The following is a 576,716-nucleotide window of genomic DNA, read 5'->3' as shown; positions in this document are numbered from 1 at the left end:
AACTTGGGGAAGAGCACTAAATGGAATTTAAAACGTTGTTCCCTGACATTTTTATTCATGACTCTATAGGGGGCTAATTATTTTCCTCAATCCTGTGACAAAAAAAAAAAATTTGGAGGAGACAGGAAGAGGAAGAACAATTTGGCTCTCAGTGAATTCTCGATAAATGATTGTTGAACTGCCAAAGAACATATATATATGTGCATTCTTTTGGTTCTGTTTCCCTGGAGAGCCCTACTACTATGATACTTTCCCAGACATAGAAGAAAAGAGTCACCCCATCCCATGCTGCCCGTATCACGTGTCCTTTGATTCAGGAAGGTCTAGTCCCAGTGAGAGCGTCCATCCACTCAATAAAAAATGCAAGTGAAAGAGATCTACAAACTAGAAAAGCACCATGCACATGTATGCAACATAATAACAATCATTATCACCATCACTATCCTCACTTTAGACATTCCGTTTGAAATACTAGATACAACTAGGTACGCTCAGTACTCTATAATGTGAAAGGCTGGACTCTCTAAGAGAAGCTAGGCCACACAGGGCAGGGTAATATTGTGCTCTGCTTCCACAACCCACCAGCCCAGCCACACATCAGATTATTAAAACCACTCCTGGGAAAGAACAGAATTCATTGATTATGCATTCATCCCACATAGCTCTTGGCTCTAGCAATTCTCTACACCTCCAGAGACCTCTCATCTTCCCCTTCATCTACATTATCCAGAAAAGAAAAAAAGCCAGCTGTCAGAGGGAGTGATCTTTTTAGCACTTTTCCAATGAAAACCAGCCTTTGCTGATTTCCTAGAATAAACCCTGCCCCGGTCTCCAAAATGTCTATGATGGCTTTTTAGTGCACTGGCTCCACCTAGTGACGGAGGGAGAGAATGCACCCAAACGTTTGGATCAAGTTGACAGACACGACGGCTAAAAATCAGAAAACGTATTCACAACTGCCAGACCTCAATTTCAGTTGCAGAGATTTCCAGGGAATGTTGTACATTGCTCATTTTAGGAGTACCTATCATAAAGTTAAGAGTATGGACATTGAGTTCAGACACCTTTTAGTTCAAATCCCTGTTCTGCTTCGTACAGCTTTTTGCCTGTGTGACTTTGGACAAGTCATTTACCTTACTTAAGCTTTATTTTTTTGGTAAAGATTGTAGTAATTCTTATTTAAGCTTTATTTTTTAATTAGGTTAATTTATAATGCCTAACAGGAATTTTCCAATATAGCTAGAGTGCTTAGTTGATTTACTTAGCTTTTAATAAACAATAATAAATCATAGTTATTTCTATTATTAGCTACTTGGAGGACTTCCATAGAAGATCCATTTCTCTATGGGCTGCGACTCCCTGCTCTTCTAACTGAACTAAAGAGGAGATGATGATCAATGTTAAATGCTTACATTAGCACAGTTTGGGTCTGATAGATGCAGATTTCCCTGCAGGAATTATACATTCTTTATTATGCTGCTGCCTAGAATAAATAGTCTAATGATTCAAAAAAGGCACTAAATTTTTGTATTAAGTGTGTGTCCCATCTGTTTCCTTCTTTGGTACTTGAATGGAAGTTTGAAGTTCGTTCTTAGATCTATGCCCTTGGGAATGTAACCTTTTCCATTATCTCTAATATCTACGTTCAGAATAAATCTTCAACAGCATAATTTTGAGTCTGTCTTGAATGCAAAAAAAAAAAAAAACCCGCTTCTTAATGAATGAGGAGGATTTTTTTAAAGCACAACTATTTATAGTTAGTTGGCCATAACGTACTTTTGTTCAATTTCATAACCAAGTCTTACTTCCAGAATCCCTTAGTTTGCAATACCATTGTTAAGCAGAACTCAGCCTTGCTCCCAGCCCTGTTCTTCCTTTTCTTTGGTTCCTTAGAAATGTGTTTTTTATATCTAGTCTCATCTTTCTCTATTCTTGGTTCTGGATATGTTTTTTCCCACAGACCTCTTTGTGATGTAGAGAAAAAAAGCACTGAACTAAGAGACATGGAATATGCAAGCTCATCTCAATGGAATCAATTAAACTCATTGAGACCATATACAAGTCATAGCCGAAGTCTTAGTTTCTACAACTGAAAAATGAGGATATCCTCATCTTACCCAGAGTTATGATGAATATAATATATTAGTGTAAGGAAAAGATCTTTATACATTATAAGGTACTGTACAAATATAAAATTAGTGCTTCCAGCCCAGGATGAGAACTGCTAGTTCATCAAGATGCACTTCCAATATTTTAAGAATGGAAACCCTCATATACCAGTAATTGTATTTTTACTATCTATTCATTGAGACAATACAAGTTTTCATTTGGATTTCAAGTCCTTTACAGTAATTCCAAGGCCTCCCAGAGGGTCATGGTCATATGTTTAGAGCCACTGCCTAAATCAATATGGAGATCAACCAAGGGCAACCTCAACTCATTGGGCTTCTTTCTTCTTATTTTCAGGGTCCTCTAAACCAACTACTTTCATTTCCTAAATGTCCTCTAACACTTGCTCTGACTCCTGGTCACTCTTCCTCTCTGCTGGTTCCCAGGAGCCTAAACCCATCTGTCATTTCTTCCATAACTAATAATTATAAGTTCTTAACAGTTACTCACAGTTAAACCTATATGAGCAGACACTTCACCAGAAGAAAGTAAAATTGTTATCACACATGAGATTGGAAAGATTTCAGTCCAAAGTACTGGTAAAAAGTACAAAAATACCCCTTCCCCCAAACCTTGAGTTATTAATCATCTTGAGGTTGCAGTACTCAGACATTTGTTGGATAAAAGAACAGATTAGAGGGAGGCAAGGAAAGCTGCCAAGACCTGAGGCAGATGCTTCCTCTTAGATTTGGACCTAGTAGCAATGCTACATGTTCCGACTCTTTCCCACAGATTTAAGTTTTAACATCACATTTCTCTAATGTATTAAAACAACTCCAGTAGAGGTAGAACTTGAGCATAAGGAGACTCAGGCATTATTGGACCACTTCACTCATTCACTCAGAAGCATTAGTTGAGACCCTACTCAATTCATTATTCTAGGGCTGGAGGTTTAGAGATAAAGGCATAGTTCCTGCTCTCAAATTGTTCACTGTCTACTTAGGGAGTCAGTTTACAGCATGGCGGCCTCAAGTCAATAGTACAGGAATCCAAGGTGTCCTGAGCACATGGGTCAGCACCTAAACCAGGGGTGACAGGGTGAATCCAAAGCGACCTCCAGGGAAGGTGAGGCCTGAAGTAAGATTTTAAATGTAAACATAAGTTCATCAGGTGAAAAATAGGTAATTTATTCCAGGTTAACCAGCAAGATTCAGAGACTTGAAAAGAGCTAGAACATAAGATGCAAATTGGGAGAGCTGGGAGATAGGAGAAAGGGTAGCTGAAGGCCCTTTAAGGAAGGGCTTGCTATGCCCAGCTGATGAGCTTATATTGTGTCTGCAGGCAATGGGAACTACTAAAGGATTTTAAGTGGGAGGAGCAGCATGATGAGATTTGCCTAAAAGAGTCAAGTTCAATCATTCTGTGACCCACATTCCCCTTCTACCTCTTTACTCCCATCAGGATGTTACTGTGGTCTCCTACTTCTCATCCTAGCCTTTGCCAGTCCTCAGCCTCCAGCGCATCCAATCCACCCCCCACACTTTCCAGAGCGGTCTTTCCAAAATACAACCCGTCACATTATTCCCCTGCTCTAAGCCCTAAAATGGAATCCATGTCTAATTCTTTACACTCATTTTGCACTAGTCACCCTCCTCATATCTTAATCTCTGGCCAATCTGACTACTTCCACTTCCCCAACACACTGTGCTGTTTCATGTCTCTGCTATAATCATGCCTCTATCCTCAATGCCTGGAACACCTTTCCTCCACTGTCTTGCTGATGGATTTTTGCTTATCTTTCGAAACCCAGATCAATGTTTCCTCTTATGTAAAGTCTGCCCCCATCTGCCTAGGCTACCTTGGCTTTGTGCCAACTTCCTATCTTGCACAAGCTTCTATTAGTTCATTTACATTCAATGGGAGTAGGCTCTGCTAGCTTGTTAGGCCAAACTCCCCGCTTTTGGCCCATAAGCAACTTGAGGGAAGGATGGCACCTTTTAATCTTTGTATCCCCAGTGCTTGGGGCTTAGTTAAGTGCTTAATATAGAATTAGAAAAGGAATGAATCAATAAATGAATGTTCCTTCTTAGAGATAGAAGAAAGATGACTCCAGCCTGTTATGGAAGAATAATTTCCTGAATTCTAAGAAGGTAGCCATATACTTGAAAAAGTCCAAAGTTACGTTTGTTACTATGGCAGAATACTGTGGTCAAATTTCTTTGTATTCTACCTCCCAATTTCTCTTTTATCAAGATTGTACAGTCTTGGAAATGCATGGATACACATAGGCTATGTAGTAATATTCTCCTCATACACTGAGAAATTTGCCTAGTATATAGATATGTATATATCCAGAGAAACTTATAATAACTTACTTTCTTTTTCTACAATTCTATTTGAATATTTTGCAGCAATAAAACTACTTAACATACCTTGTTGCAGTAATGAAAAAAGGAGCCCAAGTATATAGAGATATTTCCTTTTCTGCAAAACATGTCCCAAAAGATTCAGCTTTTGCTAACTCACATTTAAGTAATATCAAGGCATTTGTAGAAAGAGTTGCTGTTATTGGAGATTGAACCTGAAGCACAGGGTCCAAGCTTTGCCAAGGAGTCCTGTGACATGGAAATAGTAGTGTCACAGGTCCTAAAAAGATTATGTCCTCTGGACCCTGCCTCTATGGTAACCAGTAGAGATCAATAACGGTGATTCAGAGGGGCTTCTCTGATATTTGACCTGCATTTGATCGTGCTGCCAGGGCACCACACTGGGGCTAGGATAAGTCGCAGTAACGGGGAGTGAATTCCCATGATCTTGGTGGAACAGGAGTTCAGAGTTGGAATTAATTTAAAGTACATAAAGAAGCAAAGGGTAAAAACAAATTAAATGTCCATCAATAGAGAGCTGGTAAAATAAAGCAGAATTTATGGTAGATTAAACTATTGGTCCCAGTACACCCATGACCTTGCCATGGCCTCAAAGCGAGGGAGGTATATGTCCTCACTTCTTCACTATGGGCTTGACCACGTAAACTGCTTTGGCCAATGAGATGCTAGCAGATATGATGTGAGCAGAGGCTTGAAATGAGCTTAAATGATTAACGTTATTTACTTGTGCATCTGTCATCACCATGAGAACAACATAGCCTGGTTACCCACTGCCCCTCCAAATGGAGCAACACTGCCTCAGCTCTCTGCAGACCTGCAATCTAAAGCAGAGCCACCCTAGTCCACCCATGCGTGGACTGAAATAAATGCATGATGAGATGCATGAGAGAGAAATAAATGCTTATTGTTATATGCTGCTGATATTTTCTGATTGTTTGTTACCTAGCAAAAGCTGACTGATACATTACTCATCCATGTAATGGAATATTCTCTAGCTATCTTGATGAATTGATATAGAAGGATCTCTACAATATTCTAAGTAAAAATTACAAGGTGCAGAGCAGTATGTATAATATGTTATCATTTGTGGGGAAGAAAAAGAACATATATTTCTATGTTTGTTTGAATAATTCTAGAACTTCTTTAGAACTGTGATTGTTCCCAGGGAAGAGAACTGGCGGGGGGGGGGGGGGGGTGTGGAGGGTGGAGGGACAGAAGTGAGAGTGCCTAACCAGTAGGGAAGTATTTCAGTATTTAATAACCAGTACAGCTGCACTGGTGCACACCAGCTGAGTATTCATCCTGGATAGACACATTCTAGAAATAACTCAGATCCTCTTTTCACAGTTTTCAGTATGGTCTATCCAGAAATTGAAGTGATTTCAAGATTTAAAGAGAGTTGGATTTAGTTGAGTTGATGGGGATCAGAGTGGGGAAATGCAGGGGGTAAAAAAGAAAGGAAATGTGTGCTGAAATGAGTTTGCCATGTATATATTTTTAACAACCCACCTCCCTTATTCTCTCTTATTCTTTTCTCCCTTGCCACCCCCAAAAGCATTCCTAAATTTGACCTCATTATGGTCCACAGTATGTAGATCATTGATTCAACTACTTAGAATAAACACATTTAGAAAGGAGATAAGGTGGATAGAAAAAACAAAAGATTTTCTCACAATGTGAGGAGAAGTGCATATTTTTTTTAAATTTCACATAGCCCAAGAAACACTGTAAGGATAAGTACATGTTGCCATGGAAACTAGATGTCATCATTAGCATCATCAACATTCACTAAATGCCTGTTAGGTATTGTTCTGAGTTACTTCCTACTTACACTAGAAAAGAAAGATATGATGTTTGCTATGAAGGAATTTCTAATTCAAAGGACTTCTGGAATAACACATGCTTGGTAAGAAAGGGGTGAACCTTTTGTCATTCATCACTGCTAGGTGCTAAGGATACAGAGATTAATAAGACTCAGTTCCTATCCACAAAGAGTTCAGTCTGATGCGGGGACAGATGCATAAATGATTATTAGACAATGTGGAAATGCAGTGATAGCAATGTACACGGGGTATTATGCATAACCCCCAAAACAATCAAATGCTGACACTAGAAGAAGCATATGCTTACACAAGAGAAAACAATCTGTTTATGTATCTATTTCTTGCCTCATTGTTTATCCCTGAACATAATGTTTTAAGTTTTATAATGCATAAGGGAGAAGACTCTCTTTGTCCTCTCTGTAAATTCCCCGCACTGTTCCTAGTTTTAATCTTAATCATTTGAATTTCCTCATTCAAATGCAGAGCTCCTATAAAGACTGTAAAGACTGGAACTGTGGTTTCTACAAGCTGTTAAGTCAAAGAATGTATGAATAATTTAGACTCCACCAACTGCCAAAGATCCTGTGTTCCAAAACTCAGGATCCAAGAAGCCAATGATAGGCAGGGCACCTAGGATAGATAATATGGTGCCCAGGAGAGTGATTAATCTTTATTTCTTCTATGCTGTCAGCAAGCCCTGATGCAGGCAGCTCCATGCCTGTCTGGATCTGCAACACTCTTGGACTGTCCTCTGGGGCCCCACTTGTTGCCAATGCTCCACTTGTTACTTCGTGTTGGACCTCCATGGCGTGGCCAATTGCCCATCCTTCTATACCCCATCTGCACCATACTCCAAAGACTATGCTTTGCCTATCAGCCTTTTTTTTTTTTTCTTTTCTGCAATAGAATCTGCCCTGAAGTGCCTGCTCTGCCAGAGGGATATAGAGTTCTAATCCAGTATAAAAGCAGGATTCTCTAGAGAAATCAAAGGAAGAGGAATCAGGCTTGCCAAATACAGTAGCCGAGGACATGGAGTGTGGCATCCTAATCAATTCCAGAGGGTCCAGGAGTTCTTAAAGGAGCTTCAATCCTAAGTGGACCAGGGCCCTCTGAAACCTTAACACTGTCTTCCTCCTAGGCAATAACATAGTGTTGTTTAAGGGGCTTCTAACAGTCCCTCTCAGTTTCAGAGGAGAAAAAGTGATTAAAGGGAGACACTTAGTTCACAAATTGCCTGGAGCGAATTTAGGAACAAAATCATTATTGGGCTGGCAGAAGGATTGCTTGTACGTCAGCCTGTGCAGCCAGCATTATGCTCAATACATGTTCATTTCTCTTCCTTAATCCAGCTTCTAATTATTTTCCTCCTTCTAGAAGGTTTTTACACCTGATCCAACCTCCGTCCCCCAAATAACTATCCCTCAACCTTGCAACCCCAACCGCCACTGTTCTATATCTCTCTGATGCCTGCATGTCCCACCCATCCTCATAGCCTCTGCCACACAACTCTCCCAACTTTATCTGAGTGTCAACATTGCTACCTGTACACCAAGAATCTTCAGTTTCCAGGCTGCAGCATGTGTGTGTGGGGTGGGGGGATGGCAAACAGAGCCTGGTAGTGTCCCTGAGTTGGGGAGATGGTGCTCAGCGTCCAAAAAGGCTAAGGCAGCTAGAGTTCACAGGACAGAGTCCTGAAGAGAGCCAGCTATAGTGTGAGAGAACTCTGGATATCTGTAGAAGGTCCCAGCAAGTATTCAGCCAAGTTTTGAAAGGTTCATGCATGTGAGGAAACTACCCAAGACCAAGGAAAGAACCACAAGGAAGGATTAGAGGATTAAAGGTATAATTCACCTTATTAACAGGCTATAAAAGAAAACATGATCATCTCAACAGGGATAGGCTGGGGAAGAAGGAAAGATCAGAAAGGGGCATAAGAAAACTTTTGGGGGTGATGAATATGTTCCTTATCTAATTGTGGTATTGATTTCACAGTTATATGCTTATGTCAAAAACTTAGTAAATTTTACTCTTTAAATATGGGTATTTTATTTTATGTCAATTATATTTCAGTAAAGTTGTTAAAAAAGGATAATTGACTATAGTAATATATTTATATTTATACAGTAAGAATATAAATATGTTAAATATTCAATATATTTTATAGAGTAAGAATAATAATTTTATTATTCTTGGATTATATAGCATATGTAGAAGTAAAACATAAAAATAGCACAAAGGAAAGGAAAAGAGAAAGGTAAATATACTATTGTAACATTTTTGTACTACATGTGAAATGGTATGATAGTATTTGTAAGTAGACTGCAAAAGTTTAAAAAGTATATTATACATTGTAGAGCAATCAATAAAATAAAAAAACAATTAAGTGCTATAAGCCTAGTGGAGATAAAATAAAATCAGAAAAGAATATTCAATCCAAAAGAAGTCAGGAAAAGAAAAAAAGGAAAAAAGCAGTTGAGACAAATAGAAAATAATGAGCAGGATGGTACTTTTAACATAACCACATAGACAATTACATTAGATACAAACGGTATAAAAAATTAAAAAGCAGAGATCGCCAGGTTGAATTTTTAAAAGGGCTCAACCATGTACTATCTACAAGAGGAAACCCACTTTAAATATAAAGACACTGATGGTTAAAACAAAAAGGAGGAAAAAGATATAACGTGCAAATGCTAATCAAAAGAAAGCTGAAGTACCCATATTAATATCAGATTAAGTAGATTTTAGAACAAGAAGTATTACCAGGATAAAGAGGAACATTTCTTAAAGAGCCCAATTCATTAAGAAAATATAACAATTTTAAATGGATATTAACCTAGTTATAAAGCCCAAAAATACATAAATCAAGAACTAATATAATTGATAAGAAAAATAGAAAAACCTACAAACATATTAGAAATTTAAACACTCCTCTTTTAGTGAGTAGTAGCACAGACAGAAATAGACATAGAACACTTAAATAATACTATCAACCAATTTGATCTAATTGACATCTATAGAACACTACACCCAACAACAGCAGAATACACATTCCTTTTTAGCACAAATGGAACATTGACAAAGATGGACTATACTTTTGGCTATAAAACAAATTTTAATAAATTTAGAATTTAAATTATATACAGTATGTTCTCTGACCACAACCTAATAAAACTATAAATCAATAACAGAATGGTATCTGGAAAATCTCTAAATATTTGGAAATTAAACAACATATTCTAAATAATCCAAGGGTCAAAGAATAAAACGAGATAAATTAGAAAATATGTTTGAAGTAAATAAAAATGAAAACACAACATATCAAAATTGTGGGATGCAGCTAAAACAGCCCTTAGAGAGAAATGTACATAATATTAAATGCTTATATTAGAAAAGAAGGGGGGCCGGCCCCGTGGCTTAGCGGTTAAGTGCGCGTGCTCCGCTGCTGCCGGCGATCCCGGGCGCGCATGGACGCACCGCTTGTCCAGCCATGCTGAGGCTGCATCCCACATACAGCAACTAGAAGGATGTGCAGCTATGACATGCAACTATCTACTGGGGCTTTGGGGGGAAAAATAAATAAATAAATAGAAAAGAAGGGTATAAATCAATGATCTAAAATTCTACCATAAGAAACCAGAAAAAGAAGAGCAAATTAAACCCAATGCAAAGTGAAGAAAGTAAATAATAGAAGTGTAGAAATCAATGAAATACAAAATTTAAAAAAAAATACAGAAAACCAATAAAACGAGAAACTGTTTCTTTCAAAAGTGTAATAAAATTGATAAGCCTCTAGCCAGACTTAAGAGAGGAAAAAATTACACAACTTACAAATATCAGGAATGAAAGAGGGAGATATCACCATAGAGTCTAGAGATATAATAAGGAAACATCATAAATAACTTTATGCCAATAAATTTAATAACTTACATGAAATGGACAAATTCCTTTAAAAACTAAAACTATCAAAGCTCATTCAAGATGCTGATAAACTGAATATCCCTATATCCATTAAAGATATCAAATTTGTAGCTACAAATCTTCCCACAGAAAAATGTTTAGGCACAGCTGGTTTCAATGATGAAAGCTACGAAACTTTTAAATAAAAATAATACCAATTCTACACAAATTCATAGAAAGTAGAAGATGAAGTAACAGATCCCAACTGATTTTATCAGACCTTCATTACCCTGATAGCAAAACCAGATAAAGATATTACAAGAAAAGTATATATCATTATCCCTCGTGAACATAGATGCAAAAATTCTTAACAATATATTTAAAATCAAATCCGGGGGGCCGGCCTGGTGGCGCAAGCGGTTAAGTGCGCTCACTCCACTGCCCTGGCTCGGGGTTCGCCGGCTCAGATCCCGGGCGTGCACCCATGCACCGCTTGTTGGGCCATGCTGTGGCGGCATCCCATATAAAGTAGAGGAAGATGGGCATGGATGTTAGCCCAGGGCCAGTCTTCCTCATCAAAAAGAGGAGGATTGGCAGATGTTAGCTCAGGGCAGATCTTCCTCACCAAAAAAAAAAAAAAAAAAAAAAATCAAATCTGGTGTATATACATATATATATATATAACGTAGTTTATCTTAGAATCCAAGGTTAGTTCAACATTTGAAAATCAACGCATATAAAAAATAAAACCATATGATTATCTTAATAGTGGCAGGAAAAGCATTTGGAAAAATTCAACACTCATTCATGATAAACAAAACTTTCAACAAACTAAGAATAGAACAGAATTTTCTCAACCTGACAAAGGGTATCTATGAAAAGTATACAGCTAACATCACTTAAAGGTGAAAGATTGAATCCTTTCTCCCTAAGATCAGAAAGGATGTCTACTCTCTCCACCTTGAACACTGTACTGAAGATTCTAGCTAGAACAATAAAGCAAGATAAAGAAGGGAAATGCATACACATTGGCAAGGAAGAAGTAGAATTGTCTTTATTTGCAGACAACATGATTATTTATATGGAAAATCCCATGGAATCTTTGAAAAAGCTAATAGAAATAAAAGTGGGTTTAACAATGTCTCAGAATAGAAGGCCAATATACATAAATTAATTATATTTCTATATGTCAACAACAAACAATTGAAAATTTAAAAAAATTTTAAGTACCATTTATTATAACATTTAAAAATATGAAATACTTAGGGACAAATTTAACAAAACATATAAGTATGTGCAAGACCCACACACTGAAAACTACAAAACATTACTGAGAAGAAGTAAAGAAGACTCAAATAAAAGGCAAGAAATACCATGTTTATAGATTGGAAGGCTCAATATTGTTTAAGATGTCAATTTTACCCAGATTGAACTATAGATTGAATTCAATCTCAAAAATCCTCATAGGCTTTTTTTTTAGAAATTAACAAGCTGATCCTAAAATGTATATGGAAATGCAAAGAACCTAGAAGAGCCAAAATAATTTTCAAGAACAAGTCTGTAAGTCTTATGCTACCTGATTGCAGGATTTAAAATAAAGTTATAGTAATCAAGACCATATGGTATTCGACATAACAATAGTCACCCAGACCAATGGACCAGAACAGAGATACAGAAAAAGACCCACACTTATGGTCAATTAATTTTCAACAAACTACCAAGATAATCCAATGGGGAATAATGATCTTTTCAACAAATGGTGCTGGAACAATTGGATATCCACATGCAAAAAGTGAACCTTGAAGTGGTTCCTCAAAAAGTTAAACATAGAATTATCTTATTATGCTCATATGGTAATACGGTACAGCAATTCCACTTCTACACATATATCCAAAAGAATTGAAAGCAAAAACTAAAATGGATACTTATATACCAATGTTCATAGCAGCATTATTCACAATAGTCAAAAGGTGGAAACAGCGTGTCTATCAACAAATAAATGGATAAACAAAATGTGGTGTATAAATACAATGAAATATTATTCACCCTTAAAGGAATAAAATTCTGATGCATGCTACAACATAGAGGAACCTTGAAAACATATGCTAAATGAAAGAAACCATGCACAAAAGGACAAATACGGTATGAATCCATTTATATGAGGCACCTAGAATAGATAAATTCATAGAGACAGAAAGTAGAATAAAGGAGGGGAGGGAAATGGGGAGTTATTGTTTAACGGGTATAGAGTTACTGTTTGGGATGGTGAAAAGTTCTGGAAATTAAGAACTAAATTCTTGAAATCTTAGAATTCTTGGAATCAAGAGTTGAAACAGGAGACTAATAAATAAGCTATCACAATAGACCAGGCAAAAGATGATAATGGTAGCAGTAGAGACGGAAAGAAGTAGATGAATTTGCAATATGTTTTAGCAGTAGAACCAAACGAATTTACTGCTACAGCAGTAAGCAAGATGGAAAAAGAGGAATCAAGAACATACATAGGTCTTTGAATTGAACATTTGGGTGGAATGTGGTACTATCTGTAATTATATGGAAAAATCAGGAGTTTAATTTCAGCCTTATTCAAGTTTAAGATGCTAATAAGACATCTAATTGAAGACGTTGAAGGCAGCTGCATATATAGATCTGGAGGTCCCTGCTTCCATGGTGCTTATAGTTTGTGATGGTTAATTTTAAGTGTCAACTTGACTGGGCCGCAGAGTGCCTAGACATTTGGTCAAAGATTATTCTGTTCTATGTCTGTGAGAATGTTTCTGTATAAGATTAACCTTTGAATCTGTAGACAGAGTAAAGCAGATCACTCTCCCTAATATGGGTAGGCCTCATCCAATCAACTGAACACTTGAACAGAACAAAAAGGCTGAGTAAGAAGGAACTCCTCCTGCTTAACTACCTTGAGCTGAGACATTGGTCTTTTTCTTGCCTTCAGACTCTTCTTGGATCTCCAGCCTGGTGGCTTTTGGATTAGAATTTATACCTTTGCCTCTCCTGGTTTTCAGGCCTTCAGACTAGAACTACACTATCAGCTCTCCTGAGTCTCCAGCTTGCCGACTACAGATCTTGGAACTTCTCAGCCTCCATAATCACATGAGCCAATTCCTAACAAATAATATAAAAGTGATGCATATAATTATGATTGTGATAAATGCTACAAAGCGTTATGTGTATGTCCTTTTGGAGCATGTATCAGGAGAAGAGTCTAATTTAGGCTGGGAAAGGAGGAACGACCCTCCGAAATTAAGAATAATTTATTCCAAACTTGGAAATAAGGCAAAATGATGATTGCTTAATAATTTCATATAATACCAGAGTATATTTTTAATAAGCCTGCTTGACTTTCACGTGACTCTCTCAGAAAATGTCACTTAAAAAAAAAATAATCCACCACTGACAAAGGACATTTTACAGACCTGGAAGAATAGGAATTAACCTGGTAAGGTGTTATGGTTTTATAGTAAATAAGAAGGAGCAGGTGTGGTTTTGTTGCCCTGTAGGACATTAACCGCTCTTGCATGTAACTCAACATCATTACTTTGGCATTCATTTCTTATCAGAATATATAAACCCCTGTTCTTCAGTACATCTTGGAACCAGCATTATTCCTGCTGATTCCTTCATCAGTGAGTTAAATATAGCTTAAACTCTTGGTCACATATAACTCTTTGATAATTGTGTTAGGGAAAAAATATTTAAGCTAAGATCAGAAGAGTAAAGAGTTTTAATAGGTAAAGAGTTAATAGTTAACAAGCAAAGGCTCCATATTGCCTATTGGGTGCATTGGGAAGCAGGAAGCACATAGGGATGTGTTCTAGACAATGCGAAACAGCAGTGCAAACACATAACGTTTAAAAAAAAAGCATGGTAAGTTCTAGGAACTGGAAAAAATAGAGGAAAATCTTAAGTGTTGAGAGGAAGGGAGACAGTGTATAATAAGTGAAGGCTAAGGAGAAAGGTGATGTTTTTTGAACAAAGGAACAATGGAAGGAGCCATTGAAAAGTTTAATCTGGGGGAGGGACTTGATTGAGATCATGCTGACTGCAATGTGAAAAGTAAAAGAGAAGAAATCAAATTCAATCTGGAATAAACTCTCAAGAGGCCCTTGCAATCATTTAGGCAAAAAGATGATAGCTTGGTCTCGGGCAAAGGAGAAGGAGAAAAGCAAAACATAGTCAAGAGACAGTTTGGAGATGGAATCAATGTAATTGTCTGGACAAATGTGGAAGGGAAGGAAGAGAGACCAGGGTTGCTCCCAGATTTCTGGCTGCAGCAGTGAATGGTGGTGCCCTGCAGAGTAGCAGCTGTGCTGGCTTGAGTCTCCGGCTCACAAAATACCCCAGGGAAAGAACAGGTGTCATCTTTAGCTGTGACCATAAAGTGGCATGCTGTCAAGAGAGTGGCAGCCTGCCTGGGCCAGTTTACCCTGGAATGTGGCACTTACTGGGTCCTGCACTCCAGCCACTGCCGTGGGCACTGGCATGATGCTCATTTGCAGCAATCATTTCCCTTGATCATTTGCCCAGACTCCTCCTGGGCCACAAAAATAATCCTCAAAGTAGGCAACAGACAATAGAGACTGTGAGGACCTCTGAGTCATGACCATTTTCCCTTCCCCTTTCTTCTCTCAGGGTCCCATTAGTTCTCTTTGTGTGTTTTCAAGCACAGAAGGGTGACTCATCTCAGCCTTGGAAGAAGGAACTATCTGCTATAACAACCCTACCCCTCATCCTTTGGCTACCTGAATTCTCTCGGGGAACCCCCACCACCTATCAGCTTCTCCTTTTATGAAACTCGAACACCAAGCTGAAACTTGCCCTCCTTCTTGAACAGCAAAATGCAATCTCCTCTATAGGACTTCCAAATACAAAAAGTCCAGAGGGAGGGATGCTGCAATACCATCCACACCTCAATAGGGATTCACCATCTCAGAGCCCACAAGGGGCTTTCTAGAGCCTTTTCGCTTATTCAACAAAGATTTAAAAAACACCTGCTATGTGCCAGCCACTATGCTGGGCATTGGGACGCCATAATGAATAAAAGTAGAAGGTTCCTGGCCTCGTGGATCTTACATTTCTATAGGGAAGACAATTAGTAAGTAAACAAATAAATAATCAACATACTACATTGTGACAAAAGTTATGAATAAAATAAACAGAGTGATGAGATAGAAACTAACAGGAAGGACACTCATCAGGAAAGGTGTTTCTGAGGAGGCGGCATTTAGGCTGAGACTTGAAGGGTGAGAATGAGTCTGCCTTGTGTTCACTACAAGTGATGCAAAACAAATAATCGTGCTGTATACTGAGAGCTCTTTATGTTATTAGGGTGCTATTTGGGGTCAGCGGTGGCTAGGTGAGGGCAGAAGTGATGCTGTTGCCATAACTTCATTTACAATGCTGTGCAAGAGGAGACAATATTTTGGAAAAAAAAACCACAAATGTGATTTTTCTTTCTTGCCTTTTTGGAAACATGACTTTCTCCCTGATAAACCCAAAGTATCCTGGGGAAGAAGGAGGTACAGATTGGATCAGGATTGTCAAAGAAGGAATGAAAAGAGCAGGGGTTATTATTCAACTTGTAACATTCAAGAGGATTTTGTAGCATGACGATAGACTAGAAAACAGGCACAGTTGAGAAAGAAAGGATTCTTTAAACATTAACACGCATTCAATATCAAGAGCTAGACCTGGTGGACTATACCATATTTAGGTAGAGTGGAGGTTAGAGAAACATCCTTTCTTGACCCAAGGGACTGTGGGACCAGAGGCAGAGAGGAAGAGAGCAGGCCCTCGTGGACGGCAGTACCCCGATGTGATCCAGTTCCCCAGAAGTGTGTTGGATAGGCTGAGGGGGAACACCAGGGACTGAAGGGTCCTTGCTCCATTCCTTATTTGGGAATCTGGGAGGAGACCTCTGTGCAGGGCAGCCCTGCATCCACATGGAGAGGAGAGGGTAGGCGCCAGCATGACTCAGAGTATCGCTCCTCAAAATGCCAGTGGACCAGTTGTTTTCTATCGTCACTTGTTTTTCTCATACAGCCCTGGTACTTTTATAAAATAAACTAAAAATAAGTCAATAGGAAAAGGAAATGAAAAATAAAATAAATTAAGACACAGGGAATACAAGCCCAAGTTTTTTATTAGATTCAACAGACATAAAATTACTGTTAAATTGATTTAAAAGTTTCTACATGCTTCAACCAGACCCTGTTGGATGATGGAGAAGAGACTTTAAACTCAGCTTTTAAAAGGCACGTGAGTTCCACAGATTGCCTGCCCTTTCAAAGGTAGCTGTCTGGTGCCTAGATATTTTGCTTGTCCAGGCAAGTGATCTTCACGTGTCATCATCTAAAAGTATTTCTTTATGAAAACACTGGGTGGGACCTCAGGAGAGACTGGGGTGAGAGGAAGAAGGGAAAAGAAGGGCAGATAAGAGCCCCCAAGGAGGGTGGAATTGCTTTTCACTTTGGGAAGAGCCCTGCACTCGGGCAGCCTCCCTAAATCACCCTGTGGGATTACGTTATTAGCAGACACCTTCTGGATCCCCGCTAGCACCCTAACAGTGGTCCTGCAAATAATCACTTGGCCATGTGCACAGAACCAGCAGCAAAAACGGGCTTTTATTATTTTATTTCCTGGTAGTATACAGGCTTTCTGGCCTGAAGGAAGAGGCAGTGAGCAAGAAAAATATGTATAATAGAACGGGGAAACTTTCAGCTCTCCTGAGGCTACAACTAGACCTGGCTCAACGCGAAGTTAGCCTTGTTATTTTTTGGGAAAAAAGAAAAGAGAGAGAAAAATGAAGAAGGTGTACTGGCATCAGGAAACCCAGCACGAAGCTAACCATTACTTCCCTCCTTTCAAGCTGGCTCGTTCCACTTCTTTCCTTTTTTTCTTTGCCATAGACACTGGGGTTCTGGATTCTTCCTCCACCTCACAGCTGCCAACGCTTGGAATTTCCACACCTACCAAGCTTGGCTGTAGAGGAGGACACAGCTACCCCACACATCCCTTATCTGCCCACAAGGACAAGCAGCAGACCTTTTGTGAATGAGGGAGACAAATAGCAAACATAAGGCAGTCATGAAGATAACAGCGTCTATGAACCTTGATCTCGTTCAGCTGTTGCTGGTTAATGTGCTCTCCTTCAGTTAAAATAAGGTTCACCGGAGATTGTCTCACCTCCCCTGAAAACCAGGGGAGCCTCAGTCTGAGTCTGAAGACCCAAAAGCCAGGAGTGCCAGTGTCCAAGGGCAGAAGGTGGACGTCCCGTCTCTGGCAAGAGAGCAAATTTGCCCTTCCTCTGCCTTGTTGTCAATCAAGAACCAACCAAGAGCCAATCAAATAAAGCAATAGTGTCCCTTTGGTCCTAAAAGGATTGCTTACATACCTGAGGACTTTTAGTCTAGGTAATGATGAATCAAATAGGCCACTAACAAGTCCAGGATTTAGTGCCTCTGGTCTTACCAACACTATCTCGACCCCGTGCTGCTTCCCAGGAGTTCTGAGCGAGGATGACCTAAAGTCTGGAAGAACGTCCCCTACTTTAAACTGCCCTCCAGAGGCTTTTGCAGAAATAAATTGGGCCCTGGGACTTGGGCTACAGATACGTGTTTTGGAGGGGGGCATCACACCAAGTGAGTAGTTTATTCTTAAAAATCTGCCTTTTGTGATTTCCCTCTACTAAACCATTTTGCCTTATTCATTTAGATAGACCAGGCCGGACTGGGAATTACTGACTAAATCAAAAGTCATGTGTTGGGAAAAGAAAGAAAGAAAGGAAAAAATAATACAAGGAAAATGAAGTAAATTCAGATTGTGTGTTGACCACCAAAATCATTCCTACTTCTTTTCATACTGTCTATATAATGGAGAACAAATTTTCAAGGCGTCCTGTTATTAGAATGGAAGGCCAGGGAGATAACATATGGAAAAAAAAAACGTAAATATTGTTTGATCTCATGAAGAAAGTTACACCCTCTTCCAAGCTGGAAAAAAATTGTAAACTAAGGATGGTTGTGATTTATTCAAAGCCCTAACCTATGGCTTTTCATTCTTGGTACTCAAGACAATAAACACAGGAGAACGTTAAAATTAAGAATATATCCCCTTTTCATATTACCAAATATATTTAAGACTAAGGATATTTAGATCTGGCAAGCTGAAATATTCATTTTAAAACAAAATATTTTTATTAAAAATGGTGTTAGTGGAAGAGGAAGGAAGACCTTTTGCTCTCAGCATGATAAACTTTTTCCTTCCAAAATGCATTCCAAATTAGGTAGCACTTTCTACTTCACTTAGTAGAATTGTTCTATCTGAGGAGATCAAGGAAGGTCTAGCTTGAATATATAAATTAAAAAGAACCAGTGCTTCAGGCCAGCCCCAATGGCCTAGTGGTTAAAGTTTGGTGCACTCTGCTTCAGCGGCCCAGGTTCAGTTCCCGGGCATGGAACCAAACCACTCCTCTGTCAGTGGCCATGCTGTGGTGGCGGCTCACATAAAAAAAGAGGAAGCTTGGCAACAGATGTTGGCTCAGAGTGAATCTTCCGCAGCAAAAAGGGGGGTAACAAAAGAACCAGTGCTTCAACTATTGAAAAGTCCTGTCCTAAGGAAAATTTCTGCCCAACTTTTTAAGCCTAGGCTGTTAGACCTCCACATCAAAGAATAAAAAAATGTTGGGTGTTTATTTGAATAATTCAACAACAATTTCCGTAACCTAAATATAAGACGTGGGTATTTTGCTTTGCTTCTTCCTCTTGCAAATTGGGTATTGAAATAGGAGGAAGGAAAAAAAGAAGAAAGAAAAAGAAACTTGAGAAATACATTTGTTCAGTGCAAAGCAACATAAAAGGAATAGGGAAAAGTACTTCCAACTCAACCATATTGGTTGTGTGATTTTGGACAATTTACTTTGTTTCTCTAATCTCAGTTTCCTTATCAATAATATGAGGAAAATTGGGTTTTGCTAACATCACAGATGAACTTGACCCAGTTTATTTCCTGTACCAAATTTGCTTGGCTCAGCGTGCCCTACCCACTCAGCTACTTGCTCAAGTGAGAACTGCTGGCCAGCCACTGCCGTTACTTCCTCTCTTCACACTATCTCTCAGCCTCCCTGAAGGGTGAGGGCTGGGCTCCCACACGGCCTCCATCTTGTCTGCCCCAGTAGGAGCCACAGCACCAAAGCTCTACACAACCAGACCTACCATGGCTCTGGCTTCCCCAACAGCTGCCCAGAAGGGCCAGGTAACACAATCTGGAAGTCAGGGAAATTTTAAAATAATTGGGTGGATTTTGGCCAAGAAGAAGCAAGAAATAAGAAGCCACTGACAAATAAATTGCTTACTCTCCATACTTCCCGAACCTAACAGAATGTTCCGAGGCATAGTTGAAATAATGAAATTTTCATTCATTGCTAGTGGGAATGCAAAATGGTACAGCCACTTTGGAAGACAGTTTAGCAGTTTCTTACAAAACTAAACATACTCTTAACGTATCATCCAGCAATCACACTCCTTGGTATTGACGCAAATGAGTTGGAAACTTATGTCCACACATAAACATGCACATGGATGTCAAACCAGCTTTACTCATACCTGCAAAAACTTGGAAGCAACCAAGATGTCCTCCAGTAGGTGAATGGATAAATAAATTGTTCCATCCAGATAATGGAATATTATTCAGTGCTAAAACGAAATGAGCTATGAAGGCATGAAAAGATGTAGAGGAACTTTAAATGCATATTACTAGGTGAAAGAAGCCAATTTGAAGACTACATACTGTCTGATTCCAACTATATGACATTCTGGAAAAGGCAAAACTATGGAGACAGTGAAAATGTCAGTGGTTGCTAGGAGTTAGGGAGAGGGAAAGGAGGAATAGGCAGAGCACAGAAGATTTTTAGGGCAATGAAACTATTATGTATAATACTATAATGGTGGATACATGTTAATACACATATGTCAAAACAAATGTTTATTAGAATGTACAATAACAAGAATGAACCCTATAGTAAATATGGACTTTGGTAATAATCAAGTGTTAATATAGGTTCATTGATTATAACAAATGTACCAGTGTGAGATTTCGATAGTGAGAGAGGCTGTGCTGTGGGCAGTTGGGCAGGGGGTATGTGCCCTTTTGCCCAGTTTCACTGTGAACCTAAAATGCTCTATAAAGTAAACTCTATTTTTTTAAAAAAGAGTAAATAGGAGATGATAAGGGGGAGATAGTGGACATATGTGGATAATAAGAAATTTGGGTGTTAAAAGTTGGAAATCTCTCAATTGATCTACACATCCACAGGTTTCCACATCTGAGGATGGAAAAGGCCTACGATGATTACATCTGTACTGACCACGTACACTCTTTTTCTTGTCATTTTCCCCTAAACAATACAGTATAACAACTATTTACATAGCATTTACATTGTATTAGGTATTATAAGCAATCTAGAAACGATATAAAGTATATGGGAGGATGTGCATAGATTATACGCCAATACTACACCATTTTATATAAGGGACTTGAGCATACTCAAGTTTTGGTATTGAGAGGGAGTTTTGGCACCAATACGCCAAAGATACTGAGGGATGACTGTATACATAAAGAAACTCTAGAAGGAAACAAAAACTAGTAACAGGAATTATCTGTGGGAGATTGCAGAGAGGTAGATGAGGATAATGGGGCAGGGGAAGAGGAAGGAGACTTTTCATTGTAAATCTTTTCATAACTTTTAGTTTCTGAACAATGTGAATTTTTTAATTATTCAAAAATTAAATAAAACTTCTACTGTGTGCCAGATATATTTCTTGATGTCTTGAGGAAGGTTGGCAACCTCCTAAGGAACCAAGAGAAAGCGGATCTGAGATTATGATTTAAAAATTGCAGATAGCTTTGAGAGCTGACGGGACTGGCCTCATAAACACCAAAGGTCTTGTGAAAAAAATAACAGACAGGAGAATTATCATAATTTCTGGAATTCCAGGGAGCTGGGGTAGAATGAATGAGAAATAACAGAGCTTAGAAACACTCTCTATTAGTTAAGATTTAGCTAATAAAGTAGAAGTTAAGAAAGCATTATTGTTTTCTAAGCAAAAAATTTTGTTACTAAGCAGCATAGTTTAGTTGACTCTCTTTAAAAATGCAAATCAATTTCACTATGAAAAACCTAGAATTATTTCATTGACCAACCCATATTGGCAAGAGATTGAAATCAATCATTGGAACTTGATTATAAAGATTTTTAAATCAGTTAAGTTTTGTTGTCCTCAAGCTACTGGACTTTGATACATTTCTATGACCTGTTACCCTCTTACTTATCTATTCATCATGGGTGGCTCTCAGAATATCCCACTAAGTAAAGAGAAGTAGCCCAAAGAATTCCTCCTACTGAACTCAAAGTGTTTTCATGGCGAAAAATCTGCTTATTAATATTGTTATTTTAATAAAAACAATGGAATTACCAAATCCAGCACAACCAAATTCACCAAGCAAAGAAACAAAAATAAAACAAATACGAAAAATTCCAGCTCTCCCTCAAAAAACTTCATAACAAAGAAATGAGCCAGTACAATATCCCTAGGAACACACAAATAGATATTCTGTTTGCAAGTCATATCTAAGGAAAATTAAAATTAAATATTAACCTCACACAAAGCAATCTTCGATCCTTGCTGCCAAATACTGATAATTATTGGAGGTCTTCATCAAAAAAGCGGTGTGGGTAAGTAAATTTTAGAGATGGAGATAAATTAACTCTATTTGGGGCTCTCCATATTTCCTCACATATTTTTTCCTCTCCTTATCTCTTCCCTCAATCTTCTGAGGGAAGGAAGAGATTTTTTTTCTGCCTAATTTTCCTTTGATGAATTGCAGTGGCATTGAAACTTGGAAAAAAGGATAACTATAATTGATACCGAACCTCGTAATCTCAAGTTCGTGTGCCCGATGCCCAGCAAGCCAAACACCGAGACATCGGTGCTTGGAGATGAGAAAGGTTTATTCAAATTGGCCAAAACGAGTAGGTGGGAGCCTGAGTTCACTCAAATCCACCTCCCCTAGAACATAAAGCAGGGGGTTTTATAGAGCTAAGGGGTTTGGCAGGAGGGGCTTCAGGGAAACAAATGGGTCACTCCCGATAAGCCTCTGGGCAACCTGACTTCTGGGCTTCAACAGCTGTTGAGGGCCAGCCATCCAGTGATCGCAACCTTCCCGAAGGCATTCTCTTTCTCCTGCAAAACAAGCTCACAAATCCTCGAGACCCCTGAGTCGCTCCTAAAGTTAAACATGAAAAAGCAGCAAATTGGTTTAATATCTACAGTACCCCTCAGATACCTGGCTTCATAATTGCAACCTAAATGTGGGATTATTACCACGCTATACTTGGTATAATTAACTACACTATTTGTTTTATTTAGGTATTTACCTTTTTTGTTGTTTGGAGAGAAAAAAAATCAGATCTTTAGCTGACAGGATTCACATTAATAATGTTTGTCCATTTTTTTTTTTTGTGAGGAAGATCAGCCCTGTGCTAACATCTGCCAATCCTCCTTTTTTTTTTTTTTTGCTGAGGAAGACCGGCCCTTGGCTAACATCCGTGCCCATCTTCCTCCACTTTATATGGGACGCCGCCACAGCATGGCTTGACAAGTAGTGCATTGGTGCACACCCGGGATCCGAACCGGCGAACCCCAGGCCACCACAACAGAGCATGCGCACTTCACTGCTTGCGCCACCGGGCCAGCCCCTGTCCATTTTTTAAGAGACAGCATGTAGCAAAAATTCTGTGAGTGTTTCTGGCACAATTTAAAGTTTAAGACCAAGGGATTGTAGGGGAAGAGGGAGAATCTCCCTCTGCCCTTTCCCTTAAGGTTCTTATGGCTGGCCAAATAATTAAAAGACAGGTTAGCAGGAGAAAATAATACCAAGTTTAATAACATGTATACATGGGAGAAACCAGGGAAACTGAGTTTCTCAACACAATGGCAGAGATTCTCATCTTAAATACTATCTTCAGCTAAAGACAAAGGAGGATGTTGGGGGTGGGTGGAGTCAGTTACAGGAGATTACCAGAAAAGCACAGTAAACAAGAGTAAGGTTATTATGCAGATTTATGGCCTCATCTTTCACATTGATAAGTTTTTAGAGATGAGGTCATCCCCCTTCTTCCCAGTACAGAGAAGAAGATACCTTTACAAATGGAGATTTCCCTTATAAATGTAAATGTTTGTCTGGCAACTCCTAGCAGGGCCACCTAGAGAATGTGGCCAGGAAGAGACAGAATTTTTGATAAGAGGGGCTTGGTGCCTTTCCTATTGTAACATCTATTTTACATTATATTACAGCCATCATGATAGTAACTCCTTCCTGAAACAGGTCTTCTATGTTAAATTCTTTAGGCAGTTTGGGAGGGGAAACTCAAACGTTCTTCCTGAGTTTTCTGAGTCTTTATTGTCTTCAGCTCGAAATAATCTGCTTAGCAGAGTGGTGCATCGTGGGGCCGCCTGCCCTCAGCACCGTCAGGATACTTTCTGTGTAATGTAGGGGCAGTGGGGAAGGCCAGACTGACACAAAGAACTTTCTTGTCTCCTACTTGTAAGTATTCTATTTGATCTCTTTTCTGAAGAAAGGAAAATTGAATCTTAACCACCCTGGCTCTCTAACTAACTCTGAGAGTTACTGGAGGAGATAAATATCCTTTATGCCTCCACCCAGGTATAATCCCATTGCATTTAAATGTTTATGTTCCCTTTGAAATCCTGATTAGCTAAAGATTGCTTGTGCTGATAGCTGTATAGCCAGCCTGCCTTAGAGGAAATACTGTTCCAATGTTGCCTGTACCTAGTTCTGGGAACAATGTAATTACATGACACCTACCTCCTTATTAGTGAATTATTTGAATATGGGTGTGGGATTTGCAAACAGGATATCATGCCAACATATATACTCAACTGTACTGCAAAGTTTCCAGCCAAATGTCACAAATCCTATCTATCAGGCTGTAAAGTCCGTAGCAGATTTTGTTCACTACTGTATTTCCAGGTCATAGTTCAGTGTCTGACACAATGTACTCAGGAAATTTTTGATGAATGAATGAGTGAATGTATTTATAATCTTAGTCAACAAACTCTGGTAGACAAGAAATATCTTATTTCTTTATATTCTATTCATCATTTTAATTTTAACTCTCAACTTCAATTCTGATGGACTGGGGGGGAATTCAGCCTCAATCATATTTGTTACTTTTACACAGCCCAGAGTGCTAGAGCCTTATATAGCACCACTCTGCTGGAGGAGGGTGTGTGTGCTCAGAGTGGCTAAGGACTAAGTCAGCCCTCAAGTATTCAATCATTTTTCTGCACAGAGTACAGCTCAGATGTACACTGCTACTGTCACCTTGGTCCCACAGCCCCAATCCAGCCCTACAGTCTCACTCCCTGGAAGCATGATGCATCCATTCCCTCTGAGACCCTGCTGCCTCTCAGGAGGCTATCAGGGAGGCTGGCATGCCCCAATACTCCCAGGGCCCAGAGACCTCTCTCCTCTCCCCAGTCCTACTGTCTGTTGAGGGGAAGCCCTCAAATAATCCTCAAATCCTATTTCCCCAGTCTATTTTCCTCTGTGGCTTTTGGCTATACCTCCTAGGAGATCCTTCCTCGTCCATTATCCTTCTTGCACATATCCAAAGAGGGCAATGGAGAATATGCTCTCTTTGGCAGATGAGCTCCTTTCTCAGCCTGCTTCTGTCTATGGAAATCTGTGGCCCCAAAAATCTTTTCTACCCTAAATAGTCCCAGTCCCTTTTAATGCAAGCTCATGGCACTTCCGGCAATAAATCTCTTTCCAAAATATGTGTTCATTTTTTTATGACTCTAGTCAACTCCATATGTGACTCCAAAAGTTACATCACACCAACAATTCTTTTTGAGATATGCCTTTCCCTCTAGATTTAATTACAGGTCCTGAGGTTATCAGGCTTCCATAAGACCTTGCTCTTAGTCTCTTTTCTGTAAGCCATTTTGTTGAGCTAAAATGGGTTAGTATGGTCCACCATAATCCAATCAGAGGTTTTAACAAATCTTCTGATAGCTACATTGTTGATTTGGTCTTGTCCTGAGGCTGCATTGGCCTTTCTAGATGAAATAATTTCTCATCTTATCTTTTACTAATTGGAGGGGGAGGAAGAGTAGTATCTTTCAACATAGTCTGAAATGTTTGGACTCTCGCTTTTCCTTTCTTAGCTCTGCTTGCAAGCAGGTTAATTTTTTTCTGAGCTCATTTCTTTCTTGCTTATCAAATGCAGCTAGTATTAGTCAACCTATACTATTAATATACTGCTTTGGAACCTCTTCCCCAAAAGCTATACATTTATTATATAAAAGATGAGTGCAAAACAGCAGGTTGTGAATAAATGACATATTTAATACTATTCCGTAAAGGAAATATTTGAAGATACATTAATTTAAAAAAAAGCTAGCAATCTGCAGAACAGTGTTTAACATATGCAACAGTGTATATAAGGGAGAAAAGTGTGTGTGTGTGTGTGTGTATGTGTATAATAATACATAGAATATTAATAGCCATAGTTGCTTCTGGGAAGGGAACTGGGGAACTAGAAGACAGGAGTGGCAGGGAATTTTTCTTTTATATATATATATATATATATTCCTTTGTACCTTTTGAGTTCTGTACCATGTACATGTATTATATATTCAAAAATAATTACAGTCATGTGCCACATAACAACATTTCAGTCAATGACGAACCGCATATATGACGGTGGTCCTATAAGATTCGTACCTTATAGCGTAGGTGTGTAGTAGGCTATACCATCTAGATTTGTGTAAGTAAGCTCTATGATGTTGGCACAACAAAATCACCTAATGACGCCTTTCTCAGAACATATCCCTATTGTTAGGCAACACGTGACCATGTTTTACAAGTTGAAACATATGCACAATATGGAAAAGAGAAACTTTCTTCTGGAGTCTGCCCAAAAATGATATGAGCTGGCACCACAAGTTAATACACTGTCAAAGATGTATAAAATTTAGTATATAACACATTTACATTTCTGTGTTCATGGTTTTTAAATAGTTTTTATTGTTTATTGTTGGTTTTAGTGCTTTTTAGTGGTTAAAATCGTCTTTTATGAATGAAATTCAAATCAAATATTTGTAGTGAAGCACTTCCACTGAAGGGGTTCCTTGAAATACTATTTGAAAACTATTGCAGTTTTACATCAAGAGTAAGAGGGAAATTACAGGCTTCTTGGGGACTAGACCAGTCTTGGAAAGATGCATTCAGATGGTTACGGATTGGGTTCTCTGAAAAGCAAACTCTGAGACAGAGATTGAGTACAGAATGTTTAGTAGGGAGCACTCTCAAGAACAAAACCTATGGGGTGGGAGAGAAGTAAAATTGAGCAGAGAGAAAAGTTGAACTGTGATGCAGTCATAACAAAGGCCTCTCAGCTAATCCTAAAGGGAAGTCTAGGGACAGGATGACACTCCAGAGTTACTCCAAATTGGGACAAGAGAGTGAGGCTTTTCTACCCTCACATCCAGATATTGGATGTGAGCTACTCCTGGGAAGGGGCAAGACCTTGGGCAAGGTGGCTCTCTTCAACCAAAGCCAAGTCCTGGAGAAAGCCTCAGCTGAGAACTATTGGCTGACAACACTCTCAGCAGCTGGGGGAACGAGAGCTTCAGTCCTGCAGTTGCGGGGATCTGGGTAGTGCAGTACAGCATCCATAGTCCATCCCTGGGCTTCTTGGATCCACTTGCTTCATATAAGTTCTAAGAGCAGCTCCTCTAGGGTTTTAAAAGAGCTTTTAGGGGCAGGGAGTTAGGGAAGGACGTATAAGAGAAAAGTTAGTGAAATGAACTCCAGCACCCACTAAGCAGCTTATCTCAAGACCATAACTAATACTCATCATCATTCTCCTCTACCACCACCTTGATTACCTTTACTCCTGGCCTAGGTGATTTACCTAGGTGGGGTGACCCAGAACCTCATCCCTGAGGGGTCTAAGACCCTGGTCATCATCCCCTTCTCAGGATGTGCTTATTTTATTTGTTTATTTACAGTCAAAATGGGGCAAGGGAGTATCAAGAAGCCAAGTGGATCACATGGTTGCCAAACATATTCTTTCCTGATGATTAGAGTTAATTACTTCTCCCAGGATGATGAATCCTTTCCTTGACTGCTAGTCTTAAGGCACGATGAGTCTGAAGTAACTGAGTGACAGCTGTAGCTTGAGGTTTAATGAAACACTTACTGTGTCCCCTAGTGTTTCCTCTTTCTCAGAGGATCTCTATTTCTGCAGAGTTTCAGAGACAGTGAACACAACTTTCCCAGTGAGTTACTGGGGAGTGATGGTTAGTGGAGCCAGTCCTGCCTTCATCTATTGGTTCCCGGACCCATATATTTTACTGCAAAGATTTCCCAAGTTCAGATATTTGAAAGGACTTAGCAGACTCACTTAAGGCTTTTATTTAAAGGCAAATAACATGTTGCAGCAAGAGATGGAGAGTACGAGCATGCCTTGGAAGTCTCAGAGATATTGCATACATAACTTGCCCAGGGTCCTTATTTGAACACAATTGCAGCCTGAATCTGGGTCAAACCACCAAATATCTGTGCAAAGAATCTTACCTTTGGAAAAGCTAAATGCAGAAGTTCCCAGTGGAGTTCTGATGTACCCTTGGCCAGGCTTGTCAAACCAGTTAAGCCGGTTGAAGACTATCAGTAAAGAAATTGGGCTTGGCTGTCGCCAAGGTAGTTTCAGGCTTTTAACAGCACATCATAAATCCCACTGCCCTTATCTTGGCTAAGAGTCAAAAACCAGACATCTCCAGGGACAAAGAGACAGTTTTTCCAGTCCAGCTGTAAATGACTCTATCACATCTGCTTATTGGAGACTCAACATTATACAATGTTAGTTGATTTAAGATATATACTTATCCTGGAGAATGGGGCCCATGTCCTCTCTGAGTTCTCTGCAAGCTGGCACCTCAACAGGTTTCATTAGATCTGTTTTCAATCAAAGCTGTTCCATCACTTTATCAAACCAGCAGCCCCTATGTAGAATGGTATGTGATAGGACCAGTGGATCTTAAGATCATGTATGAACTGCTATATCTCCTATACTATTAAGTGGATCCCCTAGTCCAATGAGATATCATCCAGAATCCCATGTCAGTAATGAAACACTTTGTATGCTCTCAGATAATGATGCTGGATGAGGCCCTATAGGCAGGAAAGGTACCCAGCATGTGTGTCAATTCCAGTGAAGATGAATTGCTGAAATGGATCCAGTGTAGTTAACTTGCCACCAAGTAGCATATGAGGGGCCTAGGGTTGGTCTCAGCAGCATTTGGCAGCAACAATAGCTGGATCAGTCCTGGTGCATGGTAACCCATTCTATGGGACCAGTGCGTGGGCTCTCTCCTTGCTACCATGGCTACTCTGTTCGTGCACCCAGTAAGCCAGCACTACGATGACTGATGACAGAGCCTAGCTGACATCAACTGGCCCAGTCATTGTCTACTTGCTTATTTAGGAAGAGTATTTTCTACTTACCTGAAGGGAGAGACTTAATTTTTAACAAAGAATGAACCACTTCTGCAGAGGAATCTGAGGATTTAAGATTTAAGAGTGTATCAACCCAGATGTCTCCATCCCCTATCTCAGGATCCCACTCCTCCCCAATCAGATCCCTGACTGTAGCAGAGCAGACTTGCTGTGGTTGAGAATTTAACTGTCTTTCGAGCTATGCTACTCTTGTCACCCTCAGCTTGTTGGGGGCCTACAGCTATAGGAGATAAAAGTCTCTTTTATGCTACCAAGGAGGCACTTTTGTACTTAGCCTTTAATTGATAATTAATTACCCTTTCATTGTCTATCTTCAGAGCTTCCATGGCCCTCAGCAATAGCCATCCAATTTTGTAGTCCTTATATTTACTATTTCCTCTGTTGTTCTCAAATGAGTGATACACTGAATCCACCAGTGCATTCCTTCCACTGATACACAATCCAAGTTCACCACCAGTGAAAGTTTTAAAATTGTACTGCTCCTACATGCCATGGACTATCTGCTATTTCTACCACCATTGACGGGGCTCTCAGTGATATTTGGCTTGTGAGTGATCCATTTCCAAAGCCCTCTCTTAGAGTCTGCTATCTCAGATACTCATGGAACCAATTGTTGCAAGCTGAATTCACCATGAACCAAATTCTGAGACAGTGATTTGCATGTAGGAGCTTTATCGGGGATTCCTCTTAGTATCAACTCCTGTGGGGAAATAAAGAAACAAGATTGTGCAAAGAGAAAAGCTGAACTGTGATTCAGTCAAAACAAAGGCCACAGGCCATCCTATCAGGAGCTCTGGGGTCAGGATGAGTCCTCCAGAGTTGCCCAAGTTGAAACAACAAGGCTAGGACTTTACACCCCTGCATTGACCAATTTTTGGATGTGAATTGCCTCCAGGAAGGAGGCCTGACCTCGGACTAGGCAGCTTTCTTTAGCCAAGGAAAATTCTCAGAGAGACTCAGCTGAAACATGTCAGCTGCTAGTACTCCCCCAGCCCCAGCGGCTGGAGGAATGAGTTCTTCAGGCTTGGGTTGGGAAAAGGTATCCGGACTACAAACCACACCATCCACTACACAGACAAAGAAAAATCTGTGTCTCTTTCACTAAACAAAGATGGATTCAATATTTTTCTGAAATTGCCCATCTTTTATTCCTTAGTTTAAGTCACATTTACTCAGATCCCTCATATGTGCTAGGGACCAGGAATATAATGATAAATAAGATTTCTATATTCAAAATGCCAATTATTTCCTGCCTGTCTCCATACGTCTTATAAGAGAACATGCCCATTCTCCTTCTCTAAGAGTCTACTCCCATAATCCCCTTCAGCTGCTGTATGTCTCCTGTCCTCTTGGCCTCAGCTTATTGGTCCAAGGGTACTAATTGGATCCAAGCTGTACCAATCTGATTTTCAATTCTGACATTTTGGAATTAGCACATATGGACCCAAATATGTCTTTTTTATTTATTTCACTAGAAACCCCATATAAAGCCAAGGATGCAACAGAAATAACTGGCTTCTGTGCCCTGAGAAATAGAGAAAATAAATGAGAAAGCAGCATAGAGTAGACTTGCAGAAAGCTGCAGGGAAAGAGACCATGAATATCCCATGTCAAGATGATTCTGCCTGCAAGTAATAGAAAATCTCAACTCAATCTTTCTTAAACAGTGAGAAAATGCATTACCTTATATATTAGTCTGCTGGGGCTGCCACAAAAAAATAACCACAAACTGGATGGCGAAAGCAACAGAAATTTATTTCTCAGAGTTCTGGAGGCTGGAAGTCCAAGATCAAGGTGTCAGCAGGGTTGGTTTCTCCTGAGGCCTCTCTCCTTGGCTTGCAGATGGTCATCTTCTCACTGTGTCCTCACGTGGCCTTTCCTCCGTGCTCACATAACCCTGGTGTCTCTCTCTCTTCTTATAAGGACACAAATCATCTTGGATTAAGGCTCACCCTATGACTTCATTTAACCTTAATTATCTTCAAATACAGTCACATTCTAAGGTACTAGGGATGAGGACTTCAACATATGAATTTTGGGTGAACACAATTCAGTCCATAACACCCTATATAACAGGAAGTCCTCCTAATGTAGGATCCAGGTTCAGCTCAATGACATAATCAACGCCTCAGGTGTCTGTTCCTCTTGGCATAAGGTTCATCCTAAGACTGGTTCCCCCTGTAGTTGAAAGATGACTGCCAAGGGCAATTGGGATTGTAGGCTTCCTTTTTAAGTCTGGCAATAGAGAAAGATAACTTCTCCACCAAATATGGAATATAAGTCCCTCCCTTCAATCTGTATGGGCAAACTTAGTTCACCATGCTTACCTCTTGACCAATAGTAGCCAGAGGAATATCATCCATTGATTGGCTTAAACTAATGAAGACCTACCCCCAGAAGCGAAGAAGTGGTTGTCTTCTCCTGGAGTTAGAAGGAGAAAGGATGGTTATCTGAGCATAATCAAGAATCTGTTAGGAAGGAAGAGGGGGGAATGGATGCTAGGTAGCTTTGCTGTGGCCATGAAAGAGAATCCCCTGTGGGGAATTCTCTTTGGACAGGAAAGGCAGGGAGAATCTTGGGTTACACCATTACCTGCCAGCACTATCTCTCTTCCCCTTCATCTCTCTCCATCTACACATCTCAGAATAAATAAACATGGAGGGGAAAAAAATCAAATTACACTTTCCAACCCTGTTTCCTTTCCCTCTCCTTCCCCACTCCTCTCCCTACTGACTTGCCAATGGTCTACAGAGTACCCCAAGGAAATACAAAGTAACCTTCTCTCCCCATCCACAATAGAATTCAGTTTCACCTTGTGGTGTAGAAAACAAACTTGATGTTCCAGAACACATGTTCATCAGGACTTTTCAAAGTTCTTGCCCCAAATCATAATAAACAACAGGGAAAGCCAGGTTTTGGATCACTGATCCTCAGTTCTTCTGAGGGTTGTTTCAGTTCTCTCTTTCCACTTAACCACACTCCTGCTCATCATTGGTTGTACGTAGACCAGACTCTTGATTTTAAGAAAGAGTCAAAATAAACCCAGCTTTTTCTCTCCCTTAAAGAGGCAGCTGTTCAACAATTAGCAGTATGTTTACACTGAAAATATTAACATATAAAATTAGGTTCCCCATCTGAGGTCACATATATTTAGATTTAGAAATTTTTTCTCTTTCTTTCTGAGTGAAAATTTCAATAATCCATGATTTTGTGTATATGTGAGGACTTTCCTACATTGTTTCCAGGTATTGGCTAAAGATTAATTTTTCAGATTACTTTTGAGTCAAGACAGACTAAAGGGCTTTGTCTTTTCTAAGCATTTGTGGCAATAAAATGTGTACTTTATGTATTTAATAGGGTGTGAATGAAAGGGGAGCTCTACTGCAGGTGTGAATTTGCAGATATCTGAGATGACACTGCTTTGTGCTGGGAGCATGGGTGTGGGTTTGTGGGGAACTAACATGGATATGAATTTGGATGTGAGTGGAAAAATCAGGGTAGGTGGCTTTAAACTTGGTCAGTACGTGTCTTCATTCTTAAGAAGGAGGCAAGTTGCTTTTCAGTTTCCCAGTGACCTCAATACAGCCTGTTGAAAGGCTATTTGGCTTCTCATACAGCAGCCTCTGATTTCTATCCCAGGAACTCTTTTCTTTCAGCTTCCCTTGCCTGAGAATTCCCTGCCTATTCCTTTTACTTCCACCTCAGTGAGGCTAAAACCCTGCCCTGCTTCCTACATGGCCCCAGAGCAGGCTTTGCTATTTAGAAAATAGTGGGAACAACAGGAAAGGGGAGGGAGGCGGGACGTGTGACCAATACTGTCCTCCCTGCTCCTGACCCACATCTACCACGAACTAAGTCCCCATGACATTTCCCAACCACGACACACTCCGTAGTAGCACCAAATGCATGGCTCTGAAATGCCCAGGGGAATGCCTAGGTCTGGCTCTCCTCTAAATGCAAATGAATCTTATCATAGTCCTTTCTTTACCCAAAGATTCACTCTTAAAATTCCCCTACTCAACCTAAGTAAAAAAGAAGGAAGTGAGAACACAGGAGAAAATGTGTGTGGGGGGGTGCGGGTTAACTATTTGTTTTTCATTGTTATCAGCCTTAAAACAAAATAAAAATAATAAAAAATGAAAATGAAAGTGAAAAATCCCCACAGAGCTTCAGGATCAGGTAAGTAGGGAAAAGTTTTTAGATTTTTGGTTTTGGTTCTGTACCTTTCTGTGCAGCAGTGAGCAAGTGAAAGATGCAAAACCATCGGAAGAGGAAGCAGGAGAGCCAGTCCTGAGGCCTCAGAAGAAAGTTATAGATTGAAAGTTATCACCGCTTACAACAGCAACTGGCCTAAATTCTGCTTTGGGATTGACTCCCCAGCAGCCATTATCTACCAGGTTATAATATGATAAATTATGGTAATTCTGTCTTCTTGGCTACTGCTTGGTTTGGAAATGGACTAATGACCAAATTCTCATCAATGAGACATGAGGGGAAGTTTGCTGTGGGAAATCTTTCCTTTGTCTTGCTACCAGCTTGGAAATGAAGTCAATACCTGGAACAGCAGAGCATAGAAATTGAGTGTCTCAGTCCTTGTTAAATTAATTAAGCCACTGGAAGAGCCCTTTCCTGGACTTACTGCTATGTGAGTTAATAAAATACACTATTATTTAATAAGGAATTCTGAAGGCATCCTAACAGATATATGCTCCTTTCTCATAATCCCCTGGAACTCTCACCACACCCACCTCCTGCCCTGCTACAGCCATGAGAGCTCCCACCAGTGAGTTAGAATTGGAGAGTGTCTCTTTACTAAATTCCCAAAGATAAAGCAGAGGATAAAAGGGAGTCCTAGGGCTACATCAGGGGACAAAGTGTTGCACATAAAAGCCGAGTTCAGCTGTAGCAGCAACAGTGCAAGACTATATGTCAAGTACAATATTAACAAAACAAACTTTTTTTTATTAGTATTATATGACATGGTTTCCATGGAAAATGAATTTTCAGTTTGAAACAACTGATTTAGAGAATGGTAAACTCACTGTAAATTTGAGATTGTATTTGCGTTCTAGCTTTAATTGAAATCCTTAAGTGAAGAATAACCTGGCCTGACCTAGATGTTTGGAGATTGTTATCCTAACAATAGGGATTTGAGGAAACACAGATTTGACTCCATGCCACTCCCTAGGCAGAGCTTCGCTTGGCCCAGTGTGCGCATGTGTGTGCATGTGAGGGGAGGTGCTGGAAAGAAGGGGAAGCAGAGGCCAACCTCATAGTGTCCCCCGAACCTTCACTGTTGTTATTCAAGCAAAATAAGGTTAAAAGGAACCTTGAGAGCTGTCTTGAATATTAAAGAGTCACAAAAGACCAGTTGTACCCTGTTCAGGTCCATTTCCTAGCAGTGATGTGATAAAAGAGATGTATATCGGCTAATTACATGTGTATGAATCTTAGACATATCTTTAGAACCAGGTAGAAAATCCTTCCCTTCTTTGCCTGTCCCATCTCTACCCTAGGATAGCAGTGCCTATGAGCAGGAGGGACAGTTTGTGTGGCTGACTCAACCAGTTACCAGTCTACAAAGAGTGGACCAAGTGGGAAATAACCTAATTTTCCCACAGTCCTCATCACAAGGATTTCCCCCCTGACTAAATTACTAGTCAGTGGAGAATATATCTTAATAATCTTTGTATTCCTACACCCCTTACCCCAACGTGATAATAATAGCTACCTTTAACTAAACACATGCCAGGCACATTTCTTATATTACCTCATTTAATCCTCACACCAACACTGAAATATAGATGTTATTATGCTAGTTTTAATTATACAGAAATAGAGGATAAATTTGGTTGACTAACTTGATCAAGATTCACACAGCAGTGTTAAAGTTGATTTTGAAACCCATGCAAACAATCTCAAAGTCCATGCCTTTTCTAAGCAGCTGTGACAGGAGTCCTCAAGACCACCCTCAGATGATTCTCTAGAAGGACTCATATAACTCAGAAAAGCTGTTATACTCATGGTTACTGTTTATTACAGTGAAAGGATACAGATTAAAACCAGCAAAGATAAAAGTCCTATAGGGTGGAGTCAGGGGAGACGTGGAATAAGCTTCTAGTTTTCCTTTCCGATTGGAGTCACATGGACAACACTTAAAGACATTTGCTTCTCCCAGCAGCAATGTGTGACAGCAAGTGTGGAATACTGCCAACCAGGAAAGCTCACTGGAGCCTTGGTGTCCAGGGTTTCTACTAGAGATTAGTCACGTCAGCATAGAGTGCCCACTGACTGACTTTACTCAGTCTCCTGTCCCTCCAGAGGTCAAACTAATTCAGCATGGACCAAGGCCCCCCATAAATCACATTGTTAGCATAAACTATCTGGTGTGGCTCAAATGTTTGATGAATTGACTTGAATATCAATTTGAGATCAGTTTTCATTCCCAGGGCCATAGTCAACAGGCTGGACAATTATATTTCAGGGTCATTGCAATTCTTTGTCATTTACGAGTCAGAAGGCATAAGTGAATTTTAAAGGAATATTAGAGTCTTCTGAGTTGCAAGTAATTGAGAAGGAAATGAGACATTAGATCAAGAACAATAAGAATATTTTAATACATGGATAATACAAAAGAGAAAAGGAAATGTATTTAAATATCCATAAAAACAAATGTGCTTTTTAAAAATTGTAAGGTACTCTGGACCTACAAGTGGTATGACTTTGGACTTAAATGAGCTTCAGTTTCCTCATTTATTAAAAAATAATAATAATAAAAATAATACACATATACATTCACACACCTTGCTGAGTTTTGCTGATTAGATCATGCAGTGTTTACTGGCCACCTACTATGATCCAATCACTGAACTAGGTTATGAGAATTCAGTAACAAGCTTCCTGCTTTCATGGAACTTAGTCCTGTGCGAAAGACAGAGAGCAATTAATTGATCACACTGATGCTTAATTACAAATTTAGATGAGTGGTCCAAAGGAACATGGTTGTACGAGATTGTATACCAATGATTTAAACTGGGAGGAAGGGAGGCAGGTCAGAGAAGGCTTTCCTGGGCTGAGATCTAAAGGATGAGAAGGAGCGCACTAACCAAGTGGAAGGGATGGGCAGGAATGGAACATTCCAGGCAGTGGGAGCAGCAGAGAGACATCACAAATACATGAGTGGCTGGAAGAAGGTAAAAGAGGCTGTAGTAGAGAGAACGGAGGAAAGCGGTCTTATAAGAGATGAATCTGGAGAGATAAACGGGGCCAGAAGATTCAGGTTCTTAGAGGCCGAGGTAAGAATTTTGGTCTTTATCATAAGAGCAATAAGAAATCTTAGGATTTTAAGCAGAGAAGAAACCAATCAGATTTTCATTTTAAAAAGATCATTTTGACTATAGTTTAGAACTTGTGGTTGGGGAAAGGAAGAAAAGTTGCTGGGAAGAATGGATGCAAGGAGATGCGATAATATTATCAAGGTGCCAGTAGAATTAATACAACATAATACAAAAAAGAAAATTAAACTATCATTAAGTATTTGCCATGTGCTAGGTGTTTTATATATATTAGATGGACATTAATCCTCAGTCTGACTCTAATACTCCCATTCTTTCTATTCTATCATGCACCCTCAGGAAGTATTATATGAATCCAATTTTTTAAAAATAGAAGGATCAAGTGCTTAGCATCCTCATCAATAAACTTTTATAACATACTAAATTTTGACATAACATAGGGAAGGGACAGAAGAAAAAGGAAAAATTTTCTAGATGGAGTTTCCTAACGTAAATGATTCTTAACCCACTTTTATTCAAGTGAGGTAATACATCAAAAATACTTTGTGGATTTTTTTTTTAAAAACAATTTTTTTTTTTAAGATTTCATTTATTTATTTTATTTCCCCCCAAAGCTCCAGTAGATAGTTGTATGTCACAGCTGCATGTCCCATATAAAGTAGAGGAAGATGGGCATGGATGTTAGCTCAGGGCCAGTCTTCCTCAGAAAAAAGAGGAGGATTGGCATCAGATGTTAGCTCAGGGCTGATCTTCCTCACAAAAAAAAAAAAAAAAGCACTTTTCAGAGATTTTGTGTAGAATTTCTCAACTTCTTAAGAATTAAGGATACTTTAAAAATACACAGATATTAAAAAATCAAAGAAATAGAGTTCTATGAAATAGTTTGAGAAATGGAGAATATCTGTAAGAAAATTTAAAAACCTCGGAAGGAAACTCACTTCCTGCAGAAATTATGCAGATTTAAAATATTAACAAAAGCTGCAAAGGTTTGACAGATGGCAGGTATATTGTAGGTGCCAAAGTTCTGGACTCAAATTCTAAACTTCAGCCTAAGCAAACTTTCAGAAATCAGGCTAAGCTAGAGAAGGCTGAACCAGAAATCTTTACTCATTATCCATGTTTTATGAGAATCAGGAAATTAGCCAACCTTTTTTTTTTTTTAATTTTTTATTTATTTATTTTTTCCCCCCAAAGCCCCAGTAGATAGTTGTATGTCATAGTTGCACAGCCTTCTAGTTGCTGTATGTGGGACGCGGCCTCAGCATGGCAGGTGAAGCGGTGCGTCGGTGCGTGCCCGGGATCTGAACCCAGGCCGCCAGCAGCGGAGCGCGCGCACTTAACTGCTAAGCCATGGGGCCGGCCCCTACTTCCTGGATTAGTTAGAATTATCTATAAATTTTTAAAGAATTGCATCCATTTTAAAAAGACAGAAAAATTAAATCAAAAATCCTAGCACAGTTTCTCGAATGGAAGTTAAAATGGCCTGTCGGAGCTGTCCCATACTGGATTAAAAAGGCCAAGCCTTTATACCCCTTGACCCTTTATACTCCAGCGACCTTGACCAGTCACTGGAAGTGGGCTGCCCTGGGAAGGGTATGATCTTTGCTGAGGCAGCTCTTTACAGCTGAAGTGATCCCTGAAGACACTGCCAGCTGAAGCTGTCCACTGACACCCCTCCCAGTAGTTGGGGCAACCAGTCCTTCACTGAAGGGGGATCTAGACAACACAACACCACACCCACTATGTTCCCACAAAATATTAGCAGATCCTCTCAGATCTCCTTCATGTTATTCCTCTCTTTGGAGGAGAAGGAAATACCTTAAAGAGTTTAAGAAGATTTCAGGATAAATTTGAACGAGAAAGATGATAGACTTATTCAACAAGCATTCATTGACCATCTACTTGCTACAGTGTCAGAACCAGATACAAAGGTGTAGAAGATACAGAGCCAGAGTCAAGTCAAATACATAAACATTTACAATAGAAGGCAGTATAACAATGCTTTGTGAGTGGTACAAGCTGAGTACTACAGGAATGCACAGGCAGAATCGGGGGGAATCATGGAGGAAGAGGCATACTGGGGAAAGATGAAAGGAACAGATTTTTAAAGCCCTTAATGGTACAATACACTAAATGTATCCTGCCACCCCCTCCTTCCCCTATACCAATCCCCTTTCAGAAGCTGCTTGCAGAAATACTAGAAATAAGGACTCTGCTGAAGTAAGCTTTGCATAAATAGGATCTCAAAAAAGCTCTTTCCAGTCCAAATGCCCCTAGGGTCTATTTTCCTAAATCTGTAGCAATAATCTTATTCTATAGAGACCACGCTACCAATTATTGCCACTAAAGGCATATTAGAGTGAAAGGAGCCTGCGTTATGAAGTTAAGAGAAACCTAGGGTTCATATTCAGAGTTGGTCACTTGCTGAGGCAAATTACACACTCGACATGCTATAAAATTGCCATAATTATACCTCTATCACATCTTAGACATATTGAACAAAAATATTCAATGGCTAAATGTAGGAGGCTCAAAAGATATTTGTTCCCCGTCTTCTTCTTATCCCAATTACACACACTACTCAAGAAAATCGAGCCTATGACTAGAGTTCCCACAGACCACAGTCTTTACAAATTGATCATTTATATAGATTGTGTTTTAACATGCCCTGCCCACGCCACTTTTTGGATGCTAGGAATACAAAGTTGAATAAGACATGGTCCTGACCTCAAGCAGCTTACAGTTTGATGAGCAGGCAGGGAGGTGAGGTGCAAGTGACAACCAGGATATCAGTAATCAGAACACAGTATGGTTAGTGTTAGAGAGAGGTAAGTCCAGGGTGCCAGAGAATAGAGATGCTAAAATGTCCTAGAAAGTATATAATTCATCACATCTTTTGAACATAGAAACACTGAGACAAAAAGAAGTTAAGTGATAACACATCTATTTATTAGTAGAGTCTGACTAAAACCAAGAACTCCTAACCCCAGCCCAGTGCTCCCTTCCTGTTTCTACACACTTTCTCCTCCAAACATAAGGGGTTGTGGAAGAGTTTTCTCACCTCAGATAACTTGTCTAATGGTCTAAGGCCCTGTCATTTGCAGGTCGTCAAAGTCCTTCCCTGAATTTATCTTCTCCGACCACCTCACTTTCATCCCCACGATGAGCACCAGTCAGCATACCCACTTGAGAAAAGCCTAGAAAGGCACTCTTGAAGAAAGCACATACTGGAAGTCTTTATACTTTTAGCTTTATATTTATTATGCTAACCAGCAATAAAATTGCTAGGACTCCAGGAATGAGCTATAATTTCCAAGCCTAGAATTTTAAAGCCTCAGGAGATAGAGGAAAACTCAAGGAAACTATAAAGAAGACAAATATTCGTGACCTTTTTTTCCTCTTTCTCCGATTACCTCTAAATAGTGGTAGTGCTAAGAGGGGTGTCTAGGTCTGCAGTGGTGACTGAGCATTCACACACACTCCATCTCACTACAGCAAGACAGTGACAAACCATCTTCATGTACAGCACAGCAGTTGAACACGGCATTACTGAATTGTCTGGTTAGTTTAGCGTCACATATTTCACACATCATTAATACTAGTTTGGGAAGCATTTACAAATAGGTTCCACTAATTAATATTCTTTTACTTGGAAGTTAGAGCTTTTAGAATTCTCTTTGCAAATATATGTATAATAATAAAGACTGGATGTATATTAATTCAAATATTTAAATAACAAAATAAGAATAATTAGCTATTTGAAATTGGTACAGTGATTAGGACTCAAATATTTACATGCTGAGGTTAGCTCTGGTATCAACTATTCTCAGGATTAAGTTCATATGCCTCATCCAGATAAATTTAGTATTCTGACTTTAACAGAGATCTTTACAAAAATAAATTAGATTTTTTCTGACTGTAAGAGAATATATTTCCACTGTAAGTAATGGAAAATATTAAAAAGTACAAAGTAAAAAACTACCCATAATCACACAACCAAGTAATAACCATATCAATAGTGTAACATATATTTGTATGTATATTATATACATATAAACATATATATTTAAATTATTATTGTACTATACATAATCATTTCTAACTAATTGTTTTTCTTATTATATTTTGAAATACCCTGGGGGAATATTAGAGATTAGTGCTACCATCAAGTGCTACTTGAAAGGCTCTAGGGTAATGATTCCTATCACATTACCATTTAACTTGCCTTTATGGTGTATTCAGAAGACCGAAGTATCTTGGAGAATGACTATGGATTATCATAAAATTAATTAGGTGGTGACTTCAATTGCAGCTACTGTTTCAGATTTGGCTTCTTTAATGGAGTGAATCAATATAGCCCCTGCCATCCAGAATGTAGCTATTGACATGTCATTTGCTTATTGCTGTATAACAATGTACATGGGTAGCCAGGAGCAGTTTGCTTTCACCTAGTAGGGTCAGCAATATACTTTCATGGTTTTGCCTCAGTTGTCTATGTCAATTTTCTTGCTCTCTGCCGTAATTCAATCCAGCTGTCAGCAAATGGCAACCCACAGGCCAAATCCAGCCTGCCACTTATTTTTGTATGGCCCAAAAGCTAAGAATGGTTTTTATATTTTTAAATGGTTGACAAAAATCCAAAGATGAATAACATTTCATGACACATGAAAATTATATGAAATTCAGATTTCAGTGTTTACAAAAAAAGTGTTATTGAAACATAGTCACACTCCTGTGCTCTCTGTGTGTTATCTACGGCTGTTTTCACGCTACAACTTCATAGTTGAATAGTTGCAACAAAGATCATATGACTCAAAGCCTAAAATATCCACTATCTGGCTCTTACAGAAAATATCAACCTCTGATCTAGTTCACAGAGACCTCGATTGTCTTGAAATACCACAGAAGATCACGCCAGTCACCACGTGGATGACATCACACTGAGTCAACCTGATAAGCAAGAAATAGTAAGTATCCTATTTGCCAGGGTGACACACATATGTGGCATGGAATGGGAGATAAACCCCACTGAATTCAAGGCCCTGCCACCTTAGCGAAGATTCTAGGGATTGAATGGTCTGGGTCATGTTAGGATAGCTCCTTTAAAATAAAGGACAAGTTGCTGAACATAGCACTGCTCACCAAGAAAAAGGATATACTTTTGGGGTCTCTCTTGATTTGGAGGGCAATAAATACATATTTGAGTGTGCTGCCAGTTTGAAGGAGCCCACAAGCAAAAAAACTCTGCAACAGGTCCTGGATGTAATGAAGAAGCTGTTCTCCCACTTTGTCCTTACCGTCTAGCAGATCCAATGATATTCAGCTTTTGCAGCAGATTGAATATTATTCACATTGAATGCTAGAAAGTGGCAATAGGAGAATTACAGTGTGGCAATCTAAAATGGTGGAGAAAAGCCATGTTTTCTTCTGCAGATAATATCTCTTTGGAGAAACATGTCCTGGAGTTCTACTGAGCCTTGGTAAAGATTAAATTCCTGATCATCGGCCCTCAAATGACCGAAGAAACTGAGCTGCTCATCACAAATATTGTGTTGAGCAGACACAACAGTCATCATAGTATATATAATATCGTCTCAAAAACATACCTAATGAATAAGTTGGTTGCTTGAACAGGTGGTGGCAGATTTTCAAGACACCTACTCCTGCTTCATTGCCTTTATCTTCACATATCTTCCCTCTGCACAGGCCTGTGTCCAAATTTCCTCTTCTTGTAAGGACACCAGTCATGTTAGATTGGGATGCACCCTAAGAACTTCATTTTAACTTAATTACCCCTTTAAAGACCCTGTCTCCAAACACACTCATATTCTGAAGTACTAGGACTAGGACTTTAACACATGAATTTGAGTGGTGGGGGACACAATTCAGCCCATAACAGCTGGCTATAATTTTGTGTGTGTATTCCTATTTATTTGGGCCCATATTAACATATTACATAATGGACATGTCTGGGCGTAAACAAGCAGGGGTAAAAACACACCATGTAAACTTTTGGGTTTTTTATCACAACCAAGGATGATGTCCCTGACAAATGGTACAAGTCTCTGAAGGTTGAAATATGGGGGTGTATGCCTTCAAATACATGGTTTAGTTTACAAATTACAACCATTGTGTCATTTTACCAGGTATTTTCTAAAAACATGTTTATAATTTGTTTAATAGATAAGCTTCTACCATTATGGTAAAATATTCATTGATGACCACAGATAAAAGTAAGACTCCCTTGGGAATGACTATTGTGAAATACAATATTCTAAAAATAGGCATCTTTTAATCAAGGAATTCCCTGACACTAAGGAAAGCTGCCATATTTGGTTATAATTTTGTGTCATCATTCCCTTAGAATTTTGTAGACCTTGATATCTTCTGGAATTAAATATTAGTATAAAGCTAATCTTTTATTTTTCCTCCTCTTAGGGGGCTTTTTTTAGGGGAAGCTGGTTGCTTAAAGAATTATTTCTTTTTCTCATATCTTATTGTTGATCATCCTATAGCTGTTTTTCCTGTATAGTGTGAACTTTTTTTGTGTGTGTGAGGAAGATCAGCCCTGAGCTAACATCTAAGCTAATCCTCCTCTTTTTGCTGAGGAAGACCAGCTCTGAGCTAACATCTATTGCCAATCTTCCTCCTTTTTTTCCCCCAAAGCCCCAGTAGATAGTTGTATGTCATAGTTGCACATCCTTCTAGTTGCTGTATGTGGGACGAGGCCTCAGCACAGCCAGAGAAGCAGTGCGTCAGTGCACGCCCGGGATCCGAACCCAGGCCGCCAGTAGCAGAGCGCTCGCACTTAACCGCTAAGCCACTGGGCTGGCCCTAGTGTGAACTTCTGATCTGCTGATTCAGCTACTCCCTTATATCAGGAAAGTTTTCTTCTTTTATATTTCTGAATCTTTTCTATAAAGATATTTCAATGTAAGTATTACATTTTGGGGGGCTTCTAACCACTAAAGGATAGCAATTATCTTAGTATTGCAACATCTTTTTCCTCCATCACTATCATTTTCTTTCCAATTGCTTTCATCTTACCTCTTTTCTCAGCCATTGTTTAAGCACTAGTCAGGTCTTAATTCATTTAACCCTTATGACACACCTATGAACTAACTACTATTATTATTTCCATTGTTTTGGTCAGTGTCCCAGCAGGAAATATACTCAAGCTGGGTGATTTAAGGAATATTCAACAAAAGGATCATTTACAAAGGCATGAGCAGAATGTAGGGTAACCACAGAGGACAGTGAAGTGCTCTAGGTTTCATAACAGCCCTGAAGGATACAAGGAGGAAGTGATTGCTACTTCCGTAAAACAGACTGACCTATTTTGGTAAGGGCCCTTGCCAGGAAATATGACCTTGAGTTAAGGGATAGAGCCCTGTGACCTCATATGAGGGAGCTGGGAGAATAAAGACTCCAGCTCTACTCCCTTCTCTCTCATTGATTTCCTTTGAATCCCTGCTATTGCCCAGATCCAATTAGAAGTTAAAAGTCACGGAGGGGCCAGCCCGGTGGTGTAGTAGTTAAGTTCGAGCTCCTCTTCAGCGGCCCACAGTTCGCAGGTTCAGATCCTGGGTGCGGACCTACACACTGCTCATCAAGCCATGCTGTGGCGGTGTCTCATACACAAAAAATAGAAGAATATTGGCAACAGATGTTAGCTCAGGGCCAATCTTCCTCACCAAAAAAAAAAAAAAAAAAAAGTCAAGGCAGCTTGTTGATATAGTCCATATAGGTCAGCCTCTGCCTCCTAGGACACAAACCAGAGTAGAGAAGGGTGGATAATAGATCTAGAGGGGCAAAATTAAGATATTTAGCATATCCATTTTACACCCTAGCACTACTATACCATTCTGACTTCAGCAGTAGGTGGTTAGGAAGGTAGGTAGTCAAGTATTTTATAAGGGAAATCGAAGAAATATGTATATCCAGGCATTTTTCAAACTAAACAAACAAAAAAAAAGAAAATGAAAGCTTTTTTATAACCCCATATCACATTACTTTTGGAAACCACTACGAACTGTAAGCTTCTTTGATTGTTACAGTGCTTAATAGCATCCAGGAGATGGCAGCATTGGCAAAGGATAGCACTATTTAGAAATGTTCAAAATATTTTTTACAGTTATCACTGATAGATAACAAACTTCCTAAATAGAAATAACTTTGTTAAGCATGGTTGGTCCTAAACAACAAAATGCAGAAATACCAGATTATTGTCAAATAGTAGTATGGCTCTGGGAAGATGGTTATTCAAAAGTACATGTACCCCAGTACTTTCCTGATAAAATCTTCAAATTCAAAAGGCACACATATCTACAAATATACATAGTATTATATAGTGTCTTTATAAGATTTGTATAAATTGTTAAGTTTTAAAAGCTTGGGTTGTAGACATGCAAGACATAATCTATAAATTGTATTCAAAAGCAAGTTTAATAATTAGAGGCAACTATTCACGAAATATATACAAAGTATCATATTTCAGATGCAGTGACAAATTAAAACCTGGATATCACAAACATCACATCAGCTATGAGAAAAAAAATTAATTTGCCTTTAAATGTCATTTCTAAATTGCTTTAATCTTACCCAACATTCAAACTTGTAAAGTTTTAAAGATGCACATAGATGTTGTCAATATTTTGGGCTGGGTACTTATTAGTTAGGTACAGAGGACAAAACCTCAAAAACAGTCTCGTCCTCCTAACGCTCAGTCTGATATGGAGACAGGCAAACCCAATGAATTAGAATACAATTGGATCTTGCTCTAATAAAGCAAGGTGCTATGTAACTGGAAGGGCCAGCTCACCCAACTCCACCTTGGGATTCATGGAAGACTTCAGCAAGGAAGGAGGACTGAGTGGAGATGTTGAGAGATGAGCAGGTGCTTGCCAAGATGATCACAGGGAGAAGGTCACTCCATGCAGAGAGAATGGAAAGGGAGGGCAGACATGACACAACACACTTCATCTCAGTGTTTAACCACACGTGAGCCTGTCCCCCAGGGAATATTTAGCAATGTCTGGAAGTATTCTTGGTTATCACAACTGGGTAGTTGCCGCCAGTATCTAGTTGGTACAGGTCAGGTATGTAGCTAAACATCCTACAATGCACAAGACAGCCTCCCACAACAAATAAATTATCTGACCCAAAATAGTGCCGCTGCTGAGAAACTCTGCTCTGACCACCAATTGCATCTCTTGGAATGGCCAGATTGCAGGGAGGGACAGGAAAGAGGCAAGAGATGGGGCCAAAATGATAAAGAGGGCACAAAATTAGGGAAGCCTCATTGGTCAAAAAAAAGAAATTTAGATTTTATCCTAAATGTGAGAGCAAGCCAAACAGGATCAGACTTGCATAGTAGAAAAATTGCTGTGGCTGCAGGAGAATAGATTGGAGATGGCTGGATTGAGAAAGGACAAAGAAAATGGAATTTTAACAAATTCACTTCTAATTTCTTTATCAATGGGAATATCTTCAGAGTGAAAAAAATGGAAGACTGGTCAAAGGAAATTGAAACCCAAGACGGATGCCAAGATTGTGAGCAAGTAAGTAGCTGCTCTAAATGATTTCAAGATTTCTGACTCAGATAAACTAAACTGCCCACATCTGCACCTCATTTCCTGAATCCTTCCCTCCAGCTGGCTGGCACTGCTGCCCCTTCCTCCCTCTTGCCGGGCAGGGCCTCAAAGCCCTTCCCTTGGCTTCATGTCTTGGCTTCCTTTTCTTTATTTATCCTACCAGACGGGCAACCCAGATCTCACTTGTTCTTCCAGTTTTAACTTGGAAACTACGCACTTAATCCTTTGTGCCACCAATGAAGGTTAGAGATACTCTACCCTTCAGCCTCAAGTATAGCAAGACTACCTCGTAAGGGTGGTGGAGAGAGGGAAGGAGAGGATTTGACAAGTTACCTCCCAAGTGATAAGAGAATTTGCAGATGAGATTAGCAAAGTGATTTTGTCAGTTCAGAGATCAAAGTAAGAGCCAAAATCTTTTCAATTTCTTAGTGTCCCACTTCACCCATCCTACCCTTACCTCTCACCTCTGCTTCTATTACCCTGCCCCTCAGTCACTCAGCTCCAGCCACACTGGCCTCCTTCCACCTCAAAGAGTTTGCATTGGCTGCTCCGTCTAGATGAGAAACAGAATTCCCTTTGGAGCTTTAACAAAATGCCCAGATCCAACCGTTAGATCTTTTTTTAAAAGGCAGATATATTTTTCCTTCTGAGTTTGGTTCCTCTTCCTTCTTTCTTTCCCTTTCACCTGTATCAGCACCTCCACCCCACCCCACCTCCATCATAACCCATGTCAACCACCTGCTCTGCATCTACCATATCTTCTCCATGCTTATGTAGAATATTTAAGTAAATAAGAAAACAATAGAAATATGAGGATGCCGTCCGAGCCTTACTCTTTTCCTGCCCTCTGATCTCCTTTGGATGCTCCCCACTGGCCGGACCCAATTGGAAGCCAGAGAGCAAGGAAGCTCATTGATGCAGTTCATATAGGTCAGCCTCTGCCTCTTGGGGCACACAGCAGGCTAGAGAAGGGGACCTTGAATCCACAGAGAAAAAAATAAAGATATTCAGCACAAGCTTTTTTCAGACCACTATATCTGTGCTCCACCACACAACTTAAGAAATCAAGCATTACAGATATCATTGAAGCTCCCAACAGACTCTGCTCAGATCTCATTTCCCTTCCTCTCTCTCCAAAGGCAACTACTATCTTGAAGTATGTGCTTCTCATTCCCAAAATATTTTTGTATTTCTACTACAAATGCACATATCTAGACCTTTACATGGTGGTGTTTTTATATGTTTGGAAACTTTATATACATGGTTGTGTACAGTATGAGTTTCTCTGCTGCTACTTGTTTTGCTCCACTGTATAACTTTGATAACTAGCCATGCATGTTATAATTACACATGCAGCTCCACTTCCTTTATTTTCAGTGAAGTATATTATCCCTTTGCACAAATCACCACAGTAATAGCTAATTATAAATTTTTACTATTACAAACAAGGCTATAATTAATATTCTTACAGATGTCTGCTTATGCACATATGTAAGAGTCTCTATGGTTTGGAACTAGGAGTAGAATTGCAAGTATCTTAGCTTGAGTCCTGAGAAAACAGAGCCTGAGGTAAGGATTAAGGTACTGCCACTTTATTTAGAAGGTACAAGCTCAGGGCAGTGAGAAAAGGAAAAAGGGAAGGGAAGCAAGAAAAGATACAAAGCAATACAATGCAATTCATTACCATGCTCACCCCTGCATCACAAGAAGTCACAAAAAGATAGTGGATCACCTGGCAGATGTGTTCACATAGCATATGATTCTTTCTCCAGAATGTTTGAAAGAGAAAGTGCATCACAGCATAATCTATAGAATCTACCCATTTCTCTCCCCCTCTCCCTCTTCCCATAGGTCAGGGTTCACCCCACAAGAAGCTGACTACCTTTCCTACCCCTGTATTTCAGGGTTGCGTCATCTGGCTTCCTGGAAGCCCCTCAGAAAGCCAAATCCTATAACCCGTGTGTAGCATTATATCCAAGCCTGGAAGTGGAGAGATGACTCATTGTGAATAGCGCTTGGCATAAGCAGTATGAGGGCTATGAAAGTCAGGCTTTCAACTCAGACTCTAGCCAGCTCAGGGAGCTTGGCAAGGTCATCAGCAAAGAAAGCAATAGCAGTGAAAACTAGGAGGCAGACAGTGCCTTGAGAAAGAAGGATGTGGTCACAAGAATCTGAGGAACTGCACAAGGTTTGTGTCCCATATGGTATGCATATTTTCAGCTTTAGCTGATGTTGCAAAATCGCGTTCCAAAGTGACTGTACCAAATTTACTCCCACCAGCAGTCTATAAAAATTCCAGTTGGTGGCCAGCCCAGTGCCATAATGGTTAAGTTCATGTGCTCTGCTTTGGCGGCCCAGGGTTCACAGGTTCAGATCCTGGGTGCAGACCAACACACCGCTTATCAAGCCATGCTGTGGCAGGCGTCTGACATATAAAGTAGAGCAAGATAGGCACGGATAAGAGCCCAGGGCCAATCTTCCTCAGCAAAAAGAGGAGGCTTGGCAACAGATGTTAGCTCAGGTCTAACTTTCCTCACCAAAAAAAAAAAAAAAAATTCCAGTTGTTCTACATCCTTGCCAACACTTAGTATTGTCATGCTTCAGAAATTTCGCTAATCTGATGGATATGTAATGGTATATAATACTGTTTTAATTTGCATCTAATTTATTAATAGTGACACTAAGCATCTTTTTACTCAGTGAATTATCTATTCAAATCTTTTTCCAATTTTGCTTTCAGGTTCTTTTTCTTTTACATATTGATTTGTAGAAGTTCTTTAGATCTTCCAAATAAGAATTCTTTTCCAGGGGCCAGCCTGGTGGCATAGCAGTTGGGTTCCCACACTCCCCTTTGGCGGCCCAGGGTTCACAGGTTTGGATCCCGGGCATGGGTCTATGCACTGCTTATCAAGCCATGCTGTGGTGGCATCCCATATAAATTAGAGGAATATGGGCACAGATGTTAGCCCAGGGCCAATCTTCCTCAGCAAAAAGAGGAGAATTGGCAACAGATGTTAGTTCAGGGCTAATCTTTCTCACAAAAAAAAGAAAAGCTTTTCCATATTGCAAACTTTTTCTCCCAGTCTGTAGATTATATTTTCACTTTGCATGTGCTATCCTTCGATGAAGAGAAGTTTTCATTTTAATATAGTCAAATGTATAAATTCTTTTCTTTACTTCAGAGTTTTATTAGGAATGGCTACTGAAATTTATCAACTACCCCTTCAAAATCTATTGATATGACATGATTTCTTAAACCTTATTAATATAATTACTTATATTGATAGTTTTCCTGATATTGAACTATCCTTGCATTCCTACAATAAACCCTAATTGGGCATTCTTTATTATTAATAGGATATATTGCTGGATTATATTTATTAATATTTTTGTACAATTTTTGCATCTATATTCATAAGTGATAATCTTCTCTAATTTTGTTTTTTATAGTATCCTTATCAGGTATTGGTATTAAAATCAGCTGAATTTATAAAAATAATCAGAGAGATTTCCAACTTTTCCATGTCTGCCTGATGCGAAAGGCTTTAGTTAAGTGTAACTATATAAACCTATCCTCCTAAAATTCTGTCTCTTTCCTGCAAATTTTCTTTTTCTTTCTTCAAATTCCTCAGCTCCAAAAAGTACTCTGTCCAGAACACACTTTAAAAATATCTCTTCTTGGGGCCCCTAGCAAAACATACCTTTCACTCTAATAAGAAGACATCCCTTCAACAGTAACCTAAGCAATGGTGTATGGCTATACATTTACCTGGCTCTCAAAAACAAAAATCAAAAAAGCACGATTTGTAGCATTTGCCAATAAGCTGCCATGGCAAATTTCAGGCTACCAGAGTGACATCACTGAATGTGGAATTGAGAAGAAAGGCCCAGAGTTGGCTCTCGGGAGCCAGTGAGAACTATCTCCAGCATACCACTGAATCAAGATCCTTCCTCCACACCTGTTAGAGAACGATGCCAGACTGTGGAAGAATTAAAACATTAAACAAAGAAAGTTGGACTTTACCCTGTAGATAACAGGAAGACCAGTACCGCCGTTTAACCTCAGCAAGTCAAGCTCCTTTCCTGGGTCCTAAGCCTTAGGGCCTCTCTTCCCCACCCTCCATGCTTTGAAGTGCCTTCTCAAATTTTTCCAAGTCCCCATCCAGTTCCTGGAACCAGCCAAGGTTACAGTGCCCCATGCCCATTTCTTCCCTTGAGGGCACTTTCCAATACCCTACCTGTAATGATCCCTGTCTTTTCCCCTACCCTAAGTTGGGTTGCCCAGACGTCTAAAGGAGTTCCTGGACTCAGGCATATGGGATTAGACAGGAGGCCTCATGGCTGTACCTATAGCCAGCTCAGTTCCCAAAAGGTGCCTGGTAAGAGTGGTATTATTTTGTGGGATCCCACAAGACTGAGCTGCCAGAATAAGGTGAACATGCTGATTTGGGGTAACTCAAATTGTTTACCTGGACAGGGACTCTCACATAAAAAAATTTTGCCTTTCACAATTAAGCCAGGTATAAATCCATAGAATTAATGCTAGAATAGTTTAAAAGAAAGGAAAGATGACTAAAATGAAATGGAGGGCTTAAATAATGACTAATAGATGAGTGTTAGAGTGGGGTGGGGAAGAGACATTGATTTAAATCATCTATCTAGAAGTAACATGAGAAGCTCTCACAGAAATAATTCTCTAAAGAAGCTAGTGTAGAAAAAGAAAAGCAACAGAGGTTAAGGCTCAACCTTAAAGTTTAAACACATTTGGGAAGTGGAAGAACAAGAGAAACTGGGAAAGGATATGAAGAATGGATAGTCAAAAGGTTAAGAATTGTTAAGGATATTGAGCAATCCTCATCAATTATTGCTCGTTTTGTTTTATTTTGTTTCAACTAAGTCATGTTTGTGGTAAAAAAAAAAATTAGTATAAAAGTTTATAAGATAAAATGATGAAAAACTTTTCCTAGCATATATTATTATTAGCATTGCTTATAAAAACTAAAAACTGAAAACAATGAAAAAATAAATTGTGGTTACAATACAAAACTATACAGCAATGAATATGTGAGCACATACAACAAAATACATCTATTCTCACCAATAGAATGTTGAGTGAAAAATACCAGACACAAGGAATAAAATTCACACAAAGTTCCCAAACACACAAATTAATCTATACAGTACTTTTAATATTCAAGATAGTTGTTTACTTTGGGGGAGGAGGGAGCATGACTGGGAGGAGCACAAGGAGATCTTGGGGTGTTGTTAATGTCGTAATTCCTGGCTTGGGGATGGTCAGAAGAGTGTGTTCTTCTTGTGAAAATTCATAAAATCGGTGTTCTGTATACTTAAAAATGTGTGTACTTTTGTGAATATAAATTATATTTTAATATAAAAGTTAATTTTTTAATGTGAAAGATACCACCAACTTTCTAGGCCACCCTAACCTATTCTTAATCACCAGAGGGAAACAATATTAGCAGTAAATTGTCCATTTCTGTTCACAGATTATTAAGACAAAGTATTAGTTAAGGTGCCATGCCAAATTTCATTTCTGTTCAGTTGAAGTTAGCCATCTTGTTAGTATAGATGGAGAAAGAAAATAAGAAAAAAATAATTCCTAAAATAATGTTAATTAGTTCCCTAAAATTTAACCAGGGGTGCATCTCTTGGTGGAATACATTTTGCTCAAGAGATATAGCTCTTGGGCCAGCCCCGTGGCTTAGCGGTTAAGTGCTCACGCTCCACTACTGACAGCCCGGGTTTGGATCCCGGGCACACACTGACGCACCGCTTCTCCAGCCATGCTGAGGCTGCGTCCCACATACAGCAACTAGAAGGATGTGCAACTATGACATACAACTATCTAGTGGGGCTTTGGGGAAAAAAAAGGAGGAGGATTGGCAATAGATGTTAGCTCAGAGTTGGTCCTCCTCAGCAAAAAGAGGAGGATTGGCATGGATGTTAGCTCAGGGCTGATCTTCCTCACAAAAAAAAAAAAGAGATATACTTCTTTTCTTTGGTTACATAGAGAAGAGAAAGGCAGTGACCACACAGAAGTAATGATAAGAGATTAAATTCACAGCTAAGGAAAAGGAGATAATGCATGAAACTAACAGCTCACACCAGAGATAAGAGTGGAGCAGCCTACATTTATAAACTTTTGCCAAAACGTGGAACCTTCCATATAACCTATAGTCCTCAGGACAATTCCACCTCTATCTAATAGCTTACCCTAGGGACAACATAACTGGTAAAATGAATAACTATATCCTAATGGGACAGTTTCTGGATTTTGATGAACATCGGGAATAACAGAAGGAAAACAAAAGCATCACGTGAGAGGGAACAGTTTTGCAAAACAAAGAATTAGAATAACATATATCCACAGAATTTGTAACCAGAAGCTAGAGCGAAAAAGAAAATAATAGATTAATATTTACCTGTACAAATGAGCACAAAGGTTTTTCAGAAAAACAGAGAAATAATTATTAACAGCCTATCTCTGAATATAGAAAATATCAACATCAATATATTCTAATTAGTAAAAAAGTTCATTATTCTTCTTTATGTGAAGATTAGTGTTCTATTTAGGCATCCATTTGCATGTTTATAGAATTCTATTTTTATGGCTACCAGCAAAGGATCATCTTAGAAAACAATCCTCTCAGAATGAGGATTCTTTACAGTGAAGTTCAATTTTGTATTTCTTAAACTGACAGCTGCTGCATGGTTCCTCTGAGGGCCCAATTTAGCATTTTTAGTAGAGGAAGGTACTTCAGTACACTTCTGTACTTCAAAATTAAGCACATGTTTCCTTTACTCTTCCAAGAATTATGGAAAGAACTCTGAATTTTATAAACAATGCCAGCACTGTCCTATAAAACAAATGGGTCAGCATGGTTCAAAAAACTCAGTGACTCAGGATTAAGTCATAGCATATTGGCATTAGAAGAAAATTTAGATGTCATGGCATAGTATTTGCTGGATTTTGCCTGCCATCATCTGTTCCCCATTCTCATGATAGCAACATCTTAATTTTCTTTTGGAGAAATACCTTCTTCCCTATTCCGAGTTCTTGTGGTTTGAGTTGGGGCACTTCACCCTGATCCTGGGTCCAGGGGTGGGCATATGACCCAGGACTGGACAATCAACATATCCTATCTCCCTGGCTCTAGTGATTGTTCCAAGGATATGCACATGTTCCTTTCCAGGCCAATAGGAAGCAACCACAGAATTTTTTACTGGAATCATTAAGAAAAAGAGGTTATCTTTCCACCGGAGTTATTAAATCATAAGAGCATAATCTAGAGTTGTCAAAGGGTCAGCACACAAAGGCCTGCTTGAACATAAAACTAGCAGAGAAGAAAGTACAGAGAAGAATTAGAGAATCCTGAGGACCTCATTTTGGCCCTCAATCCAAAGGCATGTGAAAATAGTACTGTTATAGACTAAACCCTGTGTCACCAAAATTCATATGTTGAAGACTTAACCCCCAATGAGATTGTATTGAAGAAAGGCCCTTTAAAAAGGTAGTTAAGGTTAAATGAGTTCATAAGGGTGGGCCCTCATCCAATGTAACTGATGTTCTTTTAAGAAGAGGAAAAGACACCAGGGATACACGCACACAGAGAAAAGGCCACGTGAGGACACAGCGAGAAGATGACCATCTGTAAGCCAAGGAGAGAGGCCTCAGGAGAAACCAAACCTGCTGACACCTTGATCTTGGACTTCCAGCCTCCACAACTGTGAGAAATAAATTTCTGTTTTTTACGCTGTCTATTCGGTGGTATTTTGTTACAGTAGCCCTAGGAGACTAAGACAAATGCTATCCCTAGACTTTTCACTTACAAGAGTCAATATAAAACCTTTTTTGTTTAATACAATTTGAGTTGGAGTTCTGACTCTTATAATGGATACATAATTGCTTCAAATAGCATCAGGAATATGGTATTAAAAATAACAGAACCTAAAGTGTGGAATTTGTTAATTGAGGTAAGGTGCAGGGTTAGTGAGGATTCTGCCATTCCCCAGATAGGAATGATTATGAATTCTTACTTTTTGATAGGAAATTAACTGGTTAAATTACTGCCCATTTTATTTTAGGACCCTCCATGTATCAAACAAAGAAGGCTGGATGGTAAGAGACTTGATAGAAAATATGTTTAGAGGACCTGACAGAAAATTCATTATGTTGGAATGTTTACTTTTTGGTAAGGACCAAAAAGGAAGAGCCAAGCTTTGTTTGCAGCTGGATTGTCTAAAAACCGAAAAGATAGAAAATACAACTTTTCCTATGGTTAATAATCCAAAATGGCTGAGAGTCAGAAAGTCTTGGCCTTCCAGGATTAGAATTCAAATTCTATACTCCAAGCTAAAGTGAACACAAATGAAGCCAGGATACTGATACCCACAGATCACTCCCAGTCACTTCCTGTTATTCATTCCCTGCCTGACAAAGGGGACAATTGTTCTAATTGTAAAGATCTAGTTACTGGAAAGTAGCCAGAAAAGAAGGGGTTGATTAGCTCTGTCACCGCACCTCAGATAGGGCCGTAATAGAGGTCAACAAGCTATGAGCTAGTGGGTGGCCAAGCACCAATGTTTGTTTCTAAGAGAGAAGAAAAAAAGAATTCTGGTTTTGGTCACAGGCTCAGGGAATGTGAATAGAAAAAAATGTACCAATATTATAAGGGAGTTGTATTGCCTTAGAAACTCCAGGCCTGGCAAACAAAACCCCATGATTACTCAACTCCCAAGGCACTTAATACTCAAGTCCCTCAAACCTTCCCCAAAGGAATTTGACTGCTAAAAAAAAGGAATCTTCCCTAATGACCACCTTAGTTGTTGCCAAATAGGGCAATGGAGACGTGAAGGCTTTTCAGATAGTAGAGCCCCAAGACAGACAGACTAGCTGACCAAGGAACTCATGCCACTGTTAGGGCAAGGATTTCTGCTCTTCCTGGTCTTCAAGATATTATATATGTCACAGACCAGCAGCCATTATATATGTCTCCCTTTCTCCTCCTTTGAAAATGGTAGTTTTTAATTATAATAATCCTCTTTTCCTTTCATAATTGTGCAATACATGTGTCAAGATGGTCAACTATATTAACTATAGATTCCAAAATCACAAGGAGATACCTCTAAGCCCAAACAAGAGGAATTTGTGACACCTAGATATCGTGAACTCTGAGCTGAATAAGGTTACTAAATGACAATTTGAGTCATTGTCCCTTAGAAATGAGTTTGCTTTTATCTACGTGAATGGTAGCATTGTGGAGGAGAACTCCACAGGAGAACTAGGGTATGCATGATGTTGAGCAGCCAAAAGGTTGACTGTTGCGAGCACCTGGTTCTTATTTGCCCATCTGGAACGCATTTCCCCCATCCCACTTTCAGTTCATGTACTTCAAGTGAGGCTGTCTGCACTTCCAAATGTCCTAGCTCCACACCAGGCATTTGACCTAAATCTGGCCAAGCATATATTCCATCCTCTCAGTCACAATCAGTTCAATTGTGAGAGATGCCTGGACTGGACTTTTGCTAAAACCATATGGAAAGTAAGGCTCTCCTTCTGCTGTGGTTGTTTAAGCTGTTAGAATGTAAGTCTAGAACTCAGCTGCAAGGGGCCAACACATGGAAATAACCTGCTTCAGAATGAAGCCACAAGAAGGAAAGCAGAGCCAAGTGTTGGAAGGAGAACTTGAGTCCCAGTGAAGTCATTTCAGCTCAAAAACCCAGCTGTGCTTGAGGCAATTCTACTCTTGAACTTTTCAGCTTTATTAACCAACATATTCTCTTTTTAAGGCAGTTTGAGGAGTTTCTGATACTTATACCTAAAAAGAGTTTTGATTAATACAGCCATTTAGGTAAAGCTCCCACCCAAGGCAGAATACCTTGTTCTTGTTATATTCTTGTCAGAGCTGCTAATGTGAGGTAGGTCTGATTTTGTTTCTCAGAAGAAAAGACCAATAAGAAAAAGCGGATAAAACCAATACAATCTCAAGTTTGCTTTTCACCATTCTAGTGCATTTCTGACCCTAAAAAAATTACTATAGTTCTAGTTTCTAACAATATTAAAGCCCTCAGAACTGATTTGAAATAAAATGTTGAATTTATTCAAATATACATTCTGTATTTAGCGGAATTTTGTACCATAACACAAGTGAAGTGAGATCATAATATTAGAGGAAAAAGAATCAGAAAGTCTGGTTCAAAAATGTACTTTATCCAGATACAAGGAAAGTGACATAGTTATACTGTTTTCAAAATTTGGAGCAATTCTTTATGAAAAAGAGATTTTGTAAGGACGTGAGAAGTTGCTGTTAGCTGCTTCTCTATTTCCTCAGAGTAATCTGCTTATAACTCAGAGCTATTAGATACAGTAAGGACAATGGTGTAGATGAATTAGGAGGAAAGCTGTGAAGATGTGATTTATGGATCCAGCTTCGTTAAAAACCTAATTATAGAGATGAAGTACACATCTGAACAGATGTGAAGCTAAAAAGAGAAAGAGTTTTGATGGTCTTCATATCCTTTGTTCTACCGCACCTTGAGGCCATCTTCATTCCTGCACTTCCTGCGATTGGGTTATGTGAACCAATAAAAATCCATTTTTCTCTTAAGTTGCTTTGATTTGTATTTCTGTTCCTTACAACCAGAGAATCTTAACTCTTAAAAATGGGTTTCCATTACTCCGGGGATAAATTCCAGCATCCTTGACTGACCACAAAGCTTTCTCCTCCAGTTTCGTTTCAGGTCACGCTCTCTCACTTACCACATTCCAAGCGCTCAGGCATCTTGCAGTTCCCTGAACACCTGGGACTCTTCTCTACCTCAGTGCCAATTCATGTTATTCCTTTTTCTTAAAATGATCTTCTTGGGCCGGCCCGGTGCTGTAGCGGTTAAGTGTGCACGCTCCGCTGCAGCAGCCTGGGGTTCGGATCCTGGGCGCACACTGATGCACCACTCGGCAAGCCATGCAGTAGCGGCGTCCCATATAAAGTGGAGGAAGATGGGCACGGATGTTAGCCCAGGGCCAGTCTTTCTCAGCAAAAAAGAGGAGGCTTGGCAGATGTTAGCTCAGGGCTGATCTTCCTCACACACACACACAAAAAAAATGATCTTCTTAAGTCCTACTTATCCTTCAGATTTCAGCTTAAATATCACATCATAGAAAATGCTTCCTTGATCTCCAATCTGAACTATATCCCTTCTGTGTTGATCTCAGTATTTTGTTGTCATTTGGGGGGGGGCTGTTTTGTATTTTTGCCTTCAGAGCATTCATACCATTTGTAATATATATTTATTATTCCCTTTTTAGTCATCTATCTCTCTTTCTAGACTATAGTCTCTTATCCATATCAGTTTTGTTCATCACTATGTTCTTTGAATCAAGCACAGGCACACAACAGAGGCTCAGGAAATATTTATCATATGACTGCTACACTTTTCCAGAGAGGAATTTACACTTGCTGCCTCCTTTTTTCACATCTCTCGCTGTATCAGTCAGAGTTCAACCAAAGAAGTAGAACCACAAGATACAGATATATACAAATATCTATAGATACATATATGACACACACAAAACATGCATCTTATGAAATTGTGAGATCTAGGTAAACAGTCTCCGTACGGCTGTTGGTTTTATATCTGATGCCGGTGTGTGACAAGTGCAGGTCAAGCAACTGGAAAGAGAAGATGGATATAAAGTGAGGGAGAGCAAGGACAAGCTGGAACCCATAAGCACAAACTGGAACCCTTGTCAGTTCTCACCGTCTTCAATCTTGGTGGTGTGGGTATCCTGCAGGAGAAGCTGGTACTCTTCATTATGGAGTTAAATATACCAGTGGCCCAGGAGTCAGAGAAGCTGCAGGAGGATTCCAGGGAAGATAGAGCAGTTGCAGGTCCGGCTGGTGCCCCACGCCAATGAGGTGAGCCAGCAGCTAAGAGATAATTTATGTGAGCTACAAAAGAGCCTGTTCCCATCTTCTGAAATAAAAAACAAAATGGCTGCTGTTTCACTTCAGCCATCAAAATCTTCCCGATGACTATCTCTTCTGGCCCACCCTTAAAGGGAAGCACACAGAGAAGGAAAGTCTGAGAAACATACTTCAGCCTAGCCAATTGACAACACTACAAAGCCACCACACTCACTTAGTCAGAAGTGGCTTCTGCCTGAAACAGTTCATTAACAACCTCCTAATGCTAATTCCACTCATCCTTCCACAGTCCTCCTTGTCCTCAGCTTCTACCATATTTGATACTAGGGATCATCTTTTCCTTTAGGAAAGCACCTCCCCATTTCCTTTGATCAAATTACACTCTCCTGGCTTCTCTCCCTCCCCTTGCATCATATGGGATATGGTTCCTTTTTCTCTTCCCATCCCTAAATGTAGATATTCACCACTATTCTGTGTTTTCTCTCTCTTCTTCCCCTACATTTCATTCACCCTATCATTTTTATAGTTTTAAGTAGTAGTCTCTCTCTGCCTCCAGGGACCTCCCCTTGGACATAATGAATAGGGCTTGGGGCATTGGATTCAAACAGCCCTGGATCCAAATCCCAGTGATACCACTTATTGCTGCATGACCTTGGACAAATTAAACTTTCTGAGTTTCAGTTTCTGTCTTAGTAAAATAAGATAAACAATGCCCAGCTATAATATACATGGAGGGAATGGAGCACCCCTCTGGGACATAATATTACCCAATGACTGTTAGGTCCCTTGCATTTCTTCCCTTTGCTTCCCCATTCTGTCCTCCAGACTGCTACTAGAGTCATTTTCACGCTAGATGTTACATTCCTGCCTAAAACTAGAGTGACTAACTCATCCAGGTTATAAAACTGAAAGTTCCTCATCCAGGGACTCCCCCTCAGTCCTGGGCAAACCTAGAAATCTCCAGTGGCTCCACTTTGCCTACTATAATTATAACACTATGTTAATCAAACCTCTAGGGTACTGTGAGGATGTTTCAGTGGCTTCTGTAAATGAATGTATTGGAATTCTACAAAATGTCCATTTTTTAGAAGAAGTGTTCTACCAAAAACCCCAGGCCTAGAGGAATGGGTTTAAACGTCATTGCGTGGCATCCAAGGCCTTGGCTGCTCTCCAGCCTTGCTTCCCATTGCTCTCCCCTTTTTACTCTGTACTCCACTCACATGGCTTCTTATATTCCCCAGGTACACCATTCTATTTCACATCTCTATGTCTTTAATATTCCATTCCCTCTGACCAACATGTCCCTCCCCACCTTGTCATTAGTGCAAACTCCTACTTCTCCTTCAATACCCAGCTCTAGCAACACTTAATGTTCCTCAAGATTGCCTTTGCCCTTCTGCCTTCTTAGCTCCTCACCCAAGATAATCATTCCCTGCATTGTGACACTGTAGTTTGAAATTATCTCTTTTATCACCCTTAGAACAATGAGTTACAATTTGGGGTCTCTGTCTGTCTCTCTTTGTAGACTATAAATTCCTAGAAACGAATTTTGCCTTTCCTGTGAGGGTTCAGGCAATTTGCCTAAGTCTGTTTCCCCATCTTTCAAGTTATGTATGATGATTATATTATACAGCATATGCAAAAAAAAAAATCTGGTACCTTGTAGAAATTCAATGATTTTTTTCAAGTACTGTTAAAATCAGGAACTTCCACCGTCTGGACCTAACCTGTATTTCCAACTTATTTCTCACTATTACTCATCATCATCAAGTAGTCCAGTCAGAAGCTTCCTTTATTGTTCTCTTCACTTCTCCAAGGTCCAATGAAAAGAAAAATGCTAAAAGGAGGAAGGAGAAGGAGAAGGAGAAGGAGAAGAAGAAGAAGAAGAAGAAAGAACTCAATTTCCTCTTCTGTGATAGTAAAAGCATAAATTTCCTTTGAAATTATATCTTCTGTGTTTACAGCATAACACTACATATTGTGGCCTTTTAGAATAGTGCTGTTCAAAGACTGTAAAGCTGTGTTGCACTTCTGCAACCACACACATATACAGTCACGCATCGCTTAATGACAGGGATACGTTCTGGGAAATGTGTCATTAGGCAACTTCGTCGTTGTGTGCACATGATAGAGTGTACTTACACAAACCTAGATGGTATAGCCTACTGCATGCCTAGGCTATATGGTACTGATTTTATGGGACCACCATCATATATGCGGTCCATTGTTAACCGAAACATCATTATGTGGCTCATGACTGTATGTGATACTTCTTAGAATTTTTATTTTAAGCCAAAGAAAACACTGTAGTCTCTTGAGCTTTGTCACAGTACTTCTTCATGGCCAACCCAAAATTCCTTGTGATTCTCAGGAAACATAATATTTCATATAGAGGTGAGAAAATTATGGGTAGCACAGGTTAACTAAATTATGCAAAGGCATATATTGAGATAACGGCACAATGAAGACAGGAATTCAGGGCTTTCTCCACTGTTCTCAACCAGGGGGGGGAAAGCCTAGGCAGCTCCGGACAACCTAGCTTACTACTCCTATCTCTGTTCAGGGTTGAATTTTTATTAGGGTGGACACCAGTACTGCTAATCCAGGGAAGGGAGCAGGGAGCTGGAACCAGAAACAAGTAGGGAAGAGATCAAGAGGGAAAAGAGCGAGAGAAAATAAAGGCATGCTGACTAATTTTCCCCTCTCCTGGCTTCGCCAGTGGCAAACTCCAGCTCACTCCCTGTGTGCTCTGGCAGAGAAGCAGCACATTCCATTTCCTTAAGTCCCTGCTAGAGCAGCATGTGTTATTGAATTGCAGAAAACAAAGTAGGGGTAGGAGTGAGAGTCATAAAAGGGATTTTTTTTCCTTTCTTTTCAGAAATGGTAAGAGGAGGGAAATAAATAGCACACATCAATATGGAGAACCTAGATTAGTCAGGAGAGCTAAGATCTAGTCCCATCCAACCACACAGTACAAATGGTTCAAGGTCTTTGGACTTCCATTTCCTCATCTGAACCAGCAGAGGATTGTGTTGGTTCTAAATTTCTATGGTTTTGTATAAAGATACCTTGAGGAGGTAATGACTGTTTTCATGGAAATAAAGGAGGAGATAAGAAACTAACATTTAGCAACATCCATCTCGTGCCAGATAAATGGGACTAGGGTTTCAAAAGCATAGTCTTGAAACCCAAAAAGCCTAGGTTTGTGTATGTGTTCTGCCATCTACTAGCTGTGTTACATTGGGCAACTTACCTAACCTCTCTGTGCCTCCATGTCCTCAGCAGTAAAACAAGGACAATAATACCTACCCCAAAGGGTGGCTGGAATTAAATATATATAAATTTATATAGACATATATATATATAATCATATATTTTATATATGTGTATATGACAGTAGTATCATATATAGAAAACAGTAACTAGCATAAAGTAATTGCTGTATAAATGCTATTATAACAATTATTACAACTCTGTAAAGTGGCATCCCCTTTTTGTAGATGAAAAACAAAATGGATGAGAAAACCAAGACCTCAGAGCTTTGAGCTTTTCTGACTTCCATGTTTAGTCTCTTAACTATTACCCTATATCAGTTAAAAGGAGTGAAAGTCACAGCATTTTGTAGGCAGCTAGGGAAATTCTACCAGTTACATAACCATCAGTCAATCAAAATCTTTCAATGAATACAGAAAAAGTCATATGTCACAAAAGTCCTCCAACCCCTAGCACAACTTTTGGAAGAGTAATAATAGCTAATTTGCCTAGGTAAAGAAATGCCCCAAAAGGATTACTCTTGTGTTGGGCTTGAAGTCCAATGAAATGACCGACATCTAGTCTAAAGGTTCTCAGAGATGCAAACTGCCTACTTGAAATTCCAGGGAATTTAAATCTCTTCATGGGGGAGTCCGTCTCTGGACAGGAGGAAGTGTCTTCTTTGAAGACGGAATTGGTAGACATTTTGTGGAGGGAGGGGTGGGCCGTAGGTAAGGTTTTGGTCAGAGCGGAGGGGAGCACCATGTGGACGACTTCAGATGAGAAAATACAGACTGTAAGAATTACAAGATTAGTCTATTTCTCTCTTTTTAGGGGGATAAAATTCAAGGAACTGCGAAGATTCCATTACACTCAGCATCTCTCACATGATGAGAAGAGGAACCCTAAAATAAATCGGTTGTTACTGAGAGATCACAAGAGAAAAAGAACACAGGCTAAGTCTTGAAAAACTACAAGGTATGAAAGAAGAATCCAGAAAATAGTGAACTGGGGTTACAGATGTATTTGAATTTAACTTACCTGTTCAACAAATATTTATTCCTTGTTACTTTTTGCCAAGTACTATTCCAAAAGCTGGTTATACAGTTCTGATCAGACAGATACGACCCTTAGGGGATTTAGAAAGCTAGTGAGAGTAAAAGAGAATATAGAAGAAAAGAAATCTATATAACTATAAGTTATAGTGGCACTATAACAGTAAAAGAGAATGCCATATGAAAAGATAACAGGATGTAAAGAATCTACTTTTGACCAAGTGTTCAGGAAGGCTTCTCTGAGGAGGTGATATGTAAGGAGAGGCTTGACCAGTGAGTAGGAGGAGCTGGGAAAGGGAGAAGCATTTTAAGCACATGAAACAATAGGTGTGAACATCCTAAATAAGAGTTGATCTAACCATCAAAAGGCAGATCCAGATTACTTGACCTCCAGTATAGCATATACCATTTTTCTTTCCACAATAATTACTTAAGATTTTTAAATGTCACAAAAACGAATTCAACTGATGGATTCACCTTTTTACAAACATTTCAAAGTTTATCTTAGCCCAAACCTGAGTGTTTCACAGATTACTCACTAGACAAAGCCAGCCCTTCCCCTCTTGAGTATAAAAATAGCTTTTTCAGATCTACTGTTATAATTGGCTTTTTTCCAGGGCTTTGTGCTCTCCTGAAACTAGACACTTAAATGAGCAATTTAACTCTGGTTTTTAACCTAGGAGAAATGACAACATTTTTGGTTCTGCTTTGAGATTTAGGGGTGAATTTTAAATCGTTAATTTATAATTAATCCCTTGTAACACCATAAAAGCAGAACATCTGTGATCCTCTTTCAGTAAAATAGCCCTGTACCATGCACATGAGTAAAACAAATAAAATGTACTGGAAACAAGGTATTGAGGATGGTTCCTAGTAAAGCAGCCTGGTATTTGTGTTTCCACATATACCTGAGACATGCTCTAAAGGCCTTCGGACATGGTGACACGTTGCTACATTTCGCCAGCAGAGGGAGACTAGCGAGTCGTCAGGCACCAAATGGAGCCACACCCAGATTATGGTTGCTTATTGTCTAAGTGTCTCTTCTCTGATTTTTCAAAAACACAAAAAGAAAATGAGAAATTCTTGTTAAGAAACACAACTTGTTACAATTGAGGTAAAAGTCACATAACATAAAATTAACCATTTTAAAGTGTACAATTTAGTACATCCACAGTGTTGTGCAACCACCCCTCTATCTAGTTCCAAAACATAAGGAATGCTTAAATTGTATAGAAAGAGAACTCACAAAAGCCCAGCCCTGTTCTATCCTTATTCTCTCACATGCCCGGTTTCGCCTCCACCTGCATCATGTTAGGAATGGTTCCCGCGCATTCCCCAAACAGCCTTCTTCACTATACAATTTCCAGAATCTGATCCAAGGTTAAAATTACATGTTCGAAAACCAAAACCATCTCAATTCTTCCGTTCTTTCTCTAGGAATCGTGCAGTTGCAATAGACAGCCAGTACGGGTGACTGTTTAAAAATTTTATACATATTACTGTGTTTGTCAATTCTCAGCAAAAAAAAAAAAAGAATAAATTAATTTAAATATAGCTACAAAACGGAAATTAACTGCACCAACACTCTTGTGTGAACCATCCAGAATGAAAATTTAAAATATTTCTAGGTTAGAATGAGAGCCAAAATTTTAAGGGCACCACGTCAATTGGTTAGATAACCAATTTGAGAAAAGCAGAACTAAATAGTTAATATAATAAAAGCTGAAGGTTTACAACCTAAATCAACTATTTTATTAAAGAATTTAATCGACTTCATGGGGCCTTCGCCCAGAGAAGAGTAAAAAAATGCCAAACTGGAGCGGCAGGGGGAGGGGAATTGCTGTTGGTGACTGGGAAAACAGGGGGAGGGGAACAGAAGAGCGAATGAGGCCGGATCTGCCCGAACAAAGAGGCAGAAACTGTGTCTCAACAGCCACCAAATCCAGTTCAGGGCGGTTTGAGCCAGTTTCTGAGCTGGATTGAGAACAACAGCCTCGGCTGAGACTTGACTAGGGTGAAATAGAAAATACAAAATGGACTTCGCAGAAAGATGTGGATTTGGCCTGGACTGCAGGAGCCTAAAGCTGTTTCCTGGAGTAGCAAAGTCAGATAAAATATAAGGCCTGGAACCGGAACAGTGGCCTGTCACGGAAGGAAAAATTACAGAACACTGCCGCTGTGCTGTGATCCAGTCCACATTTTCCCTCTTACTGCCCCTAATTGTGGCTGGTAAGGGAAAAGGGCCTCAGGGTATCAGTTTTCAGAGAAAGCTGGCTGCGGTGTTGGGGGAGGGGAGGATTATGTGTCTTCGGTAGTTTAATGTGTGTGTGAGGTGGGGGGGACTGTGTGAGAGGGTCTAAAGGAGAAGGAACAACACTTCACACCCTGCAGTTCACACCACCTTTCCGCACCTTTGCTGCATTATTGCACAACCTCAAAATACACTGCACATAGGTGTTGTGGGAGCGGCCTACGTACAACTGGCACTTGTACGTGTAATTACCAGGCTTCTTCAGCCCTATGCATTGACAATAAATGTACTCAATACTGTCAACATGGTTTTTTCATTCGTGTCCTAAAATACATACAAGCTGTACATACCTTCTCAACCAGGAGACGCAGCAGTATTAGGTAACACTGGAATGATAATCCTGTCCTCGCCTCCCCTCCCCCCAGGGATGCCAGAACCTCCTGACATCTGATCACTCCCACCGTCAAGTGGCTCCTCTGAGTTTCATAGTCTGAGCTGTGGTCTGCAGCTGTTGAGGGTGTGCACATCCTGCGGCCAGGTTCGGCTCAGAACCTTCCAGGACCAGTTACATCTCCTGACCCCCCAAAACCCCAAAAGCTCCATAGGAATTCTAGACAAAGTCAGGGCCTGCTTGGTGGTGGGGGAGGGTGCAGAGCAAATTTGGGGTGGGGAGTGCTAAATTCCCTCTCCCCTGGGTGTCAAAGATGTTTAGAATCTTCCAGAGGCACCAGGTAAGTGCTGGCAGACCCCAGGGCTCCTGACTTGGAAGGCAGCCCCTGGTGTGGGGAGGCCTGTGGGGCCTGTCTGGAACTTGTACAGCTCACCTACACACACTCAATTACAACTGGGTCTGTAGTTTTCAGAAATTCCCTAAAAGACTGGGGGAGGGGAGGGGGAAAAGTCAAGCTGAAAGAGGTCACGGTGCTATTTTAATCTCTTTACCATAGATACATGGGTGGACAATTGGAACACACCCACTTTGCATTATTTATGTGTGACAGTCTATCATAAATGAAGCTTGTTACTGGCATGTTCTATTTGACACTCATTACACAAATAAATAACTTAATGCAGCACTTCTGTATTCCTTCCAACTATTAGAGGTGGGCTGCTATAGACTCTGCTAGAAGGTTTTTTGTTGTTTAGGGTTTTGTTTGTTTTCCAGTAGGGGACAATGTTTCTCCCCACATGAACGTGCAGGAGACTACAGAAGAGAGGACGATAACAGTAGTAATCATAATCAATACTGAGAGCTCGCTATAAGTCAGACAAAGAACCAAGTGTTTTATGTATTAAACTATCTAATTCAATACTCATTGTATTTCTCTGAGTTAGGTATTATTGTCCCCATTTTAGAGATGAGGAAAATGAACCTTGGAAAGATTAGGTATTTTATCTATTTAAGCAGCAGACCAAGATTCTGGCTCCAGAGTCCATGCTTTTAACTTGCTGCTAAACTGCTGCCTCACTGGCAAGTGGTTATAAGCCTTTTTCCAGATCCTACTATGTGTTGGCCTACTTAGGGCTGGGAGGAAGATGGTCATAGTGAGAGGGGAGGAATTGGTTCAGTGATGAGAACATGGTTCCTGCCTTCAACAAGCTTTCAATCTAATCGCTGTTTTTCAAGGACAATTCAGGACTGTCTGACAAGGGATTATTTTTTTCTGCCTCTGGGCCTCAGAGGCCATCTGGGAAATATAGTTTGGAATTTCCCTGCCATTTCCGTGCTGTGCGGGAAGAATATTTGAAGTCAGGACTGCCCTGGTACTAGCAAGCAGCACAGGCAGGCGGGGTGGAAAGGGGCAGGGCAAGGCCGCTGGGGAATGGTAGCCATGGCAACCCAGCTGCCTTCCAGAACAAAGTCTCTAACCAGGAAAACAGCTCCAGAGAGCTTTCTCTTCATAATCTCCACGGCCAGTGGGGCCAGGGAATGCACAAAGGGGATTCTTTCTTTGTAGAGAAATGACTCTTTACAAGGCCCAAACAAAGGAAAACATTTGTTGTATAGGGTCTCTCTTTGTATTTGGCTGGAATAAAATCAACAAAGCACAGTTACTTAGTTCCTCTCCACTATTCACAGGAAATGAACACAGCTTTGTTACGCAAGCTTCCTATTTTTAGATAATATTTGTTTAGTTTTTATTTTATCCCCATTTTACAGATGAGAGATTACTAAGCATGAATGGTCTTCCTCTCCGTAAAACTATAGTTAAAACACCAGGGCATCCTTTCTGAAGGCTTTGTGAAGCTGGCCCTGCCTTTTGCCTATTTTATGATAATCCTACCAGATATGTGAAGAGGGTTCATCTGCACGTGCTCTGGGGCTTGGGAGCTACCAGGGCTCCTTCTACTCTGATCCTCCCACTCTCTGCTTCCAGCCACTTGCCCCTCCCCCGCACCAGCATCCGCAGCCTGAAGGAGGAAGAGGGAGGAGGAGGGGGGAGGAGGGGGAAGAGGAGGAAGAAGGTGAGGGAGGAGGGGAAAGAGGAGGATGAGGAGGAGGGGAAGGGGGAGGGGAGTGGGAGGAGGAGGAATGCGGAAGGCATTCCAGCCCCACCCCTGCAAGTCTCCCTCCAGTGAGTTCAGAAACTCCTGCTAAGAGGGCTAAAAGAAAACAGTGTGCTGAGAGGGTGACTACAACTCCAGGCTTTTAAGTGATCTACAGCCAGACTACACACCCTGTGCATTGAAGATTGTCCCTAGCTATGCTGAGCCAGCGTGTGACCTCCCTAGAGGTGACAACAGGGCCAAGGTTGTCAATCCCCACCCACCAGTCCAAGAACAAAAGCAGTTAGTCTAAGCTTAATAACAATCTTCCATAAATGCCCATACCTATAAATAATGTAATTTTTCAACAGTTACATGAACCAGAGGGAGTAAGAGCTCAGCCACCTCCTGGTAATAAAAGCGCTGCTCCCTGAGTCTGGGGGCCCCTGTGGAGCCTAATCCATTGTAGTATCTCCAAGATCAAAATCAAATTGGCCTACACCTCAATATTAGTCCCTTTGTGCAGTGATAAGGCAGGAAGGAAAATGGGTCACATTCGCCTGGGGGGAATTTATAGGAACTGCCTGAGGGACTTCTTCAAACTACACATTCCACCCCATCCCTAGAGATTCTGTAGGACTACTTAATAATAGAAAGTATCACCCCCTCACCCCAACGAAGTTGAGAAACACTGCCAGTGTCACCCTTATAAGGAGTTAATTAGATGAACTGTTGATATTAAATTAAGGCCTAAATTTGTTGTACTTCCCACAGTTACTCATATTGCAGTAGATACAGTTAGCTTACCCTGCTTTAGGAAGTAAAAACAATGGGTCTTTGTAGTGAATTTTTAAAGATGCTGTTAGCGTATTGGAAATTTCTAGAATGTAGGGACATATAATCCCCCTCCTCAGAGTTTGATCCTTGTCATATTCAATATTCATTCAACATTCATTGAACACTTCCTAACAAGCAGGGACTGTGGTACTATTCACTATGCTAGACCAGTGAATTTTAAAAATCAGTTATTGCAGAGTAGTATGATATATGCTTTATAAAGAAAGGAACAAGAAGCTGTGCTATGGGAGAAGGAGGGACATGAAAAACAATAAGACTGGGTGAAGCAGTGAGATAGCTTGGAAAGAGCTGAAAAATGAGGTGGAGTTAGCTAGAATGAGACTAGAGCTAGGAGTCAGAAAAACTGAGCTTTAGTTCCAGATTTATAATAGGTCAGCTATCAGGCAGACATAAAATAACTCGAAAGATAAAGACAAAGCAGAGAACCTGAAGTCGACTAGGTCAGGAGCTTTGCAGCACTAAAACAGGAGGACTAGCCTAGTAGAATTGACCTGTTTCCTTGGCCAGGAGGCTTCCATGCATCTAATTAGGGTAATAGCCACACCACAGGCATGAAGAATCCTGAGAAAAGCTGAGCTATTGACCTGCAGACTTCAACATCGAAGGGCTTTACAATTTCAACATGTTGTTTACAAATTTAGGATGATTAGCAAAATTACACATTATTGGACCTGATATCATGGCTGCAATTAAATACCTGATGTTGAGTCAATACTGATTTCACTGAAATTTACACGTAGCCTGCTAAGACCTGTTCACAAATGCTAGGCTAAGATCTAGCGCCAGCAATTAAGCTAGGATCTCTCCCTGTGCCATACGCTAACATCTGATATAGTTAACCACTTCAGCTCTTAAAGGATAAGGAGAGAAGAGAGAGATTCCTTAAGAGGTTTGGGGAATTGTCAGGGGTGGAGTATGGAAAGTCTTTTTTCATACTACAGCCCCAATTTCAGGTCCCTCAGCAAGCAGCTTTTGCAAACACTGCTTTTCTCCTGCTGGTCCTCATCAGTGATGTTCACCAAATATTTCTGTGTCTCCAGTTTCTGTCACAACATAAGATTGCATTGCCTGACCTCTTTGAAAGTAGGTATACAGACAGTCCCTAACTTATGATGGTTCAGTTTATGATTTTTTGACTTTACTATGGTGCGAAAGCAGTACACAATCAGTAGAAACCATACTTTTTTGAATTTTGATCTTTTCCTGGGCTAACAATATGTGGTATGATATTCTATCATGGTTCAGGCAGTGGCAGTGAGCCACAGCTCGCAGTCGAGCCACGTGATCATGAGGGTAAACAACCAATACCCTTACAACCATTCTGTACCTATACATTCATTCTGTTTTTCACTTTCAGTACAGTATTCAATAAATTACATGAGATATTCAACACTTTATTATAAAATAGGCTTTGTGTTAGATGATTTTGCCCAACTGTAGGCTAATGTAAGTGTTCTGAGCACGTTTAATGTAGGCTAGGCTAAACTATGATGATTGGTAGGGTAGGTGCATTAAATACATTTTTGACTTACATCATTTTCAACTTGACGATGGGTTTATTGGGACAAAACCCCATTGTAAGTTGAGGGAGATCTGTATTCACTTTCGTCAATAAGATAGGAGAGGAAGTGACATACATCACTTCCAGGAAAATGGTTTAGGACCCAGTAAACAATTTGCCACTTTCCCATCCCACCTTTGAGGAGATCATAGAAGCAAGTGTTGAGCTGAAGCCTCTTTCAATTGGGGTGTCCATGCCAAACCACATTAGACAGAAAGTATAAGAGAAAAGTGAACTTCTGGTTTGTTACGCCAATGAGAATTGGTGGATATTTGTTACACAGGAAGATCTAGATATCTTGATTAAGCCACCTCAATATCCATTCTTCTACCCTACTTCCTTCCTAACAGAGGTCACCATTCCCTACACAGTCTTGTATTTCAGAGGACACTGCCTCCAGCTCTAGCTCCAGGAGGTGGATCTGATTCAGCATGAGCCAGTCATGGGTAATATTCTCTTACTAGTCACTGGTTAAGAAATTGGAATGTGACCCAAGTCTGCCCAGTAAAATGTGAAAAGAAGTCTGCTGGGTAGCCTCAGAAAAAAGAGAGACAGAGGGAGAAAGAGAGAGGAATTGCTTCTTTCTTCCTCTTGATGTTGTCATATATAAATATTGCCCTAGTTATCTAGTGCCATGTTGCAATTTACATTTGTTACCTGAACAAACATTTATTATCTCACAGTTTCTGTGAGTCAGGAATTCAGGAGTAGCTTAGCTGGGTGGTTCAGGCTCAGAGTCTTTCATGAGGTTTCAGGCAAGACATCTGCTAGGGCTGCAGTCATCTGAAGGCTTGACCAGGGCTAGAGGGTTTACTTCCAAGATGGCTCCCTCACATGGCTGTTGGCAGAAGGTCTCGGTTCATTGCTGGCTCTTGGTAGGAGGCTTCAGTTACTTGCCATGTGAACCTCTCCATAGGGTTAATTGAGTGTCCTCAAGACATGGTAACTGGCTTTCCCTAGAGTGATCCAAGAGAAAGACTAAGGAGGAAACTCAATGCCTTCGTGTCTTAATTTCAGAAGTAACACACTGTCATTTCCACCACATTCTAATCATTAAAAGTGAATCACTAGGGGCCGGCTAGGTGGTGTAGCGGTTAAGTGCATGGGCTTCACTTTGGCGGCCCAGGCTTCGCAGGTTCGGATCCTGGACGTACACCGATGCACCACTTGTCAAGCCCTACTGTGGCAGCGTCCCATATAAAGTAGAGGAAGATGGGCACAGATGTTAGCCCAGGGCCAATCTTCCTCGGCAAAAAAGGGGAGGATTGGCAATAGATGTTAGCTCAGGGCTGACCTTCCTCACCACAAAAAAAAAAAAAAGTGAATCACTAAATACAGCCCACATTTAAGAGGAGGGAAATTAGGCTCCACTTTTGCAAGGAGGAGTATGAAAAAATTTGTGGGCATATTTTACACCAACACAGATGTGACAGCAGGAAGTCCTGTGGCCGTATTGAGATTATGAGGGGCTCCAGCCTAAGGGTAAACGCTCACACTAAGGAAAACAGAATAGATATGGAAAGGACCTGGATGACACATTACTAAGCCTTCATCCTACTCTGGACTACTAGTTATGGGAGAAAATACAAATTTCTTTCCTTACCAGTTCAGCTTCTTTGAGGTGGGATTGGCTGATATTTGCAGCCAAGGATGATATTCAACATATTTGGTCATCAATATATATTATAAATTAATCTATATATCAATATATAAATGTGAAATTTTTTAAATATATTTTCCTTCATTTCTAAATTATGAATATATATATGTATAAAACTGTTTATTCAATTACATATGTAGGTATGTATATATGTGTATAAAACTGCTTACCATATGATAAAAGCTTGGTGCAAATTGTTCTTCAAATTATATTAATAATTTCTAAATAATTTGTTCATTTTTAGAAATATTTCATGTTACCTTTCTATGCACTCTAACTGGCTAAATGATGCTCCAGGATGAGCCATGATTTCATGGAAAGAACTGCATAAAACTCTTCCAATAACATTTCAGTTGAATAGATAGTCATTAAGTGGCTTGTAATCTAAGTTTTCAATTGTCTTAACACCAGCAATTTTATTCATGGTGCTGATTTCTCAGTTTCCACTGGACTAAAGCAATTCCATTCAAAATTTTTCGAGTAAAATTTTTTTATAATAATTAGATTTTTATATAATCAATATACATATTATTGACAATCAAATAGAAAATACCATTTAAAAATAATCAAAGATAATGCTTCAGGCAAGATGAAAGGTGGCAATTAATGTGTCCTCATGTGCCAGGTTGCCTGGGTTCAAATCCTGGCTTTCCAGATAAATTTTAAATAATTTTCTGTACCTCAGTTTTCTCATTTGTAAAATATGGTTGATGATGATTTCTTAAATGAGTTAATACACTTTCAGAATAGAACCTGACACAGAGAAAATGCAATGTATTAGTTAACATTTTTATTAATAAAATTAATGTTAATGTTCTTGATCAATGGGCATTCAGTGAGTTTTAATGAATTCATCACATTCAGTGGAGGTGAAATTCAACAAGGATATTGAAAAGTGGTACCTATACTTCAGATCACCATTGGCTCCAAACTTCCCCAAGAGCCTTGTCTTTTCCTGCATCCTCCCTCCTGTTATGGGAGCGTCTGCAATGCCAGCAGAGAGTACAGAGCTCTATCTATCCATGGTTGCATTTGCCTCTACTGTAACCTGCCCAACTGCATTTGCTCTCCTTGTTTTGCTCAAAGCCAAAATTCTACAGAGACTGCAGCTCCTGTAAACAGTCATGTGAGGGTCACTCAGTGGGATCGTCAGCAAGGGGTCCATAGATGGACCATAAGTCTTTGACCGCTGGAGTGCCCGCAGTGGTCAAAGGCCCAAATCAGAGGCCCTGTCTTCCTCACTGGGCTTAGGATCTAACTCTCACTAAGGCAGGGGCCCTGTAGGAGATGTGGTATAGACAATGGGTGCCAGAGCCGGCCCAGTAGTGACTGGCATGGACATGAACCAATCAGAAAGGACACTGATCACAATTCTGCAGCAGGTTCATTAACCTGTTAGTTGCTTGACCACAGGAAGGTCTGAGAGGTTCCAGGGAAGGGGCCAGAATGGTCAGAGATGCAAGGTTGAGGAGAGACTCATAGGCTTAGTGCAGTGGTTCTTTACTTATTGCCGAAGAAGTTGTTTTTTTTTTTTTTAAACAACCAGTGCTTCCACACCAGTGCATCACTGGGCTTCATACAGAGGGAAATTTGTGTTTAAGGATGACAAATATTAATTTACCTTCACAACTCTTCACCATACCTCAGACTGCTGATTGGGAAAACCTGTATTATGGAAGATATTCTGGAAGATCTCCACATGGGGCTTAGCAAATGATTTCTTTTTAATATTTATTATTTTATTGTTTATGTTTTTTAAATTTATAAACAAAGGGTACTAAAATATCATAACTGTTATTCTTAAGCAAAGTAGCTCAAGGTCACAGAGTCCTTTCTTAGAATATATTTGCATATTTGCACTAAGAGAGAATGAATAATCTATGCAAATCCACCGCCTGAGGCTCTTTCCCTAAGGCAAATATCTTCCCAAAGAAATAGACAGACACTTATCCCTTTGTACCCCAAATAGAACAAAAGAAAGATGCACTGAGATTTCCCTATGGGTAGAATTCTAATTGGATGTCACCACTGAGGATCTTTATCGTTCAGTATGCAATTAGGAAAACAAAAACCACTGTAGTTATTTTCACCAGAAGAGATTTAAATAAAGGAATTGGTTAAGCTTATTGAGAAGTCTGGAGAAGAAGGGAAGGTTACTCAGTAAGTAGTAACAACTACCATTCCTAGGTTGGGGGTGCAAAATCATTAAGCAGAGGCCAAGGGTATGTGCAGCTAAGGCTTCTGTTACTGGAATCCAGCTATCTGAGCTGCAGCCCAGGATCCTGCGAGTCTTTGTTGTTTCAACTGCTGTTTGAAACTAAAAGAAGAGAGTACATCTCCCCTCCTCTTGTCTTTTAATCTCCCTCCATCGGCAGAATCTGACCAAAAACCAGCTAGTAAATGTAGATTACAGAATCTAAGCACCTTACAATGTACAGGAGAGCACATAAGTGTGAGAATGAGGGCTGAGAACAAATAAGTAAATAACCAGTCTGGGAGGTTGTAAGGCAGTTACACCACATGGACCCTAACAGGGGTGAGACTTTCCCTCACCTCCCCTGGAAGGTTCTCTAAAGATACTCAACAGCAAAGCTGCAGGCAGCCACGCAAGTCTTCAGCCCTGGGTGCAGGACCATATGAGGGACCTAGGAAACTTCAGACAATCGAAGATCCCACCTCTAGCAAAGGATAAGGGATGAATGCGATACTGGTAATATCTAAATATTGTTTTTGTGAGTGAATTTGATAGGGGGAAAAGGACATGTGAAATCCTGTGGCCTTTTTCTCCTTGTGTCCTAAAATTTCAGTCTCACTGAGATTAAAATAAAGTGCAATCTTATCCAGGGATGAAAACCATCATTGTATTTGGAACTCTAAAATAGCATGACGATGTAGATGGAGAGAATAAAGAATAATTTCAAATACTACCCCAAATAGAAAATTACAAGGGTGGACACTCTGTGGAAATAAATAAAGACCAACCAAATGAGAACAAGTGAAGGCTATTTATTCAGAGCTTGCTATAGCAAGGGGGTCAGCCACCATTGCTGTGTTTTGCCAGTGATGAATAAATGACAAGCAATAGGATACATGGGAATATATGAGGAAGCCATTTGGTTTAGGACTAATTTGGCCTGACCTTGTTTTTCCAGAAAGGCCTGACAAGGCCTGTTGAGCATGCATTATACATCTACTTTAAACATTTACAATGTTCCAAAGCCAAGAACAATGCCCTTAAAGATAGGGATGTTGCCTCCCCTATATCAGCATTTCTTTAAGGATAAGCGTTTTTTCTCAGAAACTAAGGATTAATTACTGACCTGCTTTAACTCATCTCGTGACCACTGACCTGCTGACCGCTGGCTGTGCTCACCTTGTGACCACTGACCTACTGTGCCAGCAAGGCATCTCGTGACTGTTGTAAAAGGGATATTCCTGTCATATGTGATGTATGCTCTTTTTTTCCAAGACAGTATATAACCACTCTGTACACCCCGCTTGTTTGGAGTGCTTCCTTCCTTGGGGAGGGTCATTTCTCCCAGGCTATAGTCTTTAAATTGGCTCATATAATAAACTCACCCCAATTTTGATTTATAGACTGATTATGGATTATCTGCATCAACAGCAGAGACTCAAAGGCAGACAAACTAGTGGGAAAGCTTCATAGTGAAAAAAAGGGAAGATTTCAAATATGCCCTGAATAAAGGCTGTTGCATGGGGAAACTGTAGGCGGGCTAATTGGAAGTGGGGCATCCTATGTAACTGATTAGGGGTGCATATATGGTTTACTCTGGATGGTCCTAAGTTAGAAGTAGGGACAAAACTTAGGGAAGCTATCAGTTATTAATCAAGTCCTGACCATTTGAGGCTGGTTGTCACAGGATTATTGTTTGGTTTCCTGAACTATCACTAGAGATAGCAGTCTGATTTCCTACAAGTCTAACTTATAGCATGCTGGCTTTCTGAGCTGGTTATTGTAAATAACAGATTGGTTCCCTGCGCAGGTTGCTAGCGGTTGTGGGTGTAGAGGAGGAAAAACTTTTCCCCTACCCTCTTATGTTCAGTGACTGGGCCCTGAGAATTAAGCTGGCAAAAGACCAGGAGGAGAAAAGCATACAAATTTTACTTGATGTTAATATTTTTACATGGGATGGGGGGCTTCATAGAGAAGAAGTGAATACCCCAAAAAAGTGGTTAGACTCGAGGCTGATATACTCTTTTAACCAAGGGCTATAAAGTATAGGTAAATGACTAGACGAAGAAAAGGGGTTTAGGTTTCTATGGGTAGTAAATTGTGGGACAGTGACTCTCTGGCTCTGGTGATAAGAATGTTCTCTTCTTCCTGGTACCAGGAGGCACCCTTATCATGGGAAATTTGTGACCTGCTTTTAGGCAGAAAGAGAGAGGGCAGAGAGTTCTTCCTGCATCTGCTCTCTCTCAGTCGCCTTCAGCTCAAAATTATCTATATACCAAACAGCATATTTTGGGTAGCATGTTCTGATCCCTTTCATGGGTCAGAGGTCTATTTTTATATATGACCTGGCCATTGTCCATTTGTATATTCAGTCTCTCAACTCCAAATTGCAGATGTAGAGTTGAAATCATACTCCTTAAGAGACAACTCTATTAAGCCTGCTCCAGAATGAGGCAGTAGAAATTTACTTCATGATGGTTAATGATTCTTCTGAGCAATACTGAGGCCAGGTTGAATATTAATAAAAGGAAAGCAATGTAACCAACTAATTTTCCATAAGATATGAAAAAATATAATAGCCACTTTTTAATCCTGTAAGGGATATTTGAATTTCCCAAGTTAATACCTGACACCCCATATGCATTTCTAATGGGTAGAATTTCAAGCTTGATAAATGGAGAAATTTAGCCAATTGTTTTGGGACAGCCTTGTAACTGAGCTGTCTTAGGGGAGATTCTTTAAAAGCAGATGCTAAGCAAAAGATTTCAAAGCAAGTAGTTTGAGATGTGATCCTAGGAAGCATTGATAGGGGAGCGGGGAAGTAAGATAGGCAAGGGAGGAAGCCTAGACCAGTTACATTAATTATCAAGCTCTCACCAGGACAACTGAGGCTCAATCATGCTGGGAGCCTCTGGGATTTGTCCCATCAGGAGGAGAGAAAGCTGGGGTATTTATCCTCTAATTCTTATCAGTCATTAGCTGAGAGTTGCTCCCAGGGGTAACTCAGCACTTAGAACCTGCTTTGCACCTGGGCTGCAAGAAAGCCATCAGACAGAGTCATGCCTTAGTGGTAGCACATTGTCTGTATGTATAGAAACGTTGTGTGTGGGGGGAAGTGTTGTGGGGATATGAGCATGGTACTGACAGTATCTTCCACACTGGCCAAGAAAATGAGGTCTCAGACTCCCTGCAAAGTACAGATCTAAAAGAATTCAAAAGTACTTTATAGCAACTGTCCATGTTGCCTATCTTCTTTTGCTCTTCCCTGTGGGTATGTGTATATAGTATATCCCAAAAATGTCTCATAGGCCTGACAATTTTCATTTACATCCCAATATCAGGCTCTGACCCTCTCTTTTGTTCTTTCAGAATTGATTGTGGCTGGGGTTGAGGAAAGAAAATTATATGGACCACAATAGAAAACAATGAAAATAAAACTAAGTATTAGGTAGTATTCCCAGCAGATCTGATATCCTGAGGAGGACTCATTACTTTTGTTTTGTTTCAGTCAGGAATGCATAAACTGAATCAAATCATGAGGAAACATAAGACAAACCCAAACTGAGAAACATTCTATAAAATAGAATGGATTCTTCCAAAATGTTGGTATTGAGCCAGCCCTGGTGCCCTACTGGTTAAGTTCGGTGTACTCTGCTTTGGCAGCCCGGGTTCGGTTTGTGGGCAAAGGCCTACACCACTTGCCTGTCAGTGACCATGGTGTTGCAGCAGCTCACATAGAAAAAGAGGAAGATTGGTAATAGATGTTAGCTCAGGACGAATCTTCCTTAGCAAAAAAAAAAAAAGTTGATGTTATGACAAGCAAAGAAAGACTAAGGAACTTTTCTAGATTGAAGGAGACTACAGAAACATGACAACTAAATGTAATATGTGATCCTGGACCCTATCCTCAAAGAAAAAAAGTACCATAAATGACATTACTGGACAAAATCAGAACATGATTCATAGAATATGGTATCAATGTTAAATTTTTTAATTGGATTAACTGTGCAATGGTTACATAAGAGAGTATTCTTGCTCTTAGGAAATACACACTAAAATGTTAAGAGACAAAGGGCTATGATGTATGCAAATGTATCTGTTCTCAAGTGTATCTTCTTTTTTTTTCTTGAGGAAGATTGTCCCTGTGCTAATATCTGTTGCCCATCTTCCTCCTTTTTGCATTTTTTCTCCCCAAAGTCCCAGTAGATAGTTGTATGTCATAGTTGTACATCTTTCTAGTTGCTCTATGTGGGACGCCACCTCAGCATGGCTTGATGAGCAGTGCGTAGGTCCGCGCCCAGGATCTGAACCAGCGAACCCCGGCCACTGAAGCAGAGTGCACAAACTTAACTGCTACGCCACCGGCCTGGCTCGTCAAGTGTATCTTCTTTAAAGAGTTGTTTTGAAACTCTTGAATTCAGAATGATTTAATAAAAATTATGAGAATTAATGCCTCTTTTGGTACACACACAAAAAGACACACAAGAATTGATTGTGACAACTTAGCTTGAAGTCTCTGCTTCAGGAGGCAAAATGCCAAAGATGTGGCATTAATCTTTCCTTAGCTTTTAAATATTAAACAAAACCAAAAAATGGACCCTAGCTCTTGCCTGGAGTGGAGTTCTACCTAACCAGGGGTTTGCTTTTGGGAAGCTGAAGTGGAAATAGATGAACAGACTGTCAATAAAATTGATTCTTTCCCAAGCTATTAACTAAACCCTGGAGACATATTGGCAATCTTCTTCGATTGTTGCTCATACAATACGGTTGTCTGGTCAGGTAGCATGATCGACTTTCAACATAAAAGCACGAAAGCAAGAAGGGATAAGAATCAGAGTAGAACTCCTGGACAGTAGGTGTATATGTATCAAGGTGTAGTGGTTAAGCCCTCGGGCTCTAGCAGGTAGATTGAGTTACAAACGTGGCTTCACCACTTACTTGCTGCATGACAGTGAGAATGTTACTTAACTTCTCTAAACCTGTTTCCACATCTGTAAAATGGAGATAATAACCGTGCCACCTTCGTATGTTCTTAGGAAGATTTAACAGGATAATGTATGTGACTTGGTTGGGATAAAAGTGGTCTACATATGTTTTAAAACCTAATTTATTAGTCAGAATTCAGTGAGGGAATAGAGCCACTAGGCATATTAGACAAAGGACTTACTACAGGAGTTACAGCTTACACAACTGTGGGAGGAGCTGAGGAAGTAAAGATCCGGAAGGGGAAGTTGAAGGAATAGTAACTAAGCAATCCTCCCAAAGCTCTGGGGTGGGTGGACAAGTTGAAGCTTGAAAGGAAATCTGTGTAGCCAAGCACATCTGTCAGCTAAAGCGGGACTGCGAGTGGGGAGCTCATCCAGCACTCTGGGAAGCTACGCCTCTCCAAAGCTACCATCTCTGTGTGTCCATTGCTAAGAATCTGGTGAGAATTGATCAGCAAGGCTAGCCATTGGGAAAAAGAACCTGGTACAGAACAGAGGAGAACAGACAAGCTGAACTTACTGAGCACATTGACATGTGTCCATCACCACATGCAACAATGAAGACCTTCAGAGAGGGGGGGCTACTGTTTCACTTCCGCCTCCCAAATCACGAGCAAATTCCTCTTGTGGTCCACTCTAACCTAGAATCATAGAGGGAAGGGGATTCTGGGAAACATACTTCCCAAATTAGCCAAATTGACAATAGAACAATCCAGCAGACCCCAAATAATACTGGCTTTAAAAGTATAGTTTATTTCGGCCTCATGTAAAAGAAGCCTAGAGGTAGTTATTCTGTCGTGATAGGGATCTTGCTCTTTAGATCTTTTTGCTCTGCTATCCACAGCAGACAGCTTTACTCTATAGTCTAAGATGAGTAATGAAGCTCCAAAAATCAGGTCCTCATTCCAGCCAGCAGTAAGGAGAAAAAGTAAAGTAGGGTTTGTCCATTCTATTAAAAACACTTCCTGGAAAAGTTACACAGCTGCAAGGAATGCTGGGAAATGCAGTCTTTATTTCAAGAAATCTTATGTCCAGCTAAAACTTGAAAGAGGGAGAAAGAAAATATCAGGGGACAAGCAGCAGGGCTTGTCACAGTCCACTCATCCACACATGCTCCGTCTTCCTACATATAGACCCCCTCTCTTTGAGACATAACTCAGAAGTGGCAACTGGTTGCTACATTAAACTCAAAGTCCAGAAACTCTGGGTGATAATTCAGTCATCTCCATCATGGCAAGATGTAGCCGCTCACAGGCCAGAAACCCATAAACTAAAAGTTATTGGCCCTACCCCTTCCCTCATATTCAATAAATAATGGTGATCAGGAATAGGATAACCTTAATTAAAATTCCAGTTGGATAAGGGGAAAATAGGAAACTTTCACACAACACTCACTGGCACTGGTCCATAGAAATTATCAAACTCTGCTGGCCAGGAACTACAAAGCCTCCCTGGCCTGGGAGTGGAGTTCCTTGATTAGCATACCAGGCAGCCCTTGGTTCTGCCCTCTGTGATGAACTCCTTCAGTTACTGTCCTTGTTATGGACTGAATTGTGTACCCCCAAAATTCATATGTTGAAGCCCTAACTCTCCAATGTGACTGTATTTGGAGACAGGGCCTTTAAGGAAGTAATTAAGGTTAAATGAGGTCAAAATGGTGGTGCCCTAATCCAATATGACTGTTGTCCTTGAAAGAAGAGAAAGAGAGACATCAGAGGGAAGACCATGTGAAGACACAGTGAGAAAGTCGCTATCTACACTCCAAGGGGAAATGCCTCAGGAGAAGCCAAATGTGCCAACATCTTGATCCTGAACTTCTAGCTTCCCGAACTATGGGAAAATAAATTTCTGTTGTTTAAGCCACCCAGTCAGTGGCAGCCCTAGAAGACTAACATAGGCCTCACGGTCCCTAGCTTTGCTATGTCAGAAGTTCTTCCTTGCAGGCAATATAATTCTTTCAAATAGGAAGTCCTTATTATTTACTTTCAGTCAATTCTCTGTCCTTGTAATCATAGCCAAAGAGCTTGTCAAGACAATGTGGGGTATTTTTGTTTTTATTTTTGTTTTTTTTAAGCCTGAAGACTGGTCTTTTATTTCTTGGTTGTAGTATTCTGCCCAACCATTTCTCTCTCATCTCAATGGCAGCTACCTTGAAGTTGTTTAAAACAGACTTGGGTGGGAAGAAAGAACCTTTAATCTACTCTTTGCCAGCCGGTTGATGCTTTTGCATGATGAGGCAGTAGGTTTTTTGTTTTTTGTGTGAGGAGGACTAGTCCTGAGCTAACATCCTATGCCAATCCTCCTCTTTTTGCTGAGGAAGACTGGCCCTGGGCTAACATCCATGCCCATCTTCCTCCACTTTATATGGGACACCAGCACAGCATGGCCTGACAAGCAGTGCGTCAGTGCGCGCCTGGGATCTGAACCGGCGAACCCTGGGCCGCGGAAGCGGAGTGCGCACACTTAACCGCTTGCGCCACCGGGCCGGCCCTGAGGCAGTAGTTGTATCTCCTGCTGAAGCTGCAGATTTTTAGTCACTGCTTACAACTGGTTCAGTTTGGGGTGCAGAAGTATGTGCCCTTTTCATCCCTGCAAGGGCCCAAATTATCAACTTAGATTGCAGGCCTCAGATAGATCACTGCTCTTTTAGCAAAACTGTAGTCCCTTCCATCTCTGTTTCTATACTGCTTGTCTCCAGCCTGTAAGGCTTTGCTGAAAGTGTCAAGAAGCAGCCAATACAAACAAAAATCATTAATCTTTCCTATCCTTTCCCCTAAAGCTACAGCCTCAGTCAGCACACCATCTCCTTTCCAAGCTAAAGCAGGGAAATGCTTACCACCAAATCAGCCAGCCACATTGAGTCTATACCACCTGCCACCCAACTTCTAAGTCATTTACCGTGTTTTCAGTTTTTGTTAGGTGCAGTATCCCACTTCTAAGTGCTTAATCCTATGTCTATTGGGAATCCATTTAGTATGAAACACAGAAGCCTAAAAACGATAGATAATTCAATCAGATACAAGTTTTTTCTCTTTCACGTATACTATGTTGGAAGTAAATGGGGCAGGGCCTGAAAGCAATGCCAGTCCTCAAGGACTCAGTCTTCTATCTTGTTGCTCTTCCGTCCTCAAAATCTTCCTCAAAATCTGCTGAAGCTTCTAGCTAGTAGAAAGAATAAAGGTGTAAAGAAGACCATGCCTCCACCCTTTAAAGACAATTTTCCAGAAGTGTACATGATACTACTTTTTTACACCTATTGGTTAGAACTTAGTTCTATGGCAACACCTGGCTGAAAGGGATGCTTTCAGCTAGATATGGGAATTCAGCTGAATTGCCAAGCTGTTAGACAGAAGAAGCAAAAAAAAAAAAAAAAAGGTATGCTCTCTCCCTTTGGGTAAACACTGCCCAGAAAAAGTACTCACCAATTGCAGTTGTGCCCTATGGGTAGAAATTTAGTTATTTGGCACACCCATCTGCAAAGGCAGCTAGGGAATAAAGCCTTTACTCTAGGGAGCCAAATGCCCTGCTAAAATCTGAAAATGTTATTAAAGGGGAAGACAAGAACAGATATCTGGTGACAAATAGTCTTGGCTATGGCATGTGGCACAGTGTCTATCTTAGTTAAAAACTCAATAAATGTTAACTATTATTCATGTCAAAATGTGACCCAGGGAAGACCCTACACAGGTGTTTTTTTCACTCCCACTCGGATAACTTGATTTTTTTTTAACAGATTTTTTTTTTAGAGCAGTTTTAGGCTTACAGCAAAATTGAGTGGAAAGTACAGAGAGTTCCCACGTACCGCCTGCCCCCACACATGTATAGCCTCCCCCACTGTCAGTGAATAATCTTTTGTGTTCACTATATAGAAGTGAAACCTAACCTTCCATTTCTTAATATTCTTCTATTGTCATCACCAGCACAAAAAACTCAGCTGATAGTTTGAGTATGAAGCTACTTCACTACAACTTGAAGAAATCTTAGGGTACAAACTATTATATACATAAAGAAAACTGGAATGGAATTTTAAGGAATAAAATCAATGTTCTCTATACTTTCTTAAGTTTATATTATTAGCCTATTTCGTGAATGTTAAAGAATGAAAGCAAAGCACAGATCAATAGTATATTGATTGTACCTCTGAGGATAGTACAGTGTGAATAGGTATATATATTTTTTGTGTGTGAGGAAGATCAGCCCTGAGCTGACGTCCAATGCCAATCCTCCTCTTTTTTGCTGAGGAAGATTGGCCCTGGGCTAACATCTGTGCCCATCTTCCCCTACTTTATATGAGTTGCCACCACAGCATGGCTAGACAAGCGGTGTGTCGGTGCGCACCTGGGATCCAAACCTGCGAACCCTGGGCCACCATAGCGAGTGCGCGCACTTTACTGCTGTGCCACCAGGCCAGCCCCTGAATAAGTATTCTTTATATTATAATTTTCTATTTGAAGAGCAAGTAAAAATTAATATTGCTTTAATAACACAAAGAACAGGATGTTAAACTTGACCAAATTGTTGCTCATGGTAAAACAGAAGATTTAGTGATTCTCTACTGGGTCTTCTCATGGCTAATGGGAAGGTTACCATACTCACTACCCTACTCCTCAAAAATTCTTCTCTCTCTCCCTTGACATCTGAAATTCTTTCGAAAAGAGATAAAGCCTTTTATTTCACAAAAGTTTTAAAAAAATAAATAAATATTATTAGAAACTAAAGATTGAGAGCTTAGTGAAAAAGTGTTAATGCCAAGCAGGGAACCCATTTGGACACTCTAAGTATGCTCTTGGAAATGAGGCTTGAGGGAGGAAAAATGGAGTAGTCTTCTAAGTCAAAAGATCCTAAACTATATCTGGCCACATTAGAAAAGCAAATTCTCTGAGAAATATCACTGGCTACTGATTCACTGATTTCTGGGCTTGTCAGTTGCATAAGCACTGAGCCGGTTGGAAGTGATCTACTGTGCATTTGGAGCCCATCTCAGGATTATGGCATCCAACTGCCTCTGCTGAATACATGGGTCCTCCTTTGGGATTACAGTATCTAACTTTCATTTGACATGAATCAGGATTATTTTACTCAGTCAAGTCTGCATCAGGGTCACAGGTTAGGTGTCCAGGTCTGTTAGGTGAAGGTATATCAAAAGTGAAAAATAAATGCAATTAAGTCTGGGAGTGGCAGAATAATGTAAATAGGCTTCAGTCAAGGTATAAATAACTGATGATAGATCCTATCATATTTTATTTGGAAGAGAAGAAAGGAAAACAAGAACTTAACAAAATTCTAATACTTTAAATAGTAAGTGAGCCAATAGCAACTGTAGATGTGTGGCGCTGAGTAAGCATACCTAAGAAGAAACAAGAAGCAGAAAGGAGGATCATTCACATATTAGAATATGAAGCATTCAGACAGCCCTCTCTCCTGCAGGTTGCCATGTTGCCTGAATTCCACCACTGGTCTTTCCTTTACCTCTTTGTTTTCATGTTTAAGAATCCACTTTTAAATTACAGTCATGTGCTGTATAACAACGTTTCAATCAACAACAGATCATATATACGACTGTGGTCCCATAAGATTAGTACCATATAGCCTAGGTGGGTAGTAGGCTATACCATCTAGGTTTGTGTAAGTACCCTTTATGATGTTTGTACAAGGATGAATTCTAATGATGCATTTCTCAGAATGTGTACCCATCACTAAGTAACACATGACTAATTAATAACTTAGAAAGGAATAACATTACTAGAAGTTAGCTAACTGAGAAGGATAGGAAAATAAAAGATGTTGGACAGTAAAGAAACTTGAAAGGGATGAAAGAATTAGAAGGGGAAAGACGCCAAACATAAGCTTCACCTACTTCATGATTCAATCCACAGCTCTCCTGGTAGTTAAGTTGCAGTCTTGAATAACTAAATTTACTTTGTTACAGAATCATACAAAACATGTTGTACAAGTATCAGGTAGTACTCCTACTTTAATATCTGGAGTAATTTCTTTAGTCACAGAACAAGGTCTTTTCCTGACTCCAACCCAAGGAGATCCCTTTGTCCCAAAGGCAACTGCTTTTCTGCTGAGGTGCTAAGAACTCAACTTCATCTCAGTTTGTGAAGAATTTCCTAAACTAAATTCTCATATTATTAGGCAAAATCTTCCAAAATCAGCATTTTTTAGCTTCTCTTAATTTTAAAGATTTTTTTTCTTTCAAAATTTGCACTCCAAATTTTAAGTACAACTGAGATTTTCTCTTCCACTCTTTCCAAAAGGAGATAACTAACTCACTTCAGGTTATATTGGTCTCCATTTTACAAAAGGATTCTGCCCAGGGAAGGAAAAGTTCCTGGGGTTCTAAAAGATGTAAACTGCAGCTTGTACCAAAGAGATATCTGCTCTTGCACCAGGATTTTATCTTCAGGTTTCATTTACATCTAAATGTGGAGTAAGAGGGCAGGGCAGGAAGAAAACTCCACCCTTGCACTCCATTTGAGAAATAAAAGTAGAGATGAGAAATCCTAAAATTATTTTCCACTTGTCATTTACCAAGTCGGAAACTAGTCTGCCGTAAGAACATTGTAGCTTCCCTTTTTTCTGTCATGGTTTTTCATGCTAATTTAGTTCCTGGTAGTAATTAACAACAAAACTTCTGAAGAGGAAAATCCCCCGTAGTAGGTTTGTCTTTAGAGCCTGAGAGAACAGTGAGAGATGGCAGCACTTGAAGGTGAGAAAGAAGGCCACAGCCTACACAGCAAGGAAGAAGGGAGAATACGGGCTGGCACTGAGACAGGGCCCTGTGGCTGAGCAGTCCTAAGGCCCATGTGTGGGCTCTCATCTGGCTGTCATATACATCCTGAATTTATTATCTATGATCATTCGTCTTACATTTATCTCTCAGAGCATGCCTAAGCATTCGTGCAGCTGTTGGAGATGAGAGATCCGTGGTCAGTGATTGGTCTCCTAACTCAAACTGGACCAGCAGGGCTGGCCCCGTGGCTTAGCAGTTAAGTGCGCGTGCTCTGCTACTGGCAGCCCGGGATTCGGATCCTGGGCGCGCACCGACACACTGCTTCTCCGGCCATGCTGAGGCGGCGTCCCACATACAGCAACTAGAAGGATGTGCAACTATGACATGCCACTATCTACTGGGGCTTTGGGGGAAAAAAAAAAAACTGGACCAGCTAATCTCTGTGGAGGACATGCTTTCCCAACTCCCACACCCAACTCCCAGGAAGAACTTGCTCTTTTTTCACTGTCTCATTATTAATTGTATTTAGGTGGGTTCTTAGCAGCCTCCACTATCACATCTCTTTTATACTTTATCCTTTCATGTTAACAGTAGCTTCCTGGGGCTGGGGGGAGGGATGGAGAAAAGAAAAAATACAATAGAATCAGCCCATTTTTCCCTAGTATTTTGTACATGCAAATTCTCATATTTTTTTACAGGCTTCTTTCTTTTATATATATAAAATACAACATAAGTGATATTTATATTATAGTTGTTCATATGTTTTATAGAGATTTTTAAATGTTACTGAAATATTATAATAGCAAAGCCTCAAAGGTTTGATAGTTGAGTTCATTGGCACTCATTTATTAGATCACAAGAATCTTCAGTTTCTGATTATTCCTGATGGCAGGCTATGAAGAGTGTTTTTAGTTTATGTTGTTCTTTTGTCATTGTTTTAAATCTTCCAACAGAGTCACAAATTTCTTATTTCACTTTGCTAACTTCAAGCAATCAATTAGCATATACTGATTTGCTCTAACCTACTTTTTACAACACACTTTGTGAAGGTCACCTAGGCATAAGGCAAGTTGCCTGTGCTTGAGTGGCCAAAATCTGGTTGGGGAGATTGGATACAATGGGCTCTGTTATCCTCTGGTCACTAGGGTTGATTCAGCCTTTGTAGCAGCAGGAGTGCTCTTGTCTCTGCACAACTGCGGATCTTTCACAAAGAAGCTAACTTTCTCACACAGAGATATGAGAAACACTCTCCTTAACATAGGAATCACTTGTTTACTAATATGAGGAAACACTTAAGATGTTGGAATAAGCAAAAGAGATTACTGGACAGACTTTCAATGAAATAAATAATCAAAAGAAATTACTGGATATATTTTCAATGAAATGCTATAATGCTAAGATTATCTGATCATATAGAGATATTCACTTTTGTCTTTGACTAGGCTATTTTAAAACTCTTTAGAGATTAAAATTAACTTGTAGAAAACAAGTAGCTATGCAAATAATTCTTGTCCAGAGCCATACACATAAGTTCTGTCCAGTGGGGTGACAACTCTCCCTCTCTCTCAAAAACCAGTTTTGCCTCCATTTGCAACTTCATTTCAATATTCCTGATCAATAAATATGTCTGTTGTTTGGATTCTCCTTTGAACCTATTGTAACATCTTACTGGTTTCCTCATTTAACTAAAGAGTTAGTAAAATCTTTGATACATGCTATTTTTATATTTCTATGAGAATTACGATTTTATCATTAAAAAATTATTCTTTAACACTAGTAACAAAAATCTACTCACACATTTGGGCAAATGGAGAAATGTAATAAGAATACACAAGCCCATTTCAAGGAAAACCAAAGCAGAATGCATTAGGGCCTCACTAGGTCTGGAACAGGAAAATCTTCAGGAGCGCAAAGTGGTTATCTCACCATCTTTCCCAATCCGTGTGATCTTTTGTCTCTGCTTTTCACCTCTTTCAGCAGACTGATTTTCTCTGTTTTTCTATGTACATGGGGAAATGGCCCTCTCAAGCCCTAAAGTTATAGAAACTTTTCATTTATTCATTCAACAAAAATCTATTGAGTACTTCCTATTCTAGATATCTCCTACTCCAGCACCACCAACCAACAGATTAACATTTTAGCATTCCCCTGCACATTCCTGGACAACAGAATCTTACTGGCTCGGCTGGGTCATATATCCACTCTGATTGGCTGTACCCAGAGGGCAAAAATCACATAGTCCACTGCCATAGGAGAGAATTCCTGAGAAGATGGCCAGAGAAAGCAGACAAATGGAATAACATGCTTTCTCCATACATGAAATGTAAACTATTAATGTAATACAGTGTTAGATATACACTCTGTTGCAATCCCAACTGGAGTATACTGCAATATAATTCTGACACTAACCACCTGGAGTTAGTACAGACACCACATGTTAAGAGCTCAGTCCTCCACAGAGTGTCCTTACTTCAGTTGCCAGCCACACGTTCCAGAGGTCCTCAGCCCACCTGCACTTCTGACTGACTTGGCTATATATTCAGGGATTCCCATAACCTCCTCAGTTTGATAATTCACTAGAACAACTTAGGAAAGTGCTCTACTTATGATTAGTTTTATTATAAAGGATACAACTCAGGAACAGTCAAATGAAGACATGTATAGGGTGAAGTCTGGGAGGGAACACAGAGCTTCTGTGCCCTCTCCTCACGGAATCCAGGTGAGTCACCCACCCAGCACATCAATGTGTTCACCAACCAGGAAAATCCACTGAGCTTTTGTGTCCAGAGTTTTTATTGGGGTTTCATTATGTAACCCATGATTGATTGGGCAAATCATTGGCCACATGATTAAACTCAATCTCTAGCTCCCTCTTGCTTTGCTGGAGGTCAGGCTGGCTCAAAGACCCAAACATCTAATCCTCTAATCTCATGGTTGGTCTTTCTGGTGACCAGTCCCCATCCTGAGGATATCTAGGGGCCCACTGTAAGTCAGCCATTAGTATAACAAAGACCCTTCTCTCAGGAAGTTCTAAATTCTAAGGGTTTTTGAAGCTTTGTACTAGGAACCAGGGACAAAAACCAGATATATCTTTATTATACAACAATGTATCTTTATTGATGTTGTATTAAATGCTATAAGAGTTCAGGCATTCACTTCCCATGGGGGGTTACTGGCTAAGATAAAATGAGCTGGCTTGCAGGCATAGAAATTTCAAGAGGGGAAGAGAACAGATAAAGCAATTCAGATGAGATTTTTTAATCTCATTGTTTTAATATGACTTATTGGTTAAAAAAAAAAGTACTTTATTTTTATTTGCCTAAAATGAGAGTTTGTATAGAAGATAAGGTGCTAACGGCACCTAGAGTTCAAAAGTGAAGGATTGTGAATACGAGGCTAATGACTTTAGGAAAATTATCCTGTTGATAGGATATTTCATCAAGGAGGGAAGGTATATCATAAATAGTGTTTTAGGTAATCAGATTGAGAACAGTATGTAGTTTGAATTAGAATAGGCAAATCAGAGAAGCTATTAGGGAGTGCCAAAATATAATTTTAAAACAGTATAATTTTTTAAAACATGATTTTTTTAGAAATACAGAATGAACATGTGTCAATGATTATTATTTAACTCATTAATGAGTTAGGTGGTAAGTTAGTTCAAAGGAGAATTAGAGGAATGGAGGATATATTATAGTCCATCTGAAAAGCATATAGAAACACATTTGCTAGGTTTGAGATAAAACTTTGGAATTATTTTTTTCTATGGGAAAGAAATCATTTTCATCTCTCCCTGAAAAAATTTACAACTTAATCTGCAACTTTACAAAGTCTGGGCTCTAATCAATAGTAAATATTAAATCACACAAAAGTATATTCCCTAGAAAATTAAATAATCCTGGGCAGGGGGGTGGAATTTGTTAGACATTAAAGGAACATGCAGTCATTTTTTTGTCTTGTTTCTGAGTTTTGGATAATTTTTCTTAATAGTCCCCCTTACGGAGGCCGGCCCCATTGCTTAGCTGTTAAGTGCACACGCTCCATTATGGGCAGCCCAGGTTCGGCTCCCGGGTGCGCGCTGATGCACCGCTTGTCTGGCCATGCTGTGGCGGCGTCCCACATACAGCAACTAGCAGGATGTGCAACTATGACATACAACTATCTACTGGGGCTTTGGGGAGAAAAAGGAGGAGGGTTGGCAATAGATGCTAGCTCAGGGCCAGTCTTCCTCAGCAAAAAGAGGAGGATTGGCATGGATGTTAGCTCAGGGCTGATCTTCCTCACACACACACACAAAAAAGTAGTCCCCCTTAAGATCATAAAAAGTTTCTAAAGATTAGTCTTGATAACATATATTTTTAAAAGCTGGGCTCATTGTATTTCAACCTGATTCATTTATGTGTGTGGTTTCCACAGATTAAGAACCATACCAGTTGCTTCATGATAAGCTTGTCATTCCTGATGAAATGAGATTCATTGTCTAATATGACACTCCAATACAGCCCTGAAAGAACAATTGATTTGTTTAAGTGTATCTTGATAGAAAGTAGGAAAGATTCTTATTGAATGTATGAATATTACTATATTGGCATGAAAAACAAAGAGACTCGGCAGAAGTATTTGTTCTTGAACGCTGAGGGGTCAGGGAGAACAAAATATCATTTAAAGAGTGTTTCAGTGCAGTTTGCAAAAGCATAGTCTACTACATTCAGGATTGGAGATAGAATTTGAAGAGAAAGGGCTTCCTGATATACTCATCAGAAAATAGAACATCATGAATAATACAACAATATTCCCCCAAAATAAAATATTAGGTTTTTCTCATCAGTTCACTCATTTCTATGTAGATCTTGTTCCACAGGATCTTGGGTTAGTAGGTTTTCACAAAGTCATGGCTTCTGATCTAAAAATAATTTGGAAATTACAGTTCAGCCCTCTGGTACAGTCTGACAGGGTATAAACAGTGCTGGCTCAGAAGCCTGTGCCAATGAGTCTATTCATTGCAGTATTAATAATTAGAGTACCTGGTACAGTCCTGCTCATGAGGCTCTGAGGCTGTCCTTCTTTGCTAGAGATCCAATTTATGCTTGTAGCATATGGCAAAGCCCTTAGGCAAGCAGGAGAGGAAAACAGAAACCACATGTTGATGATAAGACTGAATGGCTCTGATTAATTAATAACACTAGCCAATAATACCAGAATGGAGAATAAAATTCTTTATAGGATAAAATATATAACAATTTCATTAAACACTGATCAATGTTTTCCTGAAGATAAGAACATATTAGGGGCAGTGAGAACATTGGCAAATCTTCCGGATAAAGTGTACACAGTATCTGAAACACGTTTATATTAATAACATTTTACCTCTTCAAAATTCATCAAGGGAAAAGTACTCATCACTAATCATCAGGGAAAAGCAAATCAAAACCACAATGAGATATCACCTCACATCTGTTCGGATGGCTATTATCAAAAAGACAAAAGACAACAAATGTTGGCAAGGATGTGGAGAAAGGAAACCCTTGTACAATGTTGGTGGGAATGTAAATTGGTACAGCCATATTATGGAAAACAGTATGCAGGTTCCTCAGAAAATTAAAAATATAACTACCATATGATCCAGCAATCGTCCTTCTAGGTATATACAAAAAGGAAATGAAATCAGTATCCCAAAGAGATATCTGTGCTTTCATGTTTATTGCAGTATTATTCACAATAGCCAAGATACAGAAACAACAGAAATGTCCATCAACAGATGAACAGATAAAGAAATTGTCGTATATATATACAATAGACTATTATTCAGCCTTAAAAAAGAGGGAAATCCTGGGCCAGCCCCGTGGCATAGTGCTTAAGTGCGCGTGTTGGCGGCCCGGGTTCGGATCCCAGGCGCACACCGACGCACTGCTTGTCAGGCCATGCTGTGGCGGCATCCCATATAAACTGGAGGAAGATCGGCACGGATGTTAGCTCAGGGCCAGTCTTCCTCAGCAAAAAGAGGAGGATCGGCACAGATGTTAGCTCAGGGCTGATCTTCCTCACAATAAACAAAAAAGAAGGAAATCCTGCCATTTCAACAGGATTGTGACAATGTGGATGAACCAGGAGGACATTATGTGAAGACATAGAAAGAAGCCAGACACAGAAAGAAAAATACTGCATGATCTCACTGATATGTGAAATCTAAAAAAGTCAGATTCATAGAAGCAAAGAATGGGATGGTGGTTACCAAGGGCACGGAGGTGGGGGAAATGGGGAGATGTTGGTCAAAGGGTACAACATTTTAGTTATGTAGAACGAATTAGTTCTAGAGATATAATGTACTACATGGTGACTATAGTTGATAATACTATATTGTGCACTTGAAATTTGCTAAGAAAGTAGATCTCAGGTATTCTTAACACACACATACACACAAAGGTAACTATTTGAGGACATGGATATGTTAATTACCTTGACTGTTGTTATCGTTTTATTATGTGTATATATATATCAGAACATAACGTTGCACACCTTAAATATATACAATTTTTCTTTTAAAATTTAAAAAAACAATAAAATTAACCACGAGAAAGTTATGCTTCTGTATTGATCAGGAAGTTCTTCCTATGCACTTCTTTAAATAGCGTGGAAATATAGAAAATATAGATCATACCAAATAAACTTCATTTTTAGCTTTCCCTTTCAATAAGATAAAAGAACAAATCATCGTGATTGCCAAGGGACCCTCGGGGAAACCCCTAACACAGTGTAAATATAAAAAACATCTTGAGTTTTTTTCCTGAATTTAGGCTCTAATCTTCAAAGGAAAAAAATAAAAAATTATCAGAGGAGATGTGGTCACTTGATTAAATAGGAGCATATGTGCCTTAGAACAATAAACGGTTATAGCTTGGCTGCATATTAATCGAAGTGTCAATAAGGCAATTTAAAATAAGCAAAGCAGAAGGTAACACAACTGCAAGGAAGTGAGACACTAAAAAACAATTAAGTACAGCAGAAAGCACAGAATATTATTTTACTGAGATATATCTTACCCCCTTTAGGATGGTTGCTATCAAAAACAAATGAAAAACAGAAAATAACCAGTCTTGGCAAGGATGTGGAGAAATTGGGAAGCTTGTATACTAATAGTGGGGATGTAAAAAGGTGCAGCTGCTATGGAAAACAGTATGGTAGTTCCTGAAAAAATTAAAAATAGAGTTACCATATGATCCAGCAATACCACTTCTGGGTATATAGCCAAAAGAATTGAAAGCAGGGTCTTGAGGAGACATTTGTACAACCATGTTCATAGCAGCATTATTCACAATAGCCAAAAGGCGGAAGCAACATAAATGTTTGGGGTTTTTTTGTTGCTTTTTTTTTTTTTTTTTTGGGAGGAAGATCAGTTCTGAGCTAACATCCATGCCAATCCTCCTCTTTTTGCTGAGGAAGACTGGCCCTGGGCTAATATCCGTGCCCATCTTCCTCTACTTTATATGAGATGCCGCCACAGCATGGCCTGACAAGCGGTGCATCAGTTCACGCCCAGGATCCGAACCCAGGCTGCCAGCAGCAGAGTGCGCACACTTAACCGCTACGCCACGGGGCTGGCCCCCATAAATCTTTGTTAAAAGAGAAATTGATAAGCAAAATGTGGTATATACATACAATGAAATATTATTCAGCCTGAAAAAGAAAGGGAATCCTGATACATGCTACGACATGGATGAAAAACTTGAGAATATTATGCTAAGTGAAATAAGCCAGTCACAAAAGACAAATACTGTATGATTTCACTTATAGGAGGTATCTAGAGTAGTCAAACTCATAAAAACAGTAACTAGGATGGTGATTGCCAGGAGCCGGGGAGAGGAGAGAATGGGGGATTTTTTAATGGGTATAGAGTTTCAGTTTTGCATAATGAAAAATTCTGAAGATTGGTTACACAAAAATGTGAATATATTTAAAACTACTGAACTGCATGCTTAAACATGGTTAAGATGGTAAATTTTATTTATATGTATTTTTTCACAATTAAAATTTTTTTTTATTTTTATTTTTTTTATTTTTTATTTTAATTTTTTTTTAAAGATTTTATTTATTTTATTTTTTCCCCCCAAAGCCCCAGTGGATAGTTGTGTGTCGTAGCTGCACATCCTTCTAGTTGCTGTATGTGGGACTCGGCCTCAGGATGAACGGAGAAGTGGTGCCTCGATGCGCACCCGGGATCCGAACCCGGGCCGCCAGCATCGCAGCAGGCGCACTTAACCACCAAGCCACAGGGCCGGCCCAAAATTTTTTTTTTTAATTTAAATAACATTTTACTACCTCTAAATCTGCCAAGACTAAACGTTGTCATTTTAGTAGAAAGAAAACCAAATTCTACTTTTCATTAATATTTGGCAGGAAATGACTAACAAGCTCCTTATAAAATTTTGATTTTGAGTAAGTCAATCAAAACTGAGCAAACTTTGGGGCCAGCCCAGTGGTGTAGAAGTTAAGTCCTGCGGCCTGGGGTTCGCAGGTTTGGATCCCGGGCGCGAACCTACGCACCGCTTATCAAGCCATGGTGTGGCAGGCGTCCCACATATAAAGTAGAGGAAGTTGGGCACGAATGTTAGCCCAGGGCCAATCTTCCTCAGCAAAAAGAGGAGGATTGGCAACAGATGATAGCTCATGGCTAATCTTCCTCACCAAAAAAAGACTGGGCAAACTTCACAGAACTTTTTTTTAAACACATTCATTACTGTTTTTCAGATTCATTCCTTCTTTTCAGATATTGCAGGTATTAGAAACCATTGCAAATAAAGTTTACATTCTGCATACCATTTACAATTTTCTGTAACCATTTAAGTTTCATCATTAGATTTCTTTTCACATTCTCCATCAACCAGGGAAATTAGGACAAAACTAATCTCAATTTCCCTTGATAAATAAAACAAAGCCCATTACCTTGCATACCTGGTTCTATTTCTCTGCCACTAATGCTTCTAGAATAGTGTACAGTTATTAAGTGATTGTCTTCTAGCTCCAAACCCACCTTTCTATATTTAGCTTTGTGATGCTACAGCTAGGATTCTTCAAACAACATCTCTGCATGCCAGATGGCTCCATTTTAGGCTCTGTCAATAGAAGATGTTAGAGGGAGGCTGCAAGGCTAGAGGAAGAAGAAAGGACTTGCCACTTCCTGTCTGCTTCCTGTCTCCTTGTGGTTCCTATAAGCATCACGCCAGCGATGCTTCTTCACTCTGGTGGCAGCAGTTCCTTCTTGTAGCAGCAGTTGAATCTAGTTTGCAGTTTTTCCGACAGTAGCAAAATGAACTTAATTTGCCTTCAATACCCTCAGAGACACCAGGAGCAACTGACTGGGGCCCCCCAGGCACATATTCCTCAGAAGTCTAGATTTTAGCTCCACAGGACCTTTTCTCTAAATTTCTAAGTTTTAATAATTCCAACCTTTTCCCTTGGTTGCTTTAGTACTAAGGGTGTTAGCTGCTTATTGCAATGCTACTTCCATGATATGCAGTGATCCGTCACCGACAGACTTTGAAAGAAGTGACATGATGGGTCACTGATCATGATGTACGTCTATTCTTTACATAGTGATTTTTGTACTGAAGACTGTTAAAAGATAAACTGAGGTATACTAAAATTTTTAAGAGTTTATTTGAGCAAAAATCAATGTGAATCGGGCAGCATCCAATCTAACAGATAGAAAGGAGCTCAGAGGAGCTGTTCAAAATGAAAGACTTTTATAGGCAGAAGGGAGCAGGAACAAGGAAGTTATACTAGGCAAAAAAGTAAGTTGGTTATAGCAAGGTTACTTTCCTTTAGGAGATGGCAGAGGTCTATCAGGCAGATTACTAACTAGTGCTTTCAGCTGATTCCTGACTGACTGGTTTAAGATTCCATTTCTGGGAGAGCTGAACTTTAATTAAGTCAAGTCTTGGCTTGGTGACCTGGGGGCTCAGAATAAGCAACTCCATTTGGGGCCTGTTCCCTTGTTTTTAACAAAATCTATCAGCAAAGTTTCTATTTTATGCAACTACTCACAGCTAATATACCATGGTAACTGAAATTTGAAACATGGTGTTGGGAGACTGGTGTTATTTAGCTAAACCTTGGTACTATGAGTTGAATGGTGACCCTGAAAAATAATTTGAAGTCCTAAGCCCTCGTACTTTAGAATGTGAACTTATTTTATTTGGAAATAGAGTTCTCATAGATGTAATTAGTTAAGATGAAGTCATACTTGAATAGGATCCAGTATGATTCATGTCCTTATAAGAAGATAATGTGAAGATAGGCGGGAAAAACATCATGTGAAGATGGAGGCAGAGGTTGGAGTCATGCAGCTATTAACCAAGGAACACCTGGGGCTACTAGAAGCTGTAAGAGGCAAGGAATGAGGGCCCTGCCAACACCAGGCTTCTAGCCTCCAGAAAATCTCTAGGAGAATAAATTTCTGTTGTTTTAAGCCACTCAGTTTGTGGTACTTTGTTATAGCAGCCCTAGGAAACGAATACACATGGTAACTGTATAGGAAAAACCTACAGTTCTCCTCCTGTGTCTTTCTCCTTTACTTTCACACAGAACACTTCACTTCTGACACTTCTGGTCACCAACCATGTGGGGTTTTTTCCCCATACTAAGCAATTCTGTGACACCTGCTGAGTGTTGTCCTACTACTGAATTCTGACACGCTCTACCTGGAGATAACATCACATCCCATAGGTTAATGGCTCAGTCCCACAAGACTGCCCCCCACTTCAGATGCCAGTCGCAAGTAGTGGGACCCCAGGTTATCCACAACTTCTGTCTGACTTGGCTACAAATCAAGTTTCCCATGAACTCCTCCCCCATGGATTCGATTATTTGCTAGAACAGCTCACAAGAACTCAGGGAAATACTTACTTACATTTACCAGCTTATTAAAAGATCAGATGAACAGCCAGATGAAGAGATACATAAGGTGAGGTCTAGGAGGGTCTGGAGCACAGGAGCTTCCGTCCCAGTGGAGTTGGGGTGCATCACCCTCCTCGTACATGCATGTGTTCGCCGACCTGGAAGCTCTCCAAACCCCATACTATTAGGATTTTTATGGAGGCTTCATCACGTAGGAATGATTGAATGATTGTTAACTTCATTTTCTGCCCCTCCTTCCTTCTCAAGAGAATGGGAGGAGGGGCTGAAAATTCCAAGCTTCTAATCATGGCTTATTCTTTTTGGTGACCAGCCCTCATCCAGGAGCCCACCCAGAGTTCCCACCCAGAACAAAAGACACTCCTATCACTCAGGAAATTACAATGGTTTCAGGAGCCCTGTGCCAGGAACTGGGTGGCAGAGATCAACATATATGTTCTATTATCTCACAGTAACTAAAATTATAAAAATGTTACGTGGTAAAATAAAATGTGGTAACTAAAATTCATGCATGTCAGAACTATGCAAAGGAAGGACTACCTGTAGTCTTAATTATCGATATTATATATACATTTTAAACACATATATCTAATTGCTATTTCACAGAGAGAACCAGGAGGTAGAATATTAATACCTGTCACATGTGAGCATTTTAGCACATCAATGGAGCATTTCTATGATGACCCTCATGGCCACATACACACACCATTTAAACACTTTCTTCAGGTGGCAAAAATGAACACCTCCAGCTGTTTAATAACATATAAACGTGAGAAGCAAGATTATATTTTATATATATATATAAATATACATTATATATAATAACCAATATTCAATATTCTATCATATTCAGAAATTATCTAGGTAATCAAAGATGAACCATTAATTAACTAATATTAGTGTCTTAAAGTTAAGTAAGGATCTTGGAGATTTTGTTTAAGTTGATATGCTATGGAACACAATTACTATTGATAAGATAAATTTTGTTAGAGCTATAATTCAATTTAGTTGAATACATACTTTTACATATTTCATAATCTTAAATTCTTGCACTATATTCTCTACTTATTAAGAAAACATATAACTCTTTTTAAACAAAAACTATCAAACTAGTCTCATTTGTCCAAGGATTCAACATTGTCCCGTGAACTTGGATTCTTATATAAAAATACATCTGAGCTAGGAGTTTTTATGAGAAGATTTGCTTCTTCTTAAAAGGCAGCATATTTAGAGTATTAGAAATTCAGGAGTTTTCCCTGGAATTCTTGTGTTTCTTTATAGATGGTAAGGTTTTTAGTCTCCATAAACCAACCAAATTGGAGCTTCTTTAACTTTAGAGACTTTATAATCTAATTCATTAATATATTCCAAAGGTAGGATAGTATTTCATGCTCATGCAATGGAATGTATATGCTATTTTTTTGTGTGTGTGTGAGGAAGATCAGCCCTGAGCTAACATCCATGCTAATCCTCTTCTTTTTTTTTTTTTGCTGAGGAAGACCAGCTCTGAGCTAACATTTATTGCCAATTTTCCTCCTTTTTTCCCCCAAGCCCCAGCAGATAGTTGTATGTCATAGTTGCACATCCTTCTAGTTGCTGTATGTGGGACGCGGCCTCAGCATGGCCAGAGAAGCAGTGCGTCGGTGTGCGCCTGGGATCTGAACCCGGGCCACCAGCAGTGGAGCACGCGCACTGAACCGCTAAGCCATGGGGCCGGCCCCTGTATATACTATTTTTAATTACAGACACAAAGGCACACTGAGAGCTTGCAGATTCAGTTCTACAACCTTACCCATGAGTAAAAAGTAAACCTAGAACACAAACACTCACCAGTCCAGACACCCAAAGACAATTCTTTCCAGTGGGCACAAAACGTTTGTTTAATTCAAAAATTGTTAGATAGGTGAACAAAAAGAAGAATAAATCAAATTCTCTTCCATATCCCATTCAACAGAGAATAGATTCCCACCAAGTCGATAGAGATGGCCAGTCAGATCATAAAACCAGATTTCCAATCATTGCTGCTACCAATGGGAAATAATTTATCAGCTATGTGCAAACCAGAACTGGAACCAAACTTGGCCAAGAACCAGAAACAAAAACAAAACATAGAGTCAGAAAAAAAGAGGGAGATACAGGACAGTCAGTGAAGGTAAAATTATATTGCTGCTTGGAATTCACTCCAACGATCAAAAAGAGAAAGGCCTTAAATAACCCATGAGGTACACTTCTTGAGCAAAGCAGTTTCACTGGCTCTAGTGGGTGAGTGAGTCTACTTTGGCATCTCGGTGGAACAACTTCAATAACTGTCAAAGTATAATTTTATTTCTTTTTTTTTCAATTTTATTTATTTATTTATTTTCCCCCAAAGCCCCAGTAGATAGTTGTATGTCATAGCTGCACATCTTTCTAGTTGCTGTATGTGGGACACGGCCTCAGCATGGCCGGAGAAGCGGTGCGTCGGTGCGTGCCCAGGATCTGAACCCGGGTCGCCAGCAGTGGAGTGCATGCACTTAACTGCTAAGCCACGGGGCCGGCCCATAATTTTATTTCTAAAAAGTTAAAAATGACTCAAACGCACATAGAATGAGACCACCAAGAGTTTATTTATTTCATTAATGAGAGAAATAGCAGGATTGTAAAGTGGATTTAAAGGAGAATTAGAGAAATTAAGGATTATATAATAAATCATTGGGAAAGACATATTGAAATAAATTTGTTAAGTTTGAGACAAAAGTGGTTAAAATCCTATTGGTCAATAATACCATAACCTATAATGGTATCTTTTCTACAGAACATTAATTATTTGCATCTCTGCCAGAAAAAAAATCTAAAGGGTGATATGTACCTTCACAGTCTTAAACTATAGTAACTAAATAATCCTAGAACTAGAGACATCCTCTTAACAGGATGAAGTATAACATTGAAAGGATATGCAACCATCTTTTGCTTCAGTTCCAAGTTTTGGATAATTTTTCTTAACAAGAAAGAAAACCACAGTAAAGCATGAAGAAAAATAGTTCAAATTTATTTCTTGTCTGGACTTTCATTTATTTCCTAGCTACTTTTGCCACGTTTTTGCAGATTGCTAGGATCCCAAGCCAGGTGGAGCTTATCGGTCATCCAAAATTGCTTTCACTGAGAATTTTCCCTTAATTTATTAGCAAAGGCAAGAATTCTAACACCTTTAATTTCCTTTTAAGTGGATAAATGCTAATATTTCTTCAATGGGAACACTTTTAGCTGAGTTTCTAAAAATGGAGAAATGGAGTTTGAAGCCAATCAGGTTCTAATTAACTCCCACACTCCATCCCTCCCCACAAATAAATCTGAATAATTTTTTACATTTATTTATGCCTATATCATATGCAAAACTTACTCTTGGTTGTTCCACTCAATTACAACTTAGTTATACGTTTTGAGATATTCAGTCTCTGGTCTACCACAAGACCCTATGTTTTTCAGCACAGAACAGTAGTTAAGAGGGCAGCACAACTCCTTCTAGCTCTGTGATCTAGATCTGCTAATCTGTGATTAACCGTTTTTTGCCTCACTTTCTTTATCTGGTTTTACATTGAAAAGGAATACAAAGACTTCCCCAAGCAGGAATGTTATACTGGTTCTTCACTGCCCCAACAAATTCATCAATCAGCGTTCAATTATTTACCCATCTCTCTAGCCATTTGGAGTCAATTGACAAGATACGGTCATCCACTGTGGTTCTTATAGTACATAAGAGTTACTAAGACACTTAAAATGAAGATTCTTGGCCTTTACTCAGATGCTCTGATTCTATAGAACTGAGATTAGCTCAGGAGTCTGCATTTTTACCCAGACCTCCCAGAGAATTCTTATGCACGTGGTCCTTAGAACACATTTGAGAATAGGAATTGAAAGCTACTTTTCTATACCAACTGATGTGGAGGCAGAAACCAAAATAGAATTATTGGTAATTATAGTATGGGAGGATTTGAGGTTGGCCTGGCCCAAGTGGCAACGTTAAGAAAATAAAATGGGTGTAGTGAGTCAGGCACAGCAGTTGCAGAGATTAAAAGGAAAGCAGCAGATAATTAGGCACTGTAATATGAGTGTGCCAAGAGAGGCCTCACTCCAGATATCAATGATTTTAGCTTCAGAACAATGGGATTTGTGAGAAAAATTTGACAACCAGCTTACTAAGATGCTGCTTAATGTGTATTTTAGAAAAACACTGGACCTAACAAAGAATGGTTTAAATCACCATAATAGAATGACAGGCACTTAGGCAGTTCTCTGACTTAAGTTTATGAAAGTAGAATATCTGAATGAATGGGAGATGAGGATCCACACAGAAAGGATGATATAATACCACACACTGGGAGAAGGCAAATAGCAAACCTTTTGTGAACTATTTGATACTGACTATGACTCAACATAGTAAGTCCTTAGGACCCAGGACATCACTAATTCCACTGGTCAGAATATGGGCTTAGAGATATCATATGAGAGTTGAAACTCTAGTATGAATTTGTTGTACAGTTGGCCCAATCAGACTCTGAACTCATCCTGAGGTTTCAAATAGTCTTTGCTTAAAACATGATAGCTGGTTATTTAGTTAGATGGTATGACCCATATTGTAGCTGTCAATCATCCTTGGCCTTGTTCTTGCTTAATGGGCTCATGAGCAAAGCAGCAATGGTGGCAGTGAAGGAGGCCATCATAAGTTTATCATCTGGACTTCACTTCACCAAGGCTAACTCATCTGCTAGCACTGCTAAAGTTCTAATTGGCAAGCCACAACAGCAATCATTGAACAATTAGAAGGAAAATAGAGAGAGAATCCATCCATATTTTAAGGGGAAATCGATCAATGTGATTGTAGGTCAACCTCACTGGGCTCTCCCTGACATGTAGAAGACAACGTTTTGTTGTCACCTAGAATCCCTCTGGTGTGTGTTCATTTCCATGGTTATAGTGCCATCATCTATAAATTTATTGGATGCATTATGCACCACTATGACATTCTACCCACATTACCTCAGACCATTCTTCACAGCAAAAGAAATGAGGCTGAAGCCCAGAGTATTTATCATTATCACACTTTCTTGTGCCCACAAATTGGCCTTATAAGAAAGTGGAACATTTTATTGAAAATCCAACCAGGGTATCAGACTGGGAAGCTCATTTTGAAAGTTAGAGTCCTACACTGCAGAATGTGATATATGTTCTGAAACAGTGACCAAAAACAATATTTTCTCTCCCATAGTAAGGAATAAGAATCTAGGAAACTAGCAGTGTACTTGAGAGTGGCTGCTCATGATGATGTCTAGTGATCCAGTTTCAGAATTTTTGTTTCATGAACTTGAAACAATGGACTTTTCAGCTCTCAAGTCTTAGTAACCAAAGAGAAGATGGGATGTGGTAATAGTGGAAATAAGTTTGAAGAAGAAACTGCCATTTGCTCCTTTACGCCACCAAAGCAAGAGGCAGAAAAGGAGGTGATGACCTTAGCCAGATGATGGATCATGATTATAAAGGAGAAATGAAGAGTACAGCAAGATTCCTAGGGAACTCCTGGGGTCATCTCCTTTTACTATTATCTAGCGGTACCAGAGTATCAGAGACATGTACAGGCAGGATCACAAATGATTCATTGCCCTCGGAATTGAAGGTTTGAGTCACTCCACTGGGGGTGGGGTGAGTAGGTAAGAGAGGAAAGGGAAGAGTAGAATCCTACAAGCTTAACTGCTGCCAGAAGGCAGGGAACACACAGTCTAGCTAAAGGAAGAGATAAGTTATAAACCATAAACACTAGCTACTGTCTCATGACCAGTTACAGACATGCTATTTTGGTTTTTTACTAATTGTAATAGAAATTACTAGTTGTCCTACACCATCTCTTTGTCTCCTCCTTTCTTTGTAACAGAACACCCAGTTTTTATCTAGGCACGTCGCTACTCAAAATAAAGACTGCTTTTCCTTATCTCTCGTTAAGCTAGGTATGTCCATGTGACTTAGTTCTGACCAGTGGAATATAAGCAGAAATGTTTGTAAAAGTCCTGAAGTGGGGGTAGGGGGACATACCATTTTCACTTCCTTCTTTTTCTTGCTGACTGAAATAATATATGTTTGCTGTATTATTTGAGAATATTCAATTCTTCCATACAGGATAAGACAAACAAATGAGACATTTGAAGCTCATAATAAATATTAAGTCTAGATAATAGTTAAGCTAGTAACTTATGAGATACAGGTGAAACTTGTAGAATGTGTTAATTATAGATAATATGTAAGCAAGTAGCTTGTAAGACAGGCAGAATTTACCAAAAGTGTTAAATATAGATTTTAAGTAAGTTAGTAACTTGTAAGACATGTTAAAGTTACGTATAATAAATGGAGTGTGTGACAGGACAATCAAGAATGCTATTTAATGTTAGCTCAGAGCCGGTCTTCCTCAGCAAAAAGAGGAGGATTAGCATGGATGTTAGCTCAGTGCTGATCTTCCTCACAAAAAAAATAAATAAACAAAATAAAAAGAATGCTATTTATAGGTAGAAAGGAGTGGAAAGATCAGGTCACGAGGTATAGATACATCTCTAGGCTGACAGCTATGCCATCCCTAAGTTGGCTACTGTGGTAGAAAGAATTATAAAATGGTCCTCCAAATTTCTGGCTCCTGGTGTATATATATCTTCTCTTAGTTATTCATCAAACACTGATTTAGGTGGTGTTGTGAAGGGATTTTGCAGACATTATTTAAGGTCCCAAATCAGTTGACCTTAAAATAGGGAGACTATCCAGGTGGGCCTGACCTAACTACAAGAGCCCTTTAAATCTGGGTCTAGACATCAGAGACAGAAAACCAGAGATTCAAAGCAGGAGGAGTTGATGCACCATTCCTGCCTTGAAGATGGAGCGGGCCACATGGCAAGGAATGTGAGCAGCCTCTAGGAGCCAAGAGCAGCCCCTTGTTGACAGGGAGGAAACGGGGACCTCAATCCTGCAGCTTCGATGAACTGAATTCTGTCAACAAGAAGAATGAGCCTGAAAGTGGATTTTTCCACAGAGCCTCAGACAAGAACTCAGCCCAGCTGAATCTTGATTTCAGCCTTGTGATACCTTGAGCAGAGAACCTAGTCATATAGTGCCAGACTTCTAACCTACAGAACTATGACTAGCAGATGGACATTGTTTTAAGCTGCCAAATTTGTGGTAATTTGTTACACAGTAATAGGAAACTAATACAGCTACTCATTATTGATATTCATCAGGGTCCCATTCTGGCCTCACATGAGCTCTGCCCTACAAACGTGGATCACACCCATAGTTGTTCAGCAAGCTAACTAGGGAGCTACAATTGTAGCCAGGCATAGTCACCCTTGCCTCTTGCTGATAGAGAAAAGGAGTGTGTTGGTTCCAGTCACCTTCTGTCTGCCAAGCTCCCTTGCTCAAATTCCGGTTCTGTTCTCATAATCACACCATCTAACGGGAAGACTGATGTGGTAGAGAGAAAGAGAGGATATATGAACATTGTGTAACCCAGGATACAGGTAGTGTGGTCCTTCCACCCCACTTGTATCCTATGATAAGTATGTTAACCTATTATCCCATTTCTCTTTCCTTCTCATTCGTGTTTTAAGTTCATATACTAAACCACATAATTTGAGCAACTTTATTTGGTCAGCAGGCCTTTTTTGTTCTATGACCTCTATGATAGCTTGCATGGTGGTGTACTTAGAGGCTACTGTTGTATCAAGATAATTTCCCACAAGACAAATGTGGACAGAATGGCTGTCACTCAAGCAGCCATCTTGGACCCACAAGGTGAAAGGTCCACACTGAGGATGGAGTAGCCGTAAGATAGAAGGAGAAACAATTTAGAAGGAGCCTGAATTCCTTACATAATGGAGGGCTGTGACAGCCCTGGATTGCCTACCTCTGACTACAGTAGTCCCCCATTATCCACGGGGGATGTGCTCCAAGACCCAGTGGATGCCTGAAACTGCAGAGAGTACCAAACCCTACATATACTATGTTTTTTTCCTATACATACATACCTATGATAAAGTTTAATTTATAAATTAGGCACAGTAAGAGATTATCAACAATAACTAATAATAGAACAATTATAACAATATACTGTAATAAAAGTTACCGTAGATCTTAGCAAACTCAGCATATGACTTTTTTCTTTCCTTATTAAGTTGAGAACTTTTACCTTTTCACTTAAAGGAAGCACTTTAAGGCTTCTCTTTGGCATATCTGAATGCCTTACTACTCTTGCGCTTTGGGGCCATTATTAAATAAGGGTTACTTGAACATAAGCACTGCAATACTATGACAGTCCATCTGATAACCGAGACAGCTACTAAGTGACTAACGGAAGGGTAGCATATACAGCGTGGATACACTGGACAAAGGGATGATTTATGTTCCAAGTGGGACAGAGTAGGATGGTGTGAGATTTCATCATGTTACTCGGAGTGCAATTTAAAACTTATGAATTATTTCTGGAATTTTCCACTTAATATTTTCAGACCACAGTTGAATGCAGATAATTGAAACTGTGGAAAGCAAAACTGTGGATAAGGGGGGGGCTACTGTATATTATATATGTGAGAGAAATAAATTTCTATCTTTTAAAAGTCAGCATTATTGATTTTCTGTCATTCACAGCTGAACCTAACTCTACTTGCACTAATGTTTCATGTTTCCTCCACTATTTCAAATAATTGGTTTTCAAAATGTGGTCCAAGGCCCAACAAAATGATCTGAGCTACTTGTCAAAAATTTAGTTTCTTAGATGCTACCCTAAGGTCTAGGTGGGGCCCAAGCATCTGCACCAGTGATGAGCTTCCTTGGATATTCTTATGCCACTAATATTGGGAAACTACTGCTCAATAGGGAATGTTTGTGGTGTTTACATTTAGAATTTAGTCCAAAGACTAAAGAATAGCAAGGAGTAAAACCTGGATAGGTCCCCAAAGGAATTAGAGGGCTAATATAAAATACCTGGAGATTTTGAATTGAAGGGAAAAAACAACTGAAAATTACTCCTTGTATTAGTTTAGTGCGACTGCCATAACAAATCACCACAATTTTGGTGGCTTAAAACAACATACATTAATTCTCTCACAGTTCTGGAGACCAGAAGTGCAAACCAAGGTGTCAGCAAGGCCACACTTCCTCCAGAGGCTCTGGGGATAATTGATCCCTTGCCTCTTTTAGCTGCCAGTGGCTGCTTGCCATTCCTTGGCTGGCGGCCACATCACTCCAAACCCTGCCTCTGTCTTCACATTGCCTTTTCTTCTGTGTATCTTTCTAATCTCCCTCTGCCTCGTTCTTATAGGGATACATGTGATCATATTTACGGCTCACCCAGATAATCCAGGATAAACATTTGCTCTGAAGATCCTTAACTCAATCACATCTTTTGCCATATAAGGTAATATTTGCTCTTTGACCATGTAAGGTAGTATTCACAGGTTCTCGGGATTAGGAAGTAAACATATCTTTTTTCCGGGGAAGGGGGGACATTTTTTCTCCTTTAATGTCACTTTTGGATAGGGTAGTGATTCCTGTGTATTAAGGATGGTTTGAATACATTTATAGTTTTTCATGTGCTAAATCATCTTTGAATTATAAGGAGACATTCCATGCATTACAACCAAGAAGTGAAATATATTGGACATAAATGCATACTAGTCGCCCCACCCACTGTCCTTGTGTAACTCAAGCCCCGCTCAGGGAAGCTGCTTTGAACTGTACTCCAATTATTACTGATTAGATTAGAGTAGATACATGATTCAAGGGAAGCTAGCTTACAACCTATCAGATTACCTGTAGAAGTGATTGTAAATATCTAAGACAAACACACTTGCTTCCTCTGCAATTTGGACTACGGAGTTTGAAATACAGAGAAGAGAGATTTAGATTTAGTGGGACCTAAATTTAGGGTGGGACCTAAATTTAGGGTGGGACCTGAGTTCTCTCTCTCTTTTTTTAACCAGCTTTCCACTAGTTCTTATGCATTCCATAACTGGAGATCTCTGTTGTATTGAAAGGATTATGGCACACTGAGTCAAGCATTTATATCTTGTCTCTGGCACTTAGTAGCTCTGTGATTAACACTTGATCTCTCTGATCTTTAATTTTGTCCACTATGAAGATTACATTTACCTGTCAGAGTTGTGAAGATTACATAACACAATATATTTAAAATTCCTAGCACAGTACTAGGCACACTGGAAACCCTGAGTAAATGGAATATAGTAAGGGCTTTACAGCATTTCTAAGGAGACACAGGGTGCACAGGGTGCATAAAACAACAAACATGGTAAAGTCACAAAGAAATTTGACAAAGTTCTTACAGTTCTTTGTACCTCTTTTTATGAAATGTTATCAAGAACCCACTGGATTCCTGTTTTTCAGATTCAGTCTAGTTATTTTGCATGTAATTTTGCTAAAATTTCTCTTCCTACCACGTGTAATTATACCATAATAATAAGGAATAACTAATTTTTGTTCAGGAACCTTGTCTCTGGTTAGAAATTTGCATTTCTGACCATCTGTAGATTGCAAGCCCTATGTGACTACGTCCTGGTCTACTGGGGCATTTCTTGGTTATATATGGTAGTGATATTATATTTCAGCCCTAACTGACATTAACAAGAATGTTTTCATCTAGTGGGAAAGGTATTAACAGGAGTCCAGCACCACAGAACTCTTCAAAGATAGGCAGAACTAAATCTGGACCAGGAAGCTCTGGATTAGTCTTTATTGCCTCACTAATACTATACTTGTATTTCTGCTATAACTAGATACATCCATTCTTGAAAAACTTCTCATTTTGCAAAATTATGCACTAAAAATACTCACTCAAAGCTCATGCAACATTTTAACAAGAGCAGTAGCAAAATGCTAATAATAGCATAGTTAAAAAGATATGTTAAATTTCTAATAAATAAATACTAGAGAAAGTACAGGGAAAAAACAAAACAATGAGAAGGTAGCATGAAGGAAGAAGCTAAAAAGAAGGATCTTAAGGGTTTAAATTATGAGGACATGGGCAGAGCTATAATATCAGAATTTCTGAGTGGAGAAGATGTTGCAGACATTGCATAGAATGTAGTGATGCCAGAGACTGGCTCATTTTATTGTCTTTGTTTGCACAGACCCTGGGGAGAACTGCACATTAAGCACTTTCAAGATGGAGTCTGGTTCAAACAGAGCTAAACAGAAGAAATTGTGAGGTATGGACATCTCGCACTCTAATCTTCCCTTGTGGCTTGCTGTGTTCCACTAAGTTAGTGATTATGCATTCAGCTCTTGTTACCTGGTGGCCCAAACAAAGTTGGGGTTGAATCAACCTCTATTTGTAGAAATGCCTACAAATGCCTCCCTCACCTCCAAACACAAGTACTAATTGAAGTGAAATATAAATAGGAAGTAATAACAGTTCTACCAACATTTACAGAGAAATCACTTTTAAAACTATCCCTTCCATTAGCTACACAGAACTTCATTCCAGTACCTTAAACCTAACATTTTTAACCCTAATTTCTCTTTTATGAACCTCTTTAGATCTCTTTTCATCTTTTTGTCCTCAAAGCCTTTTTCCTTAAGTAATCTAGCACCTCAGGTCTGTCTAAGTGTATCTAATGATAGACATTCATTTTTTTACACACAGTGACATATATTTTATACAAATATGGTTTATGAAATAAAATGAATGTCCATATGCACACCACTTTCTTTATATTTGATACAGCTGAACTGTGATAAAAATCTCATATATAATCTCTTTACTTTAAACTCTCAGCCTAGGGGTAGTCTTGGTATTTATGCCGGCTAGCAACTTTTTCTTTTTTTATTTTATTTTATTTATTTATTTGTGTGTGTGTGTGTGTGTGTGTGTGTGTGTGTGAGGAAGATCAGCCCTGAGCTAACATCCATGCCAATCCTCTTCTTTTTGCTGAGGAAGATTGGCCCTGAGCTAACATCCATGCCCATCTTCCTCCACTTTATATGGGACACCACCACAGCATGGCCTGAGAAGTGGTGCATTGTTGCATGCCTGGGATCCGAACCCAGACCGCCAACAGTGGAGTGTGCGCACTTAACTGCTACACCACGGGCCGGCCCCCAGCTAGCAACTTTTATCTCATTTAATTTCCTTCTCTCTAGATAACTGACATAAGGTATAGTGATTGAAGGGCTGTTTTGCTAATATATCCATTCTTTAATTAACTATTTGGTTAGGTACCAGGAGAAAGTAATTAAATATACTTAAATGAAAATAATTTTCTTATAGGAAAATGCAAAAGATACATTTATTACATTGAAAAATGTTTGCATCTGTTTTTTTAATCATCTCAAGACACTTTAAAAAGCTTTATAGAAATAAGTAAATATATAAAGTTTTTCATTTACCAAACCAATAAGCACTAATAATGTTAGTTAAGGCTCTAAAAAATTAGGCTATAAGTGCTGTCTATATTATTTTCCCTTTTTCTCTGTTATTGTAATATTTGGAGAAAATTGACTCCAATGGAAAGAATAGCTGATTTCTTTATCTGTGAACCTCTCTTTAATATTAATTGAATTTTTCAGCTTTTATTTCACTTAATACACACACACACAGTACTCCAGAAACATGAGTTCTGAAAAATAAACTCAGACACACAGTAACTAGGAAGATGAATGGTTCTATCAAGTTCCTTTTAGTAGGAGACCAAAAAATTTGGTTGGAAATCTCAAACCTTTTACAAATCAATAGTTTCTATATATTTCTAAGGGTTGTATTACTCTTATTTTATTTATTTGTTTGTTTATTTATGATAAAAAAAAAACAGAACATAAAATTTACCATTTTAACCATTTTTAAGTGTACAGTAGTGTGAAGTATATTCACATTGTTGTGCAACTGATCTCCAGAACTTTTCATCCTGCAAAACTGAAACTCTATACTTATTGAACACTAATTTCTCTTCTTCCCTCCTCCCAGCCCTTGGTAACCACCTTTCTATTTTCAGTTTCTATGATTTTGACTACTTTAGATACCTCATTATAAGTGAGATCATACAGTGTTTGTCTTTTTGTGACTGGTTTATTTCACTTAGCCTAATGTTCTCAAGGTTCATCCATGTTGTAGCATCTAACAAGATTTCCTCCTTTTTTAAAGGCCAAATAGCATTCCATTATATAGACCACATTTTCTTTATCCATGCATCTGTCAATGGACATTTGGGTTGCTTCTACCTCTTGGCTATTGTGAATAATGCTGCAATGAACATGGGTGTGCAAATATCTCTTTGAGATCTTCTTTTCAATTCTTTTGGATATATACCCAGAAAGTGGGATTGCTGGATCATGTGGTAATTCTATTTTTAATTTTTTGAGGAACCTCCATACTGTTTTCTCTGGCAGACATACCATTTTACATTCCCACCAATAGTGCCCAAGTGTTCCGATTTCTCCAAGTCCTTGCCAACACTTGTTTATTTTCTACTTTTTGCATACTGGCCATCTTAATGGGTATGAGGTGATATCTCACTGTGGTTTTGATTTACATTTCTCTAAGGAGTAGTGATGTTGCACATCTTTCCATATGTTTGACTATTCATTATCTTATTTTAAAAATCAGTAAAATATGTGTCAGAAAGTGGGTGTACCCTAACTTCTTTTGTCCTCATCTTCTTGTGAACTCACTTGGCAAAAACCTGCAAAAACTTCCTATCCCATTCTTTGTGTTTGCAAGTTGGACAGCTGATTGCTGGAGAATGAGCACCTATTGTATCTTCAAAGAAGGGTAAATCTTATCTGGAGGAAACAATATCATATGGAGATTTTTTAACTTCTATACACGATATCTAGCATCTGATCGAAAATTACTAGGTATGCCAAAAAACAAGACCATAAGATATATAAGTGAAAACAAAATAGGGACAGAAATAGATCCACAGTTAATCCAGACATTGAAAACACAGGACAACAACAACTTTAAAATAATATATTCAAGACTATCAAGGTAGAGATGGACAAAATTGATGAAAGAATGGAGAATTTAATCAGAAAACTGGAATCTATATAAAGGAATCAAATGGAATTTCTAATTCTATACTGTAAAATACAATAACTGACTTTAACAACTCAATAGAAGGGTCCAACAGCAGATTAGTACAGAAGAGATCACTAGTGAACTGAAAATAGAAAATTCTCTCTGAAGAGAGAGAAAGAAAATGAAGAATGAAAAAAGGAATGCAAAATACAGAAAAGAATATAACAGAAAGGTTTGCACAATTAAAAAGTCTAATATATATCTAAATGGTGTTCCAGAAGAAGAGGAGAAAGACTATGTGGCAGAAAAAATATTTGAAGAGATAATTGCAAAGAATTTTCCAAAATTCTCTCAATTGCTCTCTTCTCCTTCTCCTATTCTCCCATCTCTTTTTTCTTCTTCTTTTCCCTGTGTTTCAGTTTGAATAATATATATTTGCTTTTCTTCAAGTTCTCTGATCTTTTATCTTATGTCCAGTTTGCTGTTAAGCCTGTACAATGAATTCTTAATTTCAGTTCTTGTACCTTCCAGTTCTAGAATGTCTATTTCCTTTTTTGTAGAGATTCATTTTTATTATTTAAGCTATATATATTTGTTTTATATAACTTTCTTCTTTTTTTTTTTATCTTTTTTTGTATATTCAAAGATACTTTGAAGTATCTATGTTTTACATATCTTTCCTTCTGTTTTGCTTAATAATTTAGAAGTCCTTGACTACCAATTTCAACACCTGGGTCACTCTGTGAGTCTGCTTCTAATGGCTATATTTTCTCTTGATTACAAGTCACATTTCTTCATATTTGCATGTCCTGTATTTTATTATTGTATGTTAAAAATTGTATATCCAAAAATTTATGGGAATTAAAATATTATTTTGTTCCAGAGAGTGCACATCTTTTCCACTGTCAGGAAGCTAGAATGAGAGACACTGCTTTGATCTAATCAGGCATTTTGCTCTGCTTGGGTTTGAATTGCAGGTTTATTTTGTTTGAGTTCGCCTCAGGTTTCAAAAACCTTGATGGTGAGACTTGGAGTTCTCTCCTGTGTATATAACATACCCATTCCTCTAGCAGAACTAGTTGAGACTAGTCATTGTGAGACTAACAACATCTTACCTGGAAGCAGAACTCCTACAATTAACAAATTTATAACCTGTTCATGAAAGACAATTTGAAAAACATCCCAAAGAAACAACAATCAAACAAAATGCCAAAAGTTCAATAAAGCATCATTATTTTGATGTATTTTTTATAGAAGTTGTCTTGGGACTAGATAGTTTATAATTATTTTATTATTTAATTGAGATTCTGAAATTAAATTCATACTTTGATTAAGGGTGAGGCTACCTAAGAAACATTTGTTTTGCCAGATCCTGTAGGATAATAATATTCGTAATGAGATTGCTTGCTTTTAAATTTTGTCCAAATTTCACTGAGAAGGAGGCATCCATACTTTCACATTCTTGCAAAATCATTAGCGTGGCAGTTAATCTGGTGTGGCTTCTTGAATTATTATTCTCAGAATTCTTGTTGGGAGTTATGTGCTGGGCCTATCAATAGTTCTTTTAAACAAGTCTTTTTAATTAATACCCAGGTTTTCTAATTCTGGAGGTAATAATTTTGGTTAATCTCTTAGGTAAATAGGTCTATAGCTATCAGTAGTTTTTCTAAAAGGGTAGATAGGTCATATATTTTCTGAACCTTTGAGTATCTAAGAATAAATTTGTTACTTTTCAATATAAAAGACAATTTAAACATAAATTCTAATGTCCCATCCTTTCTCCATCGAAAATCTTATGATATTGCTCTATTAAGTATTTGGTATTTAATATAACAGAGGAGAAGTCTGATGTCAATGCGATTTTTGTTTCTTCAAAGCATGTCGGGTCTCCATCCTTCACCCACCCACTAAATACTCACCCATGGCATAATACATTCTTTTAACCCCATCCCCAGCTAAAACTCATAGGATATTTCCTTATCTTGCCTATTATTCAAACATGCTGCCAACGTATTCTAAGATATAGGTCTCTTTTTTTATTGATATCATTTGAAATGTACTTTAGAACGGCAAAGTGAAGCACTAGCCATTACTCTCTGAAGGTCATCCTAGTCAGATGTGGTGACAAACAGACAAAGAGGTTCTTGGCAAGTTCCAGATTGTCCTCACTCTCCTTCACTTCACCTCCAGCTTGTCTTCCTATTTGCCAAACCTGTTGATGAGCAACAGACACTTGGTTTGGACCCACAGAGGCAATAACATACAGAGGCAATAGGCTTCCCCTTGCCGTCCCCCTCAGACAGCTATATATGCTTGACTTTTCACATTAATTATTTGGTTACTCCTTCTCTGTTCCTCCAACTAGCCTTCCTTGATTGTTACTTCCTCAGCTTCTACTACAGGTGTAGAAGGTTTAAATCCTATAATAAATCTCTTATTGTGTAAGATTCATTAGGGTCTCCACTTCTCTTACTAAAGCCCAGCTAATACTGTTATTGGTACTGGAAATTGGTCCAGGGGAACAGAAATGTGACGATGGGATTTTAGAACCAATTCTCTGATTTGCCTAAATTTAGAATTAATGACACAATTGTCAGTAGTAAAATGTAATGTAGCCCATTACATGAAGTGGCAAAGCAGTTACTTAAATTACAATGCATGGTCACCAGCAATCAAGTGCCTATAGAAATAGCTGTTGCATAGATTATGATAGGGGAAAAATAATAGTGTTAGTGGGTTCCTTCTAGGTGCACTGTAGAACCTGAAGAAAGAAAATAATGAGTTCAGAGCTTTAAATTCCTAGCCTTAGATCCAGACAAGGAACCAGACAGCTTCTATGACTGCCCTAAAATAAATCCTTATCTCTTTCAGCTGCAGAGTATCAAGGTTTCTGACCAAGCCCAAAGGCTGTGATAGTGTCCTCCAATTTGCAGTATATGCTCTGATTCAGTAACAAAACTAAGATTCATGAGTTTTAAAATCAAGGGCTGGAAATGAGAGTGCCTCCTTTTGCAATTACACTTAATGTTCCACAAGTGAATTTTCTGTTTCCTATCCCACAATTTTGGGCTCTGCTGGTCTGGAGGTATTGGTTCCCAAGGGAAGAATATTCCACTAGTGGACACACTGATTCCATTAAACTGGAAATTACATGGCTTTTTGGGCAACTCATGCCAACGAGCCAAGAGGTAAAAGGAAATCACTGTACTGTTTGTGGTAATTGATACTAACGAAGGAAAATTAGGTTATTGCTACAAAATGGACATAAAGAGAGGTATGTCTGGAACACAACAGAGGTTCTGGAGGTGCCTCTTAGTACTCCCACATCCTATTATAAAAATTAATGGAACACTACAAGAAACCAGTCAAGTCAGGACCATTAATGGCACAGACCCTTCAAAAATAAAAGTTTGGACCATCCCATCAGGTAAGGAAACACAACCAGTTGAGGGCAATGGCAACATGCAATGAGCAGTAGAAGAAGGCAGTTATAAATACCGTTTACAACCATGTGATCAATTGCTATAAATACCATTTACAAGAATGTGACCAATTGTTATCCTATCCTAAGACTTATTAGTGATTCTTCTCCCTTCACTGAACCCCAAATGATGCACTTCTCTTACCAGAAGGAGGAGGAATGACTGTGGATAAACAAAAACAACTATCATGAACTACAGAAACTTTCATTAGAAGGGATTATTGACTAGCTGGCTTTGTGCTTAATATCTGTAATTTAACCTTCTAGTCATAAAGACAGAATCAGATTACCACTCTTATGCTTAGGATATTTTACCTCAGAAACTGAATGATCTTTATTTTAAACTAGGGATAATATCTTCCATGTACTATTAGTTATAATTTTTAAAAGCACCCCAAATAGGGCCTAGCATACAGTATATTAGTTTTCTTTGTTCCTTCCTCTTCTAAAACTGCTTCCTTGCTGACTACGTATATATACTATCCTCTTTAACATCCTGAAAAACCTTGTCTTTTTCTCTGGTTTGTTCCTTTCTTCCCCAATAAACTTTAAATACACGTCTTCCTTTTCTTAGCAAAAAATATTAATTTGGGTCTTGTAGACTAGAGCTTCCCAAGTGATGTACTAAGGTACAATGATGAGGTAAGGCTCATTGATGTGCCATGTATAGGTTACAGGGGTGCAGATGCACTGACCCTCTCAGCTATCAGTGCAGTCAGCTTGGGTCTGGGGCAGCTGGAATCCCAGTTATTTTTGTTCTCCTCAGACCACGAGCAACCTCTTTTATTTACCACAGTGTTCCATACAAAAGCAGTATTGTCAATTTTTAACTTGTACTATGACTGAAAATACTGTAATTCTACAAAGGGAAATTAGGGAGATTGATTTTTGGAATTAATTTAACTTCATCAAAAGCGATTTTATCAATACAGATTGGATGAGAGCTGGGATATGAAAATTAGGTACAAGATGCTTTGATGCCATTTGGACATAGCTCTTTTATTGAGGCCATTTTCGTGCTGTGAATATTTGGACTCTGCACTTTTATTCCAGATACTTTATACCTTATCCAATTATTCTGTATTCTTCAGCTCAATACACAGCTGTTAAGCAAAAACATTGCCTAACGTGTAAAAGGAAAGAACTAGAAAGGCTCTGCTTTAAGAAATTCCTCCAACCAAAAGGGTATGTGCTGCATACATAATTTAGTGCAGTGCTCTCATTTTACTAGTGATTGTAGAAGCTCCATATTTGTTCATAGCTGAACATTTAATAGTTTGATTCTTTTCTTATACTTTTATTTGCTGAAATTATTTTTAATTTTTATTTATTTATTTTTAAGATTTTATTTATTTATTTTTTCCCCCCAAAGCTGACAGTAGATAGTTGTATGTCATAGCTGCACATCTTCTAGTTGCTGTATGTGGGATGCGGCCTCAGCATGGCCGGAGAAGTGGTGCGTCGGTGCGCACCCAGGATCCGAACCCAGGCTGCCAGCAGCGGAGCATGTGCACTTAACCGCTAAGCCACGGGGCTGGCCCTGAAATTATTTTTTAAAATTAGTCATTTTTATTTTTACCAAACTAATACATGCACATAGTTTGAAAAATCTTAGTGTTAAAAGTCTTATAATCAAAATAGCACTCCACTTTCCCTCCCCTCCCTACTCTATCTCTTATTCCAAAAAACAACCACTTATAATTTTGAAGTTTTATTTTTCTGTTATTTGGCTAAATATTTCTAAGTGACATTCGTATGTCACTATCTCTTTGTTTACCTATTTACTTATTAACTTACTGGTATGGTAGATTACGATTCTTCTAACTTATACTCCATTTCTCCAAACCACCCAAATCTTTATTCCCTGAATATAGCTAGAGCATTATGAATTCAATATCCAGTATTTACATCATTAAGACTAGGTAAATATTCGCTGTTGAACCCAACAGTATCTTATGATTATATCTCCTTTGTTCTCTAAATTAATTTTTTTTATGGATAGTAATTGCCCTGTTTTTCATTTGTTTGCTGTCCTTTTTATTGAGGATTATCTTCCCATATCCTCAATCATTCTCTGAAGATAGTCTTTCACATGGTCCAATGTATCAGATTATCTAATATTTCCATTATTTCCTTCTGAAGGTGTCTCTCAAGCAGTCTCCTGTCTTGCTCCAATTATGACTTGTTCTTTTCCTTTTTATTCATGCTCCGAATTTTCTTTGTCTCTCTACTATATGGGATCTCTTCGCTGGAACCTACTTTCTCATTTTTGGTTAATGTCCTCATTTTGGTAGTTGGCATCCTTGTTTAAGATTCCTGTGAAACTGCATATGAGAGATAAAGTTTTGAGATTTTGCATGTCTGAAAATGTCTCTATCCTAGCTTCATATTTTATTGATAGTTCAGTTATAAAATTAAATATTGAGAAGAATTTTCATTCAGAAATTTGAAGATAGTACTTCAAAATTTCCTATATCTTCCAAAATTATAACTGAGAAGTCTAATATCATTTTTATTTTTGATACTATGTATATGCTGCCTATTATTCCCCATACCCACCCTGCCATAAACTTTTAGGTTGTTTCCTATACTCCCAAGACCTTGAAATTTTAAAGTGAAGGGTGTAGGTACATGTCTTATGTTTTGCACTGAATTTCAATGGACGCTTTGAGTTTGGCCTCTCGAGTCCTTCAGTTCTGGGAAATTCTGTTTTCACACATCTTGAAAATTTCCTCCCATCTCTTGCAACTTTTCTCTCTTTTTTGAACTATTAGTTGGATACTGGACCTCCTGGATTGATCCTCTTTTAAGAATTCTTTCCCTCCTATTTTCTACTCTTTGTCTTTCTTGAATTTGACAACTTACCATTCCAAAAATACCTTAATTTTCAAAATTTTGATGATGATATTTATAATATCCAAGATCTTCTCTCTTCTTTTTTTTAATCATGGGAAAATATACATAATGAAATTTACCATTTTAACCTTTTTTTTTTAAATAATTTTATTTATTTATTTTTCCCCCCAAAGCCCCAGTAGATAGTTGTATGTCATAGCTGCACATCCTTCTAGTTGCTGTATGTGGGACGCGGCCTCAGCATGGCCGGAGAAGCGGTGCGTCGGTGCGCACCCGGGATCCAAACCCAGGCCACCAGCAGCAGAGCGCATGCACTTAACCCCTAAGCCACGGGGCCGGCCCTAACCATTTTTAAGTGTACAATTCAGTGGCATTAAGTACATCCAAAATTTTGTGCAACCATCACCACTGTCCATTTCCAGAACATTTTCATCATCCCAAAACAAACTCTGCACTCATTAAACACTAACTCTCCATTATCCACTTCCCCAAGCCCCTGGTAACATTTATTCTACTTTCTGTCTCCATGAATTTGACTAGTTCAGGTACTTCATATAAGTGGAATCATACAATATTTGTCCTTTTGTGTCTGGCTTATTTTACTTAGCATAATGTTTTCAAGGTTTATCCATGTTGTAGCATGTATCAGAGTTTCATTCCTTTTTGTGGGTGAATAATATTCCATTGTATGTATATACCATGTTTTGTTTATCCATTCACCTGTTGATGGACACTTGGGTTTTTTCCACCTTTTGGCTATTGTGACTAATGCTACTATGAACATTGGTACACAAGTACCTCTTTGAGATCCTGCTATCAATTCTTTTGGGTATATACCCTAGGAATGGAATTGCTGAATCCTATGGTAATTCTATGTTTAACTTTTTGAGGAAATGCCAAACTGTTTTCGACAGAGGCTGTACCATTTTATATACCCACCAGCAATGCATGAGACTTTCAATTTCTTCACATTCTTGTCAACACTTGTCATTTTCCTTTTTTTGTTAATGATACCCCTCCTAATTGGTATGATGTGATATGACATTGTGGTTTTGATTTGCATTTTCCTAATAACTAATTGTGTCGAATATCTTTTCGTGTGCTTATTGGCCATTTGTATATTTTTTTGGAGATGTATCTATCTATTCAAATCCTTTGCCCATTTTTGAATTGGGTTTTGTTGTTATTGTTATTGTTGAGATGTAGGAATTCTTTATATATTCTGGATATTAATTCAGATTTGCAAAGATTTTTGTCCCATTAGGTGGGTTGACTTTTTGCTCTCCTGATACTGTCCTTTGAAGCACAAAAGTTTTTAATTTTTTTAATTGAGATATAATTGACATATAACATTATATTAGTTTCAGGTGTGCAACATAATGCTTCAAGATTTGTATATATTGCAAAATGATCACCACAGTAAGTCTAGTTAACATCCAGCACCACATATAGTTACAAATATTTTTTTCTTGTGATAAGAACTTTTAAGATTTACTCGATTAGCAACTTTCTAATATACATTAACTATAGTCACCATGCTGTACATTACATCCCCATGACTTACTTATTTTATAAATGGAAGTTTGTACCTTTTGAGCCCCTTCACCCATTTTGCCCACCCCACACACACCCCACACCTCTGGCAACCACCTATCTGTTCTCTGTATATATGACCTTGGTTTTTATTTTGTTTGTTTGTTTATTTGTTTTAGATTTCACATATAAGTGGGTTCATACAATATTTGTCTTTCTCTGTCTCCCTTATTTCACTTAGCAAATTGCCCTTAAGGTCCACCTGTTGTTGCCAATGGCAAGATTTCATTATTTTTTATGGCTGAATAATATTCTTATATATATATATATTCATATATATATGTATATATACACACACACATATATATATACCACAGTTTGTTTATCCATTCATCCACTGATGGACACTTATGTTGCTTCTGTGTTGGCTATAGTAAATAATGCTGAAATGAACATAAGGTGCAGGTATCTTTTTGAGTTAGTGTTTTCGCTTCCTTCAGACAAATACCCAGAAGTGGAATTGCTGGGTCATATGGTAGTTCTATTTTTAATTTTTTGAGGAAATTCCGTACTGTTTTCCATAGTAGTTGCACCAATTTACACTCCCACCAACAGTGCACAAGGGTTTCCTTTTCTCCACATCCTTGCCAACACTTGTTATTTCTTATCTTTTTGATGATAGCCATTCTAACAGGTATGAGGTGATATCTTATTGTGGTTTTGAGTGGCATTTCCCTGATGATTAGTGATGTTGAGCACCTTTTCATGTACCTGTTGGCCATCTGTATGTCTTCTTTGGAAAAATGTCTATTCAGATCCTCTGCCCATTTTTTAATTGGATTATTTGGTTTTTTTGCTATTGAGTTGTATGAGTTCTTTATATATTTTGGATATCAACCTCTTATCAAATATATGATTTGCAAATATTTTCTCCCATTCTGTAGGTTGCATTTTCATTTGGTTGATGATTTCCTTTGCTGTGCAGAGGCTTTTTAGTTTGATGTAGTCCCATTTGTTTGTTGTTGCTTTTGCTTTTGGTGTCAAACTCAAAAAATCATCACTAAGATCAATGTCAAACAGCTTACTGCCTATGTTTTCTTCTGAAAGTTTCATAGTTTCAGGCCTTATGTTCAAGTCTCTAATCCATTTTGAGTTAATTTTTGTGTATGGTGTGAGATAGTGGTCCAGTTTCATTCATTTGCATGTGGCTGTGCAGATTTTCCACCGCCATTTATTGATAAGACTGTCCTTTTCCCTTTGTATGTTCTTGGCTTCTTTGTCATAAATTAATTGACCATATATGTGTGAGTTTATTTCTGGGCTATCTAGTCTGTTCCGTTGTTCTATGTGTCTGTTTTCATGCCAATATCATACTATTTTGATTACGATAGCTTTGTAATATAGTTTGAAATCAGGGAATGTGATTCCTCCAGCTTTGTTCTTCTTTCTCAAGATTGGTTTGGCTATTTGGGTTTTTTTTTGTTTCTATACAAATTTTAGGATTGTTTGTTCTATTTCTGTGAAAAATGTCATTGGAAGTTTCTTAGGGATTGCATTGAATCTGTAGATTGCTTTGGGTAGTATCGATATTTTAAAAATATAAATTCTTCCAATCCATGGATGTGGAACATCTTTCCATTTATTTATGTCTTGTTCAATTTCTTTCATTCGATGTCTTATAGTTTTCAGTGTACAGATCTTTCACTTCCTTGGTTAAAGTTTTTCTTAGGTGTTTTATTCTTTTTGATGCAATTTTAAATATTCTTTTCTTAATATCTCTTTCTGATACTTTGTTATTAGTGTATACAAATGCAACAGATTTTTGCATACTGATTTTGTTTCCAGCAACTTTACTGAATTTGTGTATTAGTTCTAACAGTCTTCTGGTAGAGTTTAAGCTTTTCAGTATATAATATCATGTCATCCACAAATAGTGACAGTTTTACTTCTTGTTTTCTGATTGGGATGCCTTTTATTTCATTTTCTTACTTAATTGCTCTGGCTAGGACTTCCAATACTATGTTGAATAAAAGTGGTGAAAGTGGCCATCCTTTTCTTGTTCCTGATCTTACACAAAAAGCTTTCAACTTTTTACCATTAAGGATGATATTAACTGTGGTCTTGTCATATATGGCTTTTATTATGTTGAGGTATGTTCCCTGTATAACCACTTTGTTGAGTGTTTTTATCATAAATTGATGTTGAATTTTGTCAAATGCTTTTTCTGCATCTATTGAGATGATCGTACAATTTTTCTCTTTCATTTTGTTAATGTAGTGTTGCACATTGATTGATTTACAGATGTTGAACCATCCTTGCATTCTTGGAATAAATCTTACTTGATCATGGTGTATGATCCTTTTATTGTATTGTTGAATTTGGTTTGCTAATATTTGGTTGAGGATTTTTGCATTTATGTTCATCAGGGATATTAGCATGTAATTTTCTTTTCTTGTGGCATCCTTGTCTGATTTTGGTATCAGGGTAATGCTGGCCTCCTAAAATGAGTTTGGAAGTGTTTCCCCCTCTTCTATTTTTTGGAAGATTTTGAGAAGGATTGGTATTAATTCATCTTTAAATGTTTGTTAGAATCCACCAGTGAAGCTATCTGGCCCTGAACTTTTGTGGTTTGGAGGTTTTTGATTACTAATTCAATCTCCTTACTAGTAATCAGTGTGTTCAGATTTTCTGTTTCTTCATGCTTTAGTCTTGGTAGGTTGTATGTTTCTGGAAATTTATACATTTCTTCTAGGTTGTGTAACTTGTTGGTTTATAACTGTTCATAGCAATGTCTTATGATCCTTTATATTTCTATGGTATCAGTTGTAATGTCTCCTCTTTCATTTTTTATTTTATTTATTTGAGTCCTTTCTCTTTGTTGGTGAATCTAGCTAAAGGTTCACCAATTTTGTTCATCTTTCTAAAAAACCAGCTTTTAGTTTCATCGATGTTTTCCATTGTCTTTTTAGTCTCCATTTCCTTTATTTCTGCTCTGATATTTATTTCCTTCCTTCTGCTAACTTTGGGCTTCATTTGTTCATCTCTTTCTAGTTCCTTGAGGTGTAAAGTTAGGTTGTTTGAGATTTTTCTTATTTCTTGATGTAGGCATTTATTGCTATGAACTTCCCTCTTAAAACTACTTTTGTTGCATCCCCCAAATTTTGATATGTCATATTTCCATTTTCATTTGTCTCAGGTATTTTTAAATTTCTCTTTTGATTTCTTCTTTGACCCATTTGTTGTTCAGAAATGAAATATTTTTATTAAAATGAAATCAGTTACAATTCTAGAACTCAATATAATTTAGTTGCTAGTTTAAAAATTGAACATCATGTTTCATTTATGTTATTCAACATCTACATGTATGGCATATAAATATAAGAATAATATGGATTATTTAATATTTCAAACATTTTTCCAGAAGCTATGTCCAAATGTTGGGAATGCTGCAATAAGTTCTGAGTACCTACAGAACCACAAACTAGAATATGCAAAAAAGCAAGAAAATGGAGGCATGACACTACTGGCAAATGACTGTGTTATGCAAAAATCTATTGAATCTGTACTAGTAGAGAGAAAGGATTTAAGCAGTTAATTTAAGTTTTTTCTTACCTAAGTTATTTTGCTGCTCAAATTTTTACCTACTTTGAAGCTGTGTGTATGTCTCAACCCACTGACTTGCACAGCATTCTGATAGGTGCCTTTTTTTTTTTTTCTTTTGAGGACACAATGCAAGAAATACAGAGAAGCATTCCCCTGAGGCCTTGAATAATATCAGGAGGGCAGATGTTTAAGGTTACAGTTTCCATTATAGTAGTGCTGTCAGATTCTGAGTGACAAATGCATCCATGTGTTCTTTAATCGTACATGTATGTTATGATATATATGGGCCATCTAAAATATGGGGATGAGGACTGAGGCCCCTCTTACCCAGGTATAATTACAGTATTGGTTCTATCCTTTCTACTGAGTGACAGTTAAATATCTTCTACTAGGACCAATTTAGGTCACCTATCTACTTTGGAAGATGGTTTAGATAACTTTTCCCTTCAATAACTTGCATTTGTTTTCTATCACCAAGTAACAAATTACCACAAATTTAATAACTTAAAACCACACATTTATTATCTCAGTTTCTGTGGGTCAGGAGTTTGGGCCTGGCTTAGCTGGATTCTCTGCTCAGAGTCTCACAGGGCTACAATCAAGTTCTTACTTGAACTGCATTTTCATCTGAGAGCTTGATTGGTAAAAAATCTGCTTCCAAGTTCAGTTGGTTTATTGGTAGAATTATTGAGGGTCCTGGCTTTTTTGCTGGGTACTGGCTGAAGCCCACCCTCAGGTCCTAGAATCTACTCACGGATTCCACAGGCCACTTGTAGTAACTTTCCACATGGGCTTCTTCAACATAGCTGCTTACTTCATCAAGCTAGCAAGGAGAATCTCTATCCTTAGGGAAGGCCCAGTTCCTTTTTAAAGGGCTTGTTTCAGATCAAATCAGTCCCACCCAAAATATTCCCTCTTTTGGTTAACTCGAAATCAATTTATTTTGGACTTTAGTTACATCTTCAAAATTCATTCACCTTTACAATATTCTATGGGCTAGAAGCAAGTCATGGGTTCTGCCCACACTCTAGGGGAGAGGATTATACAGGGTGTGAACACAAAGGGGTGGAAATTATCTTAGAGTTCTGTTTACCACACCTCCTATTTTTGACAGTTGTTTCTTGAGTTTTAACAGGTTTATCTACTTAACACCATGGCAAACTTCTCTGCAAATTGGAGGACAATAATAAAAATTATCAGGTTGTAGTTAATTCATATTCTTTCTTAATGACAGTGTAGAACATGCAGATAGAAACTGCTCAAGCTGAGCTATGTCTGTACAATTGCTACTCTGACAAGTACTACTACTATTACTACTATGATTACTATTGGCTAACACTTAGTGAGATATTACTACAGGCATACCTCAGAGGTATTGTGGGTTCCATTGCAGATCACTGTGATAAAGCAAATATTGCAATAAAGTGAGTTACATAAAATTTTTGGTTTCCCAGTGCATACAGAAGTTATTTTTGCAATATGCTGTAGTCTATTAAGTGTGCAATAGCATTATGTCTAAAAAAATGTACAATACCTTAATTTAAAAATGTTGCTGAGAAATGCTAACCATCATCTGAACTTTCTGCAAGTCATAATATTTTTGCCAGTGGAGGGTCTTGTAAAAAATGCAATATCTGCAAATTGCAATAAAGCAAAGTAAAATAAAATGAGCTATGCCTGTATATACCCAGTATTGCCTGAAGTGTTTTACCAGCATTTAATCTTCATAAAAACCTCACCAGAAAGGGGCTATTTTTATCATCTCCATTTTATATTTCAGGAACATTTGCATACAGAAGATTAGAACACGCAGCAAGTAAGAAGTAGAGATAAGATTCCAACTTAGATAGTAAGCCTTCATAGCCCATTTTTATAAGCACTACATTAGGCTGTCTCTTACAGTACATAGAAACTTCAGTTTTCCTCTTCAGCGGTTCCTTTTTCACGTTTATGCTGTTTTTCAAAAGTTCCACTTTCCTTGTTCAATTGCTGCTCAATTGCACAACTGAAATTCATTCATTTATGTTTATTATTTTAGTTTTTTTTTGCTTTTTGGATTTTTTTTCTTCTGTGAGAAGTTCTGTGATCTTGCTTTGCTCTAGTATTTTTTTCTAGAAGAATGTTCAGTCTGTATGTAAAATAAGGCCATAATGGTGGATAAAATATAGAAATCCTTCAGTATTGATTAGTAAGTAGCTGCCCCACTCCTGAATACTTCTCCTACGACCCAGTCTGCCTCAGTCCCTAGCTGAAGAACCCCTGGACCTCTCCACAGTTCTACAACTAAAGGATTAACATCTGACAAAGTAAGGAATCTTCAAGCCTGCTCCCATTCTAATTGGTCAGTGCTTGGTGCCACAGGGATTGGTAAATATTTTGAATATCATCCTACCTAGAAGTTGAAGCCACATCTTTTTCATTTTTCACTGTCTTTGCATTTTTGTTTTATCTAACTTGAATTCTCTTTATTTTGTACCTATTTTGACAGCCCCTTTAACATCTACACTATGAGTCAGGTCAAGTATCATCGCTTCTTGAAAATTTTTCCCATATTCTATGAGGAAGATTTAGGTCCTCTTTTTTTCTATTTCTTTTATACTTAGTATATACTTCCATGATAGTAATGATCTCATAATTTTATCTGTATATATGACTCTTTCCCTATTAGGAGAAGTGTCATTTCCTTTGGGCATTTCCAGTGCCTAGAATAGTGTGTGAGTACATAATAAATACTGTACTTGTTGAATGAAATAATGAATGATTGGGTAGATCAACTAGTAGGTAGAATGGCTGAAGAGGCTGTAAACGTGTGGTTGAGGATATTCGGGGAGATTCAGATACAATGAAACTGTCTAGTTGGAGTCTTAGGGAGGAAAGTCTAGAACATAAACACATCTAAGAAAACTGATCAGTTGGTGAGTTAATGCTGAATTATTTTTCCCTTTGCCATTAGCCTAGACAATTGAGAGTGAACTATTATAAAAATGATTCCTTTTTATTTGCTTATAGAAGACATACAAAGAGAAACCAGTGGACCCTATTATTCCAATCTCATTTCTCTTGTTATTAGAGGGTAAAACTTTTAATATTGATATTAATATTGATAATTTACTGAGCATCTATTTTATAATTGAGCACCTATGTACTAAAATTTTTTAATCTGTTATTATTGAGCACCTATATACTATGTTCTGTGCTAAGTACTTTCCAAAGCTTAGCAATTAAGCAATGCAAATCTAATTGTGTTATTTCTTGACTTAAAATCTTTTAAGTGAGTCTTCATTGCTCTCACAATAAAGTCCAGCTTTTAGGCAAGAAAACTATTAAATCAGTTATCATATTAGAGATCACTTCTTCTAAGAGGGCATTATTGATTCTCCAGGTCTGGATTAGGTGATCCTCCTGAAAGCCACCCAGCATTTCAACCAAGTTGAAAGGCTCAAATTATAAAAATAAATATTAACCACCCTGTACTAATTTCTCATTACTTACAAAAATTTCCCGTTTAGTTTTCTGTCTCCTCCACTGTAGTACAGATTTCTTGAGGACAGGCCCCTAATATAAGTCTGGGACACAGTGAGTTGCTAAATAATACTGAATGAATAGATTAATTCAAGAGAGGAATTACATGTAACAACAACAATAACCAAACCTAGGACCTATTTGTCAGGCTTTTCTTGCTTTGCAAAACACATTTACATTTATCCTATCATTTAGCCCTCTAAACCAATTTGAACTACAGGCATTAACACCATTTTAGAGATGAGAAAACTGAGTAACACACTTATTCCAAGGAACAGGCAAGCAAGCAGGAGCACTTGGATGTGAGGCCAGATCTCCCAACAAACGGAGTGGCACCTTCTCCACTATATCCCGTGGCCTCATTAAGGGTTGGCTCCCAATATAAAATTGAATAACAGGGATACAAGTTCCGGTGGAAGGGTATGACTGGAAGTGCTTGCTCTGGCACAGAACTGCAAAAAAAGATGTTTTCGCCATTTCCTCCTTACTTATACAATTTAAAGTATACTTTGTACATTTTTTATAAACTATAAATAAATCAACCTACTCCCGCCTCAGCTCTTGAACTCTCACCTGCCTATTTCCTTCCTTCTTTCCTAAGACTCATAGAGGGCGCTCACAAAGTGCTACTCACTGGTTGAGCGAAGTTCCACCCATCAACACACCTCACACTGCAACTGAAAGGCGCAGCGCCACCACCTCAGACTTCCTTCTCTTTTCCACGGCAGGAGGCGGGGCCAATTTACCTCATTCAAATAAAAAACCAGGAGATTTGCATGGAGAACGGCCATTCCGTGAGCCTATTGGCTGACAGCACAGCGGGCGTGGCCAATGTTACGACCACTGAGCCCCGCCTACATTAATTTGCATAACGGCCCCGGCGCGTGCAAGGCAGAAGCGGGTTTGTTTTTGAATCTGCGGAGGCGGCGGCGGCGGCAGCGGCGGTGGGGTGACTGAAGCGCGCGAGACTGACGCGGAAGCGTTGGGGACGGCTGCGTGGAACAGCTCTGTAGGAAGGAACTTGGTTCCCCCTCCCTCCTCTCCCGCCCCAAAAGGTATATGTGAATCCCAGGGGCTGCAATAAGCACATTTTCTTAAATTACTATTGTATTTCTGAAGAGTCAAGACCGCATTATGGCGGCTGCGGGAGTTGTATTTGCGCCTGCGCGGTTGCGGAGCTGCGGGCGGGCGCTGCATGGGAGCACGTGATCTTGCGGGGTCGGGCTTTAGCTGCAGTTGTGCAGCTGGCGGGGCGGTGGCTGCGCAAGCGCAATATTCATTTTCAAGATCTAATGTTCTTGTTGGACGCCATTTGGGTTCTAGATTTAATTTTCCTCCTTCTTGAGGGGTTTCATTTTGTTACCCTCACATTCCCACATTTTTCAAGGAAAACGTTGTTCTTATGTTGTACTCCTGTACCGAACTGAAACTCTTTTCTGATATTTCTCCGGTTCTCTGAGAAGCTGTGACTTCATTTTCTGTAAAAATGTCACTTGTGGTTCTCGATTATAATTTCACTTTTAGGGTATTGCTGGATTCAGATTTATGTTTAGGGAGATGAAGATCAGCACCTAGTGGTGTTCTCACGGGAAGTGCATTTATTTGAACTGCATTTTTGCAAATACATTTTTAACCCTATTTTTACCGGTTCTGCTTTTATGGATGTGTGGAATGTTTACAAAATAGAAGCAATTTGAGTTTTGGAAATATGGAAAGGAAGGGACATTCGCAGAATCTGTATGATGTTGTTTTAAAAAGAAATTTCTATCTCCTTGGGTATTTATGTTTTAAAATACTTGCTCCCAAGTCAGTGAAGTTTTAAATTTAATCAGTTTGTGTGCCTCTGATCGTACTTGCATTTGTTTTACGTTTTTTCAGTCTTTGATCACTTGTTCATTACTGCTTCAGTTAGATAATTTTTGTTACTGTGACTTTTTAAATTAAGTCATTTTCTTGGCATTTGTTTGCTATGATATGTAAAATATAACACTCACCTGGCAAGTTTTTCTGATAAAGAATTCTACAGAGAACTCCCAACTCACTGAGGGGTTTTTGAGGAAATCGAGTTAACTATCAATAAAAAATAAGTTGATTTTTTAAAAAAACTGCCCCATATATATGTCAATAAGATACAGTTTTTGTGTTTGTTTTTTTTAATTGTGTGTTCCTGGTTTTAGTTTCTTGAAGAAGGTAGTTATAAGTATGCTACTGATTATTTTAGTTTAAAATGACAGTGTCACTATATTTAAATCTTATATAACACCCCTGGGAGAAGTTTTATACGATTTAATATAATTTTCCCATTGTGCAAATTATTTCTTACTGGGCTAAAAAGTTCTAAGTGGTCTTCGTAGACTTCATCTGTGGTTTGTATATACAACGATTGGTTTCATAACTCAGTTTAAATCAGTCACCTGTCAAATGAAGAAGCAGCTCTTTTTAATCTTGGTTGGTTTAGGGACGTTTTTATTGCCTAAAGCAAGTACTCTGTAAGTATTAGGTAGATGTAATTGAAAGGAATTCCTTTGGTTGGTGGATTTTTTTAAAATGACATCACCTATGAGATAGAATGGAATGATAGGAAAAATTCTTTGGTTTTTCTCAACAGAAAATTTGTCATTGATATAATTCCTGGACCTCTGAAGTCTTCTACCCAGAAATATATTTAGTTGTGTAATCTCTTCCCTTTTATGCTTCTGGGGTGATTACCCAGCACACCCCTCCCCTACCCCCTAAGACATTATTTCAGGTGTTATAGAGTCGAAAATATGTTGTATTTTCTGTGTGTGTGTGTGTATATACACATACATATTTAGGTTAAGAACTTTGATCTTAGGGCATGGTACACTTTGCATTTCCAGAAAAGTGAAATATTTTGGTTTCTATATTTAAGTTTATATTTTCATTTGAATATACAAATGATTGCCTTTTAGTTTAATGTTGAAGATCGTAAGAGGTATTTGAAAACACTGGAGACTAATGTACAATGTAAATATTTATTGGTAGGACAATTTTGCTGTCATGTTTTTTAGAAAGGCAAATATAGTTCTGTAAACTTAAAACTACAATTAATGAATTGTCTGAACATCCACTATTTGTTCATTGGTATTCTGTCAATGACAAGCATGTTTTGAAATTTTAGTTTGTTAGTTATGATGGCACAAGATTTTGACACATATGCAGCATATAGAAATATTAAGACTAGGTTACTCCAGGAATGAATACTAAGTTACTGGGGTCATTTAAATTCTTTTTAGTTTTGTGAATTTTAGACATCATAAAATTAAGTTTAGAAGAAAAAGGTTGGAATGATTAAAACATAAATCATTAAAATTGTCTTTTTTTCTTTAAATTATGATTTGAATACGTGATAAATATATTTAAGTTTTTTTAACTTATTTATTATAGCACATTTGGAAAATGTTGAAAATTAGCAACATTTAGAAATAACATTTGGTGATTTTTGTGACTTTTCAGTGATTGATCAACAATCAATATTTATTGATAAATAAACAGTGATTAATGATCAGTATTTATTGATCAATTTATCAGTTAGTTTTTCATTTGGATCATAATTTCATTCCTGTTCTTTTCACTTAGTAGTTTATTGTGGATGTTTTCCCACTTCATTATTCTTTTAAAATGTTTTTTAATGGTTACATAATATTTTGTGAAACTATCCACAATTATCAAATATTCTTCCAATGTGTTTTTAAATGTCTACATAATATTATCTCTAATGAGAATGTACTGTGACTTCTTATTAAACGTTTCTTTTCTTGTTGACTATTTTGTTGGTTGCCTGTTTGTTATAAATAACGCTACCATGAACATCCTTGTACATGAGTCGTGATCTGCATCTCATAATATTTCTTTGAAATTACTGTTTCAAAGGATTTTTAAAGTAATTTACAAAATTGAAAAAAACTTAGTTTTACACCATCAATTTGGTAGTTGAAAAATAGTAGCTCATTAACTTTTCTTTTTGATAACTAGTGAAGTTGAACTTTTTATGTTTAGTATATATGCAGTTTTCTCATTTTTTGTGAATTAGCTGTTTGAGGTTTATTTGCATATTTTTCTATGGTGGATGTTAATGTTTTTGTTTTTTTGTAACAAGTATTTTGCATTAGCACTTTACATTTCATATTTTTTGCAGTAAATTTTTTTAGTTTATTTTTTAATTTCTTACAGTTTTTTATAATCAGAAGTTTTAAATTTTTATGTAGTCAAATGCACTGCTTTTTTCGTTTGTGATTTCTTCTAGGACTTCTCTGCCTAAAAAATATTACCTGTTGTGAGATGAACTAATCGTTCATTTATTTCATTTATTTTTTCTAGATGTTTTAATGATGTTAAAAAGAAGTATGCTTTAATCTACATGGAGTTTATTTTGACATATTGTGTGAAGATGGGTTGCTAGTTTTCATTTTTTCCAAATATCTAGTTTTTTCAAAATTTTTTGTTGGTGATCCATCTCTTTTCTTATTGCTTTGAATTGCTTCTTTTGATCATAACTTGTGTACCAGGTTTAAGCTATCAAATCTGCTTCATTTACTAGGGATATTTAACCTGAGGTCCATTGGCCTCTGTAGGTTCTATAGATAGGCCCTAAGAGTTCCATGGATTCCTTAATGTACACAATTTGATGTGAGTGTGCATATATGCATTTTTCTGGGGGAAGAGTTATAGTTTTCATCATCTTCTCACAGGAATATGTAATAGAAAATCTAAAAACAGGTTAACAACCACTGTACCTAGGCCTTATTCATGTAGCAGTACTGCATAGTTTTATTTGCTATAGTGCTGTAGACTGTGTACACGTATGGAGGGGTGATACTCATAATTCCTTTTCACATTTTTCTTAGTTGGTCTTCCCTGCTTTTGCAGATGAACTTTAGATTCATTTGGTTAAATTTTTAAAAAGCCAACTATTTGAAGTTTTGTGTAGAGCCGTATCAAACCTAAATTGGGGTGAGTTTCTATCTTTATACTATTTGTTTTTCTTTATTAATGACTATGATACACTTCCTTTAGATCCTACAAAAATGTACTGTTTTTAGGAACTCGGGGAAAATTTGTGATTGCTGTTACTTTTCATTAAGATGTTATTTTACTGGTTTCCTAGTGCTAACATAAAGTTAATAAGGATGAGTTGGTAGAGGATATAGGACTACATTTCTATATTTAATCTGCTTTAGGACATGGTGACATGAAAATAGTGTAAGTATGAAGTTAGAACTGGGAAAAATAGGTTGCCAAAATCAAGTGTTCTACAATATTTGAAACCAAAATTTTTCTTCCTTGTTTAACGTAGACTTTTTTTTTAATGGAGGAAGTTTGAAAAGTTATATAATTCATATTCTGGCCAGGATGAAGCCTAATACCATAATAAAGGTAAAAATTTTTTGTTTTTAGTCTCTTTGGTGACATTAAATTATTATATTCTCTCATAAGGATGTTTCCCTAATTATTAGTATACATTCATTTTTCATTAAATCTGTTCTTTGTGCTGATTGCTGTGAAAAGCATTATCTTGATTAATAGTGTTGTATTTCAGTTCTAATTCTACTTTTTTGTCAATTTCATAATGGGTACAGGAAAGAAATTTATGTCATTGCCAAAATGTTTTTATTGAACTAGTTAAACTTGAAAATTGGTGAAGGCATGAAAAGGATAAATCAAGGAAGCAAAGATAGAAATCAAATGGTAAAATATTATTGGCTTTATGAAAATAAATCTAGGAAATGGGTAGAAATCAAATGTTAAGGTACTGAGTTTTCTTAAGCATTTTCTTTTTTTTTTTTTAATGAAAATTTCTTGTCTTCGGGACTTTTTCAAGCAAATCTGCTTACAGAAGTTGGCTTATTTTACTTTTTTATGTGACCTTTTTCCCTTACCTGAGAACTTTTCCTAGTTCTAACAAATTATGATACTTGGTTTTTCAGACTATAACAGATGAGAAAGTAGCAAAGTAGGGACAGGAGAAGTGCTACTAGAGAAATGCGTATGGTTAGGGGCAAGAAATGATGGCTAGCATCTTGAATAGTGAAGAGGGGTCAGATTTCAAGCGTTAGGGTCTGCTCTGTGTCGTAGCGGTTAAGTGCTCGCGCTCCACTGCTGGTGGCCTGGGTTCGGATCCCGGCGTGCCCAACGTACCGCTTGTCAGGCCATACTATGGTGGCGTCCCATATAAAGTGGAGGAAGATCAGCACAGATGTTAGCTCAGGGCCAGTCTTCCTCGGCAAAAACAGGAGGATTGGCATGGATGTTAGCTCAGGGCTGACCTTCCTCACAAAAAAAAAAAAAAAAAAGATTTCAAGTGTTAGAAACAAGAATTAAAAAACTTAGTTTTGAGGTTATTTGCTTTGGGAATCAGTGTTCCTAGAGCTGAATCAGTATTTATAGCATGCTTATTATGGTAATTGACAATCTAATTAATAATTCTGAATCATAGAGAATATTTAGTTATGTTTCACTTGTTAGAAGGTAAAGAAGTCTGGCTGGCCCAGTGGCGTAGTGGTTAAGTGTGCACGCTCTGCTTCGCCGGCCCGGGGTTTCACGAGTTTGGATCCAGGCACGGACCTATGTACCGCTTATCAAGCCATGCTGTGACAGGCATCCCACATATAAAGTAGACGAAGATGGACATGGATGTTAGCCCAGGGCCAATCTTCCTCAGCAACAAGAGAAGGATTGGCAACGGATGTTAGCTCAGGGCTAATCTTCCTCACAAAAAAAAAAAAAAAAGGCAAAGAAGTGTATGATTTAATTTAGGAAGATTTCCATTTTTTTTTAAAGTTTTGAGGTATATGGAGAATTCATACAGTGGCATATCTAGTTTTTCAAGGGAGTCACATGTAGAAAGAAGTTTGAGGATAAAGTTCCTGCCTTTGAGTTCCTAACAGTTGTGCAGCATATTAGAGATAAAAATGAGTTGATGTTTTAACATTATTTAAACAGTAGATTACAAAAATATCATCACGTTGCTCTGGGGAGCCAAAGTCCTTGTCGGTTCCCTAGAGTACCTAGAAATTACCTATCCATTAGTGGAGCTTCTCTTTTAAAATTCTTGATCATTTGACCTTGTTATGTTCTTTAGAGAGCCCAAGACTTTAAAAATTACTTCACAGTGTTCTTTCTCAGATTTTCCTACAATCTACAGAGTAAATCAGTGGTCTCTCCTGGCATTTTAGTTTGTTCAAAATAGAAAAGTGAATTCCACAAAATTAAACTTTGTTTATATATGCTTCAAGTTGCACAGTGGACACCATTTTGTATCGGAGACAGGCAGTATGAGTGCTGGCAGCTTTTTCAGTTTTTTAAGTCCTGCAAAATGAGAAGTCCAGGGCACTAGTGCTTATACATATAATGTGAATGTTTTCAGTTTTGAATTTTGATCATTTGGATTTTTGAGTCTTTAAGAGAATGACTCAGTCATCTCCTTGGCCACCTTCCAAAAAATGTGGCAGGCCTAAGGGTACAATTGATGGTGCCTTCCTGAGTCTTTATAGTGGACCTACATAAACATGAAAGTCTGGGAAATGAAGAAGACCTATTAACTTACCATCAAAAGTATTCACTTACTCATGTCTGCAATTTTTTATTGCTCATAATATTATAAAAAATGTGTTGTGTTATTTTGTATCTAATAACTGGGTATAACTGTCTATATACCCTTTAGTTTGGGGGAGAGGGCCCCTTTGTGTGATGGTGGTGTAGGGTAGTAGTGTCATAATGTCTTACTATGTAAACCTTTCTCCCTTTCTTTGTTGTTTATATAGACCGGTGCTTCTTTGGGGCACTGTTGTTTTGATGGGTAGTTAGGAATTATGTGTCCAGCATTCTATGGCACTTTCACATTCTAATAAGAAATTTGAATTGTACGTTAGAGTAGTGATTCTCAGAACTGACAGAGCTGTAAAAGGATCTCTCCTTGAGTCAGTAATTCTCAAAGATAATGCCTTCTATTTTGCAGAAAGGTAAACCTAAGAAGGTGGGAAGAGAATGGGCTATTTTGAGGGCCAGGAGAAGGAGTTTGGTGAAACAGTAATGAATGCCTTAAGTGCTTCAGCTAATTCTCAGCTAAGGCTTTGGAGCTTAGGAGTGTATCTGCCTTGTTACCCTTATTGGATTCAATGTCTTAGAAAAGGAAGAAATGGGGTAGAGCGCGGAAGAGAAAAGAGACCACCTTTGAACTTTTCTTATTTCCTTTTAGGTGGTAAATATCAGGAGCTAGTTGGATTAGAGTTTAGGTTAAGCTGTTCTGAGAGACTGTTACTGTTTAAGGATGATAAATGTTTATTTCTCTCATATAACAGTACAGAGGAAGACTAGTTAGGGTTTATAGGTGGCTTTGGCTTAACATACGGTTTCCATGTGTTAAAGGTGGTTTCTAGTTTGAACGTGACTACTCTGCAGTTTCACCAGCAGGGGCAAGGGAGAAAGGGCATGGGAGTGCTCACTCATCTTGTGAGAGCATGATCTGGAAGTGGCACATATCGCTTTGACTCATGTCTTATGGGGGAGAATTTAGTCATTGGAACATACTTAGCTGGGAAAGGAAGGCTGGGAAATGCAGTATCTAGCTAGATAACCTTGTGCTTAGCTAAAATTAGATAGTTTTCTAAAAGAAGGAGAGAGATGGATATTAGAGAACAACTAGCATTTTCTGCTGCAAAAGGAAGCTGGTTAAGTGGTCTCTCAAAGTAATTAATAATTTGATATTAAAAACTGGTTTTCTGTTTTAAGAGTTAAGTCCAATTATAACTCTGTATATCTTCCTTTGAAGTGGAATTTTGAGAGCTTTGTATTCATGATTTGTGGCTGAGGTTCTAGTTATTATAAATATTTATCTTATTTGGTAGAATTCTTCCCCTTTCTGCTTGCCTTTGAAAACGTATGAATCATGATTAGCTTTGCAAGAATTGGAATTCTAATTCAATTTTTAAAACTTAATGTAATATTTTTGAACCTTGCCAGTTAACTTGCCTATTTTAAAAGCATGAAAGACTGCAGGTAAACTGAGTGACAGTTGTTTGAACTGCTTGTTTTAGTCTCAGAGTTGAGTTTATGTTTGCATTACCTTATCCAGATTCTAGTTTTTCTCCACTTATAACTGTATGTATAAAATATACATTTTCAAGATGGAAAATTGTGATTTTTGAGGGCCTTGTAATATACACAGGCAAAAAGATTGTGGTTGTAAATTTTTACATGTAGGTAAAACTTACCTGATTAATAAGTAAGTAATTAAAAGTAGCTTTCTGTAGAATATGATAAGTTGAACAATACATATTTGTGTAAGGCACAGAAAGTGGGACTCTGTTGAAGGGAGATCAGGGAAATCATAGAGGAGTTGTATTTTAAGGGATGCATTAGAAGGATTCTTTTAGTAAAGGGAATAAATAGGGTGTTCAAAATCTCACAGGTGGGAAAGAAGGTAGTATGTTAGGAGAACTCTAAATAACCCCCTGATATAAATCCTTGATCTTTGTAAATAAGTCATTGCTGCCATGTGCCTACATAATATGCCTAATAAAGGATATTGTTACAGCTGGAAGTTCTCTAATTTCTCTTTTTACTTTGTTTTACTTTGTATCTCTTTTGAAGGCATTTATTTGTCTCTACTTTTATGTTTATAATTATTTGTGTAGTACTTTATAAGCTTCCTGTAGTTAAGAATTGTATCTTATTGACCTATCTGACAAATGTCACATTTTAAGGACAAATCCCTTCTACTTAGATATGATAAGACCAGTATTAAAAGTATAAGATTGCTTTCCACAGTGCCTACCTAAATATTTGCTTATTGAAAGAATAGAACCCCTTTGTTTTAAGTGGAGGTTCAAAAAAAGGGAGTAAGATAGTCTAACTCCTTTCTTTCAGTTAACTCATGATTATCCACAAATGTCAGAACTTTTTTTTAAAGTACTTGAACATGAAAGTTACTTAAACAAGCACTCAGTGCATAAATTGTCAAAAGATTTGACAGACACTTTGCATATGAAAAATTGTAAATAGTAAAACAAGTTTTGGAAAAAATTCTTTAATCTCATGCATTAAGAAATAGAAGAAAAGTAAGAAAATAAGGAAACACCATTTCTTACCTATTAATAAGTTCCTAAAATATAACTCTGAAGGTCATATGTATGCAAATTAATAAGAGTTTGATGAAAAGATGAAATGATATAATTATTTTAGGTTTTAAGTTTATGTAGTTCTCTCCTTTCCTTATCAAATTTGTTTTAAGTGATTTAAAAGTTGGAAGATAAAAACAAACAAGTGAATGAAGAAACAAAGAACAAAAGAAAAGGCAAAGGATTTTCCTAAAACCAGTTAGTAGTAATATAGTGAAATGGGAAGAACTGTAATTGTGTTGGGACCTGGGATTAGAGTCTCCCAGCAGTATTCCTTACCAGTAAAATGGTGATACCACCTACCTGGTAGGGTTGTTGTGAGGGTTAAATGAGGTTAGATATATAAAATGCTTAGCATTTTATATATCTATATATATATAGATATATATATAAAATGTGTCAGGATATATATATATATCCTGACACATTTTTCTTCTCTAGCTTCAATTACTTGGTGAATCAATTAGACAGGCATGAATATTTACTAAGAGGCAGCTATGTGCAGCTATAGGGAGCCCTGCAGTGCAAGGAGATATATAGAAAATGACAATATTCTTGATTACTAGAGCTAGAATTTTTTTTTTTTTTAAAGATTTTATTTATTTATTTTTTCCCCCCAAAACCCCAGTAGATAGTTGTATGTCATAGCTGCACATTCTTCTAGTTGCTGTATGTGGGACGCGGCCTCAGCGTGGCCAGAGAAGCGGTGTGTCGGTGCGTGCCCCGGATCCGAACCCGGGCCGCCAGCAGCAGAGCGCACGCACTTAACCACTAAGCCACGGGGCCGGCCCTAGAGCTAGAATTTAAATGCATTTAAAAAGTAATTTAGGGGTCTGGCCTGGTGGTGTAGCAGTTAAAGTTGCACACTCTGCTTCAGTGGCCTGGGGTTCGAAGGTTCGGATCCCGGGCACAGACCAATGCACTGCTTGTCAAGCCATGCTGAGGCGGCGTCCCATATAAAGTAGAGGAAGATGGGCATGGATGTTAGCCCAGGGCCAGTCTTCCTCAGCAAAAAGAGAAGGATTGGCATCGGATGTTAGCTCAGGGCTAATCTTACTCACATACACACACAAAAAAAGTAATTTAGGAAAGTAGATCTGATAATACTACTCACTAGTAGGGAAAATAAGCATTTAGAAAAGCAGTTTATTTGCAAAGGTTTGTGAGGGAGTCCAGCTTTAAGACTGATAGATTAAATTTTAAAAAACCCAGAGTATTTAAAGAATAAAAACCCGACAAGATTACTAAATTCAGTAAGTTTATGGTAAGCCTACATAAAAAAAAAAGCAGCCATTTTTCTCACACTAATTATCATATCTTCAAGGTTTGTCAAATTTCTTTAGACAAACATCATTGCCAAAGTTAGAGATGCAGCCATTTGTTTGGGGGACTGGATCCGCATAGGATTATCCCATTTTGTTTTTTTAATTTTTAAGGGTGCAGAGTGCTCTCTTCCACTTTACCCTCCAGCGATGGAACTTGCTGGACACGCTCACTCAAAATTGAGACAAAACAGTGTCAGTTTTCTTCCATAATCCTTCCTGTGGCCAAATTCCTGTCCCTTAAGGCACAGATTTGACCATATAAGTTTGTTTAATGATTTTTTGATTCTTTATTTTATTTGGATGTTTTATTTTATTTCACCATTTTATTTACATAGGTCTAATAAAATGTTGATTAATGTCGAAGAACTTTCCTATAGTCTGATTAACAAAACTGTGTCCATTTGACGTGAGATTTAAGAGTTAACATCTGTCTAGATGCTTTGTAAAGTATAGTAATTTACTTATTTATTATCTGCTTGATTACAAGATCTGGAACCAAGAGCCATCTAATTTATCTCAGTGAGTTTTCGCCTACAGTACTTAAAACTGGGTAAAGTATCATGGTTCTCTGAGATTCCCACATTTGCCAGTGTTCTTTGTCTGGCAGGAAATGATATTCTTTATTCCCTTTAGAACTGGAAATCCCTAAGCTATAGGAGAGATTCTAAATTGATTTCCGTGAAGACTTAGTAGGCATCATTTCTACATTTGAGGTACAGTCCTTGTTTCCTGTCATACCTAATTAAAAGAGATTTGTTTTTAAATGTCACATTTCTCTTGTAGTCATGGTTACAAATTTGATTTATCTGATTTTATCCTGGTAGGAAGGAAAACAGATTCTTAATGAAACTATGTAAATTGATTCATAAAAAGTAAAGAGATTCAGTTGTGATACTTAATACAATATTAATCTTTGTTCTAAGTAGTTTTTAGACAAAGCCAATCAATATATTCAGTATTTTTCTACAGAATTATTCTTAAAATGTTCTGATGGTTTATTAACTTTTAACCTATATTAAGATCTTTCACAGGATATTTTTTCTCCTGGAATTCTGAGGGTATTGGATCAAGATATTATTTAAATTGTCACTTATAGAAAGTATATCTTAAATTGAGGGTTAAAGATAGATTAAGAAGAAATTGTTTTTCCCAATGACATTAAAATAAAATGTTAACCACAATGAAATCAGTTCATTTAGTCCTAGGTAATTCTTGTTTTATTGATCTAGGGTTAAGTAATCTACTTACACAAAGTTGTCTGCACTGGACTAACAGAATCATGGAAATTCTGATCTCTTCTCTTGATACAATTATGACAGATGTCGATTCATGAATCTAATGTCAACTTTATACCAGGATGCCTGCATCCATGAGTCTCTTCCATGTAATAGTAATAGTTAGGATGATTTGGTACAGTCCTTTACTTAGGATTTTCTGATATTTATTTAGAAGATAATTTTTTTTTTATCAGGTACAATGGCAGCAAGGATCTTGACTCATTTTTGTTTCTTGAGTCTCCTTGCTGTAGTCTGGCCTAGTTGCTCTCTATGTCTGGTACACCAGTGTTATCCTTAGAATTTTATTCATCATTGTGAGGATTTCCTTCACCCCTCTTCTGTGTAGGACCCTTGTTTTCCATGTGTCATGTCTTTTTATTGACTTATTCTGTCATTAGGGGGAGGAGATCATATTCTCTAGTGGCTTTTTGAGAAAGAGTATGTGAGAGGCATATTTTTTGAGACCATGTGTGTCCGAAAATTGTCATTCTATATTTTTATGCTTGATTGATAGTTTGGCTAGGTATAGAAATCTAGGTTGGAAATTATTTTTCTTTAGAATAAAGGCACTGCTCCAAGATCTTCTTGCTTCTGTTACTACTGAGAAATCTGAAGCCATTCTTATTTCTGACTTTCTCCTCAATGGAAGCTTGTAGAATCTGTTATTAGCTCCAGTGTTCTGAAATTTCACTGTAGTTCCTTGAAGTGGGTATGTTTATCATTGTTTGCTGGCATTCACGGGGCCCTTTCAGTCTGGCAACTCCTGCCTTTCAGTTCTGAAAGTTTTTCTTAAATGATTTCATTGGTGATATCTTTCTTTAGTCATTCTGTCATTCCAATGTGAATTTTTGGATGGGTACTCCAATTTTCTTATGTTTTGCCTCCTATTTACAACTTTGTCTTTTTGCTCAGGTACATTTCTTCAGCTTTGTCCTCCAGACCTTCTATTGAGTTTTTCATTTTTTTCTATCATGTTCTTAATTTCTATTTTTCATTCCTTGCCTATAGTATTCTGTTCTTGACACATGAATGCAACATCTTTTCTTATTTGTGGATATTAATATTTTTTTGAAGTTTTATTCCTGATAGTCTATTGCTTTTTTTGTTTTGTTTTGAACTCTATCTTCCATGTTAGACTTTTCTTAGTTCCTTTCCTCTTCCTTGCCTGACTGTATAATATGTTGTGGAAGATTAAAAAGTTGATTAGAATGTCTAAATTTGTCAGTTTTGAATTTCACTGTAGGCTGATCTGGGTAGCCCATTTTTGGAGAGCTCCCAAGACCTTAAGGTCTTTTGTCTTGTGTTTGTTTGATACTCTCAGAGAATAGCCTTCCATTTTCATACATGGAGAATAAGAGTTTGATTGCTAGCATTCTGGGAGATTAATGGAGGAAGAGGGCTAGGAGTCTCTGCAGTCAGCACTCAATCCCACTCTTTTTGGTATGTACTCTCATTTTTAACTGTGGATGTTGTCTTCAGACTTTTGCGAGGATTGGGATGAGCAGGTATTCAGTAGAATGTGTTTGGTGAGGGCACCTAGGGTATATTATTGCTTCACAAACAACTTTCACTAGTCCCTTTTTTAATTGCACTGCCCTACTATTTGTTCCTCTCACTCCAATTTCCAAAGGTGGCTAGTTCTTCTAGTTTCTGTATCTTTTGAAACTGCTGCCATGTAAATCAAATTGGTTCTTAACTTGTCCCCAGTGTGACTTGGAATATGGTGTTTGAGGAACTGCTAAGTTAGTTACCAGTGGTTCTACTTGTTTTCCAGCTCCCTAAATCTTTGTAGCTATTGTTTCTTTTACTTTTCTCCCTATTCTTGAGGATTTATGGCTTAAAAAAATATCTTTACTGTAGTTTTAATGGGATTTGAGGACGTGAAATTAGGTGTTTTCAGTTTACCATCTTAATATCCTTCTAATGTTCCCTTTCTCTTTTAATATGTATAATGTTGATAATAACTTGTATAATTAAAGTATTAACTAAATAGATGAAAAATATATTTACTTTCTCCCCAATACAATGAAACCTTTTATTTAGGTTCTATGGAATTTTAAAATATTTTGCCTATGCAAAGTTTTCTAATAGTGTGATATATGATATATAAAAAGTATAGTAGTTGACTAGAGTTCATTCTCTTCTAGTTCTTTTTCACTACTACTTGTGTGACTCCTGGCAAATTATTACATTCTCTGGTCATAAATATTTTAGATTATAGCATTCTTATTTTACATAGTCATTGTAAGAGCGAATGAAAAAATTATGCGAAAAGTGCTAGTTTTTATTTAGGAAGAGATAAAACATTGGGTAATCATGGAAATATTTGCCTAATATTAGAAATAGCTTCCAAATGTGTTTGCTTTTACATATAAATGATGATTGGGTTTATTAGACTGCTCCTATCTAAAACAAATTTCTTATAATCTATCATATTATATAATCAAGCTATATTCTTTCTTAGTAATATTAAAAAATTTAAAAGTAAATAACATACTTATGTTCTATAATTTTCTCTAGTTTTTCTTCAGAGTTCAACTGTTCTGAGCACATAGTACCTCCTGTGTAGTGCGTATGAAAACACTCTAAAAACTGAAAAATACTCTACAAAAGGTATTTTTTCCATCTTGGGTTTTGAAGTGCAGAGCTTTTTTAGGCCAAGACTAAAAACTTAATTGACTTATTAGTTGACGACTTCTTCTTCCTAGAAAGTAAGAGTTGAGATCTAAAAATGAAGTTCTTAAAGATATAGAATTTTCTAAGATTTTTGTAGTAGAAATGAAAACACTGGGAATTAATTTCAACTCACTATCTATTGAGCAAATAAATATTGTGTTTCACACTATGGAAGTGAGTGGTTAATGAATTAAGATATAGTTTCTGTCCATTAGGAACTTATATATAAAGATATAGGTAATGAAATTTGTTAAGTATAATGATGGTATGCGTAAAAGAGCAATTACACCTGGTTTGGGGGATGGGCATAATAAGGAGAAAGGAGAGTAAGGAAAGGATTGTCAGTGATAAAATTTAGGTTGAATCAAGAATAGGATTTATCGGGTGAACCAAGTTATTTTCTTTGGGCTATAAAGTGAAACGTGGTGGTGGCACCAGTTTCCTGAATGACAGCCTAACCATTTTCCTTTCCTAAACTATTTCCATGATGCACAGAAACAGAACCAATGTGGAAAGGGATGGACAAAGTTCCACAGGCTCGGGCTGAGTGTAGTCTAGGATGTATGCAGCTCTTAGCACTTTGGTGAAGTTATTTAATCTCTGAGCTTGTTTCCTTGGTCACAAATTGGAGAAAAACCTATCTTGTAGGGTTAGTGTGAGAATTAATTGAGATAATGTATATAAAACTTATCTGAAGGCTTGATCCATATTAATGTACCTCCCTACTCCTTTGTCTTTTAAATTCCCTTGCATGAAGTAGACAATTAGCATATTTATTGATTTGACTTAATGTGCCTTGGGATAATAGAGAAAATCTAGTAAATCAGTAGTGAAAGGATTGTAGTGGCTGGAGGACGATTGGTATAATGATGAAACTTAGATTGTGTCTCTTATTTTGAAATCTAAATTGGGTGAAAAGTAGCTCTTATAGCCAGTAATAGTAGCCAGCAGCTTAGCTTGCCCAGGAAAGCTTAGACTGAGAAAAAAGTAGTCAGGATTTACATTGGAAAGGTATTTGGCAAGACAAGGGAGGCTTAAAGGTTGAGGGGGTGCTTTGTGCATTTGACGGTGCGTTACATAATTTAAATCTTGGTGGAACAGACTTCCAAAAGAATCTGCTTCCTGAATATCAGAAGCTGTTCATCAGGCAGCTCTAAATGTTTTGGCTATTTGTCCCCTGTTAACCGTACTCACATTCCAGTGCTACAGTAATGTCTGTTCTGTTCGAATCTTACCAAGGTCTTGCTTTTACCGATTAGATTTGAGCCACCCTCAGGGAATCACAGTTTTTGAAGAATTAATGTGGCTTGGATCAGGTATAACATTTTTTGTTTCCTGACACAGGACCTAAAGCAGTTTTTATATACACTATCCAATTTGCCTCATGGAGAAGAAATAAGGACCTTTTAAAAGCTGAGTAGTTTTTTTTTTTAATATTTATTATGGAAAATTTCAAATGTATACAGAAATAGAATGAAATAATGAACTCCATGTGCCCATTACTCAGCTTGAACAATTATCAACTTATGGGGCCAATCTCCTTTTAGTTATACCGCTATTACCCCTTACACCCTTAACAATTGTTTTAATAAATACCTACATCTAGTGGTGGATAGAAACAAGAAAGCCCAGGGCAGCTAAATTTTAGGAAGGTAAACCAAGGAAGAGAGAAGGAAAAGGTGATAGCTGATGTGAATTATCAAGCAAACAGATTCTTTCTGTGCTTTTGTTCTTCACTTCTCTTGATGGCTAGGTTACTGCCAAGACAAATTTGTGGGGATCTCTCTCAAATTTGTCTTGTTAATATACCCACTTTCAGACTGAATTTTACCCTTTTGGTCTCTGTTTTTTCCCCAGCGGTGTCTACATTCTTTATTTGCTTTTTCTCATATCAAAATGCTGGGAGGTCTGTGGCAGGGCATGAAATTTAATTTGCCCTGGGACCAAACACTCACCTGGAAATGTCTGTGACCATCTGGACTACAGAAGAGAAGAGATTATTTTTATTTTTATGGCAGATTACTCAAAATAACCTTTGTTGCCATCATAGCTGTAATGACTCTGGTCCCTCACCAGCAGTTATTTAAAATTATTGTCAAGATTCAAAAATTTGATTGCAAGCTTTAACCATTCAGTTGGATTTGAGCACTTTGGGGTTTAGATTCTGTGGGGAAAATCTTTAATTAGCCTTCTATAAGTGGAAATTGACTATCAGGATTTAAACATCTTAGTTTTCCAGAAATTGTAAAAATTGGTGCTCTTTTCATGATAAAAGTACTATAAAAGATTTTTTAAAAAGGGGGCCTTGAGCAGGGTTTGACTTTTTTTTCTGGACTGAAATGGAGGCTTTCTTTCAAGCGAATTCCCTGATGTTTGCTGTGTGTGATTTGGCTCTATCTCTGTAACTGCTAATATGTGGCGTGGACTTCAAGCTGTCTGGGATCTGGATGTGCCCAAAGTCTGTATTGCAAGTCGGGTTTCACAGGCATTATGTTACAAAACTGGCTTGCTGCCTTCTCTGTTTTCTGTGTCCTGAGTAGCTGCATTGTTTGTTGCAGTATATGCATTAGCTGTTGTCTGTGTTCAGTTTCCTGCAGGCTGAAAAAGTGGGAGGGGCTTTGTTTGATTCATAGCTGAGTTTTCACTGTGTGAGTTCTTGAGTGCACATTGCAGCCATCTTAATTACACTTTAGTGCAACTGAGACAGTGCAGCTGTCTCAAAATGGCTGCTAACCTAGTCTTTGTAGCTGCTTAGGCAGCAACTATGCCAGTGAGGAGACTTGTTACATGCATCAGGACCAGAGGTAAGAACCAATTACTCTTTATCTTTGAATATTTTAATTAAAAAACATTGTAATTTTACTGAGTTTATATAGAAAGATAAACTTAGGGCTTGCTTGCTAAGAAGTTGAAATGTTTGCTGATGGAACCTTTAAGCCTCTGTTATGGAAACAGTACATAGGTTGGTGAGGTCAAAGGTTAAATTCCTGTAATATCTCACCATCTTATGTTCTGTCATTGCCAGAACATTTGATCACCACAGTAGTGCTTTTCTGGCTGTAATTAACTTAATATTCCTTTTGTGTTGGATATTTTAGTTTGCTTGATATTTATTTGTAGAAATTAAAAACAATATATTATCTGAATAGATTTTTTAAAGAGAAGCCATAAATAAGCCTTGTTTTGCACAAAGAATGCGATTTTCCTGGATTTTTGTGTGCGTGTAGTTTGGAGATATTGTTTGGTAGCTTTCTGGAAAGAATGTTAATTCTCTGGATAGTTAGATAATTCTCTCATAGTTAGAGAAAGAAAAAAATTTTTTAACAACGTTAGACTTTTTTTTGTACTATAGGTTCCAGTTCTTTCTCATTATGCTGCCTCCTCCCGGCCATCCAATTCTTTCACATTTTTAATGGTGCTAACTTATTATCCTAGTTACTTTTTCCTTAAAAGTGGCATTTGGATTCAGATTTTGAATTTAGAAATAAGTTCACATCTTCTAGGTCTGGACACCCCTTTTCTTTATAGCTAGTGTATTCTGATGCAACAGAGCTGAGGTAAATACTGAGTTGTTTTAGATAACTAAGTGTTATTAATTATTGATGTCTATTTTAGTCTTAGTTTAAACCTGTGGTATATTTAAAAGTAATATAACTCAATGATTTTGTAAATTTAATTTCAAAATTCTCGAAAAGATTTCCTAACATTGTTCTGAAGTAGAAACGTTTATTGAGATATTGTAAGTCCATAGTGACCCAGAAAGGTAGGAGAATGAAATTCATATTTGCATAATATTTCAGATAGCAGAACAGTTATACTTCAAGCACTAATGTTTAAATCACAGTACTTATTAAAATTTTTTCTAAATGGTATAATACATTCCTCTAGCTTTGTCAATAGAGTATTATGAATATATCCCTGACTAATATGACATAGAACAGTAAGTTTTGAACTTTATTCTAATTATAGCAACTTTTAAAAGACAATGACTTTTTGCACATTAAATTCGTATGAAGGACCCCAGTAGATAAAAGGGCTACATGTGGTATTTTATTGTTGTGTAGTTATTTTATAATGTACATTTATAACATTTACTTATTATAAGTTTATTTAATAAAATGAGAATAATTAGGTTGTTATGATTAAAACAAAACTTTGAAATCAGATCATATATGACAATTATAATCTTATATTAGTGTCAGGATCTAGGTCGCTTATTTGTAGAACTCCAAGCGCTAAGGGACTGTGGAATTCAGTTTGAAAAGTATTCTAGAACGTTATTCTTTATGTTCTTTTTTGATTTTCATGAAGGTAGAGCGTGAGACCTATGTTTATACAATTTAACGGTTTAACATTGCTGCCTTCCACAAAATTGTGTTTATATTTGTTCTTAGTTGTTTTTTTTTTAAATAAAATAATTGTTCATTTGTTCAGTGGCCTAAAATATATTTGGCATCACTAGCTCAGTTTCATCAACAGCTTTAGCATGCTTATCTCACTTTCATTAACTTATTACTTTGTAAAGTTGTTAGGACTATTTTATGTGATACAGTGGATTCTCATAAACAGAACATTACTTCATGTAAATCCAGCCGGAAGAGCTTGACCCTAAAAAAGAAAAAGAAGACTGAATTCATTATGTGTGAGAGATTCTATCCATCATTCCTTTCAATAAGGTTGTGCCCTGGAGTGAGTAAGACATAGTAAAGTGAATGTGCTTAATCACTCTTATTTTCATGCCTCTCATAGTATGAACAGTTCACTGGATTTCAAAAATTTCATACAATTCAAGCCAGCTACTTGGTTTCATATTCTTTATTGCTGGAGAAAAACTGGCTAGGTTGAAATTATTGATCAATTTATGTTAATCTTCAGAGTAGGACCTCAGGGAAATTTTAATGATCCACTCTTTCTGCCTTCTATTACGGACTATAAAATTTACCTCCACCCTTCACAAGATGACTCCACTGATTATTTCTTGTACATGGGGAAACACCAAGACTCTGTGGTTACTCAGGATATTATTGCTAATTCTTTCAGTGCCATGTTGCAGTTTTGCAACTATAAGCATAAGCTGGACCTCCCTGAGATCATTACTTGAGATTGGTGGCAGTTTTCAAATTTTCTATGCTGAATTCCGGGTTAGCTGTTGTGCTGAATAACTGAGGGCATAATAAATCTGGGAGCTAGATAATCGAGATTTTATGTTATTATTTTGTCACTTGTTCTTTCCCATTTGTTTACCCTTTTTCATAAGCCATTTCATTAGCATAAGTCTTTAAGGGAAATGTTGAGGTAGTGGGAAGAACATTGACCAAGAGTTCAAACTTAAATTTGAATCCTGTTTTTGCTGCCTTTTTCTTATGTTGGCCAACTCATTCTATTTTCTGACTCTTGTTTCCACATCTATAAAATGGAAAAATTCCTATCTGTTTGGCAAGGATATGCTGAGGATCAGTTTACATGTTTCTGAATATTACCATGAAATACTCCACAGATATCTAATTTTCCAGTAATATTTTAATGCTTTTCAGTTTATTTGCTTCTCAGATGTCTTAAACTTTTTCAAATGTGATTGGATCAGGGAATGTGGTATGTTTAAAAAGTATGGGAAATTTCTCATGTAACTCATGCTCAGAAGCAAGAAGAGCTAACTAGCGTCAATATATATTCATGTTTGTACTACTGGGTTCTATTCTGTTACATGAAGTAACCATCTTTTGCTGTATTTGAGTAGCATCAGATGTATTTATTAAGTAAAACCAATATGGAATGTTGGCATTACAGAATTAGAAGGGTGGGAGAAATGTTTCAGTTCTAATCTGGGTGAGTCTTCCAAATATACTGAGAAAAAATAATTTCTCTAAAGAGATGACTTGAATTCAGGGCCTAGAGTTTTATATGTTTCAGTATAAATGCAGTCTTGAGAACAGTATAGTGTCTTTCAGTGGCCACAAACTGGCAGCCAACAGACTTATTTTATACTTTAGCCACTGTCCCTGTCCCATTTCTCTAGTTGTTAATATTTAAAGCTGTCAGATTTTATACAAAAATCTGGATGTCTCAGCTTTTGCAAAACAGGAGTAGGCAGTGCTGGGAGTGCATATCTGCTTGAGAAAAATAATCTACAGTTGAGTAGCTACTTTCTGCTTCAGATGGGGCCTACTCATTCTGCTCACTTCTGGTCTTCTTCCTTGATTCACATTACCTGCTGGGTTCCCTGTAGGCTATTCCTTTTAAATCTCTATCCTACTTATTTGACAGATTGTTGGCAGCCTTTAATATCTAAAATACAGCTTCTAATCCAAAAGAGAGTAAACATAAGTAAAATCTAGCCTGCTTCACTTGGTAGGAGAGACAGCATATGTAAAGTCAGTTTATTCTTTAGAACATATGGCATCTTTGCTAACCGTTAGCCTTGTCCTTATTTTTATATTACAGTACATGGTAGCTGATTGAAGGAGATCCAGTGACATCAGCAAAAAGTGACAATTGAAAGTGAAGAGATGAAAGAAATACTAATTAGAAACATATAAGTACTTTGAGGTCTTTTAATGTGACAATAAGTTCTCTTTTGTTTAAATGTTATCGCTGTGTTAAAGACATCAGTATCTATCAACTTGATGTTCTGGATGATATTGAATAAGAAAAAGTTAAATTATGTTCAAGATAGGCAGTTTACTAAACAGGTAAATGAAATACATTTTATAAAAGATTTTTGCCTAAATTGATTGAGCTAAGAAGTTTTACACTTAAAATGAGTAAGTTCCTAATACACTAGACTAGATAATTTCAGAGGCCATTATAAACTTTTGTTGCAAGTTCGCTTCTCTTTACATAACGTTCATTGTTTCAACTATGTGAAGATTACCTTGATGATCCATGAAACATGGTAGTTTATAATCATGATCTGATGTGAATTTGAATTCCACATTTTCCAGAGTGAAAGCTGGCTTCTCAGCATCCATATAATACCATCCATTGATAACTCCAGGGAAGTGTTAAAGAATGTTATTCCTTTTTATAAAATGGCTTTCAAGTTAGAGAGAAAACTTGAGTGAAAATTGAAAAAGCAGTTAACTTGTACAGGAAACATTGACTCCCCTGCTTTCCTACTCCTCACACTCCCAAAAGAGAAAGTGATTTGGGAGACAACTTAGTCTGTTCAAATAAGGGATTTAAAAAACATTACTCAGGTTAGAACTTTCACAAAGTGTTCTCTCTTGGTAATTTGTAACAGTCTGTTATTAGTCATTAATGTGTGAATATGGAAATGATGAAACCAGTGCTTATTGACTCAGTGAATCTTTGAGTTTAATGAAAGAGGGAAAAAAGTCAGAAAAAAGTCTGAAGAGTTGCTTCTGCATCTGCCTCAGGGCTTCTACCTTCCCTGCTGAAGTAAACCAGACACAACTGCCCAGTAGAGCCGCCTGACCTAGTGCTTTCCTTTGCTGACATAGTATCATGGCGTGCAAAGTGGAAAGTATTAGCATAGAAGTCAGGAAACGGATTATTTTTGTTCTGATACTTCTATTAAGTAATCGTATAGTTTTGGATAAATTATTTAAGCTCTTAGTGCCATTCCTTGACGGTAAATGAGGGAGGCCAGTTGTATTACGTAAAGGAGTCAGGGAAGAACGCAAACTTTGGAGTCAAATGGAGTCAAGGTGAATTCATGTTCTTCCACTCACTAGTTAGAAGTTTATATGAGAAGTGTATATTTAGTGCTCAAAGTATAACACCTATTTATAGTGAGTGCTCAATAAGTCTTATGCATTATTTTTTATGGGATGAGGCTAGTTGCTTATTTTCAGAACTTCAGTCTTCCTATCTTTAAAATGGGGATAAAGTCTACCATACAGAGTTGATATTGGGACTTAAATGAGCATAACAAATATAAACCCCTGTTGCAGTGTGTGGCATAAATTAAGTATGAGTAAATATTGCTTGCTCTTTCCTCACAAGGTTCCCTACAGAACAGTTTTTTTCTTTTTCTGTTTCTTTTCTTAGTCATACAGAATTGAGCTACTAGGTACTTAGAAAAGGATCTTTAGAGAGAGGGGTGGTGTTAGGGGCCTGGCTGATTTATAATAACTAGGCCAGAGAGCAAGGTGTTTAAATCTCAAAGTGAAGACTTTAAAGAGCCCAGAGGGGACAAAACAAGAATTCTTAGAGTGAAAACAAAAATAGACTGTAAATTGATCAATTGATTTAACAAATTTAACAAATATATATTATGCACCTATTATTTGCCAGGCGCTGTTTTGATGGTTGGCGTACAAGATCCCTGCCCTCAAGGAGTTTACATTGGGGCAGGGGAAACGGTAAGACAGACAATAAATATGAGAAGGTTAAAATACTGAGAGATTGAGAATGCTGGGGGTTAGGGTGGAATAGGTAGCCCATAGCTAGGTGAACACTACTCAAAATGTGGATGAGTTCAAGGTTAGTTCAGATCAGTTTATCTGTTTGTTCCTGGTCCTCCAGAGATAATATTAAAGAGTGTCTAGATATTTTTATATCAATCTGATAAAGTAGTTTTATGTCAGTTGGATCAAATAATAAAAGTAATTGAAGCATATATTTTATATTCCTTTTTTAAATTTCGTTTTTCGAGTAATTCATTTTCATTGTATTTTACAAGAGTATAGATCTGCAATGGATTGGAAATAAAACGTTGGTTCTTTACTATTGTTAGTTTGAGGAGCACTGAGCTAGATGAATAACTTCCATTGTTGACACTTAGTAAGCAGGTTGTAGAGAATTTGAGCTTCTTATGATTAATTAATTCACTGTCAGGTGGTTGTTGAACTTATTTTGCTTTAAAAAAATAGTATCTAAATACTTGTTATTTACATTATATTTTATGCTGGCCTAAATGATTTTAGGTCCTTTGGTTTTCAAGTACTTTTATTCAAAGAGTTGGCTGCATAAAGTAGGACGAGAGAGGAAGGAGGCATCTAACACAATTAAAACTGGAAGGATGATTTCGAACTTGGAGATTTTATGACCAATAGCTCTTTTGGTATAAGACCTTTCCTCCTCCCAAGTGTTACTTATACAATATACACTGTGAAATTACACTCTTTTACGTATATATTTATCCCTGTCCCTTTATCTGCTGCTGGTAGAGCACAGATCCTGAGAGGAGGGTATAGTTGTTTGAGGAAATCTATTATTGCTTATCAGAGAGAACCTAAGTAACTCTTAGAATTATCCACATATTAGAAGTCTGCTAATTCCTGTTGATATATGATAACTTTATCATTCCCCTAAGTTAGAGCCGCATTATCTTTATTGTGTAATAGGGGTAATTTAAGCATTATGTTTTAAGACAGCTGAAAATAAGATTAAAAAATAAGAAACATATTTTGGATAATGCCTAGTTAGCCTATTAAGTACTTCTTTTCGTTTTATTAGCATTTTTGATGTGGCACTAGTTTCTAGATTGTTCTTTGAAAATGAAATTTAATATATTTATTTTCTATAAATAAATGGAAAAATAGAAGTGGGGATATAGAATTATTTATTAGTAGGTCATAAAGTAACTATTAAAAAAATTTAAACAAAGGACTTCATAGATAATGGCTTAACTCTTACCCAGTCAGATGTGGTTAATTAAAACAGTACATGAATGATTTAGGTTCCAAAAGAATGTGCCACTGACAAAATATGTTCCTGTGTAGATATTTGTAATTTAACATGCCCGAGTTTTGGTATTGAACGCATGCTTTAGTAATATTAACTAGTGGTAAATATGTTGGATTCTTTAACCATCATAATAGTGATACCTGAAGATGCATTGAGTCTTATTTGGTGAAACATAAAGCAGTATGGTTCTAAGAGCAAGTTGATTTAATGATCATTTACTATTTAAGTGATTAGTTAAAATTTGAAAGGTAGCTGTGTAGTAGAATGAGGGTAGCTAAATTTTAGCTAATGTATAATTTTTATTTTTAATGATTGTTTAAAATAGCAATCATTGGATTTATGTAATCATAGTGGTCTATGCCACAAATAAACTAAGGCTTTTGAATATCTCTGGGGGTTAAAAATGTTTGTGGTGTGGTGGGGGTAGAGTTTCAGTTATATAAGAATTATAAGTTGATTTTCTGTTATTATCTGGATTTGAATCATATTAGTAAATAGATAACTAGATGTATTCTAGAACCAGTCAGTGCCTTTTGGGGAACGAATGGGGGAGGGTTTACTCAGCAGTATTCTCCTTTACTTTGGTCTTGAAATGAGGACTGCTTTATGTAAATTGTTCTTACTGGCGCCAGCTAGCTGTAACTGCAGTCTGGCTGTGCTAGGGCGGCAAATAATATGTGTCATGGATTTTCTCTTTGGAATGTATAAGAATTCAGCTTTTTGGACTGAAAAAACAGAGCTGATGTATTAGAATAGGAGTACTAACACCTCCACACTTGACAATGGATATATGGAATAATGAGAAGCTATAAGTCTTTTAAGCTTTTAGTTCTGCTTTTATAGATTTATGCCTATTGATACTATTGGGCAATATGTGGGAGGTACTTATCTGCACACAGTTGCTGCAGACCTAATAGTTGGCAGCATAGAAAGCAGTACAAAAGAATTCTGATTCTAGGCATCTTCACTTTCAACAGTCCTTTGGAAGATGTACTTTGTGTGTTCTGTGAGCTTCATTGGCATACTGTCTGACGTTTTTTGGCTTTTGTGGTTAATGGGATGTTTGCTGCACAAACTACACAACAGATGTGAACCACTGTTTGAAAGGAATTTTAGTATGTAGCCAATCTACTGTATTCCTCCTTTTTTATGAATATGAACCAAACACGGAATTTAGGCTCAAGAAGGCTGATCTAGAAGTCTGCATTAGCTTTTAATGTTTATATAAATGAACTAAGTAGCAGTGGTTTACAGAAGAGGAAGTCCTTTTCACAATATCAAGCTGCCCACAGGTAAGAGATTCAGGTCCTTTTTCTGTGACACTCCCCAACCCCTTCCCTAACCCCTCAGGCCTTATTTCTCTCTCTCACCATTGGGAAGTTTTTTTGTTTGTTTTTAGTTTTAATAATACCAGGATTGATAGATTGTTTAATGTTAATTTTCAGGAGATTTTGAATGCCATGTTTGGATTTGGTCTTTTAAAAATATTATTTTCATCTTCTCTTATTTTCTTCAGGTTTGAATTGAAATGAACTAACAGTGGGCTTCATTTATGAATATTACTCTTGCATACAATATCTTCATATTACATAGAAATCAGTTTTAGATCTCTTTTCATAATAGTCCTGTTACTGTGTTCTCAGTTGTAGTGACACCAACTGGTACATACAGAGAGATGACATTTTGTGACCTTACCAAACTGAAAGTTTTAGTGTAAATGTACCATTTTGAATTTATCATCAAAATCAGACTGCTTATGCTTCCAAAAATGGCTCCTTGACATACATTAGATAATGTATATTTATACATATGACATGGTTAAGTTTTCCCGTTCCACTCTTATCCTTTCCATTTCCACATATTTAAATTTATCACCATTTTAACAAAATGAATTTGAGTGTAAAACTAAAATGAATGTATTAATTAGAAATTTCATTGAATCTAATGTTTTATTTCTTAAGCTAGGTGAAGGGTGCACAGGCATTTATTATTCTTTTTTTGTATGCCTGAAAAATTGCATACAGAAAAACAAAATCTCATTAAAATAAAAATAAAGAACTATATAAAATAATATATAACCATTACTGAAAGATATGAAGATTTATATTTATAAAGAAATGCAAATATGTGTGTCTATTAATATCACTATGGCCAATGATAAAATATATTACTGATGAATATAATAATTTTGAGGGGATGAGTGTGGGGAGGTGAGTAAGTAGGATGAAGTGAGGAGTAGTAGTGGGGCCAGTTTAGAGAAGTGGAGGAGGAGGGGAATTATATCAGGCAGTTCTCTGCTCTTTGCCTCCCTCTCTAGAAGTTAAACAGCAGGCTCTTTCTGTAACCTGAAAGTATTAGTTTTGGGTGGGACTGCCAGTTCTGTAGATTCTGAAAGGCCGTGGGTCATTTATTACTATGTGGTTGGGTACTTAAAAACTAGAGGCTGGCAGTGAGAGGCCACACTCATGTTTCAGGGGCCTGAACTGTTTCCTGTTGCCTTTTGACATTGTTGCTTGGGCTTTTAAAAATTATTGTTTTAATATATGTTCTGTTAAAGTATAAAAATTTATATGTTTGTGTGTGGTTTTATTTCAGTAAATAATTGCACTGGGATTGGAAAAATGGTGATGGTAGAAAGATACTAATTTTGATGAATGTGCTTGAGGTTGAATGGGGAGAAAGTCATGTTTCTCTTGGTGTGGAGAGCACACATATCTCAAGTAGTTGGGAAATGTTTTCAGACTTCTCTTGAGCCATTGTTTGCAAGAATGTTGGGTTGGGAAGATAAGTGAAGAGGGACTGATTGGTTTTTACATATACGTAAAGAGGCAAGAAATTGTTAGACCAAAACAGAGGAATTTATTGAATGCTATTAGAGTTACGGGTAAGGAAGGTGAAGTGAGGGAAAGTAAGACAGAAGAGTGTTCTGTACTTAGACAAATAAACCTAAAAGGAAACTTGTAAAACAAAGATAAAAGTCGTGAGGATAAAGGTGTGTAATCTTTGAGATAACTAAAGTTGAGTGTGAATGATCACAGGGATAATCTGGGGGATAAAATTTGAGTTTTTAGTTTTTGTGTTCCTCTTAGGCAACAAAATTTATTTAGCAAACAATGTAGAAGCACAAAATCTTCGACGTGAAGTGGACCTAAGTGGTCAAGTAGTTTGCACGGTACACAGGAATCTGCTATTTGGTATTCCTGACGGGTAATTATCTAGTTTTTGCTTCAACATCTCTAGTGACAGAAGGGAGAGTCTCTAATTTCATAAGGCAGTTCCTTCTTTTGTTGGACATCTGAACAAATTAACATTTGTTGATTTTAAGACAAAATTGGGGCCGGCCCCGTGGCTTAGCGGTTAAGTGCGCGTGCTCCACTACTGGCGGCTCCAGTTTGGATCCCGGGCGCGCACTGACGCACCGCTTCTCTGGCCATGCTGAGGCCGCGTCCCACATACAGCAACTAGAAGGATGTGCAACTGTGTCATACAACTATCTACTGGGGCTTTGGGGAAAAAAAAAAAGAAGAGGATTGGCAATAGATGTTAGCTCAGAGCCGGTCTTCCTCAGCAAAAAGAGGAGGATTAGCATGGATGTTAGCTCAGGGCTGATTTTCCTCACACAAAAAAAATAAATAAATAAATAAGACAAAATTGGTCTTTCTTTTTTTTTTGTTTCTGTCCCCCACCTTGTGTCTGTCTGTCTTTTTCTCTCTGTGTCTCTTACATGACAGATCTGCACTTTAAAGAAAGCCATTAAAATTCCCTTGTGTTTTCTAGGTTAAATATTCTCCATTTTCTCAACTATTCCTCATACAACATGTTGTTCTAGGTCATTCTTTAGCCTAGTCATCCTCTTGTTTGTCCTACTGTTTTAAAAACTCCATCTTTATCCATGACGCTCAGAACTAAATGTAATACTAGAAAATGTCCCTCTTCTCTTTGACTGTGTACTTGTGTTCTGCAGTTTAACTTCACGTTGACATTTTTGGCAGCCACCTAGCTCTGCTGAATTTTGTTGAGTTTGCAATGAGTTAAAATCCCTAGCCTTTTTCACATATTCCATTGATAACCTTTAATAAACTTGAATATTTGAACCTTATGTTTGTAGTTATGTCTCCTTCGTAATTTCTAATATTTATTATGTTTTCTTTTGATTCTCCTTGCTGTATTTTCCCCTTGTGAATAGTCTTTTCAAAGAACTGGCTTTTGGTTTCATTGATTGATTGCTGTTTTATTAAGTTTTCTTTCATAATTTTCTGCTTTTATTGTAATTCCTTGCTTTGGGTTTATAACTTTCCTCCTAGCGTTTTTGAGTTTGTGCTTTTTTATTAATGTATGCATTTAAGGCTATCGGTTTTCCTTAGAGTATCATTTTAGTTGAATTCCCTTGGTTGTATTCTTTTAATACTTTGTTGTTATTATACCACTGATTTCCTCCTTAATCTAAAAGACTTTTTTTTTTTAATTTATAAGGAGATAGTTTTCCTCTCATTTCATTGTTGTTTATCTAACTTTTATTATGTTATGGCCAGAAAATGTGACCTTATGTGATTTTTTTGTCTTTGAATTTATTAATATTTTCTTATCACCACATAAACAGTCAATAATAATGTAAGTTGGATGTGTTTGTGAAAAATGCACATTCTGGATTTGTTGGATATACAGTTCTATTTATTTTTCTTTTTTCTAGCATGTTAATTGAGAACTGCATTCTTTATATTACTTTTCTTCAACTATAGATTTTAGAAAGAGGTATGTTTATCTCTCTGATTGTGGATTTATTAGTTTTTTCCTGAAATTTTTAAACCTGTTTTTGCTTTGTGTGATTTGACGTGATATTATTTAGGTATATCAAAGATAAATGTTTCTAGTGGATTGTACCTTTTGTCAATAGAAAATATCTTTTTTGTTCCATTACTTGATTTTTAATTTGAATTCCTTTTTATATGTAATATATAGGTTTTACATGTATGCTTATCTTTTTTTTTAGCATTTGCCTAGTGTATCATTTTCCATCCCCTAATTTTCAGCCTTTTTATGCTATTTCATTATAAGGTGTGTCTCTTGCATATATTACATATCTCATGATATTTTTGTCATTTTACCCAGCTCGAACCCCATTATTTTAGACTGATGGTTCTCTTATTTTTGCCCCATATTCTGCAACCTCTAAATCCATTAACTCCCATCTTGTAATTATCTCGGATTTTAATTTCAGAATATTTATTTTAAAGATGATGGATGCTCAGTTAATTTCAACCTGCCTCTGAGTTTTACTTGTTTTTTGCACTGTTGATGTTTCCCTTACCTGAGTTCCTTCTTAGGGTCTTTTGCTGTCTTGTACCTGTAGTATATCTTCATGTAATTATTTTATCAAGGGTCTGTTTCTTCAGACTTTGCTCAGAAGTAATATCTTTATTTCTCTGTCTTCGTTGATTGCTGGTTTTTCAGGCAATAGAATTCTACACTAAAAATAACTTTTCCCCTGAACTTTGAGGATATTGTTATTTATTTTAGCATTCAGTATTGCTGATGACAAGTCTGATGTCAGTTTAATTCTTATTACTTTGTAGTTAAATAACTTTTTTACTCTCTCTAATAATATTTATAAATATTTATAAATAAAATAATCTACTAATATTTCCTCCTATTGGTTTTAGCCAATTGAAATCTTAACACAGTATGTCTAGGTGTTAAAAAAGTTTTTTTTTGCTTGTTTTAATTTAGTCTGTTTTGGTAATCAATAGGCCTTTTCTATGGAAACTGTGTATTTTTTTTTAGTTCTGTGAATATTTTTTTCTTGTTTTCTTCTCTCCTTTTTTCTAAAACTCTTCTTCAGTGAAAGTTGTTGCTTCTGGGTATGTCCCCCATGTCTCTTGGCTTTTCTGTTTTTCCTTTGTATAATATTTTGAGAGAAAATCTGGTCTTGATTAACTAGGTCACTTCAGCTGATCTATGCAGCTCATATTTTGAATTTCTAAGATTTCAGATTGATTTATTTTTATATCTGCTTGTTCTTAAGGGTGAAATAACATCCCATACACTTTAAGGATATTTAATATAATATTTTAAAATGTCTTCTCTTCATTCTGCTGCTGATTAACAGGTTATTTGTTTGGGGGATTTGGCACCTAACCTTTTTAATTTTATTATTCTTGATTGTATTTATTTTTATATTTGAGATTTCCCATTTTACTTAGGGTGGATGCTGAGTCAAGTGATTGTGAGGGGGTGGGGAAGTGGTACTTGCTGCTCATGAGATATGCTGGGAATTTGTCTTTTGGATGGTGGCTTCCCTTCCCTGTCTCTTCTGGAGTTAGTGTCTCTGTGGATCATTACCCTATCCACCTTCATAAATGTCACTGCTGCCCTGGCTTAGCATTAGCATGGAGGAGATTGGTGAAAGTCTAATAAACTTGACTGTTAAGATACAAATTATGTGAATGTGTTTTTATTGTGAAAATTAAAACTAGCATAACAAGTCTAAGTGAAAGTCTAAATTTTTTTTTGTGTGTGTGAGGAAGATCAGCCTTGAGCTAACATCTGATGCCAGTCCTCCTCTTTTTTGCTGAGGAAGATTGGCCCTGGGCTAACATCTGTGCCCATCTTCGTCTGCTTTATATAGGACACCGCCACAGCATGGCCTGACAAGTTGTGTGTTGGTGTGCGCCCAGGATCCAAACCTGAGAACCCTTGGCCCACCGAATTGGAGTGCGCGCACTTAACTGCTATGCCACTGGGCCGGCCCTGAAAGTCTAAATTTATATTCCCTTGTCTCCCCAAAGTGAACTACTGTAACTGGTTTGGCATTTATCCTTCCAGACTTTAAAATATCACTTGCATGCATATATAAATGTTTAAAAAATACTATTTTGTGTTTTAAAACTTAATGGCATAAAAACTGGAAACATTTATTGACTACTTATATATCTAGGTACTTTCTATCTATTATCTCATTTAATCCCTATAACATATTTATGAGGACAGGGATTATTATAGTCTCAGTTTCATAGATGAGGATACTGAGGCAAGGAGAGGATAAATAACTTAACAAGGAAATGATAGTACCACTATTCAAATAGGTATGCCTGGCTGCAGCATTTGCAGTATAAGTACTAAGAGTTCTGCAGCTGCTTTGTTGTACACTTTATATTCATGCCCATGAAAGAGATCTACGAGATTCTTCTTAACTTCTTAGTATTCGTTAGTGTGGATGCTCCAGTGTTGTTTTAAAAACTATTCTCTTAGTGATGGATATTAAATTTGTTTGTTTTTTGCCATTACAGTGCAGCAGTAGGTATCCTGATACATTCCCTTTTTTAAACATGTTAGTGTATCTTAAGATAGATATTTCAGAGTGTCTTTGGTGTGTCAATGTGATGTCCTGTTCCTGCCTGTTTGCCCTTAAAAATGGTTTTGACAGTGAACTCTTCTACCAACAGTGTGTGAGACTACTCATTGCTGTATATTACTGCTAATCATAAATAGCTGCCAATCTGATGTATAAAAATCTATTCTCATTTTGTTTTGTCTTTCCCTGATTGTTAGTGAAGTTGAACATCTTTTCTTATATTTGTTGTTTTATTAATAGCCTAAGTTTCTTTGTTTATTTTTCTTTTGAATTATTTGTCCTTATTATATTCACTCATAGATGTTCTTTTTTGTTCTGGATACTAATCTCATATCACTATGCTTTCTATTTTTCAAATATTTCTCAAAATTGGTGGCTATTTGTAGTACTTTCTATGCCTTTGAAGTTTTCTGTTATTTCATATCTACTCTATTTGCTATGGTTCTCATGCTCAACTGCTATTTTGATCCATTCTCAACCACTTATTTCAAAATCCATGTATTCTCTGTTAATTTGCGATGCTTTTACTGTCATACATTATATTCTTTTATTGCTTGTGTCTGTCTTTTGGATAATTTATTGCACTCATTTTTTTATACTTATGATAATAATTATGGCTTTGTCATATGCTCTCACATCTGAGAGGGCGAGCATCGTTTTTTATTACTTTTGATTTTCAATTTTCTTTCTATGTTTGCCATTTTTTTCCTTTACAGATTAACTTTTAGAGGTTTGTCATGATACAAAAATATCTAGGTGACATTTTGGTTAGAATTACTTTTAATAAGTTTTATCTGAGAAGAATTGTTTTTTCTACATTGAGTCTTATATCCAGCATAGCTCTAATATTTCACATATTTTCATACCTCTGTGAATTTTTTCGTATATATTAATGTTTCTAGGTACCTTTTTTTTTGCTATTCTGAATTAAATATTTTCTTCATTGTGTCTTCTGACTCTCAGCTCTTACTGCTTTTGTCAGGATTTCTAGAACTATATTGAAGATAGTATCATACTTTTTTTTTCTTTTGATGGAAATGCCTATGGTATTTTACCAGTAAATGTGATGTTTCCTGTTGGTTTGAGGTAGCTTTTATCAGATAGCTTAAGGAGCAATCTGTTATGTTCTTTTTATTTTTATCAATGAAGAAGTGTTGAAACATATTCAATGCCATTTCAATTTCTGTTGAAAAATGACAGTTTATTTTTGTAACCATTTCAAGTTGTTAATAAGTTTCTGAATATGCTTAATTTTTTAATTATTAAAGGTTTAAAATTGAAAAACAGTGCAGTTTGGGGTAGAAAATTGATCTTTTCTTTTAGTAGTTAACCAGGCATATGAGGATAAAGGAATTGGGAGAAAATATATAGTTTCTTGTCTCCTGGCCTTAAAGATCCAACATAGAAAGTCTAGGTCATTTCCCACAGGCTGCTGTGCTAGTCTCTTTAAGGGCTATTCTTTACACGGTGTATTTATTGAGTCAATTCCTATACCATTAACAGTCATGTGGCTAATCTTACATCTTCTGTTGTCTAGTAGAATTGCTTCAGAGTCTTTATTTCAACATTAAAAAGATGATAAAAAATTTAGGAGAGCAATATAATAAATATTTCGAAATACCAAAATAAGGTCCTTGATCTGAATTTGTGAACCCTTGAAAAGAGCTTGGTGGCTTATTACATTTATCATTGTATTTCTTTGAGATATTTTTTTTCTTTTGCTTTTCCTTTCTTTCCTGTTCTTCATTTTTTAAATTCTGGAGGCTCTAGGCTCAGTTAAATATTTTCATGTGGCAGAGAGCCAGATTTCCAATAGCCCTGAACTCAGCATGTTGCTGTTGCTTAGCAACTACTTGTGTAGTCTTGTGGATATAACTGAATTATAAATAGGATTATGAGCAGAAATTCAGTTGAAATTGAGATTGAAAAGAAAGGCATACTCATTTTTCTGCCTTCCCATTTGAATTTGAGTGATTCTTTATGCAGAATCAGTTTTCAGAAATCTGGCTCATAAAAATTGGGAGTACTAACCCTATCAAGAAGACAATAAGGGCTCTGTAGAGGTCTTGTTTGTAATTACATATTTGAAAGCATGTTTTTGATTATTAGGATTAAACAGTCTATCTTGGCGAGATGGCAGTGAATGGAAAATAGAGAACTCGTAATTTTCATAGTCATTCATGCAGCGAGATATCTATACATTGTATTACTGCCTATTTCTCTTCCACATTTACATTAAAATCTACATGCATTAACACTTTAATCTTGGGCTATATTTTTGTACATTTAATCACATTGTTTCTTTAGAGTGTCTTAAAAATTGTCCTATAATAGTGACCATGTAGGCATTTGATAAATATTTACTACATGAATAAACCAAACCAATAAATAAATAAAGTCTTTATCATGCTTCAGTAAAGCAGTGCATTTTGGAGTGAAATGTATTAAAATTTTATTTAAGAATCAAAACTTAAAGAATGCTTTCAGTTCTTCTGATTTAATTTCCATTTATTTCAGATGGAAAACTTCAGACCTAAAGATATTAAATGATTTGCCTAAGCCAACCCCCCCATCTTTGTTTTTTCTTCATCAGTCTCTCTTACTGATACATATCTAGAAGCTCTTTTTTTGCACTCATATTTCATCAGTTTATGCAAATTTAGTTGTAATCTGTAATTTATAATACAAACGTACATCTGAATTCAGTAACAAGCACAACTAATATGAATAGGTTTAGGTGAGGGCAGAAGAAGATGAGATCTCAGTGTGTTTGTGGTTATCAGTCAATATGTTTATTGAATGGGTAGAGAACGTTGGCTCATTTGGTATGATGGTTAGGAAGAGAGAGGTTAGGAGAGGTTAAGAGGTTCATTTCCAAAGTATAGTGTTTTTTGTCAGATCCCTGCAGATTTTTTTAGATTCTAAAATACGAAACAAAATGATAATTCTTGGTTTTAGAAAAGGAACTCTGTATTTCCTTAAAATACATCATAAACTTGATAATAGCTTCTGACAGCCTAACCTGTGAAACTAAGCTTCTGAGGAACATTTGCCTGAAACAAGAAGATTATATTCTTATGAATTGTTTGCCAAGAAAATTTTAGAATGGGAATGTAATTTTTCTTGTTTTGCTCTTTGGGGAAGTGGTGGTCCATTCTGAGTTTTATGCCCAGGAGAGATCTTGCTATGAAAAGCATAACTTTTTTTCTTAAGTTCTAACCGAAGTTCTAACATATTCCTTTGGGATATGAAAGAAATTAGGGTTCTTCCTTAAGTTTAGTTAGGTTTGTTATTAAAATTAGACCTCTATACACATTGGCTAGGGCCACAGAACATCTGGCTCCCAACTGACGTTTTAAACTTCTGTGGGTTCTGGGAGGGAGGGCCGGGAGGGGGAAGAGAATGGCGAGATGGAGGGTGAAATTTCTGGAACTATCTAAATTTCTCCAGGGCATTTTAGTTGCTGTACTAATTGTTAGCACAAAGGTGCTATTGATTATTCAGTCTCCTCAAAATTTAGATTGGTATGTGATAAGATGTGTGACTACTTTGAATAATGTTCTGCAAACATAATGCTTTTTTTGTTCTGTTGAAATTAAACTGACCAGTATACTTAAAACAATATATATATAACTGCTTTAAATAATACCTAAAAAAATAGGAAATGCTGAGATTTAAATTTCAAGTGATATTTGACTTATATATCTGGAATTATCAAATAATTTTTCCCTCTTGTACTGCCTTGTTATCAAAATTTGACCCACTTGTTATATTCTCCCCCATTAATTATAACTCATAGGTTAATTCATACCGCTTTCTTTTATGATGAGGCTTATAGTTTATTTGTTCAGATAAATAAACCAGATCTGTGTACCTATAAGATTTAAGTAATCTCGAAGATGTGAATACAATCGTAGTTAGATTCCGTATATCCAAGTCAACATATGAATACAACATTAAGGAAAATAAATAAGACAATAAGCTAAATAACTTTTCATCCAGACCATTGTTTAAAATAATAGTATTTATGTTTTTAAAAGCTTGGTTAAACTTAATTTTAGAATCCAATTATCTTCAAAAGTGTAGATTAAAAGGGTATATTACTCAATGGATTGCTCATTTGATTTTTCTCCATCCTTCTCTGGAGCTCTTTTTGTTACTTAAAACTGTTGTGCATTCCTATATGTTTTAAAGGCATTGTTTCTAAGCTTTATTCATGATTAAAATAAGTCCTTTACATATAATTTTTCATAATTAAATTTTTAGACTTTCCTAGTATCAAATATATGAATTCATTTTGCATTTTGTATAACAGATAGTGTCAAAGGAAACCTTTTAAAATTAATTCATCATTTCATTAAACCACATTGATGAGAAGGGTGTGATTATAGAAATGCAGAGAACATGTACTTTGATAAATAGCATTTGTTTTAACATGACTAGATTGTCTAAGCAGCCTTTTATTTCAGCAGCTATAATTTAAATTCTTGAAATTAAAAAGTTGGGTTTTTTTTTTGATTTGGTCATTTCTTGCTCATTATCTTCATAGGTATCACATTAGACTGCACATTGTTTGCCATCTTTATGAATTAAAATCTACTGCAGAGTAAATTTGTAATGTACAAAGAAGCATGCATATTAAGCATTATTAGGTTGGAAAGTTAGAATGAGGAAATATATTCTGTTATTTGAGTGATAGAATGAGAAATGTCAGGTATTGTCAACTGTAACATTACCACACTTTAGGCAAAATTGAAAAATCAAAAATAGCAGTATTATACAAATTATGTTTTTACATGTTTAACTTTTACTTGACATGAACAATAAGGTCATTTGTTTTCCTCACTGACAGGAATTATTTTATTTTGATTGAGAAAACAGTTATTGAATGCTGACTATGTGGAAGACCCTCACTACTGTATGTTGGAACAAGATTGTGTTAAAAATGAATAAGGCATAAAATCCCCACCCTATTTAGAGATGTGCTTTGATGAGTTATTTAATCTTTGTATTTTTAATACACAGTAAAGAGTCCTTTACCCATAACTCAGATTCCCAAATAACTGCAAAGAAAAAGTACTAGAAAACAGTGCAGTGCTTTTCAGATTTTGAGAGACTTGAGAGAGCCTTGAATGTATTAGAATTGTGATTCAAGTGCTTCATTATTCTCCTGAAAAAAGAAAAACACTTAAATATATATGTACGTATACACACATACATGTACGTATACACACATACACATATATATAAATATAAGAACATGGACAATGAATGGTATGTAACTTGAAAGTGGCCCGGTAATTTAGCTTAGCATTCATTTTTCTTTAATTGCCACATAGTAAGAAAAGGTGCCAAGTTAATATTTTAGATGATGAAATGCAAGGCACATCTTTTTCCCCAAGAAAATAAACTGTTTTTGCTATTAGTTTTGCTCTTATATTCACTTCTATTCTGAAATTCATACTAGCTTATTGTTTCTATTTTTAGGTTGTTGCCAGGCAGATTTAAAATTTCTCTTCTTATGGTTGCCCAGTATCTAGCTTTCTGATTGGTTTACATGAGCCTGCTTTCTTTAGCCAACCACAGTGACTATGCAAATTGTATTTCAGTTTCTGTTGCTGTGAGAGAACTGTTAAGATGGCTGCAGGGGGCTCCCTTTAGGGTATGTTTATTATTTTAAAGAAGATTTTCATCATTATGTAGTAATAAGAAAAAGTAGATTTCTTTCAAAATTATATTTAATTTTTTGAAATAGGAAATCAGACTATCTAAATAAGTTTCATAAGGCTTGAAAAATGCCTCCCTTGTGTCAGAGTTGATTAATTTTAATAGTGCTATGTATTGCACTGTCAGAGGCAGCACTATGTGTAAGTGGGTATATGTTCCTTTTTGTTAGTAAATAAGATCCTGACTCTCCAAAACAAGGTTGTCCTCTGTTTGTAAACCTGCTGTGTGTGAAAATGCCAGCATGTCAGTTTACAATTCTGTCAAAAATATTCTAGATTACTACCTTTGCTTCCTGAAAAAATAATTTAGTTCTCATTTAAAAATTATTTTAGAGGTTAGTGATATGTATATAGCACATCATTCTTTTAGCCAATATTTATTAAGTGTATACTATGTGCCAGGCACCATGTGCTCATTAATATTATTAATGAATACTTATTTTATTTTTCGTTCTTTTGTTAAATGACCTCTGAAGCACATTGTAATGATAACAGCATATTTTAAGATGTTTTCTGACAACAAAGCTTTGGAGACTTAAAATGTATTAATCTTATCCTAGATACATGATGAGATGTGCCAAAATGTTTCATTAAACAATATATAAATATAGGTATTAAAGTCCATTTATAATAATTATTTCTAAAAAGATACATTTAAAGTACTGGCAAATACAGTAAACAGTGGCAAGACATCTTATTGAATAAAGACAGTATTGATAAAATGTGACAAAGCTATATGTAACTCCAGATAGTTCAGTAAGTATACCTCATCTTAAAACAAATTTATCAACGTTAATTACATATAAGGCATTTTGGTTATAGTGCCAGTTTATAATAGAGGAGAATACTTCTATTTCACTTAAGACTTGCTAGTTTTTCTGATAAAAGATAGTTAATTGCATTTTCCATGTGTAGACTTTACTAATATTTGTACGTGGTGTCTTCATCTGCACCATGTTCAGTACTGTTTTTTTTTTTTTTGATAAAATTTGTTTTGTTCCTTTATTTTATGACTATCTCATGCCCATTACTACCATCCTGTGAGATAAACATTCTATAGAATTATGTCCCATGTAGGACATGGAAAAAGAGTAACTGACTTATCTAAGATGAGCACGTAAAAGAACAAGGCTGCTGTTATTTCGCATATATTGCCTTTCATCACCTGTATAGTTACAGATACACTTGTTGGCCTAGAAATGTAAACTTCCTAAAGTACGAACCAATACTCAGGCCTCTTGGTATAGTTGTTTGTCCATGTTGGAAATGTGACCCAGTAAAGGGAGGTTAGGTTAAAAAACAAATGAAAACCAAAATAGTCAACTGCAGTTCTTCTATTTTTTTTTTTAAATAACAGACTTATTGAGATATAATTCGCATACGTACAATTCACCTGTTTAAAGTGTACAACTCAGTGGTTTTTAAAATATTCAGAGTTGTACAACCATCACCACAATCAATTTGAGACCGTTTTTATTACCCCATAAAGAAACCCTGTTTAGCAGCCACTCCTCATTTCCTCCCAACCCCCCAACCCTAGGCAACCACTAACCTGCTTTCTATTTTTATAGGTTTGCCTATTCTGGACATTTCGTATAAATGGGAATCATTCAATATGTGGCCTTTGTGACGGGCTTCTTTCACTCAGCATGTTGTAATGTTTATCAATACTTCATTCCTTTTTATGGGTAAATACTATTTCATTGTATGAGTATCCCACCTTTTATTTATCCATTTATCAGTTGCTGGACATTTGGGTTGTTTTCACTTTTGGTTATTTTCTCATTTACTGTATGGATGGATCTTAGCAATTATATTAAATGACTTCTCTAGTTGTTTTCACTTTTGGGCTGTTATGAACAGTGCCTCTATGAATATTTGTGTACAAGTTTTTGCATGGACATATGTTTTTATTTCTTTTGGCTATATACCTAGGACTGGAATTGCTAGATCTTATGGCAACTCTGTTTAACATGTTGAGGAACTGCCAGAGTGTTTTCCAAAGTATCTGCTCCATTTTAGAATCCCACCAGCATTGTATGAGTATTCCAATTTCTCTACATCCTTGCTAACACTTGTTATTGTCTGTCTCTCTCTTTTTTTTTTTTTTTTGTGAAGACGATCAATCCTGAGCTAACATCCCTGCCAATCCTCCTCTTTTTGCTGAGGAAGACTTTCCCTGAGCTAACATCTGTGCCCATCTTCCTCCACTTTATGTGGGACGCCGCCACAGCATGGCCTGACAAGTGGTGCGTCGGTGCGTGCTGGGCTGCCAGCAGCAGAGCACGAGCACTTAACCGCTATGCCACGGGGCCAGCCCCTATTTTCTGTCTTTTTGATTGTAGTGATCCTGGTACGTGTGAAGTATTTCAGTGTTGTTTTGATTTGCATTTCTCTGATGACTAATGATGTTCAGCATCTTTTCATGTTTATTGCTTATTGGCTTACCTTTGGAGAAATATCTATTTAGGTCTTTTGCTCATTTTTAAATTGGGTTATTTGTTTTTTTCATTGTTGAGTTGCGACAGTTTTTATATATTCTAGCAGATACAAGTCTCTTATCAGGTATATTATTTGCAAATATTTACTCTCATTGTGTGAGTTGTCTTTTCACTTTCTTGGTGGTGTCCTTTGTACCACAAAAGTTTTTAATTTTGATCAAGTCCAGTTAATCTATTTTTTTCTTTTGTTGCTTATATACATTGCCTATTCTAAGATCAGGTAGATTTATATCTATGTTTTCTTTTAAGATTTTAAAGTTTTAGCTCTTTAATTTAGGTCTTTGATCCATATGGAGTTAATTTTTATATATGATATGAGATAGGGGTCCAAAATAATACTTTTGCATGTGGCTGTCCAGTTGTCCCCACATTATTTGTTGAAAATACTATTCTTTCCTCATTGAATGGTCTTGGCACCCTTGTTGAAAATAAGTTAACCATAAATTAGAGAGTTTATTTCTTGACTGACAGTTCTATTTTATCGATCTATGTGTTTGTCCTTTTGCTAGTAGTACCCCACTCTCAGGATTACTGTAGCTTTGTAGTAAGTTTTGAAAATGAGAAGTGTGTGTCCTTCAATGCTGTTTTTCTTATTCGAGATTGTTTTGGCTATTTTGGGTCCCTTGCATTTCCATATGAATTTTAGGATCAGCTTATCAGTTTCTGCAAAGAAGATAGCTGGGATTTTGGTAGGGGTTGCCTTGAATCATTAGATCAATTTTAAGAGCATTGTCATCTTAGCATTAAGCCTTTTGATTCAAGAGTATGGGATGTCTTTCCAATTATTTAGGCCTTAGTTAATTTCTTCAACAATGTTGTGTACTTTTCAGAGTATTAAGTTTTGTACTTCTTTTTGTTAAATTTATTATTTTTGATGCTATTGTAAATGGAATTGTTTTCCTAATTTCATTTTTGAATTCTTCATTACAAGTGTATAGAAATAAAATAGATTTTTTATTTATTGATCTTGTATCTTGCAACCTTCTAAACTCATTTACTAGTTGTAATAATTTTTAGTGGATTGCTTATGATTTTCTATATATAAGATTTTGTTATCTGCAAATAGAGATAGTTTTACTTTTTCTTTTCAATCTGGATGACTTTTATTTCATTTTCTTGCCTAATTGCCCCAGCTAGACCCTCCAGTCAATGCTGAATAGAAGTGGTAAGAGCAGACATTTTGTCTCGTTTCTGATCTTAGGGCGAAAGCTTCCTGTTTTTCACTATCAAGTATGATCTTAGCTGTGGGTTTTTCCTAGATGCCCTTTATCAGGTTGAGGAAATTCCCTTCTAGTTTGTTGAGAGAGTTCTGTTATTATTTGCTAAGATGACTTATGGATAAGTTATTTTTTAAAAGATAATTGAATATTTAGGAACCTGATGGTAATACTGTTGTAGCTAACATAGGAACCAGTCTGCAAGCTGGTGAAATGGAGAGTCTACTATCAGATCTCATTTACTGTATGGAGGGGTCATAGCAATTATATTAAATGACTTCTCCATTTTCAAAGAGATAGAGAAGACAATTGTGGCAAATACCATATAGTTTATTGCTTAACATTCTAATAAAATAGAACACCCCATGGTAGCAAAATTTAAAGAATAAAATGCATAAGAAGAGTGCCTATGCTAATGAAAACAGCTCAATGCTCAATTGGTTGTCTGGTTGACGTTACCAAGTCAAAGTTATCATCTGTGTGATGGAATGCATGATAGCAGCATGGTTATTGATATATTAATTCAGATCATATGTAAAGTGGAATTTATATAAATTGTCACTTAAATAAATGAGAAAAGAATATTCCTTGGTATTGTGTCTGACATATAATTGCTCCTTGCTAAGTGTCAGTTCCTTTTTCTCCCTTTAAGGAGTGTTTAGTTAATGAAAAGGAGAATTCATAATATAGAAAAAGTATAAGGTATGCCTGGGAATAATAAATATCAAATCCAAGATTATGCTTATCTTTGTGTTAAGGAGTTGGGATAGAGAAGGAGGAGCATACTATCTGGTGGTGTTACACAGAAGATTTTGTTGTTTTTTATTTCTTATGTTTTATTTCTTATCTGAATGATGAGTACACACATGTTCATAATATCACACTTTATGTCTTACTGCATGTTCACAGTATTTCCTCATGAAAAATGAATTATCAAAGAGCATAAGTATAGCTAGACTTAGTAAAATAATACAAAATTTAGGCCAGAATGGAATTTAGCAAGCATCTGATATAACCTCCTCAGTTTTACAGTGGAGGAACCTGAAACCTAGAGTTAGGTTTATTTATCCTGTGTCGACTGTTATGCTAATATTAGAACATGGAGTAGACCCAGTTTTGTTAGTTTAGAAATCTTTGCTATGCCAAGTTTTTAATAATTATATATTTTTAAAATGTGGTAGATCCTATGATATTTCACTGTTATTCTCCTTCCTGTAGGAAGATTATACAGCCCCACCTTTTGCCATGTGATATAAAGTGTTTCGCCATGGGAGCTTTTTACTTCTCCACTCCCTTAATGTATAACTTGGATTTAGTCAATGGAATGTGAGTGAAAGTGATGTATACTATGTCTAAGAAAAAGCTTTAAAAGTCACATATTGTATTGTTCTGTCATCGTGGTGTTTTTCCTCTGCTATAAGACCTAGATTGGGTGTTGGGGGGGTGCTGCTCCTTCAGCCTGTGACCTAAATGAAGAAGAATGTTATGAGCTAATAAATTTTTTCTTGTTACTTCATTATTACGTAGTAAAAGCTGACTGATATAGAAAGTAAGCTCTCCACTCTTTCTCATTAGATTGAGTCAATAAGAAAAGTAAGAGCTATTTTCTGGCATTAGAAGGATTTAGATCTTTCATCTTCTTGTAAATCATTCTGGGTGTTTTAATTCACCCAAGCAAAGTGTGAAAAACACATTTGGACAAGTGGTTTCTTAAACTTCTGAGGAAATAAATACATGGTCTTTTGTAACTTTACTCATTGTCCGCATAGGTAGTGGTAGAGTTTATGAGTGGGGCAAACTAGTAGATAAGGCCCTGATGGATAACTGGCTAATTTTCTAAGGGGATGTAGTTTGATAAATGTGTTCTAAAATGGCATTTATTGAATCAGGTCAGTTCGTTTTAATTTGCCTATGTAACAGAATGATCCCAAAAATATACTTGGAGAAGTGATTTTTAAGGTATCTTGCGTTATTTCATACAGACCACTCTAGAATTTCTCAAAACATAGCAGTGAATGCAAAAACAAGTTAAACGTAGGGACCATGGTGGTTTTGATGTAACCAAAATTTCAAGAGCATGATTTTGCTCCTGCTTTGCCCAAGGAATTGTTAGTAAAGCAACTCCCTATTTTCTTTGTTGTTATTTTTTTAAATTTAGTTAGGGGATGTGCCATTCCACATTTTGATAGCCCAGCTAATATAAGTAGGTTAATGACAAGCAGAAGGGATTATTTGTTGAGGTGTCAAATATTATGATCATTCAATCCTTTACTGAATTTGTGAGTATTAGATAAGGAACAGATTTTACCAATTAATGTTTTTTTTTTTAAGATGATAGGATAGCTATTGACAGTGTTTTTATGCAATTGAGAGAGGAACCATAGCATAGTAGAATTGAAGAACTGTCAGTTGTAGGGGGCTCTGGATCCTCAAGTAAATATTGCCAGTGCTTTGTGAGTGACTGGGAAAGAGAACTTCTAGAAAGCAAGAGAATATGGAAGCGTGATGAAAATCTTTGTGAGATTTTTAACAAAAGTAGTGAAAGTAGTGGTTATATTTTACTACAGTTTTAGAAAAATAATAATAGAGATGACAAGATATCCAGTATTTAAGGTAAAAATTTAGAAAATCTGTGTAGTAAATTTGAGCAGCTGAGTATCAAAGTGGATGAACTATTGCATTATCAGTTTCACCGGTCTCATTAATGGGCAGTCAACAGTAAAGCGGATTATTAACATTTATTGTGCAACACACTGATTATTCTTTATGATTTTATATTCAAGACTATCTCAGAATTCTCAAGTAAAATTTAGGAGTGCAAAATGAAATCACACAGTTCTCAATGGAGAATGGGGTTCTTAAAGAATCCAGTAGCAGAGTTGCATTTCTAAAGAGGCTAGTAATCATCAGTATAAAGTGATTATTTAAGAGTAGGCCATTATTAGTCAGACCTATTGACTAATATTTATTTAAGCTATTTAACAAAAACTCAAATTTGAGTAAAAATTATTTTTAGCATTCCATTATTTAGAGTAACGTTATACTAATGTCATTTAACAGCATGAATATAATTGAAGTGCCTGTGTCAAAGATAGAAGTGTCAAGTCCACTCAAATGGCTTTGCTTAACATTGTGCAGGTTTTTCTGAGTTTTATTTTTAAGTATACTTCATCAGGTATCCATAACTTTGAATTAATGTAGTGTTTGTTTGTGCATGGGTTTTGAGCCAACAATCCTGGTACTTCCTGTTGTTTTGTTATGTAAGGCTGTTCTTACCTCGTTTATTTAATCAGAATAATCCTACCGTAGACCTGTTATTCAAACAAAGAATCTGGGGGTATATTATGAATATATTTCAGTTTCATTGTTCACTTTTATTTTCACGTTCTTTGGATTCTTGTTAGAGCACTTGCCCTCATCTGCTTCCCTTGTTGCTGGGCAAGGTTTGTGACGCTGATGTGTGATTGGTTTTAGGCAACTAGGGCTTTGAGCCAATGAGACAGTGAATTTCAGTTCTCTCACAGGACTGAAGCTCTGAAGCAGCTGCTGATTTATTTTTCCTATGGGGAGATTATATAAACTAAGAGTATGGCTGCAGCAAGCTCCCTCTTGGGTGTGTTTGAAAAATTACAAGGTTTGTCTAACTGAAGGAGGAAAAATGAGGTTTATTTTTAAAACATGTTTACTAAGAAAATCTGATAGTTTGTGAATTTGAGAAAAAATATTTTCTGATGACAGATTTCCTATTTTTATTTTATAATTTTACATTTAAAAGACTGTAAGAAAAATTTCCCTTCAGTTTACATGACTATTGACTGTGTAATCCACACATTAGCTTTAATGCTTCAAAAGGGAGAGCTCATATAACCTTTTTGTAACCTGCTGCGAAAGGCAGTTAAGGAGAAAAGGATGTAGTAATTGTACTTATAACGCTTAGTATAAATTGTCAAGAATCAGATGTTTTAATTTCATTAGATGAATCAAACTAAGTCACTTCAGTGCAGTAGACAGCAAAACACTTTATAATGCTATCCATAGTAAACCTTTGGGGCCAGAATACTATTAATTTTTAGGATTGGAAATCTATAACAATAGTGATAGGTGGGTATGAAAATAATCTTGTTAGTTATTTGGATTAAAGTTTTGCTGCATTTTTAGTTGTATATGTTTTATAAATGTTAAGGACTAATGGAATTTTTAAAAGAAATTTACATTTGATTTTGGTAGATTCTAACCCATTGTGTAGAAAAGTATGTTCTTGTTATGTATTGTCCATGTTTGATTCTTTATCCAGGTAGGGAATTGATTTATTTTTCTGAAAACATTCATGGACATTTAAAGGAAGATAAAACAGCATAAAAGATGTAAATCTTATTTATTTTTTTATGTGATATATTTAATGCATATGATGTGGATTTAAGATTTTATGCAATTATGTTCTAGATTACTTATATCAGACAAAGAACCTCACTGAAGTATTGCGGATCCAGGTTTTAACTATGTTTCCCTGACCTTATTGTCTGTCTCCTGTTGCTGGGCAGGAATCAGAATGCGGGCTACTGATTGGCTGAGTTTGTGAGCAGCTCTTGAACAGCCACTTAAATTCTTGAGCTTTTTGAGCAGGCAGATTGTAGGCTAAGACATTACAGCTTTTGGTAATACTTCCTTTTGTTGTTTCATAGCTGTGATCTCTTTGCTAGAAAGAAGAGTGAAAGGAGTGGGTGGAAGAGGGTGAAGCAGAGAAGAAAATAATGGTTTCACTTAAAGAAGAGGCTCATTGGGCTTTCCTTAAAAATAATTTACCCAAAATTTGAAAAAAATTTCCAAGCCATAGAGACTTATTTGCAGGTAACACTCCCTTCTTGGTTACTTAAATATAAATTCCTTTGGTAAAGGTGAAGCCCTTGTTATTGCTGTAGAAAGATTTTATTAATGATGGTATTTCCCCATAGTTCTTGAATCTGAATATATAGAGTAGGGACTTAAAAATACATTTTTTTGACTATCTTTGTCCTGAAAAAACGTTTTCAGGAGAAAGTAGTTAAATCACATTTTACACATTTACTGTTAGGTATGGCAGACATTTTCTGCTGTAAAATATAAATGCTTTTTCCTGTGAAAATGAATTTCAGTCATATGAGAGCTTCATGATTTTAGTGTTCCCACCTAAAGAAATATTTCTTTTGTAGAATAGTTTTGTGAATGGCATCTCAGTTCCAGGTGATGGTATTTAAAATGATTCTTAGAAATGTTTTGTTCCGGTAATACAGCCATGGAGACTTGTTTGCAGGTAACACACCCTTCTCTAATGGGTATCTTTCTTAAATATAGTTTGCTTATGCAAAATAGATTTTTAAAAACTTACTGTTGATTGGTTTGCACAGATATGGCTGAACTAGTTTGAACTGGTTGTTCATGCTACTTCCTTATTGCTTTGTCTGTTTTTCATTATACTTAGAACCCATAAAAGATCTGGTAAATGACTGTAGTGTGCTCCCTTGTGGGTATAGATGGTAGTTATTCTGTAATTCTTTGTACAGTACTTTATTATTACTGAATTGAATGGCAATTTTGTTGATAAAACCAGCTTGCTTGGATAATATTTATTTTTATTAAATGTTATTTGGTGGTGGCAATTTAATATTAAACATGATGTTTACATGTTGGATTTTCTAATTCATATACAAAATACCAAAAATACTTAAGAGAAATTTGTCTCAGATACTCTAGTTTATACCTAAAAACGTTCTGAATAAACATAGACAATTATGATAATAACATTTATTGAGTGCTTACTATGTTCTAAGTGCTTAATATATAGACTCTCATTTAATCATCACTACAACCTCTGTGGCAGGTACTGGTATTATTTAGTTTCAGGTAGCTGAAATGAAACATTGAAATGTTAGGTAACTTGCTCTGTGTCAGTTAGTAAGTACATGGGAGAGCTGGAATTCGAATCCATGTTTTTGTCTGCAGAATTCATGTTCTTAATGGGGTTACTAAAAATTAGGAAAATATACTTCTTTTTAGAGGAATGTATGCTTTTAATGCAACTGGCAATACCTGCCTGCTATCCATATAACAGATGAGCGGTGTAGATATTATGAGGTCAAAATCCAAAAGAATTGCGGTTCAGTATTTGAAAATACTTTTTTTTCCAGTATTTGAAAAATATAGGTAACCTTACTTCTTATATTATAAATTGAATTATTTTTGTATGTTTGGAGTCAGCAGGGAAAAGTGACTATAAAATTTGCGTTGTATCTTCTTTGCAGAAAATTTTTCAGTTAGCATGAGTTTGGAATGGATAGTGGGTGGGAAAAAACTTGTTTAAATTTTAGACCGCAATTAATAACCCTTAAAATAGTGCCTATGATATTTTTCCATTGAAATTTCTGTTCCGTTGAAAGATCATTTTTATAATTAGTTTTTACTCAGTTCCATAATTTAAAAGGCTAGGAAGACTAAGAAATGTATTGTAAGTAATTGGCTTAAAGTGAAAGAATGAATGCCTAATGTACCACAACCCAGAAGTACTGTGACAAAGTGGTAGGTTCTCAAGCTGTTTTGGTCTCTAGCCAATAGAGCAGGCTGTTGTTTTATGCCTTTCAGCCAAAGGAACAATGGGACAGTAAGAACACACCTGTAACTGAACAAGTTGGGTTTATTATTTGTTGCAGTGAGGGAGAATGCTCACCATGGGGAAACTGTGAGGCACATCAGTAAGAGACTGTTAGAAAAAAACCCTAGTATACAATTTGGTTGTAGTATAGAATAGGTTGGATTATTTTGGGGAGGATTTGAAGACGTACAGCCTCATTCCGGATTGGGTGCTGTCAGAGTTTGGGGGCAGTTCTGTGCTTGGGTATTTCAATAAATTTTATCTATAGGGAGGACAGACTACAGTGAGAGTGAAGCTGCAGTTGATAAAGAAGTAGCTGTCACCAAGCCATCACTTGGTCAGAGAGGGAGATGTTTGGTATTTTATAGGTTGCACAGTGACCTTGTCTAATTTGAATGTTGAGGTGGTTTTATGTCCAAAAGGAAAACAACATGGCTTAGCTGTAAGCATCAAGTCAGTTTATAATAACATTGAGGCCTAACTGGGAGCCTCAGATAAATTCTCAGATGTCAGAGCCTGCTTTTTTCCTTCTCCAGCCAAAGCAAGTGTCATTCCCACTGGTAATGGTGATGGTAAGTGAATATCCAATATGAAAGCAGGTTTCTTCCTCCTTTACCTCTTAGTTCTTAAAGGACTTTTATTCCACTATAGAATGATGACAGTGTCTTTCTCCAGGACCAAATCCTTGCCCTCTTTTGTTTGCCTTACTGCACTGGCTAGACGTTAACATAGAAATGATGACAGAGAGCATCTGAGTCAGTGTTGAGTTTTTGTCAAATGAATGAATATTCTGTATTTGTTGAGCTAATCTTTTGTTTTCATCCTCTGTTCTGTTAATGTGGTGAATTACACCGCTTGAATTTTTTTTTCTTAAATTTATTGTCTCACTGTTCTGGAGGCTAGAAGTCTGAAATCAAGGTGTTGGCAGGGCCGTGCTCCCTCTGAAGGACATAAAGAAGGATCTGTTCCAGACCTCTCTTTCAGTTGTGGTTTGTGGCAGCCTAACTCCAGTCTACACATGTTCTCCCTGTGTGCGTCTGTGTCCAGATTTTCCCCTTTTTATAAGGACGCCAATTGTATTGGATTAGGACACACCCTAAGGACCTTATTTTAACTTGATTACCTCTGCAAAGACTCTATTGAATTTAAGATCACATTCTGTGGTATTGGGGCTTAGGGCTCTAATGTATTTTTATCAAGTGGACACCTTGGTTGAGTCTGAAATAAAGCCATAATGCTTCATGACACTCTCTCGTAATCTACATTGCTTGATTTTTGAATATGAAACCAATTTTGTATTTTTTTAATGAGCTTCATGTGGTCATAATATATTACCTTTTAAAGAAACATACTTCTAAGTAACTCGTAGATGAAAGAAGAAATAACAATGGAAATTAGAAAATATTTTAACAGAACAATAATGTAAATAGGATACATCAAAATGTGAGATGCAGCTAAAGTAGTGCTTAGAGGGAAATTTATAGCTTTACATGCGTACATTACAAAATAGGAAAGATCTAAAATTAATGATTAATGTTTAACATGTTGAAGAACTGCCAGACTGTTTTCCAAAGCAGCTGCACCATTTTGCAATCCCACTAGCATTGCATGAGGATTCCACTTTGTCCACATCCTTGCCAATACCTGTTATTCTCTTTGATTATAGCCATCCTGGTGTGTGTGAAGTGTTATCTCATTGTGGTTTTGATTTGCATTTCTCTGCTAACTATTGATGTTGAACATATTTTGATGTTTATTGCTTATTGGCTGTTGGCTTATTGGCTATTTGTATATCTTTTAGGGAAATGTCTGTTCAAGTCCTTTGCCCATTTTTAAATTGTGAATTGTGTTACTTTTATTGTTGTTGTTCAGTTGTAGCAGCATTTTATACTTTCTAGATGCAAGTCTCTTATCAGATACATTATTTGCAAATCATGTATTTGCAATATATTAAAAAAATACTGCAATATATTAAAAAAAGTCAAAAAAAATAATAAGTCAAATATTTGCAAATATATGATTCGCAAGTATTTCCTTCTATTGTATGAGTTGTCTTTTCACTTTCTTTATGGTAATTTCTTGTTAATATATTTATAGTTGTTAATCTAGATATGCCTGGTTGCAAATGTAATCTTTCTTTACATGTTCCTTAATTGTCCCTTCTTTTTTCCCTTATCTCTTTACCTTTTCCCATTCCCCTACCGCTTTCATTCTCTGGTACTTTTATTTTTCTTTCTCTGTCTACTTTTTTACTTTATCAACTTTTTTAATGCTTACGTGTCTCCTCCAGACTCTGAATCCAGTAGCTGACTGAAAATGAAAACTAGAAACTAGGCACTTTTTTTCTAATACCTCCTAGTAATCGATCTTCTATGGACTGTACCTATTATCAATTTTATATTACATAAAACCAATAAATAGGAAAATTAACACAAAGCAAGGATTAGTTATTATTTCAAAGTTACATGAAGTGCTGCTTGGTTATAAGATCAATTTACAGTAAGTCTGTAATTAGGTGGCTTCTGTTTAATCAACTATTTAAACTCTCTCTTTTTCTCTTTTTCAAGGTTCAAAATGGATGGTATAGAAGAACCTCAAAAAAAAGTCTTTAAGGCTCGAAAAACGATGAGAGTGAGTGATCGTCAACAACTTGAAGCAGTGTACAAGGTCAAAGAAGAACTGTTGAAAACTGATGTCAAGCTATTAAATGGCAACCATGAAAATGGAGATTTGGACCCAACCTCACCTTTGGAAAATATGGATTATATTAATGACAAAGAAGAGGTGAATGGTATTGAACAACTTTGTTTTGACTCTGAAAAAAGTAAATCAGAATGGAAAGAAACACCCTGTACCTTAAATATTAATGTAAAAAACAAGCAAGATGATGATTTAAAGTGTGAACCTTCATCTCCTAATAATATAACTCCTGAACTAGCCTCTAAACTGACTGCTGAACCAGCTTCTGATCCAGCCTCTGATGATCTGGCTATTGGAGATCCAGCCTCTGGAGATTCAGCCTCTGGAGATCTGGCTTCTGAAGTATTAGCCTCTGGTGATCCCACCTCTGGTGATCCCGCCTCTGGTGATCCTGCCTCTGGTGATCTCACCTCCGGTGATCCTGCCTCTGGTGAACCTGTCTCTGGTGAATCCATCTCTGGTGAATTGGTCTCTGGTGAACCCGTCTCTGGTGAGCTGATCTCTGGTGAACCGGTCCCTGGTGAACCAGTCTCCGGTGAACCAGTCTCTAGTGATCTGACCTCTGATGATTCAGCCTCTGGTGATCCAGCCTCTGGAACATTGGCCTCTGAGGATCCAGCCTCTAGTGATCTGGCCTCTGGTGATCCAGCCTCTGATGAACCGACTTCTGATGAACCAACTTCTGAATCAGCCTTTGATCGCACCTTTGAACCAACTTCTGTACCAGTTTGTGAACCAGTTCCTGAAACTGACAATATAGAGTTTAGTAGCAATAAAGGTGATAATTTTCTTGAAAAAAATAGGGATGATGAAAAGTTAGACCAAATTTTCTCATTTGATGAGAAAAATAAAGTTGATAGTAATATTGATGCTGATGGAGAAACTCTAGAAACAGATGACACAGTTATTTGTTCAGATCTACCTCCTGAAAATGAAAAGAAGGTGGAGAAAGATGCTATCATAGAACCTGCTCTTGGAGAGGAGGCTATATCTAGCAGTATGGAAATTGACCAAAGTGAAAAGAATGAAGATGAGAATTCTGCAGAAGACCTTCCAGAAACCATTAGTGAAAATGTTATGAAAGATAACAAAAATGAGAATATCTTAGAAAATACAGATTCTTTGGAGACAGATGAAATCATTCCTATTTTGGAAAAACTTGCACCTGCTGAAGATGAACTTACTTGCTTTTCTAAAACTTCTATCCTTCCAATTGATGAGACAAATCCAGATTTGGAAGAGAAGATGGAAGGCTCTTTTGGTTCACCATCTAAACAAGAAAGTAGTGAGAGTTTGCCAAAAGAAGCCTTTTTGGTCCTCTCTGATGAAGAGGATATTTCGGGTGAAAAAGATGAGTCTGAAGTTATATCACAAAATGAGACATGCTCTCCAGGTTAGCATTTTATTTAAATTTTAAAAATTTTGATTAACTTTGATAAACTGCTTAATAAAACATTCTTATAAAGTTTTAAATTTATTTTAGTTGCAAAGAAAGTTGAGAATGATGGTGACTAGAATGAACTCTTAACTTCGTAGATTCTTAACTTCACAGAATTCAGAATTACGAAGTATCCACTCTCTGAGCAGTGTTATGTGAAGTGCTAAGAAGGAAAATAAAATAAGTAGGAAATATGGCCCCTGCCCTTAAAGGGCTTATAGTCTAGAAAGAGAGATAAAATAGACCAACATAACACTATGAGATTACAATTTCAAATCAATGCATAATTGATCAGAGTCCTCACAATTGTTCTTGCTATCGTTTAGTAACTAAATAATTTAGAATCTAAAAGCCTACTAGTTTATTTGCTTCAAGAGTAACAAATTATGTTTTACAGTTTTCCCGTTGACATCTGGTTCTTTTAACATTCTTTGTCTGGGGAATGGCACAACTATTGCCAGAAGCCAGAAACCTTGAAACCTGATTATCTATTTGATGAAGACTTCATCCATTTCCTTCCTCAGCCCTCTTGTTTACCCAGCCTACTCTCTTCCCCCCTCATTTTCTGAATGATCTCTATAACCTAAATCTCTTTTATTTGATTGTATTCCTCTCTTTTGTTAGATCCCTATTACTTTTAGGTTAATTCCAAACTCCTTATATAAAAGGTATGTAAACTTGATTATTTGCTCAGTGCCTGTCTTTCTCATCTCTTTTATTATTCCTAGAGAAAAAGGAAAGAAAGAAAAATCCTACTTTGCTTTTTGGTCAAACTCAAACATCATTCCTGTATGAAACTTTCTCTATTCCTTTCAGACTGGCGTCAGTACTTTTGTGTTCCTATTGTATCACATTCTCTTATACATAGAGCTCTGTGAGAGGAGTGACCTTATAGCATGAAACACAGCATCTGGTTTCTGGTTAGTTCAAATTAAAAAAAAATGAAGCAGGCCTAGGAGACATAGAGGATTTTTTCCTCAATATATCATATCAGCTTTTGGAAGTAGAGTTTTTTTTTTTTTTTTTTTTTTTTTTGTGCTAAGGAATATTAGCCCTGAGCTAACATCTGTGCCAGTCTTCCTCTATTTTGTATGTGGGTCGCCACCACAGCATGGCTTGATAAGTGGTGTAGGTCTGCACCCAGGATCCAAACCCGCGAACCTGGGCAGCCAAAGAACATGCGGAATTTGAACCACTCGGCCGTGGGGCCAGCCCCCTAAGCAGAGATTTTTTTTATTATTAAAAGATGACTTCATTTCCAAAGAGCATTTATTCATTCTTTAAACCTGTATAGAGAGACAGGCCAGGCTTTTCTTGGTTCTAGGGGTTTAGAGATAAAATATAGTACTTGCCCTCAGGTTGCAGACAAGAATTAAAACCACGCCATTAAACACAAGGCTGTGAACACAGTAATAATGTTAAATTGGTATTCTGGGAGTTGAGAGGAGGGTAACTTTATGAGACTATAAGATTTATTCAGGAAAGCACTTGCCTTTCGCTATCTGTATAACATAGGATTTTAATGAAGATAATTTCTCTTAATGGCAACTCCATCCTGCTTGCTCAGGCCAAAAACCTTAGAGCCATTCTTATTTTTTTCCTTCCAATCCATATCCATCCATCAGGAAATCCTGTTGGCTCTACCTTCATAATAGATCTGGAATCCAGTCTCTTACCATCTTCACTGCTTCTGCCCCTGCTCTGAGCTACCGTCATCAGGCCAAAATAATGCCTAGATCATAGTAAGTGCTCAGTAAATATTTGTGGAGTTAATGAATAATTGGTAATAAAGGTATATCATGGAGGACCTTGTTTACAATCCTAAAGCATTCTGATAGCACCTGGGAGCCACTGAATGATTTCAAGCAGGGTGAAATTTACATTTTGGAAAGATAATAGGTAACAATGTTTAGGGTGAACTTCACTCATTCATTCATTAAATATTTATATAGAGAGTGGTATTGGGGCAAGTCCTTAAAAAAACCTTTTGGTAGTCTGTATAAGAAAGTCATAGCAAGTTGCAGCTTATTATTTAATGAATTTATGCATTTTACTTTTGTGTCTTGTTATTGGAGACCATCCCTCCAAAACAATGCTGTTAAATGCAAAGAGATTAATATTAAGCTATCCATGTTACATACTTTGAAAATTCAAAGTTGGGTTTATTTTTGGTTACTTACTTTTAGACTTGTATCTGATTGTGTACTATTAGCAGAGTAAGTTTGGTAATAGATGTAATTTCTTAGCTGGTAACTAAACTTTTTTTTTCTGTCTCCCTCCTGCCCCACCCCAAAGGAAATTTTGTGTACTGTGGGTTGAAGTATAGTTTCTTCATTGGTTCTTAAACTGTATTTTGTTCTGTTTATATGGTAGCAGAATCTGTTAACATGTCATATTTGTTGCTGTGCACCTGCTGAGGTATTACTTTCTTCACATTCTTTATTCTTGACTAATTTTTAATGTTTTCAGAACACAGAATTATAAATTAGAAATTCTGAAGTCTGACTCTTCCCTCTTAACTATTAACACTTATGTGTTGTACTAATAGGAAAACATAACCCTCTGTCATTGCAGATGATTCTTTTGCAAATTTATTTTAAATATAACAGTTATGATGGGTATGAGCAGCAACAAAAAGTAATGGAAGATATCAGAAAGCAAATAGAAAAGCTAGTTTAATTTTGCAAAGGTGAAAGAAAGACCTAAAAATGTATTACAGTTATAACTTAGTAGGCCTGAAGACACTGTCAGATTGTTACATAGTACTATATAATAACTGATACTCACTAAATGATTAAAATCATAGTCTGTTTAAGAAGGCTAGGAAAATAAAGATTTCTCTCTGGGAAAGTTTAAACACTGCAGGAGGTACACACGTCAGATATACCTTTTATGCACTCTCCATACCATGTACTCTCCTCTAGCTACTGTTCCATCTCTTTCAGAGCCATTCTTCAAGTTATGTTAACAAAGCTAGCATCAGTTCTTCTCTTCCTGTTTACTCTTTAACTTAATTGAATTTTGATTTCCACCTGGCTAAGCACCCTCCTGATTGTCCTCAGTGAAGTGACATTGATGTTAATGTTGTTAAATCCAGGGGCGTCTTTTTTGTCTTTGTCTCTTAGTGAGCTTATTGTCTAGTTTGGTTGAAAGGAAAGAATACCACACGTAGAACTGTATATGAACATGTGCCAACTTGTAATGAGGCTGTACAGTCATGCGCCACCATAACGTTTTGGTCAACGACGGACCACATATATGACAGTGGTCTCATAAGACTAGTACCATACAGCCTAGGTGTGTAGTAGGCTATACCATCTAGGTTTGTTTAAGTACACTCTATGATGTTTGCACAACGACGAAATTGTCTAACAACACATTTCTCAGACCATGTCCTCGTTAAATGGCACGTGACTGTACTTAAGACCAGAGGGATTATAGCAAAAACTATCTGTGAATGAAGACAGATTCTAAAAAAGGCAGTCTTAACCTAAATATTTGGAGGAGTTGTAGGAGTCCCAAGAATTACATGAAATTATTATATAAAAATGTCTGTGTCCCTGGGCCTTTGGTTATTATTCTCAGTTGAAGGAGGTCCACTCAGATTCTCTGGAGGCTTTGTGAAAAAAAATTAAAGAAATATAGGGCCTTACTTCTTTCTGTAGAATCTGCTAATACCATTTTTCTTATCCAAAGTTCTTTCCATCGACTAAAACTTGAGCATACATTTTAATTCTGTGTGTGTCTTTTCTAAAATCCCAATGAGTGTTTTGATTTAAATGTTGAGAATCCAGTCATGTCCTCTAAGCATATCTAGAAAATGGAAATTGGGTGATAGGAGGAGATTTTTGAGTAAAATGAAGGAATTTCAAGCTAAGCTTGACATATCTATAAGAGGAGAGGGAGCTAACATAAGTATAAAAGAGGCAGGCCCATTTGCTCTGCTGTGTTCTGGCTGATCTCGCTTGCAGTTACTCTAATTGGAGCCATGGCTAATTTTGTTCTTTGGGTGATATGACGATTTGCTAAATAAAGACTATGTAAACCTTCATCTCTAGCAACCCAGTTATTCTGTGCTTCTGGAAACTCTGGGGACTAGGAAACTCAGGAGTCATCACCCTCGATATTAAAATCAGGAAATGTATAGTTATATATAGAAAAAAATGCTCTGTAATGAGTTTGCTATCTATAAAGAAGCAAAACAAATCTTCATTTCATTGAAACTGGGGTTGAGTGATGAGATCTTAAAACATTTCTAATGAGCATAGCAACGTAAATGGAAAGTTAATTTTCTAATGCTCATTTATTTTAAAGTTTAAACATATTTTTAGTAATCTTTATGTACTGTATTAGCTTTTTTGTTTTGTTTTACAGCTTTATTGTTTTTATCTTAGTGTGAAAAAAATATTTGTAAGAACCTTAATACGTCTATCAGTGGTCCTTGTCTACACCTATTTTCACCAAGGTCTTTTAAGTTTTTTTAACCTTGGCTTCTACCATCAGGGCTATGGGGATTAAAACCCTGGTGTTGAAGAAGAAATGCCATATCAAAATCTTTATATAGTGCTATATACCTTATGATTGCTTAATTTTTGTTGCAGAATATGAAGAAACATAGCATGCTTTATTGAAGTCACTGGGGAGCCAGTTGCAGTGATATAAGGGGAAAAATAGAAACCCAAACCTATTAATGATTTGTTCTTCTCCATTTAATGATTAAGTTAGTTGAGGAGATACAGAGTGATTGACCAAAGGCCATTTCTGGTACCTCTGGGATTTTATTTGTTATAACAACACAATTGTATAGACATGTTTAGCAATATTTCTTGGTAGCACTCTTTAATTGTTATATTTTATATGCCTCTTGTGAAAATTACTTAACCTTTCTGAATATTACTTTACTCATCTGTACGATAGCAAAAATACTGTTTATAGTGTAGGATTATATTGAGGATATGAAGTAATATATGTCAAACGCCTAGCTCAGTTGTTGGCACTGGTATCAAAGTAGCTACTTTTATAAGTAAAACTTTTACTATCTTTAGAATAGCTTTTCCATTCCTATTTTATGAACTATCCCATAACCATTAAAATAACATAATGGTTCAAGCTGTCTGGTCAAAATATTAGGTGTTTGGAATTTGCCAGTAATTTGTAATTTTTTATAATTGTCACACCACTTTTAATTTTAATAATTGAATATAAAGGAGTCTAAGTGCTTTACAGTAGCTTTCACGTTTTGCTAATCTTTTGATGACAGTAAATTACTAAGTAAGACTTTTTATTTTAAAATCTATGCTATTAAGTTTTTTTCATGTTAAGAGTTTATTATGAATTTGCAGGGACATTTGAAAGTGGACTTAGTCATTCATTTCTACCAATTCATGCTCCTTTTATATTCCCAAAATTTTGCATTTTGAGACTCTGATTTCATAAAAGATTATTAATTACTTACACCAAAAGTATAAATTATGATGAGTTGCTATGAATTTTAATGGAAGTAAGATTTCCTTATCTATTTTTGTCACAGCAGAAGTAGAAAGTAATGAAAAGAACAGCAAACCTGAGGAAGAAGAGCAAGTAATACATGAAGATGAAAGACCTTCTGAGAAAAGTAAGCATGTACAAAAACACCTGAGCTAGTTTGAAAAATAGTAATTCATTGTTTCTGCTTTTAAGGCTGTGGAATGTACTTTTCTGTGTATGAGATGACTGTAAAATTTTGCGATTTAAGTAAGCCACAGTTGAATCATTTAGATCTATGTTTAGAGCATGGGACTATAAGAATTTTGTCTGGGGTGCTATAAGTGAATGGAAGTGTGTCTCTCAGTCTACTTAAGGTTCTTCTGCTTCATGGGGAGGGGGAATGATGGGACTGAGTATCACTGAGTTTATAGGAAGATCACTGGACTAGAAGCTAGGAAACCTGGGTTCTATAACTCTCCCTGTCATACTGCTCTCCATGTATCACTATGTAAGTTATGATTACAAGAGAAGTCAGAGGGTAAAACTGGATTTAAAAAACCGGCACATAGATATAGATATAGGATATAGAGTGAAGTGGAGAGGGGTAGCTCTGGTCACATAAGGACATTTGCCTTTAAATAAGTGTGTAGATTTTAGTATTTTCACTTTTTATATATTGGAAAAGAAACCAGATAAAATTTGCTTATGATCTCGTGAATGTTACCAGTATTTGAAATTTTCTAACTGAAGATCTTTCAGTATCTATTCTTTACCTAATTTACTTTTATAATGACATTAATTTTATTATTTTTATATATTTGAAATTCATTAGGCTATGTTAAGAATAACTATCATCTTATTTTCCTAAGGCTGATGATTAAGTAAGAATTTTTCCTAAATTTACTGAGGAGAAAGAATTAAATAATTAAAGCTATGCATATTGTTAGAAATCTGTGACATGAGAATGAATACTGTATTTTGTCAAAAGATTCATGTACACTATAAAATTTAGCAAAGGAAATGAAAATAAGATGGTTTCTTCTCGAATCTCATGTTCATATTTTTAGGCAATTTTCTATCTTAATATGAGATTTCAAGGAAAGAATGTTCTATGATCACATTGTACATTGCTTAGCCATTAGGAAGTTCTTATTTAGCATATTGAAAATCATTTCAAGTTTGAAGCTAAAAGCTACTTACCTAATTTTCTGATCTCAAAAACAATTCATAAAATAATTGAGAATGCTGTTGTGATAGCTAGAAATAATATTTTGCTGAGGATGGAGAATAGGCATTAAGGTCTATATATATATATTTGAACACCTGACTCATCATTATGCTTTTTTTCCTCAGGTGAATTTTCCAGAAGAAAACGTTCTAAATCAGAGGACATGGACAATGTCCAGTCCAAACGCCGTCGATATATGGAAGAAGAGTATGAGGCAGAATTTCAAGTAAAGATTACAGCCAAAGGAGATATTAACCAGAAGCTACAAAAGGTGTTATAGATTTTTAGTTAAGAGCTGTGTTAAATAAAAAGCACTCCTATCTTTATTCTTCTAGGTTTTTGACATTATTCTGTATTTTACTGATATATTCAGGTTTTTCATGGAAAGAGAGAACTTGAAGATAGTGGTTGAGCTTGTTATCCTTAATAATTTAATTTTAAAATTTCTTCTGACTTTTTTAAAGCTACATAATTTTTTTTAGATATGGTAGTAATTATCAAAATAGAAGAGAGATGTGATGACTTCTTTCTTTATTTGCTTTAGTAAGAAAACTGAATATCAATTTGCAGATTTTATTTTTTCTTCTATATTGAACTTTATTCTAGTGGAAACAAAGGGTTATATGTTAGCATTTTAATCTTTATAATAAGCTGGTTTCATCGTTGTAAGTCCCTACATTAGAAAATCTTTGTTGTGTACTTTAGGCTTAGTATTAAAATGGTGGGGACAAGGCTTTAGGACTAGAGAAAAGGGAGTATTTAAAGTACAGGCTTTGGAAACCTCCCCCTATATCTGCTAACCTAGAGATAGAAATACTGAAAATATGCCCTATTTTAATATGTTTTTCAAAATGTGTTCACGAATATTTATGACAAATGCCTTTTTAAGAGAAGAATATGAAATCCAGGTGAAATTAATTTTTTAAGGTCTTATAGATTTAATGATGAAATTATAAATAATCTAGGTTTTAGACCAATGTTATTCCACTAAGACACAATATAAATATCTGCACTAGAAAAAGGAATAGTGAGGCAGTGAAAATTGGCTTTTTTTCCTCCCAGTCTTTTTATTTGTCATATGGAGATAATAATGTTTATTTAATCTGTCGCATAGCGCTGTTAGATAGCTCTGTATAGATAGCTATGTGGAATAATTTTGAAAACTTCTATGTGTAGTGAGGGTTTACTCCTCTAGAACAGTGTTATTCAAGTATGGTCCATGGACATGCACCATGTGTCCTGTTGTGGGTCCATAAGGAGATAAATATGGAAGTTGTGAGTAGGCATTTAGAAATGTTTTATAGAAATTTCATAGTGCAGTGACATTCTTAGTGTCTCACAAAAATATTGTCTGCAATAGATTAGAAATTTTAAAAACTGGTCTTTTTCTTTAACTGATTTCCTTTAAATCATGATAAAAGGTTTGGGAAGAAAATATTAAAAGTTCAATTTCAAATTATTTTTAAAATTTCACTCTCTGAAAATTTTCTATGTTTAGTATGTATTATTTTTCTGTGATAGATGTTATATATGTAGAAGTGGAGGCTTTCAGCAGATAGCATTGTTTTATGGATGACAGCATGTTTTTTCATTAAACTAGTTAATACATTAGTACAATCTTATTAGTACTTAAGAATATTTACTGTTTGCTGCTTGCTGACGTGTTCTTTGCTGTAACAGAGGAATATGTATTTCTTTAGGTTGTACAGTGGTTGCTGGAAGAAAAATTGTGTGCGCTACAGTGTGCTGTATTTGATAAGACTTTGGCAGAATTGAAAACACGAGTGGAAAAGATTGAATGTAACAAGAGGCATAAAACAGTTCTTACTGAACTACAGGTTTGTACACTGACTTGAGTTGTATACTCATGTATATCGTTTTTATAACTCATTGCTGGGGATACATTTTCAAAGTTGACAATAAAGTACATTTAACTTCTAAATATTAGAAGTAAAAGGAACCTCTATTAGTTTGCTAGGGCTGCCATAAAAATAGTAACATAAACTGGGTGGCGTACAGAAACATACTATCTCATAGTTCTGGAGGCTAAAAGTCCAAGATCAAAGTGTTGGCAAGGTTGGTTCTTTCTGAGGGCTGTGAGGAAGAATCTGTTCGTGTGGCTCCTCTACCTTCTGATGGGTTGCTGTCAGTCTTTGGTGTTCCTTGCCTTGTATAAGCGTCCTCCTGATCTCTGGCTTCATCTTCACACGGTGTTGCACCTGTGTGTGTGTCTGTGCCCAAATTTCCCCTTTTACAAGGATACCAGTCATACTGGATTGGAGCCTACCCTACTCCAATATGACCTCATCTTAACTAACTAATTCTGCAACGATCCTATTTCCAAATATGGTCACATTCTGAGATACTCAGGTTTCAGATTTCAATATATGAACTTTTTTTTTTTATTGTGGTAACGTTGGTTTATAACATTATATAAATTTCTGGTGTACATCATTGTGTTTTGAGTACTATATAGATTACATTATGTTCACCACCCAAAGACTAATTACAATCCATCACCAAATATATGAACTTTTGAGATACACAGTTCAACCCATAACAGAGCCTAAGGAATTATCTAATTTAGTGCTTCTTAAATATTTTTTAGTCACTGAAGAAAGGCTGACATCATCTAGCATATCATAAGTATTCAATAATATTTGTTGTGATTCTTTTTATATTAATCCACTTCTTTCCATGGATCTTATGTTTTAAACATTAGTTTGTTAATCTATATTTCTTAATAATTGCTACCTTTAAGTTTTTTATTAAATGTAACAATATATTAACCTATAGTGCCAGAGCTTCTAATCAGCTGAAATGAGCACATGCTGTAGTAATCCCTTTTATTCTAAGACTAAGAAATTGGAAATTTTTATCGGTACATTCATTCTGTCATAACTAAATGTGTGGTTTCTATCAGGCTATCTGAAATGTGAGCATGGTCTACAGATGCTGAGTTGCAAACCACTTACAGGGCCTTATTTTACAAATGAAGGAAGAGTAGTCCATAAAAATAAAGTCACTGTTTCCCAGTTAGAAGCAAATTGCAACCAAATGTGACTAGAATTTATGTATTTTATTTCTCAGCTTAAAATTTATTTTCTTGGTTTCATACTGTTAATTTTGTTTGAGGTGAAACTTTATTAATAATAAGATCTTTGTAGTAATATTGCGGTGCACCATTTAGGACAACGTTAGCCCTGTTTCTGACCTTTAGCACGTCTTTCTATAGTGATAGTGTTGTCTAATTATTAAACTTTATTTTACTAGTATTGTGGAGAATTTTGAATTAGAACTTGAAAATGTCTGAAGATTTAAAGGAGTAATTTCATTCATTGTTTCTCATCAGTCCCATAGCTAAAACTATGATTTTGTGTTTTTAAAACCTGAGATTTTGACTTTTATATTCTCATGTAAGGTGAAAGTCCAGATCTCTTAACATTTAATAAACCTTGCACTTAGATATTTCTTTGTAGCCTCAGAATCTGAGTCTTTCCACTACCAAACAAATCTTCTCTGCAAATAAATCCCCCTTCTCATTGTTCCTCTTACTCACAATTCTTGAATTCTTGGAAAAATCTTCAAAGAATGTCTTCCCATTGTTCCTCTTATTGAAGTTTTTGAGTTCTTGGAAACTGATTCCTCTCAGTCATTTCACATGTACAGTGAGTTGCCAAATTACAACTTTTTTATTTCTTATAAAAGTCTATCTTTTACTTCCTTTCACTTTCCACAATACCATCGTTACTCAGTTCCTTGATTGTAGTAACAGCCTTTTACATGACCACTTTTGTACTACTTTTTAAGTCCTTGGTGGTCCTTCTCAATACAAGCATTGTACTCATCTTTCTAAAATAACTGCTTGTTTCATTCTCCTCCATGTAGTCCAGGTTCCTCAGTTGTCTACCTGTTTAAACCCATATTCATTTTTTGATTTTTAATTTGGATCTCCCAGTTTTTGATGCACATTCTTAATACCTACCAGTTTCTTCCCTGTCCTACAGAGTATCAATGTTCACAGTATTTTTATTTCAATCTTTTGATTTCATATTGTTTCTCCCATTCAGTCACCCATAATGATCTGCTCTTACCATGCCATTTATTTAAATTTTATTAAGCCCAATTTAGTTCCTGTCTCCATGTTGTTCTGATATTTAGTTTTTTATGGAAATAAAATTCAGATAACAAAATAAATGTTGTAAAGTTTACAGTTCAGTGGCATTTAACGCATTCACATTGTTGTGTGACCATCATCTCTATCTAGTTCCAAAACATTTTCATGAACCGAAAAGAAAATTTTCTGCCTTACAAAACCTTAAACAGTCACTCTCCACTTCCCCCTCTGCCTAGCCCTTAGCAACCACTAGTCTGCTTTCTGTCTTTATTGATTTACCTATTCTGCATAATTCATGTAAACAGAATCATGCAATATGTGTCCTTTTGTGTCTGGCCTCTTTCTCTTAGTATAATGTTTTTTTGAGATTTATACACATTGTAGCATGTATCAGTACTACATTCCTTTTTATGGCTAATTAATATTTACTTATATTTGTATACTCTTAAACATATTTGTAAACTATTGAAAATAAGTAGGTATTAATTCAAAATGTTAAGTGTAATCCCCAGAGTAATCACTAAGGAAAAAAAATATATAGCTAGATATTTATAACATAATGGATACACACACACAATGTTTTGTTTATGCATTCTTTCATTGATGAGTATTTGGGTTGTTTCCACCTTTTGGATATTGCAAATAGTGCTGCTAAGAACATTCGTGTACAAGTATTTGAATACCTGTTTTCAAATCTTTTGGACATATACCTAGGCATGGAATTGTGGATCATATGGTAATTCTTTGTTTGACTTATTGAAGAACCACCCAACTGTTTTTTGGAGCAGCTACACCATTTTACATTCCTCCTGGCATTGTGTGAGGTTTCCATCTCTCCTCATCTTTGCCAACACTTGTTATTTTCGGTTTTGTTTTGTTTTATTAAAAAATTATAACATCCTAGTGGGTGTGAAGTGGTATCTCAGTGTGGGTTTGATTTGCATTTCCCTAATGACTGATGATGGTCGAGCATCTTTTCATGTGTTTGTTGAACATTTGTATATCTTTAGAAAAATAATTATTCAAATTCTTCGCCCATTTTTAGTTTGGGTTTCTTGTTTTGTTGTTAGTTGTAAAAGTTCTTTACATATTTTGGATATTAAACACTTTGAGAAATATAATTTATAAATATTTTCTCCCATTCTGTAAGTTGTCTTTTCACTTTCTCAATAATGTCCTTTAATGCACAAAAGTTTTAAATTTTGATGAAGTCTTGTAGACAGCATATAGTTGAGTCATGATTTATTATCCACTCTGCCAATCTCTGCCTTTTAATTGTGGAGTTTCTGTTTACTTATGTTTGAAGTAATTAAGGAAAGGCTTAACTCCTGCCATTTTATGTTTTCTACCTATTTTGTTCTTTAATTCCTCTCTTACTGTCTTCTTTTGTGATTGATTTTTCTTAGTGTATCATTTTGATTCCCTTCTTGTTTCTCTATGTATTTTTTAATTTTGATTACTCTGATGATGTATCATCATTCAAGATGATACTTAACATCTTGAATTAATATCTACTTATTTTCAGTAGTGTACAAAACTGTTACTTTACAGCTCTGTCCTGCTCAAATCTGCTGTTGAACCTCTCTGATGAATTTTTTAATTTCAGTTATTGTACTTTCAACACCAGAATTTCTATTTAGTTTTTTTAAATATAATTTCTTATTTCTTTATGGATATTCTCTGTTTAGTGAGACATCATTTTCCTGTTTTTTTGTTTTTTTAAGTTCTTTGTACATTGTTTCCTTTAGCTCTTTGAACAGATTTAAAACCATTTATTTAAAGTCTTTGTCTAGTAAGTCCAATACCTGTGCTCTCTTTCTATTAATTCTTTTTTTGCTGTGAATGGACCATACTTTATTGTTTCTTTATGTGCCTCCTAATTTTTCTTGTTGATTTGTGGCAACTCTGGAAATCAGATTTCTTTGCCCCTACCCAGGGTTTGTTGTTGCTGTTTGTTGTGGTTTGTTTGCTTGTTTAGTGATTTTTCTAAACTATATTTGGAAAATATGTATTCTTTCTTGTGTGTAGCCACTGAAGTCTGTGTTTTGGTAGCTTAGTGGTCAGCTGGTGTTTTCACCTTAAATGCTTGGAGCCTAAAAAAAGGAAGAAGGAAAAAATACTCTCAGTCTCTGCAGATTGGCTCTGTGTTGGGGCACTACTTCAACGCTTATTTAGGCCATTTACAATTTGCGTTATCCTTCACTTTCTGCTTGCACAGACTCTGAAGGCCAGTCATAGGTGAAAGCTTTGGGTCTTTTCAGGCCTTTTCTGAGCGTGCATTCTGTCCTGGGTATTTGCATAGTCCTCTCAATTCACCAATATGGGCAAGAGCTTTTAAAGCCCCCTTTTCGCCATGTGTCGCCTTTCCCAACCATTTCCTTCCCAGGCTTTTCTGTTTATTGCTTCTTCAAATTGTTGTCCTTTGTTCCAGGCTGCTGTCCCAATACCTGTGCCTTTAAATCTTTTTGAGAAAAGCTGTCTGGGATGCTGCCCCAGCCTTGGGAATTACTCCGAGTTGGGTGAAACAAAGGCCAGCCTTTGTGCTGGTCCTTGAGGGAGTAGCCAGTGAAAATAAGGTCCATATTACTTCCTGGGGCACTAGCAACCTGCACCAGTTGTCTGCCAGCTGTCATTCTCACAACTGCTGCTGATCTGGGTGTGGGGAATGATAAATGGACAAGTTAAAAGACCACAGTGCTCCCTTACTGCAAAGCAGCAGTTTTATTCTTCCCTAAGTCTTCCTCTAGTTGTTGTAAGTTTTTGAATAGATTCCAGAGTTGTGCAAAAGTTGATTCTAACACTGCTTGTTAGCTCATTAGTTGGTTTTGGGAAGGGATTGAATCCTGAAGGTCCCTACTCAGCCATTTTTGGTGATGTTACTTACTCTTCCAATATTTTAATAATTATTACTGTCCAGTTCTCCAGCGTTTAAAACTTATTATATCACATACTTCTGCAAATAATTATATACTTTGTTAAATTATTTACTATTTTTTAGGTACAACTGACAATAAACTTCTTGAAAATACTACTATTTATGTATAGTACTTCTATATCTCATTGCGTAACAGTTGAGTACATTTTCATGATTTGTATATATATTTATTTGTTTATTATTTCTGACTTATTTTGGCAAAATTTAGTATGAGTTTTATAAAATTCAAAGTTAAAACACATTTGAAAACAAATAGTTAATCAAGTATGACTTAGATATTTTGCTTTAAGGGATACATACTTCATATAATCATTAACTTTAGTATTAGTGGCATTTTTTTAACACCACAATTACAAAAAGATAGACTTTTAAAGGACTTGTGATCCTTTTACCATAGTATAAAAATGTACTGTACAGGCATACCTCATTTCTATTGCACTTTGCTTTATCGTGCTGTGCAGGAGTTGCATTTTTTACAAATTGAAGGTTTGTGGCAGCCCTGTGTCTAGCAAGTCTGTTGGCATCATTTTTCCAACAACATTTGCTCACTTCGTGTCTGTGTGTTACATTTTGGTAATTCTTGCAATATTTCAAACTTTTTCATTATTTATTTGTTATGGTGATCTGTGATCAGTGATCTTTGATATTGCTATTGTTATCGTTTTAGGGTGCCACCAACCATGCCCATATAAAACAGCAAACTTAATCGATAAATGTTGTGTGTGTTCTGACTGCTCCAGTGATTGGCCATTCCCCCATTTCTTTCCCTCTCCTCGGGCCTCCCTATTCCCTGAGACACAACAATATCAAACTTAGGCCAACTAATAACCCTACAATGGCCTCTAAGTGTTCAAGTGAAAGGAATAGTGACATATCTCTCACTTAAAATCAAAAGCTGGAAATGATTAAGCTTAGTGAGGAAGGTGTGTTGAAAGCCAGGACAGGCTGAAAGCTAGGCCACTGGCGTCAAACAGTTAGCAAAGTTGTGAATGCAAAGGAAAAGTTCTTGAAGGAAATTACAAGTCTGCTCTGCTGAACATACGAATGATAAGAAAGCAAAACAGCCTTATTGCTGATATGGAGAAAGTTTTAGTGGTCTGGATAGAAGATTAAGTCAACTACAACATTCCCTTAAGCGAAAGTCTAATTCAGGGGAAGGCCGTAACTCTCTTCAATTCTATAAAGGCTGAGAGGTGAGGAAGCTGCAGAAGAAAAGTTGGAGGCTAGCAGAGGTTGCTTCAAAAGGAAAGAAGCCTTCTCTATAACAAAAGTGAAAGGTATAGCAGCAAGTACTGATCTAGAAGCTGCAGCAAGTTATCCAGAATATCTAGCTAAGATAATTCATGAAGGTTGCTACACTAGACAGCAAATTTTCAGTGTAGATGAAACAGCCTTCTATTGGATGAAGATGCTATCTAGGACTTGCATAATAGAGAGAAGTCAATGCCTGGCTTTAATGCTTCAAAGGACAGGCTGACTTTCTTGTCAGGGGGCTGATGCAGCTGGTGACCTTAGGTTGAAGCCAGCGCTCATTTACCATTTTGAAAATCCTACGGGTCTTAAGAATTATGCTAAATCTACTCTACCTATGCTCTGTAAATGGAATAAGAAAGCCTGGATGACAGCACATCTGTTTACAACATGGTTTACTGAATATTTTAAGCCCACTGCTGAGACCTACTGGTTAGAAAAAAAGATTCCTTTCAAAATATGACTGCTCATTGACAATGCACCTGGTAACCCAAGAGCTCTTATGTAGATGGACAATGAGATTAATGTTGTTTTCATGCCTTCTAACACAATATCCATTCTGCTGCCCATGGATCAAGGAGTAATTTCAACTTCCAAGTCTTATTTAAGAAATACGTTTCATTAGGCTATAGCTGCCATGGATAGTGATTCCTCTGATGGATCTGGGCAGAGTCAATTGAAAACGTTCTGGAAAGGGTTCACCATTCTAGATGCCAGTAAGAACATTCGTGATTCATGGGAAGAGGTCAAAATATCAGCATTAACAGGAGTTGGGAAGAAGTTGATTTCAGCTCTCATGGATGACTTTGAGGGGTTCAAGACTTTAGTGGAGAAGTAATTACAGATGTGCTGGAAATAGCAAGAGAACTAGAATTAGAAGTGGAGCCTGAAGATGTGACTGAATTGCTACAATCTCATGATAAAACTTGAATGGATGAGGAGTTGCTTCTTATGAATGAAAAAGAAAGTGGTTTCTTGAGATGGAATCTACTCCCGGTGAATGTGCTATGAAGATTGTTGAAATGGCAACAAATGATTTCGAATATTCTATAAACTTAATTGATAATTCAGTGGCAAGGTTTGAGAGGATTGACTCCAATTTTGAAAGAAGTTCTGCTGTGGGTAAAATGCTATCAATCAGTATCTCGTGCTACAGAGAAATCATTCATGAAAGGACAAGTCAATTGATGCAGCAAATTTCGTTGTGGTCTTATTTTGAGAAATTGCCGCAGCCACAGCAGCTTTCAGCAATCACCACCCTGATCAGTCAGCAGCCATCAACACTGAGGCAAGACACTCCACCAGCAAAAAGATTGGGACTCACTGAAGGCTCAGACAATGGTTAGCATTTTTTAGTGATAAAGCACTTTTTAATTAAGGTATATACATTTTTTTAGACATAATGCTATTGCACACTTAATAGACTACAGCATAGTGTAAACATAATTTTTATATGCACTGGGAAACCAAAAAATTTGAGTGACTTGCTTTATTGCGATATTCGCTTTATTGCAGTGGTCTGGAACTGAATCTGTGGTATCTCTGAGATATGCCTGCCTGTACATTAAAAAATTTCGTGAGAGAATAGAATTGAGTAATACAGACTTTAGAGGAAAGTTCATGAAGGTCTCTATTCTGCTATAATTTTGAAGGTATACATTTCTCTGTAGATACGGGAAATTAAACTTTTGTGGATTTTCAAATTAGTTGTCTTTATTATGTATTTTTAAAATGGGCTAGTTTGGGATTATTTAAAGTCATTTTTAAGTTTTTAATAGTATAATTGGTTCACTGTGTGATATGACTTTTGTCCACACACTTTTTTTAAAGCCTGTTTTTAATTATTAGCTCCTTTTCTGTGTACTAAATAGATATTTTATAAGAGTTGAAAATGATTGTCAGCATTGGAATATATGTAGAATTAGTTATGTAATAATTTTCTGTATTAGTTTAGGGATTGGTTGCTTTCTGAATCATGAAAAAGTTTTATGTATTTTCACTTTTTCAGAGATGTCAAATTGTAAGGTAAATCCCAATGGTTATTTCCATGATGTTTATTATTTTTAAGTAGAAAGATGTATAATTTTTAGGTTTATATATCTTTGATGCATTGTCAGATTAGAACTGTAGTAACTTCTAAGAAAGTCTTAAAATGCTAGGAATCATCATTTGCTGTGGATTCAATGGTAACTGCATAGTAAAATTAGAAATTATCAACAAATATTTAGCTTTTCTACTCCTTCAAGACCATACCTCCCCCCAAAACATACTTTCAGATAATTGCAAAGAGAAGTAAAAATGGAAATTCTCTACTATTTAGATCAGAACTGTAATGAAAGCACTACATATCAAAACCTGTAAGTTAAAGCCAAAGCAGTATTAAAAGGGAAATTTATAGCCTTAAATTTACCACTGACAAATAGAAAAGTAGAAGAACATTATATGTTCATCTCCTATGCTAGGATAAAACATCAAAACAAACTAAACCCCAGGAAGGAGGAAGGAGTTAATAAAAATAGCAGAAACACCCAACTCTTTTAGAAGATTGAGCAATAAAAATAAAAGCTTATTCTTTTGAGAAGACTTAAAAGTAGATAAATTTTTGATCTAGAAATAATGAGTAAGTACAAATAAACTACATAAGGATTCAAAAAGGAGACAATTGAAAATCCAGAGGAGATTCTTAAGTAAGAGAGCATTATATATACAGCCTTATACCTAGGAAATTCATTTTATTTAAGATGGAAGTAGGGAGGAACTAGAAAGCCTAAAATTATGAGGAACTCTATTAAAATTGAAAGAAAGCTTTGCCAGAAATTTTTGACAAACATTTAAAGAACAGATAATTCACATCTCATATAAATTGTTCCAGAGTGTAGGAAAAGATGAGGCCTCATTTTATGAAGCAAGCCCAAGTGTAGAATTCTGTAGCACAAGCAAAGCACAAATATAGGCCAATTTTAATTCCCAACATATGTTTCTGTCATGAGTGCAAGACTGGTTCAATATTAACAATTATGTTTCACTATACCAGCAGACGAATGGTGTAAAACAGTGTGATCATCTCAGTAGATACCAAATAAGGAGGATTTGCTAAAATTTACCAGCCATTCCTGGAAAAAAAGAGGGGGACGTACCTTGAGCCCAAAGATTATCAGAAACCTATTGTAAATATCATGTTTAATAGTGGATCATTGGAAATATTTCCATTAAAGTTGAGAATAGGACAAAGATGTCTGTTATCAGTGTTCCTATTTAGAGCTTTTGTGGCAGTCTGGACAATAAAATAAAGACAGGAAAAGGAAATGAGGAGTAATGGTCGGTAAATGGAAACCCAATAGAATTAAGTTGGCAAACTGTTGAAAAGAGCAGGAAATTTCGCAACTGTCTAATAAAAGGAAAACATATTCTAGTAGCTATCCTATGCTTCACCAACAACCAATGAGAAAATATAATGAGGAAAAGATTTCATGTATGGTGGATATTTAAAAATAAATAAGTCCTTAAGAATAAACCTAAAAAGAAAATTTCAAGACTGTTGTGAAGAAAAAGGACAGAAAATTTAGGAAACATGAGTCAACAGTGATATACCATGTTCCTAGATAGAAAGACTTGATTTCTCTCAAATTACTGTACAAATTCAGAGCACTCAAAATTTCAACTGGATTTTTTATGGAAATGGAAAAGCTGTCAACACGCCCTGGAATACAATGTTCCATTGGTTATGATTTATAAAATGCTATTTTAAGTAGTTTTAACTGAAAATACCTTTTTCACTCTGTCCTTTCGGTGCCTCCTCTTCCTGCCCCGACAACAAGTAAATCTGTGACTGCCTAATCCAAGAGATAGTTTTGAATAATGGATACCATGTGTTTATTTATTCACTAGCTTTTTAGAGTCCTGATATTTTGTTATTAGGTCAAACTTGATGCGTGACCAACTTTTTCAGACAGAATTATTTTCCAAAGAAATTCCTTGGTACAGAAGCAAAGAAATTCCTGGTTTGCCTAGTTTGCTAAACAAGGCCCACTGTGTCTGAATCCCAACAATTTGTGCGACTTATATTTAAACAGCTACCATTATGCCATTATACATAAGAAATTATAGGTATGCGTAAGGAAGAAATCAAGAGCAAATGAATTAGAAGTAGTAATCAAAGACGTAGTAATAGATTACAACTTTCCTGAACTGAAAAAAACTGACTTGTTTATAGAGTTTTTAAAAAATCTCACAGGATGCTTGCCAAAATAGAGACCCAATATTAGACCCATTATGGCAGATATTTTGAACTGCAATTAAAAAAAAAAAATCGTATAGTTTCCTAGATTGAAACAACCCTAAAAAAGGCTGCTCATTGATTTCTTTTTATAATATTAAATGACAGAAGACAGCCAGTGTCCAAATTTTGGTTTTCTTTTCCTGCTAGTGTGATAAAATTCTTTTTTAAAAGTATTAAATTTTCCCTCACTACCTGCCAATCCTAACCTCTAGAGGTAACCAGTTTTAACTTTGGTATTTATCCTTCTAGACCTTTCCCCATACATATAACATATAGAAAAGGGTTTTTTAATTTGTTTTCATTTTTCAGAAAAAATGGTATAATAATACTATACATACTATGCAATTTACAGAATACCCACCAAACAAGCTGACTAAAGAAAAAAATGAAAGATATTCTTGCATAAGTTGGGGTACAGAAAACACCTTCCCGTATACCTTTCTTGAAAAAAATTACTTGGAATATTTTAGTCACAGAGAGGTAAATCCATATTAAGAATATAAAATTATACCGTATGTCTTTGGTTGTTAGTAATGTGCATAAATAACTAGTCTTGAGGAAAATTTTCGTCTTGGGATTCATAGGTGATTGATTGCCTAGGCCATATCAATGGACTTAAATGCTTTGTAAGTTTTGGGGTCTCCTTTAAAAGTGACTACTTTCTGAAAGAAACTTTAAAAATAAGTAATATCATTTTCTTTTTATGATATGCTTACATTGGATAAAGGAAATTCTCTGGAGGAGCTCTTCCTTAGGCAGGCCTCATGAACCTACTCAGAAGTTTTATTTAAAATTCTTGCAAATATGTTTAACATAAAATGGCAGCAGCAATGGGGCAGGCCTCACGGTGTAGCGCTTAAGTGCACGCGCTCCGCTGCTGGCGGCCCCGGCGTGCACCGATGCACCGCTTGTTAGGCCATGCTGTGGCGGTGTCCCACAAACAGTGGAGGAAGATTGGCACAGATGTTAGCTCAGGGCCAGTCTTCCTCAGCAAAAAGAGGAGGATTGGCATGGATGTTAGCTCAGGGCTGATCTTCCTCACACACAAAAAAATAATAATAAAATAAAATGGCAGCAGCAGTAATGACCACAAAAACAATTATCACTTCTATGCCTTAGTAAAAGACTTAAAGGAAATGCAAAAAATATATTTATGTGGTGCTGTGATAATTTTTCTATTTCTTTTTCTTTTCTGCCTTTTTTTGTTAAATTTTCTATGAATATGTATTTGGGCAAAATATGTAATCAGGGAGTTTATATAAGCAGTACAAATCATTAATAAAATAATTTCACTGTTAAATGTTAACACTAACAAGGTAATATTTTTGTCAGATTATTAAAGATTAACAGAATATGAAATTAAAATGTTTCAAAGAATAATATGAGTATGGATATACACTGCTGTTCAAAGTGTAAATTAGCAAAGCCTTTCTGAAAAGCATAAGAGCCTTGAAAATATACTGTCTCAGAAATTCCATGTCTGTGAATGTTGCCTAAGGAAATAATCTGAAAGAACAAAATTATTAATTGCAATGTTATTTGACTATAGCAGTACATTGAGAAACGTTGAACATATCCACTAGGAAAGAGTGTATAAATGATGATTCAGTATAGTCTATATGCCCATAAGTAGTATTGGCAAGGGATCTTTTATGACTTACAGATGTGCTTACTCATAATTCTCAGTGGGAAAATTGTGTGGGTACAACTATAAACTACTAACTAAAAAATAACAAAAAACAAAAGATTACATAATCAGAAATATCCTGGTTTGTGAGCAAGCGTCCACAGTTCTAGGAGGAAAAAGCTAACCTTCTAAAATTGAGTGTTTACCTCTGAGGGTTGAGTTCAAGGGTCATTTTAGTTTTCATTGATTTTCTGTATTTTCCAAATATATGTTGTTAATCAATTTCCCTTATTTGCTGTTAGCTGTCTTCTGAGGATCATGTTATCTGTGAGTTGCTTGTTATGTATGCATGGGTTCCTTCTTAATGCCATAATTCCGCTTGATTTCCATTTCGTTTTTGCTTTTTTTAGGCCAAGATAGCCAGGTTAACCAAACGCTTCGGAGCAGCCAAAGAAGATCTTAAGAAAAGACAAGAAGTAAGAATTTCTATTCTTGCATAATTAATATTTAGCTCTAAGTGATAGTCTTAGGAAATGCTAAGTTAGGAGGAAACTTCCTTTATTATATATGTCTGAAATTTGCTTTCATACTATGCAGTTCCTCTATGTTGTCTCTGGAGCTGCAGCTCTAGAACTAATTATTAACCCTTTTCTAATCCTCAGTTACTGTTTTCATATATCAACACTTATATTAATCTATTTTATGTTATGGTATTCTTGAAGCTGTATTTTCTATCCATCTTTAAAATTGTGTTTTTGGGATTTGTCTTAACCATATTTCTTTTTTTTTCAATATTCTTGCTAGTCTAGTCTCTGTATCAGTTCCTCCAAAGTATTTTAGTATTCCACTGTTCTCCTTTCTTTTCCAACGTAGTTAAGTCCAAACATCGTAGCATAGCACAATCTCAAGTCTGTAGTCTAGCTTTTGCTTTTTGTTGTTTCCTTAGTTATTCTGTAATACATATTTTTAATATATCACTTGTATATTGCATTATAGTTTTTAGTTGAATTTCTTTCTTTTCCTCTGGATTTTTTTTTCCGTTTTAGCAAGTTACATTTCTTTGTGTCTTGTTAGCTCCATTGTCTGTTACATAGTAATTGGCAGTAATAATTATTTCAATAGTAATCATTATTCATATAGGATTTTTCTGTCTTGGTTCATTTTCATATCTTCTTTACTTGACTTTTAAAGAAAATTTAGTTTGAAATAATTATAGACACACAGGAAATTGCAACAATCGTACACAGACGTAGAACCCTTCACCCAGCTTCTCCCAGTGGTGAAATCTTACATAACTGCAGTATAATATCAAAACCAAGAAATGGGTACAATTCTATTAGGTAGCTTATAGACCTTATCAGTTTTCACGGTTTTTACATGAATTCATTGTATATGTGTTCATATGGTTCTACATAATTTGATCACATGTATAGGTATATGTAACCTCACCCACAGTCAAGATATAGAACTGTTTCGTCACCATAAAGGGGCGCCCTCGTGCTGCCCTTTTATAGTTTCAACCTTACCCCATCTGCCTACCTCCACCCGCTCTCTGTCCCCTGGCAACTACTAATCTGTTCTCCATCTCTATATTGTTTTTACTTAACTTTTTTTTTTTTTTTCTGCGAGGAAGATCAGCCCTGAGTTAACATCCAGTGCCAATCCTCTTACTGCTGAGGAAGACTGGCCCTGGGCTAACATCTGTGCCCATCTTCCTCTACTTTATATGGGATGCCGCCACAGCATGGCTTGACAAGCGGTGCGTTGTTGCGTGCCTGGGATCCGAACCTGTGAACCCCGGGCCACTGAAGTGGAGTGCGGGCACTTAACCGCTGTGCCACTGGCCAACCCCTTTTTACTTAAACTTTTAAAGCTCTAGTTTCTCTCTTTTCTTGAGCAACTGACAGTTCGTTTTTATCTTTGTTTTACACGGACTGATCTCCCTAAACCCTCATTTGGCCATACCCAAAGATTTTTTTATTATTATAGCCTTCAGTTATGTAAAATTATTCTCTGATTCTGAACTTCACTTTCTCAGCTTTGTTTCTTTATCATAACGTAAAAACTGAGCTATTTTATTTCTTATATTAGAAGATTGGTGTAAACCTTTTTTTTTTTTTTAGCCTTTTTTATTTGGTATGCCTGAACCAAACATAGGGCTTTGACATTTTTCCATTGTTTTGTACAGTATGAATTTCCACTTTTTTCCTTTCATCCTTGCGTCTGAACTAAGCAGCATGCTGCCCACTGTGTACTTTTCCAGTGTTTGTGCATGTCAAATTTCTTCTCAAAACTACTTACCAGTTCTTCTTGTTTATTTAGCCAAAGGAGATGACAGAGACTTTAAGGAATAAAGATGAAAATATTATCATCCCCAAAAGATTTGTTTTGGAGAGCTACAAGTAGTATGGAAGCAAGGGAAAAACACTGTAATTCCTAAAGATTGGAAAAGATTGATTTGTACAATTAGGGCATGTGGTGTTTGAAGAAAAATTTTAAGGTAGTCTTCAGTCTTTCAAATTTTGTTCCTTCTTTAATTAGCTTGTGGGCAGGGCCAATTTTAAGTTCCAAATTTTGGACATATTTCTACCTATTCTTGTTCATATTTTCTTCTTATGAGAGAGATTTCTAGAAATTTCAAGAATTTTGTTCTTTCGTGTCCTCACTTCTTTTAATTATGGTATTCACTATAATTTCATATCTATATCTTGCTAGGTTTTAAAAACAGGAGAGATATAGAAAGAATGTTTAGAACTTTAGCTGTCTCCTCATCAAAATAAATAAACAAGCAATAACACTTTAAATACTTTTCTTCTATTTAGATTTGTTCCTTGGTCCTTTGATATTAACCAGTTAAAAACAAACCCCACCATTCAGGTTTGTCTTAAAACATTTTCTATTTTAATTTCTAAAAGAGCGGAAAACCCTTGTGGTCAGTTTGCTGTTAAGATCACATTCATAATCTAATCTATTTTACTCCCTTATGACTGGTATCTCTAACTTCCATCCTTTCTAGTTCTTACTATAAAAAAAATGTCAAAATATTTCTCATCGTTTATCTATGAAAATCAATGACCTAGTTGATTCTCAAATTTTAAATTAAATCTAAATCCTACATTTTGATTTTTTTTTCATTTTGTGATGCACATTTTTTAAAATCCTTTTTATTTTAATTGTGATAAAATACATAATATAAAATTTACCATTTTTAACTCTACAGTTCAGTAGTTTAACTATATTATAACATTGTTGTGTAACAGATCTCTAGATCTTTTTCATCTTGTAAAACTGAAACAACCACATCCATAGAACAGCAACTCCCATTTCCCCCTCCTTTTAGCCCCTGGCAACTCTCATTCTACTTTCTGTTTCCATGATTTTGACCACTCTAGATGTCTTGTAAGTGAAATCACATCGTGTTTGTTCTTATGTGACTGGATTATTTCATTCAGCATATATGAGTTCATCTATGTTGTAGCATGTGACAAGATTTCCTTCTTTTTTAAGGCTGAATAATATTCCATTGTATGTACATACCACATTTTTTTTAATCCATTCATTTATTGATGGATATTTGGGCTTCTTTCATCTCGTGGCTCTTGTGCATAATGCTGGAGTGAACATCAATGTGCAGGTGTCTCTTTGAGATCCTGGTTTCAAGTCTTTCAGATATGTACTCAGAACTGAAATTGCTGTATCATAGGGTAATTCTATTTTTACTTTTTTTGAGGAGTATCCATACTGTTTTCTGTAGAGACCACGACATTTTACACTCCCAGCAGGGCACAAGGGTTCCAATTTCTCCATATCCTTGTCAACACTTGTTATTTTCTGTTTTGTGAGAGTGGCCATCCTAATGGATGTGAGGTTGTATCTCATTGTAGTTTTGGTTTGCATTTCTCTACTGATTAGTGATGTTGAGCATCTTTTCATATGCTTGTTGGCTGTTTTATGTATCTTCTTTGGAGAAATGTCTGTTTAGAACCTTTGCCCATTTTTTAATCATGTTATTTGATTTTTAGTTGTTAAGTTGTAGGTCTTCTTTATGTATTTTGGATATTAACCCCTTATCAGATATATGATTTGCAATTATTTGCTCTCATTCCACAGGTTTCCTTCTCTCACTCTATTGTTTCCTTTGATGTGCAGAAGTTTTTAAATTTGATGTAATCTCCTCTATTTTTGTTTTTGTTGCCTGTGCTTTTGATGTCGTATCCAAGAAATCATTGCCAAATACAATGGCATGAAGCTTTCCCCCTGTTTTCTTTTAGAAATTTTAGTTTTATGTCTTACATTTAAGTCTTTAATCCATTTTGAATTAATTTTTGTGTATGGCGTAATGTTCCAACTTTATTCTTTTGCATTTGGATATTCAGTTTTTGCACCACTTTTGAAAGACTGTCCTCACACCATTGTGTAGCCTTGGCCCTTTGTGGAAGATCATTTGACCATGTATGTGAGAGTTTATTTCTGGGTTCTCTATTCTGTTCCATTGGTCCATGTGTCTGTCTTTATGCCTGCACCACACTGTTTTGATTACTGTAGCTTTGTAAAATGTCTTCAAATCAGAAAGCATGAAGCCTCCAACTTTGTTGTTCTTTTTCAAGATTGTTTTGGCAATTCAGGGTCCCTTGAGATTCCATAGGAATTTTAGGATGCCTTTTTCTATTTCTGCAGGAGATGACATTGGGATTTTAATAGGGATTGAATTGAAACTTTTGATCACTTTGGGTAGTATGGACATTTTAACAATATTAACAATATTATGTATTCCAATCCACGAACATGAAATATCTTTCCATTTTTTTGTTTTTTATTTCTTACAACAGTGTTTTATAGTTTTCACTGTAAAGATTTTTTGCCTTCTTGCTTAGGTTTACTTTTAAATATTTTATTCTCTTTGATGATAGTTTCTTGGGATTATTTTCTTAATTTCTTTTCTCAGATTGTTCATTGTTCGTATATAGAAATACAACTGATTTTCGTGTATTGATTTTCTGTCCTATAACATTGCTGAATTCATTTATTAGTTCAAACATTTTTTGTGTGTGTAGACTGTTTAGGGTTTTCTAAATATAAGAACATGTCATCCACAAATAGAGATAATTTTACTTCTTCCTTTCCAATTTGAATACATTTTATTTCTTTTTCCTGCTTACTTGCTTTGGCAAGGCCTTTCCAGTACCACGTTGAACAGAATTTGGAGAGAATGGGCAACCTTGCCTTGTTCCAGATCTTAGAGGGAAAACTTTCATTTATTCACCTTTGAGTATGATGTTAACTATGGGCTTTTGACTATGGTCTTTTTTATGTTGAAGTAGTTTCCTTCCATTCCTAATTTGTTGAATGTTTTTATCATGAACAAGTGTTGAATTTTGAAAATGCTTTTTCTGCAACAATTGAGACAATCATGTGGTTTTTTTCCTTCATTATGTTAATGTTGTGTATTACATTGATTGATTTTTGTATGTTGGGCTATCCTTGCATTACAGGGATAAATCTGACTTGGTTATGTTGTATAATCCTTTTAATGTACTGGTGAATTTGGTTTGGTAGTATTTTGTTGAGGATTTTTGCATCTGTGTTCATCACAGATATTAGCTGATAGTTTTCTTTTATTGTAGTGTCTTTGGCTCTGGTATTAGGATAATGCTGGCTTTCTGAAATGAGTTTGGAAGTGTTCCCTCTTCAATGTTTTGGAAGAGTTGAAGTGGACTGTTAATTATTCTTTAAATGTCTCATAAAATTCTCCATTGAAGCCATCTGGTCCTTGGATCTTTTGGTCAGTAGGATGTTTTTGATTATGGATTCAATCTCCCTACATGTTTAGTTTCATTCAAATTTTTTATTTCTTCCTGATTCAGTCTTGGTAGGTTATATATTTCTAGAAATTTATCCATTTCTTCTGAGTTATCCAATCTGTTGGCATGTAATTGTTCATAGTAGTCTCCTATTATTTTTATTTCTGTGGCAGCAGTTGTAATGATTTTTCTTTGATTTATGATTTCATTTATGTCTTCTCTCTTTTTTCTTAGTTAATCTAGGTAAAGTTTTGTCAATTTTGTTGATATTTTAAAACACCAGCTCTTAGTTCCATTGATTTTTTTTTCTATTGCTTTTGTATTCTCTCATTTAGTTTTGCTGTAATCTTTATTATTTTTTTCCTTCTTCTAACTTTGAGTTTAGTTTGTTTTTCTTTTCTAGTTCTCTGAAGTGTAAAATTAGGTTGTTGATTTAAGATCTTTGTTAAAGCATTTACCAGTATAACCTTTCCTTTTAGTACAACTTTTGTGGCATAAATTTTCTTATAAATTTGGGGTGTTGGGTTTTTGTTTTCATTTGTCTTAAGATATTTTTTATCTCTTGTGATTTCTTCTTTTACCCATTGGATTTTTAAGTGTGTGTTTCTTAATTAATTAATTTATTTATTTATTTTCAGTTATTTTATTGAAGTCATAATAGTTTATACCATTGTGTAATTTCAGGTGTACATTATTATTAATCAGTTTCCATATAGACTGCCTCATGCTCACCACCAGTAGTCTAATTTTTATACGTCACCATACATATGTGCCCCTTTATGCCTTTTGCCCACCCTGCAACCCCCTTCCCCTCTGATAACCACTAATCTTTTCTCTTTATCCATGTGTTTGTTTATCTACCACATGTGAGTGAAATCAGGTGGTGTTTGTCTTTCTCTGGCTTATTTTGCTTAACATAATACCCTCCAGGTCCATCCATGTTGTTGCAAATGGGACAATTTTGTCTTTTTTTATGGCTGAGTAGTACTCCATTGTGTATATATACCACATCATCTTGATCCATTCATCAGTCACTGGGCACTTGGGTTGCTTTCACGTCTTGGCTATTGTGAATAATGCTGCAATGAACATAGGGATGCATAGTCTCTTTGAATTGTTGATTTCAAATTCTTTGGATAAATACCCAGAAGTACAATAGCTGGCTCAAATGGTGTTTCGGTTTTTCATTTTTTGAGAAATCTCCATACTGTTTTCCATAGTGACTGTACCAGTTTGCATTCCCACCAACAGTGTGTGAGGGTTCCCTTTACTCCACATCCTCTCCAACATTTGCTGTTTATTGTCCTGGTAATTGTAGCCATTCTAACAGGTGTAAGGTGATATCTCCTTGTAGTTTTGATTTGCATTTCCTTAATGATTAGTGATGTTGAACATCTTTTCATGTGCCTGTTGGCCATCCGTGTATCTTCTTTGGAAAAATGTCTGTTCGTGTCTTCCACCCATTTTTTGATCAGGTTGTTTCTTTTTTGTTGTTGACTTGTATGAGTTCTTTATCTATGTTGGAGATTAACCCCTTGTCAGACATATGATTTGCAAATATTTTCTCCCAGTTCGTGGGTTGTCTTTTCATTTTGATCATAGTTTCCTTTGTCTTGCAAAAGCTCTTTAATCTGATGAAGTCCCATTTGTTTATTTTTTCTTTTGTTTCCCTTGCTCAAGTGGATATGGTATTCGAAAAGATCCTTCTAAGACCAATGTCAAAGAGCATACTGCCTATATTTTCTTCTAGGAGTTTTATGCTTTCAGGTCTTACCTTCAAGACTTTAATCTATCTTGAGTTAATTTTTTGTGTATGGTGTAAGATAGTGGTCTACCTTCATTGTTTTGCGTGTGGCTGTCCAGTTTTCCCAACATAATTTATTGAAGAGACTTCCCTTTCTCCATCGTATGTTCTTAGCTCCTTTGTCAAACATTAGCTGTCCGTATATGTGTGGTTTTATTTCTGGGCTTTCTATTCTGTTCCATTGATCTGTGTGTCTGTTTTTGTGCCAGTATCATGCCGTTTTGATTACTATAGCTTTGTAGTATATTTTGAAATCAGGGATTGTGATGTCTCCAGCTTTGTTCTTTTTTCTCAGGATTGCTTTGGCTATTTGGGATCCTTTGTTGTTCCATATAAATTTTAGGATTCTTTGTTCTATTCCATGAAAAATGTCCTTGGGATTCTCATTGGGATTACACTGAACCTGTAGATTGCTTTAGGTAATATGGACATTTTAACTATATTTCTTATTCCAATCCACGTGCAAGGGATATGTTTCCATTTCTTTATGTTATCAGTTTCTTTCAATAATGTCTTACAATTTTCATGTAAAGATCCTTTAACTCCTTCATTAAATTTATTCCTAGATATTTTATTCTTTTTATTGTGATTGTAAGTAGGATTGTATTCTAGAGGTCTCTTTCCATTAGTTTGTTATTAGAGTATAGAAATGCAACTGATTTTTGTAAATTGATTTTGTACCTTCCAACTTTGCTGTAGTTGTTGATTATTTCTAGTAGTTTTCCAATGGATTCTTTAGGGTTTTCTATATAGAAAACCATGTTGTCTGCAAACAGCGAGAGTTTCACTTTTTCTTTTCCAATTTGGATACCTTTTATTTCTTTTTCTTGCCTAATTGCTCTGGCCAAAACCTCCAGTAGTATGTTGAATAAGAGTGGCAAGAGTGGGCACCCTTGTCTTGTTCCTGTTCTCAGAGGGATGGCGTTCAGTTTTTCCCCATTGGGAATGATGTTGGCTGTGGGTTTGTCATATATGGCCTTTATTATGTTGAGGTACTTTCCTTTTATACCCATTTCATTGAGAGTTTTTATCATAAATGGATGTTGGATCTTGTCAGATGCTTTCTCTCCATCTGTTGAGATGATCATGTGATTTTTATCACATTGATTGATTTGTGGATGTTGAACCATCCCTGTGTCCCTGGTATAAATCTGCCTTGATCATTGTGTGTGATTGTTTTAACGTATATACTGTATTCACTTTGCCAATATTTTGTTGAGGATTTTTGCATATATGTTCATTAGCAATATTGGCCTGTAATTTTCCTTCTTTGTGTTGTCCTTGTCTGGCTTTGGTATCAGGATGACGTTGGCCCTGTAGAATTTGTTAGGAAGTGTTCCATTTTCCTCAGTTTTTTGGAATAGTTTGAGAAGGATAGGTATTAAATCTTCTTTGAATGTTTGGTAGACTTCTCCAGAGAAACTATCTGGTCCTGGACTTTTTTTGTTTGGGAAGTTTTTGATTACTGTTTCAATCTCTTTACTTGTGGTTGATCTATTCAGATTCTCTATTTCTTCTTGATTCAGTTATGGGAGGTTGTATGAATCTAAGAATTTATCCATTTCTTTTAGATTTTCCAATTTCTTGGCATATAGTTTTTCATAGTATTCTCTTATAACCCTTTGTATTTCTGTGGTATTTGTTATAATTTCTATTCTTTAACTTCTAATTTTATTTATTTGAGCCTTATCTCTTTTTTTCTTAGTTAATCTGGCTAATAATGGTTTGTCAATTTTGTTTGTCTTCTCAAAGAACCAGCTCTTTGTTTCCTTGATTGTTTTTTTGGTTTCAATTTCATTCATTTTTGCTCTAATTTTTATTATTTCCCTCCTTCTGCTGACTTTGGGTTTTGTTTGTTCTTTTCCCAATTCTGTTAGGTGTAGTTTAAGATTGCTTCTTTGAGGTTTTTCTTGTTTGTTAAGGTGGGCCTGTATTGCTAGTGATTTCCCTCTTAGGACCACTTTTGCTGCATCCCAAACGAGTTGGTATGTTGTATTTTCATTTTCATTTGTCTCCAGATATTTTTTGATTTCTCCTTTAATTTCTTCATTGATCCATTCGTTGTTCAGTAGCATGTTGTTTAGTCTCCACATATTTGTCACTTTTCTAGCTTTTTTCTTGTAGTTGATTTCTAGTTTCACAGCATTATTGTCGGAAAATATGCTTGATATGATTTCAATCTTCTTAAATTGACTGAGGCTTGCCTTGTTTCCCAACATATGGTTTATTCTTAGAATGTGCTATGTGCACTTGAGAAGAATGTGCAGTCTGCTGTTTGGGGATAGAGTGTTCTATATATATCTATTAAGTCCATGTGGTCTAGTTTTTTGTTTAAATCCACTATTTCTTTGTTGACTCTCTGTCTGAATGATCTATCCATTGATGTAAGTGTGGTGTTGAGGTCCCCTACTATTATTGTGTTGTTGTTAATATCTCCTTTAGGTCTGTTAATAGTTGCTTTATGTACTTTGGTGCTCCTGTCTTGGGTGCATATATATTTATAAGGGTTATGTGTTCTTGATGAAGTGTCCCTTTTATCATTTTATATACTGCCCCTCTTTGTTTCTCATTAACTGTTTTATCTTGAAGTCTATTTTGTCTAATAAAAGTATGGCAACACCCACTTTCTTTTCTTTGCTATTAGCTTGGTGTGTCGTCTTCTGTCTCTTCACTCTGAGCTTGTGTTTGTCTTTAGAGCTGAGATGTTTTTCCTGGAGGTAGCATATTGTTGTGTCTTGTTTTTTAATCCATCCTGCCAATCGTTATCTTTAGACTGGAGAATTCAGCCCGTTTACATTGAGAGTGATAATTGATATATGAGGGCTTAATGCTGCCATTTTATCACTCGTTTTCCGGTTCTTCTGCATTTCCCTTGTTTCTTGTCCCATGTATTTCGGACTACCAGTTCAGTTTGTTAGTTCTCTATGATGGTTTTCTTAGTTTTCTCTTTACTATTTGTGTCTCTGTTCTGATTATTTTTTAGAGCTTACTATGAGGTTTGTATTAAAAATCTCTTAGATGAGATAGTCCATTTTCTGTCAGCCTCTTATTTCCTTAGACTAAGCCAATTCCATCCCTTACCTCTTCCCCTTCTAAGTTATTATTGTCACAACTTATTCCATCTTGTGTTGTGAGTTTGTGGTTAAAATGATGAGATGTTATTTATTTTTGATGTTTTCCTTCCCTTTCTCTTTAATGTTATAATTGTTTACTAACTTGTTCCTATTGAGAGCTGTGATTTTCTGATTTCTTCTACCTATTTATCTCCTTATTCAAGGCTTTGTAACCCCTTTCTTTTTTCTTCAGGTATGAGGGCCTTGAGCATTTCTTGTAGTGTGTGTCTTGTGGCGATGAACTCCTTTAGCTTTTGTTTATCTGGGAAAGTTTTTATTTTTCCATCGTATCTGAAGGATATTTTGCTAGATAGAGTATCCTTGGCTGAAAGTTTTTGTCTTTCAGAATTTTGAGTATATCCTTCCACTCTCTCCTAACCTATAAGGTTTCTGCTGAGAAATCCACTGAATGTCTGATAGGGATTTCTTTGTAAGTTATTTTCTTTTGCCTTGCTGCCCTTTCTGTTTTTTCTTTGTCATTGACTTTTTTCAGCTTTACTACTATATGCCTTGGAGAAGGTCTTTTTACATTGATATAATTCAGAGTTCTGTTAGCTTCTTTCACTTTTATTTCCAGTTCCTTTCCCAGGTTTGGGAAGTTCTCAGTTGTTATTTCTTTGAACAAGCTTTCTGCTCCATTCTCCTCTTCTCCCTCTGGAATACCTATAATCATTATGTTGCATTTGTTAATTGAGTCGGATATTTCTTGGAGAATTTCTTCGTTTCTTTTTAGTCTTCTTTCTCCCCCTCCAGCTGAAACATTTCTATATTTCTCTCCCCCAGACTGCTGATTCTCTTCTCCATAATATCAGCTCTGTTATTCTGGGAGTCCAGATTTTTCTTTATCTCATCCATTGTGTTTTTCATCTGCAGTGTTTCTGATTGGTTTTTCTTTATAATTTCAACCTTTTTAGTGAAGCATTCCTTCCTTTCATTAATTTTGTTCCTGATTTCACTGAACTGTCTATCTGTATTTTCTTGTAACTCACTGAGTTTTTTTATGGTAGCTATTTTGACTTCTCTGTCATTTACATTATAAATTTTTATTCCTTCAGGATTGATTTCTGGGTGCTTGTCATTTTCCTTCTCGTCTGGAGTATTAACATACTTCTTCATACTGTTTGATGGCGTGGATTTGTGCATCCATATAATGATGGTATCTGTTCACAGCTTCCACCTGCCACCACTGGGTGGGGGTCAAGAGCTGTGTATTTTGAGCCCACCGCAATCCCCAGCTCACATGCTCACATCCGCTTTTGTATCATGTGCGCAGGTGCTCTGGGTCACCAGGTGAGCTGGAGCACTGGGCGTGGAGGAGGGATGCTTTCTTTTGTGCATGATCCTTGGGACGTTCTTGGTCTGCCCTCTCTATCTGCTCTCCTGGGTTGCTGGCTTGATGAAGACACTCCTGCAATAGCTTAGCCACCTCTGTGTGGGGCTTTTCCATGTGCTGTGAGGGAACTTGGAGAGTGAAGGTTTTGCCTCGGAGGGCTGCCCCGTCCCGCTCTCCTCTCAGAGCCCCATGTGGTCCCGCACTCTGGTCACTGCCACTTGGGTAGGGAGAGGAGATGCCCTTACCTCCTTCCACTTCCTCTCATGGGGGGGTTTAGTACGTCCACCTTCAGAGGTACTGCTCTATGGGTCTCTCAGACATGTGAATGTCCTCTGTTGGTATATGAATGTTGTTTTCGTTGTATGTTATGGGGGAGAATCTAAGTGAAGTGCTCACTCTGCCATGATGCTGACGTTGTCCTATTGGGTCTTGTTTTTTAATCCAGCCAGCTACTCTGTGTCTTTTGATTGGAGAATTCAATCCATTAACATTTAGAGTCATTATTCAAATACTAGGGCTTAATACTGCCCTTTTATTTCTTGTTTTCCCCTTATCTGATATTTCCATTGTTTCTCTTCCCTCGTATTTTTGACTGCCATTTCAGTTGGGTGGTTTTCTGTGATGGTTTTCTCATTATTTATGAATTGTGGCCCTGCTCTGGTTTTTTGTTTAGTGATTACCATGAGATTTGTATAAGACGTCTCGTCAGTGAGATAATGCATTTTCTGATAGCCTCTTATCACCATTAGCCTGAGCAAGTTCCATCCCTTTTCTCTTCCCCTTCTGAGTTATTGTTGTCACAAATTATTCTGTTTTGTATTTTGAGGTTATGACTAAATTGAAATGTTTGTAGTTATTTTTGATATTTTCTTTCCCTTTATCTTTAATGTTATAAAGTGTTTGCTAACCTGTTATGATAGAGAGGTGCAATTTTCTGATTTGTTTGTCTGTTTATGTCCTTGCTTGAAGCTTTGTTAAACCTTTGCCTTTTTGCTTCAGGTATGAGTCCTTCCTTCATCATTTCTTGTAAGGGAAGTCTAGTCGTGATGAACTCCCTCAGCTTTTGTTTATCGGGGAAAGTTTTTATTTTTCCATCATATCTGAAGGATAGCTTCATTGGATAGAGTATTCTTGGCTGAAAGTTTTTGTCTTTCAGTATTTTGAATATATCATTCCATTCTCTCCTAGCCTCTAAGGTTTCTGCTGAGAAATCCTCTGAATATCTGATTGGGGTTCCTTTGTAGATTATTTTCTTTTGCCTTGCTGCACTTTATATTTTTTGTCATTGACTTTTGCCAATTTTACTATTATATGCCTGTGAGGTCTTTTTGCATTGATGTAATTAGGAGTTCTATTGGCCTCATGTACTTGTACATCCAGTTTCTGCCCCAGGTTTAGGAAGTTCTCACCTATCATTTCTTTGAACAAGCTCTCTGCTTCTTTCTCCCTTTCTTTTCATTCTGGAATACCTATAATTGTTATGTTGCATTTCCTAATTGAGTTGGATATTACTTGAAGAATTTGTTCATTTTTTTAAAACCTTAGTTCTGTCTCCTCCATGTGAAGCATTTTTATATTTCTATCCTCTAAATCACTAATTCTGTCCTCCATAATGTCAGCTCTATTTTTTAAGGATTCTAGATTATTTTTATCTCATTAATTGTGTTCTTTATCTCCAGAATCTCTGTCTGTTTTTTTTTTTTAGAGTTTTAATTTCTTTGCTGGAGTATTCCTTCTGCTCACTAATTTTATTCCTGCGCTCATTGAAGTCTCTTTCTGAAATTTGTTGTAACTCGTTGAGTTTATTTATGACAACTATTTTGAATTCTCTGTCATTTCGATTGTAAATTTCTGTCACTTCAGGATTGGTTTTTGGAGACTTGTCATTTTCCTTTTGCTCTGAAGTATTACTGTAATATTTCATGGTGTTTGATGCAATGGTCCTTTGCTGGCGCATTTGTAGTAGTATCAGGTCACAGATTCCACCTGACACCTCTGGGGGTGGGCTGGAGCTGTGTTTTCTGAATCTGCGGCGTCTGCTGGAAGTTGTGCCAGTAGATGTCATCTCCATTTGCCTGCTGGCTGCAGCTGCTTGGCGGGTCACACATGCACGTGCATGCACTCTGGTGTGGGACCGCTGCCTTGGCAGGGGACTAGCCGAGCTGCTGCACTAGGCAGGAGGGCAGGGGTCTTTTCTTTCTCCTGTGCGAGCTGGCTCTGCACTCATGGGTGGTTTGCTTGAGCTGCTGCGCTTGCTGGGTACTCCTTTGCAGCAGTTGATCTGCACTGCTCAGTGGAAAGCGTTCCTTTGGACAGGGCTGCTGTGGCACCATGGGTGCTCCCATGGCTGGGCTGCAACTCTGTAAAGCAAAACCGTTTGCACACAGGCCTGCCTGCCCCCCTGCCTCCTCTTACAGTTGTACACTGGGTGCTGTGTGAGGACCACTGATCTAGATCACTGCTGCCCAGGATGGGGAGGGATCTGCTCACCTCTTTCCACTGCTTTCTGGGGATACAGTTCCCCCACCTTCAGATGTATGGCTGCATGGATCTCTCAGATGTCCTATTGTGCTTTGTAGGGATTCCTCTTTTGGTCAGTGAATGTCCATTTAGTTTTAACTTAGTGGGGAGAGAGTAAGGGAACAACTCGCTCTGCCATGATACTGGTGTCATGTCCCCTTTAAGTGTGTTTTTAAATTTCTATGTATTTATGACTTTTCCATTTTTCTGTTATTGATTTCTAGTTTTTTTCCACTGTGGTCAGAAAATATATTTAGTGTGATTTTCATCTTTTTAAATTTGTTAAGGCTTCTTTTGTGATCTAATGTATGATCTATCCTGGAGAATCTTCCCTGTGCATTTCAGAAAAATGTTTATTCTTCTGCTTTTGGGTGATAAATTCTGCACATGTCTGTTTGGTCCATTTAGTCTATAGTGTTGTTCTGTTCTGCTGTTCCCTTGTTGATTTTCTGTCTGGGTTATCTATCCATTAGATAGAATGATGTTTTGAAGAGTGCTACTATTGTTGAGTTTCTGTCTATTTTCAGTTCATCAATTTTTCGTTCTGTATTTGGGGGCCTTGATGTTATGTGCACATATATTTATATATATATTTATAAGTGTTATATCTGGTCAGTTGACTCCTTTATTATATTATACAATATCCTTCTTTGTCTCTTGTGACAGTTTTTTATTTCTGATCTCTTTTGTCTTGTGTATGTATGGTCACCCCCTGCTATCTTTTGGTTACTGTTTGAATGGAATATCTTTTTCTATCCTTTTACTTTCAGGTTGTGTGTCTTTAGATCTTAAGTGTGTTTATTGTTTACAGCATATAACAGTATCCTATTTTTTTATCCATTAAGCTGGTGTATGTCTTTCCATGGAGAACTTAATCCATTTGGATTTTAAGCATTTACTGTAGGGAGGGATGTATTATTGACATTTTGTTAATTATTTTCTATTTGTCTTGGACCTGTTTTGTCTCTTTTCCTTTTTTGTTTATATTCTGTGTGTTGTTTTGTTTTGTTTTTTGTAGTGAAAATCTTTAATTCTTTTCTCATTTCTTTTTTATACATCTTCCCTAGGTATTTTCTCTGGGGTTACTGTGGGGATTACATAAACTATCCAAAAGTTACAACTGTTTTAAACTGCTAACAACTTAACTTTAATCACATATAAGAACTCTACTCTTTACATCTTCCCCCTACTTTATATTATTCATATCATACATCATGTCTTTTTATATTATGTATTCTTTAACGTAGATTTACAGTTATTTTCAATGCTTAAGTTCTATACCAGAATTAAACAGCATTTATGCACCAACTTTATAGTAATGCAGGATTCTGTATTTGAGTATTTATCTTTACCAGAGAATTTCATATTTTTGTATGCTTTCAATTTGTTATCTCATTTCCAATTGAAGGACTCTTTTAGCATTTCATCTATGGTGGATCTAATGGTGATGAACTCCCTCAGCTTTTTATTTATCTATGAACATCTTAATTTTGCCTTCCTTTTTGAATGAAAGTTTTGCTGGTTCCCTCCCTACCTCCCCACATTTTGAATATCTCATCCCACTCCCTTGTTGCCTGCTAGATTTCTGTTAAGAAAATTACTGATAATCTTAGGGGAGCTACTTTGAATGTGATGGGTCACTTTTCTCTTGATACTTTCAAAATTCTTTGCCTGTGACTTTTGATAGCTTGAGTATGTTTCTCATTCTAGCTTGCTTTGAGTTATCCCAATTGGAGGTTTTTGGGCTTCTTAAATTTATATGTCAATTTTCTTCCTCAAATTTGGGAAGTTTTTGGCTATTATTTAAGTAGACTTTCAGCCCGTTTTCTCCTCTCATTCTGGGACTCCCATATTCATGTATTGGTCCACTCAGTGGTGTCTGATAAATCCATTAGGCTCTCTTCACTTATTTTCATTCTTTTTTTTTCCCCCGTAACTCGATAATTTCAAATGACTTGTCTTCAGTTTCACTGATTCTTTATTATGCTTGATACAGTATGATGTTGATCCCCTTTAGTGAATTTTTCAATTCAGTTATTGTATTCTTCAGCTCCAGAATTTTGTTGGTTCTATTTTAAAGTTTCTCTTGTTAATATTCTCATTTTCTTCATACATCATTTTCCTAATTTCATTTAGTTTTCTGCGTTCTCTTTTATCTCATTGAGCATCATAATGTTGGTTATTTTGAATTCTTTGTTGGGAAATTCATAGATCTTTGTTTCTTTAGGTTCCATTTCTGGAGCTTTATTTCTTTATTGGGTTCCATTTCTGTTTTTTTGTAAGTCTAGTTCTCTTTTGTTGAAATTTGGGCATTTGAAAAAATAGCCACCTCTCCCTGTCTCTTCTGATTATCTTTGTACAGAGGAAGACCTTCCTTAGTCAGCCCAGGTAGATACTCTGGAGACCTTTCAAACCTTTTTTAGGGATGCATCTTCTGTGAGCTTGTGCATGTAATCTCCCATCTGAAGAGGTTTGTCTGTTTCTACTCAGGAGCTCCCCCATGGTATCTGTCTGTCATATTACAGTCTTGATTTTGCAAGCTGTGGTTTTGGGGGTCTCCCTGCTGTCTGTCTATGTTGCTGTAATTTTTCTGGTGCTGTACCAAGCCGATAGGCTCACCTTCATTCTCATCAAGCCCAAAGACATTCAACATGTGCTGCTTCTTCCAAGTCAGATGAGACAGAAACCAGTGCCTTGGGTAGTCCCCCGGAAAGCCAGAATGTTGCACACAAGTCCCACTCTTCTCTTTCCTTCCTGAAGGAGAAGCCACAAGTGGGGAATTTTCTCTTGATTGTGGTGTACTGTTCTGGGAAGGGGATGGGGTTTGGCAGGTAAGTGCAACAGACTTTCTTGCTCACTACAGTGCACTGCTTCTTGGCTTTGTTCTCACTTGGAGTGCTATAACCTCTTAGTTGGTTTCTGGAATTCTTACAAAGGAAATTTGCTCTGTGTATTGTTAAGTCATTGTCTCCATGAAGGAGGGGATGTGGGGCTTCCTATTCTGCTATCTTGCTGATGTTACAACATACTGTAGTGTTTAAGGTCCTCTACCTTATGACTCAACTCCAGGTTCTAAGCCAGTTGTATTTATTTATTTATTATGCTTTTACTCCTCTTTTTGTTTTTCTCCCTGAAAGATTCTTTACCTTAATCTTAACTATTTTGAATGTACTAATTACTCAAAACCTATTTGAAGATGCATTCTTTTCCCCAAAAACGTTTTTTTAAACTTTTCCTATTGACACTACACTGTTATTTTAATTTGTTTTTCTATTTGTTTCAAATGTCTTTGTGTCCACAGTCAGATTTTAAGCAGCTTCAGAACAGTTTTTCTTAATTCTATCTTTTTTCTCCTCTACACACATAACTAATACAATGCTATACTTGTTGGTTAAAATTGTCCTTTTGTCCCGTAAAAATAAGCAAGATGTATTTGTTGTTGAGAAGAGAAGAGTGATTAGTGGCATCTGCTTGATGTGATCCTAAGCAACTTATCACCTTTGGTTTAACATGTAGTATTATTACACTTAATTAAATCTGGAGTGGAGTTATTTATTTTTCTCAATTAGTGAAATGAATTGAGATGGTGTCATTAATGAAAGGCCTAAGTTATGGTAATTAACATGTAGATATTATAATTCCATTTCTATATTCCCTGTTTTTTGGGGGGAAAAGGCTGAAGTTAGTTGATGTTTAAGTTTAGAATTGAGACATCTTTTTATGAAATTAAAAGTCACGTAGTGGCAAGTAGTTAGTTTTTAAACAAAAATCATTAAAATAATTTTGAGGATTTTGGTTTGAGACCTAAGACACCACTTTATCAGTAATCAACTACTTCTCGGGAAGAAGAAATATGTTCCCTGTTTGTTGAGTTTCTCATGGTAATCTGGTGCCTGCTATGCCTGATATATAGTAGGCATTCACTAGATATTTATTGACTGAGTTTGTCTAGTTATTCTTTAGATTCATATTGTTAATGTTTATTGAACCCTTAAAACATGTAAGGCATTTTCACATTCTTTATTTTACTCATCTCAAAAAGGTATAAGAATTATTATATTCATCTTTTGTATGGTAAGCAGTTGTTTCAGTAGAATAAGTGATTTGCTTAAAGCGTAACTCACAAGTGGCAATGCCAAGATTCAAATTCTTGTCTCAAGTAGTAATATTTTGCATAATATTATAGAAGTAACAGATTGTTTATTGACAGAGGATTAAAAGTTTTATCTTCAAAGATTCATGTATATTAGGTTTTATTTTACCTTGTATTTTTCTCCCCCAGAATCCACCAAACCCACCTGTATCACCAGGAAAGTCTGTAGTTGATGTCAACAGCAATAACAGTGTGCCCTACAGGTGAGAATTGTGAACAGTCTGTGTGTCGTTTTTTTTTTTTTTTCTTTATTTCTTTTTGATCTTCCCCTCTTTTTCTGCCATCTCTGTTTTGTTTTTTTGTTTTTCTAAATTCAATTTACTTAAACTTAAAAATAAAAAGCAAAAACAGTTCACTCATTTCTCCCATCTCCCACCTCCCACCTCTGGCAACTACCAGTCTGATCTCTGTATCTATGAGCTTGGCCTATTTATTTATTTTTAGATTCCTCGTTTAAGAGAGATCATATGGTATTTGTCTTTCTCTGTCTGACTAATTTAACTTGGCATAATGCCCTTGAGGTCCATCTATGTTGTTGCCAGTGGCAAGATTTTATTCTTTTTTATGGCTGAATAATAAATGTTCCTTTATATTTTTATATATATATACACACACACACACACCACAGTTTCTTTATCCACTCATCCATCGATGGACAATTAGGTTACTTTCATACCTTTACTATTGTAAACAATGCTCCAGTAAACATGGGATTGCATATGTCTTTTCAAATTAGTATTTTTTTTTCTTTGGATAAACACCCAGAAGTGGAATTGCTAATCATATCATGATTTTATCTTTAATTTTTTGAGGAATCTCCATACTGTTTTCCATAGTGGTTGCACCAATTTACACTCTCCACCAACAGTGCACAAGGGCTTTAAATAACAAGTATGTCAAGTTTTTAAATAACAGAACAAGGTTTTGACTTTCTTTATTTTGCATAAAAATCTTGGAACGTAGTCCTATGTATTTATGTAGAGATATATGTTTGATATACTAGACTAAGTATATTTCCTTGTTTTTGCTTTGTTATAATTCTTCATCTGTGGATATTGGTTTTGCTAATTATTATAAGGCTTTCTTTGGTCATTGCAGATTTCTTTAACCACTTGTACTAGATAGTATACTCACAAGTAATTGACAAATGCTTTGGTCAGGGGTGATAAAAACTAATGTCTGCAGATAGTAGGACCTACATTTGGTTTGCAGGTAAAAGTATTGAAGACATTAGAATATAAGAAGAAAACTCTTCCCTAATTCAGTCTGTGTGCCAGCTTTGCCTCAGTACATTCACTGAAGTTTAGCACTATAATTCCCAAGTCTAACCTGTCTTATTCCTATGAACCACTGCTTTCTTTATACATAAATTGATGTCCCCTAGAATGGCATATCCGTTGACTATTTGTCTGTATAAATTTTATAGAAATGTAACCACAGTGAGACAGATGCTGGAGTCCAAAAGAAATGTAAGCGAGAGTGCACCGCCATCCTTTCAAACCCCTGTGAATACAGGTAATACTCTTTAACACTGAAATACATTTTCTTAGGAATTGAAGGCTTTGGTTCTCTTTTCTTACATTCTTTTGAGGTTGAAATTGACTAAGAAACTGAGCATATTGGTCTAAAATTGAGCGCTAAGTACAAACTTTTATTAAAAACTCAGGATTACAGATATGCATAAAAGTATAGAAATTCTTGGGGGCCGGCCTGGTGGCACAAGTGGTTAAGTACACTTGCTCCGCTGCGGCGGCCTGGGGTCACTGGTTCGGATCCCAGGCGCGCACCGACGCACCACTTGTCAAGCCATGCTGTGACAGCGTCCCATATAAAGTAGAGGAAGATGGGCATGGATGTTAGCCCAAGGCCAGTCTTCCTCAGCAAAAAAAAAGAGGATTGGCAGATGATAGCTCAGGGTGGATCTTCCTCACAAAAAAAAAGTATAGAAATTCAAATCTCTACTATTGTGGTTCCTAAACTTTCTGATCTCAATATCCCTATATAAACTTAAAAATGATTAAGAACCCTCAAAAGCTTTTGTTTACGTGGGTTATATTAATTGATACTAGTAAAAATTAAAGTAGTACAAGTTAAAACAACGTTTTTAAATATTTATTTATTCATTTAAGAATAATATTTAAAAAACTCATATAATACAAATAACATGTTTTAATGAAAAACAACTCTTTTCCAAGCTTAATAAAAATTAATGAAAAGAGTGTTATTGTCTTACATAAATATCTTACATTGCAGTCTCTTGCAATTTGTTGTTTTGGTATATGCAATTTGAAGTATATGAAGAAAACTCAGCCTCATACAAATATGTAGCTGGAAAAGGGTTAGCACTGTTAGAGAATTGTGGATATTTTTCTTCAACACAATCAACTTGCAGTTTATTAAAGGTTTGTTGCAAAGTGGAATTTGAGAACCATACCAATGAACTTTTCTAATTTTTTAATTAAATACATTCATCTGTCTTGTACTTGGATGTATCTTTTACTAATATCATTCATAGATCATTTGGAAAATATTCACTGACTTATCTAAATCTTCCAAATGTTGACACATCTCATCAATTTTTCTAAAGAATCACATTCATTTGTTTGACTATCGATTCTTCTCAGAAAAGTCTTTAAAGATTTGGGAAACTGTCATGCTCTCAGTGGCAGATGTAAGTTTTTTCCAAAGTTCTAATTTTTGTTTTTAAAACTTGAATTTTTTCATTGTCAGTAAGTACTGTTGGTTGTTTTTTTTTTTTGAAGTGACTGCTTTATTTGGTTTGTTTTTAAGAAAAGATTCGCTAAATACCCAAGTGTGAACCCCCAACCACAGTGTGTCTGTTAAGTCATTCTTTCAAGTAAAAATGGTCTTGTATAAAAAAGGCTCTTTGGGCCGGCCCCGTGGCTTAGTGGTTAAGTGCGCGCGCGCTCTGCTGCTGGCGGCCCGGGTTTGGATCCCGGGCGCGCACCGTGGCACTGCTTCTCTGGCCATGCTGAGGCCACGTCCCACATACAGCAACTAGAAGGATGTGCAGCTATGACATACAGCTATCTACTGGGGCTTTGGGGGGAAAAAGAATAAATAAATAAAATCTTTAAAAAAAAAAGGCTCTTAGCTCAGCTTACAACTTAAACAATTGTACAAGGCCTTTTTCTTGAGCCAGCCATTCTACTTTGGCTTGCAGCAGTAATGCTCTGTGAAAGTGTGCTTCCTTTGTCTTCACATAGAATATTAAGAAGACCTATACTCAAGGGTTGAGATTTAGTGAATTAATAGTTTTTACTACTTCATCATGAACATGCTTACGTGAAACTGATTTTGTTTGTTTTTCACTATGAACATGTGGTGGTAAAGAGGGCAGTGATAGTTTGGTACCACTGCCTTGATTTTTGTACTGAAGCGTCAGATGTTTTACTCACCATTGCTTTTTCTCTATCCCTACAAATATCTACATGGTCAAAAAGTCAAATAATCTCTTATTTTTGTTAATAAAATAGTTCTGACATTGCAGACTCCCTGAAAGGATCTCAGTAACCTCCCCATATCTCCCTAGACCACACTTTGAGAATTGCTGCTCTAGCGTGCCTTTGATTTTTGGAAAGACTACAAATCAGTGAGAAAGAAACTTGGTCATCGATTTCAAACCTGTTCAAATGAGAATAGAAACAAATCGTTGTCCCAAAATTACTGTAAAACTCCAGTGACCAGCAGTTTTATTTTCTCTGATCTTTGGTCTGCTTCCTTATTTCTTAATTTGTCTCCCATCTTCATTCTGCTATTTTCCACATTTTATAATGTCAGTAGCATGTCAGAAGAGCCAGCCTCTCCTCACTGGTTCCTGTCCCAGGCAATTCAATAAGACTTGATCCAGATTCAGGTTTCACATGGTCCAAATGATAAAATACCATGACACAGCATACGTGTTATTCACTAATAGTGATGACTACTAGATTTTCTATTTGAGTTTATCTATTGCCAGTATCCTAAAGGATTTATCAAGTTTTTAGTGTAGTTTCAAAAATATCTATAAAGTTTTACCAAGTTTTCAGTGTTTTTTAATTGTTTTTCCAGTTAGTTACTCTGAAGTGATTATAGTAATTTTCAGAGACTGTTTTGATACTGAGATAGCAGTTCTCCATATTAATCATAAAATGTGATATTTTCATAATGTACCAAAAATAGATATAAAAATGTTTCTATAGATTTAATTCTAAGAATTTCCAGAATTTAAATCTGGAAGAAATTTCATTATGAAAGATGGTACTGTATCTACTGTAATGCATTAAATTTGTATCGTGTTATATTATCCTGCTGATAAGTGAACATAGACGTTTAAACTGAGACTTCTTCTTTCTTTCTATAGTATCTTCAACCAATCTTGTCACTCCTCCAGCAGTTGTCAGTAGTCAACCTAAACTGCAGACTCCAGTGACTTCCAGTTCTCTGACAGCAACGTCAGTTCTTCCTGCACCCAACACAGCTACAGTAGTTGCTACTACTCAGGTGCCTAGTGGAAATCCCCAACCTACAATTTCTTTACAGCCTTTACCAGTGATTTTGCATGTACCTGTTGCGGTATCCTCCCAGCCTCAGCTCCTACAGAGCCATCCAGGGACTTTAGTGACCAATCAACCATCTGGCAACGTTGAATTCATTTCTGTACAAAGCCCACCTACAGTGAGTGGTCTTACCAAAAATCCAGTCTCCTTGCCATCTTTGCCAAACCCTACTAAACCAAACAACGTTCCTTCTGTGCCCAGTCCTAGTATTCAAAGGAACTCTCCTGCCAGTGCTGCACCGTTAGGAACAACACTTGCTGTACAGGCTGTTCCAACAGCACACTCTATTGTACAAGCCACAAGGACTTCTTTACCCACAGTAGGCCCATCGGGACTCTATAGTCCATCAAATAATCGAGGTCCTATACAGATGAAAATTCCAATTTCTGCTTTTAATACTTCATCTTCGGCAGAACAGAGCAGCCCTACTACCCCAAGAATTGGTAAGTCACTATGTAGGTTTAATAATGAAAATGCAAACATGTTAATGGCCTATAGATAATTGAACTTTTGTGTGTATGTGTGTGGAAGTGGCTAGCGTTACTGAAAGAACTAAATAGAATATCCTGGAGATTATTTTTAGTAAGTTTTTGGTTGCCTAAGAAATGATGTTATTAAAATGGGATTTGAAAGAGTTTATTTGAGTGAGAAGTTGGCATTTATAATTTATCTTTTAGTAATTTTCCTAATCTGGGTGAATTTTTCATTTAGGCTTTGTAGCAAGCATTATGAGTTACTTTTATAATACATTTGTCAGGAATATCTGAATAGAGCAAATTTATTTTAAAGTATCTAGTTGACATAACATATGTTTATAAGTGGAAAATAAAAACCGATATCTTCCCTAACCATTTGGAAAAATCCTTTGTACGTTCATCACTCACATTTTCCATATTTGAACAGTTTTAGTCCCTCTTTAATTTACTACAAAGTGTTTGATTACTTCTTGTTTTCTCATTTGTATATTTTCCCTTCTGTTTGTATGTATCTATATACTTCGAATTATTCCAAAAAGGGGAACTTGATTGTACTTGTGTTTAAAATCTGTAAAACTCTGTATCTTCCTGGTTCTTAGAAAGTGTACATTTTGCATGCATTCTTGAACGTGCTATTCTTCATTTCTGACTTCACATTTATCGCCATAACTTTTGAAAAGACAGGCAAGAAAGGGTAGACATCAAGTGTATAGTGAAATTGCTGCAGTATCTGTTTTATTGATATAGTAAGTGACCATGAAATATAAGAAACAGATTCTAAAGTACAAAGTTACTTTCATACGTGAGATATACAAGCCTTGTTTTTTTTTTTTAATTTCTCATGCAGCCATTAGTAGTGTACTTGCCCTGTGAGTGTATTTTCTTATATAAAGTGGTGATGATATTTCACAGAATTGTTGAGAGAGTAAATGAGTGGCAGATCAGTATTAATATTGGACTGAAGCTGAGTCTCACCCTCATACAATTAACATCTGGGATATAAGAGTAAATCTGAAATTTTATATAAAAATGCAATTACTATTAATATTAGTATTTAAAATTTAAATGTTTGCACAATACAATAGCAGTATTTTTTAGCATTATCTACTATCACATTATTCCTCAGACACTCTAATTCATGTTTACAACACTAAAAGATGCTTATTTTTAATTGAGGTTAGTGATCGAGCAAGATTTTGAGTGATTACTTCATTTTTCTCTAATTTCTTTTTTTTCTAATCCTTAGTATTTTTTAATATGTCAGGTAGAAGATTTATCGTGGACATTGTTTTATGTGATTTTGGAGCTTTTCCTCTTTCTGAAATATCGAGCCTAAGTTGACATTGTTTTTAATTCACAGTCACAAGATAAGATATATTCTTAAATATAGAACTTTTCTTGAAAGACCATGGCCTGAAAAGAAAGAAATAAAAGATTTTGTTTAATGTTATGAATGCTAGTACCTTAAATACTTCTACAAATATCAAATTATAATGTAATTTCATTGTTCTGTTTTCAAAATTTTTATGAACTTTGTTGACATACAGGGTATATTTTTCCCAAAGTTATCTAGCTAATGCGCTAGTCATAATAAGTGTCAGTCTGTTTTGTATTTATTTATTACTTGATTATTCTTAATTATTTTTGTATGTAAATTAAGTTTTCACAATCATTATTAATTAGTACATTATTCTACTTCTGTAATAATTTACATTTATACATACACTTAAAATTTTATATTTTAGCATATTTATGTAACACATTTATATGTACTTTAATATATAAATTACATTAAGGAGATCTTCAAGTTCTATTTAGAATGCTTACCTACATTTGAAAGTAAATTATTAGGTATTAACCATAAATGTGAATGACAGGCTTTGTTTGTGTGTTGTTCATAATGTTAATTAGAATGAGATCCTATGAGATAATATGTTCTTTGATCCTGTATAATTTCAGGGGTGCCATAAATGACATTAAAGTAGGCATTTAGTTATTTAGGCTTCCCAAAACCTAAGCTGAAGCCAGATAGCAAATTTTAGCTGAATATAAAGGTTGAAGCCAAACTTTTAATACATCCCTAATGTGATAAATTACTTAGTTATATAATTACAGTTTTTTAAGTCCTATACTTATGTAGGTATTATTGACTTAATGAGAACATATGCTGTCTAGACCTCATGCATTTGTATATATTTTATTATAGATCATATATCCCCACTTAGTAAGTCAGTCTTTTATGTCTGTTGTAAAGTAAAAATCATCCCAGAGACCACTTGGAAGTTTAGGGCTTAAATTATAGCTAATTCCATTCATTCATGAAATATTGAATGTGCCTGTATTGTTCTAAAATCCTGCAGACACAGAAATGTACAAAATAGTTGCTATTCTCACCAAGTTCACAATGAATTAGGGAACTTGGCAGTTAAATAAGTAATTAATTATAAATATAATGAATATTAATATATGTAGGTTTCTGTGAGAGGATATGGGAGATCTGGAAAGATAAGAGATAATGAATGGAAAGATGGTGGGAAATCAGGTTAAAGGATTTTTGCAGAGAGGAGTGTGACATTCATGAACACTGGCTGTAGTGAGGGGAATGGTTTGGAGGGGATAAAAATGGAGTTAGGGAGACCAGGTAGGAGGCTCTTGTAGTGATTTAGATGAGAAGGTAGTGTTGTAAAAATGATGTACAAATTTTACATTCCATTCTTTTTCATACAACAATTATCCAGCACCTACTAAGGGACATTATTAATTGGCACTCCTGTAAAAAACCCTTTTATGACTCTGGTAAAAATGCAGTGTAGGTTAAAAGTGACAATGTCTTTTAAGAATAATGAGATAGAGATGTTTCCCAAATGGTAGAAAGATTTTGAGGTACGATTTCTGATTTCATACCCTGACCAGTTTTATTGACTGATAGATTGATATATAACTTTTTACTTTCAGACGTCATCTAAAGTAGATATTATAGTAAAAGAGAACAAAAAGGATGCAGTGAAACTGTAAAATGTTACATTAAGAACCAAGAAAAATGTCTGTAATAAAGGGGCAGGGGGTGTTAAGTGAAAATCTAGATTAAGGAGTATTATTATAGTTCTCTGAATAATTAAGTCTTAGCCCTGAGACAGATCAAAGAGAGAATCATACTGGATAACAAATCTCTCATAGTTATTTAAAAATTATATATATATATATATATATATATATATATATATTTGTGTGTGCATATGTGTGTGTATAAGAATATGTATATATATGACATTTTATTAGGCAGTCTAAATCTTTCCTGAATCTTGAGGCGTTTTATGTATGAGGATATTTCAACAGAAAATAAAAATGAAGCTCCCTCAACTACTTTTCATCTGAGGTTACCTTTTATTTTCATTTGAAAATGAAAATGAGTTTCAAATCCAAATGAGTGTATTCTAATATTGTATATAAAAAACTTTGGTAGTAAATCACTGATGTTTTGGTAATGTCATCAGTGTATTTTAATACCCTACTATGTAGGATCAGTAACCTGGAATTAGTTTTTTATTAAGTAGTATTTTAGGAACTTCACAGTCCAAAACATGCTGATTCATTATAAATGAAGTAATTTTAAGATTTTTTTTTAAAAAGTAAATAATATCTTAATATATTCTTCCTACAAGAAGAGCTAAGATAATTCAGATAGGGAAAAGTTTAAGGGCCTCATCTATTTCCCTAGCCTGGAAAAACTATTTTTTAACAGGTAGATGTTTATCTTGATTTTTTTGATGTACAGGTTTATATATGTATATGTGGAAATACATTGTTCTATCTCCTGTTTTTTATTTTTATTTTTTTGTGAGGAAGATCAGCCCTGAGCTAACATCCATGCTAATCCTCCTCTTTTTGCTGAGGAAGATTGGCCCTGAGCTGACATTTATTGCCAGTCCTCCTCCTTTTTTTCCCTCTCTTTTCTCCCCAAAGCCCCAGTAGATAGTTGTACATCATAGTTTCACATCCTTTTAGTTGCTGTATGTGGGACGCCACCTCAGCATGGCCGGAGAAGCGGTGCGTCGGTGCGCGCCCAAGATCCGAACCCACGCCGCCAGTAGCAGAGCGTGCACACTTAACCACTATGCCACGGGGCTGGCCCCTCTCCTGTTTGTTTTTGTTTTTTTTTTAAGATAAATGGTTTACTCTATGTGTTTTGAAGATTTACAAATGAAGAGAATGCCGTACTTTTACCAAAAAGGTTTTTATCTACAGAAAGCAAGGATGAGATGTTTCAATATTAGAAAACTCCTGTTAATGTAATTCACTACATTACCAAAGAGGAAAAGCTAAATAATTACCTCAGCAGATGCTAAAGACATCTGATGAAATTTAATACTTTCTCTTAGAAACTGAGGCAGAAAAACATACTTGGTTTATTTTCTGTGCTGTTCCAGAAGTAACTTTCATATGGATGTATGTATGTTGTATATGTGTGTGTGTGTACCATGAACTCAGTACAGTTTAGTTGAAAAATGATTAAAAAAAGAAAAATCATCTGTGATTGAACTGAGATTATGCCTGTATATTTTCTCAGAATCACTCAGAATTACAAAATGTTTGTAACTATTTTTCTAATGAATTTATTACATTTTTGCTATGTCATTAAATTTTTTTCTCTAAAAGTATATAGTGTGGAAGAATTATATTTTATTTAACCATTCACTCATGTTAGAACATTTAAGTTATGTACATCTTAAATTATTCCCTGAGATATTCCTTAGAATAGAGTTAAAGTTTCTGGGTCAATGGGTATGTGAAATTTTTTGATCCTTGTTTTGATTTGCCCTTTCGAAAGCTTTTATAACAGTGGTCTGTGAAAGAGTCCATTTACGTATGTGACATGTTGACAGGCAAAAAGAAGAACTGGAGAAAATTATATGAATTATTGTATATAAAGCAAGCCAACCTTTCACATTTTGTAGGTGCTTTTAAAAATGACTCTGACTTTTTTTTTTGACTCCTCAGAAAACCAGACAAGCAAAACAATAGATGCTTCTATTAATAAGAAAGCAGCTGATAGCACATCACAGGTAAGATTTTTACTTCTGTTTCAAAGTAAAATTTTAATTACAATCCACAAGAGAATGGTTTTCCATCAATATTGTTTGATACAATGAAAGTTATTCTATGTCTATTTTTTACAACTGTCCAAAGATTTTGAAAGAGCTTCTCTGCAACATTTGAGAAGAATTGAGTTTCTTTGCTTAGTAATTCTCTCAGAGATAATATTAGTTTATTAGATTAACTAAGTGCTTGGATTATATAATTGACAGTCTAGTTATTTGCCTTCATATAGTGTAAAGATTCAGTCTGCACATGTAACGTCCTTCTGGCCCATCTTGTTAAGAGGGTCTCACTGGCTTACCCCCTACCCCCAACACATATACAGAGACACCATTTTAGTTTCTTCAAAGCTGATTAGAAATAGCTTTTTGGAAGAAAATCTTGGTCTTTCTGATAGCTTATTAACACTTTGCCAGTCTTGGTACTTGTTCATGTTACATCTTAATCACCCAGGCATGGAGTAGCTACTTTTTTCCTATGTTAACAATGTTCTTCCTTCTTCTTTCCCTGTATAGCTTTAGATGTAATAGATTTATAGCGAAGTCATTAGGTTGTTGATAGTTTTATTATATTTTCTTCTCATCCTCTTAATCATTTCAAGAAACTCATATATTTTTCCTAGAAAAACAAAAAGTCTTGAATAAGCCAGGCATGAATAAATGACATAAATTTTAAAACAAAGGCATAATAATCTTTAATTATGTCTGTTTTCCTTTAAAATGGACCTTTGACCAAAGCTAGATATACACCATGGTTTATAGATCAAATTAAAGCTGTTAGAAATATTTTATTTCTTACAAATTTTAGCAATCTTTATATATGATATTAAACTTCAAAGTTGTGATTGTTTCTGAGGATGTCTTATGTATTATAGCTATGTTTCAATTAAAAGTAATGGAGTACTTTGCTTTCTGAAAGACGTGGTATAGAAAATGTTAATATATTCAGTGATTTTTATGTGATATTTATAGGAATTCTAGCTTTACTTTATAAAGTAAACGTAAACGAACAATTTACAAACATCTTTATTTCTCTCAGTGATATTTTTGTTTGGACAAGCTAAGTAACATTTTCAGGACAGGAAAATGGACATTATAATGGTGTTTCCTCATCTTATAAATGGTGAAAGAGTGATAGAAATGGTGATAGAGTTAGAAATACTGTCTAATAGGGTAGCCACTAGTAATGTGTAGCTATTCAAATTACAATTAAGTATTACTTCCTTTGCCATAGTAGCCCCATTTCAATAGCCACATGTGGCTAGTGACTACCATATTGGAAAAGACAGATACAGAACATTTTCATCCTTGTAAAAGGTTATATTGGGTTGCTGAAATGCAGTGTATGTAATATCATAAACATTTAAGTGAAATTAAAATTGATATAAAAGTTGCTCTACTTTTAAAATTCATGAAAAATAATCAAATAAAATAATATAAAATCCAATTATACCCAACTGCTTATTATATTCTAGAAAATCTAAAACATCATGTACTACTTCACACATCATAGGTTTTAGAATCTAAAATATTTTACTTTACATTGTACTGTATAACTGACATATTTGATAAAACAACTTGTACCAATCAATCCAAAAGTCACCTGAAACAGTAAGTAACTGCATCAGACAGCAAAAAGACAGTACAACCAAATATTAAGCTCTTAATGGATATTTTATTTGGCTTAGAGGAAGAGGAATTCAGTACCATCTTATGAAAAACATACAAGCAGTTTGACTAGGCAGCTAACCTGTGAAAGTAATGCCTTGTCAAAAATAGCAAAGTTTCAGCTTTGAACAAGTGCTAGTTATGAATGTGAATAATAAATATAATATGCAAGTTTTATTATATAATGAGAAACCATTATGGAAATATACATGTGCCGCCAATTATAAATCCACGTTTTGCTAGTTTGACTTTTGTGGTACAAATATAATTTATGTCATTGTGCTGAATATCTTCATTAATGTCATGCTATTGGTCTTTTGAAGATATATTAAGAAATTACATACTAGCTTTCTACCCAATATGTCACTTACTAGCAAATAGAAAGTAATGTGAAATAGGTAGACTGTGATTTTTTAGAATGTCACTTTCTAAGTACACGTGGCTAACTTCTTTTTTCTGTGCCAAATCTTACTTAGTTGTACTTCTGAATGCTTTAAGGCTAGCATAGATTAAGAGGAATCTTGGATGGCTTGTATGGAAATGATTGTTGTTCAGTCATACCTAATTAGGAAATAATTAAATATGTAAACTATTTTTTTTGTGGTCCTTGAATGAAGATTTCTCAGATGTCCCCCAAATAAGTATTTATTAGCATATTTCATATAATGAATTATTATTACATATTTTATCCATATATTTCATATGTACATTATTAATATATTTCATATGGTGAAAAGTAAACTTATTAATTTATTTAAATTATCAGCATACATTGTAAAACAGCGTGGCATTCTTTTTATGCTTCTATCTGTAGTTATATTGCTGTTTGAGGAACTCAGGCTCACCCTCAAGGTTGCCGATTTGTTAGAAGGACTTATAAGACCCATAGCAGGTTATACTCATGGTTATGGTTTACACAGCAAAAACGTAGAGAGCGAAAACAACAGGAAAAAGATATGTACCAAGTGGCGTTCAGAGAGGTCAGGCACAGGCTTCTAAATCCTCCCCTGGAGGATTGCACAGGATGTGCTTTCTCTCTGGTTATTAACTGCAGGGACATGTGCCAAGAATCTCTGCCCAGAGAAGCCTGTTTGAGTCTCAAGGTCAGAGGTATTTTAGAGGGCTGGTCATATAGCCACGTCTTTCTGCGTAACCAATCATGGCAGTCACAACTCAGGACCCCAGCAGTGAAGCCACGTGTACATCATCAATCTTAATGTTTGTGCACATCAATCCTGACAAGCCAGTATGACATAGTCCATTATTCAACTTATGCATAAGAAAATTGCAAATCGTTAATGTAAACTTTCCAAGGGCTGCATTCCTAGTAGCTAACCAATCCTCTATTATAGTTTCAAATTCCCTTGGAGAGATGTGCAGGGAGTGGACAACCAGGTCTTCTGTGTTAACTTTCTTTGCAATTGTTGAAGTGCTCTACTCTAGCCTTTCAAATATGTTCTTGTTATTTGTTTCACTACAAAAAGAAAAAACCTACAAAGCCAATATCTTTGCTCTCTTGAAATTTTCTTAGTGTTCACCTAATGAGAGTGGCCATTGGAGAATGACACATGATTAGATAACTTTTTAATAAAATAAGTTCTTCGTACAGTCATGCATCGTTTAACAATGGGAATATGTTCTGAGAAATGCATTGTTAGGCGGTTCCATTGTTGGATGGTTTCATCGTTGTGTGAGCGTCATAGAGTGTACTTACACAAACCTAGATGGTATAGCCTACTATACACCTAGGCTTTGTGGTACTAATCTCATGGGACCACTGTCATATATGTGGTCTGTCATTGACCAAAACATCATTATGTGGTGCATGACTGTATTAAAACCTATTTGACACAACTTTTTTTTTTTGGATGGTTTCAAGTTGAGAACTTCAGTAATATGTGTAAATGCAGATATAAACATGTGATGTCTCTGATTAGATAAGTATTCTCAGAAATAATGTCAGAAAAAATGTAAAGATACATAGATATGTATATGTGTCTGTTTATGAATCTGCACCTAGTGGCATAGAAATAATCCTAGCTCTAGAGTCAGACAACCTGGCTCCTGTCACTTAATAGTGGGTAACCTTTGGGCAAGTTATTTAACGCCTTAGACTTCTCACTTTTAAAATGTAGCTAATGCTGGTACTCATCTCATAGGATTATTATAAAGATTAAATTTGTTAATGAATATAAAAGATTTATCACAGAGCCTGATAGGAATAATGCTGGCTATCATGATTATCTTATAATTGCTATTAATACCTATTGAAATAATTACCAATTTTATTTCTCAGGAAGAAAATATAGCCAGGAAACTACCTGTAGTATATGATAATAGATATATTAGTTAGGTTATGATCAAGAAAAATAGAATTCAATAGATTAGATCATTGATTGTAGACCTTTTTGTCCTATTATACATTATACATTATAGAAAAATGTGCACTTTTATAATAGAACATCAAAACATGAAATGAAAACAACAAAATTAATGGGAGAATAGACAAATTGACCCTTTTACCATTATTAAAGTTTCCTTCTTTGTGTCTCATCAATATTAACATCGTCACGGCAGCTTTTTTGTGCTTACTTTTTTTCAGTCTGTTTGTATCCTTGTATTTAAAGTGAGTATCTAGGAGAAAAAATAGTTATTTCTTGCTGTGTTATCCCAAATAACAATCCCTACATTTTGATAGGAAATTTCAGTCCATTTGCAGTTAGTATAATTATTAATATGGTTGTATTTAGGTCTGCTGTCTTGTAATTTTAAAAATTTGTTTCATCTTTTTTTGTGTGTGTGCTTTTTTCCTACTTTGTGTTAACCTTTTTATTTCTTTTTAAGTCTTCTATCTTAATGCTTCTGTTGCTTTTCTAGCTGTATGGGTATTACATGTTTTTTTTTAGGGTTTGCTCTAGGGTTTACCATATGTATGTAAATTGTAAAGTTATTTCATTATTCTTAGAGTTAATATTGAATGAATTAGTGGCTTGCCACTGTATATTTATATATACCCCCTACTGCTCTTCATTTTCTTATTACATTCTTGTTTCCATATGTATTATGGTCTTACTTTCACATATATTGAATATGTGAAATAGCATATGTAGATGCTACAGATCTATACATTTGTTTTTAACTTTTGCCTTAGAATGTCATATGTCTTTTAAAGAAATTAAGGAAAGATATATTGTCTTTATGGGGCCGGCCTGGTGGCATAGCGGTTAAGTGCGTGCACTCTGCTTCAGCGGCCCAGGGTTCGCAGGTTCGGATCCCAGGCGCGCACAGACACACCGCTTGTCAAGCCATGCTGTGGTGGCGTCCCATATAAAGTAGAGGAAGATGGGCATGGATGTTAGCCCAGGGCCAATCTTCCTTGGCAAAAAGAGGAGGATTGGCATTGGAAGTTAGCTCAGGGCTGACCTTCCTCACAAAAAGAAAAGAAAAGATATATTGTCTTTAATATTTATCCTCATATTTACTTTTTTGGTTCCCGTTATTTTCTGTAAATCTGAGTTGGCATTTCCTTTCAAACTGTAGAATTTTCTTACAGTGTAGATCTGCTAGTGATGAGTTCTCATTTTTTGTATATCTAAAAAATGTACTTTTTTCTGTTTAGCCTTCTTTTTTCAAGGATAGCTTTATTGTATATAGAATTCTTAGTTTATAGGTTTTAAAAAAATTATCAGCCCTTTGAGTATATTGTTTAAATGTTTTCTTGATTCCATAGTTTCTGATCAATACTCAGCAATAACTCTTTGCTCCTCTGTAACATGTAATTTTCTCTCATTGTTTTCAAGATTTTCTCTTCATTATTGTCTTTCAGTAGTTTGAGTAGGATGTGTGTAGGAGTAGGTATATTTAGTTTATCCTGCTTGAGGTTCATTGAACCTCTTGGCTTTGTAAATCAATGTTTTCATCAAATTTGGGAAGATTTTGGCCATTATTTCTTAAAATAACTTTTTCAACCCCATTCTTTCTTTCCTTTCATTTAGAGTTTTGCTGAACTGTTTCTTTTTATTGCACAGGTCTCGGGTTCTTTTCATATTTTCTTCTGTTTTTCTTTCTGGAAAATTTCTATTGATCTAGCATCAATTTCTCTAAGTCTTTTCTGCCACCTACAATCTGCTCTTGAATCTACTTAGCTAATTTTTATTTAGTAATCATACTGTCAGCCCTAAAATTTCTGTTCTTATTTCTTTAGTTTCTACTTGTGAGATTTCTTATTTGCTCATTCATTAATATCACGTTTTCCTTTAATTCTTTGAACATATTTTTAACAGCTGTTTTGAAGTCTTTGTTGAATTAAACATCTGGCTCTGCTTGGAGTTGTTTTCTGTTGACTATCTTTTGTCTTTAGTTGAGTTCTACTTTACTGGTCTTTGCATGTTTGTCTAGTAATTTTTGGTAAATTTAAAATTTAATGAATTTTGAAAAGTGGACCATATAGATATGTTGCAATGAGTGGATTCTGTTGCATTCTTCAAGGATTTAAGAACTTTTACTTTGGATTTTACGGATTAGTTGTGTTAGTTAACAAGTCATTTTCTATGAAGTCATTATCATAGACAGGTTTATAATTGTAAGATTTAGTATTACATCAATATCTTCAGATTGGGCCTGAATTTTCTAACATCAAGAAATTATTTTCTTTAATTTCACAAAATTTGAGTTTTGCAGATGAAAATCTTAATCATAGGAGTTGATCTCAGTATATCATAAAGTAATTATGATTAGCATTTATTAAGCAGTTACCATGTGTCATGCTTGGTGTTAAGGTCTTTGTATACATATTTGGATTAATCCTCGTAACAGACTCCATATTCAGATTTTGGAAATTGAGGAAATTACCTTTTAATATAAATTCACATAGCTAATAAGTTCTGGAAGTAAAAGATGCACTCAGTCTTTTTGACTTAAAGATCATGTTTCTTTAGGTCTGTGTTGTACTTCTTTCCCTTTTTGTTGCTATTATATAGGTTAAAATTTTTTTAATTACATTTCTAATGATTTTGGACAATGGGTTGACATGGTCAAATTGGATATTAGTTAATATTACAGCACACCATATCCTATCATACCATACCATGCTTTAGGGAAAAAAATAGATTTAGGTTATTTTATGTAACCCAGTTTTAGCTTTAAAGTTGCCTTTAGTGTTTTTTGTGAATTAATATTGACAGTTTAGTGTAGGATTGGTCAACATTTTAAATGTTGGAAAATGAATGTTTCTGTTTAATCACTTATCACTTAAAGCCCCTGTTAACTTTAATATATCTATGACAGTTTAAAAAAAAAACTCCTGGGGCCCGCCCCGTGGCTTAGCGGTTAAGTGCGTGCGCTCCGCTACTGGCAGCCCGGGTTCAGATCCCGGGCGTGCACCGACGCACCACTTCCCTGGCCATCCTGAAGCCACGTCCCACATACAGCAACTAGAAGGATGCACAACTATGACATACAACTATCTACTGGGGCTTTGGGGGGGAAAAAAAAAGGAGGAGGATTGGCAATAGATGTTAGCTCAGAGCTGGTCTTCCTCAGCAAAAAGAGGAGGATTAGCATGGATGTTAGCTCAGGGCTGATCTTCCTCACAAAAAAATAAATAAATATTAAAAAAAAAAAAAAAAACTCCTAAAATTTCTTGTGAAAATATTTCAAAATTATTTTTTACATGGCAGATGTTTAGCTCATGAGTATCCTGTGGTCTTTTATCTGACAAACTCTCTTTCTTTAGGTAAAACCATTTAGGGGTCCAGATTGAACCAGGCTACTCATTATCTTCATTTCCCCCCAGTATTTCATTTTCCTTTATGTCTGCCAGAGTTTCCTTTGCATAATGCAGAAGTTTTGTTTTTCAGAGTGGTAAAGCCACAGGCAGTGATTCAGGAGGTGTCATTGATCTCACAATGGATGATGAAGAGAGTGGAGCTTCACAAGGTACTTAAATATAAGTAATTGTGCTAAAGAATGCTTTGATACCATTTTTTCCTCTTAATCCACTATAATATTCAATGAAGACAGATCTCTACAGCGTCATGCTTGGTGTATTTGTATCCCTTTTAGTATGACAGTTTTTTTAGATTAGAGTTAAAAAATAGAAATCAAATCTTGAATGAATATGAACAAGGCATAAAGGAAAACAGAGCAATTAGGAGACTATTTAACTTGTGGGTTACCTTTCTTTTTATATCTATTTCACTTGATCCTTGCAACAACCTTGTAATGCCCATTTTAGAGTTGAGGGTAGATTCAGAGAGTGGGAGTCAGTAAGGGATCTGGGGATCAAATTAAATGTTCTTTCTGTGTGTGTGTGCGCGTGCGCATGTGCGCACACACATGATAGTTTTAAGTGTGTATATATTTAATGTTGGTTATTTGAAATAATAATTTCCTTTATTTAGTGTTATATAAATAAAAATGAAAGTAATGTTAAAAAGCATGCAAACCCAAAATCCTCAATATTATTCTGAGTTGCAATATTTAGAAATTATATTGGATAATATTAACCAATATTCCCAATTATTCTTCTGCAGTGTTAATAGGTGTTCTATGAATAAAAAGTTCAATATTAAATATGCTTGGGAAATGCTGAATTAAACAAAATTATGAGTTTTTTTCTTAATACAGACTTCTCTAAGCCTTTATTATGCTAATTTATAATGTAATTCTTCAAGAATGATTCAAGATACAAAGTATTTCTCAGACTTATTTGACTGCACAAAATAATTGTTCACAGACGTTATCTGTAAAACTCTGTGATAATTATATAAGGCTTGTGGGAAATCTAGTCAGATCAGGTGATAAGTTAATTATTACCTTAAAGACATTAAATTTTTTAAAAACCTAAAGATTTGAAAAATTGTATTTTAGTATATAAGATAGTTCAGTTGGTTTTAGGACAATAAAACTAAGTAGCTATACAATTGATTCTGTGACAATAAAGTCAATTTTTTTGTATAAAACTGATGTAAAATTAGAAGATTTATGCCATCATTTGTCAGCGTTGAGTTCATATTAGTATGATTATTCTTAAAAAGTTTCAAATTATCTGTATTGCTTTTATTATTTTTTTTACAAACAAGTCTAATTATAATGAATCTCTAGAGGACAGAAATAAATACAGTTTATTTTTGAGAGGAGACAGGTAGGGCTGATTCTGAATAAAAAAGTAAAGTAACCAAAGTTTGTTAGCAGAGCTCTTGCCCTTTTCCTTTCTAGTGTCCTTGCCTCGTGGGGTCTCTTTCCATTGTCCCACCTTGAATGTATCGTAAATTCTCCCATTCTAAAGTGCATTGTTCTCCATCAGCACCCAATCAAAGTAACAGTTGCTAAAGCCTTAACTTTTCTTTACATTTTAGTGAGGAATTCCATAGGACAGAAGTCAATGGGGATCATTTTGGTTAGAAGGTCTTTTGCCTTACACTCTTTATATTATGCTGTATAGTGGTTACCTAGTTTTAAGGGCTTTTTCTGAGATGCAAACATTTATTTCATAGGCTGTTGGAGACCTTTCTTGAGATTAGACACTCTGTGTGTATTTTATTTTAAAGACTGCATAGTGTAGATAAGCAACCATCTGTGTTATCAAACAAAAGAACCTAAACAACAGCAGATTAATTGGAATTCAAGATCACTGGTAAAACTCACCATTTTATAGGTATTTGTCTAGGGGAATGTCCTTGCTATATATACATAGATATATATAAATGTAGGAAATGAAATTATTCTGATTGACATGATATTGTATTGAGTTCACAAGTAGGATTCTTTCATGAAAAACAAACAAAATGTAAAGCTGTATTTCTGTAAATGTGAATTAGAATATGTGATAGAACCAACAATGAATTATTTAAGGTCCTGACTTGGTTTTCAAATTGGCAGAAGTACACATAATTAAAATAGAAATTATTCTCTTAGCGGTAAATGTGACTGAGTGACAGAAGTAAAATTCACAAATAAAGCAAAAACCTATATTTCTGATTATCTTCTATCAATAATCGTAGTGTCTCACTTTTAATTAACAGAACCTAAAAAGCTAAATCACACTCCTGTGTCAACCATGAGTTCTTCTCAGCCTGTGTCTCGACCGTTGCAACCCATCCAGCCAGCACCACCTCTTCAGCCATCTGGGGTGCCAACAAGTGGACCATCTCAGACAACCATACATTTACTACCTACAGGTAAACTTGCTGAATTATTGAGCTGAAGCTTTAGTTTTGCTTCCAGTGAAATGTGACTATGGAATTGAGTGGAATGGAAAGATTAGACAGAAAATTAAGAAGAATAATCATTGCTATTTAGAAGACAGTATGTCTTTTTGAATGCAGTATGACTTAGTTTTGTTGACCCTCTTATGTAGCAGCACTGATACAGAATGATTATAAAGAAGACTTAAACTATATATGTCTTTGTTATCTGCCACTGTAAAAAGCAGAAATGAATATAGTTTCTCTGGAAGGGATGGATGTAATGATTCATTCTGATTATAACCAAGAAGTGGACATTGATTGATCAAACAGGTATTTTTAAATGATTTTTAACTTGAACTAGTTTTAACTGGTCTAACACTACCATCAGGAAATATGCGCTGTTATTTTACTTGCTACCTCTCAAGAAGCTGTAAATCAGCTTCTTGTAGCCTGTATTTCCTAAACTGTTTGGAAGCCAATCAAGACAATTTGTCTTCTTCATAAAATAACCCATTGCTTGCAGATTTAGCTGCAAAATACTTATATAAGTACTCGTTAAGGAAAACTTTGAGTTCACATGAAATTTTATCCAGTGAAATTAAAATGACCGTCACCTAAGTTAGGTAATTTAGAAGGAAATATCATTATGCAAACCCATGTGCAGTATAGATAATAAAATGGATAATAAAGAGATGAAGAGAGAAGTTTTCCTCCTTGTATACGTCCCCTTTCTAAAGGTTCACATTGAAAGTTAGAATATGTAAAGACTAAGGAGCCTTTAGTAAAGAACCTTTTTATCTTTGTTATAGCCAGTGTTTACCTCCAGATTTATTTTATTATAGAACCCATTTTTCCATATGAAAGTAGATTTATTATTGTTTTTTATTATTTGGTTAATATGTGGTCATTTGTAAAATGTGATTCTAATTCAGAGAGTTATTAACAAGTTGTTAACTCCTAAGATCATTATTATAGTTTCATGCTGTCAGTTCACGTTTAGGACTCAATTTTTGATAAATGTATACTAACATCATTCAAGGTATTAATGCTCTCTGGAACATGGATTAAGAGGAATGCCAGAAAAGGAAGAAGTCTGTATTTTAATGGATGTTTTATTGTTTTGAGTAAGAGATAGTTTGGTTCACCTGAAGAAATTGTCAATTGCATTAGCCAGCCAGTTTCTTGAACTGTGGGAATACAGAGTTACTCTTTTGGATTTATACTCATTGGTAGAAGGCCTGGAGGGCCTAAAATTTCACTCTGCAAGAACAATTTAACATTGAAGAGGAAAAATTTACTTTTTTAAGACACACCTATAAGATGATACTCTCAAGTCTAAACCCTTTCTTTATCTTCACATGCTTATTATCTAGTCAGAGTAAAGAGTGGGAAGGGCATTGCACATGGTTGAGGTGCTCTTTTCTTTTGAAGCTTGGATTGTAATAATATTAATTTTGATTGGCCTTATCATTCTTATCTTTCAAAATTACAAGAGGAGACTGTTGTCTCTATTTCTCTCTTTATCATAGATTTTGTGCAAAGTTCATTACCATTTAATACTGTTTACTTAACATAGAATTTACTGCATTCTTATATATTATTCTGCTTTTCATTAGCTCCAACCACCGTGAATGTAACACATCGTCCAGTAACTCAGGTGACCACGAGACTCCCTGTACCAAGAGCTCCTGCAAACCACCAAGTGGTTTATACAACTCTCCCAGCACCACCAGCTCAGGCTCCCCTGCGAGGAACTGTCATGCAGGCTCCTGCTGTTCGGCAGGTCAATCCCCAAAATAGTAAGAAACTCTTTTCTTGTATTTGGCCCCAGGTTATATGTAGTTCTTCAGCATTTAGTTGAAGTGGCTTATTAGGTTTAGCAAAAAAGTGCTGGTAATATTACATTAAAACTCTTAATTCATTTTTTTTCCTTTAGGAAAGTTAACCAGAAAAATTGGACATGTATATTACATGATTTGTGCTTCGTGTGTTGTCTTCAGTTTAACTTTAATTATTTATGGCCTCTACTATCACAGTACCCTATTTGAGGTTGGCCTACACTCCACTCTATTAAGAGGTACCTTGCCTAATTAAAGTGGGAATGATCAGTTGTGACTTAGCCCAGATGATGGAAATAATGGTAAAGGATCAACTGTGATTTAGCCTCCAATGAGAGAGAGTCTTAAAGATATGGAAGGTGGCTGAGAAATAAAAGACAAGAAAATGTTAAAGGAAACTTGTAGTTTCCGTATATGTTTTTTAGTAGTGAAATATATTATACAAACAGAAGTTTATATAAAAGGTATATTTAAAGTTTAAAGAAAAATAATAAAATGGGCCACCTGTGAACTCTTCACCAGGCTAAGAAATAGAGCTTTATCAGTATCCTACAAGCCTACCATATGACCACCCTTAATTGCATCCCTCTCCCTCTTTATCAGAGGTAACCATCATCCTTACTTGCTGCTTTTCTGTATGGTTTTGCCACCTATGTAGGTATCACTGAAAATACTTAGTTTTGCAAAGTTTAATAGCAAGGACAAATCTAGTTGTTTAAAGAAACTGTAGTAATGCCATTATTAGGTGATGGCTTCCAGGAGAAAATAAACTAAGCAGAGTCTCTGGTTCACAATCTGGCTTCAACTTTCTCAAGTTTATAAGAGCTTCTCTGGGGCAGTCAGTCAGCATGGTGATGAATGAGTTCTGGGAAACTGGGCTCACAACAGCCAGTGTATCTGGTAGAACTATGGTATCAACCAGGTATTGAATATATGGCAGGAATATGGTTTGGGCAGTAGATGGCTCTAAATTTTCTGCTTCTGTTGCCCTGATGTATGTCAAAACAGTTTTCTGTTGGGTGAAATGAGTACCCTCAGCTGATCAGCAGGGCATAGAAAGAAAGAGAGGAACCTCATTAACATGCGGCAGGGATTACTTAGTCAAGATTTCTGTCCTAGTTAAAAAGATGAGACAGCAGAGACAGTTGTGAAGACAGCTTTAATTTGTCTGTCTTTATAGTCACACTGCTCCATTCTGGCCTGTTTGCCTTCAACATGTGGTGTACCACCAGTGTTCCACTGTTCGAGGACTTTTGCTTATAGTCCTCTTGGAAGGGATTCCATTTATTTCTCACCTGTGCTGGATTTCCTATTCCTTGTATCTCATGTTTTCCTCTTTCTTGATAGAGAACTCTCGTACAAGTGGCATACATCCTTTAGTGGCTATGTGAGAAAGAGTTCATGGAGGTAGAATTTTTTTTTGGTTGCTTGCATATATGAAAATTTTTTTATTCTCATGCTCGAATGATATTTTGGCTGAGTGTAGACTTCTAGGTTAGAAGTATTTTTCCTTTTGAATTTTAAAAATATCACTTTATTGACTTCAAGTGCTTAATCAGTGTTCCACCAAATTTAGAATAGAATTCTAATTTTAGCCCTTAATTTTCTTTTGTAGGTGTCACAGTTCGAGTGCCTCAAGCAACTACTTATGTTGTAAACAATGGACTAACCCTGGGATCAACAGGACCTCAGCTCACAGTGCATCACCGACCACCACAAGTGCATACCGTAAGTGCTGATACTTGGCTTTACAAAATTCTCCACTGTAAAGCTGTGAAATATTAGTGTAGTTAGCAGTTTTTCTTTAAACTAGTTATATCAAAAGGAAATGATAGATCTTCTGTTTTTCCAGCAGAAGTTTATTTAAGAAAATAGATCTTACCACTGTGAACAAATGTTCCTAGGGATGACGGTCATCGAGGAGCATTGAGTTTTCTTGTGGTGGTGTACAGTGTACGAAAAGAATCCACAGCAGGGCCACGTGAAGTGAAATAAAACATTTCTACCTTATGGTTAAAAGAGTATTTTTTAGTATTAAAAAGAGTATTTTTAAAAAGTATTTTTTTGTGTTCTCACTTTATTCTTTTTCTCAAAACCTCATACCAGTTCTAACTGCTACGTTGCTATCACTTTATTGTTTTCCAGTGGTATTGGGAATTCATTTGTTAAGAGATAATGGAGAAAACCAAAGATTTTTCCTTAGATTTAACCTCTAAAAAAGTCACATTATCCCATGACATGATTACCACAGTACTTGGTATGGTATACCATGTAAATGGAAATGCTGGCTTTATGAGGGGATAGAAGATTGAGGCTGATATCACTTTTTACCAAGCAAAGCTTACTTTTTTTTTAGTACTCATAATAATGGCTAGCATTTATTGAGCATTTATTAATGTGCCAGGCACTGTCAATATACCTGGTCCTCACACAGGAATCCTTTAGGACTCTCCCTCTCCTTTTTTATCCTTTATTATAGGTATGCTAGCTAATGCACAGAGAGGTTGAGTAACCAGCACAAGGTCATACCTCATAAAAACCCATGCATTCCAGCTCTAGAGCCTATGCTCTTAACAGCTATTATTTTTATTGTCTCACTACAACGAAAAAATTAATATTAATGGAGCACTTACTATATACCAGGCACTCTATTAAGTACTTTACATGTATTCTTTAAGTCTCAAAACCCTATGAGGATTATTATTCTCCTTTTGACAGAAAAGGATACCGTGTCACAAAGATGTCAGATGGTTACTCAGTGTCGCTACCCAAGCTAGTGTCAGAGCCGTAGCCATTTTCAAACTCAGGTCGTCTGATCCTAACACCTACAGAGTGTTTTCACGGTGCTTCAAATCTGGCCCTATTAGAGTATGTGGCAAATACACCATTACTGTTGCTTACATCTACAAATAATTTCTTTCATTCCATAGTCTTTCAAAAAATATTTAGCAAAGATCTCTTATTTATACCATAGGTTTGCAAATTTGATGACCCGTCAGAGCTTTTTTGTAAAAACAGGATTCTATGTGTATTGTCTTAGAATAAACGGTGTATCTTACAGGAGAAACATTATTTTAATGTAATTTTGAAAATGTTTTTACATGGGAATTTTCAAATATGTATAGAAGTAGAATAGTATAACGATTCTTACTTACCCATCACCCCTCCTCAACAATTATCAACACTTGGCCAGTCTTATTTCATCTACAGTGCTACAAACCATGTATACGCTGGATTATTTTGAAGCAAATCCTTGATGTAATATTATTTTATTTGTAAAATTTCAATGAAAACCTCCATTGCAATGGCAAAAACAAAACAAAGCAACAACTCAGTTGACTTAACTGGGATATGAGCAGATTCAGAATCCTAGAATTTTAAGAAATAGAAGAGATTACAGGCCATTTAAGCTGTTGTCAAACTCCTTAAATTCCTGTGCTCCCTGCAGTCAAGTTCATGCCTTCAGCCATCTTCTCTTAGATCTTGCTAGCTATATGTTATTTATTTAACGTTATTTACTTAAGTGGTTAAGTCATTTTAGGAAAAAAGATCATTTGAGAGAGGAAATAACAGCAACATGGCCAGTATTCAGATGAGTTCTACTTCTTCAGCTTTCAATGTTTTATCTATTTACATTTGATTTTTTTTTCCCCTCTAACTTTATTTTAGCTTTTTAATTGTGGATTGTACCTTTTTCCAGGCGTGTATATCAATTTTCTCCACTAGGCTTATGAATTTCAGCAGATATGCATTCCTTGAAATTATTCAGCATATCTTTTTTGAGTTCTTAGTCTGTGCACATTACTGGTACTAAGCTTTGAGAAGGCATGAAGGTTAAAAAAGATATCAGACCTTCACAGAATTCACTATTTAGTGTATGTGAATTATCCATTTAATGAAATACATATTAAAATATAGTTTTTGTTAAATGAATTTCGCTTAAGGAAATCTTATTTGTTTCATGATTTCCAATCTCAAGTCATTGAGCAATAATATGTTTCACTTGGGGGAAAAAAAAATCACTCATATCCCTATTTCCTAGCTGTCACTTGAATCTTTTTTGGAAAAATTATCACATAATCTTAAAACCTGGATGTAATAATAATAATGTCCATTGTTAGACAAGTCAATTTGACTTCCTAAGCTTAGTATTCATGCTTTTTCATCGTCCGGCCTTAACCTACGTTTCTGAATTTTCTTCTTCACATACCCTAGGTCTAAGTAAAAGTTAATACTTGTTTTTGCCCGTAAATTCCCTCCCTTTCCTATCCCCATGCCCTTGTTCATGCTTTACCTAATGGCAGAAAGGTACACAGCTATTTCTGCATTTCTAAAGCCTATCTTTCATGGTCCAATTTAAACGTCACCTTATTTGTGCAGACTGACCAAGAACATAATATACATTCAGCATTAAATGTGCTTATTTATAAGAATGTGCTTCTGTCTTTACATGGAAAAACAGCTTGAAAATGAAAGTACAGTTGAATAATCAAATTTCATATGATAGACTGCCACACATCATATTAAAAAATATTATATTATACTAAAATGAGAATCTGTAGCATAGATAGGGAATTAAATCATAAATTATTTTGTTAGAACTAGATGATTATTTCAGTTTCTGTCAAGGTGATGTTCCATCAGCAAGGGCTTTTATTTTCCAAGGAAAACTCAATATTTTAGATCTAGAAAGTATAGTAGAAGTAACCTCAGCACGATTATTTGGGACATGATTGGTTACAAATCACCAAATAAAACTTGCCAAATCTGGTATGGTGTTCTTGATGTAAAATGATATCTTTCTAAATGATCGCTAAGATGTTTTAGGTCTAGCATTCAGAAACGGTCCTTTCTGTGATCATTGTAAATTGACATGACTCTTCTTTTGTTAGGAGCCCCCACGCCCTGTACACCCAGCACCCTTACCGGAAGCCCCACAACCCCAGCGTCTGCCCCCAGAAGCTGCCAGCACATCTCTGCCTCAGAAGCCACACTTGAAGTTAGCACGAGTTCAGAGTCAAAATGGCATTGTACTGTCATGGAGTGTCCTGGAGGTGGATCGAAGCTGTGCCACTGTTGACAGCTACCATCTCTATGCTTACCATGAGGAACCCAGTGCCACTGTGCCCTCACAATGGAAAAAGATTGGAGAAGTAAAGGCACTTCCCTTGCCCATGGCATGCACTCTCACCCAGTTTGTATCTGGCAGCAAATACTACTTTGCAGTACGAGCCAAGGATATTTATGGACGTTTTGGACCTTTCTGTGATCCTCAGTCAACGGATGTGATCTCTTCTTCCCAGAGTAGTTAAACCTTGGAGCCTTTATCTCTTCCTCTTTCAGAGTTTCCACTTTTGTTCTTATTTAATCTTGTGCATGATACCCATTGTAAAATCCACATTGTGCAAGATTTCTTGGACAGATGTGTATATACACTACATTTGTTTATAATCACGAGTAAAATAAACTCAGCCCATAAAGCAAGAATCTTTTCCTGGACAATTCAAGCTTCAAGGTTTTGAAATGTAAATGTGCACCTTGCTTTAGTTTTGAGGCTGGGAAATATGTGTGGGTGTTTGTGTGTGTTTTTCCCTATTTATATGTTTACTGCAGTGGAATTGCCCATTTTCATTCTCAAATTTACTTCTATTCCAATATGAAGTAAGTAGGTCAAAAGATCTGAGGTATGTAACTGGCATGATTCTGCTTCTGAGGGATCTGTATGTTCATAGTTAAGTGATTTAAACTGAATCTAAACAAAACCCAAAGAAAGAAAGAAAAATGGTTAATAGTTTAAAATAGGTTAATTTGAACACAGGAAATGATCTGTTCATCTTTTCTTTTGTCTCTTCTGGGTTGTTAATTAGGTGAAAAAGATCTGCAATGGCCCCTCCCTTTCCTAATCTGACTTTTACATTTATTTTGTGCCTTAAAGATTAACCTCACAAATAAACACGGCCATTTGTGCACGATCATTTACTCTTCCCTTTGAGCCTTTCGCCCTTCATTTTTCCTTCATCTCCACCAAATATAGCACATTCCCTTCAAATAAATTTAAACCAAGTCTTTTATATATATTTTCATCAGTGGTATCACTGCCTTTAACTGCAAAAATTTGACTTGCTATTTTCTTGTAAGAATATAAATGCTTTTATTTTTAGTCACTATTTAAATTAACTCTGTGTAAAGTGGACCAAGAGAAGACCATATTGTGTAAGAAAATTTTCCTTCAAAGATATTTTAGTATCTGTGTTGCACACTGTGTTAGAAATTATGAAAGCAATTCTATTTCATTTTATCACCCAAAGCATAGTAATCTTTCAAAGGAAGTAAATAGTAAAATTCACAAAATATGGTGAGCTAAAATATCAAAGGGAAAGTCCATTTCCTCTTTATTCTCATATCATTCTTCCTGTTTTAACTTTTTAACTTTGTTTTGATGGTGCCAGTGTTGTCTGATTTACCCTATGTCAACTTTGGATAGAACTTAAAATATCTCCTCTGGGGTCATTTTCTATAACAATTAGATATAACTTCCTGTACATCTCTGTTCCTCTTCAAAGTTAATCAAATTCAGCTTAGGTCATGGGTTTTCAATATGAGTGCCAGCTCTGCTGGTATTGGGGTAGATATTTGAGTGTAGATAGTTTAGGACAGGAGAGCTGGGGTAAGTTTGGGGATGAGAATGCGGTTGAGAATATTTTGAAGGGATTCATGGAGTTTGTGAAATAATTTTTCAAGTCATCTTCCCTTACCATATTTTAATTCATATTCCTACCTTCTCAAAATAAATTAGTCATTAATTTTACCTGGAATTATAGGAGGGAGCTATCCCTTCTATTTATGCTGCTTTGTTTGCAACTTTGATGGCTTATAATAGGAAGCATTCTAGTTGTAAAGGTCAGTGTACTGTCATATTAGGTGTGAAGTTTGATTGATGCTGAAGAAAGCCTACAGATTGCCAAAATGTAAATGCTCCAAAACCTTCCTTTCACTTTCAGAAAATGAGACCACAGTGAGAATTAAAGTTTCCATGAATCAAATTTGCCAACCAACTACATAGATGTTACTCATTCTAGGACTAATGATGATGGTAAAGAAGTTGCCAATGTCATGCCAATGAAAATTTCAAAAGGGAGAAATCTAGATGTATAGGAACACCTATCTATATCTGCATGTATATATATTTTTACCTGCAGTGGTTGCAATGTCGATTATGTGTTCAAGATCATTCCCGTCTACAGAACAGAAAGCTCATGTTCAAAATTGTTCTTTATTGACCGGTTTTATGGTCACATGATAACAATTTCCTTACCTAGCCTAGAAAAGTTTCCCTTGGTGAATGTTTTTATTTATACTCACTAATCCTTTTTTTAAAAAAAGCTTTCATAGCATTATATAATCAGGTAAAAAAAGCCCAGTAGAATGAAAATATTTCATTATTTTAGCCTATATTGTGTGTTTTCTAAGAAAAAAAATTCTCAAATAGTAACCCTAAAAATAGATTTACTACAGTAAAATAAATCTTTTTATTCCAGATGGTGGAAGGAAGGTGCAAAGAGATTGTAGTTATTTGAGGAAAAAGTGTATTATAAGATGGTCTCTTCAAATTATGGGATTTAGGGGCAACAGCTCTGTTGGATTTACTGAAGTGTGCTAGGCTAGAACTATAGGCTTTTATTTGGGGCAGGTTTTCATGTTGCTGAGTGCTGACTTTGGTTTGGTTTGTTTCTTTTGGGAGAGAGAATGGAGGACTCAACTAGAAACAGCTACTGAGGACAGACTTTTTTGTAGCAGTTCACACCCCATGGTACCTTTCTTATTTCATGGTACCTTTTCACTAAGTATTACAAATGAGCTTGATTATCCCATTTTGGGAATGCAAGTTTGCTACATTTTTTAGCCTGACAATACTTGTGTAAGTATTGCCTTATTGGAAATCCTGGAAACTTCTGATATTTCAACCTGAAATGTAGGATGTTTATATGGCATTTAAAAGTAACAGTGATCTTTGTTACTCCCTACTTTGCACTTTGTCAGAGTAATTTTCACCCTGTTTTAAGTGTAAGCCTCTTTTTAAAATTATGTTCTTGCCAGTAAATTTATAAATTACATCAAAGACAAAATCTGTTGTTAATAGCTAACTTTATGAGGTAACTATCTCCCTCTATTTCTCTGGACTCACTTGTTAAAATATGCAGAATACTGTGTGCTGTTTTAACACAGTAGTTTATGAGAGAAGAGTAGAGCTTTCTTCCTTGAAAAGTGACTATTTATTGGGATACTATTTGCCTCACAGAGAGGTGTTCCCCTCTCTCCCCACGCCCATTGTCAGATAGTAAATGAAAGGTTTAATTGAAAAAAGTGACCTAAAGCAAGGAGCTTAGAATCTTAGGTACATCTGTCTGCAGAACTCCTTAAGCGGGCTGCACCATGCAGTTCTCCTACTGTACTGGATAAGTGTTAACTTAGTTTTTGTTGTTTGCTCTTTTGCTTACATTTTCCAAATTATCATTTATGCAGCAAGGTGAGTGTTAATATTGCATGATAAGCATTTATCTTGTTCCATGAATTTTCCAGTACTGTACAAGATTAACATAATAATGCCTGTGGTATCCTTCTCTCTCACCTTTGTACACTGTGATCTTAGCAGTGCCGGGTACTGCAGAGACCTTCCAAGTGTTCTCCCCGACTTTCCTTCCTGGGCTAATTCAGTGTCCTATGGTTTATTAATTATTTTAACTTTGTCATTGACCAGTCATTGGCCGATTTTATTCTCATTTCCAGAGAAACCATGTCCCAGTATTAGATTATTGCAGATAACTCTTATCTAAAACCAATGTATGATTTTGCCTTCCTTACGATTTACTGGGCAAATGATGCCCCCCGCTCCTTTTTTAAATTTTGGGGGAAAAAAAAAGATTAGAATAATTCTCATGTTTTATTAGTGTGGCAGGCTTATCTAATTCCTAAAATTTATTCCCCTTGAGCCAACCAATGGGGAGGAATAGGAAAATACAAACACCTGTTTTGTCTTCTCATCTTTAAAATGTTTTTATCATGCTAAATAAGTGTTTTTTTTTTTATTTGTAGAGTCAGCTAAGTACCCATCATTTATATTTAAATACTGTCTTTTTGAAGTTTTGTTTGTAAATAAGGTAACTGGGCAATCAAACACCTTTTGGGTATCCTGGCTTTAGTATTTTATCAGCCATTTCAAAATTAAATATAAAAATAAATCCTTTGTAGGATATTTGCATCCTGATTTTTCTTTATTGCAGTTGAAAGTGTAAATAATAAGACAATGTAAGACCTTCCTAATGTCTAATATAAACTGGGCTAGAGCCCTATTTTTATTAGGTTTTGAAGGTTTTTGTGGGTTTTTTCTTTTTTAAATGTACAGTAGAGTGGTGTCTGTATAAGTGTTAACTGTAGTGGGATTTTGTCCAGCAAGCCTGAAATTTATACTTTGAAATAAAACTACTGGGTTTTTAACATTCTGAGTACTCTGATTTATTCTGATTATTCTCAGCCCTGTGTTTCTTTCTTTTGAAAGTCTCTCACCTTGTTAAGAATCACCCATTAGACTGTCCAATATGGTTGATTTAACCTGCATGGCAATACCATGGCACTCACACCACATACAGTTCTCCAGCTTTGAGAGAAAAGTTATTATGCAGAGTTGCTCCCAGATTGGATATGCTGCTTTTAACTAAAGGGAGACAACATGAAGGTTTGCTCTATTGTGTGCCTAGCCTGCCCCACAAAAACCCTCAACTGATGCTTGTTAATGCCCAGAAAAACCACTACCTGCATTTCTCTTAGAGGTTCCTTTGACAAGGCAGTTCCACCATCCCCTAGGACTTTGTCATGAAGTATATTCAGCCAGGGGAAGGAGCAAGAGCATGGAGGAGTACAGGTTCTTAGGGGCCAGGCCTGGAAGGGCCACTCGTCTCAGATTCCATCGGCAAGACCGCTGTCACGTGGCACAACTACGTAAGAGAACCTGGGAGATGTGGCCAGGCATAAAAGGAGAATATGGATTTTGGTGAGCAAGGGAGCAGTTTCAGCCATACCCTCTTGTATATAAGCTTGTATGCTGAAGCATTGTATTGTTATTTATCATACATAATGCTTCTTCCACAGTGCTCTACCCCATAGTGAATGCTTGTTAAAAACTACAGAATCAACAGTGGAAAATGAAAGTGACAGACCGAATTTAATATATTTTATTAACACTAATTTTGAATGAAAAAACATAGCTAAAATAGTGCCTTTGGTATCTTATTTTCAGCCTTCTAGTCCTTCATCTCCCTCTTAAATTTCAGGTTTCAGAATTGGTTTCATAGTAATAAAATCAAAGTTGTAGGCCTCTGGCATGCCCTCATGGAGAGTTTTGTTGAACCGGTTCCAGTGAAAAACAGGGAGGCCATCCTGTACTGTGGGGCCACTAATGGCATAGGCTGTGTAATCTGATGCTAGGTAGATATCTGCCACCTGGAAAGAGAGAGAAGGGGGACATTTTAGAAAACTATGTGGAAAAAACTTGACTAAATCCTTGTTTTTTCTCGTGTTTTTTTTTTTTTTTCCTGCTCTTTTTCCAAAGTCACAATGTTAGCCAACTTGAAAACAAAATCTTGCAAGCTTCCACGATATGTTCTTCTGTATCTATTTGGCATTCAAATGTGAACTGACTAGTAGAAGTGTGTTAAATTAACAATGTAGCCAAAAGTGTGAGATCTGGAGTCAGATTACTCATATTCAGAATTCTAGATCCAAAACTTATTCAAAAATAACTCCTGTATGACTCAGTTTTCTCATTTGTAAAGTAGGCTAATAACCTTACTTCACAGAAGAGTTATCGTAAGGATTAATAAGAGCAAATGCTTGGAGCAGTGCCTAGAATATATTAACTCGTCAATAAAAGTTGTTATTATTTGGGGCAGTAACAAGAGTTTTAAAGTAGAAGAGACTCAATACCAAAAGATGAGATCCATGGTTCTCAAAAACACCTACACACTGAGTAGCAACAGATTTCAAGCTTAGAGAGGAAAGAAGAAAATGTCTTATAACTTCTGATTTTCCCCATACTCAAAATGGCTCAAGAGAAATAATATTTTTAAAGTATATCCTTCAATTTTTTTGATGAAAAATTGGCAGGCTCCTGTCTCCAGAAGAAAGTAAAATTTGGCAAATGGAACCTTGGCGTGGGTTCTCCCAGGCAAGGCAGCAGAGGTAATTTTCTTTGTGTATTCTAGAATGGATATAACACTTTTTGCACATTTTACTGAATGTGTGCAAACACTATTAAAAAGAAATAAATGCAAAAACATTCATTGGGGCTCCATGTGTGCCAGGCTCTCTATCCACTAATTTATTTTTACACAACATACTGAGAGTCATCAAGGCTAAAGCTTTGCCACCGTCACATAGCTAAAAGTGGGTTGAGTAGGAACTCAGTCTACCCTAAAGCATCTCCTGTTTAGGCATTAGGCTGATGGGAAAACAATGCGTAGGGGCTTAGCATTCTTACAGTTTTCAGAACTGATGATAGAAGAGTCAGCTCCACTTCTAACAGATTTCTTCCAAAATTTAGGACTGGAGATGCAAATAAAAAGAGACATGCCCAAGCCAAAAATGCAACAGGATGTGATAGAATGATTATTTCCACAACTACATGGCTAACTCATACCCTGGGACACCCCAAACCCAGTAGTGTCCAGGTAAATTTTTAACAATCAGCTAAGGAAAAAAGGCCCTGATTTGTAGTGTTTGCTGATTTCCATGGTATAAAGACTCCCACCATGGCTGATTTCAATCTATCAACATGATGTCAACTGACTTTAATAATTGGTTCTCACAAGCCTAAGTTGGCTTCGGCCCACCACTGTAACCTATTTATTACCTATATTAGGAGACACATTACAGCACTTATCAATTCTAACACGGTGAAACCCCCTTAGTGCTTTGGGCATCTGGTCCAATACTTGTTCCTTCAGCTAAATTCAATTCCTGTTTAATGTGAAATCACACTGCTCTCGATAATATGTTCTTTGGACTTTGGGCCAGTTTGGTAAAACTTAAGACATCAACATTATCACCATCATCATCATCACCATGATTGTGTACACTTACAAATAACCCACTAAGTACTGTTCTAACCATTTTATAGATATTAAAAGTTTATTCTTCACAACAACCCTATGAGGCAAGTACTGTTAATTTCATTTCACAAATGAGGAAACAGAAGCATTACAAGATTATGTGATTTACCATTAAGTGGCAGAGGAGACACTTGAAGTTAGGCAAGGGGACCTGGCACCAGAATCTCTGAAAAATCCGATTCCTGAATTGAGTTTATGGTTAGAGACCTTATTGTGCTTTATGCTACAAAAATCTCTGCAGCTTTGCCTGTGAATAGGCCTAGGTGCTGGCGGAAATTAAATTCAAAAGCCAGTAGCATGTTACCTTCGTGTCATAGCAACCTCCAGGACTCGGGTTCTGGGAGTTCAAGTCCTCACGGCAGCAGATGGTGTTGCAGGGATCGCCCTTACTGTAAGGATCCTTCTCATAATCTAGGAAACAGTGATGGGGAGAAGAGTAAATACTGGCTATTCAGAGATAACCCTTATCCACAGTAAGCTTTGGGACCAGTTAAAGCCTAGATAATTAGAGAGTCTACCCTAGAGGCCTCCTGGGCCCAGCCTGCTCCCAGATACAGGAGTCCCCTTTGGCTTGTACTAGGGCCTAGCCTGCTCTCAAGAACCCGGCACAGTGAAGAGTGGACAGAAGAAAGTTAATAGAGGATAAATGTGCATTAATTTTTTTCAACGAATACAAATTTGACGTTGATACTATGCATCAAAAATAAAGTATTGATGAATCATTTTTGTTTTATTAGCTGCTTTTGTCCTTGGAAGGAAACCTGTGTTTGGAGGGGCAGGGTAAAAAAAGTACCCTGTATGGGTTATTTCTTCTGTGTTTTATATATAATTTTTTCAATTAGAAAATCTGTAGAATCTGCTTGCCTGTCATTTATACAAAATTCTATTTGTTGAATATAAATATGTATGGTATTAACTGAATACTAAATACTTAATGCAGTAACTGCTTATAATTCCTTCTGGTACAGAGATGACAAACTTGCATGGATTCTTTATCCATGGGGAGGAAAAGGAGTTTTGAAGAATGATTCTTGAGAAATGTGCTACGTACTGTTGTATCGCATGATATATTTCATGGACGCCATATCAGTCACTTTCCCTTGGTCACGCCGGAAGATTTTGGCTCGTGGAGCCAGATCGTAAGAGTAGTCCAAACCCAGCTTCTCAACCAGCATTGGGTAGCCACTCCAGTTGTAGATTTTTTCATGGAAAGGAATGTTGTAGGAGGGCCAATATCCTGATTTGGAATGGAAGGGAAGGAAGGGTGGGATTGACGGGGAGAGAGACAGGAAAAAAGAGAGAGGGAATGAAAGAAATGTTATTAATGACAGTTTCTTTTGAAAATTGGCACAGGTGTGTCATTACAAAATGATATTATATAGAAAATAAAGCTTTGAATGTGAACCGTGGCAGTCAAACCCATCCATTTACATCTACAGAATCGGTATACCTCTAGATCATTCTATTAGGGGAAGAAGAGCATCTGAATTCTTTGGTTTTCACCCAAAATTCTTAAAGCAATCCATTAGCCAAAAAATAACCTTATTATCTATAAAGAAAAATGAAGAATAACACAAAGTGTTCTGGGGAACTCATTGAAGTGGACTTGCTTACTGAAATGCCAAAAGATGGCTTCCCAGTGTGGCCCTAACAGGGACTATGCCAGGTGCTAATCATGGGAGAGTGGAAGAACACAGTACCGGGAACCAGAAAACCTGACTTCTAGGCTCAGGGCTGAATAAGTAGGTCTTAGGCAGTTAATCTCTCTCTCTTTTTTTCTTTTTTCAGCAAGGGAAGGGAAGGGGAGAGTCCCTAATGGGAAGGGATTAGAGACAAACTTTAAGGTTGCAGCAGGCTTTTAACTCCTTTGACTCTAAGCATTCATAACGGCTCAGCTTCACTCAAAGCTTCATAGTGGCCAAGGCCACAGAGCCCATTAGTCACTAAGCATCAAACATGTGACACAGCTCTAGCAAAATCAACATTTCAGGAACACCCCAGATTACAGTGACCTGAGTTACTGCCTTTGGACAGTCAGTCAACACAGGGACATCTCCACCACTCAGGGGCTGATTTCTACCCCCATACTCTCTTGGCCCTTGTCTGCCTTTCTCCCTTTTTACTGTTTTATAAGATCCCCTAATCAGGAGTGAGGTTATTGAGACAGAACAAATGACAAGATGTTCAACCTTGCTAATTCTGGAACACAGAGCCAGCATCAGGAAGAACTGAGATAAAGACACATTGAAATTACAGACTAAAATCACATTTATTGCTACAATATATCTAGGCTACATAGACTTGGGAGTTAGACTGCCTGGTTCTACCATTTTTAGGTAAGTGACCTCAGAGAAATTACTTAACCTCTCTGTGCCTCAGTTTTTTCATCTATAAAAGGTGAACAATGATTGCACTTACCTTATAAGGATTGTTATGAGCATTAAATGAGTTCAAACAGATGGAGTGCTTACAACAGAATCTAATACTTGGTAAGCATTAGATAACTATTAACTGTTATAATTACTATATTTCTCTTTATGTGAACAGCTTGAATGAATAATAAAAATGGCTGCTTTATACAAGTTCACATTTTCATAAATCTTCATGATTTACAAAAGCATTTAAAATAGAGTATCTTGGGGGCTGGCCCTGTGGCTTAGCGGTTGGGTGCGCGTGCTCTGCTGCTGGCGGCCCAGGTTCGGATCCCGGGCGCACACCGATGCACCGCTTCTCCAGCCATGCTGAGGCCGCGTTCCACATACATCAACTAAGAAGGACGTGCAGCTGTGACATGCAACTATCTACTGGGGCTTTGGGGGAAAAAATAAATAAATCAAAATTAAAATAGAGTATCTTGTATAATCTCACAACAACCTGATGACATATAAGTATTACTATCTCTCCTTATAAAGGAAGAAACAGAGGTTCAGAGAGGTCAAATGCCTTCCTTCTGACTAAAAACACCAAAGGCTTCTATCAACATACCACAGCTGCTTCCAAATGCTAGGAGGTTTGTGGGACTTTTTTTTTAATGGCTACATGATATCACAATTTTGGGGGCAAATCACATGTTTCTTTCTGAGCCTTTCTTTCCTTACTGTAAAATGGTAACAATACTACTTATTTGGAAGTATGTTATGAAGATCAAACAAGAGAACATGAATAAAAAGCCCAGAAGTGGCTCAATACAGTAAACAGTGAATTTTAACACTCTGTTCTTCTCTCCTCTGGCAAAAAAACTACAGACAGATCAGCGTCAGCTTTTTTAAATCTCAAGGTAGTTTTCTTTATGGGATATAGAAATGGGATTGCAAAGATTCTGATTCTACCATTCTATAATCAGCAGCAGTCAAAAGAAGAACAGGCCTCCTCTGCTTTGAATTGCCATGCTAACCAAGTAACCACCCAGTGATGTGACTTCTCGGGTGGATTTTCCTACAAGAAGGGAGGTGGGTCCTCTTCTTGGTAGTATCTAATCTGCCTGGCAATTGAAGTTTCCACCGTAATTAATTCTGTGCTGTGCATATTATGTGCATTTAGTTGGTGTGAGCCATTCCTGCTGAGCTGGCTCACTCTGGGTGTCATTACAAAATCGACCTGGGAAACTGAGGACCAGGCCCTTATCTTGGCTCTGTCCCTACTTGTCTATGAGCTGCTCTATTGCAATGGTTTCCTAACTAGTCTCCCGTCTTCTCTCTGACCTCCACTCTATTCTCCCTTTTTAAGAACCCCCAGTTTCTAAAGGATACAGGTGAAACTGCTTAGCAGGATATGCAAGGCTGATATTTTTCCCTCACTACCTACCTTCCACTTCACAGACTTTCCTCTAGCTGTCTTGAGCTAATATTTTCTCAATCACACCACAGTTTGCATGCCTCCATTTGTTCGACCTTGTCTTCTTGTCAAACTGGTGAGCCTTTTTAGCCTTTAAACCTCCACTCAGATGTCATCTTCACCTTCATTTATTCAACAAATATTCAGTGACGACTTACTGTGTGTGCCGATCACTACGGTCGATGCAAGATAATAGTGCTCAAGACTTTCTAGAATTATCTCAATTAATTCTCATGACAACCCTGTGAAATTTTAAAGGTCCACACTCCAACATCCAAAAGCTCTTAGTGGCCAGATGTGTTTCAGAATTCAGGATTTTTCAAATTTTAGAACAGCAATAGAGTGCGTATATTATATATGACATTGCAGTCTCTGTGGGGAGCACCTCATAATCAAACATATTTATATTTCTGTAGCCTAATGTATAGTCTCTCTAGAGGAGAGCAAATAAAGACTATAAATGGACAGTTCAAGATAGTTTTTGCTACCAAATGAGTTCAGATAAGGTCATGTTTTGTTACCAAGTGAGCTAGGACAAAGCAAACAAACAAAAAACTTTTAGTTTTAGAGTTTTGCTTTGTTTTGTTTGCGAGGGAGATCAGCCCTGAGCTAACATCTGATGCCAATCCTCCTCTTTTTGCTGAGGAAGACTGGCCCTGGGCTACCATCTGTGTCCATCTTCCTCTACTTTATAAGGGACGCCGCCACAGCATGGCTTGACAAGCAGTGCGTCGGTGCGCGCCCGGGATCCGAACCTGTGAACCCCGGGCCGCCACAGCGGAGCGCGCGCACTTAACCGCTTGCGCCACCGGGCTGGCCCCAGTTTTAGAGTTTTGAGATTTCAAAATTACAAATAAGTGGCTGTGGACCTGTAACATTACTGTTGTGTTTTATAGATGAAGAAAGTAAGGCTTGGAGAGAGTGGATAATTTGCCCGAGATTGTGAGCAACAGATATTCAAATCAAGGCAGTGCGGCTCCAAAACCTGGGCTTCCAATGTCTGGGCTATGTTCTCATCATCCAGAACCGCCTTCTCTGATCTCTCCCACTGACATCTGGGCTCTCTTTAGTGTCACACTGGGACACTCTTGGGACTCCAGAACTTATCCCCACTCTTCACTTTCTGGCTTCTAATGGCTGCACCTGTGCCTTGCTTCCCTACTAGACTGAGTTCCTAAAGGTCAGGACTTTTGTAACTGCGTCGTGCTTTTCCAGTCCCCAGGCCAGAGTTGCAATCCCATAAATATTTGCTGAATTGAACTAAAAGCTTTACTTGGGAACCCAGGAGAGAAGGTAATATTAGAGCCATGAGAAGTCATAAGATGGTGAATGCCTGGCTTTGTCCAATCTACACACTGTCACAGAAGAGTCTGAGGTGCATGTTTTACATGTTGTGTTGAACCTGGTAATTCTTTCCCAGCGTAACTAGCAATGGTAACCCCATCCTTTCTTCCCCACCTATACTCCCCCATCATACATTCACACACCACACGTTCCCCACCATATGCGCACGCGCACACGCACACGTACTCCTCAGACTTCTAGCATGAAGAAAGTACCTTTCCGTAGAACATCAGTCTGTTCAGAATATTCTACATATGTAGGAATTTGCTCCACAACGTACAGAGTGCCTTTTTCAAGGCTGTAATTCAGTTTTACCTTCTTCAGGTCCAAGACCATGTACTGATTGTTATAGGTGCCTGAAATATTGGGAGACGTGAGCAGCGCATGAGTATTACTGGTTAACTTGAACTCTAAATATGTGTACATGCTTAAAAGTTATTCTGCAGGGCCACTTACCAGAGTTATATTTTGAAAAGATCTCTGCCCACTGTTTGCCATCATTTGCCATCATATTGGCCACACGGACTCTTTGCCAGGCTAGGAGAGACTGGGGTACCACCAGCTTCAGCAGGGTTTTATTATACACGCTATTTGTGGTCTGCAGCAGTATCAAACCACTGCTAAGAATGTAAAAGTCATCCAGAGACTCCAAAAACCCTACAGGGAAGACAAATACACAAATCAGCATTTGTATACACGGAATACTGAACCATCGTTATTAGCACAGAGCTTTACATCACAATGCATTTTGCCAAGACTATCAGTTATTATTGTTCTTGATCTGCAGTAGCCGCTCCCAGCTTTGGCTCACCTTTGTGACAATTACTCAACTGCTGCTTATAAAGGTGCTGGTGGTCCTCCACCCCTGGATTCTCCATTGAAATTTTTTCATTTTATGATTTGGGATGACAAAATTATATTAAATCAGGACTATTCCAATTTTCCAAAATGAGGAACAGAAATTAATCCCCACTTGCTAGAATTCTGCAGAACTTTAAATGAGGGAGGGATATTAGCAGGATTCAGTGTTGGATAGTAAGAATATAGATGCCTTCTTCCTTCTCTTTCTACTTGTCTTTATTTTACAAATTTTACATAATGAGTTTACATGATTTTTATAAATAGAAACAACAACTACATTTATAAAAGTGAACATGGTTTTGAAACTAGGATATTGACACTCTGGGTCAATGCTTTTTATAAATGTTGGGAAATCACAGGATTTTCACAGGTAAATCAGTGAAGCCACAAGTCTTTTTTAAAGGTCTATTTCGTGCTTTATGCTGTGATGAGTGTTGTAGAGATCAAGGAGTATCAGACACGGCTGTTACATTGAGAACATGCATTGTCATTGGTAACTAACAGCGACAGAGTGGCAGTGCTAAAGAACCATCAGGGACCCCAGGGAGAGAGTGAGAAGGGACCAGAGTGATGAGCTCCTCTGGCGCTTTGCAAACCTTCACCATTTTTATACCGCTTAATCATTTTGCCATATCTGATTACTACTTGTACTATTATTTACTTACTATTTTTCATTGAATTAACTCTTTCTTCAAACTTAAAATACTTAGCCTTGTCACACACAATAAAACCCAAAGAATCATGAGTTTAATGTTTTGGCATTTTTTTCCCCCAAAAAACATATTAAAACAAATATATTTCTACTAACATGCAAAAAATACTTATCCACGAACCACCTAATATCATCTCATCAGCACCATGCATGTCACGCATTGAACGACACCAATGTAATCCTCTGCATGATTAAGAAGAACAAGATGAGGCTCAGAAAGGTGAGGGCATCTATCTGAGATCATACAGCCAGCTCCTGGCAGACCTGGGCCTAGAATGCAGGTCCTTAATCCAGTTCACTTTCCACACTTCCCACTAAGTCTTACCAACTATGCTCAGCCTTCATGGCACTCCCTCTTCTAGCTTAATGAAGCCTGGAGAAGGAGGGCTTCATGGAGGAAGTGGAACTAGAACTGAGTCTTGAAGCTTGTAAAAGCATTGACCAGGCAGAGAGCAGTGAGCATTAAAGGTAGGAACAATAGTATGAACAAAGGTATACAGCAAGAATGGATGTGGCATAGGAGAGTAGAAGATTTGGGAGGTGGGGGCAAATAAACTTTAGAAAATACAGTTGGATAGTCATTCACTCATTCACTCAACAAACAAGCTATTGTGCATCCACTCTAGGTCTGGTAGGGATTGGTAATGTGGGGTCAAATAAAGGCATCATCTGAAGCTAAAGATAAGACTTCAGAGCATGCAGGGGAAATCAGAAGGCCTGCATTTTAGTTCCCTGCATTGCCACTAACAAATCTGCCAATTCTCATTTGCCTTTCTGTTTCTTATTCCCTTCCTCTGCTAACCTGGGACTAAGTGACGTCATTCAGCTCTAACAGTCTAATTTTAATTTCTGGAAATTTCTGAGTAGGAAAGTTACATGATGAGAGCAGTGTTCAACTAACTCATAATGAGCCTCCACAAAGCTGTCATTAGCCTATACAGAGGTTTGTGTAAATGACAGAAGGTTGCACACTCCAGGTGGTCCAAAGCTTGATGAGTGGATGGCATCTTTGAATGAAATTTTAACCGGTAACCCTTCTGTGAAGATACAGCCTGAACATCAGATGCATGGCTTGTCAAGCAAAGTGTGGGATGGATTTCAATGACCATTCATTCACCTCTTGGGCTGGGGTCATTTCACAGTGTTCAAACTGTACAACCATACATGGCAGCCTTGAGCAAGCTCTCTAGTAGAAAATCCCCGTGGGGGAAATTCCCCATGGTGGAATGCTGTATTTCTGGCATGATAAACTTGCTAATTCACTCTTTATTGTAGCAACCTCTATGGACACAAGAGGGCAGGCGTTCTTTAATATGTGTGAGTGAGTGAATAATGCTAACACGTAAGAAGTAGTCTTTCATTCAAGGGCAAGACTGTTTGTTAAAGATGGAAAAATGTAGGCCACCCCTAGTTCTGGAACAAAGAGGAAATACTGGCTTGCAAAAACTCTAGTCAAGGAGGTTAATTCTATAGTTTAGAGTTGAAGATTAAAAAAAAAAAATGAAAAAGCCCAGAGAGGGGACAAAGTTCTGAAACATTGCATTATAAGAGAAGTAAATGTTCTTTGACTATGTAAAATTATATTCTTGCTCTAATCTGTCATTAGCAGCTTTGGAAAGCAGACTATTTTAGGTTAGGAGAAAGTGAAACACTCCAATATGAAAGCCAGCCTGCAAAGAACATTTCAGAGTAAGCTTCTTGCTGAATTCAATGAAGAAACAAAAGGTAACCATTACAGCTAATAAACTGTATTTCAAGACTGAAAAGAAAACACTTGAATCACAAAAATAAACGGTGATCACTACCTTCTGATGCCATTTACACCTACTGCTTAGTAAAACCTAGAAAGTTTACCCTTGTTTATTTGCATATTGCATGCATTAGCTGCTCCAAAGTGCCAAAGACCAAACACGCTCCTTCCTTCCAAAAGAGTAGAATCAGCATTGACCAAGGACATAAATAACGTACAACTCAGGGTTGGTAGTATGGGTCATGATTGTAAAAATAGCTGTGCTGCATTTCTTCACTCCACCCCCATCCATCTTCTCTGCAACGTGACTTTGCAGCATCTCCCATCAAGAGGTGTCATCTCTTTCCCCATCTTTTAAATCTGGACTGAATTTGGAACTTGCTTCAGTTAACAGAATGTGCCAGTTCTGAGTCTAGGCCTCAAGAGATCTTGTGCACTTCTGCTCACTCTCTGTAACCCTGTTACTGCCTTGGAAACAAGCCCAGTGTAGGCTGGTCTCTAGGATGAGAGACCACATGGAGGAGAACCAATCATCTCAGCCAATGCCAGCCTCAAGCTGGTCAACTCCCAAATGTGCAAGAGTGATCATCCGAGGTCAGCAGAGCTGCCCGCCCAACCCACAGCCAACCACAGATGCATGAATGTGCCAGCTGAGATCTCTGGAAAGAACCACTTAGCTGACCTGTGGACTCCAAAGCAATAATAATCACATATTGTTCCCAGCCACAAAGTTTTGGAGGTTATTTTTTTTTTCCTTTGTGAGGAAGACTTGCCCTGAGCTAACATCCACGCCAATCCTCCTCTTTATGCTGAGGAAGACTGGCCCTGGGCTAACATCCGTGCCCATCTTCCTCTACTTTACATGGGATGCCGCCACACCATGGCTTGGCAAGCGGTGCGTCAGTGTGAGCCCCGGATCCGAACCCGTGAACCCCAGGCTGCCAAAGCGGAGCATGCGAACTTAACCTCTGCACCACTGAGCCGGCCCCCTGGAGGTTATTTTTTTATACAGCAATAGCTAACATACAATAGTAGTAATCCAATTATACAACATGTTTTGTTTTGAAATGTCTTGCTGCTTTTGATTTTAACACGGATGGATGTGACACATTAGGAACTCCCTTTTCTTTTCTTTCCTTTTTTTATAAAAGAAAAAACAAAGTAACAACTTTGCACCATACTTAGCCTTTCTGCTCAGCTTCTTCCCACTGCTGAAGAGGGACATCATTTCTCAAACCTGTGGAAAGCACCACCTGTGCAGGGCTAATTTCTCTAAGCCACTCAATCAATGTTTATTAAACACCTACTGTATCCCAAGCACTGTGCAATGGCTCCCAGCCCAGAGACTGTATCAGAATTCCCTCAGGAGCTTTTTCAAAAGGCACATGCCCAGGCTGCCCTCCCTCCCCACCTCTGCTCCCCTCTGAGTTTCCACCAGGACCCCTGCTCTAAGGTTGCTGTCTGCAGCAGGAGAATCTTCTGCTTCTTCAATCTGGGAAAAGGAAGCCTGTGGGTTCCCCACTATCCCAGGACACAAAACTCTACAGTCATTTATTTTGCCTACTCCACAATGGACTCAGTCTTCCCATCTTCCAGAATGGCATTTATTTGTGTCTCTTCCTGCCAAGATTCTAACTGGTACCAATCAACCTCCACTCCTTCTTCCAGTGATTATTCTTCAGTCAAGTAAGGATTTATCGAGGACATTGCTGCCTAATTCTACAGTAGGAATGTGATCAGTGGAGGATTCATGCTTTATGTATTCAAGTACATGAAGCCCGTACTGTGGAGTCTGAATATCCTGCAGTGGTTCACATAAAGGATTTAGCAGGTCTCTTAAAGTTTATATAGAGTAAATATAAAGAAGGTAGGTTTATATTTAACCAACATTCTGTTGTCATCCACGTCAAAATGAAATTTGTTTTTCTACAATAATAAATTATCTTACTGACTTTTTATTATTTGTTTACTGTTTTATTGTTTTTCTCTCTATCCCATAGCACGTAAGCTTCATCAGGGCAGAGACTTTTTCTGTCTTGTTCACTCCAGCACCAAGAAAAGGATTTGACACACAGTAGGTGTGCAATAAACAGTTGTTAAATCTCAGGAAGAAAGAGAGGACAGTGGTGACTAACATTTACTATGCACCTACCAAACACCAGACACCTTGCTTTAGAAGGATGGATACATCATTTGATCTTCACAAAAAGAGCACTTACATGAGCTATTTTTTAAATACTTTGCTCTTTAAAGCTAACAAATAGCATTGTCAGAAATAAATCTAAGATGAAATCTCAACACACGCCTTTTCCACTATACCATATGCCTGACAAACATGATGGAAACAGATATGTGGTCATGCAAATGGTGACACTTAAGATACACAATGGAACAAATATGGTAGAAGCAATGAAGAAGAGAGTGAGTCACAGGGAGCAGCATGTTTAGACAGGGTGGAGTTGGGGAAAACAACTGATAACAAGTTAATCAAAAAAGTATGGAAAATAAGTTGGGATTTCTGGAAAGATAGAAGAGAGGAAGCTTCCAGAACTAGGTGGGGAAAGATAATCAAGACAGATATGGCCTGGCCAAAGTGATCTGTGTCCTGGGATGGTGCCAAAGAGGAGATACAGACCAAAAGATAGGTACTTAAGAAAGCAGAAATGAAGTGCTACAAAATCTACCTATAATCCTTTGGAATAGGTGCCTTTGTTCTACCTTTATTTCTTTTCCTCGCTTGGTTCTATTTTTATAGGTGGAAGACATGAATCTTGGCATGTGTTAACTCACAGATTGTTTGTATATATTTCAGCTTTATGAACAAAGTAGGATAAAAGAGGTAAGATGAAATTAATAAAAGTAATTATAGTACCTTAAAAATGTTTACAACATACACAGGCAATTTTATAACCCTTGAAAGTAATAACATATGGATGATGAAGGAGATTTGGCTACATTTTCTTGGAACTTTGAGACTATTCTTTTATCTTCTCATGTACCTACTTTCAAGTATTTGAACTTCAAACAGGAAAAGGCTGAGCAAGTCTTTGCTACTCAGACCAGGAGGGCTGTCAATGGATGGGCTTGGACCCAGTATGTTAGAATCACCCAGGATGCTTGTTACAAAGGCTCCAGCCCAGATCAACTGAATAAGAATGTCTATGGATGGCACTTTGGAATCTGCATTTTTAGCAAACACTACAGGAAATTTTAAGTTTAAGGGGTGTGTATACGTGTGTGGGGGAGGCGATGGGATGCCTGGATGTAATGCAAAGTATGAGCACATGCATGCTTGGTGAAATACACTAAGTGCATTCCAGAAAGCCTCACTTACTGGTAATTAAGCCTGAAGCCTCAGCCTCATAGGGATCATCATTACTGGAATCCTCAATTCAAACACTTTGAATAGCTTCCAGCTTTTGCTCCCACACAAAAGCTCCACCCACCTGGCATGCCAGGAGCCCCTTTAAGTTCACAGCTCTTTCTCTTTTAACCATTTAACTGAATTGCAAACTGAATCATTTCTGGAAAAAAATAGGATATTTATAGTCAGATATATTGTGTTTGAACCCCAGTCCCTAACCTCTGAGTGGCATGATTTTGCGTGTGTGTGTGTGTGTGTATGTATATGTGTGTGTTTGAGGAGGGTTGGCCCTGTGCTAAGATCTTCCTCTTTTTCTTTTTTCTCCCCAAAGCCCCAGCACATAGTTGTGTATCATGGTTGTAGACTTGTAGCTCTCCTATGTGGGACACCGCCTCAGCATGGCTTGATGAACGATGAGTAGGTCCGTGCCAGGATCCGAACTGGCGTATCCCAGGCCTCTGAAGCAGAACATGCAAACTTAACCACTATGCCACCGGGCTGGCCCCTGAGTGGCATGATTTTGAGCATGCTATTTAACTTCTCTGAGCCTGTTTCTGTATTTGAAAAATGCAGATACAATAACCTTCTTATTAGGTTTTTATGAAAATGAAATGACATCCTACATGCCAAATGTTCAGCATACTGTCAGTCACAGTGCCAGGCTCATAAGTAGGAACTAAACAAATATTAGTTGTTTTTTTTAATTTCAATAACAAGATGGGCACAACAAATTTATAGTAACTTATTTAAAACTTGGGTGCTACCTAATTCCCATAAAACTAGTTAGGTCCCATTCATGTCATTTATAATCAGGGTGGCTACAAAGGGTTAGCTTCAAGGTCCAACTCCTGTGCTGAACATACAGGTTTGCATCTGAAATGCCTCGATAACAATTCCTGAAAGTCTTGGACTCTTATTTTCAAATCAAGGGTATAAAAGGGAAGGCAGTATAAAGAGAGAACAATGAGGTCATGATAGAGACAATGATCTCTTGGGCAGTCCTCATCTCCAACTTTCACTGCGTTTCCCTCTCTTTCTCCCTGCAGTTCCCACCATGTCCACATCAGAGTGGGTCATCCCTATCTGTCTGCCTGTCTCCTTCCTTTCCTTTTTTTCTTCCCATTTTTTTTTTCTCTTCCTTCCTTCCCTCCTTTTTTTCTTCCTTGTCACCATAAATATTTATTCAATGGTTACAATGTGCAAGGCTCTGTGCTGGCCCTGAGGACCTGGACATGAATATGAAATATGGGCTCTGACGAAATTATGCACAGGGTTCCAGGGAAGCTCAAAGGAAGGATAGGTTACTCATCCTGAAGGTTAGTGAAGACTTCTAGGAAGAGCTCTTGTGATATCTTTTGTTAGTATGGAAAGCATTTGGGTAAAATGTATTAAAAGGCAATAAAAATGCTCATACCAAGGGTGAGTATTCCAAAAACGGCAGCACAAAGAAACTGAATGATTTCTCCCACAAATAAAAATGATAAACACTATATAAAATTATTTAAAACAACTAATTTGTAGATACTAGAAAATGACCAAAGGCAGAGAGAAACTGAACACTGGTAGCATAAGTTAACAATATGAATACGTGGCTTTTTTGTTTGAGTGCACTCCCTACCCCTACCCCCAGCTCTGGAGGTGGAAAACTGCAGCCATAATGACTTGAGATGGCAGATGTAAGAGTTCAGGGCTGCAGAACAGCTGAGAATTTACGGGGAAAGTTTTGGAAGCAACAGAGATCTACAGAAAAGCAAAGATCCAAAATCTGAATATAAACTCTGCCCACTTCCCTGGCTGACCACTAACTATGCAAGAGTGTGAGAGATGCCAGGGAGCCAGGGGCAAAAACAAAGAAGTGAGAGATTTACCCTTGTAAGACAGAATTGTTCCTGGTGAGGTATGTGAGTTTGCTGCAACTTTGACAGAGGGTGTTCCCCAACTCATATACAGCTCAGACTGCTCAAACTGTCAAAGGGCAAAATTCGGAGTTGGAAGAAACCTTGGAAACAAGCAAATCACAGAGAGAGTTAGCTCTAAAGTCTGAGTTAATCTTTGCCAAAATCCTGGGCTGTCTACCAAACTACACAGGTGCAGGGAAAATCTCCAGGGGGCCAGGATGAAAAAGGAGCAGCTAGAAGTAAAAAACATGGAGCAAAGACATCAGCTGCTGCACACTGCTAGGGAGATATACTCTGAAGTTTGAATACAAGTGAAGTAAATACCTACTATAACAAAACACTAACAATTCTCAGAAAAACAAATTCTGGAGTCATTGTAATGTACTACATCTTCAATGTCCAATTTTCAACCAAAAATTATTAGACATGAAAGGAAACAGGAAAATGTGACCCATACCTAAAAAAGTCACTAGAAACTGTACCCAAGTAGGCTAAGGTATCAGATTTAGCAGACAAAAACTTCAAACAGTTCAGAAAGGGAAAATACAGTATTAAAAGTTACCTGAGGGAATATTAACAGAGAGCTAGAAACTAAAGAAAGAATAAAATGGAAATTCTAGACCTGAAAAGTACAACAATTGAAACGAAAAGTTCACTGGATGGATTCAACAGTAAATTTGAGATGGCAGAAGAAAGAATCAGTAAACTTGAAATAGATCCATGGAAATAATCCAATTTGAAGACTAGAGAGAAAAAAAAGACTGAAGAAAAATGAACAACGTCCTAAAGACCTGTGGAATAACATTAAGCACTCTGACATACAAGTAATTGGAGTCCCAGAAACAGAGGAGAGAGATAAAGAGGTGGAAAAAATATTTGAAGCTATAAGTGCTGAAAAATTCTTAAATTTGATGAAAAACATTAATTTACAGATCTTATAAACTCAACAAACCCCAAAGAGAATAAATACAAAGAAAATCAGAGCTAGCATATTACAAAGTGAAAGATAAAAATCTGAATACAGGGAGGAAGTTATATATATAATATACATATTATACACATTATATATAATATATATGTTATCTTTAAAAATATATATATATTACTTGATTTAACTTCTTTAAAAGACATACATGTTTAAATAAAAATTATGACACTATATCAGTGGGTTTATACCATATATAGATGTAACATATTGCAACAATAACACAAAGATTGGTGGGCACTAAATGTGATTATTACCAATGTAAGATTCCTATTTTTTATCTGATACAATAAAATATTTAATTTATGTAAATTGTGATGAGTTAAAGATGCATACTACAATTTTTAGTGCAACTACAAAAAAACAATGCAAAGAATCATAGCTAGAAAGCCAACTGGAGTACTAAAATATGAAATATTTTGTTAAAATACTAATGAAATATTTTTTAAAACAAAAGAAGACAGGAAGAGAGGAACAGAGAAACAAAACAGAGATGATTATAAAGAAAAAAATAACAAGATGGCAGACCTAAATCCACATATATAAATATTAACATTAAATGTAAATGGACCCAATACTCCCATCAAAAGTCAGAGTTTGTCAGGCTTGATGTAAAAAAAAGATCCAACTATTTGCTATATACAGAGCATTAAATACAAAGACAAATAGATTGGAAGTAAATATATAGAAAACGTAAAGATGCAAACAGTAAGGAGAAGAAAACTGGAGTGGATTTATTAATATAAGACATTACAGATTTTAAGACAAGGGGTTTTACTAGAGACAAAGAGGGATATTTCATAATGATAAAAGGGTATGACAATGATAATACGTTATAGTTGGAGATGTAAATATTCCTCTCAGTAACTGGTAGAAAAGTAGACAGAAAATCAATAAGCATATGGAAGATGTGAACCACACTATCAACTAACTTGACTTAATTGACATTTATAGAATGCTACACTCAGAAATACCAGAATTCACATTCTTTTCTACTGCATATGGATCATTCACTTAGATAGACCCCATGCTGGGCCATAAAACAGCTATCAATAAACTTTATAAAAATTTGAAATTATACAGAGTTGTTCCCTGATCACAACAGAATTAAAAATAAATAAAAAACCTGAAAGATATCTGGAAAGTCTCCAAATTTTTGGAAACTAAACAATACACTTCCAAATAAGTCACAGATTAAAGAAATCATGTGAGAAATTAGAAACTATTCTAAATTGAATGAAAGTGGAAACAAAATATACCAAAAATTGTCAGATTCACTGAAAGGAGTGCTTAGAGAGAAATTTATAGTTTTATTTTCTTATAGTAGAAAGGAAGAAAGATCAAAATCAATTATTTGAGATTCTACCTTAAGAAGCTAAAAAAAACCGCTGATTAAATGCAAAGTAAATAGAAGAAGATGATAGAGATAAGAATGGAAACCAATGAGGAAGAAAAATGGACAAACAATAGGAAACAAATCCATGAAAATAAAATCTGGTTATTGGAAAATATCAGTAAAATTGATACACCTCTAGCCACACTGATCAAGAAAAAAGATATTTGGGGCCGGCCCTGAGGCTTGGTGGTTAAGTGTGCACGCTGCAATGCTGGTGGCCCGGGTTCGGATCCCGGGTGCGCATCGAGGCACCACTTCTCCGTCCATCCTGAGGCCGAGTCCCACATACAGCAACTAGAAGGATGTGCAGCTATGACATACAACTATCTACTGGGGCTTTGGGGGGAAAAAATAAAATAAATAAAATCTTTAAAAAAAAAAAAAAGATATTTTATCATGAAATGATTAAAGGGACTTAACTACAGATCCTACAGACATTAAAAGGTTAATAAAAATATTATAAATAACTTTATGTCAATCAACACAATAACTTAGAAAAAATAGACAAATTCCTTGAAAGATACCAATTTTCAAAACTGACTCAAGAAGTATTAGAAAACTTGAGTAGTCCTATATCAATGAAAGAAATTGAATTCATAATTAAAAACTTTCCAACAAATAAAACTCCAAGTCTAGACGGCTTAAGCAATGAATTCTATTAAACACATAAAGAAAAGAATAATACCAGTCCTACACAAACACTTTCAGAAAACATAGAAGAAAAAAATAATTCCAAAGTCAGATTATAAGGACAAGCTTACCCTGAAAGCAGACTATTACAAGAAAAGGAAAGCACAGACCAATATATCTCAGGAATATAGATGAAAAAATCCTTAACAAACTATTAGTAAGTTGAATAAAAAATAAATGAAAAGAATAATATATTATGGCTAAGTTTATCCCAGGAATGCCAAGTTGGTTTAACATCTGAAAATCAATCAATGGAATTCACCATATCAATAAAGGAGAAAAATCATATGACCATTTTAATAGAAGCTGAGCAAGAATTTCACAAAATGCAACATTCATTCATGATAAAAAACATTAAGCAAAGTAGAAAGCGAAGGGACCTTCTTAAACCTTATAAAGGATATGGGCAAAAAACCTACAACTAACATCATACTTAATGGAAAAAGACAATACTTTTCCCTTAAGATCAGGAAGTAGGCAAGGATTTTCATGCCCTTCTAGTCTACATTGTCCTGGAGGTCTTATCCAGTGCAATCATGCAAGAAAACAGAGACCAACAAGGGAAGGAAGAAGTAAAACTGTCTTTATGTAGAGACGGCACAATTATGTATATAGAAAAATCCCAAGAAATCTACGGAAAAGCTATTAGAACTGATACATGAATTTAGAAAGGTCTTAGGATAAAAAGTAAATATACAAAAAAAAATCATATTTCTATATTGTGGTGGTTTTTAAATTTCCACAAATTATTTGAGACTCTTTCCTTTAAAAGATAAATTCCAATTTCCTTTCTTTGAATGTGGGCTGATCGTAATAATATGCTTCTAATGAATAGAATGTGATGGAAGTGACAGTGTATGACTTCTGAGACTAGGTCATAATAGGCATTGCTATTTCTGCTGTGTTCTTTTGATTCACTTGGTCTGAGGGATGCCAGGCACCTTGTCATGAGGATACTCCAGCAGTCCTATGGAGGGGCCCAAGTGGAGGGAAAGCAATTTGCCAGCACCGCCTTGTCAACCCTGTAAGTGAATCACCTTGGAAGTGTATCCTCCAGCTTCAGTTAAGCTATCAGAGATTTTAGCCCCTCAGTCTTTGAGTCTTCCAGCTGAAGCCCCAGATACACTGAGGTAGAGAGAAGCCATTTTCACTGTGCCCTATCTAAATTCCTGATCCACAGAAACTATGAGATACTAAATTGTCATTGTTATTTCAAGCCACTAATTTTGGGGGTAATTTGTTATGTAGCAATAGATAACTAATGCATATATACAAGCAATGAACTATTGAAAAAAGGAATAAAAAATCAATTCTGATTATAGTAGTATCAAAAATTGTCTAGAATTCCAATTAATTAAAGGAATGTAAGACCCATATATGGAAAACTACGAAACATTGCTCAAATTAAAGAAGACCTAAATAGAGATGCTATACTCATGGATTGGAAGACTCAGTATTATTGACATACTGATTTCCTCTGAACTGATGTAAAGATTCAATGCAATTGAAATCTGCAGACTTTTGTGCTGAGGTCTTCCATGCGGTGGTATCAGCTACCTTTGCAATGCCATCATTCCCTATGAGATTTCTCTCTCTGTCTTACTTCCTGGGTTCTTGACTTGCATAGCCAAAATCAACACTTGGCTGTGTACAGTATCCTGGGGAGGGCTAGTGCAGGGCTTTTATCTTCCTTAGCCTTATCAGTTGTTAGGTAAAATAGAGCAACAGGCTATTTAAAATCCTTCTTGTTAGGGATGGAAAGATTCTAGAATAAGGTTATCCAGGGCCACCTTGCCAGAGCCTCAGGCAAGTCTGTTTTACAGGCCCCTGCCTATAAAAGCAATTTGATTAAGAAGTATACCATATTACAAAATTCATGGGCCCATGTGAAGCACATCACATAACCATGTGATTTATCAGTGAAGATTAAGAATAATGGGCAGAGAAAGGTACTAATGTATTTGTCTATTGTCCAATCAGTGCATGTGAAGATTCTTCATAGTGCCCAGGTACCATCTCTTTATATTCTTTATTATCAAGTGCATTGTTCCTGGGTAATTTTATATCTTCCCCCACAAGAAAAAGGTACCAATACTGCTACTACTTACAAAACCATGATTCTTTGTAACCCGTTTGTACTGAAACAACATAGACTTCTTTGCCTCTGCAGTTCCCTAACACCATTAACTTAATGACTCTGTAATATCTATCATGCCACCTGTGTATATTGGCTTCTAATGGCTCTCTCAAAGATCGTTACTGTGATTTGTTAATGATGACCACAAACGCAAGTCTTATCCAGAGTGTTAAGAAAAATGTGAATGATAATTCATTTTATGGTCATTAAAGTTACATTCAGAATTTTATAGCATAGAACTAGATCAACATATTTTTTGTGTGTGTGTGTGAGGAAGATCAGCCCTGAGCTAACATCCATGCCAATCCTCCTCTTTTTTCGCTGAGGAAGACTGGCCCTGGGCTAACATCTGTGCCCATCTTCCTCCACTTTATGTGGGACACTGCCACAGCACGGCTTGACAAGCGGCACATTGGTGCACGCCTGGCATCAGAACCCGGGGCCGCCAGCAGCGGAGCGTGTGCACTTAACCGCTACACCACAGGGCCTGCCCGACATATTTTCCAGCTATGTCTTCTCTTGGACTCCTTAGGCTGTAATCATTGCATTCCTAGAATGTGATCTCTTTCCATGCTGATTACACCCTTCCCTTCCACACACTCCCACCAGTGGGCAAGATAGGTGAGAAGCCCATGGGCAGGGCCAGAAAAGTAGTCCCAATCGCACAAGGAATATCCATCCAGTTTAAGACTGACCCGTAAGAGTGGGACGCCATCTCATCAACTGAAGGCATTAGCTCTGTTGCAAAGACCCGTTTGTGCTGTGGAGCAAGCTTCTCAAAAGCCCTTGTAGGGACCAGGCCCAATCCCTCCAGAGGACTGCCAAACACATGGTGCAGAGCCTGCAGTGGGGTGAGGTGACCGCCACAGGGGCCAGCAGTGGAGCACACAAAGTAAAGTTCATTGTCACTTCCCCTGCTGCCCTCGGGTGCTGTAGAAGGGAGGTGGCACTGCAGTGAGAACACAGACAAAAGCAGAGGCCCATATACATGCTTAAGCCCAAGGGTAAGCGTGACCTTTGGTAGCCTACAGCCCTAAACTCATGCTGTGTCTCACACGATGGTCGCCCAAACTCATCATGTTACCAACATACTGTGAACTCAATCACGCCAAAACTATACTCTGAAAGCCAGCAGAAAGGTTCTGCTCACCGGGACCAGCCCATAGGCTTGAGTCCCAGGGCTTCTCATGGCGTCTTGTTGAACACATGTGTAGGTGTGGGTAGAGGGGAAGAGCTCCTCAGAAAGGGAGATCCTATCTGAGCTTGGTTCCACCTGGACACCTCAGCCATGCTGGCTGGTCTGGGGCACTGAAAGAATATTTAGAAAATTTCTAGAAAGGTGCTTCCTAAATCAGATCCACTTCGGACACAGGCCAGGGTGCCCCAGTACTTTTAGCCTGGCTGGTCTCAGGGTGTTGGAGGGGGATTTAGGAAATTTCAAGGAAGGCACTTCAAAGATGGAACCTCACTCGCCTGGGCTTAAAGGTGGTACTGAGGTTATCAGTGCCTGGTATACCTTTGACTTTCTCAGGACATTTCATGTTAGCACATCTTCAGGTGAAATAATTTCCCCAACAGTGAAGGAAATTCCTATTCTGTTTTTTAAAACAAGTTTTAAAAATACTAAGCCATTTAAGCTACCTTAAATCCTTTCTAGATTCAGATGGGGGTTTCTATATTAATTTGTTTCCTTGACACAATCACCTCTATTTTTATGGAGTCAGCTGGGGCTCTGGTGAACTCAGAGCATGAGGCTGGCTGAGATAAGTCTGGGTGTGCTGGGTGAGGCTTTAGTAATAGTGATGAATGTACCGTGAAGGATTACTATTGTTCCTTCCATTCTCCCGCGCTGGAGCAGAATTTGGGGAGTGCCCTTCTGACCATTCTTATTAGGTAATTATCCCTCAGGGATTCTGGCTAGGACAACAGGAGCACACAAAAGGTCATGATGTGCTAGTAATTCAGCAGTTATTTTTGACATTTTGTTTTCTTCTTGAAGATGGATATCAATCTTCCATCTGTACATTGATTGACCATCTACAAAACATTATATGGGTTGAGTCACCTGGATTATTCTATCAGCCTTCTAAATGTTCTGTCAGCAGCCTCTCTTGTCCTCCTCTTCTCATAGACCAGATAATTCTAAAATGTAAATCTATTAATGTTACTACCACTTGTCACTTTAATAGTTTGCGTTGCCCTTCATTTCCTCTCTCTGGCCTTCTCCACATTTTCTCTTTGCCTGCAGGCCCTTACACGTGCTGTTTGTCCCACGTGGAACATTCCACAACCCCATTTTCCCCATTAGTCTGGCTAATTTATACTTGTCTTTTGTGCCTCAAATTAAATTTTACTTTCTCTTAAAAGTTATCTCAACATCCCCAAACTAGTCTTTCCTATTATTACACAAATCACACTTTATCATTGCTTTTTTATTTGTCTCTACTTTTTCCCAGAATGCAAATTTTGTTAGAATAGAGATTGTATCTGTCCTGTTCTCCATTGTAAATAGTTTGCTTAGCACAATTAACGGAAAATTGTTGCTGAATAAATAAATTACATAACGTTTACAGCTTTATGAAGTAAGCATTATATTAGCCTCATTTTACAGATAAGAAAACTGAGGCTCACCAAAGCAAAATAGTTGGACTTCATATGTTGAAGAAACGTTTAGCAGCTGTCAAAGATCTACCATTTTCCTTTTTGGAAACCGCAAAAAAAATGTCATTGTGTCTAGAAGCTTTGGGATTTTTCATGACATGTCACCTCTACGGTTGGCAGGAGGGTCATGATGTATTGTAAAAGTATGGATAAGTGCATATGAGATCTTCAGAGTTATTGGTATCTTTAGAGTGATGGTGTCTGTACCATCCCAGTTATCTTTATCTTTAACTTTAACATGTGTCTCCACCAAGGTATGAATGTTTCATGACTTGATCTGTCTGGTTTTTTTTTTTGTGAGGAAGATCAGCCCTGAGCTAACAACCATGCCAATCCTCCTCTTTTTGCTGAGGAAGATTGGCCCTGGGCTAACATCTGTGCCTATCTTCCTCTACTTTATATGGGATGCCGCCACAGCACGGCCTGACAAGCGGTGTCTCGTGCGCACCCGGGATCCTAACAGGACCACTAGCAGCAGAGCGCGCGCACTTAACCACTATGCCACAGGGCCGGCCCCTTGATCTATCTGTTCTGACTCAGCAATTCTTAATATCCTGGTCCATACCATAAAGAGCCTCCAGGTCCTGTCCCCTTCAATACAAAACTAACACCACACTCCTAATCCACTCAATCTACTATGGCACTCCTCCACCAAAGAAAAACAAACAAGCCACCCAGCTTTGTTCTGGGATCAACGGCGCACATGGTATGAGGTTCATGGCAAAGCTTAGTTCCATATCTACTGTATCAACCCAATGTGGCTGATCCCTTAATCAAACAATTCTTTGTAATATAAATAAGATTCTACATGCTCTTCATGTTTGCTGTTGAGAACAAAGCTCTCCAGTTAGAGAAAATACAAACCACAGTGCACCACTGGTTCCTATAAAAACACCTTGTGGGGGCCTGCCAGGTGGCATAGTGGTTAAGTTCATGTACTCTGCTTCAGCGGCCTGGGGTTCAGAGATTTGGATCCCGGGCACAGGCCTACGCACCACTCATCAAGCCACGCTGTGGCAGGCATCCCACATATAAACTAGGGGAAGATGGGCACGGACATTAGCCTAGGGTCCATCTTCCTCAGCAAAAAGAGGATTGGCAACAGATGTTAGCTCACGGCTAACCTTCCTCGCCAAAATAAAAAACAAACACACACCTTGGGGGTAACAAAAGTCTTTTGTTTTCTCTCAGTTTAATTGTTCTAAAAATCTCTATTATGTATGTATCTATCTATTCTGGAAGGATATATATGCAAATGTTAACAGGGTCATAAGTTTCATAGGAATCCCTCCATATCCTTCCCCATCTCTACCTTATCAAGACTGTTAAGACTATGAAAGAACATCATTCTCCAGAGATTTCAAAGCAGTGAATGTAACATCTGAATATTGCATTTTATTGCAAATAAGAGCAAAAATTCGAATATTTGATGGTTCTCAGTTTCTTGCCATCCTTAAATATCAGTCTAAAGCAACACAAAAGAATCAAAGCACAGTCTAACTTGGAGAGAGGAGTCCCCAGTCCCCGTCAATACTAAAACAACTAAGCAAACTATGACAAAGATGAAATCAACGTGGTCTCAAAGGAAGGATCAGGTCACAAGGACAGAAAAATATCGAGTTACACCCCTGGTCAGAATTCCTGATAGGGTGGTGCTAATATTATCAGAAGCAATAATACCAGAAGAGGCAATAATACTTTGACAAAGGTAGATATGACAGGTGGTTGGCATAACCACCCCGTAAGTTACAAATATGTAATTAAAGGTCAAAAGTGTCCACATTGCATCTATATTGGACTTTTAGATGTTTGGTAAGAATTTTCCCCTTGAGATTGCAAATCTGCAATTAAAAGGGCAATTCCAGGTAGCAGACATGCTTTGCTGGGTTCACACAGTGGGTTTTGTTTTTTAAATCCATACTTCTATCTTGAGAACTTGAAGATTTGGAAACACTGATCTCACATTGCAGGGTGACAACCGTCAGTGGGAGCTGGGCAGTTGGCCCCCTTTCAATAGGTCATGTGTTTGAGACAATTGTTTCCACTTCTATTTTCTTATACCAGCCCCCCTTTCTTCATTTACATCATCCGCCTATCTCCTTTAGGCATAGGAGTTTGCAAGCCCTGCTCTACAGAGACTGTCCTTTCCATCCATCTCTACCTGTTCAAATTCTAGTCATCATTCATGGTTCATATCAAATGTCAACCTCTCTTCTCTTCCTCCAACAATCAGATGTGAGTTCTCCCTCTTTTGAATGCTTATGACATTTCTTACACTTCTTTTGTAGCATACACAGGATCCAGTAATACTATTATTATTATCTGTATTGTACTTACCTTGTTAGTGTAACATTCATTCATTCATTCACCCATTCATTCACCAAAAATTTAAGTACTAGGTGCCACACACTAGGTTAAGTACTGTGGATATTGCCACGAATAAGAGAAACAGAGACAGGCCCTCAAGGAGATACTGAGAGCAGGATCTGTCTCGCTCATCTTTGCTTCCACCACAGAGCCTAGGAAATTGCCTTGTACTTAATAAATGCCCAGTTGGCATTTGTTGAAGTGAGGTTTTGGCAACTCTATTAACTTAGTTTATACCATTCTATCAAATAAAAGCATTGGAGCTATATTTCTTCAAAAAGAATTCTGAAAAGTAATTTTCATTAACATATACCAGCCACGAAATATTTCTTCTCCCATTCCAGTTACTATGAATCATCAAGGTTTTATCCTGAAATGGTACTCAGAGTACTCAGATGTCCCTCTAAATTTAGTTACCTGGGTAACTGCTGAAAGAGAGGCGACTACTGATGGTGTCTTTATCTATGATATTGAAGTCCCAGTGTTTATATATCCTGAGCATGGCTGCATACGTGTACCAGCTTGAGTGAGCAAAAAAGATGTTCTCAAATCCAGGAAGAACCTATAGCCAGAATCATAGTGAATTACACAGAGATACATAGATAACTGACTACAAGGGTAGGAAGCGTACAGGGATTGTGTTGTCAGGTGTTTATTGCTTTATCACCAGAAAATATGACCAATAAGTCCAACATCAACCTTTAATGTGTACAAAACAGACACTGTCCTAGCATCCAAAATGGAAGACTCTGGAAGGTGGGAGTGGCAGGCACATATAGCATGGGAGGAATGGTGGAAGAAACGGAGGTAACATCATGTACTTTCAGTTCCCTCCATCAGTTGCTTCCAGTTCTTAATTTCTATAATAGAGGAACACATGAGCTGATGTACAGCCATAGCCAGGGGTAACGAGATGTTGCCGTACTCAGGTGATATATCAAGGAAGTCTGTGTGGACCAGAACAAGGAAAAAGAGAGAGGCTGCCACATGTGTCTCACCTTAATAAGAGCAGAGCAATGTCCCATATCCCATCTCTTAAAAACTTTCAGGTTGTACTTCTGTGTGGGAGAAAGTGAGGGAATCAAATCCAACAGATCTCCAATAGCATTCAGGAACTGAATCTGGAATAAGGTTATGGGCTGGGAAAAGACAAAGACTGCTTTTAACATTGATTTTTGACAGTCAGATATCATTTTCTATTTTTCCTCTTGTTAGGGATCTATTAAATTATTCCTTTATGGGGTCCGGCCCGGTGGCATAGCAGTTAAGTTCACGTGGTCCACTTCAGTGGCCTGGGGTTCGTGGGTTCAGATCCCAGCCACGGACCTACGCACCACTTATGAAGTCATGATGTGGCGGCATCCCACATATAAAGTAGAGGAAGATGGGCATGGATGTTAGCCCAGGACCAATCTTCCTCAGCAAAAAGAGGAGGATTGGCAACAGATGTTAGCTCAGGGCTAATCTTCCTCACCAAAAAAAAATTATTCCTGGGGCCGGCCCTGTGGCTTAGCGGTTAAGTGCATGCGCTCCACTACTAGGGGCCCGGGCTCAGATCCTGGGAGTACACCAATGCACCGCTTGTCCAGCCATGCTGAGGCGGCGTCCCACATACAGCAACTAGAAGAATGTGCAACTATGACATACAGCTATCTAGTGGGGCTTTGGGGAGAAAAAGGGAAAAAAAAAAAAGGAGGAGGATTGGCAATAGAGGTTAGCTCAGGGCCAGTCTTCCTCAGCAGAAAGAGGAGCATTGGCATGGATGTTAGCTCAGGGCTGATCTTCCTCACAAAAAAAAAAAAAAATTATTCCTTTATGAAGGGTCCCTAATGTAACAGATACATTAGATTTTATTGTAGCTTATAAAATAATTTTTATTACTTTATAGTTAAGAGATATTTTAGTATGTTTCGATATCCACAGATTTGGGGAATGGCTCCTAAAGAGTAAAACAAACAGACCATTCTGTTTGCATTCCTCTATAGCAGATTTTCTCAATCTCTGCACTAGTGATATTTTGGGCCTAATAATTCTTTCTTGTCGGGGGCTGTTCATTGTAGGATGTTTAGCAGCATCCCTGGCCTCTACTCACTAGATATCAGTAGCACCTCCCAGTTTTGACAACCAAAAATGTGTCCAGGCATTGCTAAATATCCTCTGGAGGGAAATCACCCCTAATTGAGAATCACTGCTTTAGGGCAAAAGCATTCAACTAAGATGCTTTAGATTTTGATTGCGTGTTTAACTAACTAACTAACTTGACAGCATTAACCCTGAAGCAATGATCAGACTTGAACATGAACTTTGTGCTAACTAGAGAGCACTGCTCCAGCAAGATTCAGTCCACCAGAGTAGCCCGGGGGTGGGCGTCTACAACCAAACTGGTTTTTAGGCAGACGTGGCGGGAGGACAAACACAAAAGCCATTGTAACCAAAACACAAAAACAAAAACAAAAGGCTCAACCTGATTATTTATTTATATAAGTATTCTCTTTGTTTTGGTTTTTGAAAAAGTAATACATTCATTATTCAAGATTTTTAAAATTATAAGAAGATCTATAGTGGAAATTCTCCTCCTACTCCCATTCTCCACTGGCTCAAGTCCCATCCTGTCTTCAGTTTACTACTTCTACTGGTTTCCTGTGTCCATCTATAGACTTTTCTGAATGTCTTTACACGCAAATGTTAGTGTATTATATGCACTACTCCTCACCTTGTTTTTTTCTGTCAATATCTTTAACTCAATATCTTGGGGATCTTTCCATGTTGGATGTAAAAATCTTCTTCATTCTTTTAAACAGTATTCCAATGAATGGATACACTGTAATTATTTTTAACCAGTATTTTATTGATGGACTTTCAGTGGTTTCTAGTCTTTTGCTACTATAAACAATGTGAAAATAATCAATCTTGGACACATCATTTTGTATGTGTGTGAGTCTATGCATAGGATAGATTCCCAGAACTGATTTTGATTTTACTAGATATTGCCAAATTGTCTCCATAGGGCTTGTTTCAATTATACTCTTACAGCTTCAATAACGTATTAAACATTTCGTTTATTTCCAATTTGATAGGTGAAAAACAGTATTTCGTAGCTTATTGGCATTTCTTTTGTTATGAGTGAGGCTGAGCATATGTTTAAAAACCACTGGATTTGTTTTTTTGTGAACTGTTCATATGCTTGATCTATTTTTCTACTTGGTTATTCTGTTTCTCATTGATTTTTAGGAGTTCGTTAAGTATTAGGGAAATTAGTTAATTGTCTCTGATATGAATTGCAAATTTTTTTGCCTTTATTTTTAAAATTAAGAATGATACCATACATATCAAAGAATAAAGATGTAAATGTGTAATTTAAGGAAAAATAACAAAAATAAACACCTGTGTAACCACCTCACAGCTTGAGAAACAGAACATTAGTTTTGCCTTAGAAGTCTCCAGTCGCACGTCCCTCCTTCCCTACCAGTAGTAACCACTCTGCTAAATTTTCTGTTGCTCATTACCTGCTTTTCTATTATTTTATCATCTATGCATGAATCCCTAAACAATATATTTTTAAAAAATTTCCCTGCTTTTGAATTTGTACAAATAGAATCATATTGTGTTCATTATTTTGCTCAATATTATTTTTTGACATTAATCAATGTCGATGGTGTGGAAATAGTTCATTCATTTTCATTGCTATATGATATTCCATTACACAAATGTATATATAGTATCACAATATGCTTATGATGAACATTTGGGATGTTTCTAGTTCACAGCAAAACAACGGTACTGTTTTATGTACATGGAACCCACATACAAGAGTGTCTTTAACCTCTGAGTGGATTTACTAGGTTATAGAATATGCATTATCTTCAAATGTTTCAAGTAATGCCCAATCCTTTTCCAAAGTGGTTGTAGTAATTTACTCACTCCAGCAGAGGTTGAGATTTCCCAATTCTGGTGCATAATAGGATCTCACAGAGGTTTTAATATGCATTTCTTTAAAATAGAGCATTTCTTCACATGTTTTGGGCCATTTGTGTTTCCTCTTCTGTGAAATTCCTGTTGATGTTTTTTGCCCTTCCCCGTTTTTCTATTGGGTATTTTCTTTTTTTAAATTTTTTTGTTGATGTTCTTTATGTATTTTAGATACGAATCCTTTGTTAGTTAAATGTATTGCAAATATTTTCTCTGGGTTTGCAGCTTAGCTTTTCACTCTCTAGTGTCTTCTGATAAAAAGAAATTCATTTTAATTAGCTGAATTTATCTATCTTTTTCTTCATGGCCAGTGCTTTTGTGTTTTGTTTAAGATATTATTGCCTAGCCTAAGAAATATTCTCTGTGGGAAGGCTCAGCGCTAGTGGGTCAAGACTATTGTCATTACTTCTAGGCCTTTTCAGGGGACAAAGCAAGGAAATACGTATTTTTTTAAGGAAGCTAAAAGAAATGATTTTCTACCTATATAACAATTTTAAAAATTACAGAGTCTTTACTTCATTGATTTTTCTTATGTTAAAAATCTTGATATCCAACATATTTACTTATTTGCTTATCTTACTACATCTATTTATTAAACTCTATCAAATTTCAAAATAAAAATACCAATATTATTACTAAAGTAAGATTACTGAATAGAGCTAAAAGTTGTTTTGTTTTTGTTTTGTTTTTGTGGGGAAGATAAGCCCTGAGCTAACATCCGTTGCCAATCCTCCTCTTTTTCCTGAGGAAGATTGTCCCTGGGCTAACATCCGTGCCCATCTTCCTCTACTTTATATGTGGGATGCCTACCACAGCATGGCTTGATAAGCAGCACGTAGGCCCGCACCTGGGATCTGAAACTGCGAACACCAGCCGCTGAAGCAGAGGACATGAACTTAACCACTGTGCCACCGGCCGGCCCCCTGTTTTTATCTTTTTGATGGTTCTTCTTGTCCTCAGGATCTACCCCACTTAAGGATCTATAGCAATAACTGTATTTTTAAGGTCAGTTGAAATAAGTGGTCTCTGTATGGTTATGTCGTGAACTTAATATACAGTTAGATATATTTGTGTCAATTTGTTTTCAGATTTTAGGAATTGTTTTCCTTATATGTAATTAAACTGTATTTTATAATTATGAACAGTATATTCATGGTTCCAAAGTCAAATGTATAAAGCAAGTTACATTCAGAGAAATGTAGCTTTCATCCCTGTCTCCTCCATCCTTCACTCTCTTTTCCTCCTTTTTTTTTTTTTTTTTGGTGAGGAAGATTAGCCCTGAGCTAACATCTGTTGCCAACCCTCCTCTTTTTGCTGAGGAAGATTGGCCCTGGGCTAACATCCATGCCCATCTTCCTCCACTTTATATGTGGGGCACCTGCCATAGCATGGCTTTATGAGTAGTGCATAGGTCCATGCCCAGGATCTGAACCTGTGAACCCCAGGCTGCTGAAGCTGAGCATGCGAACTTAACCACTATGCCACTGGGCTGGCCCCTATTCCTTTTTTATAGGTAATCATTTTTTGTTTTGTTTGGGGTTTATTCTTTCATTGTTGTTTCTTCTTGGAAAGATAAGCAAATCTCTCTTTCTCTCTCATCTATCATCTATCATCTTATTTCCATTTCTTATGTAAAAGGTAGCAAATGATACACACTGGTCTTTACTTTACTTTTTTACACTTAATAACAGATCCTGAAGGTCACTCCGTAACAGTATATGGAGATCTGCCTCATTCCTGTTTACTGCTACATCATTTATGCAGCAAGTCTTCCATGTATTTGGCTGTTTTCAGTCTTGGGCTACTACAAATTATCCACAATGAATAGGCTTACACATATGCCATATTGTACTTTTGCCAGTGAATCTTTGTCATAAACCTAGAAGTGGGATTACTGGATCAAAGGGTAAATGAGTATGTGATTTGAATACCGAGTGCCAAATTTCCTGTCTGTAGCAGATATACCGTTTTGCATTCCCACCAATATTTTAGGAAAGTGCCTTTTTTCCCCATAGTCCTGCCAACAGAGTATGCTTTCACATTTTTGCCAAATTGATAAGTGAGAAAGTATTCCTCAGTATGGTTTTAATTTATGTTTCCAACCTTATGAGCAAGGCTGAGCTCATAGGACGAAGAATTTTTCGCATCACTTTTCTATGAACTGTCTTTTTGTACATTTTGTCTAGTGTATGTCTATATATATGTCTAGTGTGTGTGTGTGTAATATATATATATTACTCCCAGGAAACAAAATCTCCATTATTTTTGGAAGTATATTAAATGGTACTTTTGAGTCTTCAATGATTCAGTAAAGCTTTCCAAACAAATTACGATGTGTGCACACGTAGGTGTGTGCTGTGGAGGATGGGAAGCTTAGAACTTGTACACTTAGACTTAACAATCATATTATCTAAAACACTAGCTTTATTAGGTTAGTTAAACAGCCAGTACATCCATACCAGGTCTTTAACCACTCCAGAGCACAATATTATGAAAGAGATTGAGAAAACACAGAAACAAGTTGGTTTATTTGTGTGTTAAGCTTGAATTTTGTGTCAGACAGTGAATCAGGTACTAGCAATATGATAGACAAGACAGTGCCTGTGTGCAAGGAATTTATACTCTAGTCCTAGTCCTTGATCTGCTTCTAAACTGGAATGTTATTTTAAAGACAATTTTCAATATTCCTGCCTTACCATGAAAATTCTGAGTAGCTTCTTGAAAATCTTACCTTTGTCCCTTCTAATTCAGCCCTCCTTACTGCTCCTACATACAGCCCATTCATTTGCGCCATAACATAGGCTACATGTCTCCAAAACGGGTCATCCTTGTGATCTTTGATCATTTTCTGGATCCATTGATCTTGCTTCCTGAAAGAGAAATTAGATTTGTACTAGATGATTCCATGATTGCTCATCCAAAGCTAAATTAAACCCAGGTGTTTAGAGATTATATATTCAGATACTTATGCTAGCATAATTTAAATTCTGGATCTTGTAATGTTCCAGTCACTTTGAAAGGATATCAGGGCAAATCCTAAATGATTTTTAATTTCTCCCTAGGACTATGTCTCTTCCCTTATAGCTCCCTCCATGATCTACCTAGAACTGAAACACAGGTGTAATATTTACCCACCTGTGATACTGAGACCTAAGAAAGTCAAGGATAGACCACCCAAATGCATTTCAAATAAAATCATGTCTCACTAAATCAGTAAGGATAAATTGATCAACTTTATTTTTGTACGTCAGAAGTGGTAAAGTTAAACAACAGGAAAAAATAAAAACTCCTAAAGACAGGGTAGTTTGTATATGTTTATATTTCTCTCAAATCATTTTCATAGTTTATGGTTCATTCTATTTCAGTTGTTACTAACAACTAACTCAACAGCTCTGTCCTAGCATGCTTAGCAAAAAGTCTTGTTTTTTATAGTTCTTTCATTTTGTCTCTCCTTTTAGTTTTCTGCACTTCAGAGGGGATGATGACATCACTTTGTATACTGAAAGCTATTTCTGATTTGTCAGGCTCCCTCTAGATCAATTTTAGAATACGATGTCATTGCTTCATGGGATTTAGCCCACTGGTTTTTAACTGATGCTCTGTAGGACGTTAGCATTCGATGAAGAGGTTCGTTAGCATATGATTCAGAGGGCCAAACCATGAGCCCCTCTGTCCCCAAATCCATCTTGTAGGGTCTGTCATCTCACAAATATAAAACAGATTTTCTGAATATGGAGAATGATTAGTCTTCAGAAAACTTTATTAAAATGGGAATATTATCAGAGGATGTTAGAATTATGATTTTAGACATTAGCTAACACCCCAGCTAGGATTAGTCACCAGGCCCATGAAAAGGAAATACCTTAAAGAGTGTGGAGGAGAGATGTCTGCAAGGAGAGGGGCCCTCAAGCGGAAGTGATCCAGGTGGTTAACTCTGCCGGCCTTACACTGATGGTGTCTTCCTCCAGTTGTGTTAGCAATTAATAATGTGATATTTAACCTGACCTCTGAGAGAGCCCAAATTAGGGGACATGTTGTCTGCAACCAGTTTTCATACCATTACCAAAAAGTGCTATACCTTACAACTGGAACAAACTCCAGACTCCTGTCTAAGAGATAGAAAAGAAACTGGCAAAGCAAAAATTGCTATTTGAAATGATAGATTTAGGCCCTGCAGCCTCAATAACAATGAGAAAAGGAAAGCTATTATACATACACTATAAAATCTTGCACTTTATTCACGATGGAAGTTTTCTTAATCAGCTGTGGGTAGAGGTTTGTGAAGTGGTCCTGAATTTGTCTGAAATGATAGATGAAAATTATTACATTTCTATTTTTCTTCTTGGATTTCTCCATCCAAGTAAATTACTCAAACTTTTGGCTAACTAGGACATCCCCTATTGCAAACATTCCCTACTATCTTTTTTATAAATCAAATGCACAATTTAAAGTTGGGAAATATTTCCAACTTACAGAAAAGCATAGAATATAACAAACACCCAAGTATCCATGACCCAACTTTATTAAATCACTATATTTTGCCATATTTGCTGTTTTAATTTCCCAAGATTATTGGCTATTTAGGATTCTTTATCTTAAAACTTACTTTAAAAAAATTAAACATGTCTCATATGCTATACCATAAACATTTTTTATTGAGATATAGTTGACATATAAAACTGTGTAAGTTTAAGGTGTACAGTGTTGATTTGATACATTTATATATCGCAGTATGATTACCACCACAGCATTAGCTAACACCTCCATCACATCACATAATTATCATTTCTTTTTTGTGGTGAGAACAATTAAGATCTAGTCTCTTAGAAACTTTGAAGTTTATAATACAGTGTTGTTGACTGTAATCACTATGCTGTGCATTAGTTCTTCAGAACTTATTTGGAAGTTTGTATCCTTAAAAAACATCTCCCCAATTAAATATTTTTTAATTAACAAAAATAATCCATTTACATTTAATGTGATTTTAATATACTGGGATTTATTTCTACAATCTTTTCTATTTTCCATTTACCATCCCTTTCTTTGTGCCTCTTTTATGTTTTCCTTGTTTAGATAACACTTTCATTACCTTTCTTTTTACTTCTGCTGTTTTAGAAGCTATAAAACTTATTTCTGTTCCATTAGTGTTCATCATTAAAATTTTTAAAAACATTCATAACTATGCATTTTCTTATCAACTCTAAATAAATTTTATATTTCTCTCCTCCTCCAAACATGATGCATATTTTAGCAAGCTTTAACTGCCCATTGACATCACCCACCATGTTGTTGTTCAAACATTTAGTTTAACTTTTTTAATTAAAAAGTTATTTCTATTTTAAAATTTTTTATTTTTTAACTATTAAAATCAAATTTTATTAACTTCTTTGTTTCTTGTGTTAATTATTGCTCATTATGTCCCAAACTTTCCCTCCTACTATTATTGTTAACGTATATCCTATAATAGTGTGCATGGTAAAACATTTTAATTTATATATCCAAAAATATTCTTATTTTGCCCTTGCTCTTGGATGATTTAAGTTGCTATAAAATTCTAGTTAGTTATTTTCCCTTGGTGCTTTTAAGATATTATCCACACATCTTCTCGCTCTATTGTTGCTGATGAGAAATATGCTGTCATTCTAGCTGAGATTCCCTTTAGTAAATGTCTTTTCTTTCTGATAGTTTTAAGAATATTCTCTTATCCTCAGTTTTCTGTAGTTTCACCCACTATGTGGTAGCAATTTAATAGGCTCTATCTTCCAACTAAGGATCTTGTCTTTTTCAATTTTGATAAATTCTCAACTATTACCCTGACAACAATTGCTTATCTGCAATTCCTTTTAGTCTCTTTTTCTGGGACTCCTAATAGGCATATGTTGGAGTTTCCCAATCAAACTACTCTAATAACAGCTTTCTCATTATTTTTACCCCTCTATCTCTTTGGGCAGTGTACTACGTAAATTTCTCAATACTAATGTCTGACTCAGAATTTTTTCTCTGATTATGTCCAATCCAGAATTTGCGCATTTATTGATATTTAAAAAAATTCCACTTATAATATTTCAAACAGGTTCTTTTAAAATATCTACTCATCTTCTTTCTTTCTGTTTCATAAATTCTTCTTCAAGTTTTACTTCATTTATAACTTAGAGTGCCTTAAGCATATTTAGTCTTTATTAAACCATTCCAAAAAATTAATCTGGAGTGTATTCATGATTTTTTTATTGATTTTGTTGACTATTTTTCTTAGCATTCAATTTCTTTGTGTATTTTGGAACTCTAGTGTGCAAGCATTTTTAGTTGTTTGTTTATATTCTCTCTCTCTCCTCTCATTTTTCCCTAAGTGTCTCCATCTGACTCCCTGGAAACGAGGTCTTATAGTGGCTTTTTGAGACTTCTTTCCTATGGGAAATTGTAGATATATCTGTAATTGAACCAGCACATGGATGATTTGGTTCCTGTTGCCCCCCCCCGCCTCCTTTCAAGCTCATGGTTTCTTATAAATCTGTACACTGGGATGCACATCAATACAAGTTATTCTGTGGCCTCCTATTTTATCAACAGTCAAAAGCAGTAAGGTTACTTCTCCTTTCCAGCCTTAACTCAGCCTCACTCAGAGCACTGAGGCCTTCACCCATCAGCAGGGGTGGCTGTCTCTGCCTGCTTCATGCCAAGGGCTCAGCAGATCCATACTTCATCGCCTTGTTTTTTGTTTCTTTTCTGGTTCAAGAAATATTTAATCTTGTTTGGAGGCCCAGCTATATTACCACAGTGCTTTCTTTCTCTATATTTTATCTATCATTTGCTAAAAGTTTGGAACAAAATGGGTCAAATCGTGAACGCCTTGCAACCACTGGACTGAAAGTTTACCTAAAGTCCTAGTTCTGGTTTTCATTTGATGCTTTTTATTGACCTAGAGAGGTCAGCATTGTAAATAGGAGATGACTCAGGTTCCAAGAATGGGAATTTGGCTCCCTGTACTTTGGAACTTTAGGTATCCTTTATCTTGAAGTTTTCAGAAACTAATAAAATGAGAATAGTTTTATCGTCAATTAGGTAAACAACATTGAAATCCTTTGAAATCTTTTATTTTATAGTCCTATTTATTTATAGAATTCAATAAACTTCACTTCATGAGAGCTTGTCCTTCTAATTACCCGTAAATATTTTTTAAAAATTGAATTATTGCATTTAACTTTTGTTTATATATCTTTTATGCTGCCACATCAGTTCTACTATCAAGTTGATCGCTTTTCCCTTTCCACCACCTCTAAAAGTGGGACAGAGAACAGCAACAAAGCTAGACAGGTATGTAAGTGACAAGAAAGGGACCCTCTGTCCTGGCCTCATACTTCGGGTGAATGGAATGCAGAAACTCCAGGTGAGTTAGATGACTTGATTTAGTTGCTCAGGGAGGCAACAATCCTACAGTTTCCCACTCTAAGATTGTGTGGGGAAGCAGAGATGGCTGCCTGGAGGGTCTGGGCTCATGAGCCAAATGTAGCACCCCTGTACACCTCAGTGAGTTTCAGGGAGAAGCCAAATGTTTCTTTGTGTGGTCTACGGTAGAATAAGTAGACATTGGGGGCTGATAGACCTGTTGGGGGCAGAGGACTTATACTTGTGGTATTGATTATGCAACTGGAGATCAGGGAGACCATGGAAAGCTCATCAGATGTCAGACGGGGAGACATTCATGCTAAAGACTAAATGAGATTGTTCCACTATGGTGGATGCCAGAGAAGGACACAGGACAACCATTGATTAAACATATCCCCTCCCTCCAAAATGCCTCAGTAACACCAATCTATTCTGGCAAAGTGTTTTAAGAGGAGGGGAACATTCTGAATTGACTCAGTTTAAATGATAAATTATTATGTTTATTGAAATGACTATGGTAACATTTTCTGCTGTCAGGAGGAATGGGCTCTTGAAATTAAAATGATTTATATAAAAATAAAGTTCTAGTTTTTGGAAAAAATATTTTGTGGGCTATTGACCTATAATGCTCACTCAGGTAAGGAAACAAAAAATGCATACTTTTTACCCAAAGTCTCCATCACTGAGCCCTGCCTAGCTCCACCCAGATGGAGTTCCAGATCCTCTTAGTTTTTCAGTCCATTTCAAAATAGGGCTGTGTTTATCAACTGGAGTGATTTTTCCCTCCAGGGGGCATGTGGCAATGCCTGGAGACTTTTTTGGTTGTCTCACCACTAGGGGAGGGGAAGGTGCAACCAGCCTATAGTGGGTAGAGGCCAGTGATGCAGCTAACATCCTACAATGCAATCCCCGCAGCAAAGAATAATTCAACCCAACATGTCAACTGTGCCGAGGTTGAGAAAACCTGAAACAGAGGAACATTAATCTTGACTCCGGGATGGTTGCTGAGGATGCCCACATAATGGTAGACAAGACAGGTGGAGATATAGGAGGGTAACTGGGCTAGAATTATTGAAATTTTTTCTTTTTTGATAGGGGGAGGCTAGATTTTTCAATTCTGACATTCAGAGCAGGAGAACAGAAACCTCCACTTTGAGATCAGAAGTGGAGGCCTCAACTGATCTTGCCCATTCAGGGGCCCCAAGGAACACAATCCACCTGCAGTCTCCTCAGGTTGAGGCCCTTCTCTGATCCTTGTGCCTGGAGTCCGACACTTTTGTGTGGCAGAGCAATACAGTACAGCAGTTAAGCGTAGAGGCTTTGAATTCTGAGTTCAAAGCTTGACTCTACTACTGCTAGGCTGTTGACCATAAGCAAGATTCCTAACTTCTCCACGCTTCAGAATTCTCATCAAACAGAGCTAATGCTAGTATCCACATCATGAATGCGCTAGATTTAGTTTCAGCTCTGGCGGTGTGTAAAGTCAGTAAGCTGTCTCCTAAGTTGGCCAAGACTTGCTCACCTTTACATCTCTCACATGTGTTTATATGTGAGAATCATGAAGACATGTGTACACCCACCTTTTCCTGAATCTTTTTCACTTATGTTAATACCACATCACTTAGCACTTGTCATGTGCTGTCTCCTACTCTTTTCTAATTGTTTTGACTTTCTGGGTCTGAGACCATATGTGGCTCCTTTCGTATTTCCCATAGTGATTACTCCATTTGTGTGTGCACATATGTGCACGTGCGTGCGCACAAGCTCTGTAATTAGACAACCTGGTTTCTAACCCTGGCTCCTGCTTTGTGATTTTCAGCTTGTTACTTAACTTCTCTGTGCCCCAGCTTTCATATCAATAATATGGGGATAATGATGATACATACCTCACAGTGTTGCTGTGGATTAAGTAATTTAACATATGCAAAATGCTTTGAACTGTGTGGCACATTTTAAATGCTATATAAGTGCTAGTCGTCATCATCATCACCATCATCACCATCCTTATCATCATCATCATCATCATCATCATCATCATCATCATTTTGTGGTTCATATTAAGTTCCAAATACTTACTAGTTGATGGGTCATTCAATATTTTTGATGGTGGGACTGTACCTTACTTATCTTTGTTTTGCCCACAGCCTTGACCTGGAAGCATATTCGGAGTTTAACAACAAAGGAGCAAGTTGAGGGTGTGGAGGAGATTCTTGAGATATTTCCTGGTAGTAGGCCAAACACAAAAAAGGTACCACCTTTGTCTGCTTTAACCTGTGCCATAATCTTGCTAGAATCTCTTTTCATCATAGTTTTAGCAACTGTTGTGTCAATATATTAACTTAAAAGGAATCCTCTTTGAAGAATGTATTGAGGAACTAACTCTCCCCCCTACATTTCTCCCTAGCCCCAGAGCCTGGCACAAGGTAGTGTAACAAGTGTTTATCACATTGAGATGGCTCACTCAAACTGGGTAATTCTAAAGGAGGTCATTTCAGCAGCTGCCTCAGTAACACGAGATCAGCCACTTTATTAAAAACTAGAGCAGATCAGGTCCCCACACCCTCATCACCATTCTTTCCAGAAAAGTTTCATGACTCATTTTACTAAAAGTCAATCTATGACTATTCATCAGCTTTTACATCATTAGTGAGACATAGGGACCCACCCCATAGAGTTAAAAAACGAATGAGGAAACTCCGTTTGGCTAAGCCTGCTAGATACCGCATTATGTGAAAATATGTACCTCACACTTCTGGTTCATCTCGGATAGAATTGGAGCAACAACAGGGTTCAATTAAACTTAATAAGCATGTAATTAAGTAACTGCTGGGGGCAGAAGCACTGTGCCAGGTGTCTGGGTATATAAAGATGAATAAAATAGAGACCCTGCCCTCAAAGCACTAACAGATGGTGGAGGGGAGGGATGGAGCTCCAATCCAGTGGGAATGGAATCAGAAAAAACTTCATCAAGAAGACAGCATCTGACATGGGTCTTGGAGGTTGAGCAATGTTTCAATAGGTAGAGATGGGAAAGGCAGCAGCTGGCTCTCAGGAATCATGGTTCTAACAGTTGCTGGGAAAGGGATGTGTGAGAACCTGAGGGGGCATCACAGCATGGCTCAGGAGCCCATCTGGAACGCATGCTTTCAAGGCAATATCAACATCCTGCAATGAGCAACTCCTCAGGATGGATGGGGGTGGGGACTGTAGAAGAAGAAGGAGAAAAGAAGAGAGCACGAGGAAGGGCAAGACAGTGAGAGAAGCCCCTGAAAATATCCAGTGCCTACTCCAAGCTGTGGCCCAGCTGGATCCGGCTGCTGCTGCAGATGGCGAGATACCTCTGCAGGAGCAGCACTGGTAGATGGGCTTGAACTTCATGAAGAAGTACAAAGGACTGAGCCCAGGACCAAACTGTTACCTGGAGAGTGTTGTAAACGTTCAAGGAAGCAACAAATTAGTGAACACTTCAATAGAAACGATGGAGGATTTGAGGATACTTCTTTGTGTGTTTTCATCTGGTCTCTCAAGTACTTCATTGGTTGGAAAGAGCAAACGATATCATCTGAGGTGATTAAACCAATCTCCTTATCTGAATATCTCAATTGTTCATCCCACAATATCCATCCTCTCACACACCTCCTCCCCCCAAGGTTCAGAAGGATATAAGGAACACAACTCCATTTTAAATGCGATGATGTGGGAAAAAGTGGCAGCCCTACACTTCCCACCGGTCTTGGCAGCTGCCTGAGCAACCTTGCAAGCTGAGAGCAAAACGAGAAAAGACGGCTCTTTCTTTTGGCCTCTGGCACAAACTCACCTTCTCAGCCCAGGCTTAGACCCCTTTGCTGCAAGGCTGTCTTGGTATGTGGGATCATACTTTGCAAAGCACTCCCGAGTAACAGTATATGTTTTAAGTTGATGAAATGATATTTGTGTATGAAGATGCTTTTGTTTCTTAATCACTCATGTTTAGCTGAAAACAAACAAACAAACCTAGCCTGTGACTTGTATTCCTTCCCCACTATCGGTCTGTGGCTACAGTCACAGCTTCCAGATGGTTGACAGTTTAAACTCCACTGCTTTGCTTCAGAGAACGCTCGATACCTTTGCTCAGAGGGAGCCACACTGCCTCTCACCGCTGAGACAGTGTACAGTGGGCTGTGCGGCTATGGTGCTGACTTCAGCAGTCCTTGGTGGTGCCTTTGGTCTGGGGGTCACAATTCTGTGAAGCCTTCCAGCATCCCCTCTGTTCTCTTTCCCTCCCGGAGCTCTTGTCACTGTGAGCCCAGCATTTCTACTCCATTTGGAATATCTCCTTCCTTCACAATAAATTCTTGGGCATCAGAATGTGTAATAAGGGGCCAGCCCTGTGGCTTAGCGGTTAAGTGCGCATGCTGGCAGCCCGAGTTTGGATCCCGGGCACGCACTGACCCACCTCTTGTCCGGCCATGCTGAGGTGGCGTCCCACATACAGCAACTAGAAGGATGTGCAACTACGACATACAACTATCTACTGGGGCCTTGGGGAGAAAAAGGTAAACAAAGGAGGAGGATTGGCAATAGACGCCCAGGGCCAGTCTTCCTCTGCAAACAGAGGAGGATTGGCATGGATGGTAGTGCAGGGCTGATCTTCCTCTACAAAAAAAAAAAAGAATGTGTAATAAGCCTTCATCTCCTGGACCACATCAGAAGAGGAGGAAGGAAATTGATAGCCTCCTCCCTCTCTCCTCTCTTCTCCATCCTATTGCCAGGGTTCTGTTTTGAGTATGCTGGGTCACATTCTGCTATTCTGAGCTTTGAGCTAGGCACAGAGCAGGTCCGTTAAATGCATGCTGATTCGGAAATTCCCCTACTTATCTGACTTTTCAGTAATGCAGTTAGAAGGCCAGCCTCTGAGAAGGAGCTTATGGAAGTGCCCTTCTGAAGATAGTTTTGGTTGTAATACTTCCTCCTCCCGCTCTTCTTTTTCTGTTCTCCTTCCTTCCTTTTTTTCTTCCTTTCTTTTTGTCTCCTTCTCTTTCTCTTTTTCTTTGTCCTTCTCCTTCTTCTTCAAATATACAAACGCTGACTTCTCTCTTCCGTTCTTTATCATGCATCTTCCTGCTCACCAGCATCTTCTCCTGTTCAATGAGATGTATCAAAGTCTCCGCAGAGCAGAGGTGCTCTCAGGTCTCGGTACCACAGATGCAGGAAGCCCATCTCTAGCAAAGGAACTCGAGATACAAGAGAGAGATGAACAGAGAGGTTGTCTTTCAAATTCAAGGAACTTCTGAGCACTCTACTCTTGAAATAGAGAATGATAACTGGTGAATGGGCCTCCATTCAAAGCCTTCCACGACACGGCCCCCATTTGCCTTTTTAAACCTCTTGTCCTCTGCTGAATCGGAGCCTCCACTCCTTGCTCGTTGTAAATGCAACTTCCTCATTTCAGACTCAGTGCCTTTTTTCAGTATTCTGTTGTTACCTTCTGCCAGAATGATCCTCTCCCTCTTCCCAGCCAAACCAAATGGTTCTCATCTATCAGGCGCCAGACTCACAACTCGCTTCCTCCACAAAGCCTTCGTGGACTGCTCTGGCCCACTGGGGCGCCTTCCTCGGGACTCCTATCACACTTATGATTAAAGCACCCTTTTCAGGTTGTTCTCTGCAGCAGAAATGCTGCCAAGAGTTTCCCAACTCTTCCTTGAGGACCTGTATTGACTGAGATTACCAGACCGGTCTCTCCCTCACTCCTGATCATTTGCTCACATGCTGCTACTATGATCTGAAGGGAAGGCAGACTCGGTTGCCAGATCCTCAAAGCACGGGTCACAATATGCAGGAAGCTGTTTGTTTGTTTGTTTTAATCTTATAAGACTGACTTCTACATGTTGAATTTTCTTTGAAAAGACAGGCAAAAAGGCAAAGAAAATGAGAAAAGAGTTACTGAATAGAGGATAAGTGTCATTTTTAAGAAATAAAATTTAAGTAACTTTTACTCTAATATAGAAGTATAAAAAAGTTATTAATATAATGCATTTAAAAGAATTAACCTATGGATTTTCTTGGTAAATGCATAAAAGTACTCAAGGATAGGTCAATGTTTTATATTAAGAATAAGAGTGAGGGGCCAGCCCAATGGTGCAGTGGTAAAGTTTGTGCGCTCCGCTTCAGCAGCCTGGTGTTCACAGGTTTGGATCCCTGGCGCAGACCTGCGCACGGCTTATTGGGCCATGCTGTGGCAGGTGTCCCATATATAAAAATAAAAAGTAGAGAAAGATGGGCACGGATGTTGGCCCAGGGCCAATCTTCCTTGGCAAAGGGAGGAGGATTGGCGACAGATGTTAGCTCAGGGCTAATCTTCCTCACACACACTCAAAAAAAGAATAAGAGTGAAATGATAAAGCAACCCCCAAGAGTGAGACATCAAAATGTGTGTTTTTCTGTGACATAGGAATATCAGAAGTGCCACCTTTTTCAGAAGCCTTCTCAAACTCCCTGAGCTCTCTGGTAGCAATACTAACATCCAAGGAAGACATGATTATCCTTACAACATTCTCATAGATTAGAGCTGCTCCCTTCAAATCATGTAGTTTCCCTTAATAGCCTATTACATATATCACCCATGAGTTAATCTAATATATTTATATTCACGACACTTCAGTCTGAATTATTTCTCCAAACTTGCAACTCAACTTAAATAATGCAATCAGAACTCAATGGATACAGAAATGGATAAAGATTTGGAGAGAAGGATAAAAAGTTCAGATTTTTACATGTGTAATACCATTTTAAACATTTTTTTTAATCTTATTTAGTTTATAAAGTTTTATACATCTCCAAGTAGTATACTAATAAAGGGACTTGTATGGTAAGGCAACAAAAATTTGGTATAAAATTAAAAACAGGAATTTCTAGTTTAAATTAAAAAAGAGCAGACAGAACCCAATAACTCGTCATTCAACATCCAATATAATCTCCAGGATGCAGAAACAGATTAGGATCAACAGTGCACTTACTATGACTAAAGTAGTAACAGTGCAATTTAAGGTTTGGTTAAATTGCTCTCCATAATCTAGGTCACAGGGAATAAAGAAGAAAGCCAAGTCAGCAGGACACTTTGTATCAAAGGAAAGATGAGGCTTGATTCAATGAGTTGCAACTTTGTCTTCCTTAAAGAGCTTTTCTCTAACAAGGATGCACCCTGATTGCATTGTTACTAACTACGTTTTTGTTATTTTGATAAGACAAAGGAAGGACACAAGAATCAAGTAACAATAGAACTGGAAGAAACATTTATATTAGACATTAAAATTTCAATTTAAAATCTTTGCCCACTTGAAAGTATTGTTTTAAGACTGTTGAAAATAAATGCTCTTACATTTTATTTTTAATTAATCTTCTTTGTTTTGTACCTCCATTTGCTTTCTTACCAGACAATCAATGACCAGCAGGATGAAATGGTTTAACTGTCTTTTAAAATAGTTTCCTGACAAAGAAAGGTTTAAAAAGGCAAGTGCTACAATTGGGAGCTTTGTTCCTTCTAGGCAGGTGGTGATTGTAGGTCCAAGTGTAAGTCTGACAATGTTTCTATCATACGAGAAGGACCTCCGCCACTTTTCAGTTCTAATGCACAACGCCAGGAAGATAAGAGCCACTGTTGGACAAAGAAAAGGACAGAGGTCTCCTGAGAGTTCTCCACCATGACTTGGGGTACTTACGGGGCAGTGAGGTAACCCTCCAAAAAGCCAGCCACAAACATGCTGACCTCATTGCTCAGGGTCTGAGAACCATACCCCGCTCGGATCTCCAGGATGCCCCAGCCTGTGGTTTTCATAGAGTTATTGTAAAAGCCGTAGGCATCCCCACTCCTGTCCAGCACGTTTTTGACTAGTACTGTCTTTTCAGCAGGCATCCAGTATGCAGTTGCAGAGTAGACTTCTGGAAGAAAAGAAAAGAAGATAATGATAGGGTGCCATTTAACTGAGTTGCTGATGCATTTTTTCTCTACATAACCAACAATTCCAACACATTTGCTTTTAAAGAGTTCCATTCTGCTGGAATTGGGAAATCTGCCACTATCGTTTGTCCTTGTTACAAGTGAGCCTTGATCAAGGGGGATGAGCCCAGGTCAAAGGTAGGGACATAGTTAGATCTTCAGAGGTGAGTCTAAATGCTTTATCCTTAGAGATGGGATTCTTGGCAAGCCAGAGCTGGAGCTCTAGCCCATCCCTTAATTCAACCCAGGATAGAGTTCACATCCCTGGTCAGCAACATCTTCCATTCCCCTCAGCAGTTGGGCCAAAGCATCCATATTCTCTGGCTCCTTATCCAACTCTCCTGCTTAATTCTTCACACATGACATTAATTCCTATTTTGCAGAAACAATAGAAACTATCACCTGTGATTCCCTCAAATTCTTGATAATTTTGCGAATTCATCCTCACAAACCCTGTACCCATCTCTCCCTTCTTGTTCACCTCAATCCCTCTACCCATGTGCTGCGTCCCATCCCTTTCTCTTATTCCTTATGAATTTTGCTCCATCTTGTATCTACTTGCTCTTGTAGCCTAAAGCTCTCTCTGCAGGGGCTCCTCCCCCTTTAGTGTATTGACATGTTCCCTTGTCTCACAGCTAAAAGCAAACTAACCACAGACGCCCTCTCTGGATCTTGTGACCAGATTTGACTATTGCCGGAATCTCTCATGAAATTACTACAAATTTTCTAGATCACACTGTATCAGAGACTATGCTAGGTTCTGGTGATAGAGCTGCGAATATGACTGGCACAGTTCCAGGCCTCATCTTCTGGAGGGAGGAGTGCCTCACACACTTCACTTCCTCACTTCAGCCTGCTGTGGTCTGGCATCCACCCCCACCATGCTACCAGCACTGCTCTGGCTTGAAATGAAATCCTTGAATCCTGGTGTCACATGACCTTCTGAAAGCCTTTGACCTTGGTGACCAACTTATTTCTAAAACTCTTTCCTTCCATGCATCTGGGACAACACTCTCTCTTGAATCTCCTTTGCCTGCTTCCTTCCTCATTCTCCCGTGGGCTCCTCTTTATCTTGTATACCCAACAGCACACTTCATAACACCATCTGGATAATTCCATAAGCACTAGAAATTCAAAATATCCAAAACAAAACTCATATTCTCTCCCAACCCATCCTCCACTTCTGCTCTTTGGCTCCATGATCTGTCAGGCTGAAACCCAAGTCCATCCAGGCCTCCTCTCTCTCCCACATAACTCATGTTTAATCAAAACCTCCTAAGTATCTCTCCCACCAGTCTCTACCTCTTTAGCTCTACATTTCTATGATACTTGAGGTATCACAACCAGCCTTGACTACAAACGAGACCTTTTTCAAGGCCCCTCTGACTTTTAATCTGTTCTACATACTCTGCCAGAGTGACCCCCCCTGAAATGCGAAACTGATTTTTTACTTCACTACTGAAAATCTTCAGTGGCTTCTATTTCCTAGAAACAAAAGTCTTCAGCTTACACTCTTGGCCTTCATGCCCTCGTTTCTGCCTTCCTATCCAGCTTCATCCACCACGCCATGCACTGTGTGCTCTGGAAACTGTTACATACTGCTCTCCAACCTGACATGAACTGGTCCAACACCCCTGACTTTGCATATGCTGTTTCCTTTGCCTGAGATTTTCTCTCTTGTTAACCACCTAGGATTCTCAAAATTGCTATTTAAGATTCAGGAAGCAGCACCCCCTTTGTAGGGATTGACTTGCTCTATAAGCTCAGTGTACCTTGTATGTACATCTCCTTTAGGTCTTATCACATTGCACTGTAACTTACATGTCTGCCCCTGCTCTTAGCCTATGAACTCGAGGCCAGAGACTGTTTCCTCAGCTCTTGGTATAGTGTCTGGCCCATAACAGGTACTCAATAAATATCTGTGAAAGGAAGAGAGACTTAGGAAGGAAGAGAGAGAGAAAAAAAAAAAGGAAAAAAAAATGGAGAAAGGAAATGGTACATAGCACATTTTTTTCTTTATATAAGAAATTATTGGGCCAGCCCAGTGGCGGAAGCAGTTAAGTGCACACACTCCGCTGCGGCGGCCGGGCTTCGCCGGTTAGGTCCTGGGCGCGCACCGACGCACTGCTTATCAGGCCATGCTGTGGCGGCGTCCCATATAAAGTGGAGGAAGATGGGCATGGATGTTAGCCCAGGGCCAGTCTTCCTCAGCAAAAAAAGAGGAGGATTGGCAGATGTTAGCTCAGGGACGATCTTCCTCACAAAAAAAAAAAAAGAGAAACTATTGCACAGCTGCTCAAGTTAAAGACAAACTTTACATTCAGGTCATCAAAGAGACGGGAGGAGACCAGAATGACTCTCAGATTCTAGGTTGAGACTCAGCGGGTGGATGTTGTATCATTCATAGAGAGGGAGTAGATGGGGAGTAGGTCTGGGAGGGAATATGAGTCTAGTTTTGGACATACAGAGTTTTTAGTGGTTAAGATACTAGAAAGCTCAGATTAAATATTAATATAGGGCTATCTGTTGTCAGCATTCAAAATTGCCTCAACATTTTATTTTTTTGATACAAAGATTGTTTATCAAATGAGCACTAAAAATATAAACTTACTACTACAGCATCACAGCATCTTGGCTCAAGGGGGCTGGTGATAGGCTGGGACTTGGTCAGGCTTAGAAGCTAATGCTGATTATGACCCTTAAAGAATGATCTTGAGCAGGAAAGTCAATTTATTCTCAGTAAATTCATAACCAAAATGGTGGGCCTTCTTTAGAAATGATTAAGTGGAAGTAATGACTTAATAAACATAGGCAGGTGCAGAATACTTTGTCAACAGACTCCCTGTGATGAATAATAGTCTAATTGTTAATAAAGCCAATTGGCCACAATTTGACACCTATGGACAGCATCCATAGAAACTTCCCTTCTTCTCCTCCTAAATACAATAAATATGTTTTCCAAATTGATTTGGACCACAAATGCCATAGCCTCAGTCCTTCTCGATCTTTTCTCACACATTTTCTTCCACTCGCACGTCCATTGAGCTTTGTAGGGAAATGAGAAAGCACAGCTGACTAAAAAAAAAGTAGCCACAAATTGCTGCGGAAGGGAGAGGGGTCATAAAGAGGAACTGTAAAAGAAAGAAGGAAGGTTAGCAAGCCTTGTTAGTCTCTTCTCCTTCAGTTCTATCCACATAGCATGATTTTAGCTTTGTCCCTTTCTCCAGAGCCTTGACATTTCTCATCTGGAGCACCCTGGCCTTCCTTTCCCTTCCCTTTCCATTCCAGAAGCTCGTTTTGCTGTAAACCTTGGCTTGCTCTCAATCTATGCACTCAAGTGCTGTGTTTTCATTGTTACTGGTACTACCTAATTTCCTGACCATAAATAACAAATTTCTGCAAATCTGGGCTCTTTTGACACTGGTGTACCTCCATGCATGAAAAAAACCTTTACTCAGTCCTCAAGAGAATTCAGTGAGAAAAATTGACTGCAGGCTGATCAACTTAGCATGTGCTCTGAGAATTAAGACAAAATCCAAGTTTTTTGCTCCACCCCTAATGGATGTCCTCCATTCCTCAATGTTTTCTCCATACAACAACTCTTCCTGGTTTTCCCAGCACCATGCTATTTTCTGATTTTTCTTAAACCCTTTAATAGTTTAAGCCATAATACTTTTCTATTTTTAAAAAACATCTCCATGTTGGGAGATGGATGGTGTGAAAAGTGTAATAGCGAAAATGTAGAAAATATTACATCATTTTAATCCTAATCTAACTTTATACAAACTCTGTGAAGGTAGGGACCACTTCTGTTTACTACTGTGTATCCTGGGAACACTGTACCCACAATAATGTTTCTGTGATGAATCTAGTTTGGTTGTCTGTGCTCTTGAAATGAAAGTGAAGTTTATCAGAACATTCACAGAAGTTAGTCTAAAGTAACTCAAGTCATCATGTCCTCAAGCTCAGGTACGGAGCATAGAGGATGGTTCAGATGCCCAAGGGGCACATGCCATTTGTTGATATTTTCTCTCTCTCTCGAGTTGTGAAAATGAAAAATGGGATTTAAACATTTTTAACAGCAACATCCTCAAAACCAATGCACTTGATAAATATTTGTTGAATGAATGGGAATGTTACTTTATAAAAACAGAGTATTTTTCTTCTATACATAAAGATGGAAGAAGCCCCATCATTTTTATATGTCTCTCTATGTAAAAACTCAAACACTCAAATTAAATTTCTTTTATTTACTTGTGTATTCTGACTAATTTTTTATAAGTTAATTGTTTTTAGTTGAAAAGAAAAAATTCCCAACCTTGTCTTAGAAAGAGTTTGCAAAATAGTCATAAGTGGCCTAAATCACTCTCTCCCACATTTGGAACCTAGGTTTTCTAGCACCTCATTTATGAAAGAATAAGTTGTTTTCAACCCTAAGTAATATAATTTTTTCCTAATATACTCAGTCAGTCAGATAGAGAAAAAAAAGAAAGAAACATTGAGAGAAGAGGCAGAATACAAGAGAAAATATTAAAAAATTAAGATTGCAACTTAATCTATTCAGATTGGGTTTAGCTATTAGTTCACTGATGCTGATCCTTGAATTGCTTTTCTCTTCCATGTCCACTGAGCGTGGTCCCTCAGTACCTCTCTGTGTACCTTGACATTACACTTCCCTTCTTTGAAAGGGCTCTCAGTAAATAGATATCTGGTTATTAGATTTGCTTTGACTCTTCATCAGAGTCACTAAGAAAATAACTGATTCATGAATAAACAATCTCAAGGCACAAAAATTATAAGTAGGTATTTCAGCTCTTCCTCCCAACAGAAATCAGAGCCTAGGACTCTTGCTAAAAGGAGGACTCTTTGGGGAAGTGCTCCCAGGGAACAGGAATGGGGGACTGGAAAAGTGAAACAGGGAGGGAGGGAAAGCTAATTTAGGGGTGCATTCTGAAATGGTCCAGGGAGGTGTGCAGTATAAGTCTCTGAAGACCCCATCCCAGGCATGGAAGGAGGAACGTTTATCCACCTGCTCCTGTCCTGTGTAGGTCAAAGGCTGCCCTGTGAAGCATTAAATCCCTCATTCCCAGGTCTACGTGTGCTCCAGTGCTAGATGGCTATGATTTCAGAGAAGCTCTGAGGTAGGAAGCCAGGGATTCCTGCAGTGTCACTGAGGTGAGGTGCCTCAGGTTACACCTGCGAGAAGCTAGAATAAGCTTCTCACTCCTCATCTAGCTCTCTCTTTAGTTATGTGCATTGTATGTATTTGATCCAATAAATTTAACTACAAGCTCCTTGAGAATCAGGAGTAGAATCTCATATTTCATTGTATCGACTCCTTTGGGCCTAACACAATGCTTTACTGATGATGTGGTTGCCTAAGTCTCAAACCTTCACACTAGCTGAGAAGGTCACACTTGGAGACAGAGGTGTATCAAGTCTACAGTATATTAATTCTTGATTTTTAATTGTGAATTAGAATTTTGGTATCTTAGGTTTGCAGATGCTGGTTTGAATAACTCCACACTACCTTATGTTGGAATTGTAACTGTATTTGCAAGGCTAATGGCAAATTTCAGAGCCAGCCTATTCCTCTCAGTCAAGAAACTTTCATGATTTCCCATTGGAAGATTACTACATGACATCTCTTGTTTCTACAGACAGAGTTTCAAATTTTAGACTAAAGTTTCCTCATAATTTCACTACCCCTATTAGTTTCATTTTTTTACCGCACTAAGTTCCTGTTTTGTAGTAGTACAAAGAAATTTCCTAATAACATTATTAGTAAATTTTCTAGCCACACCTTAAAGGTAAATTTTCAAAAGATTGTGAAATATAGGTTGTAGGAGCAACTGGAACCTACTCCATTAAAAAAAAGATGCAGCTTATGCATTAAAAAAAAACCCTTAAAATGTTAAACAAAACAAATCTTTTGAGATTCATTCTGTTATTGCTGCTGTTACTTCTTTTGCTATCTCAATAGTTAACACTTTATAATTTGGAATCCAATAAAACCAAAGATAGGTAACAAAAGTAAAAATAATGCCTAAAGAAACATGAAAACAAAAATTCTGTTCTGCATGTCAGAACAAAGTTCCAAGACAAAGGTCACATGATTCATAATTTATTTACTATCAAAAGTAAATGGTCATGAAAAAGTTTTTAAAAATGTTCTACCTTAATTTAAGGACTGAAGGAGAATCCTTTTTCAATTTTCTTTTGAAGAAAGATTTTGATCGCTATCAGATTCACATTTCCAGAAGGACCAAGAATCAAAGTTTACTAATAAAAATGAATGCACACTTCTCCCAGAAATTCTGGAACTTATCTTGTATACATTCTTATAAGTAAACTAATATAGAGAGAGAACAAGAAAACGTTCGAGTTTATAGAGAACACTAACTTCTTTTGGTCTGAAACGCCAAGACAACGGGGATGAGCCGTAGGAAAACTTAGTGAGGCTCAGAAGGACAGACAAGAAATTCTAAAGCAGCCATGGTTAATACACCTGCACTTAGGAAAAATAATCAAGGTGATTTCAGTCGGTTATAATCCAGGACAGTGACCTAGGATACTGCTCGCTGTTTTCTGAAACCACTACTTAGTGTGCTGGTATGTACCCCAAATCCTGAAAATGTCAGGCCAAGGTTAAGGAAAAATCCTGCTATTATAATGAGTTACTACTTCACAGCACCTAATTATCCCCTGCAGTCCTGTTTGCCTTATCAAGAGATCCATGATGCCTTTTCAGAGAAAAGCAACTCCAACGGCCAGTAATAATGGCCACTCAATTATATAGTGCCTACGGTAAGCCAGGCACTATTCCTCACAACGACCTCATGAGACTGATACTTTTATAATACCCATTTTACAGAAGAGGAGATTGAGGCACAGAGAGATTAGACAACCAACTGAAGGTCACACGGTTACTAAGTATTGGAGCCAGGATTCAAACACAGGCAGTCTGGCTCCACGGTTTCTATTTCTGGAACTCCATACCACCTCTCTAATACTAGACTTCGAAGAATGAAGAACTGTCATAGAAAGAGTGAACATATAGAGCAACTACCTCAGGCGAATTTGGAAATAAGAACACCCTCAGAGTTAAAGGATTAATTGAGATTGGCCTCAACCATAGATCTGCTAAGTCACCTTAAGGAGACTGAATGACTTCCAGGACAGCAAACTCCTCGACAACCACATAAAGGTATTAGCCTATCTAGAGAGGCAATCTGTTAGTCTCAAGTGGGCACTGGTGAGCCATGGAAGCGTGGAAAGGGAGTCAGTGACCAGCTGTTCCAGGCGAACTCTATCCAGCGGAGGAGCACCCACGGGTTGACTGAGTGTCCAGTCCTAGGGGGAGGCAGATGAATCGGGCCTCCAGCCTCAGCATCTCTGAACTTATTTACCCATGTAGTTTAATGACAGTGAGAACGTGCCCGGAGCAGGCTATATAAATATCCAGTCTGCTAAAAATTAACAATTGGTATTTCGGTAAATAGACTTGTGTGTTTATCAGGGCGAATCAGCTTCCTTGTATCTGATCAGCTCTGGAGCGCTGGAAAGAATGAACTTCTGGAGTCTAGCCCTGCAAGACCAAGGGCCAGATTTGGAACCAGTTTTACCAAGTCACATGCCACCTTATGAGTCTCTTGGCAACCAACCCATCTCTTTCCCCAGTGACAACCTGACTGCACGGTATACACCACTTAGAAAAATTATACAAGACATCCTAAAAACAAATATGGGGATTTTCAGTCTGGAAAGAGAAAGGCAACACTATTATACGTCGGAAGTCTAGAATAGTTTGAGAGAGATGGTGAGGATGAATGTGCAGTCATTTGTTGATTTCTGGAATAATGAAATTATAAAGTAACCTTTAAAAGTTACAAAAGTTGTTTTTGGATAAACAGGTGCATATTAGTGGATATAAAATTCATTCCAAGGGGATGAAAATGTAATCCCTTAGGTGTTTATTGGGTACTCACTAAATTCAGAGTACTGAGCTGGGCACTTCAGAGAAAACATGAAAAGCAAGAGGTAGCAAAGGCCCTGTTCTCTGCCTGTAGGTTGTTGGCAGCCTAGTAGAAGGGTGAGATGAAGAGCCAAAGAGCTGCACTGGAAAACAGGTTAATGTGTGTGGAACAAAGAAACAGAGATCACATCTTTTGAAAGAGTCAGGGTGAACTTCACCAGCCGTCCTTCCACGCCATGATAAGAAGTCTTTTCTGGATTGCTGGGCATAGTGCTGTCAGGGTCCCTTGCAGCAGAAATGCCCTCACTCTCTGCCTTGACTCCCGACCCACCTGGCATGGCATCAGCTTATTATTTGGGGAACTCAGTTTAAGAAACAGTTTCCTTCCAGGTGATATCTTCTTGAATAAACAGTGCCCCATCTTCAAGAAAACAATATCCCCACCTCACTCCTCAGGCTGCCCCCTCCAACTACAGAAACATTTAAAACAATCCCAAGAATCCAAAGAAAGAACAGAAAAGGGAGATAAATTTCAGCCAGCATTCCAGACACAAAAACCATTTCCACGTCTGGGGCACTCTAGCCTGTCCCAGGTATGTCTTTGCGAGCAGTCTCCCTCGGCTAAAAGGTGGAAGGAACAGAATGTGTATGTAACTCGAGTCAGGAGCGTGGGGGAGCATCGCTTCTGATTCCGGAAGCCCAGGCAGTTTAAAAGACTGGAAAAATTTAGGAGTGATAAGTGGGCGAGTTGCAAAGCAAAGGCCTTACAAAATCTGGTAACTGCACATCCTCGTTGATGGCAGGTGTTGTAACAAGAATCAGTACATCCATTCAGGAAGGGGTGTGCTCTCCTGAACCCCCTCCTCTGCCCCATTCTTGCACAAGATCAGCACGGAAAAGGGATTATGAAAACATAATTAATCCTCCTTTCTTAACAGTACTTTTGAAGTCTTTTAAGTTTCTGTGGTTCATCTTGGTATGACTTTGGTCTTACATTGGGAATGACAGTGACAAATCCAAGGCTTTTTTTTTTAGGCAAAGGGTACAGATTAGTGTCAATACCTGTAGGGATAAAACCTACTAGGAGGGGAGTATGTAGTTAATTAAGTAAATGACCTTTAGATCCGCGGTTGGTTGAATCCGCGGATGCAGAACATATTTTGCGGAGGGCCCACTAATTTGCATGAAGACAGAGCAAATGAAGGCAGAGCTGAGACGCCAAAGACACATGGTGGTTGCGTCTGTACTGACCATGTACAGACTTCTTTTCTTGTCATTATTCCCTAAACAATACAGTACAACTACTTACATAGCATTTACATTGTATTAGGTATTATAAGTAATCTAGAGATGATTTAAAGTATATGGGAGGATGTGCCATGGGTTACACGCAAATACTACGCCATTTTATATAAGGGACTTGAGCATCAGAGGATTTTGGTGTCCGTGGTCGTCCTGGAACCAATCCTCCTTCCTACAGACAGACATACAGCAGGGAGGACTGTACTGAATTTCTCTCAATCTCAAATTTTCTCATCTGTAGAATGGGGATAATAATCCCATTTAGGATTATAATGAGCATTATATGAAAAAACATAAATCCCTTTAACACACTGCCTGGTACGTAGGAAGCTGACAATACCAGGTTGCACGTCTTATCATTTTAAACCAAAGTCATTCTCAATTAAGAAGAAAAAAACACAGCAGCCCGGGATCATACCTCCCTATGATGTGAATAAATATATTTAGATGTCCTTTGGCTGGCCCTTTTAGAAACAGCAGAGGCTCAGCAAGCCAAGAGTCGTTCAGGAGCGAAGATTTGTCTGTCAAGAATTCCGGCCCACACTTCTCAAGTTGGCAGAAGCACGTCCCGTGCCCTTCCCGGGGCCACCCCCGAGTGCAGCAGGGCTGGAGCGAGCCCGGCTGGCCCCCCGCAGAAGCGCGTTCCCTGGCGTCCGCCCAGAACCCGCACGCCCGCTGGAAGTCGACTCGGCCGGCCTCGGGGCTGGGCGGGCGCGCGCAGCGGCGGCGGGCGCAGCGGGGGCTCCCCGGGCGCGCGCTGCTCACCTGCCTGGCTCGGCGGCACCGCGGCGACCAGCAGCAGCAGCAGCGGCAGCAGCGGGGGGGCCGGCGGCCCGAGGCACCCGTCCGGGCGGTGGCGGGACATGGCTCAGCTGGAGGAGGTGGCCGCGGTGGCAGCTGTTGGAAGAGCGGCTCTCGGGCCGGCCGCCGGACGCCGCGTCTCTGAGGTTGGGGCGTCCTTAACTTGCCTCTTTCATTAGCCCTGCCTGTTTGGGGCTTTTCGAGAGGAGGAAGCTTCACGTGGCCTTGAGAACCACCTTCGACCTGCTGGGCCCCAGCCTGGGAAAGGCGGGTCCTTTCTGACCCTCTAGCACCCTGTGGGACGGGCTAGCCAAGTTCCCCAGGGGCACGTCTGGGATCTGCCAAGGCTACGTGCCACTTTCTCCGCGCTCGTAGGGCAGTTTTGCGGCTCAGGTTGGAACAGATAGTTCACATCAACGCCGCTAGCCTCTGGCTCCAGGGCCGGCCACTCCTCTGTAGCAGCCGGGACGGGGCACCCTGAGCAGTGATGAAATGCATGCCCCTGCCTACACGCGGCTCTGATTCTTTGCCATGAGATCCTCGCGGGTCCCTTTTCCCTCAGGGATCAGTGCCCCTCCATCCCACCCTGTTCAACCTAAATCTGTTGGCGCAGCTCAAGACTTTGGATCCTTTGCTTTTATCTTCATTGGCGGAGCCACCACTGGACAGTGATTCAGACAGGGCTGAACCTAGTATATCCCTGAGCCCCTGTGAAGTCCCCATTTCTGTGCAGGGTCTGTTGAAAGTGACATTGTGAAGTCGGCAAAACTATGCCTTGGATGACATTATGAAGTGGGCAAAGGGTGCCCTAGGTGACATTGTGAAGTAGGCAAAAGGCATTTTATTCATTCAGTAGCTTTTACTGACCCCATCTTGTGTGCCAAGTACCAGTGATATACAGACAGTTAAGAGCGTACCCTACCACAGGCAAGAAGGGACAAAGCCACAGGAATGAACAGGTACTCGGAAATTGCCATTGGTGTTGTAGTAGGGCTATGCTTAGGGTACAGTGAGGGAACCCGGGACGGGACAAGCCACCACCCAGCTGGGAGCCTAGGTACCCTACTCTTCTCCTTGGTCTTTCTTCCAAGCTTCACTGAGGTCTTAAGGGGAGATGGGAAGGGGGGACAAGAGGCACCGTTCCTAGAGGGGAAAATACATTTGTAATTGTTAGAAAAGACACAGAACAGTGACATCAGATCTCTGTGCAAATTGTTAGACACAAGTCCTAAGTCATAATTTTCTTTGGTGATAGCACCCTATCACAATACCTGGATAATAATATCATTTAACGAATTGAGGGAATTGACATTGTAAAAATTGCACATTTTCCTTCAAGTTAGAAAATGAAAATGAAGGAAAATTATGAAGATTTTGGTTGTGCCATGTTGGGAATAGAACTATAATAGGACATTCAAGGAAGTTGTGTCTTGGGAATATTTTAGTCACGCTACCTCTGCCACCCTCCTCCACCTTACAAACCCTTTCAGTCCAAGGAGCCAAGTGTTGGGATGTGATCATGTGTAAGAAAATGCCTGATGTGAACTACGAGGTATGCATTCGTCTATTATTTAGTCATCCATTATTTGCTGACTCCCACGTTCCAGGCATAGGGCAGTAAACAAGAGGGACAGAGTCCTGTCCTCGCAGAGCTTGCGCTCTAGTGCGGGAAGCAAATTATACACATACAAATTAATTAGATCAGGGTTTCTCAGCCTCAGCATTGTGACATTTTGGACCATAAAATTCTTTGTTGTTGGGGGGTTGTCTTATGTATTCCCTGGCCTTTATCCACTGGATGCCAGTATCTCACCCCCTCCCCCCAAGTTGTGAGTATCAAAAATGTCTTCAGACATTGCCAAATGTTCCCCTAGGGGCAAAATTGCCCTCAACTGAGAATCATGGAATTAGGTGATAGTAAATCTTGCCTTCCTTAAATTGTTCAGGGTTTACATATCTGGGAAGGAAATGAGCAACAAAACTCATTCCAAAGTTGAGGGGGGAGGACCAAAGATGTTGACTGTGAAATGTTTTTATCACTTCTGTAGTAGACATGTTTTGGGGCTACTTACTATCCATTACCCTATTTCTGGTACCAATTTTTCACGAATCTGGACTCTATTGGTTTAGAAGTTTCAGTGAACAAAGGAGGAGGTATGTTTCCACCAAGAGACACAGTAATAGTTGCATTGAATTGGAATTTGAAATTGTTACTTGGTCTTTATTGGGCTCCTCTGAAAAAAAAAAAAAAAGGGCAAGAATAGGATTACAGTGTTGGTTAAAGTGATTGAGCCTGACCATCGAATGGAAATAGCACTGTTACACAGAAGGAGATGGGAGCAGAAGGAGCTCAAGGGAGTCCCTTGTATCACCATCTCCTACTGAAATGGTTAATCACCTCACCTGGACAGCACCACCAGGGACTCAAGGCTCCTCACCCCAATGGGCAAAGAACCCCAACCAGCGAGATGCTATCCCAAAGCTAGGGGAACATGGAGAGAAGGTAAAGAAAAGAAGTCATGAATATCTATAGCCAGGTGACCAGTTGTAGAAACAGAGACAGTGGCCTCTATCTATATTTCTTTCCCAGCTATAACATATGTATGGTGGATTCAAAATTTTACAGTTCCAGAATGAAATGTACATAATGTAAATTTGTTTCTTTTCCAAAAGGTACATAATTAACTTAGCATTCCAACACTTATCTACTGATGGCAGAAATTTTAGAATGCCAAATTTAAGGTTACTCAGTCTTCTTTGGGCTACATCCTTAGCATCCTTTGCCTCGTCCATATCCTTCCCCCCTTTCCTTGAAGTTGATCTTAGTTTCGGGGGCTTATGTATTGACCTGGCGTTGGATAAGGGGCATCCACTCTGTGAGTCATCCTCTTGGCTTGGTGGCCTCCAGTAAGATGTAGTTGATCTCTTCTGGTCCTCATTGTGGTATTCTGTTGTTGGCATCTGTGGCTCTTGGCCTCAGGTCTAGATTCCTACATACTCTGTGTATTAGTTAGAGTAATGCTAACTACTATGACAAATAGACTCAAAAAGTCCAATGCGTTAATGCAACAGCAGTTTATTTCTGGCACATGTACCAGTCCAGTGTGGGATTTCTTAATTGGTAGGTGCCTTTCCTTCATGTAGAAATTTAGGAACCAGCCTCCTATTATCTTGTGGTTCCACCGTTCCATAAGGCAGAGGTTCCCAAACTTTCTTGGTTCAAAGTGCCCTTAGAGTCTCTCAATAATATATTCTTGGGACTGCAGACCAAAAGAAACATCTAACAGTTCCTTTATTAAGTAGATGGGGCCAAACAACTTAATAGTAATAATTTGCTCAGTGTCCTGGATGGTACTATGTTTTCCTCAAAAATTTATATCTCAAATACCCCCTTTGGTCCATTATGGTGTGTTCTACTGATATTACTATTTCCTGTGAATATTTAGTATATCCTACATACTCGTGAATTCACTGTGGTTGTTGAACTGTATGCAGGAATCATGACCCTAGGGTCTTGGAGTATTTTCTTCCAGCCAGAAGGGGAAAGAGGATGGGGAAAGCACTCCTGCTTTTTAATCACATCTGCTCACATTCCATTGGCAATAACTAGACATATTGCCATACCTATATGCTAAAGAGGCTGGGAAATGCAGCCTTCAGCTGGGATGTCATCTCTTAGCATGGAAACAAGAACACACATTTTTAGTAGGCAGCCAGCTGTTTCTGATACACTGGGCAACCTCTCCATCCAGACTTGGATTCTGTTGGGTCCTTTGGCTCATTTTCAGACCCCTCAGAGCCCTGGGGGTGGCAGTAGCAACTCAAAGATAGTCTAATCTAGTGTGCCCAATCAGTGAGCATGCTCTTGGGTTCATCTCCCCAAACACCTCCCTCAGCCATTGCTACTCTACAACTCAGGTGCTGTGTGGAACACATAACTCCTTTTCAAGGCTCGCAAGTTCATGGGCTACATTCTGAAAGTTTAAACATAATCTCCTCTGCTCTGATAATTCTAGACCTATCTTGAGTTTCTATTGCCAAATATTTCCACACCCTGCCCCACCCATCAAGTAGGCGACTCATCCCCTAGAGGAAGGGTGATGCTGGTCCTTGCATCAACCCACTATGTATTTCTCTTATCAGCTCTTCAAACTTTTTACTTCTTTGGGATAGGAACTAAATCAACATTATTAAACATCCTTATTCCAATTTACTGTTCTTAAATATACTTTATGCCCTTTTATTTCAATCTGTGTCTTTCAATTTTCCAAGTCAAGCTTTTGAATATTTCAAACTCTTTTTCTCTCTCAGATGCATAGATCTTACATTTTAATTGCTTTGAAAACTATAGTCTCTCCCTACTCAAGACTACAAAAAGCCACAAATTTTACTGTTTGGTCTTTCAATATTTCTGTCTTCTCCTCTCTTGGGCAATAAGCCTTAGCCTCTTGGAATAAATCTAGTCATGGAAGACTTACTAGGTTAAACAAAAATTTCTCAGAAGAAGAATGTGTAGGATAATAATTTAGACTACTGCCCAACTTCTCTTCTGTATATTTACTTCTGTAATTCTTTTTCTTTTTCTTTGCTATTCTTTTTCTCCATTATTGTGTGTAGGTTGTTTTGGTAGTTAAACTTACTATTTTGTTCATAGATATCAGAATATTGAATTCACATTGCTGCAGAACCAAAGAAAGGATGGACATTCTTCAGAAATGCTGGGCTTGGGCTGGAAGTCCATGGAGCTTGTTTTGATCACTTATAACACAGCTCTGGACTGTCTGCCTAACCTCTCTTCCATTCACTTGCCTGCCCTTTATATAAGCTGCCATTCTTTACAATTTCTAGACTGCAGGTGTCTTGAAAATTGGGTACACAGAAGAGGGGCTGCCATTGGTCAGCGATTGTAAGGCCGCTAGCATGTCTTAGCTTTAGGAGCACGGTGTAAGGGTGGGATGTGAATCAGGAATGCATTGCCTGCAGCAGGAGAGGTAGAGGTTAAGAGAGAAGTTTCTATACAAGTTGAATACTGATTAGGTGGTTTAGTATTTTTTTTTTTCCTATAGATGACAAACATGAACTTTTTACCCTGCTGATAGGCATCTTCGTCCCCATCTTTATCTCCAAGGAGGCTGAAAACGGCTCCTGAATACTTTTAGGGCCAAAAGCATTTTCTGCATAAAGGGTTGTAATTTTTTGCCTGAAAGTTCTTTTTTCATATTTTCGCTAAACCTCTTTTTTCTACCTGTTTCCTAAATTGAGTGGCTACATCCTAGAGTAGCTGCCACTGACTTCCTCTATTTCCTTTTCTTCTCCCACTCTTAAGATCTTAGTATCTTCTCTTCATTCTATAGACAGAAGTGTAACTGACAAATAAAAACAATTAACAAAACACATTCCTTTCTTAGTAGTGTTTAACCTTGACTGTAGTTGCAAAATATTCCTGTATTAAATGTCCCCGCTCTTCCTTCAGGTTATAGGAAAGGATTTAAGCCTGGATAATACATATCAATGAATAAATGAAAAGTACTTGATAAATATTTGATGAATCTGGCTGCTACTGATATTCTTAAATGAAGACAATAAGAGGAGAAATTTTAGGCAGTTAATTCTCAGGGAGTGACTAGAAATTAACATTTAAATATATCCCCAGGGTCAAAACTTCAGAAAATGTTACTAGAGAAAGATCCTATTCCAGTCTAGTTGAGTAAACTAGATGAGCATCTCCTGGCTACTGGGAATTGAGTTATAAACCGTGTATATCAATCTTCCAGACAACTGTGTCTGAGAAGGGAGTTTTGAGGGAGCGGTGCCAAGAGAAATTTGAATACTCTCTCTGTTGAGAAATACATGCTGTCTGTGAGCTCTTTTAATTTAAAGAGGAGTGATCAGAAAGAAGAGCCAGCACAACATGAAGTCTTTGAAAAATATTGCAGAATGAGGGAAAGGAGACATGATCCTAAAATCTCAGATTTCTAAAAACTATCAATTTTAGGAACCAAAAGAAAATTTTAGAAAATGTTTCAGCGTCTTCTATAGGATATGAGAAAACGTAGCCTCTATTTACTAAGAGAAGAAAGTTTACAAAGAAAAGCAGGTTGAGAAGAAAATGCATGAGACGAAAAGGAAGATGGATAGAATAAGAAAGGGTTGATAAAAGACGAAAAATTTTATAGTAGAATTGACATTGGCATTGGAGGCTAGTAGTAAACAGCAGAAATTGACACTTGAAAATTGAGTCAGTAATTTGAAGGACAAATTGATGAGGGCTTCCAAAAAGTAGAAGGAAAAGATAAAAATGAAAAGGAAGGTAAAGATGAGAGACACAAAAGACTTTAGAATTCAACCTAAGAATGATATGTGTTCCTGGAGATAAAATCACACTAATTAGAATAGAAGCGCTGATCAAAATACTACCAAGAACACTTTCGTGAGCTTCATAAACAAACCTGAGTGCTTCTCCTGATGTGATGTGAGGGGAGGAGAACAGCATCACCTATGTGGTAGTTTTGGCAAAAATCTTTAACCTAAATCAAATCATGAGGATAAAACCAGGCTCGGGCCAGCTTCATGGGCACATGGCACATGCAGTCAGATATACCCCACCCTTAGAAGGGACCCATGCTTGGTTTAATGCTCTGCTGTCACTGTCTTGAAAGTCTTACTAATTTCTGAACAAATAATCCTGAATTTTCATTTTGCACTGGGCCTCACAGATTATGTAGCCATTCCCGAATCTGGTAAATCAAGATTGTGGGACATTCTACAAAACAACTGGCTTATAGTACTTTTTAAAATATCAGTTGCTTAATAGACATCCTCTCTTCCTAAAAAACCCATCCTCCCCAGAAAAAAGCATGCAGGGAGTACTTTTCTAGGTTAAAGTCAATTAAAGAGACGTGACAGCCAAAAACAATGTGTGATCTGTAATTGGATCCTGAATGGGATGTGTGTGAGCATATCGACAAAAGACATTTTTGTGGAGAATATTTGGAGAAATTTAAATAAATAAGGACTGTGTATTGATGGTATTGTATATTTTTAAAATTTGTTGCATGTGAAAATAGTACTGTGACTATTTCAACCTTCAAAAACAGAAAACAGTTTAAGAGGCAAAACGTTTATTTCGGATCAAAGAATTGCAGTTCAGGGAGCACACATTCAGGTAGAAACCCAAATAGCCACCTGCTAGGGAGTAAAAGTCAGCCGCTTTTAAAGGCAAAGAAGGGAGGTTTGCATTACAAAGAATTTTAATTGGAGTTGGAGGCAGCGAGCTAGTCTTGACTAAATATTGATTGACTATTGATTCTATCTTCAGAAAGTCCACAAACCTCAGTCTTGTGATCAGAATGTCTGTTCTCCTGCTGACTTCTCAAACAATTGCTGGTAAAACAATTGCCATTTTGGGCCAGTCCAAAGGGTTGGCCCAGTTCAAGTTCAAGACAGCAAAGCAGTTTCTCTGGAAAGGCAGCTCTGACTCCATTTTAGAATGGCTCCACTATAATCAATTTTGACAATATGCAGAAGGATGTCCTAGTTTTTAGGGGACATACATGCTATGGTGAAGTGTTATGGTGTCTGCAACTTACTTTTTTTTTTTTTTTTAATTTTTTTTTTTAATTTTTTGTTTATTGCAGTAACATTGGTTTATAACATTGTAAAAATTTCAGGTGTACATCATTGTACTTCTATTTCTGCATAGATTACATCATGTTCACCACCAAAATACTAATTACAACCCATCACCACACACATGTACCGAATTATCCCTTTCACCCTCCTCCCTCCCCCCTTCCCCTCTGGTAACCACCAATCCAATCTCTGTCCCTATGTGTTTTTTTATTGTTGTTATTATCTACTACTTAATGAAGGAAATCATACGGTATTTGACCTTCTCCCTCTGACTTATTTCACTTTGCATTATACCCTCAATGTCCATCCATGATGTCACAAATGGCTGGATTTCATCGTTTCTTATGGCTGAGTAGTATTCCATTGTGTATATATACCACAGCTTCTTTATCCATTCATCCCTTGATGGGCACTTAGGTTGCTTCCAAGTCTTGGCTATTGTGAATAACGCTGCAATGAACACATGGGTGCATGTACCTTTACAAATTGGTATTTTTAAGTTCTTTGGATAAATACCCAGCAGTGCGATGGCTGGATCATATGGTAGTTCTATCCTTGATTTTTTGAGGAATCTCCATACTGTTTTCCATAGTGGCAACTTACTTTTAAATGGTTTGGTAAAAATAAATGTATATATGGACAGAGGTAAAATAAATGTGGCAAAAAACCCCACAATAATCCTTTTGATACTGGCTCAACACAAGGTTGACATAAAGGAAGCCATATTGTAGAAAAGAAACCCTACTGTAACTTTGAATGACCTCTGATAAACTAACTCAGCTGAATATGCACCCAGGAGATCTAATTGCTCTGTAGATTTTACGACCCCTGCTTGTGCATGTACCTCCCAGCTGTGATAAGATGATAACTTTGTTCTTTTGAGTTCCTTAAGAATGTGATGACCCCTGAACAGAGAGTCTATGCTGATAGCCACCATCAATGAAAACTGAAAGATCTGGTGTGGCGACTCCCAGTCTGGAGCACCCGAGGGTTAACATTCCTAACCCCCTGCCCTATAACCCATCAGCCTGTATAACTGCTGTAAGATTTTGTGCCCCCTTAAGATGATTCTTTTGGACATTAGTTAGCCATCTTCCCCCTTGCTAGCAAGCTGTAATAAAAAATCCTTTCTCTCCTACCTCCTTGCCTCTTGACTATTGGCACATCTTGCGGTGTGCAGAGTACCCCCCCTTGGGTGGTAACACTTTCAGCAAATCTTTTTTTTTTTTAATTTAAGAGAGTAGTTTTTAATGAGTATTAGTTCATTGGCTTCCTAGCTGGCTTTTTACATCTCCAGAATCTCCCTTTCCATGCTGCCAGCAATACCTAAGCTCTGGGAACCTCTCTCCTCTCCTCTCTCAGCAGCTAGCACGTTCCTTCTCTTAGGCATAGATTCTCTCAAGTTTAAATCCATCCGTCCACTGGCCCTGGAGGCTAAAGCTTCACCTTTCAGGTTTATCAAAGCCTTCTCTCAACAAAGGTGGGTCTCTCCCTAGGGATGATTGCATCCCAGTATCAAGAAAATAGTAGGTACTGAGTTGGCACTTAAGCAAAATAACAATAGCAAAACAAACAAAAAAACAAACCCAAACTGTGAACATTTCAGTGGTATGAAAATGGAAAATGTTACCCACGCAGTATTAAAAATCAGATGGACTTTGACAATTGAGAATCATCTACAGACCTTTTGAGGGAGAAGGTTGTGATCACGAAATTTCACATTGAGTTAATTTTAGTTCATGTGTTAAGGTAACAAATTTTCGAGGATTCAGAAAATAGAATCATTTTTGGAAGAATTACTTTGATATACTTCAACTGACTGATTGACAAGTCAAAATTAAGGCCCAAGGAATAGAGACATCATAATGTAAAAACTTAGAGGGGAATCAGTTTAGTAAACTCAGGACCCCAAATTCAGGAATCAAGTTGGTTCTGTATTCTCAGGTGGCTTCCGCAACCTTGCGGACAGCTTGCCCCACAGTGCTTCCATTAGCAGGACTGTATTTTCTTTCTGCTTCCTCTTCTTCCTCACCAGTGACACAAGGTGTGTTTCTCAAGCTGTGTTCTTCACAGCGCAGTGCAGATTGATTCCTTGCTGTGGTTGATGATCATTTAAAGTAGTTGTAGGTGTTTTTCTGTTCATCACTTGCTACCAAGTAACTAGGTTGGAATACTATGTCAACAAGAATTACACAACAGAAGCCAAGTTGCATAAAATAATGGCCATTTTCATTGCCAAATAAATTGAGCAATAATTTTCTACATCCTGACAACTCCTCTTGAACAATGAGTTATGTTTTTAAAAATTGGCTATGAACAACAAATGACTCAGGGGCAATCTATTAACAGTCATGAAGCCCATCCTCTTATTGTTCACCTTCTAGGGAATGATCTTATTAACTATGCTTAGGTAGTGTGGGATCTTTGGCTCAGCTAAACTAGGATTCATGTTTGGAGGTGTCTGACGAATGCATGTGTCCACATGTATCCATCTGCCTGTGTTGGTTTGTACTGAGGAAGGAAACTGGAGAAGTAAGTTTGTGTGTGGGCACTTGAGGGGAAAGCAGAGTGAGTGGGGAGAAGGAAGAAGGGATGGGGAGAAAAGCATGACGTCTCTTCCATAACTTGCCTCCCTTGATAACTTGGTTTGAGCTCTTGAAAGAGAAAGGAGCTTCAGGCAGTCACAGAAGCAGCAGACTTCAAGAAAGAGTTTGTGTGACTTGGACTCTTTAGAACATTGTTCTGATACCAGAGGATAGCACGGGCCGTGGAGTGGGGAAGAGAAGCATACTTTCCATGTTAGCATGCCTTCCACTAAGTAAAAACTGCAGGGAGGGCCAAATTGCATTGGCAACATTAAGAGACAATGCAATACATATGGTAAAACACCACCATAACTCAGTGAAAACCAACCCCACATGCCACGAGCAGAGTCCAAAAATTACATAGTTTAATGTAAGAGACACACTTTTGCAAGGTTAATGAAATGAAAATGGTGGCCAGGAGGAGCATGGGAATCAATTGCCTATTCTATCATAACCAGATTTGTTTTCCTGCGTATATATTTGTATATATGTCGTTACCTACCCAAATGGAGACAATTTTTAAACAGGGGTGGGGGAGGGGAAGCAGGCTAAGCAAAGAAAAGAATTATGTGAGCGTATTATAATAGATGTCTCTGTGTTGTGGGATTTGGGGTGATTTTTTTTCCCAGTTGTCAGTATTTTCCAAAATTTTTATGACAAGAATATAATAGTTTTCTCATCTAAAAATTTTATTTTTCTTTTAAAATATCCATAGGAAATTTCATTTTATAAAAACAAACTAAAATATTTGAAGATGTCCTGACTGAATAAATCCTCTTAATAGATTGTAACTCGAATCAGTAACAAATCCTCGTAATAGACTGTAATTAAAATCAGGAGTTTTAAATTGGCCATTGTACACTGTGAAACATAAAGTATATTTCAGATCAAGCCTTTTCACTTTGAATAAACACTTTGATTAACAGTTCCATTCATGGCATTTTTGTCATTGTTGTCACACTTTTCTTCGAAGCCTCTCCATTGCCAACAGCAACAGTGGGTGTATGAAACATCCACGAGGCATTTTCAAAATACTCATGGTTGCTTAATGCCCCACAATCAATCTGATCTTCTGTGGGCTGGGGTTTTGAAAACCTTCCCAGAAGACTCAGATTTCCCCTAGCCTGCACTGTTGGAAACCACCAACCTATATGAGAAAATTCAAATTTCATAGCTTAAGCCTCACAATATGACTCTCTATGCCTTTCTATCTCATTTTATCTCTCCTGGGTGAACCGTCTGCTGGTCTACCACTGGGTCTAAAATATCTTGCCCTTTCTTTCCATTTTTCAAGAGATTGTTCTCCTAGCTTCTCCCTTGACTCTCTTCCTTTCCGTAACCAATCTATGTTTGAAGGCTCAGCGCTAGGCCCAAATTAGGCATGTTCAACAAGTACTTTGGAGAGCTTAGTAAAAAATAAATCACTCTGCTAGATACTGGAAGATCCCTAATTAGAAAGCTTGTAGCTCCTGCTCTGGAGGAAGAACTTACTATCTGATAGTGGGATTTAGCTAAGTACACAAATTACTACAGTGCAAGACAGAGTAATGCTAAATGCCACACAAGTTCAAGTTCTGTGAGGTTCAGAAAGGGACCAATGAGCTCTACTCCCAAGCTGCTTTGATCCATGTTGACCTTTTCCTTCTTTGAATTATCATTGCACTTATTATTATGCCACTAATTTTGGCCCTTGTTCTCTTTTTTACGTGTGTGTACTCTCCTTAAATACCTTGAAATCAAGGGCAAGTCTTAAATGAAATTGGTTTTTCTCCAGAGGAACCCCAAACAGTGGGGTACCTGGGTTGTATGGAATTGAATTCCAGGTTAGGTGGATTATCCAATAGCATGGATGGTGGTAATGCAATGGCTCCACGAGGGGAAGGACTTTCAACGCCCCACGCTCTGAAAAAGAGACTCAACTAAGTCTTCCCAAATAAACAATATGCTCAGTAAAAGCAGTGCACTTGCTCTCTAACCTCCAAGACTGGCCCCTGGCTGTTCCTCTCGACCAGATTGCTTCACTAGCTTCACATATAGAAACTCTGATGCTCCTAAAAGAAAGACGGTTTGCCTTTTGATCCATTATGCTTTCCACACAACACCTCTTGTTGGCACTAGGATTTGATGGCCTAGGAGATCACTTTTTTTTTTTTAATGGGACATTTATGTATTTATTTTGTGAGGAAGATCAGCCCTGAGCTAACATCCATGCCAATCCTCCTCTTTTTGCCAAGGAAGACTGGCCCTGAGCTTGCCTCCTTGCCAATCTTCCTCTACTTTATGTGGGACGCCACCACAGCATGGCCTGACAAGTGGTGCATCAGTGCACGCCCGGGATCCGAACCCGGGCCACCAGCAGCGGAGCGCATGCACTTAACCGCTAAGCCATGGGGCCGGCCCCAGGAGATCACTTATTTTTATCCCCTCTTACCTCCCTTATTCTGGTCAGTGAACATAGTGGTTAAGGTACGTGGTTTCTAGAATCAAAATCACATGGTTTCAAATCTTCATGTTGCCACTAACTAGCCAGGTAACTTTATATCTCTGTGCCTCTGTTTCTTCATCTGTGTAATGGAAATAATAATGCCAGTACCTCCCTCATAGGTGTGTTATAAGTAGCATGAGTTAATAGAGTTAAAGTGATTTGACAATATCTGTGTAATATAATATTTCCCAAGTGCTCTCTTGATCCAGCTTTTAAGTCAGGGCTAAAAACTCTCCAGTCCCCCTGCAGGCAGTTTGCTAAGCCCCACCCAAACTGCTTCCCTTATTAGTCTCCAACTCCGTTGGGTCACAGCATCCAGTACCCAACTGCTAGAGGACCCCAGATACCTAACACCTAGAGATGGCCTCTGGGCCCTGGGAATTATTCAAAATACCAGTCCCTAGGAAGCCACAAAACCTATCTAGCCCCACCCCACTTACCATAAAACTGCCCTTACAGCTCCAGCTTGCTAACCATGTCCCCAGGTGCAAACTGCCGTTTCGCCTTCATGGCGGCCTTCTCTAGTCTGGAGCTGTAAGTAACACCGAGTTCTGCCTTTCATCTGAGTGTCACTGTGCTATGTCTGGCCATCCAAAGAACCTACAATTATACCTAATATCGTATAATTATGAAATGACCTGTACGTGTTAAGTATTCAATAAATGTTACCTTTTTAAAAAAGGGCCTTCTATTCTCAATTTCTGTGGACACAAATGTTGCATGACTATTCTTCTTAAGAATTCAAACTATTTAACCTTTAGATGGGAGCAAATCTTAGTAGAAAAATATCTTTCCAGTTTTAATTTAGTTTGACTTTATCGTATTCCAATATACGAACTGAAATATATGGAAGGAAACCAGAACATGTCACCCCAAAATATGCCTCTTGGACATAAAAATTATTTTGAGCCAAAGGCAATTAAGAAGCAGTAAACATAGAAAAAGGGTCTGCTTTTCTGCTTAAAGGCTGGAAATAAATTTTCCTGTTACTGGAGACAGACTCTTAGCTCAGAGAGGGCACCAGAATAATCTGCAATTAACCCATATCTTCCTAGTTAGGGAAGATAAGGACTACCCAGCTCTAGTTGGCTACCCTAGCCAAACCCCTTTGTCTTGTCAATTCTTCACAAATTTATTGTTTCTTTGTCTAAAAGGTACAAAAGTTTCCTGCTCTGGCCACTTCTTTGGGTCTTCATTCTCTTGTGAAGACTCCCACGTACACGTAAAAATTCAAAATCTGTGTGCTTTTCTCCCGTTAATCTGTCTTTGTCAGTTTAATTTTCGGACCCAGCCAGGGACCCTCAGAGGGTCCAGGAAAACTTTTTCCTCCCATATAATACCACAGTGGAAAATATAGTTTATATATCTAAAATACAGTTTAGATATAATTTTTAAAACCTTTTATTGTGCAAAATTTTACACCTAAACAAAATTGGAATAAAACCACATGTACCATCACCAGCTTCAATAATTTGGCCAATATTCACCTATACTTCATATTCTCATCCCTCTAAATGATGGAAACTATTTTCTAAAATCATAATAACAACACCCTTATAATATGTAAAAAATTGACAATAGTTCCTTAATATTATTAACTACTCAATCAGTTTCCAAATTTCCCCAATTATCTCATAGATTCTTTTTTCTTTTTCTTTGATTTCTTTGGATCAAGATCCAGAGTCCACTCTGCAGAGTGCTCATTTAATCAATATGGTCTTAAGTCACTTCTAATCTATGACTTCCCCTTCATGTTTTTTTTTTCCTTACAGTTTATTTGTTGAAGACTCCAGGTTGCTGTCCTGTAGAGTTTCCATACCCTCGCTTTTCATACAGCAACTCCCCATTTGCCCCTCCTCCCAGCCTCTGGCAACCACCATTCAACTCTCTGTTTCTATGAGTTTGACTATTTTAGGCACCTCGTGTAAGTGGAATCATGCAGTATTTGTCCTTCCATGACTGGCTTATTTCACTTAGCGTACTGTCCTTAAGTTTCATCCATGTTGTTGCATTTGGCAGGATTTCCTCCTTTTCAAAGGCTGGAAAATATCCCATTTTATGTATATAGCACATTTTTTTATCCATTCATCTGTAGATACGTTTAGATTGTTTCCACCTCTTAGCTATTTTGAATAATGCTGCAAAGAACATGGGAGTGCAAATATCTCCTTAAGATCTTGATTTCAATTCTTTTGGTTAAATACTCAAAAGTAGGATTGCTGGATCATATGATAGTTCTATTTTTAAGTTTTTGAGGAAACTCCATACTGTTTTCCATAGCTGCTGCACCATCTGACATTCCCAAAAACAGTGCATATGGGTTCCAATTTCTCTACAACCTCGCCAATACTTGTTATTTTTTACCTTTATTATTTTTTTTATGATGGTCATCCTAACAGGTGTGAGGTGATATCTCATTGTAGTTTTGGTTTTCATTTCCTTGATCATTAGGGATATGAGCATCTTTTCGTATACCTGTTGGTCATTTGTATATCTTCTTTGGAGAAATGTCTAGTCAAGTCCTTTGCCCACTTTTTATCTGAGTTAGTTTTTTCTATTGAGTTGTAGGAATTCCTTATATGTTTTGGATACTAACCCCTTATCAGATACATGGTTTGCAAATATTTTCTTCCATTCCATAGGATGCCTTTTCACTCTGTTTATTTCCTTTGCTGTGCAGAAGCTTTTTAGTTTGATGTAGTCCTACATGTATATTTTTGCTTTTGTCGCCTGCGGTTTTGGTGTCATATCTAAGAAATCATTGCCAAGACCAATGTCATGAAGCTTTTCCCCTCTGTTTTCTTCTGGGCGTTTTTCAGTTTTAGATCTTGTGTTTAAGTCTTTAATCCATTTCGAGTTGATTTTTTTTGTATGGTATTTCTAGATGTATTCTTGGATACATTTTGCCAATTGTGTATTCATGGCATCCTTGTCAAAGATCAGTTGACTGTATATATATGTGGGTTTATTTCTGGGCTCTCCATTCTCTTCTATTGGTCTATACATCTGCCTTCATGCCAGTACCATACTGTTTTAATTACTGTAGCTAAGTAACATATTTTGAATTCAGGCAGTGTGATGCCTCCAGCTTTGTACTTCTTCTTTTTTTTTTTTTTTTGTGAGGAAGATCAGCCCTGAGCTAACATCCATGCCAATCCTCCTCTTTTTGCTGAAGAAGACTGGCCCTGAGCTAACATCTATTGCCAGTCCTCCTCCTTTTTCTCCCCAAAGCCCCAGTAGATAGTTGTATGTCATAGTTGCACATCCCTCTAGTTGCTGTATGTGGGACGCCGCCTCAGCATGGCCGGCTGAGCGGCACATCGGTGCGCGCCCGGGATCCGAACCCGGGCCACCAGTAGCGGAGGACGCACACTCAACTGCTAAGCCACGGGGCCGGCCTCCAGCTTTGTACTTCTTTCTCAAAATTGTTTCAGCTATTCAGAGTCCTTTGTGGTTCCATATGAAGTTAAGCATTTTTTTTTTTTATTTCTGTAAAAATTGTTGATGAGATTTGGAAAAGCAAGGCATTGAATCTGTAGATCACTTTGGAAAGTATGGATATTTTAGCAATATTAAGTCTTCCAATCCATTAACATGAGATGTCTTTCCATTTATTTGTGTCTTCTTAAATTTCTTTCATTAATGTTTTATAGTTTGCAATGTATAAGTCTTTCACCTGCTTGGTTAAGTTTATTCTTAAGTATTTTATTCTTTTTGATGCTATTATATAAATGGGATTGTTTTTTAAATTTCCTTTTCAGATTTTAGTGTATAGAAATGCAACTGATTTTTGTATGTTGATTTTATGTCCTGTAACTTTATTGAATTTGTTAGTACTAGCAGTTTTTGGGTGGAGTCTTTACATACATATAAGATCATATCATCTGCAAACAGATACTTTTCCTTCTTTCTTTTAGTTGAGATGCCTTTTATTTCTTTTTTTTGCCTAATTGCTTTTGCTATGACTTCCAGTACTATGTTGAATAAAAGTGGCAAGACTAGGCATCCTTTCCTGGTCCTGACCTTAGGGGAAAAGTTTCAATTTTCACTGCTGTGTATGATGTCACCTGTGAGCTCTTCATATATGGCCTTTTTTATGTTGAGGCAATTTCCTTCTATTTCTAGTTTGTTGAGAGTTTTTATCATAAAAATGTCTTGAGTTTTATCAAATGCTATTTCTATTGAAATGATCATGTATTTTTTTCCTCATCCTGTTAATGTGGTATTTCACATTGATTGATTTGCTAATGTTGAACCAAATTTGCATCCCAGGAAAAATTCCCACTTGGTCATCATATATGATTCTTTTCATATGCTGTTGAATTCAGTTTGCTAGTATTTTGTTGAGTATCTTTTCCATCCCTCACTTTCAGCTTATATGTTCTTAAATCTAAAGTGAATCTCTTGTAGACAGCATCTAGTTGGGTCTTTTTTTTTTTTTGTCCTTTAAGCCGCTCTATATCTTTTGATTGGGGAGTTTAATGCATTTACATTTAAAGTAATTCCTGATAAAGAAGGACTTCCTATTGCCATTTTGTTAATTGTTTGATGTCTTGTAACTCTCTTGTCCCTCTTTTCCTCTCTTGCTGTCCTCCTTTGAGTTTCATTGATTTTTTTTTTTTTAGTAACATGTTTTTCTTCCTTTCTCATTTTCTTTGGTGTGTTTTCTATAGGTATTTTCTTTCTGATTACCATGGGGCTTATATGAATCATCTTGTAGTTTTAACAATATATTTTAAGTTGATAACAACTTAACTTCAATGCATACAAAAACTCTATACTTTTACTTTTCCCTCCAATACATTATGTTATTCATGTCACATTTTACATCTTTTTTATCATGTATCCATTAATATATTTTTATAGTTATAACTTTTTTTATACTTCTGTATTTTAACTTCTACACTAGAATTAAAAGTGATTTACACACCACTGCTACAGTATTACAGTATTATGTATTTCTCTCTATATTTACTTTTACCAGCAAGTTCTACAGTTCATATACTTTTGTGTTGCTGTTATAATTCTCTTGTTTCAAGTTGAAGAACTCCCATTAGCATTTCTTGTAAGGCAGATCTAGTGGTGATGAACTCTCTCAGCTTTTGTTTGTCTGAGAAAGTCTTTATTCTCCTTCATTTTTGAAGGACAGTTTTGCCAGATACAGTACTCTTATTTGGCAGGGTTTTTTCCTTTCAGAATTTTGAATATATCATCTTGATATTGAATCTCTTAATCTCAAGTTCATGTGCCTGATGTGCAGTAAGCCAATCACTGAGACATTGGTGCTTGGAGATAGAGAAAGGTTTATTTGAATTGGCCAAAATGAGAAGGCAGGAGGATAGGTTCTCTCAAATCTGCCTTAACAAGAGAAGAAAGCAGGGTGTTTTATAGAGCTAAGGGGCTTGGCAGGAGGAGTTTCTGAGAAACAAAGGGGTAATTTGTGTTTTTTTCACTCCAGATAAGGCCTTGGGGAATCTGACTTATGAGGGTCAATTTCAGCTGGGGGCTGGTTATCTGGTGGTAATAACTTCCTTGAAGGCATTCCCTTTCTTCTGTAAAACAAGTTCATAAATCCTTGTGACCTTTGAGTCACCCCTCAGGTTAAAAAAGAAAACAGCAGGGCAGAAGTCAAGATGGCGGCGTAAGCAGACTCGGAACTCACCTCCTCCCGTGGACACAGCCAATCTACAACTACTCGTGGAAAAATTACCCCTGAGACAGAACTGAAAACTGGATAAGAGGAACTCCTGCAACAACGGACAATCCTAACTGAGGTAGAAGAGGCAGAGACTCCCTTCTGGAGAGGAAAAACGCCACCTTCACAAGCCGCCAGCTTCATGGCCGCCGGGAGCAGCTCACAGGTACGCAGCCTCCCTGGAGGCGCGGGGCCCTGAGCCGGGGAGTGCCCCCACTGTGGGCATTTTGTGGACCCAGCACAATCGATACCAGTGGCATAATATCTGACTTTGCCTGCTACTAAAACATTGGGGAGTACCCCCAGAAAACCCAGTTCACAAAGAAACTAAAACCGGCTCTTAAAGGGCCTGCACGCAAACTCACCCGTTTCAGAAAGCATCCTAAAATCACCAGAAAGAAAGGTGCACAGTGCTGTGGTGACAAGAGACTCACCTAATAGGCCCTGAGTGCATCTCGGTGAGGGGTGAGACCTCTCCAGGGACTGGGACATTGGCGGCGGCCATTGTTGTGGCCTGGTGTGGGTGTGCTGACACAGACGCCATTGGAGTTCTCCCTGAGGCCTGCTAGCCCAGGGTCTGCCCCACCCACTAGAGCACCGATTTAATCCAGCTCAGCCAGGGCAGGCAGCCCACCCTAGAGACTGGTCCCACCCAACAACAAGCCCTCAGGCAACTTGTGGGCCTGCATAGATTGGTGACTGGATTCTCTGCAGCCTGGCAACTGAGCCGACTTTAGTGGGGCAGGGTGTGCACAAGGAGTGGGTGGAGAGGGTGGGGCGGTGGTGGAATGTGTGGGGCTCCTGCCATGGAGAGACTGGGTCCGCTTGGGGAGGTCGGGGTGCGCTCACGGGGCAGGACTGTGTTGACTGTGTGTGTGGACCTGTGGGCGGCAGGGCTTGTCAGCTGCAGAAGACTTGTGCTTCTCAAAGACCCACATAGGAGGTTTGCCCCACCTTCCAAAGCCTGAAACAATTGGGTGCTCCTGTGCCTGAGGCCAGCCCCACCCAGCTGCAATCCTCAGAGAGATGACAAGAGACCTAATAGGCTAGAGGCTCACAGCAATTGTAACAACCTAACAACCTGCCATGCTGGGGGCCTACTCACTTAAAAGAAATACTGCAACACAAATGTGTTATTAGAACTTGCAGCCAACTGTGCTGGGGCTCCCCACACCTGATAAAGAGACTGAAGGGCCCACAACAACTACAAGCAGCTGAGCATTACAACAGCTGGCCAGGAGCATAACTCAGCCTCCCTGGGCACCTATAGGGAGAGCAAACAGGCCACAACAGAAGGACACACGTAGCCCACATAGGGGCCACCCCTGGAACATTGAGAACTGAGGGAAGCACACTGGAAGCCTCCTAAGGCATCACTTATATAAGGTCACCGATCCAAGAGCATGAGACGTAGCTGACCTACCTAATATGTAGACACAAGCACAGGGAAAGAGGCAAAATGAGGAGGCAAAAGAATACATTCCAAGTAAGGGAACAGGACAAAACCCCAGAAAAGGAACTAAGTGAAACAGAAATGAGCAACCTACCTGAGAGAGAGTTCAAACTAAGAGTGTTAAGGATGCTCACTGATCTGGGGAGAAGAATAGATGAACTCAGTGAGAATGTCAACAAAGAAATGAAAGATATAAAAAAGAACCAATCAGAACAGAAGAACAGATCTGTGAGCTGGATGAAAGACTAGAAGAAATTACCCAAGTTGAACAGGTAAAAGAGAAAAGAATTAAAAAGAGTGAGGACAGTCTAAGGGACCTCTGGGACAACATCAAGCGCACTAACATCCATGTTATAGGTGTCCCGGAAGGAGTAAAGCAAGACAAGGGGGCAGAGAATCTATTTCAAGAAATAATAGATGAAAACTTCCCTAACCTAAGGAAGGAAATAGACATCCAGGTACAGGAAGCACAGAGAACCCCAAACAAGATAAACCCAAAGAGGCCCACACCAAGACACATCATAATCAAAATGTCCAGAATTAAAGATAAAGAGAGAATCCTAAAAGCCGCAAGAGAATGTCAAGTTACATACAAAGGAAACCCCATAAAGCTATCAGCTGACTTCTCAGCAGAAACCTTACAGGCTAGAAGAGAATGGCACGATATATTTAAAGTGCTAAAAGAAAAAAACTTACAGCCAAGAATACTCTACCCAGCAAGGTTATCATTCAAAATGGAAGGAGAGATCAAAAATTTCCCAGTAAAGCAAAAATTAAAGGAGTTTGTCACCAAGAAACCAGTGCTACAAGAAATGTTAGAGGGACTGATTTAAGGGGAAAAGAGAAAACCACAAATAGGAAAAATTATCTATTTCCACGATAAGAACGTAATGGATACAAATGCACAAAAAAGAGGTTAGATATGATATCAAAAACATAAAAGGTGGGAGGAGGGGAGTTAAAGAGTACAGCTTTCAGACAGAGGTCAAACTAAAGTGACCATCAATTCTGTATAGAAGAAGAAAGGAACAGAGAAGGACTACTAAAACACTGAGAAAAAAAAAAAGTTAAAAAACGGCAGTAAGTACATACTTATCAATAGCTACTTTAAACGTCAATGGACTAAATGCTCCAATTAAAAGGCATAGGGTGGCGGACTGGATAAAAGAACAAGACCCATATATATGCTGCCTACAAGAGACACACTTCAGACCTAAAGACACACACACTGAAAGTGAAGGGATGGAAAAAGATACTCCACGCAAATGGTAATGAAAAGAAAGCTAGGATAGCAGTACTCATAACAGACAAAATAGACTTTAAAACAAAAACTGTAAAAAGAGACAAAGAAGGGCATTACATAATGATCAAGGGAACAATCCAACAAGAGGATATAACACTTGTAAATATCTGCACACCCAATGTAGGTGCACCTAAATATATAAAGCAATTATTAACAGACATAAAAACATAAATAGACAGTAACACAATAATAGTAGGGGACTTTAACACTACACTTACACCAACGGATAGATCATCCAAACAGAAGATCATTAAGGAAACATTGGCCTTAAACGACACACTAGAACAGATGGACCTAGTAGATATATACAGAGCATTCCATCCAAAAACCGAACAATACATGTTCTTTTCAAATGCACATGGAACATTCTCCAGGATTGATCACATATTAGGCCACAAAACAAGTCTCCATAAATTTAAGAAGATTGAAATAATACCAAGCATCTTTTCTGACCATAATGCTATGAAACTAGAAATCAACTATAGGAAGAAAATCAGAAAAACCACAAATACGTAGAGATTAAACAAAATGCTACTGAACAATGACTGGGTTAATGAAGAAATCAAAGAAGAAATCAAAAAATACCTGGAGACAAATGAAAATGAAAATATGACATGCCAGAATTTATGGGATACAGCAAAAGCGGTTCTAAGAGGGAAGTTTATAGCGATACAGGCCTATCTCAACAAACAAGAAAAATCTCAAATAAACAATCTAACAATGCACCTAAAGGAAATGGAAAAAGAAGAACAAACAAAGCCCAAAATCAGTAGAAGAAGGGGAATAATAAAAATCAGAGCAGAAATAAATGAAATAGAGACTAAAAAAAATAGAAAAAATTAATAAAACCAAGAGCTGGTTCTTTGAAAAGATAAACAAAATTGACAAACCTTTAGCTAGACTCACCAAGAAAAAAAGAGAGAAGGCACAAATAAGTAAAATCAGAAACGAAAGAGGGGAGGTTACAACAGACACCTCAGAAATACAAAAGATTATAAGAGAATACTATGAAAAGCTATATGTCAACCAATTCGACAATCTGGAAGAAATGGATAAATTCTTAGAATCATACAACCTTCCAAAACTGAATCAAGAAGAAGTAGAGAATTTGAATAGACCAATCACCAGTAAGGAGATCGAAACAGTAATCAAAAACCTCCCCAAAAATAAAAGTCCAGGACCAGACGGCTTCCCTGGTGAATTCTACCAAACACTCAAAGAAGACTTAATACCTATCCTTCTCAAACTCTTCCAAAAAATTGAGGAGGGAGGGAAGCTCCCAAACTCATTCTATGAAGCTGACATTACCCTGATACCAAAACCAGACAAGGACAACACAAAAAATAAAATTACAGGCCAATATCACTGATGAACATTGATGCAAAAATCCTCAACAAAATACTAGCAAATCGCATACAACAATACGTTAAAAAGATTATACACCACGATCAAGTGGGATTTATTCCAGGGATGCAGGGATGGTTTAACATTCGCAAATCAATCAACGTAATACACCACATTAATAAAATGAAGAATAAAAATCACATAATCATCTCAATAGATGCAGAGAAAGCATTTGACAAGATACAGCATCCATTTATGATAAAAACTCTGAATAAAATGGGTATAGAAGGAAAGTACCTCAAGATAATAAAGACCATATATGACAAACCCACAGCCAATATCATCTTCAATGGTGAAAAACTGAAAGCTATCCCTCTAAGAACAGGAACCAGACAAGGATGCCCACTGTCACCACTCCTATTTAACATAGTACTGGAAGTCCTAGCCAGAGCAATCAGGCAAGAGAAAGAAATAAAAGGGATCCAAATTGGAAAGGAAGAAGTGAAACTGTCACTATTTGCAGATGACATGATTTTATATATAGAACACCCTAAAGAATCCACCAGAAAACTTTTAGAAGTAATAAACGAATATGGTAAAGTTGCAGGATACAAAATCAACATACAAAAATCAGTTGCTTTTCTGTACACTAACAACGAAGTAGCAGAAAGAGAAATTAAGAATACCATCCCATTTACAATTGCAACAAAAAGAATAAAATACCTAGGAATAAACTTAACCAAAGAGATGAAAGATCTGTACACTGAAGACTATAACACATTTCTGAAAGAAATTGAAGAAGACACAAAGAAATGGAAAGATATTCCGTGCTCTTGGATTGGAAGAATTAACATAGTTAAGATGTCCATACTTCCTAAAGCCATCTATAGATTCAATGCAATCTCTATCAAAGTTCCAACAACATTTTTCACAGAAATAGAACAAAGAATCCTAAAATTTATATGGAACAACAAAAGACCCCGAATAGCTAAAGGAATCCTGAGAAAAAAGAACAAAGCTGGAGGTATCACACTCCCTGATTTCAAAATATACTACAAAGCTATAGTAACCAAAGCAGCATGGTACTGGCACAAAAACAGACACACAGATCAATGGAATAGAATTGAAAGCCAGAAATAAACCCACACATCTATGGACAGCTAATCTTTGACAAAGGAGCCAAGAACATACAATGGGGAAAAGAAAGTCTCTTCAACAAATGGTGTTGGGAAAACTGGATAGCCACATGGAAAAAATTGAAAGTAGACCTTTACCTTACACCATACACAGAAATTAACTCCAAATGGATTAAAGACTTGAATGTAAGACCTGAAACTGTGAAACTTCTAGAAGAAAACATAGGCAGTACGCTCTTCGACATTGGTCTTAGCAACATCTTTTCAAACACCATGTCTGACCGGGCAAGAGAAACAATAGAAAAAATAAACAAATGGGACTACATCAAACTAAAAAGCTTCTGCACAGCAAAGGAAACCATCAGCAAAACGAAAAGACAACCTAACAATTGGGAGAAGATATTTGCAAACCATACATCTGATAAGGGCTTAATCTCCAAAATATATAAAGAACTGATGCATCTCAACAACAAGAAAACTACCAACCCAATTAAAAAATGGGCAAAAGACCTGAACAGACATTTCTCCAAAGAAGATATACAGATGGCCAACAGACACATGAAAAGATGTTCAAAATCACTAACTATCAGGGAAATGCAAATCAAAACTACAATGAGATATCACCTCACGCCCGTCAGAATGGCTATAATTAACAAGACAGGAAACAACATGTGTTGGAGAGGATGTGGAGAGAAGGGAACTCTCATACACTGCTGGTGGGAGTGCAAACTGGTGCAGCCACTATGGAAAACAGTATGGAGATTCCTCAAAAAATCAAGGATAGAACTACCATATGATCCAGCTATTCCACTGCTGGGTATTTATCCAAAGAACTTGAAAACACCAATTTGTAAAGGCACATGCACCCCTGTGTTCATTGCAGCGTTATTCACAATAGCCAAGACTTGGAAGCAACCTAAGTGCCCTTCAAGGGATGAATGGATAAAGAAGATGTGGTATATATACCCAATGGAATACTACTCAGCCATAAGAAACGACGAAATCCAGCCATTTGTGACAACATGGATGGACATTGAGGGTATAATGCAAAGTGAAATAAGTCAGAGGGAGAAGGTCAAATACCGTATGATTTCCTTCATTAAGTAGTAGATAATAACAACAATAAACAAACACATAGGGACAGATATTGGATTGGTGGTTACCAGAGAAGAAGGGGGGAGGGAGGAGGGTGAAAGGGATAATTCGGCAGATGTGTGTGGTGATGTGTTGTAACTAGTATTTGGGTGGTGAACATGATGTAATCTATGCAGAAATAGAAGTATAATGATGTACACCTGAAATTTTTACAATGTTATAAACCAATGTTACTGCAATAAACAAAAACTTAAAAAAAAAAAGAAAACAGCAAATTGACATGATTAACTTCTTTTCATCTATGTCTGTGTCGAGAACAAGGTCAAAAGGTCTTATTGAATATTTACAGTAACCCTCAAGTACACAACTTCAATCCCAGTCCCTACTGGCCTGCAAAGTTTTGCTGGGAAATCCACTGATAATTTTATGGGGGTTCCCTTGTACATAACATGTCACTTTTCTCTTGCTGCTTTAAAAATTCTCTCTTTGACATTAGCTTTTGACAATTTGATTATAATGTGTGTCAGTGTGGACTTCTTTAGATTCATCTTTTTTGGAGACTCTTGGGCTTCTTGGCTCTGGATATCCATTTCTTTCCCTATATTTGAAAGTTTTTGATCATTATTTCTTTAAATGGCATTCTGCTCCTCTCTCTCTCTTCATTTGGTAGTATACTGTAAGTCCCTTAAGCTTTTCATTCTTTTTTATTCTTTCTTCTTTTTGCTCCTCTGACTGGATAATTTCAAATGGCCTGTCTTAGAATTCACTCATTCTTTCCTCTGCTTGCTCAAGTCTGTGGTTGAATCTCTCTAGTCAATATTTCAGTTCAGTTATTGTATTCTTCAGCTCCAAGTTTTCTGCTTGGTTCTTTTCTATATTTTATACCTCTTTGTTGAAATTTTCATTTTGTTCATGCATTGTTATCCTGAGCTTGTTGAGCATTTTTATGACTGTTATTTTGAATTCTCTGTGAGGTAATTCATATACTTCTGTTTCATTAGGGTCAGTTTCTGGAGCAGCTTGTTCGTTTTTTGGCGTCATGTTTCTTTGTTTTCCTTGACGCGTTATATTGGTATCTGTGCATTAGAAAAAACTCCCACCTCTTCCAATCTTCTTGGACTGGCTTCATACAGGAGGAGATGTTCACCAGCTCTCTGGGTCTTGCCAGAGAAACTGGGGGGGCCTCTCAATGCTTGTTTGTCTATATGTCTTCTCTGGTCTTGTATGTGTAAATTTCCAAACAGAGGGATTTACTGGTGTCTTATTTCAGGACTTCATATTCTCTTGCACTATTCAGTGTCTGTCTGCTGTACCATAGATCTTCTGGACCAGCAGCATGCTCCATGATCCTTTTTTTGTTCTCAGTGGTACCCAGATATCTAGGGTATGCCAGGTCCCATCTGCAGTCTGATACAGACAAGAGTGAAACCAGCCCTCCAGCACCTACCTAAAAAGTCTGAATATTGTACATATGTTTCAGTCTTCTCTTTCCCTCCTCAGGGATAAGCCAGGAGCTGGGAGTCTTCCTGATTGGGCTGTGCTGAGCCAGGGGGAGGGGCTCTGGTAGGTGAGTTCGTGCTAGTCCAAATCTTTGCCTTTATTCTCAGCAGCTTTCAGGCATCTAGAGTATGCTGGGTCTCCTCAGCACTCTAAGACAGGCAACACAGAAGCCAACCCCTTGGGCAGCCCCTGAAAAGTTGGAGTATTAGATGCATGGTCTACCTCTTTCCATCCCTAGGCAAAACTTGGATATGAAGTTTCCACTCGCTCATTCTACACTGAACCAGGAGGAGGGTCTGTGGCAAATGTGTGCATACTAGCTGCCCTTGTTCTCAGTGACTCCCAATCTGAGACTGTCTGCTCTCAGTTCTCAGGTTCACATAAGACAGAAACCAGCCCCTTGGGCAGTCTCCAGAAAAGTCAGAATGTTGGATGTGTCATCTAGTCCTTTCTTTCTCTCCCCAGGGAGAAGCTGGAGGCTGAGGCTTTCCACCCAATTGGATGGTGCTGTGCCAGAGAGGAGAGACTCTGGTGAGAGAGTGCCTTGAGTTTTCCTACTGGCTTTGATGTGGCTGGTTTTGTACTCCTTCATGGTGCAGGAGCCTCTCAACTGGTTTCTAGATTTCTCACAAAGGAAATTTGTCTGTGTATTACTGTTGAATTGGTGTGTCTATGGGAGGAAGGAGAGTCCAGAGCTTTCTGTTCTGCTGTCTTGCTGATGTCACTCAGGTATTGATTCTTCTTGAGTTTTGAGGGTTCTTTATGTATTGTAGATATAAGACTTTCACTAGATATATGACCTGCAAATATTATCTTGCAGTCTATGGTTTGTCTTTTCACTCTTTTAATAGTGCCTGTGAAAGAGCAGAAGGTCTTCCTTTTGATGAAGTCCAATGTTTTCATCTAGAAGTTTTATACATTTAGGTTTTACATTTTAGGTCTATGATTCATTTTGAATTAATTTTTGTACATTATGCAAGATATTGGTGAACAGTGTTCCTTTCTTCCTCCCCGTCTCCTTTTCTATCTCCCTCTTCCCTGTCCCCCTCTCTTGTTTGTTCATTTTTTTCTTTCCCAACCCCTTCAGTGTGGTTATGCCATTTATTTGTAATACATTTAAGTTCATTTGTTAGTGGCGTTACTCCAGTTTTAGTTTGTCTTCCTTCCCCAGTCCTGGTTGATTTAAATTATACATATTTTCAGAGTAGATAAAACATTAACATGGTTCTAAAATTTAGAATACAGAAAGCTATACTCAGAGAAGTGTCACACCTCCCCTCCCATTCATTCTACCTTGCTCCAATTCCCACATTCTTTACACCCCATTCCCCGCTACCCCCCATAGGTAACCAATCTTGTTAGGTTTTGGTTTATCCTTCCTGTTTCTTTTTCACGAATAAGCTGATATATGGATATTTTATTTTTCCTTGTTTTTTCCTGAAAGGTATCATACTAAATACTCTTTTACACTTTGCTTTTTTCACTTAAAAATACATCCACAGCAGTTCATAGAGACCATTATTTCTTACAGATTTTTTGGATTACCACAGTTTATTGAACAGTTTCCAATGTATGGATGTTCAGATTGTCTCCAATATTTTGCAATTACAAACATAGCTGCAATGTGCATAGGTATTTCACATTGTTGGAAGTGTATCTTCAGAGTAAATTCCTAGAAGTGAGAATCGTGGGTCAAAATATGTAGTTTTGTTATACTAACTTGTTTGCCAAATTCTCCTCCAAAAGGATGTACCATTTTGTATTTCCACCACTGAATAAGAGAGTGCTTGCTTCCACAAAGCCTGCCAACAGAATATGTGCCAATCTGATAGGTGAAAATTGGTATCTCACTATTGCTTTAATACACATATCTCTATGAATGAGTTTGAATATGCTTTTACTTATTTAAGAGCCTTTATCTTTTTTTCTAATTATCTGTTCCTGTCTTTTTCTCATTTTTCTATCAGGATTTTGGTGATTTGTTCCTCAAATTTTGAGAGTTCTTTGTATATTAAGGATATTAAATCTTTATCTGTGACATATGTTATAAATATTCTTTGCCAGTTTGTAGCTGTTTTTTGGCTTTATTTATGATGATTTTTTCGCCATGCAAAATTTTGTATTTTTGCATGGTCACATCTATAAATCTTTAATTTTGTTGCCCCTGGATTTTGATAATTTAATAATTTTGATAATTTCAAAGCTTTTTCCTATACTAATGTTAGAGAAGAGTTTACTCATATTTTATTCTAATACTTGTGTGGTTTCCTTTTTTACTTTTATTTTCTTGATTCATTTGAAGTTTACTCTGACGTATAGCATTAGTTATGGATATAATTTTATTTTTTTCCAAATGGCCAAGCAGTTATCTCAGCATCATTTATTACAAAAGTCCATCTTTGTCCCAAGTGATTTGAGATGCCATCTTTATCATATACTAATTTTCATATGTAGTTGGGTTTATTCTATTCCATTGGTCTATCTATTTATGTTCCAATTACCACACTGTTTTGTTTATAGAGGCTTTATAATATATTTTAATATTTAATTGAGCTAGCCTCCTTTGTTTTTTTTTCTTTTCATGTTTTCTTATCTATTCTTACACGTCTAGTTTTTCATATGAACTTTAGTAAAAACTTATTGACTCCATAAAACTTTTGTTGGTATTTTATTGAGATGGTGTTAATTTTATAAGTCAGTTTAGGGAGACTAATATCCTTATGATGTTGAGTCATCTTATCCGAGACCACAGTTTTCACAAATACGTTTACTATCTCAATAGCAAGTCATATTGTAACATTCTTTCGCTAAACACATTGTGCATTTAACATGTGTCAGGTACTGTGCTAGGCACTGGAGATATGGTGGTGAGTAAGATAGTTTTAGATTTTACATAACATAGATAAATGAAAGCAGATATCTGTCTCCATTATAGTTAGAATATACATGCCAAAGTAGCTAAGTCTTTAGATCTGTGATATTTAATCTGGTGAGGGTTTGCTATGGTTCTATTTTATGTTCATTCTTTTCTAAACTAAGCTCTTTGCAATGTAATGGTTTGCTTTGAAAAGGACTGAACTGGTATCATTGAACTGCTGAAGTTTCAACAGGACCAGCTTGTATCACAGTGGACCTACTGAGGCCATTTTTAAATGACATCACAATTACCAGTTTAATCCAGTTGACAAATACCTAGATGAATCCAGCTATCTGTTTTGTCTGTGCCTCCATTCCACTCTCCCAGGTCTGATGGAGAAAACCAACCAGCAGAAAAGTTTTGTATCATTAAGCATGCATAAATCTCAACCTCAAATGGACCCTCAACTCTCCCGAGCCATGCTATTTTGTTTCTTTGGTCAATTTGCTTTCTCCCTTCCACAAAGGCTACCTCAAACTCTCTTCAGTCTATCAAATTTCCCTTATCATTTCCCTTGTTCTGAGCAGATTACCCCACCTCCTACTACAGAGAGAAAGTAGAAGTCATAATGTGGGAACTCCCTCATCTTCCCTCTAGCAACCTTACATAAATACCTCGATTTCCACCCATCTCTTTGTTCTAGCCTGTTACAATAAAGAAGGAATTCTTCCTCTCATCATCTAAGATTAATCTCTCCACCATGTCTGGTCCTCCTATCTTCTTTCCCCTTGTTACTCCAAATTCAACCTAATACTATCAAGTGTTTATTCTTTTTTCTCTATCTTTGGCTCTCTCTTTACTCTTTCTTTTTGCAAAACATGCAAACCTGCTGAAACTGATTATTAAAAATAAACAAAATCCTTCATCTTGTTTTCCCTTCTAGCAATGGCCATATTTCTCTTCTTTCCTTCATAGCCTAATTTCTTAAGTCATAGGATTTTGTGAGGCTAAATAGAGACAACTCTCACAGACACAGAAATGTACAGTCACTGAGAAGAGGAAAAGCTTAAAGAAAATATGAGGACAGCTGCAAACCACCACTGGATACCTGGGCTTTGGGGCTAGGTTTAATCCAAGGGGCTGGGTGCCATAGGTACACGTAAAATATGCTTGCCTGTGGTGAACTAGGCAATATAAACAATATGGCATAAGTGTGGGTCTTGAATCAGTTTCTTTATTTGAAAATTTGAAATAACAACAGTTACCTTGCAGCATTGTTTTGAGGATTAAATAAGATAATGGATATAAAGCTACTTATCATGGTACTTACCCAATAAATATTGCCTATTATTATTTTTGTAGTTGTAATTATGTTGTCAGATAAGCCGGTTTGTGCAACCAAATATGAAAGCATACATATTCATTATGGAAATAAATATAAAGTAATACAGCTGTCTTTGACTTAAAAGTTAGAGTAGTGCTTTAGACATTCATTCATTCATTCATTCACTCATAAAGAAACATATGTATCAGGAACTTTGCTAGGCATTAGGGCTTACAAAGAAGAAAATAAGACAAAATCTCTGCTCTCAATGATCTCACAGTCTTAGGGCAGTCAAGACTTAAGCATGTAATTATAATACAATGTGGTAAGTGCAGTAATTGATAAACACAGGGTATTTGGAGAGTTCAAAGAAGGAAGCATACAGCTTGGGCAAGGTGCATCAGAGAAATCTTTCTGGTTGAGGTAAAACTGGAGCTAATTCTTAAAGTGAGTAGATGTTATTAGAAGAAAGAAAGAAGGCAGGCAGGGGAAGTGTTTTAAAGTTCCTCTGTCCACACAGTTCAACTCAAAGGCACTGGAATACCATGCTTATTTAATTTAAAAAATTGTACTACTAAAAATTATTTGAAACTCATTGACCTATTTGAATGATAAGTAAGGAACAACATATTACATGATAATACAAGGACGAGGCAAAACTTTTATTTCATTGGGAGTGGAATATAGCAGGAATTGCTGTAGGCAAAGTGACGTAATGTATTTTAAAGAACTGGTGGCTGGGAGCCCAGATAGGCTACTACCAATGGTGAAATTGCCTAGGTGATGGTGCAGAAAGCTGATTGTCAGCTAATAAGAGGTGACCAATCTCTTGAAGACCGGTTCCATTTAAAAATAGGAGGTGAAGATGTAAGCTACCATGCATTCGCTTATAATAAGAAATATGAAATTCGTGCAAACTGAAATGCATGTGTTGTCACGATTGGTACATTTGCTCCATATGGGCATGCCAAATAGTTGTCTTGAGGTTCTGAAATCAGAACAAAAGGTGTTAGCTAGAGTGGGCAGCTGTCTGGTTCAGACAAGTGTCCGAGCAACAATGGGCTTAATTTCCTGTCCTGATTCTTCAAAACCTTAATCTATGTGAGTTCATAGATTTAAAAATTCTCATTGTTGTGGTTATTTGAAAGATGAGATGTGGAAACAGGGGCAGGTCTTAGGCTTATAAGCATCTGGTGAGAATGTGCTTTGGAATAGGCACAAGTAGCACATGCTGGGGCAGCATCATGAGCTGAGGTCACGTTAAGACATCAGGGGAAGGAAATTAGCCTGGGAACATATACCTGCCAAATAATTAGTGCACTACTGGCTGTGAAAGTGGGATTGTCTCTGAACCTCTGAGAGCTAGATAAATTATATTAACATAAATTCAGAGTATTATGCATATTATCCATTATGTAAAATAGTTATATGTATATGCATAGAAAAAGGTATAGAAGCATATATAAAATATTCTGAGTGTTTTTCCAATATAAAGAAACATATGTGGAAACATGAGTGTTCTTTATTTTCTTTTTGCTCTGTGATTTCAAAATCTTCTATAATAAAGATGTGCTACTTATGCAATAAAGAAATATAAAGTTAGAAAAAATTAGCATAAGAGAAAAAAGACTGACTGTCTCCCACATCCGCTGGAACAACTATTAATAACATAGCTGGATGATATTAGACACGAACAAGGTAAGAGCATAGGAAATACTATGGAGGATACGGGAAAGGGGGGCTCTTTAAAGGAGTCTAGGAAGGGTGAGGTGCTGCACAAAAAGGAATTTCTTTTCAGTTTGGACTAAAAACAGGAAAGGACTATTTTTAGTAGAGGAGTTTTAAATGCCCCTCCCATTGGCACCGCCAGCACCAAAAATATTTATCTTGCATAAAGAATGTACACATTATTTTTCAAGTACACTAGAATCATTTATGAAAATCAAGTGTGTTTAACTTACAGAGTAATAGTATACAGATCACGATGAGATTAAATCAGAATCAATAACAAAAAGATAACGAAAACCACTCCCAAACATTTTAAAATTTAAAAAATACACGTTTAAATAATTCATGAATGACAGAAGAAATCATCAGTGAACTTTGAGAAGATTTAGAACACAATGATACAGAAAATACAACTTCTCACAACTTGTGGGATGCAGCCATTCTTCACTGTTTACGCGCACGTTTCCCTCAGGGAAGTTGTGGGGTGGGGCTTCCAATGTGCTCTAGGCATTTTACTTAGGCCCTCTGAGTTTTATTTTCTATATTATTTACCTTTAGGTATGAACTGGAGCCTAGTATCTATTATTTTGTCAAACTGAAAATACATTTTTAAGGGCCAATTACTGATGTTGGTTGCTGATTTCAGTTAGAAGTTGTATGACAATTTTGTGACTGTTGTAGTTTTCCACTGAGAATCAGGGTGGGTGAGTGCTCTTAGGACTCACTTCTAAGGAGCTTAGAAGCCTAGCCAGGGTGGGTGAGGAGGATTGTATCCTGGGCATCTTGCCCTTTCTCAACAGGATTCCTTGAGAAAATTGAGCCCTAATGGCCAAAGACATCTTTTGTATGTAGAGTTAACCTCTCTTATGCATCTAGAATGGAGTTAGCTATGTACCATCTTTAGGGGAATTAAGAAAACCATTCTGTGCTTCAGATGAGGAATCTAAGTTGAAAAGGGATATAAGACACTACCCTGAAAATGGAGTAAATCCTACACTGGCCCTTCTGGGCCTTATACCTGGGCTCAGCCTAGGAGATCCTTACCTTGGCGAAGAAGTAGGTGACCACGTGCTCAAGTGGAGCTGTATAAAGACCCAGACCTGGGGCTGATGGAGCACATGCTTGAGAGATGCATCCTTGACCTTGTGGGGGATCAGAATTGGCCACCCCAAGATGTGTCTCTTTGGCTTGATTACTTTTAAAAACAAAAGACTGAAAAAAAAACTTTGATCTTTCCCCTAACTGCCTAAAAAGATAGAAGGCCTGCCCCAGGAAGGAGCTATCACCATAGATAACTCTAGGTTGGTAAACTAGGAGGAACTTAGCTGAGCCCATTTTTATCAAAGTTCTGTCTGGAGTCACATTGTCTACAGATGGCCCAGCAAACATTTGTTTATCAAACATTTGCTTTTCCATCTCCATGTGAATTGCCTTCTTCCCCTTTGAAGTCCCAAACCACTACCCTCAATATCCTCCTTGGTCTTTAACTAAAGATGATATATAAAGTGATAGGTTCAGCCACTTTGGTGAATTACTCAGATTTTGTGGGTTTCTCCCATCTATACATGTTATTAAACTTTGTTTGATTTTCTCCTGTTATTCTGTATCACGTCAATTTAAATCTTAGACCAGCCGGAAGGACCTAGAGAGTAGAGGAGTAGTTCTTCCTCCCCTACAAGCTCATGGCTAAGATTTTCCCTTGGCTTCAGGGCCACCCTGTGTCCTACCTCAAAATCCTCTCCTTGATTTTCGAGCCAAGTGAAAACGATTCAATTCTGTTGTATAAAAGAGGACTACAGGACATAGTAAAGAATGGTCAGTGGACTAAGGTTGAAATTGGAGCAAGAAAACAGAAACTTAGACATGACTCTCAGGGTATCTTTTTTTTTTTTTTTCATGAGGAAGATCAGCCCTGAGCTAACATCCATGCCAATCCTCCCCTTTTTGCTGAGGAAGACTGGCCCTGAGCTAACATCTGTGCCTGTCTTCCTCCACTTTATGTGGGATGCCGCCACAGCATGGCCTGACAAGCAGTGTGTCGGTACACGCCCAGGATTTGAACCTGGGCTGCCAGGAGCGGAGTGCACACACTTAACCACTGCACTACGGCCCCAGCCCCTCAGGGTATCATTTTTAAAATAATAAACACTAGCAACAAGTTCTGACTGTATCACAAATAGCAGTTCTAATAACCACTAGCATCAGAATCACCTGGGATCCTTATTAAAAATGCAGAGTCCACATCTCTATGTCAGAATGTCAACAGGGCTTGAGAATCTAATTAAAGTTAAAGAACCACTTTGTAGGAAATGTAGTGAAATCCTTTACCCAACCCATGTTACATCCTACTTATGAGGATCCAGAATGGATTCTTTGATATATAGAACAACTCTGTCATTTGTGGATCCAGTAATCGTAGTTTAAATTGTTGAAGAGAGGTCCCAAATATCCATGACATGCACCCTTTAGGGGCTCCCTCTTTCCAGCCTTCTGCTGGAGCTCCTCATTGGCCAAACTCAACTGGTAGAGAATTTAAAGAAGCTTTTTTTGCCCAAGGCCAGGTTCCAGGGGACACAAAGCAGAGTAGAGAAAGGTGCAGATTGGATCTAGGGAGCAGAAAGAAGATATCCAGCCCAGACAAATATAGAAGATGTAGAAGATATTTATCTCTATAAGCTTCTGTGTCTGACTGACAGAAGAGTGAAGGGAATATAAGACAAATGTAATGTCTGCAGGAAACTTTTAGACTAGTCAATGATAACTAAATATAGATAGATCTCCAGTATGATTAAAGAATAAATACAAATGCCAAATGAGTACTATGGAGAAGAGAATAACCCCAAAGCTTCAATTGCTTCATTGGCTTTGGTGTCTGGCCAACCTATGTCCCAGTACTGGCCCTGACTTTCAGTAATTGTGTAATGTTAGGCAAGTCGCTCATTTTTTTTTTTTTTTTTTTCTGGTGACGAAGATTGTCTCTGAGCTAACATCTGTGCCAATATTCCTTTATTTTGTATGTGGAATGCTGCCACAGCTTGGCTTGATAAGCGGTATGTAGATCTGTGCCCAGGATTCGAACCTGTGAACCCTGGGCGGCCGAAACGGAGTGCGTGAACTTAACCACTACACCACCGGGCCGGCCCCAAATTGCTCATTTTTATTGGTACAGAATCTGTAGTGCAGGGATAGTAGTTACTTCAGAGTTTGTTTTGGGTTAAATTAAAGGATGTCCCTGGCACCTAGTAGGTGTTTAATAAACATAGGAGAAGAGAAGAAAGCTGGGGACACAGACAGAAATGGACAAGTTGGGAAAAGCTCTTTCTAGTTCTGTAGGATCTCCCGAAGAAGGGAGATGATTATCCCACAGCTTTAGAACTCTCGTGGCTAGGAAGTTTTCCCTTACAACAGCATAGATGGCTACTTCTGCTGAGTATGGCCATTTCTTCAGAGAATGCTATTCAATTTCCCTGCCAGGCTTGACAGAAAGAATAGAGACTTTGCGGACAGGCAAATTTGGTTTCAAATCCTATTTCCACCGATTAGTAGTGGCAAGTTGTTTTAAGTCCTCTGAGCCATAGTTTTCTCAGTTACAAAATGCGGTATTGCTATGAGGATTTACAAGACAATGTTGATAAAAGGCCAGGGAGGTGCTCATATTTCTATCTGATCTGCTGCTCTTATTGGTTCAGCCGGACTTAGGAATCTCAATTTCTTTTAGCCTTCTCCCCTAAAACCTAAGTAGTTCCTATCTCCAGCAGCCAGCACTGTGGCTCTTTTCTGTGAATTTTATCCTTGTCTCCTGGGCCTTGCTAGTCACAGAAGTCTGGAGCAAGAGTCAAGAAGAGGAAGAAAAGAACAAGGATCTACATTCACTTCTGCCCTTATTAGCTTTTACCAGACCTGTGTCTAAACTTCTCTGCCTTGGGAATGAATAAAGTTAGAGGGGAAGCCTTGGACCTCCCTTGTAAAGTAGAAGGGGAAGCTTTGTGCACCCCTTTTTGAGATTATATGAATAGGGCAGAATGTGTCTGTAGTAGTTGAATGATGGCCCCCCAAGACATATCCATGTCCTGCGAATGTGACCTTATTTGGCAAAAGAATCTCTGCAGATGTAATTAAATTAAAGGTCTTGAGATGAGATCATTCTGGATTGTCTGGGTGGGCACTAAATCCAGTGACAAATGTCCTTATAAGAGAGACACAGAGGACAGAGAGAGAGGAGAGGCCATGTAAAGATGGAGGCAGAGATTGGAGTCATGGAGTTCACTACAAACCAGAAGAGAAAAGGAAGGATTCTCCCTTAGAGAATTCAGAGGGAACACAACCCTGCTAATACCTTGATTTCAGACTTCTGTCCTCTCGAGCTGTGAGAGAATAAATTCCTGTTTGTTTTAAGCCACTAAATTGGTGGTTATTTGTTACAAGCAGCCCTAGGAATCAATAGTGTCCAATCAACACTAATCATAAATAATGAGTATACACACTATTAATACTGATAGCTGCCATCTATTGAGCGTTGTATTCAAGATAGCAGTTTCTGGGAGCTGCACATTGGCTCCTCATTCTCTTCCCACCCTGTCCACCTTCAGCAAGCCTGGCTTTAATAAAATGGTTTAATAAAAAAATATATTTGGCTTTTGTCCCCTGTTCCTGGCACAGAGCTCCTAAAAACCCTGAGAATTTCCTGAGTGATAAAAGTGTCTTTTGTATGCTAATGAACAACCCAAGGCAGGGGGCCCCTAGATAGCTTCAGGGTGAGGGCTGGTGGCCAGAAAAACCAATCAAGGGATTAGAGGGTTAGAACTTTCAGCCCTGCCCCTCCACCTCTGGGGAGAGGAGAGGGACTAGAGATTGAGTTCAATTACCAATGGCTAATCATTTAATCAACCATGCCTACTTAATGAAACCTCCACATAATGAAACCCACAACAGGGTTTGAGAGCTACTGAGTTGGTGAACACATCAAAATGCTGGGAGGATGGCACAACTGGAGACGACATGGAAGTTCTGTGCCTCTCCCCTCCACTCACCCCATACCTTGCTCTATGCCTTATATCGATGCAAATAATCCATAATCCACCTGTAAATCAAAACTGAGGTGAGTTTATTATCTGAGCCAGTTTGAGGACTATAGCCTGGGAGAACTTTTCCACCAAGGAAGGAAGCTCTCTGAAGAAGTGGGCTGTACAGAATAGTTATATACCGTCTTGGAACAAAGAACATACATCACATATGACAGGACTATCTCTTTTACTACAGTCATGAGATGCTTTTGTTGGGGCCCAGGGCAGGCCACCCCAACGTATCCCACAGTAGCATATTGATTATTTTGAGTTAAAGTTACTTGAGAAGCAAAAATGGCATTCTGACCCTCCTGTCTCTGTTCCCCTGAAAGCAGGATATAAATCTCCCATGAGAAAGATGCTCTCCCTGCATCCTTATCACCAGAGCCAGGGATTCAGGGCCGAGGAGAAGCCTGTGTAAACAAACCTGCTCACTAACTACCTCCAGCCTAAACTCTGCTTAAATTCCTCACTATTTACATAACCCAAACCTAAGTTTCTTTGTCTTGTCAATTCTTCACAAATTTACTGTTTCTTGGTGTAAAAGATATACATACTGCCTGCTTTGTTCACTCTCTGAGCGTCAATTTTTTTTTTTTTGTGAGCAAGTTCAGCCCTGAGCTAACTTCCATGCCAAGCCTCCTCTTTTTGCTGAGGAAGACTGGCCCTGGGCTAACATCTGTGCCCACCTTCCTCCACTTTATATGGGATGCCGCCACAGCATGGCCTGACAAGCGGTGCGTCGGTGCACGCCCGGGATCCGAACCCGGGCCTCCAGCAGCAGAGCACGCGCCCTTAACTGCTACGCCACGGGGCTGGCCCCTCTGAGCGTTATTTTTTATGATCTCCAATACATACATATTAAATTGGGTTTTTCTCCTGTTAATCTGGTCTTGCGTCAATATTATTAAGCTAGCTGTAAGAACACAAGAAGGGAAGAAGGAATTTTCCCCTGCCCCAACAGTTTGCTGGTCACAAGGTGAGCACAGCAAGTGAGTGGTCAGCAGGTCAGTGGTCATGAGACAAGTTAAGGCAGGTCAGTAATTAATCCTTAGTCTCTGGGAAGAAATGCTTATCCTTAAAGAAATGCTGATATAGGGGAGGCAACATCTCTATCTTTAAGGGCATCGTTCTTGGCTTTGGGACATTGTAAATGTTTAAAGCACGTGTACAATGCATGCTCAACAGGCCATGTCAGGCCTTTCTGGAAAAACAAGTTCAGGCTGAATTAGTTTTAAACCAAATGGCTTCCTCATATACTCCAATATATCCTATTGCTTGTCATTTATTCATCACTTGCTTCCATTTGGCTGTTCTTCAGTTGTATCCTTTCTAATAAACTGGTAAACATAAGTAAAGTGTTTTCCTGAGATTGTGAGTTGTTCTAGCAAATTATTGAACCTGAAGAGGGGGTTGTGGGAACCCCTGGTTTATAGCCGTTCTGTCAGAAGTGTGGGTGGCCCTCTGGGACTTGGGGCTGGTGCCTGAAGTGGAGGCAGTCTTGTGGGGCTGAGCCCTTAACCTGTGGGGTCTGTGCCAACTCTTGGAAGCTAGTGTCAGAACTGAATTGAATTGTTGGTCGCCCGGTTAGTGTCAGAGAATTGGTTGTTGGTGTTGGGAAGGAAAACCTCACATGTTGACTTTTGTGGGCTTTTTTTTTCTTTTACTGTTTTTTACAGAAGAACTGCATCAAGTTTTCCAAGGTATAGATAAATTCTAGGTCCTAGTTTTGTTGGCCTTTCCTAATTTACTGCAAGAACATGCATTCCTTCTTCACTTTAGTTGATCCACAGGTTTGGATTCTTGTCTTGTTTGAATTCGTCGCTGGAGGGATGTGCTGCTCCCTTGGAAAACCCGGGAAGTGGCAGTGCAACAGCAGAGCATGCTCTTTCTAGTTTATTGTTTCTGGTTTTGACTTTTATTATTGAGGAGGGCAGCTCCTCATTAAAAACCTACGTGTGATTTTTTTCAGGCCGGACCAGAGGCAATTAGAAAGGCTCCTCCTGGCAGGCCTCACAGGGAAAGCTGCCCTCCGCAAACCAGACAGTGCACAGCCCATGCACTGCAGTCTTTGGAAGGAGGGGCAATCAAGGACCCAGGCCAGTCGTGCTCTTTGCACCTTTGCATTCCCAGCTGCTGCGCCTTCATTCCTGGGTCTCTTTATCTGAGGCATTGGCCCAAGGTCCTCTTCAAGCGCCTCTGCACAGACCGCCTTATCTGGAGGAGGAGGAGAAATAAACCTTGAAAACAGTTTTCCCCACTCTGACTCAGGACCCAGTACCTTTCCACTCCTAGCCTTTCTCCCTCTCAATCCCTCTCCCTCACCTTTTCTCAACCCCAGAATCCATAAGACTACCAGAGCCTTTTGTTTGGGGCTCCCTCAACAGCGAGATGACATCCACGTCTGTGCTGAACCACCTGACCCTCCACTGGTGCGCTGTTCCGTGGGGGAAATGGGACAGGGGAAGACTCTTGCTTATACCATCGCAGTACGTGATTAGAGGCTTAACTCTCATTTTTAGCTTGTTTTTTTTTTTTTGTGAGGAAGATCAGCCCTGAGCTAACATCTGATGCCAATCCTCCTCTTTTTTCTGAGGAAGACTGGCCCTGGGCTAACATCTGTGCCCATCTTCCTCTACTTTATCTGGGACGCCAACACAGCATGGCTCAACAAGCAGTGCATTGGTGCACACCCGGGATCCAAACTGGCGAACCCTGGGCCTCCGCAGCAGAGCGTGCTCACTTAACCGCTTGCGCCACCGGGCCGGCCCCTTACCTTGTTGTTTTAATCAGCTACGCCAGAAATGGGCAGCTCAGCTCTCTCTCCCAACCCAGCTGAGCTCCTGACAAATCTCAGGCCCAATTCACTGTAAGCCAAAGGATAGTTAAAAATCAAATCAATTAAACTATAGTTTTATTTTAACAAACATATGTGAGATGGCTGCTGTACTCCAGGCACTGTGCTAGGCTCTGTGAGATAGCTATGATGAACCGTAGTCCCCACCTTTGAGGAGTTCATGGTCTGAAAAGGCCTAGAATGTCAACAGTTCATTTCAACAGAATGGTAAGTGCTGTGATGGAGGTAAGCACGGGTGTTGTGGGCACGGAGACGGGACACTAAGCACAGATGGGAAGAGGGAGGTCACAGAAGTCCTGCAAAAGAAGGTGATATCTGAGATGAATCTCAAAGCATCAGTGAAGAATGTGGGAGAGATTCCTAGCTAGTGGAATCAGCATAAGCAAAGTCATCATCAATATCAGCAGCCAAATCATCAACCTATGTTATTAATCACTTCTTATATGTATAATGCCATGGGATGAGTTTTCTGTTTGGATTTAGTTTTTTGTTTTGTTTTTAGAACTGCATGGCTTCCTTCTCTCTGGGGCCCTCACACACTAGTTGGTGGTAGCATATGACATGTACACATGAAAATGAAGATCATCTTGGAAAACTGGAAGCAATGTGAAGATGGCATGTTTGGGGAGATTGTATTTTCGGCATGCATGTGGCGGAGGCATCCGGTCCTTCGTGACAACTGTAGCGAGGTTTCTGGCGTACAGTCCCTAATGGCATAGGTGCCAGGCAACATGGCGTTGTGGTGTTTTACTGAAAGAGTTCTCTGTTGTGACAGTCCAGGTATCATTTTTGTAGTTTCCTAGTTTTGTCGCCTCTAAGCCCAGTTCTTGTGCTCTTCCAGACACATGGGGAGCGATCTGATAAGTTCCTCACTTTTTAACTAGGTTGAACAGACTTTCTTCCCTGCAACTGAGAACATGACTGGTTAAGAAGCTAGAAGCTAACTGGGGAAGAAGTTTATAAGCAACAAGGCAGGAAACTTCCTCTGGAGGGAACTGGAAGGCCTCAATGAGGGGACGGTGGGGACCTCTTGCTTGCATGGTAACTGTGAGTCGTGGGCCCAACTTGCTGATCAGGCCTCACTTTCTCTTCCAAGTGGGAACTGCAAGTGTCCAATAGCAGCCTTTGTTCTGATGTGCTCGTATCAGTTACCACAGGCCTCAGCGAGAGGAGCCAAGGGTGAGGAGACAGGCTGCGCCAGGCATAATCGCCTCTACACCTGGTTCCTTAGAAACCTCTTGGTACTACACTGCATCGACACACTGTCTACCCTCTTGCTTTGTTTAAACAAATGCATCAATATACAGAATCATTAAAGTTTAAACTACTATAGACATCACCTCATTCAACTTTCTTTTTTTTTTTTCGTACTAACTTTATTTATTTATTTGTTTTGTGAGGAAGATCACCCCTGAGCTAACATCCATGCTAATCCTCCTCTTTTGGCTGAGGAAGACCGGCTCTGAGCTAACATCTATTGCCAATCCTCCTCCTTTTTTCATTTTCCCCAAAGCCCCAGTAGATAGTTGTATGTCATAGTGCACATCCTTCTAGTTGCTGTATGTGGGACGTGGCCTCAGCATGGCCGGAGAAGCGGTGCGTTGGTGCACGCCCGGGATCCGAACCCGGGCCGCCAGCATCGGAGCACGCGCGCTTAACCGCTACGCCATGGGGCCGGCCCCTCAACTTTCTTTAAGTCAGATTGAAACTGAGGTCTGGAGAGGTTAAGAATAACGACTAATATGGATATAAAAACTGCTTTGATCCTCACAGCAACCTGTGAGATTAAGCTACTGGTCCAAAGGCTCTTTGCTTAGCTTGTGGCAAAGCAGAGATCGAAACTTAGGTTTCTGAATGTATGTGTGGTCCTCCCCACCAGTGCTCAGGGGCTCTGCAGACTGGTCCTGGTCTGCAAACTCTGTTGCCAGCCCCTGTAAAGTGCAAAGTTGAGAGTAAGAGTTGTGAAATTTTTATGGCAGCTGGACATTGCCACAACATCCAAATGTGTGATTTTGTATTTTATACAAGTATCACTCTCAGATTGATTTGAGATAAAAAAAAAAAAAGGGCTTTCATCACAGATTGAGAAACACTGCTCTATACCGTTTTTGTTCCTGAGCTGAATGGGTGACTGGGTATTCTAGAATCTCTTTAGAAACTGCAGAAGGCTTTTGTGCAATTCCCACTCTTACAAAACACCTGTCCTTTCAAAAACCACAGACTTTTGATTTACTTTTCTCCCAAAAGAATATAGAACTGAAAATGATAACTCATGCTTTTTTTTAACAAATGTGAATTGCAAGTCATGAGTCTGTCCAAATATTAGGACACAAGCCAGGAGCATGTCATTGGTTTCTCTGCCGTGAGCTCCATCTACCCTGGAGTTGGGTTAATACGTTAAACAATTTGATGTTGGAATAATCTACACAATGTCAACTTGCAATCATGTAAATGTGCAAGATATGATGTATTTTAACTCAGATTGCGTTGTATGGTATATGTGTAAGCATATGTGTAAGCACATGCATTAAATTTTATGTTCTGTAAAAGTACAGAAAAAAGAGAATGGTGTTTTTAGCAAACGTAGAAACAATATGCTGTTGCTGCAAGTACAAAGCCATTCTCCATGAGAATTCTAACCTGGAAATTCTCGTATTTCTAGAACGGTTAACTTACCGCCACTTAATGGAACAAGGCCATTGTTAGAACACATCATCCCACAGCTGGTCTACCATCTGCAGGCTGAATAAAAATTTATGGAACTCAGGAAGAAAAGGAGCAATGTCCCACATCATTTTTGTTTTTGTTCTTTTTTCAGTTACAAAAACAAAGGCTATATGATCGTTAAAGAGATGCTTTTGGAAAGACAGGAGTACTTCACTTTGTACAATAGATAGGTTTCTGAAAAAAATTTGCATGACATTTTTTCCTTCTATAACTGAATCTCATTTTGTATGCATGGGGAACATTTACTTTTCAAAGAAATTTTATTATGAATCTTTTAAACACTTGGTAGTCCCCAATTTTTATGGAAAAAGATATTTTTCTTAAAAATAATCTAAGTAATTCATATACATGGTTAAAAAAAATACAAATACAATTAGTGTTTATAATAAGAACCAAGTCACCTCACCTACACTCCTCTTCCCTTAGTCTCATGTCTCTGGGGTTGTCCGTTTTTACTATTTCTGCTTTTAGGTCTTCTGAAAGTTGTTGGCACGAATCGAAACAATGTGCCTATACTCTTGTTTCTTGTTTTACCAACTCAGACATGATCTGACTTGGCTAGGATAGATGAAGATTCCGCTCACCGACAATCCTCTGTCTTGTTCTCCCACCTCCTTCACTGACAATGGTATGAGTGCCTCTACTGGTCATCTCTGCCACTTCAAACATATTTTGTTTCTTAGTCATTCAACCTAAGATAGAATCTCTTATAAGCTAATTCTCTTAGGGTCTCACTATATCCTCCAACTTTCTTTCTAGAACTGGTTAGGTATTTTCCAGAATGTCCCTCAATTTGAGCTTGTCTGCTGTTTTCTCATGATTAGATTGAGATTATGCATTTTACAGAAGAATATCACGGAGGTAATGGGCCCCTCTCAGTGCACCAGATCGGGGGGTACATGATGCTAGTATGTCTTATTACTGGTGAAGTTAGCCTTCATCATTCCGTTAAGGTGGTATCTGAGGCTTCTCCACTTTAAATTACTATTTTTTCCTTTGTAATAATAAATATTTGAGGGGAGATACTTTGAAACTGTGTGAATATCCTGTTTCTCCTTAAACTTTCACCCACTAATTTTAGCATTAATTAGTGGATCTTGCCTGTAACAATTATTATTTTGGTGTTCTCATAGTCATTTTCTTTTTCCTTCATTTCTTCTACATTTATTAATTGGATTCTCCTGTAAAAAAGTGTCTCTTCTCCATCATTTATTTATGTATTTAATCATTTATATCAATATGGACATCATGGATATCTACTTTATTCTTTAAGTTATAATCTAATACTCTCATTATTTATTTTGTTGCTAAATTTCTTCCAGCTTCACCGTTGGGAGTTCTTTCAGGTTGGTTTCTGTGTCATTTTGGCATGCCCTCAACTTTTTTTTTGAGCATTTCATTACTTTCTGGCAACACAAGTTGCTCCAGGCTTATTTTGTATTTTTCCTGCCTTTGAAATCAATCACTTCTCCACAGAGCCCTGGTTCCTTTCGAGAATAGTATTTAGAAACCACTCCCTCGGCCGGCCGGGTGGCGCAGCGGTTAGGTGTGCGGGCTCTGCTTTGCAGGATCCTGGGTGCGCACTGAGGCACCACTTATCAAGCCATGCTGTGGCGGCATCCCATATAGAGCAGAGGAAGATGGGCATGGATGTTAGCACAGGGCCAATCTTCCTCAGCAAAAAGAGGAGGATTGACATTGGATGTTGACTCAGGGCTGGTCTTCCTCACAAAAAAAAAAGAAGAAAGAAAAGAAACCACTCTCTGGACACTAGGTTTGTGTTCATTGCTATTGGGATGTCACTACTTCTAGGTCCTCTCAGTGGGTTGGTATATAGACACATATACATTTATCTATCTATATATCTTCTATCTCTCTATCTATCATCTATCTATCATCTATCTATCTTAAAATCAACATGATTCATAGTGATTCTTCTGATCCAATCCAGCTCTTCAACATTAATTCTAGCATTTTGTCTTTGCTTATTTATAACTTCTTTCTCTGAATGAGAAACCTATTGCTCATATCTAAAATTATTTACTCATTTACTCAACCTTAGTATTCATTTAAAGTAGTTTCAGAATTTCTAACCCACATTCTTCTGAGGAACAAACTGATCAATTAGACCACAATGTTTTGTACAACTCTTTTGTTTTTAGCTTTACAATATCCACTCAAAATAATATTTTCCAAAGTTACTTGGGTCAGCTTCTTCCTTTCCCACTCTCTTCAGTGAGGTTATGCCCTCGTATAATACAGTTAGATTCACTTGTCAAATCTATTCCATCTTGGGTTCCATCCTTATCTGGTTGCTTTTTAAAAAATTGCTTACAATAAAAGTCTTCCTTTGTGGTATACAGTTCTAGAGTTTTGACAAATGCATAAAGTCATGTATTTACCACCACAGTACTATACAGGACAGTTACATAACCCCCAAAATTCACTTGTTCTATCCCTATGTAGTCAAATCCTCCCACCACACAACTCCTGGCAACCACTGATCTGGTTTCCATCCCTATAAGTTTTCACTTGCCAGAATATCATATAAATGAAATAATATAATACACAGTCTTTTGGGTCTGGCTTCTTTCACTTAGAAAATTGCATTTAAGATTCATCCATGTTGTCCTGTGAAACAATAGTTCATTATTTTTAATTGCTGAGTAGTATTCCACTGTGTGGATGGTCCATAGTTCCTTTATCAATCTGTCGAAAAACTCTCAGTTATTTTCAGTTTTGGTCCTTATGAATAAAGCTGATATAAACATCCAGAAACATACATTTCTATGAACATAGTTTTCATTTCACTTGGGTAATTATGTAGGAAGAGATTGTTGGATCCTATGGTAAATGCATGTTTAACCTGATAAAAAACTGCCAAGCGATTTTGCAAAGTTTCTGTACCATTTTGCATTTCTGTCAACAATGTATGAGAGTTCCATTTGCTCTGCATCCTCATCAGCACTTGATATTGTCAGATTTCTTTCTTTTTTTTTTTTGAGGAAGAGTGGCCCTGCACTAACATCTGTTGCCAATCTTCCTCTTTATTTTCTTTTTTCTCCCCAAAGCCCTGGTACATATTTGTATGTCATAGTTGTAGAGTTGTAGCTCTTCTATGTGGGATGCTGCCTCGGCGTGGCTTGATGAGTGGTGAGTAGGTCTGCTCCCAGGATCCGAACCGGTGAACCCTGGGCCACCAAAACAGAATGCGTGAACTTAACTGCTACGCCAAGGAGCTGGCCCCAGATTTCTAATTTTAGCCATTTTAATAAATGTGTAGTGTTATCTCATTGTGGCTTTAATTATGTTTTACTAATGACTAATGATGTTGAACATCTTTTCATATGCTTTTTTTGCATTTATGTATCTGCTTTGGTGAAGTCTCAAAAAGCAAACCAAAACAAAGCCACAATTTTCTAAATCTGTGCTATCCAACAGAAAACCAAAAACAACAAAGTAAACACATAAGTGGTTTTAGAACAATTAAAAATAGGAAAATGTTTCATTTTACCTCTATATATTCTATTTACAGTACTCCTCATTTCTTTGTGAAGATCCAAATTTCTATCTGGTATCATCTTCCTTCTACCTAAAGAACTTTATTTAACATTTATAGTAGAGTAGGTATGCTGGTAATAAATTCTTATATTCTTTTTGGAGAAAGTCTTTATTTTTTCTTCCTTTTTAAAATATATTTTTGCTGAGTATAGAATTCTACTTATTTCTGCCTTCAGCACTTTACAGATGTCATTCCATTGTCTTTTAGTTTCCACAGTTTCATAAGAGGAGTTGGCTGTAATTCTTAATCTTTGCTCCTTTGTGCACCCTGTGTCTTTTTTTCCCTCCTCTGGCTGCCTTTGTAATTTTTTTTTCAACAGTTTAAATATAATATGCCTAGAGGTGGTTTTGGGTATTTATCCTGATTGGTGTTCTCTGAGATTATTGGATCTGTGGTTTGGTGTTTTACATTTGGTAGATTCTCATCCATTATTTTTTAAAATATTTTTTCTATATTCTCTCTAACTTCTGGGATTCTAATTACATACGTATGAGACCATTTGATATTTTCCCACAGCTCTTAGTATCTCTGTTTTGTTTTACTCACTTCTTTGTCTCTTTGATTAATTTGCATATTTTCTTTAATTTTCACAATTTATTTGCATAGTTAATTTGATTAATTTGCATAATTTTCTTGAAGGTAGTGCTATCTTCAAGTACATTGATTCTTTCATTAGCAGTGTGAAGTCTCATGATGAACCATTGAAGGCATTCTTCACCTCTGTTTCTACACTTTTTATTTGTAATATTTTCACTCAATTTTTTCCTGTAGTTTTCAACTCTATACAGAATTGCCCATCTGAACTTGTATGTTGCCCATGTTTTTCTTCAGAGATTTTAACATATTAATTATAGTTGTCTAGAATTCTCTGTTAGATAGTTTCAACACCTGTCGTAACTGTATCTGGTTGTCTCCTGGGAGTGTGAATAGACTCTCTTGCTTTCTCACTAAATCTATGGTTTCCTTTCTTTGAGAAAGAATGTCCCCCCATTTTTGGCATTCTAAAGTGGTGCTGTTCACTTAGTTGTGGCAAGTGATATGTGACTATTGTGTACTTTTATTATGAGTAGTTTGGGTTGAGACATTCTATAACTGTAAAATATACACTTCTTTTAAAGACTTACAATAAAAATTAAAAAATCTAATAATTTTGTATTGATTTCATGCTGAAATGTTAATACTTTGAATATACTGGTTTACTTAAATATATTATTAAAGTAATTTACCTGTTCCTTTTTACTTTTAAAAAATGTAACTACTAGAATATTTAAATTATGAATATGAAAGGTGAACTAAATAAATGGTGAGACATACCATGCTCATGGATTGGAAGACTCAACATAGCCAAGATGTCAATTCTCCCCAAATTGTTATGTTGGTTTGATGCAAATGATGTCAAAACCCCATCAAGTTTTATTGTAACTGTAAACAAGCTTATTCTAAAATTTATATGGAAAGGCAAAGGGACTATAAAAGCTGAAACAATTTTGCAAAAGAAGAATAAAGTGGGTGAAGCACTCTATCTGATTTTAAGGTTTACTATATAGCTGTAATAATCAAGACTATGTGGTACTGGAGGAGAGATAGACACATAGATCAATGGCATAAAATAAAGAACCCAGAAATAGAGTCATCCAACTAAGTTCAACTGATTTTGACAAAGTCGCAAAAGCAATCCTGTTAATCTGTTGGAGGTTGAAAAATACTGGGCCTGGCTTACCTTCTTTCGGTGGGTGGAGGGAAATAAGACACTCTGCTGCAATGTTGTTCTGCCCTTCTTGGGGTCCCTAACAAGTCTTTCTTCCTCTTTCCATCTTTCTGACTTCCCCTTTGGTTGTTTTTTGCATTATATCATGAATTTATAGTTATACTTAGAGGGGAAGATCAGGGAGAAATGAGTCTATGCCAATTCGTATGGACCAGAAGTCTTCTGTGTACTATTTTTGCAATGTCCTATGAATGTATTATTTTTCAAAACAAAAATTTAAGAAGAGCACATATGTGGCTGACATTATATTTCTATTTGACTGCATTGAGTGGTTTCATTGAATGGTTAATGTAACTCATGGCTGAGCCCTTTAAAATCACTATGGTGATTATTGCCTTCCCTCCCCTCCTTCCCCTGCTTTACTTCTAGCATCTCCTTCCAATAGGATATTATGTTGTAGGCCTAGAAATATTATGGCAGCATAGTTTCTATTTTCTTTGCCATTCTGAGGTTTTCAAAATATTTACAAGGTCATTTCCTGCTTCTTCATGGCCTAGATCTGGCCTTCTAATTCATAAATTAACAGACCAGCCTTTTAGGATACTGATATTAACTGAGGGAAATCTCTTTTCTGCTTGAGGTTTGAGGAAGTAAGAGCTGGCTCAAGATTTCTCTCTTATTTTGTTCCAGATGTCAGTTTTTGAACAAGTATGAATCATATTTTGTAGTTTAAAATTTTGAGTATTTCTGTTTCTTTAAAGATAGAGTTTTATCCTCTGTAATTTATTTTCACTGTTTTCTAAAGTATTACAAGAAAGGAGAATAGGGTAAAACTGCCTTTTCTCATTTTTTTAAAGTCCTGATTTACTTTTTTGATACTGGGTATCTGGCACTAAACAGACAAAACATATGGCTAGTTGATTTAGTTGTGTTATTACTTTAATATTTTTGAGTCAGATCTATATGTTTTTAAGAGGAGTATAAATGCAAAGGTACAAAAAAATTGATTCTAGGATTTCCTGTCTTTTTCCTAAATGTATTTTTTGTTTTTACAGAGTACTTCCTTTTGTACTTCTTTCACATAGAATTCATCGTTAATAAACTTTCTGAGCTCTTGCATGTGTGAAAAGAATTCTTGCTTTATAAGCATATTTCTTCAGAAGTGTGAGGCCATTGATAAATGTTCTCTCTACATTTATCACTGTTGGTGAAAAATCTAATGCCAATGTAATTCTTGTCATTTTGTATTTTTTTATTTGTCTGGAAATTTTTAGAATGATAGTGAAAAATTTTTAGAAATTTTTAGAATAATAGTGTGTCTATCACTATCTGTGTCTATGTGTGGGTCTGTTTTGTTTTTAAATTCACCTCTAGGTGACTTAGTTTTTTCAATTCTGAACATTTGTCCTATTTTTTCTTTGTCTATTCCCTCTCTTTGTAATTTCTATTTTCCTCTCCTGGAACACTCCATTTATACTATATTGGAACATCTTGAGCTATCCTACATATCTTATGAGTTATATGTATCCATTCTTCGACTCTATCCTGGGAATACTATCAACCTTAATTTTGACTTCATAATTCTCTCCTCAGCTGGGTTTGTTTTTCTATTCAATTTATCTACCGCATTTAAAGAATTTCAATGCTTAAAATTTAAATTGCAAAAATCACTACATATTTTTTAACAGATGCAATATCCATTCACATTTATCTTGGAATATTAGATATACATAGTCTAAAGCTCTTTCTATTTGGCCTATTAACTTCTGTTAATTCTCTGTTGAGATTAGTATCTCTCTTTCATTTTCTCAAAAATTAGCTATTCCTGGTTCTTTGTATTTGAGATTTCTAATTAGTGGGTCTTCGAGTTCTATGCATGTTCTTCATATAGCCGAGATTGTGGGGATGGGCAGATAACTTGCTATGTGGGGAATGTCAGTAAATTTCTGGACATGGAGCTCCTTGATTCTTTCTGAATATGATTAGATATCCAAGTACCTATAGGCGTGATTCCCATCTGAGAAGAGATGTCTTTGACATGCTGCTGCTGGGAAGGAGGGGACAGGGGCAAACCAACTGGCTGCTACAACTGGACCCCAACTAGTAACCTTGACAGTTACACTAAGATTCTCTCTTGCTGTTTTGTTTGCTCCCTCTGAGCTTGGAGCACCTCCAAGGACCTTTGCCATTAGTCCTCTTCTACAATTGTTTTGGGCTACCATTTCCTCATTTAGTCTGATCCTGTGTGCTTTCTGTCTTTTAGAATTGCCTCATAATTGCTGGTCCACTCAAGTCATTCTTTCCTGTTTCCCAATACTTTATACAGATGTTTTTTCTGTCATTTTTGGGATTTGAGGTGAGAGAGGGAGATTAGAACTTGTGCTGAATGTGGCATCATAATCTAGTCTCATCATTGATATAAAATCAGACCTGGAATTTCAAAGTATTTTCTCCACACCTAAATTCTCCTTAGGGAGAGTGGTTTTATAAATTATCTCTAGCAAATATTGAACCTGAATCTAATTACCCTCTAGATCTTACTACCAGATTCTAGGAAATATGGAAAATAGAAGAACAAATTAAGCACAATCATAAATAATCAATCAGCTAAATTCCAGGTATGAATAACTATGTAGGGAAAGCAACTTAGTTTCTTCAGCAAATAAATGTCATGGAAAAAAAAGTGTGTATGGGTGAACTATTATACACTAAAAGAGACTAGAGTGACATTTCAACCACGTGCAATTGAGGAAACTTTTTGATTTGAACAAACTAGTTAAAAAAACAAAACCGGAGAAATTTTTAATAAATATGGACTTGTTATTAGTTGATATTAAAGAATTATCATTAATTTCATTTGATGTGATAAAGGCATTTTAATTATGTTTAAAAAAAAACCCTTATCTGTTAGAGCAGGGATGAGCAAACTATGTCCCACCATCTATTTTTGTAAATAAAGTTTTATTGGGACACAGCACACCCATTTCCTTACATATTGTCTATGGCGGCTCATGCACTACAACAGCAGAGATGAGAAGTTGAAACAGAGACAGTCTGGCCCATTAAGCCTAAAATATTTACTATCTGGCCCTTTACAGAAAAAGTTTCTCAATCTTGTGTTAAAAAGATGTATTGAGGTTTTATAGGTAAAAGATGACATTTGGAATTTCCTTTAAAGTAATCTGGCAAAACAAACAAGCTTGGTAAAGATAAAACAAAGTTGGGAAAATATTGATAATTCTTGAAATTAATAATGACTATATGGGGATTCCTTAGCTAGTCCCTCTACTTTTGTGTACATTTGACAAATTCTATAATCAATTTTTAAAAATAAATCATCTCATGTATCCTTAGTGCACATGGAAGTTTTGAGTTTGAAATTTTTTAGTTCTGATTTATAAAGCAAGTAGAGATAGAAGGGAAAAGTTGAAGGTAGAGGTTATTTGTTGAGAACTTACTATGTGACTGACACTGTGCTAGGTGCTTGACAAATTGCTCTTAAAAAAAGAAAAAAACCTTTATAACAACTCCTTGAGCTGGATATTAGGATTCGAGATTTACTGATGAAACACCAGGGCTTAGAGACATTAACTAATTTATAGCTAGGAAACAGCAGCGCAGGAATTTGACCCTTGCCTGGGTCTCATTCTTAGCCACTGTTATCACTGGGCTCACATGTCCATATTGCTAAGTGGACAAGCCGTGGCCACACATCCATTTAAAGATCAAGAAATGTTTCACAACCATGTAGATTCTGTAATAGAAGACAAATACTGGAGCCTTCAGTTGAGAAGTTGTTTCATCAATGCACCATTAGCGTTAAAGATGATTTGGAGTCTTTCTAGTCAGTGTTGCAGTTGCTCAGTTTGCCTGTTGTCAAGACTGCTGCTTGGTTCCCAAACCCACTTACCTTTTTACATTTCTCTCTCCTATACGATTCAAAGCTTAGCAGAGACTATGTTTCTATACCTCCAATACTAAACCCAGTTCCTGGAATAATGGGAGACGCTCAATATATGTTTACTAAATGAATGACCAAGAACTTTCATGTCACAATCTCATCCTCATGCAGAAAGTCTCTTTGTGCTGGACATTGAGGCAGAGACAGATTATAAACCTCCAGATTCCAAGTAAGTACTCTTGCTGCATATTAAGTGCTCAACCTATCAATCAGGGGATAATTTATTTATTTTTTGATTTTTCTGGTTTTCCAGATGATGGAGAAGACATCATAACATGTTTCTTAATCTCTGGAGTAGTTTTGGTGGCAGAGGCCTGGGGGAGGAGTGATGTGGTTGGGTCAGTTGCTCTAGTTTTGAAGGTTAATGTCAGAAGTGTTACATGCTTATTCTTGCCTTTGCTGATTCTAGTCTACTCAACACCAGTTGACCTTTGTCATTTCCCCAGAGATTTCAAGCAAATGAGTCATGCTGGGGGTGCCTTAAGAAGGGGCAAGAGATGGCTACTCGATGGCAGGAAGGGGATATTCAACGAGTTTGAAGTACTGTGTCTTACAGGTAAATAGGATGTGACTTTCTCCCAGACCCGAGAGAGCTGCAGGCCCTGCCTCCCACAGCGGAAGGCTAGACACAAAATCCCCTCACTCAATACAGAAGGTTCTCACCCCAGAGTGACAATTCTAGGTTTGCCTTGCTTCAGTATGGGGAAATTCAGTCAATTTTTCAGCGAGCAGAAGATGATGGCTGGTTCATTCCAAGAAAATGGCGGGAATAGGTGGAAACACATACACACACTCAGTAAACCTCTAACTTTTATTCCTGCCTAATAGATAGCACATTTTCTGCAAAAATTATGAGTTAAATATAATTTAATGGAGATAAGGTATTTAAAATATAATTGTGACAATTTAAAAAAATCTTATCGTGAATACAGAATGCAAAAGAGCTAGTAAACAAAACAAAACAGAAACAAAATAAATGAAACAAGAACAAAACCTCCTCAACTTTGAGATAGTACATTGGTTCCTCTTCTTTCCTAGGTCGAAGTTCCCTGGAGCAACTGTTGAGATCAGACTCCAGAGTAGAAGGTAATTATTGCACTGAGAGCGCAGATCTGATTCACAGAAGCAAGTCTATGTTCCAGACAGGCAGCCAAGGCTAAGAGGAAGAAATCGATGTCTTCTTCCGGTCCCCTGAGGTCTCAGGGAAACGGAGGCTTTCAGGACAGCAGGGGCCGATGCCTCAGTGCAGCTCTCCTTAATTTGCCTGAGTCCTTGAGCCTCATTTAGATTTACAAATGGGTGCTCTCCTGGTCTGTCGTGTCCAGTTGCAAGTATTCCAGGGTGCCTTTTTTGTAGCTGGCTATCCGAGTTGGTTTTCGGTTTCTTACCCCTGTGGCCTGTCTTTTCTGCAAAGAGCTGGCAATCATGTCTGAAAACTCCGCTTGCAAGCGCTGTTGATTCTCCCTGGAAAGAGAGTGGGGAGGGAAAATGGAACTTCTCAGCAATTCATACAGAATATTCCTTGGCTCCAGAACAATCAGTTCAGGTTACCAAATACTTATTGAATGCTCATTCTGGGCTAAACAGAGGAAGTCCAGAGAATACAAAATGAGCCTTGCCTTTGATGAGCTTAAAGAACTGTCATCCCTGTTCTGTGTAGTTCTAGAAAAAGCAGAATATTCCAAGCAGAAAATTATATTTCAATTTCAAAGTGTAAAAGATGCTGCTAGAATTTGGAGGTGCGGTTAGGTTTACATATGCCACTGTAGAGAGGGGAAAAGAAGCCAGGACAATGCTAGGCCTCCGCAACACAACCCTGAAAATGTGTTGGTCCTACACATTCTTAGGAGTGTGGATCTTGTCTGGGGAGGGCTCAGAATGGATGGAGGGTTTCAAGAGTTTGGAATGGACCTGGGGCACTCCTAGTAAGGGGCCAGGTCTCCTGTGCCCTGGGGAAGATCTGGGTTGTTCTGGCATCTCTACAGGCTTGCCATTTTTCTGGGTCCAGCATCTAGGAGGCTGCAAGACAGGGTTTCTCTACCATAGCAAAAGCCACAGCAACAGCCGCACGGCTGATTGCAGCAACCAGTGTGCAACTGCTTGACCATTTAAGTCACCTTGAGGGGAACTGAAACTTGTTAGTTAGACCTGAAACCTTGTCTTCCTCATCTCAGGGAGAACACAAGCTCCCTGTGAAGACCCAAAACCGCAGTGCCTCTGCCTCCAGCATGCTCTACTCTTGTTGGAACCAGACGTGCAGGAGGTGAGCCCTCAACGACCCTCTGCTCTCCTGAGCATGCCTGGAACACCCAGTTTCTAGCAGCCAGAGAAGGGAGGTTTCTAAACTTCTCATGTATGTAGTCCCTGCCCTTGTATTCAATACATCATTGCCACTGGCAAAATACTTGCCAATAATTAAATTGGTTATACGTAGCACAGCTTACAAAGCCAAGACCTCCACTCCCCTGTCCCTTCCCGCCACACCCAGCAGCTTACACAGTAGGAGGGGTTGGCAGGTTGTACTCCTGGTCCTTCACCCCAGTCAGCCAGTAGGTGGTCTCAGTTCCTCTTCCCTAGTGAGACAAGGAAGGTGTGTACCATGGAGCCCAATGAGACAGTTCAGTTCCAGCCTGCCATTCTGACACGTATCCATTCCCAAGAGACATTTCACCTCCACATTTCTCATCAGTGCCTGTATTTCAGTACAGCATTCATTCCTGATGTGATTTACATTATGTCTAGACAGGTCTTTATTTCTAAGCACCTTTTTAAAAATAAGTCTCTCATTCACATGTTTTTTACAAAGTAGAGTTTTCTTTTTTCCCAAAAATATTTCAAAATATCACTATAGCAACATCACAAGAACTCTAAATTAAGAAGGAAGAAAATTCATCTACAAGCCTGCTGCACCCACAAATCCAACGAGTTTCCATCATCCACATTTTCTTCCAGCCCTCTTGGCCACAAAATTTTGCCTCAAAACTTTTGGTACAGTTTCCCCATCTGAAATGTGTATACTATAAACATGTGGGCATCATAATAAACACTCATTAAGTGACATTTGTTGGCCCCATCTGGAGGCTATAAAATGAATGGAAACTTACTGGAAATCCTGATTTTGCTAGAGCTTGTATTTGAAAAGGAGATTTGATGGATACATATTTAAAAATCACATCTATTTGGGGGGGGAATTCTCTGGGCAGAAAATGGACTTATGGAGGACTCCAAAAGTGAGTGTAATGTTAGGACACTTCTACATAACAAGAGGCTTTCTCAAGTTGCAATCACAGTGTAAAGGCCAGAAGCACCATGGCTACTGGAGACAGAGAACCTTACAGTCAATAGTTGGCTTCAGACAGGTTGTGAAAAGATTGTAATGATCTTCGAAAAGCAGACTGAGAGCCAACTGGAGATGTTTGGCGGGTCTGGAGGGCAGCTGTTCTAAACGTGAGGAATAGCATGGAGAGTCTAGAGTAGTGGTTCTCAAACTTCAGTGTGCATCACAATCATTTAGAATACTTGCTTAAAAGATGGATTCCTGATCTACGCCCACAGAGAGTCTTACTCAGTAGGCCTAGTGGAGAGTCCAGGCATCTGCGTTTTAACAAGGACCCAGAAGACACTGAGTCAGAAGCTGGAGGCCAGACCTTGCGATTCTTTGGCCCAGAGCTTCAGAATGGCAAAGCAACTGGCAAGAGAGGTGGCCTTAGAGAGTAGCAGCATCTTGCAGTAAGAGCAAGGAAGTAAGTGAGGAGATGGGGCTTTGACTTAAGTTAAATACATCCTGAACCAGACTGTAGCCCTCGGGTTTGAAGGGGGAATTGGGGACAAAACTTGGATATATGTGGAAGAAATGGTGGCAGCATTTTATAACATCTTGGTCAAGTTCAAAACACCAAAGTGGCTCTTTGGAGTAAAGGAAAGTTCTGGGTTCACATTCTTTGGTGGTGGCTTTTCCTAGTGGGTAATCATTGAGGCAAGCAGAGAAAAGGATTCTTTCTCTCCATGCTCCTCAACATTATTGACCACCCGATGTCCAGTCTCAAAGGAGGTGGCCTATGGGTGTCAGTGAGGGCTTTTTCTGGGTACTATCTCTGTGGATCCCTTACCTTTAGGTACGTTTCTCCTCTCACTTCATACAGGAACTGGCACTCAGTTCTCTTCAGGATGGAGATTGTGGAGCCGCTCACATGAATTCTCAAGGCTGGAAATGCAAAATACATAAATGAAAATCTCGCCCATTTTGAAATCTATTATATGGCCACATTCATTTCCCCTTGATTTAGGACATTTATTACAGGTGTTCTTGACAGCTTAGCTATTTTAGTGAAAGAACATGTAAAAACACAATCAGTGAGATAAGAAATATTATCACACATGGGAAGAAAGAGGGTCTGGCACTGTTTTTCAGGGTCCTGAGTGAAGGGGCTCCCCAGGTTGTGCTCCACAGATCTCTTCCCAACTCAGAGTGTAGCCCCTGGGCCTGGTTTTGGATTTAGTTTGTGGTGCTGAGCCTGAGAGTTGGAATTTGGTTTTTGGGTCCATGTGTAAAAGTTCTAAGTAGCTTAAGTGTTAGTGGCAAGGTAGAGATTCAGGAGAGAGTTATAGGGTCTTGATTTTCACACATTTTACTCTTCTGGGATACTGTTATCCTTTGGACAAACAGGTAGTAAGTGCATTCCCATTCATAGGTCCATTGCTGTATAGCACCTTTCCCACAATGGGAGCCACAGACAATAAAAAGTAAGAACGATGGCAACCCTATATTGTATGACTACCGTGTAACAGGATTGCTAAATGCTTAACACATATTGTCTCCTTCCAGAAACCCTTCCAGTAAGGTTAGTATTCCATCCTCAATTTATATCTTCAACTTTCTGATGCCTAGAAAGATGAGGTCACTTTCCCCCCAATTTATACAGACAGTGATTAGCATAGCTATGATTTTAACCCAAGCCTGTCTGATCCCAACCTTATTCTTTCCTTTACACCATGATTTTCCAGTATAAACCAGTATCTGGTTGTCAGTAGACCACCAAAATACCATTCTACCACCTGTGTTTTTGTAAGTCCCACCTACTCTCCAATGCTTTCTTTCTCTTTTGTGTATATTTCTACTATCATTGTCATCAATATTTATTGAGCATCAACTACATGCAGCACCTGAAGTCTCTACCTTGTCAGGCAAATACAACATACTCTTTTGCATATAACAAATACTTATACTTTTCTTTACTAAAACCAATTCCCAGGAAAACCAAATAAAAGAAGAATAGGAAAGTGAACTAGGGTATATACTCCATATCTAGGCCACTGAATTTTTTTTTAATTTACATGAATCTACGCTAAATTTCATGACTACTCCAGGTAGACAAGCCTGAATGCATTCAAATGAACCAAAACTAATATAAATAGTTAAAACTGAGTTAAAAGGTAGAATAAAATAACAATCAGTAAATGGTGACAACCAAAGCAATTGTAGCAAGGACTGGATTGACACAGGCTCACGTTTGGTCACTGTGAGGGGTCATTCTTCATCTCACTGGCACCTTGTATCTCCTTATTGTGCATTTTAGCCTACAATTCCCTTCTGTTGGAAGACAGAATCTTTGTCCTCTAAGAAAAACTATCTCCCTTCTTACGGAGGCCAGTGGATTCCATCCTTGAGGCTGTGTTGACGGTATCTCCAAATAGGCAATAACGAGGCATCTTGATCCCCACTACTCCTGCGGCACAGGGACCTGAATGGACAGAAAGGAGGAAGTGAAGGGGACAGAAATCGCAGAGTGGAGTTAAGGTGGGGAAGCCTCTTCTCAGGGTCACAATGCTGAATGCTTCATTTTGTGCAGAAGTGGCTGAAGGTGTGCAAAGTGAGCCCTGACTTTTGTGTTTAAATGAATGTATTCAACAAGGGAAGCATCATTATTCAATAGTTGCTTTCAGAATGTATTTTGCTCTAGGGCAGAAAAGTACATTTGCATTAAACAAGAAGGCATCCAGAGATCCAGGCCACAAAGGTGGGAAATCCTTCTCAATACCTTAAACAGAAGCTCTCAGGAAGGATGAAGATTATCCCACTGCTTGCTTACAGTGCCAAGCCACACAACCCTGAGCTCTGAACTGCTGGAGAGCACAGTATACTCGAAGATCTCCATGGCCCATGTTTGTTCTATTTTTATTTTAGTCAGAGTAGCATTTCTGGGATTGGTGGCATGCTGATGGAAGGCCCAGAAGGCAAGAACTTGGCATAATTTTCTCTGAGCATTTCATGTGCCATGTGAAAGCAATGGGATAGAGGAGCCTGTGGCACAAGAACATTCCAACAAGAACAAAAGCCCAAGCAAGACTGTGCATAGCAGCATATTAGGCTGGGAAGAAGGGTTGTTCAATCAATATTTGTGTGGAATGAATGAATGCAAGGAGTTAAAGATTTTCGAAGTTAAAGATTAACTCAGAAACTGTAAAACCGGGTTTTGGATGGAGGAAACTATTGATTTTAAAGTTGGCTTATTGGGTTTTGATCTATATGAGTTTCTTTATAGATTTATTCTATTAATATTCTGTTTATGAACATTGAAAAAATACTAAATCTTTCCCGAGTGCTGAGTCATTCCCTGTTAGGTTTGATGCAAAACAATATAAAATAAATAAACAAACAAACAAAAATCAAAGAAAAGCAGAAAAAGCCTACAGAAGGGAAGGAGCAGTAGAGGCAGCTACTGGATCAGAAAATCTCTGATCTCTGTCTTAGGTCTGGTAGGTCTAATTACAAGTGACACTTCACTTCAAAAATGGAATGATAGGGGCCGGCCCGGTGGTGCAAGCAGTTAAGTGCACGTGCTCTGCTGTGGCGGCCTGGGGTTCGCCGGTTTGGATCCCAGGCATGCACCGACGCACTGCTTGGCAGGCCATGCTGTGGCAGCGTCCCATATAAAGTGGAGGAAGATAGGCACGAATGTTAGCCCAGGGCCAGTCTTCCTCAGCAAAAAAAAGAGGAGGATTGGCAGATATTAGCACAGGGCTGATCTCCTCACAAGAAAAACAAAAAAACAAAAAAAATGGAATGATAAACCTAGGAAGGGCCTGGTGGTGGAAAATCCCTGAAGATACTATGTCATGTTTTCAACTATCAATATTGAACTGCAATCTTTTAATCTCTTAGGGCTAACCCCCTCCAGGTATGTATGCCTAATATCTATTCTCATTCCAGCCCTATGTGGTAGTGCCTGGGCCCTGGCAGTCAGCTCAGGCATTGAGTAGGTCACAGGAGAGAAGAGACAGGGCCAAGACCCAGAGCTCCATTCTCCCTGACTTGGTTCAGTCCATCCTGCTGCTGTCCCTTCCCAGGCCTGACAATTTGCAATGGGTCAGAAAAGAGACAATATGCTGTTGCTGGCTAGGGAGGTGCCTAGGAAGTTCCCTCATGTGTATATGGAAACATCTATGACATATGGCTGTGGACACGATTGGGGAAGGCCACAGCTATGTTCCTGGCTGTCAGAGATGTAGCAGTAGTTTTTAACTTCTATTCACTTTGAGAATCTCACTGATTCATTACTCAATCAATACGTATTTACTGTCAGGCTCTGCGCTTGGCACTGCGGACACAGGATGACTTTTGCAAATGCAGTTGTCTGGTTTTTGCCACAAAGCCTGGAGTGATCTTTCAGGTTTTCTGTACTCTGGGTCTTCTGTGAGGCTTAGAGGGAATAAAAATGAGCAATGACATGAAATATAGGGAGATGTGATTTAATTTAACACAAGGAAAAACCGTCTAATGATTACAACTATTCAATAATGGAGTGAGTTGGCTTTGGAAGTAGTGAGTTTTCAGAGAATCCTGGGATTATTCTAAAAGTGGCTATATTATTACTTATCTTGTAATAAATCTTATAATTTATGCCCTGTAAAAGATTAAACTAGATGACTTCTGAGTTTCTTTCCAACTATATTTTTCTATAATATTTGTAACTCATCTTCTCAAATCTCTACACTCAAGGCTGGGTAACTTTCATGGTCTTGGAAGTGATCCATATACTTTGTGTACTTTTGAGGGAAGTAGGGGGGACATAAATGCTCTTTTATTATAGGAATTTGACCAGCTATTTTTCTCTCCTATAGGTAATGTAATCCATTTAAGACACTATAATATTTTAGTGGAAAAAAATATACAGAAGTTGGTGGTAACGGAGAGGGAGGGAATGGAGAGTACATAAATGAAATAGTAAATAAAGTGACTTAAGAAGTCTGGAACTTGTTATTTTAGTTTATGGTTGGTGTTTTTCATTCCAGGAGTCAAAGGTGGTGCTTCATAGAACTCTCTAGGGACTGGGTCTAACTACGTCAGGCTATGTAATAGGACCTCATATTTGGCAGACAAATTCAAGAGTAAACCTCATCTGAAAATTGATCACATTTGAAGACCCTTTATCCCTCCTGATTTAGTTGGTGCACAGAGGTACATATGGTTCCCACTTGCTATAATGTTCAACTCCATACCAGAGTGAACTCCAATGCGAATCCATATTGGGAGGCCAGGAAGATGCTCCAGCTCAAAAGTCCCCATGAAGCTGAGGATATCCAAGGCCATCTTGGCAATGTCTATTGCATGCCGATTGCCATTTCTCTTAGGCAAACCACTAGCCACCATGTAGGCATCACCAATGGTTTCCACCTGTGGAAATAGTTTCTCATCAATGAATCTGCCCCTTCAAAAGGCACAAGAAATTAAACAGAAGCAGTTAATCATGTATCAAAAACAAAAGTTTTTGAAAACTCAGTATGAGCATAGCCTTGTACATTTTTTCTGGGACCCATTTAAGACCAGTTCTATGCTAATTTCTTTAGGGTTTTTATAGTCTAGTTAAATGGATGATAAAACAGCTATAAAGGATTTTAATCATATGAAAGTACTTCATAATAATATAAATCATCCAGATGTGGTGACAATTCTATAATTGTTTAAATAATCTGAATGGTTTTATTTAACTTTAGGAATACTTTCTTTAGCACTTATCATTTTTCACGTACTACTTGACAAAAAATAATTGTAGCTTCCTCCAAGATATAATACACATTCTTGTGGTATGGTGATTCCAAACACTTTTCTTGTAATAAGTAGTAGATTTATACTAGTAGTATCCGATAAACATTATTCTTTGATAAATGTCCTCCCTTTTAATTTTATTTTCATAATCATATGCATAGTTCACATTTGTTGGTTAGTTAACTTCTTTTTGCCAGCTATCTCTAAAACACATAGTCATTTTCTATCCAACAAACTGTTGTTGATATGGCTTTCTGACCTTTACATAGGGTAAGGATTGAGCTAAGACAAACCCTAAAAGTGAAGTCTTCTCTGTGAGTAATAACCATTATGACAGACTGTTATATGAGTGAACCTCTAAGCTTTACTTAGGGATACAGTATTTCAGGCATATTGTTTATCTCAATAATCTTCACAATAACCCACTGAGTTAGGTATTATTATCATCCCATTTTACAGATAGGTAAACTGAGACTTGATGAAGTTAAATATATTTTATCAGGTCACAGAGTTAGGTAGGGGCAAATTGGGATTTGAATGAAGAGCTCTAATTCTGAAATTACTTGTTCTTTATGCTCTGCTTTTTCCACCATGAAAGTGTGGGAAGTCAATTCTCCAGTATTCTTCTGACTCAGACATGATTAGCCTGGAACAGGTCAGCTCTCGTCAAGTAATAGATCCAGTCCTGAACTTACTGAACGTTCTCCCTGTTCTTCGTTAGTCTTCTTTGAATGAAGCTATTTCAATAACGATAAAAGATTTATACTCTACTTATTATAACTCAGGTGTCTTCTCTGCTTATTTTTCCATCAGCCAAAACACTGTCCATTTTTTTAAGATGATTTGAGACTATGACATTTTCTCTAAATTTAGTACCCAAAATCCATTCCTGCTGAACTTTGTGTTGTCTCTTTCACACTGCTTCTTAAAGTCACATATTCATTTTGACTCCTGACCCTTCTTATTCTTCCACTTCCCTTCACTTTTAGCTCAGATTCAGCCACCAATTCATTAAATCTTAAGTTAGAGAAGACAAGCCCTGAGTAATAACAAGAATAACCAATCCCAGCTCCGCTGACCTGGAGCCATACGATCATTTCAGGCTGTCAGGTGAGTGGTTACCTTGTACACGTCATGGTGATCAACAATGTGGTCGAAGCTCTTATAGACGTCATTGAGCATGTCCACCACTTCCATGGGGGTGCTGTATTTGCAGATAGTGGTGAAACCTACAATGTCGCTGAAGTAGATTGTCACTTCCTCATATAGTTCAGGTTCCACAAAGCCTTTCTCCTTCAGAGACTTTACCACTAGCCTAGATGGGGAAGGAAAAAAATGCCTTCAAATTCAGTAAATTTTTTCTTCCCTTACATAAATCTTTGAAACAGTGGTAATTGCCTACCAGGCATTCTAGAATTGGGGATTTCCAGTGAATTGGGTGGCTGGAAAGCAAAGATAGGCTGCATATACTATATATATGAACATATTACATACATGTTCATATCATACATGTATTTGAACTCAGAAGAATACAAGCAGGTTCAGCATTAACTTAGTACTTGATTATTAACCCTAATACACATATACACATAACTCTAATACCTACATAACCCTAATACATATATACACTTGCCCACTTTTCACCACTCTATTGATAGTCAGCTTCTTCTAGATACAGCTCTATATCCAGAAGCTAAGAGGGAGATTGTGTGTCATTAATGCAAGAGCTTGTATCACTACAGCTACCAGATCTGACTTTCTCATCAGAGCCAATTGTTTCACCTCCTAGGCATATTTAACACGGTATTGTTTAATATCACTATGAAGGAACAATGCATTTAAAAATTAATTTTGAGGTATTCTTTTTTTTTTTTAAAGATTTTATTTATTTATTTTTTCCCCCCAAAGCCCCAGTAGATAGTTGTATGTCATAGCTGCACAACCTTCTAGTTGCTCTATGTGGGACGCGGCCTCAGCATGGCCGGAGAAGCGGTGCGTCAGTGCACGCCCGGGATCCGAACCCGGGCCGCCAGCAGTCGAGCGCGCGCACTTAACTGCTAAGCCACAGGGCTGGCCCAATTTTGAGGTATTCTGAACCAGAATTTATTTGATGTATTTTGAACCAGATTTGGGTCCTTTAAAAAGCAAAGTCAATCACCATGTAAACAAGTAAAATTATGCTAAAATTGCAGAAGTCAAATAGAAGCGACTTAGAATATCTTTGTTGCAGAGACATAGGGAGTAGTATATCAGACTCTGAATTAATTAAGAGAGAAGAACCACAAGAAGGCACTCCATACTTCCTTTACATGCCAACTTGCCTTTTCACTGAGAAAATGTAGTGGGCCTGACATAAACCTGGATGCTCCCTGTCTGCCCTTGAGATCATTTTGTACAGGACCCGAGTATGGAACCACTAGAAGCTGAACCTGGAAGCTGGGAGGTGCCATAGAGATCATTGAGAATAAATCTCTTATTTTTACAGATGAGAAAGCTGAGGCTTGAAAAGAATGTATGACTTTCTCAAGATCCCACAGTCACAAAGGGCAGAGCCAGTTCTAGAACTCAGCAACATCCCACCCTTCAGTCTTTTTATTGTACCACACGTCCTCCACAGCCTAGGCCTTGGAGATTCAGAGAGATGAGGAAGATCTGGAGGTGGGCTGATTGTATCAAAGGAAGAACATCTGGCGTTCTCCCGGAAAACAGCTGATCAACCACAAGGATATGCAATACTCATTTACAGAACCTCCAGAGCATTGAGGGAAGTCTTTTCAATTGGTACAGTGGCAAAACTCGGGACCTTTGAAAAGCACCCCGTGGTGTGGCCAGTTGGATTCTCAGGGGTGCTTCTGGGGTGGTTGTTCTTGACATGCTCAGTATAACGGTGCAGATTATTTTAGAGGCTACATAGATATAATGATAGAATTGAATATTTCACCACCTTTGCCCCTCATTTTATTGCTCATATCTGAAAAGTCATACGAGCTTGGAAAATAGTGTAATACCCAGAGAGAGAAACCAATGTTGATAGATAAATGAAGGACTGTGACTTAACATGGTGAGCATTGATAACAGGCTGTTGCCAACACAGACAAATTAGTGTAAAAAGTAAATGTCTTAGAAGGGCTTCCCACAAGAAGAAAAAACTTCTATTTTAATCTGTCTCAAAACCCAAGAGGCGCTGTTTAAAGAAGTGTGTAAGTAGTGTCTAGTTCCTACATGCAGTCTTAAGTTTACTTACAATTTTGTTGTAAATATTTCTTTTTGATTCTTCTAGTTATTGTTCACGTACATTTTAGGTTTCTTTTGCAAATATAAATACTTTTTCATACATTATCAAAGTGAGTCGCACTGGAGTCATGATGTATGGGGGCCCAGGGCAGGCTGCCCCAAAATATCCCAAATGGCATACTGATTATTTTGAATTAAAGTTACTTGAGAAGCAAAAATGGCATTCTGACCCTCCTGTCTCTGTCCCCCTGAAAGCAGGAAATAAATCTCCCCTGTGAAAGATGCTCTCCCTGCATCCTCATCACCAGAGCCAGGGATTCAGGGCTGAGGAACCTGCATAAACAAACCTGCTCATTTACTTCCTCAAGCCTAAACTCTGCTTAAATTCCTCACTAATTATGTACCCCAAACCTAAGTTTCTTTGTCCTGTGAATTCTTCACAAATATACTGTTTCTTTGTGTAAAAGATATATATACTGCCTGCTTTATTCACTTCCTGAGCATTATTTCTCTATGATCTCCAACACGTACATATTAAACTGGTTTTTTCCTCCTGTTAATCTGGTCTTGTGTCAATTTTATTATTAGTCCAGCCATAAGAACACAAGAGGGGAAGAAAGGAGATTTTTTTCCCCAACCTGACACAGTTATTGAAAAGATTTGTGTTCCCAAACCTTTGGCAATCCAAAAAAACATCTACCATCTAGTGGTCAATTTGGCACATTTAACCAAGGGTAAAAAAAAATCTGAAGTGGTGAGCCAGCTGTTTCAAGCCATTTGAGACATTATTATTAAGACCATTATTGATTAAGACATTAATCAATATTAATTATTGATTAAGACCATTGATGATGGTCATATTGATTAAGACTTTATTATTGATTAACACCATTGATGATGACACCCTGGGAAGGCAGACAGATGATCAGGATGTTGTTTTTGTCACAACTCAGCATTAAAGGCCAGCCAAAGAATTATGCATTATATAACTAGCATTTTTGGAGCTCTGAAGTGAATATTAAGTGTTCTAGCCTATTCCCAGAGCACCATTCCCAGGCTGTTCCTAGACACTCTGAGGGCACATAGGTTCTGCAGGAGGCTCTCTTCAGGCCTGGATAACCAGACAGAGCACATGTGTAACTCCTACCTCTTCACTCAGGCTTGTGGAGGAGAAAAGATTTCTTTATTTAGAAAACAGCTCACATGATCTTAAAACCATTCCTTCATTAATGTAGAGCTGGGTTCAAAATAAAATAATAATTAGCACGTTATATATAAAAGTCATAGGTACTGTGTATAATAACAACCATGGACATTCCAGACACTGTGCTAAGTACCTTATATCCTACACATTATTTCAGAGGATTCTTAGAGCCAGCCTGTGAGGTAGACGGGCAACTGAGGCTTGGAGCAGTTAGGTAACTTGCCTAAGATAGCACATCAATTGTAGGTGGTGGACCCATGATTTGAAGTCACGCCTAGCTGATCTCAATTTCCATGATTTCACCCAATGCTATACTTCCTAGCTTATTCTTAATCTAAGAGACAGTTTATTATACTTTACTGAGAAAAGAACATTTCTTCTCACTTGTGACAGTTGTGGGCCCCTTGGCGCAAGCCTATTTTCTAGGCTTCAGATTTTAATTTCTTGCTTATCTTACTATTCCTTAGTTATTATCTGCGTACCAACACTCACAAAACTTTAAACTGTTTGAGGATTTTAACCTTACTTCCTTTCTCTTCTGTCATGACTATAATATTGTTTCACCAAATAGAGGTCAGCCCACAGATGCCCCCATGATAAGACACCTGATGCAGGGACCCCGCCTGCTCCACTAAAGACGGCTCCTACTTCTTGTAATTTGGCTTCTTCTATGAGGTGGAAAGAAGAAAGCAAAGAAACTAACACTTAGTGCCTTATAACTCAGAGATTCCGTAGGGAAACTTTAATTTCCATTTTGAGACTGAGGAGAGACAGAAAATGACTTGCCTAAGGTCTCAGACTTAGCAAAAGTGGTAAAGAAGTGTTGGAACCCAGGTCTCTCTGATTCCGCAGTCCAAACTCCTTCCGTGGCACCACATGGCCACTTGAAAATAACCTCTTTCTTCTAGGTATTTAGAGTACAAACTAGAACAAGGCTTAGCAAGGTACATGTATTTTTAAACTCAATAATCTGTTAAAGAATATGCAAAAGGGAACAATGCTAAATAGATGCAAAGAAACACAATGCTAGACAAATATGCAGAAGCTTTCAGCTTTAAGGTCTGAGGCTTGGCTGTGGAATTGTGGGAAATCACACCAGCAGGACCACTTGCCTTACCTTGGGAGCAACATGAAGTTAAGCCTGTCAGCTCTGTCCCTCTCTGCCTTGTACAGCTGTGTCCTCTCCTCCACCAGATGTTCCAGGTTTCGAGAATATAGCTGGAGACGTCGGATCAAGGTATCCATATAACTTTCATTTTTTTGGTCATGAAATAGTCTGTAGGTAGTAATAGATAAAGAGCTCTTATGCATTATTAAGAAAACATGAACATCCAATAAAACAATGGGCAAATACAATGACCAGGTAACTAAACAAAGAAAAAATAAAAATGGCCACACAGCCTACACAGCAAAAAAAATTTAACCTCAGGAAACATCAAAGACATAGAAATAAAATGAAAAAAAAAAAGGAAAAAAAACGAATGTTAGAATAATGGTAATCAATGTAGGTAAGAGGGAGGAAAAATGTACAGTATGACCTTCCCAGTGGGCAATCTGGTAAAACGTGCCACAGGCCTTAAGAGTGCGCATACTGATCAGCCCATCAGTTCTACTTCTAAGAATTACACTAAGAAAACAATTTTGAACGTGTTGAAAGTTAACTACAAAGAAAGTCACTGCATTCTTTACAATAGTAAACATTTGCAAATAACCTAAATGCGTCACAAAAAGTAGCTAAAATATTATGATACAATGGAATATTCATATATCATTAAATACGAATTAGAATAGTTAAATACACAGAAAGATGCTACCTCTATATTGTTCAGTGAAAAAAGTCAGTTTATAAAACAGCAAAAATTATAATTTCGTTTTTAATTTTTGAAAACTGGTGGTCATCTATTGACAAACAGTTGGTGTTTTTACTTTCTTGTTTACTTATTCAGACTTTCTAAAATTTTAATAATAAACAATTTGCAATAAAGGGAAAATGTTTTTTTTTAAAGGCTCTTAAATGGAAGTGTGAGAGAAGGACCAAGAAAAGCAAAGCTGAGCCTTATATCATCTCCTCAGAACAGAGAGCCAGGGTTCTAAACCAAAAAACCTAACTCTGGATTATTTTGTTAGACCAAGGAGACTTAGATGAGATGCGAGCTTTTTGTGACACTGGGAAGTATGACAAGCCTTGGGGCAGAGCTGGTCAGAGGCACAGTGAGTTCCCGTGGAGTCACGGTGAGAATCAGAGATAATGTTCATAACATATATATGGCACAATTGAAAGAGCTGCACAAATCCTACCGTTTCATTACTACAACAACAGCCATTAAAAGTTACCACTTCTGCACTCAAGGAGAAGATGGCCCACCTCAGAAGCCCGCGGGATGGGGAGGGACTTTTGTTAGAAATTCAGCACATGTCTGAGTCCTATCACAGACCTATCTGACTGGAAACTGCCAGGCTTGGGATTAAGAGAGGGAATTTTTTAACAAATTCCCCATGAGATGCTTACTTGAAACCACTAGTACAGAGCCTAGTTGGTGAGAAGGGTGAGGGCACAAGTGTAATGGATGAAGATGGATTATCTTACTTCATGGTGAATTGATTCCATTAAAACAGCTTTCTCAACCTTGGCTGCATATGTGAATCACCAGAGGAGCTATTAAGACTCCCGATGCCCCTGCACCCCGGATCAATTACAGCAGACTCCCCGGGGTAGCACTCAGGCATCAGCCATTTTAAAGTCTCCAAAGGTGATCACCACGTGCAGTCACGTTTGAGAACCACCCATATAAGGCTGGATCTCGGGGGCCCTGTTTATCTTCCTGAGTCTACATTTCATCTGTCACATGTACAATCTCACCTGCTCTTAGTAACAGGTCTGTGAAGGAATGAAACGTGGGCAAGAATTAAACCGTTTACTATTTCCTGCCCCTTTCCCACCAAGGACAGTTTAGATCTACCAAATCAATGAGCACACTTTCATCAACTTCCCTCTACTTCATCTCCAGCCCTGGGCTTTTAGCCTCGTTAAGTATCTGAATCTCGGACTTAATAAGAACTATGGAAAGTTAGAGCTGGAAGGAATTGTAGAAATGATCCCGTTCAGTCCAATTTTATCAACCAGAGAACTGACACCCAGTCAGGGTAAGTGTTTTGTCCAACGTCCCACAGGAAGCTATTATTAGATCCTAGTCTAGAAACTGGATCTCCTCATTTTTACTCCAGTCTTATTTTTCTCACTCCGCACTGTATCTAACAGAACACATGGAAAAATCTAGAATTCAATCTTACTGGATAATTATGTGCTACTTTGTTTTTGACCATGAATTATAATCTGATTCATGACACAAGTCTTAAGTACCTAGGACCAAAGTTGCTGATATTAAGATTTTTAAACTTTTAAGAAGCTTGCTGATCTTAAGAAGGATCTAGGGGCTTTACAGATTCCCAGGACCCACGCTGGACTTCTAAATCCTAATTACCTGCAGAAGGCTCAGGGAACTATATTTTTAACAGACATACTTGTGATCAGTCAGAATTTATTTTTTTTATTTTTATTTTTTTTTGTGAGGAAGATCAGCCCTGAGCTAACATCTGTGCTAATCCTCCTCTTTTTGCTGAGGAAGACCGGCTCTGAGCTAACATCTATTGCCAATCCTGCTCCTTTTTTTTTTCCCCCAAAGCCCCAGTAGATAGTTGTATGTCATAGTTGCCCATCCTTCTAGTTGCTGTATGTGGGACGCAGCCTCAGCATAGCCGGAGAAGCAGTGCGTCGGTGCGCGCCCGGGGTCTGAACCCGGGCCGCCAGTAGTGGAGCGTGCACACTTAACCGCTAAGCCGTGGGGCTGGCCCCAGAATTTATTTTTTAATCAGGCAAGTTTGCCCTTGAGTATTTAACCTTTCAAGTGATTATTTCACTGAGAAAATGGTCTGTTAGTCTCCATATTATTTTAATTTTTTTAGACAGGTGTTGTAGTCTGAATTTTATTAGAATGGGCATTCTCATTCTTAGGTGCCGCTGAATGTCAACTATTATTAGAAAAATCTGAAATTAGTGAGAAACTAAAAATTTCAGCAATACCCAAATATCTTGGCCAGCGTATTCTCAATTTTCTTGAAATCTGGTCTCTTTTCTGGATCTTCCTCCCAGCAGTTTTTCACAAGTAGATAGACCTGGAAGAAGAAAGTGGGTGGGTTAGATCAGGGGGCGTATCCCATCCTCTCTTCCATGATGGGAGTAATTGAGGCAGGGACTATTTTAAAAACATCACAATTCCAGGGGGCTGGCCTGGTGGCACAGCAGTTAAGTGCGCGCTGTGCTGCGGTGGCCTGGGGTTCGCAGGTTCGGATCCCGCACGTGCACCATGCACCGCTTGTCAAGCCATGCTGTGGCGGCATCCCATATAAAGTAGAGGAAGATGGGCACGGATGTTAGCCCAGGGCCAGTCTTGCTCAGCAAAAAGAGGAGGATTGGCATCAGATGTTACCTCAGGGCTGGTCTTCCTCACAAAAAAACCCCAAAAACATTACAATTCTGACAACGAGGATGAGATCGCCCACTGGTCCGCAGTGTGTCTTGGGCATTGCCACTTGCACATCCTTCCCTGCCCTTCAATTGGGCCCTGAATTAATGAAAAAGGTGATACTGATTTGGACGAGGCTGGATTGATGGGAGAGACAAAATTGCTCTGCAGACATGTGCAGGCTATAAGTTGAGGAGGGCATAGTAGGGCTCGGTGACTATGAGGCAAGTGACTCTAAAGGAGAGGGAGGCTCTTCGACAGTAGTTTTCAACCATGGCCGACAGTGGTTTTCAACCATGGCCAATAGTGGAGTCACCTGGGGAGCGTTTACAAAATTTCTTATGCCCAGACCCCACCCCAGGAGATTCTGATTTAATTGGTTTGTGAAGGAGTCTTAGTAGGTTCTCAGATTTAGCAAATAAAAATACAGGACACCCAATTAAACTTGAATTTCAGATAAACAATGAATAATTGCTTTAGCAATTAGTATGTCCCAAATATTGCATGGGCAAAGGACAATATGTAATATATCTGTTCTTAAGTTCCCCAGGCGATTGTTATGCCCAGCTGCAGTGGAGAAAAGTGAGGAAGGGGAGGGTAGGGGTTCAGAGGAAGAGGGGGATACGAGGAAGCCCATGGAACCGTCATCTCATTTGCTACCACTTGTTTGCAGCTTTTGTTGAATCAAAAAGCTTGGTGAAAAGCATTTGTCTTAAATAAAATTTGTTCTTCACTCTGGCCAAAAACAGGATCACAAATGGTATAGATGCAGTCCCTGTCTGCATTCTCTGACTTAACGAGTCCCGAGAGAGAGAGAGAGAGACTAGACCATGGTGTAGCCTCTGGTTGCCTGTATTCACCACTAGATGATGCTCCTGCCTTCTAGATGATCTGCCTACTGCCTTAGAGAGGGATGGACAAAAGCGAATGACAAATGGGCTGATGGAGCACAGCAGAGTGAAGCGGTGGGTCCTCTTCTGGCATTGCCAGGTCACCTAGTTTCAGCACTGTTTTCTATTGGAACCAGCTACTAGATATGAAATCTTAGTCTTCATTTCCAATTCAAGAACCATCCAACTACACAAGTGAATTGAGGAGGAGGATGCTTTGGTGAAAAAGATTTTAAACAACATGTGGATATACTCAGACTGGAAAGGAGGGTTTGAAAAGGGATATGCTGATGTGTGGGAAGGAATCCAGAAAATCCAAGAATCCAGAAAAGCAGGAGGAAAGGAAGGAATGAGGAGGCAAAGACGGGAGCAGTTGTACCTCAGAACCTTGGGGCTACCTCGTGCCTTTAATGTTGAGAGAGAGAGAAGAGAGGTAGAAATGGCTCCTTCACACCCGCAGCATCTCCCAGGGTGCTTGTAAATTGAAGGGAAGTGTTTTTATCTTTGTCCCGCAAGGAACAAACATTTCCTTTTTTAAGACCATAAATACTTAAAAATACTTTAGTTATTATCTTATGGGATTATAAAAGCTCAGATAAAATTCTAAAAAAACATTTAGAATTTTTTCACAGGCCTTAAAGGCCTGTGTGAGAGATTATTAAAAAAATTAAGCAAATGCAGGGAGAAAAGCTCCATTTCCCTCAGAAGAAGGAAGAAAGGAGTGATGACACTTCTCTAGTGTTTCTAGATGTTGGCATATTTATTTTTTAATCAGTAGGTACTATTATAAGCCTAATAAGTGTATCACATGGACATCTTGCTCTTTTAGCTCCTAAAAATTGAGAATGTGATGTGTGCATAAGAAGCCAGCTCTTCCCTGCGTTGGGGGAGACGGAAAGGACCTGGGGAGTGTGGCAGGCTGATAATGGCTCCCAAAGATAATGTTCATGTCCTAACCCCTGGAACCTATGAATGTCACCTTATTAGGAAAAAGAATCTTTGCAGATGTGATTAAGTTAAGGATCTGGAGATGGGGAAATTATTTTGGATTATCTTGGTGGGCCCAAATGCAATCACATATATCTTTATGTAGGAGGGAGGTAGAGGGAGATTAGATGACAGAAGAGGAGAAGAGAACGTGACCATGGAGACAGACATTGGAGTGTGTGGCCACAAGCCAAGGAATGTCATAGCCACCAGAAGCTTCTGGAAGAAGCAAGGAATGGATTCTTCCCCTACAGCTTCTGGAGGGAGCATGATCTTGCTGACAACTTACTTCAGACTTCTGGCCTCCAGAACTATAAGCAAATAAATTTCTGTTGTTTTAATCCACCAGATTTGTGGCAATTTGTTACAGCAGCTTGAAGAAACTCAAACAGGGAGGATGTACTCACTTCCAGCTCTTTTTCCTCTGCCATTTCCAGGAACAGATCTGGGCGGAAGGGTTTTACTCCATTGGAATTCTTCACTCTGAAAATTTTCTCTGATGGGTTGAGAATAATTCAAATGACAAGAAACAATGCAGTGTGAAGAAATTTTAGCAGCAGCCAGATTCTGAATTGGTTCACCTACCCTGGATGGGAACCCAGCAAGAGTATTGCAGAATCTGGGTGAGCACTCAATAGATGGATGTTGAATGAATACATAAGCCACCAAGTGACAAGCTCTTACATCCACTTACGCCCAGAAGGTTACCTTAAGTTAAGGCCACTAACCCCTTAAAACTCAACTCAGATTCCACTGCCTTCGGTAGGCTTCCTCTGACCAAGACTCTAACCCACCCTGCTACATCCCTTCGTCACCCCCGCCCCCAGACAGTTAACAGCTGGCACATAATAAGTGCTCTATAAGTGAGGATTGCTTGAAGGGAATGAAACATTTCCCCTTGAGAAGACATGTGACAAAAACTGTAGATCTTCTCTGAGTAAGAACTCAAATATGTATGTTGGTCCCACTGGGGTGATTTAGTTCAGGCGTTAGACACGTGTCTCTTACTGGAGTCAGAAGGAAAATGGAAAATTATAAGGGAAGATTCTTTAATTAACAATAATACCGACAATAATGACACCTGGCAGTGGTACATTGTCTTCTGCTTTTCAGAGCACTCTAACACTCACACTGCCATTTAATTCTTCCAAAATCCCTGTGACATGTGTAGCACAGGTATGCCATTACTTTCACAGATGAAAGGACTGACATTTGGTCACAAACAGATAACAGTCTTGGGGAGCCTAGAATGCAGGCTCCCAGAGGGGGCAGATAAAGGCGTCAGACTCTCACCATTCTGGTCCCGGCAGCTCAGTGTGTAGAAGGTTTCCCTCCGCAGGATGATCTCCTGTGCGATGATCCCGTAGCTGTACACATCCCCTTTCTGAGAGATGCTGGCATGGCGGAGGTGCTCTGGGGCTGTCCACAGGTCTGCGCATTCAGCATCGAGAGTGCAAAGTTAAGGGGGTGAGCGGCCCGTAGGTCTCCTGCTTTTTTTCTTTAAGTCCTTACATCATGCACGCTGAATATGAGTGGCCTTGAATTTGTATCGTCACAAACTTTTGAGGAGTTGAACCTAACGCCAGTGATGGGGTAGAACACTCGCCTTTTAAGCTATGTAATGCCAGGATTTGGGCAAGGTCATATGGCAATATCTTCCCTAAAACTGCTAGGATCATAGCCCTGAAAACCCTCAAGGTCTACCTAGAATAGTGCCTGGTGTATAGGAAGTGCTCAGAAAATAGCTGTGGGATGAACGCAGTAGAGTAGGAGAGACTCACAATTTAATAGCTTATGGGACATATGGCATAAACCTATGAAAGCCTTTATAAATATAAAATATATATATTTATACATTTTTATGTAATTTAAATATATATTTAAAAATATATTCATACATTTTTATATAATATACAAATATATAAAATATAAAAAATATATTTTACCCATATATATGTTTATAAAAGAAAAGAAAGACAGCACACTTAGACTATCATTGATATTTTCCAGGCGTATTATACTGGCAGCCTCCAAGTCAGCTGTCACCCATAGACATGTTTTCTTTGATTCCCAGAGTATTTTTATGCACATATAACTTACTCACATTTTACTACTGTGCCTGCCTTTCCTAATGCTCCCCGTCTAGTCTGCTTCACACAGGTGAAACGCTCCTGTGTCCTGTGTTTGGCTCCTACAGACACTGGGGTTTTGGATCCTATCGCATATCTTATTAATAACAGGGGCATACAATTAATTTTCCTTCAACATCCCTTGGAAGTTTTCCAGGATCACCTAGCTCCTTATAAACAATTTGAGATTTCTATCTTCAGCAGTTGCAATGAAAAAATCAATAGATTCATGTTGTTAGGTACAGTGAAATGCTTATGATGAAGCACATTTTCCTCAGTTGGTTTTCCAGCCAAATGTTCATTGCCTTTTTGAATTTATGTCTTGTGAATTTATGTGCCTTGATTCATGGACAATTGATCCTAATGGTTTGGGTTTGCAGGAAAGGTAAGTAAATCTACTTAAGCTAAAATTTCAGGTACCTGACAGCACAGATAGGTATAACCGAGTGATGTTCAGGAGGATAAGTGTGACCTGCAATTATCTGATTTTGTGTTGTCGTGAGTCATCTAATGAAGGAGACTTGTTTTACCACACGATGAACCGTGCTTGGCACACAGTAGGTCTTCAACAAACACCTACTGGATTGAGTCCAATGTCATATTATGCTTGATGTGACTGAAGAAGTAGGGGCAGAATTGTAATTTTTCTTCTATTAAGTGAAAACTAAATGATTGCAAAGTAGAATTAGAAATAGAATTTAGTTTTTGGGTCTAGGTGGTATTTTGAGGCATATATGGGTGTTAGATTTCCGAGGCTGTTTAACTGAGTTATAGTAAAGAATGGGTAAACATTCAACATGAAAAGCCCTTTATACTTTACAAGTCACTTTTCCTTGTGTTACATTTTTGGCCCTCATCACAATCCTGGGAGGGATAAGTAAGAATATATAGTATTGATAAGAATGTTTTTTTTGTCATTATAATTTCTTATCATTATCACAGACAAATGAATGATGTCTAGAATTTGGAAATAGGTCTCCTGCCTTGTACTCTATCTTCTTGGGCAAATCTCTTAGCCACCCTGAGCCTCAATTCTGTCTTTTATGAAGGAAGAGGGTTAGACTAGATGATTTCTAAAGTCTCTTACTATTCGAACCTTCTCTATTTTTTATCCCAGTTCTGCTTCCACAAGCCAATAAGTTCTTCATCATTTCTCACTGATATCAAGGGACACATAGACGAAGGAAAGCCACAGAGGAAATCTGTTCAACTCAAGAAGCACTTGTTGAAAACTGACAAGGGTGAAGTGCTGGAGAACGAGGCAGCTGTTGTCTCTTGCAGCTGTTTATTTTCTGATCAGTGTCATCACTTTCTGAGTGCCTCATGTGGGCTTGTGAGAAAATGAAAAAAAAAAAAATAGTGGGAAACTAGTAAACATTTCATTCATTACAGACCTTTTCTTGGAGGTAAAATGGAATTGCAGCCAAAATCGGTGATCTTCACCACCATTCTACTGTCCACCACACAGCTGGTGGATTTCAGACGACCATGGACTTCTATCTTACTGGAGTGCAGGTATGACATGCCCTGTAATTTTTCAGACGACAGGAAAACAAGGAGATATGACACTCTTCAGCTGCTTGATCATTTTAAAGAAAGAAATGATGTTGTGAAACCATTTCAGCATACAGATAGCGTCATATCATCAGATTTTAAATTTAGTTCCATTAATTTTACTTTAAAAATATTGTTAAAGGGGGCCGGCCCGGTGGTGCAAGCGGTTAAGTGCGTGCGCACCGCTGTGGCGGCCCGGAGTTCGCCGGTTCGGATCCCAGGCACACACCAATGCACATTTTGTTAGGCCATGCTATGGTGGCGTCCCATATAAAGTGGAGGAGGATCGGCATGGATGTTAGCCCAGGGCTGGTCTTCCTCAGCAAAAAGAGGAGGATTGGCAGATGTTAGCTCAGGGCCGATCTTCCTCACACACCCCCCCCCCCAAATATTGTTAAAGCTCTAATATTTGCCTAAACACTGAATCTAGTTTTGAAGTCTTTTTAGGTGATACAGTAAAAGGCAATTGTCTAAAGACTCTGGTTAAGTAGTTATATGCAATATGAAACAAAGGGTTGATTCTATTTTTTTTTTTTAATAATTGTTTCTGTTTACCAGTTATTTTGTCTGTGACCTTGGGTATGTCTCTGGTCTTCTGCTACCTCAATTTAAAAATATGAATAGTAAAGCCTTGCCTTTCTGAAGCGAAGGTCTAGGCTAGATTATTTCTTAAAATCTAATCGGTTTCATTCTATTTCAAAATAGAACCTTTCATTCTGTTTTGAAACTTGGGAAGCCCGTTTTCGGCTGGTGTGCTTCCCCCTGGTGGGCAGAGGTGTCATTGCAGAAACTGGGTTTCAGCCTGGATCACAAGAGTGAAATGTGGCAAACAGAGTAACGCATAACATTTTTTTCAAACTGATTCTGATCCTATTTGACTTTCTGGTGATTTAATACTGTATAAATAGCTCATTCTTGGGACCAACTTTTCTACATTTATGAATGAGGCCTTGGTTACTGGTATCGACTTCTCTTTTCATATCATGCCTGGGAATATACACGTCCAAATTTATTACTGCCTCATGAAAGATGTTTGCCTGTCCTTAATATTTTATCTTAAAAAGTTGAAGATACAGTTGTCTTGCCTGCAGCCTTATATGATTTTGATTTCCAGCAAGTCTTTGAAAATGGTACCCCAAAACCAGGGTAGAAAAAGTATAATAAAAAAATAATAATAGCCAATATATACTGAACATTTATTTGTACCAGGCCTTGTAGTAGGCACATACATTATTTCATAAAATTCTCACAACAACACTATGACATCGGTACTATTTTTATTATCATTTTACAGATGAAGAAACCAATGCATACAGAGGTTGAATAGCTTGCCAACTCTGTTTTTTCTATATTTAATTTTCATAAATGTCTTTTGTGTTTGTAATCTCTTACCTTAGCAATGTCATACAAGACAGAGATCTTAAACTCCCAATCCATGAATGTACCATCAGGGTAGGAAATTGTGTCATTTAAAACTTCCTGAACAGGAGAAAAAGAAAAGGAAGAAGATGAGTTGTCTCAAGGAGGGATATTGTAGAAAGACTATTACAGTCAAATAATGAATCTTCCAAGCATAAGGCCTTGGGCTCAGGAACAAACTGGAACTCCATTCTCCTGGTTTTCCTGAACATGTATTTCTTTTCTCTCCTACTTTAAAAACATTAGCTGGCTTTCACCACAAGGAGATGAGCAGGAGATACCCATGGTATTCCAAATCCCGGTTATTCCCCAAGATGCGGATAAATGAATGAGCAGATACCTGCCTGGGGAGTAGGCTGGTGAGCCTGATTCACAAGTGATTGGGCTGCAGGTCCTGTCTTATTAAAATTATACTAGTGTTTTTAAACAAGGAATTGCTATTAGGAAATTCATTCACTAGGCTTATGTTTTTACTCACATGATCAACTGCATCCACTGGCTTAAGAGCTCTAAGTTTTCTTTAAGTTTAGTAAGTCCTCTGTCAATAAGACAGAGTTCTTGGATTCTGTGTGAATTGTATGACCTCACTATTTTAACATGATGATGCTTCTATCAAGGTACAGGTATTTAACTAAGCTAATAAACTATTCTTCACAGTAAAAACTCTAATAACCTAAGAATAGTTTCTTGTTTTGGGAAAAATCCCAATTTGACCTTTAGTTTTAACTCAGGCACTGTACCAATACCAATAATTTCCACTGAATGGTTCAAAGTCATTAATCTTTTCAGATAAGGCTGGCTGGGCTGTGGGTACCAGGCCAAGTTAAGGAAGGGGAGTTATGAGCAGACAGACTCTAAAGTAATTCTTTCCCTTAGCACCTGACGTATTTTATGTTTTTATTTATTTGTTTGTTATCTCTTCTCCTTATGAAAATGTAAACTCTGAGATAATTTTTGTTCACTGCTGTATCTGCAACATCTAGTTCCGTGTCTGGCGTGGAATAGATGCTTAATAAATATTTGTTGCATGAATGAATCAATTGTTCCTAAACAAGGTTAGCCAAGGTTATCATATATTTATAAGACGGGACGCATATCGTCTTTACTCTGTCTAGGGAGAAACTTTCTCATTTGTTTCCCCACAAAGGTAGGTTCTGATGGGAGTTGCTGTGGTTTCAAGCTACAGGGATGACACCAGGGAGGTGACTGTAGTTTGCCTGGGCAAAGCCGGGAAGCATATTGTCTTTACTCTGTCTAGGGAGAAACTTTCTCCTTTATTTCCCCACAAAAGTAGGTTCTGATGGGAGTTGCCATGGCTTGAAGCCTACAGAGATGACAGCAGGGAGGGGACTGTAGTTTGCCTGGGCACAGCCTTTGCTTTGAGGTTCGTGATACAAAGGAGTGGATGAGCTTCCTGTAGGAGCTTCTGTTGTCTGCTCCCAGGGTGAGTAAGCAGTGCCAGAAGGTGGCCCAGGACCACTCAGATATCTGACGTTTCCTACCTTAGAGTAGAGAGCCAAAAACACTATGGGTATGATAGCTAAATGTTGACTGGATGTTTGAAGTGAAATAAGTCAGAGGGAGAAGGTCAAATACCATATGATTTCCTTCATTAGGTGGTAGATAATAACAACAATAAACAAACACATAGAGACAGAGATTGGATTGGTGGTTACCAGAGGGGAACGGGGGAGGGAGGAGGGTGAAAGGGATAATTCGGCACATGTGTGTGGTGATGGGTTGTAATTAGTATTTTGGTGGTGAACGTGATGTAATCTATGCAGAAATAGAAGTATAATGATGTACACCTGAAATTTATACAGTGTTGTAAACCAATGTTACTGCAATAAACAAAAAATTAAAAAAAAAAAAAAAAACAGAAAGACCATGTGAAACCTTTTGACCAGGCTCTGTTAATTGGTATTCTAAAATTTCTGTCTCATTGAAATTAAATGAATGAAAGTATGGTCTAGCCCTCATATGGAAAACATTTCTAATTTTGAAGGACTTGAAATTGTTATTATTAGAAATGTTTTATTTGAATGATAAATTTTTTATTTCAATGATCATTTTCAGCATCAATTTAAATTATCATATGGTCTTTCTCCTATGACCTTTTGACTTGATGCATGAGAGTAATATTTTTTCCATTCATAGCATTAACCATGTCTGATTGTATTGTGCTTTTTATATGCAACTGGCTTACAATTTATTTATAATTTTTCTATCTATATTCATAAATATAGTTAGTCTTTAATCATATTTTAGTATCAGCTTTATGCCAGCTTTGTTGAATGTTAAATGAATTTAGAAGGTGTTCATGTTTTTGTTTAACTTTAGAACAGTATTTATATAGACAATGAGAACTATTCATTGAAGTTGAGAAGAATTAGCCAAATCTGGTAGTCTCGGAAATGGAAATGATAATTTCTCGTATTATTATTGGCCTACTTAAGTTTTTACTTTTTGAGTCAAATTTTCATGATTTTATTGCTTCTGAAATTTTATGGTTTTTTAGATTTTATAATTTAATAGTCATGAAGTATTTTTTCACAATTGAAAGCATCTTTTTTCATAGCTTTATTTTTTATTCCCACTTTTGTGTATTTTTATGGTTGTTTTAAAAATTTTAATTAGAAGTATGAGAGGCTTGTATGTTTTATAGTTTTTTCTTAAAAAACAAACAACTCATGAGTGCATTTTAAAATTCTACCTATTTTATGATTGAATTTTGAAAGTTTCTTTTCCTTAGTCCATAGTTATTCTTCTAAATTTTGCATTGAATATTTAGTTTATTATTATTATTTTTTTAAGAGATAGTAGCCTTTAGGGCTATGATTCTTTTTCTTTGAGGATAGATTTGAGTTTGCGCCATACATTTTGAAAGCTACTCTTCTTGTGGGGTTTTTTCCTGATTGAAGCTTATTGAAAAATTAAAAATTTCTAGGTGATTGGTTTAAATTTTAAAAATTACTTTTAAATGTCATTGAATTATGAATATTTGGACCCCTTTAAATCTGCTGCTGCCCCCAATCTTAGGATCCTGGCTTTGTTATGGAGGAGGACATCGAGGTTATTAAGAGATACAGGGTCTGAAAATAGCCCGAAGGCAGGGGGACCATACATTCTGGTTTATTTGAGGCCAGCTGCCATTTATGTGTGCTCTTCCAACATCATTATTACAGTACCTCTTTTCACTCTCAAAGTATCCTGATAAAGTGTATGGTCACCTACCCAAAGGTATTGAAAAGGCTGAAAGCTCTCATAATGCATGCCCAGAAACTGCTCCAAGTGAGGTTCAAATGTTCCGCTTCCCTTTGAAGCAATTATCCCTGATTCCTTCCTGCGCCTATGCTTTTCCCATTCAGTTCTGTTTCTGCCAGACGCCTGACTTTGTTTCTTGTATATGAATGTTTCTCGCATGTGCCCGCCGTTCTGAACTATTCAATGATTTCATATTCCCAGCTTGATGCTTGGTTCTTCTCAAGAATTTGACTCAGTCTTGTCTTACTTTCTTTTTCTGCTTTGAACTTGCTCAGCCAAAATACCTGACTCCATCTGGCAACTCCTGGGCATTCTCAATCCCTCACAAGGGAGAGAAGAGTAGGAATTTAGACAGTAGCAGAACCAGGACTTACAGACTAATAACCAAATGATTATTTGGTGCTATCATAATGACCATCCATTTTTCTTTTAATACAAAAGCAAGTATGCAAGTAAAATAAAATGAATTTTGAGATAATCACTCACTTTTCTACATCTGTTCTCTGTTTTTTAAGTCTACATTCCCGATATCTTTTGGCTTTTTTTTTTTTTTTTTGGTGAGGAAGATTGGCCCTGAGCTAACATCTGTGCCAATCCTCCTCCATTTTGTATGTGGGATGCTGCAACAGCATGGCTTGATGAGCAGTGTGTAGATCCGCTCCCGGGATCTGAACTCATGAACCCCAGGCCGCCGAAATGGAGCATGCGAACTCAACCACTACAGCCACCAGGCCAGCCCCTGGCTTGTTTTTTTGTAAAGATATAATAGGACCGATTGACAAAATCTGAGTGATCTAGTTTGGTAAGCATATGGACCTGCAAACTTTTCCTGATAACTCTCTGATATTATTTCACTGGGTGAACATTTAAAATTTCTACTAAATACTTTTTTGTCCATATGGTTGACCAGTTAGGAAATTGGAAGTGATCACGGTTCCTTACCCGGAGGGATCCTCTTTCACAGTATTCAATCACTCCAAAGATTGTGGTATCAAGCTTCACTGTGCCGTAGAACTTGGTTAGGTTGTAATAGTCAATCTGAAGCAACTGAAATAACATGTTTATTTACAAAGCAAGTCAGCCAGAAAGGAGTGCTAGAGTAAAAATTAATATGCTAAAAAACCATGTCATGTTTTAGATCTTTGGGGAAATGTGTTGCTCTTGATACATTGGAATGTCAGTACATTCCTTACTACACCTTACATTGCATTACACCTTACTCGACAGTCTTTCTTTTGTCAACAAGGGAACTTGAATATAAACCTTTGACTACTCTCAAGTCATATCAGGACCATTTTCTAAGACATGCTGGTGGATTTCCAACATGTTTTACACCATCAAACATCACTCTTCAACATCTATTGGTAGAATTTTCAACAAGAAGTATAGTCACCCATTTCTTGGCCTGAGGGCCTCTCTGTCAGCAACCCTAATAATGCCTTACTCCACCAAGGATCTTAGTGCTTAGGGAAAATGGAGTGAAGCTATTTGTCGCTTAAGGGTTTCAAGTAAGGGACACATACCTTGTTCAATTCTATTTTCTGTTTCTCGGTGAAATTGCCATCATTGTGCTTGAGATCTTTTAGAATCACTCGCTGCAAAGATCAATTGAATTAAGGAGATAATGTTGTAGCATGACCACTTATGTGCATATTATAATAATTTGTGTATCTATCTTCTCACTATACTGTAAGCCCTTGAGAACAATGACAGTATTTTATTGATGTTTATATCCCTGGTGCCTAAGACTTGGGATATGGCAGGCTCAAGTTTGGTTGTTTCTTTAAGAATTACTAAATAAAAAGGAAGGAAGGTAGGAAGGAAGAAGAGAAGGAAGGAAGGAAGGTAGGAAGGAAGGAAAGATGGAAGGAAGAAAGAAGGGAAAGAAAGACGGAAGGAAGAAAAGATGGAAAGAAGGAAGGAAGGAAGGAAAGATGGAAGGAAGGAAGGAAGGAAAGAAAGATGGAAGGAAGGAAAGAAAGATGGAAGGAAGGAAAGAAAGATGGAAGGAAGGAAGGATGGAAGGAAGGAAGGAAAGATGGAAGGAAGGAAGGAAATATGGAAGGAAGGAAGGAAAGAGGAAGGAAGGAAAGATGGAAGGAAGGAAGGATGGAAGGAAAGAAGGAAGGAAGGAAAGAGGAAGGAAGGAAAGAGGAAGGAAGGAAGGAAAGATGGAAGGAAGGAAGGATGGAAGGAAAGAGGAAGGAAGGAAGGAAAGATGGAAGGAAGGAAAGATGGAAAGAAGGAAGGAAGATAAGAAGGAAGGAAGGAAAGAGGAAGGAAGGAAGGAAAGATGGAAGGAAGGAAGGAAGGTAAGAAGGAAGGAAAGAAAGATGGAAGGAAGGAAGAAAGGAAGGACGGAAAGAGGAAGGACGGAAGGAAAGAGGAAGGAAGGAAGGAAAGATGGAAGGAAGGAAGGAAAGAAAGATGGAAGGAAGGAAGGAAGAAAGGAAGGAAGGAAAGAGGAAGGAAGGAATGAGGGAGGAAGGAAGGAAGGAAAGAGGAAGGAAGGAAGGAAAGATGGAAGGAAGGAAGGAAAGATGGAAGGAAGGAAGGTAAGAAGGAAGGAAGGTAAGAAGGAAGGAAGGAAAGATGGAAGGAAGGAAGGAAGGACGGAAGGAAAGAGGAAGGAAGGAAGGAAGATGCAGACCCCCATATAGGACTGTCATATTCCCACTGCAGTGAGCCAAAATATAATACAAGGGTTGCCTGGACTGCTCTGAATCTCTTTTATTTTTCCTTTTCCTTCCTACACTCCACATCTCTTAGAAATTCTATTTGTCCTTCAATTCTCCCAGGATTGTGAGTTTTGTAACCCCTGAAACAGAGCCCTGCGCATTCCTTGAAAGGCTCCAAGACAGCCCCTTGGAGCAACCTGGGCACCCACCCCCACCTTTGCTGTGCCATCCTCAGAAGCTGGGGCAACGATGAGTCAGAAGGCCCAGAACATACCCCTAACTGAGAGTTCGAGAAGCAGGGAGGCTATAGTCACCTTTTTGTCGTATTTGCACTGTTGTAGTCTCTGAATTGTATCTCGTCTCTTGTCATCATCGATCTGGCGCAAGAAAAGGTTAATTATTCCAGAAGCTTCGTATCTTGTCCCATCCACTACCAGTCAAAGGCTGCAAGGCTTTTCCAGGTGGGCTGTATCTGCTGTTCGCTCATAGCGTGCTGAGCTGCTCCCAGAGAAACTGTCATAACTGACTTGTGTTTCCCTTTCCCTCCTGGCCTTTCCTTTCCAACAAAACCTTCTTTCAGGTATCGACCACTCATGCTTAACTCTGGGTTTTCCTCTCTCCCACTTATTGTCCTATTTTTTCCTCCTTCTTCTTGTGGCCTACTTCAGCCAGGGATTTTCTTTGCTTCCTTCTCCCCTTCACTTCCCTTCTATTGGGAATCATTACCCGTGGCTACCTACAGATGCTCTTAGGGAAGCGTGTTGTGCATTTGAGTTGCAAACTCATGCCTAAAGGCCCAAGTAGCAATGCAAGTGAGGACGCTGGGCCAGGTGTTGAAGGGGGGCAGCCCATCAGCTCTAGGTACAGCCTAGAGTTGCTAGATCATCTGACTTGTCAAAAGAAGTTGGTAATATGGATTTTTCTATGCCATTCCAAGATTTTTATATTTGGCAGTTAATTTTAAAATATGGTAAATATTGAGCAAAACACACACACACACACACATACACACACACAGACACACACACACACACACACACCCCTGCAGGCTAGATATGGCTCTTGGTCTGCCAGACTTCAGTCTAAAGGCAAAAAAAAAGAGTTAAGAACTATTGCATCTTTCAATTTGATTCTCATAAAAACCTTTGAGGTATTATAATATTTGTAAAAATTTACCTTTACAGGCATTTTGAAATGTGAATGAAATAAATTATATTAAGTCCCAAGTATGATGAGTGGCACAGTGCAGATTAATAAATGTCAGTTGTCTTCCCTTCTCCTTTTTCTCCTTTTACAGATGATATATAAGAGTTAAATGACACTAAATGTCACATAAGCATGTATCAGATCTCATCGTGGTTTTGATTTGCATTTCCCTAATAATTAGTGATGTGGAACATCTTTTCATGTGCCTGTTGGCCATCTGTATATCTTCTTTGGAAAAATACTTGTGACAACATGGATGGACCTTGAGGGCATTATGCTAAGTGAAATAAGTCATACGGAGAAAGCCAAATATCATATGATTTCACTAATGTGGAATATAAAACAACAACGACAAACAAACGAACAGATACAGAGAACAGATTGGTTACCAGAGAGGAAGGGGGAAGTAGGGAGGGTGAAAGGGACAAAAGGGCACATGTGTACAGTGATGGATGACAGCTAGATTTTTGGTGTTGAACACAATGTAGTCTACACAGAAATCAAAATGTAATTATGTATGCCTTAAATTTATATAATGTTATAAACCAATGTTACCTCAATAAAAAATTAATTAAAAAAATCTTTGTCAAAGTAATATGTAAAAAATTTAAAAAATAAATTTTTTTTATTTTTCGCCTGAGCTTGCCTTCTTGTCTGGTACTCTTTTACTGTCTCTGGCATCGATTAGGTCATTTAAACTATCTGAACCTCAGTACCTTATCTGGGTATCCTAACTCATAGGGATACTTGGGGATCAAATGAGACAAAGTTTGTGAAATTTTCTTGCAACTGAAGCATTTTATCTTCAAACGAGTTATCATCATCTTTATCATTTTCTTTTCTGTCTGTTAGACTTCATCCCTTTGAGTTTCCTGTCTTCTCTTTTTGTCTGGCTGCTTTGGCTTTTGGACCCTTTCCGTTCTAGTACAAGGATGTTTGACTTTTTATCATCTCTTCCCTTGGTCTTGCTTCCTTACCTCCGCCTTCAGTGAGTATCCAGAACTCAAACCGTTGCCCGGCTGGTTGTGTGGCATTTCCCCCCCTTGCTGACTTTGGCTGACCTTCCTGGGCCTGCTCCTGCTCCCCCTGACTCACAGCACCAGAAGACCTCTCCTTACAGCCAATCCTGGCCCGCCTGCTCCCCAGCCTCTGAGACTCAGATCAACAATGATTGATTCCTCACGCTCTGGATTATTTCTAACTTCCCTTCTTCAAGTTTACTGTTCCAAAGACCTAGTCCTTAGCCAGGTGAGTGGCTCATCTGATTAATTAACTCATAAAAATTCTGTAATGTCTGACGAGGGATAAATGGGTTATATTGCTAGGAATATTTACATTTTAAGAAAACACAGAGACACAATGTTTTAGGCTCAATCCAAAAGAACAAATATGAAATATGGGGTTTATGAGGCAGTGAGGAAGGCTTATGAGGAGTGGAGCCACCCTGGACTTGTGCAGAGGTGGACCACTTGGTCCATCCTGGTGTCGTACCAGAGGCAGGGAGCACTCACTCCTTCTAAAGGTCTCCTCTCCCCTTTCTAGGGTACTGTCAATGCGTCATTTAGGTCAACAAAATCTCCCTTTGGAAATCCAATAGTCTTATGGTCATTTACACCTTATTGTGAATGACCATAAGATCGATTTCATCCTGACACTTGGCTGAGACAGACTGATCTTTGTGAATACTGTTTTTATGTGTGAGGCTCAGAATGCAACAGGAGGGTCCCTTTAGAGCATTTCTGGAGGAAAGAAAGACCTACTCCATGTACAGCCATGAGAGGATCTGAGCCATTCGAGTGCAGCATGCAGGATTTGGGGTGGAGTGCCAAGAGCTGATAGAGAGGCTTCAAGGATAAACCTGACCCATGCTGCAATTTTACTTTTCCTGATTTTAGGCAGGAAGGCATCTCAAGTCATACTTCTCCTATCAGCTTGGCCCTACTCTGAGGGACCCTGCTAATTCCATCATGTGGAGGTTCTAGATCTCCATCTCCTCTTAGTATACTTTAATATAACAACTTTAAAAAGAATATGGTGTATGGTAGGTGTTAGGATCTTAGGCTTTACAGTTAGATAGACTGGGTTCAAATTATGGCAATTCTAGCCCTGTTACCTCACAGGGCTTGGGGAAGATGAAATGGGTCAATGTATCTGGCACACAAGAAGAGCTCAGTTAAGTGTTAGCTATGATTATTTGTAGTAATCTTACTAGCTGTGTGTGACCCTGCTCTGTTTCTTAACCCTTTGTCCTTCAGTTTCCTCATAAGCAAAGTTATGATGATAAAGTTCACTCATGAGTTCCTTGTGAGGAGTAGATGAGACAACATAGGTCCGGCACTGGCTGCAGTGAATGGGAGTGAGTTGTTTTCATTGGCTGCTGCTGCTATGTCCTGGTTGAGGGATAATGTGGGCAGATATCAGCAGAGGCCTCTTTCTTCAGTAATGAGCTAGCTAAGTCATACGTCCTTAGTATGGGCAGATTAATATCCAAGGTTTAGGGGGTCTTAGATGCTCTACCCATTCCTATATCCCTTCCATGACACAGTCTCAATATGTGCATTCTCTTCTGTGTCAGATGCAAAGAATGAGTAACACATCATATCTCATTCTCCACTGAAGTGTTCATTGGATCAACTAGCTGACTTTTAGGGCAATAGAGAATCAAGGGAAAGACAGGAAACTGAGAATTAGAAAACATCTAAGTCTTGGATTCTGAAACAAATGATCCCTGCTTGGCATATTTCCTACCATGCCACCAAAGTCTTGTCAAATACCTGGCATGTTGCACCAGCTCTAGCCTTCTTCAACAGGTAGGGGACGCCTTACCTTCAGGCTAATATGGTTGGTCTCATTGGTCTCCAGAGGAAAGATCTTTTCAGGAGGAATGTGGGACCATTTTTTCTGACGAAGTTCATTTTCTTTTTTATATTTTCTGGGAAAGGAATAAAACCAGTCAATAGGTTTTTATTAGTATTCATGCCATTCAACTTCTGAACACTGGGAAAAATTTAGAACCCTAATATTTTCAGGTAGATATGTCATGAGTGAGGCTAGCCCAATGGTGTAACTCCATGTTCTTCAAACTGGTGAGTGCCGGCCATCAGTGGACCAGTAAGGATTTCTGATGGCCTTCTGTATTCTTTCTTTTTTTCCTTTTTGTTTCATTGTCTTGGGTCCTTCGCTAAGGCAGTCCTTCACTATACTAAAGAATCTGAACTGATGACATAGAAAAAGTGAGCAAAAAAAAAGAGGAGAGAAAAGATTTTAAAACTGATAACCTTGAAAGGGAAAAATGTTAATTTTTAAGCCACCAGAGAGTACATCAGATTCCTAAATGAGCCAGTTCCTCTTATGCATCTGTGTCTTTAAAAAAATAGAAAAGCACAGAGAAAATGTAACAACATGTATCCCAACAATCAAAATGTAAAAATTTTGTAATTGTTTTCCCGGGATAGCATGGATGAAGTAGACTTCTTGGGTTGTAGGAGATGCACTTCCAAGTTTACAGATATTGCCAAATTGCTTCCCAAATTGGTTGAACCAGTTTATCCTCCCATCATGAGAATTCCTGTTTCCTCCATATTGTTAACAACATTTTGTATTATTAAACTTTTTTTTAACCATTATGATGTATGTGAAATGATGTTGAATTGCTGCTTTGCACTTTATTTTCTTTGATTATGAGAGATTAAGTATCTTTTCAGATATTTTCTAGCTATTTTATAGACTATATAGAATTATAGAATTATATCAAATTGTGTATTCATAATTTTGCCTGTTTTTTTCTATTTCATTGTCTTTTCCTTATTAACTTACATGCATTCCTTATTTATTTATTTATTTTTTGTGAGGAAGATCAGCCCTGAGCTAACATCCATGCTAATCCTCCTCTTTTTGCTGAGGAAGACCAGCTCTGAGCTAACATCTATTGCCAATCCACCTCCTTTTTTTTTTTTTATCCCCAAAGCCCCAGTAGATAGTTGTATGTCATAGTTGCACATGCTTCTAGTTGCTGTATGTGGGATGCGGCCTCAGCATGGCCAGAGAAGCGGTGCATAGGTGCGCGCCCAAGACCGGAACCCGGGCCGCCAGTAGCGGAGTGCACGCACTTAACCGCTAAGCCACGGGGCCGGCCCCACATGCATTCCTTGTATAGCCTGCAAAACAAATCTTTTGTCGTTTTGTGTTACAAATACCTCCTTATAGTTTATTGTTTACTTTAATTTTGTTGTATAGAAAGTTTTGATTTTATTATGATCGTGTTTATATTTTTTTCTTCTATGACTTTTTTATCTTTACTGAGAAATATTGTCCTAACCTGTGATCATTGATCACAGGTTGATAAGAAATTAACAGAAAATGACATCAAAGTCATTTTCTGTTAATTTCTTCTAAGTTTTAAATTTGATTTTCCTATTTAGGTCCTGAATCTGTTTAAAACTCCATATGGAATGGACTCCCTCTTGTGCGTGGTTTCTAGTAGGGTTTTAATTTCATTTTTTTCATGTTTAAAGTCTGCAGTCCCAACATCATTTCCCAACTGACTTGTGATGTCACTTCTACCATATTCCAGGTTCTTGTGCTTGCTTGTATCTGATTCTAGAATCTATAATCTTTTCAGTTGACCTATTTGTCTGTCCCTGAATTTGCCTTTGCTTGTGGTCATTTGACAAACTCCTACTCACCTTCTGAAGGTCATTCATGATGGCTTTCTAAATGTCCCCTAGGCAGAAATGATTATTCTCTTCCTACACTTCCATCTAACTCTGAGTATTCCTCTATTAAATACATATAAAATAGCATATTATTGGCCAATAATTATGATTCTAAGACCTGGATGCAAGTAGGTTGACTATCAAGGCCTTGAGGGCTTCCAGGTTTTCATCTCTGTACCCCAGGAAACTCTTGAGACCAACAGAGCCAGCTGTCATTCATATTGAATTAGGGATGCCATAAATCATTCATTACTTTTCTTGTATTGGCTGTAGTAATTGAAAACTACAAGAGTAACATCTGTCTTCCAGATGTCCTCGTGGACACACTATTGCTCTGGCCATTAGGAGTCCTATCTCTGCCTCCCATGCTTAGAGAAAATGGCAAATGCCTGTTTCCATCTGTTACTGTCTCTTATCTTGTGATTTATCCCTATCTTAAGCTGACACCCAATTAGACTTGGTTTCTGAGGGACAACAGCCACATCTGTGACCTTGTTATTGACTGTCTTTACTCTCCCTAAATTTTGGTTTCTGCTCACCCTCAACTAAATGGTCACCACACACTGTAGATCATCTCCTATATTTCTGGGCAACACGGAGTTGCAGGAGCCTTCAGACTGAAGAGAATAACCTAGTCCCTTTCCTGGAGAAAACTTCCACTGACATGTAACAGGCTGGACTCTCTCATTATAAGAAAGTATAGTAACACAGACCAAAGCATATGATACATAGAGAAAGTTGTTGTCTGGTTTAGTCAGGAAATGAGAGTGATCCTGATAATATAAAAGGACAGAAAGTTTTGTGTGTTTAACATACAGAGGTTAGGATGTAGTATGGTATTCACTCATTTATATATTCAACAAATATTTATGAGTATACACTATGTCTCTGGCACTGTGCTAGGCACTTCACATGTCCAAGTCCAGTAGAACAATCATGGAACTGATGGTCAGAAGGTCTGAGTTCTAGTTTTGGCCCTACACACTACCTAGTGAAGTGATTCCAGACAAGCCATTTGGCTTTCTGGTCCTTTCTTTCCCCATGCTAAAATAGGAGGTTTGGAGTAGATGATTTCTAAAGTCTCTTCCAGCTTGAACATTATACAATATTGAGACTTTGAAATTTCCCACAATGTATCAATAAAACAGCAAAACTAGCTATTTCCACTTATAAAATGCCTATTAAATAGTAGTCACTATACGTACCTTATTTCAACTCCTTACAACAGTTCAGATGAGGATACTGAAGCTAAGTAACATGTTTAAGTTGTTAAATAATATGCTTAAGACCACATGACTGGTGAATCACAGAACTGGGACTCGAGTTCAGGTGTCTCTGACTCTGAAACTCCAATCTATCCACTCAGTAATACTCTGCCCTTGATATAGTCTTTGATGAAGAATGCCTTCATAATCTCAGATCTGTCTAGAGACCTCTTTGTCGGCATACATTATCATCAATAGACATCAGACCTCCCTCTCTCCTTTCCTCCCTCTCTGAATGGTGAGCACAGCAGGACAGAGTGGGTAGCAGGTACCTCAGCACCAGGAGAGCAATGAGCAGGAGCAAGATCATAATTCCTGTGAGAGTGAAGACTGCAATCATCAGGACTTGAGGTCCTGTGGCAGAAAAGACAGGGAAAATGCATTAGTAAGGATCTTGGAAAAGAGAATAAAAGCATTTCAATGATTCTAATTGCACAATATAATTTGAGGAAGAGGAAAGGGACAACCCTTTCTAAAAATATTTATCTTTTATTAATCTTGTCCTTGGTAATATAGGTCCTGTGTCCTTGCTCTCTGAAGAAAACTGTCTGGAACGTGCCCAGGGGAAGTGGTTTAATTTCAGCAATTCTTACAGTCTATATATCTCATTTCTTTTCTTATGAGAATCGCCAAATGTTACAAGAGCATAAAATAGCTTGCAGCACACAGATAATTTTGGTGATGGAAGCCTATCTGGTGTCCTTGAAACCAATATACCTAAGGAGGATTCAAAGAGGAAGTAAGAGACAACTGTTTTTTTAATGCAGAGCACAAATTGAAAGAAAAGTAAATCTGTGTGGAATATTAAATGACAGTGTTGCCTGTTGGTCCTTTCCAAGCTCTACTAGGTCCTTGAGGGAAGTCAATGAAGACTGTAAGTGATTTTATTCATTGGAACACTGGTATGTGGGTGGAGTTGTGTAGATGAAGTAATTTGAGACACTCACAGAAGAGTAAGTGGAATCCAGGAAAATGTGGATCCAACCCAAGGAAACATTGAAGCAGAGTCTGGGTATGCAGAGGAATAAGCCTAGATTGAGAAGGACAACAACAGTAATAAAACTGTACAAGAAAGCCATGGTTCACATAAGCCACAATGGGTCCCTATTAGAATAGGAAGTTAGTGGATTCAAGAAGAAAAAATGGAATGGATTTCAAGCAATAGACAGAGTGTGTAAGAACCTGGAAGATGATAGCAATATGGTGAAGAAGACATGTTTCTTCATATAGCAAAAGTAAGAGACCCAATCAGAAACTGTAGGGCAAGTTGTTCAAGGAAGGCATAGTATAAAACCAAAACAAAGTAACATTTCACTTGGTTTTGAGAATTTGGAACTTTTTTAAAAGTCCATTTTTTTGTGTGTGTGGCACAAAGGGGAGACATTAGAGCTATATAGAAAGAAATGTTATTACGGCATGCTATTTAGCTTTATATAAGTAATAATAATAATGAAAATGTTTACTAATTTTCAACTTATAGAATCAATTTATAGGTAAATGACAGAGGGCTTCATTATGGTTATCAAATAAATATTATCAGCCCTGACAAACTAAAGAAAAATACAAGAGAATTTGGGAGGTGGGAAGGAGGTAGAAGGAAGGATAGTGACATTAACTTCTTCATCTTACAAAGTTGGGAAGTAAGAAGTTTTATATATAGTTGATAGAAGTTCATGCATATTAATTAAAATTACAAAGGTATCCAATAAATGTATTGACAAAAAAATATAACTATATTGAGAAGAGGTTAGAGAAAAGTAGCTCTAGTCAAGATGAACTAAATCTTCATTTATTAATACAAGAAATAAATAGATAACATGTAAAGCTTATAAATCAAGAAATACATTCATATTATTTAGAAATATGCAAAGAACTAAAAGCAGAAGAGAGACCAGGCATGCACAGAGGTGGGACCAGGCACACTCATTTTCCATTGTGAATATTTCTACTATTGGATTTTAAAATCATGTGCATGAATTTTTTTTCACTAAAAATATAATTAATGAAGGTGCCCCTGAAGAGAGAAGAGATGCCAAGACCTCCTATTCGAGTAGCACCTCAATGCCACCCACTGAATTCTCTCTCATGGCACCATGATATAGACCCTCGAGGTCATGGTCCATGTCTTTCTTGTCTATCCTCGTACCTTTAGAACTCAGCACAAGACCTGGTACCTGGTAATGTACCAATTAAAAAATGGTTGAATAAATAAATAATTGAATAAAAACTTTGCTCTGCTCATCTCACTGCCTGAGAAGAGGCGAGGGAAAAATGCCCAAATGTTAAAATACGTAAATAAATTGACATAAAAAACCCTTTTGAGCCATTGGACTTATCTCATGTCACACGTATTTTTAAACTGTTTTTGTTTCATCCATTAGATCCTTCTAATGAACTAACTGTTTTTTTCTGAGGGAAAGGGTTTAGCTTGGGGTTAATACTGCAGAACCTTTCTATAAGGGGTGCCTTTGAAGGATTTATGCTTTGCTAACATATGACTTTGCTTATTACCTTGTTTTCTGCTAAGCAGAAACTTTTAATAGCGAAAATGTGAGCTCTGGATTTCTAGTCTTATCAGGACAGAAATAAATTAATACCCTGGAGTTGGATTTGCATTATGGGCACATTTGACTGGTGAAGTCTGTTTACTACTATAATCATTTCTATCACCACCACCACCACCATTGCCACTACCACCACTCTCATACCCCCAACCCCACACAAAAATGAGTATGAGAAATACAATTTCAACAGTGCCGGTGTTTCTACTCATCAGTCTACTAAAATTACACATCCCCTAGACTAGAGCATGCGTTGAGGGGAGTATGGGGGACTCCTATCTGCTGGGTCCTCAGCCCACCTCAATTCCTATCTGCTTCCCACGATGTAGACATCTCACAGCACTAAATATAATTATGATATTTAAATACACTATTTAAATGTTTAAATATAGTAATTTTTATTTCAATGTACTTTTTAGTTTGCTTGTTAGATAAGTCAAGGTTATCACATTAGTTCTAAGGTTAAGCTGCTGCTGCCTTCTGGATGCTGTGGTTGTCACAATGAATGTAGATTGAGTTCATAACCCCAAGGTCATATGATAGTTGGAAAAAAACTTCGAGAATCAGTTAAAAAGTCTGATTTAACAGAGGAAGATGCTCATACTTAGAGAAGAAAAGTAAAGTGACTGAAATTAACACTGTATACATTAGTGCTGACTAGAAACATAATCATCATCTCATATTGTCTGCCCTTCCTTCCTTCCTTCCTGCCTGCCTGCCTGCCTGTCTGCCTTCCAAGAGGCAGATGGGGAAATGTGTTGGGGAAAGGAGATATAAATAAAGAATGGACCCTACACTTACATAGTGTATGGTATAAAAAGATGTGTAAACAAGTAACTGTGTTATTAGTACTATGCTGGAAGTCTGGCAGGATAAGGGCAAGATCAATAATCCACTGAGATGCTAAGAAAAAGCTTAGAAAAGGTGAAATTCAAGTTAAATATTGAGGATGAGCAGTTGTTTGCCGGTTGTATGGAGCAGTGATAAATTTTAGTCAGAAGGAGCAGCATCAATGAAGATACAGGGATATGAAGTTGCAAGGCCCCTTCTTTAAGGAAGTAGGGGGACGTTGAGAGAGTGGGCAAGGGATTTCAAGTAAGATGAAAAATAAGGCTGGAGACATAGGAAGATGGCAGACATTTTGTGCTATAATAAGTCACATGGACTTTAATCTGTAGATAAAGTGGAGCTGCCAATTGGAGTGTTAGAAGAGTGCAGTAATATGACTGACTTCAAGCTGTCATCCTAGTGACAGTGTTGGTTGGAGTGGAGGTGAGCAGGAGGCAGGACTGAAGCAGGAAGTCAGTTGGATATTATTGTAACCCAGGAGGCAGATGATGAAGGCTTAGTTGAGGAACAGGAACCAATTCTGCGTTGTCCATTGCTGTGTCCCAGATGCTTAGAACATACCTGGCAATAAGTAAATCTTTGTGGAATGAATGAAAAGGCAGTGATGATGCAATATCCACATGAAATGTTCTGTTACTTAGTTGGCAGTTGTGTACACAGATAAAAGACCAGGCACGAATATCTTATTTGTATACCTTTTGGAAGATTGAGTTACTGCATTTGTAAAGTTTAAAACTAAATGTAGTAACAGTTAAGTAGTGAAAAGCTCTGGCTAACTGAATTTTCTAGTTAACTGAGGATGAAGTGAAGTTGTCCAGGATGATGCAATGTTCCTGTCGTACATAATATGAATTCTTAATGTAATCTCTTTTAGGTAAATAATGAGAGCTCTCTCAAAAACTACATTTTGAGTAGTTCAGCACTTTACAAAGCACAGACATTCTATTCAATCACCAAAATATCTAAAAACTCGTAAAGAAATTTATTAAAAATCCAAACATAACATCATCACTGAGAGTGATAATTAAGGAGAAAGAAAAATAATTTTAACTCAAAAAGTTACAAAGAGAAGAAGTAGGGAGTTGCAGAAGCCCATGAGGAAAGAGATATATTTCAGAAGTCGTTTGATTTAAAACCAAGGAGGGCCGGCCCTGTGGCTTGGTGGTTAAGTGCGCGCGCTGCGATGCTGGTGGCCCGGGTTCGGATCCCGGGTGCGCATCGAGGCACCACTTCTCCGTTCATCCTGAGGCCGAGTCCCACATACAGCAACTAGAAGGATGTGCAGCTACGACATACAACTATCCACTGGGGCTTTGGGGGGAAAAAATAAAATAAAATAAAATCTTTAAAACCAAGGAAACTTGAAGATGGTTCTAGAGATAAAAAAAAAACTTGCTAAAGGGGCCGGCCCCGTGGTGTAGTGGTTAAGTGCGGGCACTCCGCTGCTGGTGGCCCAGGGTTCACAGGTTCAGATCCCGGGCGCGCACTGATGCACCGCTCGTCAGGCCATGCTGTGGCGGTGTCCCATATAAAGTGGAGGAAGATGGGCACAGATATTAGCCCAGGGCCAGTCTTCCTCAGCAAAAAAGAGGAGGACTGGCATGGATGTTAGCTCTGGGCTGATCTTCCTCACACACACAAAAAAAACTTGCTAAAGAAAAGAAATCAGCTTTAAAAAGCAAAGATAATAAATCTGAAGTCAGTTCAGGGTTGATTATTATTTAGAAGAATGGGATCTCCACTTCCCACCTCCATCTTTGCTTTAGTGAACTGCTCATACCTATTGGATTAAAACACAAGGATCATTTTTAACCAAATTTGACTCGTGGAGCCCAAAAAGACTAGAAACATAGTTACAGCTTTAACACAAGCAAACCCACTGAACCAGAACTGTTTTCTTTAACTCAGATCAATCTTTCAGTCAGTTTCTGGCTGTAGAGTGGGGCTGGGATAGAAATATGTCTAGTTTATAATTTTCAACACTTAAAAATATTTTTTTAATGGTAAATTAATACAGTAATTATGGAAAATTTGGAAAATTAAGAAAAATATAAAAAAGCAGGGGCCAGCCCGGTGGTGTAGTGGTTAAGTTTGTACACTCTGCTTTGGAGGCCCAGGGTTCACGGGTTCAGATCCCAGGCGTGGACCTACACACCACTCATCAAGCCATGGTGTGGCGGTGTCCCACATACAAAATAGAGGAAGACTGGCACAGATGTTAGCTCAGGGACAATCCTCCTCAAGCAGAAAGAGGAAGACTGACAACAGATGTTAGCTCAGGGACAATCTTCCTGATCAAAAAAAAGCAAAAAAAAAAAATCTTCTAGGATCCTATTACTCAAAGGCTATCACTGTCAACATTTGAGCACACTTCTTTTAGCCTTATGTCTATAAGTTGTTTGACAAATTTAGAACCTCATTAAATAAAAAAGCTGTATTTTTCTATTACTTTACATTGTAACTTTTTGTATGTCATTGTAAGTTTTGTATGTCAATTAAATAATTATTTTTAACTGGTTGCATGACACTCCATTTATGAATATATCATGATTTTCTAAGTCATTTTATTAATGGTGTTTCCACTTTTTTTGCATCTTTGGGAGTAAATATTTGTCCAAATTTAAACTCTTTGTCCTAAAAATAGATTAGTAATGTGGAATTACTATTCATTGTGGCAAGCCTTGGCCAAGCCAGTCACACACAGACTGTCCTGAGACCTTGTTGCCCAGGAGATACCTGGCTGGCCCTGTCTAGTGATGGCCAATGTTATATAGTTACATTGCAACTTGCACAGGTGAAGGCCTGGTCATGTTAAGGCTTTCCATGACATGATAGGACCTCATCTTAAGTAGGTGGGTAACCATCATTACAACCCAAGTGTGTGTCCTATGAGGGAATGGAGGAGACTTTAGAGGCCATGCTTACTGACTATCGCTCAGCCTGATGCCATCAAGTATTCCTTGCTGAAATATGTATTCTTTGAGTTTATTCCAATAAAATGTAAACGGCGTAAGAAGTCTTGGTGTTCATTTTGCCAATTGTCAAACCTAGTTTTCTATAGGATAATTTATGTCAAATGATAGGTAGGACACATATTAAAGATAGGTATAGCTAAATTACAACAAGTGTATTTTCAGTGTTTAATCAGAATTATAATATCATTCATTGTTCAGGGAAGAAAAGTCCACATTTACAAACCTGGCAAATCTAATTCAGACAATAAACAAAACAAAACAAAGCAAAACAAAGCAAAAATCACAGGCTAATTGCATAAACCATAGAATTTACTCTCCTTACCAGAAAAACAATTTCAGGGAAAGAAAATTCACTAAGGATCTCTTACCCTGGCCTGGAATATCGTCAGGAAGTTTATGGTTCTTCCACGTGAAAGTAGGGCTCAGATCCACTGATGTAGTCCCATTTACGTGTGTGTCATAGGTCAAAAGAACCTTGTACTGTGTCAGGGCATGGAAAAGAAGAAGGATGAACAGAAAAAGACGTTTTAGGATGACTTCTGATAAGATAGACTGTCCTGCCCAATGACATTTGTATTTCATAGTAATGCTTCTCAGTGACACAAGGTAACTGTTACCCAGCCAGGAGCTAGTTATGATCCACTTATTGGTTCACAACATGAACATGGATTTAAGCTCCACGTGGGCCGATTAGTTTTCTGTTTCTTTATGCCACACCAGTAACCCTGCCCAACATAGATTCTTTGGGTCTTTAGAGAACTAGTTCAAGTCTTTCATTTTACAAATGATAAACTAGAGGCCAAGAGAAATTAAATGACTAGCTCCATGTCATAGGACAAGTGAAGCACCGGTGTTTTCCACAATATTAAGTTGCTATTGAAAATGATGTCTTGAGAAAATGCACCTCAGCTAAAATCCATTATCCATTTGGATACATGTCAAGGGGCAATGAAATAATTCTACATTTCCTGAATTCTGCCAATTACATAATTTTTTAATCTCTTCTATCTTTTTACTCTAATGTGCTTTCTTAAACACAACACTAATCAGGTTTCTAAGATAAAAGGTTTATTTTTCAAGTAATCTGCCAATGGGAATATTAATATATCCTCAAATTACTGCTGCATATATTGAGTCAGCTTTGTCAGAGACATCTGAAAAGCGACCATCCTTCTAAATTCACCATCATTCCCTCAAAACATTCTGGGCAAAAATTTTGCTTTCTCAAAACTATACTCTTAACTTGAGAGCAGAATGTATAATTGCATATATTGAGGATACGAAATATTCTACATATTAGGGTATGGTACATTAAATCTCTTTTGAGACCTAATCTGGTTATAGAATCTATGGCCCTATATTTTGAGAATTAATCTCTGGTTTCCTCATATATACATATTATATAGCACAACTGATGTCATTAGATAATTGAAATATTCAACTAGATTTGCCGTCAGAGAGAATAAGTGCACAGAACAACATTTTTCATTTTGAAGAGCAGATACGAGGCTGACATAGGATCTCACGACATATACTTGCTTCTCTCCAAGGGAGGCAAAGGCACCATCCCAGCTGCAAATAACGTAGAGAGGAGTGTAGTTATCTTTGTAGTAGTACCAGTAACTGAAGCATTGAGAGATCTTATTTTAAGGTATTCACATGGAATTAATGCTAAATATAGCATTATATTAAAGGTTAAATATAGTAACTAAAAACCGTGGATTACTTTTCTGAAATGCTGCCCCTGAATTTCTGGTTTAACTTTCTCAAATAGGGCATCTTTTCTCTAGTTTTCCACATTTTCCATTAAAGATATCTTTTACAAAGCTAAGTCAATATGCACACTCAATATGTGACTTGAGTATGTCATAACGCTCACACTGGAAAATTATAAGAAAAAATTAATAACTTTTTCTCTTAGATTTCTAGTTATGTCAGGACCCAATGTCTTAGAGAAAAAGCTTTCTACTGACCATTTGGTTAGCTAGAACAGTGGTTTTCATAATTTGCAATGGGCACAATTTTGGGTGACATTAACACAGGTGTTTTGTTTTTCAATTAAATGATGATCAGCCATCAACTATTGTGCCAGAGAAGCAGCTAAGCTCTGAAGCACGGAGAGGTAACACCCACTCCCTTTAAAGATCCTACTGTGTAGGTGAGGAGAAAAGACATATATAATGTGAAGAAAAGTATTAAATTATAGGGCTATGTATATGTGCCAGAGGGATTACACAACTAATGATTTTCATGAGAGTTCAGATGGAGAGAATAGGAAACGTTTCATTGAAATTTTTAGTTGTGGAAATGAATAAACAATTCTTAGGCGAAAACTCTTAACCTCTCATTGGTATTCCATCAATAGTCTGATCTTTATATCAATGTATTCTGGGTGAGTATTTTTTGTATAGTAAATAGAGTGGATATTCTAACTAAGAAGTTCTATGGGACAAAATGCTTAAGGAATACTACTCCAAGTGGGGCATAATTGTGAATCTGAAATAAACCAACTTCTAGATTCTAAACATAACTTCTCTAATTTCTTTACTATTACTCGCCTTCCAAGTTATCCCTCCTCACTCAGTCACTTCACCCCAAGGTCCTGATAAGAAATCAGACATACTTTGTTGGTGTCCACAGAGGTATACAGAAGCACCATAGTGTTGTCAATGTCCCCACAGTCATCCAAAGTCACAGGACCCGTATACCCTAGGGCAAAAATCAGAAGGAGTTAGAGGCCATTGTTGAGTTCTTGACTGAATGACTAGTTAACTCTTTTTTTTTTTTGTGAGGAAGATCAGTCCTGAGTTAACATTCATGCTAATCCTCCTCTTTTTGCTGAGGAAGACTGGCTCTGAGCTAACATCTATTGCCAATCCTCCTCCTTTTTTTCCCCAAAGCCCCAGTAGATAGTTGTATGTCACAGTTGCACCTACTTCTAGTTGCTGTATGTGGGACGCGGTCTCAGCATGGCCGGAGAAGTGGTGCGTCGGTGCGCGCCGGAATCCGAACCCGGGCCACCAGTAGCAGAGCGCGCACACTTAACCGCTAAGCCACAGGGCCGGCCCATGACTAGTTAACTCTTGACAGAGGGCATCAAATAATTTCAAATTGCTCTATTTTGCTGAAAAATTGTTTACCTTAATGATCTAATCAGAGATCACCTCGATTGGTTCTGGCCCTGAGATCTCTGAAGGGTATTTTTATGATAGATGTTAGTTAGTTAGAAGGAAAAATATTTTTAATTGCATTGAGGATGGGACTAAATGTAATCAGTCAATACATTCCTCCTGAGTATTAGTGACAACTTTTTGCTAAGAATATTTACTAAATAAAATTACATAAAAACACCTGTCTTTTCGTCACCCAAAATTGTGCCCATCGCAAATTATGAAGCCACTGTTCTAGCCAACCAGATGGTCAGTAGAAAGCTTTTTCTCTAAGACATTGGGTCCTGACATAACTACGAATCTAAGACAATAAGTTATTCACTTTTTCATGTAGTTTTCCAGTGGGAGCATTGTGACATACTTAAGTCATATATTGCGTGTACATATTGACCTAGCTTTGTAAAAGATATCTATAATGGAAAATGTGGAATACTAGAGAAAAGATGCCCTATTTGAGAAAGTTAAATCAGAAATTCAGGGGCATAGTGTAGCACAGTGTAGGTCACTGCACAATCTAACTTGGATTGTAAAAAGATCAAAATTGCTTCACTATCACTTATTGGTTGAAGACATTGAGAAAATTATTTAAGTTTTCCAAGTCTCAGTTTTCTCATCTATGAAATAATAGCAGTATAGGACAAACCTATGACAGGGCTGTTTAGGTTAAAAAAAATAATCAAATATCAGCAATTTCACATGGTTCAACATAATAGCTAATATTTATTTTGTGTTTACTATACCAGGCTCTGTGCTAAGTGCTTTATACGCATTTATCATTTTATTCTTCCTGAAATACCATGATACAGAAACTATTATTATCTTCATCTTATTGATGAAAAAACTGAGGTCAGAGATATTAAATAACTTGCTCCAGGTTGTACAGGTAGTAGGTGGCTAAAGTAGGACATGAACAAATGTTTCCTAGCTCTAAGCCTGTGTTAGTGGCTGTTAAGAGGCTTGACCATGATCGTGGATGTGAGAAAATTAATTAAGAATGCATATAGAAAGATTCTGGGAAGACGGGAAAACAGGAAGCACTCGAAATCTGTCTCCTCACCTAGACAATAATTGCACTGGCAGAATCTGTCTGATGTAACTATTTTGGAATTCTGAAGTCTATTGAAGGCTTTCAACTTCCAGAAGGTGTAGATGGTAAACTGTGATTAATTTCAGTCCATTTCAGCTGTTAGGACAGTAGGAACTACCTATTCCCACCCACCCCTCAGTCCCATGGCAGACAGCTGTGTACACGTTCCTGGAGCAGCTTGCATACAGCTTGTGGGAGCCAAGGTGAGCAAAAAAGGAAGAACTCTGCCTTCCAAATACTGGGGATCTATGTTCTGATTGCTGATTGCTGGTTATGATCACAGAGATGCAAACAAAAAAGTGGTGGCCATTTTTGTTGCACCTCTCTCCATTATTGCAAACCCCTCCCCCTCTGCTGATATGACTTTCAAGGGATGTAAAGGGCTGGTGCCCCTTCTAACTCCTTCATTGTTCTCTTTTTCCATTTTGAGAGCCAAACATTGAAGACTAGGATATTCAAGCAACTGCACATATGGGGGAAATTATAAAGTCACTGCACACGCCCAGGAGAAGGCAGAGGCTCAGAAAAGACCTGAGAAGAACTTAAATTTACATCTCAGGCTGACCCTCAATAAAGAGACAGCCTATAATAATAAAAACAAAAACAGCAAACCCTGGGGAATAGGGAATTCTCTCCATTCCCCATGTGATTTCCAGAAATACTTCATTAGCTTCAAATGTCCAGTTTTCAACAAAAAATCACAAAGCATACAAAGAAACAGGAAAGTATGTCCCATTCAAAAAAAATCAAATAAACCAACAGAAACTGTCCCTGAAAAAGGCCTGATAGTGGATCAACTAGACAAAAGCTTTAAAACAACTGTCTTAAAGATGTTCAAAGAACTAAAGGAAGACGGATAAAGTCAAGAAAATGATGCATGAACAAAATGGAAATATCAGTAAAGAGATAGAAAATCTAAAAAAAGAACCAAAAAGAAATTCTGGAACTGAAAAGTACAATAACCAAAATGAAAAATTCACTAGAGGGATTCAAAAGCAGCTTGAGCAGGCAGAAGAAAGAATCAGCAAACTTGAAGATAGGACAATGGAAAATGTCAAGGCTCAGAAACAGAAAGAAAAAAGATTAAAGAAAAGTGAACAGAGCCTAAGGAACCTGTGGAACACCACCAAGCAGACCAGTGTATGTACTGTGGAAGTTCCAGAAGGAGAAGAGAGAGAGAAAGGGGTAGAGAAAATATCTGAAAAAATAGTAGCCAAAAACTTCCCAAATTTGATGAAAGACATGAATATAAACATCCAAGAAGCTCAATAAACTCCAAGTAAGATGAATCAAATACGCTCACATTGAGACAAATAATAATCAAATTGTCAAAAGCCAAAGCCAAAGAATTTTGAAAGCAGCAAGAGAAAAGTGACTTGTCACATACAAGAGATATTCAATAAGATTATGAGCAGATTTCTCATTAGAAAATTTGAAAGCCAGAAGGCAGCGGACTGATATGTTCAAAATGCTAAAAGAAAAAACTGTCAACCAAGAATCCTTTATCTGAAAAAGCTGTTCTTCAAAAGTGAGGGGAAAGTAAGACATTCCAAGATAAAAAAGAACTGAGGGAGTTTATTACCACTAGACCTGCCTTGCAAGAAATGCTCAAGGTAGCCCTGCAGGTTGAAATGAAAGTGCACTAGACAGTAACTTGAAGCCATATGAAGAAGTAAAGATCTCAGTAAAGGTAAAACACATGGGCAATTATAAAATCTAGTATCGTTTTAACAATGGTGCATAACTCCACTTTATGTTTTCTATATGATTTAAGAGACTACTACATTAAAAAAATTATTATACTAAAAGCTAGTATCATTATAACTTTGGTTTGGAATTCCACATTTGGTTTTCAACATCTTATACATTTTGTGTCCAAAAATTTAAACTAATGTATAAGACATAATTTTGTAACAGCAACATCTGAAAAGGGTGGGCATGGAGCTCTTAAAGGAGACGAGTTTTTGTACGTTGTTGAAGTTAAGCTTGTATAAATTAACATTAGAGTGTTCTAACTTTAGGATGTTAACTGAAATCCCCATGGTAACCAAAAATAAAATAGCTAAAGAATAAACACAAAAAAATGAGAAAGGAATCTAAATATTTCACCGCAAAATTCAACTAACTCCCCAAAAAGACAGAAATGTAGGAAATGAGGGACAAAAAAGTTATACGGCATATAGAAAACAAATAGCAAAGTGACAGAAGTAAATCTCCCCTTTTCAGTAATTACTTTAAATGTAACTGGATAAAATTCTCCAAGCAAAGATATAGATTGGAAAATTGTATTAAAAGAACATGATCCAACTGTATGCTGTCTACAAGAAACTCACTTTAGATCTCAGGGCACAAATAGGTTGAAAGTAACCTATTTGAAAGTGAAAGGATGGAAAAGGAAATTCCATGCAAATAGTAACTAAAAGAGAGTAGAGGTGGCTATACTAATATCAGACAAAGTAGACTTTAAATAAAAAAAGATTACAAGAGACAAAGAAGGGCATTATATATTAACAAAAGTTCCAATACAGCAAAAAGATATTACCATTATAAACAATTACACACCTAATAACAGACCACCAAAATATATGAAGCAAAAATTAACCGAATTGAAGGGAGAAATTGACAGTTCTGCAAAAATAGTTGGAGATTTCAACACTCCATTTCAAAATAGATAGAATAACCAGACAGAAAATAAGTAAGGAAATAGAGGACTTGAACAACACAATAAACCAACCAGATGTAACAGATAAATACAGAACATTCAACACAACAATGACAAATTACACATTTTTCTCAAGTGCACATAGGACATTTTTCAGGGTAAACCATATGTTAGGCTACAGATTAAGTTCCAGTAGGTTTAAAAATACAGATATCATATAAAATATCTTCTCTGACCACAACAGGATGAAGTTAGAAATCAGTGACAGAAGAAAAACTGGAAAATTCACCAATTTGTGGAAAATAAACATTTAAAATAACAAACAGATCAAAGAATAAAACACAAGGGAAATTAAAAAATACTTAGAGGTGAATGGAAATGAAAATACAACATACCAAAACTTATGAGACACAGTGAAAACAGTGCTGAGGAGGAAATTTATAGCTACAAACACTTATGTTAAAAAATAAGAAAGACCTCAAATCAACAACCTAACTTTACAACTTAAAGAACTAGAAAAAGAAGAATTAAATCCAAATCTAGCAGAAGGAAGGAAATAACAAAGATCAGAGATAAATGAAATAAAGAATAGAAAAACAATACAGAAAATCAATAAAACCAAAAGTTGGTTCTTTGAAAAGATCAACAAAATTGACAAACCTTTAAGTAGATGGATTAAGAAAAGAAACACCCAAATTACTAAAATCGGAAATGAAACTGGGGACATTGCAACCAATTCTACAGAAATAAAAAGGATTATAAGGGAGTAGAGTGGGGAATTGTATGCCAACAAGTTGGATAACCTAGATAAAATGGACAAACTCCAGGGCTGGCCTGGTGGCGCAGTGGTTAGGTTGGCGCATTCTGCTTTGGCGGCCCGAGGTTCGATCCTGGGTGCCGACCTACTCACCACTCATCAAGCCATGCTGGGGTGGTGTCCCACACAGAAGAGCTAGAAGGACCTACAACTAGGATATACAACAATGTACTGGGGGCTTTGGGGAGAAAAAAGAAAAGAGGAAGATTGGCAACAGATATTAGCTCAAGGACAATCTTCCTCAAAACAAAACAAAACAAAAAAAAACGGACAAACTCCTAGAAGCACAAAACCTACTAAATACTAAACTACAAAGAAATAGAAAATCTGAATAAAGCTATAACTAGTAAGGAGATAGAATCAGTAAACTAAAAATCTACTGGAAAAAAAAGCCCTGGACCTAATGGCTTTACCAGTGAATTCTACCAAACATTTAAAGAATAACATCAATTCTATAAGGCCAGAATTACTCTGATATGAAAGCCAGACAATGACACTACAAGAAAAGAAAACCACTCATCAATATCTCTTATGAACATCCATGCAAAAATCCCCAACAAAGTACTAGGCAACTGAATTCAGCAGCATATCGAAAGAAGTATACACCATGACCAAGTGACATGTATTCCTGGAATGAAGGATGGTTAAACATAGGAAAATTGATTAATATAACACGCCACATTTACAGAATGAAAGAAAAAAAAAACCACATCATCATCTCAGTTGATACAAAAAAGCATGTTATAAAATTCAATACTCGTGCATGATAAACCATGCAACAAACTGAGACTGGAAGGAAACTACCCCAACATAATAAAAGCCATATATGAACAACACACAACAAACGTCATACTCAGTGGTGAAAGATTGAAAGCTTTTCTTCTAAGATAAGGAGGAAGGCAAGGATGCCCAATTTCACCACTTCTATTCAACATAGTACTGGAAGACTTAGCCAGAGTAATTAGACAAGGGAAAAAAAAGCCATCCACATTAGAAAGGAAGAAGTACAATTACCTTTCTTTGGAGATGACATGATCTTAAATGTGGAAAACTCTTAAGATTCTACAAAAAAACTCCTAGAACTAATAAATGAGTTCAGCAAAGTATCAGGATACAAAGTCAAAACTAAAAAATTAGTTGCATTTCTATACACTAGCAATGAACAATCAGAAAGGAAATTAAAAATACAATTCTATTCACAATAGCATCAAAAGGAGTAAAATACCTAGGAATTAACTTAACCAAGGGAGGGAAAGACTTGTATAATAAAAACTATAAAACATTTCTGAAAAAAATTAAAGAAGATATAAATAAATGGAAACACATGCCATGTTCACATATTGGAAGACTTAATATTAGTAAGAAATCAATACTACCCAAAGCAATCTACAAATTTAATGCAATCCCTATCAAAATTCCAATGATATTTTTTGCATAAACGAAAAAACCCATCCTAAAATTCATATGAAGTCTCAAGCGACCCTAAGTAGCCAAAACAATCCGGAAATAGAACAAAGCTGGAGGACCCACACTTCCTGATTTCAAAACTTACTAAAAATCTACAGTAATCAAAACAGCATGGTACTAGCATAAAGTCAGACATATAGAAGAATAGAATAGAATAGAGTGTCCAGAAATAAACCCTTGGATAAATGGTCAAATGATTTTTGACAACACTGTCAAGACCATTTTTCAAATGGAAAAAAAGTTTTCCAATAAACGGTACTGAGAAAACTGGATATTCACATGCAAAAGAATGAAGTTGGACCCTTACCTAATACTACATACAAAAGTTAACTCAAAATACATCCCTACCTTAAATGTAAGACCTAAAACTATAAACTCTTAGAAGAAAACACAAAGCAAAAGCTTCATGACATTGGATTTGGCAATGATTTCTTGGATATGACACAAAAGGCATAGGCAACAAATGAAAAAATAAAATAGGACTTCATGAAAATTAAACAATTTTGTGCAACAAAAGATACTATCAATAGAGTGAAAAGGCAACTTATAGAATGGGAGAAAGTATTTGCAAATCATATATCTGATAAGGGCTTAATATCCAGAATATATAGAGAGAACTACTAAAACTCAAAAACAACAACAAAAAACAAACAACCTGATTCAAAAACAAGCAAAGTACTTGAATAGACATTTTCTGAAGAAGATATACAAATGGCTGAGAAGCACATGAAAAGGTGCTCAACATTAGGGGAATGCAAATTAAAATTATGAGATACCACTTCATACCCATTAGGATGGTTAATATAAAAAAAAAAGTGTTGGCAAGAACGTGGAGAAACTGGAACCCATGTGCACTGTTGGTAGGAAAGTAAAATGATACAGCCACTGTGGAAAACAGTATGACACTTCCTCAAAAAATTAAAAATAGAATTTCCATGTGATCCAGCAATTCCACTTCTGGGTATGTACTCAAGTGAATTGAAGGCAGGGTCTCAAATCGATATTTATACTCTCATGTTCCAGCAGCATTATTCACAGTGGCTAAAACATGGAAGCAACTCAAGTGTCCATTGACATATGAATGCATAAGCAAAATGTGGTATATACATAAAATAGAATATTATTCAACCTTAAAAAGGAAAGAAATTGTGACATATGCTACAACATGGATGAACCCTGAGGACAATATGCTAAGTGAAATAGGCAGTCATAAAAAAGAAAGATACTCTATGATTTCACTTATATGAGGTACTTAGAGTAGTCAAAATCGTAAAGACAAAAAGTAGAATAGTGGGGGCCGGTCTGGTGGTGTAGTGGTTAAGTTCACGTGCTCCACCTCGGCAGCCTGTGGTTTGCGGGTTCGGATCCCGGGCGCAGACCTACACACCGCTCATCAAGCCATGCTGTGGCAGCATCCCACATACAAAAAATAGAGGATGATTGGCACAGATGTTAGCTCAGGGACAATCTTCCTCAAGCAAAAAGAGGAAGATTGGCAACAGACGTTAGCTTAGAGCCAATCTTCCTCACCAAAAAAAAAGTAGCCTAGTGGTTGCCAGTGGCGAGAGGGAGGAGAGAGTGGAGAGTTACTGTTTGATAGATATAGAATTTCAGTTCTATAAGATGAAAACTGTTCTGGAGATAGATGGTGGTGATAGTTGCACAACGATAAGAATGTACTTAATGACACTGAGCTATACACTTAAAAATGGCTAAGATATAAATTTTATATTATGTGTATTTTACCACAATAAAAAAATTGGGAAAAAAAAAAAGAATGCACATAAAGTGCCTGGCAGAACTTGGGACAAAGGGCATAATCAATAAATGATTGTCCCTCCCTCCTTCCCTGCTTCTTCAGGGGAGCAGAAAAGATTTCCTCCTATCGTTGTCGTACACCACAGACGTTGGTGCAGACCTCAGACTGTAGTGCTGGGTGTCTGCTGCCCTCTGAAGCCAAGAGAAGACTCACTCTGCAGTAGGATAGAGGTTTTCCAGCATAAAGATTTAAGGCAAGTTAGAGAAGGCAACTAACTATCATTTGTCTTTTACTTAATATACATTACATCTAAAAGGAAATTTCTTAAAAGTATCTAAATAAGACCTGGGAAATGAAAGATGGGAGTTTCAACTGGGGCATGTGTGAAGGGGAATATTGACCCAGAGAGTTCGGAGGGGCATGTGGTGGGAAATTTTGGATGGTATTGTTATGAGAGGTTTTAGTAGTTAAAGGGGTAACACAGGGTCCCAGATCCCTGAAGGATAGAAAGGGAGATATGGAAGGACCAAAATCAAACTACAGATGTTTCTCTTCTTGCTGGTCTCTAAGGACAGTCAGGACATCACTGCTCAAAATTCCCTCTGATAAGCTTGTTCATAAGTACAGGGCCCAAGCTACATGCTTTTTCTTTGATATCCAAAGATTCTGAAGTTCTAAAGCATAAACTGGGGTTCAGTTATCGATAATAGCATCCCCAAGTTTTATGCAATGATGTTTGCCTCCAGTTAAGTTCAAAGGTATTTAGCTGTTGATCCTTCTATTGCCAAACCCCCTCTTTGCTTCCCAATGTCCATCCACAAAGCCCATATTTCTCCAGCTCTCTGTAAAAAGTTTTAGTTTTGTTGTTGATGTTGTTTGCTCTTAGGAGACGAGTACCTTCAAAAGTGAGGTTCCTGAAAGCATAAGCAAATTTGGAGGTGGTAATATCTTCTCCATTTTCAAGAAATATCTTCAGCATGTGTCCAAAGAGCAAGACTCCATCCAAGTAGGCAACAGAAAAGTCACTTTTTGCCTGAATGAGAAAAGAAAATCTTAAAATGAGTTCCAAAAGAGAGATTCTGGTCTTGAACCTGGAGCAAAACCTTTTTGGGGTGAGCAGGGTAACTGGGAAGATAAAGGAATATTAGGAGAATTGTAGAGTGTTAAAGGAGAATTTTGGAAAATATTTCCTTGGGTCAGGGCTCTTTACTCTCCCCCTGTCACAATTCTGCTTTCTCTTGGGGTCAATAAATTGAGAACATTGCCTTTAGGGAAGTAACTAAAAGAGGTTGTACTTCCTTCCAATGATAAAATATATAATTTCAAGCAGGAAGGACAACATACAGCATTTTCATAGTTCTTGTAAGATTTTATGTAGAAATAATGCTTGCTTGTAGTTTAATGTTTTCACTAAAGAGTAAATGGGAACAATAATAGAAACAAGCCCCTGCCTTTCAGTAGCCTAAATGGGGCAGGAAGAGTTTTGATTGGATGATTCCATTGAACCCGCTTTGAAGACAGTTCTGACTGGGTGTTACTTCAGGCCACAAATGTCTTCCCTGGGGAACATAAAGGCTATATATGAAGCTTACCAGTGAGAAATCCTTGAAGAAAGAGCTATTTGAGGTGGAATTTGCAGGAGGCAGTGTCAGAACAAGGACATTTTTCATATAGTCAGCGGCTGTGGCATTATCCATGAAGTAGTAGTTACTATAATAAAAAGCACAAGTTCCTCATGAAAAGTAGGTTCCTCCAAAAATAGAGATGCAGCTTCTACAATTCACACAAACTATAACATCAGCCTTGAAATAGTTTAAAACTCTTTTTTTCCCAGTAAGCTGCAAAACTTTCTTCTTTTCCTGGATAGGCTTCTTTTCTTCCACACCTGCTAAGATGAACAAGAGAACTGAGGCAGCTTAACATACAGAAACGGAAAGGAAGATCAGAATAGAGATACTTCTTTGAGGGAGATTTTTTTGGGCTCTGGACATGTGAGCTAGCACTTGCTTTTAAGGCTGAATGACCTTTGGTTTATACCTGGAAACTTTCTTTTCCTTAAGTGCTCATAACAATTTAGAGATATTGGTATATGACAGAGAGAAATGTTATGAATTAAATTTACTTTTCAGATGAAGAAACATAAGCATGAAAAGACTCAATATTTTCTCTATCCCTATAAGCTTCTTGATCGTTGGATCCTCAACTCCTGGACAATATTTGGCACACTGTGGACTCACAATAGTGCCTGAGATTGTGCTGCAAATTATATAGTTTCTAAGCTTCCTTATCATTTGAATGTTTTAATATGCAGAGAATCTGATGTGCTTGAACTGCTATATCTAGGCTGACCATTATTTAATATTCAAACAGTAGGTGAACACATCTGTGTACTGAGGACTGTGTTGAATATTTTGCTCATACTATCACGTCCAATCCTAAAAACACCCCTCTAAAGTGGACATGTTAATTTTCATTTCACAAATGAGAAGATTTCTTCTCAAGATACTAAGTAATACCCAAGAGTCAAATGAACCAGAAGTGTCAGAATTAGAATCTGAAACCACGTTATATCTAGTTTCAAATGAATTTCATGATCTTCCCAAAACATAGCCAAGTGTCCTTCGGGAATGGTGACAAAGAAATGCCAGCGCTTTGGCAATTGATGGAGGATTTGCTAAAAGTAAAATTACGCCAACCTGGCTACATTGAGGACTCCTTCCAGAGGGCAAAGCAGCTATTGAAAGCGGTTATCACTGTGGTTGTAGGAATGAAATGTCGCTAACTTTGCCTTCTTTCCTGTATTCTTCAGCTAAAAAGGCTAAGTGGATTGCTTAAATTATCTTCATGAACAACTAGTGGTCGAACAGGCCTGCAGTTCCTAGGCATTATTTCCTTTAACACCGTGAAAAGTACATCTAGTGTGGATGAAATGACTAGGTAAATATGGGAAAGATCTAGTGCAGCAATAGCTTCTGGTCTGAGTACAGACAGGTAATGATTAATGATCCAGGCGGATAAGTGAAGTCATGTGATCTAGCAAATGGGGGCAAGGGGCACAGGCACACCAGTGACACCTTCTTTATGCTTAGTCTAACTCAAACATTACCTTGGCACAGTTTGTTAGTGGGGTCTCCAGCCATATTAGAAGATGAGTGGTAAAAAGACAGGGTGTGATAAAAGGTGGTTTCTGCTCTCCAGATTTTCTGTCCTTAGTCCCAGAGAAGTGCAGAGGAAAAGATCACCACTCAGTGACTGTGCCACAGAGAACAAAGAATAACTGTGTAAATCAAACTCATTTAACTGGAACTTTCCTCTTACCAAAGGCAGCTGAAGGAAAAATAATCTAGGACCAAAGGCCATTTAGCAACTGAAGGCACAGATATGGCCCACATTCTCAGAAATAGTATTATTGGGTTATTAGTTGATTTATCGTTGCTGGAAAAAGACCTCAAAATCAGGGTGGAGACCAGGATCTTGTGTTGAATGAGCAGGCCTCATAAATGAATGGATGTGGATTTAATGGGGTTTTCATAAAATTTTTGTATTTAGACTTGATAGTGATGTCAAAAGTATACATCTCTGCTAAGGCTACAATTACTTAAATAAGAATGACAATGTGATGAAGAAAGAATAAAACATTGGTTAAAATATTATCATTATACTGTACCACTTAAAGGCTGAGCAAAGCAAGAGAAAAGAGAGTGTGTCTTCTGGAAATCCTTGGACTATTTCCTTTCTGAAAGGAGCAGAGTTCTTCTAAATATTATACCTACTTGAATAGATCCACTAGAATAATGACCATGTCTTCCGCCACTGCCCGGTCACCCTTGAGGGAGTAGATGACTTCTGGTCCACCACATACAAGAATCACTGGAGGAGAAAGAGCAAGACAAGGAGAGAAAGATACAATGATCTACAAACAAACAGGGAGGGAACCAGGTGCCTGAATTAAACCCAGTACGTCCATGCTACATTTATTTTTTAAGATTAACATCAATTCCTCAAACGATAACCCCTCATTTTTTTTTTTCAGTTACAGTCATAGAGTCAGAATAGAGCTGCATGGGATCTTGAAAAGAATCGTCTAGTCCATTCCCTTAATTTTATAGACTTAAGGAGGCTGAAGCCAAGATGTCAAAGGGTTAAAGAACTAGCAGATGACAGAGATAGCTCCAATATTCAAGTTTATGGGTCATAGTTCAGTGCTTATTCCACTACACCAGGCTGGAACAGTTACAAAAACTATTTTCATTGATAAGTGAAGTGCACCTCACCATTTGTAAAGTAGTTGGAAAAGATATAGTGTAAGTTAATGCAAGAATTTAAGCAACTTTCTTTGGGTTTTGTTTATAGCTTCTTAACTCAGAACTCAGTCTTACTGATTTCAGTGTTCATGTCCAATCTGAGTCTACAAGATGTACTACTCATTGCAACCAAATTTCCCAAATGCATGACTTTATGAGTAAGAGGAGTTGCGGGACACTTTATCAGCTCTTTTTTTAAACTATATTGTCCAGTTGAATGGTAAACTCTCTAGGGACATGAACAATTTTATACTTTTTTTCCTATATCTTGGTCAACGTTTTGCAAAGGGTAGGTTCTGCAAATGCTTAATAATGACAGCAGATGATGTGAGTGATACCAGGAAATCCTGGTGTCAAGCAAGCATCTTCCCTTGTAGCAAATTCCCACAGTTGATTCCTTTGCTCCTGATATACTCTTATTTGTAAACAGAACTTCGTGGAAAAAGAAACAAATCATCTAATAACTTAACGAGGATGATTTTATCCCATCAGCTTTTCACACATGGCCTGTAACTGGGAGATCATTGGGCAGGTGATTTACAGAGAGGTTAAATGAAAGTGAGACAATCTTTGCTTACCTTGTTATTTTGCTTGAGGCCAGATATCAATAAATATATCCTCTTGGTCACCAGGGGATCAAGGTTCAAAATGTGTGAGGATTAGTCACAAATCCAATAATATATTGGATTGAGGTAAACTTACAAAGCAGTTTATTGATGGTGGGTCGTGACATCATTTTGGTTTATAAAAGCTGTATTTTAACAGTACCATTTCTTTCATGACGTTAATACAGTTTCTCAACATTACTTTTCTAATTTCTCTCAGAGGATAAGGTTTTAATCAACAAAAGGAACAATATAAAGGAGTTGCATGCAACTAGAGATCTTCCAAAACATACAAAACATATAGAGGTAACAGTGATAGCTCTGTGGTGGTAGATTTATCAAAATAATTCATACGGAGGTGGTAGTTGTGAGGAAGAAGTTGGTAAAAAATTATCTTCATGTCTTCTTACCATTGCTTTTCCTGTTCTGGTTCATTAAGATATTCTGAAACTGGTCATCTCCTCTCAACACTTCCTTGAAGACAAGTTCCTGAGAAAAATAGGAAACTCCGGCCTCCAGAGCATTGAGGTACCTAGAACAGAAAAGAGAGAAACTCTAAGAAACCAGCTTAGTTTCTGCATGGGCTTCCATGCCGTTTGCCCATTGTTCACAGATCTGTCCTGGGACTTGTTAATCTAAAATTCGTTTCTGCTTCTAACACAATAGATGGTACACACCATGATACTAATGGTTAGGATTGTGGACATCCAATTTAGTGAAAGCAGAGGGGAAGTTTTAGGGACTCTTCATGTATATATACAAATAGTAGACATTTAGTGGGTCCCTGATAATGGCTTCCTGCTACTTGCAAATGGGATCTTCTACTCTGCTCTATAAACCAACCCCATTATCACAGATAAGTTGAAACCTTTGAATCTATAGTGCAAAAATTGAGAGTTGATAGGAATAATTTCTCTTCCTGTGTGAAATGTACTTTTGTGTGTTCGAAGTTCACCCCAAAATTTCTAGGATGAGACTTTAGGGTTGATTCTTACAGTTCCTAAGATGTGCATTCCCGGTGGTGCCCCATCTTAGTCTTCTGCGTGCTTATGTGGAGAAAGACTGCAGAACTGAGCAGCATCCTGGAGGCACTGACAGTAACCCAACCAAAGGATTCTCTCTGCCACCTTTGATGGAGTTGAGTGAATCCTGCCATTTTATTTTAGCAATGATGCCCGATGTCCTGCTCTCCCCACTGCCACCACCTTATTCCTCTGAAAAGCTGTGAGAGAATTACTTCTAATTGTAGGTATAGGTAGAATGCACATTCTCTGGTATCATATCTTGCACAGTAATGGGAAAGCATTAACTTCTGGTTTTCACTTTCCTTATTGGTAAAATGGGGATCATAGTACTTGTTCTTTTTCTTCAGAGGATTTACTGTGGAGAAACAATAAAACTAACATGAAAGTACTTTCACAATTAGAGAGTGTTGCAAATGCAATGTATGCTGATGATATTGATGATACTGTGTTTCCTTGGCCCCGTTGCTTTCATTTGTATGTAAGAAGGTGGGCTGCTGTGCATTCCCAGTGCTGTTACAGATGGAAGGTGCATCTGATAATAACCGAGTAGCCTGCCATGAGTCTATGACTGCTCTCCAAGGCAAGTGCCACAGAATATTAATGATCCTGCTTACCAGAAACAGTCCTCAGACTCGGTACTATTCTTGAAAACATATGCAGTGCTCCAGGAAAAAGTTTTGAATGGTAAATTATTGGCCTTCCAAAAATTAACCAAGAAATACATCAGCTTCCTAGCTGGAGACATCAGCCTGGTTAAAGTTTCTTTGTAGTCACATGACAATCCAAAACTTCCAGCTGAAATCATCGGATAGTTCAAATCTGTGTCAAGGCTACACCAAGAGGTAAAAAAGAAACCAATATCAGGATTAACTTAAGTAGCACAAATAAGACCCTGTTTCAGCAGGTGGGTATAAAAGGTAAGAATGAAATAGGGTCATTCAAGCAGGTTTCTGACTTATACAGGTATCCCTCCCACACAGGTGAATTTTAAAACATTTATCAAGCATGTACTGCGTTCTAAGCACATTCTAGGTGTTTTCATGCATATGTGGCTTGGTTACTTTGATTTATTCTAAAATGAGTTGTCATTTGGGTTGTTATCACATGTAGGATGGGATACATGGACTTTGGGGAGTAGGGCTAAGAAAATAGAGGATGGGCCACCATAACTACCACAATTGTTGTAAAGCCCAAAAGATGCCTTCTATGCTTTTCCCTCCATGCATTGCCTTATTTCTGGCTCTTCTATAGACTACCTTTGAGACAGACATCAGCTGAGGCTTCCAGAATTTTCCTTTCCCTGCTCAGTATGGGAAACTTCTTGTAGTTCCTTAAACATATAAAGCTTTATTCTCCAGCAGGGCCTTGATGAATGCCAAGAATGCTGTTCCTCTGCCTTTTTGCCTGGCTGACTCTTACTCATCCATCAGTTCCTAGATTAAATATCTCTTTATCCATCAGGAAAACTTTCCTTGATACCTAAGGCCAGGTTATTATTTGAGTGAGTATCTGTTTAATATCTGTCTCCTCTAGATTGCAAGCTCCATGAAGGCAGGGATCATGGCTGGCTTGCTCACCTCAGTATCTTCAGTCTGCCTAGTTCATATGCAGGCGCTCAATATGTATTTGATGGAGGAAGAAAAACACCACCCTCTTCCAGCTTCAGCGCTCCACTGAAATGTTTCCCTGGGTGTCCTGCTTGCATCTCAAGCTTCCCGTGTTCACAGTCAAATTTATCTTTTATTTTTATTTCTCAAAACTGTTCCTTATTCTGAGTTTCCCATTTCTTTTAGTGATTTGAGATCTCATAGCCTTCTTGACTACTTTCCATCCCTCACCCCAACATCCCAATCAGTTGTCAAATGCTATTGGTTCTACCTTTAAATATCTTCAAAAGCTGTCCTCCCTTTCCATGTCAACTGCCTTCATGCTAATTCAGGCCTTCTTTCTCCCCTGCTGAATTTCCTGTCATCAGTCTCCCCTTGTGTGCACCAGTCCTTCTCATGCTCTGGTGTCCATTATTCTTCCCAAGGTTGGCTGCTTCTTATGGCACTTCCCTGCTCAACTTGAGTGGTTTTTGATGCAAATCTAATTAAATACACTTCCCTCACCTGGAACTCATGACCTCCAAAATATAGCCCTACTTAATTTTTCTAGTTTTATTTCTATTATTCCCCTATACCCCTCTCGCACTCCAGACTTTCACAAATTTTCTACACTTCCCTGCTTCTTTGCTTTTACACATGCTTCTCCCTCTGCCTGGATGGGATGCTTATCCCCTCATCTCTACCCATTAAAATTTTACCCATTCTTCAACACTCAACTCTTATATCATTTTCTTCATGAAGTCTTTCTGAGGCTTAACTCTCCCAACCAGAGGTGACTGCTTCCTCTGTGCATCCCACAGCATCTTGTTTGTACTTTCGTGATGGAACTGATCTCACTCTGCCTTGTATTGGTCACCAGTGTCCTTGTTACCTTCTCTATTTGGCTGGACAGGGGCTGTGTTTTATTTAATTCTCTCTCCTCTGACAAAACCAAAATGCTTCTTTGCACATGAAAGGTCCCCATAAATGGTGATCAATTTTCCTAGTCCTCCTTTCCTTCTGGGCACACTACAGCAATATCAATAAGTGGGAATGAGTGCAGGGAAGAGTAAGATTCCATATTTGTCTGCATTTTGGTATGGAAGACGAGCTCAAAAAGTGCTTCTGTGGTGTGTCTATGTTATACAGTGCCCTGAACATCTGAGTCTGTTGTACAGCTAGGTGGGAGGTGTTGGACGTAGGCTTCACAACAGAAATTTTGGAAGTCTAATGTTTACCCTCCAAAATCTATTGCAAGGGGTCCCTCAGCATAGTTTTCTCTGTGTAGATGAAGGGTGATCCTTGCTTCAGGGGAAGATTGAATAGCGAAAGAAAGGTATGTGGGAGGGATTTTATAGGGGAAGGTGTAATCTGGAAGAACAAAGTGTTTTGTGGTGATGAGAATTATGCTGTGTGAAATGAATGGAAGGGATGAGGGCGATTTTCCCAAAGCCAGAGAAATATTTTTATCTAGAATATATTGGAATTTTTTTTTCTAAGCTGATAAGGGCACTGTGCAAAGTGCTTTAATATGTTATTTATATAATCCTCAAATAATGCTATGAAATAAGTGCCTTGCTCCTTTCCCTATTCTTTCAGACCCAGGGATAGAACTGATCCCTGCTGATGCCCTGGGGGCTGCATTTTCCTTTGTGTTTCCATACACTGTGCCCATACTTTTGTGAAGATTTCCTTTATTAAACCCTTCAAATTATCCAAGTTCACTGTCTTCCCTGTTTCCTGCCAGGATTCTAACTTTTTACCTATACCATGCTGCCTCTCAAGCCCAGATGTTAGTAATTGAACCTGAACAGCTGCTGTCATTCACCCCCCATGGAGCAAAGGTAGAATTATCTGGATGAGGGAATGACAGTTAGAGAGAGGCAGCAAAATACTAGGTCTCACTCCCCTGACTGTGTTGCCTCAACTAGACTGATGTTTAATAAACCATTTAAATAGTGATACCATGTCCTGACTTCAATTCACAGTGGAATTAACACAACAACAAACCAAACTACTTACTACATCTGGAAGGTAGAATATGTACACGAGGGCCCCATGAGGACACAGCCCATCCGTTCTTCCCTCTGTAGGAGAAAACAAAAAACTAATGCCTAAAACTAAAAAAATGAATCAATGGACAGAAAAGAAGTGACAAGGGAAGGCTCCCATAAGGTTAGAAAATGGGCCTCTTGAGATGTTGGCGTTTAGAGCAGAAAGGAGCAACGTATGGTGCCTTGGGCTGGGCAAGGGCCAGCTAAGGGGTAAAGAGGTCTGAGGGAGAGGAAATGCTGCAGGAGGCAGGGGATCATACTCCACTGAAGGTGAGCTGACTGACTGTGGGCCTCCTCTTTACCAAGAGGAGGCTGTCGAGTGGTGGAGGAAAGACTGGCCAACTGTACCATTAGCAACATCTGTAGGCCAGATTGTGGAGAGACTAGATTTGGAGGTGCTTGGAGGGAGAGGGCAAGTTTCAGAGAGAACAAAACGCAATGTGACCACTTGGGTGATTATAGATCTTATTTTCTACTATGTCTCAAGGGGCACGTGATTAGGAACATCCCATCCCTGGTTTTAGGGACCTAGGTTATAGTTCCCTCTCTAGAGGTAAAGGGAAGAAGCACACACTCCTAGTATGGTAAAGTGGAGTTTATTAAACTCCCCTTGCTCATTCTTTGCCCTCCCAAGATTGAGAATGACAGCTGTAATTAGCCACTCTTCCTGACATGAGTGTGGCCTTTATGCTCAGTGTGATGTTATTGATTAAAGCTTTAGAATGGTGGCTCTATGGCTCTACCAGTGTTCTACTTCTTCGAGAGCCTTCTCCTAGGTTTCTGTGGTAAAGGGGCATCTCGCACACCTATTTGCCTCTAGCGAGCTTGAAACACTCTTTAGCTCCATGAACGCACTGGTTGGGGTTGGGAGTAGGGAGGGGGCTCTAGGCAAGAATCTTCATTTCCCATTTCTAGCCTTTGACATTGCAGTTACTTTTAAAGTTAGGTTTCAGATTCAGCCCTTAAGCAATTACCCTGTGACCGCATAGATGGTGATGGCTTGGAACAGAGATCTCTGGTGTGGGGCTTTGGAATATATTTTTTAGCAGGTCATCTCAAGTATTTCTTGAGGGACACAACAGCAAGCCAATTAATACCAACACTTAAACTTTAAAAAAGTTTTAAAGATGATTTAAAACAAAATAATTCCCCTCCATATGACTGAAAGTGTACAGACAGTACACAGCTAAAGTTCTCCCTGCTTTCCTAGATTCCTGGAGGGCCCTCGTCATTTGGGAAATATATGGGTATAAAGTCAGAGTACCCTGTCTCCAAAGCACTCAGCAGCACGGCTGAGGTGACATGAGAGATGCTCATGGACAGGTGCCCAAGTTTCACACTGGGATCTTCCTGTGCCAAGAGGGTGTGAGCTATATCTATAAAGGCAAATGCTTACTGAAATTATCCTGAGTAGGTCGAGGCCTTCACAGGTGCTAGTCCGACAGTCACTTGACTTATAAATCAAACCATTCGAATAGATAAAGGAAGCATTCACAGTCACATTTATGCCTGTTATCCAGAAATGAGGGAAAAGAGAAAACTAGTGTTATTTTTTAGTAGTTTATACCAGCCCTGAGATTATCTTTTGCCAATTGATCCTGGGAAAAAAAAGAATATCCATTACCAGGTCTAGGAATATTTGAGTTCTGAGTTCTTATATTACTCCTGTCACTTCTATCCTCTCTCTATCTCTGTCTCTCTCTCAACAGCTTTATTCAGGTATAATTTACCCACCATAAGAATCACCCATTTTAAGTGTACAATTCAATGATTTTTGGTAAATATGTATATTTGTGCACCCATCCCACAATTCAGTTTTAGAACATTTTCATTAGGTTTATGGATCTCTTCATCCTCTTTTCACAATTCTAGACTCAGCAAGTTTCCTATGTGGGTCTGGGGAGTGTTAGGAAAGCAAGACATAGACATTAAGATATCTGTTCTTTCATGTCCCCACAGTGCTAGCTCTGTTTGTTGCCAAGGTGCACGTTGGCACCCTTGTGGTCTGCCCCCAAAGCCAAAGTGAGCTGTGCCCATTCTGACCCAGGATCTTTGGATAATGTAGAACTCCCACCTTCAGATGAAGGCAAGAGCATTGATGGTAACATCCCTGGGCATTGCTAGGTGCCACATTTTGGAAGGGAATAAAGAGATAGCAGAACCATTTGACCAACTTCTGTCTCTTACATTTTGGTTTCCTTCCCATAAAAAATATTCAGGACAAATGTCTGATTCCTAAGCGGAGACGTCCTTAATTTTGCCAGACCTTTATATAGGAAGTCTGGAAACCTCAGTTGCTAGTCTGGCAGTATGAGACACTTTCTATGTGTTCTTGCACAAGCCATTTTAAATTCTCTAACTTGGTTCACTCACATGTAAAATGGGATTAAAACCAGGTTTGTCAAATGTAATACTTTTTAATATCTTTAAAAGAGTAAAGCATGTCAACAACAGAAGCTATTGTCCTTCTGAACATCCAAAGAAGAATGTTTTTAAAGATAGAGACCTGTTCTCTCAGAGAACGGAAGTCTTTGCATTTCTACAGCCACCTCAGAGATGTATCTACCAACTAGGGAGCATTTTATCTCTTACTTTTCTGTTTTGGTTTTGTTTTGGTTTTGTTTTGTTTTGTTTTGTTTTTTGGTTAGTTCAAGAACACTTATTCTGATACTTTGTTCAGGAAGAGATATAAATAGGAGATGGCAGTACTTTGTTTGGTAGGACTTGCCAAATAGGAGAGGTCAATGTAATAAGACTATTCAGAGAAAATTAATGGAAGATATGGGGTCAGTGATGGGTTTAATAGCAATTAACACTTGAGTGTAGCTATGTGTCAGCCACAGTACTAATATTTGAGTTCTGAGTTCTTATATTACTCTTGTCACCTTTTATCTTATTTAATTCTTATAAGAGGGAGAATATAGGGTATAGAAGCCAGGAGAATAGTATGAGGGAGGCTGTGGTGGACTTGGTGGAATGGGAGAGTGCAAGTGGGGAGTAGTACAAAATAAGGCTGGAGAAGGTTTTGGAAAGCAGCAAGAGGTGTCGAGAAGTGAAGGGGAGGCCAGTGTACAGTCAAGTGATGAAAACAGGCCTTAAGGAAGAAGGCCAAACTTGCAGCTATTAACGTATAAACTAGCTCCTTTCCCTCGACGTCTTGTCCCTATGAGGGCTCTGCTACCCCCTACCACCAGGAAGGACACTGAAGATGATCCACATAAAAATCCTATGCTGCACACAACCCATGATGGGCACAGCAAAACCCAAGTATAAATCCCGCACAAGGCCTGGGAGAAAGGGAACCAACCTCTATTGAGTGTGATGTTGGACAAGTGACTTCACCTCTGGGGCCCCAGTTCCTCATCCATTTATTGACAAGACAGAACTGGATGATCTCTGTTACTATATGCCTAGCATTGGGCTATGGATTTTTGCATGCATTTTTTCACTTAATCCTCCTTTGAACCTACGAAGTTAATTAATATTTTATCTTCCTAATTTAAAATGAGGAAATGGAGGTCTAGAGATGTAGATTAACTTGCTTACACAGCTGGCAAGAAGAGGAGCTGGGTTTTGAACATAGGGCAGTCTGATTCTAGAACCTGATATGCTGTAGAACAGCAATTCTCAGTGTGGGCCATAGACTCCCGAGGTACCTTGAGACCTCAGGAGGCCCAGGAGGTCAAAACTATTCTATATAATAATTATATTAAGAAATCTTTTGCTTTTTCCATTCCTTTTCTCACGAGCATATAGTAGTTTTCCAGAAGCTACATAATATGTATTACTGCAATAGATTAAATGCAGAAGCACATATGAAAATCCAGCCATTTTCTATAAAGCTCGACATTAAAGATTTGCAAAAATGTAAATCAATACCACTTTTCCCACCTACTGTTATTTTTTGGTTTGAGAAATACAGAACCCTCTCTCTTTTATCTAAGGCTTTGAGGATGAGGTTAGACCAAATTGAATCTGGATATAGGTGCTGGAGTCTAGGAAAGGAACCCACTCAGCACATGAGAACATGGGGATGGTATGGACCGGGTGTGCTTAGCCGTGGAACATACATCTTTGAGGGGGTGACGTTCTAAGGTTGAAGGAATCTCTTTTTTTCATGTTTTCCACCAAATCCTATCTATTCTTCAAAATCCACAGAGGTTTCCTAAGTACTAGGAGAAAATATTGATCTCTTCCATTTGGACATCACCCACAACATTTGAACTCTTAATTTTCTTCAACTTAGCCCTTACATATATTGTCTTAGAATTTTTCCCAAATAATAATGCTCAATATGTTTAGAATATGAACTTATCTTTCCCTCACAACCTGCACTTCTCGAGTTTACTATACATCAACATCCACCCAACAAAATGCATCACCAATTGCAAAAATCTGGGCATTATTGTTTGTTATTTCATCCCCTCAAAATTCTCCACTCATTTAATCCATTCAAAAACCTCACCATTAATGACTCTGTTTCACAAATGAGATGAGTGAAACTTAGAGGGAATAAATAATTCACTCAATGTCACTCAATTAGTAAATGATGGAGCAGAAATTCAAATTCAGGTTATATGGATTCAGAAATCAAAATCTTACCAATACAATATACTGTTTATTTTATATGCCTGGTAACTTGTTCTCCTAACAGCAGCAACAGCACAGCAACAACCACAACATTAACATCCTTAACAAGAACAACAACAACAGCGACAACAAGAAAAACACCTGCCATGTATTGAGCTCTTACTATGTTTCAGTCAGTGTATTATGTACTTTACATGAATTTCCTCAATTAATTCACACCATACCCACATGAGGTAATTATTATATATTGTGATTTTATAGGTGAGGGAACTGAAACTCAGAAAATTTAAGTAACTTGCTCGAGGTCACTGCTCAGGATAATAGTTGGATAACAGGCTGGAATATAAACCAAGATCTGTCTGATTCCAAATCTCTGCTTCTACCACAATGTTCCATTGCCTTATTTTAATGAGAAAGTGAGTTCATGGTGGGTAAAGATCTTACAACAGCAATATGATACCCTCTTTGGAATCAGATAATTATGAGTTTGAATTTCATTTCAAACAGACAACCTTTATAACTTTGGCAAAGTTATTAAACCTCTGCTGTGAAACAGTGTCAACAATGCCAATCTCACAGAGCTGTGGTGATTAAAGAGATTATATATCTTACTTAGCACATGACAGGTACTCAATAAACAAGGAACCAAGGCTTTGAGACACTATGGGAAAGAGCTCACTCAGGCTCACAAAGAGAGAAGGCTCTAGGGCAGGGACTCCAATCCAGGTCCTCAGACTTTAAATCAAATGTTCTTTCCATTATACTACACTGCCTGCATAAATAAGGGGATTTTATTAAATGGCCTCTTAGTTCCATTACAGCTCTAGATCAGATCCATCTATTCACATCTGAACCCAGTCTCAGATTAAAGAAATGTCTATTTCACAGAAGAAAGTTACTACACATATGTGATGTAAGATACCTGTTGCTATTATTACCATAGAATTTTAAGTACAGAAAATTAAGACATACCCTCCTCAGAGCCATAAACAACCATTAAGAGAAATAGTCATTGACTCAGTAATTATACTTCTGGCAATCTAGTCTCAAAGAATGAAAAAAAAACTATACATATGAAACTGGTTTTGTGGTGTTTTTAAAATGATTATGAGAAATTTAAAACAATGGAATATCCTAGAATAGGGAATTATTAGATGATTTGGGAGGATATTTACTCCAAGGAATATTATACATCTATTCATATGATGCTATGAAGATTATGCGGCTATAGGAAAGTCACTTGTAGAATAACGTGACGTGAAATCAGAAGAATAGAAAATTGTTTCTATGTCATAGAGATCCCAACCATGTTCTTAAAAACAAGAAACTGAGAAGCATATGAAAAGACACTGGAAACATCCCGGTAGCTGGAAATTATCAGCAGTGATTTTCTTCTCCTTATTCTACATATTTTACCTTAGGTCATAAAGTTTATTTTAACAATTAAAAGATACAATGAAGAACTGTAACACTAAATTTGCTTGCAAATTTATTATATTGACTGTGTCTTACAATAATAGCAACCAGAGATGTAAAGAGTGAACAGATGGATTAAAAATCCCAGAGAAAGATTCAGCATCTGTATGAATTTTACTCTCTTAATCAATCCTCTTGACTGGTAACCCTGTGAATTCTCAGGTCCAGATCAAATCCTACCTCTGAGCAGCTGCAGAAGGAAACATGACGCCTCCCTGAAATTGAGCAAGAAATCCAGTTTTATCTGGAGCATTTCACTGCTGTGAACACCTGGGATTCCCGGGTCAGGGCTATTCCCAGAACAGGGTGAACTCACTGCTATGGGGCTCAAATCCTTCTCCCTTAGGACCCACTGCCTTGAAATAGAAAGAGGTCGTAGGACAGGCCCACAGAGAAGGTTGAGTGATCAGGCAAAGAACACAAGGTCTTCGTTTAGCAACGCTTTGACCCCAGAGGTGGTAACAGGGAGGAGGAGGATTCTGTTACTATATTCTTACCAGCTTCATGCAGGCGCCATCTCACTATTTTTATCCCCTCATCCACTGCTTCTTTCAAGTTATCCAGGGACTCTGGGAAGGCCGAGTTGTTCACCATCAGGACACTGATCTCGTAGTTGCCATCCTTGCAGTTCTGACTCACCTGGGAGGCCCAGAGCATCAGGCCTGGATGGAGGAGCAGTGACCACAAAACCAAGCCCAACCTTGGCGTCTTCATGACCTCGCTTACCTCAGAACCATACTCCTTGTGCTCACTTGCTTTACTCTGGCCTTTTAGGGAGGCAGGAGCTTCAGTTGCACAGCCTCTAGCTGGGTCCCTTGGTCCACTCTTCCCCACGCTCCTTTCTGGTCATGCCCCACTGGTCACGTGGACCGCAGAATACAGCCTGCCTGCCAGCAATTAACAGCTACATTATGGTAGGAGATAAACCAAAGTTCACATTGTGTGTTTGCTCATCGAAAGGTTAGAGTTATAAACAGGGAGATTACCTGGGCCTCACCCAATACAAATACATAAATTTGTGACATGTTACTGGAAAGAGGGAAAAGAGGAAGAGGGCAGCATAGTATATACATAAAAAGCTTTGTAAAATAGAAAATAAAGGTCAAAGTGCTTAAGAAAAGCACAAATACGATGAACTGTTAAGTATTTATGTTATAGCTGCACATTGAAAATGAATACTTAATGAGGAGGAGCTGTGTTTCAGTCACCCAGTCAGCAACTATTTATTGAGACTTGGCTATGTGTTGGGCATTGGCAAGGCACTGGACATACAGCCACGAGTGATATGGATACAGTAATGTCCTCATGGAACATGCATTCTAGTATGGAAGACAAACATTAAACAAATAATTGTGATAACTAAACTCAACAATGGAGAAATTGCAGAGTGCTGTGGAAGCACATGGCAGATTAACCTATTCTAGAAACTTAAGCAGGCTTCCCTGAGAAAGTGTCCTTTAAGCTGCACCCTGAAGGATTGAACAGGAGTTAGCTGAGTGGAAAAAGAGCGATGGCATGTGAGGCAGGGGGACAGCTTGTGCAAAAGCCCAGAGGTGGGAAGTGGCATGGATGTTTGAGGAACTGAAAGATATGTTGTGTGGTTGGAGTGGAGAGAGCTACCGTGGAGTGGAGCGGCAATAAAGGATGCCAGAGGAGTAGGCAGGGGTAGGCCATGGGGCTTCCTAAGCCATCAGGATTTGGAACTTTACTCTAACAGTCAAGAAAGGAACAGGATCAGATGAATTTTGCAAAGATCACTTATGCTGCCATGGAAGGAATGACCTGAAGAGAGGCAGGAATGGAGACATGGGGCAAATTAGGAGGTTGTTCTATAGTCCAAGTGAGAGGTAAAGGAGTCCTAGATGAGGGCAGTGGCAGTGGAGATGGGTTCAAGAGATATATAAAAGGTAAAATGTACAAGACTTGATATTTTATTGGAGTTGGGGCATTAGAGAGGGGGAAGAGTCAAGGATGACCCCTGATATGCTCATCTGGGTAGATGAGAAAGCTATTTACTAAGCTCTAGAATTCTGGAAGAAGAACAGGTTTGAGGGAGAAGATCATAACTTCTCTTTTTGGACACACTGGTTTTAAGGAGATTGTGTAGATGTGAGAATAGCCTCCATAGAGTTTTGGGAAGACAACCTGGATGAAATGGGGATTTGGAAATAAAGTTAGAGGTATAGTATGATTGATCAAATGATGTCATTTTTTACATCGACTTGATGACGACTTATGGCAAAATTTATGTTTTAAACTTAAAGTGAGAAACATCAGCAAGATGGAAGACTAGGAGGTCTCAGCCCTTATCCCTCCACAAAAACAACAAATTAACAATTACCAGCTGATAAAAATATCTCTGCTTTGGAGTACAATGAAGCTGCAGCAACTCGGTGGAGCACAAAAACCAAGAAGGCCACATAGAAAACCACAGGTAGCATTTTATGTGTGTCATTCTATCCTCCATTCTAGCACAGCTCCACACCAAGAGGGTTCCCCTTAACTATGACCTCCCTTTGTGGGGGAAAGGAGAGCAGGAGGACCCCAGCAGCCCTCACCACTGCTATAGACAGCTGCAGCAGTCTGTAGATCTCTACAGTTTTTGCCAAAACTGACTCTAGCTGACACAGCTGCCTGGAGTCCACGCTGCTGTGCCTCCTTGGAGCAGGAGCTACTACACCACTCCCCTTGGGGCTCAAGCCACTACACCCTCTGTCCCAGTGCCACTATGCCTACTCCCCAGATCCCAGCACCAAGAGGAATCTTCTTGGCAAAGACTTCTCCTATGTGGTAAAAGGAAAGCAGGAAGAGCCCAGCAGCCTTTGCCATTGAAGACTACAGCAGGCCTTGCTGTTGCAACAGACACCTGCAGTCTTGGTGCCAAGGATGCCTGCAATCTTTGCCAATGCTGATCTCAACTGACAGAACTGCCTGAAGTCCATACCACTGTGCTCCTCCAGAGCCAGAGCCACTGCACCCCACCTAGCCAGCATCCTCACATCCACTCATAGGAGATGGTCTTTTCCCACTGAAGCCAATTCATAAAGTCTGGAAGAGGTGACTGCTCCTTCACATGTGCAGACATCAATGTAATGTACGAGGAACATGAAAAATCAAGGAAAGATCACACCACCAAAAGAATACCATAAATTTTCAGTAACTGATCGCAAAGAAATAAAGATCTATAAACTGCCTAAAAAAATTCAAAATAATTGTTTTAAAGAAGCTCAGCAAGCTACAAGAGAACATAGATAGACAACTCAATGACATAAAAAAAATTGCATGAACCAAAAGAGAAGTTCAACAAAGAGATAGAAATCAGGAAAAAGAATCAAATAGAAATAGTGGACCTAAGAATACAATGAATAAAATGAAAAATACAACAGAGAGCTCCAACAGCAGACTTGCTTGAACAGAGAATCTGTGAACTTGAGGATGGGTCTTTTGAAATTGTCCAGTTAAAGGAGAAAAAAGAAAATAGGATGAAAAAGGGTGAAGAAAGCCTATGGGATTTGTGGGATATCATCAAGGAACTAATATATGCATTATGGGAATCCCAGAAGAGAAGACAGGGGATGGGGAAGAAAGTTTATTTAGAGAAATAATGGTTAAATAACTTTCTAAGTCTTGGGAAGGAAATGGACATCCAGATTAATGAAACTCAAAAGTTCTCAAGCAGGATCTACCCAAAGAAGACTACACTGAGACACATTATAATCAAATTGTCAAAAGTCAACTGAGAAAGAGAGAATTTTGAAAGCAGTAGGAGAAAAGTGACTAGTCATAAGTAAGGGAACCCTTATAAGACTATCAGCAGATTTCTCAGCATAAACCTCACAAGATAGGAGAGAGTGAAATGATATAGTCAAAGCACTGAAAAAAAAAAAAAACCTGCCAACCACGAATACTATACTTGGCATAATTATCCTTTAAAAATAAAGGAGAGAAAAAGTCTTTTCCAGACAAACAGAAACTAAGATAATTCATCATTAGACCTGCCTTACGCAAATGCTTAAGGGAGTTCTTCAAATTGAAATGAAAACATGCTAAATGGTAATGCAAAAGTATATGACAGCATACATCTCACTGGTAAAGATAACCATATAGACAAATACAAAATAAAGTAACACTGCAATCGTGGTGCATAAGTTACATTTAACCCTAATATAAAAGTTAAAAGATAAAGATTTGTTAATGGGTACACAATATAAAAAGAATCACTCTGACTATAAGAACACAAAGTGTGGGGTTAGGGGAGTAAAAGTATAAAATTTCTGTATACAGTTGAAACCAAGTTGTTATCAAGTTAAAATAAATGGGTATAACTACAAGATATTTTATGCAGGCCTTGAACTAACCACAAAGAAAAAACTATAATAGATACAAAAAAATAAATAAATAAACAAAACAAATCACTATAAAAAAAAGTCATCAAATAGCAAAGGAAGGCAGCAAGAGAAGAAGAGAGAGACAAAGCAAGAGCAAAACAGACAGAAACAACAAAACAGCAATAGTAAATCTTCATATAATAATTACTTTAAATGTAAATGGGTTAAACTCACTAATCAAAAGGAATAGAGTGGCAGAATGGATCAAATATGGTCCAGTGATATGTTTTCTACAAGAGATTAATTTTGATTTAAAGATACACATAGGCTGAAAGTGAAAGGATAAAAAATGATATTCCATGAAAATGGTAACCAAAGGAAAGTAAGTGTGGCTATGCTTACATCAGACAAATAGGCTTTAAGTTAAAAATAGTCACAAGAGACAAAGATATTATATAATGACAAAAGGGTCAATACAACAGAAAAATATAACAATTATAAACATATATGCACCCAACATGAGAGTACCTAAATATATAAAGCAAATAGCAAGAAATCTGTAGGACGAAATTGACAACAATACAATAATAGTAGGGGGCTTCAATACTCCACTTACAATAATAGACAGAACATCCAGACAGAAAATCAATAAGTAAACACTTGACGTGAACAACTCTATAGACCAAATGGACCTAACGGACATATATAGAACTTTTCATCCAACAGCAAAAGAGTACACATTTTTCTCAAGTACATGAAGTCCATTCTCCGGGACATATCACATGTTATGTCACAAAACCAGTCTTAATAATTCGAAGAAGATCAAGATCATCCCAAGTATCTTTTCCAACCACAGTGAAATAAAACTAGGAATCAATAACAGCAAGAAAATTGAAAAATTCACAAACATGTGGAAACTAAAAAACATACTCTCGAACAACTATGGGGTCAAAGTGGACGTCAAAAGAGAACTGAAAAAGTATCTTGAGACAAACAAAAATGAAACCACAAAATACCAAAACTTATGAGATGGAGCAAAAGCAGTACCAAGAGAGAAGTTTATAGTGATGAACATCCACATTACAAAAGAAGAAAGATCTCAAATAAACAACTTAACTTTGTACCTCAAGGAACTAGAAAGAGAAGAACAAACTAAACCCAAACTTAGCAAATGGAAGGAAATAATAAAGATTAGAGCAGAAATAAGTCAAATAGGGAATAGAAAAACAATAGAAATAAGTCAAACAGGGAATAGAAATACCAACAAAACTAAGAATTGGTTTTCTGAGAAGATAAACAAAATTGACAAACCCTTAACTAGTCTAAGAAAAAAAGAGAGAAGACGCGAATAAATAAAATCAGAAATGAAAGAGTAGACATTACAACGGATGTCTCAAAAATAAAACGAATCATAAGAGACTATTATAAAAAACTATACACTAACAAACTGGATAACCTAGAAGAATTGGATAAATTTCTAGAAACAGATCCCGGGCATGCACCGACGCACCGCTTCTCCGGCCATGCTGAGGCCATGTCCCACGTACAGCAACTGAAAGGATGTGCAGCTATGACATACAACTATCTACTGGGGCTTTGGGGGAAAATAAATAAATAAATAAAGTCTTTAAAAAAAAATAAAATGAATCATAAGAGACTATTATAAAAAATTATACGCTAACAAACTGGATGACCTAGAAGAATTGGATAAATTTCTAGAAACATACAGCCCACCAAAAGTGAGTGAAGAAAAATTAGAAAGCCTGAACAGACCAATAACAAATAAAGAGATTGAATCAGTACTCAAAACCTCAACAGCGAAGCCCAGGATCAGATGTCTTCGTGTGTGAATTCCACCAAACATTCAAAGAATTAATACCAATCCTTCTTAAACTCTTTCAAAAAATAGAAGAGGAGGGAACACTTCCAGACTCATTTTATGAGGCCAGCATCATAAAATACCAAAGCCAGATAAAGAGATCAATAAAAGAAAACTACAGGCCAATATCACTGATAAACATAGATGCAAAAATCCTCAATAAAATACTAGAAAACTGGGGGGCCGGCCCCGTGGCTTAGCGGTTGGGTGCGCGCGCTCCGCTGCTGGCGGCCCGGGTTCGGATCCCGGGCATGCGCTGACGCACCGCTTCTCCGGCCATGCTGGGGCGGCGTCCCACATGCAGCGGCTAGGGGGCATGTGCAGCTATGACATACAACAATCTGCTGGGGCTTTGGGGGGAAAAAATAAATAAATAAAATCTTTAAAAAAATAAAATACTAGAAAACTGAATTCAACAGCACAGTAAAAGGATCATACACCACGATCAAGTGGGATTTATCTCTGAGATGCAAGGATAGTTCAATATATTCAAATCAATGTGATACACCACATTAACAAAATGAAAGGAAAAAAAACACATGATCATCTCAATAGATGCAGAAAAAGCATTTGACAAAGTTCAACATCCATTCATGATGAAAACTCTCAACAAAATAGGTACAGAAGGAACTTACCTCAACACAATAAAGGCCATCTATGAAAATCCCACAGCTAACATCATAATCAATTGAGAAAAACTGAAAGCTTTCCCTCAAAGATCTGGTACAAGGCAAGGATGCTTACTCCTGCCACTTCTTTTCAATCTAGTACTAGAAGTCCTATCCAGAGCAGTTAGGCTAGAAAGAGAAAGAAAACACACCCGTAAAAAGAAAATTTCCTGTATTTCTTCTTTACTTTCACACTACTACCATACTTCACTTCACTTCTGACACCAGATATGTGGGTTTTCCACACATCAAGCAATTATCTGACACCAGCAGAGTGTCCTACAATTTAACTCAATTCTGGCACTGTCTACTTGGAGATAGTGTCAGATCCCACAGGTTAAGGGCTCAGTCCCACAAGTCGGCTACCCCCAACTTCAGATGCCAATGGTAAGTCCCAAGTCATCACTTGTACTCCTGCCCAACTAGCTATAAATTGGGGTTCTCATAACCCCTTGCTTGGGTTCAATAATTTGCTAGAATGATTCACAGAACTCAGGGAAAAACTTACCTTTACCAATTTATTATATAATAAAGGGTACAGATGAACAGCCAGGTTAAAAGATACATAGGGAGAAGTCTGGAAAGGTCCTGAGTGCAGAAGCTCCTGTCTCCATGGAGTCGCGTATACCACATTCTCAGCTTGTAGATGTGTTTACCAACACAGAAATTCTCTTAACCCTGTACTTTTGGGATTTTTATGGAGGCTTCATCACATGGGCATTAAGTCAATCTCCAGTTCCTCTCCCCTTCCCAGAGAATGGGGGTTGGGGCAGAAATTTCCAAGCTTCCAATGATGGCTTGGTCTTTCTGGTGACCAGCTCCCAACCTGAAGCTATTCTGCAACCATAAAGAGTTGCTTCACTAGAACAAAAGACACTCCCGTCACTCAGGAAATTCCAAGGGATTTAGCTCTGTGTCAGGAACCAGGGTCAAAGACCAAATATTAGAACAAATTATGCTCCTGGTGCTCTTATCACTTAGGAAATTATAATAATTTTAAGAGCTCTGTGCTAGGAACCAGGGGGCAAAGACCTATATATATATATGTATATATTTTTTTTTTCTATTGTTTCACAGCATCCAAATCAGAAAGGAAGAAGTAAAATAATCTTTGTTTGTAGAGGACATGATCATATTTCTAGAAAATCCTAAAGACAACAAAAAAACCGTTAGAACTGAAAAAATGAATTCAGTAAAGTTGCAGGATACAAAATCAACATACAAAAATCAGTTGCATTTCTATACACAAATCATGAACTATTTGAAAAGAAAATTAAGAAACAATCCCATTCACAATAGCAACTAAAAGAATAAAATACTTAAGAATAAACATAACCAAAGAGGTGAAAAATTTGTACACTGAAATTATCAAACATTGATGAAGGATATTAAAGAAGACACAACTAAATGGAAAGACATCCCATGTTCATGGATTGGAAGAATTAATATTGTCAAAATGTCCATACTACCCAAAGTGACCTTCAGATTCAATGCAATCCCTATCAAAATTCCAATGACATTCTTTAAAGAAATAGAAAAACAATACTAAAATTCATATGTAACCACAAAAGACTCTGAATAGCCAAAGAAATCTTGAGAAAGAACAAAGCTTTCTGAATTCACAATACATTACAAAGCTACAATTATCAAAACGATGTGGTACTGGCATAAAAACATATTTATAGACCAATGGAACAGAATAGAGAGCCCAGAAATAAATCCATGTATCTACGGTCAACTGATTTTTGACAAGGGTGCCAAGAACCTACAATGGGGAAAGGATGTCTCCTCAATAAATGGTGTTGGGAAAATTAGATTTCCACATGCAGAAGAATGAAATTGGAACATTATCTCACATCATATCAAAAAACCAACTCGAAATAGATTAAAGACTTATATGTAAGACCCCAAATTGTAAAACTACTAGAAGAAACAAAGGGAAAAAACTCCTTGACATTGGTTTGGACAACGATTTTCTCGGATGTGACACTAAAAGCACAGGCAACAAAAACAAAAATATACAAGTGGGATTGCATCATACTAAAAAAATTCTACATAGGTAAGGAAAGAACAGAGTGAAAAGGCAACCTACGGAATGGGAGAAAATATTTGCAAACCATATTATCTGATAAGGGGTTATCATCCAAAATATATGAGAAACTCCTACCACTCAATAGCAAAAATAATAATAACTTGATTAAAACCTGGGCAGAGGATTGGAACATAGATTTCTCAAAAGAAGACATAAAAATAGCCAAGAGATATATGAAAAGGTGCTCAACATCACTAATCATCAGGGAAATGAAAATCAAAATCACAATGCAATATTACTTCACATCTGTTAGAATGGATATAATTAAAAAGTCAAAAGATAACAATTGTTGGCAAGGATGGGGAGAAAAGGAAACCCTTGTACACTGTTGATGGGAGTAAAAGTTGATATAACCATTATGAAAAACAGTATAGCGGCTCTCAAAAAGTTAAAAATAGAAATACTTTATGATCCAGCAATCCTACTTTTGGGTATACAGTCATGCGTTGCTTAATGACAGGGATACGTTCTGAGAAATGTGTTGTTAGGCGATTTCATCCTTGTACAAACATCATAGAGTGTACTTACACACACCTAAATGGAATAGCCTACTATAACCTAGGCTTATGGAACCACTGTCATATATGTGGTCCGTCATTGACTGAAACATCATTGTGTGGTGCATGACCCATAGGCAAAGAAAATGAATCAGTATCTTGAAGAGATATCTGCGCTCCCACGTTCACTGCAGCATTAATCACAATAGCTAAGATATGGAAACAACCTGAATGTTCATCGATGTGTGAATTGATAGAGAAAATGTGGTGTCTCTCTCTCTCTCTATATATATATATAATGGAATATTATTCAGCTATGAGAAAGAGGGAAATCCTGCCATTTTCAACAACTTGGATAAACTTGGAGGAGACATTATGCTGAGTGAAATAAGCCAGACACAGAAACACAAATATATGACCTCACTTATACGTGGAATCTAAAATAGTCAAACTCACAGAAGCAGAGAGTAGAATGATTTCACAGGGGCTGAGGGGAGAGGGAAACGAGCTGTTGATTATGGAATACAAAGTTCCAGTTATGCAAGATGAATAAGTTCTGGAGATGTAATGTATAGCAATATGACTATAGTTAACAATATTGTATTGTATACGTGAAATATGCTAGGAGGGTAAATCTTAGGCATTCTTACCACAAAATAAAAAAAAAGAAAATGATAGTTATGTGAGGTGATAGATATGTTAATTAGCTTGATTCACAATGTATACATATATCAAAACATCAAATTGTAAACCTTATACACATACAATTTTTATTTGTCAATTATACCACAATAAAGCTGGGGGTAAAATCTTACAATTTTGAAAAATAAGTGTTAACTAGCACTAAGCTTTCCCCCAGAAGTAATTCTATTTACAGTTTAAAACCCACTAAATATAATATGTGAATTGCTGACAAATTCAATCAATCAAAGTGGTGGTGACCCTTCAAAAAAATTTTTATAAACTCTGAGCTATAGAACTCTTCAGGTAGCTTGAGTGGCCTTCTAGTAACCTTCTACGTCACAGCTGATGACACCTCAGCACTGAGAGTTGCATCCTCCATTTCAGGGCCTACCAAGAAGATGAACTTTCTCAAGACATGACTTGAAGAGATCCTGGGAGTGCTTATGGGAAGTCTGCATCCAGACCTCCTGGGACAGGACAGGAATTGCCTGGTGTTAACACTCTGGCTCCCTTGATCTAGCCTCCCTGGTTCTACCATTCAACCCAGGTAAAAGAAGAAATGCATTTTGGGTACTCATCAATAGAGGGATTAGTAAAATTGAATGGTACGGTACTTGTGACTCTCATCTTTTTATAGCAGACCAGAACCTGAAGAATAGGCTGGTTCTAGAAATCTACTCAGTTACTGAAAACAACCAGAAATTATGCTTCTCTTACAAGAAGTAGAGGGAAGAAATAGAGTGATAACCAGAAGGGGAAATAGGGTTATAGGAGGATTTTTAAGGGTTATTTATTATTTATTATAGTTATTTAAAAGTTGATCAGAAAGAGCTAGTGGAGAGGAAGAGGTGGCAAATGTGGGAGAGAAGACATAATTAAGTGAGGATGGCTCCAAGAAAATGGATGGCAATGGGATTCCAAACATAGTGGAAAGGAACAAATCTTTTTTATAAGAGGAAGAGCGTGTTGTAGGATAGCTGTAGATTCATGTATATTTCTAGACTTTTGGGCTAGAAGATGAGGTAGTTTGTGCATGATTGTTTAAATTTATCTTCTAAAGAAGGAGATGAGTCATCTGCTGAGAATGAAAGAAGAGCTGGGGTGGTTAGAGGTTTGAGGAGAGAGGAGGGACGTGACAAGTTACTGTGACGAGTGAGAGAAGGCACTGATAAGAGACTCATCCTAAGGTTGCTGGGCAGGGTGAGATCAGTGGATTAGTGACTGAATTTACTGTGGCCCTCCTCAGCCCAGTTTTATGATTTTCTCCAGCAATGTTCAGCTGCTCAAGAGCAGGTACAGGAAAGTGAATGGTTGGGCTTGTTCAGGTGCGGAGTTTTTCCAGGTAGGTACAATGAAATGACAAATGGATTAAAAAAAAAAGGAAAGAGTCAAAAGAGTGGAGAGATGGACTACAGAATCTAAACTGAATAAGAATGGAAGTAAAAACAGGAAGGGAGCAAGAGAAAGGCATAAAGAAGGGGCTTGAAGGAATGGAAGTCCTGGTCAGGTAGACGCACAGATGAAAAGGGGATGACTGAAACAAACAAGCATTGGAGGGTAGTGTTTGAATTAGAGGCGTGGATTTTCTGCATTACTGATTTGAGCAGTTCAGGGTGGCTGAGAAAGTGGAAGGAATATGTCTGTGAACCAAGGAGTTCAAGGAACTCAGAGTCTAGTCTATTGGACAGGTCACTTATTGGGTATTAAAATCAACCAGATTGATAGCAGGCCCTTGCTGGAGAGGAAGATCCATTCAAGTAATAATAAACAAAGGAGAAAAACCAGGACTTGAGCAATTGACAGTGCTTGACAAAAAGGAATAGAGAGTGTCATGGCTAGATGGTGTATGTCTCAAGGAACAGAAGTTGTTTTTTTTAAAAAAATTTAAATGATGAAGTAGATCATGCATATAAAGTCATATCTGCAATGAATGTATAGAAATTAAAAGAAAAAGAAAATGAACACTCACATACCTACATTATAGCCTGAGATATAAAATATCACTAGGGCCTTTGCACCTCTGTGTAGCCTATCCCTAAGACATCACTCCTCGTACTCCAAACATAGCCAGGAGGTGTAGGGAAGAGTCCATGAAGAGATAAAGGATATTGAGGCATTTGTTGATCATGGCATAGTAGTATGGAGACAAAAAAATGCTGGAGAAAATATGACACCAAGGGCTCATGTTTGGGTTGATGGTTGATGTGGAATAGGGTGGGTTCAATTCTGGTGTTTCCTGGAAGGAGGACTACACAGGATTCAGCTCTGATCCAGAAGGAAGGCGTTGGGGTTTACGGGGTGCGGTAAGGTGGTGGTGAATGACTGATAGTGGTCAGGAGCGGGTGTTCCCTGGAGACTTTCAGTGGATGTCAGTAAGAATGGAACACCGGGCTGTAGAGAGGCACATGGCCATCACAAGGGTGATTAACGTTTGCTACAGTTGATGATTTTATATCTTGAACATTTGGGCCAAGCTTGGACTCAAAGCTGACTTTATAACTTAATTTGTTGCTATTCCCACTTCCTGAAGTAGGAGGAAAGAATAGACTGTTTCTGTTTTTTGAAAAATTTGGTCTGGAAATATTGCAAATATGAAAGAAAGCCATGTCAGGGTGTGGATGAGGTAGCCAACTGCCAGGTGCTTTTAATTCAGATCTGAAGACAGAAGGTAGATGCAGTTCTGGGAATCCTCTGATTATAGCATGTAACCAGGAAAAGATTTTCAAACGCAAAGGACCAAGATTCCAGTCCTTCCTGGATCGTTTAAAGCAAAATTTACGTGTCTTCTTTACGTTGTAAAACTCCTAGCATGTAGATCATAATTAAAGGGAGCAGGGTTCTGCTGGGAGAGTTTCAAGGGTCAAAAGCAAATAATGGAACAGCTGAGTTGGCAGATTTATGCGACACACTCTTCAACAGAACACGAAACCTCTAAAGATATGAGAAAAGAAGGGAAATTACTCCACATGCAAAGGGGCAGCTGAACAAGTCGCCTGCCTGTGCCACTGCATTTCAGCAACACTTTGGGTCTCTTTTATCTGCTTCACACCAAGAGCCCCTTCCCACCTTCGGGCCTGCAGGCGCACGCTGCAGGTCTATGCTCTCAGCAGGGTTCGGCTTCCTTCGTCTCCTTATCCCACTGGAGATGTAAAAATGAGTTTTTCAAAAAGAATTTTACCAACTAATGGAACTAAAACACGCAAGTTTCTTTTTTCTACTAAGCGCAAAGATAGAGACTCTGATCTGAATTTATTGAGGAAAAATGGCTACTGTAAAGTATTTCTCACCAGATTAACTGCAATACACATTGAATATCTGTAGCCAGTGGACACGTGTACTCCTGCTCCCTCCAGTTAAGTCATTTGCTTACCAATGGTCCCTTGTGTTTGTGCCCAAATTTGCAAATTTATTTATTAAATTATGTTCTTAATTAAATGTTATGTAATCTGATAAAATACATATGAAAACTGCTGGAAATCTTAAACAAAGACAAATTACTAGGAAAATTGCTGTGGCAAGACTATTATGAAACACTGGGGAATAACCAAAAAAAATTTTTAAAAATTCTGCCCTTAGAAAGCTTGTCAATTGCCTTAAAAAGTCAAACACTAAAAATAGTACAAGATACACTAGGGCCATGGTTTACTGAAGAAAGCTGTATCATAGCTCCAATCAGAGGACTCATGCTCAAAGAAAATCCCGTGCCCTGATATCAACTCTGTGAATAATGAACATGAATATGTTTTGAGATAAAATAAAAATTTTAAGGTATAAATATATAATTTTCAATGATTCTTGCTTTAACTGATTTGTTTTTCCTATGAAGGAAATATTGGTCCTGTTCACACAGGGTAACATAACGCCAGATGCATTCAGGTAACTAAAAGGTCATATGGTTTTGCTGAGTGTTCAGATGGGTTTGTATACGCAAACCTTCTGAGTTAGGCATAGAGAAATACAAATTGCTTTATATAATAAAATAAGGAAAATTTGAAGTCCCCAGGGTCAATCCAGGAAGAAAAGAGAGGGGAAGAGAGATGGAAAGAGGAGCCAATAAGATGGCAAGAGGCTGGGAGCTACATAGAAAGAAATGGCCAGTGAGAAAGGCCTAGTGGGATTGGGGCCGAAGACTTTTAAGAACAGGGAAGTATAAAAGAAATACGAGGTTGCTTGTATTTTCCTTGAGGAAAAGATGCCTTACTTCATCCACACGACAGATATTTATTTAGAACAGCCTCTAACTGTTCTCAGCATTGCAGTTATAGCATGAACAAACAAATTTCTGCCTTCATTATAATTGTATTCTGGTGGGAATTTAAAACTGAATAAAACTGGTTAACTCTTCCCAAACCTTCAATCAAGTCTATGCCATATACAACTTGCCTGATGTGTGGGATTTAGGGAAAAGTGCCCAGATCTGTGTCTAGAATTGATGGAGTAAGAACAGGAACAGGATGGTTAAATGATTCACAGAAGCAGGAGGTTTTTTTGGTTTTGTTTTGAGGAAGAAGATTGGCCCTGCACTAACATAGGTTGCCAATCTTCGTCTTTTTCTTTTTTTCTTCCCAAAGCCCCAGAACATAGTTGTATATCATAGTCATAGAGTTGTAGGTCTTCTATACGGGATGCTGCCTCGGTGTGGCTTAATGAGCACTGAGTAGGTCCGTGCCCAGGATCCGAACCAGCGAACCCCAAGCTCCCAAAGCAGAACGCGTGAACTTTAACTGCTACGCCACTGGGCCAGCCCAGAAGCAGGAGTTTGAAGTCAGAGATGATCATGATAACTCGAGACTTCAGGGTTTGACGAAATATTGGGGAGGGTTTTTGGATCTTCTACAAGTATGCAATGAGATTCAAAGTGATCTTGTTTAGATCACAAGGTAGGGTGACCCTACTGATGCCCGAATCTCTATGGTAAACCAGGGCTGCGTAAATAAATCTAGCACCAGTGCCTGGGGGCTTCAGGCTGACAGACTTGTTTCTTTTCCTTATGATACCTGTTTCCTGGAGTCTTCCCCTCCCCTATTCCAAAAGAAACTCTATTTAATCCTGCAGCAATGTATTCCTCTCCCTCCTTCCCAAGCCCATTTTGTACAGTATTCCTATGTGCTTGGGAAGGGCTGGAGTAGGGGACTGCTACATACTTGCCAGGAGTATTTGGAACTCTGTTAAATTTCCTAGTGACTCTTGGATCAGCTCCTCTGTCCAGGTGGCTGTGTTTATATACTACAGAAGGTAGTGTTGGAGACAGTAGCAACGTATGGTAGCTGTAATAAAGTTCTCTGTGGTCTGGAAATAGCTTTATTTGTTTTCTCTGACCTCCAACACAGCAGAAGGAAATAAGCACAGTCCATTCCCCAGGCTGTCAAAGAGTGGTTAGTTGGGCTGATATTTCAATCCTGATAAAGGAACTCTGTATTTTCCTGTAGTGAAGCCAGATATTACTCTTGTTTTTTTTTTCCCCTCTTGGGGACACTGAGGGATTACTTCCCCATAGTTATATAAGTTAAAATGACACCTTGGGAAAGAAGGAGAGAAGACAGTCATCTGTTCCCTGACGTGTAAACTCCTCATGAACAGAGTAATTGTCAGTTTTGTTTATCAATGCATCCTGAGCAGGTAGTCGGAAAAGGAGGGCAAACATTTAAAGAACAGAATGGCATACCTTGTGATAAAGAGCACCTTCTTTGAGTTCCGAGAGGTAGTCTGATATTCTTAACCAAAAAACAAAAAGCCAGAAAACATGGAGCTGGATTTGAATCTTGTTTTACCTGTTTGCTAAGCATATGAACTTGGGAAGGTTACCCAAAGTTGCTGATCTTCGGTTTTCTCATTTCTAAAATAAATTTAATTTCTATTCTAGCCAATAAGCCTGAGCTGCAACCCTTGTTGGAGTTTGGACATGGGTAAGTGTGCCCGATGATTGGTGGGATTTGCCCAGACAATATCCACTTACCTGGGGCTGAAGAGCCACAGTGGAAGTATTTATTCCCAGGGAAACAGCCAGGCATTGAACTGTAGAGCTTAATTGCCATATTACTCAAATCAGTCTCCACTCCAGCCCATACATGCATGTCTTAGCTCAAGAGAGAAAAAGACCTGGAACAAAAAACTGAAAGAACAACCTGATAAAACACTCAGTAGAATATTATGTCAGAAATATTGTTGTCTAGGGGCCCTCTAACAGGCTCCATCACATAAAGGAGAAGGATGTTGTTCCCTACTTGGTCAAACATTGGCACCCTGCTCTGGCACTTTGAAGGTCCTCCATGGTGGTGTCAGGGCCTCCTGGAGCCGTGGCAACACCCAGGGGGGGACTTCAGTATACTAGCAAATTGCACCTGCCAGCAGGCAGAACCCATTGGAGACCCTCATGCTCATTGGGTCCATAGCAGTACTCAGGACAAATAGGCTTATTGGCCAATATTCAAGATACGCCTAGCAACATCTAGAAATATTCACAGGAGCAACAAGTGAAGATTAAGTTACTACTGTTGCTGTGAACTTTGAAGATTCCAGTGTGGGGAAGTTTGGGTTAATTAAATTAGAAAATAGTATTATAAAGTTCCTGTCACATAGTAGGTGCTCAACAACTGTTAGTTATTGTCATTCCCTGATGCTATTCTCTAAATAGCAAAATTGATTACTCCTTCCTTTGTGCCAGTTTTGTCCACAGTTGGTATTTCTTCTCTAAATTTAATTGAAATTTTATTTAATTGAAGTTAATTGAAAAATTTATGTATATACCAACTTTATATTAGAAAAGAATGATAGTGGGAAGAAATTTCACTTGTATTTAAGAAATGGTGATATGGCTAGGTGTGATTAAAAAATTATCCCTAAAACAAATATTTGGAATCTACCACAGGAACAAAAGTTCAAACTGCATTTATTTAGATACACTTCTTTATTGTCTGAAGTATATTTACACTGAACCAGAAGAATATATTTGAAAGAAAAAATAGAAGTTCTGAAACTGAGTGGTAGAAATTCCTTTTCACGTTATGTATAAGATTAGGAAAAATTAATTTGTTAAATGCTTAAAACTTAGAAAACTATTTGAGGGCCGGCACCGTGGCTTAGAGGTTAAGTGCGTGCACTCCGCTGCTGGCGGCCCGGGTTCGGATCCCGGCGCGCATCAACACACTGCTTCTCCGGCCGCGCTGAGGCCGCGTCCCACATACAGCAACTAGAAGGATGTGCAACTATGACATACAGCTATCTACTGGGGCTTTGGGGGGAAAAAGTAAATAAATAAAATCTTTAAAAAAAAAAAAAGAAAACTATTTGAAGAGTGAACAAATCTCTGATGAAATAGGATTAGATTTAAAGTGATAAGAAGATCAAGGGGGAAAAAAGTCTTCTTAATCCTTCAAATTGCAAAAACCGGTTGCCCAAAGACACATCATATCAAATGTATTAAATGGAACAACATTCCACACATATCATTTTCCTTTTAAAAATTGAAAGGAGTTTTATAGTTTTTCTATTGGAATAATACATCTATTTTGACTTTGCAGTTGTCTTTTTGTATTTTGGAGCCAAAACCTTTTTCTTTCAGGTCCCAAACATCTTTATAGGCTTTTAAACTCTCAGAGATCTAGACAGTGATGGAATGATCCTGATAAGTAAGGATGTAAAACAGACAGTGAGAAAGAAGCCAAGCCCATTTATAGCTGGAGCCTACAACATCCCTGTGAAATAAAAAGCGAGAGTATTTAAATTAAGGTGTTTGTCAGAGAAGCAGAAGCTAGGAGTCAACAAAACAAAGTACAAAGCTGTAAATTTGTCAGGAAAGAAAATACAATTATACTAAAGATGTGAATGTGGAGGCTAGTGAGAATTCTTGGCAAAACTTTATAGAGAGAAAGCTTTAAGGGTAAATTGAAGCAGAAACATGAAATTAGAAGGAATGATAACAATGCTGCAGGAAGTTTGGATTTTATCATGAGAAAATGGAGGAAGTCAGATCCAGAAGTTTCTGGCGTCAATATTCATATGTATTATTTATTGTTGTATAACTGCCACTCTGGGTGTGTGCTGCTGTTGACGGGAACTTGAATTTAACTTTAAAAAGGTAGGAAGAGATAACAGCAGTTGAGATAACAAGTTTCAAAATCCCCTTGTTCAAATTGAAGGGTTCCTGAAATGGTACACTCAGACAAAGAGAAAAAAATTTCTAAATCAGACATGGTGAGGAAGATTGCTGCGAGGATGAAGAGGGCTGAGACCTAGAATGGAAACTCAGGAAACATTGATAGAGGAAAAAGATGAAAACATCGGGGCCTGAGCTGAGGATAGAGAGATCAACTTCATCAAACCGGCTATGCCTCTTCTGCTGCTAAGTGTTCACGTAATCACATTTACAGCCATAAATATCTGTATGTGAGGCAGGCAATAAACAAAGAAGATATCTATACTTAAAATAGAAGTTATTGGGTTTGAAGATAAGAGCCTGGAAAAATCATAAAAGCATCACTAAAGTGGAAGTGTGAGAAAGCTCAAATGCCATAAAAATTAATATCTGCCATTTATTGAGCACCTACTGGACTTGCCACTCCAACAGTCCCCTTTCTATCCATTCTTTCTCTTCCCAACTGTATTTTGTTTTATTATCTCCATTTTACAGAGGAAGGAAACCCTTTAGGTCCAAGATCACACGGGTGGTAAGTGGTGGAGCCAGGATTTGGATCCGTTTTGCCACATTCCAGAAGCAAAGCTCTTTTTACTCTGAGTCTATTAACACAGACTAGGGGCTGGGAGCTGGCCAGGAGGGCACCAGGGGAGTCACCTGGAGGGCAAGAAATTAGACCAACATAGATAACAAAGAAATAGTTTATGGAAGGAGAATGAGGAAATCTGGAGGGAAATAAGAAAATTTGACACATAAATGTATAAAGGAGTTGTACAAGGATAAAAGACATAGAGCAAAACAGGTGAAGAGAAAAATGGCAAAAACTTGAAAGTGTTTAATTTATAAGTATATAATGATGTGCCACACAAGGCATCTTCTCTAGTTAGCTTTTATGAAAAAAAAATTATAAAAATAGATTCCCAGTAGCTGTTGTAGGGGGGAGAGGAAGTAATTTTCCCTCTACTTTTCTGAGTTCTTAGCTGAGACCCTTGCAATAAAAGACAGATTAACAAAAGAAAAACAAACAGAAGTTTATTAACATGCATACCTTATGAGTAAATGGGAGATACTCAAGGAAAAATGAGTAACTTCTGAGGTAGCTTAGAATTCAGGCTTAAATACTATCTTAACAGAAAAGGGGAGGGTGGATGTAGGCCTCTTAAGGGAGAGTTGATTTTTAGGAAAGATGAAAAGCCCCTTAGAAGAGTAGATGCAGATATGATAGTTGTGACCAAGTTTGTCTGGGTGTGGTGTCGACTTCTAGTTTCCTCTCCTGTGAGAAGAAGCAATCTTCCCTGGTTGATGAAACTCCCTGGGAGGGGATTTATGACAGTTGAGTTCCTTTTGGAGGATCTGTATTTAGGCAGATGAGAGGAGTTCCGAGAAGCCTCCCCTTGCATTTGCTATTTTTCAAGTGCCTATGACTCAAAATACTCAACATACCAAAGCAGCATATTTTGGGGAGGCGTATTCTGCTACACATCACTGTCTACACTTTCTTCCCGCGAGATCTCATCCATGGCTTTATATAATCTCTATATGATGCCTGAACTTAAGTTTACATCTTGAACCCTGATCTCTTCCTGAACTCCAGATTCAAAACTCCAACTATCTTGATATTTCTTTGGGGATGAGGAATAGAAGTCTCAAACATAGCATGTCTAGTACAGAACACTGAATTGCATCCCCTTGTATCTTGCTTCTCTTCCAGTCTTCACCATCCCTGGAAATGGAATCCTCATCCACTCTACTGTTCAATCAAAATATTAGGAGTCATGAGCCAGCCCTGATGGCCTAATGGTTAAAGTTTGGAGCTCTCACCGCTTCAGCGGCCTGGGTTCATTTCTTGGTCGTGGAACCACACCAGCCGTCTATCAGTTGCCGTGCTCTGGTGGCGGCTCACATAGAAGAACTAGAAGGACTTACAACTAGGATATACAACCATGCACTGGGGCTTTAGGGAGGAAAAAAAAAAAAGAGGAAGATTGGCAACAGATATTAGCTCAGGGTGACTCTTTCCCTGAAAAAAAGAAAAAAAAAAAATCCTGGGAGTCGTTCTTGATTCTTTTCTTTCCTTCACCCCCCACATCCAACAGGGAGGCAAATCCTATCAGCTCTCCTGCTACAACATTTCTAAAAGTGGTCCACTCTTTCTGTCTCCATTATTACCAGTGCAGGGGAGGAAGATAATTCATCTACCATCTAGGTCCTTCTGGCTGGCCTAAGAATTAAATTGATATGAGACAGAATAACAGGAGAAAATCAAACAAAGTTTAACAACATGTGTACATGGGAGAAACCCAGGAAAACTGAGTAATTCCAGAATGGCGGAAGCCACCACCTTAATTACCGATGGCGTAGTGGTTGAGTTTTCGCACTCCGCTTCAGCCACCTGGGGTTCTCAGGTTTGGATCCCAGGCACGGACCCATGCATCGCTTATCAAGCCATGCTGTGGCAGGTGTCCCACATATAAAGAGGAAGGTGGGCACTGATGTTAGCCCAGGGCCAATCTCCCTCAGCAAAAAGAGGAGGATTGGCAACAGATGTTAGCTCAGGGCTAATCTTCCTCACAATAAATAAATAAATAAATAAAGCCAAAGAGACATATTTTGAGGTGGACAGTTCTGATCCCCCACACCACCCTAGTCCAAACCATCATTTCTTGCCTCAGATACTATCAGAGTCTCCTAACTTGGTCCCCCTTCTTCAGCTGCTGTCCTCTTACAATCCATTTCCTACACGACAGCCAAGAGATTTTTTTTTTAAATATTAAACCAGATTATGTACTACTCTTCTTAAAACTTTCAGTGGCTTGCCATTATATTTATTACAATGATGATAATAAACACATACAGTATTTACCAAAGACCAAACGTAATCTAAGTGCTTTATATAAATTAACTCAATCATCATACAAATCTATGATGTCAGTTTCATTATTACCCCTATTTTTCATAGGGGGAAACTGAGGCAAGAATGATTAAATAATTTGTCTGAAGTCATACCCATGTTGAGTGATGGTTTTGGGATTCAAACCTAAGCAATTTGGCTCTAGAGTCTACTTTCTTAAGCAGTACACCAAACTGTCTCCCAACAGAACCTGAATTCATAACTTTACATCAGTAATTCTTAAACCTTTGGATCTCACGGCCTCTTCTCAAAAATTACTGAGGGGGCTGGCCCAGTGGCATAGTGACTAAGTGTGCACACTCTGCTTTGGTAGCCTGGGGTTCGCTGGTTCAGACACCAGGCATGGACCTATGCACCACTCATCAAGCCATGCTGTGGCGGTGTCCCATATACAAAATGGAGGAGGATGGGCACAGATGTTAGCTAAGGGCTAAACTTCCTCAGCAAAAAAGAGGAAGATTGGCAACAGATGTTAACTGAGGGCCTATCTTCCTCAACAAAGAAAAAAAATAGAGGAAGATTGGCACAGATGTTAGCTTAGGGACAATCTTCTTCAAGCAAAAAGAGGAAGACTGGCAACATATGTTAGCCCAGGATGAAACTTCCTCAGCCAAAAAAAATTACTGAGGAACTCAAGAGCTTTTGTTTATGTGGGTTTAAACTATTGGTATTTATTACATAAAATATCGTAAATTTAAAATTAGATAGATTTAAAATAAAAATAAATTTTCTATATAAAATAGAAAATTTAAAAATGTTTATTATTAACTAATTCATTTTAAATAATAACATTAAGCCCATTACATGTTAACATAAATATATTTTTATAAAAAATAACTATTTTCTAAAACAAAAAAAAAGTTGATGGGAAGAATGGCATTGTTTTACATTTTTGCAAATCTCCTTGATGTCTTTTTAACAGAAGACAGCTAGATTCTTATATCTACTTTGCATTCAATCTGTTTTAATTTATTATTTTGGTTGAAGTATATGAAGAAAACCTGGTCTCATATAGATACATAGCTGAAGAAAGGGAAGAGTATTTTAACAGCCTTTTCAGATGTTGAGAGATATTCTTTGCTTCTATATTCAAACTTGACAAGTGGTAGTTTCTTAAAGGTTAGTTGCAATTTGAAATCTGGAACCATATCAAGGAACTTTCACACTCTGATATATTAAAAATCTATTGGAATATCTTGCACCTTGAATGAATCTTTCGCACATGCATGATTTTTAACATCATGCATTGGTTAATTTGGAAAATATTGTTTACTGAGTTATGCAGGTTTTTCACATGTTAACATGTTTCATTATACAATATCATAATATCACATTTGTTATATCATCATTGATCTTATTAGAGAAAAGACTTCAAGTATCAAGAAGATGCCAAGCTCATGGTAGCAGATTCAAGTTTTCCAAAATTTTAATTTTCACCTGTATGGTTGAATTTTATCATTGGTAACAAACACCGTCAGTTGTGTTTCTTGAATTGACAGGCTTACTTGGTTTACTTTTTGAGAAAATGTCTGCCAAACACCCAAGTCTGAACAACCATAATCTGTCTTTCAAGTAAAAATGGTTTCCATCAAGAGGTGACTAGTTCAGCTTGCAACTCAACTAATCATACAAATGATATGTGGTGGGTGAAGTATACAATGACTACTAGTATAGTTGGTACCACTCCTTGATTTGTGCTGAGGTTACAGTAGTTTTACCCACTATTGCTTTTAAACTAGTAACACTAATGTCAACAAAGAGAAGAAAGCAAATAACATTTTAGTATTCTTATGAAGCGTTTGACTTTGCTGACCCCTTGAATTGCCTTGGGGACCCTCACCCAAGGGATCCATGGACCACACTTTGAGAACCACTACTCTACGTGGTAGTCTTGCCGCTGTCTTGCCACATTGAAGGTCTCATGTCCTATCACTCTCTCCTTGCTCACAAAGTTCCACCCACTTAAGGGCATTTGCATCAGCTGTTCCCTCTGCCTGCAACTCTGCTTCTTGGTGTCTTCATTTTCATCAGATTTCAGCTCAAATGGCGCCTCCTAGAGGCATTTCTTGTGATCACCCAGTTTAAACAATATCTCTTTCCTCTAGTCATTCTCTATTACATTACCATTTTATTTTCTTTATAAAATTTATCCTCATTTGATATTATTGTGTTTATTAATTAATTTGCCTCCCACATCAGAATTTAAGCTCTATGATTTCAAGGAATTGAACTGTCTTATTCATTTCTGTATCTTCATTTCCTAAAACAGTATAGTCAAAATTCAATAAATATTTATTGAATAAATGGGTTTTTAAAAGGATCTTGAGGAATTAAAAGAAAAGGTGAAAGTGGCAGTAATTTGAAAAGTACATAGTCTTATAAGGTGGTTTATTATAGTTTTCAATATTAATCTCCTGATGAACATTATCTCCTGACAATTATTTCCCATTTTTAAAACATTATTATAATCAGACTTTAATATTCTCTCCACAGCAAAATAGAACTTATATTCTTATATTTTCTCCTTCTTATTATTACACTTGGATGAAATGCAAAATATTTTAGGACATAGGTGAAGAAGCTAGAAAGGAAGTTAATATAATCCTCCTTATTTGTAAAAAAAGAAATGGAATTTCTTCTATAGTGTCTTTAGAGGATAGTGCAAAGGTTAAAATCTATAAATATGACCAATTTGGAGATATTTGACATCTTTAATGTATTGAGTCTTCTTATTCAGGAACATGGCAAGTCCCTTTATTAATGTACCTAAATGAATTTTTCTAGTATCTACACAAGGATATTGTACATTATTTATTATAATTATTCATAACTACTATATATTTATATGTATATATGTTTGTTGTTATTGTAAGTAAACTATAAGTTGTATTTTTAAAATCTCATTGTGGATAGAAATTTAAAATTTTTTATATCGATCTTATATCTGGCAACCTTGCTAAACTCTTATTACATACCAGTAATTTATAGATAGATAAAACTAATTTTCTGTAAATGAAAACATATCATTTACTAAATGATTTTTTTCTTTTTTTTTTTTCTCTTTTTATTGTACTGTTTTGAATAGGGGTGGGGAGATTGTGCCTCTTAGTTTGCCTAGGTGGGGAGGTAAGAGAGTTTTTATATTATTATTTCCTCTCCTTTCTTACCTAGTATTTTCACGTAAAAGTATATATCTTATGTTTCTTATTTTAAAGGTAATGCTTTTTGACATTTCTACATTAAGTATGATATTCACTGTAGGGATTTAGTTTTTATTTTATTTTATTTTTTATCATGTTAGTGATATTTTCTTCTATTTTTAGTTTTTCAAGTTTTTAATCATAAAATAATCCTTTAATTTTATCATTTTTATGCATATATTGAGATGATCAAATGCTTTTTCTACTTCTATTTTTTAATAAGCAAATTATATCAGCATAATTTATCATGTTGAACTATTCTTGGAATAGTTGCATTCCTGGAATAAACCCCATTTGGTCATGATATAGTTATTTTCTTATTTATACATTGCTAGGTTTGGTATGCTAATGTTTCATCTGGCTTTTTGCATCTATGTCTTGAGTGACATTGGTCTGTAATTTACCTTTATAAAATGAGAAAGGACTGCCTTTGTCAGGTTTTGGTGTTAAGGTTGTACAAATCTTATAACATGGGTTGGAGAGTATTGTTTCTTTTTCTCTTCTTTGAAAGTTTGTACAAGATTAGAATCATCTGTTCTCGAATGTTTAGGGAGGGTATGACTTTTTTAAACAAACACAAAATGTAAAAATCACAAGGAGAAAGCTAGTTTTTCCTTCCTGCATTAGAATTAAGAACTTCTATTCATCAAGTGCACCATAAAGACACTGAAAATACATTTAAGAAATAATTGTATGTATAATTGCTAAAGGACTAATATGTGCACATTACCTTAAAACTTCTACAAATCAATAAAAAAATATAAAGATGATCTATATAATTTCATTTTAATAATTGTCCCCCTCTATCCTGTACCCACCCTATGTAGGTAATAATTTTGATTAATTTCATTTTAACCATCCAGTTTTTTAAAAGCACTGATGAATATATATTCTTATTTCACTTCCCTTCTTATCTGCTGACATCACTTAATGGCAAAAATCCTAAGAATATTTCCATGTCCCCATATAGAGACCTTCTTCATTCTTATTTTTTAAATAGCTGCATAGTATTTCATCTCATAGATGTTTTATTGTTTATTTAAGTAGTGTCTTATTTTATAAACGTGGATTTTCCCCAGTCTTTGGCTATTACAAACATTGTAACAATGAGTAACCTTGTACGCATGTTACCTTACAGCTGTATAGGTGTATCTGAGAAACAGATTTCCAGAAGGCAGATATGTGGGTCAGAGGAAATGCAGGCTATAGTTTTAGTGGATACTGGTAGGTTACTCACTTTGACCTTTCGTGTGAAGCACTCCCACCTGTCATGTGTGAGAATAACGTGTGTGTGTTCTTTACACCCCTTCATGCAAAACGTGTTATTAAACTTTTAGACTTTTGGTTATTTAGCAGGTGAGAAATGACATTTCAGTGGAGTTCTAATTACATTGCTCTTATTAAGAGTTATAATAAGAATATTTTTATAAATTTAAAGACAATTTTCACTAACTACAATTTTAGGGTGACAGTACTTTGAAGACATATCCTGCAGTCTTCTGGCTTCCATTGTTCCTATTAAGAAGTGGTCCGTGTAAGCATGATTCCTTTGTATTTTCTTTCTAGCTGTTTTTAGAGTCTTCTTTTTTTCTTTTGGATTCTACAATTCTACCACAAAGTTTCTAGGTTGATATTTATTTTTATTTATTCTACTTGAGATTCACTGATAATCCTGATTATGAGCACTGGCTTCTTTTATCATTTCTCAATAGTGCCAACTACTAGTTCTTCAAATATTGTCTCATTATTGTTCTCTCTAATCTTTCCTTTTGAAAGTTCTATTAGACAGAGGTATACCTGGTATCACTTTATCTTATATGTTTCTTAATCACTCTCTCATATTGTTTTATTTTTCCCTATCTGTGCTGCATTCTGGATAATTTCTTCAGATTTATTTCCCAGCTTTCCAACTCTTTTTTTTCAGCTATGTCAAAGAAGATGCTTAACCTGTCTGCTAAGAGTTTAAATTTAGGAGCTGTATTTTTAATTTCTATAAGTTTTACCTTTTCTCCTAATCTACTAAATAAGTTTTAGTAGTTTATTTTTCCTTCATCATATTTTCAAACCCCCTTTATTTTTTTAAACATAATAAATTCACTTACTCTGTGTTCTGTAACTGCTAAATCCAGTATCTGCAAACTTTGTGGCCTGATTCTGCCATTTGTTTCTTCTGACACTTGTTTATGTGGTTTGTTTTTTTCATGTGTGTGGTTAGTGATTTTCTATCGGTATCTCATTTCCGGGGGGAAATTTTGCTCTGTAACCTTTTTAAAGCTTACATATAAAGTGCATTAACCCAGGGATTATTTTGTATTTGCTTCTGTCAGGTGTCTTGGGGGTACTACTAAGCTGGAACATTTTTAAAAATTGTTCTTACTTTATTATTTTTTTAATTCTGTAGGGGATCAGAATTTGCCACCCCAAAATGTGTCTCTGTGGATTATTTTTAAGAACAAAAGAGTCTGAAAGAAACTTTGACCTTCCTCCTAAATGCCTAAAAGAATTTAAGATAGAAGGCCTGTTCCAGGAAGAAGCCAATACCGTAAGATAACTATAGTATAATATAAACTAGGTGTGGCAGACAGGAAGGCACTGGCAGCCTCATTTTTATCAAAGTTCTCTCTCGGGTCTCATTGTCTATAGATGACCAGGCAAACATTTGTTTATCCAACATTTGCTTTTCCATCTCCATGTAAATTGCCTTCCTCCTCTATGACGTCCCAAACCACTACCCCCAACATCCTCCTTTATCTTTAACTGAAGATGATATTTAAGGTAGTGGCTTCCACCATTTTGGCGAGTTACTCAGTTTTCCTGGGTTTCTCCCATGTATACATGTTACTAAACTTTGTTTGATTTTCTCCTGTTATTCTATCTCATGTCAATTTAATTCTTAGACCAGCCAGAAGGACCTAGAGGGTAGACGAATAGTTCTTCCTCTCCTACAATTCACATGCAGTTCTAAGAAATAATATAGAGAGGTCCTGTGGACTCTTTACCCAGTTTATCCAACAGTAACATCTTGCAAATCTATAGTACAAAATTACAACCAGAATATTTACACTAATCAGTCAAGATACATAACATTTCTATCACAACAGGGATCCCTTATGTTGCCCTTTTATAGCCATACCCACTTCTCTCCTGTCACCCCACACCCACCCCATGCTAACCTCCAACAACCACTAATATGTTCTCAATTTCTACATTTTTGTTATTTCAAGAATTTTATATAAATGGAAACATACAATATGTAATCTTTTGGGATTGGCTTTTTTTTCACTGAGCATTATTCTCTGGAGATTACTCCAGGTTGTTGTGTACATCAGTAGTTTATTCTTTTTATTGCTGAGTAGTATTCTGTGGTATAGATGTACCATTGTTTGTTTAACCATTTTTCCATTTAAGGATATCTGGGTTGTTCCAGTTTTGGACTATTACAAATAAAACTTCTATGAACAATCATGTACAGGTTTTTGGGTGGACATAAATTTTCATTTCTCTGGGATAAATGCCAATGAGTACAATTGCCGGGTGGCATGGAAGTTGCATATTTAATTTTTAAGAAACTGTCAAGCTGTTTTCTAGAGTGGCTGTACCATTTTACATTCTCACCAACAATATATTAGTGATCTAGTTTCTCTGCATCCTCACCAGCATTTGATGTTGTCACTATTTTCAATTTTAGCCATTCTAATTAGCGTGTAGTGATAGCCCATTGTGGTTTTAATTTCCATCTCCCTAAATGCTATTGATGTTGAACATCTTTTCATGTGTGTATTTGCTATTTGCATGTCTTCTTTGGTGAAATGTTTGTTTGTATATTTTGCTTGTGATTTAATTGGATTGTCTATTCTTGTATAGTTGAATTTTGGGAGTTCTTTATATATTTTTATATACTACACTTCTGTCAAATATGTGGTTTGCAAACATTTTCCCCAGTCTGCAGTTTACCTTTTCATCCTCTTAAAAGTCTTTCACAGAAAAAAGTTTTTTAGTTTTGATTAAGTCCAGTTTATAAATTTTCCTTTTATGGATCTTATTTGATTTCTTTCATCAGAGTTTTGTAGTTTTCAGCATACAAGTAACATATGTTTTGTTAGATTTATACCCAAATATTTTATTTTTCAAGTAATTTAATTATAAATGGCATTATATTTTAAATTTTGGTGTCCACATATGTTATTAGTATATAGATATAAAATTGCTTTTTGTATACTGATCTTGGATCATGCAACCTTTCTGAACTCACTTATTAGTTCTAGGATTTTTTTGGGGGGGTAGATTCTTTAAGATTTTTGATATAAACAATCATATCATCCATAAATAGGGACAGATTAATGTCTTTCTTTCTGATATGTATGCCTTTTATTTCCCTTTCTTTCCTTATTACACTAGCTAGAACTACCAACACTATGTTGAATAAAACTGATGAGAGCAGACATTCTTTCCTTGTTTTCAATCTTGGGGGGAGGGAAAATAATTCAGTCTTTCACCATTAAGTGTAACGTTAATTGTAGTTTTGTTGTAGATAATTTTTATCAAGTTAGAAAGTTCCCCTTTATTCCTCAATGTCTGTGAATTTTTATCCTTAATGGATGTTGAATATTGTCAAATGCTTTTTCTGTAGCAATTGATATTATGCAATTTTTTGTTGATGTGATAGATTACATTAATTTATTTTCAAATATTGAGCCATCTTTGCTTCCCTGGAATAAACCCCATTTGATTATTGTGTATAATTCTTTTTATATATTGCTGAAATCTATTTGCTAATATTTTGTTAAAGATTTTGCATCTATATTCATGAGGGATATCGGTCCTTAGTTTTCTTTCTTTCTTTTTTTCTTGGTACTGCTTTTGTCTGGTTTTGGTATCAGGATAATACTAGATTTATAAAATGAACTGAGAAGTGTTTCCTCCTCTTCTCTTCTGGAAGAAATTGTGTAGAATTGGTGTTAATTCTTCTTTAAGTGTTTGATATAATTCTTGGGTAAAACTATCTGAGCCTGGAGACATTCCTTCTCTGGGAGTTTTTTAAATTATTAATTCAATTTCTTCAATAGTTATAGGTCTATTAGCATTATCTATTTATTTTGGGTGACTTGTGGTACTTTGTACTTTATGAGGAATTGGTCCATTTCATCTAAGTTGTCAAATTTATGTGTGTAGAGTTGATTCCTTTATTATCCTTTTAATGTACACAGAGTCTGTAGTGCTATCTTCTATTTCATTCTTGATATTGGCAATTTGTATCTTTTCTCTTTTTTTCTTTATCAGTCTTGCTAGAATTTTGTCAGTTTCATTCATTGTTTAAAAAATCCATTGTTACATTTATTTTCTGTACTGTCTTTCCATTTCTAATTTCATTGGTTTCTTCCTTTACCCTTATTTTTTCCTTTCATCTGTCTGCTTTGGATTTACTTTGCTTTTCTTTTTCTAGGTCTTTGGAGTGAGAGCTTAGATTATTGATTTGAGACTTTTCCTCTTTTCTAATGAATTCATGTAATGTTATAAATTTCCCTTTTAGCAATGCCTTAGCGATAGCCCACAAATTTTGATACATTGTATTTCATTTTCTTTCAATTCAGTGCATTTTTAAATTTCCCTTGAGACTTTCTCCTTGAAAGAGAACAACAAAGAAGTGTGCTGTTCAGTTTCCAAATGTTTGGAGATTTTCCTGTTTTCCTTCTGCTATTGATTTTTAGTTTGATTACATGATAATCAGTGAACATACTCTGCAAGACTTAATTTTTTAAAAATATTTTGAGGTTTGTTTTATGGGCCAGGATATGGTCTATCTTGGTATGTATTCCCTGGGCACTTGAAAAGAATGTGTATTCTGCTATTCTTGGGTTGTGTGTTCTATAAATGCCGATGTCTTCTTTGATGGTGTTGTTGACTTCTTCTATATCCTTGATTATATTCTAACTAGTTGACTTTCTATCAGTTATTGAAAGAGGGGTATTGAAGTTTCCAGTTTTAATTGTGGATTTGTCTGTTTTTCCTTTCCTTTTTGTTTTTTGTTGCACTTATTTTTCAACTCTGCTATTTGGTGCAGACATATTTAGGATTGATATGTCTTTTTGGTGTATTGACAATTCTGTCATTTTACTATGTCCCTCTCTGGCTCTGAGTTTTTTGTTTTGTTTTTTTTTGCTCTGAATTCCACTTTATCTGATATTAATATAGCCAGACATGCTTTCTTTTGATTAATGTTTTCACGATATAAATTTTTGAATCCTTTTACTTTCCTCCTGCTTATATCTTTATATTTCAAATGAGTTTCTTATAGATATCATATAGTTGGGTCATGTTTTCAAGTCCACTCTGCCAAGATTACTTTTAATTTATTTAGGCCATTTACATTTAATGTAACTCAATATGTTAGGGATTAAATCTGTCATTTTTTTTTTCTATTTGTTCTCTCTGTGTTTTTATGTGTGTGTTTTATTTTTCTTGTCTCCCTGTGGGTTTCTTGAACATTTTGTAGAGTTCTATTTTGGTTTATCTATAGTGTTTTTGAGTGTATGTCTGTGTATACTTTTTTTTAATGGTTGCTCTAGGTATTATATACACATAAGTTATCATAGTCTGCTGGTGTCATCATTTGACCAGTTCAAGTGAAGTACAGAAACCTGACCTCCCTTTACATCCCTTTACCCTCCCTCATTTATAATTGTCTTAAATATTTCCTCTACATAGATTTAGAACCACATCAGATAGTGTTATAATTTTTATTTCAACCATCAAACATAATGTAGGAAACCCAAGAGAAGTCTATTGTAATTACTCATATTTTTGCTTACTATATTTTTTCTTCTTTTGTGATATTTCATAATTCCTTCTTTTACGATTTTCTTTATGTTTAGATAACTTCTTTGAGTTGTTATTTTAGAGTAGGTCACTTTAGAGTAGGTGACAAATTCTATTAGTTTTTCTTAATTTGAAAATGTCTTGATTTCCCCTTTATTCCTAAAGTGTATTTTTCTACATATAGAATTCTATGTTGAGTTGTCAGTTCTTTTCTTTCAGCATTGAAAATTGTTATGCCATTTCCTTCTGGCTTTCATGGTTTCTGATGAGACATGTGCTGTCACTGGAATTGTTTTACTCCTGTATATAAGGTGTCATTTCTCTCTTACTGCTTTCAAGATTTGTTGTCTTTAGTGTTCAGAAGTTTGACTCGAACATGTCTTGGTAAAGATTTTTTTGGGTTTACCTTTTTTGGAGTTGACTCAGCTTATTGAATCTAGGTTTACATCCTTTGCCAAGCTTGAGACATTATTTCTTTGAATATTTTTTCAACCCCCCTTTCTCTTCTCCTTTTGGGATTCTACTGATGAGAATATATTTTGTTATATTCAAGAAGTCCCTGAGGCTCTGTTTGTTTTTCTTGGGCAATTTTCTTTCTATTAGATTGGATAATTTCTATTGTTCTATCTTCAAGTTTACTGATTCTTTCCTCTGTCTCCTACATTTTCCTTTCATGCCTATCCACTTTTTTATTTAAGTTAATGTATTTTTTAGTTCTAAATTTTACATTTTTTTTTAACAAATTTTATTTTTTAAAACAGTTTTGGGTTCATAACAAAATTAAACAGAAAATACAGAAAGTTCCCATATATCCACTGCCCAGACACATGCACAGCCTCCTCCACTGCCAACATCACACTGGAGTGGTACATTTGTTACCATCAATGAACCTAATTTACATATCATCATTACCCCAAAGTCTATAGTTTATATTAGGGTTCATTCTTGATGTACATTCTATAGATTTGGACAAATGTACAATGACAAGTATCCACTAATGTAGTATTATACAGAATAGTTTCACTGCCCTAAAAAAAATCATCTGTGCAGTTCTTTTTTATATCTTCTATTTCTTTGATGAGATTTTATTTTTTCCTTTGTTTCAGGGTACAGGTTTTGTGTGTGTGTGTGTGTGTGTGTGGTGTGTTTGGCTGGAGTAGAGCTGCTGTTGTCTGAAAGTTTTCTGTCTTACTAGGTTGCCCTTTCCTGGTCCTTTGGCTGGAGAGAGTAGGCTTTTGTTGGGGCTTGTTTTATCTGTGTCTGGTGTTTGCAGTTTGCCAGCTTCTGCAGTTCCAAGTCTGGGATATATGAACCAAAACTCACCAGGTAACTCATCATCATGTTGTTCATTGGATTCCAAGACTCCTCCTTGATCTGGCTTTTTCTCTCCACCCTTCAGTCTTTTTTTATTTGTTTTATAAAAGATGTCCAGGGTTTTTGGAGTACCTAGCAGGAGAAATAGGGAAAATACACCTATCCTATTTTCCTGGAAGTGGAAGCCTACCATTAAATTTTGTCTTAGTTTTCTTCTTTTAACATCATGACTAGATTGGCTCCCAGATCCATAGCTCATAGCTTGCCTAGGCGGGAAGGCCAGACAATTTTCTTATGGCATTCAATTAACTGAGCAATAAACAGTTAAAGACCTGAGTGGGAGTTATGGTCCAATTTTGAGAGGTGAAAAAGAAGGTGGTCAGCCTCAAATGACATTATTGGTCCAGTGGAAAGCTGTTCTGTGGGTGTGAGGGTTAAGGAAAAGAAAGGGGGTAATGAGGAACATATACAGTGAATATTTATCTGTACCTCTTCTCTACAGTAAGGGAGGAGTGCTTAAATCGTGAATAACGCAAGTTACGTCCCTTATTTTGTCAAGAAATTATATTATTTAGTCTAATTTATATGTGGCACAGAAAATTATTTTTATATATAAAATGAATTTTATATTAATAGTGCAACAACTAGAAGCTGAAAGGAAAGACAAGACAATTTCATACTTAGATATCTAAGATTCTGTAAGCTTTTCCAGGGTCAAATTAAGATAAGTCATGAAAGTTTTGATTTCATAGGAAAGTGTTCTGTGGAAAGTTATTTAAGTAATTTATATCCAAAATTATTTATTAACTGTCAAAACAACTCATTCAAGGCAAGAATAAACCCCGCTTAGTTTATGTCAAAACTGATGGATTCATAATTAACAAAGTTTACTATACTGAAATGAGATACGTACTAGAGGTTAGCTCACGAAAATATTTAATACAGAATAAACTGCCACACAGCTAAAGAGTGTCTTATTTTCCACTGTAACATGTCACACTTTCACTTTCTGTTGGCAGCAGGAGAAAGCTGAAGAGGAGGTGGTAACAGTAAAAACTGTAGAAGACATGAGAAAGATTGCTGGGAACACTCCCAACCACTGGGAGGAGGAAAATGCCAGAATTTTAAAAGCAACCATTTAAATTCGATCTTTCTGTTGCTAAAGATATCTATAGTGACTATAAGGCCCACCCCTCCTTTTTCCCAGCAGAACCACAATCTGTTTGGATATGTGCTAATTCTGAACATGAGCTTCTGGAGAGACTTGGCTCCTCCCCATCTCCAGGAGGTGACACCCGATGAACTGATCCAACTCTGGTGGTCCCATTCCCTTTGTAATGATTAGTTTAGGCATGGTCATATGGCATAATTCTGGCCAATGAGATATGGGGGGGAGGTCTTTTAGGGACCTCTGGAAAAGGTTTCTTTGCTCTTAAAAAATAGTTATGCTCTTAAAAAAGAACTGTAACAGCCATCTTACCACCAGCCTGAGGTGAAGCCAGCACTGATGACATCACTGAGCCACTGAGTTCATTGACCCCAGCACCACTGTACCATTCTATGTTGTGATATGTAAGGTGTTTATGTCCCTGTTGTTTAAGACACTTTGAGTTGGGTTTTCTTTCGGTTACCGATTGATTCAGTCTCCAAACCTACTTTGCTTAGATACAGGAAGGTGTGGTTTATGAAAAAATCAGCTATAGGCAGAGGGACTGGTAAGTGAGGGAAGAGAAGGGCAGTTTGTTATTGCCAGCGAACATCCACTGGGAAACCCTTTCTTGGTGGAGGAATATCATTTTCTTTTATTCCATTTTAACTTAAGTTTTTAGTCTTCTAGAATTCCCTCTTCATTTATTCACCCATTCATTCATTCACTTACTCATCCATTTAGTCATTCAATGCATCTTGACACTAAGAAAGATCTTGGCGTTCATTCCAACACCTTAATTCTCAGAATGTGTAAGCTCTTCTTATTTTCCAAGTGAGGGAAAAAAGAACCATGGACACATAAACCTCATTTTCTAAAATGACTTCCCTACTTTTTTCTCCAAATAAGAAAAGGTTATATTTTCCATCTTAAAAGAGACTCTTCCTTTTGTTTTATTTTTTATTATTTTTTTTTTGTGAGGAACATCAGCTCTGAGCTAACATCTGTGCCAATCCTCCTTTTTTTGCTGAGGAAGACTGGCCCTGAGCTAACATCTGTGCCCATCTTCCTCCACTTTATATGGGACGCTGCCACATCATGGTTTGACAAGTGGTGCATCAGTGTGCGCCTGGGATCTGAACCCCCGGTCACCAGCAACGGAGTGCGCACACTTAACTGCTACGCCATGGGGCCAGCCCTCTTCCTTTTGTTTAAATGGAATGTCTAACTACTAATTTATCTACTTGCAATTGTTCTTGCAAGCTTGTAGAATTTAAAAGATTTACCTGTTTTGGTTGCTTATTATCCTCTGATTGAGCTGTGGTTTTTTGGTGGATCTATATTCACATTTCATATAGCTTAAAAAGAAACACTACTTTAAACTATGATATATATTTTCAGAAAAGATAACTTTGTATGTAAAAAGTTTATGTTGGTTAAAAGAAGAAAATTGAAATCCCCTAGAATCTTGCCATGAAAAGATAAATACCATTAAGATTTCAGCATATGTTCTAAGATTTTTGTATATAGATACACATATAAATATATATTTTTCTACCAATAGAATATCTAAATACATATACCGTTTTGAACTTGCTTTTTCACTCGGTAAATTACAAACATTTAAAAATTTATATATATACAAATATCATTTTATCATTTTTGGTGGCTGAGCAATAATTATTTAACTGATTCCCTGATATTGGAAATTTAGGTTGCTTCAAATTTTTCACTATTTTGTATGATTCAGATCCGATTTATTTTTCTGAACTCATGTGTACCATTCCTCTCCATTGCTGACTTCTCCTTTATGCTCTGTCATTACATGACAAGTGGCATTTCTGAAATGTAGGCATTCACATGCTCTACTACCCCACTTCACTCAACCTTTAAACTACTGCGTGAGACTGTGTTGCTTTGACTAAAACGAACAGATACTAGTTACTATCATCACCCAGGCTGCAGTTGCTGATGAGCATTGTTTTTTCTTTTCATGTATTTTTCCAGATTTGATTAATTCTTATTTACCTTGCTATTAAACTTATCTTTTAGATATACTAATTATGGGGGAATTTTAAGTGACATTTTTATTGATGTTAGTACAGTATCAGTTGTGTGTCACTCAGCTGCACTGAAATTAGGTGTAAAGTTTTGAATGACATCCTTTGTTGACCAAAAGTTTAGTGTATATACACAAAGTACGATAGTCCCCCTTATCCACGGTTTCACTTTCTATGGTTTCAGTTACCCGCAGTCAACCGTGGTCTGAAAATATGAAATGGAAAATTCCAGAAATAAACAATTCATAACTTTTAAACTGTTCCCTTCTGAGTATTGTGATGAAATATCTTGCTGTCCTACTCCATCCTGCCCTAGATGTGAATCATCCCTTTGTCCAGTGTATCCACACTGTATATGCTACTCGCCCGTTAGTCACTTAGTAGCCAACTCAGTTATCAAGTTGACTGTCTCAGTATCACAGTGCTTGTGTTCAAGAAACCCTTATTTTATTTAATAATGACCCCAAAGCACAAGAGTAGTGATGCTGGCAATTTGTAGGTTCTCCTACTGTGCCTAATTTATAAATTAAACTTTATCATAGGTATATATGTATAGGAAAAAACATATATATAGGGTTCAGTACCATCCACAGTTTCAGGTATCCACTGGGGGTCTTGGGACGTATCCCCTGTGGATAAAGGGGGACTACTGTAAAGGGGGAAGCAAGGCCTATACTGGTTTTAAGTTGGTAACAAATTAATTTCACCTTAAATATTAATATAATAAAATTAAAATAATTGTGGAATTTGCCTTCATAATTTCCATTTCTTCCTTTAATTATATTGATATTCAATGTAAAATTATGTATGTTACCAATATAATGTTAAATTAAAATCTGGAATTAATACCTGGGGTTCAACGTGCCATTTTTCTCAGGTGAGTCTCCAACCAGAATTGTAGCCCCATACAGATTTTCCTGGCACCAGTCTGTCCTCTTGGTGATTGAAATATAATTGAAAACATATAATGAGTCCAAATCTACCATCTTCCATGGGTCATCCTGCAACTCCATTTAAATGAGAGAGCCTTTACTGAAGCCACCTGCCAAAGACCCATCTATGGCTCTCTCAGAGGATCTAGAGTCACTGAAGGTGCTAGACTGTGAGGCCATTAGTCCCTGGGATAGTATGAGGGTTGAAAGACAAGATGTGCCATGTAGACTAACCAGTCAATAACAGACAATGCAAGCATTTATTAGGAGATGAGCATGTACGTATTACATAGAGTGGAAAGAATGTTCTTTATCGTTAGAAGAATTAAATTAAAGGAAGACATTGCAAATCATATCCGAGAGGATTCATTAAGCATGCAATATTTAGTGGAACCAAGTTTAAAACATGTTACTTAATATATTTTATCTTAATTTCCCATATTCCGACAATAACTCAATTAAATGCTCTGCTCTCACGTTACCAGCAGATGTGTGCACAGGAATGGACAAGTTCACACCATGCTTATTATATTTATTCTGGGGTCTCAACATATCCTCATATTCATTTGCTTGTAGTACAAGTACTTAGATTTATTGGAATTTTTAATGTCTTATAATCTTATAATCTTCAATTATCTGAAAGTTTAATGTATCCAAGTATACTAAACTTAGAGAAGGCTAGAAATAAAGTTTAATGTGAAATGACAAATGGAAAAGGTGGGTCATGACCTACCTTAAAAATATTTTCCTGGAAATGTGTAGAAAAAAGAATGACCATGTCCACAGACAAAAATTTGTCAGCAGAAATTGATTCAGTCAGCCAATCAGTAGATCAGTTCAGAATCAGTAGCTGTGTTAAATGGCCTTCATTGTGTATGTGTATGTGTATGCGCGTGACAGGGCTAGATGGTCATTTCAGTAAGAAATATTTAGCCCATTTATTAGTAGATTAGTCCACTTGATAATGAAAATTGTAATCCTCCAAGTACAAAGACAATGTTATTAAAAACTAGATAGACATCTCATGGAGGTCACACAGACACACATGAGAGGTTCAGATCTTCTTAGCAAAATGAAGGGTGACCTTCTATGCAGCAGGACAAAAATAAGCTAATTTTAAATTCTTTTTTAATTTTAGTAATTTTAAATTAAAAGTTAATATATGAATTCATGACTGTTCAGTGCATCATCTATGGATGAAAAAGTAAAAATAACTTTTACCCCTTCCCTAAACTACTGCTCTCCCCAAAGTAACAATGACTAACAGTTAAATTCCTCCAGCCTATTTTTTTTGGCTAAGATTAGCCCTGAGCTAACATCTGTGCCAGTCTTCCTCCACTTTATATGTGGGTTGCTGCCACAGCACGGCTGATGAGTGGCGTAGGTCCATGTCTGGGATCCAAACCTGCAAACCCGGGCCGCCGAAGCAGAGCACGCCAAACTTAACCACTACGCCACAGGGCCAGCCCCTTCTTTCAGATATTTTTATGTTTATATGTAGGTATTTTTCTGTTTACCTTATTTCCCCTTTCCACCCTTAATTCTCTTTGTATCTAATTATGCCATGAAACTGTTTTTCCCAGAAAGAACAATACCATATCCAAAGACTTGACAGCACATTTACATGGCAAGAAGATGTATTAGATGGAAGTTACCCTTGCATGTATCAATATTCAAGTTACTTAGTCATAGTAGTGTAATATATATGTAATGAATCATATTTGTTCAAAGGTATTTTAAATCATTTTGAAGTGTACTAGTAAATTAATTGGCCTGCCAAAATAATGGATCAGTGTTAAAAAAAAAAGTTCATAGTTAAAAAGAGAAAAATAAAAATCACTCAAAAAATGTTCCAAGTAAACCCCAATAGTTAAGTTGACAAAAAGCAAAATATCTTTTTGCTATTTATGATTTAGTCTCAGCAAAACATTATTATCAGTGACATTAGATATTGTAATAATATATTGATTTGTAGTTTTGTCGGTAATTAATTTATAAATTTTGTTTGGTTTTATAGTTTTTCTATAAGAACTGTAAGCATAAAGAGTAAATATCTAGTTGCGTGTTGGCATTTATCTAAGTAACATGAAAATAAAAAATGTCTTAAACTAATACAGGGAATCTGTGAGAAATTTTTCCCTTCATTCAAATTTGAGAAATCCTAGATTGGTATAATTTTTACCAAAAATAAAGAGACAAGTGGATGATTAGAAACAAGAAAGGAAAAGTTGAATGAATGAGACAACAGTGGTAATGGACAGTGAGGAGAAATGAAAAAGTATTCTGAGAAAGGTTATGAGGTCAAGGTGGCAGCATTATTAAACATTTCAATTTCCATATTATGTAATATGAAATGTTGTCCTCCCTCCCATATTTCATGATATAACGAAATAACTGAATAAAAATAATGGAACATCCTACTAATGAAGAAAATTGATATAACACCCATGGATCCATACAGCTTTTGGTATAGATAGACAAAACTGGGCATGGACCAAAAACTTGCATTCCACACAAAGTGAGGATACATTTTTTACCTGGAATGGTGACAATCATGTATCTTCCTCCATCTTCCCACTTCGAAAAGATTCTAGTTTTCCAGGTCCTACAGAGTTAATGATGGCACATCTGAAGGGAAAAACGATAATTTCAGGTTTGATTTTGTTAGTGTGATCAAAGAAATCACTAAATTAAATCAGAAATCAATGAAGGCTGATGAGGTGATACCCTACTAAGTTCAGAGAAATATCTTGAAATCAGATTTTCTGTTCTTTTTTATCTGGTAGTTGGAAAACAATGACCAATGGCTTGCCACTAAATTCATAACAATTTATTATGAATGCTATGGCAAGCTTGTAGTCATCACTGGTACTGGCACCAATATCATCACTTTCCTCCAGCTATGTTTTATAAATGATCTCCACTGTCTTCATTTCTTTTGTCCTCCTGTAACGGTTCTTTTACTAAGGAAAAAAAAATCATCAAAACCTATTATTTTGCAACATCTTCTATACATATATAAATTATTTTTACAAAATTGTCACATTATTTGTAGCATGCTTTTTTACCTAATATATTTAATAATAAATACATTGTTTATCCTACAGCCCCCCCAGTAAACTTTCTTTTGGCATTTGGGGAGATTGTATCAAATGCATAGAATAATCTAGGAGAATTTTTGTGTTTATAATACTGGATATTTTTTAATAAGATCAGGGTATGTCATTTAACATATTCAAGTTATTCAAGTATTTTTTCCCCTTCACTCAAGTTTAAGAAATCCTAGGTTGCTACAGTTTTGAGTTAACATCCCTCAATAAGTTTAATTTTTTAAAAAATACAAGTTCAATGCATTTTGTATTAATTTTCTCCCTAGTATTAAAATTTTTTTATTATGAAAATGAGATTTTTTACTTTTATTATACTTTCATTATATGTTCCAACTGATCATTGTTTATGTACAGAAACATATTAATTTATGTATTTTAATTTTTCATAAGTCACAATAATAAATTATCTTATTGTTTCTAGTGGTTTTTAAAGTGATTCTATTGGGTTGTAGATTTACAACCACATAATCTGAAAAAATACTTTTTCCTCTACCTTGCAGAATTTTATATCTCTAATTGCATTGGCTAGTAATTTCAGACACTATTAAATAACAATGGTTATTTAAGTAATATGTATTTTTTATTAATTTTCTCCCTAGTATTAAAACTTTAGACAAAGAGAGAGTTTTAAAAGCTGCAAGAGAAAAAAAAATCCTCACATACAAGAGAACCCCTATAAGGCTATATGTGGATTTCTCAGTAGAAATCTTTCAGGCCAGGAAAGAGTAGGATGATAAATTCAAAGTACTGAAAGAAAAAAACTGCCAAACAAGAGTACCTTACGTAGCAAAGTTGTCCTTCAGAAATGGAGAGATAAAGACTTTCTGAGACGACAAAAGCTGAGGGAGTTCATCACCCCCTAGACCTGCCTTACAGGAAATGCTGAAAGGAGTCCTTAAAGCTGAAATATGAAGCACATTGGTAAACGTAAGTATATAGTCATATTCAGAATACTCTAATACTACAAATGGTGATGTGTTAATCACTTAACTCTAGTATAAAGGTCAAAGGACAAAAGTATTAAAAATAACTATAGCTACAATAATTTGTTAATGGATCCACAAAATAAAAAGACGTAAACTGTGACATCAAGAACATAAAATATGAGGCAGGTAGTAAAAGGGTAGAATTTTTGTAAGTGATCAAAGTTAAGTTATCAGCTTAAAATAGACTGTTATACCTATAAGATGTTATGTAAGTTCATGGTAACCACAAAGCAAAAACCTATAGTAGATACACAAAAGATGAAGAGAAGGAAATCAAGGCATACCACTATGGAAAGTCATCAATTCACAAAGGATGAGAGGAAGAGAAGAAGAAAGGAACAAGGGAACTGGAAAACAGCCAGAAAGCAACTAATAAAATGGCATTAGCAAGTCCTTACCTATCAGTAATTAATTTAAATGTAAATGGATTGATTTCTCCAATCAAAAGGCATAGACTGGCTAAATGGATTAAAAAGAAAAAAAAAGACCCAACTATATGCTGCCTATAAGAGACTCACTTCAGCTTTAAGGACACACATAGGCTCAAAGAGTAGGGATGGAAAAAGATATTCTATGCAAAGGAAACCAAAAAAGCAGGGGTAGCTATACTCATATCAGACAAAATAGACTTTAAGTCAAAAACTGTAACAAAAGACAGAGAAGGTCATTATATAATGATAAAGGGAAAATTCATCAAGAGGACTTAGCAATTGTAAATATATTTGCACCCAACATTGGAACACCTAAATACATTAAGCAAATACTGATTTTAAGGGAAAAATAAACAATACAATAATAGTAGGGGACTTCAACACTCTACTTTCCATAATGGATAGATCATCCAGACAGAAAATCAATAAGGAAACATTGGACTTGAATTATACTTTAGATCAAATGGACCTAACAGATGTATATAGAACATTTCAACCAACAGCAGCAGAATACACGTTCTTCTCAAGCACACATGGAACATTTTCCAGGATAGATCTTGTGTTAGGTCACAAAACGTGTCTTAGCAAATTTGAAAAGATTGAGATCATACCAAGTATCTTTTCTGACCACAATAGTATGAAACTAGAATAAATAACAGTAGCAAAACTGGAAAATTCATAAATGAATGTAAATTAAACAACACACTCCTGAACAACCAATGGGCCAAAGAAGAAATCAAAAGAGAAATAAAAAAACAAAAAAGGAAACACAACATACCAAAACCAATGGGATACAGCAAAAGCTGTTCTAAGAGCAAAGTTTATGACAATATGCCTACATTAAAAAAAAAGAAAGATCTCAAACCAACAACCTAACTATATACTTCAAGGAACCAGAAAAAGAAAAAGAAACTAAGCACAAAGTTAGCAGAAGGAAGGAAATAACAGATCAGAAAAACAATAGAAAAGATCAATGAAAGTAAGAGTTGGTTTTTTGAAAAGATAAACAAAATCAATAAACCTTTAGCTAGACTAAAAAAAAAAAGACTCAAATAAAATCAGAAATGAAAAAGGAGATATTACAACTGATACTACATAAATACAAAAGATCATAAGAGACTACTATAAACATTCTACACCAACAAATTGGATAACCTAGAAGAAATGGATAAATTCCTAGAAACATACAACCTATCAAGAATAAATCATGAAGAAATAGAAAATCTGAACAGACCATTAACAAGTAAGGAGATTGAATCAGTAATCAAAAACCTCCCAACAAAGAAAAGCCCAGGACCAGATGGTTTCACTGGTGAATTCTACCTAATATTTAAAGAAGAATTAATACCAGTCCTTCTCAAACTCTTCCAAAAAATTGAAGAGGACGGAACAGCCCCAAACTCATATTATGAGGCCAGCATTACCCTGAAACCAAAGCCAGATAGGACACTACAAGAAAAGAAAACTACAGGCTAACATCCTTGATGAATATAGAGGCAAAAATTCTCAACAATATACTAGCAAATCTAATTCGACAGCATATTAAAAGAAACATATACCATGATCAAGTGGGATTTATCCCTGGGATGCAAAGATGGTTCAACACATGCAAATCAATAAATGTGACATATCACATTAGTAGATTGAAGGATAAAAATCATATGATCATCTCAATAGATGCAGAAAAAAGCATTAGACAAAAATTCAACCTCCTTTCTTAGTTAAAACTCTCAACAAATTCAGTATAGAAGAAAAATACCTCAACATAATAAAGGCCATATATGACAAGCCTACAGCTATCATCATACTCAATGGTAAAATGTTGAAAACTTTTCTTCTAAGATCAGGAAGAAGACAAGAGTGCCCACTCTTACCACTTTTATTCAACATAATACTGGAAGTCCTAGCCAGAGCAACTAGGTAAGAAGAAGAAATAAAAGGCACCCAAATTGGAAAGTAAGAAGTAGAATTATCTCTGTTTTCAGATGATATGATCTTATATAAAGAAAATCCTAAAGACTCCACCAAAAAGTGTTAGAACTAATAAACGAACTCAGTAAAGTTGCAGGATACAAAGTCAATATACAAAAATCAGTTGTGTTTCTGTACGCTAATGACAAACTGTCTGAAATAGAAATAAAGAATATAATCCCATTTACAACAGCATCAAAAACAATAAAATACTTAGAAATAAATTTAATAAAGGAAGTGAAAGACTTATACACTAAAACTATAAGACACTATGAAAGAAACTGAACACACAAATAAATGGAAAGAGATTCAGTGTTAATGGATCAGAAGAATTAATATTGTTAAAATATGCATTCTACTCAAAGCCATCTATAGATTCAATGCAGTCCCTACCAAAATTCCAATGGCATTTTTCATAGAAATAGAAAAACCAATCCTAAAATCCGTATGGAACCACAAAAGACTCCAAATAGCCATAGCAATCTTGAGAAAGAACAAAGCTGGAGGCATCACGTTTCCTGATTTCAAACTATATTACACAGCTATGGTAATCCAAACAGTATGGTACTGGTATAAAAACAGACAAATAGACCAATAGAACAGAATCGAGAGCCCAGAAAATACTGACACATATATAGTCAACTAATATCTGACAAGGGAACCAAGAATACTCAATGGGGAAAGATTAGTCTCTTCAATAAACGGTGCTGGGAAAACTGGATATTCACATGCAAAAGAACGGAACTGACCATATTTTGACCACATACAAAAATTAACTTGAAATTAAAGAGTTAAATGTAAGACCTGATACTGTAAAACTCCTAGAAGAAAATATAGGGGAAAAACTCCTTGACATTGGTCTGGGCAATGATTTTTGGGTGTGACACCAAAGCAGAAACAACAAAAGCAAAAATAAACAAGCGGGACTACATCAAACTAAAAAGCTTCTGCACAGCAAAAAAAGAAAAATCAACAAAATGAAAAGGCAACCTATGAAATGGGAGAAAATATTTGTAAGCCATACTATCTGATAAGGGGATAATATCCAACATTCTTAAGGAACTCCTATAATTCAATAGCAAATAACCCCTAAATAATTCAATTGAAAGATGGGAGAGGACCTAAATAGACATTTTTCTAAAGAAGACATCCAAATGCTCAGCATCACTAATCATCAGGGAAAGGCAAATCAAAATCACAATGAGATATCACCTCACACCTGTTAGAATAGCTAGTATCAAAATGACAAGAGATAACAAGTGTTAAGGAGGATGTGGAGAAAAAAGAACTCTTGTGCTCTGTTGGTCAGAATGTAAGTTAGTTCAGCCACTATGGAAAACAGTATGGAGGTTCCTCAAAAATTAAAAATAGAACTACCATATTGTTGTGACTTTATTAAATTAACATTGGTTAAGTAGAGCACCGGGGTGTCAGATGGTAAACTGTGGTTCAACAAAAGACCACAAGGGAATTGAAATAGAGAAGTTTATTACTCACAGGTCCTGGAGGAAGTACATGGCATGCTCGAGGGGCCACATGGGGAGGTCAAGGCCTGGTGCAGGCAGAGAGAATGGCAGGATCTAGGGCACATGTCTTTATTAGGGTCCCGGGCTAGGGCCAGTTTGGTCAATTTAAACCAAAAGAGTAGGGTTTTGGTAAGCTTCGTGGGGATTTTACCCAAGGGGCACACAAGGGGAAGGCCCTGGTAGGTAGGGGAGACTTCATCACGAGGGCCACTGAGGAAGTCATATCAGGAACTTACATTTACTTGTGACTCTGCCAGCTGTTATCTAGGGCAGGTGCTTGCAAGAGGGGCTAATGTCAGTTTAAGGCCCCCACAGGCTGCTGGCCAAATAAAATGGATGCTGAGGCAGCAATACCATGGAGTAGCTTAGCTAAACTCTTAACACGTGCTATCCAGCAATCTCACTTCTGGGTATATATCCAAAGGAAATGAAATCACTATCTCGAAAAAATGTCTACACCCCCATGTTCATTGCAGCATTATTCACAATACCCAAGACATGAAAACAACCTAAGTGTTCACTGATGGGTGAATGGATATAGAAAATACATACAATGGTATATATACATAAAATGGAATATTTTTCAGCTATAAAAAGAACATCCTGCCATTTGAAATAACATGGATGGACATTGAGGGCATTATGCTAAGTGAAATAAGTTAGACGGAGAAAGACAAACACCATTTGATCTCACTTATATGTGGGATCTAAAAAGCTGAGCTCATAGAAACAGAGTAGAATGGAGGTTTCCAGCAGCTGGGGTGTGGGGGAATTGGGGAGATGCTGGTCAAAGGGTACAATCTTCCAGTTATAAGATGAATAAGTTCTGGGGATCTACTGTACAGCATGGTGCTATAGTACTCAGTACTGTATTATAGACTTGAAATTGAAACTGTTTCACAGGAAGAAAGCATACAGACCAAAGAACTTTCTTCCCTATTGGCTTCCTGGGGGAAATTGGCATCTTTAGATCTGGAAACCAAAAAGCTTCCAGCATCTTCTTCTGCCCAACGACTTGCACTTCACAAAAAATCAAAATCTTTCCTTTCCCGTTAATGGTCACAGTTACATATTTCTCACTCTTTCTCCCAGAGGTGAAAGCCTTTGTTTTCCCAGGATCCAGGAAAAAATGGTTTTCAAATGTTATTGACTGGTCTTTCACAAAGGCCCTGGGTCTGTCACGTATTTTTCCAAGACAGGTGAACTCACTGCTCATACTCTTTATTCTCACTTCCGATACTGTAAATCCTCTGCTGTGCGAGGCTATGCTCATCATCACAAACAATACAATGCTTTCAGCACTTTCTGTCTTGTTTACGATTTTCCAAAATCATAATATCTACCACTCATCTAACTCCTAAAATTTTAATTTTGTTTCAACACCAAGCACATATTTTTATGCCTCCCTGTACTGCTAGTTTCAGAGAAAGTGGCTAGCTAATCTTTCTCTCTAGTGTACTTTCAACTTACTGCCATTATAGTTCTCACATATTATATATTCTTTTTTTTATATATTATTTTCTACACTTGAACCTTAAAACCTCAAGGCAAAAAGCTTGCTAGTCCCTGTTAGTCACACTCAAGTCCTAAATCATGTCTTTCAGGAAATTACTAAAATCTGTTTGAATGGAAGGAAAAATAACAAAACAGAATTTAAATGTAACAAAAATATTTGAGTAAATTATAATTACTGGATACATTAAAAAATATGTTATTTCATAGGAAAATCATAAATCCTTCTCTATTTAAGATACATTTTAAGAATGAAGTTAGAATCCAAACCTTGTATTTTGCTGGCATTTGGTACCAGGTCCTTCTCCAACCAGAATCATGGCTCCATTGAGCTCCTCATGAGCTCTTCAACTGGTAATCATCACCATCCCCATAGTTTCTACAAATCCCAGATCCACCAGGAATCAATCTCTCATAGTGGTTGAATACAGGAGTTCTTGAAAAAATCAGTTTCTGGAGACCCATTCACCACTCTCTTAGGGGGATCCCAAGGGACTGTTGGTGCTGAACTGGGTGGCTGATTTCCATTTTGAAAGAACTGGGCATGGGAAAAAGAGACATGGAAGGTCAGTCTGTAAGATGTACATGAGCTCAGTAGAACTGCATGATCAGGAGTTCACTCTATCACAGTCTGACACAGCCCATGAGAAACTGGGGAAATATTAAACCTAACCCATCCTGTTCTTATTTGATTTTCCTTAAAAAGTGAGACCATTTTACCATTTCTACATCTTTTTTTTTTTTTTTTTTGCTGAGGAAGACGTGCTCTGAGCTAATATCTGTGCCAGTCTTCCTCTATTTTTTAGTATGTGGGCTGCCAGCACAGAATGGCCTCTAACAGAGCAGTATATATCTGTGCCCGGGGACTGAACTGGGGCCACCGAAGTGGAGCATGCTGAACTTAACCACTATGCCACCAGGGCTGCCCTAATCATTTCTACATTTTAATCCCATTCAACAAAAATTTTCTACAACATATTCCTATTCAATTCTAAATTTTATTTATTTATTTATTTTTTTGTGAGGAAGATCAGCCCTGAGCCACCATCTGATACCAATCCTCCTCTTTTTGCTGAGGAAGATTGGCCCTGAGCTAACATCCGTGCCCACCTTCCTCTACTTTATATGGGATGCCGCCACAGCACGGCTCAACAAGCAGTGCGTCAGCGCATGCCCTGGATCCGAACTGGTGAACCCCGGGCTGCCGCAGCAGTGTGCACGCACTTAACCACTTGCGCCACCGGGCTGGCCCCTCTAAATTTTAAAAAACATAAAATTTAACATTTTGGACACTTATGTGTTCTCGTATAACTTAAGAAAAGCATAGCTGAGGGAAGGTCAAACTAGCACTCTCAAAATATAAGGCTACATAAACTAGTTGCATTTTCACACAATATAAAATTCAAATTATACCACCTATATAACATTGTGGCAAACCTCAATTACTTTGGAGACAGGAATAAATTTAAAATATTTACACACACACAGACAAAAGCATACTGACAAAAGGGACTTCCTTCTCCAGTGGCTCCCCGGGGGAAAAAAATGGCATTCTCGGAACTGGGTTCCAAAGGGCTTCCAGCTCCTTCTGCTGACCTGTGACCAATGACTCACACTCCACAGAACATCAGAAGCCTTATTCTTCCTTTAATGGTCACAGTCACGTATCTTCCTTTCATTCTTCCACAGTTCAAAGTCTTTGTTTCCCCAGGACCCAGAGAAGAAATGGTTGTACACTTGAAAGCAAAGCTACATTGTCACCATGGATACTCCCTCAATGGTTATTTTGACCTGGATTATGCGTTTATGCTGTTTGCCAATGTTAGTTAATAATTGTTTTTCCTCTGCCATTTCAAGTATTATTCTTAGATTTCATTTCAATTTACTCACTAGGCACAATGAAATATTCCGAGGTCATCTGTTAATAATATGGTTCAATTCAGAACATTCTCTTAAAATATAGTTATTGGTTGTGTTTTTCTAATAGGCTCTTGAACTGTCATATATTTTGAAGAAAATTCTACTCATCCCTAATCCTGTTATCCCTTACTTATACATTTATAAAGACTGCTGTGAAACAACTAATTCATGGTCAAATAATTACTTAGGAACGTTCTGCACTTTTAATCTTGTTTACGATTTTCCAGAATGCATAGCTATTACTCATTTAGTTTTTAAAAGTTTAATCTGTTTTCAAAGCCAAGCACATATTTTTAAGCTTCTCTGAAAAAGTCAATAACTGACATTATCAGACACAGTTGTTGCCAAATCTTTCTGCTATATACCATTATAACAATTCCTATACATTTTATATTCTTTATTTTTTTACACATCAACTTTCAGCCATTGAATGGGATCTAGAGAAAAAGAATGCCTTATTCAGCTTTATAGCCTCTGTCACTAGCACAGTCTCTTAAATACGAGTTGAGTAATATTTTAGAGAAAATTACCGATATCTATATTAATGAAATAAAACATACGAGAACTGATTTTAAATGCAACTTGAAGAAATTTATTTCTACGAATACTCTAAAATTCATGTGTTTTTTGCAGAAACTCATAAATGTTTGAGTTCCCTGTTCTCATTTAAGATGAATTTCAAGAACAAAATCTGCATCTATAGCTCAGATTTTCCTTTCCTTTGGTACCAAATGCATTCCAACCAGAATCACAGCTCCACTGAACTCCCCATGAGATCTTCCTTCATTTGTTAATCACCATCATTTCCACAGTCTCTGTGGATCCAGATTCACCATCTATCAGGGGTCAATCTCTCATCATATTTGAATACAAGAACTTTTGTCAAAGTAAACTTTTAGAGACCTATCCATTGATTTCTCAGGGGACCCCCAGAGACTTTCAGTTCTAGACTGGGTAACTAATTTTGATTTTGATAGAACTGGACCTGAGCATATAAAAGATGACATGAACAAATTACAATTAAAAATGCAGACCATGCCTATACTCAGGAACACAACTAACAAATGACTGTGGTCACTCCATACAGTTATGACACCAAATTTGATACTCTGGAAACTGTGTCAAGAGTTGAATAGTAAGAGGTGTTTAAGACAATTAGTTTGCAGGGGAAAAGACTAAGGGTTGAACCGAAAGCTCTGTCCAAATAGGCTCAGGGCATTTATTTCAATAAAAGTATTTGAAGTCATTGTGGCAGAATTAGCAGAATCAGAAGAAATGTTTTTGATGTATAGATGCAAAAATTTAGGTAACCAAAAGAAAAACTTTTCTTTATAATAATGAGATCTAGCCCATAATGACACAGGATGCCTCAAAACATTGCAAATTTATCTCTCTTAGAAATATTTAAATAGAAGCTAGTGGCTATTTCTTGGGGATAGGGACGGTAGAAAATACCACCACTTTAGAAAGTCTGTTGAACTGAAGGAACTGTAAGTGTCCATATAACTCTAAAATTTGAAGATTATGTACTTTTCAAGTCTAATTTTATTTTTTATTTCAACATTTAAATTTTAAATTGTTTTCAGTTTCTTGGAAAGTCAGTCATTATAACTGTTAAATCATTGTGTTGATTGATTTTTCATGTGAATTAACTGGATCTTTAATGTGTAATAAAAAAATATAAAAAATTCTTTCTTAAATGTAGTTTTGAAAATCTTGAGATTCATTTACATTATCTTGCTACTTAAAAGTACACTAATGAATCTTCGAATCATTTAACAAAAAAATTAGAGAATTCTTTGGTGAGGCTTTTTTTAATAATCTTGATATCTACTGAACAATACCAGATTTGTTGTGAAAATTTGGTGGGTGCATATATCTGCCTCTTCGTCATTTAACAAAATATAAGCCTATAATTAATAAAGACTGGTTGAAGTTGAGAACTCATCAACAAGTGTGTGAATTGGTTAGATACTGAGGCAGTTACATATTCCATGTACAAGGTAATGAGTTAGTCTTGAAACCAGACAGCCTAGTTCAAATCTTGTCTATGCTACATTTATTAATGAGGTGACCTTGGCTAAATGACTGAATCTCTGTCTTAATGCCATAGATGTAAAATAAGTTAATAATATTATCCACCTCATAAAGTTGTAACGGGGATTAACTAATTAATATTTGTAAAGTACTTAGAATAGTGTCTTGCACATAGTAAGTACCATATTAATTGTTTTTAAAATAAAAATATAATTAAAAAATAAAAACTTCCTGGTTGATACTAATGGGCAATTTTCCAGCAGAAATTTTTAATGGGACATTTTCCAGCAGAATTGGGATCTAAGCAATTGTTTTGCTCATTTAGATCATATTTCTCACTATATTTTTAATCACCCTAATAATTAAGAACAGTTAAATAGGAGATCTGCTCAAAAGACAGCTACCAATATGGATGAGCAATGTTCCATAAGATGGTTCTGCTTGAATCAAAAGGTTAATTCTATCAAGCAATATGTGTGTTCCCTAAAATAATCATGTTATTTCTTTATAGAAAATTATATGGATTGGGTTTTCAAAAATTGAATTGCAGAAATTATTAAAACTCTTCAAATTAACTAGACAAAAATCTCCACACTTCACCATTCACCTGGTTGAGAATAACCTCTTTCCTCTTAAAACTGGCAGATAACATCTATCTAATACAGAGAAACTATTAAGAGAAAATGTATTTAATCTTATAATCAATAGCAACAGATTTTAATGTGTTTAAAAATATTTTAACTGTAATTTTTAAAGGCCGTTTATGACTTTTATGCCCATTGTAGAAAAATTGGAAAATATAGGAAAAGTATAAAGAAGTGAAAACCTCACCTGTATGCTGCTACCTAGAAAAAAATAAACTTTAACAGTTGGTAGATTTTTATTTATTTTTTCCTTTGCATATTTATCTCTGTTGAGATCATAGTTAGTGTACCCAATTTTCCATATGGCCATTTTAATCTAAAATTATAATTATCTGGTTATTAATAATGATGATAAAATTTTTTGTAACTATTATTTTAAACTATTGTAATGTAGTCTATAGATTGCAATAATTTATTTAACAATTTTCCTTAATGTAATATTTAGATTGTCTTTTTTTTTCTTTTTAAAATGTTGCTGTAGAAAAATTATACTTGTGTGGAAAATTTATTTTTACCTGTATTTTGGATTCTTTCCCCACTGCAGATTCCCAAAACTAGAATATTTAAGGCTTGTGATGTTTATTGCAAATTTTAGTTGAGACTCAGCTAAATAAATTTCCTGTCATATGATCAATGTTTTAAACTGTATCCAATTAGAACTTTAAAATACAGCTAATAATTTTTATTGTGTTATTTCAGCTTTGATATGTGAATTTTGTTTTCTTTGTGCTTAAGAATTCAGCTTCTCAGGTTGAAAGTAGGTATGTTCAAAAGTCTAATCAGACTTAACATCTGTTTTTAAATTATGTAGGAGAATCAGATTTAACCTTTCTACAAATTTCAACTGAATTATTCAAAGAAAGAGGAAGCCTAAATCACGCCAAGATATAGAGGCAAAGTGAGATGGATGATTTGGGCTCCCAAATGTTTTCATTCGAATTATTTGGATAGATTATGATATTGATAAGGAAGTCAATAGTTACAAAGATTATGGTGAGGATAAACAACATCGTCCTTATCTTCATATTCATAATCAACAAAGCATTCTTAAAGAGTAATGTGCTCTCTTAATGCAGTAACCAGCTTGGGCTCTGATTATATGCATTCATTTTGGCCCAAAAGTGGTATTTATGCAAGATTTCATGTTCAGTAAGAATGGGAAATGGGAAGAGTAATGAATCTTGATCACAAAAATGTAAACATCTGGGGGCCAGCCCGGTGGCATGGCAATTAAGTTCTTGTGTGCTGCTTCGGGGGCCCGTGGTTCACCCCGTCGGATCCTGGGCACAGACATTCACATTGCTCATCAAGCCATGCTGAGATGGCATCCCACATAGAGCAATTAGAAGGATGACAACTATGACATACAACTATCTACTGGGGCTTTGGAGAGAAAAAAAAAAGGAAAAAAGGAGGAAGATTGGCAACAGATGTTAGCTCAGGGCCAATCTTCCTTAAAAAAACAATGTAAACATCTGGCTTCTGTTAGATGAGTGTGAAAATAATACAAGAGAACTGGAGAGTTCACTGATGAGATGGTGACAGCTGTCAAATCCATTGCCAAGTGACTAACGTAAGCTTTAAAAATGTGTTTCATTACCATCTCAGATCCTTCCTCTGAAAGAAAGGTAAGAACTTGATATGAAATCTACTGGTTAGGCAATTACTTAACAAATTTTATTAGTTTATACGTAAATAAATTAGCAAAAGTGTGGACTTCTCCGACTTGGTCAAAGCTACAAGGTGTTTCGAGTAGAAATCAAAACTCTTGATTAGAAGTTTAAAAAAAATATAAAGAGCAAAACAAATTCCTTGAGAAGTCAAGAAATTGAGAAAGCAATTGAAATATTTATGAACATTGTTCATTTGAAAAATGGGGAGTGCAGACTTGCAATGAGTAGTAAATAAGCCCTAGAGATTCTATGCACAGTATAGTGAATATAGACACAATATTGTATTATAATCATTGAACTTGCTAAGAGACTAGAACTTAATTATTCCAACCACTAAAAAGAAGGGAGAGTTATGAAATGCGATAGAAGTGCTAATTATCACTACAGTGGCAGTCAATTACAATATATAAATGTATCAAATTAACATGTTGTACTCCTTAAATTTACACAAGGTTATATGTCAGATATATTTCAGTAAAATGCGTTTTTGAAAGAGAAAAAAGAAAGAAAAATGGGGAGTAATAATTCCATTGGAAGAAGAAAGCCGTAAGTGGTAGAGGGAAGCATAGAGAAGTGGTGTAAGGAAGGAGATTCCTTGCCAGCCCCTCCACCAAGAGGATAACATTCAAACTCCATCCTTTGGAAATGAGCTTTTGCTGCTTGAAAATGTGTCTTAGTGAAGTCAACCGCAAATTACAAGTCAAAACAACGCTTACGTGCGGTAAAGTCGTTCTGACAACTAACGTTTGAATCACAAGTCATGTCAAGCTGCTTTATAAACTTTATGATTTGTCAAAGGTAAACACAAGAAGTGAGCTTGCCATTCCTACACAAATTTGCAACAGATGTATTTTCTGAGCTCAAATTACAGTTCTAGACAGCAGGTTTTTTCCTTATCTTGGTGAAAGTGCAAAGGAAATTTCCATATTTCAAATTCCATTTGACTGTGGAATTGAGGAACATCCACCTATACTTAATTGGAAGAGATTTACATTGCAGATTTGCCATGTAGTGACATGCTAAAAGGCCAAAAAAGGCCTTCCAAATGATGAATATGCTCAACTGAAATCATATGCCTGTGACTTAATATCAATATTTGGCAGTATCTATGTAAAAATAAATTTTCAAAATTGAAAAACACAAAACCTTGTAATAGATTAGTTAACGAATGAACATTTGCAATCAATTTTTTTTTTTTTAAAGATTTTATTTATTTTATTTTTTGCCCCCAAAGCCCCAGTAGATAGTTGTATGTCATAGCTGCACACCCTTCTAGTTGCTGTATGTGGGACTCGGCCTCAGGATGGACAGAGAAGTGGTGCCTCGATGCGCACCCGGGATCCGAACCCGGGCCGCCAGCATCGCAGCGCGCGCACTTAACCACCAAGCCACAGGGCCGGCCCTGCAATCAATTTTGATGAGAATATTAACTTTAAACCCTAAATAAGCAAAAGATTATCTCACTTGCCCCCAAGTTTCATTCTTCTCCTTAGTAGACCTGTATTACCAAAATATTTTACTCTATTATTATTATTTTATTATCTTTTGCATTTCATTAATAAAAAATTGTGAAAATTTGTTTTTTCTCTTTTCATATAAATATTTACATAATATCCTTGATTTTGACTCTTATCCATCATAGCCTGAAATATTTACCATCTGGACCTTCAGAGAAAAAGTTTGCCAATCCCTGACGTAAAATACGATCGTTGTATTGTAATTCTCATATCAAGTGTGTGCATTGATTTTGGTATGAAACTTAAATATATTGCTAATCTAGTCATTGTCAAGAGATTGATAAGTTCTAGTGATTTTTTTAATGCACCTTGTGTTTATTTTAATATTTTATGCAGACAGCAGGAGTTCCATTGATAGCTATTTAAATCTTATTTAATAAATTAAAATATTTATTATTTTAAATAATGATAAATGAAATTATTTTTCTTGTTAAACAATAAGTATATACAAATTTTTACATTTAAAATGAAGGCATAGGGGCCAGCCCAGTGGCGCAAGCGGTTAAGTGTGCACGCTCCGCTGCGGCGGCCCAGGGTTTGCAGGTTGGGATCCCGGGTGCGAACCAACACACCGCTTGGCAAGCCATGCTGTGGCGGCGTTCTATATAAAGTGGAGGAAGATGGGCACAGATGTTAGCCGAGGGCCAGTCTTCCTCAGCAACAAAAGAGGAGGATTGGCAGATGTTAGCACAGGGCTGATCTCCTCACAAAAAATAAAAAAATAAAATGAAGGCATAATATTGATACAGGATAGAATAGAGATGCAGAAACTTAAACAACTAGAACAGTAGAAAATAAAAGATAGTTGAAGAAAATATTGCAAATTTCATGATAAAGGGCAATTACATTTTGCTGTGGCAGGGCAAAATAAAAAATCTATCATTTATGCTAAAAAAATAAAGTTTACAATATTAAGAAATATTTTCAGCAAATACATAGTGAATTTGACAAATCATTTCCTCTCAAAAGTCAAAAAAGGAATTGACAAAATTTGTCAGCTAGGATTAGAATTAAATGTGCAAAAAAAAAAACAATTTTAAAAGAATCTAAGCTTTTAACTTTAGCCAACTATAAAATAGCTTGGTTCTTGAACCAAAAAAAAAGATAATTTTTAGATGGAGAGAGGGGAAAATAAATTATTATTTCAATTGTGGAAATTTTCTTAGAAAATTATGAGAAAAAGACTTAAAAAAGATATTTCACAAAACGTGAAAGATTTCAATTAAACCACCAAACAAATGCCCATAGAATGCAAGACCTTTCTACAACATCAAAGTTCAATTGATTCAAACTTTGAAAATGTGCAAGAACTTGTCTTTAGCTTCTTGTCTTTAGATGAGCCATGTGATATAAAACCACTGCCAAATTAATATTTGATATGTATTTCTCAAAGAACATCCAAATTTATGAAGAAATGTAGTCAATTCATGGCCTAACAAATGGAACTCATAGCTTAGATACTTTTTAATTTCTTACGTCTGCCAAAGAATATTAGTTAGCTATAAAAAGTTAGTTTCTATCACAACAGAGAGCCATCCAGCTATGTTGTCAAAAGTCCAGATTTATCGAAATTTTGAAAGAAGAAACGTTTCCCTTACTGCTTTGTTCCTACTTATGATGCATATTGACAATACTTGTGCCCCAGTTTTCTGAAGCAAACTATGAAAACTGCTATGATACATTTAAAATCATTCAGGAAATATACGAAAATGCTATGAACCATCAAAATTTTTTGGAACTGTTGAAAGAAATAGAAGACAATGAATTTAATTATCTTGTGTTTTTTGCAAATGTTTATTGGCTGAATTGTGGAAGAATTGTATAAAGATTTACGGTACTGTTAACTCCAATTCAACATTTTCTTGAAAGAAAAGGAATGCTTGGCAAATATTCAAAATTCAGAGACAAAACATGGCAGTCTGATTTACGTTTTCTTACTGTTATATCACACTGCATATGAATAAATAAATTTGAAGCTACAAGAAAGAAAAAGCTTTTTTGAACCTAGCTAGACAGGTACAAGAACTTATATTGAAATTAAATCTTTGCATAACACAAATCAACAATGATAATTTTACATATTATTAACATGAATCACCATGAAGAAGCTTTTAGTTGTGATTCACAGCATTATGCAAATTGGCAATAAAAACTATAAGAAAAATCCGAAGAACACTTTGTTGATATTAGTAAATTTAGAGTTGATTCTCAATTTATTCAATACTCCTTTGAATTCACCGTTAATAATACCAGATTAACAGAAGAGTTAGTGAATTTAATTAACTTGGATAAAAGTAGTTTTGAAACCAATATGCTTTTACTTTAGTTATATCAATTCTTAAAAAAGATGAACAAGTTTTGTCAATATAGATGTGCATGATAAAAAATACTAATTTTTTGGTCCTTTATTCAGTTATTGGAAAAATTTTAAGTATTTTTGGAACAACTTGGATATGTGAAACTATTTTTGAACTCTAAATTTTATGAAATCTCAATACAGATCAAGTAAATTGAAAAGTCAACACCCTGATTGAGGTGTGCTGTAAGTGTAAAATACACATGCGATTTCAAAAACTAAGTACAAAAAAGAATGTAAAATATTTTGATGATTTTTCTATTGGTTAAGTGTTGAAATGATAAAATTTTGACATATTGGGTTAAATAAGATATGTTATTAAAATTAATTTCACCTGTTTCTTTTTACTTTTTAACATGGCTACTAGCAAGTTTTAAATTACCTATGCAGTTTGCAGAATAGCATTATATTTCTATTGAGCAGCTCTGCTCTACATTAGTTTATGGCTGGCTCTACACAACGCATATACTGTTTTGAAAAGACAGTTAACTGAATCTAACAATTGGTTACTTTAAAAACCACATTTTCTCCTGCTACAAAGAGGAGCTAATTGAATTGAGAAATACAACTAATTTGAGTTCAAATTGAGCCTCCTCTACTTACTAGCTTTAAATCCTTTGTCAAGTTTATTAACATCTTGGGGATAATAAATTTACTTTGCAGGGTTGTTGTGAGGATCAAACAAGGTAGAGCAGGTAATGTGCTTAACACAGTGCTGGGCACATAGTTATCCCTAAATCTGTGGTTAATGATTAAAACTGGAAATCAGTAAGGAGATAAACTAAGAAATGATCGAAGGAATAAAGAGGAAGGGATGTGTTCTCAGAAAGTTCAAAATGGAGACTAGACATCAAGGTGGAGAAAAGAGGGAGGAATGAGGATGGGATAACTCTCAAATTTCTGCGTTGTAGGGAACAGAGGAGGAAGATTGAATCTGTGGTGAAAATTATGAGTTCAATTTTAAACCTGCTGAGTATTGGGTGACGGTGAAAATTTAAGAGGAGATAGATGATGATTAGGTAGGAAATCTAAGTGTGTAGCTAACATCGGTCTGAAGTGTCAACAGACTTGGAATCTACAGTTTAGAGGTGGTGGGTGGAGCCATGGAAAGGTATAAGATGACCCAGGGAAATTGTTGAGGAGGGAACATAATGAAAAGACAGCTAGCTGAGGAAGGAAATCTGGGAATCCTGACATCTAAAAGGATGGCAGAGGAAGAAAAACCTAGAGAAGACACTGAATAGGAATAGCCTGAGAGGTAGGAGGAAAAATAGGAACAAGATATATAATAAAAACCAAGAGAAGATGAACTCCCCTGCATGCCCCTGAATTTGTAGAAGAAAAGAAAACTTAAGAAATATACTCACCAAGGCTTCCCTGCCCAAATCCAGAGGCAGAGGGATCAAGGAGTGTCTAACACTGCACCACCTGGTAACATTTCACCAAAGACTACACTCCACGTAAAGTTAAAAATTTTGCACCTCTGGGGATGGTGATGATCACATATCTCTCTTTTATTCCTGGATGTGGGAAAGTCTGTGTTCTTCTGGACCCTAGGGTAGAAACTGTAACACATCAGATAGAACCAGATTATTGTTAGGAGGATAAAGTGTGGTGGTCACAGAATGCACAATGAGGAATCAGGGTTTGCAATATTTTAAAAGCTATTCCTTCTAGAGAAACATTTTAACCAAGTAAAGTGCTAAAGTTTCATTATTATCCACTGTTTTATTTCTCTCAGAGAATAAACTAATAAACAGTATATGTGGTTCCATGGAGGAAAAGTCCAATTATTTTGCAATAATGTTATTAAAAATCCACCCCCTATTGTTGAAAATGGTACAAACGTCCTCCTTATTCCTCTTATTCGTTACCACCTCACGCGGTTTTCGGTTTCACACAGCAGTCTTTTAGCTGGTTTGCTGAAATCCCTTAACTTGAGTTTATCTTGTACACAGCTCTCTGTATCACTTTTCACAAGTGTAATTAGATTAAATAATCAAAGAAAAATGTACAGTTTACAATATGGCTGTTAATTTGCTGAATTCTGGTTATCAATGTCCTTGATTAAGATAAAGAAATATAGCATGAAGAAAGATCTGTGGATGAGGAACTTAGAAAACATGAATTAAAGTCCCTACTATTTATTATATAATCTTGAACAAATTGCTTAGCTTCTGGGCTTTAGTTTCCTTGTTTGTAATACAAATTTGAATACATGATATCTAAAACTTCTAAATTCTGATTCTGAACAAAGTTTTACTGGTCCACAGATATTCCCACATTATATTTCCTGAGGCAGTTTTTCCTTCAACCTTAATCAGTGTTTAAGGAACATTAATCAGCGTCAGACATTGTGTTGGACTCTGGGTATAGCTAAATTCCTTGCCCAGAGAAACAGGAGACAGCCACCTAACCAAATATTTGTAGTACATCAGTATGTAATCAGGGCAGTAATAGAGAAGTTGTACACAGTGTGACGGAAGGGGGATTGATAAAAACACATCTAGCTTTGTCTAGGGAAGCTAAATAAAGATGACAGGAAAACTAAAGAAAAAATGATAGATATAAAAATAGAAGAAAAATGGAAAAGCAAAGAGCTCCCTTGACTTAAAAATTCTATCTCTAGGAATATATCTAAGTAAATAATCAGAGATGTTCAGAGTGATTTATATAGAATAATATTTATTGTGGCATTATTCATTTCCCAAAAGGAAACAAACGAACAAAATATCAAATGATGAGTAGCTGGTTAAATAAATCATGGTATATTTATACGATGTCTAATAAAAGTCATGTTGTGGAAAAATACTTAATGACATGGGAAATATTCTTGATATGTTGCCATTCCCACACAAATTTGACAAGTTAAAAAAGCAAATTTTAAAAGAACATGCACACTATCATCCGATTTTCTGACTGCTTATAAATATGTGTGAAAGTTCTCCCAAATATAAACAAATACACATGTGGATATAAAAGCATATACATGTGAATATAAACAAAGTTACATGTGAATATAACGTTTGCATATAATACTGTAGTATAAGCTAAAACATTGACAGTGATGACCTCTGAGTGCAGGATTTAGGAGGTTTATATTTAATTTGTGTGTGTGTGTGTTTTCTATACGTTCTGTTGTTTCCCTATTATATAAGCACTTCTTTTATAAGAAAAAAAATTACAAAACTGAATTTTTAAAATTAGGTCATTGATAACCTTAGATAGTTTCCTTATGGCACAAGGGTGGAAGATATTTAAATTTGGCTGAGTGGTGAACTTGACTCGAGGAAGTGGAGGCAATGAATCGAGACTGTAGTTCAGAACACTTGGCAGTTAAGAGCAGGAGGGAGATACAAGGGTAGGTTTAGGGGGAGGTCATGTTGAGAGAAAAGAAGATGAGAAAATGAATATATTAGTAGGATAAAGAGAAAAAGGCAGTGTAGAAAAATGTTTGTACATAGATTCAGGTTATCTAGAGATGTAACATCTTTTCCTTGTCCATGTAACCCTACATATAGGTATAACTTAAGAGAAAAAGGAAAATGCAAAACTGTGTTTTTAACACATAGTAAAACATGTAAATATGATGAGGTTTTAGAAGGTTGCATTAGTCAGAGCTCTCCAGTAAGCAGAACAAATAGGAGATATATATGTATATGTGTATATACACATATATATAGAAAGAGAGAGAGATTTATATTTAGGAATTGGCTTGTATGATTATGGAGGCTGGCAAGTTCCAAACCTGCAGGATGGGCCAACAGACTGGAGACCCAAGAAAAGCAGATGCTGTGCAAGTGCAAAAATCTTCTGCTGGCAGAATTTGTTCTTGCTCAGGGGGGTCAGTTTTTGTTTTGTTAAGGCCTTCAGCTGATTAGATGAGTCTCACTCATACTATGAAGGGCAATCCGCTTTACCCAAAGTCCACTCATTTAAATGTTAATTTCACCTACAAAATATACCCTCATGGAAACCTCCAGAATAATGTTTGACCAAATATCTCAGCACCATGGCCCAGCCAAGTTGACACATAAAATTAATCATCACAAAGGTATTACGAAAAATGTAAATAGTTCTTCTGGGTAGCAAGACTGTGACTTTTTCTTAAACTGTTTTTAATTTTGTTACATTATAGGATAGGCGTAATTTTTAACAATTAATTCGCACATGCTGTTCAAAATTTAGAAACGTTTCAACTTTTATAATGCCTAGTCTTTAACCATATAAAAATTCTGGGATAATTATACTATATGTTATTACTGACTGCTAAAGTTCTTATCAAACATCAGTATATAATTACACTCCAGGCCTCATATGAATACATCTTATCAACATCCACACAGTAGAAACATTTAATTATACATCCATGTGTGTATGAGACACTCGTACAAATGTATTTGTGCCATTCATGTCTTTTGGGAAGCGGAAGCCAAGCAGCATGGGTGTGGCCATAACTTTACTACTAATTAACTGTGGCAGCCTGAGCAATTATTCAAGGGACATCAGTTTGCCAAAATACAAAAAACAAGAATGAAACCTGCACATTAGCCTTAAAGAGTTGTTTTAAGGAAGAGATGAGAGAATCGATCTTGCTTTGAAAATATAAAAAGGCCAAAATGAAATAATTATTATTTCTGCAGTGATTTAGAGATAATTAAAGAGGAATTAAAAAGATATTAAAAAGGAATAGATTTTACTTTCAGTCTCCCTGTGCTAATCAGAACTCCCAGACTAGAGATCAGGCCTAAATAGATACAAGCCATTTATACTGGGCTCATCAAACAATCCTAGACACGAAATTTGAATGTGAAAGATACCACCATATAGGGATAAGAATAGCCTACAGACACATTTAAAGATACAGAGTTATGAACAGGAATTACCTAAGGATTATAAATTAGTATTTATGATGATGCAAGAAGATGTTGGTGAATCTTCTCCTGTTGTCCCAGAATCGATAACTAGGGCCCAAGTTGTGGATAAACGCATCATGTGCTTCACATTCTAAAGACATAATTGTGATCAGACATTGCCCTTTTGGGCTTACTAAAAGGAGACAGAATCAGCTCTACCATCATGAGCTACTGCTTCAACGGGGAGATAGAGATAGTTACAGTTTTGAGTTGTCAACCCAGAGAGACACTTTGCAGCTCTTTTCTCCCCCTTCCTTAGGGAAGCCTACAAGAAGAGGAGACTTAGTCTCCTATCTTGGTTAGACATTTGCGTAGGCAATAGACTTACCGTTCTGTCTGGACCTACCTAAGCAAGGGAAAAGAGAATTGACACAGATGGTAAGGTAGCAAGAGGAGATGGCAGTGGTTGTTATCTGTGGGCCACACGCTGAAATCCGCTTCAGAATGAAATGCAAACCTTAGTATTCTTAAGCATAAAGATCCACTTCTGTCCATAAGATAAAGCCTTACTTATTTCCTGTAGCCCATAATTGAAAATTCTATAAGATCTGTTTTTAAAATGAAAGGGACCAGAAAAGGTTTTCTATTTATTCTACAGTAAAGGTTGTTAATGTCAAAGGGCATTACTCTACTAAAGGATGATGGAATGTTAAAGAAATATAGAATAGATAGAATGTCAAAGAAAATGGAGAATTCACATCAATTTGGACAGAAGATGTGTGTTAATTAACTTGATTGTGGTGATCACATCATAATGTCTATGTATATTCAATCATCACACTGTATACCTTTAAAAAATTGTATAACCTAAATATATACATTTTTTTCTTTTTTTGTATGCAAATGTTCATAGATGCTTTATTCATATTTTACAAAAATTAGAAACCAATAGAATGTTCATTAACAGGAGAACAGATAGACAAACTGGTACAGTCATACAATGGAATTCATACTCAGCATAAGAAGGAGTACATGGGCCTAGAGTCATAGCCCCACCTGCTGGGGACAGTGTCTCATGGCTCCATCTGGCCAGAGGGGCTGGCAAGAGCACCTGGAAGCTGTGTAGCCCAGCAACACTTGAGCCAAGAGGCAGCTGGGTGGAGCTGATCATCCCCACAGCAAAGCCAGCATTAGACGTGGAAGGTTTTCCTGCTACACCCAGGCAGGGGGGTTAATTCATAGCCAAAGCTGAGGGTAGATCCTGGCCCTAACCCACTGGAAAACCTGCTTGAAAAAAATTGGGAGTAGCCTAGAGTAGCCCCTCCCTATCCTGCTCAGGCAAGTGAGCTGAAACATAGCCCCACCTACTGTGACTCCTGGGCCCCATTGGTCCAGAGGGCTGGTGAGAACACCTGAAGGTGTGTCACTAGCAATGCTTAAGCCAAGAGGTGAGCAGGCACAGCTGACTGCCCCAGAGCAAAGCCAGTACCGAGTGTGCAGGGTTCCCCTGCTATGCTCAGGCAGGGGTATTAATTCATAGCTGAGGCTGCGGGTACCTCCTTGCCCATTCTGACTGGAAAGCCTGTTTGAGAAAAATTGGCAGAGGCCTGGAGTGGCCCCTCTCCATCCTGCCCAGGCGAGGGAACTGAGAGATAGCCCCACCCATTTAGAGAGTATCTTCTGGCCCCATTTTACCAGAAGTCCTGGTGAGAACACCTGGAAGCTGCATAAGCCAGCAACACTCAAGCCAAGAGATGAGCAGGCAGAGCTGATAGTTTGCAGAGCAAAGTCAGTGCTCCTGTTCAGCCAGGGAACTGGAGGCATGGATTGGCTTGAGTTAAGACAACAAACAAGGAGCTTTACAGGCCTTGGAGCTGCTTCTCCTGCTGTACCCAGGCAGGGAAACTAATTCATGGCCCCACTCATTGCTGAGCACAGCCTTCAGCCTGTCTGACCAGGAAACCTAACCAGAGCACACAAGAAGCTGTGTAGTCCATCCAACAGCCCTGCTTACTGTGGCACTTGAACAGAGAGCACAGCGTATGTCTTTCCCCATCTGTTGAGCAAACCTGGTGGCCTCACCTGACCAGGAAATTCAGTGCACACTCTTGCCTGACTCAGGTCCCCAAACAATGAGCCATACAAGCCCTGGGTCCCATCCTGCTGCCCTGCCAGGGCCAGGAACTAATTCATAGCCCTAGGCAACTACGGAGCCCATCCCTATAGCCTCATTGGGAAGGAAACCAAGCCAGCAGTCTTATTCAACTGTTCTCAGCCAGTGGTACAACTCCCCACCCCCAACCTCAGAACTCAAACAGTTGCCTCACCCAAAAACAGACCATAATAGCAGGCCCCAACTGCCAAAGGACATTACCAGGAGACACGCCCATAAACTCAAACTGAGCTGACTGGTGAAGATCTGTCTCTGCCAAAACAAACATGTGAAGTCTGGAAGAGGAGTCCAATTACTCAAATGGGCAGATACCAATGTAAGGAATCAAAGATAATAAAAAATTAGGTAAATATGATACCACCAAAGGAAACTAATAATAATTGACCCTAAAGAAATGGAGATCCACGAACTGTCAGACAAAGAATTCAGAATAATCCTCTTAAGAAAGTTTAGCAAACTACAGGAACACACAGACAGACAACTAAACAAAATTAGGAAAATAATGCATGAACAAAACAAGAAGTTTGACAAAGAAATAGAAACCATCAAAAAAACAAAACAAAACAAAACAAAACCCAAACAGTAATCCTAGAGTTTAAAAACATAATAATTGAACTGAAGAATTGAATAAAGTTTCAGAAGTAGACTTCACCATGCAGAAGAAAGAATCAGCGACCTGGAGGATAAGGCATTTGAAATTATCCAGTCAGAGGAATGAAAAGGAAAAAGAATGAAAAAGAGTGAATAAAGCCTAAGGGACTTATGAGATACAATGAAAGGAAACAATGTTCTCATTATGGGAATTCCAGAAGGAGAAGAGAAAGAGAAAGAGACAGAAAGTATATTTAAAGCAATAATGGTTGAAAACTTCTCAAACCTGGGAAGAGAAATAGACATCCAGATCCATGAGGCCCAAAGGATCTCAAATAGGTTGAACCCAAATAGGGCTACATCTACACAAAGACACATTATAATTAAATTGTCAAAAATCAAAGACAAAGAAAAAATTTTAAAAGGAGCAAGAGAAAAGAGAAGTTACATACAAGGGAACCTCTATTAGACTATGAGTGGATTTGTCAACAGAAACTTTTCAGGCCAGGAGAAAAATGGGATGACATATTCAAAATATTGAAAGAAAAAAACTGTTAACCAAGAATTCTATACCTGGTGAAGCTGTCCTTCAGAAATGAAGGAGATATAAAGACTTTCCCGAACCAACAAAAGCTGAGAGAGTTCATTACTACTAGACCTGTCTTACAAGGAACGCTAAAGGGAGTTATTTGAGTAGAAGTAAAAGAATACTAATTAACATCATAACATCATAAAAAGGTAGTGTAAAACTCACTGTTAATGGTAAATATATAGTCAAAGTTAGACTCTGCAATATGGTAATGGTGGTGCATAATATACTTACAACTCTAGTTAAAAAAAAATAGAATGTAGTAAAAATAACCACAACTACAATAACCTATTAGTTACATAATATTAAAAAATTGTAAATTGTAACAGCAATCATCTAAAATGTGAGGAGGAGAAGAAGTAAAAGTGTAAAGTTTAGGAATTCTATTGAAGTTAAGTTGTTATCAGCTTAAAATAGGGTGTTATAATTTTAAGATATTTTATGTAAACCTCATGGTAACCACAAGGGAAAACCTGTAGCAATTACACAAAAGAAAATGATAAAGATGTCAAAGCATACTGGTCCAAAAGATATCAAAACATGAAAAAGGACAGAAGGATAGGAAACAAGGAACAATGGATCTACAAAATAACCAGAAAACAACAAAATGGCAATAGTAAGTCCTTACCTATCAATAATTACTTTAAATGTAAATGGATTAAATTCTCCAATCAAAAGACATAGAATGGCTGAATGGATTAAAAAAACAAGATCCAATGATATGCTGCCTAAATGAGACTCACTTTAACCATAAAGACACACATAGACTGAGAGTGAAGAGATGGAAAAAAGCAGAAGTAGCTTACTTATATCAGACAAAATAGACTTTAAACTAAAAATGGTAAAAAAAAAAAAAAAAGACAAAGAAGGTCATTATATAATGATACAGGGGTCAATCCATCAAGAACATATAACAGTTGTAAATATCTATGCACTCAACATTGAAGCACTTAAATATATAAAGCAAAAACTAACAGAGCTAAAAGGAAAAACAAACAGCAATACAATAATAGTTGGGGACTTTACTATCCCACTCTCAACAATGAGTAGATCATCCAGACAGAAAATAAATAAGGAAACAGTAGATTTGAACAACACTATAGAGCAAAGGGACTTAACAGACATATACAGAACATTCTATCCAATAAGAGTAGAATATACGTTTTTCTCAAGTGCACATGGAACATTTTCTAGGATAGACTACATACGAAAGGCTACAAAACATGTCTTAGCAAATTCAAGAAGACTGAAATCATACCAAGTATCTTCTCTGACCACAATGGTATGAAACAAGAAATCAATAACAAGAAGAAAACTGGAAAATTCACAAATACATAGAAATTAAACAACATTCTCCTGAACAACCAATGGATCAAAAAAGAAATTAAAGTGGAAATAAAAAAGTTTCTTGACACAAACAAAAATGGAAACACAACATACCAGAACCTATAGATTGCAGCAAAAGCGTTCTAAGAGGGACATTCATAGCAATAAATGCCTACATTAAAAAGCAAGAAAAATCCCAAATACACAACCCAACTGGACGCCTTAAGGTAGAAAAAGAAGAAATTGAGCCCAAAATTAGAAGAAGGATATAAATAATAAAGATTAGAGCAGAAATAAATTAGAGAACAGAAAAACAGTAGAAAAAAATTAACCAAACTAAGAGTTGGTTCTTTGAAAAGATAAACAAAATTGACAAAGCCTTAGCTAGACTAACCAAGGAAAAAAGAGAGAGGACCCAAATCAACAAAATTATAAATGGAAAAGAAGACATTAAAACTGATACCATAGGAATACAAAAGATCATAAGAGGCTACTATGAACAACTCTCTGGCAACAAACTGGACAATCTAGAAGAAATGGAAAAATTCCTAGAAACACCTACCAAGATTGAATCAGGAAGAAACAAAAAATCTGAATAGATCAATTACTAGTAAAGAGATTGAATCAGTAATCAAAAATCTCCCAAGAAAAGCCCAGGACTAGATGGCTTAACTGTTTAATTTTACCAAACATTTAAAGAATTAACACCAATCCTTCTCAAACTCTTCCAAAAAATCAAATAGAAGGGAACACTTTCAAACTAATTTTATGAGGCTAGCATTATCCTGATACCAAAGCCAGATAAGGACACTACAGGAAAAGAAAACTACAGGCCAATATACCTGATGAATATAGAGGCAAAATTTCTCAACAAAATGCTAGAAAACTGAATTCAGCAGCACATTAAAAGGATCATTCACCATGATCAAGTGGGATTTATCTCTGGGATGCAAGGATGTTTCAACATATGTAAATCAATCAATGTGATACTTCACATTAATAGAATGAAAGAAAAAAATCATATGATCATTTTAAGAGATGCAGAAAAAGCATCTGACAAAATTCAATATCCATTCATTATAAAAACACTCAACAAATTAGGCATAGAAGGTACATATCTCAACATAATAAAGGCCATATGAGACAAGCCCACAGCTAACACCATACTCAATGTTGAAAGGTTGAAAGCTTTTCCTCTAAGATCAGGACACGAAAAGGGTGCTCACTCTCACTACTCCTATTCAACAGAGTACTGGAAGTCCTAGCTAGAGCAATCCAGCAAGAAAAAGAAATAAAAGACATCAGAATTGGAAAGGAAGAAGTAAAACTCCAGTTGCAGATGACATGATTTTATATATAGAATATCCTAAAGATTCAACCAAAAAACTGTTAGAACTAACCAATGAATTCAGTAAAGTTGCAGGATACAAAATTAACATACAAAAATCAGTAGCTTTTCTATATACTAACCATGAATTTCCTGAAAAAGAAATAAAGAAATCAATCCCATTTACAATAGCATCAACAAACAATAAAATGCTTAGGAGTAAATTTAACCAAGGAGGTGAAAGATCTCTACTCTGAAAACTACAAGACATTGATGAAAGAAATCAAAGAAGACACAAATAAATAGAAAGGTATCCTGTGTTCATGGGTTGGAAGAATTAATATTGTTAAAATGTCAATGCTACAAAAAGACATCTATAGATTCAATGCAATCCCTATCAAGATTCCAATGGCATTTTTTACAGGAATAGAAAACACACTCCTAAAATTTATATGGAACCACAAAACACTCTGAATAGCCAAAGAAATCTTGAGAAAGAAAAGGCAGGAGGCATCACATTTCCTGATTTCAAGCTATCCTATAAAGCTATGGTAATTAAAACAGTGTGGTACTGGCATAAAAACAGACAAATAGACCAATGGAAGAGCCCAGAAATAAACCCAAGCATATATGATCTACTAATATTTGACAAAGGAGCCAAAATACTCAATGGAGAAAAGATGGTCTCTTTAATAAATGGTGCTGGGAAAATTGAACATTCACCTGTAAAAGAATGAAATTTGATCCCTATTTTACACCACTCACAAAAATTAACTTAAAATGAATAAAAACTTAAATGTAAGACCTGAAACCATGAAACTCCTAGAAGAAAACATAGGAAAAAAGCTCCTTGACATGGGTCTTGGTAGTGATTTTTTGGAAGTCACACCTAAAGCACAAGCAAAAAAATAAACAAGTTAAACTACATCAAACTAAAGAGGTTTTGCACAGTAAAAGAAACCACCAACAAAGTGAAAAGACAATCTACAGAATGGGAAAAAATATTTGCAAACCATATATCTGATAAGGCATTAATATCCAAAATATATAAAGAACTCATACAACTCAATAGCAAAAAGCAAATAATCCAATTGAAAAATGGCAAATGACTTGAATAGATATTTTTCCAAAGAAGATGTGTGAATGGCCAACAAGTACATGAAAAGATGCTCAACACCACTAGTTGTTAGAGAAATGCAAATTAAAATCACAGTAAGATATTGCTTCACACCTGTTAGAATTGCTATCATCGAAAAGACAAGAGATAAATGCTGGTATGCATGTGGTGAAAAGGGAATCTTTGTGCACTGTTGGTGGGATTATAAATTGGTGCAGCCACTATGGAAAAAAGTATGGAGGTCCCTCAAAAAATTAAAAATAGAACTACCACATGACCCAGCAATTCCATTTCTGGAAACAAGGAAACAAAAACACTAACTCAAAAAGATATCTGTACCCCCCCGTTCATAGCAGCATTATTTACAATAGCCAAGACATAGAAACAACACGCGGCCACTGACGGACAAATGGATTAAAAAGTTGTGGTGTATATATATATACACACACACATACATACACATACCACAAATACAGACACATATATGTACATATATGTATATCTAAGTATGCATATGTGTATACATGTACATGTATGTATATGTGTATATATATGCATGTATATGTATATATATGTGTGTATATATATACATACACATATATATACCACACACACAGAACGGAATATTATTCAGCCATAAAAAATGAGGAAATCTTATTATTTGCAACAACATGGATGACAGTGAAGGCATTACACTAAGTGAAATGTCAGATAGAAAAAGACAAATACTGTATGATCTCACTTACATGTGAATCTAAAATAAAAAACAAAAAAACCCACTGAACTCATAGAAAAAGAGATCAGATTTGTAGTTACCAGAGGCAGGGAGGGGGAGGGAATTGGAGGAAGGTGGTCAAAAGGTACAAATTTCTAGTTATAAGACAAATAAGTACTAGGGATGTAATAACAACATGATGACTATAGCTAACACCGCTGTATGATATATAGGAAGGTTGTTAAGAGAATAAATCCTAAGAGTTCTCACCACAAAGAGAACTTTTTTTGCTTTTCTTTTTATGCTATCTATATGAGATGATGGATGTTAACTAAAACTACCATAGTAAGCATCTCACAATATATGTAAATCAAACCATCACAGTGTACACCTTAAACTTATACAGTGATGTATGTCAATTATTTCTCAATAAAACTGGAAAAAAAAGAAATTGAAATAACCTAGAACAAAAAAAAAGCTCAAGAATGATATGGGTAAAACCAAGGTTGACCATATCGCAATAAAATATTTTACTATAATTTTTCTCATTTTAAAAATAATACATGTTCACTACAAAAAATTTTAAAATATGTTCATATTATACATCGTGTTTTGTAGTCTTTACTTTAAGATGGGACAATTTGGAGGTATAATTCCCACTCCAGAAGCCCCTGTGGATCAGCCCAAGGCTAGATTTCACCTGCCTTTTGAGGCAATTTCCTCTCCCTACCTGGCTTCCCTCATGCCCTCAGACTTTTTCTTGAAGAACACTCTCTCAATAAATCAGCTGCACCTGAATCCCTGTCTCAGGCTCTGCTTCAGGAAAAAGTTCCATAAGCTGAAGAATAAGTTGAGCCAGTAGACTGAAAGAAGGGATAATAGTGATGGAAAATGAAAACAAAAAACCCTCAAACATATCCTGGTAAAATGACTGAAATCCAAGGATAAAAATAAAATCTCACAAATAACAAGAAACTAGTAGAGGCCAAAGAACTAGCATAGGACTTCTTAGCTGCACCCTGGAAGCTGCAGAACCATGGAACACTATCTAGACTTCTGAGAAAAAAAATAAGAGCTATAACTTAGTCTGAAATATCATTAAGGTAACATTTACTGTACAAGGTGAAGGAAAGATACCCATAGAGCTGCAAAAATTTCTTAGACTATATTAACCCACACATCACATCTACAGAAAATTCTTCAAAAAGGACTACTCAATTGAAAAATAAACCAGAGACTTCAAAATTGGGGAAGATGAAGAGGAGAATAAATAGTCATGAGCAACGATTCATGCAATGTATGTAGAATTAAGTCTGAGTAGATAATGATACAGTGACTGGGAATTTGTAATGTAAATGCTAAATAAAGATTTTTGAAATAAAAGAGGCACCCTGCTAGAGAAATCATAATAACAGGCTAGAATTAAAGTGCTAAGTAGTCAAATCTTTGGAGTTGACAGGGGATATAAAGAAAGGAAATAAAAATACTAAAAAGCTGTTAACATGAGAGTAACGATAGAAAGTGAGGAAGTAAATATATTCTGAAAGTCTCCACTTTCTGAGATGGGGGAAGCAGTGAGGGGGTTTGATGTGAAAGAGCTGGTATTTTATAAAAGAGTAAAGAAATGTGGTTTAATTATGCAAGTCAAGAAAGAGAATGTAACAACCAATGAAATAGAAAAATACAGTATTACTTCTAAATTAACAAAAAAGAAAGGGGAATACATATTCTATCAGTTTGGCATCTCTTTTGAGTGATTAGTAACGGAGACATGAAATAACAGGGGCTTAAACGCAATAAGAGTTTATTTTTCCTCATGGAAAATATATTTGTAGGTAGACTACTCAAGGCTGATATAGTGGCCCCATGAGTTCATCACCGTCCAGGTTCCTTCAATCTCTTTGCTCCAATATCCTTAATATTCAACTTTCATTTTCAATGCCACCTCATAAGTGCTATATGGCCATTATTACTTCCAAACTCCAAGCAGAAAAAAGGAGGAAAAGGGAACTACAAAAGATCACTTATCTGAGTTATCCTTCTTTTTAGGCAGGTTTCTCAGCAGCCTCATCCAACGACTTCTGCCCACATACACAGAACTGAGCCATATGGCCACTCCTCTCAGCATGGGGGCCTTGGAAATACAATTTTTCTACTGAGTGTGCTATCACTTCAAACAAAATTTAGGTTCTGTTATTAAGAACAAAGGGGCAAATGGAAAATGGATGGGTCACCAGTGATGTCTGTCACAAATAGTGTCATGATAAAATAAGTAAAAATAACAAAAGAAATAACAGAAAAACATAAAATAAAATAGAAGGAAAGAATCATGTTTATAGTTATTAAACTAAAGGTGAATGGACCAAATTCTCCTATTAAAAGCTAAAGACTGTCACATTAAGTTAAAAATATAAAACCACTGTAAGTTGCTTAGAAATACAATTATAAAAAAATTATTTTATAAAAAGGCTGAACCTGGGCAGCATCTTCCTCCAGTTTCTTTATCTTATTCTTCAATGAATAAACAAGAGTTTAGGGTTAATGATGATGATAACAAAGATGAGTCAAGATAATGCAGAAATGTAGATATTTAAAAATATAAAAGCATCTCCTTTTTGTGTATCTAAAATAGCTAATTCAATGGTTTAATAAATTACAGGATTAATATAAAACTCATCTCTAAGATAACTTGCTTTTAACCAAATTTCAGGTATCCATAAAAAAGTGTACTACTGAAGGAAATATTTTGTTTTTCCATAATTAAACCATTCAGTTAATACCATACCACTGCTCCATAACTGAAAGATGAGTAATTTCTAGTGGCATATAAAAGAGGCTGTTATAGACAATTCAACTTACATTTTGGAAGAAAAATTATTGTTATTTTCTTCATGCCCACACAGTCATCTAAGAATTTTTAAATGGGGGAAAAACATGAATTTATCACTTCCTTTACTTTTTCTTTCTCTGAATCACAGAACCAAATAGTGAATCACAGAACCAAATAGTCAGAATACTGCAAAGTTCTAATCTAAAACATGGTTCTCTCTGGGAGTAACTGTCTACTTGGTCTATAATAGCAACAAACAAAACAAAATAGCATCAATTATAGTTCAAACTTTTGTTTCTGTGAATGTACATTTTTAAATATTATTTGCCAAGAAATATCCATCTTTAGCTAAAGTATCTTCAAAGATACCATGAAGACTTTCCCTCCAATGATAAACAAGAAACTGACTTCTACAGAGCTTTTAGGAAGATTTCCTTTAACTGCTGTCATATTTTACCAGTAGGAAGTTCAGTATGATTTTTCACGTTAAATTAAAATGATCACATTATTTTCTAGTAATTCCAACTCCCTTAAGAAAACTACTACTTCTCTATTAATCATTGTAGTTGTTATTCTAGAAATCTGAAAAATTCTAGGACTTAAACTGGACCAGAGAAAGGGATACCCCTTGGCTCCTTCAAGTCACAACCAATCATTCTTTCTTTCATTCATTCACAAAATGTTTATAGAGTGCTTTTTAAAAGACTTCTCTCTTCCTCTGCTACACCACATCACATTACACCTAAGGAATACTCAACTTAACGTACTTACGATTTCACAAGACAAAGTGAAAGAGCTGAGACCTAGCTTCCCAGCTTGTAGTTCAGTGTGTCCTACTCTACCACACTGACATTTATACTCCACTATCCTTATAAAATAGTTTTTCCTCTATATTATAACGAGTCACTTTTGCTTTTGCTAATCCCCCAACCAATATTCCTGTCCCCGCCCCTTGAACAACAGTATACTTTGTTGCCAATGGCAATGAAAGACAAAATTCCTTTTCCACTATGCCTTTCCTTCAAGGTTACAACTCATTTTATAAACACAGTAGGGTATCTGATTAATCTAAGAAGAAAGTTTTCCATTTTTAGAGTTTCTCTTTGAATTTTTGTCTTCCATAAACTTGACCTGTTTCCCTCCTTACTCAGAGAATTGAATTTAGGAACCACTGTGAAATTCTTATTTCATTATATATTTAAGCAAGACCATTGCCTGGTAGAATCTAAATATTGTTAATGATACCTCCAGCATCCTTATCTCCCTTCTGAGTCTCTCACTATAAATCAGGGAATCTTCTTTCCAAGGGACAGTTGGCATGTTTACTTGAGGACACTAAGTCCCTTTATGCTCTTATCCCTTATATGTGAAATGTAAAGCTAGATTAGAAATGTAAGCTAGATCAGAGATATAGACAAAAGTATTTTGGTAAGGTATATATAACCTATAGATAACATCATATACAGTGTAGTACGGTGTAGTATGAATGACATATTCTTCCTACTTGTAATATACACATGCATGTGTGTATGTGTGTGTGTGTGTCCTTTCCCTATGCACTATATAACCTTCCCATTACTCATCTAATCATGTTTGTGAAAAATTTATTTCAAATAGAATATTGATTTTTAATTATAAAAGTATTCATATTTTAGAAAATTTAGAAAATATAGCAATAAAGATAAAAATTAAAATAACCAATAAACCTCTACCTACTAATAACGACCACTAACATGTTAGTGAAAAAGGTTGATTGTAGTTTTTTGCCATATCAATATTACGCTATATGCAGTTTTACATCCCACTTTGAAATTCTTACTTATACACATATCTGTATAACACATATCTTATTTGTGTTTACAAATAAAGGGCTTGGAAATAAATGTTTCTGAATATAGAATACTATGGTAATAATAGCTATGGGATTGATAACATAAAATGCATAAAAAATAATAGGCTTCCAGATTAACAAAAACCCTCCAAGGGGAATTTTAGTTAGGATAAGAAAAACATAATAATTCAATTCCCTTCATCTATGATTGACTTCACCTTTGACAATAAATGAAAGTATTCCTCCACTACCCCTTTATCATACATTCATTAATTCAATGATTACTTATTGAGTGCTTATTATATACTAGATCAAATCACAGGATGATTGCAGATCTTATAAATTGCCCCATTCCAGGCGTCTGATGTATCAAATACTCTAATGTGAACTAAAGACTTAGATAATCTCCAGTGAAGTAATCAAATACTTAGCTGAATGATTCTTTATAGAAGAATTATCTTGAGAAAGTTACACATCTTGGGTAGGAGAAATAAAGTCAAGCAATGTCTGATAAATTAATTTCAAATAATTTAAGATTATTTTTCTGATGTTATTTGTATAATGTCAAATTTTTCTTAGAATTTTACTTCCCATGAATTATATAATAATAGATGTAGATATTTTATGCATTATCCCAAATAATCAAAATAAAGTTGTTAAAATTTGGGGGAGATAAACATTATTAGATCATCAGTGTATTAAGCATTGCAGGTGCCTATCAGCACCTGAGATAAGGTTTAAAAAAAAAGGTTAACTGGGGCTGGCCCCGTGGCGTAGTGGTTAAGTGCGTGCGCTCTGCTGCTGGCGGCCTGGGTTCAGTTCCCAGGCGTGCACCAAGGCACCACTTGTCAGGCCACGCTGTGGCGGCATCCCACATAAAGTGGAGGAAGATTGGCACAGATATTAGCTCAGGGCCAGTCTTCCTCAGCAGAAAGAGGAGGATTGGCATGGATGTTAGCTCAGGGCTGATCTTCCTTACACACACACAAAAACAATTAACGAATTGGAATTCAAGTTAATTAATACCCAAGGGAAGAAAATAAAAATTGAGTCAAAAAGAGTTATTCACATTGATAAAAGGTACAACCTATAAAGAAGGTATGGCAGTCATGAAGTTTAAATACCAAATCACACACAAGCAAATTATATAACATAAATGCTATTTAAAATATGAGGATAGGGGCTGGCCCCATGGCGTAGTGGTTAAGTTTGGTGCATTCTGCTTCGGTGGCCCAGATTCACAGGTTTGGATCCCAGGCACAGACCTACACCACTAGTCAGCCATGCTGTAGCAGCAACCCACATATAAAGTAGAGGAAGACTGGGCCAGCCCCGTGGCTTAGTGGTTAAGTGTGCATGCTCTGCTACTGGCAGCCCAGGTTTGGATCCTGGGCATGCACTGATGCACTGCTTCTCCAGCCATGCTGAGGCTGCGTCCCACATACAGCAATTAGAAGGATGTGCAACTGTGACATACAACTATCTACTGGGGCTTTGGGGGAAAAAAAGGAGGAGGATTGGCAATAGATGTTAGCTCAGAGCTGGTCTTCCTCAGCAAAAAGAGGAGGATTAGCAAGGATGTTAGCTCAGGGCTGATCTTCCTCACAAAATAAATAAATAAACAAATAAACAAACCTTTAAAGTAGAGGAAGACTGGCACAGATGTTAGCTCGGGGCTAATCTTCCTCAGCAAAAAAAAAAATATGAGGATAAATTGACAGACACAAAAATATAGCAGGAAACATGATACTATTAGGCACAATATACATGGAGGAGACAAAAACAGTGATATAGTTTTTATTTTTTGAAAATATAGTTAACAATATTGAACAAATAGCTATAAATTAAATGTCATATTTTAAAACATATACTTTGCCCCCTTGTCCAGGATCCATAAGATATTTTCAAAAAATGGTCACAGATAAAACTTCAATAATTTCCAAAAAGAAGAAATTACACAAGTCATATTTCCTAGCCCAAATTTACAACTAAAAATTAATATTGATAACTAAAAGAAAAATTTCAACTCTCTAAATTTTTAATCTCTTTAATAATTGGGTTAAGATGAAATAAAAATAAAATTATGGATTACTTAGGAAATAATAAAATACAGTATAACATTTCAAAATTTGAGATGTGATCAAAGCTGTAATAGAAATAAATCCAGAGTAATAAATTGTACGTTTATTTTGAAAATAAAGAATCTAAAATGAAATGGGGATAATAGGTTTTGGAGAAATGGTAAAACATAGTATCAAGGAAATTATAGGGTTAGAAATAATAAGAATAAAAATTATTAAAAGTTTTTAAAAGGATAAATTGAGTAATGTTTTCTTTGAAGAAGCTAATATATAAATAGATTTCTGAAAAATATAATCAGAAGAAAATATAACACAGAATTAGAAATAAGAAAGGTGATAGAAGTTTTTTAATATTAGAAAGTACGATGTATGTATAAGTTTGTTCTAATTTTTTAAACAAAATATATGGCTTTAGAGGAAAATATAAATTACCAAATTTAACTCAAGAAAAAGTAGGAAGTCTAAACAGACAAAAATAAAAACAGTCAAAGATTCTGAAAATGTAACCAAAACATAACCTCCAGGGCAGAACTTTAAGGCAAATGGTTTACCAATAAATTTAAGGAACAGATAATTGTCACGGTATATCATCTTTTCAGAAAATAGAAATATATGGAAAACAACCCTACTTTAGTAAGACATGTTACCATATTATGAAATAAAGAAATAGATAATTTTCTCAGAACATTCACACGAGCCTATGTGTATTCAAAAGTAAATGTCAGAGGTTCTAGGGGTACAGACAACGAATCAGATTCTTGCTTTCAAGGAGTTCACAGACTAGAGAGGGAAGACATATAACGTCAAATGTTACCGTTACTGAAATCTACTTCCAGCAGTTTGGCAAACTACATGATCTGAATGAAACTTCTAGCACAAATGCTCTATTACTGTGGTCACAAGAAAATAAGGAAAATCTCCAAAGGGCAAAAAATAAAAAATAAAAAGACAGTGAAATAATAACTGAAGGTGATGGGTAAGCAAGCATCATATCTAGGGTTGCAATGGAGAGTAACTTTGGGGCCTCCTGTAAGGAGGTGAAGAAGTAGAATCTGAGACTCTTCCATCAAGATGGGACACTCAAAGGCGGCTAAACTCACAAATTGATAGAAGCATCTGGCCCAAAGGAGAAGCAAATGCTAATTTTCTCTGGAGGGCAGTATGCTGAGTTAGTTCCTTAGGACTTCTACAGATGATCGTCAACTACATATTAGTTCAGAATAAAAATCTGCCAAATACATGAAGACACAAGTCTTCGTGTGTGTCAGCAGAAAAACAAAACATTTAGATGTAGACCACCATGAACTCATATTGCATTTACCAGTTCATTCTGACTGCCAAATTATATTTCACCGTAATTTATTCATCTACTGTATTGTTGATACTGGTTCAAGACAAGGTTGATATAAGGGAAGCCATATTGTAGAAAAGAAACCCTATTGTAACTCTGAATGACCTCTAACTAACTCAGCTGGATATGCAGCATCCAGGAGATCTAACTGCTCTGTAGATTTCACAACCCCTAATCGTGCATGTACCTCCCAGCTGAGATAAGATGATAACTTTGTTCTTTTGAGTTCCTTAGGAATGTGATGACCCCTGAACAGAGTCTATGCTGACAGCCACCAGCAATGAAAACTGAAAGATCTGGTGTGGCAACTCCCAGTCTGTAACACCAGAAGGTCAACATTCCTAACCCCCTGCCCTATAACCCACCAGCCTATATAACTGCTGTAAGATTTTGTGCCCCCTTAAGATGGTTCTTTGAGACACTAGTTGGCCATCTTCCCCCTTGCTAGCAAGCTGTAATAAACTGCCCTTTCTTTTCCACCATCTTGCCTCTTGATGATTGGCTTTTGTCTCATGGCAAGCAGATCATGCCCTTTGTGCGGTGACATTGTCAATGTGCATTTGGTTTCTTTATTTTTGCTACCGTGAACAGTTCTATCAAGTACTTTAGTGATGGGCCTGCCCGGTGGCGCAAGCGGTTAAGAGCGCACCCTCTGCTGCGGTGGCCCGGGGTTCGCAGGTTCGGATCCCGGGTGCGCACCGACGCACTGCTTGTCAAGCCATGCTGTGGCGGTGTCCCATATAGAGTGGAGGAAGATAGGCATGGATGTTAGCCCAGGGCCAGTCTTCCTCAGCAAAAAAAGAGGAGGATTGGCAGATGTTAGCACAGGGTTGATCTCCTCAAAAAAAAAAAAAAAAGTACTTTAGTGAACATGTGCCCTGGAACATATGTGCTATAATTTCCCTTAGGCAAATACCCAGGAGTGGAACTGCTGGCTCAGCATATATGTGAATATATTTCCAAGTCCAAAAATAATGACAACTTGAAAATTTTTACCAGCCTAGTGAGTGCAAAATTGTATTTCACTGTGGTCTTGATTTGCAGTTCCCTGATGACTAATCAAGCTAAACATCTCTTCCTACGCTTACTGGCCATGTTTTTCCACTGTCTTTTGCTCATTTTTCTATTGGCTTGTTTGGCCTTGATTTTAATTTTTATCCAACTGTTTACTGAGCCAATGACACTATTCTGGTACCTGGACAAATTAAATATCCAACATGAGGAGGTTCCCCAAACACACCCAGTCTGGAAACTACTCTGGCATTTGGTGATGCTGGTTGTTCCCCAAGCTTAGCGTGGCCTTCCCCTTCTCCAATGGGCCTTCAGCTCAGAACAAATGTCACCTGATCTATGAAGACACCCCTAAATCTGACACTATTTGTTCTTCTGTACACCAATACCATTTCATTCATACCACTCTATTAGAGCAAACCACATGTGTACAACTAGACAGATGTCTTTCTCCTCCTTCTCTATTTACCGGGAAAAGAGAAGCTTCTTGATGGCAGAAACTGTGCTTATTTATCTCTGAATCTTCAAAAGTTATCAGTTCTTGGAAGAAGAGGTATTAAATGTTCAAAATTCAGAAGAGATGACTTTGCTACAGGATCTAATTTTAACAACATTCTGTTCACACTGTAAGGGAGACATTGCAGAGAAGCTTTAAGTTCAGTTCTTAATTTAACAAACATTTGTAGTAAGGCATTTTATTAGTCAACTTCAGAAAATCTCAGTCAGTTCCAATTTTAGATATTTTGCTGTGGTCTCAAATCATGTGACTCAGTTTTGTTTGGAAAATATGATTACTTCAAGACTGGCTACTACCATGGGACTCATACATACAAAAACAAAGATTTCTTGGGCTCAAATAATTTGGTTATATTTCATAAATTATATAAAACATGAACAAAAATAGCCATGCTACAAAGGAAAAATATAAGTTCTACTGGACAGGTAGAAAGAATTGAGGCGACTATCAAAAACACAAACAAAAAATTAAACAATTCCAAGGAATAGATATTTTGAATTGTCATACAAATTCTTATTTCCATGCTCCATTGGGGTCCTAACCTTCCTCCCCAATAATTTGATTCATGCTAAATTGGGGATTTAATGGGTACATTATGTATCTACTCAAATTCACTCATTCACTAAATATAAAGGCACAAAAGTGTGCTAGATAATGCCTTTCTTTTAAGTAACTCAGTTTTTCACTCACATTAAAGAAAGTTGAGCTGCTGGGACTCACTGCCCTAGGAATTTAACACAAGCATCATGGATACTATTGAGTCTTTATGGAGTAGGAAAAAGTACTTAGAAGTGAAATATTAGTAAATAGAGACAGGGGCCTCCACGGCAGAAGCAGTGGTACAGAAGGGTTAAAGTCAAGGGGTGCCGGGTCCAACAGGGCTGGGTTCAAATGCAGGCTCCAGTTCTTTCATTCTCGTATCAGTTTTCTCATCTGTAAAATGGTAATCAATAATAAATACTTCATAAATTTGCTGGAAAATCTAATGCAATTACGGAACACAATGTGTTCCAAAGGGCCGGGCACTCAATAAATGGTATATTGCCAGCCTCCACTGAGGGAATACAATATATTTCCCTGGCCAGAGTACATTTGAGACATATATCGCTTAAAACGAGACATATCTGCCTATCAGGCTGGGAAACTTCCCCAGAGCCCCTCCGGGCAATCGCCTAAAACTTCACGATGTTTAGACAAGCCAGAGCTGAGGGAGATTAGCAAAGATGCATGGAATCGCACTGTATTTGGAGGTCCTAAGCCCCTTCCCCACTTCCCTCATATAAACAGGTTAGGAGTGACAAAGCCAGGAGTAAAGCGAGGCCATCAAACTGACTTGGGTTTCAACGTCGCCTCCCTGGCGGCCCCTGCCAGCCTGTACGCAGGTGGGTCCCCTGTCTGCAGCCTCTACAGTCGCCTGGGGAAAGCGCCCTCAAACAAGCCCCTCCTGCGCCGCACCTTGCTCGAGGTCTCCTGGCCGAACGGCAGGATCACCGGGTAGCACTCCCCCACTACACAGCTCTCTCCCCCATACCATTTTCACCGAGCTTCTTAGAATCCAATATGCCACCCATCTCCCTTCCAGAGCCCCGGCGGCTCCGAAAAGTGCCTTTACTCAGAAGCCAGGGCTTATCTCCCGGCTGCGACCGGGTCGCAAGACACCCTCCCCAGAGCAACAGCAGGGCCAGGACGTTGAGCAGGACGCTGCCCTGCGCCCCTGGCCGCCCTGCCGGCTAATTCTTGGATTTCCACCGTCAGGGGTTCGAGTACCACCGCCGGTTATTCCGGGGTCCAGACGCTCACCTGCTCCGCGCAGCTAACTTTGTGCAGCTGGCCCACGGGTAGTGCGGGGGCCGCGAGCTTTGGCCCGGCCTTGGACTTCGCCCGCACTTCGCCGCCCTGCATTCGGCGTCTGAGCTCTTACACAAAACGTCGGCGAAGAAATAAAACTATTCACACCCGGCAAGACCCCAGCGCGCCACACGGGGACTGCGTTTCCCGCGTTCTGACTGGCCTGCAGCGGCGCTTCCCTATTGGGCGCCGGGACATCCCCAGCCCCGCGGTCTCGGAGGCCAGACCCGGGGCCGCACCGGCGAAGAACTGCCCCCTCTGACGCGAGGCCCTCCTGTCCAATCGGAGGCGGAAATACCGCTTGCCCTAATTTACACGTAAGCTGCCATATATATGTTCAGGGACAGAGGCCTCGGTTGCTTAGAAGCCCGCCATTTCTAAAATGCGGGTTTTTAAGGTAGAGATGCTTCCTTTTCCCAAACGGAATCCAAAGGCAAGCCAAGGACTCTGGCATCTGTCTCTGTACACGCAAGAGCGAGGTCACTACAGCCCTGCGCCGCACTCCCCAGGCTCCGTCCTCAGCGCGGCGCTGGGTTACCCCCAGAGCTCCACTGCCCGCACCTCCTCTCCTCCCAAGCACCAAGCCTGAAGCCTACAACCCGGAGCCACTTGCCGGAGCAGTTGCTCCCAGTTTTCTACTAAGAGGATCCAGAAAGCCTTATCTGAAGAGCCTATGGGCATTTAGATCTGATATTTATAGTTTAGCGCTGCGTTAGCCCTTTTCTTGACGTTTTGGGGGCCCTAAAAAGGGCCTTTTGGAGTCGGGAGATAAGCCACAGGAACAGCTCAGCCGCCGAAGCCGTAAAGGGTGCGGCCCTGGCGCTTCAGCGCATACACCACATCCATGGCCGTGACCGTCTTGCGCTTGGCATGCTCCGTGTAAGTCACGGCATCGCGGATGACGTTCTCCAGAAACACCTTCAGCACTCCCCGCGTCTCTTCGTAGATGAGCCCAGAAATGCGCTTGACACCCCCACGGCGAGCGAGGCGGCGAATAGCAGGCTTCGTGATGCCCTGGATGTTGTCCCGTAAGACCTTCCGGTGGCGCTTGGCGCCTCCCTTGCCCAGCCCTTTCCCCCCTTTGCCTCGGCCAGACATCCTTCAAGTAGACCTTGTCCTGGGTGAAAAACCAAGCAGCTAATGAGTTTGAGCCGTAGTCCAGAGTTTATATGCCCTGGTAGCGGACCTGTTTGAAAACCTGAAGCAAGTGGGCGGAGCCCTAGGTCCCAGGAGACTTTTTCCTCCTCACTATAGTGAGTCGAGCAAGCAGTAACCAAAACAAGACTGATTTTTTTGTTGTTTGCTTTTTTGGGAAAACTTTTGTTATTTTGCCATAAAATGGAGGACTCAATAGAATTTCTGTTGCCTTTTCTCAACGCTTAAATAAAAGTAGGCCAGATCCTATGCGCGCTCGGTTTCTCCTCCCCACCCCCCCGCCCCGTCTCTCCCTCGCGCGCCTGCGAATTCTAATTCTTTATTTTTTCCACCGGAATGCCTACTTTTATATTATCATTCTCAGACTAATGTGAAAATCAATGGGAACCAGGAATGCGTTACATTTTGTTAGATTTCAAAGCAATTGCTTTGTAGCTTTCATCCGTGGATCTTTTTCAGTCACTAGTGGGGGGAGAGGAAATTTTTTAATGGTTTCTTTTTCTCTTTTGTGGCTTCGCGGAGAAAGAATTAAAATTCTTTCAAAAGTCTAACCTTCCCCCCAGACTTTTCCCTTTCAGCTTCTTCTGCGCAATTTGCAGATTTTCCTGTCTTCTCCGCCCCACCCCACGCCCGCGTGTATTTCCTTTTCAACCAAATAACTATTTCTATGGTTATTTAGTTAAAATATTGTAAATTTCTTTTTATTTCATTCAGATCTGAGGTTCTCACATCTTCCACTTAAAAATTCAAAGTTTTTGTACAATAACGGGTGCCACGATCGTAGCTTTAAACAGATTCATACTGCACGTCCTCAGTCAGGAGGCTCTCCATCCTTTTAAGAGAATCCCTGAAAATAATTTCAGTAGTGTCACCGCTCTAGAAGACAAGACTCTCCGTCGTCCCAAAAGATTTTACTTCGATAAAAGGCAGCAGTATTTAGAAGATGATTTCCAACTCTTTCCCAGGCACTTAACATGTAAAGAAACGAATATTTTAATAAATTGTGCTCCCTATCCTTAGTCTTGAAGAATTGCTTTTCCGGCAGGAAAGCTTTATGGTAAATATTTATTGTATATCTAAAAGCTTATAATTTGCCATCTCCATAACACAAAAAGTACTTTTTGTTTGCTTGTTTGTTTAAAGATGAATTAACTTGGAACACTGTTTGGCTGAAAAAAACTCCTAAATAGTCAAAATGTACCGTGTAATTTTAATCCTTGACTCACAGGGAAGAAGAAAATTCTATCAGATCTTGAAGAGATCAGGATTCTCATAATGGTAAAATAGGTTGATTTATTTGTATTTACTAAGATTAAAAAATCAAAGTTAGAATATTTTCAAGCTAGAAATCTCTCTTGCTTCCAAGAATAGAAGGACAGTGTCCAAAATAATAATAATAACTGTTAAAAATTTCCCATGGTATGGGCAAAAATTTATGCTAAATTTACACAACTCATTCCAGGTCAACATCTTGTCAATAACTGCATCAGAGATTTGTAGGCCATTCATTCAATTTATCTAACAGTCATTGGATGCTTACTAATGTATTTAATCTTCAAAATAACACTTTGGGATAGGTACAGGGGTTCAATAACTTGTGGAAGATTAGCTGGTAAGTGGTAGAGCCAGGATTTGGACTGAGACGGTCTGGCTCCACGATGACCGCTTTAGTCGTGACAATATACGACTTCTCAGCTCCAAAGACGTTTATTGAGTCCCTACCGTATATACGTTAATCATTGTTCTAGGCAATAAGGGCATATACATAAATAGTTAAAAAATGTTATTTCAATGAAATCAAATCTTTATTAGGACGGTGAGAGGGTAAATTCGTTTTAATTTACTTAGATTTTATAATCCCCATAAAATATCGCTTACTTTAATGTGTGTTTAATATTACTTCACGTAGTAGTGTAATTGTATGAGTGTGGAATATGTTGAGGTAAATGAAATTACCTCAATGAATTAGTCGAAAGTAATTTCTAATTCCAAACAAAAAAAAAAAACCTATTTTGTTCCAAATGCTATGACTCCGCAGTTTGGGTGTATAAGGCAAGTTGCTGCCGTTCTTCCTTTAGTCTTTTCATTATCTTGTCTTTTCATGATCTCTTACCGCTGCATGGGCAATGGAGGGGCTGGGAAAGGGGAAGGCCAAGCGCCACCGGAATGTCTTACGAGACTTTATTTACGTCTAGTCTCGTCTACTAGGAGACTCAGAGTCTTCGTGGAGAACGTGATCCGAGGCCCAGAGATCAATAAGGAGCAAGTTAAGGCCAAGCAGCCTCAGCGACTGAGCTGCGCCTCTGGCTTCTCCCTGGAATCCAGAGGCTCTTTTCCGGCTCATAACCTCAAAGACAAGAGATGTTAGGTTTAGGCGAAGATAGTCTTCATGTCTAGTCTAGCACTCTAGTTTCGCAGCCTTTAGAAGCGAAGATTGGCAGCCTGTGAGCGGCAGAACTGTGCGGGGAGTCCAGTGTCACCTGGTCTGGTTTAGAAAGTTCAGACGGCCAGCTCCGTCCGAAGCCTCTTTTGGAGCCAGCTCCCCACACTGCAAGGTAACAGCAGGTGCCCCTGGGTTTGTAGGAGACAAGGCGTTTATTTAAGGGAACAGGAAACGTACCCTGCACTGGGCAGGCCGAATTCGGTAGAGAGGTGATTTCGCTTGAGGAGCAGTGTTGCCCGCAAGCACGGGCTCTAGAGTCAGTTAACTACCTGGCTACGACCTCAAGTGCTAGAGGCATTTCTTGCTGGAGCGCTTCGTACTTGTAGACGGAGTAGCTCTTCCGGATTTTTGTTTCTAACCACGGTTCCGTAATTCTTAAGACGTTCTTTTCCTGGGAGTGAGCGTGGACGTTGAAATCTTAGGACCCAATAAATTCAACGGAGCCCTCAAACGCGGAGCAGGCGGGTCTGGCTATTCATATGAGGGGTTATGTAAATAAGTACTAGAAGTTTGCTCTTTTGATTGGATAGAGCTGGAGAAGGCGGTCCCTGTGCCAGCGCGCTAGCTGGCCGGGGAGCCTGCCTGTCATTGGTCATCGGAGCCGAGGATGTTGCGGCGCCCAATGGGAAGGCGCTGCCTAGTATCAGCAAAGTGTTGGTAGAGGCAGTTCGGGTGTGGTACCTTGCATTCCCATTCTCCAACCGGGATCGCTGGGGGCTTTTTTCCGTCACTGGAGTTTTAGGCGAGAGGTGAACATGTCTGGTCGCGGCAAGCAGGGCGGCAAAGTGCGGGCGAAGGCCAAGTCCCGGTCGTCGCGCGCGGGCCTGCAGTTCCCAGTGGGCCGAGTGCACAGACTGCTGCGCAAAGGGAATTACGCGGAGCGAGTCGGCGCTGGGGCGCCTGTGTACCTGGCCGCGGTGTTGGAGTACCTGACGGCGGAGATCCTGGAGTTGGCTGGCAACGCTGCTCGTGACAACAAGAAGACCAGGATAATCCCTCGCCACCTGCAACTGGCCATCCGCAACGACGAGGAGCTAAACAAGCTGCTGGGGAAAGTGACCATCGCTCAGGGCGGCGTCCTGCCCAACATCCAGGCCGTGCTGCTGCCCAAGAAGACGGAGAGTCAGAAGGCGAAGAGCAAGTGACCCTGACGCCGCCACGGGGGAGCTGGCTTCCCCAGCAAAGGCTCTTTTCGTAGCCATCCCAGAATGTTTTTGCATATGCTCGTGTCACCGAGGGCCGGCTAGATCTAGCGGGGAGGTGGGCGGCGAGGGCCCCCCCGGGGTCGGAGGCCAATAAAGTCGGTGAAAATCGTGTGGTTGAGAGAGCTATGTAGTCGCGGGGACCTGCTGGATGACCCCGGGGGGCGACCGGGAGACCTCTGGAGCAGGTACTGGTGGATCGGCTTCAGCCACTTTCTAGACTGCTTTGGTCCGCACCCTCGAGTTGTTATGGGCGGATGGGGGAAACCGGGAGGGACCCACTGGTCTGGAAGTGGGCAGAGATGGGAGCTCTCCCTACTCGCCTTAAGGCAAAGGAGAGGCAGAGTAGGTGCGGGTGAGGCAAGGGGGGTTATTTTTAGGGCCCCTTCCCAGGGCCCTTGCTCTCCTGTCTTCTCTTGGCAGTTCAGGACCCAGTGTGAGGAAAGAGATGGTGGCGGTGAGTTGGTCTCGTGCAGGGAGTTGGCTCTCTGGCCATACTTTTCAAAAGATGGACTAACTTTCCATCTTGGAAGAGTGGCTCTGATGACACAGTGTCAACTTAACAGATTTTTCTTAGCCTAATAGTTGTTGTGTTTTCATGTTTTGGGTATCAGATATTTTTATATATACACTTATGTTCACATTTCTTTAAAATGAAGGAGACATTCAGTAGTATGTGTAATACAGAAGCGTGAGTCATGAGGATGGAAATTTGTTCCCCTGACACTCATGTTGCATAACAGTGTAGTGTCTTTAGTCATGAGTTCCTTATGCTTACAGCTTTTAAAATGATTTCTCAAGTTTCTAGCTTCATAGTGGTCTTGTTTCCAGCATATATTTCTTTGGAAATGTAATTGGTTTGATTTTGGTTTATAATAACAAATAACCTGTTTGAAGTCAGTTATGTTCTCCAACTGGGTGAAGTAATGACCTCATTCCAACAATGCCTTTAGGGGTTGCACTGCTTAATGGCACAGCAATGCTGTAATAAATATGTGAGATGTGAGAAAAGGTAAGGACAAATGATTTAAGTGCAGGAAGAAACACATTTCAGATCAGGAATCCACATTGACAAGTTAAACACTAGCAATCCTATTCTGCCCTTGGCTGACTCTTCCATTTCAGTCTTATTCAAAAACTTCATCTTGGCCCACAGGGCCCACAAAAAGGTCCCAGTTTAGATTTCACATCTTTGGATTCATCTTTCCTGTGAGTCAGAGTTGAAGTCTTCCTGAAAAAGAAAATATGGTATGTCTTCATCCTTAGCAGTGGTTGGCCCATTTTCCCACATGGACTTTACTTCTTCCTCAGTATAGATTGAGCCTCTCTATATGCCGTGCTCAGTACTCGGTGATGGGAGTACAGCTGTGAATGAGACCAACTAGATTTCCACTCTTTGGAGCTCGCTCTTTTTTTCTTGGTAACTGAAGACAGGGCGATGAACAAATAAGTTAATGTCAGAGAGAGGATTCCACTTCAGCTTGTCTTGGTACTTGTGTCTCTCTGCTGCTTGTGGAATAAATGTTGGGATTACTTCTCCCGTGCGGACATCTTTGAGGTGTACAAAGATCAGGCCACACACACCTCTGTGAAGAGGCAGATTAGTGCCCCCTAATTCCTGAGGAGTATTTAAACCCCACGGGTACCATGGGCAGGTGCCATGGTATCCAGCTATTTACTCCACTCCTCACCTTCCATCCAGAAGGCTTCCTCATATGTAAAATAGTCATAATACCTATTCTGAGGACTGAGATTTTAGCCATATATTAGGCGATCAATAAATTGAAAGAAGTGCCATTTCCTAGAGGATTTGGGCTTACCCTTATAGGTTAAGGTATAGGTAACCATAACTAATAGGATTTTTTTTGGTTTGCTTTTAATGCCCAGTTGTTAGGATACTTCACAATGTTACCACTTTGGGGACATGATGAGCAGTGGAGCAAAAAAATTAATTATGTATCAAATTCTGGTTTTGACATTTAAATCTTAATTTCCTAGAAGGTTTGAGGCATCTGAAAGATTATTACCAAAATGGTGAAGAAATAAGGACAAGGGGAACCAAGACATTTATAAGAAAGAAACAATTTTTTCTTTCCCTCTGAAGATTAACAGGAGTCTGTCTATCTAACCCTGTTACTTTACTGGTGAGACAGACAAGATGCGAAGTACCCACCCCCACCCCACCTCCACAGCCACTGCCCCTGGATTCTCAGGTTCCCCTCAAATACTTCAACCAGTGCTGCACCATTTCTGTTTTTGAGGGTTTTTTTAACCTGAATAATTTATTGGCCATTAAAAATGCATCTCTTGCAAAATCAATTCAGCCTGTGATCCTTGATGAGCAAACGGTTCTTGCCGACGTATGATTGTTAATTTAAAAGGCCACTATTTCTTCAAGCACAAGACCCTGTGGGAGAAGACTTAGGACAAAAACTGGTGGGACCTGAATTCTGATTTTTTATAGATTTATAATCTGTATTGTATTTATAGACACACATACTCTTTCCTGCAGAGATAAGCCATTCAATGTGGCAGGCTGTGACTTGGCCAGTATTTGTTTGTTCGTTGTTTTTCCTGCAGGGCCAGTCTTGTCTTTGTGTCTATGAGAACTGGTCTGTTTAGTTTTGTCTGCTTGGAATCAAAAGGTTTAGTCTGGTCTTGTAATTGGTGATGACTAGCCTACTACATGCAGACCCTTTACAAATCCCCTTGTAACAGTTCAAAGGTCATATACCATGGTGTTTAAGAACTCAGGCTCTCAGGAGTGAGACCTAGGTTCAAATCCATTCTGCTTCTTACTAGTTGTGTGGTTTGGGGAATGTTACTCAATCTCATTAAAGCTCAGTTTCATCTATTAAGTGAGCATAATAATAGAGTTTACATCAGTGGATTTTGTGGAGGATTCAATGAGATAATGTGAATGAGTTTCCCATATAGAAATGTGGTGAGTGAATAGTAACTATTCATATTTCTATGTGAAACTGGTTTTAGAGCAAGTAGCATAAGTTATGGGACCTATTGAAATAGGGAAACATGGCATTCTACCAATCCTGCGACTTTTCTGATAGCAAACCATAAAAACAAGTTTAGCGGCTGTTTTACTAATTACAGGACACAACACAGCTCAATTTATAATAGAAAAGAGAGTAATCAATGGTAAAAGCTTGTGAACCTTAATTTGCATTTCCCCCCAAGACAGTCTAGTTTGGAGTTAATGGCTTGTTAAGTTTACCCACGCAGATTAAAAATGGAACCTGTTGGTTCAACAGGTCATTGAGCATATATTATGTGTTACACTTATGATTGATATCCAGCTGTTGAAAAATGATTATAATATAATCAAAAAGATGATTATAATCTAGCAGGCTACATGTGAAGAAAGGGAGATGCCGAGGGTATTACAGTAACAGGGAATAGAGGCACCTGTGTCCCTCAGCCTGGTGGGGAGAGTGGCACCTGAGATAGGTCCAGGTGTAAGAGCTAGCCTGACAGGATAGGGTGTTCTGGGCGGAGAGGCAGCACGCACAAAGGCACGAGGATCAAAAGACAATACCTGCAGCTGGGTATGAGGGAATCTAGGGGAAAAGTTCTGGCCTGGAGATGAGAATTTGGGAGTCATGGCTAAAAATGGTCAGAGTAGATAGAATCATCCAGAGGGAAGGTATGTATAGATAGATGTGTAAGTGAACATATAGAAAACAGACACAGCCAACAGGAGACGTGGGGATCTATGAGATCTGATCGACTGGCAGAGGAAGAGGAGTTGGTAAGGAGATGAGAAGACATGGCCTGAAGGACGCCAGGAGAGAGTGTCAAAGGACTGAGATTTTTCGCAATATGGGTCACTGCACTCCCTGACACCCCCTGACTTGTTTATACTTTGCCATATACTAGAAAACGTTCTTTGCAAGTTATTACACTTTCCCCCACACAGGAAATGCTGACAAGCTGGCTCACTTTACTAATGGCATTGGAATGGATATGCATTTTTACCCTTTACAGTTTTACACTGCACGTACAGAAATTCAGGGTATATATGGTGACAGCAAAAACATTTTTTTAAAAAGTCAAGAAGAATATTGGTAAAGAACTCTTTAAAGATATATCTTTTATTTTCATTTCATTGACTTGAATATAGTTTTTTACATGTTTTAATTTTAATTAAAGTTAATTTTTTTTCCTTTTTTTTTTTTTTTGTGAGGAAGATCAGCCCTGAGCTAACATCCACCAATCCTCCTCTTTTTTTGCTGAGGAAGACTGGCCCTGGGCTAACATCCATGCCCATCTTCATCCACTTTATATGGGACGCCGCCACAGCATGGCTCGCCAAGCAGCGCATTGGTGCGTGCCCAGGATCTGAACCGGCGAACCCTGGGCCGCCGCAGCGGAGCACACACACTTAACAGCTTGTGCCACTGGGCCTGCCCTAATTATAGCTAATTTTAATTAAAGTTTTAATTTTAAGGAAGTTATAGAAACTGATAACAATGTAGATATTTAATTAATTGATTATTTTCTTAAAAGATATATGGCTTATAAATATCACTTGTAAAGAGTTATAGTGTTTTATTGACATATAACATTATATTAGTTTCAGGTGTACAACATAATGATTCGATATTTGTGTATATTGCAAAATGATCACCACAATAAGTCTAGTTAACATCCATCACCATATATAGTAAAAAATTTATTTTTTCTTGCGATAACTTTTAAGATTTACTCTTTTAGCAACTTTTAAATATATAATACAGTATTGTTAACTATAGTCACCACCATGACTATAGTTAATGATAAAGGTGTACATTATATCACCATGACCTATTTATTTTATAACTGGAAGTTTGTACCTTTTCACCCCCTTTACCCATTTCTCCCACCCCTCACCTCCCACCTCTGGCAACCACCAATCTGTTCTCTGTATCAGTGAGCTTGGTTTTTTGTTTTTTGGGCTTTTTTGATTCCACATATAAGTGAGATCACATGGTATTTGTCTTTCTCTGTCTGATTTATTTCACTTAGCATAATACACTCAAGGTCCATCCGTGTTGTCACAAATGGCAAGGTTTCATTCTTTTTTATGGCTGAATATATTCCATTGTATATATATACGCCACAGTTTCTTTATCCATTCATCTGTTGATAGACACTTAGGTTGTTTCCATATCTCGGCTATTGTAAATAATGCTGCAATGAACATGGGGGTGCATCTGTGTTTTTGAGTTAGTGTAATGTAGGTATTTTAGAATGTATAAAACATGAGAAATTTGACCCTGACAAGCCAAACTTTTTTTGTCAGTTGATATTTAGTTTCCCAAGAGAGAGGAATAGAGAGTAAAAGGAACAGGAAAAAAAAAAAAATAGGATGGCTTCAGGCAGATTTGAAATTATCACTGTAAAACTTTATTTTGTTTTCTCTGCAAGGAGAGGAAAGTAAGTTCAGGTGTTGAAAAACGTTTTAACGTATACATACACAAAAGAGAATGACAGCACATTTGGATAGTGACTCAGGTCCTTGATAATTTTATCCAGCTATGCAGTTAAAAAGCCAGCAGTGTTAACTCCAAATTATGGAAAGGAAGGAGGGAGGATAAGGCCTACATTAAACAAAATTATCTTTCTTTCTGACAAATCAGACAAACAATCTGCTCGTGAGGGTTCATTTGCTTTCTGTTCTAAAGTACTTCTCAAATGAACTTGTTCATGTCAGAAGCCCAAGTGGCCACTGCAATTCTAAAATATCCCTGATGAAATTGTGCCTGTTAGAGAGGTAGCTATACAAATTACCATTAAAATGAGAAAGCATGAAGGAAGCAGGTGTTTGGCTAGAAGGGGTTTAGTTTTAGATTGATGACCAGGAGAAAATACAATGGTTTGTAAAGATGGGTAATTTCTGATCTCCAGAACTTAGCTAATGGCGCACTGATCACGGATCCAGACGGACAAAACTAAATGGACCAGTTCTCAGGGACACAAAGACAAGAGTGAGGAAGAAGACTTTATCAGATTTAGAAATGGCAACCCAAAGCAAGAGTTTGTCCTCAGGTCATTGGTCTGAGAAGACCTTCTGAACTCAGCCGTCTGGGCTTAGCTTGAAAACTGACTCGTCAGACCTGTATCCACCCTCTCCCTATGGACTTTGCTCTTATAGATAACACTAAATATCAAGGAAGCTAACAAGCAACGAGGCAGGGAATAGAAGACTAAAAACAATTTTACCAAGGAATACTAATCTGATCAGGGAATCAAAAAAGTTCCAAGAGATCTTACTCCGAGGGAAACAAAATAAACTTAACACTGAAGTGCTTCAACAAAATATAGGAACTCAATTCAGCATGCACTTACCTCCCAGCCCTGAGCAGGTGGGACCTCATACAGCGACAATCACAAGGGGTCTCAGGTGTGCACACTATTACTGAGTTGAGAGTCCTGGTCACTGTAGCTGAATTTGTATTTTGGTCTATGCCCTTCAGCCAAAGACCGCCAGGAACATACTTGTGGTTGAATAAGTTTGGTTTATTGCTTTTCGCAGCAAGAGAGAACACACACAGTGGGGAAAAGTGGGATGTCTCACTAAGAGGATGTTAGAAAAGATTTATTATAGGTTTCGGGTTTGTGTTCACTGGTTTGGGGGCTTTGCCCAAGATTGCGTGCTGTTGGGAGTCGAGGTAAGTTTATGATTCGGTAGCTTAATACATCTAATAAAGTGCAAGGAGTAAAGTGAAGCTAAAGGTGGAATTAGTGAATATACTAATGCATATTGGCCAGCATAGGGGGCTGTCTGGTCATTTTTGTGGTTTGGACGACGCTCATGTTTTTGTGTTCAGATGTGATTACAGAATAGTCTTGTTTTTGTTTTGATTTTTCATGGTCACAGAAAGGCCTTGTTTGGTGTTGGTGTTCTGTGAAATTGTTTATGCTCAACAGAACACCACAGTGTAGCTGTGTCAGGCCAACTCCTAGCAAGGCCAAGGCCTGGCCGATAGTCCAGACCAGTTATGAGCTGTCATGGGCTGCTTTTCTCTTTCTCATCAGCTAAAGAAATAACGTGACACCCGGAAGAGGGTTTGTCAGCAGTGGAAGTAGACACCGACATCTCAAGGCAAATGTTGGCAGTGACCAAGCACCACGCATAAGAGGGAGCTACTGTCTATGAGTAGTTCAGTCCCACATTTATGTACTTTAAACATCCAAATTCCCTAGCAACGGCCCCTTGTTTTCATGTTCATCAAGGAACTTTTTATCTTGAATTTATCTTTTTGTGTGTGTCTTCATATAGGGTAAGAATGTTCTAGTTTCTTTAACATGATAATCCGTATTTTTCTAATAATAAATTATATTCCAAATTTAAACCATATTTATATATACTTGTATATTTTTTATATATATTTGAGTTTATATATTAGGTAAATACCAAGAACTCACTTTCCTTCCTTCTTCCAATATCCTGCTTCTCATTGCCCAATCCAAATAGAAACCAATAAATTATTCTAATTTGAACTTATGTCAGAAAAACACACTCAACCCAATAAAAATCTAGGCCTTTATTCATAAGCTTGCTAAGCCTTAGCTCTCTCATGCATAAGTAGGATAATGTAGCCCATATTATAAAGCTGTTAGTGACTAGTGTGTGGTAAGAGCTCCATGAATTACTACTATTGTTAGGATATACTGCCTTATAGTTTCTGCTTCACGTCTCTCTCTTTTGAGTTCCTGTCTCTCATTCATTGTTTGTGATGTATATCCCCTTCCTGCCTCCTGAGCTTCATGCTTCACCCGCCTCCTTAAGATTTCCATGATGTTATCTCACAGGGATTCAACCTCAGCCTGGTCCAGATTGGACCACTTCCCTTCGTTCTGCTCCCCTCTCCCCCAGTCTACTGCATGGGTTTGAATTTCTGCCCCTTTAGTTGTGTAAACCTGGGCAAGTTATTTAATCATTCTATGCCTCAATCAACACATCTGTAAAACGAAGGAAATGACAGTAGCTACCTCCCAGGGTTGGAGTAAGGATTAAATAAATTCAGACACATAAAGCACTTCCAAGGATGCCTGGCGCACAGGCATGGTGTGTGTGGTCCTATGAATGTTAGCTGCTGTTATCATCCTTGTCCTCCTCTTCAGCATCATCACCCTTAATAAACCAGCATCACACCCTTTATTCTCTGAATAACGACACTACCATGCATCCAAAGCCCTAAGCTAGAGACTCATTTCTCTTTCTGCCTCATCCTGTATGTCAAATTGGTCATCCAGTCTTGTGCTTCCTATCTCTGAAATAAATCTTTCAACACCTTTCTTCCATGCTCCTGTGCTAGTCTGTGTACGCTTCCTCTTTTGCCTGCCATGGTCTCCTAATGTGTCTTCCCACCTCTGGTCTTTCACCCTTGAGTCAATCCCCTACATCACAGCCACAGTCTCATTCTGAAAATGCACAAGTTATTCTTTTTTTTTTGGTGAGAAAGATCAGCCCTGAGCTAACATCCATGCCAATCCTCCTCTTTTTGCTGAGGAAGACTGGCCCTCGGCTAACATCCGTGCCCATCTTCCTCCACTTTATGTGGGATGCCGCCACAGCATGGCTTGACAAGTGGTGCGTCGGTGCGCGCCCGGGATCCGAACCGGGGCCTCCAGCAGCAGAGCACGAGCACTTAACCGCTACGCCACTGGGCCGCCCCCAGCACAAGTTATTCTAACAAGCACTTACATTGTATTTATCATGTGCCAAACACTATTCTGAGAGTTTTATGTTATTAACTCATTTGTTATTTGTATTCAATGACTTTTCCCTCTTTCATATATGATTTATTTATTCAGTAAATCTTATATTTATTCAATAAATCAGGTACTAAATCAGCTAGGATCCTGTCAGGAAACAGATGGCATGCTCAAATGTGGTGATTTGAGGACATTTAATAACGGGACTATTTACAGTGATGTGAGTAGCATACAGAAAAGCCACGTGAAAGGACTAGTGACAGCTGGGCTCCACTACCACCCCTAGGCTTGATGGAGTGAAAGGAAGGAGTGGTCCCAGACCTGGCAGGAGATTGTATGGAGGGGGCTGGCATGGCAGGAGGAGTCAAGGGAAGCTAACTCAAGGCAGCTGTGCAGGGGAGTAATTCCCATGACCTCACTTCCCCCCTCCCTCCCACATCCTGCTTCTCATTGGCCAGCCCAAAGGAAAGCCAAAAGACAAGAAAGCCTATTGATGCAATCTCTACAATTCAGCCTCCTGGGGGCATAGAGAAGCATGGAAACATGTAAAGAGAGGATCTGGATCCCTTAGATATCCAAATATAGGGTGAGCAGGCACCCACAGCCAAGGGGGAGGAAAGTAATTGGACCTTTCCTGGCATGACAAAGGTTATTTCCTCACAAAACCCTTGATATACAGAGTATTCTAGCAAGAGCAAACAGGACAGACGGAATCCCTGTGTTCCTGAAGCTTCCACAAGAGTAGTCCTTAAATGAAGTCTATAAAACATAGATTCCAGCCTGTTCTTTTGCCATTTTTTCATATATATACCACTCACCAGCCATAAGAAACTACCTCCTGTCTCTTCCAGCAGCAGGGGCTAGGAGCACAGGGAACTCACAAGCACTCTGCTTTGCTTCAGCCCCTTGACCAGAACTAGCCCCTGCTTAATTCAACTGCAAGGAAGGCTGGAGATTTAGAAGAGCTGATGGAATATTTTAGTGAGTACCATTGTCTCTGTCAGAGTTTTTCAGAGCACTTTATGCTCATTTCCTAGTTCTTAGCTTTGTCCTATTTAACAAACCTCTAACGTGGAGTCTGCCAGTCACTTGGGGTTCTCTTGAGATTTTTTAAGAACAAAAATGACAACAAAAAAGTTTTATCGTTAGCTAGTACACATAAGCTGACAGAGCCTAACCCCCTGCCAGAAGGAGCTTGAGAAATATTCCATTTGGTTTTGTCAAAAGAATTTGTGCTAATAATTTTATAACTACGTTATGATAGTGGAAGTAAAGAAGCCTGAATTTTCTTCGTGCTCACGTGGGACGGTTATGAATTTATTGCCTCTCAGCTCCACATCCAAACTTGATCACTGGCTGTGAGATAAGAGGTAGAATTCCTTTAGGCATTTCTCCATTATAAGCGTGTTAAGCTTATACCTCTCAGTAGAGGGCAGTGGAGGGACTTTGCAGGAGGAAAGGACGTCTCTTGCTTGCTCTGGCCGCTGTGTGGTCGTGGTCCGTAAGCAGTGAGGGCGTGAGGACCTCAGGCGGAGCTCTGCCCCAGCCACGGGCCCAGAATGCACAGCCCCTCCATGCCCAGGCCCTGACTTGCCCCAGGGACCACCTTCCCTCGGCCCTCCCAACGGGGAAACCGCACATTGTCGGCCACCAGCCTTCAGCAGTGCTGACTCTCTGGCATGCCCATCTCCCCAGAGTTGATCTCCTGTGCCCTTTCCGAGAGGTGGAGTTCGACAGGCAGCCTGCCTCAGTGCACGCTTCTCCCTAAGAAGGCACGGTTGAGTGGTTGTGACAGAGACTGTACAGCTTGCAGAGCCCAAAATATTTACCATCTGGCCCTTTATAGAAAGTTTACTGATCCCTGTTCTAGTCTATTGATGGAAACAAAAATACAAAAAAAAAAAAAAAAACCCACAAAGCATCTATTTAAATAACTTCTGTTGCTCTACTAATTTCTAACTAGTCTTTTCTCCATAAATGTGGTATTTTCATGCTATTCTTTACTTTTTTATGTGAACTCTTTTTTTTTTATGAACGTGTATTTTATGAATAAATTCTCAGTACAAATGTGGATTTAAAGATCCCTCCTCCTGTGGTCTGGGTTACTCTGCAATAAGAACGGGATTAGAAACAGACAGTTTCATACTTGGCCTGCATCTTAATTCTCTCCTTCACTCAAGAAAGCCAACAGGCATTATTTGAAGGTATGGGGTATTTTTTGCAATAAGTCCCTAAATATGGCAACCTTTATGAACTCAGAAAAAAGTCAAGCCTTCATAAAAACAATATGGCCTTTTCATTTGTGGGTGGTGTATTTTATAAAACCAGACAAGATTTCAGAGCTATACTAATGTCTGTTTTTCCCCCTCTCCCTGCCTGAACTTTGCCACCTTCCTTCTTTCTATACCTCATTCTCCATTTTATTGGGGTCAAGGTTGCTGGGTGCAGTGATAATGAATAATGTAGTTAATTGTGTTCTTCCTTGGACTTTGATTTTTCTTGAGATTCTGTGGATATAAATATTATTGCATTCTAATTTTCCTCACAAAATATTGTTATAAAAAATCCTTAAAATATGTATATATTTTTGCATCTCACAGCATTTTTAAAGTGTTAATTCTCATACATATCAGTTATCTCCTGCAAATGTGGTATAATTCTTACTAAATATGAGATTCATTATGGTGAATTGTGATAGAAAACACTTAGCTTATTTTTAGACTACAGATGCTTAATGAGGGGAAATACTTGGAATAGGATAATAGGTCAAGGAAAAACAGGTATTTGAGGATCCATAGTCTTTTCTTTGCAAAATTCTGATTTTACTTTTTAAGCAAAATGTTTTCTCTAATTGGTGGCAGCACCATTAAGATAATACTTTGATATTTAGTATTTTTAAACTTTCAGAGAAAACATTTCCACGTTTTTATAAAACCTCTTTTAAAAAGCTAACAAAAATTATAAAGCTAGGATGAATATGTCTTCACTGGCACATGGTGTATATAGCCATCAGATTTGTTTTTCCAAATTGCTCATTAGCACAGGTTAAAAAAATTCTTTAAAAAAGTTAGCATTAGTAAATACTGTATTCAAAGTATGAGACAGAAGTGATATAGACATTGATGTTTATCCCCTGAAATTTCCACATCGGCCTAATCTGATTTCCCTCACCACTGTATCCCCAGCACCTGGCTCACTATAGACTCGCAGTAACTGTCTTTGGAATAAAGTTTATACTCTCTCACGCCTCCCCAAACCCTCAGGTACCTCGTTCCACCAAGTATCCTCTCATTCACCAACCTTTCCCTCTCTCCTGGCTCTTGACTCTCTTGCTTGCTCTGGCTGCTGCGTGGTCGTGGTGCCCATTAAGTGGTGGGTCATGGGGCCCATTAAGTGGTGCCCATTAACGAGCACGCCCATTAAGTAAAATCCCTCTGCTCACCCAGGCCTCAGCCACCTGCCGTCTTACCTCTCTGCCTTCCTTCACAGCCAAACTGAACCGCCTTCTTAGACAAGAGAACTGAAGCAGGGAGACAGTTACTTTCGTCTCACAGAAGTCCCAGCTCCAACCTTTGCCCAAAGCCCTTATTTCTGGGGATGTGGAGAACCCACACCCCCCAACCCCACAGCTCATTTACACTTGCCTGAACCCAGAACCTGGATGTGTGGAAACTTCCTACAGCTCTTCTCAATGACAGCTTTGAGCTCCAGAAGTCTTGCAATAAAATCTGTCCTCCAAACTGATTCTGGCTGAGGAACATTTTCAGATACTAGATCTGGTCCAGTTTGAGTTTGGGACAAAACACAAGTGCGCAGTTCTATGTGAGGTGGTGATTGTGGCGTCTTCTATGGTCTGAAGAATTACTTGAATGCGCTAAAAAATAAATACTAAAAAATATCCCCCAGCTATATATAAATAAGGAGATATTTTAATAAAGAGCACAAACTAGAATATACAAAATGAAAACTGAAACTAAATAGCACCTTGGATGTCATCTAGGGCCTTAGGCTGATTTCACACCACAGCAGAGTATTATTGTGGTGATCCTTAATTCCCATTTTATAGTACATTAAAGCCCAGGAAAAAGAGTAAAAGGAAATTCAAAATGATTTTTATATATATATATATATTTTTTTTTTTAGAATCTTTTTTTTCTCCCCAAAGCCCCAGTACATAGTTGTATATCCTAGTTTTAGGTCCTTCTAGTTCTTCTATCTGGGACGCCACCTCAGCATGGTTTGATAATCGGTGTGTAGGTCCACGCCCAGGATCTGAACCAGTGAACCCCAGGCCACTGAAGCGGGGTGGGCAAACCTAACTACTACGCCACCGGGTGACCCCTCAAAATGATTTTAAGTGGCAATTAACGATAAGGAAATGGTAATATTTATCCATATACTGATTGAAGATTTGTATCAGGCTTACATTTCATAGCAGTGACCTAACCAGAGCAAATATTTTTATGAAACCATGTCATAAATTATGATCACAACAAATGCCTACCTAGAATCAGAACTGCTGATTCCCCTTTCCTATAGATGCAGCTAACATATGAAATGTGTCATATTTTACTACTAAAAAAATTTTCAGAAAATAAAACTAGCATTAGGAAAAGATTTTATGATAAACTGTCAACAGCTTCCTTAATTAACATGAAACAGAAATCTCTCCCAGAAAAAATATAAATTTCCAGTAAGAACATTAAAAATATTGCAGACTAAATACTGAGGAGTAATTCTGTTTATGCTGAGATTAATTCGATGATGTAACTGCGTTCCATCCTTGCATCTAAATGATCAAAGATTCAATTCACCCACTGACCTACAGTGATTATACTAAAACACAAAAACAAAACAAATACATAAGTGGCCTATAAAGTGCTTTGGCAGGACTTGCTTTAATCTGAAAGAATAAATAACTTCCGAGCAAAGGCACATACACAAAAGATCTCAGAATAAAAATCTAAAAATCCATCAAAGAAATTAGCAAAAAGAAAATAAAAGCCTTCTTGTATTGTTGTACTATTTAGGATATCACTTACCAATTGATGGTACAGGAGTCACATGAAAGGCATTTAAGATACAATGGAAAGTAAGAATACATATGCCTCGCCTAAATGACATTATCTCATGTGTGTGTGTGTGTTGTGTGTCTTTGTGTATGAAACACACTTTGGGTCACTGGATAAATCACATGAGTCCTTTAGCTGCAATATTCTCACCTATAAAATGAGGAAAACATCTGTGAAAGTTATCCCCCAGAATTACTGGGTAGATAACTTAGTTATTAAAGCACTGTGTAAAGAAAATGACATGAATACAAATTAACAGTGTTGAGCATTCTTATTCATTTTATGTGCTTGTAAAAATAAGTTTATGAAACTGACAAATTCAAAAAAGAAAAAACGTTACCTTAGAAATGGTTTAAAAGAATCTTTTGCCATTCAATTAGTATCAGTTCATCAAGCTCTGGGGGAAATAAATAATCTTTGAGGATAAGACTTACCATCTTCTTAGCAATAAATAACACCTCTCAATTTCTCTAAAGCCAATATGATAATCCTGAAGGAAAGTAATTATTTCTCTTCTTTATCTCTTAAAATTTAAAACTTAGTTTTAACTATATTTTATTTCGCTTTTTTTTTATTGTGTAAGTTTCAGGTGTACAGCTAATTACATTTCCAAAAAGATTCTCTGTACCAGAAATGGGAGTTCCTTAAAACCCAAGTTGTAAATACTTGCTTCTTTTCTGACCATAAAACAGATCTCATGTTTATACATTATTAGTAACACAGAGAATCTTGGTGTAGAACATTTATTTATTTATTCCATGAAACACTCAAAGTTTAGCTCAGTGGGAAATAATTTTAATCAAAGAATTGTACATTTTCTTCCCACATATCTTGCTTTGTATTAGGAAATGACGTTGTGATCCATTTCACTACAATATTACAAAATATTTACAAGAAAATATTAAAAATAACTGAAACACAAAAGGCAAGATGGGGTGAAATAAACTGGTTTTTCAGAAATCTCTACTCTAGTGCCCACAGCACACAAGAAGAGAATCAAAACAAATAAGTAACAAAGATCCCCCTGATCACAAGTTTCCAAAGAACTGGAGAAGAGGAAGAAATGGGATGAAAATGGTGGTATGAAAGGGACCAGACGTTAGCAGCACTGCTTCAATAACCAATCTATTCTGAATGAAATACCCTCTCTCATATACAGTAAATTCTGAACAAGGCTAAACTTTAGGATATTCCTTACACTGAAATTAGAAAATACCCTGACAGTGAAAGTAGCTCTTTCACCTAAGTTTAATAAGAGCCTCTTTCTCCATGAACCACTGATGTGAACAAAAGCCTGTTCTGGCATCAAAAGTTGTCAGAGTAGCCCTTCCATTTCTTTCATGAAAGCTTCATAAACATCATCCTTAGTTTGTACTGAGACAGGAACAGATGGACCAGATTTGGGGGCTGCTTTGGCAAGAGGCACAGCAGAATCATCCTCTGACTTTCTTTGGGGAGTAGCAGTCGCCCCTTTATTCTCCCGACGTACCCTTAGTGCAGTGGGTACAAATCGAGTAATCTCTGCCTTGGGATTGGTGATCTGTGGCTTGGCACTGATGGTTGCTGTGGCTTTCTTCTCAATAGTGGCCGCGCTCGTATCATCCGCCTTGGGTCGCTGAATCAAGTTGGGTGGAGCACTTAAAACCCCGGGGTTCGGCAAGGGAGCTGGTGGGAAAAGCCCAGGTGGGGCAGGTCCTAGTGGAGGCACCAAAGGTGGGCGCATCATGCCAGGACGAGGTGGAGGGATACCTAAATGAAGGAGAAAACAAGCAGATGAACACCACAAGAACTAATAAAATTTAACTACTATTAGGGATGTTAAAAACATAAGTTGACAATTTTTTTAAAATGCACAAAAATTTACAGAAAATAAGCTCAAATCATGCTGTTTGCTATTTAAAACTCAGGAATACATTCTTTTTTTTTTTTTGTGAGGAAGATCAGCCCTGAGCTAACATCCGCTGCCAATCCTCCTCTTTTTGCTGAGGAAGACTGGCCCTGGGCTAACATCCATGTCCATCTTCCTCTACATTATATGGGACGCTGCCACAGCATGGCTTCACAAGTGGTGCATCAGTCCGCGCCCAGGATCTGAACCTGTGAACCCAGGGCCGCCGAAGTGGAGTGCGCACACTTAACCACTATGCCACAGGGCTGGCCCAGGAATACATTCTAATAATAAATAAATAAAATACAAATATTTTATTATAAAACAGTATTCACCTTCAGTCTGTATCCTGTACTTACAGTGATAATGTTTTCTTCCTCTCTAAATAATGTACTACTTTAAAATATAAAGTAAAATCGGAAACACCAACTGGTTCCAAATAGGATTTCAAAATGATTGAATTTCAAATACGAAAGCCCAAGATTCTATTCTTGCTGTACAGTGCAGATGCTATCAGGGCCAAGGTTGGGGGTTTGATTCCTACGCATTATTTACTGATTTCCACACCACTCCTCCCCCTAAAAAAGTAACTCAATAGGCAGGAACTATAATTTTAACCCTGGAATGAAAGAATGTAACTATCACAATATGTCACCATTACTGGAAAAGAATTCATGTCCCATTGACAGTTCAGACATACCATCATCATTTACCAAGAACTGCGGATTCAATTTTCTTCAAATGCCACTTTTTTAAGAATGAGTATAAAGTACCAAATTTCATCAAAGCTGAGATGCTATTGCTTATATGGACTCATAATTATTCTGTATATCACTAAGAGAGAGGAAAAAAAAGTCCAAGCTGGGAAGTTTAAAAGACCTTCATATTAAACTGGGACAGGCAATGTAGTAAACCAGAAATAACAGAAATACACACATAAGACGACAACGAAATTTCCATATCTAACCTTGACACTGGATAGAGAGGGGAAAAAAATCTTCCTTGTGATTTTAAACTTTAAGTTGGTACTCATGCAGATGTATGGAATGACTTTACAATTATAAGTGTAGTCCTAAAAATACCCCAAAACCTCAAATGGAGAATTTAATCCAATGTAGTCTCTGGCTGGGAAAGGTCCCTCAGGTGACATGCAGAATCAAATGCAAATATCCTCTGGAAGAACTCAACTTCAATCCAGGCCAATATCAATTTAAAAACACTATTTTAAGATACCCCTTGATTTCAGGATATTGAAATGTGAAAATATGTCTTATAGCAAATGAAATATACAGGAGACAAGTTTTTGTTACAGAAATCAAAAGCTTCACCTGGAGGTGCAGGGGGAGGTAGCCTTGGTGGGGGTCCCCGAGGAGGAGGGCCAGGAGGCAGACCTGGAGGTGGACCTGGGGGAGGGCCAGGGGGTCGGCCTGGTGGTGGTCCTGGAGGTAAAAGTCGGGGTAAAGGCCCTCGGAGTCCTGGCATTCCAGGTGGTCTCAGGAATGGAGGAGCTCCTGCAATGAGAAAAATGATAAATTAATGTCAAAAATACATATATGAAGTAGTAATCGTGGTATAAAAGTTACTCAGATGTGGTTTGACTTATCACTTTAACCTGAAATCAGATAACTTCAAAATCAGATTGAAACGTGTGTAAACAGAATTCATTCGACAAATATCTGAGCACCAGAAACAGGGTACTGAATTTGTTATGGATCATTTCCCTTTATTTCTCAGCACTGACAAAAAGGATACGCTGTCAGAGCTCTGCTGGGATGGACAGACACAAAGATGAGAAGAATTCTTAAATGGTCCCAATATGAGCTGAAAATGGAATATAAAGCAAAGTGCTTTAATGATCTCTTGAAACTCATTAAGAGAAAGACAAGGATCACTGAGAATGACATAAGATAGATGTTTGCTTTGCACCAACAGGAAAAGGATGAACTCAACTGAAAAAACCTTAATTGGCTGACTGTAAGATAAATGAATAAAATCATAAATAGCCAAGAAGTTCTGTATGTTGTTTCAAATTGTAAAACTTTTTATACGTTTAAGGTGAAGACTTGATTAACATTGATCACTTTTGTCTCTAACTATAAAGATTACACTGACATCCAGTAAGTCCCAACCAAAGAAGGATACACAATAGTATTTACTATGCCCTAGTCCCTCTGGCTACCAATTTAGAACTGGGTCAACCTGTCATATTAAAAAGTAGTACCAAAGAAGCTCTCGGTTACATACTCGTTTCTGCCTGCTAGAATCAGAACTAAAGAACACGGAAAAAGGAACAGCTTTGGAGAAAAAGATGGCTGTCAGAAGTACTATGAGTTGTAAACAATGCTGTAGCAATAAACAAGTTGCAAGATAACATCCTTCGAGAATCCTTGATCTCTTAGGGAACTGCATTAGGAGGAAACAAGAAAACATCAATACTAATAATGTATATTTTTTGGAATGACTTCACTCTAACCACGTTTAGATTTAATTATTTATTCACAATATGTAAGTACTTACCTGGAGGTGGTCCAGGAGGAAGGCCTGTAGGTGGTCCAGGTGGCCGTAGAGGTGGAGCAGGTGGTGGTCCAAGAGGAGGTGGTCCTGGCATGGGAGGTGCTTGTATCTGAGAAGGAGGAACAGACTGTGGTGGAGCTTGCTGCTGTGAAGAAGCAGCAGATGTGCCATCAGAAAGAGATTCCTCTTTATGCTGTTTCTGAGATTGCTTTTCTGCTTCAGAATCATCAGAATCATCTTCATCATCATCCTCTGAGAATTCCTCTACTTCCCGTCCCTCCTCAGGGATTTCCTGACCTGAAAGAAATTTTAAACCAGGCAGACGGAGTGATTAACTTTTTATAGCCTATAAAAGAGTAATGCCTGAAGACGCATGCTCAGGGAATGCTTTTTTAAAATTAACAACCAAATAGTCTTCTTCAATAAAAAACTTAAGATGTGGAAGAATCAAATAGTCTTCTACTCATCTATGCTAGTGTAGCACAGTGAAACAAGCCAAGGCTTTAGAACAAGACAGACCTGGATTTAAATGCCAGTTCAACCACTTACTAGCTGTGTAACTCTGGGCAGCTTACCTTAATGTCTCCATACCATAACTTTTGTGAAACAAGGATTTATTACTTACTTCAGGGTTGCTGGGATATTAAATGGGAAAACATATGTAAAGCAACTGGCATGAGAAAATACCACAAAGTGATTAAATATCCCTTCCCTGCCTTACCCGCCATTCGGAGCATCATGGCTTGAAGAGGTGTCAGCTCCTTCATATTCTTCTTTTTCTTCCTTGATTTCCCAGGCATATCAGCAAATCGTACACTCAGACCTATGGGGCCAGAGGAGGGAAGAGAGTGTGGTGGACTGGGAATCAAAATTCAGTAAGCACTTACTATTTAATAAATACTATAAAGTATTAGTTATGACTGCTGCCCATTGCTTGGCAGAAGATAAGCACAGAAAGAGACAGCCAAATTAAAGACAGTAAATGAAGTGCTAACTGGTGGTAAATATATGCTGTAGTGATTTAAAAGCTATACATTTAAAAAACTTAAAGAACACTATTAACATCTTTATGCCAATAAAACTGAACACCCAGATAAAAATATCAATTTTATTTCAATAATTTCTAGAAAATTATTTCTAGAAAAATATAAATTACCAAAATTGGCCAAAGAAGTGGTAAGGCCAGAACATAACAAAAATGAAATGGTAGTCAAAGATCTACTCCCTAAAAGGCAGATGGCTGAAATAATTTTACAAGAAAATTCAGCCAAACAGTAAGTTACAGAAATTTTCTGTAAAAGAGCATAGGAAAAGATGGAATGCTATCCAGAACTCATGCAGCTAGCATAACTCTGATACCAACACTAACCTCTTAGCCAACATAAAATAGAAGCAAACTGAATCCAACAGTATTTTAAAAGAAAAATATATCATAAACACGGTTGGTCCCCAAAATGCAAGATGATTTAACATTAGAGAAGTCACCAATGTAATTCATTACAATAAACAACTTAAAGAAAAACCATAACAACATCCCAACAGAGGCTAAAAAAGTATTTATGATAAAAACTCTTAACAAACTAGGACTAGAAGGGAACTTCTTAACCTGATACAGGCTATCCACTAGCACTATTAAATGTCAAGCTAAATGGTGCAATGTTAGGAGCATTCTTAGTTGGTAAACATTTACAGGATAGAAGTTCCACGTGGGCAGGGCTTTAGTTTTGTTTCCTCTGCATCCTTTGTGTCTAGAAACTAATGCCTTGCATATAGTAAAAACTCAATAAATAACAAATGAAGGCTGAATCGTAGTTAGGACAGCCATTTTCAGCATGTGTGCACTGATGAGTTTATATAAGAAAAACCAGTTGGCAGAAAAAGAGGAAAATGAGGCAAAAAGCACACAGTCCCAGAGAAAAATGGAGCTGTTGTGGCTCTAAGGGCCTTCTACTTTCTAGTACTAGCTCCTACATAAGAATCAGCTGTAATTTTTCATTACCAGCTTTCTCTATCCACCCTTGTTTTGGTTTGCAACCATGATTCTTAAGAAATATCAGGAGAAAAATTTGTCATCATTATAAATATTAATATTAGTAGTATTATTAATATATAAATACTGTGTTGTAGGCTACAAAAACAATTCCAAAAGAAGCTCCAAGACCACTGGGGTGTGACAGATTATACATTTTGTATTGCTCAGTACCTATTACCATGCTTAAAATTTTCTTGATGAATGTCATAACTACCTTTTAAAAGTACATGTAACTCAGACTGAATTTATAATAATCAAATAAATACATAACATACATTATGGACATAATGTTTCCATTAAATCATGACTCTACTCACAGGTGTACCTGAATTATAATTATGTTTCTGGTTCAGGTAAGATACCACAGACACACAAAATTTAAAGGGCTTCAAATGTAGATATTTAAATAGATAAAGACAATAACAGTGTGAACATGTTTTTTTAAATATAGTTATGTGGTTATTTTCTTTCTTTCCTATACATACCCATGACAGTACATCTTTATGCTGTTGAATACTATTATTTTTTTCCCCAAAAGTGGACTTTATTACATAGACATTTTTATTACATACACTGCTGAATTTTTTTTTCTTTACATCCACTGAGTACTTATTATGTGTCAAGAACTTTGAGATTTTTGAGATATAAAGGTGAACAGAGCTATGATCCCTCCTTTCAAGGAGCTCACAATTACTTTCATGGATGCATTAATAAATCAGGACCTTCAGCTTCTGTGCTATTTACTGATCAATACCATGGAACTTTCATCTGCACATACCTGACTTTTTTTCTTCATTGGTGTCTCTCTCATTATCATCACGGTGCACAAATTCATCCCCTTCACTCTCTCCATCTGATCTGTCTGTGTCACTGTCATCAGTACTGTCATCGTGCTTATCTTGATCCATGTCCTCAGGATAGCCGTCATCTTCACTGGTGCTAGAAACATCATCATCATGACCCCGTTGAGCTGAAAAGGGAGGAGAGGGTAGGGAACAAGTAACATTATTGGATCCTCCACTACCTGGTGCCCTGAAACACAGAAAATTATGCTCACTATTTAACTCACAATAATTTGTTTTTAAAATTTCTGTATATGATCTCAGCTATTCATACAGTGTGACAATATTTTCATTTGGCAATAGTTTAAAAGGTTCAAATTTGAAAATAAATTCCACTTAGCAACTTGTGCACACACACATACACCATCAGTGACTGCAAACAATGATGCTCTAGTTTGATGGCAATAAAGCTGAAAGGGAAACAGGTACACAAGTCTTAAGGAATTGGTAGTAAGAGAGTGACATTTCTAAGAAACGCCTAATTTAAAACACAATAAACATTTCCATACTTCCTTATGTATGATGCTTTTACTTGGGTAGATCCTATGATTTATCCATCTGTTAGTATGTACACGGTATCTTCATTTATTTCCCAAGTTCTGAGGGTGGTGAACATGATTAAACAGGACAACATAAAAAATGACAGTGGAAAAGGTTGTAAGAGCAAAAGGAACAGTCACTCCTTACCAAGTTCAGGACTATACAACATGTCGTCATCTCGCCTACGAGTGGGAAGATCCAGGGCAAAGCCCACTTTTCGGCCATACATTTGCAAGACCTGAGGAGGAGGTGGACCAGGGGGCGGACCAGGAGGTTTCCTGCCAGGGGGCAAACGTGGAACCCCATGTCCAAGAAGAGGAAGTATAGAAACTGCCCGAGTTGGAGGTCTGTAAAGAAAATTTTACAGTAATCATGTTAACAGGTCTGAGATACTTCCCCTTGTTTACAAGGGATTTATTTCATATTTAATCAAATGAGGCACTGCTTACATTCACATCGTCTTTTATTTCCCACTGCATTAATCTTGGCACTGGACAGTGAAGAGGTGCTTTTAATAAATGCTATTTGGTTATGCTACTGCTTCCTTACCCATAGGCTGAGGTCTTCTTAAGGATGGAGGGTGGCTGGGCACCAGGAAGTGGAATGTCCTGGATCAAGATGTTGGAAGGAGCATGCGGCATATCTGGTAAAGGAATACTCTCCACTTCCACATGCTGAGCATTCTGAAACACAGAGAATCTTTCAATAGTATAACAGTAATCCACAAACTCAACACTAAAAATTCAATGTCAGCTGTTTCACAACCTGGATTTGCTTTCCATCTAACACAAATATTATGAAAAAACAAGAACAGAAAGCCTTGTGAATATTTCCAAAGACTGTCAATGAACTGAAAAAAGTCTTATCTCCTTTTGAAGAACCAAAACCCAGCTGTTTTTCTCCCCTTATTATCAACTAATTCTTATTGGTTATGGCTTGAAATAGCTGCTGTTTAGAGGAAGTCCAACTATTAAAGTATCTAGCACCAAAGCCACCCTATTTAAAACTCTGGATGATAAATAACACATATCAACTAACTTAGAAAAGTACATAGCCAGTGGTAGAGCTTGGCCTCTAAAGTTAGTCTGCCTTTGTTGAATTTCTGACACATATTAGCTGTATGACTAAGCAAATTATCTTACTTTTCTTATCTGTAAAATGGGACCCATACTACCTACTAAAATAATATCAAAATTACACCATTCAGTTTTTTTCCATTTTTATTTTGAGGCAAAATTTACAATGAAATGTATAAATTCATGAATTTAACAAATACATATACCTTATACTCCTTCCCAGTCAATCTCTAACACTATCCCAAGGAAACCACTGTTACAAACTTTTTCCCCCATAGATTAGTTTTGCCTGTTCTAGAATTTCATACAGATAGAATCATAACTATGAAAGAAGCTTAGCATGTTTTTGCGATTTATCCATTAAACAAGTTTTTTTTTTTTATTTATTTTTTCCCCCAAAGCCCCAGTAGATAGCTGTATGTCATAGTTGCACATCCTTCTAGTTGCTGTATGTGGGACACGGCCCCAGCATGGCCGGAAAAGCGGTGCGTCGGTGCGCGCCCGGGATCCGAACCCGGGCCACCAGCAGCGGAGCGTGCGCACCCAACTGCCAAGCCATGGGGCCGGCCCAACAAGTTCTTTTTATCCCATATTGTTTTGAATATCAGTAGATCATTCCTTTTTATTGCTGAGTAGTATTCAATTTTATAAACACACTATATGGTATGTTTATCCATTATCCTATTAATGGACACCTGGGCTGTTTCCAGTTTTTGGCTATTACTGTGTTGGCAGATGGATTAATTTCTCTTGTATAAATATGTAGGATTAGATTTGATGGCTCACAAGGGTAGGTGTGTGTTTAATTTGATAAGAAATTGCCAAGAGGAGAAGGTTCAACATGATCAATTGTCCCATTAACAATTTTAAAAGCAAATTTCAATATCACATTTTAGTTTCTCTCAAAAGAAACCTGATTACCTTGACAGCATCAAAATATTGGCTAAGTTGAGCCCTTTTCTGTTCATATTCTACTTCTAGCTTTCTCAATTCTTTGTAAATATCTGGATTCTCTTTTTCATAGAGTCGTAGAATACGTTCAAAGGTTTCACGTAGCTTTTTACGCTTGTCTTTCAGCACCTTCTCATTTAACTGTGGCTGTTGCACTGGGTTAAACTCTAAAAGAAAAGAGCAGAGTATGGAATTAAACACAAAAAGGTCACTTCATTTAGGTATCAATAGGATGTATCATTTAATAAAAATCTCCTTATATGCTAAAACTTAAAAAGGATCTAGACCTAGATGTACTCTTTTCAATTTTGTTCAAAAGAACTGCAATATTTATTAAAATTCTACACTTTTAAGATAGCCATTAATTTTACTTTCTTTCCTAAGAAATGTCACCTAATTAATTGATGTTCATCATCATTGTAATAAAAATCAATTTCCCTCCTCTATGCTAACAATCTGATATAGCAAAGCTTCAGCCAGACAGAGCTGGGTTTACATAATACACTGGCTCTGTCATTTAATTCTGAGATCTTGGGCCCTTTACCCAAATTCTCTGATCTTCAGCTTCTTCATCCAGAAAAAAGGGAAGTTGCCTACTTCACAACAAAGCTCTGATGATTAAATGAGATCACAGGATATCCAGTGGTGTCTGGCTCACCACTTAACTATTATTTTTATAATGGACTGGCATTGTCTAGCTGCCATATACCCTTTTCTCTTCCCATGTGTTCAACATGGGGCTTAATTTCGGGTCCTTTGCCCCAAGAGGTATTAGCACAGGACTCCCGGGCCTGCCTGGTCAGTCATACCTGCTCCCCTCCATCCCTCCTTGCCAGTGACTGACTCAGCGATCCATTGGCACATGATCCAAATTGGAACCAGATCGTTCTCTGAGATTTTAAATGTAGATGTGGGAAGAGAGAAGCTTTCATAAGCAGAGGTGAAATAAACCTAGAGCTGTCTGTGGCCTTGTTTCCCAACCACCACTAATTCCACCTCCTATCCGAAGAAGTTCATTAGCAGTATGCTGAATGAAGCTAACAACAGAAGACCAGAGAGATGAACAGTCTTGATAATGACATCTAGGTTTTCGGGGGCGGCTTCCCTCCAGGATTTCCCAATTATGGGAGTCAATGTATACTTTTTCCTGCTTAGCTTGTACTGAGTTTTACAAATTATAATTAAAGCCCTGATAAACAGTGTTCCCTTCTTCCTTTTCCTTTTTCTTAAATAGTAACAAGTTTAATTATCTTCTTCTCTAAATCCTATTAACTATTAACCTCGGTGATTTATTCAAAACCAGAAAAAGGGACAGTCTTACACCACACTATTCCTAGTGCGATTAATAAAAGTGTTGAACGCCTGAGTTTTAATCCCAGCTTTGCCACTTCTGAACAGCATGACCTTGAGAAAAGCACGTAATCTCTCTGTGCCTGCGTTTCCTCACCTGTAAAATAGGGACAATACACCTGACCCAAAAAAGTTGCAGTGAGGATTAAACGATAACATGTAAAAAAAATTGGTGCACAGCAAAGTAAGAGCTCAATAAGCCTCAGTTACTACCATTATCCCCCTTTAAAACCACATAAATTAATTTTGGGTCATTTAATAGGGAACATCCTGAGACCCCAGGGATAATAATATTCCCTACCAATATTTAGACCAGAGGCAACAGGTGGAGTTAGTTACAGCTGAACTGGGAAAGATTTGGGATCAGGCAGCCTGACCCAGAACTCTTGCCTAGGGGAGCACACAGGCTCTCCCACATTATTTCAGAAAGCTTGTAACACCATAACCCCACAGAACTGGATTTGTTCGAATCCCATTTAATGCATCATTGAGGAGATCCACTGTACCTCTTTCACTTACTCTCTCTGTTTTTGGGCAAACTACTGAACCTGTTTGGGTACTTTTGTAAACAAAACTTGTAAAGATCACTTCAATATGCAATAAAGAAAAGGTGGTAGGGAGTAGAGGACAGACCTGGAAAAATTCGACAGCTGAAAAGCACATAAGAGTTAACTGGATAGTTTTATTTTTGTATGTTTGAAATCTTCCACTAAAAAAAGGAAAATGAAAAATCCCATATCCTGATGTTAAGAGAATGCATATTTGTGGATTGGGATAAAATTTCCAGGGACAGCATCACAGAGATGATTCCCAAGCAACTTAGATGCAAGGAAAGATAACATGAAGTTTTCTTATGTGATTCCAGTTATGACAAAGCAGTGATATTGTAAATGCATATGAAGAGACGAATAAAATTATTCTATAAAATGTGAAAAACGAGAAAATCCTAATACGATATTTTACAAAATTTGGTTTTAAGGTACTTGATTTCTTCTATATCCTTACTAGATGGTCAATTATCTTTGGATCTTCTCATTGGAAAAAAATGGGAAAACTGAATTATATTCATGGTGGCTTAATATTTAGATTTACATGGTAGTTGCCAACATTAAAAAACAAAACAAGATAAACCAAAAACTCCAACGTGACTTCAAAACCCAGATTTCAGTGTTCTCTCAAAAAATAAGCCGGCCATACCAGCTTTCATTACCTTAGAATTACAACTAGCTCAAGCCAAAGAATGGCTTCCCCCTTATTCTAGATGAGATCTCCAGTTTCCAACAGCCCCCCACGACTTTATTTTGTTTTCCTGACACTAAAACTAAATCCAAGCATCAAATGCCATCATGCTTTTCTGTTTTTCTTATGTCTGTGCTGCTTTACTCATTATCTGCCTGCCTGCCTCTGTGTATCAGACTGTTATCCCTGCTGTAAAATCCAGCCTTTTTATAAATTCTTACCCATTTCATCCAATTTCTCCATGTCCCGGATAATCTGCTTGGGATCCTTCATCTTCAAAACCGCAGCTCGTACCATCATGCGCTGTTTTTTGTTCTTAGAAAAATAAAAGAAGAGCAGAATTTCAAGAAGCTGAACATTCATGCGTTTTCATTTCAATTTGCTTCCAACATTTATTTAAACTGTAGTTGAACTTGTCCTTGATTTCTGATCACTTACACAGACCTATGTAATTTTTTGCTCTCAAAAATATTTCAACTTCAGATAACAAGATAGACGTTATTTATTAGATGTGCTCTCTTAGGCAAGTATTTCTTTTAACCTTGTGAGATCTTTAGCACTTACTGAAAAAATACTCTAAGTTTTTTTAACAAAGGTTGCAGCTAAATTCTAAAATTATATATTAGAGAAAAGTTTTATAGGATTTAATGCTAAATAATGAAACAAGAACCCACAACTGAAAACTACTAAAAAACTAAGTTCTCTCAAAGTGTTAAGGCATGATACTAAAAGTAAATCCTTTCTTTTCCTGGGGAAGTTCTCTGCCACAAACTTAACAGCTACATAATCAGGAAAATGGATGAACAAAGCTATTTAGCGTTACATTTATTTCCATTCACTAATTCAGTAGCATTTAACAAAGCAGTATAATAAATGCCAAAAAGAAATTATTTTCAAAAGTTTTTAACTCATTGGTAAAGGTAAACAAATAAACAATGTTATAATAACCTATCATGAGTTTATACGCAAAATTATTTCAGTTCAGTTTCCAAATATAGTATTTTGGCTTAGCAAATTTTATAGTGTTATAAGAAGCATAAGTATCTTTTCTGGCAAATAATGGGAAATGTTATTTTGAAATCCACTAATCCCAAATAACAGGATGTACCAAACTACACTTATATCTAATAGGATGTTTCTGAAATCATACCTTCTTTAATTCTCTCTTCCGGGCTTCTTTTCCTTTAGAGAGGGAAAGAGAGAGAGAATATAAAACTGTCAAATCTTGAATGTTAACATTTTCTACAATTTAATACAGATAATTTTTTATTGTGGGAGGCTGCTCTGTGTACACTGTAGGATATTTAGCAGCATCCCTGGCCTCTACCCACTAGATGCCAATAGCATCCTTCTAATTACGTCAACTAAAAATGTCTCAAGATATTTTTAAGTTTCTTAAAAATAACTATGAATCTGAAGGAAAAAGATTCCATAAAATACTAAATAAGAGCATGCAAAAACAATTTGTTCAAAATTCCAAATACAAAAAGAAAGATTTAAGCCAAGTCAATCAAATTAGAAATATGGGTACTAATTTTTTTTGTATGTTTAAAGTTTTAATCATGTGCCCACAAGAACACTAGATAACTTTATACAACTGACACCTCCTAGCACTGCTGATCCTGTAATTAAGACATAATGAAACAGACTCCTTAAAGTGTGTGATTTTTACCACTCCTCTTCTTCATCATTCCACAATAATGGACACTTACGGGCTTGGTCTGTGGGGTTCATAAATTTTCCACTCTTGGTGGATGACGTAGATCTCCGTCCCATGTTGACAATCTGTATGGTTTACTTGTTCATTAAAAAAAAAATACCTGTGAAGACAAAGAAATAGCTTATTTTTCCTATATTTACAAAATTTCTTCCTACCAATCTTTGAAAAGAAACATTCTTTTGATTATAAAGACCTTGCTCTTTCCCTAGTTTTGACTTTAGTGTCCAGGAAAGATGACCTCAACCTTCTTGACCATGAAAAATTAGATTTGTTATTATTTATAAAAGTAATGGTTCTGAAGATTACTTTGAATATCACTAAGTCATCGATTTAATTTTCTTCTATGGATGACAACTTTGACTCATCAATTGAAACAAATCATCAGAAAATGCTTCAACAATACGACAAAAACCATGATGAGAGGCCACTAGTCCTTTTCCTACATCCTCCCTTTATTCATATGCAGCGTGCAAGAGGAATAAAAAGGGAATGGAGTAATGATCTGGACTCAATGACAAACAGCTCACCCTCGCCTCTCTGCACGGTTTTTCTTGGCATGTACTCCCAACACCTCTAAGGCAGTAAAAACCTCATTAATTTAAGCCTATTTAATTCAGATTTAGATTTAATTCAGATCTAATTCTTGACTCTCCAGTGGGAGCTTAAAACATAAAAATGCCAATATTCGAAATGAACGTACTATATGAGAACTTCCAAAAACGTCAACATTAAGACATATATTTTTCTTAACTAGTACCTATTTGCCTCTTGATTTGTATTTTTTAAGGTAACTGAAAGGAATAATTGTGTTTAAGGGAAAATATCTGGTGAGTCAAAATTTTTATTAACCTAAGACACTTATATCATTTCTTCCTGTTATTCCAAATGAACGAGGTTTAACTTTTGACATTCTTTCCAATAATAAAGATTGACAAATTTTCTTCCTTTTAAAAGTAGACACTTTTAAGGAATAGGAAAGGGAAGATGACGAGGTAAATTTTTTAGTAGATCTTACAATTATACCTTCCCTTCTTCCCTTTATGGAGACTGTCAGGCAAATTTATTAGATAATGCCTCTTTCAGCAAATGTTCAATTGCCTTGATTTCTGCTAAATGCTTCAAAGGTGTTCCAGTGGCAACTAACTTATACCCCCGTCAAGGGTTTCCTTCTAGGAAAAACGGAGTGGGGGAGAAGGAAGGCGGAAACAAGCAAAATTAGTACAAATACAAGCTCTCCTATCTTTGATGGCCTGTAGCGCTTTTGCCTTCCTCTCTCAATGACCCTTACGCTCATGTTCTGACTCTCCTCTCCCACAACGGAAACACACAACAGATACGAACTGCAGAGAATTTTTACAGAAGGCATTGGCGCCTCAGTCTGCACAAATCATTTTTTTGTCTAAAAGCAGAGGGAATAGGGAAATCAGGCCACAAAACCCTGGGGGAACCCTAAACAGCCATAGAGGCTCCAATGGGACGGAGCCCAGGTCCACCAGAAGAGGCAACAGCAGCAACAACTGCCGAAACCATAGCGACGGTTGACCGCGACTCGATGTCCAGACAGCAAACCCAAGGCAACCGGTCAACGTGCACAGACAGGAGGCGGGGCTAACCGACCAGGCTGAAGTCAGCTACTAAACCGCTGGACGCTGCGCCGCCCCCGGCTCGAGGATCCCACAGTTCGCGATCAGGAACCCCAACCGCGGAGAGGAAAAGCGGGGCAGAGGGGCCTGGTGTCCCAGGCAACCGCGCGGGCCCCGGAAAGGGGCGGGAAAGATGAAGGAGCAGAGTGGAACAATCTTGCACACTCACAGTTCTGCTGGGCTCCCGGGACTGCGAGAAGCGGGGCGGGGACGATTCTCGGCCTCTTTTACTTCGCAAGGGCCTTCACCTCTGCCTCCCGGTCAGCCATTGAGCCACCGCCATCTTGAAACCTCGCGCCCCTCCGCCATCCTTACGTCACTTCCTATCCCTACGGGCCGAGGATCCCAGCGTTTCTCCGCCCTGGAACCATAGAGAGTAACCAAGAACTCCAGGGCCAGAGTCTCTTCCGCTCCAATACGCTACCGAATTGGTTGGTTATCGGCTAAGGGCCCGCCCTCGCCACGCAGTACGACTCATTCGTGTCGATTGACACTTCTCTAGGTCAATAGAAATAAGAAAAAGGCAGCGGCTCTGATATATGATTGGCTGGTGAGAAGACTGCCCCGCCTCTCGGCCCGGAGGCATTCTGACCTCATGTCCGGGAGTTCGAGTTATTGCGCCGCCCGATACCGGCTGAATGAAGATAGGGAGGTGTTTTGCCCTGTTTCTGTGTCCTGGAATTGTGTTAGTTTTTGAATTTTCTTTTTTTCATGACGTAAGCGAGTGAGATCTTTGGGGAGCGTCTGTTCGAAAACGAATCCCCAACTAACACTTGCTACTGTGTTTGATGCGCTTTGCTAGCGTCAGGTCTGTCTGGAAGCGCAGTATGTAGTTGTTTATAGACACGCAGAACATTTGTACGCCCGAGCAAATCAGTGTCCGTATTAAGAGTCCCAGATTGCTAATCTAGAGGATTAGTCTTTTGAAGATGAAGTGTGGGGGTACATGTGCAGTAGGGTTTAAATTTACAATGGGGAAGTTGATTTACATTGGCTCTTTTCCCTTCTGGTCTTTTCACCAGCCCAAAGTCCTTTATGATGTCACTAAACATAGAGAATTATCCCTTAGCTCGAGTCTTCGTTCTCTCTCTGTCTTCTATCCGTTCTTAGTCTCTAAGACTCCTATCTTTTCCCCTTAAAGGTAAGTTTAAACATTTAACAATTCTGTTCTTAAAGGACGTGCTTGTTTATTTTTGCTCTTATCTGAATATCCCTTATAGGAAAATATGTTAGATACAGACCGATTCTTACTATCAATATAAAAATTCCAAAATATTGTTGAGATACATATTAACTTTTAGCATAATATGTAAATGTACATATGATATTGGTCCCTTGCCTGAACTAAGCCTTGTCTTAGAAAATTCTTGATTTGGTTTTAGACTGCATTTTGAGTTCCAGAAAGAGCAATAACAGGGTCTTGTAGTTTAAAGCTTATAAATCAGATGATAAACAAAAAAGAAAATAAGATTTAATTTTGAAGGTGAATTATATTGTGATGTTTTGCAACTAATTTAAAAAAGCAATGACAGAAGAGAAAGAAAATGAGTACATTTGAAAAATTAAAGTATTTCATCTAGCTTTTTAATTTTTGAGATAGGCTGAGGTTTTTAAATTTCAAGACATTTCTTGAACTTGGATGCAAAGATTAGTTATAGCGAACACATTCTTGCATCAACATCTTATTAATAATTTTGTAAGTGGAACCTAAGAGTCTTGGGGGAGTTATTAGTTGGTGAAGGATTTAGAGAACAGACATTTGCATCTTCAGAAATTCAACTGAACCATTAGGGCTCCATAGCCTCTGGATTTTTCTGAAATTAGGTAATTAGTGAAATAGGCCACTTAAAGCTTTGTATAGCAAGGGCAACTTCCTTCCTGCTAGTGTTAAAAATGAAATATCTTCTTCCTGAAAACTCATAAGGTGATAAATTATAACTTTCCTCTAAATGACAAATCCTTAAAAGAGTAACTACTTCGTCTCCTGCATCCTGAGTGCATTTTGTGCATATATAGCTGGGATTTGTTTGTTTGTTTATTTTTATTTTTTTGGTTGAGGGAGATTGTCACTGAGCTAATATCGGTGCCCATCTTTCTCTTTTTGCTTAAGGAAGACTGTCACTGAGCTAACCTCCGTCAGTCTTCCTCTAGTTTGTATGTGGGATGCTGCCACAGCATGGCTTGATGAGCGGTATGTAGGTCTGTGCCCAGGATCTCAACCTGTGAACCCCAGGCTCCCGAAGCGGAGCACGCAAACTTAACCACTACACCACCCGGCCCGCCCCTCCCTGTTTGGTTGTTAAATGTTCCAGAGTGTTCAAACTTTCACTTAAGGAATATTTAATCATCACACCACAGTTGGTCAGGGTTGATTGCAATTATAGAAACAGAACCGTTATCTTTTTAGTTTCAACTTTTATCTTTTAAAAATCTGTCCAGATTATAGTGTGTAATTAGTGGTTTACAGAACCATTGCCTCCTTTCATCATTGAAGTAAATTGTTACAAACCATATTTCAGTCTCTTCCAGTTTACAGAAAATTTGACTTAAACTGATGGTCAAAATTATGGTAGTATTTCTATCCCATTCGAAGACCCAGAGTTTGTGTCCAGGCAGAAGTTACTAAGTATGTCCCTTTATACGTACATGATGTCCAAAGGTGGTGGGAGAAATGAAAGTCTCTGCATTCAATGTAAATTTTAAGGATTTTGACTGGGAGTTAGAAAAGGAGAAGTTAACCCCTACACCTACTGCTCTCCAGTAGCATTCACAGTTATATTGATCTGGTAGAACAGAGTGAGAAGACTTCCTGGAATATAATCTTTTACCTCAGGGTCTAGCACCAACCTATCCAGGCATTCATTGTTACTGGAAAACTCTAGAGTCATCTAGTTTTAGCATCTCTAATTCCTCTTTCCAAGTTGTTTACTGTATTTATGCCTATGTTGGAAGCTTATGGAAAATGAACCTACTCAAAGAAGCAAAACTATTATTGAGAAAGAAGGAGAAAAGTATTCCAGTGGCAAATAAAGTGGCTGTTTATTTCATTTGATGTTTCACTGTGTTGGTGACCTCAGTAATGGCTTGATGATATTTTTCTGAGGCTGACTTGAATTCCACCAGATGCTTCTCATAACTTTTGATGGCCGCTTGAAGCTGCGTTTTCTCCACTGCTCCCAGGATGGCACGGATGATCATGTCTATGCCAAGGCCAAGAACAGCAACTCCTATACTGCCAAGGAGAGAAGCACCAATTTGAGCTAATACCGTGACCAACTTGTTAATTATGCCAGTTGTGACATTTGAGCCCACAAGTTTGACAGCCACTGCACTGGCTGCAGAAGTGGCTTCTCCCAGGATGACTGAAATAACCTTTTGTACTATTGCAATTTTCTCTGTTTCCCTTTCCTTAATATCCTGAAGTTTTCTGTAGAGAGTTGGCTCTAGTTTATCTTTTAGTGCTTCATCAACCTTTTGCAGTTCCTTTTGGATTTTCATCATGGCTTGAATGATGATATCGCAGTTTTCTTTGATGGTCCCATCTCTTTTCATCTCAATGGCGGCCAGGCTGCACGCCAAGTGCGTGTTTAAAACCCCAGTCAGCTTGTTGGTGGCATGGAAGCTGTCAGATAAGCAGTCAAGGAGCTGCTGGTGCAGACGGTTTACTTCTTGCCGCCTCCTTGGGTTATCTGGGTAGAGGAAATCACTCTGAGCCATATTTGAAATACAATCTCTGAAAAAGAAAATAGTAAATCTCTGCTAAAAATCTTGAAAAATATCTGCTGTCTGCATAGATTTGACCAGGAAATCTTTTACTTTGTGAATAGCAAAGTAGCAATATGCTATCTAAGGAATTCCTCAGAAAACTCAACAGGTTCTTCAAAACAGTTGTTTTTCTGAAACTTGGAGTCAGTGTATGGAAATGTGGGTAACAGAATACAACCTATTGATGCATTAATTAAGGCATTAGGTTTTGTGGTGGTGGTAATCCTAGATAGGAAATATTTGTGTTTATCAAGCATCTGTTAATAAACATGGTTATTTCCAAATAATATTTAATAACGTATTTGAAACAGACCTCACTTTGAAATGGTTAGCTCTTGATAACCAGTGCACCTTAAGTTCCTCAACCCTTAGTTACCACATTGAATAGACCCACCAGATTGATTTCTCTAATATTTGGAGTTAAATTAGAAGGGCCAAAAGAATATTAAGATCTCTGGGTTACAGGGCTATTCATATCTAACTTTGTTTATATACTCTGTTATCTTAATTTACAATATTCAAATCACTTTATATATCTTTACAGGCAAATTATTCTCTGAACCTAAGGCACATCCAAAGCAACACACCTGTAACATTAGAATCTACAAAAAGTCGTCGTGATAAGAGTATATATTCAAGATTCTTTAGATTAAAATCTCACTTGGGGAGAAAGTGGGCATGGTACAGGGGACAGTGCAGTTATCACTGTCTCTCTGACTCTCCATTTGCAAAGTTTATAAATTAAATTCTTTAGAATGGTCTATATTGCACTTGGCCATTATTAAGATAAGTTAGAGTTAGCCTGAGAAAGAAGATAATGCCATTTCACAAAAGCATTAAGGAATAAGCAAGAATACACCAAAGAATGAATAAAATAAGCCTGGTAGGAGCCTTCTTGTATTTGTACTTCTGCCTCAGAGTACCATGCAGAGAAAAAAGGAATGAGCATGTTCTTCTGAGTTTATTTGGCTGAAAGTTTGAGCCAAGTAAGAACAATGTTATTCAATGTGCATACTTGGAGTAGACTTACTATATGCCTGGCACTTCTATTTTTCGTTTAAACTCTTGGAAGAAAATAAAGAGAAAATGGAGTCCTCTTTATCTCTGTGGGATCTGGCACATTCTCTCTTTGAGCAGACAACATCCTGATTAATTTGGGCTCTGTCTATTCTAGGACCATGTTCTTAGCCTAGATATGGGGAATCTCAGAAGCATGGGATGAAGGAATGAAGATGTTTTTCTCTTAAGAAAGTAAACATGAAAATAACTTATCCTCCAAGTCATAGGGATATAATTTGGAAATGGAAAGGGGAAATTTTTTAAAAAATGGATTAGGAACATAATCCTTTATGTTGTTAAATTTAGAAAAATGTGTTGGTACTTCTGGTAGAATAAACTTTATCTTGGTCAGACATTCATTTTTATCCTTGATTCAGATCCTGCATACACACACACACACACACACACACACACACACACACACACGCATATGAGCACGACTGACACGCATTTCCACAAAACAGTACTTAGAAAATATCTCAATTCCATTTAAAGAAATTGTTTGTTTAGGATCTATTAAATAGTCCCTAAACTCACCATTCAGTTGCAAACCACAATTGGATAACCACAAATCTGGACTTTGGTTTTTCTTTCTTCTTCTAGGAATTTTCCATTAAACTTTTTTCTTTTGTTTTGGCTCCTAGTTTTCAAATCTTTTCATGAAGTGAAAATTCCAGTTTCTGACTTTGAATTCAGAAGATCACCAGCTACACCCCTATTCAGATATTTAGGTGAGAGGAGTCTTTCTTACCCTGAAAAAGTGGAAAATGTCTCTAGCAGCTATCATATGCCATTATCTGAAGGCATAGCTTCCAGAAAAGGTATGTGGTTCCATTACCTCCAGATAAACAAATGGAGAGATGGACCTTCCTCCTGGACGGGAGGTTGAATGCTTCGAAGTGGTCATTTCCTTCTCAGTTAATTTATTGTTTTAACACAACTTTACAAATTAATCCTAAAATGTATCTGAAAGGCTGAATAGGTGAGGCTACTTTTTTTTTCTGGAAAAGCAATGATGGGACTTTTTTCTCCCCAAATATTAACACACCGTAAAAACACAATATTAACCAGTATTGTACAAGTGCAAGAGTAGATTAATTAAAAATGTTAGTGTAGGGGGCCGGCCCGGTGGCGCAAGTGATTAAGTGCGCGGGCTCCGCTTCAGCGGCCCGAGGGTTCTCCTGATTGGATCCTGGGCGCGCACCGACGCACTGCTTGGCAAGCCATGCTGTGGCAGCGTCCCATATAAAGTGGAGGAAGATGGGCATGGATGTTAGCCCAGGGCCAGTCTTCCTCAGCAAAAAGAGGAGGATTGGCAGATGTTAGCACAGGGCTGATCTCCTCACACACACACACAAAAAGAATGTTAGTGTAATATATGTAAAAAAATCAAATGACAAACTAGCTAGAAGAATGTGGATAATTTTCAAATGTCTGTATGGAGGAGGACTTTATAAGCTTAAAACCAATGGAAAAAAATCACAAAAATTTGGCTAACAAAGATGATCATGTCTAAAGAACTGAAAGCAAACTGGGGAAAATGCAAGAAAAATGAAAAAGTATTAATTTCTATAAAGACTTGTTAATAAGGAAAACAGTAATAATCTAATAGCTAAATGAGCAAACAGCTATGAACATAGAGTAAAAAAAAAATAATAGCTAATTAATTGATGAGAAAAGCTCAATCTTACTGGAAATCAAAGACAACTTTTTCAACTACAAAAATAATATTTTCTCTCCTTTACATATATGTGCCTTGCACGTGCAATTTTATACCCTTCTTCCTAGGATCCAGATATCCATAATTTTGTGCCAATAACAAGTTTGAGTAAGACATGTTATGATTTGCTGAGAATTATTTTTTGCATCTAATGAAAAAGGACTTTAATTTTTTTGAGTCAGGCTTACCTTCCTAGTTCCTTTTTCTTTGAGGAAGGGCCTTGGGAGGGTTCCTTATGCAAATAGATCTTCAGCAGGCCTGCCACCGTACCTGCTCCAGTACTGAGTACAGTTCAAGATTATTTCCATCCCAACAGTGAGATAAATGCTAGAGAATTAGGTGGAGGAGAGGTGGGGTTTGAAGGTGAAACCAATGAATTATGTTTTGGACAGGTGAAATTTGAAGAGCCTGGTGAAGGAAGCAGTTTAATAATTCAGTAGCAATTTACCTAATGGAGTAGTGCTTTACTATGTATGAGGTAGTATGCTATGCTCTGTAGAGCATACCAAAAATGAAAAAAGACATGATCCTTGCTTTCCTGGAATTTCTAAGCTAGTTAGGAAGTTAAGACATTTAAAACTACAATGTCAAGTTGAAAGTAATATGTCGTACAAAATTAGAGGTAGTGCTTGATTTGTGCAAATTCAAATTTTAAAGAGCCCACACTTTATGTATATTGACACGGGAGCCATATGGAGACATTTGATCATCTAAGCAAGGTTAGCAATGTATACACTTTCAAATATGTGCTTGATATTTAGAGGAGAGTATATACCACATGGAAAACCGTAGTTGGCACCCTGCAGAGTTTCCACTATTGCCCATGACAATTTAATTCTGACTCTCACATTGCTTACTTCGCTCAGTGAGACAAAAGCCTTGCAATTAATTGGAGTCACATTTCTTAAAGATCAAGTTGTTACTTAGGCATGCCTCCAGTGATGTGTAAACCATATATAGTACGTACCTGAGAGGAGTTCTGGGCCTTATACTTTTCCCTATCTTATTAAATTTTCAAGGATGACCTTTTAAATATTGACTTTAAAATTCAATCTTTTAAAAATCATTTTAAAGTCATTTGAAAAATGACTTTTAAAGATTGGTATCGACAGGTAGCTAAGTAGTGTACTTAACCCAGCTCTGATTACCTGCACCTTTTGTATGGTAAATGTGAGCTTTTACAATATTTGTTATCACGTGATAGTGCTCTCTGTCAGTGAAAAAATCACTTTGAGCAGTTACTATCCACTTCTGTATAGCAGAGTTTGGGCTGTTAGTTGAATATTTTATTGTAATGTTTCATGAAATAGGTTCTGTAGAACCTGGGCAGCCTGATGGGGCGTTGGTAGCCAGCAGGAGGAGCTCTTGGTCTCTGGCACGCCTGTTTCAGCCCAGCCTTGGCTGAGGCAGCTGTGCTCTCTTGTGTTGCTGTATTTGGGCTGTGGGTGGGTAAAATTTTGTTTGATGAGCGAGTTCTCTTGCTAAAACGAAGTTTGGAAATCACACATATTTTGACTTGTTATTTCATAAAAAAGGAAGTAAACAAATCTGGAAGTGTTGGTGCCAGTGATCAGCATGGCTTAGGAAATGGGAGTGGAAACAAAGACTGGCTTCAGATGGATTCTTATTGAACCTGACCTCACCAGTTTGTTGAATTGAGAAGCAAACATTCAAGGTTAAAGCGCATATAAGAAATGGTAGAAATATGTTGCTGATAGTATCTAAAAGTTAAGGTTTATTTAGTAATACTATACAGTCGTTTTAGTTTTTCAGGAAAGGACCACCTTACAAAATGAAAGTGTATTGATTATTACATACTCAAATAAAAAATTCTCGGGATACTTTCGTGAATAACGGTAGTGAATTGACTCTCAGGTGGCATAGGAATTTAAAGAGAGAAATTAATATTGAAGTGATTAGAGGAAGTTTCATGAAGAAAGTGATGTGATTATGTGCTTTGATAAATGGTAGAATTATAACATGAAGAAATTAAAAGTAAAAGATTTGGCAAAACAAAGTATTTTAAAATATAAAGTCAATAGCACTAATGTATAAACACATTAAAATAGAGGAGGAAAAACACCCATAAACCTACCATCTTGTTTTGTTATTCCTTTTTAAAGTTTGCTTAAATGCATAAGTATTTTTACAAAGTTGTAATAGTGTAAATAACATTTTCATATTATATTAATTTACTTAAACATTTTCTCATATTTCTATTTTTGTAATCATTTTATTGGTTATATAAAATATTCCTTAAGATATCCTTACCATAATTTAATAAATTTCCAATTGTTTCACTATCATAATATTCTGATGAGCATTTTAATACACATACCTTTTTTTTCCCTCTTGGATTATCTGTATTATTTCCTCAGGATAAATTTCCAGAAGAATTATATAATCAATAGGAATTAAACTTTTATTACTTTTGATATGTATTGCAAATTGCATCCCAAAAACTTTTACACTGTCACCAAAAATAATTTTTTACACCAGGACACTGGGTGTGTGTCAAAGTCAAAGATGGTTCTGTTAAATGTTGTTAATTTGGGGGGCATAGAATTAAACTTCAACAAGAAGAGTTCTTGCCTTCTGAAATACATACTGAAAACATTAAGGATGAAATAACAGTCTCTGAGATTTGCTTCCAAAATCTGGAAGGGAGAGTGGAGTAGGTTATAGAGGAACTATGATTGACTTTGTTTTGATAATTTTTGAAGCTAGGTTATGGGTATGTGGGAGTTTATTATTGTCTTCACTTCTGTGTATGTTTGAACTTTTCCTATAATAACAATTAAAAAAGGGAAGAAAGATAAAACCGAGGAACCTAAGCCTCTGATGTTTAGTCATCAGTGCTCTCTGAGGTTTTCTGTTTCTCCCTGCTGTCACTTCTCCTCCCTCTCCGTGCTGGGTCCAGGTATCAGGCAAGATTCACTTATTTGGGAGCGTGGGAATAGGGTATAGGTAAAATCAGAAGCTTTTCAGGAGAAAATAAGAGGTACTGACTAGTTCTGAGTCTCCTTCTTTAAATTAAATCAAAACCATTCCTTTTAATTAAAAAACAAAACAAAACAAAACAAGAAGTTGATCATGATGTGATGACACTCTTTTTGAAGTAAATTCTTCTAAAGAATCTTTCTGACCAGAAAGCAGAATATCAAGGTCATTCATCAGCATTTATCAAATGCTCACTTGAGAAACTTCTATATGCCTTGAGGCATTTAAAAAAGTAGACAATATCCCTTGCCTTCAAGAAGATAACAGTCTATTTGGAGACACACAGCAAGTGCCCAATGATATTTAAATGTAATATAACTTATGAAGGAGCATAAGCACTCTACATTGACTAGTGTTAGATTTCACATTCATTCTTTCACGGATACTGAGTGCTTATGGTAATGTTAAAGACACGAAAGGAAACGTTACAATCCCGGTAAACAACACATGTTTACACAGGTGTCCTTTCATCCTTAATCCTTTCTAAAATTGATGTCTTTACTACTTTAGCTTCCCCTCTGACTTAATCAGTTATATAAGCTGTTAATTTTCTTCTTTCTCTGGTGTCTTCAGAGAAATAAATAATCACAAGGAACATGCCATAAGATCCTCTTAAAACAAGGTTATTTTGTTACTTTTATTATATTTATGGCTAGGATTCAAGACTGACATGTTATTTCAAATATCGTTTAATATGGAGAAACAGAATATTATATCAATACTAATAGAAATATCCACACTGCTTACCTTGCTGTGTTTCTGAGTTTAGTAGTCCCAGCAGCTGTTTAGGAATATTGTTGAAGTGCTTTCTCATCTGGTTTCCTCTGGATGTTTCTATTGGAATGTGATGACTTACAGGCTTTGCTAGTCTCTACTGGGTCCCTCTGCCTGTCTGGTTTAGAGACTATTTCCGCATGGCTTAGTTCTCAGAATTCTTCTGTTTCCTATATTAATATAGAATTAGTATATATTAAGTAATATAATTTGAAAGACTAATAAAGTGGTAAAACATTCAATTTTCTGTTCTTTAATGGACTTTTTATTGTTGAAAGTGCTACACAACTGAGCTAATTCAGTTCAGTAGAGAAGATGGCTCTTTGATTACAGCTCTCAGATTTTGGGATTCCATCTTGTCACTATTCCAGATAATAACTCTCCTTTAGCTTCTGTTGCATTTGTACCTCCATCTGTTGCTGATTGCTTTGTTTAGGTTCTCAAGAGATATAAACCCAGAAATTTCCGTCCAAATGTGTTTTGTGTGTGTACTCTTCTTTCTTGGCTAGGCATTCTGCTCTTTGTCACTATCTCTCTTGTTATCTTGGTGAATTGTCTTGGCAATATGCAAACCTTAAAGACCAAATTGACCCCTTTACCTGAAAGCTTAGATCAGAATTTTTTCATGTTTCTTCCTCTAGATTCTGTCCTAATCCCCATGGATTCCTCTATAGCAAAGACACCTTAGAAGCAAGAAAATCACTCAACTCCAGTATAACTTAGTGGAAAGAATCAGATAGTCCTGATTTTGTGTACCCAAACTACCACTTACTAGCCATGTAACCCTGGGAAAGCCACTTAACTCTCTAAATTTTTTCATTGGTGTAATGTGAGTATTAGTTTGTAATTTATGGGTTGTCATAAGGATTAAATGAGATAATACATGTAAAGCACTTGGCATAGTGCCTAATATGTGGCAAAAACTTACTAAATGATAGCTATTCTTTTTATATGAACAACAATTCCTGTTGTTATTGGGTGGGTAGAAGATACAGAACCAAGACACCAGCTAGGAGACTTGTAAAGTCTAAAGATGCTACCCTGTGTTCCTACAGAGTAGGACTAGTGGGGTATTATTTTACTTTTGTCCCAGTGGGTCATTTTGAAACTTGTCATATCTTAGGGACCAGGCATGTAGGGGCAGGGCAGAAAAAGGAAAAAGTATGTGTGGCCAGTCTATCTGAAGTGGGTATGGATGGAAAAGTAAGATTTCAGTATATGTGTGTGGGGGGTATGGAGGAGATAATGCAGTTGGAGGAATATGATGAACAACGGAGCTGAGCAAAAAATTGTTGAGCATTTTCAGGGAATGAAATTAAAATTAACCGACTATGCTGGTGGTAAAGGGTATATGTGAGAGCAGTGAAGGGAAGGCGGGGAGTGGGAAATGGAGAGCAGGTTGTAGATGGCGTTAAATGCCATGCTAGGAAACTGTATTTTATTCTCTAGGCAATACTGAACCATTGCAGGTTTTTTGTTATAGGCTAATATTAGTAGGTTTGGATTTCAGGAAAGTCACTTTATATAAATTGGATTAATGGATATGGACAGTAAAGCATGGATTATCAACTCCAAGCCTAAGGGAGCTGGACAAGATATGAACACTCACCCTCTACACCCTATTGTCTTACACTAAGTTAATAGGGTGTAGAGGGTGAGTGTTCAGTTTAAAGGGACAACCTCAACTCTAGGTAATTTTTCCACTTCAGAACAAGGGCTTAGTGCTGCCAGTTAATCTCATTTTTTTCAATAATCAATAGAAATGCACATTTCTATTCTTCAGTTTTTAAATTTGGCAACTGATACAAATTTTGAAAGTATATTGTGATGGGTCAAACAAAACACAACTGCTGGTTGGATTTTGCCTGTGGATTGCCAGTTTGTGACCTCTAGACCAAAAGTATTGAGATCAAATTTGAGACTATTAAAATTATGTGGCTGAGAGGTAACTGGGGTAGTAGTTATGGGAATGGAAGGGAGAGGAAGGATTGAAATAAGTTCAGAGAGAATGAACAAGTCTCAGGGACTGATTTGATATGGGGAAGAGAAAATGAAAATGGATTTTGAGCCTCAGCAATGAGGCAAAGGTTAAGAGGGAGAAGTGTTTTTTGAGGAGATGAGTGCAGTTTTGGATACATTGTGTGGAATATACTGGTGCAGTCACCAGGTGGAGATGACCAGTAGGTAGTTGGAAATGTAGATCTGGAGATCAGGAGAGCTGCTGAGGCTACAGTAGGAGATTTAGGAGTTATCTTCATATAGATGGCATTTGTGGTTATGGAGACAGATGAGATCTCAAAGGGAGAAAATGTGGAATATAATGAGGGCCAAAGGCCAGCATTGTAGAGCTAGGAGACTGGAGAGCTGTTGGTTGTATGAGGAGCAAGAGAAGCTTATGAAATAAATAAGTGCTTAGAGAGGATGCAGAAAGGCCAGAGTTGCACAACATCATGGAGGCCACAGGAAGAGAAAATTTTGAAGTAAGACGGGGTATTCAGCAATTTTAAATAATGTAGAGAACTCAAGGTGGTTAGTGCCTGGAAATAGATTTCATAATTAGAAGTTACTGGCACCCTATAGGAAAATAATAGAGGACAGAATAAATTACAGTGATGTAAATAATTTCTCTTTGGCAAATTTGAGAATTAAAGGAAGGAATGAGATGGAATCATTCCTTGAAGGGAAGTCAAGGTAAAACTTTTTGTTGTTGTTGTTGAGGAAGATTGGCCCTGAGCTAATATCTGTTGCCAATCTTCCTCTTTTTGCTTGAGGAAGATTTGCTCTGAGCTAACATCTGTGCCAGTCTTCCTCTATTTTGTATGTGGGTCACCGCCACAACATGGCTTAATGAGTGGTGTAGGTCCACACATGGGATCCGAACCCAAGAACTCAGGCTGCCGAAACAGAGCATGCCGAACTTAACCACTACGCCACAGGGCTAGCCCCAAAATCTTTTTTTTTTTTTTTAACTGACTAGGAAACTGAGTATGTATGTAGTTAAAGGAGAATGAAAAATTAAGAGGGAGAGATGGAAGATGCAAGATGTATTAGTCAGCTTGGGCTACCATAAGAAAATACCATTGACTAGGTGACTTAAACAACAGAAATTTATTTTCTCACAGTTCTGGAGGCTGAGAAACCTAAGATCAAGGTGCTAGCCCTTTCAGTTTTTGGTAAGGGCTCTCTTCCTGGTTTGTAGGCAGTCAGTCACCTTCTCGCTGTGACCTCACATGGTGGAGAGAGTGAGCAAGGGAGTTCTGTGGTGTCTCCTCTTACAAGGACACTAATCCTATCATATCAGGGCCCTGCCCTTATGATTTCATTTAACGTTAGTTACCTCCTTATAGGCCTTATCTCTAAATACAGTCATATTGGGGGTTAGGGCTTCAACATACGAATTTTGGGAGGACACAATTCAGTCCACAGCACAAGAGAAAGGGGAGATGATTGATAGAACAGAATGCTAGAGGAGATACCAAAAGAGGACCAGGAACATTGGTTAGAGACGTTAACACTCCTCTCTGTAGCAGAAGAGGATGAAGTGCAGGAACATTTTTAGACAGGACAGACATTTTGGGAGTTTGCATCAGATGGCCTTGATCTTCTTTGGAATGCTGCATCAGATGGCCTTGATCTTCTTTGGAATGCTGCACTCTCTACCTTCTGGGTCTACTGTTATCCACCTTCCAGTGTTATCTGATAGTTACTTTATATCTTCTGTCCAGGATTTTTAGTTGTTATCAGTAGGAAAGATTGGATAGAGTGTGTTTGCTTTATCTTAACTGGAACCAGAGCCCCTCTATGTAATTTTTAATGCTTTATCTAGTATTCTCCACTAGATTGAGGGTGATACCTGAGAATAGTGTCACTCCATATATCAGCATATCCAATTCAGGTTCTAGCACAAAATATTTGATATATGGTTTAAATTCAATGAAACACCCCCATTGTACTCTGTTTTAATTATTTTTGCTATTATTTTTATTAAAGCACAGGATCATTTCTGCTTTAAAGCTTGTGTAGCTTTCCAACCCTTGACAGGCATTATCCCAACATTTAGATTATACCTTTAATCTCTTTATGGTTGATAAATATACTTTTAGTCTTCATTTGGATTACTGCTTTGTTTTGCAGTGCTGAAAAATTTTTGTTGGAGAAATGTCTTCTGAGTCAGAAAAGGATAAAGAAAGGCTGGTTCAAGCTGCCAAAACATTGTTCTTTCACCTACAAGATCTTGCTTCCTTCACAAACACACTCACTGAATTGTTTAACAGCAGTATGAATACCCAGATCCTCTCGATGGCTGTGAAAGAAGATGTTCGTGTTAAGGATGTCTTTGAACAAATGCTCAAAATTTTTAAGGAGATGCAGTCTGCAGTAGATGCAAAGCATGACAAAATGCAAAAGGAACCTTTATGTTCCAAGATTGCAACAGCTATGTGCTCTCTGGTTGAGAAGAGTACCAATGTAAAGGAGTTGCATCAGGCAGCTAAAGAAGTGTTCAAAAATGTTCCTACACCAATCATTGTCTCCGTGCTGAATAGTGGTAACATCCTGGGGAGTTTGGAATCTTCTCTTTCACTCTTGATGGAATATCCCCTCATGACTCTTCAATTAAGTGACCTCTATAGAAAAGAGCAATCAGAAACCACCACGTCTGAGAAAAGCGAAAGTTCAGGTCCATGCAAAACCACTACAGTAGACACCTTGAAAAAGTTGCAGGATGCGTTAAAAACTGAGAATGCCAAGAATGCCATCGAGTCGGCCACAGATCAGTTGGAACAAATTATCAAAACTACAGGACCAATCTTAGAGATCCTCCAAAAAGCCATAAAGGCTATGGAAACCAAGATTTCTGTGTCTAAAAAAGCTGATGACTAGTGGGAGTGCAGCAGAAGTGCTCATTTCTGTCAGAAAATCAGTTCAAAACTTGTGAATTTTTATAGTACTTTCTAAGACCTTTGATGCCAGATGTGGTCTATTGGGACATAAGTGCAAAGAGTAGTCACCTGGCAAACCATTTACCTCAAGTTTTGTTTTATTCAAATAAAAATAAGTAATCAAAGAAAGTAGCCTTTCTTTCTTTCAAGCCACCTGCTTGAAATGGCAGATACCGAAAAGAATATATTGTTCAAAAAATCAAGGTAGTATTACATTTGAGGATGTTTTTAAACGTTATATTTCATCTTAAATCATAATTAAAATAACCCTAAATTAATTTCCACTCTTAGTAATTCTATTTCTAGTTACTACAGTGCGAAGTCCAGGTAAATATAAACGTTATCATTAGATAATCTGGCAGAAATGACTGTTCAAGCCTAGGAAACATATAAAATAACCTCTGCATTTTTTTCACTCGTATACCAATTTCTATATACTTCGGTAAGCCATCAATAAATACTTTTGATATGATTTTTCCGGAAGAAAATAAGAATAATGAATGAGGAGTAATAGAATTTTCCTGTTTATGTGAATAAGACCAGAGCTGATGATTTATTCTCGTTTGTCTCCTACTGAGATTTTATCATTAGGAGATACTAGAGTTTGAAAAATGGAGGTGCATGGGCCGGCCCTGTGGCTTGGTGGTTAAGTGCGCGCGCTGCAATGCTGGTGGCCCGGGTTCGGATCCCGGGTGCGCATCGAGGCACCACTTCTCCGTCCATCCTGAGGCCGAGTCCCACATACAGCAACTAGAGGGATGTGCAGCTATGACATACAACTATCTACTGGGGCTTTGGGGGGAAAAAATTAAAAAAAAAAAAAAAAAAAAGAAAAATGGAGGTGCTTTAACCTTTCACAAAGAAAAGACCATAACATTTGTAGAAGTAGGATTTCTGAGATGGGCTTGAATGGGGGAAGAAAAGGTAGACAAGTAGTCCATTTGCCTCCCATAACGTCTTTGGATCCCATGCATTGTAAATGAGTGTGTGCTCTCAAGATTGCCCTATTTCGCATGATACCTAATAGGAACTTTGTTGACAATAAGAAAAGCATTAATAACTCTAGTTATTTATTGGAATTTTCCTTCTGAGAATAACTGTTTTCCTCAGTTAAACATATTCTCATTTAAAATTTTAAATCCCATTTTCTCCTTTAAAAAGAAAACATATTTCCCTATACTCTGTTAAAAAAAAAAAGTCTGAAGCATGAGAACCTAAAAGGGAAAGAAATTGACTATGAGTGTTTGATGAAGAGGGAGGAAGAAAGCACTCTATGTATGTCCTTTTTAGTGATTGCCTGCTATGCAATAACTTACACCAAGGTTGCCAGATAACCTCCATCGTCAGAGCTACTTTGAAGTTGCATTTTTGTTAGCTTCGGCCAAGAGCTCGGCTCTAAAGCCAAGGCTGTCATTTAAGTACCACTGTAACTTTAGATAAGGAATCCTTTCCTTGCTCCCAAACAACAAGACCTTCAGAATGTCCTGTGGTGAGGGTCAGAGGATTTGACCATTTCCAGGGCTGAGAGGGCCTGGAACAAGAATGAGTTTCAATACATTAACTGCATTTTCTCTCAGCTGAAACCTGGCTCATTTGCAATAGTGTCTTATTTTGAGGAGGATCTTGAGCTGATCCGTTTGCTACCCTCCCCTCAAAAGTACACGTATATAAATGGGAGAAGGGAGGTGTGACCCTCACTTTGCTGCTTTTTCTGAACCTGTACGTGTCCAGAGTTTCACCCGCCTTCTCTTGGTTTTAGGATTGTTTCCCAGGATGTCGCAAAAGCTGGGGGATTCACTGGTGAATGAATGGACAAGGACCAAGAACAGTCCTGGGGCAGAGCTTTCTGTGAAATGACTGCAAGAAAGACTGGACGCAGTTCAAGAGAATGCCTCCCCAGATGTGAATGATGTTGGCCCCTTGATGTTAGAGATGGCTGGTGCCCAGTCAATCAAGATGGGTGGTCTTCAGATGCTGGTAGTGCTTGTGAGGCTGGCCATCACTCACAATGCCTCTCAAAAACATTTTCCCACCACTGGGCACCACCCGTCTGCCCCCTCTGATGACTTCTTGTCTGCTGCTGCTTCCCAGCTTGTGGAAATACTGGGGGGAAGCTGCACTCTCCTCAAATCTATTACTCTTATCTAGTGTTTCTCTCAAATGCTTTGGTTTTGGGTTTTCTCGTTTTCTCTCAATTCCTTCAGATTTTGAAGAACAAAGTGGGGAAGACTCACTTGTTTCTATCTTAACGCCTAGTCCCATTCCTCCTCTGAGGCCGTGAGCACAGTGTGGTCAAACTGTTTGAATGAAGCATAAGTGGGGAGAAAAAAGTGAACTGCCATAAAGCAAAACAAAGCAGTAACACATGGTCATTGACTACAAAATAATGAAGAAGGAAAAGGAAGTCCTGAAATACTTGTAATACCCCCCCCCCCCCGCTTTTTATCAGCCACCAATGTTTGGTACATCTTGATATCGCTGAAAGCATCTACCTCGATAAATGTTTGTTGAATTTTACCAAATCAAGAACTGGTTCATTCAGTGTAAGTCAATTTGAGTCAGATCATTAGACAACTCAGGCCAAGAATCCTGATTCCCCAAGCAAATCAAACTCTACAGAAATTTTCTTTCACTTGATTAATTTTTTTTAAAGTAAGAGTAAATAGAGAACTTCAGGATAATCAGATAGGCATATTAGAACAATGTATCATAAAGATAAAAATACAATGATACATGAGGCCACAGTATTTTTTGTATACATGAAAAGGAGAGATGTATGTATTGCTTTAATAAAATTATCATAGGAGATGATAAATACTATGCAACTTTGTAGTGTAGTCTGTCTTAACAATCTCTGTGAATTTATGCACAACTGAGGGTCCATTTTATTTTCAGAAGACACCCCAGACTAACAAAGGAAGAGAAATGACAGTGAACTTTTTGAAATGGTCTCCAGAAGTTCCATAAACTCAGACTTTGAATCAATTTAAATCATTGGTCCAATTTACGGACTTCTTGCACAAAAACTTTGGACCACAGGGACAGATTGAGGGAATGCAAACAATGTACATTCATCCTTAACTAAACCCACAAATGTACGTAATTCAAGAAAATAATTTCTGTCTCCAGAGATTTGTTTTGTAAAGCAGCAGCAGGAGGAGGAAGAACTAAGTTATCTTTTTAAAAACTTGGTTATTCCCTTAAGGATCATAATCACATAAATCACAAGCCTGGAGGGCTTATTAAACATAAATTTCTTGGTTTCTGGTTCCATAGATTTGGGGTCAGGCCCTACAATTCACATTTCTAACTTCAGTGATACTGATGTTGATACAGGGAGCATGCTTTAAGAGTCACCAACTTAGGAGAATTGTCTTGACTCAGAAAACTGTGATTTCTCATGGAGATCACATGCTTTAGGCTGGCTTTTTAGCTTAACTGAGTAACTTCAACTTTCCTCTCCAGTCCGCATTACTCCTTCACTCTGCCAGACCTGTCTCTTTTCTGACCTTTGTATACACTGATCATTCCTATATCCCACCTCTATTTTCTACTCAGCTTTCTCCTTTCCATCCATCTGAAGCCCCTCCCCTAAGCCTCACCTCTGAGAGAAAGCCGTATCCAACCACAGGCCAGAGGAATCTCATTTTTCTCTAAAGCACTTGTTTGTACTCGTTTTTGGTGCTAAGCACTTGATACACACCTGTGCTCACTGTTTTTTCTCCTTCCTTTCACCCCTGGCTCCCACCCCAATGTTCCGAGGCCTCGCTGAAGTGCTGCCTCCTACTTGAAGCCTTCCTGGCTTCTCTCTTGCTCAGTTAGAAGGAATCTCTCTTCTGAACTCTCATGAACAGAAGACTTGCTTTTCCCCTTTCTTTTGGTATTTCTTTTGTAACTCGTTTGTGTTCTTTTCTTAATTTCTCCCAAGAGATTGTAAACTTATGGAAGATCTGGCCCGGTCTATTCAACTTTTAATCCCCAAAGTGCTTTGTATGTAGTGTGGCTCAAGAAATGCATTTATATGGCACACACACACACACACAAAAAGCAAGATATTGGAAGGCTTTTCCTAACACGTTTCACCACCGCCTCACCAAGGGTCACTGCAAAACTCGTTCCTGGAGCATGCCCCCAGAAGTCTCTACTAGGTAGCCACTAACCTGCCAAAGACCCTGTGCAATGAATCACAGAAATTGTTCGTGTTTATGGAAATTTTATGCTTGCTTTATTAAATGTAGAGACCAATGCAAGCTAGATGACAGACGTGAACTTGGTCCTGTTGTTCTCAAAATCACAATGTAAAGAATGATAGTACTAGAGGGGCCGGCCCGGTGTCATAGCAGTTAAGTTCACACGTTCCACTTCTGCAGCCCAGGGTTCCCCGGTCCGGTTCGTGGGTGTGGATCTGCTCACCACTCATCAAGCAATGCTGAGACAGTGTCCCATATAGAAGAGCTACAGCTCTACAACTATGATACACAACTATGCACTGGAGCTTTAGGGAGAAAAAAAGAGAAGACTGGCAGCAGATGTTAGCGCAGGGCCAATCTTCCTCAAAAAAAAAAAAATGTTCATTCTCACCACTTTAAAAAAAAAAAAGAACAATAGTACTAGATACCTGAATTCTTTACCAGGTGATTTTATGCAGGTCACTCCCCATGGGTCTCTTCTATCATGACAAAGGGCCTTCTGGAAGTCCTACTGGGGTTAGATGAGCTGATTTCCACTTTCATTGCTTCTTATCCAAAGCTCAGAGGGGGAAGTAGCATGGACTTTCAGAATTCAAAGGTATAGAGCTAGCCCTCACCTTCACTGCAGTTAGCCCAATGCTAGGGCCTTGGAGATCATGGAAAACAGTCCCTCATTGCCCCACCTATGTTGTATACTACTTGAGAGAAGAGTTGGAGAACATTCCCAGTTGTGAAGTTTGATGATTACACTTCTTTTTATCTAATTGTTTGCACATAATGGGAACTCAATAGATCTTTGATATTTGCTTGGTAATCAGATGTTTTTTTCTCCTATATCTTTTCCTTTATCTCCACACATGTCCACATCCTTTCATAAGAAATGTACTTAAATTTGTGAAGACTTAGAATCCAATTTGCCATAATGCCTTCTGTAAATTAACATGCAAATTTAAACTTTAACTTTCTAATATTTTAGAAATATGTGTGCAGCACCCCATTACTGGCAGTGAATGAGATTTCGCTAACATCTTTCATTAACTTTCTCTTTTATTTCTCAAGCTTCTTCCCATATGAGACTTCCCATATGTTTCTTCCCATATGAGACTCCACCGGTTTGCTCTTGAATGCTGAGAAAAATCTCTGAAGAAAATTCATGCCTTGGTTATGTCTCTGGAACTCAAAGCTTTCCATTTGATGAATTTGTCCTTTGCTTTCTAACTCAAGCTTCTCTGATTTGTTCCAGTTTAGGATCACTAAATAAAAAATAAGGGAGAGTCTGTATTCATTATAACTCCTTCAATTGCTTGAGAAAGAAATTTTAATTCAAATTATTTTAGCAAAAATATAATTTATTATGTAATGAAAAAGCGCCAGGGGCTGGCCTGGTGGCGCAAGCGGTTAAGTGTGTGCGCTCCACTGCGGTGGCCCAGGATCCGTCGGTTCAGATCCTGGGTGCGCACCAACACACCGCTTGTTAAGCCATGCTGTGGCAGCGTCCCATATAAAGTAGAGGAAGATGGGCACGGATGTTAGCCCAGGGCCAGTCTTCCTCAGCAAAAAGAGGAGGATTGGCATGGGTGTTAGCTCAGGGCTGGTCCTCCTCACAAAAAAAAAAAAAAAAAAAAAGAAAAAGAAAAAGCCCCAGATATCCAGTTTCAGGCACAGTTGGATCTAGGGCTCATACACTCTCCTTAGGACTCAGTTCCTTTTCATTTTTCAGCTCTTCCTTCATTGTGTTAGCTCCATTGTCAGGGAGGTAGAGTCTCCACTCCTGGTGGCAAGATAGCTGCTAGTAGCTGTAGGCTCATATTCACTCTGTTCCATTAATCTCCACTCAAAAAAAAGATACCCACCCCACTTCCAAACCCAATTCCAAAAAAGTACCCTGATTGTATCTCACAGGCTCTGATTGGGTCATTTTTTATTCCAGCATCAATCTCTGTGTCCACGGAGAAGAAATATACTGAGTTACAGGCCCACTCATAGGCAATGAGCTAAGCCAGCTCTGTATCAATTGATAGGTGGGCAGAGTGAATCCCAAGGGAATTCAGGGTCCCCTGACTGAAAGAAAGCAAAAGGGTACAGGGAAAGCAAAACCACAAGATTCCTTTATGCTCTACTTTTGGAAGAGATGATGACGCTGGTCAAAAAGGAAAGAGAAGCAATAATTACAGGAGCAGGGATGCACTTTATGCTGGAATCTGTAAAAAAAACAAAAAAAGAGTTAGAGATGTTTTAGGTAGCAGAGATTTTTTTTAACTACCTCATTTCTCCTTTGATTCACTTTTTTAACTTAGGCAATTCCTAATAAAAATATTTGAATTTAGCTACTTTATAAAAAGTGTTCTCTTAGATTTTTCTAACCAACAAGCTCAGCTTGCTTATTTCGAGGGTGATAAATTAGGCACCAAGAGGTTAAGAGATTTACCTCAGGTTGCCCAACTCGTTAGTGGTAGAAATCTCCTAATTTTCCATCTCTGTCATTATCAGCGTTATTGCTATCACCATCTTAATTATCATCATCTTCATCACCATTATGAAAGCTCACATTAAGTACTTATTCTGTGCTAGGGTCTGTTTTAAGCACTTGCTATAAATTAACTCATTTAATCCTCAAAGGTATCTATTCTCCTTATATTTATTCTCCCTATAATCCTATGAGGTATTTATTCTCATTATCCTCATTTTATAGTTGATAAAACTATGACACAGACATGTGAAGAAACTTGCCAAATATCGCACATCTAGCATGTAGTGTAGGCGGTATTCAAACTCAGACAGCCTGGCTCAACTCCTTCTCTCTCTCTCTATTTTTGTTTTTTGCTGAGGAAAATTGGCCCTGAGCTAACATCTGTTGGCAATCTTCCTCTACTTTATATATGGGATGCTGCCGTGGCATGGCTTGATGAGTGGTTTGTGTGTAGGTCCACACTTGGGATCTGAACCTGCAAACCCTGGGCTGCCGAAGCCAAGAGCACGAACTTAACCACTATGCCACTGGGCTGGCCCCTCAACTCTATATTTTTAACCACTGTATTGTCTCTCCATATATACTGTGTCCATTTATAGAACTATTTTATTACAAGATGGGCAAAAAGTATTCACACAATCCTGCTTAGTGTGTGTGTGTGTGTGTGTGTGTGTGTGTACTTCCTACACATACACACTCTTCACAGGAAGTGTGGGAAAGTTTAGCAGCTGGGTAGATGTGCCCCATGGAAGCAAAATTGGAATACAAAAAATTATTGTCAGGTATAACTACTAATTGGGAATACAATGGGATGAATATATAGAATGAGATGGAAGATGGAAACGTTTTAAAAATGCTCTAAATAAACAGTGGAATCTCCTTTTCAACCAGCCTTAGCTGATTATTTAGGGTGGAAAAGATGTTCGGGGTAGAAAGACATTCAATTCCGTGATTATCTCAATATTTGAGCTTATTGTTTGATAGGATGACCAGATGATGAAGGAATATTTTTCCATTACTTTCACATGATGTATAAAATCCTTTGAGTTTCCTGGAATTTCTATTTGGATTTCTATATATACCAACAGTAATTTTCAAAACCCTGCTTTTCACCAACAAGAATAGACAAGAAAAATTAATAGTGCATACATATTTCTAAGCTTTTGTCAAAGTTTGTGTTAAAATTGTATATGTGAATTCTCACAGGGACCTAGAAACCATTAATTCCACTTTAGCAGGTCATTCATTAGAATGATTCTCAAACATTTTTTTTTGTTTCGTTTTCTCCTCATTGAGGCTGGAGATCACAAGGATCTCCAACCCCACCCTTTCTCACTTTTTCTTAATGGGATAAGATTCTACTGGAGATTTATCAGAAAATATTGATTGACAGTGAAACAACATAACAGAGAAGGATTATGGGTTTGGGAGGTGATGAGCTTTGGAGTTGAAGCTCTGCCCCTGGCTGTTTGACTTTGACCATGTTAGTTACTTTCATTGGGGCTCAGTTTTCTCCTCTGTAAAATGAGAGCATCTCCGGGTTTCTGGAAATACTGTGATCACTACCACTACTCTTGACTGTGCTTCGCTGCTATTATGATGATGCTAAAATAAGAGACAAACCTGTAGACGTTACTATGTTGTAACCATACTCATCCTTCAAAAACCCCTCTTAAGCCCCCTTCATAATCACTAAGATGTTAAAAATAGCTTATTTTTATGTTATATTCTCAAGTTAAAGTAACTTTTCTTTCCTAACTCTCTTGTTACTTTTTCTCTACCTCTCCTATGGTCATTATCATTTCTACCTCACAATATTATTATTTTTTTTACACAGACAATATTTTTATTTAGGAGAATAAATGAAAAACTTCTGTGAATTAAGTTAATTACAATCTACAAACTCTTTCATTTGAGGATACCTTACATTAATTTTACTTTTGTATTTGTCTTTACTTTTCTTGTAGACTATCTATTCAGTGCTTTTTATTCCCTCTGTACCCTAGTGCAGTATTTTTCAAATTGGAGGTTGTGATCCTTAATGGTTTGTGATATCAGTTTAGTAGGTCACAACCATCACTCTTTGATAATGTAATAAAATAGGTTAGTAGAGTTACACTGCATAACTTTAAGATTAACTATTGTCTTCTAATATATGCATTTGTGTGTGTGTATTTCTATATTTATGTGTATTCAAAGTGAGTTATAATGTAAGTAGTCACAATCACAGAAGATTGAAGCCTCTAGTAGGGTCTTAGTAACATTTTTGAATGGACAAATAAATCTGAAAGCAACCTATGGAGAATTATCCTGGACTTTTAGTCCAAAAACATGGGAAAGGATCCTACTTTTGTCATTTATAAACTATCTGAATAATCTTACACAAACCATTTAACCTCTCTAAACCTCAGTGTTCACATCACTATAGTGGAGTCAATAACCCAAAGTACAGGGTGGTTGTAAGAATTAAACAGATAATGCGTGTGAAAGCCTTTTGTAAACTAAATTGCTACACAAATATCATTTTATTAGTATATTATAACCTAATTTTGGTCACCTCTGCCTTAGGGTATACAGTCTGGGGAGAAATACTTAATTATTACACTTTTTATTTCATGAAGTCCGAATCTGTGAACTATATCAGACTGTTCAGATAACATCCCTAGATAACATAGTATTTGGAGGCAAATGCTATCTCTAGCCGCTTTCTGTCAAAATGCAGTGAGTAACGTGTTAATCTTTTAGAATGTTGTCTAGGAAAAGGTTGGCACTCAAAAATGGTAAACATTATTTCTCGTCTCTTCTTTCATTTCTATTCTTATTGTCAATACCACTGAAGCACACATTTGCGCCATTAAACTATTATCCTGCTTCCACGTGCAAAGTACTTTCCCAGCATTTTTCAATGGTGTTTGAGAGAGTGGACACCAAGTGCTACCACAATATTCCCTTTAGGCAAGTATTGGCCCCATTTTATAAATGAAGAAACAGGCTCAGAAGTTGTCATTTACACGAGGCCACATAGCTTCTGACGTATGCCCAGCTCTCACTGGCTCCAAAGTCTATTTTCTCTCCACCATGCAACGTGGTCCCCCAGATTCATTCAATTACTCATTCTTTCATCCATTCGTCTGAGAGACACTCTACTTCAAGGTGAATGTGATGCCACAAATAGGGAAAACTAATTTGAGATAGTTTAAGTCCAGAGTAAAAGAAAACAGGAAACAGAAATTCAATAAAATAAAAAAACAATAATGGTAATAATAATGGTAGAGAAAAAGTTTTGAGCACTTCTTTACATGTGTTACATACTATTCTAAGAGCTTTTATGTGCATTAATTCATTTTATCCTCACCAGAATGTTATAAGGTAGGTTTTATTTTAAAAAATTATTCCTACTTTACATGTAAAGAAATTGAGGCACAGAGAGATTAAGCCATTTGCCCACATTCTCACTGCTAGTAACGGGCAAAGTTAACATGTAAAACCAGGCTTACTACAAACAATTGACTCTATTTTTTCTAGAAACATCCTTAGGAATTTTGATTATGTGAAATATTTTAACAAATCTCTCTTCTTTGTGACTCCAATGATACAGAACAGAGCATGTATTTGTGTGTCTACAGATTTTTGGCACAGATTATTTTGCTGAACGAAGCAACGTTTAAGGGCGAATAACTAACATAACATATTTTGAGTCTTCCAATGGGCATGAAAACATCTGTTTCTATGGTAACCGGTATGGGTCATGTGAGGGGTGAGAGATGATTTAGAGGGAAAAGCTGTTAGTTTAGAATATCTTAAACAATTTTCCTTTTGCAAATTCACTTCCTGAAATGTATTATGCTACCAATTTGACCTCTTGACCGTCTGAAGGCCACAGATTCCTGGGAACTCTTTGAGCTTGAGAACTGCAGTTACAAGTTAACAGAACCAATTTTGAAATAAACTGAGGACTGGAATGTGCTTTAATCTAGTGTCTCTTCATTGGGAGAACTACAGGGTCCTGGCTGGCCAGTTCTAAAGGTCTTCATGTTGTTTTTCAAATATCATATCTATCAGATTAGGAGGGAACAGGAAAGGAAACATAAGTCACTGGCTCATAGGCACTTTTGGGGACATAGAGTAGCCTGTGGCTTCTGCTAGTGAAAAACCTGAAAGAATAAGAAACAGTCTCCTGAGACGATTCCAGTTTCATGAGGAATTAGACATCAGTACTCCAGAATACCATCTGTGAATTCCCTAGGCTGAGGTGAGTGGTACAGATCAGGAGATTGGTTGGGAGAAGTGAAGTGGGCAATAGCAGTTATCTAGAAAATCAAGTCTGAGGAGAGTACTGAAGCAGAGCAGAATATACCACCCCAAAATATGCCTCTTTGGTGTAAGGATTATTTTGAGCAGAAGGCATTCAAGACCCAGCAGACTCAGAAAAATCTTTCTTCCTCCCCCTGAACTTCCCAAAAGATGTAGAAAGAGGTCCTGTAGCAGCAAGAGAGCTACCACCAGGGATAACTTTTTCATCTGAGAGACTTATCTGCATAGCAGGGCAAATGTTTGTTTACCAAACATTTGCTCTTCTTCTCTTCCTGTGAATTGTCCTCCTCCCCTTTGAAGCCCCAGACCCCTATCCCTTTCCTTAGCTCAGGATGGTATATAAGCTTCCATTGCCTGGCTGCCTTTGAGTCTCCTATTTTTATGCTCCCATATGTATGAAATTAAATTTGTTTTTCTCCTGTTACCCTTTTTTGTGTGTGTGAGAGGAAGATTGGCCCTGAGCTAACGTCTGTGCCCATCTTCCTCTATTTTGTATGCGGGACGCCACCACAGCATGGCTTGATGAGCTGTGCCTCTGTCTGCACCCGAGATCCGAACCTGTGAACCCTGGGCTTCCAAAGTGGAGCGCACGAACTTAACCACTATGCCACCAGGCTGGCTCCTCTTGTTACTCTTTTTATTACGGGGGGATCTCAGCCAAGAACTTACAAGGGTAGAGGGAAAATTATTTTTCCTCCCCTACAGTACGTTGATCTTAGTCCAAACCAGTGAAGGACCCCTAGATAAGAAAAAGACTCCACCTCCCTCCTCCCATTGTTTATGTATGGATCAAACCAGCATTGCTCCAGGATGTTGGGATAAATAGAGTATTATTTATCAGTTAATAGAAATGACTTCAGAAAGATTTCAGACATAGCTTACTCCTTGCAAAAAAAAACCTGCAGTGAATAGCTGAAAGCATTCTGAAGCCAAACATTTAAAAAAAAAAAAAAATCGGTAGAGATAGGTGGATATTGGTTGTGTCCATTCCAAGACTATATAGTCTTTTGATCCTCAACTAAAGTGACTGTGCTAACAATCAGCCAATGGCAGATGAGGCTAAGGTAAGGTGAAACCAGAGGATGGAGCGGCCTTCTCTGCAACTTTCAGTCAGAGCCCAGAGTCAAAGGACGAATGACATCCCTGCAGCCTGAGCTCATTCATTTCCCTCTTACACTCTCCCGGATAGTTTTATAGCTATGCTGGCTGGGAAGACACTTCAGTTCCAGCTCTTAGTCTATCTTCAATGTCTCTGACCAGAATGTCACCCTCTAAGACCACTGGTATTTTTATTCTGCCATTTACAATCTCTTTTCCCAAAGACTAACAAGCTGCTAATTGGTGAATTTCTAGGAAAAGTTTAGATATAGTAACTCACATTGCAAGTGACCACATTCCAGGGCATTTACGTTGTGGCTACAGCTCCTTGCTCTTTACTAGGGGTTGAACCTTCTAGAATATTTTCCCTTTCTAGCAAATATTGGAACTGCTTTTAGTCAATTGAGTTATATGGTTGTCTGACTCAAGGCCCAGATCACTCAGAGATGTGAAAGAGAGTGCTTCATTTACTTATTTAACAAATACAGATTGAGCATCTCTATGTGCCAAGGGACTAAAGTTAATAATAGTTAACACTTATTTACCATTTATTATATGCTAGGGAATGTAAAAATAATTTAGTGTTTTAGTTTATATTTTATTTTATTTCGTTTCATCTTTACAAGAGCCCTGTGAGTCTCTGTTACGATGCTTGCTATGGGGATGAAGAAGCTTAGAGAGTTTAAGCAACTTGACTGAGAACACAGCTAAAAAGTGGTACAAGTTGGATATGAATCCAGACAGAGTGGATCTAGAGTCAAACTGCCTGGATTCCATGCCAAGCTCGTAAGTACTACGTAGTCAACATCCTGCCCACAAGGAGCCTACAGAGCAACACAAGAATGTTGACTCCCTGAAGTTTGATTTGTGATCTCAAATCTTCAATCAGGACCAACCAAGCTTCCAGAATCTAGTAATATGCATGCCTGCCCCAGCTAAGCATTAATTCAAAACCAGGTTAAAGTTGTGTTTTAGTAGTTTCACCACAGGAAACCAAAGATCTTTAGATTAGGGGGGAGGGTCTTGAGATATTTTTCTTCGAGACTTATAGAGTGGCAGAACATGGGTAATAGTTTCTATCGTATATTCCTCTGCCTTACTTTCCTAGTCCTCGACATAAATGTTTTACGATTTTTCACCTAACATATTTTACAGTGCTCGTTAACCTAGTAGAAAAATTATGTGTCTCAACTTCATGTTGAGAATGAAGCAACAGTGGTCCTAGTCAGATGTTGTTCCAAAGAATCCTGGAACCTGACTGTGAATATTCTTATTTATTATCAAATTCTCACTGTTTTCTTCATATTCTACTCTGGTTTTTTGTTCTCCTCTACAAACACTAATCTCTTGGGTCTGTGGAGCAGATGCTCATTTCACTCACATTGCTGCCTGCCTCACTGCTGAGGGGAGGAGGGAGGAGATAAAGGTGTTGCTAGGTCACCTCTCCCCTGGTCTGTGTTTACAGGTAGGGTGGAAGGAGCGGGCCCTAGACCTCAGTGTGAATGCCAGCGTGAGGACCTTTGCAATACTATAGCCCTTGAATGTTGAGATATGCTGACAGCCTGAGTTATTAACAACATCAATAATGATAGAGAAAGATTTAGAGATATTTCAAAGGTAGAGACTGCAGCTGGGTTGCCGTTAACTGTGAGTGTGGACAAATGCACATGTGGATAAGGACAGTCGTCTTCCTTCTGAGTCAAACGGCACAGCATTTGCTACAGAACTAACACTGTGAAATGACTGTGGTTGACAATATACAAGGATAAAATGGAATCAGCCACATTTCTTTCCTAAAAAAGAGCTTAACAATTTTTAATTTGTACTGTGATATCTCTAATTTCTTCTGCTTTAGTTCATTTTTCACAATATCATTAGAGCTCTTGCTAAAATACTGATCCAAGTGATGATCCACTCCTTAAAAACTTCTGATGACTTTTCATTACCTACAGCATGAAGTTCAAAAGTGCTTAGCCTGGAATACAAGAATTTTTACAGTCCGGCCCCATCAGAGCTCCCCTGGCCCAATCAATCTCCTCCTCCTTTTCCACTCCTAGCTCTTCCTAGTCCTACACACCCTACCTTCCAGCCATCCAGCATTTTGGAGATCCCCTGAAAACTCCAGGCTCTTTGAAATCTCTGTAATCCAGCATATGCTGTTTTCTGCTTGAAATGACTTTTCGTCTCTTCTTTCACTGAAAACCCGCATTCCTACCTCAAGTCCTACGTGGTCCTCTGTTGCCAAGCCTTCCTCCCTTTCCCCAGAGAGAATGAGTAGCTTCCTGCAATGGGCAGCCACAGCCATTGCTTAAAACACTGGTGTATTAGTACTTTTGTGTATAAACAATTGTTCATATTTCTATTTCTCATTAGACTCAAAATCCACCTAGGATAGTGATTTTGCTTTACTCATTTTAATCTATCCTAGTTTCTGGAACATAGAAGACAGTTAATAGATGAAAGTGAATGAATAAATCTTGCCTCCTGTTTTACTTTTAGCACTCCTTATTCATGAAATGACCATGACAAAGAACGAGTTTGAGGGAGACGGTAAAAATGCTCTATTTTATGCACTATCTTTTCCGGTAGAGGTTTACCTTCTCTGTCTAGAATGCCACATATTAGTGCCATTGCAGAAACACATTTTCCTAGAGGTAGTTGAGGGGAAAGAAGAGAGGGGAAATCAAGAAAGAAAGCAGTTTTTCTCTATTCTATCAGTTCTACCATTACTGAAGGCCAATTTCTATGTTTTTGGCCTTTTCTTCCCAAGCCCACTCAGAAAGTAACTTTCATAAAAGAATAGTGGTCTGTGATCCTGATAAGAGTAGGTTCAATTTAGATCAATAATTGTACCTTTTAGCAGCTGACAGTTATACATGCTCAGGTTCCCAGTTGACCGCAATTGCAACCAATTTCCTCTTGGGTGGTAGCTCATATTTACAACTTCAAACAACTCATAGGGAGGGACTAGGACCTTCTTGAAAGAGAAGTCTTGTATAGGTGCACCCAAGCAGGTAAATACGGTAAATAGAGTTTGGTTCCCAAACTGCTGTGCCTTTTCTCTTAGAAGGGAGGCGGAGAGGAATTGGCCAAATCTAATGGTGGCACCTGTGTAGGCTTCCAAATAGACACCCTCATGGTGCACCTCATAACACAGTGAGCCATTCTTCAGGACAATCTCTTCCCTCAGCAGCTGGATTGCTGAGGTCAGGTAGTAGTGTAGGTATTTGAAATGGAATGAATGTTTATACGGCTGTGGAGACCTAGCAGCGCTCGCCATGGCTCTAGTGAATTCTGAGCTAACACTGTTGTTCGATGAATAAACCAAAATGGCCACAGCGTGTGTAATATTCATGTTCTTGGGTAGAGTTTTTCCTTGACTCAACCAGGTTAAGTGGGCTTTCTGCCAGACCCCGAAATAATTCCCATGGGCTTTTAGTTCTTCTGTGAAATAATCCCCTTGATTTAGTTCCTCCATGACCTCTTGGCTGCAGCCTTGGTACTGATCATCAAAGGAACCTGGTGCCAAGTCAAAGTCAATTTTAATTGCAACCTATAAAAAAAGAAAAATCTTGATTTTAATTTTTCAGATCAGATGGTGAATGTGATGGCCTATTCGCTATACTCTATAAGGCCAAGTCTTTTCCTCAAAACCAATATTTGCTGAAGGAAGTTTCACTCATAATCATTACACTGCTCCAGTCCTGCCTGCATCAGTGACCTGTGTTAGAGGTTAAATTCGATTTGATAAATATCACTGAAAGCTCAAAAAAACTGATCTCCCCAGGGAGGAAGTGACCCTTTTTATATCACCGAAAACAGTATTTTTGCATATTAGTACTTTGAAGAAAAAAATTAATAACTTTAAAGTTTAATTATACTTTCTGTTTCCTCTACTTACCCCCTTCACATTCTCTCATGGGTGTTTTAAGGAATATCTCTTTTATGAATACCTAAAACCTATAAGTCTTTGAACTTTGTTTAAGAAAAGACTTAAGTGATGAGTAATGTTGGGTTCTCCAAGGGGGCCCCCAGTGAATGACAGCCCTCTCCTCTGCTCAGGATCTGAAAAAAATGAGGAAAAAAGCAAATATGAAGGCTAAAATATCATTTTGACTACCGAACAAGGCCACGTTGGAGCACACATCTTTAGGTCTGATGGCAAGTGGGCTTGTTAAGAGTAAATCCCAGAGTGAGGCAGACTTGTCCACTTAGCTGCAGGCAGTATTGGATCATGCCCTCCCCAGCTAAGATCCTTGTCATGGAGGAACACAGAACTCATGCCCTTTGTCATCAGGCTAATTCCCAGGAGGAAGAAAAGCAGAGTCAAACTCAGCATACTTGGTTATTCTTCCTGACACCACCAATCAAGTAAATTTGCCCACCTCCAGGGCAGCTGTGTGACAGCTGTGTGGACAGTGTTCAGGAGTGTGCTTAGGAAAGTCCTTCCTCTTAGTAACCAAGAGTGGGAAAAAAATATTTTCTTGTGGGTAGCCAATTGAATATTACTTATTGATGTCTAGTGCCTATTAAACTGAAGTTAGAGATTTGAATACAAGTTCACCAAGTATCATCAGTCCATCATCTAGAGCCAATTTTCAGTTATCTAAATTCCGAGATATTTTCTGCTTGGCAAAGAAATGATGCTTTTCTAATAAACAGCATTCATGAAGAAATATTTTAAGAGGTAAGATTCCATCCCGTCAGTGTCAAGGGACTTGCAGCTGGAACTCAAAAACATGCCATTTGATATTTTCACTGTGTTATTTATGATGAGAAATCATCTAGTTATGTGCAAACTGGAACAATTTTTTAAGACTGATTAAATGATTTTAACCAATAACTCTTTATAGCAGGTTTACAAATAGGTCTACATTATCTATTTAAGTGAAAACAAAACAAAATCAATACTATCATGTTCTGTCAAATCTTGTGAACTCTAAAACTTTTATATATTACTAGATCTCAAATATGTACTCTATCTCTTAATATTAGATTTTTTTATTATATAGAACTTCCGATTATAATACTTATTTTGAGTTGATCCATATGATATTGTCTAAAGCCAAATGGACTTCGTTTATTTGCATTATTTGTCCTACATAAGCAATGTTTTACTTAAATTTTACAGAGAATCAAGAAAATAATACTATAAGTCTAGCTTCCATTATGTCAAATTTATAAACTGTAAATAATTCCACAATTTTTAATAGTTGTTTTTAACACTTTTCTCTAGTCCTATGTGTTAAAGTTTCTGAATGACATTAGATCCCAAGTGACTGAAGGTCATGTAAAGGTTGTCACCAGGAGAAAGCTGGACTGGAGTATTGATCATAAGGAGATCACCTCCGCAATTGCGACCTACCTCAGAACTCCCCGTGGGTCTCTGCAGGCCAGAGAACAGCAGCAGGAGAAGAAACTGCTCCCTAAGGAGCCAGATTCTCGTCACAGGAGCAGCAGGAGTTGGGAGAAGAATCCCCCCGTGTCTGTTGGCCAATGGACAGCATTTGTTTATGGTAGAAGTACTTCGTTCTTGCAGCTTCATCCTGAAATGAGTTCTCAGAGTTCTCCTTTGGGGTTTTCTTTGGGCGAGTGTCAGCAAGAACATTCCTCGCTCATGTCTATGTTGAGACTTCTGTTGACCACCACCAACTAGCAGTTTTTCCGAGGGAAGAAATCAACTCCAACTTGCAAAACTGAAAGCTCTGTGAAACAGCCAGACTTGTGCACCAAATAAGAGGTTCTAAAGTGAACTCAAGTTAGTTTCCGATTAAAAAAAAAAATCCCCTATCTAGTCTGTATATGGAAGAATTCCAAAGGCCTGTTGAAGGTCAGGTTCAGCAGTTCAGCCTTTACTTTCTCAGGAAAGCAGAAAAAGGCGTGCGCTGTACAGTGTTTGGGGCCAAGTGGCATTATCTTGAACTGCAGGCTTCCATTGCAAGTGATATGATTGGCTCATGCAGGTCACTGGGAAGATGTCACCTCCAGTAGAGCCTGTCAGGCTTATCTGGTGCTGCTGACAGGCCCCGCCCAGAAGGGACTGTCATGAAACAGCGCACCTTTTAGGCTTACCGTCAAAAAGAAGGCTCAATTTGCTGCTTCTCCATGGCACTTTGAAACTCTCCAATGCAGGAACTATACCTGTTGGGGTCACAGCTCTTCCCCATTTTCTCTTCTGAGGATCTCATCAGATCCTCAAACCACACTATTCAGTCTATAGTGAATCCAAATGATTACAGTCAGAAGACAGCCTCTGAACAGCTGACACCAATCAAAAGTAGGTTCCACTGTGCTAAATTAATCCAGGGCAGGTGTTCTATTAAACACTCTCTTAGGCACTTCCCCTTCTAGTCTGAACATCCTCGCTCTACTCTCAATCCTTGGAATAATTGTTTTTCTTGCAAATCTTTCCCATTTACACTTCTTTATTCATTATTTAATTATGAAGGGACTCTAAATCCCTTTCTTGGAAATTCTGGTATTTTTTTTTCAGCACTCTAAAATAGTTTTAATCTAAATTTTCCAATAATCACAGCAGTTCTGTCTCATTTAGAAGTTCAGGATATCTAGAAAATTATAAAAGAGAAAACAAAATTACCCATAACCTATCACCTGGAGAAAGGCACTATTTAGGTTTAGAATTTGGTTTTACACACACACACACACACACACACACACACACACACACATTCTAGGACTGAAATAATATAGTATGCAATTTTTCATACTGTTTTTCCTTAATGTCTTATTGTAAGTATGTCCCCATGTAGTTTAATACTTATTGAAAGAATGATTATTTTATGATTGCACAATATTTTACCATAAGTGTTATCATGCAATGAAATTTGGAGTGGATCCATGGACTATACTGTCTCAGAAACAGATTGACTAGTGAATAGAACACGGACTCTTGAGAAAGACACCTCAGTTTAATTCCTGGTTTTATCACTTCCTTAATGTTTGACCTTGGGCAAGGTACTTAACCTCTCTGTTCTTTAGTTTCTTCATGTGTTAAGTGGAGATAATAATAGTACCTGCCTTATTAATGCTGTGATACATTCATACCCT

General features: G+C 37.7%; 9 protein-coding genes and 3 long non-coding RNA genes across 16 annotated transcripts; 5 read left to right on the top strand and 7 right to left on the bottom strand.

Moving 5' to 3' along the window:
• The first annotated feature begins 45,628 nt into the window (after positions 1 to 45,628).
• LOC147914793 (uncharacterized) lies at positions 45,629 to 53,508 on the top strand. Its single transcript, XR_015554897.1, has 2 exons — positions 45,629 to 45,695; positions 53,326 to 53,508. It is a non-coding gene; the product is annotated as an uncharacterized LOC147914793 (long non-coding RNA).
• Positions 53,509 to 55,826: 2,318 nt separating this feature from the next.
• On the bottom strand, positions 55,827 to 57,709 carry LOC147914792 (uncharacterized). The gene is made up of 2 exons (XR_015554896.1): positions 57,507 to 57,709; positions 55,827 to 57,418 (listed from the first exon to the last, which is right to left on the bottom strand). It is a non-coding gene; the product is annotated as an uncharacterized LOC147914792 (long non-coding RNA).
• Positions 57,710 to 125,563: 67,854 nt separating this feature from the next.
• ATF7IP (activating transcription factor 7 interacting protein) lies at positions 125,564 to 248,233 on the top strand. 4 transcript variants are annotated; one of them, XM_087442715.1, is made up of 17 exons: positions 141,789 to 142,880; positions 146,518 to 146,765; positions 148,333 to 148,400; positions 175,715 to 177,240; positions 182,816 to 182,899; positions 184,105 to 184,250; positions 185,680 to 185,817; positions 198,599 to 198,664; positions 217,042 to 217,115; positions 218,339 to 218,427; positions 221,276 to 221,914; positions 226,946 to 227,010; positions 234,570 to 234,648; positions 236,736 to 236,891; positions 238,517 to 238,699; positions 240,354 to 240,466; positions 243,631 to 248,233. In XM_087442715.1, exons 4-17 carry the CDS (start codon positions 175,722 to 175,724, stop codon positions 244,048 to 244,050), a joined length of 3,771 nt encoding a protein of 1,256 aa, XP_087298841.1. In that variant the 5' UTR covers positions 141,789 to 142,880; positions 146,518 to 146,765; positions 148,333 to 148,400; positions 175,715 to 175,721; the 3' UTR covers positions 244,051 to 248,233. The 4 variants fall into 4 exon arrangements, with proteins under 4 accessions (XP_014646825.1, XP_087298841.1, XP_087298839.1 ...); XM_014791339.2 differs by lacking the exons at positions 141,789 to 142,880; positions 146,518 to 146,765; positions 148,333 to 148,400 and adding an exon at positions 125,564 to 125,714; XM_087442713.1 differs by lacking the exons at positions 146,518 to 146,765; positions 148,333 to 148,400.
• A 711-nt stretch (positions 248,234 to 248,944) lies between these two features.
• On the bottom strand, positions 248,945 to 304,699 carry PLBD1 (phospholipase B domain containing 1). Its single transcript, XM_087442716.1, has 11 exons — positions 304,274 to 304,699; positions 293,954 to 294,173; positions 283,087 to 283,170; positions 281,602 to 281,740; positions 275,900 to 276,040; positions 275,319 to 275,463; positions 256,537 to 256,737; positions 256,296 to 256,436; positions 251,954 to 252,139; positions 251,207 to 251,313; positions 248,945 to 249,235 (listed from the first exon to the last, which is right to left on the bottom strand). Exons 1-11 carry the CDS (start codon positions 304,371 to 304,373, stop codon positions 249,056 to 249,058), a joined length of 1,644 nt encoding a protein of 547 aa, XP_087298842.1. The 5' UTR covers positions 304,374 to 304,699; the 3' UTR covers positions 248,945 to 249,055.
• Positions 304,700 to 322,534: 17,835 nt separating this feature from the next.
• On the top strand, positions 322,535 to 357,411 carry LOC147914791 (uncharacterized). Its single transcript, XR_015554990.1, has 5 exons — positions 322,535 to 322,872; positions 331,003 to 331,068; positions 356,436 to 356,493; positions 356,771 to 356,880; positions 357,363 to 357,411. It is a non-coding gene; the product is annotated as an uncharacterized LOC147914791 (long non-coding RNA).
• On the bottom strand, positions 357,133 to 428,139 carry GUCY2C (guanylate cyclase 2C). The gene is made up of 27 exons (XM_087442712.1): positions 427,923 to 428,139; positions 422,756 to 422,868; positions 421,328 to 421,392; positions 418,334 to 418,549; positions 417,105 to 417,226; positions 415,559 to 415,655; positions 413,378 to 413,495; positions 412,683 to 412,818; positions 403,447 to 403,532; positions 401,192 to 401,303; positions 394,711 to 394,792; positions 391,285 to 391,390; positions 387,567 to 387,629; positions 386,098 to 386,169; positions 385,517 to 385,621; positions 381,284 to 381,370; positions 379,732 to 379,864; positions 377,502 to 377,639; positions 376,616 to 376,704; positions 373,890 to 373,981; positions 370,926 to 371,084; positions 366,493 to 366,685; positions 364,824 to 364,998; positions 361,967 to 362,065; positions 360,434 to 360,528; positions 358,821 to 358,897; positions 357,133 to 357,788 (listed from the first exon to the last, which is right to left on the bottom strand). The coding sequence occupies exons 1-27, from the start codon at positions 428,137 to 428,139 to the stop codon at positions 357,614 to 357,616; spliced, it is 3,222 nt and encodes a 1,073-aa protein (XP_087298838.1). The 3' UTR covers positions 357,133 to 357,613.
• Positions 428,140 to 503,568: 75,429 nt separating this feature from the next.
• H4C16 (H4 histone 16) lies at positions 503,569 to 509,062 on the bottom strand. The gene is made up of 2 exons (XM_087442711.1): positions 507,886 to 509,062; positions 503,569 to 507,018 (listed from the first exon to the last, which is right to left on the bottom strand). Exon 1 carries the CDS (start codon positions 509,029 to 509,031, stop codon positions 508,720 to 508,722), a length of 312 nt encoding a protein of 103 aa, XP_087298837.1. The 5' UTR covers positions 509,032 to 509,062; the 3' UTR covers positions 503,569 to 507,018; positions 507,886 to 508,719.
• Positions 509,063 to 512,148: 3,086 nt separating this feature from the next.
• On the top strand, positions 512,149 to 512,847 carry H2AJ (H2A.J histone). Its single transcript, XM_004435401.3, has one exon. It carries the CDS (start codon positions 512,287 to 512,289, stop codon positions 512,674 to 512,676), a length of 390 nt encoding a protein of 129 aa, XP_004435458.1. The 5' UTR covers positions 512,149 to 512,286; the 3' UTR covers positions 512,677 to 512,847.
• A 14,403-nt stretch (positions 512,848 to 527,250) lies between these two features.
• On the bottom strand, positions 527,251 to 542,619 carry WBP11 (WW domain binding protein 11). The gene is made up of 12 exons (XM_087442708.1): positions 542,488 to 542,619; positions 540,668 to 540,775; positions 540,106 to 540,137; positions 539,177 to 539,270; positions 536,337 to 536,533; positions 534,889 to 535,022; positions 534,487 to 534,686; positions 533,736 to 533,927; positions 531,647 to 531,748; positions 530,929 to 531,222; positions 529,740 to 529,922; positions 527,251 to 528,272 (listed from the first exon to the last, which is right to left on the bottom strand). Exons 2-12 carry the CDS (start codon positions 540,729 to 540,731, stop codon positions 527,839 to 527,841), a joined length of 1,926 nt encoding a protein of 641 aa, XP_087298834.1. The 5' UTR covers positions 540,732 to 540,775; positions 542,488 to 542,619; the 3' UTR covers positions 527,251 to 527,838.
• Positions 542,620 to 542,651: 32 nt separating this feature from the next.
• C17H12orf60 (chromosome 17 C12orf60 homolog) lies at positions 542,652 to 557,839 on the top strand. Of its 2 annotated transcripts, XM_004435503.3 has the most exons (3): positions 542,652 to 543,459; positions 547,787 to 547,873; positions 556,771 to 557,839. In XM_004435503.3, exon 3 carries the CDS (start codon positions 556,795 to 556,797, stop codon positions 557,515 to 557,517), a length of 723 nt encoding a protein of 240 aa, XP_004435560.1. In that variant the 5' UTR covers positions 542,652 to 543,459; positions 547,787 to 547,873; positions 556,771 to 556,794; the 3' UTR covers positions 557,518 to 557,839. The 2 variants fall into 2 exon arrangements, with proteins under 2 accessions (XP_004435560.1, XP_087298836.1); XM_087442710.1 differs by lacking the exon at positions 547,787 to 547,873.
• Positions 545,344 to 546,035, bottom strand: SMCO3 (single-pass membrane protein with coiled-coil domains 3). Its single transcript, XM_004435403.3, has one exon. The coding sequence runs from the start codon at positions 546,033 to 546,035 to the stop codon at positions 545,358 to 545,360; it is 678 nt and encodes a 225-aa protein (XP_004435460.1). The 3' UTR covers positions 545,344 to 545,357.
• Positions 557,840 to 563,585: 5,746 nt separating the features above from the next.
• ART4 (ADP-ribosyltransferase 4 (inactive) (Dombrock blood group)) lies at positions 563,586 to 575,227 on the bottom strand. The gene is made up of 3 exons (XM_004435504.3): positions 575,014 to 575,227; positions 572,502 to 573,201; positions 563,586 to 563,967 (listed from the first exon to the last, which is right to left on the bottom strand). The coding sequence occupies exons 1-3, from the start codon at positions 575,191 to 575,193 to the stop codon at positions 563,876 to 563,878; spliced, it is 972 nt and encodes a 323-aa protein (XP_004435561.3). The 5' UTR covers positions 575,194 to 575,227; the 3' UTR covers positions 563,586 to 563,875.
• Positions 575,228 to 576,716: the final 1,489 nt, after the last annotated feature.

The sequence above is a fragment of the Ceratotherium simum genome, chromosome 17 (genome assembly GCF_057802395.1).
Source record: "Ceratotherium simum simum isolate JZ-2026a chromosome 17, ASM5780239v1, whole genome shotgun sequence".
Classification (NCBI taxonomy): Eukaryota; Metazoa; Chordata; class Mammalia; order Perissodactyla; family Rhinocerotidae; genus Ceratotherium; species Ceratotherium simum.
The sequence above is the reverse complement of the archived record's forward strand: the minus strand, read 5'-3'. Positions and strand labels throughout refer to the sequence as shown.

Bases quoted from the DNA above. Each gene is read 5' to 3' on its own strand.
- SMCO3 (XM_004435403.3), bottom strand. From the start codon at position 546,035: ATGGCTCAGAGTGATTTCCTCTACCCAGATAACCCAAGGAGGCGGCAA.
- C17H12orf60 (XM_087442710.1), top strand. From the start codon at position 556,795: ATGTCTTCTGAGTCAGAAAAGGATAAAGAAAGGCTGGTTCAAGCTGCC.
- GUCY2C (XM_087442712.1), bottom strand. From the start codon at position 428,139: ATGAAGACGCCAAGGTTGGGCTTGGTTTTGTGGTCACTGCTCCTCCAT. The intron at 415,656-417,104 runs GTAAGAAGACAT...TTTCTCCTCCAG, and splicing joins CCAGAACAGGAAAAGCAATG to TGATTCTTGTATGTGGTGGA. The intron at 413,496-415,558 runs GTAGGTATAATA...TTTTTATTATAG, and splicing joins ATTCTAGTGGATCTATTCAA to TAACTACTACTTCATGGATA.
- ART4 (XM_004435504.3), bottom strand. From the start codon at position 575,193: ATGAAGCTGCAAGAACGAAGTACTTCTACCATAAACAAATGCTGTCCA. The intron at 573,202-575,013 runs GTAGGTCGCAAT...CTTTTTTTATAG, and splicing joins GACCCACGGGGAGTTCTGAG to GTTGCAATTAAAATTGACTT. The intron at 563,968-572,501 runs GTACAATTATTG...TTTTTTTTACAG, and splicing joins TAACTGTCAGCTGCTAAAAG to ATTCCAGCATAAAGTGCATC.
- WBP11 (XM_087442708.1), bottom strand. From the start codon at position 540,731: ATGGGACGGAGATCTACGTCATCCACCAAGAGTGGAAAATTTATGAAC. The intron at 534,687-534,888 runs GTAAGGAAGCAG...TTTTCTTTACAG, and splicing joins AAGAAGACCTCAGCCTATGG to ACCTCCAACTCGGGCAGTTT. The intron at 531,223-531,646 runs GTAAGGCAGGGA...AATTTCTTTCAG, and splicing joins CATGATGCTCCGAATGGCGG to GTCAGGAAATCCCTGAGGAG.
- H2AJ (XM_004435401.3), top strand. From the start codon at position 512,287: ATGTCTGGTCGCGGCAAGCAGGGCGGCAAAGTGCGGGCGAAGGCCAAG.
- PLBD1 (XM_087442716.1), bottom strand. From the start codon at position 304,373: ATGTCCCGCCACCGCCCGGACGGGTGCCTCGGGCCGCCGGCCCCCCCG. The intron at 283,171-293,953 runs GTAAGTACCCCA...CTATCATTTCAG, and splicing joins GAGGGTTACCTCACTGCCCC to ACAAATTCAGGACCACTTCA. The intron at 276,041-281,601 runs GTAAGATTTTCA...GTCTTTTCCCAG, and splicing joins CTGAATTAGAAGGGACAAAG to CCCATAACCTTATTCCAGAT.
- ATF7IP (XM_087442713.1), top strand. The intron at 177,241-182,815 runs GTTAGCATTTTA...TTTTTGTCACAG, and splicing joins AAATGAGACATGCTCTCCAG to CAGAAGTAGAAAGTAATGAA. The intron at 182,900-184,104 runs GTAAGCATGTAC...TTTTTTCCTCAG, and splicing joins TGAAAGACCTTCTGAGAAAA to GTGAATTTTCCAGAAGAAAA.
- H4C16 (XM_087442711.1), bottom strand. From the start codon at position 509,031: ATGTCTGGCCGAGGCAAAGGGGGGAAAGGGCTGGGCAAGGGAGGCGCC.